The sequence below is a fragment of the Mercenaria mercenaria genome, chromosome 18 (assembly GCF_021730395.1).
Source record: "Mercenaria mercenaria strain notata chromosome 18, MADL_Memer_1, whole genome shotgun sequence".
NCBI lineage: Eukaryota > Metazoa > Mollusca > Bivalvia > Venerida > Veneridae > Mercenaria > Mercenaria mercenaria.
This window is the reverse complement of record NC_069378.1, coordinates 38,904,939-39,363,961: the sequence shown is the minus strand read 5'-3', so window position 1 is coordinate 39,363,961 and position 459,023 is coordinate 38,904,939. Positions and strand designations below refer to the sequence as shown.

At 36.1% G+C, this 459,023-nt stretch overlaps 5 protein-coding genes and 2 long non-coding RNA genes across 15 annotated transcripts; 3 read left to right on the top strand and 4 right to left on the bottom strand.

The window, feature by feature from the left end:
- Positions 1–14,188: 14,188 nt before the first annotated feature.
- LOC128550707 (uncharacterized) lies at positions 14,189–59,306 on the bottom strand. 3 transcript variants are annotated; one of them, XM_053530282.1, is made up of 5 exons: positions 59,121–59,306; positions 37,100–37,249; positions 30,169–30,365; positions 24,860–24,976; positions 14,189–24,706 (listed from the first exon to the last, which is right to left on the bottom strand). In XM_053530282.1, exons 3-5 carry the CDS (start codon positions 30,293–30,295, stop codon positions 23,109–23,111), a joined length of 1,842 nt encoding a protein of 613 aa, XP_053386257.1. In that variant the 5' UTR covers positions 30,296–30,365; positions 37,100–37,249; positions 59,121–59,306; the 3' UTR covers positions 14,189–23,108. The 3 variants fall into 3 exon arrangements, with proteins under 3 accessions (XP_053386257.1, XP_053386256.1, XP_053386258.1); XM_053530281.1 differs by lacking the exon at positions 37,100–37,249; XM_053530283.1 differs by lacking the exons at positions 37,100–37,249; positions 59,121–59,306 and adding an exon at positions 58,967–59,098.
- Positions 59,307–59,718: 412 nt separating this feature from the next.
- Positions 59,719–312,289, top strand: LOC128550706 (restin homolog). Of its 2 annotated transcripts, XM_053530279.1 has the most exons (31): positions 59,719–59,868; positions 76,379–76,729; positions 77,406–77,589; positions 89,269–89,404; positions 100,569–100,664; positions 114,229–114,342; positions 114,816–114,889; positions 116,423–116,512; positions 167,904–167,993; positions 170,382–170,437; positions 177,166–177,273; positions 185,946–186,049; positions 187,507–187,617; positions 210,524–210,656; positions 213,545–213,624; positions 214,956–215,132; positions 215,277–215,453; positions 229,123–229,232; positions 253,505–253,694; positions 267,532–267,586; positions 269,613–269,737; positions 272,680–272,796; positions 279,592–279,674; positions 283,268–283,355; positions 288,390–288,503; positions 299,558–299,660; positions 301,941–302,121; positions 307,686–307,836; positions 309,175–309,279; positions 310,668–310,756; positions 312,054–312,289. In XM_053530279.1, exons 1-31 carry the CDS (start codon positions 59,856–59,858, stop codon positions 312,193–312,195), a joined length of 3,747 nt encoding a protein of 1,248 aa, XP_053386254.1. In that variant the 5' UTR covers positions 59,719–59,855; the 3' UTR covers positions 312,196–312,289. The 2 variants fall into 2 exon arrangements, with proteins under 2 accessions (XP_053386254.1, XP_053386255.1); XM_053530280.1 differs by lacking the exons at positions 301,941–302,121; positions 307,686–307,836; positions 309,175–309,279; positions 310,668–310,756; positions 312,054–312,289 and having other exon boundaries at positions 299,501–299,634.
- LOC128550708 (uncharacterized) lies at positions 121,909–149,699 on the bottom strand. The gene is made up of 3 exons (XR_008368382.1): positions 149,623–149,699; positions 122,472–122,638; positions 121,909–122,165 (listed from the first exon to the last, which is right to left on the bottom strand). It is a non-coding gene; the product is annotated as an uncharacterized LOC128550708 (long non-coding RNA).
- Positions 312,290–321,137: 8,848 nt separating the features above from the next.
- Positions 321,138–332,418, bottom strand: LOC123539180 (1-aminocyclopropane-1-carboxylate synthase-like protein 1). 2 transcript variants are annotated; one of them, XM_053529448.1, is made up of 5 exons: positions 332,290–332,418; positions 330,644–330,749; positions 328,740–328,811; positions 323,758–323,949; positions 321,138–321,413 (listed from the first exon to the last, which is right to left on the bottom strand). In XM_053529448.1, the coding sequence occupies exons 2-4, from the start codon at positions 330,687–330,689 to the stop codon at positions 323,801–323,803; spliced, it is 267 nt and encodes an 88-aa protein (XP_053385423.1). In that variant the 5' UTR covers positions 330,690–330,749; positions 332,290–332,418; the 3' UTR covers positions 321,138–321,413; positions 323,758–323,800. The 2 variants fall into 2 exon arrangements, with proteins under 2 accessions (XP_053385423.1, XP_053385422.1); XM_053529447.1 differs by having other exon boundaries at positions 323,789–323,949.
- Positions 332,419–346,772: 14,354 nt separating this feature from the next.
- Positions 346,773–397,096, bottom strand: LOC123538514 (protein arginine N-methyltransferase 2-like). Of its 3 annotated transcripts, none has more exons than XM_045322672.2 (9): positions 396,905–397,096; positions 385,715–385,882; positions 372,955–373,044; positions 365,064–365,135; positions 359,497–359,661; positions 358,709–358,884; positions 354,442–354,708; positions 353,511–353,670; positions 346,773–347,327 (listed from the first exon to the last, which is right to left on the bottom strand). In XM_045322672.2, the coding sequence occupies exons 1-9, from the start codon at positions 397,040–397,042 to the stop codon at positions 347,289–347,291; spliced, it is 1,275 nt and encodes a 424-aa protein (XP_045178607.1). In that variant the 5' UTR covers positions 397,043–397,096; the 3' UTR covers positions 346,773–347,288. The 3 variants fall into 3 exon arrangements, with proteins under 3 accessions (XP_045178607.1, XP_045178609.1, XP_045178610.1); XM_045322674.2 differs by having other exon boundaries at positions 385,732–385,882; positions 396,905–397,045; XM_045322675.2 differs by having other exon boundaries at positions 385,732–385,882; positions 396,846–396,980.
- LOC128550811 (uncharacterized) lies at positions 397,062–414,396 on the top strand. 3 transcript variants are annotated; one of them, XR_008368489.1, is made up of 3 exons: positions 397,062–397,198; positions 407,974–408,421; positions 414,384–414,396. It is a non-coding gene; the product is annotated as an uncharacterized LOC128550811 (long non-coding RNA). The 3 variants fall into 3 exon arrangements; XR_008368490.1 differs by having other exon boundaries at positions 407,956–408,421; XR_008368491.1 differs by lacking the exon at positions 397,062–397,198 and adding an exon at positions 399,688–404,828 and having other exon boundaries at positions 405,936–408,421.
- A 5-nt stretch (positions 414,397–414,401) lies between these two features.
- On the top strand, positions 414,402–456,222 carry LOC123537764 (ankyrin repeat domain-containing protein 50-like). The gene is made up of 6 exons (XM_045321544.2): positions 414,402–414,486; positions 419,013–419,111; positions 425,721–425,819; positions 431,674–431,775; positions 437,994–438,092; positions 446,861–456,222. The coding sequence occupies exons 2-6, from the start codon at positions 419,109–419,111 to the stop codon at positions 447,200–447,202; spliced, it is 645 nt and encodes a 214-aa protein (XP_045177479.2). The 5' UTR covers positions 414,402–414,486; positions 419,013–419,108; the 3' UTR covers positions 447,203–456,222.
- The last annotated feature ends 2,801 nt before the right edge of the window (positions 456,223–459,023 follow it).

Here is a 459,023-nt window from a genome sequence, read left to right as displayed (position 1 = left end):
GCCCTGTTGAAAATTGGGCTCATCGGGCCAGGCCAGGCCAGAGATTAGAACATGCCGGATATAAACGGTTATGTACAAGAAAATGTAACACCTGATTTCAATGGTCAGTGAATTTGGTGCATTTCTGGTATTTTGTATGATCCGAGGGTCATACTAATTCAATTGTCTTAAGGCTAAATAATATGTCTTTAAGTTTATTCAATTTAGTACGACCCAGGGTCATACTAATTGGAATATGTCCGACTTTGAGTCGTACTAAAGATGGCGGCTGTAATTGAGGGTCATACTAAATCGGAATTGTCTTAAAGCTTATTAGAATATGTCCGACCCAGGGTCGTACTAAAGATGGCTGCTGTAATTGAGGGTCATACTAATTCGGAATTGTCTTAAAAGCTAATTGGAATATGTCCGACCCAGGGCCATACTAATTGTAAATATGTCCGACCCAGGGTCATACTAATTGGAATATACCGCCTTGGTAGCCTAGTGGTAGAGTGTCCGCTTCGAGTGCGGGAGGTCGTGGGTTCGATCCCCGGCCGCGTCATACCAAAGACGTAAAAAATGGTACTAGTAGCTTCCTCGCTTGGCGCTCAGCATAAAGATAGTGCTAGGACTGGTCAGCCCGGTGTCAGTATAATGTGACTGGGTGGGGTATCATGCCACGTGTCTGCGGCGTGATATTCCAGTGAGGCAGCACTATAAAGTTGGGCATTGTGCTCACTGCTACACGTAGACACCGTCGTTTATATGACTGAAAAATTGTTGAAAAAGACGTTAAACCCGAATACACACACACACACTCATTGGAATATGTCCGACCCAGGGTCGTACTAAAGATGGCTGCTGTAATTGAGGGTCATACTAATTCGGAATTGTCTTAAAGCTAATTGGAATATGTTCGACCCAGGGTCATACTAATTGTAAATATGTCCGACCCAGGGTCATACTAATTGGAATATGTCCAACCCAGGGTCGTACTAAAGATGGCTGCTGTAATTGAGGGTCATACAAATTCGGAATGGTCTTAAAGCTATTTGGAATATGTCCGACCCAGGGTCATACTAACTGGAATATGTCCGACTCAGGGTCGTACTAATTCGAATTGTCTTAAAGCTAAATAGATTTATCTTAATTCAGGGTCGTACAAATTCGATTTAGTACCATACAAATTGAATTTGTCTGACCCTGGGTCGTACTAAATGAAATAGCTTTAAGCTAATTCTCAACCAGGGTCATACTAATTGGAATATGTCGACCCTGGGTCATACTAAATCGAATTGTCTCTAAATCGGCATTTTCGACCCTCACGGTACGTCATATATAGGAGAGGTTATGGAAGTTCGGTATTTCCATCCAGATTCACATCATGCCTGAAATAACGCAAGGAGGTGCACGTGTGGTCTCATAAAATCTTAATTGTATCGGGGTTTATACGACTTAAATATACTTGCAAGAAAAAAGAATAACAAGATGTAATTGTTCCAAAAGTTATTGTAAAAATTCTCTTTGTATATATTTAGTAAATGTTTTTTTTTCGGTCATCATGATGTTTACTTCGATGTAGCTATATCAGTATCCCTGAACAACAGTAGCTCTCCATTATGGTGACATTCAGTTAAAATAGGAAAACATTGCATAAGTTTTTGAAAACATCCTCGCTGCCTTATGAGATTTTATCAAACTGTTTAGTAACGAAGAAGTTATGTGTTCAAAATGGTATTAACAGAATATATATACATGTAGTTCAATTTCCAGTCAGATGTCCGCACATCATCGGCTTGTTTTTTATGTAATCAAAAGATTTCGAGCAAGCGTTTTAATGGCACATGCCCGTGTGTGTGTGCTTATAGATGTATACGTTTATAAGTGTATATGCTTATAGAAGTGTCTGAGGCAAAATCCTTTCTGTAGTCTGCAAAAAGGTCCATCAAATGAAAGTACGGGGACGCTTTTACAGCCGCTAATTCACTAAACACAAAGTGTTGCAAACTATACTTACCTGTAACATTGAGTTTGGAAAATGTTGTTATAATAATTTAAACGCGATTATGACAGAAAAACGGCGATTTTCCTTGAGAAATACATGCACCGCCAGGAGGCGCTCCTCAAAGAAATTGTGGACTAGCAATGAATGATTTTATTAAGACAGGAGATGTTTGTACATACAGACCTGATATATTAGTAAAGTATTTTTCGTTGGAAACCCGCGAACAACCTTAAATGGAGTTACTGACGTTGCTTTCTACTAATATGTCTTGTATTATGTTATTTCTGCAATACTAGTATTTGTCTAAATGGTTACAGCCTGCTACGTCAGTGCATTTGCTTAATAAAAATCAGAAAACTATGTTTGCACAGTGATTCCATCTTGCAATTTTATTCATTTTCCTAAGAATAATAAGAATAAATGCAGTCTCACAATTATAAAAAAAGAACTTTCATTTCCTTGTCTCTTTTGTATTTCATTCCATAAAGAATGCGTGGTCCTTTTTTCCAGACTTCTGCAGCTGGAAGAATTCCAGACAATTTCATCTTCCATTACGTTTACTCGGCGATCATAAATTACGCAAACATATTTCTGAAAGAAACCAAGAACTATAGTTTTGAAATTAAGTACACTAACAGAAGTGAATGTTATGAAACTAGGCCGGTGTAATGAAGTATTTCGACCCCCATAGAATAATGACCCCCCGGTCATTATTCTATAGAAAAAGTGACCCCCCGGTCATAGTATTATGACCTCCAGATCATAGTACTATGACTCCCCCACGTGAAGTAAACTGAACCTCACGAAGAATATTGACTCCCATAAAAAAATGACCCCCGGTAATTTGGTCAAATTTAGTGATAAGTCATGTATCTAAGGCCTAATTGCTGCATTTTATGCCCCTACTCGGGGGAGGGGGCATATAGATTTGCCCTTATCCGTCCGTCCTTCAGTTTGACCATTAGCCCCAGATACCATCACTTGACACAGAAATCAGAGCATTCCGCAACGGGAAAAGGGATTCTATTTATAGACGCTGTATCTTGGTGTATACATTTTTTTTCAGGAAAATAACAATTCACAATACGTTCACAAAACACACCAGTGTCAATAATCCCTGCAAACTTCGGTATGAAGTAATTCTTCAGAAGAGAACTGCACAAGAAACTGCTAGCATAGAACTTAGTATTAATAGAAGTTGCAATACTTAGCAGGGGCAGTAAAGTACGGTAGCGGCAACAATAGAAAGTAGTAGTAGTAGTAGGAATGGCAGTGGTAGTGGCAGTTGCAGCAGCAGCAGCAACAGAGGAATAAGTGACAGCAACAACAGCAGCAGGAGAGGAGAAGAGGTAGATGTACAAGACGTATTAGTGGAAGCAAGTATAGTAGTATCAGTAGTAGCAGTTGTAGTAGTAGTAATAGAAGTAGTAGTAGTAGTAGTAGAAGAAGAAGAAGTACATGCAGTAATAGCAATAGAAGTAGCGGCACCAGTAGTAGTAGTACAATCAAAATGTTAACTATTGGCAATGGAGGGTATTAGAGTTGTAGATCTAGTAAAATTGTCCGTTAGGTTTGGTGAGGATCACTTTTTAATAGATATTATCGTCGAAAGTCTTTTTAGGAGCCGGTGTTTTACACGGAAAGAGTAACTTTTTTAAATAGAATAATGTCCGGGAATCGATATTGTATGAGAGTTCGAATGTAGTAATTTCGGCAGTGAGTATTTTACATGGAAGGAGTCACTTTTTCTATTGAATAATAACCGGGGTCGTTATTCTATGAGATTCGAAGGGAGTCATCTTTAGGGAGTCAGTATTTTACTTGGAGGGGTCAGTTTTTCTATAGAATAATGACCGAGGTCGTTATTCTATAGAGTTTTCAAAGGGAGTCCGTTTTTTATAAGGGGAGTCAATATTTTACAGGAAAGGAGTCACATTTTCTATAGAATAATGACCGGGGGGTCGTTATTCTATGGGGGTCGAAATACTTCATTACACCGGCTATAAATAAGCTAAGAAACAAACAGAAAAGGGATTCGGTACCCAGCACCTGGTGAAGACACCTCGAAAATAGACTAGATCAAGACGCTCAACTGCTCTCAGAGCGGATAAATTATTCAACAGAAGAAGACGTCCGAGATTCATAAGCAGTTTGCAGTACCGTGCTGAGTTCGAGGGTCAGTCCAAATAGGTCAGTTGTCAAATGCTGTAGATAATAGTACTGTAAGTGTACTTATATTAGTGCAGCTAAATTTTAGCGCAAATGCCTTACATTGAGTAGCTTTGACTTATTAGCGCGTACCTGTATTAGCGCAGTATCAACAGCGCTAAAATAGGCAATTATTGGCGGTATACGAAACACCAATTTCCAATGAAATACGGAATGGCCGGAACGTGACCGCTGTATCAAACAGTTCTGCCCGGGACTATATAGATACACGTGTTTTTTTCTTTAAAAAATATTACTTAGTAATGTTTTCATATGTATTAAGTCTTTTTTTATTTAATAGAAAAACATATATATTATGCATGTTGATTTGTTTTCTTTTTGTTTCTACTCTTATTGTGGAAAAATCTCGTGTTAAATAAACGTTATTATCTCCATTTCACATTTTCTTATACTTTATGTGACGCGATCTTTGGAAATAATTGTTTGTTTTCAAATTCACACTTGGTTTTCAAAGCAGTAAAATGTTATGGTGACACTAACTTGTAATTAGCGCGACCAGACAAACTAGCGATCTACTCCGAAGGTGTTGTATACGAGGGATGTTCCAAAAATAATGTCATTTGTGTTTTATTTCGCGGAAATCGTGCCATGTGTACACAAAACCACCTCGTGTCGATAGAACGATCACTGAATCGTAACATAGGTAAATATCGCGCTCACACGTTCACTTTGGTACAGTGTACATTGCTTTATAGCGTATTCATTACACTTTACACAAAATGACTGGGAAAAGAGCTGAAAATGTGCTTGAAATTAGGGCCTACATAAAAGGTAGGTCGCTACTCGGCATGAAGCTTGTAGATATTCACCGTGAGGTGTGCGACATTTATGGGGAAGGTCAAATGTCTCATAGGACTATTTGTAGGTGGATAGCTAAATTTAGGACCGGACAGCAGCAACTCAAAGATGCTGCTCGCTACTAAACGCTAGCGCCACCACCAAATTGTGGTGATATGGAAAAGAGCTATTGACATTTCCGTGGTGCAGCTATCGCCCATTTCTACTTGTAAACACGTGAGTAAAATTTATATTTTATCTTATATTTTTATTGATAGAACTTTTTTCGAAAATCGGAAAATGTAGTTCCGTGTAACAACACTTTTACTAGAGGTTGGCTGTAATTTTATTAAAATATTATGCAAATTGTGGTGCCAGGAGCTTTTCTCCCGAATTTGACAGTGGCATATTTTCATATCGGCTAGTATTCGAACACCATTCCGATGATAAGACACACTGAAAAAAAACATACCTGCGCATGCAGATCGTGTATAACTGAATAACACGTATTCCCATACACCGAAGAATTACGAAAAACACAGTAAAAAGTTAAAACACGACTATTTTTGAAAATGGTGGCGCTATCACCCAAGTGGTGGCGCTATACAGTAGTGGTGGCGCTTTTATATATGATTAGTGGCCGATATATTTAATTTTAAAATATAAAAAATGTCTGACCGCAAGCCACGGAAATTTCTACAATAATTGATGTTATCAACCTATCTCACACTACACCCAAATTACGTTACTCAACAAAATACATGCAGTAACCTGTACATGATCGCAAAATAATCTACATGGATATGGATTCAGATTGTGCATCTAAGCTGTATTGATTAATCATATTTAATCGACTGGAATTGAAAATGTACTGTACTTTTCAGAAAGAATTGTGAAAGTAGGGTCTTTTGTTTACAATGCATGCAAACGACGTAAAAATACAAAGGCAAGTAACTTTCAGAATCTTAATATAACAAATAAATTCTACACAAATCTTTGTTTGAAATAAAAGTATTGCTACTATTTTTCATGACCTGAATTTAAAGTACACTTACGTTTGTATTTAGATAGAATATTTAAAGGTTAGAAAATAATTCTACATTAACATTTTAAACAAAGGAAATTTACTTTGACTACAAGAGTCCCAAGGGTCTGAGTATTTTTTTTTCTTGGATAGAGAATGTTTCATAAAGGTGAATAAACCATGATCGTGTTTTTCTGTCTTTAATAACATGATTCCTTGCAGGAATATTGTCAGTTAGAGAATGTTGGTATTTGTTTTGTTCCGGATGCGTAAGCAGTTCGTATTACTGAATGCCGTAACAGCGCCACCACTACTGTATAGCGCCATCACTAGAGTTATAGCGCCACCACTTTTAAAAATCCTGGAATATTTCTTCTAACCCGAAATTCTATTATTCATGGTGTGTGCCTATATAGTTATTTATCATTTCTACACCATTTGCATGCGCAGGTAGGTTCTTACAGTTTGTCCATTAATCGGAATGGCGTTCGAATACTGGCCAATATGAAAATGTGCCACTGTCAGAATCGGGAGAAAAGCTCCTGACACCACAATTTGCATATTATTTTAATGAAATCACAGCCAACCGCTAGTTAAAGTGTTGTTACACGGAACTACATTCTCCATTTTTGAAAAAATGTTCTATCAATAAAAACATAAGATAAAATAAAAATTTTAATCACGTGTTTACATTTTCAAGCGGGCGATAGCTGCACCACGGAAATGTCGATAGCTCTTTTCCTTATCACCACAATTTGGTGGTGGCGCTAGTGTTTAGTAGCCGTGAGATCGTCCTGCAACAACTACATCGAAAGGTAACATCGAAAAAATCCTCAATTTGCTAAAAAAAAGATGCCCGATTCACCGTAAGGCAATTGGCCCGACTGACAAACTTGTCGTTAGCACGAGTTCATGGAATTTTGAAGAAACACCTAAAACTTAGAAAAATAAATGCAAGATGGATACCCAATTTGTTAACAGATGAACAAAAGAGGACCCGTGTAACAATGGCAAAATAACTTCTGAACATGTACCTAAAATACAGGAAAAAGGTTTTTGATAATATAGTTACTGGTAATGGAACCTGGGTTTATTATTTTGAACCAAAGCGGAAGTATTCCAACCGAATTTGGGTCACCAAAAATGCGAGACGCCCAAGTATTGCCAAACGAATACGAACGGTGAAGAAGGTTTTGTATGTATTTTTTTCACTCATAAGGGTCCAATCATTCAAATTCCGGTACCAAAAGGCAGTATGGTCATAGGAAAATTCTATAAAAAAAGTTGTTCTAAGAAAATTGAAGAACTGCTACAAAAGTCGCCGCCCAAAAACAGGACTTATGTACCTCCGACCTTTGCATGATAATGCACCCGCTCACAAGGCACGCATTGTGACCGAGTTTTTGGAGTCAGAGGTTACCGTCCTTCCACACCCTCCGTTTTCGCCAGACCTGGCCTCCCTGCGACTATTTTCTGTTTCCCAAACTTAAATATCATCTGTCTGGAAAGAGATACAAATCGAGAAATGCCATTGGATCTGCAGTTTATCAGTATCTGATGGGTGTTCCCATAGAAGAGTATGAACAATACTTCCAAAAGAGGATTGACCGGCTCAAAAGGTGTATTCAGGCTGACGGAGAGTATTTTGAAGGGCAGAGCAAGTTAAAATGATCAGAACATTTGCAATATAGGAGAACCGATGCAAGTGACATTACTTTTGGAACACCCCTCGTACGATGTTTACGGACAATGGCGAAGACAAAAAAATCAACTTAATTTACAAAAATAGATGACTTTTGCACTAATGTTCAAACAGTTTTAATTGTTCAACTCAAAACTTTCTGCAGAATATTAGCTAGGAATGCAGTTATTGTCATATTTACACAATAAATATGTATTTAACTGTGTTTTGTTGCATTGTAATTACGGTATTTTCAATACGGTAAATGTTACTTTATATTAGGAAAGCCTTTCATTTTGATCTAATATTAGCGCTAGACATGAATTAGCGCATGCATGATCCCGCTAATAGCGCGAAAATTAGTACTCCGCTAATATTAATACACTTACAGTATATATGATCTGAGCATCGAGAAGTATAGTCAAACATTAGAAGTTTCAACACAGTTTATCTGTGCTTACTTAGAAGATCAACTTCTCCCAGATCTTGTGAACTATTTAGAGACAGGAAGAGTTCCAGTTTATAAACAAACGAAGTTGAACAATACTTACGGAGTACAACCCTTATATAGTTGAATACCATATATGACAGCATATATGAGCTGAACATCAAGGAATCGGGGGCAAATATATGATAGCATATGTGAAAGTTAGGCCAAGTATATGATAGCATATACGAGCTGAGCATCAATGAGTCGGGGCAAATATATGATAGGATATATAAGCTGAGCATCAATGAGTCGGGGATTCACGGCTACTAAACGCTAGCGCCACCACCAAATTGTGATGATATGGAAAAGAGCTATTGACATTTCCGTGGTGCAGCTATCGCCCATTTCTACTTGTAAACACGTGAGTAAAATTTATATTTTATCTTATATTTTTATTGATAGAACTTTTTTCGAAAATCGGAAAATGTAGTTCCGTGTAACAACACTTTTACTAGAGGTTGGCTGTAATTTTATTAAAATATTATGCAAATTGTGGTGCCAGGAGCTTTTCTCCCGAATTTGACAGTGGCATATTTTCATATCGGCTAGTATTCGAACACCATTCCGATGATAAGACACACTGAAAAAAAACATACCTGCGCATGCAGATCGTGTATAACTGAATAACACGTATTCCCATACACCGAAGAATTACGAAAAACACAGTAAAAAGTTAAAACACGACTATTTTTGAAAATGGTGGCGCTATCACCCAAGTGGTGGCGCTATACAGTAGTGGTGGCGCTTTTATATATGATTAGTGGCCGATATATTTAATTTTAAAATATAAAAAATGTCTGACCGCAAGCCACGGAAATTTCTACAATAATTGATGTTATCAACCTATCTCACACTACACCCAAATTACGTTACTCAACAAAATACATGCAGTAACCTGTACATGATCGCAAAATAATCTACATGGATATGGATTCAGATTGTGCATCTAAGCTGTATTGATTAATCATATTTAATCGACTGGAATTGAAAATGTATTGTACTTTTCAGAAAGAATTGTGAAAGTAGGGTCTTTTGTTTACAATGCATGCAAACGACGTAAAAATACAAAGGCAAGTAACTTTCAGAATCTTAATATAACAAATAAATTCTACACAAATCTTTGTTTGAAATAAAAGTATTGCTATTATTTTTCATGACCTGAATTTAAAGTACACTTACGTTTGTATTTAGATAGAATATTTAAAGGTTAGAAAATAATTCTACATTAACATTTTAAACAAAGGAAATTTACTTTGACTACAAGAGTCCCAAGGGTCTGAGTATTTTTTTTTTCTTGGATAGAGAATGTTTCATAAAGGTGAATAACCATGATCGTGTTTTTCTGTCTTTAATAACATGATTCCTTGCAGGAATATTGTCAGTTAGAGAATGTTGGTATTTGTTTTGTTCCGGATGCGTAAGCAGTTCGTATTACTGAATGCCGTAACAGCGCCACCACTACTGTATAGCGCCATCACTAGAGTTATAGCGCCACCACTTTTAAAAATCCTGGAATATTTCTTCTAACCCGAAATTCTATTATTCATGGTGTGTGCCTATATAGTTATTTATCATTTCTACACCATTTGCATGCACAGGTAGGTTCTTACAGTTTGTCCATTAATCGGAATGGCGTTCGAATACTGGCCAATATGAAAATGTGCCACTGTCAGATTCGGGAGAAAAGCTCCTGACACCACAATTTGCATATTATTTTAATGAAATCACAGCCAACCGCTAGTTAAAGTGTTGTTACACGGAACTACATTCTCCATTTTTGAAAAAATGTTCTATCAATAAAAACATAAGATAAAATAAAAATTTTAATCACGTGTTTACATTTTCAAGCGGGCGATAGCTGCACCACGGAAATGTCGATAGCTCTTTTCCTTATCACCACAATTTGGTGGTGGCGCTAGTGTTTAGTAGCCGTGGGATTATGATAACTTATACGAGCTGAGCATCAATGAGTCGGGGGCAAATATATGATAGCATATGTGAAAGTTAGGCCAAGTATATGATAGCATATACGAGCTGAGCATCAATGAGTCGGGGGCAAATATATGATAGCATATGTGAAAGTTAGGCCAAGTATATGATAGCATATACGAGCTGAGCATCAATGAGTCGGGGCAAATATATGATAGGATATGTAAGCTGAGCATCAATGAGTCGGGGCAAATATATGATAGCATTCATGAACTGAGCATCAATGAGTCGGGGCAAATATATGATAGCATTCATGAACTGAGCATCAATGAGTCGGGGCAAATATATGATAGCAGTCATGAACTGAGCATCAATGAAACGGGGGCAAATATATGATAGGATATATAAGCTGAGCATCAATGAGTCGAGGATTATGATAACATATACGAGCTGAGCATCAATGAGTCGGGGGCAAATATATGATAGCATACATGAACTGAGCATCAATGAGATGGGGGCAAATATATGATATGATATACGAGCTGAGCATCAATGACTCTGGTCAAATATATGACAGCATATATAAGTTGAGTATCAATGAGTCGGAGTGGGGGAGGGGCAAATTTATAATAGCATATGAGATGAGCATCAAAGAGTTTGGGCAAATATATGATTTAGCATATATGAGCTCAGCATTAAGGAGTCGGGGGCAATTATATGACTTTAGCATCAAGGAGTCGGCGACAACTGACCAAATGATGTTATTACCTCTCACGAACAGACTCAATCAAACCGAGTCTGATATGCCTGATAAGTACCTTAAAATGAATTTTAATATATATATTATACATATATAATTTTAATTTTTATATATACATATTTATATTGTGTGTAACTATAGCCTAAATGTGTTATGTGTTTGCCTTTTTAAACCTAGCAGGCAGTAAATTTGGTCTTATATATCTTAAAGGCGAGAATTATGAGAAATATATTTTTTCACCAGCTCTAACAGTTCATGTTTAACCAAGGGCATTCAAAATATTTTACAGCTATTCTTGAGACATAGTCACATAAGCTATTGGACTGTTTCATTGAAGGCCTACATATATTTCCCAAGGTCAAACAGGGATGTGCGCGTGATTATTGCTTATAAAACAGCGGATGGGTATACACTTTATACGTAAAAATCTGCCGGTGTAATGAAGTATTTCGACCCCCATAGAATATAATGACCCCTCGGTCTTCTATAGAAAAAGTGACCCCCCGGTCATAGTATTATGACCTCCAGATCATAGTACTATGACTCCCCCACGTGAAGTAAACTGAACCTCACGAAGAATATTGACTCCCATAAAAAAACTACCCCCGGTCATTTGGTCAAATTTAGTGCATTTTGCTGCATTTTATGCCCCCACTCGGGGGAGTGGGCATATAGATTTGCCCTTGTCCGTCCGTCCGTCCTTCCGTTTGACCATTAGCCCCAGATACCATCACTTGACACAGAAATCAGAGCATTCCGCAACGGGAAATGGGATTATATTTCTAGACGCTGTATCTTGGTGTATACATTTTTTTTCAGGAAAATAACAATTCACAATACGTTCACAAAACACACCAGTGTCAATAATCCCTGCAAACTTCGGTATGAAGTAATTCTTCAGAAGAAAACTGCACAAGAAACTGCTAGCATAGAACTTAGTATTAATAGAAGTTGCAATACTTAGCAGTGGCAGTAAAGTACGGTAGCGGCAACAATAGAAAGTAGTAGTAGTAGTAGTAGTAGTAGTAGTAGTGATAGTGGCAGTTGCAGTAGCAGTAGCAGCAGCAGCAGCAGCAGATGAATAAGTGACAGCAACAACAGCAGCAGGAGAAGAAGAGGTAGATGTACAAGACGTATTAGTGGAAGCAAGTATAGTAGTATCAGTAGTAGCAGTTGTAGTAGTAGAAGTAGTAGTAGTAGTAGTAGTAGAAGAAGAAGTACATGTAGTAATAGCAATAGAAGTAGCGGCACCAGTAGTAGTAGTACAATCAAAATGTTAACTATTGGCAATGGAGGGTATTAGAGTTGTAGATCTAGTAAAATTGTCCGCTAGGTTTGGTGGGGATCACTTTTTGATAGATATTATCGTCGAAAGTCTTTTTAGGAGCCGGTGTTTTACACGGAAAGAGTAACTTTTTTAAATAGAATAATGTCCGGGAATCGATGTTGTATGAGAGTTCGAATGTAGTAATTTCGGCAGTGAGTATTTTACATGGAAGAAGTCACTTTTTCTATAAAATAATAACCGGGGTCGTTATTCTGAGATTCGAAGGGAGTCATCTTTAGGGAGTCAGCATTTTACTTGGAGGGGTCTGTTTTTCTATAGAATAATGACCGGGGTGTCGTTATTCTATAGAGTTTTCAAAGGAAGTCAGTTTTTTATAAGGGGAGTCAATATTTTACAGGAAAGGAGTCACATTTTCTATAGAATAATGACCGGGGGATCGTTACTCTATGGGGGTCGAAATACTTCATTACACCGGCACCGATAATCCATATATGTGACTCCTTCAGAAGACTGTTAGTAATGTTAATGGGAGAACAGTGCACGATATAAAAGACGCTCCAATTCCAGAAATTTCCCTAGTTCTTTAGCTTGAAAGCACCCATACACGGGACCCTAATCCCAATGTTAGTATATTTCAGCTGGAGAGCGGGGGCTCGAACTCCAGAACACTGGTTTCGTAGCAAGATAGTGTTACACCTGGACCAATGCGTCCGCTCTTCCCATCCCTGGTTTGTTTGTTTGTTTTGTATTTAAGCTCACCGTAATCCATATGGGGGGACTAGTAATTTTATTAGGCGGGTAGTGCAAGATACAGAAGACACTCTGTTTCCAGAAGCTTCCTTGTTCTCTATCGTGACAGGTGTTAAAGCACCCATACACGAGACTCTAATCCTAATATTAGTTATTTTTATTAAGAGAAATTTGGGGATCGAACTGACGACCCCTGGTTCTATAGTCAATGTTACGACTGGTCCTCTGTGAGAGAGGGTGTTTGTATGTGTAAGGAGGTGGAGAGGGGCTCGATTTTTTTTTTCATTTGTAAACTTATTTATATTCGCCACAAGAGTATGTAACAAGAGGGCTAAAATGGCCCTAGGTCGCTCACCTGAGAAACACACCATAACAGTGTAAACATGTTTGACCTAGTGATTTCATGGAAACAAATATTCTGGCCAGTTTTAATTAAGATTTTACCAAAAATGTGGTCTCTTGAGTTTAAACAAGTATTTTCTTAGATATGACCTAGTGACCTAGTTTTTGACCCCCAGATGACCCATATTCAAACTTGACCTAAATTTTATCAAGGCAATCATTCTGGCCAAATTTCATGATCAATTGAAAAATACAGCCTCTTTCGCATACACAACGTTTTTCTTTGATTTGACCTATGACCTACTTTTCGACCTCAGATGACCCATATTCAAACTTGGCCTAGATTTCATCAAGGCAATCATTCGGACATAATTTTATGAAGATCAATTGAAAAATACAGCCTGTATCACATACTTAAGGTTTTTCTCTGATTTGACCTAGTGATCAGATCGCCCATATTCGAACTTGGCCTAGATTTTATCAAGGCAATCATTCTGACCAAATTTCATCAAGATTAATTGAAAAATGCAGCCTCTATGGCATACACAAGGTTTTTGATTTAACCTAGTTTTTGACCCTAGATGACCCATTTTCGAACTTGGCCTAGATTTCATCAAGGTAATCATTCTGACAAAATTCCATGAAGATCAGTTGAAAAATACAGCCTCTATTGCATACACAAGGTTTTTCTTTGATTTGACCTAGTGACCTAGTTTTTGACCCCAGATGACCCATTTTCGAACTTGGCCTAGATTTCATCAAGGTAATCATTCTCACAAAATTTCATGAAGATCAGTTGAAAAATACAGCCTCTATCACATACACAAGCTAAATGTTGACAGACAGACGCCGGACATTGAGCGATCACAAAAACTCACCAAATGTGCCATGTCTTAAGGAGATAGCTATTGACAAAGGAATAAACACAACCTGTTGAAGATTTTTTTTATTGCACCAAGACTTTGTGTACAATATATATGATATATCTATCTATCTCTAAAAATATCAACTCACTGAAGATCCATGGCTTCTGTTTTTTAATCATCAGCAAACTGCTTGATAAAGAAATATTTTGAAACTGTTTTTGTTCTACTGATGGTCCAAAATGGAAAATAAACTGGTAAAAAAGTTTAAATACAGGCAGGAATAGAATTTACTTTGATCTGTTCCCTGTAACAATAACCGGAATTGGTAGAACAAATGGATTTAGGCTGAAATTCTTTGGAAAAAATCTTTCAAATATTTTATTTGTTCTGCGATTTCATTTCTGAATTTCTGAATGATCTTGCATGTAATCCCAATGCTATTTATACCAATCTGCCAGATGAGATTCAAAAGCCTTGGACCTACAATAGTTGCTCTAAATCTAGTTTGATATTTGGTAAAACAAATCACAATACAGACAATAGAGAATAATCATGCTTTGGCTTAGAAAACAATCAACAAAATCATTTTACGATAAACCAGCGTAAACATAACTGACTGCAATTCATAAAAGTAAATCCCTTTTATACACCATTCTCACTTCTTTGTTAAAACAATAGAGCAATTGTGGCCCTGGATTGCTCACCAGAGTTTCAAAGCTTGGAAGGCCATAAAATGAAAACATCAGATTCTGTGAAATTATTTTGAAACTGAGCTTGCAATTTCTGCCAAGATCTTTAGGTTGCAACTTGGAATAAGTGACTACAGCCTCTGGTGGCCACGTTTTTGACAAACCTGAATAACTGGTGTAGGGTCACCTAGAGAATTTCTGTAAAATTATTTCAAAATCATAACAGCAACTTTTTACGGCTTCTATAACATACACATACGGAAAAGTTACCACCCTCTCTGGCGGCCATGTTTCTTTTATTAATAAAATCTGTCCGAACACTCTTGGTTAAGGGTCCCTGTAAAAAAATATTTCTGCATCAGTAAATAAAGTCACACTGAAATCTAGTCAGCAGTTCTGGAGAAGAAGACTCAAAGACTGCACTATACATGTACATATTTAGAGAAAACCTGCCCCATCCCCAGTTAGCAATGGTTTCTAACAAAGCCAAATACTCCAAAGGAGTTTGACAGAGATTCATCCAAGGAACATTTGTGTGAAATCATTTTGAAAGAAAGTCAGCATTTTCTGACAAGATTATAAAGCCATGTATTTTTAACAAAACAACTCTGGCAGAGTGAAGGGTCATTTGAGTGAAATAATTTTTAAATCTGTCCAGAAAAGATTTTAAAAGCTTTACACATAGCCATATAGAGCCTGCCCTCTAGCAGCAACAATGATTTTTTTTAACAAATTAAAATTGCTTAAAGGAACTTGGTAGTGAGTCCCCAGGGAATGTTCCAACAGACAAGCGACAGCCAACAGATATCCAATGATCCTCGGAGTGCAAACTCTTGAGAATCTTTTGACCAGGTTATGTATATAAAACACCAATGGAAATTTATCTAACGTGAAAAGCAAGGCAGGTTTCTGTAAGCTTTAGACAAGAAAGTAGGAAAATTTAAATAACTTTGCTCAGAAAACATCTGTAAGACTTGGTCCCATTTTGAAAGAAAATGCCCTTATGTTTATGACAAAACAATACTACTGACTTAAAATGTAACAGCTCAGATTAAATAAACATATCTTTTATGCATTGCAGTCCCTTGTGTAAACTTGCTTTACAAAATGTATATAATGATACAAAAGTTTCACATTCAACAGTACAGAACAGTCCAAAATGTATGGACAATTTTAGTAGACACATCACTGATGTAAAGTACAAAACTGTATCTCCAAAAACAATCTGCAACACTTCTTTGAAAAAGATTTGGTAAATTATTGACAAATAAAACAGCTTGTATGTGTCCAATAAAAATACTAACAAAATTCTCTTTGGGACACAAATTCATAATTCTGACAAATAATCAAAATGTTATTATTTAACTTACTGCCTCAGCTAAAACATTATATCTAGGTATTTTTGCTCTATATTTGCAAAAGGTTATTTCTAAGAACTGGTGAATTCTTTTCAAAATATTTACTGAAATATAAACCTGACCATTTCTAATTTGTTATCAATGAAAAATTCGGTATGATTTAATATGAATGTGATGCTTGTATCTTAGATGTGCTTGTGGGTGTGGATCAGCACAACATACTTGTATACTCACTCATACTATTATTGTAACTGATATCTCTGAATTAACTGTCTCGTAAGATAAGAGGGCCATGAACGCCTTGTATTGATCACCTAACCTTGTTCTTACACCTTTTAACCTAGTATATAATTTTACCTAAATTTCATTAAAACAAACATTCCGACATAAAGTAGAATGTTTATCAAGGTTTTCAATAATCTGACCTAGTGACCTATTTTCTTTTCCCCTAGTTGAGAGTTTTGCAAACTTAACCTAGATGTTTTAAGACAAACATTCTGACAAAATTTTGTGAAGATCAGGTACGTTAAAAGATTTTTCAATAAATTTGACCTACTGAGCTTGTTTATAACTAGAACTTAAAACTAGTTTTCATCAAGACAAACAACTGGACAGTTCCATGAATGTGGTTTCTGGAAAGTTAACAAGGTAATTCTAAGATTTAACCTACTAACCTAGTTTAAGACCAACCATAACCTAGTCAAAAATTTAACCAACATTTAAACAGAAAAAACATTCTGACCATATGACACGAAAATCAGGTAGAAATTGTGGCCTAAAGTGACCTAGTTGTTGGTCTAAGATATCCTGCTTTCAAACCTGATTTACTTGACCTAGTTGTTGGTCTAAGATATCCTGCTTTCAAACCTGACTTACTTGACCTAGTTGTTGGTCTAAGATATCCTGCTTTCAAACCTGATTTACTTGACCTAGTCGTTGGTCTAAGATATCCTGCTTTCAAACCTGATTTACTTGACCTAGTCGTTGGTCTAAGATATCCTGCTTTCAAACCTGATTTACTTGACCTAGTCGTTGGTCTAAGATATCCTGCTTTCAAACCTGATTTACTTGACCTAGCTGTTGGTCTAGGATATCCTGCTTTCAAACCTGACTTACTTGACCTAGTTGTTGATCTAAGATATCCTGCTTTCAAACCTGATTTACTTGACCTAGTTGTTGGTCTAGGATATCCTGCTTTCAAACCTGACTTACTTGACCTAGTTGTTGGTCTAAGATATCCTGCTTTCAAACCTGTTTTACTTGACCTAGCTTTTGATCTAAGATATCTTTCAAACCTGATTTACTTGACCTAGCTTTTTTACTCCATATGACCTGGTTTCTAACTCATTGCAGGACTTCATAAAGGCCAACATCCTTACCAAGTTTCATTAAAGATAGGACAAAAATAGAATCCTCTTGAGTGTGACAGTAAAATTATTGACACCACAAAAGAACAGACATAGGTGTATCACTATAGCTCACCTTGAGCACTTTGTGCTCTGGTCAGCTAAATATTATTAACTAAAACATGTTACCAATTTTTCCCAAATTTCTATCATTTATTACCGCTATCAGTACTATAAAACCAGAATTGCCCACAATGATCTAGCCAAATGCTCACAAAAAAATCAAAGCAAAATAAATGCATATTTCACCATATCCTGTATTTGGCTGTTTCTAAAACTTGCAGTGGTAAAGCTGTAAGCACTTTCAAAGCATTGCAAAAAAGTGAAAACTGCTCCTGCAGTAAGTTTTTCATCAGGACTCATAAAAAAACTGTAAGTCTCCCATTTAAAATTCATTTCAATGTTAACCATTCCAATAAAGAAGAGCTGATTTAAGTAAGGAAATAATGTCATGTATACTCTACAGACAAACATACAACAGAACTGTGCTAAATAAGTTGCAGCACCATGTAAAACCCTCATTATCCCCACACTGATATTACCATAAAACAACTTAAAACAGAGAGAACATTATACAATAAACAAACAATACAGTAACAATAACTAATTGAGCCCAAAAACGAGCAAATAAATGCATTTGGTTTAAAAAAATAACAAAAGTTTCACTCAACTGTAAAGGGCATGTAAATCTTTCTTGACTTCAATAGTATATAGATTGTTTTGGCTCAGAGAAAAAGTAAGTTATTGGTGTCAAACTTATTTTACTGTAAAACATCATCTCGTTACTCAGGAATACACTTGCATCCAGTCTTTATACGACATACATCAATTACACCAAACATTATTTGGTTTCCATTAAAGTTAAAGTTACAGCAAATGCAATTAATGAAAGAAAGCCCAAGAGGGCCTAAGTCACTCACCTTAACACGACCTTATGCATCTAACCTTGCTTCTCACCATGTCTGGTGAACATCTTTTAAGCAGTTCATTCAAAATAGCTATTTTTTTTCTATATTCTGTTGTGACGGCCAAAAATGTATTACCATGAGAGGGAACTTCTTGATAAAATTGTTCTTGATATAAAGTTGTTTTGAACTGTTTGTATTTTCAACTCTGGTGGCCCCTAAACGGAGCCAAGTGGAACAAAAACTATGACGCTACAGGTCAAGTTTGAAGAAGATCCTTCAAGTACCTGTTCGAATGTTTTTTTCTTTTTCTAGCTGTAATGGCTTCGAAAAGGAACGAAGCACCCTCTTTTGGACAAATTTGAGAAAAGGAACTCAAAATGATGCTAAAGAGTACGTCTGATGAAGATCCATCAGGCGGTCCATGAGAAGTCCTTTAAAGGTTTTCTATTTTTAGTTTTGGCTTAAGAGGTCAACATGGACTGTTTGAACAATTTTAGAATGATCCACGCCAAGATGCTAGTGACAAAATAATTACATAAGATAAGATATCTATGTCACAGGAAGACAGACCATCCAACAATACCAATAGCTCACTCTTAACAAAGGTCACGTGAGCTAAAAATTATTAATAAATGCTAAAAGCATTATATTTAGTCCAGTGTTTTTCCTCAAGCAGCAAAGAAAGTTTCTATAAGAAAGTAACAGCAGAATGGTTATGGTATGTCTACAAAGTCATTCGGCAGCTAACAATTCAACACACAGAAGGTAAGCCATCAACAACATATGCTGTATCTAACATCTTAAACTAAGTCATGTATTGCAGTTTTGTACATAAAATAACTAACAAGGGCATAATACAATAAACATTATTAAGCCGTTCCTCATCAGATATGGCACATATTTGGAATATCTTGGCTATTTTCAGTTATGAAATGTCTATGGTGTTTGTAGAGTAGTTATGGTTTTAATTATGCTACTTTTAATTATGGCAAAGTCTGTTTGTTGCAAACATTACCAAACTTAAACAGTATATTTAACTGACATAAAATGATAAAAAATACTGACACTACTTGTGTATGGTAACATTCATTGACTAAAGAAAAAACTTAATTTTTTCACATTTAGATGAAAATGAACACTTTTAAAATAGTACCATTCCAACTCATTGCAGCAAAAATGTGTAAATATTATCAACTATTATAAAATAACAAGTACAATGACATGAAATTCCTGGTAATTACTTTGACCAGCTAAACAATGAATTGGACATGATTTGTTTTATTAACAGGAAACAGTAAAGTAAAAAAAAAAATGCGTAACTGTTTTCATTTTTTCCATTAACAGTATTAGCAAACCAACAAGTATAAAAACGAGACAGAAGTTTGCAGAATTTCCACTTCCCTCAGTACTCAGTGTAACATGTTATGTTTCACTCTGAAATCATCAATATATGCGGGGGACTAACTTGAGAATTTTGTGGTTCTGTTAATTCACTAAATTAAATCCCTGCAAGGAAACATATTTCTTATTGATTTTACTAGCAAAATTTGAAATCAACAAAAAGTTGTTTTTGCCAAAACCACAAAATTTCAATCCCACAAAAGTAAACTGATTTCACAGCAGACTGCAGATGCTGGGAATGAGAGGACAAGTGGTTTTCACTTTCTGTTATCAAAATGTTATTTAGAAAGCAAGTAATACAGTATTGAAGCTCTTCTGCCAACCACTAGACACAGAGTCCTAACTTCTGCCAACCACTAGTCACAGAGTCCTAACTTCTGCCAACCACTAGACACAGAGTCCTAACTTCTGCCAACCACTAGACACAGAGTCCTAACCACTTAAACTAGACCAAGCAATATTATGGGATGAAAAGTTTTATATTGCAAGTTAGTAGTACAGGTTGTAAGACCTACAAATTATACAAGTTGCGTAGCCTCACTTATAAGCAAAACTGAAAGTGAGATAACAGTGAAACATGTGGCAGATATTTTGTGGCATTCTGTGGTAAACATATCACACAATTTTCATACACATACTACATAATTATGTAAAAGGGAAAGTATTGGCATGCAAAAACCATTTTATACATTATCATTAAAGGAAATGCCTGTTTCCAATTTTTTTATTCAAATACTGTGAATATTATATACAGGAAAATAGAACAGAGTTTAAAAACAAGTTAATTTTGTAGCCAAAATGAGAAGATCATTTGTGAAGATCTGAATAATCAAAATAAATCGCATGTGGACTGGCCGTAAAATGTACCATAGAATTCATCTGATAGTTTTGTGTGTGTAGGTCATTTTTCAGTTTTGAATCAGCATAATATATTTGTTAGTGAATTACACAACAATGTGTGTAGCATTGAGAGACAAGAATCAGCTCAAAACATTGGTACAATTAATACACAAATGTTGAAACAGTATCCATACAAATTCACTTCAAAAAAATGACCTAAAATAGAACATGTATCATTACCTTTCTCACAAAATGTCTTACTAAAGTACTTATCAACTATCAAATAAATAACAACAGTTTAAATATGGTTTTCACATAACCATGCAGAACACTCAAAAAGATATGCTCATTGATTGGACAACACTTATTTACATTTACGAAACATTTGTAAATAATAACAATATGTAAAATTTTGTACAAATTTCTCATTAAAAAATTTGTTCATTTTGTGAAAGTGATTTGTCACAAAGTAAAACATGTACATGAACAATTCATTGATTTACTATACTAAGAAAAAGATATAAATATACTTAACAACATTTACATCTAAGATCTTGCTTCAGAAGTTTCCTTCAGTTGTTTCCCTACAATCAATCATTTCTAACACTCTACTTCCTAAATCTTGGAACAGGGTATTGTATCCGCTCTTCCATTTTTTACATAGGTTGTCTAAAATTGATTTTCAAAGGCTCTCAAAAACTAACCTTGGAAATAACTTTCAGGCCAGACTGAAGTATAACATTTGTAAAACATATTTGTTAGAACATTGCTTACTGTCAGAACATTTTGAACAGATTTAATGATACATGTACTTTTAAAAATTCTAGCAATATTTGCCTTGCACCGTGAAATTCTGATACATGGACAATAAAATATAGTTTTGAGCCCTAGACACAGTAAATCCTGCACACTATTCTTGAAATGCAAGGTGAATTTATCTCCCCTTAATAGTATTTGTATCAATAAATAAATAAAGCATGCCTTAAGAGGGAGCAAGTACAAAGACAAGATCAGATCATTATAGTACAGAGATTCAACAAGGGAGAGATTATTTCTATTCAATACAGACACTATTTAGTATTAACTCCATACATTTTTGTTCTGTCATCATAAACTGCCACATACTGATGTAAGAAAAGACAATACTGCAAACCAGTTATTTGGTACATGTAATTTTATAATTGTTTCATTAACATCATATCAATTTTAATTAAGATGTCATATTACCCCCAATGTAAAGAAATTTCTATTACATAAACTGTGTCCTGTCCTTAGACAGTAAGGGAAAACTGTAATTAAAACTTGCAAAATTACATAAAATGCCAGAAAATCATGCTATTCATGTAACAGATTGACAAGTATGCCCTGTCATCTACAGGCTGTATCATCTCCAGAATTATCATCATACATTTGTTCATGAATGCCTATAAAACAATACTGATCTTTTATCTAACAGATACCATAAATAAACTGTGAACCAGCACTGTTGAAATAAACAATAGTAAAAAGTGTATACTTTACAAATCTTGTAAGTTTTGGGTAAAATGAAATAAGGACTGTTGTATAAAATGATGGTGAAATGTCTATCAAAGTGAAACCAACAATCAAATGAATTCCCTTATAAAAAACTTATCATCTGTATAGGTATTAAACATGATATAATGTGTTACCTTTTCTAAAAAGTAAGTTAAGGAAACAAGACAGCCATTGTCAAAATACAATGTATACTATAGTACACGGAAAAGTCTGGGCTGCCATTTTAATTCAAACCATTCTTGTGCCAGTAAGATTTAAATATTCTGCAACAAAAGGAAGTACAGGATACTATATAAAATAATAACTAAGAAAGCTTAATTTTGACAATTACAGTATCCTGACCTGTGGTCAAACTTTTGGCCTGAACAATCTTAATAACCAAGGTTCTTTACTAGATTCTTTTAAAGATTTTACACAACCAGAATTTTGAGGTATTGCCTAGCAGGTTTTGCAAAAATCTTAAACAAATAAAAAAAGTATACCTTATCAAGTATGGGCCAACAGCATTACAACCATAATGAAACTGGCTAAAATTCACTTAAATTATACTTATCCAACTGAAAGTTTTATATTTTATATCAATAGACATTTTGTATTGCACAACTTATATTTTTTATGCAGTACACAATTTAAATATTAATTTCCTAACTTGGGATGCGAGTTTCAAGTTCTGTGTTAATAATTAAACATTTATTTAAAATTCTTTCTTAGACATTTGCCAATAACTTTTTAGATAACATATTTTTCTAATTTTAGTACCAATAAACCACTAAAAATCTATTAGCCCACAACTGTGTTTAACAAATACTTATATCATTGCAAAACTCAGCATTTTTTCTTTTGTAAACTAAGCAGATACTATTTCAAATATAGATTCCTTTATAATTTCTCCAAAATTTGGTCCAGCTGTATCTTCGCACACTTTATGTGCGGTAACTTCTATAGTTTCTCTCAATTTCTTCTCATTTTCGTTAGTATCAACATCGTAACATGCAGGAGTGATCGCGTGGTTTGATGAGTCTGAGTCATAAAAACTACTAACAGACAGATTGTCCGACTCACTTGCCGAATTAACTAGTCCCCCGATGTCACAATTGTTTACTTCTTTGTTCATATGTGAGGAAATTCCGGGGCAAGTTTCTGCAATTTTATCTGATGTTGTATTGTTCATGGTTGTATAGCAACAGTCTGGTAGAGAAGCTGTGGAAACTGCTGGCAAACTAGACGACAATGAATTTTCAGATAATTTGCCATCCGAATTCCACAAAGTAGAACTGTGTGTTGAAAAAGTATCATTTACAGAGTTCAGTATAGATGATATGGGTTGCAGTTTAAATGCAGGTTCAGATGCCTCAGCTATGTCGGAAAACTTTTCATTTGAATTTGAACTTACAGGAAATGATGAAGAACTAACAGTGCAGTTTATATTTTGCTGAAATCGTGATAAATTTCCAAATGACTTTCGATACATTGCTCCATCTTCATTGGAACTTTCACTCATTTCAGAGTAGGAGGAAGTATCCTCTTTATGAGTCTGGAAATCATACATACTTGTTGTATTTTCTGCATTATAAAATTCTGTTGCAGAATTATACATATTGTTTAATGTCGAGTTATTGAGATTAACGTATGATACTGATGACTGATTTGGTTTAAATATGCCATTCATGTTCCCATTCTGACCGTTAGTTACATGTGTAAATGAATTTGTCATGTTATAATTGGTCATGTGACTCTGTTCCCGATTTAAAGCTGCATACTCCATTTCCTGCATAAGTGCATTACTGAACTCTGAATTCTGACAGTCGCGGCACGATCCTCTTTCATTGCTATTAAACTGAGATAAGTTTACAGCATCCTTGTCTTCACTTTCAGAATCACTAGATTTACAACTCTTCTCGCATTTTGATTCAAATTCCAATCTCATTACTGTGTGAATAAAATGAGTCCGTACACGAATTGGATTAAATTCTACACGACCTGTTGGATTGGCACAGCCATCTTTAGTACAACCACATGGAAAAGACAACCTGTCCACTTGACACTTAATTCCAGCTAAACTACATGCACATGTTTTTGGGTCACAATACAGTTTACAATCGCATCCACATTGTTCACGAGACTGTCGAATGTGTTTACACGTATCTTTTTCTGTATTATCAATTTTCTTTACCCCATTGTTTCTCAACATTATTCGTCTCTGCCGAATAGACACCGGTTGTAAAAAATAGTAATCATCGAGATCTTCAAATTCCCAGTCACTATCATCATCACTATGGCAACCTTCTTCTTCTTCATCCATTTCGGCAAGACGAGCTTCAAGTCCTTCCATCAGTTTACCCTCTTGGCGCTGTTTTTCCAGCATCTCTCGGTGGATTCTGCGCTGTTCTCGAGCAAATTCAGCTAATGTGAAGTCATCCCTGTGCACATGCTTCTCCCCCATACCTGAAAATTTACACAATCATTTTATGTTCAGATAATACTTTTTCGTAATGTTAACTCTAAAAATGTCAAACTCGGTTATACAAAAATATTGCATGTATTTACATGTAGTTCTTTAATGAGGATAATAATGAAAACAGAGAAAGTTTTACTCACCAAGTGTTGAGCCTCCTTCACTTGGCACACATGTGAATCCCTGCGTTCTTGGAAAGTAGAATACATTTACTCCTTTAAACTTCACTGATTTGGTTTTCTTTCTTTTCGATTTAGATCCTGAAAAAGAAATCACAGAAATTCCTTACGATAAAAAATAAAGTTTATCTATAATAATAAATCAATCAATAATTTTGTTAAGTTCAATGTGTCGTGCATTTTAGTAATAAGTAGTTTCAGACACAAGTCAGCCGTATAGTGATGACACTGGCTCTGGACTGCTAACCTGGGATTCAAAGCTCAAACAACGTTGGATGTGAGTTATCCAAGAGATGTTTCTTCTAAAAATTCTTTGAAAACTGGCCAGCAGGTTCAGAGGACAATTTCTAGAGCTGATCAGGGAAAACTATACATACCCTCTGGCAGTTATGTTCTTTTCATTTCACAATGGCTTCAATAATTCTGTGCAATTATTTCAAAATAATACCAGCTGTTTATACAGAGATGGTGATTTAAGGATTTAGCTTTTTTGCTGCTGTCAAATTTGAAATCATGGTAAACAGTTATCCCAGGAATGTTTCCGTGAAATAATTTCCAAGTCAGACAATGGTTTACAATGAAATTCATTGGAAAATTTCACCTTTGTGAGGCCATGTTTTCCCATGAATCAAAATAAATAAAGGCTCATCCAAGAAACATTTTACAATCAATCCAGCAGTTTCTGACAAGAAATTTTTACAGTTATTCAGTGCTTCTAAATGTCCATGTTTTCCCATGAATCGAAATAAATAAAGGCTCATCCAAGAAACATTTTACAATCAATCCAGCAGTTTCTGACAAGAAATTTTTACAGTTATTCAGTGTTTCTAAATGTCCAAGTTTTAAAGAATCTGAAATGGGACCAATAAGGAATGACTAAATTGGCTCAGTGGTTTAGGAGACCTTGTCTAAAAGAACTGCTGACATTTGACGACGAAAGGATGACGAATATAATTATGTCAAGTGAACTAAAAAGAAATAAAATTGAAACTAGAGGTGCTTTTGAGAAAAGCGCATGTCTCCCCAACTGCCTAATCATCTGAATAGTAAGTCTGTCTTTGTATACTGTTTGTGGCCTATTGGTATTCACTTGTTGGAGTAACCTGTCTACAATGCTGTGTCGGTAGTGGTAATTTGTCTACAATGCTGCGCCAGTCTACAATGCTGTTCGGCGGTAGTGGAGTGGTGTAACCGGGCTACAATACTGCGCCAGTAGTTGTTGGTAATTATGTTCAAGGGCCATAATTCAGAAGTGTCTTGGCCGATTTGGCTAGTTATCGAACTGGGCCAAGGTCTTATGGTCAAACACATTTTGTTCAAGTTTGGTGAAGATCGGATGAGAAATGTTCGACTTAGAGTGCGGACAAGCTTTGTGACAGACAGACAGACAGACACACACACAGACAGGAGTAAATCAATATGTCTCCCACACCACTGTGTGGTGGGAGACATAATAACCTAAACTGCTATAAAAATTCACAAGTGATGACTATTGCCAAAAATTTTGAAACTGGGCTACCAGTATATTTTCATAATCCCAAAAACTTGCTTACAACGTGAAAACTTGCTTACAATGTTCACCTGTGACAATCGCTGTATGAAAGCTATTTGTCATTGGCTACAAAAGCTTACACTGGGACAAAGACAATTTAAGTTTATACACAGGAATGTTGGATGCAACTGTGATCAGTTTTTTTTTTAACTTCATTGATTCTAAAAGATATCATTCTTTATCATACAATCCAAAGTTGTCAATTTGTCAAAAGAAAGACGAAATTCTCAGACTTTCCTTTAAGATGTGTTAGATAAATGAAACCAACTGCATTACTCCTAAAACAACAATGGCAAAGATCAATACAATGTTCAAAATGAAATGAAATCAGTAAGGAAAATTTACTTGTAGCACTTTAACGAGGTTAACATCCATTCTCCTTTAGAACTAATAGCAAAACAATTTAGAGGAAAGTCCTCAGTAAGTGTTACATGGATTTAAATGATAACAGTCATTATCTTTAACATCACCTTCTCAGTGCCTTAACTGTTTTAGTGTTTAATATGAAATTATCTGCTACGGGGCACAGCCATTGTCTTGAAGTATCACTGTTGGGTTTTTACCCCAAAAGCAAGGTGTGTGTTACTTCATAGATACGAAAACATCTGTATTGGCACAGGCTGGACATGGGCCAGGAAATTAACAAGAAAGTTAGAGGTAATGCCTGTTTGCACCCTATGTCTGCAAAACTAAGAAAGTTAGAGGTAATGCCTGTTTGCACCCTACGTCTGCAAAACTAAGAAAGTAAGAGGTAATGCCTGTTTGCACCCTATGTCTGCAAAACTAAGAAAGTAAGAGGTAATGCCTGTTTGCACCCTACGTCTGCAAAACTAAGAAAGTTAGAGGTAATGCCTGTTTGCACCCTATGTCTGCAAAAATAAAGAAAGTAAGAGGTAATGCCTGTTTTGCACCCTCTGTCTGCAAAAATAAAGAAAGTTAGAGGTAATGCCTGTTTGCACCCTATGTCTGCAAAAATAAAGAAAGTTAGAGGTAATGCCTGTTTGCACCCTATGTCTGCAAAAATAAAGAAAGTAAGAGGTAATGAAATTATCTGCTACGGGGCACAGCCATTGTCTTGAAGTATCACTGTTGGGTTTTTATCCCAAAAGCAAGGTGTGTGTTACTTCATAGATACGAAAACATCTGTATTGGCACAGGCTGGACATGGGCCAGGAAATTAACAAGAAAGTTAGAGGTAATGCCTGTTTGCACCCTATGTCTGCAAAACTAAGAAAGTTAGAGGTAATGCCTGTTTGCACCCTACGTCTGCAAAACTAAGAAAGTAAGAGGTAATGCCTGTTTGCACCCTATGTCTGCAAAACTAAGAAAGTAAGAGGTAATGCCTGTTTGCACCCTACGTCTGCAAAACTAAGAAAGTTAGAGGTAATGCCTGTTTGCACCTATGTCTGCAAAAATAAAGAAAGTAAGAGGTAATGCCCGTTTTGCACCCTATGTCTGCAAAAATAAAGAAAGTAAGAGGTAATGCCTGTTTTGCACCCTATTTCTGCAAAACTAACAAAGTTACAGTTAATACATTTTGGCATTGTGTCTGTTAAAAGAACAAGTTAGAGGTAACACCAGTTGGCACAGCATCTGTAGCACCGCATGTCTGCTAAAATAAGAACATTAAAGATATACCTGTCGACACTGTATCTGTTGCACTGCATGTCTGCTAAAATAAGAACATTAAAGATATACCTGTCGGCACTGTATCTGTGGCACCGTATGTCTGCTAAAACAAGAACATTAAAGATATACCTTTTGGCACTGTATCTGTGGCACCGTATGTCTGCTAAAACAAGAACATTAAAGATATACCTATAGGCACTGTATCTGTGGCACCGTATGTCTGCTAAAACAAGAACATTAAAGATATACCTTTTGGCACTGTATCTGTGGCACCGCATGTCTGCTAAAACAAGAACATTAAAGATATACCTTTTGGCACTGTATCTGTGGCACCGCATGTCTGCTAAAACAAGAACATTAAAGATATACCTATAGGCACTGTATCTGTGGCACCGCATGTCTGCTAAAACAAAAACATAAAAGATATACCTATTGGCATTACATCTGTGGCACCGCATGTCTGCTAAAACAAGAACATAAAAGATATACCTATTGGCACCGCATCTGTGGCACCGCATGTCTGCTAAAACAAAAACATTAAAGATATACCTATTGGCACTGTACCTGTGGCACTGTATGTCTGCTAAAATAAGAACGTTAAAAGATATACCTGTTGGCAATGTATTTGTTGCACAGCATGTCTGCTAAAACAAGAACATTAGAATTCAGAGAAAATACTTTTTGGCCTTGTATCTGAAGCACCATATGTCTGCTGAAACAAGAACGTTAGAAATAAAACCTGTTGGCATTGTATCTGTTGCACCATACATCTGCTAAAATAAGAACGTTAGAGATATACCTGTTTGCATTGTATCTGTGACACTGTATGTCTGCTAAAATAAGAATGTTAGAGATATACCTGTTTGCCCAGTATCTGTGGCACCATATGTCTGCTAAAATAAGAATGTTAAAGATATACCTGTTGGCACTGTATGTCTGCTTAACCAAGGAAGTTAAAGGTACCGCATTTTCCCGAATATACGCCCCCGGGGGCGTTACATTTTCCAAAGAGGTAAAAAAATAAAAAATGAAAATTTTTACAAAACTTAAAAACATCGTTCAAACCAACTGTAAAGTGTTTCTGTGTTGTTTAATTCCCCCAAAACGTAATTATTTGGCATCCAATTTTATGCAGTGTGTCTTAAAATTATGCATTTAAATACGGTACCTCATGTATTCCGTGACACGCTCGCGACATTACACATTACGTCATCATACCCAAACAGCTGTGTACTCCGATAATATTTTCCTTAGTACATGTGGGTAGCAATACACAATGCCAGTGGTTTGACACGCTGCTTATGTGCCAGCTTTTAAATTTAAAGTTATTAAAACTGCCGAAGAAAAGGTTAACACTTCGCCGCAAATTTGTTTAAAGTCGACAGGAAGCTTGTGCACGGGTGGTGCAAAAACAGATCAAAAATGGATTTACCATTTAATTTTCTATTTGATGATTGGATACGTACCGTACTTAGTATAAACGTTTTGGATTTACGGTACATGGACTGTTTAAAAGTGTGTTTATTTCTTAATACATTGGATACATACTGTAAATTACTTACTATGTTGACTTATAAAAATGAGGTAGGTGATTTTTTTTTTGTTCTTGTTGACTTTTTTTCCCTCCAAAACGGGTGGGGGGCGTTAATTAGAGGGGGTGCCTTAATACGGGAAAATACGGTAATACCTATTGACACTGTACCTGTGGCACCAAATGTCTACTAAAACAAGAACATTTAGAGTAAGGCCTACTGACACTGCATGTGTGCTAAAATAAAGTGATTATAGGTAATACCCACTGCCACCATATGTTTGCTAAAAATAAAGGAAGTCAAAGGTAATACCTTTTGGCACTGTATGTCTGCTGAAACAAGGCATTAAGAGGTGATATCTTTTGGTACCATATGTCTGCTAAACCAAGGAAGTTAGAGGTGATACCTTTTGGCACTGTATGCCTGCTAAAACAATGCTAAACCATTGAAGTTAGAGGTATTTTCCTGTTGGCACTGTATGTCAGCTGAAACGAGGCATTTAGAGGTGAAACCTGTTGATATCATGTGTCTGCATAAGCAATAAAGTTATAAGGTAATACCTGTTGGCACGTCAGTACTACTGTTGGTTGAAGCTGAACTAGCACAGCTGTCCACATCGTCATTTTCCTCCTGCGATGATGATGACGAGTAACCATTCTCTACTTCGCCCAACTTCCGCTTGCCCATGGTGCACACTAGCCCCGACCCCTTCTACCCATCTACTGCTTATGTCATCCTGCTTTGTCCCCCTTTCAACCTGAAAAATATTTGAAATGGGTCATTCAAATGCAAGTCTAGTCAATTCTTAAGCAAGAATATTCTAATACTCTCAAATTTATTGCATTCTCTGTGCTATACTGCCAAATTCAGAATGGACATGGACATTAGTTATTTAATCTGGTTCAAAAATGTGAAAGTAGGTCACTAGGTCAATGTAAAGGTCAAAGTTTGTTTCGGTACACAAAACTATGCATGTGGTCCAAATTTGAAAGCTGTAGCTTGAGAAATGTAAAAGTAGGTCACTAGGTCAAAATCAAGGTCAAATTTTATTTCGGAATACAGAACTATGCATGTGGTCTAAATTTGAGGTCACTAGGTCAATGTAAAGGTCAAAGTTTGTTTCAGAACAATAACCATGCATGTGGCCCAAATTTGAAGGCTGTAGCTTGAGAAATGTGAAAGTAGGTCACTGGGTCAAAATCAAGGTCAAATTTCCTTTTGAAACACGAAATTATGCATGTGGTCCAAATTTGAAGCCTGTACCTTCAAAAATGTGAAAATAGGTCAATGTCAAGGTCAAAGTTTATTTCAGTGCACAAAACTGTGCATGTGGTCCAAATTTGAAGGTTGTAGCTACAGACATGTGAAAGTAGGTCACTAGGTCAAAATCAAGGTCAACTCATGTCAAAGTTCATCTTGCCACTCAAAACCATACATGTGGTCCAAATATGAATGTTGTATGTATTGACAAGAAGTTTTTAAAAGCTTTTCCCTATATAAGTCTATATGAACCATGTGACCCCCAGGGCGGGGCCATATTTGACCCTAGGGGGATAATTTTAACAAACGTGGTAGAGAACCACTAGACGATGCTACATTACAAATATCAAAGCCCTAGGCTTTGTGGTTTGGACAAGAAGATTTTCAAAGTTTTTCCGTATATAAGTCTATGTAAACCATGTGACCCCTGGGGCAGGGCCATATTTGACCCTAGGGGGATAATTTGAACAATTTTAGTAGAAGAGCACTGGATGATGTCACATACAAAATATCAAATCCCTAGGCCCTGTGGTTTTGGACAAGAGGTTTTTCAAAGTTTTTCCCTATATAAGTCTATATAAACCATGTGACCCCTGGGGCGGGGCCAAATTAGACCCCAGGGAAATTATTTGAATCATCTTGGTAGAGGACCATTAGATGATGCTTCATAACAAATATCAAAGCCCTAGGCTCTGTGGTTTTGGGCAAGAAGATTTTTAAAGTTTTTCCCTATGAAAAATCTATGTAAATTATAGAAATAAACAAAGGGCCATAACTTACTAAACATTTGTTGAACCTGTCGGATTTTCAGGGGGACACAACTAGGGTACCAATACATCATTCTGACAAAGTTTGGTCAAAATCCCTCTGGTAGTTTCTGAGGAGATGCGATAACGAGAAATTGTTAACGGAAGGACGGACGGACGGAATGACGGACGGAGGGAAGGACGACGGACCACGGACGCAGAGTGATTTGAATAGTCCACCATCTGATGATGGTGGGCTAACAAATGAGAAAACAATAGAACAGGACTGTTAAGAAGAGGGCTTTCATGCCCCTAAGACTTCACTGTTTGGCTTGAACATATGTGTGACAAACTGAATTGCAAAATTAATGGTAACAACTGTAAACTAGAATGTGTCTGTAGGACACAGGGTGTGCCCCCACAGGTACATTTGTCACAAATTAGGGGAAATAATTCAAATGTTTGCAGTCTTAATGGGCAATAGCCTCAACAAACATTTTATGAAAAGGATTCATTATTCTAGGCCATATACATTTGAGCTATGAGCATCACAAACAAAATATTCACTATTTTTGCTATTTCAAGGGCCATAACTCTGTAATAAGCGCTAAGATTCTCAAGAAGAATGCCAAGTGTGCAAGGTCACATCATGATAATGACTCGAGCAATGTTTCATGAATTTACATCAAATACTTTTTGAGCTAGGAACATAATTAGGTGAAAATGTGCATTTTTGACTATTTCAGGGGCCATAACTTTAAAAATAGGGGGTGGAGCCAGCCAAAAAATAAGAGGTGTGCAAGTTTATATCATGATAAAGACTCAGGCAAGTTTTCATCCATTCATATCATATACCTTTTGAGCTAGGTGCGTCACAAGGTGAAAAAGAGCATTTTTTTACTATTTCAGGGGCCATAACTCTGAAAGTAGGGGGCGGAGGCAGATGAAAAATAGGAGGTGCGCAAGTTCATATCATGATTAAGATTCAAGCAAGGTTTAATCAATTTATATGTAATACTTTTTGAGTTAGGCACGTCACAAGGTGAAAATGTGAATTTTTGACTATTTCAGGGGCCATAACTCTGGAAATAGGGGGCGGACCCAGATGAAAAATAGGAGGTGCGCAAGTTCATATCATGATTGAGGCACAAAAAAACATTAAAGACCTTAAGTGCCCCAATTTGAACAAATATGACAAAAAACCTAAAAATGATGACAAGTTCGAGGAATATTTGTCAAGCAGTCTGAAGGTATTTCTATTTTCAGCACCAGCATCTGCTTAAAGGGACCAAGCCTTCTCATTGTTCAAACACATTTGGGTGAGGACCTTATACTGATGCTACATACCAAGTTTGATGAAGACCCATCAAGAAGTCAATTAAAGCTTTATCTAGTTTTAGCCCTAGAAGCCCTAAAGGAGGCCAAATGCCTCCATTTGAAAAAGTTAGTGAGAGGACTATATTTGTCCAGTTTTTCTAATACCACTTATAACCTGAATTACAAAAAATGTAAGTATGAGGAAGGTACAGGACAAAACAAATAGAAAAAAATCTATTACACTGGAAGTACTTATCTCCTTTTCAAACAAACTACCGGAGTTTTTGCATCTTTCACTTGCGCATCTGCAAAGCAAACACCTGACAAGACTTGTGAGTACTAATGTTAAGGCGTATTGCTTGTTGACACATTTCTAAAGAGCAACTAGAAGGTGTTTTTGTCACAAAAACTTATGTCTTGCCCTATGTATACCTTTAGCTCTGGTGGCCATTTTGTGCAGCAAAACGGAACATGTCAGCAATATGCAAAACTATGCTTGGTACTGATCATTCCTGTGAAGTTTCGTCAAAATCTGTCCAGCAGTTTGACCTGTGAAAGCCGGACAAGGTTTTTCTAATTTTTTTTAGGCTCTGGTGGCCATTTTGTGCAGTGAAGCAGAACCTGCCAGAGATATGCACAACTAGGCTTGGTACTGATCACTCCTGTGAAGTTTCATCGAAATCCAGCTAGCAGTTTGACCTGTGAAAGCCGGACAAGATTTTTCTATTTTTAGCTCTGGTGGCCATTTTGGGCAGCAAAGCGGAATGTGCCAGCGATATGCACAACTAGGGTTGGTACTGTTCACTCCTATGAAGTTTACAATGAAATCCAGCCAGCAGTTTGCACAACTAGGCTTGGTACTGATCACTCCTGTGAAGTTTCATTGAAATCCAGCTAGCAGTTTGACCTGTGAAAGCCAGACAAGAAGTTTCTACTTTTAGCTCTGGCGGCCATTTTGTGCAGTGAAGCAGAAGGTGCCAGCGATATGCACAATTACGCTGGGTACTGATCACTCCTGTGAAGTTTCAGCAAAATCCAGCCAGCAGTTTGACCTGTGAAAGCCTGACAAGATTTTTCTGTTTTTAGCTCTGGTAGCCATTTTGTGCAGTGAAGTGGAACATGCCGGTGATATGCACAACTAGGGTTGGTACTGATCACTCCTGAGTAGTTTCGTCAAAATCCGGCCAGCACTTTGACCTGTGAAAGCCGGACAAGCTTTAATGCAGATGGACTGCAAAGGCAAAACCAAAATAATCGAAACTGTAAACACGTAAGTGTCAAAAATGAGCAAGATTAACATCAGACTCATCCACCGTAATAATTACCAGAGATGTGTACCATGTTATATATGGTGTTGGTGAGGAGGAGGAACTATATCTTGGGTAGAAGACATGGGTCACTGGAGTGTTAGCACATTTTCTATCATTTGATCTAGTAACCAAGTTTTTACCCCAGAGATTTTAATTAACCTTTAGCATGCTAGATAAATTGTCGTCTGCTGGAAATGTCGTCTGCTAAAATTGTAAAGTTCATTCAATTTGCTCCAAAATTGGAAGACATATTGTCAGAGTAGCAAACAGCTTGGAACCTGATCAGACGCCGATTTAATCGGCGTCTGATCTGGTTCCAAGCTGTTTGCAAAGGCTGTTAAATTCGCCTGCAGCAGGCTAATGGTTAAGACATACAGAGTTTAACAGTATAATACTTAAGACATAGACCAACTGAAAATACATTCAATGTGATTAGAGTAGCCCATCTCGAGTACTTGTACTGAGTTGACATAATGAAAAAGTAATACTTTTTACTGCAAATCATGAAGTTCTGTGAAAGACAATGATTTCTATGTATAGACCTGCAGAGATATGACACAAATCTTTATTTTGGAGCTACGCATATCTCCAACAAAATGATTGTGCTACATTACATTTAGAGAGCTGGTAATACCTGGTATTTCAAGTTCAGCTTGTTCTCAAAGAACAAATATTTCATAATAATTTGTAGAAACTAGTTTATTTTTCCCTATATCACTTATACTTGTTGGCATGGTACAGAGACAAATATTAATGCACTTGTATTAACCAGAAAGAACAACATGTGGTCCACTCCTCAAATTGTAAAGCATCATTAAACATTATAGGTGAACAAAGTTCTTACTTGGAGATCACAAAGTAATTTTTTTTTTTCCACATTTCAATCTTGTATTCCATGTAGTGATACCCTCATCCTAATGAGATACACAAAGTGAACCAATGAACTCCATCATATTGGAATTTTAATTCATTCACATTAGAATAACCTTTCACAGTCACTCTAAAACTAGCAATTAGAAGGTAGTGCCCTTGCTCCTTCAGGGTTCAACCTACCTGTAATCTACATAAGGAACAAAGGGGCTTTAAATCATAATTAAATTTCTCTATCTTCATTGTTCAATCCCAACCTACTAGTAACTTAAGGCTGACAGGTACCTCAAAAGAAACCTCTCTCCCCTCTCTCTGTAGTACCTGCCTGATACAACACTTTCCTAATTCCAATTTTAGTCATAGAAAATTACCTGACCAGTACAACTTCAATATTTCAGTTGTAGAAAATTACTTGTCCAATACAACTTCCCTATTTCAGTTGTAGAAAACTACCTGTCTAAAACAACTTCCATATTTCAGTAGCCGAAAAGTATCTGCCAAATACAACTTCCCTCTTTTAGTAGCCGAAAAGTATCTGCCAAATACAACTTCTCTATTTTAGTAGCTGAGAAGTATCTACCAAATACAACTTCCTTATTTTAGTAGCCGAAAAGTATCTGCCCAATACAACTTCTCTATTTTAGTTTTAGGAAAGTTCCTGCCTAATACAATTTCCCTATTTTAGTAGCCAAAAAGTACCTGCCCTAAACAACTTCCCTATTTTAGTAGCCGGACAGTACCTGCCCAATACCACTTCCCTATTTTAATTTTAGAAAAGTACCTGCCCAATACAACATATATGAATACAACTTCCATATTTCAGTAGCCGAAAAGTATCTGCCAAATACAACTTCTCTATTTTAGAAGCCGAGAAGTATCTGCCAAATACAACTTCCCTATTTTAGTAGCTGAAAAGTATCTGTCCAATACAACTTCCCAATTTCAGTCATAGAAAAGTACCTGGCTGCCCAATACAACTTCCCTATTTCAGTAGTAGGAAAGTACCTGCCCAATACAAATTCCCTATTTTAGTAGCAGAAGAGTATCTGCCCAATACAACTTCGCTATTTTAAGTTTAGAAAAGTACCTGCCCAATACAACTAGATATGGCCCAAAAACGCTGTTAGGTGTTCGATACAACTCCCCTATTTCAGTCATACAGTAATATCTACCCGATACAACTCCCCTATTTCAGTCATACAGTAATATCTACACGATACAACTCCCCTTTTTCTGTCATACAGTAATATCTACCCGATACAACTCCCCTATTTCAGTCATACAGTAATATCTACACGATACAACTCCCCTTTTTCTGTCATACAGTAATATCTACACGATACAACTCCCCTATTTCAGTCATACAGTAATATCTACACGATACAACTCCCCTTTTTCTGTCATACAGTAATATCTACACGATACAACTCCCCTATTTCAGTCATACAGTAATATCTACACGATACAACTCCCCTATTTCAGTCATACAGTAATATCTACACGATACAACTCCCCTATTTCTGTCATACAGTAATATCTACCCGATACAACTCCCCTATTTCAGTCTTAAAGTTAAAGACTCCCCTATTTTAGCTGTAAACTAAGATCTGTCTGCTACAACCCTCCTATCTTAATTTCTATTTGAGATGGTCTTTCATAATCTTCCACATTACATAACAGTGGACATAACAGTGGACCTAATCCCACTATCTTTCTCGGGAATGAATATATATATCGTTTCTAAGCCTTCTTCACTCTAAATGGCCTATATTATAAACCTCAGCAACATGTTTTTGTAGTTTCCACTAAGAAAATTAAATTTATTAAGATTTTGCACATACTGTTCATACTTTTAAATTTCTGCTGATTTTTACCTAATTATAAAAGCAAAAATATTGAACAGCAACAAATTCTACAGTGAAATAAACTGGCAAAGTACCTAATTAAATCCAGAAAACTATAAAGACTTGTTAAATGACAGTATTCACCTATAATTATCTCCAGAAATCCAATTAAATCCTACATATGATTATGTTCATACATGTTTCATAAAACTAGTTCTGTTCTCCAATATTTCTCTCTATCTTTGTGAATTAAGAATCTCTCTTCTTCTGGACTCTCCTCTTCCAATCAAAATCCTGCAAAATAGGTTCTTACTGGTTTCTATGACAACCCATGTATAACTTCAGTCTCCTCTCTATAGGAGATGGCAATTTGACTTGCTAGAAAAATCAATAGGTTCCTTTAATATGAAAACATAGAGATTAAAGGCTACAAGCAGTATATTAAGAAGAATGAAGCACTTCTAGATAGTTTTAGAAAAAATATCATAAAAAATTATTTAAAAATTATGAGATGCTGTTCAGTCAGATGTCTATCATGTATTATTACACTAAACTTAATGATAGATATTTACACCTTGTAGGCCAAATCTGTCTGCAATATGAGCATCAAACTACTCAATTTATCACCAGCTAAAGTGGAAATAGTCAAATTCCGTGTATCTCCTTGCAAAATTCAGGAATTAAAAAGAGATGCCTTGCTAGATTATTAGAAACAGAACACAATGTTACCAAATGTATATTTTGTCCTCACTCCTTGAGCTGGCACTGTTTCCTAACAATATTATGTATAGTCCACTTCATAGAGAAGAAAGGACAGTTTTTTGCCCAGATCCAATGAAAATTCAAGACAAGGGTACTGGGACAGATGGTTTGGTAGCCAAGACAGCAACCTCCTACTTCAGAAATTCAGGGAGCATAAAGATTCACTGTTACATTCTTTTCCTATTTGTGTTCAATAAAATGTGGTGAAATTGCTGGAGACACTCTCTCTATGAGTGACAATATTGATTTTCAGTGATAATCTCCTGGTCTCTGTGCATCTATCTATACACCATCAATATCTACTGCTGTTAAACAACCATTTCTTAGCTAGCACTGTGTACTGGTCCACATAATGAAGATACCCCTATCAGAAACAAGAGAGCTATGACGGTCCTAGGTCATTCACTCACACACTTTCAAAGCTCAAACAGCTATAAAGACACATGGAGACTACTCCAGCTTACAAATCGAACAATGTGACATGGGGACCAGCATAAGGGCCATGATGGCTCTAGATTGTTCACCCGAATTTTGGAGCTTACACAGGCTTGAGTGTGCAACTTTGGAAGAGGAACATAAAAAGCTCAAGGCACTACCCACAGACAACGGGCGCAGACTGAGAGTGTTCTGGCAGGTCTCTTTAAAATGGTTATCTGCATCCAGTAGTTCATGAGAAGTTGTTTAAAGGTTAGCTATAGTGGCCCCATAAAAAGGTTTCGAAGAACACCTTACAATGATGCTACAGTCCAATTTTGACGATTGGTTCATGAGAAGTTGTTTAAACATATTTCTATTTTAAGCTCCAACTGCCCCTTATAGACACAAAGCAACCCCTTTCAAACAAGGCAGTCTGAAAGACAGCTATATCACTCACCACTGTTATGGATAGTGAAAGGGCTGATGGTATTGGATGGAAGCATTGAGGTTGTTAAGTATATTTTATAGTACATTTATTTATTTATTTATTTGGGTTCTACGGCGCACCAACACAGTATAGGTTATATGGCGCCAAACAGGACTGCAAATTTTGGTTCCACATCTCATTTACATCAAATAAAAACATGAGGTATGGAATCAAAATTTGCATACCTGCTGGAATCACAGAGATACTGCAAAACCACGTGTTAAGACCCTATTTTATAGTCCATGTATGATGACGTCAATGAATTTGAAAATCCTTATAGGAGTTTAGGAGAAACAGAGTGGAAACAAAATGGAAGGCTCAAACCTTTGCCCTTGAATTGTGACCTTGACCTTGAGCCAACATGGCTGACACATGCGTTCTGCACATCGACAGTGGGTGACTTGAGCAAAATAGTCACTTTGGAACTTCAAATTTTGCTCAAATCTAACCTCAAAGCGAAATGCAAGTTGCCCGATTTTCTTTGGTCTGCACTCGCTAATTACCGCTATCCGGACTGTTGACAATTTGCACGGTGTCGAACACAAACACACGCCAATAGCATAATTTAAGCTCTGCCTACTTCAGGTACTTGCGAGATTTTCGCGAGAAGAGTGAAAGCGAATCAAACTATCCGATACACCAGAGACGATTGTGTTCAGCCAATTAGCGCCGCGGTTATGTCTTTGACATTTTGCGTTTAATTGTCAACTGTGTGAGTGCAAAAAATGTTTTATAAAGAAACTGTTGATTAACCATGCGATCAATTGGAATCATAAACAATTTTTTGGTATCTATGGTAAAAGAACGGCCAAAAGAACAACATTTTAAGTACTAACTACATTAAACTGACTTTCATCAATAAATTGATTTGAATATGTATTTCTAGTTTACACAGTTTACTTTCAGTTTTATATCTGACTGAGATACTTTTCACCGAAGACAGTGGGGATTCGGTGTTAATAATAAACAATTTCATCTTGCATCCATACAAGACATAACCAAAAATCTGCAGGTTAGATTTACAGCATCGGCTTGAATTGTTGAAAACAACTTATTTCAGAATTTAATAACCACTGTATTGGAAATGATGTAACTAAGAAAATGAATGGTCACATCAATGTTTTTTTAATCTAGAATTAACTAAGAAACAAGAAAATTATAGCCACCTTTCAAATCACTCAACAGCACAGGGCGTTCGGTTGACCCGAGGTCCCGGGTTTTGACCCGCGAAAATCGAGAAAAACTCGTATTTGACCAGCATAAAATATGCCACGTGCGTCGGCTTGACTCGCGGAAATTTACTTTGATGCATCTCGAGTTCAAAGTTCTGCCCCTTGTCAATCAAAATTCCAGCGAATTTCAACATTGTTCTCCTGTACAAGCGGAAATATGGCAGTAGGCGGAGCGTCGTATGTTAATTAGCTACTAACAGATGTCAATCACGCCACGCGCCGACTGACATGTGATCATCTCGCGGTTTGTATTTAGTACAATAATTCCCTGTCATTATCAAAGGGGTTTATTGATCAATGTGTAAAAGTTAATTGATAAACAATGCAGCCTTAGATTATCGTGTTTGTACCACTTGTTAATTATTTTGTATGCTTGATACGATTACATGAGCTGGTCGGCCGTCACAGTCTATAGCAAATTTATTATCATTGCTGAGGCTTTGTTGGGGCCAAAACAAATTAAATGCTTTAAATAAGCAGAAGTTATACGTGGTATGATGAAACAAATAAATTTAAAACAGTTATTTTATCAAGAATTTTAAATGTTTACTTTCATTTTCCGTATTTGTCACTCGTTTTCGCGACCGCCATTTTCATCATTTCTAACAAGATTTTTTCTAGTACAATCTGAAGAAAAAAACAATAAAAAGTCTACATTTAAGAAAACTATGATCACTGTTACCGAAGCATCTCTTATTTAGAAGAATTTGCCCAGAACAAGAGATCACAGAGTGATCTTGGCGCCCACCAATGTGTCATTTTTGTGTGTTCCAAATTTCAAGACTTACTGACTAGCTCAAGGTCAAATTTCATTTCCGTACACAACACTGTGCATGTGGTCTAAATTCGAAAGCTGTAACTTGAGAAATGTGAAAGTAGGTCACTAGATCAATTTCAAGGACAAAGTTCTTTGTACACAAAACTACGCATGTGCATCAATTTTGAAGACTGTAGTTTGAGAAATTTGAAAGTAGGTCACTAGGTCAATCTTAAGGTCAAAGTTTATTTCGGTACACAAAACTATGCAAGTGGTCCAAATTTGAAGGCTGTAGCTTGAGAAATGAGAAAGTAGGTCACTAGGTCAAAATCAAGGTCAAATTTCACTTCACAACACAAACCTATGCATGTGGTCCAAATTTGAAGCATGTTCCTTCAAAAATGTGAATGTAGGTCACTAGGTCAATATCAAGGTCAAAGTTTGTTTCGGTACACAATCCTATTCATGTGGTCTAAATTTGAAGCCTATAGCTACAGAAATCTGGAAGTAGGTCACTAGGTCAATCTTAAGGTCAAAGTTCATTTTGGTACACAAAACTATGCAAGTGGTCCAAATTTGAAGACTGTTGCTTGAGAAATGTGAAAGTAGGTCACTAGGTCAAAATCAAGGTCAAATTTTATTTCGGAATACAAAACTATGCATGTGGTCCAAATTTGAAGCCTGTACCTTCAAAAATGTGAAAGTAGGTCACTAGGTCGATGTAAAGGTCAAAGTTTGTTTCTGTACACAAAACCATGCATGTGGTCCAAATTTGAAGGCTGTAGCTTGAGAAATGTGAAAGTAGGTCACTAGGTCAAAATCAAGGTCAAATTTTATTTCGGAATACAGAACTATGCATGTGGTCCAAATTTGAAGCTTGTACCTTCAAAAATGTGAAAGTAGGTCACTAGGTCGATGTAAAGGTCAAAGTTTGTTTCGGTACAATTACCATGCAGGTGGTCCAAATTTGAAGGCTGTAGCTTGAGAAATGTGAAAGTAGGTCACTGGGTCAAAATCAAGGTCAAATTTGATTTCGGAACACGAAATTATGCATGTGGTCCAAATTTGAAGCCTGTACCTTCAAAAATGTGAAAGTAGGTCACTAGGTCAATGTCAAGGTCAAAGTTTATTTCAGTGCACAAAACTATGCATGTGGTCCAAATTTGAAGGTTGTAGCTACAGAAATGTGAAAGTAGGTCACTAGGTCAAAATCAAGGTCAACTCATGTCAAGGTTCATCTTGCCACTCAAAACCATACATGTGGTCCAAATTTGAATGTTGTAGGTTATTGACAAGAAGTTTTTATAAGCTTTTCCCTATATAAGTCTATATGAACCATGTGACCCCCAGGGTGGGGCCATATTTGACCCTAGGGGGATAATTTTAACAAACTTGGTAGAGAACCACTAGACGATGCTACATTACAAATATCAAAGCCCTAGGCTTTGTGGTTTGGACAAGAAGATTTTCAAATTTTTTCCCTATATAAGTCTATGCAAACCATGTGACCCCCGGGGCGGGGCCATATTTGACCCTAGGGGGATAATTTGAACAATCTTAGTTGAAGACCACTGGATGATGTCACATACAAAATATCAAAGCCCTAGGCCCTGTGGTTTTGGACAAGAGGTTTTTCAAAGTTTTTCCCTATATAAGTCTATATAAACCATGTGACCCCCGGGGCAGGGCCATATTACACCCCAGGGAAATAATTTGAATCATATTGGTAGAAGACCACTAGATGATGCTTCATACCAGATATCAAAGCCCTAGGCTCTGTGGTTTGGGGCAAGAAGATTTTCAAAGTTTTTCCCTATATAAATCTATGTAAATTATAGAAATAAACAAAGGGCCATAACTTACTAAAAATTTGTTGAACCAGTCTGATTTTCAGGGGGACACAACTAGGGTACCAATACATCATTCTGACAAAGTTTGGTCAAAATCCCCCAGGTAGTTTCTGAGGAGATGCGATAACGAGAAATTGTTAACGGAAGGACGGACGGAATGACGGACGGACGGACGGACGGAAGGACGACGGACCACGGACGCAGAGTGATTTGAATAGCCCACCATCTGATGATGGTGGGCTAATAAAATCATGCAAAGCACAAAACCCCACCCACTTTTAGGCAATGTGCAAAATAAGACAACTAAAATATGAATTGATTAAGAAAATCTGTAATGACTGTTTTAGATAAAGTATGTGGGATTTGCATTAATAACAGCATAGCTTGACCCCTGAAAAGCTGATCTTGACTCTTGAAAATCTGATTTTGACCCTCGAAAATTTAGGCTGAAGAGTCAATGACTCTTGAGTTTCAGAACCTACCGAAAGCCCTGACAGCATTGAGGTAGAAATAATCAAAGGCCTGAAGGGCCTGAGTCGGCTAATGATTGATGTACTGACAGTATAGTCTACCAGTTTCAGTTTGTTTTTAGTTTTTTTCTTAAAATTTCATAACACAGCTCGATATTTACCCAAAATATTATATCCGGATACGATTACACTTTTCTCCAGTATCAACAATATATTTTACAAATTGTGATGATACGAAGACATTTAGCAGCAATTGGCAGTATCTGACATTGAAGTTTACGGTTAAATTACCTCTTATTTAAATCTTTTCATAAAAAAGTTGTTTCATTTCGTGAAAGCAGCCAAACATAGACGATCTACTTTCGATTTCAAAAACTACAAGAAAATACAATTTAATGTTTCGCCGATTTGTTTATTTCTCGAAAAATAAGAATTAAAATCATTTTTAATATCAGTAGTAACTAAACAAAGAGCTTCTTCTTCCGATAATTTATCCGTTTACTGACTGCAAAATTCAACCCACACAAAGTTTATAGAAATCATACGATGCGTGTTTACGTTCAATGTGGGAGAATTAAGGCTGATCAGCTATGTTAGCTAACGCATCCAGACGATTCAGATTTTGTTTTTAAAAAAGCATTGTGTGCGTTTCTGTAATTTTATATACGTTTTTATACGCTTAGAAATTATTAGACATGCGTATTTGCATTATTTCTATACGTAATTTACACTAATACGCATCTTATCTGGAGCCCTGAGGAACTATTTTTTGTCTTTCGCCGGATGTTACCCAAGCTTTGTAAGCCTGCGCAATTCTTAAAATGCACATTTATGCTTAATGAGTTACATTCGAGTATTGCACAATTACAAGTCATAAATATGACAGATTACATCGTATATTGGTCATAGCAAAGGGAATTGACACAACTTAACTTCATTCATGCAGTGAACTGTTTGAAGTTTGAGAAATCTAATGGAACTACATCCCTTCACGTGTTATTCAGTCCATTCAGAGAATCGCTGAACAGCAAGGACTCGTCAAAAGGCTTTCAGCCTTCAGCCGACTCAAAAAATCGAAGCAGTCTTCACACTTCTACTTAAATCAGCGTGAGTGAGAAGTGACTTCCCCAAACAACTGGCGCTAGCTAGACCCCAGGGGTTTCGTAGATACAGAGCGGACACAAAATGGAAGGCTCAACCCTTTAAACTCGAGTTGTAACCTTGACCTTGAGCTGACAGCAGGACGAATGGAGACCATAACTATAACCCACCACCACTCGTGGCGAGAGATTAATAAATTTGGATGAGGCTCTAATGATGATGTTGCAAGTTTGATGGAGATCCAAAGATCTAAGTAAGCTCTGGTGGTCCCAAAAAGGAGCGATTCTAAGAAGTAGGTTCAGAAATGTTATTTGAACAAATGTTAGGACAGATGGACGACAGATCCTGAGTGATCACTACAGCTCACCCCAAGCACTATATGCTACAGATGCGCTAAAAAAGCAACAATTTCCAGACAAAATAAAGTGTGCAATTATCAACCAATCTGTAAGAAAAAGATTTTTTTTATATACCAAAGACTTCTACACATTTTATCATGAAACAGTTCTTAATAGTGTTCACTTAATGATCCACATTCTGCATTTTTCAACATCCAAGCTTTATATGATCTGTGTTTTTTTTTGCTATTTCAAAACAAATGGGGTACAGGGCTCCAGATAAGATGCGTATTAGCATAAATTACGCTTTGAAATAGTGCCTATACGCATGTCTGATAATTTTCAAGCGTATAAAAACGTATATGAAATAACAGAAACGCACGCAATGACTTTTTACTGGCGTAAACAAAATCTGAATCGTCCGGATGCTTTATGTAACAGAGCACAGTCGGCATTAATTCATCCACACTGAACGTACACACGCATTGAACGGTACTCTTATAAACCTAGGTTAAACTATTTTTTACACTCAATGTCTGCGTATATCAAATAATTAATATTGATGGTGCGGTAGTGTATTTTAAAGCGGTGTCGATTTAAAATATCAACTTCTGGTGTGGAATAAACAAGAGACCACAGAGTGATCTTGGCGCCCACCAATGTGCCATTTTTGAGTGTTCCAAATTTCAAGACTTATCAACTAGCTCAAAGTCAAATTTCATTTCTGTACACAACACTGTGCATGTGGTCCAAATTCCAAGGCTGTAGCTTGAAAAATGTGAAAGTAGGTCACTAGATCAATTTCAGGGACAAAGTTCTTTGTACACAAAAGTATGCATGTGCATCAAATTTGAAGGCTGTAGTTTGAGAAATTTGAAAGTAGGTCACTAGGTCAATCTTAAGGTCAAAGTTTATTTTGGTACATAAATCTATTCATGTGGTCCAAATTTGAAGGCTGTAGCTTGAGAAATGTGAAAGTAGGTCACTAGGCCAAATTAAGGTCAAAGTTTGTTTCGGTACACAATCCTATGCATGTGGTCTAAATTTGAAGCCTGTAGCAACAGAAATGTGAAAGTGGGTCACTAGGTCAATCTTAAGGTCAAAGTTCATTTTGGTACACAAAACTATGCAAGTGGTCCAAATTTGAAGGCTGTAGCTCGAGAAATGTGAAAGTAGGTCACTAGGTCAAAATCAAGGTCAAATTTTATTTCGGAACATTTATTTATTTATTTATTTTGTTGGGTTTAACGTCGCACCGACACAATTTTGGGTCATATGGCGACTTTCCAGCTTTAATGGTGGAGGAAGACCCCAGGTGCCCCTCCGTGCATAATTTCATCACGAGCAGGCACCTGGGTAGAACCACCGACCTTCCGTAAGCCAGCTGGATGGCTTCCTCACGTGAAGAATTCTACGCCCCAAATGAGGTTTCGAACCCACATCGATGAGGGGCAAATGGTTTGAAGTCAACGACTCTAACCACTCGGCCACGGAGGCCCCTATTTCGGAACATAGAACTATGCATGTGGTCCAAATCTGAAGCCTGTACCTTCAAAAATGTGGAAGCCCGCCCGCTTAGCTCAGTAGGTAAGAGCGTTAGTCTACGGATCTCGGGGTCGCGAGTTCGATCCTCAGGCGGGGCGTATGTTCTCCGTGACTATTTGATAAACGACATTGTGTCTGAAATCATCAGTCCTCCACCTCTGATTCATGTGGGGAAGTTGGCAGTTACTTGCGGAGAACAGGTTTGTACTGGTACAGAATCCAGGAATACTGGTTAGGTTAACTGCCAGCCGTTACATGACTGAAATACTGTTGAAAAACGGCGTTAAACCCAAAACAAACAAAAATCAAAAATGTGGAAGTAGGTCACTAGGTCAATGTAAAGGTCAAAGTTTGTTTCGGTACACAAAACTATGCACGTGGTCCAAATTTAAAGGCTGTAGCTTGAGAAATGTGACAGTAGGTCACCAGGTCAAAATCAAGGTCAAATTTCATTTTGGAACATGAAACTATGCATGTGGTCAAAATTTGAAGCCTGTACCTTCAAAAATGTGAAAGTAGGTCACTAGGTCAATGTCAAGGTCAAAGTTTTTTTCAGTGCACAAAACTATGCATGTGGTCCAAATTTGTAGGCTGTAGCTACAGACAGGGGTCACGCTGTCGATCGCCACTTTAGCCATTTGTGACAAAAAAATAAAATTGGCTCCAAAAAATCTCGAGTGGTGAAAGTTGTCAGAAGCCATATTTGTTTGAAATAAATTTTGACCTTTGAGTGGTTTACAGTTTACCTCGTCCACGTGGCAATTATTTGGCGCGAAAAATCGATACGCAGTCCGAATGCGAAGCGTGTGAAAAACATCCAACTTGTGTTTTGACATGTGCGGCCAATTTGCAATCATTGAGACAATAGTTATGCTTGAATAGCCGATTAAAGCCTGGCGATTATGATAATTAGTTTATTGATTGGATAATTGATGGCTCTCTTTAAGGATAATCCAGTCGGTCGGGGCACAGATGAAAGAAAAATGTTGCAGTTTGTTGCAAACTGTTTCGGCAGTAGTAGAAAATTAAAGGACACGGTGAGTAATTAGTTGGTAATTATCGGTAGTTGTAAACTTCAAAAGAAAACAGAAAACAAACAGATCGCGATTACCGTTGCTATAAATAAGAAATGAAAATTGATGAAATTGTCATTCTCTAAAATGGCTCCTAAACGTATTCGAAATTCTTCAAATACTCCACCCTCTAAGAGGGCCAAAATTCAAAAATCACCTGTTCGTTACTTTCAGGAATCTTGGAAAAATAAGCATTCATGGCTCAGATATGAAGCTGATACAAAATTAATGTTTTGTGACATTTGCATAAAATCGCAAAATTCAAACTCGTTCACTTCTGGCTGTTCAGTTGTCAAAAATGATTCTGTATCGAAGCATGCGAAAACTAAAGGTAATTGAGATTTTCAAACAGTGGTATTTTTCTAGGCAACTGTTGACAGTTAAACTTTAAAGTTAAGATTCTTAATTAAAAGTGTGTCAGCAAAAATATTTTCTGATAAAAATAAATTCTACAATAAAAAGCGAACTGTTTACCTAATTTTGAAAGTGTTTTTTTTTTTTCAATTTAGAACACAGAAATGCTACTGATGCTGCAAAATTGTCAACTTTCATGATATCTGCCCGGCAAGTGGCCTCCAATAACAGTGAGACAGCAGTGATTGTGGCACTTAAAAACGTCTACTTCTCAGCAAAACAGAATCTACCAAGTTCAGTTGTTCCGGCACTGAACGATCTGTGCATAAGACAGGTATACATAAATTTTAAGTATTTGAGAAATTCATATTAAATGAAATCAATACAAGGCAATGAGGTTTGTACAATATTTATTTCATGGAACTGTGTGGGTCATTCCAAGTTTTTTACGGTAAGAATTGTTGACTGTTGTAATGGTTATTTATTTTATTATCTCCAGTTTTAGCTACTTCTTTCTGTTGTTGTTTTTTTTTCAGAGAAAAGCATTACATGAGCAGACCTTTATTTTTTTGCAGGTATCGGGCAGTTCCAGTTAGTAATAGTATCTTGTTTTTTGCAGGTATAAAGCAGTTCCTGTTACTAATAGTATCTTGTTTATTTACAGGTATCAAGCAGTTCCTGTTACTAATAGTATCTTGTTCTACTAACCACAATGTTTTCTAATTATTATTATTGCTTATTTTCAGGGTGTATCACAATTGAGTGACTTGAAAGTTGATAGTCATACCACCTACGAGCACAACACCAGCATTGGCGAGTTCCAAGACTGTCTAGCTGATGTACTGAGGGAAGATTTACTTGTTAAGGTGAAACAATCAGGGAAATTCAGTTTGATGTTTGATGAAAGCACGGATATTTCTGTGCATCAAAATTTGATAAGCTATATTAGAGTGTTAGAAACCAATGATCTTGGGACAGTAGAGCCACATACCTACTTTTTAGGCATTGACCAATTAAATAGGGCAAATTCTGAGAGTATTTTTAGTAAGGTTTTGGAAATGTTGGGCAAAAAGGGGATTGACATTTCAAATTTGTGTGGAGTCAGTACTGATGGGGAAGCTGTTGTGGTTGGGAATAAATCAGGGGTTGTCACAAGGTTAAAAAATCATGTTACTGGGGTTCTAGCCACCCTCTGCATTGCCCATCGCTTGGCTCTTAGTTGCAGTACTGGTGCAGACACCATTCCCTATTTGGTCAAGTTCCAGGAGATTTTGAATTCTATTTACAAATACTTCAAATACTCCCCCAAAAACATGTCAAGTCTTTCTGCTATTCAGTCTATCCTTCAAGGTCAAGCCAAAAGGTTTCAGGAAGTGTTTCATACCCGTTGGTTAAGTTTTGAAGGGTCTGTAGATGGCCTGGTCATAAATTACAAAAGTCTCATTTCTGTGTTCCTTGAAGAGAACTCTGGGAAGGCCTTGAGTCTCTACAAGCCTATCACTACATACAAGTTCTTGTATGTTGCCCACTTCCTTTGTGATGTCCTCAAGCCTCTGGCCATCCTCTCCAAAATGTACCAGAAAAAGGACTTGCAGTATTCTGAGGTTTCACCCTTACTTACCTCTACCATTAGCATGCTTGAGGATCTTCGTGACTCTTAGTCTGGGGAAAGGTTACAAGGTTTTCTTAAGGTCGCCCCTTGACTCTGATGGTCTCTTTACCTTTGAGTTTGAAGGTCATACAAATAGGGACAGTGAAAAACAAAGAACAGAATCTGTCAATGTGTGTGATCAGTTTGTTGACAGAATGGTCAAAAGCTTAAATGACAGGTTTTCTGATAATGCTGATGGGGCTATTCTCACATCAACGAGCAACATGTTCAATCCCTTGCTCAAGGCCACAGATCTTTCAAATGATTTAGAAACAATCAGTGACTACTTAGGCTCTGTAGGTATTGAGGGTTCCAAGTCTGAATTATCAGCTTTTGTTCAATTCGCAAGGGCTACCCATGACAGTGGGAACAGATCTGTGACTGACACACACTCCTGTGCAAATTTAGCAATCAAAAACAAATCAGTGTTCCCTGCTTCAGCTGAAGTAGCGGAGAGGTTTTTGGCACTACCTGTATCCACAGCAGACTGTGAAAGAGGATTTAGTAAGCAAAACTTAATTAAAACTTCCCTGAGAAGTAAGATTTGTGAAGACAATCTGGAAAACCTAATGATTTTAAGTGTAGATGGACCAGAAATCAGTAAATTTGACAACAAAAGAGCATTCAACTTGTGGGGATCTAAGAAACAAAGAAGGATTTTAAAGTGACATTGTGTAAGAATCAAAGACAAATACATATGTTTTAAACAGTGTTTACAAAACAGTAAATATTAAAGACTATGAAAATGAATAAGTTGATGGAATCATCCTTATATTATGATCATGAATCAATACATGAATACATGTCTCATTAAAAGATATAACTTAATAAATGTTTGTTTTTGCTTCATATATTTTTTAACATGTTAAGTTTGTATGCCTTTTTCAGTATAGTATTAATTTGAAATATAATTTCATGACAGATGTTTCTCTCTGATTCTGTCATGGAAGTATATTTTAAACTTCATAATATTCTCTTAAAGGTATAAACACTTGCATCCTTGTATACATACACACAGTGTATTAACTGCATAGTCCATGGCATGGAAGATAACAGTTGCTGTTAAAAAGCTTGTCGCGCCGCGTACGATTTTAGGCGCTTGGCAAAAAAGCAGTGGCTCAGAGAAATTTAAGGCCAGTGTGATACCTGCTACAGAAATGTGAAAGTAGGTCACTAGGTCAAAATCAAGGTCAACTCATGTCAAGGTTCATCTTGCCACTCAAAACTATACATGTGGTCCAAATTTGAATGTTGTAGGTTATTGACAAGAAGATTTTAAAAGCTTTTCCCTATATAAGTCTTATAAACCATGTGACCCCTGGGGGCGGGGCCATATTTGACCCTAGGGGGATAATTTGAACAGACTTGGTAGAGAACCACTAGATGATGCTACATAACAAATATCAAAGCCCTAGGCTTTTTGGTTTGGACAAGAAGATTTTCAAAGTTTTTCCCTATACAAGTCTATATAAAACATGTGACCCCCAGGGTGGGGCCATATTTGACCCTAGGGGGATAATTTGAACAATCTTAGTAGAAGACCACTAGATGATGTCACATGCAAAATATCAAAGCCCTAGGCCCTGTGGTTTTGGACAAGAGGTTTTTCAAAGCTTTTCCCTATATAAGTCTATATAAACCATGTGACCCCGGGGCGGGGCCATATTTGACCCCAGGGATATAATTTGAATTATCTTGGCAGAGGACCACTAGATGATGCTTCATACTAAATATCAAAGCCCTAGGCTCTGTGGTTTTCGACAAGAAGATTTCAAAATTTTTCCCTATATAAATCTATGTAAATAATAAAAATAAACAAAGGGCCATAACTCACTCAATAGTTGTTGAACCAGTCTGATTTTCAGGGGGACACAACTAGAGTACCAATACATCATTCTGACAAAGTTTGGTCAAATCCCCCCAGTAGTTTCTGAGGAGATGCGATAACGAAAAATTGTTAACGGACGGACGGAATGACTGACCAACGGACCACGGACGCAGAGTGATTTGAATAGTCCACCATCTGATGATGGTGGGCTAACAAAAATGTCTCTTTCTAAGAATGTATACATATATAAGTGAACAAACACTATGCTCCCTACTCTCTGAACTGGAAATATGACTCCTAATAACGTATCTTATAAGCGAAAAGTGTGAGTGTAAGTGTGACCCTGACCTTGGAGCTAGGGGTCTGGATCTTGCGTATGACATGTCGTCTCATTATGGTAAACATTTATGCCATGTCATTTCAAAATCTGTTCATGGATGGCAGTTATGGACCGGAAACGAAACAGACCCTGTTTTAACCTTTGACCTCTAAGTGAGACCTTGACCTTAGAGATAGTGGTCAGGGTCTTGCGCATGACACGTTGTCTCAATATGGTGAACATTCATGCCAAGTTATTTCAAAATCCCTTCAGTTACAGCCCGGAAGAGAATCAACACAGAACGCACACACGGACAGACAGTGCGATTTTAATATGCCCACCTTCAGGGGCATAAAAAATGCCAATCATTGGGTAATTCTAAGCAAGTTAAGCAAGAATAACAATGGTATGAAATTCAATCCTGTGCTTGTGCTAACCATGATTTCATAGGTAAAATTTGTCATTTTAACAACTCCCATTTTACAAGTACCCTTATTTTTAGAAATCCTAATTGTCAAAATAAGGTAAAATATATAAGGAAGTCGTCTTGTAAACAAGATGTTGCTTTTCTGTAATTCTTTGAACAATTTAGAAAGGGGGCCACCCAAGGATCATTCCTGTGAAGTTTGGTGTAAATCAACCCAGTGGTTTTGAAGATCTTTTAAGAAATTGTTGATGGATGGACAAAGCACAATGGATATCGAGCAGTCAAAAAAGCTCACCAAGAAGGAAGATATGTGCAACTGTACACACAGGAAGTGACATACAGTCAAATAACATAAAGTATAATGTCAATGAAAATATCTCTAGATATCCAAAATGCTTGCAACTGCATACGTTTCTAATCTTCCGTAAATGAAAATCTAATGCAGTGACCTAACTTCAGCGTTTCTTAAACAAGAGCTGTCCATAAGACTATTCACACTGTTGTCCTCAGGGAATATTACCCTAAATGTTAAAATATCTATAGAGTTTCAATCAAGACTTTGTATCTGCATTAGTTTTGGAGACAGTGACTTGCATGAAAAACTTTAACCAGGATTTTCTAAGTCCAAAAGGGGGCATAACTCAACCAAAATTCAAGTCGGAGTTATGGGACTTGATGCTATCATCTAGATTTATAACCCTATGACCCATATGAAGACACCTGTGAAGTTTCAATTCCATATCTGCATTAGTTTTGGAGATAGTAACTTGCACGCAAAACTGTAACCAGGATAAAATTTCTAAATCCAAAAGGAGGCATAATTTGGCCAAAATACATGTCAGAGTTATGGGACTTGACCCAGTGAGGTTGGTAATTGACCTAGAAAAAGAAACAAGAGATCACAGAGTGATCTTGGCGCCCACCAATGTGCCATTTTTGAGTGTTCCAAATTTCAAGACTTACTGACTAGCTCAAGGTTAAATTTCATTTCCGTACACAACACAAATCAAGGACAAAGTTTGTGTCGGTACACAAAACTATGCATGTGGTCCTAAATTTGAAGCCTGTAGCTACAGAAATGTGAAAGTAGGTCACTAGGTCAATCTTAAGGTCAAAGTTCATTTCGGTACACAAAACTATGCAAGTGGTCCAAATTTGAAGACTGTAGATTGAGAAATGTAAAAGTAGGTCACTAGGTCAAAATCCAGGTCAAATTCTACTTTGGAATACAAAACTATGCATGTGGTCCAAATTTGAAGCCTGTACCTACAAAAATGTGAAAGTAGGTCACTAGGTCAATGTAAAGGTCAAAGTTTGTTTCGGTACACAAAACTATGCATGTGGTCCAAATTTGAAGGCTGTAGCTTGAGAAATGTAAAAGTAGGTCACTAGGTCAAAATCAAGGTCAAATTTTATTTCGGTATACAAAACTATGCATGTGGTCCAAATTTGAAGCCTGTACCTTAAAAATGTGAAAGTAGGTCACTAGGTCAATGTAAAGGTCAAAGGTCATTTCAGTACTCAAAACTATGCAAGTGGTCCAAATTTGAAGGCTGTAGTTTGAGAAATGTAAAAGTAGGTCACTAGGTCAAAATCAAGGTCAAATTTTATTTCAGAATACAAAAACTATGCATGTGGTCCAAATTTGAAGCCTGTACCTTCAAAAATGTGAAAGTAGGTCACTAGGTCAATGTCAAGGTCAAAGTTTTTTTCGGTACACAAAACTATGCATGTAGTCCAAATTTGAAGGCTGTAGCTTGAGAAATGTGAAAGTAGGTCACTAGGTCAAAATCAATGTCAAATTTCATTTTGAAACATGAAACTATGCATATGGTCCAAATTTGATGCCTGTACCTTCAAAAATGTGAAAGTAGGTCACTAGGTCAAGATAAAGGTCAAAGTTTTTTCCAGTGCACAAAATTATGCAAGTGGTCCAAATTTGAAGGCTGTAGCTACAGAAATGTGAAAGTAGGTCACTAGGTCAAAATCAAGGTCAACTCATGTCAAGGTTCATCTTGCCACTCAAAAATATACATGTGGTCCAAGTTTGAATGTTGTAGTTACTGACAAGAACATTTTAAAACTAAAAGCTTTTCCCTATATAAGTCTATATGAACCATGTGACCCCCAGGGCGGGGCCATATTTAACCCTAGGAGGATAATTTGAACAAACTTGGTAGAGAACCACTAGATGATGCTACATTACAAGTATCAAAGCCCTAGGCTTTGTGGTTTGGACAAGAAGATTTTCAAAGTTTTTCCCTATGTAAGTCTATGTAAACCATATGACCCCCAGGGCGGGGCCATATTTGACCCTAGGGGTATAATTTGAATAATCTTAGTTGAAGACCACTAGATGATGTCACATACAAAATATCAAAGCCCTAGGCCCTGTGGTTTTGGACATGAGGTTATTCAAAGTTTTTCCCTATATAAGTCTATATAAACCATGTGACCCCCAGGGCGGGGCCATATTTGACCCCAGAGAAATAATTTGAATCATCTTGGTAGAGGACCACTAGATGATGCTTCATACCAAATATCAAAGCCCTAGGCTCTGTGGTTTTGGACAAGAAGGTTTTCAAAGTTTTTCCCTATATAAATCTATATAAATTATAGAAATAAACCAAGGGCCATAACTCACTCATAAATTGTTGAACCAGTCTGATTTTCAGGGGGACACAACTAGGGTACCAATACATCATTCTGACAAAGTTTGGTCAAAATCCCCCCAGTAGTTTCTGAGGAGATGCGATAACGAGAAATTGTTAACGGACGGACGGACGGACGGAATGACGGACGGACGGACCACGGACGCAGAGTGATTTTAATAGCCCACCATCTGATGATGGTGAGCTAAAAATAAGTTTCAAAGCTATATGCCTTAAAGTAATAGAAATATGTACTTGCATGCAAAACTGTAACCAAGGGGCCTCCATGGCCGAGTGGTTAAGGTCGCTGACTTCAAATCACTTGCCCCTCAGCGATGTGGGTTCGAGCCTTACTCGGGGCATTGAATTCTTCATGTGAGGAGCTGGCTTACGGAAGGTCGGTGGTTCTACCCAGCTGCCCGCTTGTGATGAAATAATGCATGGAGGGGCACCTGGGGCCTTCCTCCACCATTAAAGCTGGAAAGTCACCATATGACCGATCATGTGTCGGTGCAACGTTAAATCCAACAAAAAAAAAAGGATTTTAAAAGCCCAAAAGAGGGCACAATTTTGCTAAAATACATGCTTGACCCAGTGAGGTTGGTAATTGACCTAGAAAAAAAAAAATAAGTTTCAAAGCTATATGCCTTTAAATGATAGCCACATGAACTTGCATGCAAAACTTTAACCAATGTGTGAAGCCGACGCCAGGGTGAGTAGAATAGCTAGAATTTTCTTCTAATATTTGAGCTAAAAATGCAATTATTATACATAGTCACAGCGCAGGGTTCTCGCCAGGCTATTATCGCCTGTCGCGTGCGACATGCCTTCAGACTTTGAGTTGAATATTCGACATCCCTTATTTCCCCCGTCATCCCTTAATTGCAGAAGCGACATGTCATAAAATCATCCCAATAAACACCCCGATTAATTCGATCAGGGCTTTTTCACCCTATCTCACGGGGCCGATATTCGGCCCCATTCCCAATGCCAAATATGCTCTATTTTTCCCAATCTGGATCAAAAAATTCCCAATCCAATGAAAAATTTCCCAACTGAAATCAGTTAATTTCTGTTTTTCAATAATAATAATTCTTGCACAATTAGTTTTGTTTGCCAAGTAAATCAAACAAAATGTTGGAAAACCAACTCGTTTCTATTTTTAGTAACATGACCGTCTGCAACCTCGGCAACAAATAATTACAAGATTTTGCTGAAGAAATGTATGATTTGTATGCAAAAACCTCTCAAAATGCATAAAAACACAAATATTAATTGAATAAAGTACCCAAAACATGTTGGCAGGTAGTTCTTATACCATTAAAATCAATTGTCACATATTTTCGCGACCCAGTTTTACACTCGAAAAATATGCACATTGCCATTCTACTTTTTGGATAATTTCAGTTATAACTTTGGTGAAAACAAACTGTAAACAAAAATTTTAGCATGACAAATAAAGAGTTACAGTATTTTCAGGCAATATTGGAACACAATCCTGAAAAAAAAATCCCAAAATTTCTCAAGGGGATACTGTCTACCAGTAAAATTTGAAACTGAAGATTTAAACTAATATATATTAATTGAAAACTCACTTAATTTGTCGGTATATTTTCCCAAATTTGACAATTTACCGTGTTAAAAATTTCCTAATATGACCAGGGGCCTTTTCCCCAAAACCCCCTGAAAAAGCCCTGTTGATATTGTATTCGAAAAGCTTCCACGTGCTACCCGATAGTTTAGGTAAAGCGATGCCAGTTAAGATAACCGATAAACCAATGACAGCTTCCTATATGTGGAACGTGTGACGTAAATTTCATCGTAGCTCCGCCTTTAAATCCTTTGACAGGCGGCATGTTGTGATGTGTACATGAAAGTGACTGTTTTCGCAAGTTTTAAGATTATACATGTCGTTAGATATAATGACAGATGATTCAACAATTATCGTCCGAATGTTTTTCGCAATCAAGGAAAGACAATGTAAGGAATTAAGTCAAAAATTGTGCAACACGGTAAAATGCTTTTGAACAATTATCGCTGTAATACCAATGTTTTTCACATGTATGAAATGTGTTTTTTTGGGCGGAATTTTGAAAAGACAATGCAAGAATTAATATTTTCTGTTGTCACTTTCAAAATAGAACTTGTAGAGAAAAGTTTGAAATACCCTCCGTGCATTATTTCAACATGAATGGACACTTTGGTAGAACCACCAACCTTCCGTAAGCCAGCTGGATGGCTTCCTCACATGAAGAACCTCACATGAAGAATTCAACGCCCCGAGTGAGGCTCGAACCCATATCGATAAGGGGCAAGTGATTTGAAGCCAGCGACCTTAACCACTCGGCCACATTATCAGAATCCCTCCCAGCCACGTCAAATGGCCATTGATCCAAAATGGAAACCAGCGTTTCCCTGGATGACAGTCTCAGATTGTGTTGTTTTACATGTATGTACAACAAACAGTTGACATTTTCAAAAACTTAAAATGGATAAGTTTTCAGCAAATAAACTCTGCAGAAATAGAAGACATAAACTTTAAAATACAAATAGATCTGTGTGCAGTGCTAAAATTGTGTTGTTTTATGTACAATAAATAGTAAATGAACATTGTTAACAACTTAAAATTGATGAACTTTTAATTGTCATTCAGCAAATAACTCCATAGGATTTTTATGACCGAACATCTTTTCTTGTTGTACATGTAAATGATGCTTATTAATCACTGAAAATACCACTATGTTTTTCACTCTGAAATGCACCAGAATGCACCAAAATGAGTTGTAGTAACACAAAATTTTCTGGGGTGACCCCCATACCCCCCATGAAGGAGGGGATACCCCTCCCACACCCACCCCTTTGCTCGTCAGAAAATATCCTTCTGCATCATGCCTTCAGAAAATCCTGGCTAGAACCCTGCAGCGGTCTGGATAGTTTTAAGATTTTGGAAAATGACGCAGTAAGTATCAGTAGATTAAGAACCTGCAATGCACATTGTGGGTGTTAACTTGTTCAAAATATGACACATGGGCATATGTCACCAATTATTCCCTTTTAGCTGAAATTTTGACGCATCTACTGTTTGTCATAAACAGTGATTCCACACACTGCGTATTAATTATATGTGGAAGAGCGATAATAAAAAGTCTTTAGGGATGAAAAATCACAGCAGGGAACCATTACTGGTACTGATGATAAACCCGGACAGATGATTAAGTCGACCACCTTGGAAATTTTTTATTGCAATCGGTTATTTATAAAATTGAATACACCATCTAATAGTTTCCATTTACAATACCAACTGGTGTAAATAAAAACAAAATTGGTAAATATTCTGTATAAATAAATGACTTATATTTATCTGTATAAAAAATAGTTATCCAAAACAAAGAACTAAAAATACACAGAATGGCAACTGGGGATAATCCTGTGTCATCTCGTGTTAGGGCGTTATCTTATTTCAAAGCGTTTGCCGACTTGATCAATCGTGATCAAATCAACAGACGCTTACTGAAGTATAAAACTGGCGGTACGCCCGGCGCGTAATGAAAAGAATCGAGTCCTTTTTTCAAACGAAAACTGTTGGTTTCTTAGACTTCCAATCATAAATTCATTCCTTCCCCGTGCAGAAAATACTAATAACATTAAAAAGCACCATTATCATTATAAACAATCGATCCGAAAGTAACCTTATTTAAAAGCGTTTGCCGACTTGATCAATCGTGATCATCAGACGCTTACAACGAGATCTCATTCAGTTGTCACGGGATGTTGGCGAGATCTGCTCTATATGCCTTTCAAGTTGCCGATCTATTTATTTTTATAGCTCTTTGTCCAAAATTACTGGGGAAGAGGGTGTTTTTTGCGCATGCTCACTGTCGCCACATGAAGGCCTGACATTGGGTCACTTTTCATTACTTGATCAGGAATGACTGTTGCAGCTTTTTGGGGAAAGTTTCAATATAGATCTAATACTACAAAGAAAATTTTGTAAATGACAAAGTGTTCGAATTTATCATCAGTCAACCTGCTTACAGTCCACATTTTACTAACCCCTTTCAGGGCCTCACTTCATGTGAGTTTGCTAACTAAATATAAATTTGAACTATGTAAAGTTTTCAGCAAATGTTAAGCTTTATTTTGATACCAACCGTTGATTACAAATTGCAGAAATAAAAAAGTTACAGGTAAAAAACCTCATTTTCTGTTCGGGTTTATCATCAGTACCAGTAGTGGAAATTTTAATAATTAACACAAATCGTCTCACTCCATCTATGTACTACTTGGGACAGTGTGATAACTTTTGACTGTCGCTGTCCCTTCACAGCTTTGAGGTGTGGTAACTTTAAAATACCAAATCATAAAATAAGCAATCAGATAAGTTATCAACTTCAACTTATAATCACTTATATCTGTACTACTACCTCAATGCCTGAGCTCTGGTGACAGTGACACATCAAAACGTTTTTGCTGTAAATTGGATTAAAAACATCTCTTGCAGTCATGTATTGTTAGACAAAATATAATGGAAGATAGATAGCCCTGGTCCATGAATAAATGTCAGGATCTGTTTTTTAGTTCAATAAACAATTTAATCTACTTCTTTGGCCTCTTTCGACATTCACTAACTCCCAATCTGACATTTGGACACTTTCTCAGTCCGAAACATCATTCTTTAAACTCCAAGAAACGAGTACAGAAAATATACTGCATAGATCTCTGTGTATACACAAACATAAATACTTATACCTATTCGCTCAAATAGCAGAACCCACGTGTAGTAGACAAACTCGTGTAAACAAATCAGTCCACACACTTATTAAATCCCATGTCGGCAGTAAATCGCCGATTGTACACGGCTTGACAATACACAAATAATGTAAATTTGAGCTGTTCCACTTACCTTTGACCTAATTTCAGCGGTGCACGACTATAAGCACTTGACAGATGATTACACCGAGTAAACCCTGATTACCACTCTACACACTCCTATTGTACTAAGCCGAATTAATGGGCATAAGTCGCGGTAATTGTGCACTTCAAAGAGCCGACACAGCAATATGCGTCGCGAGTGACTAATCTCTTTGTTCCAACCCGTCGCAAAGTAGTTCTTAGATTTAAACATATGTAATTTATATATCTTGTCATTATGTTGGTGACTATGAGACAAAATAACAGTATTTTTTCTTGATATGGAAAAATTTTGGTCAGAAAGGAAACTATTTATACATAAATGTTGATTTACCTTATTTTTATATCCATTCGCGAATTTTATCGCAAAATATTTCTGACGTCACGAACTACTTGTATCGATTGAAAACCAAAAATGGAGGGACTATTCTACTATATTTCAGGGATGATAGTATACACTTTGACATCTGAATAAAGTAAGTCGATTAAAACTCTTGTTATTATTGAAAATACTTAATTTTGTTGTATGTCCTAATACAAGAAGTTCATTTCTGCACAAGAATTATACAGCTGACCTTTAATATGCATTTCTATAAATCGACTCGCCGTGAAAGGTCAAAAGGTCGTGTATTGTTGTTGCGGAGGCTACGCACATGGCGGAAATAAAAAGTTCTTGAGAGTAAACAGCTAAAAAGAAAATGTAGTAACGGTTTTGGGTAAAAGAAAAATGACAGCAACAGGTAGATCAATATAAACAATTTCTTCACCGATCGAAATTTTATGCAGAAAAACCCGAAACAACTGAAATATATCCAGTAGCGTATCTCTAGATATTTTATATTTTCCCGCAATTAAACTTGTATTTTTGTAAGGTAGATCTAACCTTCTCTCCCTGGTCCAAAATATTATAGACGTGTACATGCTCATTTTACATTCATTATTTTATTATTTATTTTATAGTAAACTGGCATATTGTATTGTTCAGGTAACTTCCGCCTTTTGTATAGGCGCACCCTCCAGAGAGGTAGTTTTTCCTCTTTTTTATATGAACTGTGCTCACTAAGTGCTATTATTTACAAGTGCTTACTACGTGTATATGTACAAATGTCAGACAGGTGCAGACTAGTTAAAGAGACAGACATTCAGATACGAGGGAATCCGGGTACCAGACCCTAGCTCTTTTTGAATAGACCCCTTGGTTCTTTAACGTGCCCGGTGTATAGCACCAATACACGCGAGGATTGCCTGGGTTTCTGACCAGTACACCTCTAGTTGGGTGGGAAACACTGAAAAGCATTTCTGAAAATTCCTGAGGCATCTGTCGGGGATCGAACCCCGGACCTCTGGATTGGAAAGCCAGCGTCGCCGCGTGCAAACCACAGAGCTAATCCGTCCACCCAAAACGGATACAGTAGACATCAAAATGTAACCAAAGCACAGAACAGCGCCGTAGCCACACTGAGGCAAACCGAGGCAGTTGCCTCGGTTAAAATTTGAGAAGCCAAAAATAGTAAAATCTAGTCCTGTCAATCTGATGAAAATTCAATTATAAAAGCTCTTAAAAGTATATTAATATCATTAAAATATATCAGAACATCATGACATCATTTAGACAATGTGAGGCAGAAATCCTAGCAGTCATATTGATAGCCTTGCCAGGCCCAGATCTAGGACCGTGGACCCACCCTCACCCCCGCAACAAGTTGGCTGAGAAGTCACCTATACTCACCAAATTATTTATTATTATTATCATCAAATTTAAACCCAAAAGCGCACCAGAGGCAACCGTTTCATACCTGTATTTCAAAATTGTCAAGGGGAAAGGCCCACAGACCACACTAAAATGAGGGAGAACCCCTTCAAATACCTAAAGATTTAGACAAAAAATGCACGAGAGACTACCATTTCATACCTGTATTTCAATTTTTTTCCAGGGTGAGAGCCCCCTGACCCCCAATCCCCATACAGTACCTCAAACTTCAGACAAACAATGCACCATAGGCCACTATTTCGTATCTGTATTTCAAAATTCTCCAGGAAAGAGAGCCTTCCCCCACCCCCACCCCTGGTCCCACTAAAATTAGGGGGAAACGCTTATCATGCCTTAAAATTACGACAAAATAATGAGCCAGAGCCACCACTTCATACCTGAATTTCAAATTTTTCTAGGGCAGAGCCCTCTGACTCCCTAAAATGAGGGGTTTTCCCCTATAGTACCTCAAAATATAGACCAAAAAAAATGCTACGTACGCCACCATTTCATACCTGTATGTCATTTTTTCCAGGGGAAGAGATCTCTGACCCCTAACATTAGAGGAACACCATACAGTACCTCAAAATTAAGACCAAACGGTGCACCTTAGACCACCAGTATGTTTTTAAAAAAAATCCAGGCAAGACAGCCCCCTGGCCCCACCAAAATGAGGGGGATGGGATCCAATACCTTAAAATTTCGACCAAAAATTGCACCAGAGTCCACCATTTCATACCTGTTTTTCAAATTTTTCCTGGGGTAGAGCCCCTGACCCCCTAAAATGAGGGGCTTCCCCTAAAGTACCTCAAAATTTAGGCCGGAAAATGCACCATAGGGCACCATTTCGTATCTGTATTTCAAAATTTTCCACAAAGAAAGCCGACTGACCCCTACTAAAATGAGGGAGGTTCCCTGTCATAATTTCAAATTTAGACCAAACAAAAATGCGCCAGAGGCTATCATTTCAGTCCTGTATTTCAAAAATTTCTAGGAGGAGAACCACTGACAACCCCTCCATCACCCCCTGCCCCAACACGGACAGGTCTCCTGTACCTACCCCTTACCAGTAAACTGCTGTAAAAAGCATGCTGTTGAATGTCTTTACTGATGGTTTTCTGATTTTATTGCCTTACAATAACAAAAAAGATTATATCCGACCATATCAAAAAAATAGAGGTGTACCGGTCAGGAACCCAGGCAATTCTGTGCTATACACTGGGCACGTTAAAGAACCAGGCTGTCTATTCGCAACGAGCTAGGCTAAGTTAGCCGGACAAGCCTGTATCTGATTTCTGATCTCTCTGTCGTGGGGGATTTGTCTCACTCTGTCCCTCTGGTCAGATCGCTCTGTGTCTGTACTAGTAGAGGATGAATTATGCGCCCTGTGTGGCTGCATTTGAGCTATGTAAAGCGCCTTTGAACGTGCAATTTATCATGAAAAGGGCGCTATATAAATCTGGTCATGATAATAATAATAATAATAATAATAATAATTAGACTAGGATAAATCCCAAATTATCCTTTGTTATCAATATATTTTTTCTCAAAGGTATGAAAGTCACTGTGATAAAAAGGGCTAAAAGGACGATTTTGACTGTAATATAACACAGTTTGAGTGTTCCAGAACACACCGGAGATGTTCCGGGGAAAACTTCCCGGAGGGCATCCCCGGACCCCCTATATTGCCTCGGTTGAAATTTGTCTCTGGCTACGGCACTGCAGAAAGGTTGAAACCTTTCAATACGCTGTTAACAAATTATAATCTGAAGAAAAACATGTTGTTCTGGTAAGAACAGGGATATAAATTAGCAAGGGCCCAGTAGCCCATGGCCCCTAGATTTTGGGCTGGGCCCCTGAATTGGAGAAAATGCCTATATACCTAATGTTAAACATTTATATTTGACAGTCTGGGCCCCTAAATAAAAAATAGCTAGTTTATATCCCTGTAAGAAGTGTGTATGTAGCCTCCACTTTCACAGGAGTTGGTATTTATGGCATGAAGGTAGCTATTCGCCGGATATGCCACCGTGGTCTACTTAAATGTAGTCCATATTAATATACAGTGCAAATTTCCCGACTAGTAGAGGCTATTTTCATGTCAAATATCAGCTTTATTGATGCTTGATTGTAAAGAAGAATGTCTGCTGTTGTTTTTAAGCTACGTTATATGCTTCAGAAAGTTAGTCGAAGCTGTTTGGTAAAATGAAAGTAAAAATATTTATTTCCTGATGTCTACCTATACAATATTAGCCTTTCCATCACGTGCATCAGTCATGTGACCTTGGCTTCACTCCCATAAGTAGTCATGTGCATCTCCTCAGATCTTTTTCTACACAGAGAGCTAGGTTTAACATGTAATAAAGTAGTAAAATTTATCCCCGATATCGATCTAGAATCTGAGCAGACGATTTATTGAGAAAAACGGGTAAGTCGAGGTCTGTGCAGTGTGCACCCTGAACAATGAGATAAATGGAGGGTAGGTCAACGCAGCCTAAACAAAGGCACTGGTGACGGCCTTGCTTGGGTATGATTTAATCAGTAGCAGACAATGTTTGCCAAACCATGTTAATTCAACAGTAACTACAAAATCATTGTGTACAGAAATGCGCTCCCGATGTTCCCAAACTGCACTTATCATTTAAGAAAGATAAAACAAATAAAAGGGTCATTGTGGTCCTACTGCTCACAAGGGTATCAGATGCTATTCTCCAAGTAATCAGATCTCCAACAGTTCAACTCCAATATTATTTATGTTTGCTATGTGTCAAGTTTTTATGCCCCCGAAGGGAGGCATATAGTTTTTGAACGTCTGTCGGTCTGTCAGTCTGTCCGCAATTTTCGTGTCCGGTCCATATCTTTGTCATCGATGGATGGATTTTCAAATAACTTGGCATGAATGTGTACCACAGTAAGACGACGTGTCGCATGCAAGACCCAGGTCCGTAGCTCAAAGGTCAAGGTCACACTTAGACATTAAAGGATAGTGCATTGATGGGCGTGTCCGGTCCATATCTTTGTCATCGATGGATGGATTTTCAAATAACTTGGCATGAATGTGTACCACAGTAGGACGACGTGTCGCGCGCAAGACCCAGGTCCGTAGCTCAAAGGTCAAGGTCACACTTAGACATTAAAGGTCATTTTTCATGATAGTGCATTGATGGGCGTGTCCGGTCCATATCATTGTCATTCATGCATGGATTTTAAAATAACTACGCATGAATGTGTGACACAGTAAGACGACATGTCGCGTGCAAGACCCAGCTCCGTAGGTCAAAGGTCCTAAACTCTAACATCGGCCATAACTATTCATTTAAAGTGCCATCGGGGGCATGTGTCATCCTATGGAGACAGCTCTTGTTTGTTATAATTGTAAGTTGAAGCATATTTCCAAGAATTGCTAAATTGTGGTGATAAATTAGTTAATCAAAAGAATTATCAAGCGTAAATTAGATGGATATGAAAATAATAGCGTAGAATCAGATGACTACAGGCAATGCACATCATACAGTACTAGAATGCACTTACTGCAGCCACAACACCCAGAAAAGCTCAACTTCAAGAATTCAACACCTCAAAAGTTCAACTCCAAGATCATTCTCCAAGTTATCAGATCTCCAAGATTATAAATTTGCTCAACTCCCAAGACTATCAATGTTTGCCAGTTTTCAAGTTTTTCTGTACAATTTCTAAATTGTGAGGCTTAATAGGTAAATTAAACGAGGATTATCAATTGTTCTAGTGTAACGTGCACCGAGCGTTATGCACGATAACTGTTAAAACTATATTTACAGATAATAAATTTTCCTCTAGGCTTCTTTGCCTATATGATTTGAGACCAATGATTTGTAAATGATTAGTATACAGCAACAATTAACTATATAATTACTTAAGATCGGAATCAAATAAGCAGTCTCTGGCTCTTTTATTTAATCACAGCCCTGTCCACTCTGTGGGGCTATGGCCTATTACAGCTTCCTGTGTCTTCAATTATTAATTATTTATGATCAATACCAAGGGCGGTATACGTCTCAAGTGCTCCAAGCCTCTGTACCTGTCCCGATGCCAATGGGTCTCGGTGCCTATGAGTCTCGATGCATACAGGTCTCTATGCCCATATATTCAATGCTTATCAACACAAATAGTCTGCAGCCCGGTTTACTGTCTACTACCTATCCATGCACCCTCTCCAGGTAGCGTTGCCCCCAAGAGAACAAGGATGACGGATGTAATAGTAGGTTTAACTTTAAAAGCGTTAGAAGATCTGTTGTTGACCCGCTGATGTCTTATGACAGAATTTATTCTTACAACTGGAGCGTATGTTTATATAACCAGCGACCACAGCGCCCTCTTTCGCCTTGACAACAGCGCCCTCTTACGCCTTATTCTGATTGGCTAATGATTTACATTGGCTTGTATAGTACTTATATCGTAATGAGCGTTTGACTATATTACCTTATAGAGCGCCTATTGAAACAACTTCGTTACGGGCAAAATATACATTGAAAACGTAATTTGATACAAACCAAGCTTATGGTATGCAGATTTAGGACATTTCTAAATGATTGCAATGTATTAAATGAAATAATATAAGCCTACTAACCTGGTTAATAGAGATTAGTTGTAAGCTTAGATTTCAGCGTCTTTATTTACAAATGGCGTAACTTAATTAAGGGGAGGTCACTTTGCATTTTCGTTACACTAGCAGGGTTGGCATTTAAGTGAGGACTGTCCTAGAAAGGTTCAGAATTCAAAAGCTACACATGTACGCCATCTAGGATGTACCTCTGCCCGTTGGTCTTTGGATTAAGTATGTTATAGTGTTTCGAAAACTTACGAACAAATCTACAGTTGGCAGCGGGCTACATCAGCAACAAATAACATATATTCTTGACGTAATCAATACTACTTTCTATGTTCGCCTGTCTATTGTACATATAATATTTCAGCGAATGTTTTCTTGACAAATCATTATGTATTAAATAAATAAGGCTACTTATTAAGAATAGCCATTGTGTCGACTTCCACAAAACAAAAACACTATTTTCAGATATATAGAATAATGTTTTGACAAATAAGGATTATGGGTCCCTTCTCTTATTCTTAACTATAAGCTAGAAGACATAATTTTAAAAGTATTTCCATGTAGCTAGGTTGAAAGTATCGAGTAGAATAGAAAAATCTAATTATTTTTCAAAATTCAACAAGATATCACATAATACACCAACTTTCACAATTCTTGGAGCACGGGTCGTATAATTCTACACATTTCTAGCTGACCCTAGAAATACAGTGTATTGATGTCACGACTTAATCGTGAAACCAATACATTAAAAGTGTTGCAACCCCACTGCTTTAATTATGAGCTGTTGCCATTAAACTCCGGTACTTTGTTAAAAAATGTTTCTACAAACGAACGACCCTGCTAAAACAACACTAGAAGTCAGTGGGGTCCACCAAACTAGAAACTAGACCTATCTACCCCAAAATCCTGTTCTTTCGACTCCCGCACAGTTTTCAGAAAAAAAAATAACTACGGGGGGTATGCACATGAAAATCGTGTTATGAATGTTTTGACAGTTAAGGAAAACGGATCTTTTCTCTGTTTTTTTTTTCAGAAGATATATTTTAAACTTAGATCTATATAGCTGCAAGTCACTTTAAGCAAAGCGCTGGCGGGGCACATGAATGGAATGTAGGGTTACATCAAGAGAAGACTCAAATGGCCCCTTGTGATGCTTTGATTCTATTTTGCTTAAAGAAATCAAACAGGTTCATTAATCGGGGACACATAGGCCTATGTAGGCCAACATCGAGAAACTTCACATCATGCAAACGCCCCCCTGTGATATTCTATATAACTAATCACTCGTTATGTACTGCTTTGATTCGGCCAACATCGAGAAACTTCACATCATGCAAACGCCCCCTGTGATATTCTACATAACTAATCACTCGTTATGTACTGCTTTGATTCTATTTTGCTTAACGATCTATTTTAAAGACTCTGTAGTTTTCATTCTGTTTTATTAACGTTTCAGCCTTATTGGCCTTTATCAAAATGACAAATTTCGAGTAAATTTCTACATCATGGCGTTCTTTCAATTCAACAACAATTGTAATACAAATCCGAACTGACGTAATGTTGCCCTTACAGAAGCAAGCCTCTGTGGCGTACATGCTGCATATTTGCTGTATATATGCTGCGAACACAGTAGTACGCCAGAGGAGTACATTTTACATACACCGCATGCCGCGTGCATGCCGCGTGCATGCCGCGTACTATTTCGACGAGTACACAGCATGTACGCAGGAGGTCACTAGTACACTTCAAGTACGCAGCACAGACTCTGAAAATTTAAGGAGTACACTGCATGTACGCAGGAGGGACTTGTACAAGAAAATAGTACACTGCATGTACACCGCAGATACTTTGAAATTTGTTTAGTACACTTCATATATACGGGAAAGACTTGTACAATTTCTTTTGGCATTTATACTCAGTTTTTTTTTTATAAGTTAAAGTCTGAAGTAAACTTCATATACGCGGGAGGGACTTGTTCATTTTCTTTTGGTGTTTATACTTTGAATTTTTTTAGGTAAAAGTCTGAAGTACACTTCATGCAGGAAGGATTTGTACATTTTTTTTTTTTGGAAGCAAGAACTTGATTTCCGAGTAACTTTTATCTTAATAGCATAGAATAGTTCAGATTACCGGTATTCTGAACAATGAAAATTTGCCATTTACTATTTGCAATGTTCATTTGTGAAGCTTACATCTTAGTGATTTCTGAGCTGCACCATGCATGCAGTGTAAAAATATATTCTTTTTCATTTTGAATAAATCCTGGAGCTTTCTAACTTGGATAATTGAAAAGCCTTATTTGAACTTCGTTGCATTACATTTTGTAATACATGAAATAATTACCGAGATAATGCCTCAACAGCGCCCGAATGAGAAGAATTAATAGCTCTCACTGTTATTTGAATACTCTTAAGCAAAACAGCATTCTATCATGTTTTATAAAGGCTTTAATGCTCATTATGTTAACTCATTAAGGCCTCACCAGATTAAAAAGTTGTTCATCGGATTTGCGGCTTGTATATTTTCAGAACGTTTTTGGCTAATTGCGCTTGCCCCATTGGAAAAAATCAGTCCAAAATTTTTTGGTGCGCTACTTTTTACGGACGTAAAAGTGTATAAATGCTTATATAATTTCTGTCCTAGATTGTTCTCAGATGGATTTTAATCAAAATAAATACATACTACGCACACATCGTCTATAATAAATCATAACACTTATATTTAGTTGCATTAAAGTTGTTTCCCCTTGATGCAGTTACGCCATTTTCTTCAAATGTTTACCAAATTACATGCTACAAAAATTGATTTATTTCATTGAAATGTGGATGAAGAAAAGCATACTAATTTATTTGATAACATCAATCTACATTATTTTGGTAAGGGTAAATACTTATTGATGCATGTCACATATCTTTTTTCTGTTTTTTTCTGTACAAATGATCAGCATTTGCATACAAAAGTTGGTGGGGTAAGGAATTTACATTATCACAGCAGTTTCGGCACAAGAGTACACAGCATGTATGCAGCAGGAGTACACAGCATGTACCCCGCAGGACTTGGGCCAGGAGTACACAGCATGTACGCTGCAGGAGTACACAGCATGTACGTTGCAGGAGTACACAGTATGTATGCCACAGGAGTACACAGCATGTATGCTGCAGGGGTAGTACACCGCAGGCTCATTTGCATGAGAAAAGTGTATGTGTCGCGTACATGCTGCGTACTATTTCCCGCATACTAAATTCCTCCAGTGTACATCCTGTGTACTATGTAGTCCACAGCATGTACGCAGCAAGTAGTAGGCGGCAGAGCTCATTTGCATGTCAAAAGTGTACTACTAACGTACTATCGGTGTATGTGCGGTGTATATCCTGCGTACTATTTAAAGCCCTTGATTTCAGTACACATCATGTACGCATCATATACGCTGTATGTACACAGCAAGAGTACGCAGCAGGCCTTTTTCTTCTGTAAGGGTGTTAAACGTCATCGTAAAGTACCGCTAAAATTGAAACATATTTACGACTTACAGGGAATGCCAATATTTATCTTGTAAATAATAAAATAGGTCTATTTAAAATTACATATTGAAACAAATATGTTACATAAAAAATGGTAGATCTGTGCAGCACGACTGCATTCATAACATAGTTCTTACAAAAAAGTTACATTGCTACATGGTCAGTCAGTCAGTGTTTAAGTTTAATAACAGTGCATCCGCCCTTTCAGACACAATGAAAGTTTAATAACAGTCCATCCGCCCTTTCAGACACAATGAAGCATAGAAATGCTACGTAGAGCATAGACCGCATTTAGCACTTTATGTACTACAGCTATATATTTACATAAAAATAGGAAATCTTAAACAAATATTTTGACTCAGTTTTACATCAATCGTGATAAAATTGAATATAGGAAATAAATAATATGAATCGGTCATTATAAAAGCTGTACAAAAATAGGAAAAAAAAATAAGAATAAAGGGAAGTAATTCAAAAATCTAATCTATTTTTAGACGAAATCAAATAGTTTCTTATATAGCAAACTCCTATGCAGTGATCTCCCTTACCACTTGAGGCGTGACAGGTAGGAAGAATCGCATGTATATACCAGTATAAACAAGAGCACCGCCTTGCGGGTGCTGACGCTCATCTGATTTTTTTTTGTGTAATAGAAATATTGTCCTACCCATGATTTTCTAAGTCTAAAAAGGGCCATCATTCTTGCAAAAAGCAGGATAGAGTTATGTTTCTTGATGTTCAGTGTCCACTTATGATGGTGAAAAACTGTTGCAAGTTTTAAAGCAATAGCTTTGATAGTTTATGAGAAAAGTTGACTTAAACATAATACTCAACCAAGAAAATGATTTTCTAAGTCCAAAAGGGGCAATAATTATTGCAAAAAGCAGGATGGAGTTATGTTGCTTGCTGTACAGGGTCAGCTTATGATGGTGAACAAGTGTTGCAAGTTTCAAAGCAATAGCTTTGATAGTTTAAGAGAAAAAGTTGACCTAAACATAAAACTTAACCAAGAAATCTGATATTTTCTAAGTCCAAAAGGGGCCATAAATCTTGCAAAAAGCAGGATGGAGTTATGTTTCTTGCTGTACAGGGTCAACTTATGATGGTGAACAAGTGTTGCAAGTTTTAAAGCAATAGCTTTGACAGTTTAGGAGAAAAGCTGACCTAAACATAAAACTTAACCAAGAAAACTGATTTTCTAAGTCCAAAAGGGGCAATAATTCTTGCAAAAAGCAAGATGGAGTTATGTTTCTTGATGTACAGGGTCTGCTTATGATGGTGAACAAGTATTCCAAGTTTCAAAGCAATAGCTTTGATAGTTTAGGAGAAAAGTTGACCTAAACATAAAACTTAACCAAGAAATCTGATATTTTCTAAGTACAAAAGGGGCCATAAATCTTGCAAAAATCAAGATGGAGTTATGTTTCTTGCTATACAGGGTCAGCTTATGATTGTGAACAAGTATTCCAAGTTTCAAAGCAATAGCTTTGATAGTTTAGGAGAAAAGCTGACCTAAACATAAAACTTAACCAGGCAACGCCGACGCCGACGCCGACAACCACTCAAGTGATGACAATAACTCATCATTTTTTTTCAAAAAATCAGATGAGCTAAAAATGATTCAGATCATAATATTATGCTGTTTTATTACTGATGGGTGCAATATGTAATATTAAGGCTAAATTAGAGAAATCTTTATAATACGTTTCAAACTATTTTTAGGCTGGCGAATATTCGCCAGACTATTATAACCATAAATCGAAATTCTGCAAAGTTCAACAAAAGTTCAAAGGTGCTGAGACTGACAACACAAAACCATTTCATGCGCAATTCAAATAGTTCGCCACGTTTATCAGTTTTGCCACAGAGTTGTATAAAGATTGTTAAACTTACCTGTTTCAGTAAATCTATTTGCTTTAACATGTTATATTAATGTTTTATTTTTCTAACGGTAAATACTAGACAGATAATATTAGAAAATATTACATAATGATGGTAAATTAATTCGCCCCTATGAATGAAATGTCTGTATGAATGGAACTTTTTCATAACTAAACACTGTTGACCGTTTCGTTATAGATTATGACCCCGGTCTGTAAATGGCTAATTAAACAAACGCTGGTTCCGAGAAACAATTGTTGATTTGAGTTACACTGCGCATTATTCGACGACCTGACATAACATGGAAAATGAGAAATATGAGGGACATCATCAAATAATTACATACTTGATCTGCAAAACTGTCATTTTCAAAGGGAGACAACTGTTCCCGATTATTTTAAGTACAAATGGCATTCATTTTCAAAGGGAAACAACTTTTTCCGATTATTTTAAGTAATCTTTGAGAAAAAGTTGTCTCCCTTTGAAAATGAATGCCATTTGTAAAGAAAAAAAGATAAACAATTGCTGAAAACTATGTTCCACCTTGTTACATGAAATTTCACCACTCGCACGCTATTGCAAATGCATCAAAACAAACATGTGTAACAGTTCTTTGAAAATGGTGAGTTTTTAAATGCGTTTAACTGTCCAGAAGTGGAGCCCCTTTAGGCAGCCCTTTTCCGGAATTCAATGTTTATATCAGTATACTGACACTTGTTTCGTAAAGTAATATACATGTTTTACATGCTGTTCAATTTTCATGTCAAACAACTCTTTCTTTCTATGATTTGGTGTTGTTTGATTTTTGTTTCTCAAGGCCTCCATCAAAACCTTAAGGTAACTTGACATGAACAACCAAGATGGAGTCACGAAATTAGGGTTGGTCACATTATTTACCCCTATAGACAATATGCTGCTATAGAGGTCTAAAGATGCATTTTAATCATTTAACACACACATAAACAATTGTAAAAATGCATTTAATTTATAAAATTATAAAATCAAATGTTCTGAAACTCACCATGAAAACTAGTCAATTTTTGTGTGCATTTTGCGGTAAAGTTATTTATCCAAACTGAAAATAATTTATATCATCATATGTTTGAATATGTCCTTCAGATGCTCCACCTATGAACAAAAGAACTTATCCTCTGAGTTTTATGCTATTTGCTCTGGAATTTCATCAATAAATTATAAATTTCAATATTTTGTTGCAAATAATTCAGTAACAAGGGGCCATGCAATTCCAAAAATATGTTTATTGTAAAACTCACCCGGTCCTATGAATGGAAAATGTACCTAAACATAGCTGATTTTGGGTATATTACATTATGTTTTATGACCCTTTCATGTTCAAATGAAGTAATCCTTACCTAAACTGTCTCTGTATTTTTTTTGGGAGGCAACAGAAAATCAAGAAAATGTACTTTATCAATTATATTAAACATACATTAATTTAGTATGGCCTAAGATCCACGCTTTCCATGAGATTTCCATGCAAGTCAGTAAAGTTTTGACATTGAGGGTTATTCAAACAGTAGCAAACACATTTGAACTAGGACATAGATTGAAAAGATTGAAAACGTTTTACAAAATTTAAATACAAACAATGTAGAATTACTAAGAAATGAACACTTCACTCAAAACCCTTAATATGTGAGGATGTAAAGTCTCAGAAATAAGGACAAAGTAAACTTACATGTACTTTGAATTTTTTTAACGACCCTCATACTGCAGGCAGGTTTCAACTTTTTAGGGTGTAAAATATAGAAATTTATAATTTACTGATGAAATTCCAGAGCGAATAGCATAAAACCCAGAGGATAAGTTCTTTTGTTCATAGGTGGAGCACCTGAAGGACACATTCAAAGATATGAGGATATAAATTATTTTCAGTTTGGATACATAACTTTTCCACAAAAAGCGCACAAAAATTGACTAGATTTCATGGTGAGTTTCAGAACATTTGATTATATATTTTAATAAATTAAATGCATTTTTACAAGTGTTTATGTGTGTGTTTAATGATTAAACTGCATCTTTAGACCCCTGTAGCAGCATATCGTCCTATAAGAGTAAATAATGTGACCAACCCTAATTTCGTGACGCCATCTTGGTTTTCCCTGTCAAGTTACCTTAATATCAATAAGAATATCTGTCGATTAGCCTGAAAAACGGGTAAAAACCTTACGGCAGATTAATCTGCCTTTCAGTGAAAACTATCAGTATGATATTCTTGCAAGCTCTGAAATATGGTAGTTATAGGTCTCAACCGCTTCGCGGTTTCAACCTAAAAATATGTCTGACAGGTCTTATTTATAGGACTACTGCTGTCCCTAGGTAGTCCAACTAGAATCTACAGTAATTATATGCGAGTCCCATTATTGTTATAATTTTTGCACAGGTCAGTATCTCTCCTCCACGTAAAGAGAGGGATTCTGCCCTATCACAAAAATATTTCAGAATCAGTTTTTGAAATTATTTGGACTAGCTCTCTACTTCTCTCCCACCCGACTACAGAAATGCATCCAGCATACATATTGAGACATCAGTGTTTCTATGAAAAAAAATCAAACTGCTTTGCTTGCATTCAAGCTACTGTGCTTGCAAAAGATAAAATTAATGTTAGCTCGATTATACAAAGTATATGGAGAGCTATCCTACTCACCCCGGCATCAGCGTTTTTCCGCGTCCCCACCTTGGTTAAAGTTTTTTTGCACTTTCTCTTTTTTCTCCTCATCTCTGTAATTACTTGATGGATTTGCTTTAAACTTAAAATAGTTATTCGTCATCATCACCCATATCATATGGCACCAGAGTCATAAATCTCACACCAATATTTCATGAATTATCCCCCCTTTTTACTTAAAATTCACTTTTACTCTGTCTCAGTTGTTCCTTAATGGATTTGATTCAGACTGGAAGCAGTTGTTCCACATCATATGACACAAGGCCCATAACTCTGGTACCAATATTTAATGAATTATCTCCCCTTTTACTTAGAATTTCAGGTTAAAATTTTGATGCACTTTCACTATATCTCGATCGGTTATTACTAAATGGATCTGATTCAAACTAAAAATAATTGTTTCACCTTATCACCCACATCATATGACACAAAGTGCATAACTCTGGCACCAAGTTCTCTTGAATTATGCCCCCAAGTACTTAGAAAATTAGGTTAATTTTGACACACTTCACTATATCGCAGTTATTTCGAAATGGATTTGATTCAAACTTGAAGTAGTTGTTCCACATCATCACCCACATCATATGACACAAGATGCATAACTCTTGCATCAATATTTTATGAATTATGCCCCCTTTTTGCTTAGAATTATACTTATATAGTGTTTTGATACACTTTATCTTTACCTCAGACTCAAGCTATTGTGCAATATCTTCATCCATCACACTCCAGTGACAGCTCCAGTTTCCTCAGATGTGCCCAGTTTCACTATCCAGCCTTGAAATTTCCATGGCAACAAAAAAAACCCACAGTGGCAGATCTATTAAATTTCTAATTATATACTGTTACAATTCTGTTCTCTGTGGGGCTCTTTGGGGTGGGTGAGGGTCTCTCTCTATTTCTATTACTAACAATTCACAGTCATCAACAACAAATACATATGTTTCATGATTTTATATACACTTAATAGTGGATTTTCAGATATAAACTTCCATTTTAGATAAACATTTTAATAAGTCTTCAAAGTATCCTAAGAATTATAATTGTCATTTCAGAATTTCTAAATACTATTTAACTAAATTCTGTTAAACCCAAATGCAAAGCCCAACTCTAACTCATTTTCTTAGCTTAGCTCTCCCCCTCTCTTTCTTTTTTTTTTTTAAGTACCTGGTTTATATAACTTTGTAGAGCAAACGAATTACATAAGTTACCGACAGATTTTTGGTTAACCTGAAAAGTCATTAAGGTTTAGGAGTATATCACCAAAACACAGAAATATTCTATAAACGAACAACATCGTTACCAATCTTATAACTGACCATTACATGTTCTGCCGTACTGTCCCATACGTAAAATATTCTGAAAAAGTTGTCCTCCTTTGAAAATGAATGCCATTTGTAAAAATATAAAAATAAACAATTGCTGAAAACTGTGTTTCACCTAGTTATGTGAAATTTCAACACTCACACGCTATTTCAAATGCATCAAAACGAACATGTGTAACAGTTCCTTGAAAATGGTGAGTTTTTAAAGGGGTTTGACTGTCCGGAAGTGGGGCCCTTTTAGGCAGTCATTTTCCGGAATTCAATGTTTAAATCAGTATACTGACACTTGTTTTGTAGAGTAATATATACGCTATCATTACAAAAACTACAAAACATGTGTCAGTATACTGATATAAACATTGAATTCCGGAAAAGGACTGCCTAAAGGGGTCCATCTTCCGGACAGTCAAACGCCTTTAAAAACTCACCATTTTCGAAGAACTGTTACACAAGTTTGTTTTGATGCATTTGCAATAGCGTGTGAGTGTTGAAATTTCACATAACTAGGTGGAAAACAGTTTTCAGCAATTGTTTATTTTTATTTCTTTACAAATGTTATTCATTTTCAAAGGGGGACAACTTTTTCAGAATATCTTAAGTACGGGACAGTACGGCAGAACATGTAATGGTCAGTTAAAATATTGGTAACGATGTTGTTCGTTTATCAAAAATTTCTGTGTTTTGGTGGTATACTCCTAAACCTTAAAATGAAGTGGAAAGAAAATCGGTTCAAATAAATAATTATGTAAGTCACTGAAAGAGAAATTTAACATTCTTATATTTCACAGAAGGGCCTCCAATCAAGGCTTTCTATATACTAATGGGTAAATGATTGGACTTAAGATTTATGATACCACCGACATCCTCGGTACACCTGTAATAGACCGAAAAGAGCAATAAAGATTCCAAAAGCTACTAATAATGCAAGATTTGTTACAGAAATCAAATCTATGATTGAGAAAAGACTAATTACTAATAATATTTTCTTTCAAAATGGTTAGAAAATTGTTCACTCTACATCAGACTAAAAAGTCATAACAATACTTGAACTGTATTTACTTATTTCTGTAAAATGATTTCTCTACTTCTTCCAGCTATAATGAAAGAAATTACCATGTTTTACATCTTACACTCAAGAAAGATCATTCTCGCATGCCAGAGGTCTACCATGGTTCCCCGGATTTTGACGAACCTCTGATGGATGAGAATGAAAAAAGATACCATAATCTATTTAAACGGTTATTTGCTAAATAAAGAATTAACAGTGTGTAAATGTCTAAATGATGTCATAAACACACTAAAATGGTAAAAGGGCTGCCTCCATGATCAGCCATTTTCTTAAATTTCAAACTGCCACATCTTTTTCAATAGTGGTCCGCTTTCGGTGTCATGAAAGGCTTCAGGATGGCTTACACTTACTTACCATGACCCCCCCCCCAAAAAAAAATCCATTAGGTTGTTACCACTTTAACATATGTGTTTTTCTGTCCCATCAGGACCAGCTACTGGTGGATCAGAGCGTAATGTAAAGAAGAAAGTACATTTCGAGGAGACATGGGCACAAAAGAACCAAAGGAAAAAATTAATTAAAGGATCTAAAAAGAAGAGTGCAAAGTCGAAAGATGCTGATGAAACTGAGGATTCAAATGCACAGGCTGTGTATGAAGTGGAAACTTCATCAAAAGATGGTACTGGAAAAGCTAGTGTCCGGAAAATGGTTGATGTTGAAAAGGCTCATGCCAAGAAAATGAAAGATAGTCATCCACAGGCCAAGTCCAGAAAGAGAGAAGGGGATGTGGGAGGGAAAAGTGTAGCACGAGCATCATCAACAAGTAAAATGCCTAAAGGTATGATTTCTTCTTAACTCAAGCTTCATTATCTGGTAGTCATCCCCCCTTGTTTAAAAAAAGTAATCATCTCTTCAGCCTATGGTCCTTTTGAGAGATACTCACCCAAGTTTGAGTCAAGCATGAGTTTGTGTGATAACTATGAATATGGCCCCAAATCATGAAAAGAAACCCTTGTTACCAAAATTTTAAAGTTTCTAATTGGCCAGAAACATGACCCCAATTACTGAAAAGAATTTATATGCAGAACACAAGAACCATTTCTCTTGTTCTTTGTTCAGGGTGATCTATTAGTATATGTGGATGGCCCTGCTTCCAGTGTTCTGCATCCTGCATCAATATTTTATTGAAACATCTTCACCTCCGAAACTAGTTGGTTAAAAAGACTAAAATATCACTGCTGATTTGCAAGACATGATAACATAGATTTGAGTATATATGAGAAGTGCAGTTCAATTTCAGCATGTATATAAAGCAGCACCAAAACTGACCTTAAGAGTTAGTGGATTTGCTATGGAGTATGCAACCTTGTTTGTACTTGCTAAGCCCTTTGCAGCAATTGGACTGGTATTTTGTGGTGGTGATTGGTTGGTATAAATTCAGTCTACCTTAATATATATATAGAAACTGAAAGCATTTATAAAACATAATAGCAGACAGACATTTTTGTTTTCAGGTGATGGAAAGAAAAATTGGCAGTTTGTTAATTTACGTGATGAAGTTAAAAGGGACATGTTTAGTGTGACGAAGAGGGTCATGGAGCCACTGAATACAAGACAAAACCTTGTTGACAGTAAACCATTCAGCTCACTCGATATTGAAAAAAGTGTTTTTTTACCAACACGACCACTGTATAGAAGGTATTGTGACTTATTGTACAGTCTACTTTCTTTGAAATATCTAAATGACCAAGATAAACTTCAACATTAAAGGGGCATGCACTATAACTGAGTGCAATTAGATATCTTCAGAAACCATGACTGTGTAAATAAATCATTTAGTCAAAAGGAACAAATAAAAGAAACATCCAGTATCACCAAGCAGTGTACTTTAAAAGAACGTAACACATCGAATTTGCAGCAAAAACCATGCTATTTAACCTACTTCCTTGGTTATTTTACATACACCTGTATAAACAACATAAACAACACCAACTTTCAAAATTTCAGCAATATTAAGTGAAATTTATGTTTTACTATTTATCAAGTTGTTGTTGTACTACAATTTTGGGTGGATAACGATTTGTTATGGACAGGCGCTATAAGGTGATTATTAGCCCAAAATGGAATAGTTCGATATATGTTCTTCTTGAAAAATGTAATCAGTTCTTCTTTACATATGTCTAGCCTATAATATACGGTTGCAAAATTTTGATCAGCTAGATGTAGAATATGCCTCTTTAATGTGGCATCAATTAAAGCCATGTTTTTATATTGAGTAGGAAGAGGTGTATCAAAGTTTGATAACCACCCAAATCGTCTAAGGCACTCTTGGATTATGGCCCTTGAATTGAAAAACAGTGAGTTTAGCCTTGTCCGCACTCTTAAGTCGAACAATTTTCATCCAATCTCCACCAAACTTGCTGACAATGTTTGTGGGCATAATACCTTGGCCAGGTTGGATAACTAGCCAAATCGCCCCAGGCACTCTTGAATTATGGCCCTTAAATTACTCAAAAAACTGCGAATTTAGCCTTGTCCGCACTCAAAGTCATCCGATCTTCACCAAACTTGCTGACAATGTTTGTGGGCATAATATTTTGACCAAGTACAATAACTACCCAAATCGCCCCAGGCACTCTTGGATTATGCCCCTTGAATTAGGCCAAGTTCGATGACGGGCGTAATTTGTGACAGTCTGGCACTCTTGTTGTTTTTTTTTAAACAATATGATTTATAACCTAAACTATTCTGGCATATTTTGCGCCGACATCTGTAGCATTCTTGGGCACCTGTCAGGGGATTTCTCACTAACAGTGACAGCTCTTGTTTTTTTTACTGCATTCTTGACTCATGGTATAGTGCGTTTTATTTGACCTGGCGGGGCGGAGTTAATCTCTGGCTTATGCAGATAATGGTAATCTTAAAAAACGACCAAAATAGGTAGAGTTACAATGGTGACAGTGTAAGATAGATGGCCAGTGAATAAGAAATAAGGTTGTTGAATATACTACATATCTTGCACAATAATGCAGTGGACCGTTGCGTAACCACGCCCCACCAGGTTGATTAAAATGGACTATAACGATTATTTAAACAACCATACTTTTTTACTTGTGTTGTCTCCTGTCTTTTCTGGAAGAATGGGCTGTGTATCTGTCTCTCTGTCACGCTATGTGTCAAGTCTTTAACTCTGCCATTGATGAAGGGATTTTGAAATAAGTTTGCACAGTCGTTTCCCATAAAGAGATGATGTGTCATGGGGAAGACCCAGACCCCTTGCTCCAAGGACAAGGTCACACTTAGAGGTCAAAGATTAATATGGTCTGTTTCTTGTCTGGTTGAGATCAAACAGACTTGAAGGTCAGAACTTTTTACTTTCCCAGTATCAAAAAAACATCTTTGGGTATTATTGGCCTTCAGAAATAATTCTAGTTTTACTACTGTGTCAAAATTTTTAGTGGATATGGCAAAGAAACAATTTAAATATGTGACCAGCAGATGTCCTTTCCTAAACTCTGGATCCTGTGGTAACTTGAAAAACCTGCAGGATGTTTTTTATTAAACTTGGTATGGTGATAAAGGACAGTAAGGAAAATATGCATGCTAATTTAGTTTGTTGCTACATTCAAAAACAGTCTGGTTGCTATGGCAACATACGGTTTAACAAGAGCTGTCACTAATGGTGACAAATGCCCCCGCAGCACCTTGACCTTTGACCTGGTGACCTTGACCTTTGACCTGGTGACCCCAAAGTCAATAAGGGTCGTGTACTCAATAAGTACTATCAGCATGTGAAGTTTGAAGGTCCTGGGTGCAGTGGTTCGCTAGTAAAGTGCCTTCATGCAAAAAGTTAACATTAGCCCCTGTGACCTTGACCTTTGACCTGGTGACCCCAAAGTCAATAGGGGTCGTGTACTCAATAAGTACTATCAGCATGTGAAGTTTGAAGGTCCTAGGTGCAGTGGTTTGCGAGTAAAGTGCCTTCATGCAGAAATTTAACATTGGCCCCTGTGACCTTGACCTTTGACCTGGTGACCCCAAAGTCAGTAGGGGTCGTGTACTTAATAAGTACTATCAGCATGTGAAGTTTGAAGGTCCTGGATGCAGTGGTTCGCGAGTAAAATGCCTTCAAGCAAAAAGTTAACATTGGCCCCTGTGACCTTGACCTTTGACCTGGTGTCCCCAAAGTCAGATGGGGTCGTGTACTCAATAAGTACTATCATGTGAAGTTTGAAGGTCCTGGGTCAGTGGTTCACAAGTAAAGTGCCTTCATGCAAAAAGTTAACGTGACGAACGAACGAACTTACCAACGGATAGACAGTTGAAAACTAATATGCCTCCCTTCGGGGGCATAAAAACGTGAGCAAAAATTGATTCTTTAATATTTTAAAAAGTACAAAAGACCATATTCATGAAACATGATTTGAGGCAATATAGCAAATATGTACATTATTTCATTCTGTCCTTTCATTTTTCTGTCAGTCGATCTGTCTGTCACAACACTAGGTTTATAATTAAAAGTGCAAGAGATTTTTTTTTTCATGAAACTTTATTCATATCAAGAGGGAGATATGGAGGGTAAGTATATCATTTTATTTTTTTGCATTTGTTTGACTGTTGATTTGTCTGTCTGTCTGTCTCTCTGTCAGAGACAAAAGATGGATCCAGACATAACTTTTGAAAGTACAAAATATTTTGTATGTTTGTCTGTCTGTCGCTGCAGTTTCAGGTTTAGAAAAAATTGGGGAAACTGCTCTAAAAGAAATATAGAAAATATCTTTAAAATTGACTAGGGTGGCTCGACTTATTTGAAAGCATCCTTCCACATCATCTAGTACTCTTTTTTGTGAACTCAAATGAATTTACTGTGCTAGCATTTTTAATTGAGTAAGGTATGTCTTTCCAAATTTCTACAGCCATGAAAGAAAACAAACATTTAAGAAAAGATCTGTTTTTAGAATGAAGGCTATAGTATGTATTGTCACAAATTTCAATTGTCCATCCGTTGGTAAATGACATCTTTACATAATTTGCTTGATTGATCTTCCTTAAATTTGGTCTGTAGCAGTAGCATCAGTGTACTTTCTGCTACAGCTGAAAATAGAATAACCTTTTAATGAACTCTCCCATGAAACACTCCACTTTTAAGTATTATTATTAAGTTTAAATATATCTTTTGCAGAAGTTACATTACAATTACATTTCACAAAGAGGAAAACATATTTCAAGTACAAAAGGAATTAGAGACTGAATGAAAACTTATAAAGTTCTTCTCCCCGAGCATTATTTAAAGGTCCTCTCAAAAAGGTTCTCAGCTCCTTTAAGGGGCCAATAGAGCCAAAGAGAGAAATACAGTCAAACTTGTCATATGTGACTTCCCACGGGACCATCCATAAAAGGTCACATATGACAGGGAGTCTTTTAATTCAGGTTCACTAAATAGCAAGGTCAGTTGTTTAATATAACTACACATATGCCATTTTGTGGATTCTATTATCTTTATATATGTTTAAGACATAAGATAATATTTGTCAAATAATTTATTCTAAATTTAAAATTGTATGTTTAAAGAATAAATACAATAAAAATATGTTGTTTGTATTAAATGACTATGTACAAGTAATGTATAAAAATCATGATTAAAACTCTGAGTACATTGTACAGTCAAAGAGCCTGACACAATTCAACAGACAGGGTACAAACACCCAACAAGTAACCTGGCAACACCCACATCAGTTCAAAAACTGTCATATCAAGTCCCACAATATTTACTTTCATTCGCTTCCTTGTCTACAGAAGAAGTCAAATATTTTTGTTTGTTTTTTGGCATTACAATATGACGTAATTTTTTGATGATCAATCGTCGGCACATCACGGGTGACTTCCGCTGCAGTTAACTACTGGGGTATCATAAAATATTTGGAAGCTGCGGTCCTTCAAGGCCATAAATTACAAGCCATCGTATAGACAAATTGTTGTTTGGGGGAAATCCGCATAAATCACCTTTGACCTTCATGACTGTACGCATTTAAAAATTGGTGTTTAATGGTTGTTATTTTTAGATCGAGGAAAGTCCTGCGCACTGACCAGCTGCAGGTAGTTTTCCTAGTAATTTTCCATGACATAGCGTCGTGCATAGATAGGAAAAAATCCCGGATGATTTTGGTTGCAAATTAGGCGCTCAAATTACTCGATAAATTTTAATAGTAACCACATGATGTTTTACGCAAATCATATACCTTGCATTAGTAAACATCCGGAATTCGTTTCTTTAGGAAAAGAATAAAAATAAAGCGATAGATTATGAGAATTTTTGTTCAAATGGCCGATAATCGAGAATATACGTATCTATCCGGTAATCGATAGACGCGGGTCAATTAAATATAACGGTGTTATGTTTAGCAAACACTTTGAAGAATGAACAATTATCACTTATTATCGCTAATTGACTACTTATACCTCCACTGGCTCCAGAGTCAAGGTTACGATGAGGTGTGAAAAACATTTTTTGCAAACTTCCTGGGTGTGAAAAACGCCAAAGGTCGTTGAAATCAGCCATATAATTGTCACGGGACGCAAAAATTAGTCTTTTGTTGCATCAGACAGGGAGTCGTTTAATTCAGTGACTTTATATAGTGATTTACGTTGGACGGTCTGGAACAGAGTCGTATACGACAGGAAGTTGTTTAATTCAGTGAGTCGCTATGACAAGTTTGACTGTACATTTTAACAAGTTTTTCTCATAAATCGCTTGATGGATCAACATTCAATTTGATCTGTAGCATCATTGTAAGGTCCTCTCCCAAATTTGATCAAATGCGGCTGCTCGGCCCCTTTTATAGATATACCTTTTATTCACAATAGAGAAACAAACCCCATTTAATTGACTTCTTCTCCTGAACCACTGGATGGATCTTCATTGAATTTGGTTTGTACTGTCACTGTAAGGTCCTCTTCAAAATATTTTAAAATGCGGGCCCCTGGCCCCTTTCATTGGCCACTAAAGCTAAAAATATAAAAACTTAAAAACATTTTCTCCTCATGAACTGTTTAAAGAATCTTCATCAAATTTGGTATGTAGCATTATTATAAGGGCCTCTCCTATATTTTTTTTCAAATAGAGATTTTCAGTTCCCAGTAGGGGGCTACTAGAGCTAAAAAGATAAATATCTGAAACAAATTTTCACAAACGGGATCTTTGTCAAACACTGTATGCAGTATTTTTATAGGGTCCTGTCCCAAGTTTGTTCAGATGGGGTCCTTGTCTCGTTTTAGGGGTCAAAACAGCTTAAAGTAGAAAACTCTTGAACTGCTTAGTGGATCTGTATGAAACTTGGTCTCTAACATCAATGTAAAATCATCTCCCAAATTCATCCAAAACATGGCACTTGTCCCTTTTTAGGGGCCAATAGTTTATACTATTAAAACAAAGTTGTTACCATTGATGATTCAGTGTGTGATACATATATTTAAGGTAAAATTTTCATTCTGGTGAACCACTTTATAGTTTCTAGTTTGAATGTGAACTGTAAGTATACTGCAAAAATAGAAAATTAGAATAAAAAAAAAATACCCACCTGCTTAGCTCAATAGGAAGGGCGCATATCTACGGATTGCTTGATCATGAATTCAATCCCCAGGCAAGGCGTATTATGTTCTCTGTGATGATTGGATAAAAGACTTTGTGTCTGAAATCATTCTTCCTCCACTTCCGATTTTATGTGGGGAAGTTGGCAGTTACATGTACTTGTGGAGAAACACTGGTTAGGTTAACTGCATGCCCATCTTTACGTAACTGAAATACTGTTGAAAAATGGCATTAAACCCAAAACAAAGGTAAAACATGCACCCTTATTTGAATATTTAAAATTTGTGTTAGAATGGATATAAACTTTACTCTTGGATTTTTTATCAGGTTGGATTTTTATCAGAGTGGATTTTTTATCTGTCAAAATAAGATGCTTCATGTCAAATTTAAGCCTGATATTGTTCTTTAGTTTTTAGACATATTTAAAAATAGAATTTTTATTGTTCTGTGGTGTAAGAAAGTTCATCCTGACTCCACCCTGATATTTTCTCAGTAGTCAATCTACAATTAGGTTGTAGTACATAAAATTATGGACTAGTTTACATGGATGGAGAACATGCAAGTTCTTTTATTTGGAACTCATTAGCTTACCTGTCACATAGTGACAGGGTGAGCTTTTGTGATCGCCCTTCATCCGTCGTTCGACCGTCCACAATTTCTTGTTTGTTTGTTTGTTTTGGGTTTAACGCCGTGTTTCAACAGTATTTCAGTCATATAACGGCGGGCAGTTAACCTAACCAGTGTTCCTGGATTCTGTACCAGTACAAACTTGTTCTCCGCAAGTAACTGCCAACTTCCCCACATGAATCAGAGGTGGAGGACTAATGATTTCAGACACGATGTCGTTTATCAAATAGTCACGGAGAACATACGCCCCGCCCGAGGATGGAACACGCGACCCTACAATCCGCAGACCAATGCTCTTACCTACTGAGCTAAGCAGGCGGGCCCACAATTTCTTGTAAATGCGATAGAGACCACATTTTGCAACTGATTTAAATCAAACTTGCACACAACTTGTTTTGGCATAATATCTTGGTTCCTTTCAAAAACTGGCCAGATCCCCTCATGGGTTCTAGAGTTATGGCCTCTTAAAGGGCCAAAATTTGACATTTTTTAGCTTGTGAACACGATATATATATAAGAGACCACATTATGTCTCCCACCACACAGTGGTGTGGGAGACATATTGATTTACTCCAGTCTGTGTGTCTGTCTGTGTGTCTGTCAGTCTGTCTGTCACAAAGCTTGATTCTAAGTCGAACATTTCTCATCCGATCTTCACCATACTTAAACAAAATGTGTTTGACCATAAGACCTCGGCCAGGTTCGATAACTAGCCAAATCCGCCCAGGCACTTTTGAATTATGGCCCTTGAATTACTGATTGGATCCACTTGTCCAGACCATCTAATTGGATCCACTCGTCTAGACCATCCAGAGAAACTAGACATTTTTCGTATTGGTAGTTGTGGGAGACATGCACTTTTCTCTCTCAAAAGCATCTCTAGTTTTGCAATTGATTTTAATACAACTTGCACCCAACTTGTATTGGTTCCTTTTGAAAACTGGCCAGATGCCGTGATGGGTTCCAGAGTAATGGCCCCTTAAAGGGCCAAAATTTGCTATTTTTGGCTTGTGAACAAGATAGAGACCAGATTTTGCAATTGATTTTTAGCTCATCTGATTTTTTGAAAAAAAATGATGAGTTATTGTCATCACTTGAGCGGTTGTCGGCGTCGGCGTCGGCGTCGGTGTCGGCGTCGGCGTCTGCGTCGGCGTTGCCTGGTTAAGTTTTATGTTTAGGTCAGCTTTTCTCCTAAACTATCAAAGCTATTGCTTTGAAACTTGGAATACTTGTTCACCATCATAAGCTGACCCTGTATAGCAAGAAACATAACTCCATCTTGATTTTTGCAAGATTTATGGCCCCTTTTGTACTTAGAAAATATCAGATTTCTTGGTTAAGTTTTATGTTTAGGTCAACTTTTCTCTTAAACTATCAAAGCTATTGCTTTGAAACTTGGAATACTTGTTCACCATCATAAGCAGACCCTGTACATCAAGAAACATAACTCCATCTTGCTTTTTGCAAGAATTATTGCCCCTTTTGGACTTAGAAAATCAGTTTTCTTGGTTAAGTTTTATGTTTAGGTCAGCTTTTCTCCTAAACTGTCACAGCTATTGCTTTAAAACTTGCAACACTTGTTCGCCATCATAAGTTGACCCTGTTCAGCAAGAAACATAACTCCATCCTGCTTTTTGCAAGATTTATGGCCCCTTTTGGACTTAGAAAATATCAGATTTCTTGGTTAAGCTTTATGTTTAGGTCAACTTTTTCTCTTAAACTATCAAAGCTATTGCTTTGAAACTTGCAACACTTGTTCACCATCATAAGCTGACCCTGTACAGCAAGCAACATAACTCCATCCTGCTTTTTGCAATAATTATTGCCCCTTTTGGACTTAGAAAATCATTTTCTTGGTTGAGCATTATGTTTAAGTCAACTTTTCTCATAAACTATCAAAGCTATTGCTTTAAAACTTGCAACAGTTTTTCACCATCATAAGTGGACACTGAACATCAAGAAACATAACTCTATCCTGCTTTTTGCAAGAATGATGACCCTTTTTAGACTTAGAAAATCATGGGTAGGACAATATTTCTATTACACAAAAAAAAATCAGATGAGCGTCAGCACCCGCAAGGCGGTGCTCTTGTTATAAAACTTACACAACTTGTATTGGCATAATAACTATATAGGTTCCTTTCGAAAACTGGCCACCATCATGGGTTCCAGAGTTATGCCCTTAAAGGGCCAAAATTTAATGTTTTGGCTTTTGCAGCCATATAGAGGTTTCATTTATGCTTTGATTTGATACAGACTTGCACAGAATGTTTACTTGATAATCTCTAGACCAGGTTTGCAATTGGGTCATATGGTGTCAAAAACTAGGTCACCAGGTCAAATCAGAGGAAAGGCTTGTTAACACCCTAGACTGAGTGGGGTTGGTAATTGACCTAGAAAAAGTAAAAAATAAGTTTCAAAGCTATTTGCCTTTAAATGATAGCCATAAGTACTTGCATGCAAAACTTAAACCAAGGTGTGACACCGACGCCAGGGTGAGTAGAATAGCTAGACTATTCTTTGAATAGTCGAGCTAACAAAAACCATTAATTTTATATCTACATTAACGTAATGGATTATTATTTAACCTACTTTTCGTGTTATGTTGTGAAAATTTTCAGACATTTTTTCCCAACTTCCAAGTAAAATTTGGGGAAAAAAACATACTATTTTTCACTGGGATTTGGGCTGATCAGGATAAACATTCTGACCAAGTTTCATGAAAATAGAGTCATAAATGTGATAATGAAACACACAACACAATCATGTTTGTTGTATTGCAAGCTCAGAGATAAATATTTGCTTGTAGAAGATTTTTTTTTAGGTGAGTTATTGTGATCACTGGATGTCCGGCATCTGTCGTCTGTCAACATTTAGCTTGTGTATGCGATAGAGGCTGTATTTTTCAATTAATCTTCATGAAATTTTATCAGAATAATTGCCTTGATGAAATACAGGTCAATTTCGAATATGGGTCATCTGGAGTCAAAAACTAGATCACTAGGTCAAATCAAAGAAAAACCTTGTATATGTGATAGAGGCTGTATTTTTCAATTGATCTTCATGAAATTTGGTCAGAATGATTGCCTTGATAAAATCTAGGCCAAGTTTGAATATGGGTCATCTAGGTTAAAAAACTAGGTCCCAAGGTCAAATCAAAGAAAAACCTTTTGTATGCAATAGGGACTGCATTTTACACAGGATCTTCATAGAATTAAATCAGAATGGTTGCCTTGATGAAATCTAGGGCATGTATGAATATGGGTAATCTTGGTCAAAAACTAAGTCACTAGGTCAAATCAAAGAAAAACCTTGTGTATGCAATAGAGGCTGTATTTTTCAATTGGTCTTTGTGAAATTTGGTCAGAATGATTGACTTGATCAAATCTAGGTCAAGTTCGAATATAGGTCATCTGGATTCAAAAACTAGGTTACTAGGTCAAATCAAAGAAAAACCTTGTGTATGCATTAGGGAGTGCATTTTACACCGGATCTTCATGAAATTAAGTCAGAATGTTTGTCTGGATGAAATCTATGTCAAGTTTGAATATGGGTCATCTAGGGTCAAAAAATAGGTCACCCGGTCAAATCAAAGAAAAACCTTTTGTATGCAATAGGGGCTGCATTTTACACTGGATGTTCATAAAATTTAGTCAGAATGGCTGCCTTGAAGAAATCTAGGTCAAGTTTGAATATAGGTAATCTTGGGGTCAAAAACTAGGTCGCAAGGTCAAATCAAAGAAAAACCTTGTTTATGCAATAGGGGCTGCATTTTTCATTTGATGTACATGAAACTTGGAAAGAATGTTTGTCTGCTTGAAATATCTGACAAAATTTTATCTGGATATCATAGATCAAAAACTATGTCACCAGGTCAAATCAAAGAATAAGCTTGTTTACACCCTAAGGGGCACATTTTTTTATTCTATCTTCATAAAACTTGTTCAGAATGTTTGTTATCATGAAGTCTTGGATGATTTCAAATCTGGGTCACGTGGGGTCAAAAACTAGTTCACTAGCTCAAATCAAAGGAAAAGCTTGTATACATTCTAGAGGCCACTACTTGCACCAATCTTTCCGAAACTTTGTCAGAATGTTTGTTTTCATGAAATGGACAAGTTCGAATCGGGTCATGTGGGGTAAAAAACTAGGTCACTAGGTCAAATAAAAGAAAATGCTTGTTTACACTCAAGAGGCCACGTTTTTTGGTCCAATCTTAATGAAAATTGGTCAGAATATTTGTCTCCATGAAATCACTAAGTAAAACATGTTTACACTGTTATGGTGTGTTACTCAGGTAAGTGTCCTAGGGCCATCTTGGCTCTCTTGTTTGTTTTTAATGACTGAATATCGCTAACGTTACTATCTTTTACCATAAAACTTGCCTAAAAGGTATTGTTAGTTCATTATTCTGAAATAAAAAGAAATCCCAATTTGGATGTTTTACGATGCATTTTTCCCAACTGTAAAGGCCCCAGCCCCATTTCCAAATTAGTGGGGAAAAAACACTGCCCTCTCAAATTAAAGGAAGTGCTTGTTAACACTCTAGAGGCCATATTTATGACCCTAACTTCATGAAACTTGGTCAGAGTGTTTATCTTGATGATTCCTATGCCAAGTTCAAAACTGAGTCATATGGGGTCAAAAACTAGGTCACCCTGTCAAATGAAAGGAAAAGCTTGTTAACACTTGAGGCCACATTTATGACCGTATCTTCATGAAACTTGGTCAGAATGTCCATCTTGATGATTTCTAGGCCAAGTTTGATACTAGGAAATGTGGGGTCAAGTTCAAATCTGGGTCAGGTGGGGTCAAAAACCAGGTCACCCACTCAGATCAAAGGAAAAGCATGTTATCACTCTAAAGACCACATTTATGACCCTGTCTTCATGAAACTTGGTCAGAAGGTTTATCTTGATGATTCCAAGGCCAGGTTTTACAGGTGAGCGATATAGGGTCATCATGACCCTCTTGTTTAAGACTACCCTGCCAAAGTTTGTAAAGAAAGGAATTTATAAAGGAAATGAAAGCTTTTTATGGTAAAACTTAATTCTCTTAAACTTGAAGTGACAAACAAAATTTGTTAAGTTTCAGCAAAGGGTAGTGTTCAAATTATCCAAGTTTGAGAGAACAAAGTTCCACTGTAAATTTATTTAACGCAGGGCCTTGTCTTCACATGGCTTGAACAGTGACTATGAGGCTTTGATGGTGTTGTCTGCTATAGAAGAACAGCAAAAGAAACGTCACCAGGAACACTTGCAGTCACAGCTTGAAGTGATACAGAAAAGAGTAAGAAAGGTAGATACCTATGGTACATTCATATCAAGAATGCATAGACTTTTGAGCACAATTTTTCCTCTCAGTTCACGGCTGCTAATTGTGCAGTTCCAGCACCACTGGTGCTCCGCTTCAGTGGAATGGCGGCACTTCCAGTGAACAATTTGCGTACATAATTCAACAAATTTACAGCCAGTAGTTCATTTTTTCTTTAAATTATCCTGTTTTTGAAAAAGAATATCACGAATCGGGCTTCGTAGTCCGACCTTTATATAAACAAGGACTTATCCTGGAAAATATGTGCTTGATTAGTGAAAGAACAAGACTAGTGATGAAAATTCTGCAGACCTACTGATCAAAATACCATTCACGGATATCTGTATTTTGTGTATAAGTGTTTTGTACTTGCTTTCCTTTTCGTTCCGGAGGAAAATATAGTAAATAAATCACAATTTATACATAATCTAACTTAAAATCATGTTTTCCTTATAAAAAGTGAAAAAACATAGCTGGAATACGTCAAAATGTGCCCGGTGCTACACTTGCGGCACTGGAGATAGAATTGCGCGAACTAATCTTCGTTTGCAGTGTTATATGCTTACTGCTACATTTGACTTACTATGTCAGATTACGAAAGCAGTACACCTTTCAGACAAAGTGTAAGATACAGTACGACAAAGTTTTAACACGTCTCTCGGTGAGTGACTGGGGCTTGCCCATAAAAAATTATAAAACGGGGTTATTCAACTTATTGTAGCTTAGATAATATTGTCATATTTGAAAGTATGCTGTACACTGTTGAGAAAGACTGAGTAATTTTGAGAGTTCTAAGCACTGTATACTGGATTCCAACAGTTCTTACTTATATTAAGGTATTGAACCCAGCTAATAGTTATGTTTAAAAAATCGCATTTGCTTGGTATATTCTTAAAGTTGACTATGTTTCGCACTTTCTTGCAAATTTTAAACAACTTTTACCGTGCTGTTTTTTGTAAATTTTGTATAATTTATGGTATTTCCTCCAGCTCAAGTAGAGACAAATTTCAATGTGATGGCCACTATCTAAAACGTTTGCAGAGAATTCATTACAGCATTAATTTTGATAAAAGAAACATCAAACTATTGTTAAACAATTATAAAACACAAAAAAAACCCTGTAAATATCAATTTTTCTAGGGTGCCTCAAGTAAACAGATTTAATGAGACAGAATTCTAACTCTAACATTGAAAAATTAAGGTCAAATCCTGTGGGTCTGTTTTGAATTTTACTCACTTCATTCAAAAATAACATTGGGGCAGAAGTAAAACCTACCTGCATTTCTTCCACAATATGTAATCTAAAGAATGAAGGCAAAATAGAGAACTTATACTGCATGTTACTCAGTATTTTTAAAGATATCTTACTCTACCCCTCCTAATTCAGAGGTAAATTCACTTTGAACAGCAAGAAATCGCTTATAAAATGAAAATTTTCCACTTTTGTACAATACATCCATAATAAGTCTTGAAAGAAGTAAAAACTTACTAGAAAAGAGGAAAATATGGGGGAAAAAAATTTTGGTCCCAGTGGGGCTTGAACGTATGCGAGGGTTCAACGTAATAAGGGCGTATCTACATATGATTATTATAATGTAGATACGCCCTTATTGCGTTGGACCCTCGGTCACTACGCCCCCCTGAAAGTTGCAATCAAAGTAGGTTTATGGTAGGAAATGAATACTCTTCAAAAAGGAGGTACTCTATTACGGGTCCAATACCTTAACTAGATCTTGATTTGAGTCTGGATAGCTTGATTGTCTACCAGTATATCATTGATTTTTTGCTCATATTAAGAAAATGAAAACAGAAACAAAATGTTCTATGTTGGTAGATGTAAATAAGCCTGCTGCAAATTATTTAATTGTTTATTGAATATTGAAAAAAAAAGCTGTACATTTACGTGACAAGGGCTTGTTAGATATCAAACCCTCATCACTTAAATACATCAGGATTTTTAAAACAAGTTAACGTATAAACCTACTTAAATCCCTGATGCCTTTGCTCGGTCCATCTAAAGTATATGTTGTTACTGACAATCCACGAAATTTAAATCCCAACGAACAAGTAAAATTCCCATTCATTTTATGTTTAAAAGTTGAAATCCATGAATTCATATCCACACGAAATTGCCGTTTTGACCAAAAGCACGAAATTTCATGCCCACGAAATTAAATGATTTTACAGTATACAAAAATGTTACTTTATATGCGTAATATGCTTTAATAGGAATGTTTGCGTTATAGACTTGATTTTGGAAAGCGGCCATCTTGATATGATTTCATTATAAAATTCTCAGTACAATGGCCATATATTCCTTTGAATCTCTGTAAGTAGGAAAAAATGAAATACATCATTTCAACAGACTAATTTTATCATTGGCTATAATATGTTATTTTTGGACAAAAACTAGAACTTACATTAAACAAACACCTAGCACAAACCACAAATTTAAATTTTACCAATATAACTATTTATCTTTTCTACATTAATTTTTCACTGAAATACTTAACATTAAATAATGATCTGGAATATAAAATATAACATGTTTCTATAACTATTAATTAAGTTTGTTTGTATTAAAGTTCTCAGAAATGGCTTCCTTTGAATTATAACATATCTGAAAAGAAAATCACTTGTTCACATAAAAAAATCATTAAGCACATTAATCAAGCACAATCAACCAAAACACACTTGGTCCAGCAAAGCTATATTCAAGAACCTGTATCAAATTATTCACAACCAGTTGGGCATCACAATTCTAGTTATTTTACTTGTTAAATAAAAACAAATTCATGAATAAAAACAAATTCATGAGAAATTTTAAGTCATACACTTCTAATATTTCTATAATATTACCGTATTTACCCTAAGTCTTGGGACAGGATAAAATAATTATTTTTTCACTGTCCCAAGACTTATTTCCCGAAAAATAATTATTTTGAAAAGTGTCCCAAAAATATGGACACAATTCTCGGTCATCGGGTAACATCCCCCACCCACCCGTGTTGAAAGCGAAAAAATAAACGTTTAACGATTATCGGTAATTATTCTGTTGATAACAAAGTAATTTGGGCCTTGTTTTCATCATCAATTAACACCCCCTCAAAGAGCTAAAAGTGTGTCGGTATCATGACATTAGAAGTGGAGATCAAAGCGGTATAAGTTTCCCCGAGATTTTCATGGCATTACGTCATGTTTTCGCGCCAAGTTGTACATCACGGGTTTGATCGTACCGCCTTGGTTCTTTAAAGAGCTAAGAAGTAATCAAGTGTTGTGAAAATAAATGAAAAAAACTTCTTTTTAATTTGTTAAAGTGAATGTGCAATATCCCGTATAAACTGACAGGTAAACGTGTCAAACTATAATAGCGGATATCTTACCTCTGTGACCTATTTGCCCTCAAGGAAATTTAAAAACGGTTTGAGAAGAATATCTTATTATAAAGTGTCGTGTCAAAAAATACATGAACATGCCAAAGATTCATTCAAAACTTATTAAAAAAACGCAACAACATCATTGTTCTTGTTTTTTAAACCGCGTCCCGATTTTCTATTTACATTCCGAGGTCACGTAACAGAAATCTGTTTGCCAAAAAATCGTTTTAACTTCATATTTTTAAATTGCTGCCGCTTTTTCATTATTTAAGATTTTTCTATTCTGTTTTTGCACTTTCTGGTCAAAAGTCTGAATTTTATGCCTATAGTTTGCATCATTTATTTACTTTTAGAAAGAAATAAATATTTAGGATCGCGCTGTTTGTAATTTTGCAAGTAATTTTATGAAAATTCGACCGTTTTTATAGAATTTTGCCTACATTCTGTCGAGTACTTTTAAAATCGATATAGAAATTCAAATTTATATATATTGTCAATTACAGTTGAAACTTTGAAGCGAGTAAATTTTAAAAACTGAATGGTTCACGCAGCGTTTTTTGTATTAACCCGCAATATAAAAAAAGTCGCTGTTGGTAATTAAATTACATAGTTTCGCACTGTGCATGAATGGAAAATTACCGGCCGTTTTTGAAATTTTGTACAAATTAGGTATTTCCCAGTCAATGGAAATACAAATATATGCACTATCTAAAACGGATTTTGCAGAAATATACAACACTTAATTTTGGTAAAAAAAACACTTCAAAAGTAAACAATTTAAAAACACACAAAAAAATGTTAAAAATAATTTTTCTGTGCCTCAATATTAACATTTTGACGATACTAACCTACAATTGAAAAATAACGGTATTTGGTCTTAATTTGAATATAACCACTTCATATCAATAACATTAGGAGAAGTAAAACTATGCTGAGAAAATACATTCAAAAATGAGGCAAAAAAAAATTATGTTTTACTCAGATTTTAAGTGTCCCCCCAAATTAGGAGGTCCAATTGAACAGGCAAAAATCGTTATAACAAAGTGAAAATTCCGACTTTCTCTACTATCCATATAACAAAGAGTAAAAACTTATCACTGATCAAGAGGAAATATGGGAAAAATTTGGTCCTGCCAACGATCGGGGTCAAGTTAGGGTATTCATATGATATTGTAATAAGGTTATTCTTGGACCCTACTGTCAACGGCAAAGTCTGCATCAATGTCTAATGTAAATAATATTCAAAATTTATCTTCCAAACTTAAGATTATAGCTGTATACTGTTTCTAAGGATATCATTATTTGCTCATATTAGAAAATCAGAAACATGTATGTAATTTCAAAAACTGCTAACTATTTTATTGTTAACTGAATATTGAAAAATATGTCATTTACGAAAAAAGGCTTGATTGCTACCTAAATCATCACAAATACATCAGTTATTTTAAAATCATTCAAGTATTACTTTACCCTGACCTTGCCCCCACAATTTTTGTTCTGACTGTTCTGCACGAAAATGATATATTTGTGAAATATTGTGTGTAATTATTGACCTGTTATTGGTAAAAACTCTACCATACTGTATCGCTGATCGTTTATAGTTTATAGTGTGACTTATAAATGGTAGGAGCCCTTTTTACCCAGCGTAAGATTAAGAACATTATAGTAAACCCAATGGAAGACTATTTCTTGCTCATCTGATGTGGCGGAATGGAAGACTGTTCCTTGCTCATCTGATGTGGCGGATGGTTACGCAGAAAGGGAAATTCCGCAGAGTTTCTGATTGGTTGAAAATGGCCATTTTGGTGGAATCCGGGATTCTGATTGGATGGACGGTTAAATTACCGCTTTCAGCCTTGGAATCAAAGTATTATGGAGCAGAGCAAATAAAACTGGATGCGCACCCGGAACACCAGCTTTTCACTTTCTGTTTTCGGCCAAGACCACCCAAAATTACAGTCGTCAAATTTCTTTAATGAATCTTTATAAATTTAACAAACTAACATAATATTTATAATTAACATTTCCCTGGAGGATCAGAGAGCCTTACAGGAGTCGACCAGCAGCAATGTAAATATAACTTTAGATAAAATACGGATATCACAGACTTTACCAGAACATTTGAGTAGATCTATTAAATCAGATTAACATTTAAACTAATATTACTAACCTTACTAAATTTTAGCTGTTATAATTAAATATAATTATTTGTTAAACATATAGCTTATTTATTTCTCCCTTTATTAAATTCCGCTCCCCTTACAGAAGAAAAAGGCCTGCTGCGTACTCTTGCTGTGTGCATACAGCATATATTTGATGCGTACTGAAATCAAGGGCATCAATAGTATGCAGGATATACACCGCACATACACCGATAGTACGTTTGTAGTACACTTTTGACATGCAAATGAGCTCTGCCGCGTACTACTTGCTGCGTACATGCTGTGGACTACATAGTACACAGGATGTACGCTGGAGGAATTTAGTATGTGGAAAATAGTACGCAGCATGTACGCGGCACATACACTTTTCACATGCAAATGAGCCCTGCGGTGTACTACCCCTGCGGCGTACATGCTGTGTACTCCTGTGGGCGTACATGCTGTGTACTCCTGGCCCGAGTCCTGCGGCATACATGCTGTGTACTCCTGCTGCGTACATGCTGTGTACTCTTGTGGCAAAACTGCTGTGATAATGTAAATTCCTTACCCCACCAAGTTTCGTATGCAAATACTGATCATTTGGACAGAAAAAAAACAGAAAAAAGATAAGTGACATGCATCAGTAAGTATTTACCCTTACCAAAATAATGTAGATTTATGTTATCAAATAAATTAGTATGCTTTTCTTCATCCACTTTTCAAGGAAATAAATCAATTTTTGTAGCATGTAATTTGGTATACATTTGAAGAAAATGGCGTAAAAGTGTTATGATTTATTATAGACGAAGTGTGCGTAGTATGTATTTATTTTGATTAAAATCCATCTGAGAACAATCTAGGACTGGAATTATATAAGCATTTATACACTTTTATGTCTGTAAAAAGTAGCGCACTAAAAAATTTTGGATTGATTTTTTTCCAATGGGGCGAGCGCAATTAGCCAAAAACGTTCTGAAAATATACGAGCGGCAAATCCGATGAACAACTTTTAATTTGGTGAGGCCTTAATGAGTTAACATAATGAGCATTAAAGCCTTTATAAAACATGATAGAATGGTGTTTTGCTTAAGAGTATTCAAATAACAATGAGAGCTATTAATTATTCTCATTCGGGCGCTGTTGAGGCATTATTCTTGGTAATTATTCATGTATTACAAAATGTAATGCAACGAAGTTCAAATAAGGCTTTTCAATTATTCAAGTTCAGAAAGCTCCAGGATTAATTCAAAATGAAAAAGAATATATTTTTACACTGCATGCAAGGTGCAGCTCAGAAATCACTAAGATGTAAGCTTCACAAATGAACATTGCAAATAGTTTGGCAAATTTTCATTGTTCAAATACCGTAATCTGAACTATTCTATGCTATTAAGATAAAAGTTTACTCGAAATCAAGTTCTTGCTTCCAAAAAAAAAAAAAAGTACAAATCCTTCCTGCATGAAGTGTACTTCAGACTTTTACCTAAAAGAATTCAAAGTATAAACACCAAATGAAAATGAACAAGTCCCTCCCGCGTATATGAAGTTTACTTCAGACTTTAACTTATAAAAAAAAACTAAGTATAAATGCCAAAAGAAATTGTACAAGTCTTTCCCGCATATATGAAGTGTACTGCACAAATTTCAAATTTCAAAGTATCTGCGGTGTACATGCAGTGTACTATTTTCTTGTACAAGTCCCTCCTGCGTACTTGCAGTGTACTCCTTAAATTTTCAGAGTCTGTGCTGCGTACTTGAAGTGTACTAGTGACCTCCTGCGTACATGCTGCGTACTCGTCGAAATAGTACGCGGCATGTACGCTGCATGCGGTGTATGTAAAATTTACTCCTCTGGCGTACTACTGTGTTCGCGGCATATACACAGCAAATACGCAGCATGTACGCCACAGAGGCTTGCTTCTGTAAGGGTCGACCCATAGTAAGTATACGGAAATTGTCGTCTGCCGTCGTAGCCGAACTGACGTTAGGAACAGGACCAAGTACCAGTTGTTTTTCCCGTTACAATATTTCATGCTGCAAGAGAAATATGTCACTGGAATTTTCAGAAGGGTAAAGCAACAAGCTTCTGATACACATTTTGATAGTCTCGCATTGGCATAACAGTTACTAGGTTGTTGACTGGTTGACATTTTATAGGCAGTCCACGACTTGTAACTCTTTCGAAGAATTAACCGTATCATGATTATGCCTACCATAAAAGATTTTCAACAGGACTTCCTCAGCTGTTGGTTCTCAAAGTCTTGTGGCATCAAATCATGAATGAGAAAGACATCACTGTTTTATACTTGTTTCAACCAGATCAACAGCTCTTCAGTAGAGTGCAACAGCCCAGTATTTCTCTTTCTTGGACCTTGTGAATTTTTCGCCTGTTCTGACGAGGTACTGATTGCAGGTTCTACATAAAAGAATTAAATGTTATTGTTACATTTACTCATAAAATAAAACAATACACAAAGTCGAATATCCTTCAGCAATATATGCAAAACTATATGTGCAATTCTATCTCCGATGCCACAAATTGAGCACTGTATACATTTTGACCCATTTTTAAATTAGCAATATCTTCGCACTTCCAGTAAATTAAACATTATGTAAAATAAGATAATATAATATTTTGATGTTTTGTTCGCTATATTTTCATTCGAAATTGATAATTGATCACAAAAATAACATTTCTGTACAATATTATGGTTCAGTTAGGCGATGTTTTGATAAAAATGCTTGTAGAATTTTCATCATATCTCACTTGTTCTTTCATTATTTATGAAAATATTTTGCAGGATATATCTTTGTTTGTATACAGGTCAGACTATGAAGCCCGATTCTTGATATGCTTTTCCGAAAATAAAATAACACAAAGAAAGAGAAACCAGTTACCGTTAATTTGTCTATTTTTCGTGCGCAAATCGTTCACCTGAAGTGCCGCAATTCCATTGAAGCTTAGCATTGAATGCACGAGTAGCAGCCGTGCAGTTACTAGTTCAGACCCTTGAGACACTTGAGGTTTTCCAGCAGCTTTCAATTTCCTGCCACTTGTGCATTTTAGAAACTTGAGGATTACACTAAGAGTTTCCAGCAGCTCTCAGTTACTTGTCACATTATGTATTTCAGCCCCTTGTGGATTTTGGAATGGGACTACACCGAGAGTTTCCAGCAGCTCTCAGTTACTTGTCACATTATGTATTTCAGCCCCTTGTGGATTTTGGAATGGGACTACATTGAGATTTTCCAGCAGCTCTCAGTTACTTGTCACAATATGTATTTCAGCCCTTTGAGGATTTTGGAATGAGACTACACTGAGAGTTTCCAGCAGCTCTCAGTTACTTGTCACATATTATCAGCCCCTGAGGATTTTGGAATGAACTACATTGAGATTTTCCAGCACTCTCAGTTACTTGTCACAATATGTATTTCAGCCCTTGAGGATTTTGAATGGGACTACAGAGATTTCCAGCAGCTCTCAGTTACTTGTCCACAATATGGATAATATTCAGCGCCCTCTTGATGATTTAGTTGGAATGGAACTACATTGAGATTTTCCAGCAGCTCTCAGTTACTTGTCACATTATGTATTCAGCCCCTTGGATTTTGGAATGGAAACTGACTTTTGAGAGATTTTCAAAAAGCAAAAAAGCACATCTCACTTAAAATTGTCACAATATACATAATATCAGTCGCCTTTTGATGAAAAGAAAAAATTATTGGAATATGGGACTTTGTCAACTCGAAAGGGGGTTTTTCCAGCCACACTCTAGTTACTTGTCACATTATTGATATTATGTCAGGCCGTCTCTGTTCGTATTTGATTTTAGGAATGATTACACCATTGAATTCAGTTTTGTTTCCCAACAGCATTCAAATTAACTTTGTCAAAAACATTATCAGCCATTTTTTTCAGCTCTCCACTTGTGGATTTTGGAAATGGGGGGAACCCACATTGAGATTTTCCAGCGCTCTACAGTTACTAATTCAACATTATTAAATTCAGCCCTTGTGAAGACTTTGGGAAGGGTTGACTACATTGAGATTTTCCAGAGCTCTCAGTTACTTGTCACATTATGTATTTCAGCCCCTTGTGGATTTTGGAATGGGACTACATTGAGATTTTCCAGCAGCTCTCAGTTACTTGTCACAATATGTATTTCAGCCCCTTGTGGATTTTGGAATGGGACTACATTGAGATTTCCAGCAGCTCTCAGTTACTTGTCACATTATGTATTTCAGCCCCTTGAGGATTTTGGAATGGGACTACATTGAGATTTTCCAGCAGCTCTCAGTTACTTGTCACAATATGTATATCAGCCCCTTGAGGATTTTGGAATGGGACTACATTGAGATTTTCCAGCAGCTCTCAGTTACTTGTCACAATATGTATATCAGCCCCTTGAGGATTTTGGAATGGGACTACATTGAGATTTTCCAGCAGCTCTCAGTTACTTGTCACAATATGTATATCAGCCCCTTGAAGATTTTGGAATGGGACTACACAGAGAGTTTCCAGCAGCTCTAGATTTTCCAGCAGCTCTCAGTTACTTGTCACATGATGTATTTCAGCCCCTTGAGGATTTTGGAATGGGACTACACTGAAAGTTTCCAGTAGCTCCCAGTTACTTGTCACATGATGTATTTCAGCCCCTTTTGGATTTCATTAAATTTTCCAGCAGCTCCCAGTTACTTGTCTCACTTTGTCATTAAGAACTGTTGATTTCAAGATCAGATAATAATGAGATTTTCCAGCAGCTCTGTGGTTAACATATTTCTTTAATATTTATTGTTTATTAGTATTTATTCATTATTTTCACATAGTATTTACCATATTTCTAAACTTGTGGATTTTGAGATTAGATTATGTTGAGAATTTTAAGCAACTCTCAGTTACTTGTCAAATTACCATTTCAGAACCTTGAGGATTTTGGGATTATATTAAGCAGCTCTCAGTTACTTGTCAAATTATCATTTCAGAACCTTGAGGATTTTGGGATTAGATTAAGCAGCTCTCAGTTACTTGTCAAATTATCATTTCAGAACCTTGAGGATTTTGGGGTTAGATTAAACAAAGATTATCTAGTAGCTCTCAGTTACTTGTCAAATTACATTTCAGAACCTTGAGGATTTTGGGATTAGATTAAGCAGCTCTCAGTTACTTGTCAAATTATCATTTCAGAACCTTGAGGATTTTGGGATTAGATTAAGCAGCTCTCAGTTACTTGTCAAATTATCATTTCAGAACCTTGAGGATTTTGGGATTAGATTAAGCGGCTCTCAGTTACTTGTCAAATTATCATTTCAGAACCTTGAGGATTTTGGGATTAGATTAAGCAGCTCTAAGTTACTTGTCAAATTATCACTTCAGAACCTTGAGGATTTTGGGATTAGATTAAGCAGCTCTCAGTTACTTGCCAAATTATCATTTCAGAACCTTGAGGATTTTGGGATTAGATTAAGCAGCTCTCAGTTACTTGGCATACTCAGAACCTTGAGGATTTTGGGATTAGATTAAGCAGCTCTCAGTTACTTGTCACACTCAGAACCTTGAGGATTTTGGAATGTGATTACACTGTGTGAAATTTTTCACCAAATCTTGATTACTTGTCACATTACACATTTCAGACACTAGAGGATTATGGGATTGAAAGCGACAGTGAAGAAGATGAAGATGCCCTGAAACTACCTCCTATATTTGATAATAAGTCTGAGCGTAAAAAGGTAAACAGTTTCAATAGGTCTGAGAGCTTCAGTTGACATTACTTTTAAATACCCACCATATTTATATATAGTTCTATCCCGGCACAATCAGTTTCCGACCGCTTAACAAGTTTTTTGTCCAGTTTTGTTCACATGAATGCTATAAAAGCATACCATTTAAGTTTCAAGTTTCTTATTGAATCCCTGGCATGATCTCTAATTTTGAAAGTGGTCGGTAGGAAGTCATGCATGCTGGAAATTTACAACCTAAAGCAGACCATGTGTGTTATTTTCGCTCTAACAAAAAGAAACAGCACTAAACTTCTACTGTTGTTTCATTTCACCATGGCAAACATAGTACACTGACAAATCAGGTCTGGTAACATGCATCAAAACCAACATGGCAGATCAGTATATGTTTGGTACACTTGCCTGAATTGGCAGCTAGGCTTCAAGGGGTAGGGTAGAGTAAATGGCAGGCAAAAGTTAGTGCATTATCTAAAGAACTATTTTATGTGCACAATAACTCAAGAGAACCTAGGTGTCACATCTCCTACATTGATAACTGTCAAAGACGACAACACACCCTATAAACGACTGTAGCCCCCTCTTCCTCTTGCGAGTGATCAAAACAATAAACTGACAACTAAAAGTTAAATAATAACATTTTAAAGTGACTGATTTGCTTTGAAGGTATGTATATTTACATTTTATTGGAAGCTGAACATGATTTGTTTCTGTATATAATGTGCTAGTCTGATGACAGGTAGAAGTATAGCAAAAAACTCGATTGATCACTGATTTTGTCCAGAATTGTACATTGTCGGCGTCAAAAGTACTTATTTTCTTGCTTGAAGAATTACCTACATGTAAATTTCACTGTTTCATGGATAAAGAAACAATACTAGTTTGGTAAAATAAAATCAAATCATTGTTTGATCAAATTCTCCAATTTGTTTATAACCGTCAATGAAATAAGATTTGGTGTTATTTCCTGATTGTATGCATGCTTGCTTAAATACTGTACAAGTCCTTGCGAGTTTCGTAAAAAGACTGTATGCCTGTTTGTGAGTGACTTCTTTATAAAATATCGTCGTTTCCTATGCTCCTGTAGTACTTCTTCATAATTATAACCCGCAACCAAAGTTTGAAGGAGGATGGAATATAGCAGGCAACATGCAGTTTGTCTGTTCGGTCTGTTTATATATGTGTCCTCATATATTTGATTGTGCAATTACTTCAATGCTATTACACCTACCTCTCTCAAAGATTACGTACAAACATCGGCAATATATACTTAATGTCCATCTTGTTATTTTCCTTTTTCTTTTTAAAGTAACACTTAAAGGTGAAACATGGTCTGCTTTTTTTTGTGTCAGTGCCGTAACTTCTTTATGCATTAAGGGATTTTGAAATAACTTGGCATAAATGTTCACCATCATGAGACCATAATTAGACAATGTGTCGCATACAATTCTATACTTCCTAGAATTTCAAACCATTGAAACCAGTATATAATTGCAACTACAATTAATAAGGTGTGAAAATATGAACAGTGAATGGGGTGATTTGGAGTGAAACGGAGCCAGACTGAATCCACTAGTCCTTTGTGGATTGCTTTCTTGACAGCGTCGCACAGTAAACAACATTATTTTAGTTTTGTCTTTGTATTTGCCATAAACTCACGAACTTTAACATGAAACTTGTCTTATTTTACTGAAAATACATTCTGCGAATGAAATAAGGTCCCATTTTACAAGCAGAAGTGCCATTAGAGGAAAAAATGAGGGTTTATTACCTCGCCCGAGCAAGAAGTGCTCAATGTGAGCTTTTGTGATCACCCTGTGTCCGTCGTCCTTCGTCCTTGTCCGTTGTCAACAATTTGACTGTTAACACTGAGAGGTCACACTTTTGATCCAATCTTAATGAAACTTGGTCATAATGTTACCATCAATAGAATCTTAGACAAGTTTGATATTGGGTCATCTGGGGTCAAAAACTAGGTCACCAGGTCAAATCCGCAAAGACAGATTCCTGACGTGTTATTACTATCAAATGTAAATTATTGCTAACCTGAGAAATAGTAGTAAATCTTGACAGGTAGTAATCATGACGGCTGTACTACTCGCGCACGGTATTTGTAACGATAACATGTTTATGTTATTATTGAGGAAGGGGGGATCAGGTAGTTCAACCATTAGGCCATTCGTGATAGTTGTACTACTTTTGAATCATGTTGACTGGTTTACCATGAAGTAAACTCTGAATTACTAATAAGGACTTAATCGACTTTTCCGGTAATGTTTTCGTTATCCTTTTTTATTTATACGTTTATTAGCAGGATACTTGCCGGTGAAATAATTATTTTTTTTAAATCAGAGGATCATTTTGTTGCAGACGGACAGACAGACTGGGGTCGACCTATAGTCCCCTTCTGTCTCATCTCATATTTATTTTAAAATCGTCAGGTAACCGTGATTTCCGTAGGGAATCGACGGTTAATTTCTTGCATGAAATAGTAGGGACCCTGTTTATACTTTCAGTTTCTAATTCGTATTTTATGATAGTATATGTTGTGACAGGATGGACGTACCGGGGACAATAACTATCAGAACAAATCAACACCCATTACAATATTTAAAAATTTATTTACAGAAAATGATTATTTACAATGAATAAATGAAAAGTGAAAAAGAAAATCTTATTATAAGAAAGAAAGAAAAAAATCTGAGCTCAGTAACTCTTTTATGAAGTATAAAGTTCTAACACTGACTGTTCGTTGACACAGATGTTTCCGTTTACTTTGAACTTTAAGTAGCACAAAAATACAACATATCTTCAAGTAAAGTCCCTTTAAACCGTGAATACGTTGACTCCGTTTTGGCTCCCTATGATGATAGGTGATTGCATCCCTGAACTGACTTCACAGCTTTTGGGGCAAAAGCTCTGCGCTGGGAAAATCACATCTAGGCGAGTGAAGACAAATGAACCTCGGGTATTGTACTTCCGGGTCGTGACAGCATCACCAGGTAAAAGTCGTCTGGTGGAAGAAGCTAAAATACATGTATATAACACATGGTAAGCACCATAGCAAAACAAATAAGTAAGGGCATAAAACTGCTCCTTTGGGTACACCATACCTCCATTGGCTCCCATAAATGATACGTGCTACTTATACAAAATATATGTGCTACTAAGTTCATACGTCACGTGATTAAAATACGTCACTTATTACTTCCATTATTTCTAAAATTACTAACAAGTCTGAAGTTAAAGTATGGAAAAGATATGAAAAGTTTATGATGAAAAATTATAGATAAGGAAATGATAAACTGCAGCTATTATTTACAATCACAAATTAATACGATGCAATGCGAAATAAACTTAATACAAAAGTTAGCATGAATATAATATCAATTTGACGTAAATTCGTCTAATGTCGAAAGTGGTGTGCACTAGGCATAACTAGTCCAGTCTATTTGTAGGGTAATGTCCCGCCAAATACTAAATTTCATGGGACTCACGGCTTATGCGTGTACTCTGACTATTTGCATTTTCACGGGAATCACGATATAGCCGGAAAATCTGACTACTTTGGCGCGGATTGAAATTTACAATTTAGTGGTTTTGGGGATGAAAACATGAATTATTAAAGTTTATAAAATACCAACTTTCTTGTTACTGAACCGAATTTAATGAAATTTACATGGAAATTTAACTTATGAAATACAGAAAAACATGAGAGGTATTTTATGCGTAAAATCTGACATTTACCTCAATAACTCAAAAATTTACGAAAAGATGATGCAATACCTGTATTTACACTACAGATACATTGAGGCCCGTGGTCAGTTTGTGACATATGTGTGTAAAACCAACACTGAGTACTTGCATGTAAACGACGCTGAAGCATTCAATTAATTATTTAATTAAGTAGGATAGCGAGCCACAGACACTCCATCCCCGCCTCCAATGGATTAGTATAAGCATCACACGAGGGGTTCGACATTAAATGACATCATAAACATGACAACTGATTAAAAGAGACAATTTTGTATGCATTTTTTTAAATTTCATTTTCGCTTTTAAAGGACATAAATCGCCTACTGTACTCGCAAGATGGAATAAAGTATCACTCGCAAATACGCGTTCAGATCAAATATTAAACTTGGCAAGTCGGCATACAGTTAATGTTTTTACACAGACTAGATAAAAATCAATTTCATTCAAAAACGCAATAAATACGAAACATTTAATTTACATATATTTATGGAGTATGCATACATATTACAGAAAGCATCATGGATAATTTGATTACAAATCAATTTGGCGTGATATTCATCAGTTTCGTGACTTGGTCGAGTGAATTTTCATGCAATGAGTGTGATCAGTCAACATTTTGTAAATATTACCTGTCAGTTTCATCTATTATATTACTATATACACATATTTATGTTAGACTTATCGTTAAACTTTAATACACATACAGTGTAAAGCAAAATAATGAATTTGAAGACTATTCTTACGTTTCGCGTGTCTGTTTATTGTTTTGATCACTCGCAAGAGGAAGAGGGGGGCTACAGTCGTTTATAGGGTGTGGACAATGTATTACTTTACTGCTAAGCTTTTGACACTGTGAATATTTCAAAATGCTCAGAAAAATGAAGAAAATTGTTGCAAGGACAGGCATCAGAATTGCATTGTCATAATAATTTTGAATGGTATGCTTCACAATTTTGGAAGGAAAAATTGGTTAAGAAATACACATTAACTGCAAAAGATAGGTAAATAATGAATATTGGTTAAGTAAGAATAGGTAGTAGCCATGGAAGCATGCAAGTGTTTTTTTGCATTAAAATCCTCCTGAAAACATGGCACGGCTACATTAAAGTAATTTATATAAACTTCCAAGCATCAAAAGTGAGGGAGAATAGGTTTCTTATATGTTCTGTCTCCACTGTAAACAGTAAAACAATCGCAACCGATAAATTTGGCTGATAAAGATTTCTATCATACAAATTCTTAGACGGTTGAAGATAGTTGATGGTCTGAAATAGGTTGTTGGGGATATATATATGTAAACTTTGATGGAGTGAAGAAATGAGTGTGTTGTACATTAAAAATGATATACTGGTCACCATAAGTAATCATACAATGATAAAGGTCAATTTGTGTATTGTTATTTTGTTCAAATTTCAATGTTTTTTGTGCCCCCCCCCCCCCCTACCACTCATTGGAGGGGGCATATAGATTTGGTCTTGTCTGTGTGTGCGTCCGTGCATCTGTCCATCCGAAAAAAGTTTGTGACATGCCTAGCTCAAAAAGTATTTGATATAGATTGATGAAACCTTGTGAGTCTTTATCATTATATCGACTTGTGCACCTCCTATTTTTCGTCTGGCTCCGCCTCCTATTTCCAGAGTTATGGCCCCTGAAATAGTAAAAAATTCACATTTTCACCTTGACATGCCTAGCTCAAAAAGTATTTCATGTCAATTAATGAAAACTTGCATGAGTCTTTATCATGATATGAACTTGTGCACCTTCTATTTTTCATCTTGCTCCGCCCCCTATTTCCAGAGTTATGGCCCCTGAAATAGTAAAAAATGCACATTTTCATCTTGTGACATGCCTAGCTAAAAACGTATATCATATAAATTGATGAAACCTTGCATGAGTCTTTATCATAATATGAACTTGGGCACCTATTTTTATACCCCCACAAACAAAGTTTTGGGGTGTGGGGGGCGGTATATAGGAGTGAGCTTGTCGGTCTGTTGGTTTTCATGGTTTCCGGACAATAACTCATGAAAGGCATGACAGATTTAAATAATTTTTGGTACACAGGTGTAACTTCATAAAATACAGGTCATATTTGACTTTGAGGTCAGTAGGTCAAAGGTCAGATCACAATGACCCCAACATAGTCAAATGGTTTCCAGATGATAACTTAAGAATGCTTTGGCCTGGGATCATACATTTTGTGCATATCATTGTCAATTTCCTAGTTTGGTGACTTTCAATGAAGTTTTTGGCCACTTCTGTGATATTATTGGGTTGGTTTCCACCAAACCTTACATGAGTAATCAGTGCCAAGCCTCATTGTGCATATTGTCAACATTTCCTGGTTCAGTGAGTTTAATGGCGTTACGGCCCTTGATTTCTTTTATTTCACTTTGTCCGGTCAACTGCTTCAACCCCATCTAGAGGAAATACACCAAAATTCACAAAAATTATTGTTGCCAAGCCTAATGTTTACCTTTGGCATGTTCTGGTTCATTGAATTTTATGAAGTTTTGGCCACTTTCCAAAGCTTACATGAGTGATCAGTGCCAAGTCTTATTAAGCATATTAACAGCATGTTCTGGTCCAGTGATTTTCAGAGGCCCTTTATTTGTCAAATTTTATGTTATTTGGGAACTTCTTTTACACCATTAGGCAGATTTCCACCAAACCTTACAGGAGTTATCATTGCTAAGCCTAGTTATGCATATCGTCTGCATGTTCTGGTTCATTGATTTTCAGCGGAGTTATGGCCCTTGATTTGTTATATTTTTACACTTCTTGCTTTTTAGCTCACCTGAACCAAAGGCTCATGGTGAGCCTTTGTGACCGCTCAGTGTCCGTCGTCAGTCGTGCGTCCGTCAACATTTTCTAAAAAAATCTTCTTCTTGAAAACCACTGGGCAGAATTACACCAAACTTCACAGGAATGATCCTTGGGTGGTCCCCTTTAAAAATTATTCAAAGAATTGAATTCCTTGCAGAACTCTGGTTGCCATGGCAACCGAATAGAAAAAACTTTAAAAATCTTCTTGTCCAAAACTGCAAGGCGTAGAGCCTTGATATTTGGATTGTGACATCATCTAATGGTCCTCTATGAAGATTGTTCAAATTGTGCCCCTGGGGTGAAAAGAGGCCCCACCCCGGGGGTCACAAGTTTTACATGCACTTACATAAGAAAAAACTTAAAAATCTTCTTGTCTAAAACCACAAGACCTAGGCCTTTGACATTGGTATGTAGCATTGCCTTGTGGTCCTCTACCAAAATTTTTCAAATTATAACCCTGGGGTGAAAAGAGGCCCTGCCCTGGGGGTCTCAAGTTTTACATAGACTTATATAGGAAAAAAATTTAAAAATCTTCTTGTCTGAAACTGCAAGGCCTAGGCTTTTTAGCTCGACTATTCAAAGAATAGGGAGCTATCCTACTCGCGTCGGCGTGAGCATGAGCGTGGGCATCGCACAAATGTTAAAGTTTGCGTACCACCCCAAATATTTTCAAAGTCTGTAACAAGGAGGAGGCAACTCTATCAAGCATTTTGAATGAATTATGGCCCCTTTTCGACTTAGAATAAATGTTAAAGTTTGCGTACCACCCCAAATATTTTCAAAGTCCATTGAGATATTGCTTTCATATTTTGCATACTTGTTTACCATCATGACCCCAGTCTGTAAAAAGGAAGAGGCAACTCTATCAAGCATTTTGACTGAATTATGGCCCCTTTTCAACTTAGAATAAATGTTAAAGTTTGCGTACCACCCCAAATATTTTCAAAGTCCATTGAGATATTGCTTTCATATTTTGCATACTTGTTTACCATCATGACCCCAGTCTGTAAAAAGGAGGAGGCAACTCTATCAAGCATTTTGACTGAATTATGGCCCCTTTTCGACTTAGAATAAATGTTAAAGTTTGCGTACCACGCCAAATATTTTCAAAGTCCATTGAGATATTGCTTTCATATTTTGCATACTTGTTTACCATCATGACCCCAGTCTGTCAAAAGGAGGAGGCAACTCTATCAAGCATTTTGACTGAATTATGGCCCCTTTTCGACTTAGAATATGCTTATTGCAATGTTTAAGTTTTACTCATTGCTTATATTATACTATCAAGCACTGAGAATAGTCGAGCGCGCTGTCCACTGACAGCTCTTGTTATATTTGGTATGTTGAATTGCCTTGTGGTCCTCTGCCAAAATTGTTCAAATTATGCCCCTGGGGTGAAAAGAGGCCCTGCCCAGGGGTGTCTCAAGTTTTATATAGACTTAATATATAGGAAAAAACTTTAAAAATTTTCTTGCCTGAAACTGCAAGGCGTATGCTTTTGATATTTGGTGCGTTGCCTTTCCTAGTGTTCCTCTACCAAAATTGTTCAAATTATGCCCCAGGGATGAAAAGAGGCCCTGCCCTGGGGGTCCCAAGTTTAACATAGACTCATATAGGAAAAAATGAATAAAAATCTTCTTGTCTGAAAGTTCAAGGCCAAAGCTTTTGATATTTGGTATGTAGCATTGCCTAGTGGATCTCTTACATTATTCAAATTATGCCCCTGGGGTGAAAAGAGGCCCAGCCCTGGGGGTCACTTGTTATATGAGTTATATAGGAAAAAATACTTAAAAATGATCAGATCATATTTCCGAAACTGTTTAATTATAATTACCTGATGACCCCAAGTGATTAGAATTCACTTGACTGTGACCTTGACCTACTGACCTACTTTCTTGTTTTTAGCTCACCTGAACCAAAGGCTCAGGGTGAGCTATTGTGATCGCTCACCGTCTGGCGTCCGGCCATCCAACATCTCCTCCTAAACCATCCGACCAATTTTTATGAAACTTCACAAGGATGTTCCTTGGATGGTCTTCTTTAAAAATTATGCAAAGAATTCAATTCCATTTAGAACTCTGGTTGCCATGGCAACCGAAAAGAAAAACTTTAAAAATCTTCTTGTCCAAAACCACAGGTCATAGGACTTTTATATTTGGTATGTAGCATCATCTAGTGGTCCTCTACCAAGGCTGTTCAAATTATTCCCCTAGGGTCAAATATGGCCCCGCCCTGGGGGTCACATGGTTTACATAGACTTATATAGAGAAAACTTTGAAAATCTTCTTGTCCAAAACCATAAGGCATAGAGCCTCAATATTTGGCATGTGACATCATCTAATGGTCCTCTATAAAGATTGTTCAAATTATGCCCCTGGGGTGAAAGAGGCCCCTTCCTGGGGGTCCCAAATTTTACATAGACTTATATAGGAAAAAACTTCAAAAATCTTCTTGTCTGAAACCAAAAGACCTAGGCCTTTGATATTTGGTATATAGCATTGCCTTTTGGTTCCCTACCAAAAGTTTTCAAATTATGCCCCTGGGCTGAAAAGAGGCCCCGCCCCGGGGGTCTCAAGTTTAACATAGACTTAAATAGGAAAAAAATTAAAAATATTCTTGTCTGAAACCACAAGACCTAGGGCGTTGATGTTTGGTATGTAGCATTGCCTTGTGGTTCTCTGCCTATATAGAGAAAACTTTGAAAATCTTCTTGTCCAAAACCGTAAGGCATAGAGCCTCAATATTTGGCATGTGACATCATCTAATGGTCCTCTATAAAGATTGTTCAAATTATGCCCCTGGGGTGAAAGAGGCCCCTTCCTGGGGGTCCCAAATTTTACATAGACTTATATAGGAAAAAACTTCAAAAATCTTCTTGTCTGAAACCAAAAGACCTAGGCCTTTGATATTTGGTATATAGCATTGCCTTTTGGTTCCCTACCAAAATTTTTCAAATTATGCCCCTGGGCTGAAAAGAGGCCCCGCCCCGGGGGTCTCAAGTTTAACATAGACTTAAATAGGAAAAAAATTAAAAATATTCTTGTCTGAAACCACAAGACCTAGGGCGTTGATGTTTGGTATGTAGCATTGCCTTGTGGTTCTCTGCCAAGATTGTTCAAATTATGCCCCTGGGGTGAAAAGAGGCCCTACCCCAGGGGTCCCAAGTTTTACATAGACTTATATAGGGGGAAAAAAATCTTCATATGTGAAACTGCAAAGCCTAGGCTTTTGATTTTTGGTATGTTGCATTGCCTAGTGGTCCTTTACCAAGATTGTTCAAATTATGCCTCTGGGGTAAAAAGAAGCCCTGCCCTGGGGGGTCCCAAGTTTTACATAGACTTACATAGGAAAAAACTTTTAAAGGTCTTCTTGACTGAAAGTTTAAGGCCTAGGCTTTTGATATTCAGTATGTAGCATTGCCTAGTGGCTCTCTAACAAGATTATTCAAATTATGCCCCTGGAGTGAAAAGAGGCCCCGCCCTGAGGGTCACATAGTTTTTATATGAGTTATATAGGAAAAAATACTTAAAAAATTATCTGATTATATTTCCTAGACTGTTTTATTATAATTACCTTATGACCTCAAGTAATTAGGGGTCACTTGACTGTAACCTTGACCTACTGACCTACTTTCTTGTTTTTTAAGATACAGCCATGAAATTTGGATGACATGTACAGTTTTGCACACCGATCTTAAAACTGACTTTCAGTGACCTTGAATGTGACCCACTGACATACTTTCTTGTTTTTTTAAGATACAGCCTTGCAATTTGGATGACATGTACAGTTTTGCACACCGATCTTAAAACTGTTTTTCAGTAACCTTGAATGTGACCTACTGACCTACTTTCTTGTTTTTATGCCCCCGAAGGGAGGCATATTAATTTTTTAACTGTCCTTTTGTTCGTTCGTTAGTTTGTCACAACTTTAACTTTTTGCATGAAGGCACTTTACTCGTGAACCACTGCACCCAGGACCTTCAAACTTCACATGCTGATAGTATTTATTGAGTGCACCACCCCTACTGACTTTGGGGTCACCAGGTCAAAGGTCAAGGTCACAGGGTCCAACAGTAACATTTTGCATGAAGGCACTTTACTTACAAACCACTTCACCCAGGACCTTCAAACTTCACTTGCTGATAGTACTTATTGAGTGCACCACCCCTACTGACTTTGGGGTTACCAGGTCAAAGGTCAGTGTCACAGGGGCCAACGTTAACTTTTTGCATGAAGGCACTTTACTCGCGAACCACTGCACCCAGGACCTTCAAACTACAAATACTGATAGAACTTACTGAGTACAGTGCGAACCACTTCACTCAGGACCTTCAAACTTCACATGCTGATAGTACTTATTGAGTACACCACCCGTACTGACTTTGGGTCACCAGGTCAAAGGTCAAGGTCACAGGGGCCAACGTTAACTTTTTGCATGAAGGCAATTTACTCGTGAACCACTTCACCCTGGACCTTCAGACTTCACATGCTGATAGTACTTATTGAGTACATAACCCCTACTGACTTTAACTTTTTGCATGAAGGCACTTTATTCGCGAACCACTTCACCCAGGACCTTCAGACTTCACATGCTGATAGTACTTACTGAGTACAGCACCCTTACTGACTTTGGGGTCACCAGGTCAAAGGTCATGGTCACAGGGGCCAACGTTAACTTTTTTGCATGAAGGCAATTTACTTGTGAACCACTTCACCCTGGACCTTCAGACTTCACATGCTGATAGTACTTATTGAGTACACAACCCCTACTGACTTTGGGGTCACCAGGTCAAAGGTCAAGGTCACCAGGTCAAAGGTCAAGGTGCTGCGGGGCATTTGTCACCATTAGTGACAGCTCTTGTTTTAAGATACAGCTTTGAAATTTGGATGACATGACTTACATATATTTTTGCATGCCGATCTTGAAACAGACTTTCAGTGATCATCAATGTGACCTACTGACCTACTTTCTTGTTTTCTAAGCTACAGCAACATCTGTAATATTTTTTTACAGATTTCAAAAGTAATCTTGCATAATCTTTACCTTGACCCACTCTCCTAATTTTCTTGTTTTTAAAGCTTTAGCTAAGAAATTTGTTCAAGCAAACAACTCTACTCAGGTGAGCGATATAGGGCCATCATGGCCCTCTTGTTTAAGTTGCAGCCTTGAAATTTGGATGACATGTACAGTTTTGCACACCGATCTTAAAACTGACTTTCAGTGACCATGAATATGACCTACTGACCTACTTTCTAATATTTTAGCATCAGTTTGCCATTTGAAACATGTAGCTCATATTACTAAGGTGAGCGATTCAGGGTCATCATGACCCTCTTGTATAGAGTTGAATATTTACAAACTTCACAAGTGATTAATGTAAAGCCTAGTTGTGCTTAAATGATTTTCAGCGGAGTCATATCGCATGACCCTTGATTTGTCAGATTCTTTAATATCTGTGCTGCTACTCCTATACCACTAGTAGGAAGTCCACCAAACTTCACCGGAGTTACCACTGCCAAGCCTAGTTGTGTACTTTGTGGGAATGTTATGTTTTAATGATTTTCCATGGCCCTACATTTGTGGCCTTTTACAATTTTTTTAACCAATTTTTGGCAACTTCAAGGATATTTCTCAGTGGGTTTAAAAACCTTTTCCAAAGATGCAATGCCTAGAGGTATGATATTTTACATGTAGCATTGCCCTGAGTGTCCACCAAATTTGTTTAAGGCAAGTCCCTGGTACCACTGCAGAGGTTAGATCTTTTTTAACAAAATAATACTGTAAAATCATTTAATTTTGTGAGGATATGAATTTGTGGATTTCAATTTTTGAATATAGAAAGAATGGGAATTTTACTTGTTACGAAAATTAGTCCCCACAAATATTAATGATTTCACAGTAGATAAAGTTAACTTTAATAAAATCCTTCTTTCCAAAAGTACAATGTTTAAAAGGGAGACATTTTTAATCCCTTGCCACGAGTGGTGGGGGGTTATAGGAATGGTATCCGTCTGTCTGCCCGTCCGTAACAATTGTGTCCTTTCAATATAACTTAAACCCCTTGAAGGATTTTCATGAAACTTCAGGACGATTGGCAGAACTCAAGAGTCAGCCATGTCAGCTCAAGGTCAAGGTCAAAACTCTAGGTCAAAGGTTTGAGCCTTCCATTTTTGTCTGCTCTATCTTCTAAACCCCTTAAAGGATTTTAATGACTTGGCTGCATATCGCTTGGAACAAAGTCATTGATGTCATCATACATGGACTATAAAATATACTTAACAACATCAATGGTTCCACCCAATACCATCAACCCTTTCACTATCCATAACAGCGGCATGTGTTATAGCTGTCTTTCAGACTGCCTTGTACAAAGTAACAGTGTAGCATTAGCGATTGGTTCCTTGTTTCGTTGATTAATCCAGGCCCTGGAGACCATGTTTTGAGCTGCCATAGGAGGTTGTTTTCCCCTTCCCTCTGAATATAGGACAAGCCACCATACCCTGGGTGTCAGTATTTTACAGACACGTCTTATTTTTGAAGAGTAACATAAAGAAGACATACAGAAAAGACAAATTCTAATGTTCTCCAAAAGTGAAAGGATGATATTTTGTTTTAAATGTTGCATGAGTCAGACTTAGTGCTTTGCTGCAATGTTTGTGCAGTCTGGATCTTTGGTGTCAGATTTTGGGTTATGACAGGGGTTTTTGTTTTACATGTAGATAGAAAAGAAATAAAAAGCCTACTTGAATGACCATCACACAACTTGGTCAGAAACATCTCTCATGTATGGTCTTTACAGCACTTATACATCAGAGCTAGAAATGAAATTAAAAAGAAACGTGGACTTTTGCCAAACTTGGATAGCTTTAAGGATAATCATTCTTTTTCAAGTTTATTAGATCAGGTGAACCACTTAGGGCCATGATAGCCCTCTTGTATTATTTATATTACTTGAACATACTTTATACATATTTAGATGCAGGAGAGGAACTATGTAATTGATCTTATGGATACATTTGAGGAAAAGGCTCTTGTCAAGAAGCAATATTTGACAGAGGTGATGTTCTGGTTTGATCACCACCTTAATATGGTATGTATAACATAGGCATGGGCTCCTTATATATTAATCATCTGTCTTTAGTTTTAACTATTAACCAATCTATTGTTCAACATTAGATTTTGCTTAAGTCAAAATTTGAAGAAAAAAATGAAAACTTATTTCTGATTTCATGCAGTATAACACTTATTGAATTGATTGCTGGTCAGTAGTTAAAAGCATTGACCCATGGTCCTTCATACCTAGGGCAATAGTATTGACTGTTGACCAACAAGTCATTTAATAATTGTATAATATTTCTCTTCAAGCATATTTTAGTTGCATAGAGCTGTCCTGATTTCAGAGCTAAGGACACATCCACCATGGTAATTGTGTTTTTGAGATTTATGTTGTTTTAAATAATTAAAGATTGTTCTGGTGTTTCAGGTTTTCTTTCAATTTGTTTATTAAACAACCACATCTTTCACATTGTTTATTGTCTGAATTGCCATGATTTTCAACTTCAGTTCTCAGATTTAGTTACACAAGAAGAGATGAAAGAAATGATCCAAGTTACACATGAGCTCCATCAAGTTATCAGGTTATCCTTTTATGCATATTTTTGCACACTTTAAAACTAATAGATTAAATGGTTAATGAAGTAAATAGGTCAGTCTTTATTCCTAGAAGACACTTTTCTGATATTTCTTACAAAAACAATTCCTGATACCTTTCTTTTTGAGACTGATTTTTATCTTTAATTTTCAAAGAATAAGGATGGCTATTGAACTTGCCCCTGTGTCAGTGTCCGCATTGATTAAATATTTTCATGAAGCTAATATCTTATTCATTACTTAAAGGGCAAGGATTGCCTCACAATAAGTTAATTCATTTGAAGGCCATCAGCAAGACTTTCATTACGCTGAAAATTTCTTTAAAATGGGACCTCTGTTGAAAAAGATATGGCAGTTTGAAATTTAAGAAAATGGCTGATCAAAGAGGCAGCCATTTTAGTGTGTTTATGACATCATTTACACACTGATGAATCTTTTATATAGCAAGTAACCTTTTGAATAGATTAACTTCATATGTTTTTAGTGTAAGCTGGAAAAAGTTGAGAAACTAGTTTACAGAAATAAGTCAATACAGTTCAAATATGTGTCTAGAAATTTATTGAATCAGCCATTTTGTTTTTGTTGCCAATGACATGGAAACAAAAGGTTATTAATAAAACCCGGCCTGGCCCGGCCCAAACCACGGAAATAGCCGATTCCGATTGTACGGAAACCACCGGAAACTTACAGACGGAAGGCTAATATAATTACGAATGATATCGTGTCGATATCACCTTACATATTTAGAATTTAGTAATATCATGCCCGCGAGGAACTTCTTTGATGAATGGGTTAAGACTGTGTGTTCTTTCTGGTTGCAGAAACGTCTTAATATAATTTGTAAACTTGTACACAGGAAGTCGTTATACATAGCGTTGTTTTGACGAGCCTTTTAATTAGTTCCCGAAATTTTGTATCGTTATCATTATATACTATTTTATAATCACGTTTTGTCCAAAAATAATAATTTCTAATATCACTGACAATTTTTGAAGAATAGAATGAGCAGTTTTTTAAAACTTTTTATTAAAAAGATTTTAAAAAATCTCAAAGACCATAAAACATTTAGGGTCATGTAAAAAAATTAGGATAGGTCAGGATACCGATTACACACGAAGAATGCAGCGTTGAATATTGAAAAGTTTTACACACGGTACCCCATATTTTTGAAATATTCCTGTATAAATATATAGAAACAAATACTGTCTGAGATAGGTTTGTTCACGCAGTATTTTCTGAGTATCTCTTGAACTTACTCGACTGAATTGACGTACGATGAAAGCCACAAATTGAATATATTGTGATACATTGCAGTTTGTAGCATAGTCTTTGCACTTTCGATAATCGATTTCATATTCGGCAGGTTGCTATGATGTTTTAACATCTGTTTATTTTTTTTTCAAGTTTGCAAGTAATCTCTGAATAAACTGACTTACTTAAGTTATATTCAAATTAGTTCAAAACTAAATAGAGTAGAATCGAGATACAAATTTTACATTTTTTTTTTCATTTTTGTACAGATGTCTCGTAATCCGGAGGCCGCGGGGTCGAATCCTGTCAGCAGATTTTGACCGTGACTCCAACAGTCCCTTCTTTCGGTGCGAATACTGGTTAGTTTCCAGGAAGCAGTCATCGAGTGTATTTCACATTAGTTGGTAAACCAAAACTCGACGCGAAAAATAAATCTTTTAAATGGGAACAAAATTACCATTTAACTGCACTCAGTATATAGAACGATTCACACTGTTTCGTGAAAAAGACCAAGTAAAAACTTGTTAAGGTTCGTTTGGATATTTACCAATGCTCTACACTTTCAGATTATGCATTTAGATACTTCAAGATTAAACTTCAATGGTTAGACATATCTTGCAAAACTTTGCAATTTATTTAGGTTGATTTGATATATTATTGTATACAGAATGCCCTTTCAGTCAGTTTGCTAGTGCTCGGCATTTTTGATACATAACAACAGAAGAATCGTTTGAGCCCGCTAATCATAATTTACAAATAAGTCTGGAAAAAGCAAAATAAAACTTTGAATGGATGTTGTTTCTTCAAATCTCACAAATTTTTTCATTAAGATTTTTTTTTTTGTAAATTTATCAATATCACAGTGTACTGCAGACGATTTACTCTAACATTGCTTACATTACTATGGTCACGTGACCACACCGGAAGTGAACTGTACTTGGATCTATATTGAGCAGCTTTAATGCTGTCGCATTCTGAGACCCTGTGAGTTTTTCATTGGTAGAACCAAACCTATTGTAATTATGCAAATTAAACTGTTGCTCTTTTTTTATATACAGAGTAATTGTGCGATAGTTTGCAGTTTTTTACGAAGGATCTGAGTGTAATTCTCCAGCTAAAATGGTTTGTTAAACGCCCATGTGTGGCCAAATCCATAAAACATCTCAGAAAAGTTTTAACCTTACAAATTTTTTCAACTTTACGGTAAAGAGCGGGATTTTCCAAAAACAAGTTGCATCCTTCATAACTTGTTTAAATAATGGTAAAAGTTGATCTTCACCCGATATTACATTGTATTGAAAAGGTAAACTTCGTACTTCTTACGCAAATCGCGTGGAGAAATCACATTTTAGCTCAACCCTAAATATATATAGTTGTGACGTTTCTGTTTTTACGGAGATTAATTTATTTTTGGGGTTGTCCATTATATCCAAAAAGTAATTATGTTTCATTTGGTATAACAGGCCCTTGAAACCTATATGTTTTCAAATGGAATGACTAAGTAGTGTGTTCTTTTTTTTTCACAAATACAATTATGATAAAAAAATGAATTGTAATATGAGCGAAAAATAAACAGGGGTCTCCTTCTTCGTTTTCGCGGTATTGTCTTAATGTTCTCCTACCCTATTTTCACGCGCAGCTATTGCACACTCAATTTTTACATACAAATGCTTGTTTCTAAGGGAAAAATAAGTTAATCACCAAAAAAAGTTTACAACAGCATAAATATCATTTTAACTATATTCTTATTTTGTTAGCCATTTTCGATTTCTTTCCGATCTTTATTGTTACGCGTGTATACCTGAATACATGTTACACACAAAAGCGGCGTAATGAAAAATATAATATAGTACTTCTTATTAAACATTTTACTGATCATTCGCCACTCAGTATGTATTTTTTATTTTCTGAAAATGTTCCTGAAATGTTTTTGAATGAAATAAAATTATAAAATGACTACCAGGTTCATTTTCATGCTGCGGTGCTAGGAAAATTTTGACTGTGCATATCAAAGTCCCGACCAACTTAAAAGTCAGAATTAGCCGGGAAGAATTATTTCCTGTTGTGGCCTTTTAGGATTTTGAGCCCATTTGCGTCAACATTTTATTATACATTTACATTTTAAATACTAAACTCTTTCTCTACAGTAACTTACAATTGTCGCATTGAAAAATATTAGTCACGGATAGGGTTATTTCGAGGGATCACCCTCTCAAGAATACATTATTTATTTTATTATACCGAAAAATTAATGAAATGATTTATTTAACATTAAAAAAGTTATTACTTACCAAATAATGAAGACAGAATTAAGGAGACTTTACTAGTAAGCACTTAGAAATTGTCGCGACTTTGCTGTATAAAAATACTTTTTGATAGGTATAGTCTTGAGGTTACATAACGCTGTATTATGGGCATACTTCAACATAATCAGCAGCAGTAACATTCGAAAAACGGCGATAGCTACGGAACATATAATGAGAGCACTCATTGTCTTAGTAGTTAGTAGTTAGTTAATTTCCAATCTGATGGTGATAGTTTCAGTTTAATATTTGATGAAAAATTGTTTTCAAATGTTGCATGTAGAACAAATCCATTCAAAAGCAGAAAAGAAAAATAGGCCGGTTCAACATGTATGAACACAAGATAAAAATAATTTAATCCTATGTATAAATAAGTGCATCGTCTTTTAATCAGTACGAAAGTATCGATCTCTCATAGGGAGACATGAAAATGTAATATCACATGCGCAGAAAAACAAAATAGCGTTGTTGCGCATGTGATATGAAATTATTGTTTTTATCATTAAATCTATATTTATAGTCCTTTCCATTGTTCTAGATGTAGTCACATGTTCAACGATAATTTTCTCGTATTTTCTCGAAGGCGGAGCCAAACACACATATTGACCTCCAGCTGTGACATCCACACGTTATTACATTAAAACAATGCGACGTCGTATACAATTAACCACGAAAGATGACCTAAGGTTGCAGACATTTGTATCTAATGTTTATACTTGAGTAGGCTGGATTTAATAATAAAACAATTGTCGCCTTTTATGTGTGGTCGATATGTGGATTTATTGACCTGTTAAAGCGATATCAAGTCGATAAATTCGCCCGAGGTTGATATTGCTTTTATCAGGCCGATAAATCCACATATGAGCCATGCCATGAGAAAACCAACATTGTCTATTGCGATTAGAGAAACCGTTAGCAAACAGCATGGATCCTGACCAGACTGTGTGGATGTTGGTTTTCTCATGGCGCGGCTCATATCGACCTCACCAAAAGGCAATTATTGTATAATATCACATGCGCAGAAATTGAAAATAACGATTTTGCGCACGAGATATAAAAACGCTTGTAAATATGATATATTATTCAAGTTAAACTAATGGGAAAATTGCATTGGACATTGTGTGGGATATAATAATTTAACATCTGAATTACACACATTTGTAATCCATGCTTTAAAATGTTCATTTTAAAAACAAAAAAGTTAACATTGTGTGAATAGTTGTATAAGCATAGACTGAAATAGTTCGTAGTCCGACCAGACCGTTTTTTTTTTAAATTCTGTGTTAACAAGATATGCTAGTATTATTTCAAATATAAAAGAAAGTGAAATCAAAAATTAAATAACTAAAAACAAAAATAACGTTAGCAGTAAATTGTTAAAACACGAAGTTCATTGCTATCACTACCCTCCCATTTATCCATATTAGAAAATTACCGTTTTTTTATTGTTTTGTTTTAAACAGACTGAGCGGGCATGTTTCGGAGTGGGGGTGGGGGTCCGGGTTCGAAACTTTGCGACCGATCTTTCATATTTTATACTCCAGTTCATTCATTTCTACAACTTACTGCAACTCCGGGTATCATCTCCATACATATCATCCGGTTTTGTTTAAAGCTAAATCATATGATGTATCATTTGAGCAACATTTTATGATATTTTTTCAGTTTTCTTGTATTTCAGGAACAAAGACTTATTACATAGAGTTATATGGAAATGTTCACTTTGATACTTTTTATGAAATTTTGTAATTGCCTCCCTTTAATATGAAAAAATGAAAAAGGGGGCTGTTTTTTTTTTAGCTTTTGATATAATTTATAGTTTTATATTCAAATTTGAATACTTCAACAACCTGAAACAAATGACAAGTATGAAAACAGCGCATAGCTTCGAAGTTCATCTATTTTCGATCTATCTTGGTTGCGCAACCGAGATAGGCAAAAGGAGTATAATAATAATAATTTTATAAACTTACATTTCTAGTTAATTTTCGCAAAATGTGTACTTATCAATGCAAATCTTTGACAACCTTAATATAAGAGTGTTTATATTCATATGTTCCCTAAGGCAAGATATTTTTATTAAATTAATACTTAATATACTAAAACGCTATCGTGGTCGGGCAACCAAATTTTATAAATACTTCAGGTGCACGGTATAGACCCCTTCGCCGTACTACACAACCTAGTGTCACATCGTTAGGTGTGAAATAACGACGTACCATTAACTAGCCTGTCCAGTTCTGTTGAAAGTATCCTGCAAACTGCTATCTCGTGTCTGTCCGGTACACAAAATGACACATCGACTGCCGAACGTATTACTTCTTTGATTGAGTGTGATTCAAATATCTTGTTATTTTAGGTCTTTGCTTATGTCAAGTGCAATACTTCATCAAACATACGTATCATCAATATTAAATACTTTGCTTCTACTTTTGTAATAATGAAATAAAATACACATAAATTTACCTTGATTAAGATGATGGTATTACCATTCGTAATTATATTAGCCTTCCGTCCGTAAGTTTCCGGTGGTTTCCGTACAATCGGAATCGGCTATTTCCGTGGTTTGGGCCGGGCCGGGCCGGGCCGGGCCGGGCCGGGTTTTATTAATAACCGAAACAAAATGGCCACCATTTAGATCAAATATTTAGGTTATAACACACTAAATAGCCACCACTATATATTCTATATAAAATGACAAGTTTTCACAATGCTGCAATACACACCTAGACCCATTTTAAATTTCTTTAACTTACATTTTCTTGTAGAATAACATTTATACTGTAAAAATATCCAAAGAAAAGTAGGGGTCATGTTTGATGCAAGAAAAATATTTCTGGTCAAACGGACACACCATAATTTTTACACTGAAATGACAATCACAATTTAGGGTAGGGGTGTATGAATAAATTTCACATGTTAAATCAGTTTGGAGTCTTTTTTCAACATGCAAATGCTACCAGTATATCAAGTATAGGCATGCAATATGATTTCAACCAATATATAGCAATGATTTCAAGGAAAAATCCTTCTTACAGCAAAAAAAACTGAGAACTATTTGAATCCGCCATTATGCGACTACCATTTTTTCAAAGGTGCTCAGGCTATTTAGTGTCTGTATGCCTATAAGGAAATATGAAATTTTTTTTTTCAGCTTTTTTGCTCTCTATGTGAAGTTTCATCTATATTCAGCTTATAAAACAAGTTTCAGCCTAAACAAACCAGTAGTTTTCTCAAAATCACTATTTTTGTACAGCCATCATTTTGTCCAAAGACTGCGGTTTAAGCCGTTAAATTGGCTGAATCACATATAGTCATTAAACGCTGTTTTTCAAAAAACCCGTAAGATATTACATCAAATATACCACCAGCAAGTGCGGAATAGACAACTACACTGAAAAAAACTTATAATTATGCAACTGTGATAAAATATAGAAAAAATTAGTGTTTAGTGAATTTTTTTGGTTAAAAAAAAGCTTATTTTTCAGTAAAAAATGGGAAAATTGTCTTTCTTTTCATCACAAATGCAACAATACTGCATATTTTTGCATTCTATAGCTAAAGTCATATCTCATGGCCATGGTATTCAAGTTCTCTCCAACAATTCATGTCAAAATGTAACTAAAAAGGTGTTGATACTGCACACCTGGTCTCTGCTCAAAAATGTGTGAATTCCTCAGGTTCAGTACTGTCAGACACAGGAATCCTCCTGAAATGTTAGTTAAGTTTCTGCATGCCTTGTTATTAACACATATAATTTAGAAAATGAAATAGAAAAAAAAGGTTTAGTGTAAATAATCATTTTGTTAAGAAATAAGCCGCTCTTCAAGTGAGATGCCACGGAAATTTTCCCGTAAAAGTCATAACAGACTTGTCGGATTTAAAAAGGGGGTAAATCATGAAGGTAAAACTAACATTCTTTACTTAGTCAGACAGTGTTACTGCAAAAAAGTATGTTAGACTTACAAAGAGAGACTTTTGAGTCAAGGGTAAATGATAACGAAGGTTTACTTACACTAAATGATGTAAATGGCTCTGAAACGGGTGTCGCACCTCTGCGATCACTAAACAGCTGTCCTAAGTTGGCGGATGAGTACAGTACACCAGGAAACACTGAGGCTCACCCTGATCTGTTAACTCACAAACTGTACTGTCCTAAGCTGCTACAGGAAATGTTTAACTCTGAAATAAAAAGGCATTGCACTGGTGAAAACATATGTGATGGCAATCTGAATTTTGATGCTGAATCTTCTCGTAAATGGGGATTAGTTTGGGGAAGAGCGGCTTAAATGCTCAAAATGTAGCTATATTAGTAAATATTATAGCTTTATGATGAGGTTGAAAAACAAGGAAGGGGTAGAAAAGCTGCTAAAATCAATGTTGGCTTCCAGTTAGGTGTAATGACAACCCCAATAGGTAATACAGGTGCAGCTAGATTACTGGCCCATGCTGAGATAATTCCACCCTGTGTTACTGGTATGCAAAGATTGTCAAATAAAGTTGGTTGAAAACATTGAAACCCTTAACAAACAGATATTGCATGAAGTAAGACAGTCACCTAAACAGGAAAATGCAAAATGTGGTAATTCAAATAGCTCAGATGTCTTAACCGAAGGGGACTCCTGCTACAATAACCCCTTGTTTAACTCCGAAAGTACGCCCTTTCAAGCTGGCACCATTGTCGCAACAACTATTTGTGAAAATAATACACATAGAAAGTCAATTATTGGTGCATTTGTTGGTGTTAAAGCATGTACAGCTGCTTCTAAGTTAAGAAATCAAGGGTATAAAAATGTAAAGTGCCCCAATCATCCAGGCCACTGTACAGCAAAATTTAGATGAGGCCAATCCATTGGTGATGAAGCCAAATGGAATGAAATGGTATCTAAGGATATTACTAAAGATCTTCAGATTTCACACCACACAGGTGATGGAGATTCTAAAGGTCATTCTGGTGTAGACAAAGGTCAAGGAACTAAAACTGTGCACTTGAAAGATGTGAGGCACCTAGCAAATTCTCTAAAAAGGCAAATTAACCGGGCACCATTTAGTGACAAAATGTTCCGTGGTAAACAGAAGTCTAATCTAAAAAACAGATTTGCTCTATCTATTAAATCTAGGTGTGTTTCAGAGCTATCAAGTGCACATAAGAAGTACAAAAGCAATTTGAAAGTAATAAAACACAAAATGCCTAATATAATTTCAGCAATAGTACTATGTTTCAAAGGTTACTGTGGTACCTCATGTTCTAAATACAGCTTGGTTTGTTCTGGCAACTACAGAAAAGCAAAAAACTATATGCCAGACAATGTCAGGCTTAAAATGACTGATGATGATGAGACTTTACTCAGGAAATGTATTGAAATTCTCCTTGGTTCAGAAAGCATAGAAAAAACTAAATTCTTAACATCTACACAGAAATGTGAAGCAGCGAACAGATCCTATAATGCATGCTTGCCCAAAAATGTTACATTTCTCCGCAACTGCCATGGCCGTATCCATGGCCAGATTCTAAGACTAAATCATGGGCTTGCTGACACTGTTATCCTTAAAGCTAGGGTAAATGGTGTAAAACTGTCACATGGCTCTTCTGTTATCAGACACCTTTTAAGAACAGAGTACTACGACAAGTTGCGTAAAACTACTAGGTACATATCGCGAGCAAGACGCAGTCGTTTTGCATCACGCCAGTATAGGTACAAATTACATACAGATTTACACTATTCAAAGGGTCTCACTGACCCCAAGCCTGACTTTTCTAGCACCCCACACCTCAAAGATCATGCTTATGCATAGAGTGTGATATTAGGATGAAATAAAGATGGTTATAAGTAAAATTATTGTGCTGTCTTGTGGCCAGCTGAGCCGGCACTGCACACATATAACAAGTTATATTAACCGCACAAATGTAAATAAGCCTTGTATAAGTTGTGTATATATAGTGCTATATTTATCAAAAATATTATACAAAAATAGTAAACTACTGTATACCATAGAATACAGTCCTTGAAAGAAAACTCCCTAAACTTATGGCCTGAGCATTGGTCCCCACATTTCTGCCTTTCATTATTTATGAACTGGGGTTCAATGCTCAAATGTTCCGGGTTCACACACAGAGAAAGTGGCATATATGCGACACGTGTAGGCCTTCGGGAATTTTTAAAATATTTCTAGTGGCCTGACACATAAGTCTGTGCACATAATATTGTTTTCTGACAGTTTCTCCAGGCAGTTGTGTGGTTATTTTTCCATAGCTAGGATTTTTATTCACTGTCGTACAACCAAGCCATTTCCGACACCCTTTTTCCCCCACCGGTATAGAATTATCATTTATTTTTTGCTTAATTCTTTCAAAAATCAATTATCTGGGTTGATGTGCCATGTTTACAAATTTTTTTTTATTTGCAGACGACAGAAAATTTTAGTAATTCTACCGGGTGACAATTCTTATAGGTTATAACACACTAAATAGCCACCACTATATATTCTATATAAAATGACAAGTTTTCACAATGCTGCAATACACACCTAGACCCATTTTAAATTTCTTTAACTTACATTTTCTTGTAGAATAACATTTATACTGTAAAAACATCCAAAGAAAAGTAGGGGTCATGTTTGATGCAAGAAAAATATTTCTGGTCAAACGGACGCACCGTAATTTTTACACTGAAATGACAATCACAATTTAGGGTAGGGATGTATGAATAAATTTCACATGTTAAATCAGTTTGGAGTCTTTTTTCAACATGCAAATGCTACCAGTATATCAAGTATAGGCGTGCAATATGATTTCAACCAATATATAGCAATGATTTCAAGGAAAAATCCTTCTTACAGCAAAAAAAACTGAGAACTATTTGAATCCGCCATTATGCGACTACCATTTTTAGCTCGACTATTCGAAGAATAGTCTAGCTATTCTACTCACCCTGGCGTCGGCGTCGGCGTCACACCTTGGTTAAGTTTTTGCATGCAAGTACATACAGCTATCATTTAAAGGCATATAGCTTTGAAACTTATTTATTCTTTTTCTAGGTCAATTACCAACCTCACTGGGTCAAGTTCCATAACTCTAACATGTATTTTGAGCAAATTATGCCCCCTTTTGGACTTAGAAAATTCTGGTTAAAGTTTTACATGCAAGTTACTATCTCCAAAACTAATGCAGATATTGAATTGAAACTTCACATGTGTCTTCAGGGTTATAAAACTAGTTGATAGCACCAAGTCCCATAACTCTGACCTTCATTTTGGCCAAATTATGCCCCCTTTTGTACTTAGAAAATTTTGGTTAAAGTTTTGCGTGCAAGTACATACAGCTATTACTAAAAGGCATATAGATTTGAAACTTATTTTTTCTTTTTCTAGATCAATTACCTACCTCACTGGGTCAAGTCCCATAACTCTGACATGTATTTTGGCCAAATTATGCCCCCTTTTGGACTTAGAAAATTCTGGTTAAAGTTTTGCGTGCAAGTACATACAGCTAATACTAAAAGGCATATTGATTTGAAACTTATTTTTTCTTTTTCTAGATCAATTACCTACCTCATTGGGTCAAGTCCCATAACTCTGACATGTATTTTGAGCAAATAATGCCCCCTTTTGGACTTAGAAAATCCTGGTTAAAGTTTTGCGTGCAAGTACATACAGCTATTACTAAAAGGCATATTGATTTGAAACTTATTTTTTCTTTTTCTAGATCAATTACCTACCTCACTGGGTCAAGTCCCATAACTCTGACATGTATTTTGAGCAAATTATGCCCCCTTTTGGACTTAGAAAATTCTGGTTAAAGTTTTACATGCAAGTTACTATCTCCAAAACTAATGCAGATATTAAATTGAAACTTCACATGTGTCTTCGGAGTTATAAAACTAGTTGATAGAATCAAGTCCCATAACTCTGACATGTATTTTGGGCAAATTATACCCCCTTTTGGACTTAGAAAATCCTGGTTCAAGTTTTGCGTGCAAGTACATACAGCTATTATCAAAAGGCATATAGCTTTGAAACTTATTTATTCTTTTTCTAGGTCAGTTACCAACCTCACTGGGTCAAGTTCCATAACTCTTAACATGTATTTTGAGCAAATTATGCCCCCTTTTGGACTTAGAAAATTCTGGTTAAAGTTTTACATGCAAGTTACTATCTCCAAAACTAATGCAGATATGGAATTGAAACTTAACATGTTTCTTCGGGGTTATTAAACTAGTTGATAGCATCAAGTCCCATAACTCTGATATGCATTTTGGTCAAATTATGTCCTGTTTCGAACTTAAAACTCTTTCGATATTTAACATTTTGGGTAATAATTTCCTGCTTCTGTGACGACAATATTTCGAATAGTCGAGCTTGGCTGTCTTATGGACAGCTCTTGTTTCAAAGGTGCTCAGGCTATTTAGTGTCTGTATGCCTTTAAACACACGTAAGTTTCTCATGTTTAGTCCGATTTTGAAAATTCTTTCTTTTCTTTAAATGATTTAAGAAATGCAAGCAGACATAATAAACACAACAACATCATTGCCTTTCGCTTTCAGGTATTCATTTGAAACTTGGTATACTTGCTCATCGTGACAGTGCATATTTATGTGACAAGATGTTTAAAGTTCCATAAGGCTTTAAATTTTATGTTAAAAACCGATGAAACAGCTGTCCAAATAGATGTTTTGCATAATTACATAGTTAGACAAGCACTACTTTCAATACTACACATGAACTTATACAGTTAGAGCGTTAAAGGGAGGTAATCAAACACAGTTGATTCAATAAAACTTCCTACCATATCAGTCAATAATCAAACTCTTGACAAATATTATAGAAAACAAATATCGAAAATAGAATTTAACAAGAAATTAATAAATTTTATGTTACAAAGCATTTAGAAGCCACGTTAGTTACAAAGGCATTGTGAGCATTTAACTCTATTGCGTATTTCAACTGTTATAAATGCTACTTTGAAATTTTGGTTTAAGTTTTTCAGAGGAGACAATATGTTTTCTTCAGTTACAACATTGAAATGCTGAGATGGATAAAATATGCTGAAAGTTTTATGCCCCTTTAACTCTGAATTGCATATTTGCAAAGTTATGCCCTTTCTGAAATTGGAAATTGCAAATTAATTTTTGCTGGATTATATCTTATTCGCTACAGGTTTTATGCCTGCAGCTAGTTGACTTCATTGTATTAAACTGCTTTTTATTGGACAGACTGCTTTTGATTTGGTCAGTTGTTACATTTGAGTTTATATACATCACATGGGGCTCAAACAAACTTAGATAATTTTGTTAATGACTTGATTTGTCAAAACTTTTTTTTGGGAAATATATTTATGATTTTTAAAATGTTTCTAAACTTGATATGGCACAGGGCACAGAGGAGACAATACACTATACATTTGACAGAATGTAGGAGCTAGCTGCAGCAAAACAAAATTTGAAAAGATCATAATGTAATGCAGTTTGACCATTTTTCATTGTATGATGGAAAAATCATTTGCATGATTATTAATTTCTTTTGTCTGTTGCATTTCAAATTAGTATGTTTTAAATATGGGTGGGTGGGGTGGGCGAATTGCAGTGAAAGTTGGATGTCTCACTGATTTTTCAGAAATTCCCTACCCCTGTCTATTGATTCGGTCAACATTAAACTGGAATCCCCCTAAAAACCGGGAATACACGGATTACATTTTGCATACCCGGAATACACCTGTATTTTTTAATTAAAAAGGTTTTTTTGAAGTGTTTTTGATATAATTCAATCATATTTATCATAAATAATTAATATACGAAAGGAAAATAAAATACGTTAACGCAAATAATTTTATACGAGTTTTGAAGTTCGGCGTCTGCGCCGGAAATTTCCATAACCGAAATATCCCCGTATTTCAATAATAAATGGTATTTTTGTAGGGGCTAATTGCAGAAAAACATTTGAGTATAATATAAAATAAGTTTACAAAAGGAAAATAAAATACTTTAATTAACGCAAATAAATTTTATACGAGTTTAAAATTTCGGCGAGCTACGGAAATGTTGCACGCTTACGTCGCTGTGATAGTACCGGAATGTTGATTATTGGAAATTATTTAATAGTTTCTTCACATTTTATTTAAAAAATGAAACAAAAAAATTTTATTTATGAAAAAAAAATATCGATATTCAATTTATAAATGAATTATAGACAAAATACGGGTCATGACATAACCGTGTGATCGGAAGGGCTTAACATGATGGGAAAAGGGCCTGTCATATGTTTATTATTAAAATTTATTAATTGTTTTCTTCATATTTCATTTAAAAATAACACAGAAAATAAATTGGGAATTATAAAATAGCAATTTTCGATTTTAAAATGGAATTATAGACAAAATACGAGTGGCATAAACCGCGCTGATCGGAAAGGGCATAACATGATCGGAAGGGGCATGTCACGTGTTTATTATTGGAAATTATTTAATTATTTCTTCAGATTTCGTAAAAACAAATAAAAAAGAAAAGAAATTTGGGAGAAAACAATATTAATATTCGATTTTTAAATAATTATACACAAAAACACATGTCAGCGCATAAACCGCGTTGATCGGAAAGGACCGACATATGTTTATATTTGGAACAAATTTGAATTATTTCTAGAATTAATCTGATAATTTAAAATGTTTAAGAAGAAAATATATTTTGAAAAATCAGTTTTCAAAGAATTTTATCATGTTTAATATATAAATATACAACGTTTACTGCGTTCATTGCCATAGCACAATTAACAACTTTTAAATGTATGCGGCGTAAACAAACACGTGTCTCGATTAGTCCGATAGAGTTTGTTTGGGGATTATCACACCTATTGATAATCAATTAATCAGTATATTTGAAAGACACACAAGTGAATGTGACAAATAATGGTCTAACGGGGGAAGTGCAGTTAATATGATAAGCCTTTTTTTAATTTCATTTAATTGTCGATATTATTGCAAATTGAAAAATTGAAGAAAAACAGGAACTTTCAGTATATTTTTTATTTTTGCACACGAAAGCTTTTTATAGCCATATAATATATTTAAATGTATCACATTATTAAATGTTTTACTAAAACAGGATGGAATTGTGATTTAATCATACATGGCCTAAATTTTTTACGAGTTGACATTCCGTACACCATAGAAGGCACATTTATATATTAAGCATATTGCCTCGGTTTTGATTTTCCAGGCTTTGAAAACATAACTGTCACCAAATATTTTTGTCTATGGTAAATATATCATATAATTGAATGAAGCTATTTACTCGACGGCAGATTATTTTGACAACGAAAAGCCTTTAAAAACATCCTTAACTTTCTTTAAATATTTTGATTGATACTATAGCAATCAGTGTCCACTAACATGCTCAACTTGTGATTGACAGGTGACACTCGAATAACATGCCTGTTGTTATTAACAATTATAAGGTATTTACGATTTGAAAGTATAGTTATTATTAAAGTTCAGTAAATAAAGAGTGGTCTGAAAGAGAGAGGAAAAAAACGATGATTTAACAACTCAGAATTTATACAAGTATCATTATTTCTTCATTCATGGCGGTAAAATAATTCCCTTTGTTTCCTGAAAAATGTCATAAAGGGAATATCATATTAGCATATAAAAGAATTTTGAAAATTTGAACAAAAAAATTGAAACTTAAAATTTACCTACCAAAGGGTGAAAGCTAAGAAATTATGGCGATTGTGGTTCATCAAAGAATGCGCAAATTTCCCCTTTCGCTCAAGAATTTTCAAACCCGTATAAAACGTTTTGCGCGTGTTAATTTGCTTTTTTTAAATTAATTTTTCATTTTAGATATTTATTTAATTCTGTCATAAACCCCAAAAATATCGATTGGGTTAAAGAAATACGGGTGTTATTACAGAATTTAGGACATGGAAATTATCCACGAATGCGCAAATTTTTAGTGCGCACGCCCATTTCAATCGTGTACAAGACGTAATGCGCAAAAGCATTTTAATATCCTTTCGAAAATTAATTTTTATGATAAATATGTTTTAATTCAGTCATAAACCCTTCAAAAATCCATTTGTTGAAGAAATACGGGTGTTATTTCGGTTATGGTTTTAATTTCCCGAGCGGTCGCCAAATTTCATCTCGTATAAATCGTTTGGTGTTAAGTATTTTATTTTCCTTTTGTAAACTTATTATTTATTAAACACGAATGATTTCTGAAAAAAAAAAAACACTACAAAATACCATTTATTAATAAAATAGGGTGTATTTCGGTTATGGAAATTTCTGGCGCGGTCGCCCAATTTCAATCCGTTAAAATCATTTTGCGTGAAGTATTTTATTTTCCCTTGGTATGTTAATTATTTATGATAAATTGATTGAATTATATCAAACACTTCAAAAATACCTTTTTAAAATTTAAAAAATACAGGGTGTATTCCGGTTATGCAAAGTGTATTCCGGTTTTTAGGTGGATTCCGGTTTTTATGTGTGACCATTTGATTACAATATGTCTAAAGACACTGGACTACCATGCCCCAACAAAAAAGAAACGTGTCAAAACACTCTAATCAACCTAACTGGTATACTAAGGAAAATTTAATTAACCATCAAACAAAGAGTCATTTTAAACGCATAGGTAATAAAAGCAGATACAAAGAATGGCATACAAAAGTAAAAAATATGATATATCAGGCAAAAAAGTCCTTCTTTACGGATACAATTAATAAAAATGACAATAAAGATGTGAAATTTACTGTGGAAAATCTAAAAGATCTAACTGGAGACTCTTCCCAAGTCCCAAACCAATTTTATCAATGACGAATCTGGAAGTCCAATACTTGATCCAGAAAATAGCAAATAACTTTCAACAATTCTTTCTAAATGTATTTCAGTCTGTTGAACAGAATTTAAATCAAAATGTAAACTGTAATCAAAAAAACTAACACTTCTAGCAATGAAATGACATACACCAATTACACGAAAATTTGTTTGAAACTCAATTACTCAATTTAGATTCCCAAAAAAATCCATGGCTTAGATGGATAAATGCTAAATTTTTAAAAATGTCGCAAAGATTAAACTAGGCCTCTTACCAAAGTACTAAATTAAGTATTGCAAACAAAATATTTCCTGACCAATTTAAGATTGCAAAGATAAAACCAATTTACAAGAAAGTCTCAAAAAGTGATAAAATTTAATATTTGACCAATATCAGTACTGCCCGTGTTATCAAAAATTTATTGAAAGAATGTCTCAAACAGTTTAAAAAATTTTACCTAGAAGAAAATGGGCTGCTATACAACTATCAATCAGGATTAGGGCCAATCATTATGTGAAACAGCCTTGATGCTATTAGGCACACAAATTGTTGGCTTGTTCTTCGGTTTTTTCAAAAATATTTGGGGGGGAGCAAATCTCATTTATTGATGCGAGCGAAAAGCGATGAATAAAAAAAGTAATTATCGCTTGCTCCTGTTTAACATCAAATTTAAAATGTATTTCCATCAATATGGTTTTGACAAGCTGAAAAAATCTTAATTTTGGTTCAGCAAGATGTGTACAAAATAACCTTATCGGCAGTGTTTAAACAAAAGTTTCAGAGAAAAGATCTTCACTGAATGGGACTTGGACGTAGTAAGTTAGGAGTCGAAAATACATTTATTACTGGAATTTTATTGTGTTCCTCAGTGTAAAAAAGGGACATGTGGCAATTAGTGGTTTAAAAGTTTGTCCAACATACTTTCAGGTGGGTCCTATTTTTTTAGCTCATGGACCAGTTTTTAACTTGACCTAGATATTATCAAGATAAAAATTCTGACCAATTTTCATGAAGATCCATTGAAAAATATGGTCTCTCAGAGGTCACAAGGTTTTTCTATTATTTGACCTATTGACCAGTTTTCGAAGGTACATGACCTGTTCAGGGCCTCCTCTGGGTTTTCATACTTGTTGCCAACTTTTCGCAATTTGAAAAAGTTGGAGCCCCTTTAGAGCCATTTTTGAGCCAAAGTTTTGGGGCACTTTCATTTCTCTTAGTTGGCTGTCATAGTGTGCATGAGAAATAAATATGTTTTAAAAATTTCATTAGGAATAATAAAAGTTTTGAAGGTGCATTAGTTTATTGTAGAAGTAATTTTTATTTTTAAAAGGCAAAATGTGGCAATTAGTGTTTTTCTGATCGCTCAAAGTCCGTGTCCGTCGTTCTGTCGTCTGTCAACATTTAGCTTGTGTATGCAATAGAGGATGTATTTTTCAATTAATCTTCATGATATTGGTCGAATGATAACTTGATGAAATCTAGGCCGAGTTCGAAAATGGGTCATCTCGGGTCAAAAACTAGGGGCACTGGTCAAACAAAGAAAAACCTTGTGTATGCGATAGAGGCTGTTATTTTTCAACTAAATCTTCTGAATATTGGTCAGAATGAAACCTTGATGAAGTCTAGGCTGAGTTGAAAATGGGTCATCTCGGGTCAAAAACTAGGTCACTAGGTCAAATCAAAGAAAAAAAACCCTTTTGTATGCGATAGAGGCTGTATTTTCAATTGTCTTCATGGGAATATTGGTCAGAATGATTGCCTTGATGAAATCTAGGCCGAGTTTGAAAATGGGTCATCTCGGGTCAAAAACTAGGTCATAGGTCAAATCAAAAAAAACTTGTGTTGCGTAGAGGCTGTATTTTTCAATAAGGTTAAGGTTTATGGCTGAAAAGGTTGTTGGGGATATATATATGTAAATTTTGATGGAGTGAAGAAATGATGTGTTGTACATTAAAATGATTACTGGTCACCATAAGTAATCATACAATGATAAGGTCAATTTGTGTATTGTTATTTTGTTCAAATTTCAATGTTTTTGTGCCCCCCCCCCCCCCCCCCCCCCCCCGCCCCCGCCCACCACTCTTGGACGGGCATATAGATTGGTCTTGTCTGTGTGTGTGTCCGTGCATCTGTCCATCCGAAAAAGTTTGTGACATGCCTAGCTGAAAAAGTATTTGATATAGATTGATGAAACCTTGTGAGTCTTTATCATTATATCGACTTGTGCACCTCCTATTTTTCGTCTGGCTCCGCCTCCTATTTCCAGAGTTATGGCCCCTGAAATAGTAAAAAATTCACTTTTTCCCACCTTGACATGCCTAGCTCAAAAAGTATTTCATGTCAATTAATGAAAACTTGCATGAGTCTTTTATCATGATATGAACTTGTGCACCTTCTATTTTTCATCTTGCTCCGCCCCCTATTTCCAGAGTTATGGCCCCTGAAATAGTAAAAAATGCACATTTTCATCTTGTGACATGCCTAGCTAAAAACGTATATCATATAAATTGATGAAACCTTGCATGAGTCTTTATAAATAATATGAACTTGGGCACCTATTTTTTTACCCCCACAAACAAAGTTTGGGGGTGTGGGGGGCGGTATATAGGAGTGAGCTTGTCGGTCTGTTGGTTTTCATGTTTCCGGACAATAACTCATGAAAGGCATGACAGATTTAAATAATTTTTTGGTACACAGGTGTAACTTCATAAAATACAGGTCATATTTGACTTTGAGGTCAGTAGGTCAAAGGTCAGGTCACAATGACCCCAACATAGTCAAACGGTTTCCAGATGATAACTTAAGAATGCTTTGGCCTGGGATCATACATTTTGTGCATATCATTGTCAATTTCCTAGTTTGGTGACTTTCAATGAAGTTTTTGGCCACTTCTGTGATATTATTGGGTTGGTTTCCACCAAACCTTACATGAGTAATCAGTGCCAAGCCTCATTGTGCATATTGTCAACATTTCCTGGTTCAGTGAGTTTAATGGCGTTACGGCCCTTGATTTCTTTTATTTCACTTTGTCCGGGCAACTGCTTCAACCCCATCTAGAGGAAATACACCAAAATTCACAAAAATTATTGTTGCCAAGCCTAATGTTTACCTTTGGCATGTTCTGGTTCATTGAATTTTATGAAGTTTTGGCCACTTTCCAATGCTTACTTGAGTGATCAGTGCCAAGTCGTATTAAAGCACATATTAATCAGCAATGTCTGGTCCAGTGATTTTCTGTGCCCTTTATTTGTCAAATTTTATGTTTTTTGGGATTCTTCTTTTACTTCCATTAGGAGGTTTTCAACCTCAACCTCCCCTACAGGTGTTATCATTGCTAAGCCATGTTATGCTTATCGTCTGCATGTTCTGGTTTCATTGATTTTCTGCGGATGTTTTGCCCTTGATTTGTTATAATTTTTACATTTCTTGCTTTTTAGTCACCGGTAACTAAGGATCTTGGTGAGCCTTTGTGACCGCTCAGAGTCCGATTCGTCAGTCTTGCGTCCGTCAAATTTTCTAAAAAATATCTTTTCTTTGTTAAACCACTGGGCATGAAATTACACCTATACTTCAATGGAATGATCCTTGGGTGGGTCCCCTTTAAAAATATTTCAAAGTTTGTATTTCCTTGCAAGTACTCTGGTTGCATTGGCTACCGAATTGAATTAAATTAAAATCTCCTGCGTCCAAAACTGCAAGGTCGTTGAGCCTTGATTGTTTGGATTGTGAAAATCATCTATTGCGTCCTCTATGAAGATTGTTTATATTGTGCCCCTGGGGTGATATGTGGCCCTCACAGGGGGTCACAGTTTTACATGCTACTTTTTTTACATAAGTTTAAATCTTAAAATTCTCTTGTCTTAAACCACAAGACCTAGTGCCTTGGACATTGTGTATGTAAGCATGTGCCTTTGTGGTCCTCTACCAAAATTTTTCAATATTATTTCCCTGGGATGAAATTGTAGGACCTTGACCTGGGGGTCTCAAGTTTTTACATAGACTTTTATAGGGAAAAAAATTTAATTAATCTTCTGGTCTGAAACTGCATAGGCATAGGCTTTTTAGCTCGTCTATTCAAAGAATAAGGGAGTTATCCTACTCGCGTCGCGGCGGTGTGCATGAGCGTGGGCATCACACAATGTTAAAGTTTGCGTACCCCTCACAAAATATTTTCAAAGTCTGTAAAAAGGAGGAGGCAACTCTATTCATGCATTTTGAATGGAATTATGGCCACCTTTCGACTTAGAATTAAATGTTTTAAGTTTGCGTACAACCCCATATTTTTTCAATCTCCATGAGATATTGATGTTTCAGTATTTTGCATACTTGTTTACATCTTGAACCCAGTCTGTAAAAAGGAAGAGGCACTCTTCTCAAGCATTTTGATGATTTATGGCCCCTTTTCAACGTTGAATAAATGTGAAAGTTGGCTGTACCACCCTCAAATATTTTCAAAGTCCATTGAGATTTTGCTTTCATATTTTGCATACTTGTTTTCCATCATGACCCAAGTCTGTAAAAAGGATCGGAGGAATCTTTCTATCAAGCATTTTGGATGAATTATGGCCCTTTTCGCTCTTGAATTAATGTTATTTGTTTGCGTAACACGCCATTATTTTCAAAGTCTATTGAGATATTGTTTTCATATTTTGCTTATGGTTTTCCATCATGACCCAGTCTGTAAAAAAGGAGGATGCAACTCTATCAAGCATTTTGTACTGAGTTAGGCCCCTTTTGACTTAGATTTTGCTTATTGTATGTTTAAGTTTTTACTCATTTGCTTTTATTTTTATATATCAAGCACTGTTGATTAGTCGAGCGCGATGTCCATATGACCTGCTTTGTTATATTTGGTATGTTGATAATTGCCTTGATGGTTCCTCATGCCAATAATGTGCTATTTTTGCACCTGGGGTGGAAAAGTAGGCCCTGCCAGGGGGCGTCTCTAGTTTTTATACTAGATATTAATTATATAGGAAATAACTCTAGAAAATTATTCTTGCGCCTGAACTGCAAGGCGTATGCTTTTGTTATTTGGTGTGTTGCCTGTCCTAGTGTTTCCTCTACCTAAATTGGTCAAATTATGCCCGCAGGGATGAAAAGAGGCACTGCCGGGGGGTACAAAGTTTTACATTAGTCTCATATTTGGATAATAAATGAATAAAATATTTCTTGTCTGAATGGTATTGGCCAAAGCTTTTATGATATTTGGTTATTGTAGCATTGCCTAGTGATCTCTTTACATTCATTCAATTTATGGCCCCTGGGGTGAAATGAAGCTCCGCCTGGGGGTCACTCTTGTTATTTGATTTTATAGGAAAAATCTTTCAAAAAATGATTCAGATCTCATATTTCACGATACTGTTATTTATTATTACTGGCTTGACTACCATGTGATTAGAATTTCACTGACTGTGTACCTTGTCCTACTGACCTTCTTTCTTGTTTTTAGCTCAACCTGAACCATAAGGATCAGGAGTGAGCTAATGTGATCGCTATCCGTCTGGGCCGTCGGCAATACCAAACATTCTCCTCCTAAATCCTCCGACCAATTTTTATTTGAAATCCTTCACAAGGATGTCTTGGATGGTCTGCTATAAATAATTATGAATGATTTCAATTCCATTTAGAACTCTGGATTGCCATGGCAACCGAAAGAAAAATTTTAAAAATATTCTTGTCAATAAATTCCACAGGTTATAGGGCTTTTATATTTGGTATGTTGCAAGCATCTAGTGGTTCCTCTACCATGGCTGTTCAAAATTTATTCCCCTAGGTCATTTATGGCCCCGCCCTGGGGGTACTTGGTTCTTACATAGGGACTATATAGAGTAAACTTGTAAATCTTCTTGTCACAATATTCACTTAATAAGGCATGAGCCTCAATATTTGGCATGTGATTCATATCTAATGGTCTCTATAATGATTGTTCAAATTATGCCACTGGGGTAGATCGAGGCCCAGTCCTGGGGGTCCCAAATTTTACAATAGACTTTTTTGGAAAAACTTCAAAAATCTTTTGTCTGAAACCATAAAGACCTAGGCCTTTGATTTTTGGTTTATAGCTTTGCCTTTTGGTTCCCTACCAAAATTTTTCTAATTATGGCCCCTGGGCTGAAAAGAGGCCCGCCCCGGGGGTCTCAAGTTTATCATTAGACTTAAAATAGGATAAATAAAAAATTATATATGTTCTTGGATGATAACCACAAGACCTAGGGCTGTTGATGTTTGGTATGTAAGCATTGCCATTGTGGTTCTCTGCCAAGATTGTTCAATATTATGCCACTGGGGGTGAAAAGAGGCCCTACCCCAGGTGGTCACCATGTTTTACATAGGTATTTTATGGGGGATAAAAAATCTTCTATGTGAATCTGCAAAGTCCTAGGCTTTTAATTCTTTGGTATGTTGAAATTGACTAGTGAAAAAAAAAAATACACATGGTCCTTTACCAAGATTGTTCAAATTATTGCCTCTGGGGGTAAAAAGAAGCACTGCCTTGGGGGGTCCAAGGTTTTTCATGACTTACATTGGATTAATATTTTAAAAGGCTATTATGTGATCTGTATGTTTATGGCCTAGGTTTTGATATTCAGTATGTGCATTGCTAGTGGCTCTCTAACAAGATTATTCATTTTATGCCCTGGGGTGAAAAGAGGCCCCGCCCTGAGGGTAACATAGTTTTTATATGAGGTTATATAGGAAAAAAATACTTAAAAAAATTATCTGATTATATTTCTAGAATGTTTTATTATATTACGCCTTATGAACTCAAGTAATAGGGGTCACTGTCTGTTAACTTGACAATACTGACCTACTTTCTTGTTTTTAAGATACAGATGAAATTTGGTATGACATGTACAGTTTTGCTCACGATCTTAAAACTGACTTTCAGTGTACCTTGAGTGTGACCCACTGACATACTTTCTTGTTTTTTTAAGATCAGCCCTTGCACTTTGGATTGATCATGTACAGTTTTGCACACCGTCTTAAACTGTTTTTCAGTAACCTTGAATGTTTAAATTTTTTTTCTTTATTAAATTTCTGGACCTACTGACTACTTTCTTGTTTTTTTGACCCCTAAGGGAGGCATATTAATTTTCAACTGTCCTCTCGTTCGTTCGTTAGTTCGTCACAACTTTTACTTTTTGAAATGAAGCTCTTTACTCGTGAAACACTGCACCAGGACCTTCAATCTTCACATGCTGATAGTATTTATATGAGTGCCCAACCCTACTGACTTTGGGGTCACCCCCATGTCAAAGTGTCAAGGTCACAGGTACTTCAGTATCTTTTTGCATGAAGGAACTTTAATTCAAACCACTTCACCCATGACCTTCAAACTTCACTTGCTGTTAGTACTTATTGAGTGCACCACCCCTACTGACTTTGGGGTTACCAGGTAAAGGGTCAGTGTCACAGGGGCCAACGTTATACTTTTGCTTGAAGAGGCACTTTACAACGCGAACCACTGCACCCAGGACCTTCAAACCTCAAATTCTGATAGTTCTTACTGAGTACAGTGCGAACCTTAACTCAGGACCTTCAAACTTCACATTGCTGATGTTACTTATTGAGTACTCAACCGTACTGACTTTGGGGTCACAGAGTCAAAAGTCAGGTCACAGGGGGCCAACGTTAACTTTTTGCTTGAAGGCTATTTACTCGTGATCCACTTCCACCCTGACCTTCAGGACTTCATATGCTGATAGTACTTATTGAGTACACAACCACTATGACTTTATCTTTTGCATGAAGGCATCTTTTTTTCGCGAACCACTTCACCCAGGACCTTCAGTCTTCCATGCTGATAGGACTTACTGAGTACAGCACCCTTACTGTCTTAGGGGTCACCAGGTCAAAGGTCATGGTATCAGGGGCCAACGTTTAACTTTTTGCTTGAAGGCAATTTTCTTGTGTAACACTTCACCTGGACCTTCAGGCACTTCAAATGCTGATAGTACTTATTGAGTACACATCATACTGACTTTGGGGGTCACCTGGTCAAGGTCCTATGGTCGCCAGGTCTATGGTCTAGGTGCTGAGGGGCATTTGTCACCTTAGTGACAGCTCTTGTTTTAGGGATACAGCTTTGAAATTTGGATGACATGATTAATATATTTTTGCTTGCCGATCTTGGATCAGACTTTCAGTGATCTTCAATGTGACACTACTGACCTACTTTCTTGTTTTCTTTGCTACAAGACAACATCTGAATATTTTTTTACAGATTTCAAAAGTAATCTTGCAAAATCTTTTCCTTGTCCCTCTCTCCTAATTTTCTTGTTTTAAAGCTTGAGCTAAGAAATTGGTTCATGCAAAAATCTCTTACTAGGTGAGCGATATTGGGCCTTCTTGGCCCTCTTGTTTTATAGTTGCAGACTTGAAAATTTGGGATGAACATGTTACAGTTTTGCACACCGATCTTTTTAAAACTGACTTTCAGTGATCATGAATATGACCTTACTGACCTCTTTATAATATTTTAGCATCAGTTGCCATGTGAAACATGTAGATCATATTACTTGGTGAGCGATTCAAGGGTCTCATGACCTCTTGTATAAGAGTTGAATATTTAACTATAATTCACAAGGATTATGTAAGCCTTGTTAGTGCTTAATTGGGGGGGGGGGAAATTTTCAGCGGAGTCATATCGCATGGACCCTTGTTTTGTCAGATTCTTTATTATCTGTGCTGTTTCCTATCCACTAGTAAGGAAGTCACCAAACTTCTCCGGAGTTACCACTGCCAAGCCTAGTTGTGTACTTTGTGGGAATGTTTTGTTTTGTTGATTTTCCATGGCCCTTCATTGTGGACTTTTAAATTTGTTAAACTATTTTTGGCATCTTCAAGGATATTTCTCAGTGGGTTTAAAAACCTTTTCCAAAGATGCAATGGCCTTGAGGTATTGATAGTTTGTAACCTTGTTAGTTGGCATTGCCAGAGAGTCCACCATTTTTGTTTAAGGCAAGTCCCTGGTACAATGCAGAGGTTAGTTCTTTTTTTTCATAATTATTATGTAAAAATATTTAATTTTGTGTGGATATGAATTTGTGGATTTCAATTTTTGGAATTTAGAAAGAAATGGGAATTTTACTTGTTACGAAATTTAGTCACCACATATTATTAATGTTGTCTCATTCGTAGATAAGTGAAATTTAATAAAAATCCTTCTTTCCAAAAGTACATTGTTAAATGGGAGGACATTTTTAATCCATTGCCACGTGTGGTGGGGGGTTATAGGTAAGGTATACCGTCTTTTGCCCGTACGTAAACATTTGTGTCCCTTTAATTTATATTATTACCCTTGATGGTTTTTCTTGAATATTCTGGACGTTTGGCTGAATCCTGGGTTGTCAATAGTTTTTGTTTGAACAGACTGAAATAGAAATGTTGGCGGCAGCCTGGGGGGGGGGGGGGGGCTTGCTCCCCTGTTGATAATTTTGAAATTCAGCACTTCTTTTCTGCATTCTGGGGGCATTTTGAAAGCATTTTTGAACATATTTTTCCTTATGCATTTTTAATTACTAAATTTACCTTATTTTCACATTTTTATGTGCTACTGGTATATTTGGACATATTAATAAAATGTGAGTATTAATGTTCATGAATGCTTTTTTCAAGTCTTGAAATGATTATATCTTACATGTCACACACTTCAACTCTTTGTTGTTATTCTTTGCAAAAATCAAATAGTGATTGCATACTGGGATATCTAATTTCAAAATTCTTCTGAGTATTAATACCTGTACTGTACTCTATTTCTTTTGTGGGGAACATTGTTCCCCAGATGATTTTTTTGCCTCGGTCACAAAGTGACAAGGTGAGCTTTTGTGTATAGCGCTGTGTTCGTCGTCGTCGTCCGTACGTGCGGTCCGTCAGTCGTAAACTTTGCGCTTGTGACCTCTCTAGAGGTCACATTTTTCATGGGATATTTATGATAGTAGGTCAGAATGTTCATCTTGATGATATCTAGGTCAAGTTCGAAAAATGGGTCACGGGCCTTTTAAAAACTAGGTCAGTTGTTCTAAAAATAGAATTAAATATCCTTGTGACTCTCTAGTAGGCCATATATTTCACAAGTTCTTCATGAAAATTGGTCAGCATGTTACTTGATGATTTTCTAGGGTCAAGTGCGATACTGGGGGTGTTTTTCACATGCCTTCAACTAACTAGGTCTGTAGGTCAAATATTAGAAAAATACCTTGTGACTTCTCTAATGGCACATTTTTTTCATGGGATCTTTATGATATGTTGGTCAGATATGTTCACCTTGTTGATATCTTGGTCAAGTTCGAAACTGGGTCCTACGTGCTATCAATAAATAGGTCAGTAGGTCTAAAAATAGAAAACCTTGTGACCTCTCAGAGGCATAGATTTCATCAAGATACTTCATGAATATTGGTCAAAAAGATCACTTTGATGATATCTAGGTCAAGTTTCGAAACTGGGTATGAGCATCAAAAAATAGGTTCAGTAGGGTTCAAATATTAGAAAAAACCTTGGGACCTCTCTAGAGGCCATATTTTTTCACGGGATCTGTATGAAAGTGCCGTCTGATTGTTCATCTTGTTGATATCTAGCGTCAAGTTTGAAACTGGGTCACTTAGGGACAATTACTAGGTCAGTAGGTCAAATGTATTCGGAAAGAACCTTGTGGATCCTTCTCTAGAGGCCATATATTTCATGAGATCTTCATGTAAATGTCAGTATGTTCAACTTGATGATATCTACGGTCAAGTTCAGATAATGGGTTCGTAGTGCCATCAAAAACTAGGTCAGTAGGTCAAATTAATAGAAAAACCTTGTTGTAACTCTCTTGAGGCATATTTTTGATGGGATCTGTATGATAAGTTGGTTACAGAATGATTCTCTTGGTGATATCTAGGTTCAGTTTGAATGTGGAGTCAAATGCCATCAATAATTGGTCAGTAGGCTACAAATATTAGAAAAACGTTGTGACCTATCTAGAGTCCATATTTTCATGGGATCTGTTTGAAAGTTGGTCTGAGTTGTTCATCCTTGATTGATATCTAGGTCATGTTCGTTACCAGGGTCATGTGCGGTTCAAAAACTAGGTCTGGAGGGTTAAATATAGAAAAACCTTGTGACCTCTTAGTGGCATTCTTGTGTTAGGATCTCCATTAAAATTGGTCAGGTATGTTCATCTTGTTGAATATCTAGGTCATGATTGGAAAGTCGGGGTCTTCATGCGTCAAAAGGTTGGTCAGTAGTGTCAATTTAGGTATAGTAATGCTGGTGACCTCTCTGAGAGGCCATATTTTTCTGGGTTTTCTGTTTTTGAAAGTTGGTCTGTATGTTTAATTTTTTCTTAGATGTTTTTAGGTCAAATTTGATAATGGGTTACAACTGCGATCTTAAACAAGGTCAGTAGGTCTTAGAAATAGATTAACCTTGTGTCCTTTATAGAGGTCCATAACCCTATGAAATGGATCTTCATGGAAATATTGGTCAGAATGTTCTCCTTGATGATATTTAGTGTCAAGACTGATACTGGGTCACGTGCTTAAAAAACTAAGGTCAGTAGGTCTTATAATAAAAAACCTTGTGACCTCTCTCGAGGCCATATTTTTTCATGGGATCTGTATGTAAAGCTTCGTCTGTATGTTATCTTGATGATATCTTGGTTGGTTTGAAACTTGGGTAACTGCGTGTCAAAATAATCTAGTGTCAGTAGGTCTAAAATTATTAAAATTCTTTTGACCTCTCTAGAGGCCCATATTTTTTCAAATGGCATACTTCATGTGAAATTTGATATGAATGTTCCACCTTGTTGATTCTAGGTCATGTTTCGAAAACAGGGTCTCAGTGCGGTCAAAAAACTAGGCAAGTAGGTATAAAAATAGAATAACTCTGTTGACCTCTCTGAGGCCATATTTTTCATGAGATCATTTCTTGTAAAATTAGTGGAGATGTTCACGTGATTCTAGGTAATGTTGAAAATACAGGTCTCGTTCCTTTGGGACAACTGGCAATAGGTCAAATTATAGAAATGTCCTTGGGAACTCTCTCAGAGGACCATATGTTTACATTGGTTCTTCTTGAATAATTTTTTTTGGGTTTTTTTTTTCTTTCCAGTATTTTGTTTTTGTTATATATCAAGTGTGAGACGATTCAGGAACCATCATGGTTCTTGTCTACAATTTTGGCCCATCAGGACAAAATCATTGTCAGTGTTTAGGGATAGAAAATTTAACTGTTTGATTATCATCCACCACTATTCTGTTTTTCCGCAAATACTCCCCTAGCAGCGTATTTTGTTCTGATTCAAAATCAGCTTCTGTTTCACTTTCGTAAGTCATGACCAAAACCTTAACATTTAAGGATGAGTTTTCTGTCAAAATTTGTTGGTGTCAAAGACAGTTTTTCAGATTTGACAGTTCTGATAAAAAAATTAACCTTGACATTTCCTTCTTATTTATAATGATTTAATGTGAAATATTTATCATAAATCGGTCCGGCTGAAACCGCGACTAATAATGTTACATTTTCGATTTCTCAAAAACTACTGAAATGCAATGAAGTATTTATTTTTATTGTCTTTGGAATAAAGTAAAAGACAAAATATTTATCTGATTTATTTTGATTGTGATTAATTATTTTTTATAGAAATTTTTTAAAATATCTGTCACACGTTGTAAACACATATAAAAGCCATCAGCTGGTTTTGTTTTAAAGAGCACTCAAAGGGGTATTTAGGTGTATTGATATCGAATATTGTTGTTTAAAGATTACGTTATAAGCGATGTTGAATTATTAAATATAAAGGTGCTTGTGGATAATTTCTTTGTTTTGTTTTTTGTTGTCTTTTCTTTAAAATCGGGACCGTCACTCATGATTTCAAAATTCTTGGAAATTATCGCAGATGTCCCATCACTCTTTCTTCCGAAGTTTTTGTTACAAAATATAACTCTGACACTACGATAACTGATGAATATTTTTTCATGTATATCTCTAATATTAATTCAGTCTGTGAAACATGATTTTCATCGCTTTGACGTTAGCTTGGATTTCGTCAGTTATGACGTAAGTATATCATCATTTGTAAAGGCGGAGCTTAAATAGTTTTGCCGATAAAACACGTCACGCGTTCTACATCCAAAGCTGTCATTGGTTTATCGCCTGTTTTAACTCAAGTCAAAGATTGACAGGCATGTGGCAGTGTATGAAATACACCTCGGCAATTAAGATTCAATGAACATCGCCTGTGATGACACGCTGTGTATTAATTATGAACGGAAACTACCGCGGGTATACTATCGATTTTTAGACTGGATGGAGAGTTCTTTATACAAATTATATTTTCGTGACAGAATCGTGAAAAAAACTTTAAAACTACTATGGTCGGCGGGTTAAGGTTTTTAGGCCCGATTTTTTTTTTTTTTTTTTTTTTTTTTGCAAATTTGAACCGGCCCTAATGCCATTTGAACCGTCCATTTCGGCCGACGGCCGGTTCTTATTGACAACCCTGCAGAACTCAAGAGTCAGCCATGTCAGCTCAAGGTCAAGGTCAAAACTCTAGGTCAAAGGTTTGAGCCTTCCATTTTTGTCTGCTCTATCTTCTAAACCCCTTAAAGGATTTTAATCACTTGGCTGCATATCGCTTGGAACAAAGTCATTGATGTCATCATACATGGACTATAAAATATACTTAACAACATCAATACCCAATACCATCAACCCTTTCACTATCCATAACAGCGGCATGTGTTATAGCTGTCTTTCAGACTGCCTTGTACAAAGTAACAGTGTAGCATTAGCGATTGGTTCCTTGTTTCGTTGATTAATCTAGGCCCTGGAGACCATGTTTTGAGCTGCCATAGGAGGTTGTTTTCCCCTTCCCTCTGAATATAGGACAAGCCATCATACCCTGGGTGTCAGTATTTTACAGACTCGTCTTATTTTTGAAGAGTAACATAAAGAAGACATACAGAAAAGACAAATTCTAATGTTCTCCAAAAGTGAAAGGATGATACTTTGTTTTAAATGTTGCATGAGTCAGACTTAGTGCTTTGCTGCAATGTTTGTGCAGTCTGGATCTTTGGTGTCAGATTTTGGGTTATGACAGGGGTTTTTGTTTTACATGTAGATAGAAAAGAAATAAAAAGCCTACTTGAATGACCATCACACAACTTGGTCAGAAACATCTCTCATGTATGGTCTTTACAGCACTTATACATCAGAGCTAGAAATGAAATTAAAAAGAAACGTGGACTTTTGCCAAACTTGGATAGCTTTAAGGATAATCATTCTTTTTCAGGTTTATTAGATCAGGTGAACCACTTAGGGCCATGATAGCCCTCTTGTATTATTTATATTACTTGAACATACTTTATACATATTTAGATGCAGGAGAGGAACTATGTAATTGATCTTATGGATACATTTGAGGAAAAGGCTCTTGTCAAGAAGCAATATTTGACAGAGGTGATGTTCTGGTTTGATCACCACCTTAATATGGTATGTATAACATAGGCATGGGCTCCATATATATTAAGCATCTGTCTTTAGTTTTAACTATTAACCAATCTATTGTTCAACATTAAATTTTGCTTAAGTCAAAATTTGAAGAAAAAAATGAAAACTTATTTCTGATTTCATGCAGTATAACACTTATTGAATTGATTGCTGGTCAGTAGTTAAAAGCATTGACCCATGGTCCTTCATACCTAGGGCAATAGTATTGACTGTTGACCAGCAAGTCATTTAATAATTGTATAATATTTCTCTTCAAGCATATTTTAGTTGCATAGAGCTGTCCTGATTTCAGAGCTAAGGACACATCCACCATGGTAATTGTGTTTTTGAGATTTATGTTGTTTTAAATAATTAAAGATTGTTCTGGTGTTTCAGGTTTTCTTTCAATTTGTTTATTAAACAACCACATCTTTCACATTGTTTATTGTCTGAATTGCCATGATTTTCAACTTCAGTTCTCAGATTTAGTTACACAAGAAGAGATGAAAGAAATGATCCAAGTTACACATGAGCTCCATCAAGTTATCAGGTTATCCTTTTATGCGTATTTTTGCACACTTTAAAACTAATAGATTAAATGGTTAATGAAGTAAATAGGTCAGTCTTTATTCCTAGAAGACACTTTTCTGATATTTCTTACAAAAACAATTCCTGATACCTATTCTTTTTGAGACTGATTTTTATCTTTAATTTTCAAAGAATAAGGATGGCTATTGAACTTGCCCCTGTGTCAGTGTCCGCATTGATTAAATATTTTCATGAAGCTAATATCTTATTCATTACTTAAAGGGCAAGGATTGCCTCACAATAAGTTAATTCATTTGAAGGCCATTAGCAAGACTTTCATTACGCTGAAAATTTCTTTAAAATGGGACCTCTATTGAAAAAGATATGGCAGTTTGAAATTTAAGAAAATGGCTGATCAAAGAGGCAGCCATTTTAGTGTGTTTATGACATCATTTACACACTGATGAATCTTTTATATAGCAAGTAACCTTTTAAATAGATTAACTTCATATGTTTTTAGTGTAAGCTGGAAAAAGTTGAGAAACTAGTTTACAGAAATAAGTCAATACAGTTCAAATATGTGTCTAGAAATTTATTGAATCAGCCATTTTGTTTTTGTTGCCAATGACATGGAAACAAAATGGCCACCATTTAGATCAAATATTTAGGTTATAACACACTAAATAGCCACCACTATATATTCTATATAAAATGACAAGTTTTCACAATGCTGCAATACACACCTAGACCCATTTTAAATTTCTTTAACTTACATTTTCTTGTAGAATAACATTTATACTGTAAAAATATCCAAAGAAAAGTAGGGGTCATGTTTGATGCAAGAAAAATATTTCTGGTCAAACGGACACACCGTAATTTTTACACTGAAATGACAATCACAATTTAGGGTAGGGGTGTATGAATAAATTTTACATATTAAATCAGTTTGGAGTCTTTTTTCAACATGCAAATGCTACCAGTATATCAAGTATAGGCATGCAATATGATTTCAACCAATATATAGCAATGATTTCAAGGAAAAATCCTTCTTACAGCAAAAAAAACTGAGAACTATTTGAATCCGCCATTATGCGACTACCATTTTTTCAAAGGTGCTCAGGCTATTTAGTGTCTGTATGCCTATAAGGAAATATGAATTTTTTTTTTTTCAGCTTTTTTGCTCTCTATGTGAAGTTTCATCTATATTCAGCTTATAAAACAAGTTTCAGCCCAAACAAACCAGTAGTTTTCTCAAAATCACTATTTTTGTACAGCAGTGTGCGACATTAACGGTAGCCTGATCGCCAATGGCTACGAAAAATCGGCTCGGGCGACAGAAAATCGGCAGACCATAGCCCGTCGGGCTATGAAAAATTTCTGAGGAATAAATTTACCAAAAAGATCATTGCAAACGAGGGAGCAAAATAGCTGCTTTGAAGCTTCAAACTTCGCTAAAATCCAATCTCAAAGCGAATTCAAGTTGCCCGAATTTTTTTTGGATGCGGACTCGCTAATCTTTTGACAATTTGCACCATGTCATAATGTGCGTCGAATACACATACACACTCACCGATAGCATAATTTAAGCTCCGCCTACTTCAGGTACTTGTGAGATTTTCGTGAGAAGTGTGATATCGGTTTCACCAGAGGCAATTGTAATAGGCCAATCAGCGCCGCGGTTACGTCTTTGACACTTAGCATTTAATTGTCAACACGTGCGAGTCGTTTTCTAAAGAAATTGTCCGATTAATTGGAATAATAGACACAATTATTTGGTATCCATGGTAAAAGAACGATATGTAAAGTATTAACTTTGTAAAACTAACTTTGATGGATGAATTGATTTGAATACTGGTATGTATATCACAGTTTAGTTGCAGTTTTATTCGAATGAAAAACTGTTCACACAAGAGGTGACTCAGTATAAATGATAAACCCCTTTTCATCCTGCATTCATATATTACACGATATAGCAAAAAAAAAATCAGCGTGTTAGATACAGCACTGACTTGAGCAGAAAACATTTTTTTCTTAGAATTTTGTATTGAAACAATAATCACTGTGTATGGTAAAATTGATGTAACCAAGAAAATGAATGGTCATTGAATCAGTTCACAGCGTCGAGGTAGAAATATAAAAATTAATGGAGTCTTCCAACTTCTCCCTAAAGTCTCTCGACTTCTCCTTAAATCAGTTGGAGGAAGAATTGACTTCTCCCAAAACAATAATGGGGCTAGCAAGACCCCTGGTCAGTCTACTGCCAAGCTTTGTCTACAAAGCTGTTTAGATCTCTTTTCATGACTTGGTGTCTTTGACTTTCTGCACAACTATGTGAACACTGTTTCAGATTTCGAAATCAATTCTGAAAAACTCTACAAATTTCTGAAATATATCAATATTCACCAACCTACAGCAGTATATTGAAAGAAATTTTAAAAATATTGCTTAAAATGAAAGTCTTGTTCGTTCTTGAGCAAAAAATTAGTGGGGCTACAAAAAATTCTGTCGGGCTACAAAAAATTGGAAGTCCGTAGCCCCATTGGCTACGGTGTTAAAAAGTTAATTTAGCACACTGGTACAGCCATCATTTTGTCCAAAGACTGCGGTTTAAGCCGTTAAATTTGGCTGAATCACATATAGTCATTAAACGCTGTTTTTTCAAAAAACCCGTAAGATATTACATCAAATATACCACCAGCAAGTGCGGAATAGACAACCACACTGAAAAAAACTTATAATTATGCAACTGTGATAAAATATAGAACAAAATTAGTGTTTAGTGAATTTTTTTTCGTTAAAAAAAAGCTTATTTTTCAGTAAAAAATGGGAAAATTGTCTTTCTTTTCATCACAAATGCAACAATACTGCATATTTTTGCATTCTATAGCTAAAGTCATATCTCATGGCCATGGTATTCAAGTTCTCTCCAACAATTCATGTCGAAATGTAACTAAAAAGGTGTTGATACTGCACACCTGGTCTCTGCTCAAAAATGTGTGAAATTCCTCAGGTTCAGTACTGTCAGACACAGGAATCCTCCTGAAATGTTAGTTAAGTTTCTGCATGCCTTGTTACTAACACATATAATTTAGAAAATAAAATAGAAAAAAAAGGTTTAGTGTAAATAATCATTTTGTAAGAAATAAGCCGCTCTTCAAGTGAGATGCCACGGAAATTTTCCCGTAAAAGTCATAACAGACTTGTCGGATTTAAAAAGGGGGTAAATCATGAAGGTAAAACTAACATTTCTTTACTTAGTCAGACAAAGTGTTACTGCAAAAAAGTATGTTAGACTTACAAAGAAACTTTTGAGTCAAGGGTTAATGATAACGAAGGTTTACTTACACTAAATGATGTAAATGGCTCTGAAAACGGGTGTCGCACCTCTGCGATCACTAAACAGCTGTCCTAAGTTGGCGGATGAGTACCAGTACACCAGGAAACACTGAGGCTCACCCTGATCTGTTAACTCACAAACTGTACTGTCCTAAGCTGCTACAGGAAATGTTTAACTCTGAAATAAAAAGGCATTGCACTGGTGAAAAAAATATGTGATGGCAATCTGAATTTTGATGCTGAATCTTCTCGTAAATGGGGATTAGCTTGGGAAGAGCGGCTTAAATGCTCAAAATGTAGCTATATTAGTAAATATTATAAGCTTATGATGAGGTTGAAAAACAAGGAAGGGGTAGAAAAGCTGCTAAAATCAATGTTGGCTTCCAGTTAGGTGTAATGACAACCCCAATAGGTAATACAGGTGCAGCTAGATTACTGGCCCATGCTGAGATAATTCCACCCTGTGTTACTGGTATGCAAAGATGTCAAATAAAGTTGGTGAAAACATTGAAACCCTTAACAAACAGAATATGCATGAAGTAAGACAGTCACTTAAACAGGAAAATGCAAATGTGGTAATTCAAATAGCTCAGAAGTCTTAACCGAAGGGGACTCCTGCTACAATAACCCCTTGTTTAACTCCGAAAGTATGCCCTTTCAAGCTGGCACCATTGTCGCAACAACTATTTGTGAAAATAATACACATAGAAAGTCAATTACTGGTGCATTTGTTGGTGTTAAAGCATGTACAGCTGCTTCTAAGTTAAGAAATCAAGGGTATAAAAATGTAAAGTGCCCCAATCATCCAGGCCACTGTACAGCAAAATTTAGATGAGGCCCAATCCATTGGTGATGAAGCCAAATGGAATGAAATGGTATCTAAGGATATTACTAAAGATCTTCAGATTTCACACTACACAGGTGATGGAGATTCTAAAGGTCATTCTGGTGTAGACAAAGGTCAAGGAACTAAAACTGTGCACTTGAAAGATGTGAGGCACCTAGCAAATTCTCTAAAAAGGCAAATTAACTGGGCACCATTTAGTGACAAAATGTTCCGTGGTAAACAGAAGTCTAATCTAAAAAACAAATTTGCTCTATCTATTAAATCTAGGTGTGTTTCAGAGCTATCAACTGCACATAAGAAGTACAAAAGCAATTTGAAAGTAATAAAACACAAAAATGCCTAATATAATTTCAGCAATAGTACTATGTTTCAAAGTTTACTGTGGTACCCCATGTTCTAAATACAGCTGGTTTGTTCTGGCAACTACAGAAAAGCAAAAAAACTATATGCCAGACAATGTCAGGCTTAAAATGACTGATGATGATGAGACTTTACTCAGGAAATGTATTGAAATTCTCCTTGGTCCAGAAAGCATAGAAAAAACTAAATTGTTAACATCTACACAGAAATGTGAAGCAGCGAACAGATCCTATAATGCATGCTTGCCCAAAAATGTTACATTTCTCCGCAACTGCCATGGCCGTATCCATGGCCAGATTCTAAGACTAAATCATGGGCTTGCTGACACTGTTACCCTTAAAGCTAGAGTAAATGGTGTAAAACTGTCACATGGCTCTTCTGTTATCAGACACCTTTTAAGAACAGAGTACTACGACAAGTTGCGTAAAACTACTAGGTACATATCGCGAGCAAGACGCAGTCGTTTTGCATCACGCCAGTATAGGTACAAATTACATACAGATTTACACTATTCAAAGGGTCTCACTGACCCCAAGCCTGACTTTTCTAGCACCCCACACCTCAAAGATCATGCTTATGCATAGAGTGTGATATTAGGATGAAATAAAGATGGTTATAAGTAAAATTATTGTGCTGTCTTGTGGCCAGCTGAGCCGGCACTGCACACATATAACAAGTTATATTAACCGCACAAATGTAAATAAGCCTTGTATAAGTTGTGTATATAATAGTGCTATATTTATCAAAAATATTATACAAAAATAGTAAACTACTGTATACCATAGAATACAGTCCTTGAAAGAAAACTCCCTAAACTTATGGCCTGAGCATTGGTCCCCACATTTCTGCCTTTCATTATTTATGAATTGGGGTTCAGTGCTCAAATGTTCCGGGTTCACACACAGAGAAAGTGGCATATATGCGACACGTGTAAGCCTTCGGGAATTTTTAAAATATTTCTAGTGGCCTGACACATAAGTCTGTGCACATAATATTGTTTTCTGACAGTTTCTCCAGGCAGTTGTGTGGTTATTTTTCCATAGCTAGGATTTTTATTCACTGTCGTACAACCAAGCCATTTCCGACACCCTTTTTCCCCCACCGGTATAGAATTATCATTTATTTTTTGCTTAATTCTTTCAAAAATCAATTATCTGGGTTGATGTGCCATGTTTACAAATTTTTTTTTATTTGGCAGACGACAGAAAATTTTAGTAATTCTACCGGGTGACAATTCTTATAGGTTATAACACACTAAATAGCCACCACTATATATTCTATATAAAATGACAAGTTTTCACAATGCTGCAATACACACCTAGACCCATTTTAAATTTCTTTAACTTACATTTTCTTGTAGAGCAACATTTATACTGTAAAAATATCCAAAGAAAAGTAGGGGTCATGTTTGATGCAAGAAAAATATTTCTGGTCAAACGGACACACCGTAATTTTTACACTGAAATGACAATCACAATTTAGGGTAGGGGTGTATGAATAAATTTCACATGTTAAATCAGTTTGGAGTCTTTTTATACGCCCGTTTGAAAAACGGGACGTATTATGGGAACGCCCCTGGCGGGCGGATGGGGGGGTTGGCGGGGGGGGGGGGGGGCGGGGGGCGGCGTCCACAGACCTTGTCCGGAGCATATCTTCTACATGCATGGAGGGATTTTGATGAAACTTGGCACAGTTGTTCACCATCATGAGACGGAGTGTCATGCGCAAGAACCAGGTTCCTAGGTCTAAGGTCAAGGTCACACTTAGAGGTCAAAGGTCAAATTCAAGTATGACTTTGTCCGGAGCATATCTTCTTCATGCATAGAGGGATTTTGATGAAAGTTGGCACAATTGTTTATCATCAGAGACGGAGTGTCATGCGCAAGAACCAGGTCCCTAGGTCTAAGGTCAAGGTCACACTTAGAGTCAAAGGATACAAGAATGAAAACTTTGTCCGGAGCATATCTTCTTCATGCATAGAGGGATTTTGATGAAATTTGGGCACAATTGTTCATCATCATGAGACGGAGTGTCATGCGCAAGAACCAGGTCCCTAGGTCTAAGGTCAAGGTCACACTTAGAGGTCAAAGGATACAGAATGAAAACTTTGTCCGGAGCATTTCTTCTTCATGCATGGAGGGATTTTGATATAACTTGGCACAAATGTTCACCACCACAAGACGGAGTGTCATGCGCAAGAACCAGGTCCCTAGGTCTAAGGCCCAAGGTCACACTTAGAGGCCAAAGGTCAGATACAAGAATGACTGTCCGAAGCATTTCTTCTTCATGCATAGAGGGATTTTGAGGGTAACTTGGCACAATTAAAACACCATCATGAGATGAAGTGTCATGCGCAGTTCCCTTCTTTAGAATACTTCCCTTTGTTGTTACTATAAATAGCTTATATTGTAACTTTTTCATTACTAGTCGTAGGGAAAAATCGAGACCACTTTTCTGTAGTACAACATGCATGCTACATCCAATTATGAGGTGTATTTTGACCAATCTCTACCTGGTAAAGATTTTTGTGTGGACTTACAATTTTTTTTTTGATTTTTTTTTTTTTTTTTTTTAAGATTACCTTCCCTTAGTTGTTACTATAAATAACTTATATAGTAACTTTTTTATAATTGACCGTAGGGAAAAAACAAGACCACTTTCTGTGGTACAACATAGATGTTACTTTCAAATTTTAGGTGTATTTTAAGGTATCTCTCCCGGGTAAGAGTTTTTTTGTGGACTTAGAAAAACAAAAGACTTACAATGATTACTAAACAACCACAAAATTAAAAATTCCATTTGGAAAACAGGTGCTAGAGTAAAGAAATTTGCTGTGACGGGCGTATATTGTGACATTCTGGCACTCTTGTTTCAACATGCAAATGCTACCAGTATATCAAGTATAGGCGTGCAATATGATTTCAACCAATATATAGCAATGATTTCAAGGAAAAATCCTTCTTACAGCAAAAAAAACTGAGAACTATTTGAATCCGCCATTATGCGACTACCATTTTTTCAAAGGTGCTCAGGCTATTTAGTGTCTGTATGCCTTTAAACACACATAAGTTTCTCATGTTTAGTCCGATTTTGAAAATTCTTTCTTTTCTTTAAATGATTTAAAAAATGCAAGCAGACATAATAAACACAACAACAACATTGCCTTTCGCTTTCAGGTATTCAATTGAAACTTGGTATACTTGCTCATCGTGACAGTGCATATTTATGTGACAAGATGTTTAAAGTTCCATAAGGCTTTAAATTTTATGTTAAAAACCGATGAAACAGCTGTCCAAATAGATGTTTTGCATAATTACATAGTTAGACAAGCACTACTTTCAATACTACACATGAACTTATACAGTTAGAGCGTTAAAGGGAGGTAATCAAACACAGTTGATTCAATAAAACTTCCTACCATATCAGTCAATAATCAAACTCTTGACAAATATTATAGAAAACAAATATCGAAAATAGAATTTAACAAGAAATTAATAAATTTTATGTTACAAAGCATTTAGAAGCCACGTTAGTTACAAAGGCATTGTGAGCATTTAACTCTATCTGCAGTATTTCAACTGTTATAAATGCAACTTTGAAATTTTGGTTTAAGTTTTTCAGAGAGTACAATATGGTGTTCTTCAGTTACAACATTGAAATGCTGAGATGGATAAAATATGCTGAAAGTGTATGACCCATAACTCTGAATTGCATATTTGCAAAGTTATGCCCCTTTCTGAATTTGGAAATTGCAAATTAAATTTTTGCATGGATATATCTTATTCGCTACAGTGTTTAATGCCTGCAGCTAGTTGACTTCATTGTATTAACTGCTTTTTATTGGGACAGACTGCTTTTGATTTGGATCAATTGTCTACATTTGAGTTTATATACATCACATGGGGCTCAACAAACTTAGATAATTTTGATAATGACTTGATTTGTCAAAACTTTCTTTTGAAATATATTTATGATTTTCAAATGTTTCTAAACCTTGATATGGCACAGGGCACAGAGGAGACAATACACTATACAGTTGACAGAATGTAGGAGCTAGCTGCAGCAAAACACAATTGAAAAGATCATAATGTAATGCAGATTGACCATTTTCATTGTATGATGGTAAATCATTTGCATGACTTATTAATTTCTTTTGTCTGTTGCATTTCAAATTAGTATGTATAAATATGGTGGGTGGGGTAGGGCGAATTGCAGTGAAGTTGGATGTCTCACTGAGTTTTCAGAAATTCCCTACCCCTGTCTATTGATTCGGTCACACATTAAACTGGAATCCACCTAAAAACCGGAATACACCGGAATACACTTTGCATAGCCGGAATACACCTGTATTTTTTAATTAAAAGGTATTTTTGAAGTGTTTTTGATATAATTCAATCATATTTATCATAAATAATTAATATACGAAAGGAAAATAAAATACGTTAACGCAAAATAATTTTATACGAGATTGAAGTTCGGCGTCTGCGCCGGAAATTTCCATAACCGAAATATACCCGTATTTCAATAATAAATGGTATTTTTGTAGGGGCTAATGCAGAAAACATTTGAGTATAATATAAAATAAGTTTACAAAAGGAAAATAAAATACTTTAATTAACGCAAAATGATTTTATACGAGATTGAAATTCGGCGAGCTTACGGAAATGTTGCACGCTTACGTCGCTGTGACTAGATACCGGAATGTTGATTATTGGAAATTATTTAATAGTTTCTTCACATTTTATTTAAAAAATGAAACAAAGAAATAATTTATGATAAACAAAATATCAATATTCAATTTATAAATGAATTATAGACAAATACGGGTCATGACATAACCGCGCTGATCGGAAAGGCCTTAACATGATCGGAAAGGGCCTGTCATATGTTTATTATTTGAAATTATTAATTGTTTCTTCATATTTCATTTAACAAATAACACAGAAAATAAATTAGGAATTATAAAATAGCAATTTTCGATTTTAAAATGAATTATAGACAAAATACGAGTGGCATAAACCGCCTGATCGGAAAGGGCATAACATGATCGGAAGGGGCATGTCACGTGTTTATTATTGGAAATTATTTAATTATTTCTTCAGATTTCGTATAACAAATAAAAAAGAAAAGAAATGAGAAAACAATATCAATATTCGATTTTTAAATGAATTATACACAAAACATATGTCAGCGCATAAACCGCGCTGATCGGAAAGGACCGACCATATGTTTATTATTGGAACTAATTGAATTATTTCCTCAGAATTAATCTGATAATTTAAAATGTTTAAGAAGAAAATATATTTTGAAAAATCAGTTTTCAAAAGAATTATATCATGTTTAATATATAAATATACAAACGTTTACTGCGTTCATTGCCATAGCACAATTAACAACTTTTAAATGTATGCGGCGTAACAAACACATGTCTCTGATTAGTCCCGATAGAGTTTGATTGGATTATCACACCTATTGATAATCAATTAATCAGTATATTTGAAAGCACACACAAGTGACATGTGACAAATAATGTCTAACGAGGGAAAATGCAGTTAAATATGATAAGCTTTTATTTAATTTCATTTAATTGTCGATATTATTGCAAATTGAAAAATTGAAGAAAAACAGGAACATTCAGTTATATTTTTTATTTTTGCACACGAAAAGCTTATATAGCCATATACATATATACTTAAATGTATCAACACTTATTCAATGTTTTACTAAAACAGCGATGAATTGTAGATTTAATCATACATTGGCCTAAATTTTTTACGAGTTGACATTCCAGATACACCATAGAAGGCACATTTATATATTAATGCATATTGCCCTTGGTATGATTTTCCAGGCGTGTAACAAACTGTCACCAAATTTTTGTCTATGGTGAATATATCATATTATTGAATGAAGCATATTTACTCGACGGCAGATTATTTTGACAACGAAAAGCCGTTTAAAAAAATCCTTAACTTTCTTTAAATATTTGATTGATACTATAGCAATCAGTGTCCACTCAACATGCTCAACTTGTTGATTGACAGGTGACACTCGAATAACATGCCTGTTCATTATTAACAATTATAAGGTACTTACGATTTGAAAGTATAGTTATTATTAAAGTTCAGTAAATAAAGAGTGGTCTGAAAGAGAGAGGAAAAAAACGATGATTTTAACAACTCAGAATTTATACAAGTATCATTATTTCTTCATTCATGGCGGTAAAATAATTCATCTGTTTCCTGAAATATGTCATAAAGGAATATCATATTAGCATATAAAAAGATATTTTAAAATAATTTGAACTAAAAAATTGAAACTTGAAATTTACCTACCTAAGTTGAAAGCTAAGAAAATTATGGCGATTGTGGTTCATCAAAGAATGCGCAAATTTCCCGTGCGCTCAAGAAATTTTCAACCTCGTATAAAAAACGTTTTGCGCGTGTTAATTTGCTTTTGTAAATTAATTTTTCATTTTAGATATGATTTAATTCTGTCATAAACCCTAAAAATACGATTGATTAAAGAAATACGGGTGTATATTACAGAATTTTAGGACATGGAAATTCATCCACGAATGCGCAAATTTTCAGTGCGCACGCCGATTTTCAATCGTGTACAAGACGTAATGCGCAAAAGCATTTTAATATCCTTTCGAAAATTAATTATTTATGATAAATATGTTTGAATTCAGTCATAAACCACTTCAAAAATACCATTTGTTGAAGAAATACGGGTGTATTTCGGTTATGGTAATTTCCCAAGCGGTCGCCAAATTTCAATCTTGTATAAATCGTTTTGTGTTAAGTATTTTATTTTCCTTTTGTAAACTTATTATTTATATTAAACACGAATGATTTCTGAAAAAAAAAAACACTACAAAATACCATTTATTAATAAAATACGGGTGTATTTCGGTTATGGAAATTTCCGGCGCGGTCGCCGAATTTCAATCCGTATAAAATCATTTTGCGTGAACGTATTTTATTTTCCTTTGGTATGTGAATTATTTATGATAAATATGATTGAATTATATCATAAACACTTCAAAAATACCTTTAAATTAAAAAATACAGGTGTATTCCGGTTATGCAAAGTGTATTCCGGTTTTTAGGTGGATTCCGGTGTAATGTGTGACCCTATTGATTTACAATATGTCTAAAGACACTGGACTACCATGCCCCAACAAAAAAGAAACGTGTCAAACACTCTAATCAACCTAACTGGTATACTAAGGAAATTGAATTAACCATCAAACAAAGAGATCATTTTAAATGCATAGGTAATAAAAGCAGATACAAAGAATGGCATACAAAAGTAAAAAATATGATATATCAGGCAAAAAAGTCCTTCTTTACGGATACAATTAATAAAAATGACAATAAAGATGTGAAATTACTGTGGAAAAATCTAAAAGATCTAACTGGAGACTCTTCCAAGTCCCAAACCAATTTTATCAATGACGAATCTGGAAGTCCAATACTTGATCCAGAAACTACAGCAAATACTTTCAACAACTTCTTTCTAAATGTATTTCAGTCTGTTGAACAGAATTTAAATCAAAATGTAAACTGTAATCAACAAACTAACACTTCTAGCAGTGAATATGACATACCACCAATTACATGAAAATTTGTTGAAACTCAATTACTCAATTTAGATTCAAAAAAGTCCACTGGCTTAGATGGATTAAATGCTAAATTTTTAAAAATGTCAGCAAAGATTATAGCTAGGCCTCTTACCAAAGTACTAAATCTAAGTATTGCAAACAAAATATTTCCTGACCAATTTAAGATTGCAAAGATAACACCAATTTACAAGAAAGTCTCAAAAAGTGATAAAAATAATTATAGACCAATATCAGTACTGCCTGTGTTATCAAAAATTATTGAAAGACATGTCTCAAACAGTTTAAAATTCTACCTAGAAGAAAATGGGCTGCTATACAACTATCAATCAGGATTTAGGGCCAATCATTCATGTGAAACAGCCTTGACTGCTATTAGGCCACACCAAATTGATGTCTTGTTCTTCGGATCTTTTTCAAAAATATTTGGGGCGAGCAAATCATCATTTATTGATGCGAGCGAAAAGCGATGAAATAAAAAAAAGTAATTATCGCTTGCATCCTGTTTAACATCAAATAAAGTGTATTTCCATCAATATTGTATGACAAGCTGAAACAATCTTAATTTTGGTTCAGCAAAGATGTGTACAAAATAACCTTATCGGCAGATGTTTAAACAACAGTTTCAGAGAAAAGACTCTTCACTGAAATGGGACTTGGACATAGTAAGTTAGGAGTCCGAAAATACATTTATTACTGGATATTTTATTGTGTTCCTCAGTGTAAAAGGCACATGTGGCAATTAGTGGCTGAATGTTTGTCCCAACATACTTTCAGTGGGTCCTAGTTTTTGAGCTCATGTGACCCAGTTTTGAACTTGACCTAGATATTATCAAGATAAAAATTCTGACCAATTTTCATGAAGATCCATTGAAAAATATGGTCTCTACAGAGGTCACAAGGTTTTTCTATTATTTGACCTATTGACCTAGTTTTCGAAGGTACATGACCCTGTTTCAGGGCCTCCTCTGGGTTTTTCATACTTGTTGCCAACCTTTTCGCCAATTTGAAAAAGTTGGAGCCACTTTAGAGCCATTTTTGAGCCAAAGTTCTGAGCCACTTTTATTTCTCTTAGTTGGCTGTCATAGTGTGCATAGAGAAATAAAATATTGTAAATAATTTCATTAGGAATAATAACAAGTTTTGAAGGTGCATTAGTTTATTGTAGAAGTAATTTTTATTTTTAAAAGGCACATGTGGCAATTAGTGTTTTTCTGATCGCTCAATGTCCGGCGTCCGGCGTCCGTTGTCTGTCGTCTGTCAACATTTAGTTTGTGTATGCAATAGAGGATGTATTTTTCAATAAATCTTCATGAATATTGGTCAGAATGATAACCTTGATGAAATCTAGGCCGAGTTCGAAAATGGGTCATCTCGGGTCAAAAACTAGGTCACTAGGTCAAATCAAAGAAAAACCTTGTGTATGCGATAGAGGCTGTATTTTTCAACTAATCTTCATGAATATTGGTCAGAATGATAACCTTGATGAAGGCTAGGCCGAGTTTGAAAATGGGTCATCTCGGGTCAAAAACTAGGTCACTAGGTCAAATCAAAGAAAAACCTTGTGTATGCGATAGAGGCTGTATTTTTCAATTGATCTTCATGAATATTGGTCAGAATGATTGCCTTGATGAAATCTAGGCCGAGTTTGAAAATGGGTCATCTCGGGTCAAAAACTAGGTCACTAGGTCAAATCAAAGAAAAACCTTGTGTATGCGATAGAGGCTGTATTTTTCAATTATTCTTCATGAATATTGGTCAGAATGATAGCCTTGATAAAATCTAGGCCGAGTTCAAAAATGGGTCATCTCGGGTCAAAAACTAGGTCACTAGGTCAAATCAAAGAAAAACCTTGTGTATGCGATAGAGGCTGTATTTTTCAATTGATCTTCATGAATATTGGTCAGAATGATTGCTTTGATGAAATCTAGGCCGAGTTCGAAAATGGGTCATCTCGGGTCAAAAACTAGGTCACTAGATCAAATCAAAGAAAAACCTTGTGTATGCGATAGAGGCGGTATTTTTCAATTGATCTTCATGAATTTTGGTCAGAATGATTACCTTGATGAAATCTAGGCCGAGTTTGAAAATGGGTCATCTGGGATTAAAAACTAGGTCACTAGATCAAATCAAGGAAAAACCTTGTGTATGCGATAGAGGCTGTATTTTTCAGCTGATCTTCATGAAATTTAGCCAGAATGATTACCTTGATAAAATCTAGGCCGAGTTCGAAAATGGGTCATCTGGGGTAAAAAACTAGGTCACTAGGTCAAATCGAAGAAAAACATTGTGTATGCAATAGAGGATGTAGTTTTCAATTGATCTTCATGAAATTTGGTCAGAGTGATTGCCTTGATGAAATCTAGGTCGAGTTTGAATATGGGTTATCTGAGGTCAAAAACTAGGTCACTAGGTCAAATTAAAGAAAAATCTTGTGTATGCGATAGAGACTGTTTTTTTTCAATTGATTTTTATGAAATTTGGTCAGGATGATTGCCTTAATGAAATCTAGATCGAATTTGAATATGGGTCATCTGAGGTCAAAAACTAGGTCACTTGGTCAAATCAAAGAAAAAACTTGTATATGTGATAGAGGCTGTATGTTTAAATTGATCTTCATGAATTTTGGTCAGAATGATTGCCTTGATAAAATCTAGGTCGAGTTTGAACATGGGTCATCTAGGGTCGAAAACTAGGTCATATCATAATCTAAGAAAATGCTTGTTTTATCACAAGAGACCAATTTTTTGGTCCAATCTTAATGAAAATTGGTCAGAATATTAATTTTGTTTCCATGAAATCACTAGGTCAAACATGTTTTACACTGTTATGGTGTGTTTCTTAGGTGAGCGACCTAGGGCCATCTTGGCCCTCTTGTTATAGCTCTTTGGTCAGAATTACCAATTTTTCAGGACTCATTTATTTTCGGAAAGGAAAATTCGGATTTTTTTCTATTCTAAAAGGTCGAGTTGAACACTTGTCTAATGATTTTTAAGAAGCCATGGTAGCAAGTGATATCTTCCAGCTTCTGAACATTTCAAAGAAATTAACCAGGTCCAGGATACAAATTGAGGTCGATGTGTTTTTGTTTTCGGATCCATCGTTAAAATCTTTTATGAAATTTTTTTTCTGAGGAATTACAAAATTATCTTGCAAAAACTAACAAATTAAATGTATCTTTTGTACTTATTTAAAATTCGTCAGTCATACAACTGCATGCCACAAACATGTCGATCTTTTTTTTTTCTTTTGTAAAAAATCGCAACACATAAAGAAGACAAGCTTACTGTAGCTGAGTGGCTGCTTTTTAATTTCTGACTTTTGCAGCCACAGTTTGACTGTCACAATATAAAACAAACTGTATACGTCGGATTAGTTCGACTACACATAAAGTTCACCGTAATCGGCGTTAATTTTGGTGAATTCTCGGCAGAGGTCAAACATACAAGCTGGCAGATGTTTTGATTACTGTTAATCATCAGTTCACACATTATTACGTATTATCTTCTCAAGTGTCAACCAACTTCAATATCGAATTGTCAACACCGCCCAGACTGGTTATCGATTTTATTCACTACCAGCGTCTAGGTAAACACGTGTATCGGAACCAATTTTGGCCGGCTATATCCTACGGAAAAACAAATGCGAGAAAAAAAACTATGCGCCACTTATTTTCGCCAGTTCGCAAAATTAGCGCCAATTTTAAAATTATCGCAAGTGGCGACATTGGCGATCGACAGCGGAGGCCCTGCTGTTTTGAACTTTACCTAGATATCATCAAGGTGAACATTCTCACTAATTTTCATGAAGATCTCATGAAAAATATGGCCTCTAGAGAGGTCACAAGGTTTTTTTATTTTTATACCTACTGGCCTAGTTTTTGACCGCACGTGACCCAGTTTCGAAACTGACCTAGATATTATCAAGGTAAACATTCAGATCAATTTTCATGAAGATCCATTGAAAAATATGGCCTCTAGAGAGGTCAAAAGATTTTAGTAATTTTAGACCTACTGACCTAGTTTTTGACTGCAGTTGACCCAGTTTCAAACTTGACCTAGATATCATCAAGATGAACATTCAGACCAACTTTCATACAGATCCCATGAAAAGTATGGCCTCTAGAGAGGTCACAAGGTTTTTTTATTATTTGACCTACTGACGTAGTTTTTTAAGGCACGTGACCCAGTTTCAAACTTGACCTAGATATCATCAAGGTGAACATTCTGACCAATTTTTATGGAGATCCATTTATAAGTATGGCCTCTAGAGAGGTCACAAGGTTTTTCTATTTTTAGACCTACTGACCTAGTTTTTGTCCGCACATGACCCTGTTTCAAACTTGACCTAGATATTATCAAGGTGAACATTCAGACCAATTTTCATACAGATCCCATGAAAAATTTGGCCTTTAGAGAGGTCACAAGGTTTTTCTATTATTTGACCTACTGACCTAGTTTTTGATGGCACGTGATCCACTTTCGAATTTGACCTAGATATCATCAAGATGAACATTCAGACCAACTTTCATACAGATCCCATGAAAAATATGGCCTCTAGAGAGGTCACAAGGTTTTTCTATTATTTGACCTACTGACCTAGTTTTTGAAGGCACGTGACCCACTTTCGAACTTGACCTAGATATCATCAAGGTGAACATCCTGACCAGTTTTCATGAAGATCTCATGAAATACATGGCATCTAGAGAGGTCACAAGGTTTTTCTATTTTTAGACCTACTGACCTAGTTTTTGATTGCACCTGACCCAGTTTCGAACTTGATTTAGATATCATCAAGATGAACATTCAGACCAACTTTCATACAGATCCCACGAAAAATATGGCCTTTAGAGAGGTCACAAGATTTTTCTATTATTTGACCTACTGACCTAGTTTTTGATGGCATGTGACCCAGTTTCGAACATGACCTAGATATCATTAAGGAAAACGTTCTGACCAATTTTCATAAAGATCTTATGTAATATATGGCCTCTAGAGAGGTCACAAGGTTTTTCTGTTTTTAGACCTACTGACCTAGTTTTTGATGGCACATGACCCAGTTTCGAACTTGACCTAGATATCATCAAGATGAACATTCTGACCAACTTTCATAAAGATCCCATGAAAAATGTGACCTCTAGAGTGGTCACAAGCAAAAGTTTACGGACGCACGGACGACGGACACCGCGCGATCACAAAAGCTCACCTTGTCACTTTGTGACAGGTGAGCTAAAAAGCAATCATTGTGTACAAATCACTTAATGACATATGCCCAGACTACTTCAGAACAAAATTCACATACTAGCACAAGTCAAAAAAGTTAACTTAAGGTCGTTAGATTCAAAACAAAATCTGTACTTGCCGAAGCCAAACATAGAAATATTTTTGAAATGTCTCGATTATTCAGGTCCCAGTCTATGGAATGAGTTGCCTGTTGAAGTCCGTACTGCAGAAAACTTAAGTTGTTTTAAACGAAAATACCTGGCATACTGGAAAGGGTCACCGGTCTAAAAATGGTTTTCAAGGGCAAATTCCACATTTATTAATTATAGAAATATCTGTGTCATTTTCTACTGTAATAATTGTGCATTTTGTAAATGGTTGTGCGCATGTGTGAGTTTATGTGTGTGAGTGCCTGTGTGCATATATTTCAAATTAATTATTGCATTATATAACTTTTTGTCATAACTATAATTTCATTGCTATGTTAATTTGAAAGTCTACACTGTTGTAAATATTGTATATATGATGAGGCTGACAGGGAAGATCGGGTTACCTGACTGTGTTGCCTCTTTAAATAAAGTCTTTATTATTATTATTATTATTATTATTATTATTATACCATTACTGTTGGTTTCAACTGGTAAAGAATATCTAAGGAAGATGCTGGGACCACAAGAATGTGTCAGGTTACAGTGAATTTTGTTTCAAGCAGGTTGTCATTGAAAGCGAGTTACTTATTCCATTTTACTAAATCTTTAATCTTTATCTGTGCCTTAATTCGAAAGATAATTGATTATAGGTGACCACACAGGCATTCAAACACATTGGTTTGGTCCATATTGATGCTATATATATATATGTAAAAATAAAATATCCTTACCCTTACAGAAGAAAAAGGCCTGCTGCGTACTCTTGCTGTGTACGTACAGCGTATATGATGCGTACATGATGTGTACTGAAATCAAGGGCTTTAAATAGTACGCAGGATATACACCGCGCATACACCGATAGTACGTTTGTAGTACACTTTTGACATGCAAATGAGCTCTGCCGCGTACTACTTGCTGCGTACATGCTGTGGACTACATAGTACACAGGATGTACGCTGGAGGAATTTAGTATGCGGGAAATAGTACGCAGCATGTACGCGGCACATACACTTTTCACATGCAAATGAGCCTGCGGTGTACTACCCCTGCGGCGTACATGCTGTGTACTCCTGCGGCGTACATGCTGTGTACTCCTGCGGCGTACATGCTGTGTACTCCTGGCCCGAGTCCTGCGGCGTACATGCTGTGTACTCCTGCTGCATACATACTGTGTACTCTTGTGGCAAAACTGCTGTGATAATATAAATTCCTTACCCCAACAAGTTTCGTATGCAAATGCTGATCATTTGGACAGAAAAAAACAGAAAAAAGATAAGTGACATGCATCAATAAGTATTTACCCTTACCAAAATAATGTAGATTGATGTTATCAAATAAATTAGTATGCTTTTCTTCATCCACTTTTCAATGAAATAAATCAATTTTTGTAGCATGTAATTTGGTATACATTTGAAGAAAATGGCGTAACTGCATCAAGGGGAAACAACTTTAATGCAACTAAATATAAGTGTTATGATTTATTATAGACGAAGTGTGTGTAGTATGTATTTATTTTGATTAAAATCCATCTGAGAACAATCTAGGACTGGAATTATATAAGCATTTATACCTTTTTATGTCTGTAAAAAGTAGCGTACCAAAAAATTTTGGATTGATTTTTTTCCAATGGGGCGAGCGCAATTAGCCAAAAATGTTCTGAAAATATACGAGCGGCAAATCCGGTGAACAACTTTTTAATTTGGTGAGGCCTTAATGAGTTAACATAATGAGCATTAAAGCCTTTATAAAACATGATAGAATGGTGTTTTGCTTAAGAGTATTCAAATAACAGTGAGAGCTATTAATTCTTCTCATTCGGGCACTGTTGAGGCATTATCTTGGTAATTATTTCATGTATTACAAAATGTAATGCAACGAAGTTCAAATAAGGCTTTTCAATTATCCAAGTTAGAAAGCTCCAGGATTAATTCAAAATGAAAAAGAATATATTTTTACACTGCATGCAAGGTGCAGCTCAGAAATCACTAAGATGTAAGCTTCACAAATGAACATTGCAAATAGTTTGGCAAATTTTCATTGTTCAGAATACCGGTAATCTGAACTATTCTATGCTATTAAGATAAAAGTTTACTCGGAAATCAAGTTCTTGCTTCCAAAAAAAAAAAAATGTACAAATCCTTCCTGCATGAAGTGTACTTCAGACTTTTACCTAAAAGAATTCAAAGTATAAACACCAAAAGAAAATGAACAAGTCCCTCCCGCGTATATGAAGTTTACTTCAGACTTTAACTTATAAAAAAAAAACTAAGTATAAATGCCAAAAGAAATTGTACAAGTCTTTCCCGCGTATATGAAATGTACTGAACAAATTTCAAAGTATCTGCGGTGTACATGCAGTGTAATATTTTCTTGTACAAGTCCCTCCTGCGTACATGCAGTGTACTCTTTAAATTTTCAGAGTCTGTGCTGCGTACTTGAAGTGTACTAGTGACCTCCTGCGTACATGCTGTGTACTTGCCGAAATAGTACGGGCATGCGGTGTATGTAAAATGTACTCCTGCTCTCTGGCGCTATACACTACAGCATTAGCAATTGCTGGTATTTCAATGACATTGTGATTCTGTATTCTGATTTGTACTTCCGCTTTGCCATTTTTCAACAAGAAAAATCCACATGTCAACAATGTTCCTTAAATATATACAGTAATGATTGTGATGTACAAACAGTGACTTTATCGCATATTAAAATCACATTTTTAATCTTCTTTGTTTGAAATGGAAAGCAAATCTATTATTACATCTGCAGAATCCCTCAAGATAATTATTATGTTGGTGCCCTCATCAACAAAGCAATCTCTTAGGATTCTAAAAATGTTATTACACAAAAAACATGTGAGTTTTTTCCTGCTTTTATTCAGAGCTTATCCATTAAATGTGATACCTTTCTTAGGAAATGTCAACAGTCATTTTCATGTGACCTAGTTGAGTTATTTCAGTAAGCACTTGTAAGTTTCATTATGTCTCCCACACCACACAGACATATTTATTTACTCCTGTGTGTGTGTGTGTGTCTGTCACAAAGCTTGTCCGCACTCTAAGTAGAATATTTCTCATCTGATCTCCACCAAACTTGAACAAAATATGTTTGCCAATATGTCCTAGGCCAAGTTAGATGACCAGCCAAGTCAACCCAAGCACTTTGGAATTATTGCCCTTGAAACTTGTTTTTAATAATCAAAGCACTCAAAGTCCGGTAAGGCAGTTGAGGTTTTGTTGCATGGTTGACTCATATACTACTATTCAGATGATTAGGCAGTTGTGGGAGACATGCGCTTATCTCAAAAGCAGCTCTAGTTCAGCATAAAAACAACAATTAATTATGTCTTCAACACCACTGTGGTGGGAGACATATTGATTTACTCCTGGCTGTCTGTCTGTCTGTCAGTCAGTCTGTCACAAATCTTGTCCATGCTCTAAGTCTGATCTTCACCAAACTGCAACAAAATGTGTTTGTCAGTAAGTCCTCGGCCAAGTTCGATAAGTAGCCAAATCGGCCCAGGCACTTCAGCATTATGGCCCTTGAATTACCAAAAATACTGATGCAAGTGATACAGGTCTTGGTGCATGGTTAACTCAGATACATAATAGAGAAGAAATGCCAATCTAGATGACTAGGCAGTTGTGGGAGACATGAGCTTTTCTCAAAAGCAGCTCTAGTTTTGATTATATTGCATTATCCATTTGCAGTGTTAATTCATATTTATTCCATGGATTTCATTAAATGACTGTTCAGTGTAAAAGTACAAAGAATAAATTGTTTATACATAAATTATTTTAGGTTGATTGTGAAGGGAGTTCTACAACTTATATTAATCACTCTCGACACCTCATTCCTGATGGATTACTTTTAATTCTGAGCGCCAAGCAAGGGAGCTACTGGTACCATTTTTCACGTCTTTGGTATGACACGTCCAGGGATCGAACCCATGACCTCCTGTACTCGAAGCGGACGTTCTACCACTAGGCTATCAAGGCGGTTAAACAAAGAATATTATTCCATTTCAGCAAATATTAACAGTGTTAATTGATTGTGGGTGAAAATAAAAAACGTTTCTTTGGTTTCAGCAAATCTTTACATGTTTTCATAAAAAACGGTGAACAGGTTGTTGAGAAAGGCAAGATGTTGTTGGCAGAAACCAGTAAAATCATTAAAGAGTAAGTATATTAAAACTTCTCTGTTAAGAGTAATTTTGTTCATGTGCATTGCTTGCCAAAAACTTGAAACTACCTCACCATTGCCAACATAAGGTGGATTTTGTTCTATGCTAAAGGTTATTCACTAAAGATTTTTTGTGAATCAGATTTTTCTTGTTCGCAGTTTGCTCTTTTTAAATTCGTTTAATGTTAAAAACTGATTTTCAGTTTTCAGCCTATGATGTTTCAGACCGAAACTTCTTGTGATGAAGTATTGCACGAAGGGGTACCTGTGGTCTTCCTCCACCAAACGTTCAAATGTGTTATAGCTCTGTTGTTTTTTTTTTGGTGAATTATAGCTCTATTGTCTATTGAGTTATAGCTCAGCCTTTCAAATGTGTTATAGCTCTGCCTTTCAAATGTGTTATAGCTCTGCCTTTCTGATGAGTTATAGCTCTGCCTTTCTGATGAGTTATAACTGTGTTATAGCTCAGCTGTTCAAATGTGTTATAGCTCTGCCTTTCTGATGAGTTATAGCTTTGTTGTCCATTGAGTAATAGCTCAGCCTTTCCAATGTGTTATAGCTCTGCCTTTCTGAAGAGTTATAGCTTTGTTGTCCATTGAGTTCTAGTTCTGCCTTTCACATGCGTTATAGCTCTGCCTTTCTGATGGGTTATGGCTGTGTTATAGCTGTACCTTTCTGATGTGTTATAGCTGCTCTGCCTTTCAAATGTGTTATAGCTCTGCATTTCTGATGAGTTATAGCTCAGCCTTTCAAATGTGTTATAGCTCTGCCTTTCTGATGAGTTACAGCTGTATTGTCCATTGAGTTATAGCTCTGCCTTTCCAATGTGTTATAGCTCTACCCTTCCTCTCATGAAGTGCTGGTTGGGTCTTCATCAGACCTTGTCTGGAGCATCATTGCAAGATCTTTTACCATGTTTGTTCAATTGGGGGCACTTGGCCCCTTGTATTCCATACCTCATGTTTTTATTTCGATGTAAATGAGATGTGGAACCAAAATTTGTAGGTTTGGCGCTATATAACATATACTGTGTTGGTGCGCCGTAAAACCCAAATAAATAGATGACCCCTTGTAGGGACCACTTGAGCTGAAATTAGAAATACATTTTGTACCTTTAAAGTACTTCTTCTCATCAATGGTTTGATGGATCTTCATCAAACTTGGGTTGTAACATTGTCTTATGCCAATGTTTTTAAAATGGGGCACTTAGGCCCTTTTGGGTCTACTAGAGTTATGTGTTTTTGGTGAGTGACAGCAAAATATAGCAAAAAGACTGTAAAACACCTTTGTTTTAATGAACAGCTTAAAGGATTTTCACTTAACCTGGTAAGATGCAAAGTCAGATGGTTAAGGTTTTCTTTAGGTGAGGGATTTGCCCATTTGGGCCTCCTGTTTCACTAATTTTGAAGCAATAAACTGAAAAGCATAAGAATTTTAACACTGTCTAGGAGTTACAGCTTTGCCTTGGCTTCATGGTTTGGCACTTTCTGAAGCATGCCAGGTATACCAAATAATTGTCAATTGTCCAATCTGACTAAGCTAATCCCATATGGTGACTTTCCACCTTCACTCCTCTAACTTGAAGATAGTTCACCATAATTATGTCGACAAGATTTTGATCATAAACTGCCATTTCATCTCAAGTCAACACTTCCACATTTCTGCCCGTCAGATCTTCCACTTTCCTACCTGGCAACCCTGCTGCACTCCATGATAAAGACAGTTTCAACCTCTGCTGCTTTGTCATGTTTTATGATATATGAGTTGGTCTCAGTCAGTGACATTATACTGCTATATCACTGATAGCATTTTGGCAATCTTCACATGTATCCACTGAGAGAGAAACTGTCATTAGTATGGTGTTTTGTTTATTCAGTTTATCTGGTGTGGTAAATTGTTGTAGTGAGTGGTTCTGGCAGTGGACTTGCACTATCTATTCCTTCTGTGATTTGTCTGACACATGTGCTGCTTAAGGTTATATTTTATACAGGTTGATGAATGCTTTTGTACTTTTTTGTTTTCTGTAGTTGAGGATGTATTTTTGTTTCTGCCATAACCTTTCTTCTTTATGATTGTGATTTTCTGAAGTACCTTCATTTTTCTTCTACTGTTTTTGTAATTCTCTAGCACTTTATTTGCAATAAGTTCAGAGTGTGAAGATTTGTATGTGTAACTACTGTTGTAGGTGTTAGGAGCAAGTCTTACAGGTTTGATAATTCATCATCAAAATGGTCTACATTCCAGGGTGTTATGATATTGATAAAAAATATCTTCTGTTCAACATTGTATCTTATTTCAACTTTAGACAGTGATGGTTAAAAAATATGTAGGAATATATGCTGTTTTTGTTGAAGCACTAGATGTAGATGTCTATTCAATTTTAGGAGGAAAGCCCAGATGTCAAAGAGAACAAGAAAGGAAAGAATTGTTGTATATGAGGGTAAGATTTTTCATTTCATGCAAAACACTGTGTATTGGTGCCCTTCTGGTTGAAAACAAGTTTCAGGGACTATAGTATATGGTTATGATTTTTTATCTATCTGTCATCATTCTGTCTGTCTGCACTTTCCTGTCTGGTCCAAAACAATGTCATCCATGAAAGGACTTCTATATTACTTGGCACAAATGTTCCCCACAATGAGATGATGTGACTTGCACAAAACATGGACCCCTGGCTCAGAGGTTTAGGTCACATTTGAAGGTCAGAAGTCAGCATGGCTTTTTTAGTCCCCTACTGGTTGAAAACCAGTTTCGGGGACTATAGGAATGCTTTTCCATCCGTTTTTCTGTCCATCCGCAATTTCGTGTCTGGTCCATAACTCTGTCATTCATGAAGGGATTTTAATATTACTTGGCACAAATGTTCCCCATGATGAGACAACATGTCATGCGCAAGACCCAGACCCCTTGCTCAAAGGTCAAGGTCACGTATATGACTGAAAAATTGTTGAAAAAGACGTTACACCCGAACACACACATAATTGGAGGACAAAGGTCAACAGGGCTTTTTTCCTGTCCAGTCCATAACTGCCATCCATGAAGGTATTTTAATATTACTTGGCACAAATATACCTCATAATAAGGTCACACTTGGCTGTCAAATGTTTTCATGGCATAAATAGGGACTGTTTCGTGTCCAGTCCATAACTCTGTCATTCATTAAGGGATTTTAATATTACTTGGCACAAATATGCCCCATGATGAGATGACATGTCATGCGCAAAACCTAGACCCCGAGCTCAAAGGTTAAGGTCACAATTTGAGGTCAATGTTTACATGGCATAAACAGGGTCTGTTTCGTGTCCGGTCCATAACTCTGTCATTCATCAAGGGATTTTAATATTACTTGACACAAATATTCCCCTGGATGAGACAACATGTCATGCGCAAAACCCAGGCCCATAGTTGAAAGGTCAAGGTCACACTTGGAAGTCAAAGGCCAAAAGGGCTTTTTTCCTGTCCAGTCTGTAACTCAACAATTGTTAAAGGGATTTTAATATTACTTGGCACAAATGTTCACCACCATGAGATGGAGTGTCATGCGCAAGAACCAGGTCCCTTGATCTAAGGTCAGGATCACACTTAGAGGCCAATGGTCAGATACAAGAATGACTTTGTCCGGAGCATTTCTTCTTCATGCTGGAGGGATTTTGATGTAACTTGGCACAAATGTTCACCACCATGAGAGGGATTGTCTTGCACAAGAACCAGGTCCCTAGATCTGAGGTCAAGGTCACACAGAGGTCAAAGGTCAAATTTAAGAATGACTTTGTCCGGAGCATTTCTTCTTCATGCATGCATGTTATATGCAATTATTTGGTGTATTTTGACTTATCTCTACCTGGTAAAGAGTTATGTGTGGACTTATATTATAAAGATTTTTTTTTTCTTTTTCAGGATTAATTTCCCTTCGTTGTTACTATAAATAACAATAGAGAAAATTAGGTGCCTTCCAGTAAGGGACTTTGTATTGCATGGCAATACTTCATTCACTTGTTCCTGTCCGGTCTGTAGCTCAAACATCCATCAAGGACTTTTAATATTACTAAACACATTATGTTTATCATAAGAGGACAATATATTATCAACACCTTTCAGACCCCTAGCTTTTAGGTCAAGGTCACCCTGTGAAGTCAAAGGTGATAACATGATATTAACAGGGTTTGTTTCGTTTTTGGTCCAAAACTCTGCCATCAATTGAAAGATTACAAAATTACTTGGCACAAGAATTCTCTGTAATAAAAGAACTTATCTTGCTCAGTACCCAGACCTCTATCTCTAAGGTGAAGGTCACACTTGGAGGTCAAATGTCAATAGAATTTTTTTCCTGTCTGTTCCACAACTTTTTCATTCATGCAGGGATTTTAATATAACTTGGCACAAATGGTAGTTTCATATCTTTAGGAACTTGCAAGAACATTTTTAGCTCACCTGAGCATGAAGTGCTTGGGGTGTGCTGTTGTGGTTGCTCACTGTCTGTTGTCCGCCTATCTTCCATCCATCCACACTTTTCTTTAGATGAAATCTCCTCTGAAATGACTGGCCAGAATTGCACCAAACTTGGTCAGTAGCATCCTTGCATGGTCCTCTATCAAGTGTATTCAAAGATTTTAGCTTGACGCCCTGAAGTGGCTCCAAGAGCTGAAAATAGAAAAACCATTAAATGACTTCTTCTTGTTTACTGCTTGTTCTCATGAACTTCTAAATGGATCTTTATCAAACTTGATCTTTAGGATCGTTGTAAGGTCCTCTCCAGATTTTGTTCAAATTGAGGCATTTTGCCCCTTTAAGGTGCCATAGTTTACTATATAGAATATAGAGAAAAGTATTCAACTCTGCCCACACTACTAGCTTGACTTGCTTCAAACTTTCACCGATGAATAAGCTTGATGTGCAGATGACCATAAGGAAGAACCTTTTGGTGTGACTATTTTTTACAGTTATGACCCTTTGATAGATTTGCTCGATAGAATGTAGAGAAAAATTTTGTGTGTCCAACTCGTCACACACTATAAGCCTGATTTGCTTTAAACTTTGTTATGACACTATTAGCCTGATTTGCTTTAAACTTTGTTATGACACTATTAGCCTGATTTGCTTTAAACTTTGTTATGACACTATTAGCCTGATTTGCTTCAAACTTTCTCACTTGAACAAGCTTAATGTGCAGAAGACCATAAAGGAAGGAATTTTTGCTGTGACTACTTTTTACAGTTATGACCCTTTGATAGTTTTGCTGTATAGAATATAGAAAAAAATCTCGTGTCCAACTCCTCAAACACTCTTGAAAGTTTCACAGATGAAGGACCTTGATGTGAAGATGACTAATAATTAAGTTTTTTGTGGCTGTTTTTTCTAGAATGATGGCCCTTTCTTAAATTCACAAAAGAGGCCATGATAGTGAAGAAGTTTGGTGTGTTCAACTCTTCATACACTTTTTGAAGGAATAGATTCAAGTTGCTCAGATGCACACCCTTATCAAAATACAATTTGCTTCAAACTTTTAGATGATCATCCTTTAAGTGAAGATGATCTGTACTAAAACCTTTTGCTCTTTAGAGGACGGCGCTGTATGTAGGGGCATCCATGTCCGATGGACACAGTTCTAGATATCTTAGAAATTTTGTTTAAAGTTTTATGAAGTCCAATGTCTTGTTCATTACTTACGATATTTTATTGAAACTTTGCTCACTTACGTAAAGTGACAATGTACATTAGTGTGAAAAGATGCATAACTCTATTCTGACGAATCTTTCATCACAAATTCATTTATGTTTTTAGCTCACTTGAACTTTGTTCAGGGTGAGCTATTGGTATAGGTGGATACTCCGGTGTCCATTAAGTGTGTAACAATATATCAGAATTCACTGTATCACAATACATTAGTCTGGCGATACCAGTATCGTATCATAGGTCTATTTCATGATAAAGTAACAATACAGTGAAAAGTAGAAACATTGAACGAAAACTTTCATACAATCGGTGTTTAAGATAATAACTGAACAAATGTATCATTTATAACAGTAATTTCCAAATGTAGGAACTTTGATTTTTAGCTCACCTGAGCAGTGCTCAGGTGAGTTTTTCTAGTCACTCGATGTTCGTCGTCCGTCGTCTGTCTGTCTGTCGTCTGTCAACATTTAGCTTGTGTATGCGATAGAGGCTGTATTTTTCAACTGATCTTCATGAAGTTTGGTCAGAATGTTAACCTTGATGAAATCTAGGCCGAGTTTGAAAATGGGTCATCTGGGGTCAAAAATTAGGTCACTAGGTCAAATCAAAGAAAAACCTTGTGTATGCAGTAGAGGCTGTATTTTTCAATTGATCTTCATGAATTTTGGTCAGAATGATTATCTTGATAAAATCTAGGCCGAGTTCAAAAATGGGTCATCTGGGGTCAAAAACTAGGTCACTAGGTCAAATCAAAGAAAAACCTTGTGTATGCAATAGAGGCTGTATTTTTCAGTTAATCTTCATGAATTTTGGTCAGAATGATTACCTTGATGAAATCTAGGCCGAGTTTGAAAACAGGTCATCTGGGGTCAAAAACTAGGTCAAATCAAAGAAAAACATTGTGTATGGGATAGAGGCTGTATTTTTCAATTAATCTTCATGAGTTTTGGTCAGAATGATTGCCTTGATGAAATCTAGGTCAAGTTGGAATATGGATCATCTGGGGTCAAAAAATAGGTCACTAGGTCAAATCAAAGGAAAAGCTTGTATATGCAATAGAGGCTGTATTTTTCAATTGATCATCCTGAAATTAAGTCAAAATAATAACCTTAAGAAATCTAGGCGAATTTGAAAATGGGTCATCTGGGGTCAAAAATGAGGTCACTAGGTCAAATCAAAGAAAAACATTGTGTATGCAATAGAGGCTATATTTTCCAATTGATCTTCCTGAAATTAAGTCAGAATGATTGCCTTGATGAAATCTAGGTCAAATTTGAATATGGGTCATCTAGGGTCAAAAAGTAGGTCACTAGGTCAAATCAAAGAAAAACCTTGTGTATGCAATAGAGGCTGTATTTTTCAATTGATCTTGAAATTTGGTCAGAATGATTGCCTTGATAAAATCTACGTTAAGTTTGATTATGGGTCATCTTGGATCAAAAAGTAGGTCACTAGGTCAAATCAAAGAAAACCCTTCTGTATGCAATGAGGCTGTATTTTTCAATTGAGGTTGATGAAATTTGGTCAGAATGATTGCCTTGATGAAATCTAGGTCAAGTTCGAATATGGGTCATCTGGGGTCAAAAACTAGGTCACTAGGTTAAATCAAAGAAAAACCTTGTGTATGCAATAGAGGCTAGATTTTTTCAACTGATTTTCATGAAATTTTGTCAGAATGGTTGCCTTGATGAAATCTAGGTCAAGTTCAAATATGGGTAGTCTGTGGTCAAAAACTAGGTCACTGGGTCAAATCAAAGAAAAACCTTGTGTATGCGATAGAGGCTGTATTTTTCAATTGATCTTCATGAAATTTGGTCAGAATGATAGCCTTGATGAAATCTAGGTCAAGTTCGAATATGGGTCATTTGGGGTCAAAAACTAGGTCACTAGGTCAAATCAAAGAAAATACTTATTTATACTCAAGATTTTTGCAATAATTTTAATGATAATTGGTCAGAATATTTTTTTCCATGAAATCACCAGGTCAAACATGTTTACACTGTTATGGTGTGTTTCTCAAGTGAGCGACCTAGGGCCATCTTGGCCCTCTTGTTTTTTTTCATTTTGTCACATGATTGCTTACTTATGGTACTCATTTTGTATCGCAGTATATACCGTATCATTACATCTGTATCCCGATATGTATTGTATCGTGAGACTAGCATATCGTTACACCCCTAGCGTTCATCGTCCTGCGTCAACATTTTTTACTTAAACATCTTCTCCTCTGAAACTGTTTGTCAGAATTACACCAGACTTCGTCAATAACATCCTGACATAGACTTCTATCAACTTTGTTCAAATGGTTCACCTTGTGCTCTTTTAGGGGCCGCCAGAGCTAAAAGTAGGAAAACCTTTAAAAAAACTGCTTCTCATGAACCACTTCCTGGATCTTCATCAAACTTGGTCTATAGCATCATTATAAGGTTCTGTTCCAAGTTTATTCAAATGAGGGTACCTTAGAAATACCTTTAAATGACTCCTTCTCATGAACCGCTAGAAGGACCGTCATCAAAGTTGGTCTGCATCATTATCAGGTCCTCTCCCAATTTTATTCACATGGGTGTACTTGGCCCCCATTAGGGGCTACTAGAACTAAAACTAGAAATGCCTTTAAAAGACTTCTACTCATGGATCTTCATCAAACTTGGTCTGTAGCATTATTATAAGGTCCTCCCCAAATTTATACAAATTGGCGCAGTTGGTCCCTTTAAGAGGCCACTGGAACTAAAAATAGAAATGCCTTCAAAAGACTTCTTCTCATGAACTGCTGGATGGATCTTCATCAAACTTGATTTGTAGCATTATAAGGTCCTTTACCAAAATTTACACATGGGGACGCTTTGCCACTTTCAGGTCTGCTAGTGCTAAACTAGAAATACCTTTAAACAACTTCTTCTAATGAATGGCTAGATGGATTTTCATCAGACTTGTTATGTAGGATCATTATAAGGTCCTCTCAGATTTGTTCAAATGGGGGCAGTTGACCCCTTTTAAGGGTTGCTATGGTCTAAAGTTAAAATACTTTTTAATGACTACTTATCATAAACCACTCAATGGTTCTTCATCAGACCTGGTCTGTACCATTATTATAAGGTCCTCTCATAAAGTTTTTCAGTTTGGGGTGTTTTGCCCCTTTAAGGGCCAGATGGTTGAGGTCCTCTTCAGGTGATCGACTAAGGCCAATTTGGGCCTCTTGTTTCTTGAATTTTCTAAGGTCAAGTGTCTGTCTTAGTGTTATGATGGCCTAGCTGTCTTTTTTATAACACAACAGGTCAAGGAATAGTCTGTAATAATCTCTCTTTGTGGTCACATACATCATTTCTGTGAAAAGTACACAAGTTTTTGTGCAATCTGACCAGAAAATTTGGTCAGACATTCAAATTGATTTGTTATAATAGGTGCTATACAGAGAGTCTATGTCAGATCAAAGGTATGATTTTTAGTTAACCACTGTAGAAATTAGTTTGATGTATGTAAAATATTGTTTTTCAGATAAAGCACTGCTATCAGATCCTCTGAAATGGGAGTCAGCTGCTAAAACTATAATCTCTGTATTTGAAGACAGTCATAAAATGATAAAAAATTTGATGTTCAAAAATGGTAAGTTTGTCATACATATAGAATTTGTTTTTCCCTGTGGTCTAGTGTTAACATATTTTACTGTCTATATAAATCAGGGTTCATATATCCTGGCCTGGGCATTGGACATTTCTGAGATACTTTTGGGAGTCTTCCACCTAATTAAGACACAAGTACTGGTTCTTCCCAGGAAAAAGGGTGCTATACTCTAGGCAAAGGAACAAGAACGCAAACTTCAGGTTGGCACTTCCTATTTCATATATATGTATATAGTCCGAAAAATAAAGTATCAATTTCTGAAAAAGTTATTTGAGCTGAAAAAATCATCTTCCCGAATGGGTAAAATATTTGAACAAAATGGAGACAGCTCCACTCAAACTTGATTGTATGCTTTAAGCCTTATGTGGCTGGGTACATAATTATCTAGTGCAAAACATGCATTTTCCACCTCTAGGCATGAAAAAAAGTATGCATAATTGCTACAGTGGTCAGTAATTTTAAAAGAAAAATAATGAAGACCAAGTTAAAAAAAAAATATACTGGCAAAAATGTGACATTTTTAGCTCACCTGAGAATATAGTGCTCAAGGTGAGCTATTATTATCACCATGACTGTGTGTCTTTGTCCGTTGTCAACAATTTGCCTGTTTACAATTTAGAGGTCCCAATTTTGGGCCAGATTTAATGTAGCTTGAACAGAATGTTGCTCTAACAAGTTCGTTACTGGGTCATTTTTGGTCAAAAACTAGGTCACTAGGTCAATTTATAGGAAATCCTTGTTGGCACTAGAAGTCACATTTCTACCTCATGTTCAAAAAACTTTGTCGGTATGTTTGTCCCTAGGCTAGATTCAGACACAAAAATTCATCAGTTTATGCTCTTAGATCAAATGATAATAATGAACTTCTTGTACCAAAACCAAAAAAGGAATTTTTTCGAAAATCATTGTATTACTCAGGGTCTGTCATTTGGAATGATATCCCTAATCATATAAGATCAGCTGACACCTTGGAAAAATTCAAACAAGAGTATCTCGAATGGCATTTTAGTAATGAATAAAACTATATATCCTAGAAAAACTCTATGTACAAAATTATTAGCACTCTACAGCAGATGAAATATCATATCTTCATCTGTTCAGACATTTGAGTTTGTATACTTTGTTTTTTTTCATATTTATACTAGCATTTAGGAGTGACCTGTCGCTTTTATTAATAGATTTGAAAGGTTACTGGAATAAACCACTTCAGTAAAGGGGTACCCTACTTTTTTATAACTTACTTTTATAATAGATATTTAAATGACTGTCCCCTTCGACAATAAGACGCATTGGTGCAGTGGTAAGCGTGATGGCTCTAGAATCTAACTTATGTGAGTTCGAATTCCGATGGAGATCAATTTTATTTTTTCATTTTATATAGTTTTTTTTCATTTTATATTTTGCTAACATACGTTTTAAAATGATGATAATGTTAAACATGTATTTGAATCGCATTACTTGTATCCTTTTGCTATTTTCGAATATAAATATCTTCTTGATTGTGAATTATTCAGCATGGCTGACAAAGTTCTTAACAATTTGGTCACTCAATTAGCTGATGACACTGATTCGGAGGAAACTAACAGTTACACAAACAGCAAGTGTGAAGATGCTCCATTTGACGCGTGTGTTTGAAATGTATTGAATATATTGAAATTTTACGAATGAAATAAAAAATGAAATTGAAATGATGAAATAAATTGTAATAAAAAACAACATGAAAATGTAAATAAAACAAATTCAATCATAAAACAAAACGAACAGTGTGGGATTCGAACCCACAGCCTCTTAATCGCAAAAGTTAAATCACTAACAAGATTCCACAATTGTATCAACTGAGCTACCGATGCAGTTTTAGTTTGTACATTATTTGAAATGTATTTATAGTTTTAAAAACGTCAAATATCTTTCAATCCCTTATTTAATAAATGGAACAGTCTGGAAAATACAAATCTAAAAATAAAAGCGACAGGTCACTCCTAATTGCTAATATGTACTTGTGTTTACTTATTTCAGTTTTCTACTTTTCAGCATTTTTTGTCAAAAGACATAATTGTAATTAATGACTTATGTTGATAATATTTATTTTATATTTTGTATATACATGTATGTTGTGGACCATATTGTAAATTGGTATTGCCAAATGTGTAATCCACAGAAAATAAAGTCTTTACTTACTTACTTACTAGGCTAATTTAGGAAATCTAGGCTAAGTTCAAAATTCGGTTACCTGAGGTCTAAAACTAGGTCAGTAGGTCAGGTCATGGAAAAACTTTATGAACACTCTAGAGGCGATATTTGTCTTTAATTCATAAGTCTTTGTCCGAATGTTTTTTTACATAAAATGAAAGATATTTAAAATTGGATAACCTGAGGTCAAAAAGTAACAAATTATAGAAAAACCTGGTTAACACTTCTAGAGGGCCACACTTTGTACTGGATTATCATAATATTTGTCAGAATGTTTGTCTTTGTGAAATGTTGCTCCAGTTCAAAACTGGTTTGCCTAAGGTCAAAAACTAGACCATTAGGTCAAATCATACTAAGGTGGTCAATCTAGGGCCACTTGTTTTATATAGTAACATTTCTCAACAAACAGACTATTTTTTAAAGTTAAAACCTACAGAATTTCACAAAGTAAAATATGTTGAGAAGGCTACTGCTAGAAATAGGAAAATGTTTGCTACCTATATATATAAATTATGCATCAAAAAATGGGAAATATCTAAAAATATGAGAGGATCCAAGACTTTTAGATGCAGGACTTCGAGGTCCTGTATTGAAGGCAAAATAGAAATACTACTGTTTCATTGCATTGATACAACATGGACAGGATTAGGATTGACAAATTGCATTCACTTAATGGTTTCATTCTATAAACAGATAGTTTCTCTTAGTTAATGTAGCGGTTCTCGTATCGGGTGGCCTCGATAGCTCAATTGGTAGAGCGTTGGCAAGGTAAGCCAAAGGTCCGAGGTTCGAGTCCTGGTCGAGGCTGCACGTTTTTCCTGAGACTGTTACATTTAGGGGCTCGTCCAGGATGCTCACCCTTGGAGCCCATGCGGGCGAAGCAGTTTGGCTTGGGTGTGCATCTGAATTCGGTTAACAGTCTACGGCAGACATTGGCCAGGAGTGCCAATGTCTCAAATAGAGGGAAAGTATGTAGCGGTTCTCGTATCGGGTGGCCTCGATAGCTCAATTGGTAGAGTGTTGGCACGGTAAGCCAAAGGTCCAAGGTTCGAGTCCTGGTCAAGGCTGCACATTTTTCCCCGAGACTTTTACATAAAGCAGGTTTAGAGTATGTTTATATAACTTGGGATTATTAAACAACAATGCTGTATATTTGCAAAGAGCTCAGCTAAGTTAGCTTGGCATGCCTGTATCTGTCTCTTCTGCATTCTGTCTCATGTGCTTTCCCTCTGGTCAGATGGGTCTCTGAGAAAATAAATTTGGCATCCTAAGTGGTTTCCTTTGTATGTGAAGCTACTTTGAACTTATTTATCATGAAATCTCATATAGTTATGATAATGTAATCATTGTTGTTGTGTCATTTCTTATTAATTTATTGAAACTGAGATTTAAGTTACAAGATGACAGAGCTATTTTTAGCTCACCTGTCACGAAGTGACAGGGTGAGCTTTTGTGATCGCGCGGTGTCCGTCGTCCATCCATATGTGCGTCCGTAAACTTTTGCTTGTGACCACTCTAGAGGTCACATTTTTCATGGGATCTTTATGAAATTTGGTCAGAATGTTCATCTTGATGATATCTAAGTCAACTTTGAAACTGGGTCATGTGCAGTCCAAAACTAGGTCAGTAGGTCTAAAACTAGAAAATCCTTGTGACCTCCCTAGAGGCCATATTTTTCAATGGATCTTCATGAAAATTGGAATGTTTACCTTCATGATATCTAGGTCAAGTTTGTTACTGGGAAACGTGCAGTCAAAAATTAGGTCAGTAGGTCTAAAAATAGAGTAACCTTGTGACCTCTCTAGAGGCCATACTTTTCAATGGATCTTCATGAAAATTGGTCAGAATGTTCATCTTGAATATATTTAGGTCAGATTTGAAACTGGGTCACGTGCAGTCAAAAACTAGGTCAGTAGGTCAAATAATAGAAAAACCTTGTGACCTCCTTAGAAGCCATTTTTTCAATGGATCTTCATGAAAATTGGTCATAATGTTTACCTTGATGATATCTAGGTCAAGTTTGAAACTGGGTCATGTGCGGTCCAAAACTAGGTCAGTAGGTCTAAAAATAGAAAATCCTTGTGACCTGCCCAGAGGCCATATTTTTCAGTGGATCTTCATGAGAATTGGTTATAATGTTCACTTTGATGATATCTAGGTCAAGTTCGAAACTGGGTCACGTGCAGTCAAAAACTAGGCCAGTAGGTCTAAAAATAGAAAAACCTTGTGACCTCTCTAGAGTCCATACTTTTTAATAGATCTTCATGAAAATTGGTCAGAATGTTCACTTTGATGGTATCTAGTTCAGATTCGAAACTGGGTCACGTGCCATCAAAAACTAGGTCAGTAGGTCAAATAATAGAAAAACCTTGTGACCTCTCTAGAGGCCATACTTTTCATGGGATCTGTATGAAAGTTGGTCTGAATGTTCATCTTGATGATATCTAGGTCAAGTTTGAAACTGGGTCAACTGCAGTCAAAAACTAGGTCAGTAGGTCTACGTCTTCCATGTGTCCGTGCGTAAACTTTTGCTTGTGACCACTGTAGTTTATGATCCAGCCTTGAAATTTGGATGACATGTACAGTTTTGCACACCAATCTTTAAACTGTCTTTCAGTGACCATAAATGTGACCTACTGATCTACTTTCTAATATTTTAGCATCAGTTTGCCATTTGAAACATGTGCCCCATGTGGTTCTGGGACGATCTATGTATGAAAAGAATTGGAACCACTGCCTTACCCTTGCATGATCGTTAGAGGCGACTATTAGGATCTTAACACTTGGTTTTGCTGTAACTCTGTGATTCCAGCAGGTATGCAAATTTTGATTCCAGCCTCATGTTTTTATTTTGATGTAAATGAGATGTGAAATCAAAATTTGTAGTCCTGTTTGGCGCCATATAACCTATACTGTGTTGGTGCGCCGTAAAACCCAAATAAATAAATAAATTGAAACATGTCGTTCAGTATACTCAGGTGAGTGATTCAGGGTCATCATGACCCTCTTGTTATATAATATAGATGGTACACGGTGCATTTTATCTGAATAGGGTAAACTATGAAATATGCGAAAACCCAACTATCAAAGTTCACAGAAAGACATTATTGCATTAGATGGATACAATGTGTTTATAAGCTTTTGGGTGCTGTAATACACAGTCAAAATTGTTCAGCCGCCAAACTTCCAAAAGCACTCTTGTTGAATAAGTAGCTATGGTGGAATAGGCTGACCAGTGAAATTGTTCTGCTGAACTCGTATCTGTTACGCCTCCAGAAAATATAGATCAGATGAAGATTCTACAGAAATAAACAGTTCTGCATTTTAACTATAAAATGCACAAAATGATTTACTGTCTGATGTTGAACAAATGATACAGTGCTTGAATATACTTTTGTTGCATTACAGCTTGTCACTCTTGTTAACCTTTAGCCTACTGGCAGCAAGTGGTTTTGCCTTTGCAACTAGTGCAGACCATGATCAGCCTGCACATCCTGTGCAGGCTGATCATGGTCTGCACTGTTCCCTATTCAGTCAGTAAACTTTCAGTGAATACCCCTTTGAATAATAAGTGGTACTGCCCAAATTGAATAGTGGACCAGTCCATTTTAGAAATACAGCAGGGTAATGGTTAATAAGGTGAGATAGAATTATTTTCTAGCTCAACCTGTCACGTAGTGACAAGGTGAGCTTTTGTGATCGCCCTTCGTCTGTCGTCCATTCACAATTTCTTGTGAATGCGATAGAGACCACAGTTTGCAATCAATTTTAATCAAACTTGCACACAACTTGTATTGGCGTAATATCTCGGTTCCTTATGAGAACTGGCCAGATCCCCTCATGAGTTCCAGAGTTATGGCCCCTTAAAGGGCTAAAATTTACTATTTTTGGCTTGTGAACACGATAGAGACCACATTTTGCAATCAGCCTTAATCAAACTTGCACACAACTTGTACTGGCATAATATCTCGGTTCCTTTTGAAAACTGGCCAGATTCCATCATGGGTTCAAGAGTTATGGCCCCTTAAAGGGCCAAAATTTGCTATTTTTGGCTTGTGAACACGATAGAGACCACATTTTGCAATCAACTTTAATCAAACTTGCACACAACTTGTATTGGCATAATATCTCAATTTCTTATGAAAACTGGCCAGATCCCCTCATGGGTTTCAGAGTTATGGCCCCATAAAGGGCTGAAATTTGCTATTTTTTGCTTGTGAACACGATAGAGACAACATTTTGCAATCAACTTTAATCAAACTTGCACACAACTTGTATTGGCATAATATCTCGGTTCTTTTCGAAAACTGGCCAGATCCCATCATGGGTTCCAGAGTTATGGCCCCTTAAAAGTCCAAACTTTGCTATTTTGGCTTTTGCAGCCATATAGGGACTTCATTTTTGGTTTGATTTGATACAAACTTACAAAATATCTTCTACAACAATAGATCTTGGATTCCTTGATGAATCTGTCAGATTCAGTCATAGGTTCTGGAGTTATTTTATATCTGATTACCTCCCCTGATTTTAATCAAAATGGATTTATATCAGTAAGTACTCATAGGACTCATTTGAAATTTCATTATTGTCATTAGTTGGACTGAGAAAATCAGGGTAGATAACTATGGACTGATTTTATGTTAAATTACCTCCCTTTATTTCAAATTAAAATGGGTATATCTCCGTAACTAATGAAGATACTGATCTGAAATTTCATTTATGCCATCACATGGACTTGGACAATCAGTTTAGATACATATTGACTGCATTTATGACAAATTACCTCCCTTTACTTTTTATATAAATGAATATACATTAGCAGCTTCTAATGAGATTGGTTTTAAATGTTATTTAAGTCTTCCAGGGTAAGGAATAGTCATGCTAGTACAAAAATGCAGCATTTGAGCCTAGGACCCTAAAACTTGGTATGGAGATTGGCCCTGACTAGTACGTGCCATAGGTCAAAAGGGACTGTTACAAGAAAATATTTATCCTGATGATACTTAATGTGTATGCCAATGTGATCTATATCAAAACTTGATCTTATCTTTAAGAGCAATAGTACTCAGGTGAGCGATATAGGGCCATCATGGCCCTCTTGTTTAATGTATTAGAGCCCTGTCTACCACTACCCTGTAGGGCATGTTTGTTTTGCAACAGTCAGTCTCCAATTGGGTTTAAGGCGAAGGTTTATTTGTGATAGTTTTGTTTTGTAGCTAGGGATCTATCTGTTAATTTTTAGCTCCACTATTCGGAGAATAGGGGGGCTATACTACTCGCCCCTGCGTCGGTGTCGGCGTGACCCTTCTTGGTTAAAGTTTTTCGACAACCTTTGTTTTTCTGTCATATCTTTGTTACTATTGCTTATATCTTACTGTAACTTGACATAAACATTGTCCAGTATACAAATAATGTATGTATAGGGGCTGAGCCCATTATACCCAAGGTCAAGGTCACCAAGCTGTTATACTTAGGTTATTTTTAAGGTTAAAGTTTTTTGGCAACCTTTGTTTTTCTGTCATATCTTTGTTAATATTGCTTATATCTTACTGTAACTTCACATAAACATTGTTTAGTATGCAAACAAAGTATGTATAGGGGTTGAGCCTATTATACCCAAGGTCGAGGTCACCAAGGTGTTGTACTTAGGTTATTTTTTTGAGGTTTAAGTTTTTCGGCAACCTTTGTTTTTCTGTCATAACTTTGTTACTTTTGCTTATGCCTTACTGTAAGTTCTCATAAACATTGTCCAGCATACAAACTTAGTATACCCAGGGGCTGGGCCCATTATACCCAAGGTCAAGGTCACCAAGGAGTTATACTTGGAATTATTTTCATGTTAAATGTTTTTCGAAAGCTTTATTAATAGACATGTCTCTGGTACTTTAAAAGATAATGACTTGAAATTAAAAATATTTGTTTATAATCATCATCTGCATGTGTTGTTACATACCCCATAACTCTAATTGTATTTTTGACAGAATTATGTCCCTTTTGTACTTAATTGTTTTAACAAACTTCATTTTCTAGACATAACTTTGGTACTATATAAGATACTGACTTGAAACTCAAAATATATCTTTACCATCATCATCATTTAATGTATCTTTATCTCCATCATCTGCATGTGTGGTAACAATCCCCATAACTCTGATTTGTATTTTTGACCAAATTATGCCCCTTTTACACTTAATTGTTTTAACAAACTTCATTTTCTAGACATAACTTTGGTACTATATAAGATACTGACTTGAAACTCAAAATATATCTTTACCATCATCATCTGCATTTGTGGTAACAATCCTAATAACTCTAATTTGTCATTTGATGGAATTATGCCACTTGGTGTATCTTTCTTTTATAGTAGAGGTCTCTTATTCAGACATATATTCATTTTACTGTCAAATCCCCGAATAGTGGAGCGCGCTGTCTTACAGACAGCTCTTGTTATCTATATTTTTCAGCCATACGACTGTGTCAGAAACAGTTTGATTACATGATGGTAGTTTGTGACAAACGTTTTAAAGAATTAGAAGAGAAGAAAAAACAGTGTCATGATTTACAAGGGGTATAGTATCTTCAGCTATTTCTCTGTTTAATGTCATGAAACACAGGGAACATTCCTGTAATTATCTTGTGTACCCGGTAAAGAAATAGACTATGACAGTCTTGGTGCATTATCATTTTTGCCCTGCAGATTTTTACAACTTTTCAGATTCTTAGTATAACAGAAACAAAAACAAAATAATTACTGTTAATACCCATGTAGGCATCCAAACCTAAAATCTATTATCTTGGAAAACGTTTTTTTGGTTAGTGCAGAAGAAAAGAAGCTGAACTGAAAAACTGTAGAAATGTTGTGACTAAGTTTATTTCAGCAAGCAAGAGTCTTTAAAAGAAGAGTTAACTGTCAGAGTTTACAAAGGATTGTGTGCCACTAGCCCTTATCGTGATCAGCCTGCACATCTGTGTAGTCTGATCATGATCTGCACTGTTCGCTTTTCAGCCAGTATCTTTTTGGTAAGCACCCCTTTTAACAGTTAATGGTACTGTCAAAATTGGAAGATGGACAAGTTCATTATAGAAATTTAGCAGGTTAAGGGCTAGTGATCAGGTACATGTAGTTACAATACCAGTAACAGATCTTGAAAGGAATTTCAGTTCAGTTATATAATTATGTACATGGTGAAAATAGGTATGAGCTAATCAATTGAAACCAGTAACAAAAGTTGTGACTGTTTTCGTGCACCCCCCCAAACATTTTGGGGATATGGTTTTAAGGTTTACTCAATGACAGAGTATATTGTACCGAAGTGCAGTGTACAAGAATCATATCTCTGTCTTGGTTATATTTTTCAAATTTTCTCCTTATTTTAGATTAACTTGTCAACTCTTGTTTGTAGCAGATCCATAAAGGTATGAAAGGGTTTCTGTGACAACTTCACGCATTGACTTTGTTTTCTTTTTTTCAAAACTTATACTGACTGGATTTTATTGAAATTACATACAAAGATGAAGGACATGGTGGGGAAGTACAATGTTTCTTTTTGAGTAATGTATTTATTTACATAAAAAAAGACTTTTGTAACATCAAAACTGTTAAAGGGACTTTGATAAAAGTGTTCATAATGACAAAGAACACGGAGAGGAAGTGCAGTGTTCAAGAACCATAACTCTGCTTTTCTTAATTCTCAAAACTAAGTTTCACAAGCACTAAAGAAGTTAAGAAATTGCAGTCTGTATAAACCAGAACTATTGCAAACATATTGAACAAAGTATTTCTTGGTAACACTTGTTTTCTACAACAAATGTGCATACAGTTCATTATTTTAAAATATTTCCTCTTTTTGGCCACCTTTTATTAGAATAGTTGCTTTCGTTGGCTGGGAGGAAGATGGCTCTGTCCAACAAGGCTCTTGTTTACTTGAAAAAAGGGAAAAGTTAGAGTCTTCAATAGAAAAATAAAGGAGACTATAAGTATGAAGGGTAAATAAAATCTACCTTATAATTACGTTGATTTTTCAGAAACTTCATTCTGCCAAGATGCAGAGTGATAAGCTAAACCGAGAGATCGAAGAACAGAAGAAGAAGTTTACAAAACAATCCCAGGAACTGTTTGATACAAAACAAGCTCTGGTAAGTATTATCTTTAATTAAAAAGAAACAAAACAAGGTCTGGTAAGTATTGTGTTTGATATCAAAACATACAATGACTTTGAAACAAAAAAAGCTGTAGTAAATTTTATGTTTAATATAAAAGTATGCAATCAGGAATACAAAATGAGCTGTGGTATTATGTTTGATATAAAAGCGTGTAGTCTGGGATACAAAATGAGTTCTGTTATTATACGCCTGAAAAGACGTATTATGTTATGACGCCGGTGTCCGTCTGTTAGCAATTTCGTGTCCGCTCTGTAACTCTTGAACCCCTTGAAGGATTTCAAAGAAACTTCACAAAAATGTTTGCCACATCGCGACGACATGCAGAGCACATGATTTGGATGGCTCGCTTCAAGGTCAAGGTCACACTTAAGGGTCAAAGGTCACATGACTTTGTTTAGTGTCCGTTCTGTAACTCTTGAATTGCTTGGTGGATTTGAAAGAAACTTTGCACAATTGTTCACCACATTGAGACAACGTGCAAGAGCGCATGTTTCGGATGGCTTGCTTCGAGGTCAAGGTCACACTTAGGGGTCAAAGGTCATACCTCCAGGCATATATTGCTCTGCATTGTGGTGCACTTGTTATGCTTGATACAGTGTGGGATACAAAATGAGCTTTAGTTTTATGTTTAGTATAAAAACATACAGTCTGGGATACAAAACAAGCTTTGATACGTATTATGTTTAAAATGAAAACATAATTATAGTCTGGAATACAAAATTAGGGTTATTATGTTTGATACAAAAACATACAGTCTTGGATATGTTTTCAAACTTTCAAAACCTGACAGAAAGTCCAGGTTTTGTTTTTTTTTTACCGGGAGGAGAAGGTGCCCATGAAAAATAGCCCTTGTTTGGGCAAAGGGAATAAAAAAAACCTGACGTAAAGTCTGCATGATTTAAAAGAAATTTTCTGAGGGGAAGGGGCCGTTAATGGGGCCTATTAACAGCCCCTATTGTGGAGGGAAAATAACACCTGGAAACAAGCAGTTTTTAGCAGAGATATTACATTAATTTAACACCAATAAATTTCCTATTTTCCACATGAAACATAGGCATAGGACACAGTAAGTTGTCTGATACAATTTTTTTCAAAATCTTGATTGAGTAAACAGTGATCTTACTACTTTAAGCCTAATGTGCACCAAAATCCATACTGCCGAGTATACATTTTCATCCTTTTAGACTTGAGGGATCCCAAGTCTTGGTGAGGGACACCAAATTTTACAGGTTGGGGGCCCTCTGAGACACCACTGAAAAAAGTTAGTGTCAAGGCCTGATTCGGTGACCATTTATTTCCTGTATTACTTGTATTTTTGACGTTCCAGGAAGTAAACATCCGCAATTTTGTATGCTATGATCGTGACGTCATTCAGGAGTTAAGTTATGATGTCATCATTGCCATGTTTTGTTGTTGTTTTACTTAGTGGGGCTCCGGTTGGGAGGTGTAGGATAATTAAATTTACTTCTAAATATCTTTTTACGCACCACGATCCCTGACTCCTTATTATGTAACGCAAATAATAATTTAAATATTTTTATTGTAATGTTTCATGTGTATATTATGCATTTTATTGTATTATTTTGAGAAATAACTTATAGTGTGGGAAGGTGTTGGATCTGTGGGATTCCCATCACGTGCCTTTTTCCTACAGATTCCTACAGTGGCGGATCTTGTGAGAATCTTTGCTATGTAAGCGCTGTTTTTACTGTTGGAAGTCACTCCGCAGCTTGTAAACAAAAAGAGCGTCAGCCGTTATATTTAGTTCAAAGTCACATAATATTTCATAGATTCTATAAAACCACTGGTAAATTTCATTAAATTATATAATAGATTAAATTATTTCACTTAAAGATTATTTCAGCTTTACAGTAAATAGAACTTCATCGTTTTATTTAAGAACCTTAGGCATAGCGCTGTTCTGTAAAATTTCAGAAAGAAACTCTATTTATAGACAAGTAAATACTTAAAGTAATATTAATTTACTGTTTTAATAAATTATTCAGTCGCCAACACCTAAGCACACGCATACTTCATGAATCGTAATTATTTCAAACTGTTTATAAGAGTTTGCGTCGTATTTTGCGTCATATTCGTTGATATACATATCATCCGGAAATTGTTAGGATTATTAAAAATAAAATACAGAAAACTTGAATACATTTTCCTTATATCTTTCAGTTTTGCTTCTTTTGTATCAAATTATTATCCAGTTAGATCTAATTTTGTCCCTTATACTGCGGAGTCATCCTTTGTGCTTTTGGCCATTGGATATAATTGTGATCACTCAGTCCCACTGCGAAAAAAAGGTCAATATACGGGAGTGTACGGTCCCGTAGATTTCGAAAATACAGGAGTATATGGGATGTATATTACAAATATACGAACCTAATATACGATCCCGTTTTCGGAACATCTAGTATACGGGAAGTCGGTATATTTGTCATGCATATACGGGATCCCGTATATGCCGAATATACATAAATGTATATTTCTCGTATATATTCAATATACGAACTTTAAAAAAAATCCCTAGAAATGATGTTTATTCATGTCCTGCTTTAACATAAGTTTCATTTTCATGTATTTGAAGTGTCTTGAGACTTTTTTTCCCGTATACTTTCCATATTTTAGAATATACGGAACACGTATACGAGCCTGTATATTCCGAATATACGTAGTATACGGATCCCGTATTTTTGTCATATACGGACTGTGATTGCATCTAGTATACGGGGCATATACGGACTTGTATTTTCTAATATACGGGCTTCGGGTTTTTTCCGTATACGCATGATATACGTAGTATACGGATCCTGTATTTTTGTCATATACGGACTGTGATTGCATCTAATATACGGGGCATATACGGACTTGTATTTTCTAATATATGGGCTTCGGATTTTTTCCATATACGCATGATATACTAAGTATATGGATCCTGTACTTTTGTCATATACGGGGCATATACGAAACCGTACTTTTTGATATACGGGCTACGGACTAGTCCAGTATATGCATGGTATACGCAATATACGGATCCCGTACTTGTGTCATAAACGGGGAAAATATGAAACTGTATTTTTTACTATACGGGCTACGGACTAGTCCCGAATATGCATGGTATACGCAATATACGGATCCCGTACTTGTGTCATATACGGAATGTATTTGCATCTGATATACGGGGATATACGAACCTGTAGTTTTTGATATACGGGCCAGGTTTTTCCCTGTTTATGCAAGATATGCAGAGTATACAGATTCCATATTTGTGTCACATTTAGACGTATTCGGGGAATTCACGGACCAGTATTTCTAAAAGATACATTTACCAGACTTTTCCCGTATATGCATGTGTGGTATACAAATCCCGTATTTTTCTTTTATGTGAACTGATTTTGTATATGGGGACACACTGAAAGATGACAAAATGAATGTCGGTGATACCTACAGCAGAATACGGTATGTTAGAAAAAAGCAAGACAAAGACAGGGTATGAGAAAAAAATCATATTGTTGTTAATTGGAGACATGTCAGATTAAACTAAAATATTATTCAACTTAAATACTTTTTAAATCAGTTTTTCAAACGGTTATGAATCATTTTCATTTCTTGTCCAAATGAAATAAGCAGAATTAAAATGTGAGTAATCAATAACATCAAGCATTTCTTAATATTATTATGTTCATTTCTAATTGAAAAACTAGCAATTCACACATTTAATTCTGCGCGGTTGACTCAACAAATCGTTTGAGTATCACTTCTTTTACTATTGTCTGTACATGTTTTCGTTATTCCCATGAATGCTGATTACCGCTATAGGCTTTTCGATTTGCCGTCTTCTAAAAAGAGCAGTACACCCCTCCTAATGTCCGAAGATGTACTTTAAAAAGACACATGTTGGTTCTGTACTGGAACACGATATGTAAGCAGGTTACAAATGATGAACCACATGGAAATATTCAGTTTCCTGATCTCAATAAGTATAAGCTTTTATCTGTTGTTACGAATGTCACTGAGAACGAATGGCTCATCCGGGCTGTCTGTCTGCATCTGTTGATCAAACTAGTAGAAACTTCACACATAAGTATATTCTCTATCGTGAAAATAAATAGTCGTCCCGTTTTCTGATTCCAGTAAACAACTCTTGTGTCAACCTGGAATAAAAAAAATGCACGCATTAAAAGTTATAAAAAATGGACTCTTGCAATTCATAGATACTGATAATTATATCTATTAAATGATGTGAAAATTATGATGAATAAAATGACATGTTGGATACCAGAGGTCTACCGTGGTTCCCGGGATTTTGACGAACATCTGACTGATGAGAATGCATAACAGTCGCGTTGTTAAACTTTTTTTTTTTTAATTTGATATTTCAAACATCTCTTTAAACTTTGTGACTGAACAAGTTCTGAACGATATATTTGCCTCTAAACGTTTTAATATTTGGTTAAACAATCTGAAGAGTTTCCAGAATTTCCAATCTTGCGGTCAGTATAATATTCTTAGACAAGTAAAATATTCAACATAAACGTCCCATCTCTTTATCATGTTCAAATAAATATAATGCATCTGTAAATCTGGATTTAAAATTATCCAAATCTCAAAGATGAACCTAACTAAAATATAATAAATAATATCAGGGTATCAATATAATTTACATTATTTCATATTAGAGTTGCCGAATATTCGATAATAATTATGTAACAGTGTATACATGTCTAATCTGTGGTAAAATGAAAGAAATGGTACTAGTTTGATTGAATGTTTGAAGATCGAATTTACAGACATACTCGATTTTTATTCCTAATAAATGACCACTTTGTTTTCAGAATGATTTGGTTTTGGGACGAGCGCATGTCTATTCGTGCACGTGAACAGGCCTGGCTAGAGTAACAGAAAAACGGTAGACATGCAAAGATAGACCTTTCCGCGAGGTGTTTATTGTTCTCACAGTTTTTTTTTTTCGAAATATATAGACCCCAGGCAAACAGGCTTTAGTATTCCTTAATCAATATTCCTTAAATGCACAGGATATGCTTAACAATAAAATTCTACAAATAACATCTACGGAGTAAAATATTGGAAGGAGGTTTGATTAGAAAGCACAATTATCAGTTCATCAAGGATACCTTTTAAGCTGAAGTTGTCACATTATGAAACTTAAAATAGGAATCATTTTATTTCTATAAACTATTAAAAAATGTCATATATAGAAAAAAAGATGGTCGCGCCGGGAAACGAACCCTGACCGCAGCGGCAATAAAGAAGTTTTCCACTGTTGTTACCAATTATAACGCAAGGGAGGGTTTAGTGTTTAATGCGCGTTAAATATACAAGTTTTATCGTAAAAATTAGTTAAAACATCTAATTCTCATGTGTTTCCACAACATAATAGTCTGTCAGTATACGTAGCATAATATATCACCATTAATATCATATATCTAAAAAAATATAATGCCGTGGGCCCTGAGAAAACCAACATAGTGGGTTTGCGACTAGCATGGATCGAGACCAGTCTGCGCATCCGTGCAGTCTGGTCAGGATCCATGCTGTTCGCTTTCAAAGCCTATTAGAATTAGAAAAACTGTTAGCGAACAGCATGGATCCTGAGCAGACTGCGCGGATGCGCAGGTTGGTCTCGACCCATGCTCATCGAAAACTAAGACTATGTTGGTTTTCTCATGGCACGGCTCAATTATATTTTTTTTTCTGTTCTTGTCGGACGACCTGGAGGCCAGTGCCTTTTTTTAGTATTCGTTTAAACATTGCGTTATTTCTTAAATTTATTTTAACCCCAAGATTGCATACAGTTACACTAAAAATAAGATAATTTAATTGTGTCAAATGTTTAATCACCCTTTAAATTTCATTGTGTATTACAATATTGCCTGGGGATAAGAAATATCCGGTCAGTGTTGTTTCAAGCTGGGTCATAAAAATATGTTAACCCACTTACTACAAGTGATAGGTACCGTATTTTACCTAAGTCTTGGGACAGCATAAAATAATTATTTTTTTCACTGTCCCAAGACTTATTTCCCGAAAAATAATTATTTTGAAAAGTGTCCCAAAAATATGGACATAATCATCGTCATCGGGTAACATCCCCCACCCACCCGTGTTGAAAGCGAAAAAAAAACAACTTAAAGATTATCGGTAATTATTCTGTTGATAAACAAAGTAATTGGCCTTGTTTTCATCATCATTTAACATCCCCTCAAAGAGCTAAAAGAAGTGTGTCGGTATCATGACATTAGAAGTGGAGATCAAAGCGGTATAGTTTCCCCGAGATTTTCATGGCATTACGTCATGTTTTCGCGCCATGTTGCACATCACTGTTTGATCGTACCGCCTCGTTTCTTAAGTGCTGAGAAGTAGATCTAGTGTTGTAACAATCAATAAAAAAAGCTTCTTTTTAATTTGTTAAAGCGAATGTGCAATATCCCGTATAAACTGACAGGTAAACGTGTCAAACTATAATAGCGGATATCTTACCTCTGTGACCTATTTGCCCTCAAGGAAATTACAAAATGGTTTGAGAAGAATATCTTATTATAAAGTGTTGTGTCAAAAAATAAATGTACATGTTCAAAGATTCATTCAAAACTTCTTAAAAATGCGCAACAACATCATTATTGTTTTTATTTTTTAACGCATTTTCTATTTACGTTCACGAGGTCACGTAACAGAAATCTGTTTGCCAAAAATCGTTTTACTTCATATTTTTAAATTGCTGCCGCCTTTTCGTTATTTAAGATTTTTCTATTCTGTTTTTTGTACTTTCTAGTCAAAAGTCTGAATTTTATGCCCATAGTTTGTATCATTTATTTACTTTAAGAAAGAAATAAGTATTTAGGATCGCGCTGTTTGAAATTTTGCAAGTAATTATACGAAAATTCGACCGTTTTTATAGAATTTTGCCAACATTTCTGTCGATACCTTTTTAAAATCGTTGTAGAATTCAAACTATATTACTTCTCAATCGGTGTTGAAAATCTGAAGCGATAAAATCAAAAAATGAATGCGTGACGCGCGTTTTTTGTATACGTGTCGATGAACAAAAGTAACGGCGTTGTAAGTTAGACATTACGATAGGTCGCACGTGCTCGTGGAATGGAAAATTACCGGCATGGCGTTTTGATATCTGTACGATTCGCGGGTAAATTCCAGTCAGTAGTAAATAAAAATAAATAAATAACGAAAATTGGACTTCCTGGCTGCATAATTATTTGACATTTTGATCGATACAACACCATACAATGTATAATAACGGTATTTGGGTTACATCTTGAATCAGCATACAACCTTAGTCCCAACACTTAGGGACGAAAAATACGCTGAGAAAATACATGTCCAAAAACTTAGGGTCAAAAAAAATAATTATTTTTCCACATTTTAGGGGTGTCCCAAGATTTAGGGTGTCCCAAGACTTAGGTAAAATACGGTACTTTAAATTTTATGGTTTTATGGTTAACCTGTTAAGTACATCATTTTGCACCCTGCTGAAAAAAAAAACGTTTGTGGTCATATTTGAAGATTTACAGTTGTAAAATGGAGTAAAACAGAGAACTGAAAAAATACCAGTCAATCGGAAATATCGTCAACTTAAATTTGTTAAAATGTAAAAATGGTCCGTTGGGAAATCGATTTAAAATAACAGACTAAGCTGAGCAATTACTTATTGTTTGTACATGTATGGTCCTGAAAGTAAATGTTTGTTTTAGATGTATAATATGTAACGATTTTAAATATGTTAGATACCATATTCATATTACTAAATATTACTTTTATTTGACAATAAATAAAGTATTATATACATATTCGACTTGTTCCGCATTTCACTTTAATATTAATTTAAACTTCATTCAAGTACATCGTTAGTAAACCGTTTGCCTGTAAATGCATCAGATAAAAAATTATAATGACCAAAGCTATTAGTTATCGATTCACCCCACCCCCACCCTCGTGTTACAACAACAACACTTTGTAGGGAAATCGACAAATTGGATTATTTGTTCTTCCGCTTTATCGGTTTTAAAGATGTTACTAAAAATTGGTAATGCAAAAGATCTATAGTATGTATGTATTTTAGGTCACTATAAAATTCTTATAACTTTCAGATTAATAATCAAATTCTACATAATTTAAATTTTTATTATTACCAACCTTTTTTTATAAAATACTTTGAAAAAAAAAATACGCATCACAACCGCTTTCATAGACTTACAAAGTCTGTAGAGATAAAATAATCAGTAATAGTATTAATTTCTTCATACTGACACTGATATTTTCGCAGAGAAAAACATTTTCTCTCTAGACAGAGGCAAGAGATGTTGTAATTTTTTGCAAAAGTGTCATCTAGAAAAAAGCGTTATTTTGTCAGATTACCGGTACCCATTTTCTAAAAATAAAAGATTGTAATTATTAACTTTATTAATGTTTTTCCGAGATTCCAGTTTTAATCGAATGAATGAACCTGCGTGCCGCCTTATTCATTCTTAAAGCTAGCCTTGGCTACCTAGCTTCTATGAAATAAAACTTCTATCTGGAGTTGTTTTTGTCCTTTCAACTTTAATCTCGTTTAACCCCAATGGTATTCATCAAATGATTTTTGCACGATATTTTTTTTTTATTTCAAACACTTGCAACATCAACATTTGGTGACTGACATCCTTGTAGACTATCGGATGAAAGAATGAATGAAATAATAGTTAAATGATTAGTTGTGAAGAAATGATCAATCGAATGAATGAATGAATGAACTATTTAACGGCTATTCTGAATTTCTTTTTTTATATTAAGATTACAAAATTAAACTGACCTTTTTGACGCTTCTGAATTTGTTAAAGCAATAAAAAGCAACCCATGTTTCCGATTAATTCATGGTCTGGTTTGTCACAAAAAAAAAAATCAGTTTATTAAAAATTAAAACATATAAATCAAATAAGTACTTACTCGTGACTTCCTTTCCCATGCAATATACAGATTATCGCGTGCGGTCACTTGAGCCAGATGTTATCGCTTCGGGATATGAACGCGCGAAGTGTGACGAAGCATGTTCCCAACTGATTGGATACCTAATATCTATGCATTAAAGATCCCAATTAATTTGCGCTAATTTGTGTTAATTGGCATTCATCGAGTTTCTGATATTGTCAATTTGCTGGTAGAAAAATGTTAGAAATTGACTGGATTACCAGGCTTAGGGTACATGGGCTATCTATCTGATTTAGTTAATATGCGTACAATTATTATCAATTAATGTTGCAGTAAAACTGTTTGGCAGAAATTATATGTACAGTTTATTTTCGTGGAGATGGGTAAATCAATGATTTAATGAAAGACACTCATTAATCTTTGCCAATATTTTTCGAGCGTTTTCGTTAATTTTAAGCAATATTTGTATTTTATACAGTCAATCAGTGTCACGCCATCCACGTTACCACGGTTATCATTGCTTTAAAGTAAAGTAATGTGATGTTATCGCTATCTGTTTTATCTTTATAAATTTTATTTTTTCTCTTAAAGTATTTATTTTTTAGTACATTGTGACTGGTAATGTGCCTTTCTTTTTGTTTAGAATATTTTAAATAATTGACTTTTTTACAACGGGTGAATATGATAACTTTTAATAAATGGACCATAAATATCACGGTGCGTTTGACAAATAAGTGGAAAGTTTGCAAATAAATTTAGGGGAAAAGGTATGGCCAAAACTCGAACCCACTACCCTGATATTGGCAGCTAAACGCTTTGCCGCCCAGCTACCTGCACATGCGATAGTATAATATCAACTAAGAATTATATATGTAATATTTGTATCGCTATTTATGTTTGGACATTGAAAATGAATTTATGGAAATATACGAAATATTCACATGTGCTAGGTCAATACAAAAGGACCCTACATCCACGAGAAATAAAATAGTCTGCCACAGTGTATACTACAGTGGAATAGAGGGGACATAGGAAACATTTTATTTATCACTTGCACACGTGTTAGCACCACATTCCCACATGTTAGATACCACGTGCGAATGTGTTGATTAACACGTGCGCACGTAATAACTATCTTAGCTAACACGTTCGCATGTGATAGCTATCACGTTCGCAGTTGTTAGCTGACACGTGCGAACGTGAAATATTACCAACGAAACTAATCGAGATATCAGCCTTTTTTCAAAAACAAGAAACACTCACTTCGTAAATTACAGCTAACTATAAATAACACTTCCTTATGAAAGACATCCATTTAGAAAAATTGCAGATCTTTCACGCTTTTTCATTGATCAGCTAACACGTGCGCACATGTTAGTTATCACATGGTAGTATAACGTGCTGTCACTTGCGCACGTGATAGTTATCACCCGCGCACGTGTGAATTACCACGTGGTAGCTAACAGGTGCGCACAGAAAAAATAAAATATTTCCCATGTCCTCGCTATGCCACCATACTATACATAGAACATCTGCAGAATTACTTCGAAACAAAAGTCAACGGATATGAAAATATTTTTCGCTTAATGACTTATAATTAAGTAGCAGTTGAAAGTGAACATTGAACAAAAAGGTATAAAATACATATTTTATAGCTCTTTGAATTATATTAAACTGAATGACTTCGGTAGATTATGTGCTTTCTTTATTACAAAAATGCTATGTTACCTACATGTTGGTTTAAAGATTCGACCCACCTGAAGTGGGTTTCCGTGGTCGAGTGGTTTAGCTCGATGACTTCAAACCAGTTGCCCATCACCGATGCGGGTTCAAGCCTCACTCAGAGTGTTAAAATTCTCCATGTGAGGAAGACATTAAGCAGGTGCTCGCTCGTCACAATGAAATAATGCACGTTAGGGCACCTGGGGTATTCCTCCACCAAGAAAACAGGAAAGTCGCTAAAGGACCAATAAGTGTGTCAGCACAACGTTAATCCCAACAAAAACACAAAAAAATGACCTACTCGGCCGGTAGCAGATGATACTGTATTAAATCGAACGAAAGGCGTTTGTTCGAATCTTTGGACGCATGTATTTATCGCTACAAATAAATAGGGATGAATTGATTAATCCTTTTCTTTTCTCAATCGGCTATTTAGATTAACCCTTACAGAAGAAAAAGGCCTGCTGTGTACTCTTGCTGTGTACATACAGCGTATATGATGCGTACATGATGTGTACTGAAATCAAGGGCTTTAAATAGTACGCAGGATATACACCGCACATACACCGATAGTACGTTTGTAGTACACTTTTGACATACAAATGAGCTCTGCCGCGTACTACTTGCTGCGTACATGCTGTGGACTACATAGTACACAGGATGTACGCTGGAGGAATTTAGTATGCGGGAAATAGTACGCAGCATGTACGCGGCACATACACTTTTCACATGCAAATGAGCCTGCGGTGTACTACCCCTGCGGCGTACATGCAGTGTACTCCTGGCCCGAGTCCTGCGGCGTACATGCTGTGTACTCCTGCTGCATACATGCTGTGTACTCTTGTGGCGAAACTGCTGTGATAATGTAAATTCCTTATCCCACCAACTTTCGTATGCAAATGCTGATCATTTGGACAGAAAAAAACAGAAAAAAGATAAGTGACATGCATCAATAAGTATTTACCCTTATCAAAATAATGTAGATTGATGTTATCAATTAAAATTAGTATGCTTTTCTTCATCCACTTTTCAATGAAATAAATCAATTTTTGTAGCATGTAATTTGGTAAACATTTGAAGAAAATGGCGTAACTGCATCAAGGGGAAACAACTTTAATGCAACTAAATATAAGTGTTATGATTTATTATAGACGATGTGTGCGTAGTATGTATTTATTTTGATTAAAATCCATCTGAGAACAATCTAGGACTGGAATTATTTAAGCATTTATACACTTTTACGTCCGTAAAAAGTAGCGCACCAAAAAATTTTGGATTGATTTTTTCCAATGGGGCGAGCGCAATTAGCCAAAAACGTTCTGAAAATATACGAGCGGCAAATCCGATGAACAACTTTTTAATTTGGTGAGGCCTTAATGAGTTAACATAACGAGCATTAAAGCCTTTATAAAACATGATAGAATGGTGTTTTGCTTAAGAGTATTCAAATAACAGTGAGAGCTATTAATTCTTCTCATTCGGGCACTGTTGAGGCATTATCTTTGTAATTATTTCATGTATTACAAAATGTAATGCAACGAAGTTCAAATAAGGCTTTTCACTTATCCAAGTTAGAAAGCTCCAGGATTAATTCAAAATGAAAAAGAATATATTTTTACACTGCATGCAAGGTGCAGCTCAGAAATCACTAAGATGTAAGCTTCACAAATGAACATTGCAAATAGTTTGGCAAATTTTCATTGTTCAGAATACTGGTAATCTGAACTATTCTATGCTATTAAGATAAAAGTTACTCGGAAATCAAGTTCTTGCTTCCAAAAAAAAAAAAAAAGTACAAATCCTTCCTGCATGAAGTGTACTTCAGACTTTTACAAAGTGTACTTCAGACTTTTACCTAAAAAAATTCAAAGTATAAACACCAAAAGAAAATGAACAAGTCCCTCCCACGTATATGAAGTTTACTTCAGACTTTAACTTATAAAAAAAAAAACTAAGTATAAATGCCAAAAGAAATTGTACAAGTCTTTCCCGCGTATATGAAGTGTACTGCACAAATTTCAAAGTATCTACGGTGTACATGCAGTGTACTATTTTCTTGTACAAGTCCCTCCTGCATACATGCAGTGTACTCCTTAAATTTTCAGAGTCTGTGCTGCGTACTTGAAGTGTACTAGTGACCTCCTGCGTACATGCTGTGTACTCGTCGAAATAGTACGCGGCATGCGGTGTATGTAAAATGTACTCCTCTGGCGTACTACTGTGTTCGCGGCATATACACAGCAACTACGCAGCATGTACGCCACAGAGGCTTGCTTCTGTAAGGGAAATGTTAAAATAAATCGGGAACGCGCTAGATGAAATGATGGATTCATTCATGTTTGATTTTAAATTTATACCTGTTTTGGTCCGTGAATGCTTTTTACAGTTCATGTCATATTAGTATTAAACATTTCTTTCTTTCAGTATTGGCATTCATTCTACATACACGTACAAGTTCGAAAACATGCAAAACGTTTGACCTTTGAAATGACCGGAGAATATAATTTTCACTACACATATTGATTGCATCCCGTATTTTTGAAATATATAAATTATTTAAACCCCGTATTTCCGGCATATACGGGAAATACAGGAGTTGTATACCAAGCATATACGGACATATACATCCCGTATTTTCGAAATATACAAATTATTTAAATCCCGTATTTCCGGCATATACGGGAAATATACGGAGTTGTATACGAAGAATATACGGGAAATTTAATCCCTGTATTTTCAAAATATACAAACTATACATATCCCGTATATCCAGAATATACAGGAAATATACTGAATTGTATACAAAGAATATATGGGAAATATAAGTCCCGTATTTTTAAGATATACAAATTATTTAAATCCCGTATTTCTGGCATATACGGTAAATATACGGAGTTGCACACCAAGCATATACGGGACATATACGTGTCGTATTTTCGAACTATACAAATTATTTAAATCCCGTATTTCCGGCATATACGGGAAATATACGGAGTTGTATACGAAGAATATACGGGAAATTTAATTCCTGTATTTTCGAAATATACAGACTATACATATCCCGTATATCCAGAATTTACGGGAAATATACGGGGTTGTATATGAAACATATACGTCCCGTATTTTCGAAATATACAAATTATTTAAATCCCGTAATTCCGGCATATACGGGAAATATACGGAGTTGTATACAAAGAATATACGGGAAATTTAATCCCTGTATTTTCGAAATATACAAACTATACATATCCCGTACATCCAGAATATACGGGAAATATACGGGGTTGTATATGAAACATATACGGGAAATATATGTCCCGTATTTTCGTAATATACGGATTTATGTATTCCCGTACACCAGACATATACGGGAATATACGGTGTTGTATACGATCAGAATAACACTTTTTAGAATTTCCCATATTTCAATAATATACGGGGTATCGTATACTAAGAATTCCGTATTTCATAGTATACAGAAATCCGTATTTTATTAGTATATAGACTTTTAAATATACAAGCCCCGTACACGCCCGTATTTTAGTTTTCCCATATTTCTTCCCGTATACGGGTAATATACGGGATCCCATACACTCCCGTATATTAACTCTTTTTTCGCAGTGTCCGTCTATTACTAATTTGAAACACTGCCAGTGAGAAGTGTATGAAGCATTAACAGAGTTCACAGAGTAACCAAACAATAAGACTGAAAAAGAAAAGCCCTTGAATAACAGTACTTCTACAAGGGAAAACAGCACGAAAAAGTCAGCGGTTAGATTTGATCATTGCTTGTCCGACATATTCGAAGAAGATAGAGCTACATGAGCCTAGTCCTATACTGGCACGCGAGTAGTCCCCGGACAGAAATCGCATATATTTCGTCCTCAAAAGCTTAAACAATATCAAGAATAAAAGCAATTAACATATATAAATACCTTAGCTCCGGTATTACCAGTTAAGGGGTTTTCCTGTGAAATGACGTCACGTTCGTGGGGAATTAGCGAGGCCCAAAAAGGGGTCTGTAGAACGTCAAATTTTAATATGCTTGATAGTAATGCCCGGACACCATTTTTTCATGAATATTTTTATTGGGAACTGCCCATATGAGCTGGAATTACGAAAAAGACAAATGATATTTTATATAACTGTAAAAAGATCACAAGTTTGCATCAAATTTATTTGTTCCAGTCACACGGAAAATTGCAACAACAGAAAATAGAATAATTAAGCTTAAGTCATGGACAATAACTGGCTAATCGACCAAATTATGAAATATTTTGGCATAATAGTATTGTTGTCACAAAGAAAATAAGTTTTCTTGTTGAAAGTGTGTGTATCGTCTGCTACTCGTGAAGTAAAAACATAAAGCCTTAATTTTTAAACCCTCCAGACAGACCTTTCTTGCGCATGCACAATAAAAACGGAAGCCCTGCAAGTGAAAATGTAAACAAGTAACCATTCAGAAGGATTTCCACGATTATTATACTCATATGATTACCTGTGAAAAAATGAACTTGATAAACTTCTCCAAAACAAACGTCTGTATGATTAGGCACAAAAATATTTAGATGAATCGCGAAAATAGAGCATTGCGGGAACGTGTCCAGGGGACTACTGCTGTCCGGGGACTACTCGCGTGCCAGTACGCTACCAATTATTATAATCACAGTCCTACTGCTCGCAACAATATTTTGTACGTAGCATCATCTAGTAGTCCTCTGCCAGGATTGTTCAAATTATCCCCCTAGGGTCAAATATGACCCCACCCTGGGGGTCACATGGTTTATATAGACTTATATAGGGAAAACTTTGAAAATCTTCAACAAAACCATATGGCCTAGGGCTTTGATATTTGATATGTAGTATCATCTAGTGGCCTTCTACCAAGTTTGTTCAAATTATCTCCTTAGGATCAATTATGGCCCCACCCCAGGTGTCACATGGTTTATATAGACTTGTATAGGGAAAACCTTTGAAAATCTTCTTGTCCAAAACTTCAGGGCCTAGGGCTTTGATATTTGGCATATAGCATCATCTAATGGTCCTCTACCAAGTTTATTCAAATTAACCCCCTAGGGTCAAATATGGCCCCACCCTGGGGGACACATGGTTTATATAGACTTATATAGGGAAAAACTCTGAAAATCTTTTCTGTCCAAAACCACAGGGCCTAGGGCTTTGATATTTAGTATGTAGCATCATCTAGTAGTCCTCTACCAAGATTGTTCAAATTATCCCCCTAGGTTCAAATATGGCCCCTCCCAGGGGTCGCAAGGTTTATATAGACTTATATAGGGAAAAACTTTGAAAATCTTCTTGTCCAAAACCACAGGGCCTAGGGTTTTGATATTTGATATATAGCATCATCTAGTGGTCCTCTACCAAGATTGTTCAAATTATCCCCTTTGGGTCAAATATTATTATTATTATTATTATTATGATGTCTCCCCCAGGAGACATATTGTTTTTGCCCTGTCCGTCCGTCCGTCCTTCCGTCCGTCCGTCCGTCCATTTGACAATGGAGAACCATTTGACCTAGAACCTTCAAACTTCATAGGGTTGTAGGGCTGCTGGAGTAGACGACCCCTATTGTTTTTAGGGTCACTCCGTCAAAGGTCAAGGTCACAGGGGCCTGAACATTGAAAACCATTTCCGATCAATAACTAGAGAACCACTTGACCCAGAATGTTGAAACTTCATAGGATGATTGGCCATGAAGAGTAGATGACCCCTATTGATTTTGGGGTCACTCCAACAAAGGTCAAGGTCACAGGGGCCTGAACATTGAAAACTATTTCCGATCAATAACTAGAGAACCACTTGACCCAGAATGTTGAAACTTCATAGGATGATTGGTCATGAAGAGTAGATGACCCCTATTTAATTTGGGGTCACTCTGTCAAAGGTCAAGGTCACAGGGGCCTGAACATTGAAAACCATTTCCGATCAATAACTAGAGAACCACTTGACCCAGAATGTTGATACTTCATAGGATGATTGGTCATGAAGAGTAGATGACCCCTATTGATTTTGGGGTCACTCCATCAAAGGTCAAGGTCACAGGGGCCTGAACATGGAAAACCATTTCCGATCAATAACTAGAGAACCACTTGGCCCAGAATGTTGAAACTTAATAGGATGATTGGTCATGCAGAGTAGATGACCCCTAACGATTTTGGGGTCACTCTGTGAAAGATCAAGGTCACAGGGGCCTGAACATGGAAAACCATTTCCGGTCAGTAACTTGAGAACCACTTGACCCAGAATGATGAAACTTCATAGGATGATTGATCATGCAGAGTAGATGACCCCTAACGATTTTAGGGTCACTCTGTTAAAGGTCAAGGCCACAGGGGCCTGAACATGGAAAACCATTTCCAATCAATAACTTGAGAACCTCTCGACCCAGAATGTTGAAACTTCATAGGATGATTGTTCATGCAGAGTAAATGACCCCTATTGTTTTTAGGGACACTCCGTTAAAGGTCAAGGTCACAGAGGCCTGAACATTGATAACCAGTTCCGATCAATAACTTGAGAACCACTTGACCCAGAATGTTGAAACTTCATAGGATGATTGAACATGCAGAGTAGATGACCCCTATTGATTTTGGGGTCAGTCTATTAAAGGTCAAGGTCACAGTGGCCTGTTTATGTAAAATCATTATTTGGAAATAACTTGAGAACCACTTGACCTACTATGTTGAAACTTAATAGGATGATCGGACATGCAGAGTAGATGACCCCTATTGATTTTGAGGTCACTTGGTCAAAGGTCAAGGTCACAGGAGCCTGAACAGTGACTTGAGAACCACTAGGCCAAGAGTGTTGAAATTTAGCGGGATGACTGGACATGACAAGTAGATGATCCCTATTGCAGCCAACCATCAGTGTCTCTTTGACTTTCGCTCCTGACCCCTATTGACTTCTTGTCTATAGGACTTTGCATTGGGGGAGACATGCGCTTTTTTACAAAAGCATTTTCTAGTTATACCAGATTTGTTGAGCGCCCTTTTCATATGGAATATACGTTCAAAGGCGTTTTACAATTAAACATGTGACATATCACAGATATGTAGGAAAATAACAAAACATGACATTTGCAATCACAAAACTGAAACTGAACAATTTGATTAAACGCCTTTTTTATAAATAATATATTCAATGGCGTTGTACATAATAATAAAAAGTAATAGTTATTACAACAATATCATAAATGAACAGTGATAATATTTACAGCCTTATTGTAACAAACAGCCATGACCGCACCCCCACCCTTGAGGTCGTTTTACCCCTATTGCCAATACCAGTGCTTTAAACATCTGGTACGCCCAGACGGGCTGCATATAGCGGTTCAACCTCCCGGTAAATGGTGCCATCATGTACTGTATTAGATAGAAATACCACACACTTCAAGTGAAACTCAAGTCTTGCGAAAAACACACACATAGAACGTCATAACCCTTAAAATGTGACATGATGAAATAAAAGCTGGATTGTCAATTTAGTTAATTACATGATGAATTGTACTGTTAAGAGATCTTCATCAGCGACGAATGACTTGCCGTAGTTCTGTATTCCAAAAATAACAATGGCATATTTATTATGGGTAGAAACAGTCACAGAAAAGGTGTGTTTTGAGAGCTCTTTTGAATGAACTAAGTGATGAATCTTTTCTGAGATTCTCAGGGAGAGAGTTCCATAGTTTTGTGGCGGCAACCCTGAAACTTCTATCCCCGTAGGTAAGCAGTCGACTTTTTTGTGGCACAAGGGTTGTTGCTGCACTTGCTGACCTCAGATTTCTAGTTGGCATGTACACCTCCAGTAAGTCTCTCATATACACCGCCGACTGTCCATGCAAGGCCTTGAATGTTTGAATGAGAATTTTGTATTTGATTCTATCTTGTAATTGAAGCCAATGAAAATCTTTAAGGATTGGTGTTATATGTTCAAAACGGGTTGTTTATGTAATAAGACGTGCAGCTGTGTTTTGGACATTTTGCAGTTTGCTCGTTGTTGATTTTGGCATGCCGTACAAAAGAGCATCACAGTAATCTAATCGTGAGGTCACAAGCGAGTTTATCAGGGTTTTTGTGGCTTCAGTTGTCAAATATGGTCGAATATGACCAACGTGTCATATTTGGCTGTAGCATGTTCGAGTCACAGAATTAACATGATGGTCCATGTGCATGTTCAAATCAAGCATAGCACCAAGGTTTTGAACAGTTTTTGATGGTCTTATGCTCGATTCGCCAACTTTCAGTTCTAGATTTTCAACATGTTTGGAGTGTTTTTGACTCGAAAAAAGAATTACTTCAGTTTTGTCTGCATTCAATTTTAACATGTTTGAATTCATCCATGAGATGATTTCTTTTAGGCATTGTTCAACTCGTGTGATTGTGGCTGCCTTTGATGCTTGGTCAACTGGTTTAAACGATATATAGAGTTGGGAGTCATCTGCATAAAAGTGGTGGTTTAGACCGTGGTTTCTACAGATGGACCCGACTGGCTTTGTGTACATCGTGTAGAATTTTGGACCTAGAACAGATCCTTGAGGAACACTAAATTTCATAAGGACTGGTTCAGAGAGTTTGCCATCGATGCATACTGTTTTGTAGCGGTCTGTTAGATATGATGCCACCCACTGAAGGGGTTATCGGCGAATCCAAAAATAAATTTGAGTCTGTGAAGAAGGGTGTTATGGTCAATGGTGTCGAATGCAGCCGACAGGTCCAACGTTACAAGTACTGTGACGTCACCTTTGTCAAGGGATTTGAGAATGTCGTTCTGAACTTTTAACAACGCGGTTATATGGCCAAGGACCTTGGCCCCGCCCCGGGGGGGCACATGGTTTAAATAGACTTGTACAGGGAAAAACCTGTAAACATATTGTTCAAATCATGACCCTGGTGTCAGTTTAGGCCACGCCCGGATGGTCCCTTGTTTTACATAGACTAATTATGCCCCCCTTCGAAGAAAGAGGGGTATATTGGTTTGCAGATGTCGGTCGGTATGTCGACAAATCTGTTTCCGGATGATAACTCAAGAACGCTTCAGCGTAGGATCATGAAAGTTGATAGGGAAGTTGGTCATAACCAGCAGATGACCCCTATTGATTTTGAGATCAGTAGATCAAAGGTCAAGGTCACAGTGACACGGAACAGATAAACGGTTTCCAGATGATAACTCAAGAACGCTTGGGCCTAGGATCATGAAAGTTGATAGGGAGGTTAGTCATGATCAGCAGATGACCCCTATTGTTTTTGAGATCAGAAGGTCAAAGGTCAAGGTCACAGTGACCCGGAACAGTTAAATGGTTTCCGGATGATAACTCAAGAATGCTTGGGCCTAGGATCATGAAAATTGATAGGAATGTTAGTTATGAGCAGCAGATGACAGGGTTGCCAGCAGTCTTGAAAAGTCAGGGAAATTGGTTTCTTTTTCAAGGTCAGGGAATTGTCAGGGAATTTTAAAATTTGGTCAGTGAAAAATGAAAATCCTGAAAAGTCAGGGAAAAGTCAGGGAAAAATTATTTCAAAGCTCAAATAAGTTAATTATTTTAAACTTTTGTGGCTATGGCAGTCTTCAAGCATTAAATTTAAGTAATTAAAAACAAAGTTTAATGATGTAATACTGTAACATGCATTTAATTTGTTTAAATCCCCCATTTTTCTTTAAACATACTACAGTATTAGTCATGATGCTTTATTGTTTTTGCCACAGTGACTAGGACACTGTATACATATTAAGAGATCTTGGATTTTGAGACTGATGCTTTGTCAATATGATTCCAATGGTCTTGCTATTAGTCATGGTGTTTTATTGTTTTTGCCTCTAGGAAACTGTATAATAACAGATCTTGGATTTTTGAGAATGATATTTTGCTAATACTAGCAGGGTTCCAATGGTCTTGTTATTAACCATACTTCATGTTTTTACCATGAGGAAAGTGTACCTTAAAAGATGTTAGATTTTTGATAGTTACATGTCTTGCAAAGATGTTTTTGATATGTATCTCTTAATAATTAGGTTTCACTGACCAATAGTCACAATTATGTTTCATTGACTTGACCATCAAACAGTCATACAAGAAAGAAGACCATGTTTATTATCATTGTGTTTGATGTTTATGTTTAATATATTGGAAAATAAATACAAAACATTTGGAAAAAAAATAATGGGAGGATTGGACGGCTATAGGGGAGGTCAGGAGTCCGTTTAAATGTTTGGCGGTTTTGGTCAGTGAAAAACATGAATTGGTCAGGGAAAAGTCAGGGAATTTTATTCACCCAGAGTGCTGGCAACCCTGGATGACCCCTATTGATTTTAAGGTCAGTAGGTCAAAGGTCAAGGTCACAGTGACCAGGAACATTTTAATGGTTTCCAGATGATAACTCAAAAACACTTGGGCCTAGGATCACGAAAATTAATAGGGAGGTTGGTCATGACCAGCAGATGACCCCTATAGATTTTGAGGTCAGTAGGTCAAAGGTCAAGGACACAGGGACCTGGAACAGTAAAAGCCCCATGTGGTTCTGGGACGATCTGTGTAAGAAAAAAATTGGAACCACTGCCTTACCCTTGCATGATTGTAAGAGGTGACTTATAGGGTCTTAACACTTGGTTTTGCTGTAACTCTGTGATTCCAGCAGGTATGCAAATTTTGATACATACCTCATGTTTTTATTTCGATGTAAATGAGATGTGAAACCAAAATTTGTAGTCCTGTTTGGCGCCATATAACCTATACTGTGTAGGTGCACCGTAAAACCCATATAAATAAAAAAAAATGGAACAGTAAAATCCTTTCCGGACGATAACTTGAGAACGCTTGGGCCTAGGATCGCGAAACTTAATAGGGAGGTTGATCATCATCAGTAGATGACCCCTATTGATTTTGAGGTCAGTAGGTAAAAGGTCAAGGTCACAGTGACATGGAACAGTTAAAATGTGTCCAGACGATAACTTGAGAATGCTTCGGCCTAGGATCACGAAACTTAATAGGGAGGTTGATCATCACCAGTAGATGACCCCTATTGATTTTGAGGTCAGTAGGTAAAAGGTCAAGGTCACAGTGACATGGAACAGTTAAAATGTGTCCAGACGATAACTTGAGAATGCTTCGGCCTAGGATCACGAAACTTAACAGGGAGGTTTATCATGACCAGCAGATGACCCCTATTGATTTTGAGGTCAAAGGCCAAGGTCACTTTGACCAAGAGCAGTAGATTTTTCGTGTACAGTGACCAAATAATTTCTGTTCCTTGTGCAATGACTGAATGCATCAAGGGGGGCATTTCGTGTTCTACGAGCTCTTGTTAATACAGATTTCAGTAATCATCTTGAGTAGTCTTAATCATGACCTTCTGACATACATTCTTGTTTTTGAAGATACAGCATGGAAATTTGGACCACATGTAGAACTTTTGATACAGATTTCAATACTCATCTTAAGTATTATCAACCCTGACCTACTGACCTACTTTCTTGTTTTTGAAGCTACAGCAAAGAGATTTGGACCACCTGTATAATTTTTTAAACAGATTTCAGTACTTATCTTGAGGAATCTTTACCATGACCTTCTCACCTAGTTTTTTTTGGTTTTTGAAGCTTTAGCAAAAAATTTGTTCAAGCAAGCAATTAAACTCAGGTGAGCGATATAGGGCCATCATGACCCTCTTGTTCAAGATAAAGAACTGAAATTTGGATGACATGTACAGTTTTGCACACCAATCTTAAAACTGACTTTCAGTGACCATGAATGTGACCTACTGACCTACTTTCTTGTTTTTTAAGATACAGCCTTGAAATTTGGATGATGTGCACAGTTTTGCACACTGATGTTAAAACTGACTTTCAGTGATCATGAATATGACCTACTTACCTACTTTCTTAATGTTTTAGCATCAGTTTGACATTTGAAACATGTAGTTCATAAACCCAGGTGAGCGATCCAGGGCCATCATGACCCTCTTGTATCTATATAAGTACAAAAGAAAAAAATTGAATGTTATGATTTAACTTATATAGAGGGTTATATTTTTACCAATTTCCATCTGTCAAACATTGTAAGCATGCTTATTCTATATACAAATGACCGCTTATGCAAGTTTTAAACTGAACTTGTTACTTTTCATCGTTTTACAGGTTTGTAAAGATTTTCTTCCTTCTTCGTTTTACACTTAATGTAAATTTGTGTTTTTTGTAGGAAAAGTTGCAAGAAAGAAATAAAGAACTGAATTCAGAAGTAATGGAGCTGAACAGTAAAATCCAACAACTAGAAGGAGAACTGGAGTTACAGAATAGAACTCCAACACCCCCACCCACCCCACCTGAACCAGGTTTGTTAACATTCCTTGTACTTGCAGGAATATCCAGTGTCAATATAAATATTAAACATTCATTTGTTTTTAATTTGCAGACTGTATAAATACACTTTTAAAACAAAACAAAAAATACACAAATAAGAGTAGATACTATCTGACACATGTACAAATGAAACTTGTTATCTCTAACTCCCTTATCACAAAATTTCAGCTATCTTGAAGATATTTTCATGTCCTGCCCCGATAAAACGAGTCGAATTTCTTGAAGTAAAACGCTCGATCCCTTGGAATTCAAGATACCCAGCTTCAACTGTAAAACAAAACAATATAGATCTGCATAAAGCATTTTCCAATGCGTAATTTCTTTTAGATTATGACATGCACAAAGGGCTGTTAAAATACCAAAAATATTGTAAGACCAGTTTTCCATTTGTAAGCTCTTCTGAACCAAGGGTTAGGTGTTTGTATTGGCAGATTGCCTAACTTCTGTCATCTGTTGTCCATTTCCCTGCACTAAAAATTGTACCTTCAAAATGTCTCTTGTTCTAGTTATGCAAAACTTGATCAGTAACATCCTGGCATGGACCTTTCTCTTGATTGCTAAAATGGTTCAACTTGACTGCACTGAAGAACCCAGCAAGTAGCATCAAACAACTTCTTATGAACCACTTGATGGATCTTTACCAAAATTGGCCTGTATTATCCTTACATGGACCTTTCTGAATTATACTTTTATACGTATCTTGAGAAAAGAGGGAGGGGAATACTGGAATATTATTTTGCCCATTGTCTGTTGGTCAGCAGATGACTTGATCGATCAATAACTAGAGAATTCTTGGACAGTACTCAACTTCAACTTCTCACAGCCAGTGTTGTTTTTTTGCATGCAATAATCAGCATATGTCAAATGAATGCCTTTCCTTATATGTGAAATTATTTTTGTTCACATAGGACAAATTTTCGCGTAGTTCCTGCTTGGAATGATGTGCGCACTATTATTTGCGTTGGTTTAAGTTTTTATAAAAAGGTATTATCTGGTATACCCTCAAAGATATGTACTTCACACTTGGAACACTTGTTTAGCAGAACAGTCTCTACCTGTAGGCAAGAGTACATAACTCTCATATTTTGGCTGAATTATGGCCCTTTTTGGACTTGGAATGGAAATTGGTTCAGTTTTCGTACAAGTCAATGTTTTGTCAAAAGTATTTGACATGTAGCTTTGAAACTTTAAACACTTGTTTGTCATCAAAATTTCCATCTGTAGGCAAGAGTACATAACTCAGTCAACTATTTTGGCTGAATTTTGGCCCTTTTTGGACTTGGAAATCAGTTGAATTTTTCATACCAGTCCATATTTTGCCTAACCTGTTTGTCATATGACTTTGAAACTTTGATCACTTGTTTACCATCATAGTCTACATATGTAGGCAAGACTACTTAACTAGGACAAAGACTTTAGCTCAGTTATGGCCCTTTTTATATGACCGTCTGTAAGATGGGACATATTATGGGAACACCCTTAGCGGAAGGGCAGGCGGGCGGTGTCCACAAAATCAAGAATGACTTAGTCCAGAGCATTTCTTTTTCATGCATGGAGGGATCTTGATGTAACTTGGAACAAATGTTTACCACCATGAGGCACCCTTGTTATGTCTCCTGCACCACTGTGTGGTGGGAGACATATTGATTTACTCCTGTCTGTCTGTTTGTGTGTCCATCCGTCTGTCTCAAATATTGTCTGCACTCTTTAAGTCAAACATTTTTTCCGATTTTCACCAAACTTGAACAAAATGTGTTTGCCAATAAGTCCTCGGCCAAGTTCGATAACTAGCCAAATCTGCCAAGGCACTTCGGAATTATGGCCCTTAAATTACTGAAAATTGCTCAGGTCTTGGTGGACAAATGACTCGTATACTACTATTCAGATGATTAGGCAGTTGAGGTCTTGGTGCATGGTTGACTCATATACTACTATTCAGATGATTAGGCAGTTGAGGGAGACATGTGCTTTTCTCAAAAGCAGCTCCAGTTTTTAGAAAATTTTCTTCCCTTTCTTGTTACTATAAATAGCTTATATTGTAACTTGCTTTTATAACTGGTCGTAGAGAAAAATCGAGACCAGTTTTATGTGGTACAACATGCATTTTACATCCAATTTTTAGGTGTATTTTGACCTATCTCTACCTGGTAAGGAGTTTTTTGTGGACTTATATCATATGTGCTAGTGTAAAGAAATATGCAATAAATGCATATGTTGTGACATTCTGGTACTCTTGTTTGACATAGAAATTAGTTAAGTTTCACACACTATTTCATATTTTTACTAAACTGTTTGATATATGGCTTTAAAACTTTGAACACTCCCTTACCATCATGGTCACACATTGCCATGTAGTGCAAGACTTATCCAAATCCACAAATACAGGTACATTGTTTGTCTTATCTATTTTTCTTCTTTCATCTGAAAATCTCTGGTAATATTTTGACCCCATACTTCCATCAGTTCCTCGAATAGTCAAGCGCACTGTCAACAGACAGCTGTGGTTTTTTAATAAAATAACATTTTTTTCAGTCAAGATATATACTAAAACCTTTGTCCGTAATGCAAGAATACTTAATGTTGTATTGTCAGTATCTTATTACTGTACTGTGACAGGAAGTGGGGTCATGTATACATCTAGTTTCTGTAGCATTCTTGATTGCTTACAAATTTCTGATACTATTAATGGGAAAATATGACCACATCTTGTACAGTGGTCAGTGCAAAACCTCCTGACCGATAGTCCACTGTCCAGGTGTGTGTTTAAGTGAGTGTTCCTTTTAGTTGAAACAGACAGTACCTCATAGAACTTTGTGTTTGTAAATCGGTTTTCTATCTTACCAATACATTTTATTTTTAGAGTACATCTTTGTGAAAACTGTAGACTCATCAACAGAGCTAAAGTTGAGGGAAGTAGAAGAAGAATTGGAAAATGCAAAGGTAACTTGAATGTCATGGTTTAATTCTTGTGTTGCTGTATCTTTCAGTTCACCAGAGCTCAAGATGATCTGTTTTGATCACCTAATGATATGCCTTTCTTCATATTTTCTTCAAACAACATGTCCTCTGAAGGATTTTCATGGAACTTTGGTCAAATGATCACCTCATAAAGACAATGTGCAGAACTTATGAGTCAGCCATTTTGGCTCAAGGTCAAGGTCACAATTTGAGGTCACAGATTTGTGTCCGCTCTGTACCTCCTAAAACCCTTGAAGGATTTTCATGAAACTTTGGTCGAGTGATTACCTCATCAAGACAATGTGCAGAACTCATGAGTCGGCCATGTCGGTTCAAGGTCAAGGTCACTACTCATGGTCAAAGGTTTGAGCCTTCCATTTTGTGTCAGCTCTGTATCTTCTAAACCCCTTGAAGGATTTTTGTCCCCCACCTTTTTCGAAGAAAAAAAGGGGGACATAAAAATAGGCCGCATCCGTCCTTCCATCTGTCACACTTCGTGTCTGGTCCATAACTCTGCCATCCATGAAGGGATTTTGAAATAACTTGGCATAAATGTTCCCCATAATGAGACAATATGTCTTGCTTAAGATCAAGGCCCCTAGCTCCAAGGTCAAGGTCACACTGAGAGGTCAAAGGTTAACAGGGTTTGTTTTGTGACCGGTCCATAACTCTACCATTCATCAAGGGATTTTAAAATCACTTGGCACAAATGTTCACCATAATGAGAAGACATGTCATGCACAAGACCCAGATCCCTAGCCGTCATGGTTCTCTTGTTCCAGATTAGACCAGCTATTCAGAAGAGGGCATTGTTTAAATGCATTTCTATTTTAAAGTCTGGCAGTGCCAGTATGCAGCTGAGGAATCAGTTTGAATAAAAATGAAAGATGTTTTAATAATACTTGAAAATGTTTTAAATAAATTGTTCAACACTGAGTACACATTCAAGTTTACACTTGTAAAATGGCAAATATTACCCAATTCAACAGTTACTAATAATTTGGAAATTCTAGGTATAAAGTTATTGGTAGTGGGGAGTACATTTTGCTTTGGCTGTGAAATATTGGGAATGTGACCTTCCTGCCTACGAGATCACATGTGTGCTTGCCTCATAGCCTCTTTATTAAAAAAACAACATAATAATATCTTATGATTCTATAAAGTCTGTTCCTAACTAAAAATGTGAAATATGCAATAACCCAAGTTGAAATATCTTAAAAAGGAGGAAAATACTTTATCAGAAGCAGACATGTACATATAAATGTGTACTGCGGATTTCATAAAAAATGAAAAGTTACTTTTACTTTGTATAGAGGGAGATAGAGAGAATTCTGGCTGAGCTGAATGAAATAAATGAGAAGTTCCAGGCAGAACAAGAGAAGAACAAATTACTTCAGGAGAGAGTAACTGAACTGGAAAAGTTAGAATTAATTGAACCAGTTACACCTGTTGTAGAACCACCGGTCATTGACACAAGGAGAGCTTCAGATGTAAGTATTCTGTCATATCATAATTGTTATAGAACAACCAATATCTTAAAAAGGAGGAAAATACTTTATCAGAAGCAGACATGTACATATAAATGTGTTCTGCGGATTTCATAAAAAATGAAAAGTTACTTTTACTTTGTATAGAGGGAGATGGAGAGAATTCTGGCTGAGCTGAATGAAATAAATGAGAAGTTCCAGGCACAACAAGAGAAGAACAAATTACTTCAGGAGAGAGTAACTGAACTGGAAAAGTTAGAATTGATTGAACCAGTTACACCTGTTGTAGAACCACCGGTCATTGACATAAGGAGAGCTTTAGATGTAAGTATTCTGTCATATCATAATTGTTATAGAACAACCAATATCTGATACAAGGAGGCCTTCAGAGGTAAGTATTCCCTCATGTTACACCTGTTGTTGTAGAACCACCAGTCATTGACACAAGGAGACCTTCAGATGTAAGTATTCTGTCATATCATATTTGTTATAGAACAACCAATATCTGATACAAGGAAACCTTCAGAGGTAAGTATTCCCTCATGTTACACCTGTTGTTGTAGAACCACCAGTCTCTAACGAAAGGAGGTCTCAGTAGCCTAGTGGTAGAGCGTCTGCTTCGAGTGCGGGAGGTCAGGGGTTCGATCCCTGGCCACGTCATACCAAAGACGTAAAAAATGGTACAAGTAGCTTCCTCGCTTGGCGCTCAGCATTAAGAGGATAGTACTAGGACTGGTCAGCCCGGTGTCAGTATAATGTGACTGGGTGGGGTATCATGTCATGTGATATTCCAGTGAGGCAGCACTATAAAGTTGGGCATTGTGCTCACTGCTACAAGTAGACACCGTCGTTCATATGACTAAAAATTGTTGACAAAAACGTTAAATCCGAACACACACACACACACCTTCAGATGTAAGTATTTTGTCATATTATAGTTGTTATAGAACAACCAATATCTGATACAAGGAGACCTTCCAAGGTAAGTATTCCCTCATGTTACACCTGTTGTTGTAGAACCACCAGTCATTGACACAAGGAGACCTTCAGATGTAAGTATTCTGTCATATCGTAATTATTGTTATAGAACAACCAATATCTGATACAAGGAGATCTTCAGAGGTAAGTATTCCCTCATTTTACACCTCTTGTAGAACCACAAGTCTCTGTTGGAAGGAGATCTTTAATAGTAAGTAGTTATGTTATACCTGTTGTAGGAACACCAATATCTGATACACTTTGACCTTTAGGTGTAAGTTTTCCCTCGTGTTACACCTGTTGTAGAACCACTTAGTAGTTAGTATTCCCTCATGTTACACCTGTTGTAGAACCACTTAGTAGTTAGTATTCCCTGGTGTTACACCTGTTGTAGAACCACTTAGTAGTTAGTATTCCCTGGTGTTACACCTGTTGTAAAACCACTTAGTAGTTAGTATTCCCTGTTGTTACACCTGTTGTAGAACCACCAATTCTGATACAATAAAACCTTTAGTAGGATGTATTCTCTCATGTTACACCTATTGTAGAACCACCAGTCTCTGATTCAAGGAAACTTTTAGTAGTAAGTATTCTCTTAGTTACAAATGTTGTAGAACCACCAATTCTGATACAATAAAACCTTTAGTAGTATTCTGTCATGTTACACCTATTGTAGAACCAGCAGTCTCAAATACAAGGAGACATTAAGTTGATAAACCGTAAGTGATGGCATTATGCTAACTGATGAAAGACTGTATTCTATCAATGAAATATAATCCATATCACTCACTGCATATCACTCACTGTAAATGATAGCGTTGCCGATCTAGTTGTACATTGTATATAAATTTTAAATCATTTACTTAAAACAGGCAGAACATTATAGTCACACTTCGTTTTTTATAGTATATTTCTCAATTCAGATGATTTTACTTAATGAGAATTTCATAACGTTATGCAGCAAGAAATTTAATAAAATGGAACATTTTGTCATGAGCGTCTTTCTAACGTTACAACACGTCTGACGTCATGTTCATTTACACGTGTCTGTTTCCCGCACAGAGATTAAAATTTGTTGCAAAATGCATATCTCAATATAATTAAGCATAAAATAAAAAGAAAATTTGTTTGTTTTTTGTGAATATAGAATATCTCACCTCATTCTCACTTCTCAGTGAGATATATTCCATATTCACTCAAAACAAACAAATATCCTCTATTTATCCAGATAACGTAGAATAAAGTCTGGATTCGGAGTACGGAAATTAAAATCATTTTATGAAATAATGGCAACCCATGAGTAAATTTATTACAATGGTAACGTTACTATCTTTCTAAAGCTAAAATATGATATTAAAACATGTGACACATTAAATAATTCAAAATAAAGGCTTAAAAGCAGCTTGAAATATGTGGATCACTTTAATCATGGACAAATATCTCAAAAACAAGCACACAGACCTATACAGTTTATTTTACCATATTATAGGCCATATGTTTATTTACCCTCATCGATGTGGGTTCGAAACCTCATTTGGGGCGTAGAATTCTTCACGTGAGGAAGCCATCCAGCTGGCTTACGGAAGGTCGGTGGTTCTACCCGGGTGCCCGCTCGTGATGAAATAGTGCACGGAGGGGCACCTGGGGTCTTCCTCCACCATTAAAGCTGGAAAGTCGCCATATGACCTAAAATTGTGTCGGTGCGACGTTAAACCCAACAAAATAAATAAATAAATATGTTTATTTACGACTGTGATAAGCTTCATTAAAATCTACTTTGTAGAAAAAAGCCTATTCACGAAAATGTTATAAAAATTGTGATTTTCCCATAGACTCCCATTATGAAAAGTTCTAATTTTTCAAATCAGTCTAGCAAAAAATCAAGCTCTCGATCCGTTATTTTTTATTTGGTGAATTTTCTAAATATATTCTGAGGTTTTTAAAACTCGGGGTTTAATTAAATTCCACATTATTGAAAAAATTTCGATCCGAATGTGCAGAACTACTTTAAGAAGTAAGTATTCCATCATGCTTACCTGTTGTAGAACAATTTGTAAACCTATTACAAGGAGATTTTCAGAAGTAAATGTTCCCTCATAGTACACTTATAGAACCACCAATTTCAGATACAAGGAGACATAAAGAAGTTAGAGTTTCCTCATGTTTCACAAGTTATAGAACCTCCTGTATTTCTTATTCAAAGTTACCTTTAGAAGTAAGTTTTTTTTCCTCATGTTTCACCAGTTATAGAACCTCCTGTATTTCTTATTCAAAGTTACCTTTAGAAGTAAGTTTTTTTCCTCATGTTTCACCAGTTATAGAACCTCCTGTATTTCTTATTCAAAGTTACCTTTAGAAGTAAGTTTTTTTTTCCTCATGTTTTACCAGTTATAGAACCTCCTGTATTTCTTATTCAAAGTTACCTTTAGAAGTAAGTTTTTTTTCCTCATGTTTCACCAGTTATAGAACCTCATGTATTTCTTATTCAAAGTTACCTTTAGAAGTAAGTTTTTTTTCCTCATGTTTCACCAGTTATATAACCTCCTGTATTTCTTATTCAAAGTTACCTTTAGAAGTAAGTTTTTTTCCTCATGTTTCACCAGTTATAGAACCTCCTGTATTTCTTATTCAAAGTTACCTTTAGAAGTAAGTTTTTTTCCTCATGTTTCACCAGTTATTGAACCTCCTGTATTTCTTATTCAAAGTTAACTTTAGAAGTAAGTTTTTTTCCCTCATGTTTCACCAGTTATAGAATCTCCTGTATTTCTTATTCAAAGTTACCTTTAGAAGTAAGTTTTTTTTCCTCATGTTTCACCAGTTATAGAACCTCCTGTATTTCTTATTCAAAGTTACCTTTAGAAGTAAGTTTTTTTCCCTCATGTTTTACCATTTATTGAACCTCCTGTATTTCTTATTCAAAGTTAACTTTAGAAGAAAGTTTTTTTTCCTCATGTTTCACCAGTTACAGAACCTCCTGTATTTCTTATTCATAGTTACCTTTAGAAGTAAGTTTTTTTTCCTCATGTTTCACCAGTTATAGAACCTCCTGTATTTCTTATTCAAAGTTACCTTTAGAAGTAAGTTTTTTTTCCTCATGTTTCACCAGTTACAGAACATGTATTTCTTATTCAAAGTTACCTTTAGAAGTAAGTTTTTTTTCCTCATGTTTCACCAGTTATAGAACCTCCTGTATTTCTTATTCAAAGTTACCTTTAGAAGTAAGTTTTTTTTCCTCATGTTTCACCAGTTATAGAACCTCCTGTATTCTTATTCAAAGTTACCTTTAGAAGTAAGTTTTTTCCTCATGTTTCACCTAGTTATTGAACCTCCTGTATTTCTATTCAAAGTTAACTTAGAAGTAAGTTTTTTCCTCATTTTCACCAGTTACAGAACCTCCTGTATTTCTTATTCAAAGTACCTTTAGAAGTAAGTTTTTTTTCCTCATGTTTACACCAGTTTATAGAACCTCCTGTATTCTTATTCAAAGTTACTTTAGAATAAGTTTTTCCCTCATGTTTCACCAGTTATAGAACCTCCTGTATTTTTATTCAAAGTTACCTTTAGAAGAATTTATTTTTCTCTCATGTGTTCACCAGTTAGAGAACCCCTGTATTCTATATTCAAAGTTACCTTTAGAAGTAAGTTTTTTCCCTCATGTTTCACCAGTTTAGAACCCCGATTCTATATTCAAATACCTTTAGTAAGTATTAGTTTTTTTACCCTGAACTTATGTATTCATACACAGTTGATAGAACCTCCTGTATTTCTTATTCAAAGTTAACCTTTAGAAGTAAGTTTTTTACCCTCATGTTTCACCAGTTAATAGAACCCCCTGTATTTGCTTATTCAAAGTGAACCTTTAGAAGTAAGTATTTTTTCTCCATTTCATCCCAGTTATCAGAACATGTATTCCTTATTCAAGTCTTAGAATGTAAGTTTTATTTTACTCATGTTTCACCAGTTATAGAACTCTGTATTTCTATTCAAGATTTACCTTAGAAGTAAGTTTTTTTCCTAATGTTGTCACAGTTATAGAACTCTGTATTTCTATTACAAAGTTACCTTTAGAATTACAGTTTTTTTCCTCATGTTCACCAGTTATTTGAACCTCCTGTATTTCTTATTCAAAGTTAACTTAGAAGTAAGTTTTTTTCTATGTTCACATTAAGAACCTCCTTATTTCATATAAATTACCTTAGAAGTAAGTTTTTTTTTCCCTCATGTTATCACAGTATAATGATCTCCTGTATTTCTTATTCAAAGTTACACTTTAGAAGTAAGTTTTTTCCTCATGTTTAAACCATTTATAGAAAACCTCCTGTATTTCTTATTGCAAAGTACCTTTAGAAGTAAGTTTTTTTTCCATCATGTTTATACCATTATTGAACCCCTGTATTCTTATTCAAAGTTAACTTTAAAGTAAGTTTTTTTCCTCATGTATTCACCATTACAGAAACCCTGTTATTTCTTATTCAAAGTTACCTTAGAAGTAAGTTTAATTTTTCCCATGTTTCACCAGTTACAGACCTCCTGTATTTCTTATTCAAGTATACCTTTAGAAGAAAGTTTATTCTCCCTCATTTTCACCAGTTATAAAAACCTCCTTATTTCTTATTCAAAGTTACCTTTAGAAGTAAGTTTTTTCCTCATGTTTCACCAGTTGAGAACATCTGTATTTCTATTCAAAGTTACCTTTAGAAGTAAGTTTTTCCCTCATGTTCACCATTATAGAACCACCTTATTTCTTATTCAAAGGTAAACCCTTTAAGAAGTAAGTTTTTTCCCCTCATGTTTCACCAGTTATAGAACCTCCTGTATTTCTTATTCAAAGTTACCTTTAGAAGTAAGTTTTTTCCCCTCATGTTTCACCAGTTATAGAACCCCCTGTATTTCTTATTCAAAGTTACCTTTAGAAGTAAGTTTTTTTTCCTCATGTTTCATCAGTTATAGAACCTCCTGTATTTCTTCTTCAAAGTTACCTTTAGAAGTAAGTTTTTTTCCCTCATGTTTCACCAGTTACAGAACATGTATTTCTTATTCAAAGTTACCTTTAGAAGTAAGTTTTTTTTCCTCATGTTTCACCAGTTATAGAACCTCCTGTATTTCTTATTCAAAGTTACCTTTAGAAGTAAGTTTTTTTTCCTCATGTTTCACCAGTTATAGAACCTCCTGTATTTCTTATTCAAAGTTACCTTTAGAAGTAAGTTTTTTTTTTCTCATGTTTCACCAGTTATAGAACCTCCTGTATTTCTTATTCAAAGTAACCTTTAGAAGTAAGTTTTTTCCTCATGTTTCACCAGTTATAGAACATCCTGTTTTTCTTATTCAAAGTTACCTTTAGAAGTAAGTTTTTTTCCTCATGTTTCACCAGTTATAGAACCTCCTGTATTTCTTATTCAAAGTTACCTGTAGAAGTAAGTTTTTTTTCCTCCTGTTTCACCAGTTATAGAACCTCCTGTATTTCTTATTCAAAGTTACCTTTAGAAGTAAGTTTTTTTTCCTCATGTTTCACCAGTTATAGAACCTCCTGTATTTCTTATTCAAAGTTACCTTTAGAAGTAAGTTTTTTTTCCTCATGTTTCACCAGTTACAGAACCTCCTGTATTTCTTATTCAAAGTTACCTTTAGAAGTAAGTTTTTTTTCCCTCATGTTTCACCAGTTATAGAACCTCCTGTATTTCTTATTCAAAGTTACCTTTAGAAGTAAGTTTTTTTTCCTCATGTTTCACCAGTTATAGAACCTCCTGTATTTCTTATTCAAAGTTACCTTTAGAAGTAAGTTTTTTTTCCTCATGTTTACCATTATGAACCTCCTGTATTTCTTATTCAAAGTTAACTTTAGAAGTAAGTTTTTTTTCCTCATGTTTCACCAGTTACAGAACCTCCTGTATTTCTTATTCAAAGTTACCTTTAGAAGTAAGTTTTTTTTCCCTCATGTTTCACCAGTTATAGAACCTCCTGTATTTCTTATTCAAAGTTACCTTTAGAAGTAAGTTTTTCCCCTCATGTTTCACCAGTTATAGAACCTCCTGTATTTCTTATTCAAAGTTACCTTTAGAAGTAAGTTTTTTTTCTCTCATGTTTCACCAGTTAGAGAACCTCCTGTATTTCTTATTCAAAGTTACCTTTAGAAGTAAGTTTTTTCCCCTCATGTTTCACCAGTTATAGAACCTCCTGTATTTCTTATTCAAAGTTACCTTTAGAAGTAAGTTTTTTCCCCTCATGTTTCACCAGTTAAAGAACCTCCTGTATTTCTTATTCAAAGTTACCTTTAGAAGTAAGTTTTTTCCCCTCATGTTTCACCAGTTATAGAACCCCCTGTATTTCTTATTCAAAGTTACCTTTAGAAGTAAGTTTTTTTCCTCATGTTTCATCAGTTATAGAACCTCCTGTATTTCTTCTTCAAAGTTACCTTTAGAAGTAAGTTTTTTCCCCTCATGTTTCACCAGTTACAGAACATGTATTTCTTATTCAAAGTTACCTTTAGAAGTAAGTTTTTTTTTCCTCATGTTTCACCAGTTATAGAACCTCCTGTATTTCTTATTCAAAGTTACCTTTAGAAGTAAGTTTTTTTTCTCATGTTTCACCAGTTATAGAACCTCCTGTATTTCTTATTCAAAGTACCTTTAGAAGTAAGTTTTTTTTCCTCATGTTTCACCAGTTAAGAACATCTGTTTTTCTATTCAAAGTTACCTTTAGAAGTAAGTTTTTTTTCCTCATGTTTCACCAGTTATAGAACCTCCTGTATTTCTTATTCAAAGTTACCTTTAGAAGTAAGTTTTTTTTCCTCATGTTTCACCAGTTACAGAACTTCCTGTATTTCTTATTCAAAGTTACCTTTAGAAGTAAGTTTTTTTTTCCTCATGTTTCACCAGTTATAGAACCTCCTGTATTTCTTATTCAAAGTTACCTTTAGAAGTAAGTTTTTTTTCCTCATGTTTCACCAGTTACAGAACCTCCTGTATTTCTTATTCAAAGTTACCTTTAGAAGTAAGTTTTTTTCCTCATGTTTCACCAGTTACAGAACCTCCTGTATTTCTTATTCAAAGTTACCTTTAGAAGTAAGTTTTTTTCCCTCATGTTTCACCAGTTATAGAACCTCCTGTATTTCTTATTCAAAGTTACCTTTAGAAGTAAGTTTTTTCCCCTCATGTTTCACCAGTTATAGAACCTCCTGTATTTCTTATTCAAAGTTACCTTTAGAAGTAAGTTTTTTTTCCTCATGTTTCACCAGTTAGAGAACCTCCTGTATTTCTTATTCAAAGTTACCTTTAGAAGTAAGTTTTTTCCCCTCATGTTTCACCAGTTATAGAACCTCCTGTATTTCTTATTCAAAGTTACCTTTAGAAGTAAGTTTTTTCCCCTCATGTTTCACCATAAGAACCTGTATTTCTTATTCAAAGTTACCTTTAGAAGTAAGTTTTTTTTCCTCCATGTTTCACCATAGAACCTCCTGTATTTCTTATTCAAAGTTACCTTTAGAAGTAAGTTTTTTCCCCTCATGTTTCACCAGTTATAGAACCCCCTGTATTTCTTATTCAAAGTAACCTTTAGAAGTAAGTTTTTTTCCTCATGTTTCACCAGTTATAGAACTCCTGTATTTCTTTTCAAAGTTACCTTTAGAAGTAAGTTTTTTTCCCTCATGTTTCACCAGTTAAGAACTTGTATTTCTTATTCAAAGTTACCTTTAGAAGTAAGTTTTTTTTCCTCTTTTTCACCAGTTAAGAACCTCCTGTATTTCTTATTCAAAGTTACCTTTAGAAGTAAGTTTTTTTCCTCATGTTTCACCAGTTAAGAACCTCCTGTATTTCTTATTCAAAGTTACCTTTAGAAGTAAGTTTTTTTTCCTCATGTTTCACCAGTTATAGAACCTCCTGTATTTCTTATTCAAAGTTACCTTTAGAAGTAAGTTTTTTTCCTCATGTTTCACCAGTTATAGAACATCCTGTTTTTCTTATTCAAAGTTACCTTTAGAAGTAAGTTTTTTTCCTCATGTTTCACCAGTTATAGAACCTCCTGTATTTCTTATTCAAAGTTACCTTTAGAAGTAAGTTTTTTTCCTCATGTTTCACCAGTTATAGAACTTCCTGTATTTCTTATTCAAAGTTACCTGTAGAAGTAAGTTTTTTTTCCTCCTGTTTCACCAGTTATAGAACCTCCTGTATTTCTTATTCAAAGTAACCTTTAGAAGTAAGTTTTTTTTCCTCTTGTTTCACCAGTTACAGAACCTCCTGTATTTCTTATTCAAAGTTACCTTTAGATGTAAGTTTTTTTCCTCATGTTTCACCAGTTATAGAACCTCCTGTATTTCTTAGTAAGTTTTTTTTTCCTCATGTTTTACCAGTTATAGAACCTCCTGTATTTCTTATTTAAAGTTACCTTTAGAAGTAAGTTTTTTTTTTCCTCATGTTTCACCAGTTATAGAACCTCCTTTATTTCTTGTTCAAAGTTACCTTTAGAAGTAAGTTTTTTTTCTCATGTTTCACCAGTTACAGAACCTCCTGTATTTCTTATTCAAAGTTACCTATAGAAGGAAGTTTTTTTTCTCATGTTTCACCAGTTACAGAACCTCCTGTATTTCTTATTCAAAGTTACCTTTAGAAGTAAAATTTTTTTCTCATGTTTCACCAGTTATAGAACCTCCTGTATTTTTTATTCAAAGTTACCTTTAGGAGTAAGTTTTTTTCCTCATGTTTCACCAGTTACAGAACCTCCTGTATTTCTTATTCAAAGTTACCTTTAGAAGTAAGTTTTTTTTCTCATGTTTCACCAGTTACAGAACCTCCTGTATTTCTTATTCAAAGTTACCTTTAGGAGTAAGTTTTTTTTCCTCATGTTTCACACATTAAGAACCTCCTGTATTTCTTATTCAAAGTTACCTTTAGAAGTAAGTTTTTTTTCCTCATGTTTCACCAGTTACAGAACATCTGTATTTCTTATTCAAAGTTACCTTTAGGAGTAAGTTTTTTTTCTCATGTTTCACCAGTTACAGAACCTCCTGTATTTCTTATTCAAAGTTACCTTTAGGAGTAAGTTTTTTTTCTCATGTTTCACCAGTTACAGAACCTCCTGTATTTCTTATTCAAAGTTACCTTTAGGAGTAAGTTTTTTTTCTCATGTTTCACCAGTTACAGAACCTCCTGTATTTCTTATTCAAAGTTACCTTTAGAAGTAAATTTTTTTTCCTCATGTTTCACCAGTTATAGAACCTCCTGTATTTCTTAATCAAAGTTACCTTTAGAAGTAAGTTTTTTTTCCTCATGTTTCACCAGTTATAGAACCTCCTGTATTTCTTAGTAAGTTTATTTTTTTCCCCTCATGTTTCACCAGTTATAGAACCTCCTGTATTTCTTATTCAAAGTTACCTTAGAAGTAAGTTTTTTTTCCTCTGTTTCACCAGTTACAGAACCATCTGTATTTCTTATTCAAAGTTACCTTTAGAAGTAAGTTTTTTTCCCTCATGTTTCACCAGTTATAGAACCTCCTAATTTCTTATTCAAAGTTTCCCTTTAAGTAAGTTTTTTTGTTTTTTTTTCCTCATGTTTCACCAGTTATAGAACCTCCTGTATTTCTTATAAGTTTTTAGAGTATTTTTCCTCATGTTTCACCAGTTATAGAACCTCCTGTATTTCTTTTTCAAAGTTACCTTTAGAAGTAAGTTTTTTTCCTCATGTTTCACCAGTTAAGAACCTCCTATTTCTTATTCAAAGTTACCTTTAGAAGTAAGTTTTTTCCCTCATGTTTCACCAGTTTACAGAACCTCCTGTATTTCTTATTCAAAGTTACCTTTAGAAGTAATTTTTTTCCTCATGTTTCACCAGTTATAGAACCTCCTGTATTTCTTATTCAAAGTTACCTTTGGGAAGTAAGTTTTTTTCCTCATGTTTCACCAGTTAGGAACCTCCTGTATTTCTTATTCAAAGTTACCTTTAGAAGTAAGTTTTTTTTCTCATGTTTCACCAGTTAAGAACCTCCTGTATTTCTTATTCAAAGTTACCTTTAGAAGTAAGTTTTTTTCCTCATGTTTCACCAGTTACAGAACCTCCTGTATTTCTTATTCAAAGTTACCTTTAGAGTAAGTTTTTTTTTTCCTCATGTTTCACCAGTTATCAGAACCTCCTTATTTCTTATTCAAAGTTACCTTTAGGAAGTAAGTTTTTTTTGCCTCATGTTTCAGCAAAGTTGAACCTCCTGTCGTTCTTTAAGTTTTTTTCCTCTGTTCATCTGTTATAGTACCGTCCTATTGTCATCATGGCAAGTTTTACCAAATAACTGGTATGTTTTTACCACATGATCAGTGTCACCAGTAAGAACCCAGGTCTGTCTAAGTCAAGGTCACACTTAGATAAAGAAGTGTTTTGTGCGTGTTCCTCCATATTTGTCTCGAATGATTTCTAATAACTTGGCATATGTTTACCACAGTATAGAGACTCGCGCAGACATTTCTATTCAAATTTAATCCTTAGAATAAGGATGTTTTTGTTCCGTCATTTTGACCATAGATGGACTAGATTTCTTAATAATTCTTATGTAATTGTGTACCCATGCATGTTTCACGAAGACCCAGTTCTCTCAATGTCAAGGTTACCTTAGACTTGTAAAGTTTTTTCTCATGTTCACCATTATGGGACCCATCCTATATTTGTCATTCACAGTATAGCTGATTTTTAAAATAACTATTGAATAGTTTGATCTAGCCACTGTTCAACCAGTTTAAAGAACCTACCGTAAATCTCCATATATTCAAAGTGATCGCTATTCATATGGAGAAGTCTTTTTCCTCATGTTTCACCAGTTATAGAACCTCCTTATTTCTTGTTCAAAGTTACCTTTAGAAGTAAGTTTTTTTTCCTCATGTTTCACCAGTTATAGAACCTCCTGTATTTCTTATTCAAGTACCTTTAGAAGTAAGTTTTTTTTCCTCAAGTTTTCACCGTTGTGCCTCTGTATTTCGTTATCCAATATCTTTAGATGTAGTTTTCATTTTCATATGTGTACACAGTTATAGGAAACTCCAGTACTTTTTATTAAAGTCAATACACTTAGGAGTAAAGTGTTTTCTCAGTTTCACCAGGTATAACTCCTGTATTATCTTTTCATCCTTTAGAAGGATTTTTTCAACTCATGATGTTACACAGTAATAAACGTCTGATTCTTATCAGTCAGAAGACCATGTGTCGTATTCTCATAGGTTCACATTGAAACTCTATCTTATTAAAGTTACAGGTAAGATTGTGTTTTCCTCTGTTTCCCATTTTTGCATCGATGTAATTTTATCAATTACCTTTGAATAGTACCCATGTTTCACCAGTGGCAAACCCCTGTTGTACTAAATCAAAGTTTAAACCTTTAGGAAGTAAGTCTTGTTTTCCTCATTTTCACTGAGGGATTATAGAATACTGGATATTCTGTACACAAGTACTTAGAGTAAGTTGTTTCCTCAGTTACCATATGACCCCTGTTATTCTAATATAAGGTACCTTGTAAAGTAAGTCTTTTTTCCCTCGATGTTTCAAGATGATAGACCGTCCATATTTTGTATTCAAGCATGACTTTTAAATAAGTTTTCCTATGTGTTCCACCAGTATAGAACCTCTGTTTCCCTAGTCAAAGTTACCTTTAGAATAATTTTCTCAACTATCACCATAAGACTTTTTTTCATTCAAAGTTACCATTTAGAGTAAGTTTTTTTCCTCTGTTTCACAAGTTATAGAACCTCCTGTATTTCTTATTCAAAGTTACCTTTAGGAGTAAGTTTTTTTCCTCATGTTTCACCAGTTATAGAACCTCCTGTATTTCTTATTCAAAGTTACCTTTAGAAGTAAGTTTTTTTTCCTCATGTTTCACCAGTTATAGAACCTCCTGTATTTCTTATTCAAAGTTACCTTTAGGAGTAAGTTTTTTTCCTCATGTTTCACCAGTTATAGAACCTCCTGTATTTCTTATTCAAAGTTACCTTCAGAAGTAAGTTTTTTTCCTCATGTTTCACCAGTTATAGAACCTCCTGTATTTCTTATTCAAAGTTACCTTTAGAAGTAAGTTTTTTCCCCTCATGTTTCACCAGTTATAGAACCTCCTGTATTTCTTATTCAAAGTTACCTTTAGGAGTAAGTTTTTTTCCTCATGTTTCACCAGGTATAGAACCTCCTGTATTTCTTATTCAAAGTTACCTTTAGAAGTAAGTTTTTTTCCTCATGTTTCACCAGGTATAGAACCTCCTGTATTTCTTATTCAAAGTTACCTTTAGAAGTAAGTTTTTTTCCTCATGTTTCACCAGTTATAGAACCTCCTGTATTTCTTATTCAAAGTTACCTTTAGGAGTAAGTTTTTTTCCTCATGTTTCACCAGGTATAGAACCTCCTGTATTTCTTATTCAAAGTTACCTTTAGAAGTAAGTTTTTTTCCTCATGTTTCACCAGGTATAGAACCTCCTGTATTTCTTATTCAAGGATACCTTAAGATGTAAGTTTTCCTTCTTATTACACTTTTTGTAGAATCACCAATATCTGATACTAGGAGACCTTTAAAAGCAACTGTTTCCATATGTTACACCTTTTGTAAATGCACCTGTATTTCTGATACAAGGAGAAATTCAGATGCAACTTTTCTTTCATGTAACACACACCTTCTGTAGAACTTTCTGTAGAACAATCAATTTCCTTCACAGGTAAGTTTTGTGTTACATGTATGTCATGAAACCTGAAGTTTAAAACTGTGGGTAACCTAGGGTCTTAAAGTAGATCACTAGGTAAATATCTTAGAAAACTTTTAAGGCCACGTCTACCTGATCATCATTAAACTTTGTCAATTTCTCTGAAATCTAGGTCAAGGTAAAAACCAAGGTCACTAGGTTAAATCATAGAAAAACTTTCTTAACACTGGGCCACGTTTCTGCTTGATCATCATAAATCTTTTTTAGATTGTTTCTATATAGCAGTTCCCTTTCTTCCATGTACTAACACCTAAATATGTGTAGACTTGCAAATTTTGACTTTTAATGTTTTCTATGAAATAGATGGCAGACAAAGACGTTAATTACTACAAGACATTGATGTCAGGGATGAAGAAAGAATTTGAAGTAGAAATGGAGAAAGTGAAATCACATGTTAGGAAGGAAAAGACAAGGTTTTCTTATCTATATTACTCTAAAGTGAATACTAGTACAGTTTATACTTTGAGTAGACTCCTTATTAGGTCTCTCCATATGTTGGAAGATATACTGACTTTGTCTTGTCTGTCTGTCTGTCACAAAAGTTTGTCTAGACTACTCTGAAATCAACCAAACTTTGTAGGGATGCTTAATACAATGGCTTTTATTTATTAGTCTCCTACTGGTTGAAAACCAGTTTTGGGGACTATAGGAATGCGCTTTTCCGTCATTCTGTCCGTCCGCAATTTCGTGTCCGGTCCATAACTTTGTCATCCATGAAGGGATTTTAATATTACTTGGCACAAATGTTCCCCATGATGAGACAACATGTCATGCGCAAAACTCGGACCCCTAGCTCAAAGTTCAAGGTCACAGTTGGAGGTCAAATGTCAACAAGGCTTTTTTCCTGTCCCATCCATAACTCTTCTATCCATGAAGGGATTTTAATATTACTTGGCACAAATGTACCTCATAATAAGATGATGTGTCATGTGCAACTTTCAGACCCCTAGCTCAGAGGTCAAGGTCACACTTAGCAGCCAAATGTTAACATGGCATGAACAGGGTCTGTTCCGTGTCCAGTCCATAACTCTGTCATTTGTTAAGGGATTTTAATATCACTTGGCACAAATGTTTCCCATGATGAGGCGACATGTCATGCGCAAAACCCGGACCCCTGGCTCAAAGGTCAAGGTTACAATTGGGGGTCAAAGGTCAACAGGGTGTTTTTCCTGTCCGGTCCATAACTCTGCCATCCATGAAGGGATTTTAATATTACTTGGCAAAAATGTTCCCTATGATGAGACAACATGTCGTGCACAAAACCCGGATCCCTAGCTCAAAGGTCAAGGTCACAATTGGAGGTCAAACATCAATAGGGTTTTGTTCCTGACTGGTCCAGAGCTCTGTCATCTATCAAGGGCTTACAATATTACTTGGCATAAATGTTCCCCATGATGAGACAATGTGTCATGCGCAACACTCAGACCCTAGCTTAAAGGTCAAGGTCACACTTTGAGATCAAAGGTCAATAGGATTTTTTCCTGTCCGGTCTATAACTTTGTCATGCAAGACAGGATTTAAATATCAGTAGGCACAAATATTCCTCTGGATGAGACAACATGTCTTGCTCAAAACTTTGGCCCTAGGTCTAAGGTCAAGGTCATACTTAGAGGCCAAAGGTCAGATACAAAAATGACTTTGTCTAGAGCATTTCTTCTTCTTGCATGGAGGGATTTTGATGTAACTTGGCACAAATGTTCACCACCATGAGACGAATTGTCTTGCGTGAGAACCAGGTCCCTAGGTCTAAGGTCAAGGTCATACTTAGAGGTCAAAGGTTAAATTTAACAATGACTTTGTCATCCATGAAGGGATTTTAATATTACTTGGCACAAATGTTCCCCATGATGAGACAACATGTCATGCGCAAAACCCGGACCCCTAGCTCAAAGTTCAAGGTCACAGTTGGAGGTCAAATGTCAACAAGGCTTTTTTCCTGTCCCATCCATAACTCTTCCATCCATGAAGGGATTTTAATATTACTTGGCACAAATGTACCTCATAATAAGATGATGTGTCATGTGCAACTTTCAGACCCCTAGCTCAGAGGTCAAGGTCACACTTAGCAGCCAAATGTTAACATGGCATGAACAGGGTCTGTTTCGTGTCCAGTCCATAACTCTGTCATTTGTTAAGGGATTTTAATATCACTTGGCACAAATGTTTCCCATGATGAGGCGACATGTCATGCGCAAAACCCGGACCCCTGGCTCAAAGGTCAAGGTTACAATTGGGGGTCAAAGGTCAACAGGGTTTTTTTCCTGTCCGGTCCATAACTCTGCCATCCATGAAGGGATTTTAATATTACTTGGCAAAAATGTTCTTTATGATGAGACAACATGTCGTGCACAAAACCCGGATCCCTAGCTCAAAGGTCAAGGTCACAATTGGAGGTCAAACATCAATAGGGTTTTGTTCCTGACTGGTCCAGAGCTCTGTCATCTATCAAGGGCTTACAATATTACTTGGCATAAATGTTCCCCATGATGAGACAATGTGTCATGCGCAACACTCAGACCCTAGCTTAAAGGTCAAGGTCACACTTTGAGATCAAAGGTCAATAGGATTTTTTCCTGTCCGGTCTATAACTTTGTCATGCAAGACAGGATTTAAATATCAGTAGGCACAAATATTCCTCTGGAGCAAGACAACATGTCTTGCTCAAAACTTTGGCCCTAGGTCTAAGGTCAAGGTCACACTTAGAGGCCAAAGGTCAGATACAAAAATGACTTTGTCTAGAGCATTTCTTCTTCTTGCATGGAGGGATTTTGATGTAACTTGGCACAAATGTTCACCACCATGAGACGAATTGTCTTGCGTGAGAACCAGGTCCCTAGGTCTAAGGTCAAGGTCATACTTAGAGGTCAAAGGTTAAATTTAACAATGACTTTGTCCCCAGCATTTCTTCTTCATGCATGGAGGGATTACCAACATGAGGCACCCTTGTTTTTAGAATTACATCCCTTTGTTTTACTATAAATAGATTATATTGTTACTTTTTTATTACTGGCCGTAGGGAAAAATCGAGACCATTTTTCTGTGGTACAACATGCATGTTACATCGTGTATACAATAGGTATATTTTGACCTATCTGTACCTGGTAAAAAGTTTTGTGTGGACTTATAATAGAACTTCTTTTTTTTAGGATTAATTTCCCTTTGTTGTTACTACAAATAACTTTATGATAACTTTTTTTATACTTGGCCAAAAAAATTCCATATGGAAACAACTCTAGGTTTTTATAAATACAAATTTTAATCCAAGAGTTTTTACATATAGTACAATATTGTTTATACATCATTGACAGATATCAGTTCATTATGTTATACTGCAGTAGAAAAAATTAGGTGCCTTCCAATAGGGGACTTTGTATTGCATGGCAATACTTAATTCACTTCATTTCATATGAAATAAACTTTGGTGAAGTTATTGACACTGAAAGATCCATTTTTGTGCCCCCCCCCCCCCCCATGAGTGGTGGGGGCGTATAGGTTTGGTCTTGTCCGTGCACACATTTGTATTCTTAAGTGGTATTTCCCAGCCAGCATAAGTGGTATTTTCATTAAGTGGTAACCACCATTTTTCATATACGGAATGAAGGAAAATTAAATTCGTAACCACCTAACCCTAATCCTTACATACCACTTAACCACTAGAGTCGGAATCGTATACTCAGACGGACGGAGCGTTCGTGACGCGCCTAGCTCAAAAAGTATTTGATATAAATTGATGAAACCTTGCATGAGTCTTTATCATGATATGAACTTGCGCACCTCCTATTTTATGTCTGGGTCAGCCCCCAATTTTCAGAGTTATGGCCCCTGAAATAGTCAAAAATGCACATTTTCACCTTGTGACGCGCCTAGCTCAAAAAGTATTTGATATAAATTGATGAAACCTTGCATGAGTCTTTATCATGATATGAACTTGTGCACCTCCTATTTTTCATCTGGGTCCGCCCCCTATATCCAGAATTATGGCCCCTGAAATAGTCAAAAATGCACATTTTCACCTTGTGACGCGCCTAACTCAAAAAGTATTACATATGAATTGATTAAACCTTGCATGAGTCTTAATCATGATATGAACTTGCGCACCTCCTATTTTTAGCCTGTCTATTCATAGAATAGCAGAGCTATTGGACTCACCCATGCGTCCGCGTCTGCGTCTGCATCCCGATTTGGTTTTGTATGTAAGCTGGTATCTCAGTAACCACTTGTGGAAATGGATTGAAACTTCACACACTTATTCACTGTGATAAATTGACTTACATTGCACAGGTTCCATAACTCTATTTTGCGTTTTTACAAAATTATGCCCCTTTTTAGCTCACCTGTCACATAGTGACAAGGTGAGCTTTTGTGATCACCCTTCGTCCGTCGTCTGTGCGTGCGTGTGTGCGTCAACAATTTCTTGTCTGGACAATAGTGGTTTCATTATTGATTTTATTTTAACCAAACTTGCACACAACTTGTATCACCATAAGATGTCGGTTCCTTTCTTGAACTGGCCAGATTCCTTTATGGGTTCCAGGGTTATGGCCCCTGAAAGGGCCAGAATTAGCTATTTTTCCCTTGTCTGCACAATAGCAGCTTCATTTATGATTTCAATTTAATCAAACTTGCACAGAACTTGTGTCACCATAAGATCTCAGTTCTTTCTTGAACCAGCCAGATCCCATTATGGGTTTCAGAGTTATGGACCCTGAAAGGGCCAGAATTAGCTATTTTGACCTTGTCTGCACAATAGCAGCTTCATTTATGATTTTATTTTAACCATACTTGCACAGAACTTGTATCACCATAAGATCTTGGTTCCTTTCTTGAACTGGCGAGATTCCTTTATGGATTCCAGAGTTATGGCCCCTGAAAGGGCCAGAATTAGGTATTTTGACTTTGTCTGCACAATAGCAGCTTCATTTATGATTTGAATTAAATCAAACTTGCACAAAACTTGTGTAACCATAAGATCTCGGTTCCTTTCTTGAACCGGCCACATTTGTATTCTTAAGTGGTATTTCCCAGCCAGCATAAGTGGTATTTTCATTAAGTGGTAACCACCATTTTTCATATACGGAATGAAGGAAAATTAAATTCGTAACCACCTAACCCTAATCCTTACACACCACTTAACCACTAGAGTCGGAATCGTATACTCAGACGGACGGAGCGTTCGTGACGCGCCTAGCACAAAAAGTATTTGATATAAATTGATGAAACCTTGCACGAGTCTTTATCATGATATGAACTTGCGCACCTCCTATTTTATGTCTGGGTCCGCCCCCAATTTTCAGAGTTATGGCCCCTGAAATAGTCAAAAATGCACATTTTCACCTTGTGACGCGCCTAGCTCAAAAAGTATTTGATATAAATTGATGAAACCTTGCATGAGTCTTTATCATGATATGAACTTGTGCACCTCCTATTTTTCATCTGGGTCCGCCCCCTATATCCAGGATTGTGGCCCCTGAAATAGTCAAAAATGCACATTTTCACCTTGTGACGCGCCTAACTCAAAAGTATTACATATGAATTGATTAAACCTTGCATGAGTCTTAATCATGATATGAACTTGCGCACCTCCTATTTTTAGCCTGTCTATTCATAGAAAAGCAGAGCTATTGGACTCGCCCATGCGTCCGCGTCTGCGTCTGCATCCCGATTTGGTTTTGTATGTAAGCTGGTATCTCAGTAACCACTTGTGGAAATGGATTGAAACTTCACACACTTATTCACTGTGATAAATTGACTTACATTGCACAGGTTCCATAACTCTATTTTGCGTTTTTACAAAATTATGCCCCTTTTTAGCTCACCTGTCACATTGTGACAAGGTGAGCTTTTGTGATCACCCGTCGTCTGTGCGTGCGTGTGTGCGTCAACAATTTCTTGTCTGGACGATAGTGGTTTCATTATTGATTTTATTTTAACCAAACTTGCACACAACTTGTATCACCATAAGATGTCGGTTCCTTTCTTGAACTGGCCAGATCCCATTATGGGCTCCAGAGTTATGGTCCCTGAAAGGGCCAAAAATAACTATTTTGACCTTGTCTGCACAATAGCAGCTTCATTTATGATTTCAATTTAATCAAACTTGCACAAAACTTGTGTCACCATAAGATCTCAGTTCTTTCTTGAACCAGCCAGATCCCATTATGGGTTTCAGAGTTATGGCCCCTGAAAGGGCCAGAATTAGCTATTTTGACCTTGTCTCATTTATGATTTTATTTTAACAAAACTTTCACAGAACTTGTATCACCATAAGATCTTGGTTCCTTTCTTGAACTGGCGAGATTCCTTTATGGGTTCCAGAGTTATGGCCCCTGAAAGGGCCAGAATTAGCTATTTTGACTTTGTCTGCACAATAGCAGCTTCATTTATGATTTGAATTTAATCAAACTTGCACAAAACTTGTGTCACCATAAGATCTCGGTTCCTTTCTTGAACCGGCCAGATCCCTTAATCGGGTCAAGTTATGGCCCCTGAAAGGGCCAAAATTAGCTATTTTGACCTTGTCTGTACAATAGCAGCTCCATTTATGATTTGATTTTAACCAATCTTGCACACAACTTGTATCACCACAAGATCTTGCTTCCTGTCTTGAACTGGCCAGATTCCATCTTGGGTTCAAGAGTTATGGCCCCTTAAAGGTCCAAAATCGGCTATTTTGGCTTTTGCAGCCATATAGAGACTTCATTTATGGTTTTATTTGATACAAACTTCCAAAATATCTTCAACAACAATAAATCTTGGATTCCATGACAAATCAGATCCAGTCGTAGGTTCCAGAGTTATTTTATATCTGATTACCTCCCCTGATTATAATCAAAATGGATTTATATCAGTAAGTACTTATAGGACTTATTTGAAATTTCATTATTGTTATTAGTTGGACTGAGACAATCAGGGTAGATAACTATTGACTGATTTTATGTCAAATTACCTCCCTTTATTTCAAATTAAAATGGGTATATCTCCGTAACTAATGAAGATACTGATCTGAAATTTCATTTATGCCAACATATTTATTTGGCAGATCCTTTTTTTGTTCACTTACAATGTTTTTTTTAGCTCACCTGTCACAAAGTGACAAGGTGAACTTTTGTGATCGCGCAGCGTCCGTCGTCCTTGCATGCGTAAACTTTTGCTTGTGACCACTCTAGAGGTCACATTTTTCATGGGATCTTTATGAAAGTTGGTCAGAATGTTTAACTTGATGATATCTAGATCAGGTTCCAAACTGGGTCACGTGTGGTCAAAAACTAGGTCAGTAGGTCTAAAAATAGAAAAATCTTGTGACCTCTCTAGAGGCCATATTTTTCAATGGATCTTCATGAAAATTGGTGAGAATGTTCATCTTGATGATATCTAGGTCAAGTTCGAAACTTGGTTAACTGCAGTTCAAAACTAGGTCAGTAGGTCAAATAATAGAAAAACCTTGTGACCTCTGTAGAGGCCGTATATTTCATGGGATCTGCATGAAAATTGGTCAGAATGTTCATCTTCATGAAATCTAGGTCAAGGTTGAAACTGGGTCACGTCCGGTCTAAAACAAGGTCAGTAGGTCAAATAATAGAAAATCCTTGTGACCTCTAAAGAGGCCATATTTTTCATGGGATCTGCATGAAAATTGGTCAGAATGTTCATCTTGATGATATCTAGGTCAAGATTGAAACTGGGTCAACTGCAATCCAAAACTAGGTCACTAGGTCTAAACATAGAAAAACCTCGTGAGCTCTATAGAGGCCATATTTTTCAATGGATCTTCATGAAAATTGGTGAGAATGTTCACCTTGATGATATCTAGGTCAAGTACAAAACTGGGTCACATGGCTTCAAAAACTAGTTCATTATGTCAAATAATAGAAAAACCTTGTGACCTCTATAGAGGCCATATTTTTCAATGGATCTTCATGAAAATTGGTCAGAATTTTTATCTTGATGATATCTAGGTCAAGTTCAGAACTAGGTCACATGAGCTCTAAAACTAGGTCATTATGTCAAATAATAGAAAAAACGACGTCATACTCAGTTCATGTGGGGACAGGTGAGCGATTCAGGACCATCATGGTCCTCTTGTTTAATTACTTCCCTTTTACGTTACTATAAATAGCTTATTTTTAGTAACTTTTTTATTATTGGCCATAGGGAAAAACCGAGACCACTTTTCTGTGGTACAACATGAATGGTACCTCCAATTTTTAGGTGTTTTTTGACGTATCTATACCTTGTAACAGTTTTTTTCTTTTTTTTGGTTAAATTTCTTCCCTTTGTTGTTCCTGTCCTTTGGATTTAGATATTTTTTCTGAGGACCTTCTTGTCCTCAAGTGCAATGATAACAGGTTAGCGATATAGGGCCATCATGACCCTCTTGTTTGACTTAGAAATTTTTGGTTAAGGTTTTGTATGTAAGCTGGTATCTCAGTACACACTAATGGGAATGGATTGAAACTTCACACACTTGTTCACTGTCATGATCTGACATGCACAAAGCAGGTCCCATAACTCTATTCATTTTTTTCCCCTCAAAATTATGCCCCTTTTTCGACAACAGTTTTTGGTTAAGTTTTTATATTTAAGCTGGTATCTCTGTATCCACTAATGGGAAAGGATTGAAACTTCACACACTTGTTCATTGTCATGATATGACATGCAGTGCAAAGGGTCAATAACTCTACTTTGCATTTTACAAAATTATGCCCCTTTTTCAACTTAGGAGTTTTGGGTTAAATTCTTATATGTAAGCTGGTATCTCAGTACCCACTAATGGGAATGGATTGAAACTTCACACACTTGTCCACTGTCATAAGCTGATAAGCACTATGCAGGTTCCATAACCCTATTTTGCTTTTTTTATTAAATTATGCCCTTTTTTCGACTTTTGTTTTCATTCAGTTGACAAGGCTGTTGAATAGTCGAGCATTGCTTTCCTCCAACAGCTCTTGTTTGTCTGCCTCTTCCCCCTATTTTCAGAGTTATTGCCCCTGAAATAGTAAAAAATGCACCTTTTCACCTTGTGATGCACCTAGCTCAAAAGGTATATGATATGAATGGATGAAAACTTGCATGAGCCTTTATCATGATATGAACTTGCACACCTCTTATTTTTTGGCTGCCTCCACCCCCAATTTTTAAAGTTATGACCCCTGAAATAGTAAAAAAATGCACATTTTCACCTAATTATGTGCCTAGCTCAAAAAGTATTTGATGTAAATTCATAAAACCTTGCTTTAGTCTTTATCATGATGTGACCTTGCACAGTTGGCATTCTTCTTGAGAATCTTAGCGCTTATTATAGAGTTATGGCCCTTGAAATAGCCAGAATAGTGGATTTTTTGTTTGTGATGCTCATAGCTCAAAAAGTATATGGCCTAGAATAATGAATCCTTTTCATAACATGTTTGTTGAGGCTTTACCCCATTAAGACTGCAAACATTTGAATTATTTCCCCTTATTTGTGACAAATGTACCAGTGGGGGGCACACCCTGTGTCCTGCTGACACATTCTAGTTGTAATTTTGTTAATCTATTGTTAGATTGATAATTTTTATTTTGCTAGAAAACTAGTTTGGCAGAATGATAATCTTTCTGTATGTTTTATGCAAGCAATGTTCTGGTCTGCCTGTCAGTGCTTAAATGTTATACACCCGCCATACATGTTTTTTGCGGGGGGGGGGGGGGGGGGGGGGGGGGGGGGGGGGGGGGGGAGGGAGGCTATATTAGAGTCAGTTTTGTCACGTCACGTCACGTCACGTCCCGAAATCTATATCTTAGTTATTACTAAATGGATTTGATTCAAACTTAAAATAGATGTTCCACCTTATCACCCACATCATGTGACACAAGATGCATAACCTTGGCACCAATTTTTCATGAATTATGCCCCCTTTTACTTAGAATTTAAGGTTAATTTTGATGCGTTTTCACTATATCTCAGTTGTTACAAAATGGATTTGATTCAAACTTAAAAGAGATGTTCCACCTTATCACCCACATCATGTGTCACAAGGTGCATAACTCTGACACCAATTTTTCATGAATTATGCCCCCTGTTTACTTAGAATTTTAGGTTAATTTTGATGCATTTTCACTATATCTCAGTTATTACTAAATGGATTTGATTCAAACTTAAAATAGATATTCCACCTTATCACCCACATCATGTGACACAAGGTGCATAACTCTGACACCAATTTTTCATGAATTATGCCCCCTTTTACATAGAACTAAGGTTAATTTTGATGCATTTTCACTATATCTCAGTTATTACGAAATGCATTTGTTTCAAACTTGAAGTAGTTGTTCCACATCAACACCCACATTATATTACACAAGATGCATTACTCTTGCACCAATATTTCCTGAATTATGCCCCCTTTTTGCTTAGAAATATACTTATATAGTGTTTTGATACATTTTATCTGTACCTCTCTTATTATTTGATATTTTTTAACACAGACTCGAGCTATTGTGCAATATTCATCCACCATTGATGTCATTTATTCATCCACCATTGGAGTCATTAAACACTCCATTAACAGTTCTTGACAGATTAAAATGTTTTTGGTACATAAGTATAACATCATAAAATACAGGTAAAGTTCGACATTGGCAACAAACCACCAATTTTTAGCTCACCTGTCACATAGTGACAAGGTGAGCTTTTGTGATCACCCTTCGTCCGTCGTCTGTCGTCAGTCCGTGCGTGCGTGCATCAACAATTTCTTGTCTGCATGATAGTGGTTTCATTTATGATTTTATTGTACCCCCCGACAACAAAGTTGTAAGGGGGGGTATACTGGTTTCAGGTTGTCTGTCTGTCCGTCTGTCCGTAGACGCAATCTTGTGCGCACCATCTCTCCTTATCCCCTTGACAGAATTTAATGAAACTTCACACAAGTGATCAGTACCAACAGTAGTTGTGCATGGGGCATGTTAGGTTCTTTAAGAAAAAAAATTTGCAGAGTTATGGGACTTTGTTTTTTTGTTACTATACTATATACATAGACACACAATCTTGTGCGCACCATCTCTCCTCATCCCCTTGACACAATTTAATGAAACTTCACACAAGTGATCAGTACCAACAGTAGTTGTGCATGGGGCATGTTAGGTTCTTTTGGAAAAAAAAAATTGCAGAGTTATGGGACTTTGTTTTTTTGTTACTATTCTATATACATAGACACAATCTTGTGCGCACCATCTCTCCTCATCCCCTTGACACAATTTAATGAAATTTTACACAACTGATCAGTAACAACAGTAGTTGTGCATGGGGCATGTTAGGTTCTTTCAGAAAAAATTTTTGCAGAGTTATGGGACTTCGTTTTTTTGTTACTATACTATATACATAGACACAATCTTGTGCGCACCATCTCTCCTCATCCCCTTGACACAATTTAATGAAACTTCACACAACTGATCAGTAACAACAGTAGTTGTGCATGGGGCATGTTAGGTTCTTTCAGCGACAAAAATTGCAGAGTTATGGGACTTTGTTTCTTGTTAACATACTATGTACATGCAGTCTGCATATGCAATCTTGTGCTTGCCTAATCTACCAAACCCTTACACACAATTTAATGAAACTTCACACAAGTGATCAGTACCAACCCTAGTTGTGCATGATGCATGTTACATTCTTATAGATAAATATTCTGCATAGTTATGGGACTTTGTTTTTTGTTACTATACTGTATACATACAGTCTATATACATACAGTCCACATAATTATGCAATCTTGTGTGCGTCAAATTGCAATGTACTGTGTCAGTGCATGTGGGGGGTACATTCATCACCTTTAGTGATAGCTCTAGTTTGAACCAAACTTGCACACAACTTGTATCACCATAAGATCACAGTTCCTTTCTTGAACTGGCCAGATCCCATTATGGGTTCCAGAGTTATGGCCCCTGAAAGGGCCAAAATTAGCTATTTTGACCTTGTCTGCACAAAAGCAGCTTTATTTATGATTTGATTTTTACCAGACTGGCACACAACTTGTATCACCATAAGATCTTGGTTCCTTTCTTGAACTGGCCTTATTCCATTATGGGTTCCAGAGTTATGGCCCCGGAAGGGCCAAAATTAGCTATTTTGACCTTGCCTGCACAATAGCAGCTTCATTTATGATTTGATTTTTACCAAACTTGCACACCACTTGTATCACCGTGAGATGTCGATTCCTTTTTATACGCCTGAAGGGACGTATTATGTTATCGCCTCGGTGTCCGTCTGTCTGTCTGTTGGTTAGCAATTTCCCTTCCGCTCTGTAACTCTTGAACCCCTTGAAGGATTTCAAAGAAACCTGACACAAATGTTCACCTCATCGAAACGACATGCAGAGCGCATGTTTCGGATGGCTCACTTCAAGGTCAAGGTCACACTTAGGTGTCAAAAGTCATATGACTTTGTTTTGTGTGTATATTGCTCTGCATTTGCGTTGCATTGTAGTGCTCTTGTTTTTATTAGCTCACCTGTCACATAATGACAGGGTGAGCTTTTGTGATCGCCCTTCGTCCGTCGTCCGTCCGTCCACAATTTCTTGTGAACAAGATAAAGACAACATTTTGCAAACAATTTTGATCAAACTTGTACAAAACTTGTATTGGCATGATATCTCCGTTCCTTCGAAATACTGGCCAGATCCCATCATGGGTTCTAGAGTTATTGCCCCTTAAAGGGCCAGAATTTGCTATTTTTGTGCGTCAACAATTTCTTGTCTGCACGATAGTGGTTTCATTTATGATTTTATTTTAACCAAACTTGCACACAACTTGTATCACCATAAGATCTTGGTTCCTTTCTTGAACCGGCCAGATCCCATTATGAGTTCCAGAGTTATGGCCCCTGAAGGGCCAAAATTAGCTATTTTGACCTTGCCTGCACAATAGCAGCTTCATTTATGATTTGATTTTTACCAAACTTGCACACCACTTGTATCACCGTGAGATCTTAGTTCCTTTCTTGAACTGGCCAGATTCCTTCATAGGTTCCAGAGTTATGGCGCCTGAAAGGGCCAGAATTAGCTATTTTGACCTTGTCTGCACAATAGCAGCTTCATTTATGATTTGAATTTAACCAAACTTGCACACAACTTGTGTCACCATAAAATCTTGGTTCCTTTCTTGAACTGGCCAGATTCCATTATGTGTTCCAGAGTTATGAACCCTGAAAGGGCCAAAATTAGCTATTTTGACCTTGTCTGCACAATAGCAGCGTCATTTATGATTTGAATTTAATTAAACTTGCAGAAAACTTGTGTCACCATAAGATCTCAGTTCCTTTCTTGAACCGACCAGATCCCATTATGTGTTCCAGAGTTATGGCCCTTAAAATGGCCAAAAGTAGCTTTTGTGATCACCCTTCGTCCGTCGTCTGTGCGTGCATCTGTCCGTCCGTCAACAATTTCTTGTCTGCACGATAGTGGTTTCATTTATGATTTTATTTTAACCAAACTTGCACACAACTTGTATCACTATAAGATCCCGGTTCCTTTCTTGAACTGGCCAGATCCCGTCATGTCAACAGATGGACTTGGACAATCAGTGAAGATACATATTGGCTGAATTTATGACAAATTACCTCCTTTATTATTTATCTAAATGAATACACCTTAGCAGCTTCTAATGAGATTGGTTTGAAACGATCATATCATTTTGAGCAATGGTACTCAGGTGAGCGACACAGGGCCATCATGGCCCAATTGTTATGTCTCCCCCCCCCCCCCTCTGGGGGAGACATATTGTTTTTGCCCTGTCTGTCCGTACGTCACACTTCATTTCCAAGCAATAGCTGGAGAACCATTTGACCTAGAACCTTCAAACTTCATAGGGCTGCTGGAGTAGACTACCCCTAGGATGATTGGTCATGAAGAGTAGATGACCCCTATTGATTTTAGGGTCACTCCGTCAAAGGTCAAGGTCACGAGGGCCTGAACATTGAAAACCATTTCCGATCAATAACTAGAGAACCACTTGACCCAGAATGTTGAAACTTCATAGGATGATTGATCATGAAGAGTAGATGACGCCTATTGTTTTTGGGGTCACTCCGTCAAAGGTCAAGGTCACAGGGGCCTGAACATTGAAAACCATTTCCGATCAATAACTAGAGAACCACTTGACCCAGAATGTTGAAACTTCATAGGATGATTGGTCATGTAGAGTAGATGACCCCTGTTGTTTTTGGGGTCACTCCATCAAAGGTCAAGGTCACAGAGGCCTGAACATTGAAAACCATTTCCGATCAATAACTTGAGTACCACTTGACCCAGAATGTTGAAACTTCATAGGATGATTGTACATGCAAAGTAGATGACCCCTATTGATTTTGGAGTCACTCCGTTAAAGGTCAAGGTCACAGGGGCCTGACCATTGAAAACCATTTCCGGTCAGTAACTTGAGAACCACTTGACCCAGAATGTTGAAACTTCATAGGATGATTGTTCATGCAGAATAAATGACCCCTATTGTTTTGGGGGTTACTCCATCAAAGGTCAAGGTCACAGGGGCCTGAACATTGATAACCATTTCCGATCAAGAACTTCAGAACTTGAAACTTCATAGGATGATTGAACATGCAGAGTAGATGACCCCTATCGATTTTGGGGTCTGTCTATTAAATGTCAAGGTCACAGGGGCCTGAACATGGAAAACAATTTCCGATCAATAACTTGAGTACCACTTCTTCCAGAATGTTGAAACTTCATAGGATGATTGAACATGCAGAGCAGATGATCCCTATTGATTTTGGGGTCTGTCTATTAAAGGTCAAGGTCACAGGGGCCTGTTCATGTAAAATCATTTCTGGAGAATAACTTGAGAACCACTTGACCTAGAATGTTGAATTTTAATAGGATGATTGGACATGCAGAGTAGATGACCCCTATTTATTTTGAGGTCACTTGATCAAAGGTCAAGGTCACAGGATCCTGAACATGGAAAACAATTTCCGATCAATAACTTGAGAACCACTTCACCCAGAATGTTGAAACTTCATAGGATGATTGAACATGCAGAGCAGATGATCCCTATTGATTTTGGGGTCAGTCTATTAAAGGTCAAGGTCACAGGTGCCTGGTCATGTAAAATCATTTCTGGAGAATAACTTGAGAACCACTTGACCTAGAATGTTGAATTTTAATAGGATGATTGAACATGCAGAGTAGATGACAACTATTTATTTTGAGGTCACTTGATCAAAGGTACTTGAGAACTACTAGGCTAATAGTGTTGATATTTAGCAGGATGACTGGACATGCCAAGTAGATGATCCCTTTTGCAGCCAACCATCAGTGTCTCTTTGACTTTTGCTCCTGACCCCTATTGACTTCTTGCCTATAGGACTTTGCATTGGGGGAGACATTTGCTTTTTAGCTCACATGTCACAAAGTGACAATGTGAGCTTTTGTGATCACGCAGCGTCCGTCGTCCGTCCGTGCGTACGTGCGTCTGTAAACTTTTGCTTGTGACCACTCTAGAGGTCACATTTTTCACGGGATCTTTATGAGAGTTGGTCAGAATGTTTATCTTGATGATATCTAAGTCAAGTGTGAAACTGGGTCAACTGCGATCAAAAACTAGGTCAGTTGGTCTAAAAATAGAAAAACCTTGTGACCTCTCTAGAGGCCATACTTTTCAATGGATCTTCATGAAAGTTATTCAGAAAGTTTATCATGATGATATCTAGGTCAAGTTCGAAACTGGGTCAGGTGCCATCAAAAACTAGGTCAGTAGGTCAAATAATAAAAAAAACTTTGTGACCTCTCAAGAGGCCATATTTTTCATGGGATCTGTATAAAAGTTGGTCAGAATGTTCATCTTGATGATATCTAGGTCAAGTTCAAAACTGGGTCAACTGCGGTCAAAAACTAGGTCAGTAGGTCTAAAAATATAAAAACCTTGTGACCTCTCTAGAGGCCATACTTGTAAATGGATCTTCATGAAAATTTGTCAGAATGTTCACCTTGATAATATCTAGGTCAAATTTGAAACTGGGTCACATGCCCTCAATAACTAGGTCAGTAAGTCAAATAACAAAAAACCTTGTGACCTCTCTAGAGGCCATATTTTTCATGGGATCTGCATGAAAATTGGTCAGAATTTTTATCTTGATGATATCTAGGTCAAATTCGAAGCTGGTTCAACTGCGGTCAAAAACTAGGTCAGTAGGTCTAAAAATAGAAAAACCTTGTGACCTCTCTAGAGGCCATAGTTTTCAATGGATTTTCATGAAAGTAAGTCAAAATGTTCACCTTGATGATATCTTGGTCTTGTTCGAAACTTGCTCACGTGTTTTTAATAACTAGGTCAGTAGGTCAAATAACAAAAAAGCCTTGTGACCTCTCTAGAGGCCATATTTTTTATGGGATCTATATGAAAATTGGTCTGAATATTCGTCTTGATGATATCTAGGTAGGTTTGAAAACTGGGTCAACTGCAGTCAAAAACTAGGGTCAGTAGGTCTAAAAATAGAAAAACCTTGTGACCTCTCTACAGGCCATACTTTTGAATGGATCTTCATGAAAATTGGTCAGAATGTTCACCTTGATGATATCTAGGTCAATTTCAAAATTGGGTCACGTGCCATCGATAACTAGGTCAATAGGTCAAATAATAAAAAATCTTGTGACCTCTCTAGAGGCCATATTTTTCAGTGGATCTTCATGAAAATTGGTTAGAATTTTTATCTTGATGATAACTAGGTCAGATTCAACAATGGGTCACATGAGCTCAAAAACTAGGTCACAATGTCAAATAATAGAAAAAAACGACATCATACTCGGTTTAAAACTGGGTCATGTGGGGACTGGTGAGCGATTCAGGACCATCATGGTCCTCTTGTTTACAAAAGCAATTTCTAGTTTGGCAGATCCTTCTATTGTTCACCTACAATAATTTTTTTTTTGTTAATTACTTCCCTTTTACGTTACTATAAATAGCTTATTTTTTGTAACTTTATTATTGGCCGTAGGGAAAAACCGAGACCACTTTTCTATGGTACAACATGGATGGTACCTCCAATTTTTAGGTGTATTTTGACATATCTGTACCTTGTAAGAATTTTTTTTCTTTTTAGCTCACCTGTCACATAGTGACAAGGTGAGCTTTTGTGATCACCCTTCGTCCGTCATCCGTCGTCCGTGCGTCTCGTGCGTCCGTGCGTCAACAATTTCTTGTCTGCACGATAGTGATTTCATTTATGATTTTATTTTAACCAAACTTGCACATAACTTGTATCACCATAAGATCTCAGTTCCTTTCTTGAACTGGCCAGATCCCATTACAGGTTCCAGAGTTATGGCCACTAAAGGGCCAAAATTAGCTTTTTTGCCTTTTCTGCACAATAGCAGCTTTATTTATGTTTGTTTTTTTTACAGACTGGCACACAACTTGTATCACCATATGATCTTGGTTCCTTTCTTGAACTGGCTAGATTCCATTATGGGTTCCAGGTGATGGCCCTGAAAGGGATCAGAATTCTATTTGACCTTGTCTGCACAATGCAGCTTCATTTATGATTTGGAATCTATAGTCAAATTGAAAAAACTTGTGATCCTCCAAGAGGACTAGTTTCATTCTGAAAAATGGTCAAAATCACTTGATGGATTCTAGGTTCAAGTCCCGGGGAATGGGTCAAAATGGGCTATTTTGACCTTGCTGCACATTAGAGCCATTTTAAAGGGATTTCATGAAAAACTTGTCAGAATTGTTCACCATAAGATCTTGGTCATATTTTGAACTGGGTCAATGTCCAATCAGGGTCCAGTAGTTATCCCTAAAGGTCCCTTGGCCTATTTTGCATTTTGCATGCATATTGGGAGAATTTTTTTTATGGTATTTTAAAATTCGAACGGGACTGCTAAAAACTTAACAACAATAAAATCTTGGACTCCTGACCATTTTTCAATGGATTTCATAAGTAGTCCAAGAGTTCACCTTTATATCTAATTGCAACTTGCTCCTGTTTTTAATAAAATGGTCTATATCAAATACATAATAGCATTTATTTGAAATTTATTATTGTCATATATTGGGGACTGATCAATGATGTTTAGGATAAGGTTTGACTGGTTTTCAATGTCAAATACTAGCTTTGGTTAAATAAAATTGGACCTCTCTCCAACCATATTTGAAGGATTTATGATCTGAATTTCATTCAGGTCAACAGATTTATTTGGCTTCTTTAGATTTTGTTAACTTACAATCATTTTTTTTAATTACTTCCCTTTTACGTTACTATAGATAGCTTGTTTTTAGTAACTTTTTTAGCTCACCTGTCACATAGTGACAAGGTGAGCTTTTGTGATCACGCAGCATCCGTCGTCCGTGCGTCCGTAAACTTTTGCTTGTGACCACTCCAGAGGTCACATTTTTTGTGGGATCTTTATGAAAGCTGGTCAGAATGTTCATCTTGATGATATCTAGGTCAAGTTCGAAACTGGGTCACATACCATCAAAAACTAGGTCAGTAGGTCTAAAAATAGAAAAACCTTGTGACCTCTCTAGAGGCCATATATTTCACAAGATCTTCATGAAAATTGGTCAGAATGTTCACCTTGATGATATCTAGGTCAAGTTTGAAACTGGGTCACGTGCCTTAAAAAACTAGGTCAGTAGGTCTAAAAATAGAAAAACCTTGTGACCTCTCTAGAGGCCATATATTTCACAAGATCTTCATGAAAATTGGTCAGAACGTTCACCTTGAGGATATCTACGTCAAGTTTGAAACTGGGTCACGTGCCATCAAAAACTAGGTCAGGTCAAATAATAGAAAAACCTTGTGACCTCTCTAAAAGCCATATTTTTCATGGGATCTGTATGAAAGTTGGTCTGAATGTTCATCTTGATGATATCTAGGTCAAGTTCGAAAGTGGCTCACGTGCGGTCAAAAACTAGGTCAGTAGGTCTAAAAATAGAAAAACCTTGTGACCTCTCTAGAGGCCATATTTTTCATGAGATCTTCGTGAAAATTGGTCAGAATGTTCACCTTGATGATATCTAGGTCAGTTTCGAAAGTGGGTCACGTGCCTTCAAAAACTAGGTCAGTAGGTCAAATAATAGAAAAACCTTGTGACCTCCCTAGAGGCCATTTTTTTCATGGGATCTTTATGAAATTTGGTCTGAATGTTCATCTTGATGATATCTAGGATGTTCATCTTGATGATATCTAGGTCAAATTTGAAAGTGGGTCACATGCCTTTGAAAACTAGGTCAGTAGGTCAAATAATAGAAAAACCTTGTGACCTCTCTAAAGGCCATATTTTTCATGGGATCTGTATGAAAGTTGGTCTGAATGTTCATCTTGATGATATCTAGGTCAAGTTCGAAACAGGGTCATGTGCGATCAAAAACTAGGTCAGTAGGTCTAAAAAAAAAAAAAACCTTGTGACCTCTCTAGAGGCCATACTTGTGAATGAATCTCCATAAAAATTGGTCAGAATGTTCATCTTGATGATATCTAGGTCAGTTTCGAAAGTGGGTCACGTGCCTTCAAAAACTAGGTCAGTAGGTCAAATAATAGAAAAACCTTGTGACCTCTCTAGAGGCCATAGTTTTCAATGGATTTTCATGAAAGTAAGTCAAAATGTTCACCTTGATGATATCTAGGTCTTGTTCGAAACTTGCTCACGTGTTTTTAATAACTAGGTCAGTAGGTCAATGACCTCTCTAGAGGCCATATTTTTTATGGGATCTATATGAAAATTGGTCTGAATATTCATCTTGATGATATCTAGGTCAAGTTCGAAACAGGGTCATGTGCGATCAAAAACTAGGTCAGTAGGTCTAAAAAAAAAAAAAAACCTTGTGACCTCTCTAGAGGCCATACTTGTGAATGAATCTCCATAAAAATTGGTCAGAATGTTCATCTTGATGATATCTAGGTCATGTATGACAGTGGGTCACGTGCCGTTAAAAAGTAGGTCAGTAGGTCAGATAATGAAAATATGTTGTGACCTCTCTAGAGGCCATATTTTTCATGGGATCTGTATGAAAGTTGGTCTGAATGTTTATCTTGATGATATATAGGTCAAGTTTGAAACTGGGTCAACTGTGATCAAAAACTAGGTCAGTAGGTCTTGAAATAGAAAAACCTTGTGACCTCTCTAGAGGCCATACCCTTGAATGGATCTTCATGAAAATTGGTCAGAATGTTCACCTTGATAATATCTAGGTCAAGTTTGAAACTGGGTCACGTGCCTTTAAAAACTAGGTCAGTAGGTCAAATAATAAACAAGAGGGCCATGATGGCCCTATATCGCTCACGTGTTATCATTGCACTTGAGGACAAGAAGGTCCTCAGAAAAAAGATCTAAGTCCAAAGGACAGGAACAACAAAGGGAAGAAATTTAACCAAAACGAAAAAAAATCTTACAAAGTATAGATATGTTAAAATACACCTAAAAATTGAAGGTTCCATCCATGTTGTACCACAGAAAACTGGTCTCGTGTTTTCCCTACGGCCAATAATAAAAAAAGTTACTAAAAAAAAAAAAGCTATTTATAGTAACGTAAAAGGAAGTAAAAAAAAAAAAAAATTGTAAGTGGACAAAAGAAGGATCTGCCAAATAAATGAAATTTCAGATCAGTATCTTCATTAGTTATGGAGATATACCCATTTTAATTTGAAATAAAGGGAGGTAATTTGACATAAATCAGTCCATAGTTATCTACCCTGATCATCTCAGTCCACGGGGCGTTGAATTCTTCATGTGAGGAAGCCATCCAGCTGGCTTACGGAAGATCGGTGGTTCTACCCAGGTGCCCGCTCGTGTTGAAATAATGCACGGAGGGGCACCTGGGGTCTTCCTCCACCATTAAAGCTGGAAAGTCGCCATATGACCTATCATGTGTCGGTGCGACGTTAAATCCAACAAAACAAACAAACATCTCAGTCCAACTAATAACAATAATGAAATTTCAAATAAGTCCTGTAAGTACTTACTGATATAAATCCATTTTGATTAAAATCAGGGGAGGTAATCAGATATAAAATAACTCTGGAACCTATTTTTACACCGTGAGTTGTTGGAGTATTTTTTTGCGTGTATCTCTGTAATAATAATGACGAGATGATAAGTGCAATACTCTTTATTTCCGTCATGAAGGTTGTTGTGTAACAAATATATATTACATACCGATATCATATGTAGCATATAATAAACATATGTTGACAATAAAATATTCTAGATCATGGCATTACTTAAAATATTCTAATAAGGATTTATACTAAACAATATTCTACTTAATTTTACAGAATTTTTATAGAAAAATCTCTACTCAAAAATGTTTGCTGTGGGGAAAAAGCAAAGTCTAAACATTCAAACATGAACACTCACTTAGTAAAGCAAGAGGTACTAGGAATATAATTCCAAGATTTACCAATGCAGTTATTTAATCTCACGGATGTAAAACTAAAATATGGTAATGCCAAAATCTATTTTACTAAAATTCATGAAATGAAAATAAAGTTGAACTTAAATCAATATGAAAGAAAACTGTAATATAAAGAATTAAACACTCATGAACATACACACATCAGAATGTACAACTATAACAATATAGCATGTTACTATTCATTCTTATGCCAAGAAAAGAGTTTTCATCATTATTTTATGACAAAGAATTTTACTTCTTAAAATGTTTTCATCATTATTTTATGACAAAGAATTTTACTTCTTAAAATATAAATAAACAACAGTACAGAATAAAAGTTTCTCTTAAGGTATTCATAAAAAAATGCCAAAGTAGTAAATATAAGCAATGTGTTTAAGGCTGAAGTCCTTAACAAGAAAAATATGAAAACTGTAAAAAATAGAGAATAACATATAATGCACATACCTGTAATAATAATGACAAGATGATAAGTGCAATACTCTTTATTTCCGTCACGAAGGTTGTTGTGACTTCCACTTACCATCTCGCATTTTGTAGTTTCCGAGGTGCCAATCAAGGGGTAGGCGGACTTATTTCATTTGCCAATTAAATTTATTAAAACAATTTTGGACTTAAGTTTTTAGCCAATGAAAAACTGTTTTACAGAGTGGACTTAGGTCCTGAAAGAACTGTTTTGACAATTTTATGACATAATTTTATGTGTCACATTTTACAAATAATTTCATCAATATTACCTAACAAAGTCCAGTTTAAGCTAGCCTGCTTTGCCCAAATATCATAAAAATACATAGAAACATATAAAATGACAATGTATCTAATTTTGAAAAGTAATTTGAGTGTAGGTGACAATATAAAGTGTTTGATATGACAAAAGTGTTTTGTCCAGTTAATACACAGAGTTGACAAATGGTACAAGTCAAAATTAGTTTATTTTATCCAGACTATGTTGGTTGTATTAAATGTTACATCAAATATTAAATTGTCTCAATTAAGGGATAGTAGTATCAATTAGTTATGTCACAAGGTATAAAGATTGTACAAGCCAAGTTAAGACTTGATTTAAATATGGTAGAATTGGGATGGAAATGAAAATAAACATAGCAATGAAAAATATATTAAGTAACTATGTACTACAAGATATATAACATTTGAAATATAAGGTGCATTTAAACATCAGGTACAAAATGTATGATATCGTATAGTCACTATATATGTATTTTTTCCCAAGTATTGTTTTATAATATATAATGTTAATTAATATTTATTGCATAACATTATGCTACATTTGGGGCTTCCTTATACTATGATTGGATCTGATTTGTCATGGAATCCAAGATTTATTGTTGTGTAATATATTTTAGATTTTGTATTAAATAGAACCATAAATGAAGTCTCTATATGGCTGCAAAAGCCAAAATAGCCAATTTTGGACCTTTAAGGGGCCATAACTCTGGAACCCATGATGGAATCTGGCCAGTTGAAGAAAGGAAGCAAGATCTTGTGGTGATACAAGTTGTGTGCAAGTTTGGTTAAAATAAAATCATAAATGAAGCTGCTATTGTGCAGACAAGGTCAAAATAGCTAATTTTGGCCTTTTCAGGGGCCATAACTCTGGAACCTATAATGGGATCTGGCCAGTTCAAGAAAGGAACCGTGTTCTTATGGTGAAAGAAGTTGTATGCAAGTTTGGTTAAAATAAAATCATAAATGAAACCACTATTGTGCAGACAAGAAATTGTTGATGCACGACGCACGCACGGACTGACGACGGACGAAGGGTGATCACAAAAGCTCACCTTGTCACTATGTGACAGGTGAGCTTAAAAACGTTGTGACCTCTCTAGAGGCCATACTTTTCATGGGATCTGTATGAAATTTGGTCTGAATGTTCATCTTGATGATATCTAGGTCAAGTTTGAAACTGGGTCAACTGCTAAAATTATTAAAATCTTTTGACCTCTCTAGAGGCCATATTTTTCAATGGATCTTCATGAAAATTGATCTGAATGTTCACCTTGATGATATTTAGGTCAATTTCGAAACTCGGTCACGTGCGGTCAAAAACTAGGCCAGTAGGTATAAAAATAGAAAAACCTTGTGACTTCTCTAGAGGCCATATTTTTCATGAGATCTTCATGAAAATTAGTGAGAATGTTCACCTTGATGATATATAGGTAAAGTTCAAAACAGGGTCATGTACCTTCGAAAACTAGGTCAATAGGTCAAATAATAGAAAACCCTTGTGACCTCTCTATAGACCATATTTTTCAATGGATCTTCATGAAAATTGGTCAGAATTTTTATCTTGATAATATCTAGGTCAAGTTCAAAAGTGGGTCACATGAGCTCAAAAACTAGGTCACTATGTCAAATAATAGAAAAAACGTCATACTCAAAACTGGGTCATGTGGGAAGAGGTGAGCGATTCAGGACCATCATGGTCCTCTTGTTATTTATTATAGGCCGTAGGGAAAAACCGAGGCCTCTTTTCTGTGGTACAACATGGATGGTATCTCCAATTTTTAGGTGTATTTTGACATATCTGTACCTTGTAAGAATTTTTTTTTCCTTTTTGGTTTAATTTCTTCCCTTTGTTGTTCCTGTCCTTTGGACGTATATATTTTTTCTGAAGACCTTCTTGTCCTCAAGTGCAATGATAACAGGTGAGCGATATAGGGCCATCATGGCCCTCTTGTTGGTTAAATTTCTTCCCTTTGTTGTTCCTGTCCTTTAGACTTAGATATTTTTTCTGGGGACCTTCTTGTCCTTAAGTGCAATGATAACAGGTGAGCGATATAGGGCCATTATGGCCCTCTTGTTAAAATGCATATGAAAGGCGAATGATTCCCCCTATTGGCTTCAGAGTTCACTTTAGGTCACCAGTGACACCAATTTGGAAGATCAAGGTCAATAGGTAAAATGTCAAGGTCAAAGTGACCTTTATTATAAAAATGCATATGAAAGCTCTCGACAGGTGTATTTTGTGACTATGGTACCCTTACTTTTTTTGTTTGTTGTCTAAAATCAATATACTTTTTCAAACTGAAGTTATGGTGGGAATTTAGCTACAAGTGTGGATATGCTTACTTTTATTTTTTTTCAAGTGCCTATTGACATTGAAAATACTTCATTGATATTAACAAGGGGCAAATTTTGCTAATTATCAGAAAATCTTCCTAATCATTGACTTCTTGTTAAATTATAAACTTACATCATTAGCTTTGTGCTAATATTTGTCTGGTATTTTGTTATTTGTAACTTAGCATTAATATTGTTGTTTCAGGGGTGATGCAAACATTAAGAAGTTAGAATATCAACATAAAGATCAGTTATCTGCTATACGGAAGGATACTGTACGCATGCTTCGTGGCATCATGCATTTCCGTTACCACATGTTGAAATGTTTGGAGAAAGAAAACCTCCTTGACCAGGCTCAGGCACTGCATGACTTAGGAGATATTGTGAAAGATAAGGTAGGTATTTACAGATGTAACACAGTAGATTATAACATGAAGTATTTGCTGCTTGAGCTACAGCTCACTGGTTTCAACACTTTTTGATCAGGTCTGTAGCTCTTTACAAGACACCACTGTTTTCCGTTGAAGAAAACTTTGGAATCAAAACTTTAAACTATTGTTGCAATTAAGTCAAAATATACTAAATTGGAAAGTGTACATGTTACTAATATCTGAGGTATTTTGTGAGACTAATAAATTTGCTGTCAGTGAATCACCATGGGGAATTGCGGTTTGCAGTCTAGTTTATTATTGAAGGGTAAAGGCATAATTACAGGACAATGCATAGTTGCAAAATTAAGACAAAGGACAGTGTATGGTTGTAAGTTAAAAACATTATTACAGGACAATGCATAGTTGCAAAATTAAGACAAAGGACAGTGTATGGTTGTAAGTTAAAAACATTATTACAGGACAATGCATAGTTGCAAAATTAAGACAAAGGACAGTGTATGGTTGTAAGTTAAAAACATTATTACAGGAAAATATACAGCTGCAAGTAAGACTTTATTACAGGAGAGTATATAGTTACAAGTTAAAGACCTTATTACAGGACAGTGTATAGTTACAAGTTATAGACATTATTACAGGAGAGTATATAGTTACAAGTTAAAGACCTTATTACAGGAGAGTATAATTATAGTTGCAAGCTAAAGACCTTATTACAGGACAGTGTATAGTTACAAGTTAAAGACCTTATTACAGGACAGTGTATAGTTGCAAGCTAAAGACTTTATTACAGGACAGTGTATAGTTACAAGTTAAAGACCTTATTACAGGACAGAGTATAACTACAAGTTAAAGACTTTATTACAGGACAGTGTATAGTTGCAAGCTAAAGATTTATTACGGAAGTTATGTTGCAAGCTAAAGACCTTTTTACAGGAGAGTATATAGTACAAGTAATACTTTACGAGTATAGTTACAAGCTAAAGACCTTTTTACAGGAGAGTATATAGTTACAAGTTAAATACCTTATTACAGGAGAGTATATAGTTACAAGTTAAAGACCGTATTTCAGGAGAGTATATATTTGCAAGCTAAAGACCTTATTACAGGAGAGTATATAGTTACAAGTTAAAGACCTTATTACAGGAGAGTGTATAGTTACAAGTTAAAGACCTTATTACAGGACAGTGTATAGTTGCAAGTTAAAGACCTTATTACAGGGGAGTATATAGTTACAAGTTAAAGACCTATTACAGGACAGTTATAGTTACAAGTTAAAGACCTTATTACAGGGGGATTAGTACAGTAAGACGTATTTAGGAAGTTGTAGCAAGTTAAAGACCTTATTACAGACAGTGTATAGTTACAAGTTAAAGACCTTATTACAGGAGAGTATATAGTTACAAGTTAAAGACCTTATTACAGGGGAGTATATAGTTACAAGTTAAAGACCGTATTTCAGGAGAGTATATAGTTGCAAGTTAAAGACCTTATTACAGGACAGTGTATAGTTGCAAGCTAAAGACCTTATTACAGGACAGTGTATAGTTGCAAGCTAAAGACCTTATTACAGGACAGTGTATTGTTGCAAGCTAAAGACCTTATTACAGGACAGTGTATAGTTGCAAGTTAAAGACCTTATTACAGGACAGTGTATAGTTGCAAGCTAAAGACTTTATTACAGGACAGTGTATAGTTGCAAGCTAAAGACCTTATTACAGGACAGTGTATTGTTGCAAGCTAAAGACCTTATTACAGGACAGTGTATAGTTGCAAGCTAAAGACCTTATTACAGGACAGTGTATTGTTGCAAGCTAAAGACCTTATTACAGGACAGTGTATAGTTACAAGTTAAAGACCTTATTACAGGACAGTGTATAGTTGCAAGCTAAAGTAACTACAAGTTAAAGACTTTATTACAGGACAGTGTATAATTACAAGTTAAAGACTTTATTACAGGACAGTGTATAGTTGCAAGCTAAAGACCTTATTACAGGAGAGTATATAGTTACAAGTTAAAGACATTATTACAGGAGAGTATATAGTTACAAGTTAAAGACCGTATTTCAGGAGAGTATATAGTTGCAAGTTAAAGACCTTATTACAGGACAGTGTATAGTTACAAGTTAAAGACCTTATTACAGGAGAGTGTATAGTTGCAAGTTAAAGACCTCATTACAGGACAGTGTATAGTTACAAGTTAAAGACCTTATTACAGGACAGTGTATAGTTACAAGTTAAAGACCTTATTACAGGACAGTATATAGTTACAAGCTAAAGACCTTATTACAGGACAAAATGTATAGTTACAAGTTAAAGACCTTATTACAGGAGAGTATATAGTTACAAGATAAGACCTTATTACAGGAGAGTATATAGTTACAAGATAAGACCTTATTACAGGAGAGTATATAGTTACAAGATAAGACCTTATTACAGGACAGGTAATTAATAAGATATATTACAGAACAGTGTAAGTTGCAAGCTAAAGACTTATTACAGGAAGTTATAGTTACAAGTTAAAGACTTTATTACAGGAAGTGTATAGTTGACAAGTTAAAGACCTTATTACAGGACAGTGTATAATACAAGTTCAAGCTTTATACAGGACATGTATAGTGAGCTAAAATTATACGAGAGTATATAGTTACAAGTTAAAGACCTTTTTTACAGGAGAGTATATAGTTACAAGTTAAAGACTGTATTACAGGAGAGTATATAGTTACAAGATAAGACCTTATTACAGGACAGTGTATAATTACAATTTAAAGACTTATACAGAACAGTTATAGTTGCAGCTAAAGACCTATTACAGAGGTATATAGTTACAATTAAGACTTTTTACAGGAGAGTATATAGTTACAAATTAAAGACCTAATTACAGGAGAGTATATAGTTACAAGATAAGACCTTATTACAGGACAGTGTATAATTACAAGTTAAAGACTTTATTACAGAACAGTGTATAGTTGCAAGCTAAAGACCTTATTACAGGAGAGTATATAGTTACAAGTTAAAGACTTTATTACAGGAAAGTGTATAGTTGCAAGCTAAAGACCTTATTACAGGACAGTGTATAATTACAAGTTAAAGACTTTATTACAGGACAGTGTATAGTTGCAAGCTAAAGACCTTATTACAGGAGAGTATATAGTTACAAGTTAAAGACTTTTTTACAGGAGAGTATATAGTTACAAGTTAAAGACTGTATTACAGGAGAGTATATAGTTACAAGATAAGACCTTATTACAGGACAGTGTATAATTACAAGTTAAAGACTTTATTACAGGACAGTGTATAGTTGCAAGCTAAAGACCTTATTACAGGAGAGTATATAGTTACAAGTTAAAGACTTTATTACAGGACAGTGCATAGACATTATTACAGGACAGTGTATAGGTGCAAGATGAAAACAGAAAACATTATGACAGGACAGTCTGTATCTGGTGATCGGATCAAGGTGTAGGTCATTGGTTTAGAGGTATAAAAAAAAAAGATCTTAACTCAGTAAATTGTTTTAGTTAAATAACTTCAGTAATGAAACAAACTGTCATCCATTCTGAAAAAAAAATCACTTTTTAGGTAGACAATGCTTTTGTAAGTGATTACCATTTCGCTGAATTTGCATGCTTTTATTTCGTCAATGTGTTCAGTCGCAAAAGATTTATCTCACAAGAACTTTGTTCAGGGTGAGGTATAAGTATAGGTGGATGGTCTGGCATCCATCAACCTGTGTCAACAGTTTTAGTAAAATATTTTCTTCTCTGTAACTACAGGTCAGAATTGTCCCAGACTTAGTCAGAAACATCCTGGCATGATTCTCTTTCAAGTTTGTTTGAATTGGTCAACTTGGCCCCTTTTGGGGCTGCCAGAGCTAGTAATGGAAAAATCTTTGATAAACTTTTTCTCATGAATTGCTCGATGGGTCTTCCAGGTTCCCAACTAGGGGTGCTTGGCCCCTTTTGGCTGCTGCTAAGGCTAAAAATACACCAAAATGACTTCTCATAAACCACTTGATAGATCTTTGTCACACTTGGTCTGTAGCTTTATTAACCAGGTTTTCAACGAAAACCTGAGTTATTAGATTGGGGTAGATGTTGGTCGGTCGGGCGGGCAGGCGGCAGCGGCGGCGGTGGCGGCGGTGTCGGCGTCAAACTGGTGTTTCCGGTCAATAACTTTTGTTTCAGTAAAGATATTTGAATAAAACTTGGTACGTATGTAGCTTATGTCAAGACAAAGGCTGGGATTGATTTTGGGGTTTCTGGGGTCAAGGTCAAGGTCACTGTTACTTAGAATAGAAAAAGGGTTTCCGGTCAATAACTTTTGTTTCGGTAAAGATATTTGAATAAAACTTGGTATGTATGTAGCTTATATCAAGACAAAGGCTGGGATTGATTTTGGGGTTTCTGGGGTCAAGGTCAAGGTCACTGTTACTTAAAATAGAAAAAGGGTTTCCGGTCAATAACTTAACTTAGGAGTGAGCTATCATGATGAAACTTGGTGTATAGAAAACTTATATAAAGTTGTAGCTTGGGATTGATTTTGGGGTTTCTGGGATCAAGGTCAAGGTCATTGTTACTAAAAATAGGGTTAGGTTAGGGTTAGGGTTAGCATATCTTCTACATGCATGGAGGGATTTTGATGAAAGTTGGCACAATTGTTCACCATCATGAGACGGAGTGTCATGCGCAAGAACCAGGTCCCTAGGTCTAAGGTCAAGGTCACACTTAGAGGTCAAAAGATACAAGTATGAAAACTTTGTCCGGAGCATATCTTCTTCACGCAAAGAGGGATTTTGATGTAACTTGGCACAATTATACACCATCATGAGACGAAGTGTCTTGCGCAGTTCCCTTCTTTAGAATTACTTCCCTTTGTTGTTACTATAAATAGCTTATATTGTAACTTTTTCATTACTAGATGTAGGGAAAAATCGAGACCACTTTTCTGTAGTACAACATACATGTTACATCCAATTTTGAGGTGTATTTTGACCAATCTCTACCTGGTAAGGATTTCTGTGTGGACTTACAATTTTTTTTTTTTTTTGTATTTTTTTTTTTAAGATTAACTTCCCTTAGTTGTTACTATAAATAACTTATATTGTAACTTTTTTATAATTGACCGTAGGGAAAAACCAAGACCACTTTTCTGTGGTACAACATAGTTGTTACTTTCTAATTTTAGGTGTATTTTAAGGTATCTCTACCTGGTAAGGAGTTTTTTTGTGGACTTAGAAAAACAAAAGAATTACAATGATTACTAAACAACCACAAAATTAAAATTACATCTGCAAATACAGGTGCTAGAGTAAAGAAATTTGCTGTGACGGGCGTATATTGTGACATTCTGGCACTCTTGTTTATTCTTATGAAAAGTGTTGAAAACCTGGTTTCGTGGCATTGCCCCGTTTCTTGTTATAAGTTCCTCCTTAAATTTTTTTCAAGGGGTGCTTGACTGCTCTGTATATTTTCTCAAAAGCTTTGCCACTGTCTAATTTGATAAAATTCCACTTATGGCTCTTGGAGCTAGAATTAGCAAACAAAACTTTAAAAGCTCATTGACCACTGGATGAATCTTTACAAAACCTGTCAGAAGCAAAGTATCTAGGTCAGGCAAGCGACATAAGGCATCATGACCCTATTGTATTTTTGAATATGTTGTTAGTTTATAATGAATTCCTACTTTGCAGTTGAAAGATTGCCTTGATTCGTAGGTAAAGTAAATTTATATACCTGTAGTTTCTTGTATGTAACATTATGTTTGTTTTCTAATTTGGTTCTTCCCTTTTTATATCCTACATTGTGAGTACTGTATGTTTATATTTACTTAAGACAGGTAGATTTATGATATCAGAGAATTTAAGTACATAAAATTTGTTTTATGAAATATAAAGGGAGAAGATCTAAGTTTTTTTCAGCAATTCATACATTTTGTACCAGTAAAAACAGGCACAGAAATGTTAGCCACCCCAGCCCCTTCTTAATAATGACAACTATTTCTTATGATTTACCTAATGATACCTTTAGAATAGTTACTCATTATGCCTCCCACTGCACATTTGTGTGGGAGACATATTGATTTACTCCTGTCTGTCTGTGTGTGTGTGTGTCTGTCTGTCACAGATCTTGTCTTCCCTCTAAGTCGATCATTTCTCATCCGATCTTCACCAGACTGGAACAAAATGTGTTTGCCAATCAGTCCTCGGCAAAGTTTGATAACTAGCCAAATTGGCCAAGGCACTTTTGAATTATGGCCCTTGAATTACTGATCGGAACCACTCACCCAAACCACTTTGAATCACTATAGGAACCACTCACCCAAACCATTTTGAGTCACTAAATGATTAGGCAATTGTGGGAGACATGCGCTTTTCTAAAAAGCATCTCTAGTTTTATATTGATTTTCATGAAATTTTGCCAGAATATTTGCTTCTGTTAAATCTAGGGTGTGTTTAATACTGTGTCATCTGGGATAAACAAAACAAAGTCAGATGGTCAAGTAATAGAAGCTTTGTTAACACTTTAGAGGCCACATTTTCTACCCAATATCCATGAAACCTAGTCAGGATGTTTTTTTTTTTGTTTTTTTTTTTTAATGAAATATAGTTTGTCTAAAACTGGATCATCTGGATGAAATCTAGGACCTTGGTTCATATCATACAACAAACCTTTTGAAAGCTTTAGAGGCCACATGTTTTGCCAGATCAACATGTCAGATTGTTTCTGCTGATAAAATCTTTATCAGCTTTGAAACTAGGTCATCTGGGGTCAGAAATAAGGTCACTAGGATGAATCATAGAACAAGAGGGTCGTTGACCCTAAAGCGCTCACCTGTGTACAAGGCTTTAAGTGTGTTTGAATAAGTACAGAGTTAGGTTTCTTCTATGTTAGCCTATATTATATACATGTCACACACATTTTTGAACCTAGGGCAATAATTTGAACAATTATGGTAGACATTACAAAGCCAAATATCAAGGCTCTAGCTATTATTGATTCAGAGAAGAAGATTTTCAAAGTTTCTAATATAAAAGCCTATAGTAAGTACATGTCAGACACTGGGGCCTGTATTTTTGAGTCGGCTAAAGGCTGAAAGCCTTTTGACGAGTCCTTGCTGTTCAGCAATTCTCTAAATGGACCGAATAACACGTGAAGGGATGTAGTTCCATTAGATTTCTCAAACTTCAAACAGTTCACTGCATGAATGAAGTTAAGTTGTGTCAATTCCCTTTGCTATGACCAATATACGATGTAATCTGTCATATTTATGACTTGTAATTGTGCAATACTCGAATGTAACTCATTAAGCATAAATGTGCATTTTAAGAATTGCGCAGGCTTACAAAGCTTGGGTTACATCCAGCGAAAGACAAAAAATAGTTCCACAGGGCTCCAGATAAGATGCGTATTAGCGTAAATTACGTATAGAAATAATGCAAATATGCATGTCTAATAATTTCTAAGCATATAAAAACTTATATAAAATTACAGAAACGCACACAATGCTTTTTTAAAAACAAAATCTGAATCGTCTGGATGCGTTAGGTAACATAGCCGATCAGCCTTAATTCTCCCACATTGAACGTAAACACGCATCGTATGATTTCTATAAACTTTGTGTGGGTTGAATTTTGCAGTCAGTAAACGGATAAATTATCGGAAGAAGAAGCTCTTACTGGTTTGTTTAGTTACTACTGATATTAAAAATGATTTTAATTCTTATTTTTCGAGAAATAAACAAATCGGCGAAACATTAAATTGTATTTTCTTGTAGTTTTTGAAATCAAAGTAGATCGTCTATGTTTGGCTGCTTTCACGAAACGAAACAACTTTTTTATGAAAAGATTTAAATAAGAGGTAATTTAACCGTAAACTTCAATGTCAGATACTGCCAATTGCTGCTAAATGTCTTCGTGTCATCACAATTTGTAAAATATATTGTTGAAAACTGGAGAAAAGTGTAATCGTATCCGGATATAATATTTTGGGTAAATATCGAGCTGTGTTATGAAATTTTAAGAAAAAAACTAAAAACAAACTGAAACTGCTGGACTATACTGTCAGTACATCAATCATTAGCCGACTCAGGCCCTTCAGGCCTTTGATTTTTAGTCCCCTACTGGTTGAAAACCAGTTTCGGGGACTATAGGAATGCGCTTTTCCGCCCATCCGTCTTTCCTTCCGTCCGTCTGCAATTTCGTGTCCGGTCCATAACTCTGTCATCCATGAAGGGAGTTTAATATTACTTGGCGCAAATGTTCCCCATGATGAGACGACATGTCATGCGCAAAACCCGGACCCCTAGCTTAATGGTCAAGGTCACAGTTGGAGGTCAAAGGTCAACAGGGCCTTTTTCCTGTCCGGTCCATAACTCTGCCATCCATGAAGGGATTTTAATATTACTTGGCACAAATGTACCTCATAATAGGATGATGTGCCATATACAACTTTCAGACCCCTAGCTCAAAGGTCAAGGTCACACTTGGCAGTCAAATGTTAGCATGGCATGAATAGGGTCTGGTTCGTGTCATGCGCTAAACCCGGACCCCTAGCTCAAAGGTCAAGGTCACAGTTGGAGGTCAAAGGTCAATAGGGTTTTTTTCCTGTCCGGTCCAGAACTCTGTCATCCATCAAGGGATTTAAATATTACTTGGCATAAATATTCCCCATGATGAAACGATGTGTCATGCGCAACACCCAGAACCCTGGCTTAAAGGTCAAGGTCACACTTGGAGATCAAAGGTCAATGAGACATTTTTCCTGTCCAGTGTATAACTTTGTCATGCAAAACAGGATTTGAATATTACTTGGCACAAATGTTCACCACTATGAGATGGAGTGTCATGCGCAAGAACCTGGTCCCTAGGTTGAAGGTCAAGGTCACACATAGAGGCCAAAGGTCAGATACAAGAATGACTTTGTCTGGAACACTTCTTCTTCATGCATGGAGGGATTTTGATGTAACTTGGCATAAAATTAATGTTCACTACCATGAGATGGATTGTTGTGCACAAGAACCAGGTCCCTAGGTGTAGGGTCAAGGTCACACTTAGAGGTCAAATGCCAAATTCAAGAATGACTTTGTCCGGAGCATTTCTTCTTTATGCATGGAGGGATTTTGATGTAACTTGGCACAAATGTTCACCACCATGAGGCACTCTTGTTTTTAGAATTATGTTCCTTTGTTATTACTATAAATAGCTTATATTGTATTTATTACAGGCTGTAGGGAAAAATTGAGACCAGTTTTCTGTGGTACAACATGCATGTTACATCCAATTTTTAGGTGTATTTTGACCTATCTCTACCTGGTAAAGAATTTTGTGTGGACTTATATAATTTTTTTTTTTTTTTTTTTTTTACTATAAATAACTTATATGATACCTTTTTGATAATTGGCAAAAAAAATGCTACATGAAAACAGCTATAGGTTTTTATATATACAAATTTTAATCCAAGTGTTTTGTTATAACATATTGTATAATATAATATGATATTGTTTATACATTATTGACAGATATCAGTTCATTATGTTATACTGCAGTAGAGAAAATTAGGTGCCTTCCATTAGGGGACTTTGTATTGCATGTTAATACTTCATTCACTTGTTTTACCTTAGGGCAATAATTTGGACAAGTATGATAAACATAAAGGGAAAAGTGACCACTCCCCCTGGCAGACATGTTTGAATGAATAATTTGAACAATCTTGGTAGAGGGTCACACAAGAACCATTTGTGTAAAATTATTTTAAAATCGGGCTAGCAGTTTCACACAAGATTTTTAAAGTTTCCACTATATACATATAGGGAAAAGTGACCACGCCCTCTGGCGGCCATGTTTTTTGACAAATCAAAATAATTTTAACAATCTTGGTAGAGGGTCACAAAAACATCAAGAAATCTGAGCAAAACATTAAATAGCTCAAAAACTTGGGAAAACACCATCAGAAACTTCTGAATTACTGTAGAAAAAAAGATTTTTAGTTGACCTATCTTACCTATACATACTACTATAAAAAAAATTTATATTGAATGACCCTTGTAAACAAATGTATACATAACAAATTTCTAAATTGTATTAATTTAAAGAAAGATTTTAAGTAAGTATTTAAAAGAAATTTTCTAGCATTTCTAATTGAGTAAGGGATTTTTACAGTCATTGGAAAAAAATGAATTAAAAAAAAAAATAGTTTTAAGTTTTTAGGTCAAAGATACTGTAGGTCAAAATCTGTTTTAGAATGAAGACTACAGTGTGTATTGTCACAAATTTGAATTGTGTCACATTATTAGAAGGTGCAAGCAAAAATGTTCTTGTCAGAAACAGCAGGCCAAATTTTAAAACAATTTTACACAAATGTTTCTTGGATATTTACCAGTGATATCAGGGTTTTACTGTCTACTGTAATTGTTCAAATTATTGCCCTAGATTATTGCCCTAGGTTCATATATGGCCATGCCCATGTATGTGACATATATATGATAATAATTATATGCTAATATAAAAGAAACTTTGAATATCTTCTCTGAATCCACAATAGCTAGAGCCCTGATATTTATACATGTATAAACTTAACTGTGTACTTGTACCATTATATCATACAAACACACTTGGCGCCTTTTACACAGGTGAGTGCTGTAGGGTCAGTGACCCTCTTGTAACTGTACCTCTGAATTGCATGATTGGATGCAGTCAGATATGTATGAACATGATCCTTTCTTAAACAGAACCTGTTGGCATGATGCAAAGTTTAAAAACCTGGTTTTCGAGGAATTTCCATGTCTTCTTGTTTGCTATGATAGCAACAAATGAATATTATGTACAAAATTGTGGTTCAGTTAAGCGATGTTTTGCTAAAAATGCCTGTAGAATTTGCATTATACCTTACTAAGTCTTGTTCTTTCAATTTTAAGAAGATATTTTCCAGGATAATTCTTTGTTTATATACAGGTCAGACTATGAAGCCTGATATTTAATATCCTGTTCCAATAACAGAATAAGAAAAAGAACAAGCAGTAAATCAGTCTATTTGTGCAAATCAATTGTGCGATTAGCAGCTGTGGTAGAATAGATAAATAGTTTAAGAGTGCACCTTTTCGCATGTTAATCCCAACTGAAATTTTTATTAGTATTAACACCTATCATGTTTTTACATGATACAGTTTGAATGCAGCATCATTTGGAGTTAGATTTATTGCTTACTTTATTTAATTTCATGTTTGTACAAATTAATATGCTAGTTTTTAGCTCACCTGTCACATAGTGACAAGGTGAGCTTTTGTGATTGCGCGGCATCAGTGCGTAAACTTTTGCTTGTGACCACTCTAGAGGTCACATTTTTCATGGGATCTTTATGAATGTTGGTGAGAATGTTCATCTTGATGATATCTAGGTCAAGTTTGAAACTGGGTCACATGCGGTCAAAAACTAGGTCAGTAGGTCAAATAATAGAAACTCCTTGTGACCTCTCTAGAGGCCATATTTTTCAGTGGATTTTCATGAAAATTAGTCAGAATGTTCACCTTGATGATATCTAGGTAAAGTTTGAAACTGGGTCAACTGCAGTCAAAAACTAGGTCAGTAGGTCAAATAATAGAAAATCCTTGTGACCTCTCTAGAGGTCATATTTTTCATGGGATCTGCATAAAAATTTGTCAGAATTTTTATCTTGATGATATCTAGGTCAAGTTTGAACCTGGGTCACGTCCGGTCCAAAATTAGGTCAGTATGTCAAATAATAGAAAAACGTTGTGACCTCTGTAGAGGCCGTATTTTTCATGGGATCTGCATGAAAATTAGTCAGAATGTTCATCTTGATGATATCTAGGTAAAGTTTGAATCTGGGTCAACTGCGGTCAAAAACTAGGTCAGTAGGTCAAATAATAGAAAATCCTTGTGACCTCTCTAGAGGTCATATTTTTCATGGGATCTGCATGAAAATTGGTCAGAATGTTCATCTTGATGATATCTAGGTCAAGTTTGAAACTGGGTCACGTCCGATCCAAAACTAGGTCAGTAGGTCAAATAATAGAAAAACCTTGTGACCTCTGTAGAGGCCATATTTTTCACGGGATCTGCATGAAAATTGGTCAGAATGTTCATCTTGATGATATCTAGGTCAAGTTCGAAACTGGGTCAACTGGACAACTGTGATCAAAAACATAAACAATGGATCTTCGTGAAAATTGGTCAGAATGTTAATCTTGATGATATCTAAGTCAAGTTTGAAACTGGGTCACGTGCGGTCCAAAACTAGGTCATTAGGTCAAATAATAGAAAAACCTTGTGACCTCTGTAGAGGTCATATTTTTCATGGGATCTGCATGAAAATTGGTCAGAATGTTCATCTTGATGATATCCAGATGTAGTTCGAAACTGGGTTACGTGCGATCAAAACTAGGTCAGTAGGTCAGATAATAGAAAAACCTTGTGACCTCTGTAGAGGCCATATTTTTCATGGGATCTGCATGAAAGTTGGTCTGAATGTTCATCTTGATGATATCTAGGTCAAGTTTGAATCTGGGTCAACTGCGGTCAAAAACTAGAGGCCAGATTTTTCAATGGATTTTCATGAAAATTGGTGAGAATGTTCACCTTGATGATATCTAGGTCAAGGTCAGAACTAGGTCACATGAGCTCTAAAACTAGGTCACTATGTCAAATAATAGAAAAAACCATGTCATACTCAGTTCATGTGGGGACAGGTGAGCGATTCAGGACCATCATGGTCCTCTTGTTGTTATTAGTTTGCAGTTTTCTTTCATTATCAGACTGATACATTATGGCCACTAACATGCATCATAGCATTTGAAGTTATGCACCTGGGTTTTTTCTTGGGATTTACCCTTCACCCTCCAGCATTTTAAGTATGTCTCTGTTGTTACTGAATGATTTTGACAAATTTCACATCATAACTCACATCATAATGATACAAGGTCCATAACTCTTGTACCAATGTTTCTTGGATACTCTTTTTGCTTAAAGTTTCAGGGAAGAGTTTTGATGCACTTATATTCAGTCTGTGTTATTACTTGTAAGAATAGTTTCAAACTTTAAATAGTTATTCAGCATGATTTATTTTTAATATTAACAGTTAATATTTGCAAAGTTTTGATATTGTTAAATGTTTGTATAATAGACTTTTTAATCTTGTAATGTTTTACTGTTTAGTGGTTTAAATGAAGAAGAATGAGTATAATTAATGTTTTGCTAATGTCATTTAGTCAGTCAGTCTGTCAGTTGGTGGACAATTTGGTTACCTGTCAGTAACTAGAAAATGTTTAAACTACAGTGGTCAGACTTCATGAAAGGCTTGCCTTTGGACCCAAAATGACCCAAATTGTTTTGGTTGTCAATAAGTCATGGTCACAGTTACTTGAAGGTTGAAAACAGTTTCCAAACTATATATCACTGCAGGATGTGTTGTTTATGAAAAGCCCCTGTTGTTTTGGGGGCTAGTAGGTAGAAAGTAGAGCTCACATCTCACATTGACCTTGGGATTAAAAATGATTTCAGATCAAAAGCTGGAGACAGTTGTGCTGTAAAACTCTATAACTTTAATGTCTGTGATCAGATCTGGTCAAAGGTCAAGGTCAAAGTGACCTAAAAACTTATACTTCAAATTACCTGTGACAGGCCAGAATGTGGGTGGTATATGTGGCAGGTCAGAATGAGGGTGGTATATGTGACAGGCCAGAATTTGTGTGGTATATGTAACAGGCCAGAATGAGGGTGGTATATGTGACAGGCCAGAATGAGGGTGGTATATGTGACAGGCCAGAATGAGGGTGGTATATGTGGTTTGAAATTCTCAGGCAGCTCATTTGTTGTTGTTTTTTTATTTAGTTATCACCAGATCCAAAGGAAGTGCTGGTAACTATCGTTGGTACAGTAGTAGATTGTAAGTATGTTTCTAACTAACAATTGTTGGTTAAGTAGTGAAATTGTATGTTTTCCATTTTCTATCATTATGCCCACCTTTGAAGAAGCAGGGGTATATTATGTTGCAACTGTCTGCTGCATTGGTCAGTAGTGTGAACAGTGTCTGCCCAATAACTGGACCCCTATAACTGGCTCTGCTATTTACATTTGGACCTCAGAGCATAATATATAGACAGACCTTATATATGAGAAGTGATCTATACTCTTCAAAGTTGCACCAAACTACATTTTGGCAAAGAAATAATATTTTCTCAAATTTAGACCCAAAATGCACCAGAGGCCACCATTTCATACCTATATTTCAAAATTTTCCAGGGAGAGAGCCCCCTAAACCCCCTAAAACGACAGGGATACCCACTCCCATACATCAAATTGTAGACCAAAAAATGACTTAGAGTCCAGCATTTCATACCTGTATTTCAAAATTTTCCAAGAGGAGAGACCCCCCCTCACGCCACTCACCCCACCCCACCCCCCTCCCCCACCACCAAAAAAAAACCAGGTCTGAAAGAAAACTATATCCCCCGCCATTATAGATAGTGAAAGGGTTTATGGTATTGGGTGGAACCTTTAAACAGTCGAGTTGTGACCTTGAATTTAAGCTGACAGGGGTGAATTTTGAATTCTGCACATTGTCTTGATAAGGGAAATATTACAGCCAAGTAATATTAAAATCCTTCAAGGGGTTTAGGAGATACAGAGCAGACATAAAATGGAAGGCTCAAACCTTTACCTTGAGTTGTGACCTTGACCTTGAGCCAACATGGCTGACTCATGAGTTCTGCATATCGTCTTGATTAGGTGATTAATTGACCCAAGTTTCATGAAAATCCTTCAAAGGGTTTAGGAGATACAGAGCTGACACAAAATAGAAGGCTCAAACATTTGACCTGGAGTTGTGACCATGACCTTAAGCCAACATGGCTGACTCCTGAGTTCTGCACATCATCTTGATGAGGTGATCATTTGACCCAAATTTCTTGAAAATCCTTCGAGGGGCTTGGGGGATAGAGCGGACACAAAATGGAAGGCTCATACATTTGACCCAGAGTTGTGACCTTGACCGTGAGCCAACATGGCTGACTCATAACTTCTTCACATTGTCTTGATGACGTAATCATTTGACCCAAGATTCATGATTATCCTTCAAGTGGTTTAGGAGATATAGAGCGGGATCAAACCTTTGACCTTGAGTTGTGACCTTGACCTTCTGCACATTGTCTTGATGAGGTAATCATTTGACCCAAGATTCATGAAAATCCTTCAAGGGGTTTAGGAGATACAGAGCGGACACAAAATTGAAGGCTCAAACCTTTGACCTCGAGTTGTGACCTTGACCTTGAGCCGACATGGCTGACCCATGAGTTCTGCACATCGTCTTGATGAGGTGATCATTTGACCCAAGTTCCATGAAAATCCTTCAAGGGGTTTTATCTCACAGACTATCATTTGTACAGTAATAGATTGTGAGTATTTATCTCATTATCATTGGTACAGTAGTAGATGGTACATATCTCACTTACTATAGTTGGTAAAGTAGTAGACTGTGAGTATGTTTCTTACCCTACTTCACCATACAATCATTTAAAAAATTTGAAAATAATACAGAAAGTGTAAAATATTTGCAGTGTTTTTAAAAGGTTCTGTCAGATTTGTTACCAATATTTAATCTAAATAAAGATAATCTTTTTATTTCGTTTGAATAACAAATTATATTGGTCAGACATAGTTCATGTGCCAGTTGATAATGTAGTTGTTATGTTAGAGGTGTGGCATAGAGAAAACAACTATCTGTCAAAGTTAGATTTTACAAAAAAAAATACAAATCAAGACATCCTATGGAAATTATACTTGTGATTCAGTTCTGTTAGCCAGATTGTCCAATAGAGATAAGAGAGTGTTGCATCTCAATTTTAAATAGCATATTTATAATATTATATTTTCAGTCATGACATCATAAATATATGTTGAGTTTTGTGTTTCAGATTTACACAAGATGGAAGGTATTTTAGGTAATTCATTCCTCGCTATGAGGCTATTGATGAAGTATCAGATAGACAAACAAGTGGAAGCAGAAGTCCAGCAGAGGATGGCTGAAAAAGAAATACAAGTAAGTTCTATGATAAACTACACTAACAAATGTAAGTAAAAGTACAGCAGAGAATAGCTGTGGAAGAAAAACAAGTAAGTTCTATGATAAACTACACCAACAAGTAGAAGTGGAGGTACCATAGAGAATGGCTGTAAAAGAAATACAAGTAAGTTCATAATTAACTACACTAACAAGTTGAAATAAAAGTACAACAGAGGATGGCTGTGAAAGAAATACAAGTAAGTTCTATGGTAAACTACACTAACAAGTTGAAGTAAAGTACAACAGAGGATGGCTGTGAAAGAAAAATAAGTAAGTTCTATGGTAAACTACAGTAACACGTGGAAGTACAATGGAGAATGGCTGTGAAAGAAATACAAGTAAGTTCTGTAATAAACTACACTAACAACTGGAAGTACAACAGAGGATGGCTGTGAAAGAGATTCAAGTAAGCTCTGTAATAAACTACACAAACAAGTGGAAGTGGAAGCACAACAGGATGGCTGTGAAAGAGATACAAGTAAGTTCATGATATACTACACTAACAAGTTGAAGTAAAAGTATAACAGAGGATGGCTGTGAAAGAGATACAAGTAAGTTCATGATAAGCTACACTAACAAGTGGAAGTGGAAGCACAACAGGATGGCTGTGAAAGAGATACAAGTAAGTTCTATAATAGATTAAACTAACAAGCAGAAGTGGAAGTACAACAGAGGATGGCTGTGAAAGAGATACAAGTAAGTTCATGATAAACTACACTAACAAGTGGAAGTTGAAGTACAATGGAGGATGGCTGTGAAAGAGATACAAGCATGTTCTGTAATAAACTACACTTACAAGTGGAAGTGGAAGTACAACAGAGAATGGCTGTGAAAGAGATACAAGTAAGTTCATGATAAACTACACTAACAAGTGGAAGTGGAAGCACAACAGGATGGCTGTGAAAGAGATACAAGTACGTTCTATAATAGACTAAACTAACAAGCAGAAGTGGAAGTACAACAGAGGATGGCTGTGAAAGAGATACAAGTAAGTTCATGATAAACTACACTAACAAGTGGAAGTGGAAGTACAATGGAGGATGGCTGTGAAAGAGATACAAGAATGTTTATACACTACACTTACAAGTGGAAGTGTAAGTACAACAGAGGATGGCTGTGAAAGAGATACAAGAATGTTCTGTTATAAACTACACTTACAAGTGGAAGTGTAAGAACAACAGAGGACAGCTGTGAAAGAGATACAAGAATGTTCTGTAATAAGCTGCACTAACAAGTGGAAGTGGGAAGTACAACAGAGGACAGCTGTGAAAGAGATACAAGTAAGTTCATGATAAACTACACTAACAAGTGGAAGTGTAAGTACAACAGAGGATGGCTGTGAAAAGATACAAGAATGTTCTGTAATAAGCTGCACTAACAAGTGGAAGTGGAAGTACAACAGAGGACGGCTGTGAAAGAGATACAAGAATGTTCTGTAATAAACTACACTAACAAGTCGAAGTGGTTGACAACAGAGGATGGCTGTGAAAAGATACAAGAATGTTCTGTAATAAACTACACTAACAAGTCGAAGTGGATGTACAACAGAGGATGGCTGTGAAAAGATACAAGAATGTTCTGTAATAAGCTGCACTAACAAGTCGAAGTGGAAGTACAACAGAGAACGGCTGTGAAAGAGATACAAGTAAGTTCATGATAAACTACACTAACAAGTGGAAGTGTAAGTACAACAGAGGATGGCTGTGAAAAGATACAAGAATGTTCTGTAATAAGCTGCACTAACAAGTGGAAGTGGGAAGTACAACAGAGGATGGCTGTGAAAGAGGTACAAGTAAGTTCATGATAAACTACACTAACAAGTGGAAGTGGGAAGTACAACAGAGGACAGCTGTGAAAGAGATACAAGTAAGTTCATGATAAACTACACTAACAAGTCGAAGTGGATGTACAACAGAGGATGGCTGTGAAAAGATACAAGAATGTTCTGTAATAAGCTGCACTAACAAGTGGAAATGGAAGTACAACATAGGATGGCTGTGAAAGAGATGCAAGTAAGTTCATAATAAACTACACTAACAAGTGGAAGTGGAAGTACAACAGAGGACAGCTGTGAAAGAAATACAAGAATGTTCTGTAATAAGCTGCACTAACAAGTGGAAGTGGAAGCAACAGGATGTCTGTGAAAGAAATACAAGTAAGTTCATGACAAACTACACTAACAAGTGGAAGTGGAAGTACAACAGAGGACAGCTGTGAAAGAAATACAAGAATGTTCTGTAATATGCTGCACTAACAAGTGGAAGTGGAAGCAACATAGGATGGCTGTGAAAGAGATACAAGTAAGTTCATGATAAACTACACTAACAAGTCGAAGTGGATGTACAACAGAGGATGGCTGTGAAAGAGATACAAGAATGTTCTGTAATAAGCTGCACTAACAAGTGGAAATGGAAGTACAACATAGGATGGCTGTGAAAGAGATACAAGTAAGTTCATAATAAACTACACTAACAAGTGGAATTGGAAGTACAATAGAGGACGGCTGTGAAAGAGGTACAAGAATGTTCTGTAATATGTAATAAGCTACACTAACAAGTGGAAGTAAAAGTACAACAGAGAATAGCTGTGAGAGAAATACAAGTAAGTTCTGTAATTTACTACATAACAACTACATCAAAGATTTTAGAATTACCACAAATAAAATACAAGTTCTGTAATAAACAATACAGAATCTTAGTCTTGATTTTCACAGGACTGAAAATGTCACTTGTTTGATTTTCATACTTTTTTTCACAAGCTGCCTAACATTAAGCCTTTATGAGACAAGCATTGGTTTTGACAGAAGGTGATTTTGTTGCATACATTTCAGAGTCTTTACCCAACTTCAGCTACCTTAGTAACCTCATTCTGTTTGATAAAAGATTTATTTACGAGAAAATCTTTATTATTGTTTTCAGAAGAAGGCTAGGGAAATGAAAGGCCCAAAGAAGAATGTCAACAGTCTTGCAAAATCTCTAAAGAAAGCCAAGAACAAGTTGAAAAAAGCTAAACAGAATACTGCCAACTTTTCCTCAGTAAGAAGATTTATCCCCTGCCTATATAGTTTTGGCATTGTCGGTCCGTACGGAGCCATATCTAGAAAGTGGTTTGGAATATTTAAATAAAACTTCATAATTATACTTGTTCACCACTATAGGGAAATGCAGCATGTCAAGTTTCAGTCAGATTGCCCAATTAACCCTTTACCACACAGAACAGAAGCCAAAGTAACCTCTTTTACATAACACTGATAAGTGATAATCAATAATCAATAATCGGTATATGGCTGATAAAGGTGACTGTCTTATCTGAACAGAGGTGTTAGCATTATTTTGTGATTACACACACTTATGTTAAAAATGTCATTATTTTAATATTTTCTGTAAGTTTGACATTATTTTTGTCAATATAAAGTTTGTAGCAATTTAAATTCTCTTTCCGATGATACAAAATTTATTGTAGTTTCTCTTTGAGTTTCGAAGATATAAAGTGTTAAAGTACGGGAATATATATTTTTAGGCATAAAATTCTGTTTTGGATTACTTTCACATTGAAATTCATATACAATTTCATTTTGATGTTTGAAAGTTTGATTTATAGTTAATAGACTTATCTTCCGAATCGGAATCGGTAAGTATTTATATAAAAAAACAACCATCAAACTGAATAACACTACAAAAATAACGGATCATAAAATTTCTGAAAGTGCAAAAAGATCGCCGAGATCCAGACTCGTAACCGACTACAGTATTCTTGTGCTAAAAATTAAAATTTTAAGATAAATTACGTAATATTTTGATGATCAAACGTCGGTACATCACGGGTGACTTCCGCAGCAATTAACTCTTGGGGTGTCATAAAATATTTGAAAGCCGCGGTCCTTCTGTTTTGATTAACACTTCCCGTTATGTAAGGCCATAAATTCCAAGCCATCGTATACACAAATTGTTGTTTAGGGGAAATTCGCATGTATCACGCGTGACCTTCATGACCTAACACATTTAAAAATACTTTGATGTTAAATGGTTGTTATTTTTAGAACGAGGAAAGCCCGCGAACCGGCCAGTTGCAAGCAGTTTTCTCAGTAATTTTCCATGACATAGCGTCGTGCACATGTAGGAAAAAACCCCGGTGTCTTTCTTTGCAAAGTACTCGATAAATTTAAATAGTAACCACATGATCTTGTACGTAAATAATGATGACGAAATCCCATATTTTGAGTTAGTAAACATCCGGACTTTGTTTCTTTAGGAAAAGAACGAAAATAAAGCGATTGATTATGAGACACGGGATAAAACGATTCTGTTCAAATGGCCGTTAATCGGTATAATACGTTTCTATCGGGGAACCGATAGACTTGGGTCAATACGTTTCTGTTCGGTAATCGATAGATACGGTGATAAACGTATCCATGTGGGAAAGGGTTAACACCAGAGTTATGGCCCTTAGTAGTTTCTAGTGTTAACTATATAGTGTACTATAGATATAGCAATTTCTGCTTCATAACTTACGATATATTTGACCTAGAACTATGAAACTTAAATTGAATTTATTCCACCATAATGTGGTGGTGCACACACAGTTTTGTCAGGATCTCTTTAGTAACTTTTAGAGTTATTGCCCTTTAATTGTTTAAAAAATCCACATATTTGTACATAAACTAACTAATTGGTAGAATTTAATCAAACTTCTTTCATTTTTTTCCATGAACATTTATTATCAACATGATTGTGAAGTTGTGTACCCAAACCCAATCACCCCCACCTCCCTGGTCACACCCCTTCCCCACCCCCACCACCCCTTAATTTTTTATTTTTTATTGGTTCATTTTTCTTTTTTTTTGGTTCATTTTTTTTTTTTTTTTTTTTTTTAAACTTAAACTTTCCATGAATATATATCAACATGCAAAATTGTAACCCCCTCCAACCTAGCTCCCCCATCCAGTCACCCCCACCACCCCGATCATGCACCCCCACTCCCAACATTTTGTTTAGCTCACTTGTCACGAAGTGACAAGGTGAGCTATTTTGACCGCTTGATGTCCGTCGTGCGTAGTGAGTCATCCGTCAACAATTTCTAAAAAAATCTTCTTCTTGAAAACCACTGGGCAGAATTACACCAAACTTCACAGGAATGATCCTTGGGTGGCCCCCTTTCAAAATTATTCAAAGAATTGAATTCCATGCAGAACTCTGGTTGCCATGGCAACTGAAAGGAAAAACTTTAAAAATCTTCTTGTCCAAAACCACAGGGCCTAGGGCTTTGATATATGGTGTGTAGCATCATCTAGTGGTCTTCTACCAAAAATTTTCAAATTATCCCCCTAGGGTCAAATATGGCCCCGCCCCGGGGGTCACATGGTTTATATAGACTTATATAGGGAAAACTTTGAAAATCTTCTTGTACAAAACCACATGGCCTAGAGCTTTGATATTTGGTATGTAGCATCATCTAGTGGTCCTCTACCAAGATTGTTCAAATTATCCCCCTAGGGTCAAATATGGCCCCGCCCCGGGAGTCACATGGTTTATATAGACTTATATAGGGAAAACTTTGAAAATCTTCTTTTACAAAACCACATGGCCTAGGGCTTTGATATTTGGTCTGTAGCATCATCTAGTGGTCCTCTACCAAGATTATTCAAATTATCCCCCTAGGATCAAATATGGCCCCGCCCCGGGGGTCCCAAGTTTTACATAGACTTATAGAGGAAAAAAAGTTTAAAAATCTTCTTGTCTGAAACCACAACACTTAGACCTTTGATATTTGGTTTGTAGCATTATCTTTTGGTCTTCAACCAAAATTGTTCAAATTGTACCCCTTGGGTGAAAATAGGCCCTGCCCTGGGGGTCCAAAGTTTTATATAGACTTATGTAGGAAAAAGCTTTAAAAATCTTCTTGTCTGAAACCATACGACCTAGGCTTTTGATATTTGGTATGATGCATTGTCTAGTAGTCCTCTACCAAAATTGTTCAAATTATGCCCCTGGGGTTAAAAGAGGCCCCGCCCTGGGGTCACTTAGTTATTATGTGAGTTATGTAGGAAAAATACTTAAAAAATCATCTGATCCTATTTCCAAGACTGTTTAATTATAACTGCCTGATGACCCCCAAGTAATATGATGTCACTTGACTGTGACCTTGACCTACTGACCTACTTTCTTGTTTTTTAAGATACAGCCTTGAAATTTTGATGACATACACAGTTTTGCACACAAATCGTAAACTGAATTTCGTTGACCATGAATGTGACCTACTGACTTTCTCAGTATTTTATCATCAGTTTGACATTTGAAACATGTAGCTCATATTACTCAGGTGAGCGATCCAGGGTCATTATGACCCTCTTGTTTCATTTTTTATTTCCTGTCTGTATTTATTTTCAACATGTGAAGATTTGTACCCTCACCCAGTTCTCCCTCCCCACCCCCACCCCAATAAAAAAATTGTTTTCAATTCTTGAAACCTTCCATGAATATTCAACAACATGTGAAGTTGTGACAAGGTGAGCTTTTGTGATTGCCCTTCGTCCGTCCGTCCGTTCACAATTTCTTGTGAACATGATAGATACCACATTTTGCAATTGATTTTAATCAAACTTGCACATAACTTGTATTGGCATAATATCTTGGTTGTTTTGAAAACTGGCCAGATCCCATCATGGGTTCCAGAGTTATGGCCACTTAAAGGGCCAAAATTTTCTATTTTGGCTTGTGAACATGATAGAGACCGCATTTTGCAATCAGTTTTAATCAAACTTGCACACAACTTGTATTGGGATAATATCTCGGTCCTTTTGAAAACTGGCCATATCCCTTCATGGGTTCTGAGTTATGGCCCCTTAAAGGGTCAAAATTTGCTATTTTGGCTTTTGCAGCCATGAAGAGGCTTCATTTATGGTTTGATTTAATACAAACTTGCAAAATATCTTTAACAACAGATCTTGGATTCCTTGACGAATCTGTCAGATTGAATCATAGGTACTGGAGTTACTGCCCCTAAGTGACCCCTGAAAGAGCCAAAATTTGTCAATTTTTTATCTCATGAACATGATATAAGTGATATTTTTACATTTGATTTTAATGACACTTGCACACCATTTAAGTCACATTAAGATCTTGGTCCCTTTCGAAAAACCAACTAGATTCCATCATGGGTTCTAAAGTTACTGCTCCTGAAAGGGGCAAAATAACTATTTTGGCCCTTTCAGCCATATAAAGGTTTCATTTATGCTTTGATTTGATACAGACCTGCAAAGAATGTTTGTCTTGCTGATCTCTAGACCAAGTTCAAAACTGGGTCATGTTGGGTCAAAAACTAGATCACCCGGTCAAATCAAAAGAAAAGCTTGTTAACACCCTAGAGGTCACATTTATGACCCTATCTTCATGAAACTTTGTCAGACTGTTTTTCTTGATTATTCCTATTTTAAGTTTAGACTGGGTCATATGGGATCAAAAACCAGGTCACCTGGTCAAATTCAAGGAAAAGCTTGTTAACACTCTGGGGCCATATTAATGACCCTATCTTCATAAAACTTGATCAGAATGTTTATCTTGATGATTCCTAGGGCAAGTTCTAAACTGGGGCATGTAGGGTCAAAAACTAGCTATAGGTCATCTGCTCAAATCAAAGAAAAAGCTTGTGAACACTCAGAGGCTATATTTATGATCCTATCTTCATGAAACTTGGTAAGAATGTTTATCTTGATGATTCCTAGGCCAAGTTGAAACTTGGTCATGTGGGGTCAAAAACTAGGTCACCACTCAAATCAAAGGAAAAGCTTGTTAACAATGTAGAGGCCACATTTATGACTATCTTCATGAAGCTTGGTCATATAATGTTTATCTTGATGATTCCAAAGCCAAGTTTAACAGGTGAGCAATATAGCATCATTATGACCCTCTTGTGTACAATGTTCTGGCCCATTTTTAGCTCACGGTGACAAGGTGAGCCATTGTGACAGCTTCATGTCCGTCGTGCGTCGTCCATCCTGCGTCGTCTGTCATCCGTCAACAATTTCTAAAAAAATCTTCTTCTTGAAAACCACTGGGCAGAATTACACCAAACATCACAGGAATGATCCTTGGGTGGCCCCCTTTCAAAATTTTTCAAAGAATTGAATTCCATGCAGAACTCTGGTTGCCATGGCAACCAAAAGGAAAAATTTTAAAAATCTTCTCGTCCAAAACCACAGGGCCTAGGGCTTTGATATCTGGTGTGTAGCATCATCTAATGGTCCTCTACCAAAATTTTTCAAATTATCCCCCTAGGGTCAAATATGGCCCCGCCCCGGGGGTCACATGGTTTATATAGACTTATATAGGGAAAACTTTGAAAATCTTCTTGAACAAAACCACATGGCCTAGGGCTTTGATATTTGGTTTGTAGCATCATCTAATGGTCCTCTACCAAGATTGTTCAAATTATCCCCCTAGGGTCAAATATGGCCCTGCCCCAGGGGTCACATGGTTTATATAGACTTATATAGGGAAAACTTTGAAAGTCTTCTTGTACAAAACCACATGGCCTAGGGCTTTAATATTTGGTATGTAGCATCATCTAGTGGTCCTCTACCAAGATTGTTCAAATTATCCCCCTAGGATCAAATATGGCCCCGCCCTGGGGGTCCCAAGTTTTACATAGACTTATAGAGGAAAAAAAGTTCAAAAATCTTCTTGTCTGAAACCACAACACTTAGACCTTTGATATTTGGTTTGTAGCATTGTCTTATGGTCCTCAACCAAAATTGTTCAAATTGTACCTCTTGGGTGAAAAGAGGCCCTGCCCTGGGGGTCCCAAGTTTTATATAGACTTATATAGGAAAAAGCTTTAAAAATCTTCTTGTCTGAAACCATACGACCTAGGCTTTTGATATTTGGTATGATGCATTGTCTAGTAGTTCTCTACCAAATTGTTCAAATCATGCCCCTGGGGTTAAAAGAGGCCCTGCCCTGGGGTCACTTAGTTATTATGTGAGTTATGTAGGAAAAATACTTAAAAAACCATCTGATCCTATTTCCAAGACTGTTTAATTATAATTACCTGATGTCCCCAAGTAATATGATGTCACTTGACTTGACCTACTGACCTACTTTCTTGTTTTTTAAGATACAGCCTTGAAATTTTGATGACATACACTGTTTTGCACACAAATCGTAAAACTGAATTTCATTGACCATGAATGTGACCTACTGACTTTCTTAATATTTTATCATCAGTTTGACATTTGAAACATGTAGCTCATATTACTCAGGTGAGCGATCCAGGGTCATCATGACCCTTTTGTTAACATAGCCATTTGTTTGTGTAAACTGTTCTCTTATTCATCATCATAAGAGGAGAAAGTTCAGTGACCCAGTATTGTTGCCCCTTGTTTGTGTCTGTGTTTTCATTGTTTAAATGTTTTAAGTGACAAACAAGTTGGGTGTCCTCTGACAGCTCGTTTTGATAGTAGAATAGTGTAATAACATGATGATGTTGACATTGGTGCAAGTGGAAGATGTTGGTCATATTGACTTTGTAATGGGTACAAAAAAAAAATTTTTATGTGATGGCAGAAAAAGGTAACATGCGACTAGTTTGATAAATTCATTATGAGGAGACCCTCATGTGAGATTTTCTAGACATTGTCACCATGTCCTGATTGGATGGTGTGGGTTTTGCTCAGTTTACTTTACTTACTGTCCACTATAGTAGTCATTCCTGTTACATCACAGACATGATCTGCTTTAATCATTTTGCAATATATTATTAACATAAAATAAAAATTTGTACATGCTCAATTCAATTCTTAGTGATATTTTGCTCTCTTTTCTTTAACAAATTAGGACAGGAAATACTTGGATCTTCTGTCAAGATACAATGGTATGATGAAACTGTACACAAATATGCAGAAAGAAATGGAAGTGCTGTAAGTATTTGTTGACATACAGTCAAACCTGTGAACAAAGACCACTCTTCGGAACAAGCAAAAGTGGTCTTTGTTCACAGGTGGTTTTTATTTGGGGGGAAGGTCACTTCTTCATTACCCATTATCATGCTGGTAAAAAGTATTTTACAGCTTCTTGCTTTTTTATGTTCTATGTATTAATTCGGCCAGTGCAAACTTGCAAATTTTCAATCAAGAAGTAATTATTATGTTTGCTATAATGTGAAAGCCGTGAAAATTAGGCGGATTTCAAATATTTCCATGCCTGAACGGTCCAGCTTGGTCGTTATTGTGGGGCAAATATGACCCTTGGGAATGAATTAGGCCGATCGCTGGTCGCGGTCGCCAGGTGGCCGCTATTCACGGCCTTTTTATGAGCATTTTTCTACTGGGGAACCAGAGACCGGTCGTTGTCGACAGGTGGTCGCTATTCACGGGTGGTTGCTAGCACAAGTTTGACTGTAGTTACAACAAAATTACTTTTGACTGCTGTAAATAGGGACATTTTGTGTGTGACAAAAACTTCACATCCAACAATTGAGCTTACCTATGAATTCATGCTCAGACAACTGTAAATATATCCGGAAATTTCCGGTGATTTCTTTGAGATTCAAGTGACTGCAAATTAGTTAGTTGAAGAGTTCTGTTCTCATGGCTTTGGAATTGACAGCTTTAAACAGCTCTTGAATTGCCTGGTGGATCAGCACTAATCTTGGTCTGTATCCTCCTGCAGATTTATCCAAATGCTTATACACTTGGATTCCATGATGGATCTGTCAGATCCATTCATAGGTTCTGGAGTTACAGCCCCTGATTGTCCCCTGAAAGAGCGAAAATTTGTTAATTTTTGAGTCGGCTAAAGGCTGAAAGCCTTTTGACGAGTCCTTGCTGTTCAGCGATTCCCTAAATGGACCGAATAACACGTGAAGGGATGTAGTTCCATTAGATTTCTCAAACTTCAAACAGTTCACTGCATGAATGAAGTTAAGTTGTGTCAATTCCCTTTGCTATGACCAATATATGATGTAATCTGTCATATTTATGACTTGTAATTGTGCAATACTCGAATGTAACTCATTAAGCATAAATGTGCATTTTAAGAATTGCGCAGGCTTACAAAGCTTGGGTAACATCCAGCGAAAGACAAAAAATAGTTCCACAGGGCTCAAGATAAGATGCTCATTAGCGTAAATTACGTATAGAAATAATGCAAATACGCATGTCTAATAATTTCTAAGCGTATAAAAACGTATATAAAATTACTGAAACGCACACAATGCTTTTTTAAAAACAAAATCTGAATCGTCCGGATGCGTTAGGTAACATAGCCGATCAGCCTTAATCTCCCACATTGAACGTAAACACGCATTGTATGATTTTTATAAACTTTGCGTGGGTTGAATTTTGCAGTCAGTAAACGGATAAATTATCGGAAGAAGAAGCTCTTACTGGTTTGTTTAGTTACTACTGATATGAAAAAAAAATGATTTTAATTCTTATTTTTCAAGTAATAAACAAATCGGCGAAACATTAAATTGTATTTTCTTGTAGTTTTTGAAATCAAAGTAGATCGTCTATGTTTGGCTGCTTTCACGAAACGAAACAACTTTTTTATGAAAAGATTTAAATAAGAGGTAATTTAACCATAAACTTCAATGTCAGATACTGCCAATTGCTGCTCAATGTCTTCGTATCATCACAATTTGTAAAATATATTGTTGAAACTGGAGAAAAGTGTAATCGTATCCGGATATAAGATTTTGGGTAAATATCGAGCTGTGTTATGAAATTTTAAGAAAAAAACTAAAAACAAACTGAAACTGGTAGACTATACTGTCAGTACATCAATCATTAGCTGACTCAGGCCCTTCAGGCCTTTAATTGTACCTTGTGAACAAGATAGAAGTGACATTTTACATTCGGTTTAAACCACATTTTCTTTTTTGGCCCTTTCAGCCATATAGAGGTTTCATTTATGCTTTGATTTGATACAAACTTGCATAGAATGATTATCTTGATGATTTCTAGGCCTTGATCGAAACTGGGTCATGTTGGGTCAAAAACTAGGTCATCAGTTCAAATCAAAGGAAAAGCTTGTTAACAATCTAGAGGCCATATTTATGACCCTATCTTCATGAAACTTGGTCAGAATTTTTATCTTGATGATTTCTAGGCAAAGTTCAAAACTGGGTCATATGGGTCAAAAACTAGGTCACACGGTCAAATCAGTGGAAAAGCTTGTTAACACTTGTTCATTTGATGTGCATGAAACTTGGTCAGAATGTTTGTCTGCATGAAATATCGCATTGATTTTTATCTGGTTCATGTGGGGACAAAAACTAGTTTATCAGGTCAAATCAAAGAATAAGCTTGTTTACACCCTAGGGGCATGTTTTTGATCCTATTTTCATAAACTTTGGTCAGAATATTTGTTATCATATCATGAAGTCTTGGATGATTTCAAATCTGGGTCACATGGGGTCAGAAACAAGGTCACTAGGTCAAATCAAAGGAAAAGCTTGTATACACTCTGGAGGCCACTTTTTTGCTCCAATCTTCCCAAAACTTTGTTAGAATGTTTGTTTTCATAAAATTTTGGACAAGGTCGAATCTGGGTCATGTCGGATAAAAAAACCTAGGTCACAAGGTCCAATTAAAGAAAATGCTTGTTTACATTCTTGAGGCCACATTTTTTTGTCCAAACTTAATGAATATTGGTCAGAATATTTGTCTCCATGAACTCACTAGGTAAAACATGTTTACACTGTTATGGTGTCTTACTCAGGTGAGCGGCCTAGGGACATGTTGGCCTTCTTTTTATACGCCCGTTTCAAAAACGGGACGTATTATGGGAACGCCCCTGGTGGGCGGGCGGCGTCCACAGACTTTGTCCAGAGCATATCTTCTTCATGCATGAAGGGATTTGTTGAAACTTGGCACAATTATTCACCTTCATGAGATGGAGTGTCGTGCGCAAGAACCAGGTCCCTAGGTGTAAGGTCAAGATCACACTTAAAGGTCAAAGGATACAGAATGAAAACTTTTTCCGGAGCATTTCTTCTTTATGCATGGAGGGATTTTGATATAACTTGGCACAAATGTTCACCACCATGAGATGGAGTGTCATGCGCAAGAACCATGTCCCTAGGTCTAAGGTCAAGGTCACACTTCGAGGCCAAAGGTCAGATACAAGAATGACTTTTTCCGGAGCATTTCTTCTTCATGCATGGAGGGATTTTGATGTAACTTGACACAATTGTACACCATCATGAGACGGAGTGTCATGCGCAGGTCCCTTCTTTAGAATTACTTCCCTTTGTTGTTACTATAAATAGCTTATATTGTAACTTTTCCATTACTAGTTTTAGGGAAAAATCGAGACCACTTTTCTGTAGTACAACATGCATGTTACATCCAAAAAAACAAAAGAATTACATTAATTACTAAATAACCACAAAATTAAACATCAATTTGCAAATACAGGTGCTAGTGTAAAGAAATTTGCTGTGACGGGCATATATTGTGACATTATGGCACTCTTGTTAACAGTCTGATTGGTGCTGTTTTGTTTTTAGACAATCTGACTTTCATGATGCAATGCAGAAGAAGTTACAGGAGAAAGAGACAATGGTTATATCACAGATCAAAATGGAGATGAAGCAGGTATGATAAATGCACTTTGCAAAAGAGATATTAGAAATAAGTCCTAAAACAAATTGTTAATCACTTTATCATGCATTTTTTAATGCCTCCCTTGGAAGAAGAGGGAATATATTGTTTTGCTCCTGTCAGTGTACCTATCGGTTGTTTCTAATAAAAAAACTAAAGAAAGTTTGGTCTCACAATGGTCACATTTCATGGGATGGTTTCCTGTGGTCAGTATCCCTACTATTTTGGAGATTGTTAGGTCAAAGCTCAAGGTCAAAGTGTACTTGAGATTGAACACTTTATCCTACAGTTGTTAAATTTCATAGGATGCTTGCCTATGGTCTAAAGATGGAGTCCAGTAGGTCAAAGTGACTTCGAGACTGAAAATGGATTCTACTCAGTAACCTAAGAAAACTTAGGCCTACAATAGCAATATTTCACTGGATGATTGCTTGTAGCCACTAAATGAACCCTATTTTGCTGGGTATTAGGTGACCTTTAAACTGAAAACAGTTTCTGCTTAGTAAGTAAAGAATGCTTTGGTCTATAGTTGTTAAAGTTCATCAGATGATTGCCTGTTATAAGTAGATGTCCCCTGTTCATTCAGAAGGTCAGTAGATCAGAGGTCAAACTCACATCGACCATGAGAATAAAAAAGTTTTTGCACAATAACTTGATAACACTTTAGCCTACTGCCTGTAAACTTCATAGGATGATTGCATGTGATCAGTAAATGACTGCTATTGTTTTGGGGGTCTGTATGCCAAAGATCAAGATCTCTTACTTTGAAACTGAAAACAGTTTCCGCTGTTTAACTGAGGAATGCTTTGATCTACAATCCACAAACGTCGGATGATGATCGCCTGTGCTTAGTAGACTGCCCCTATGTCGAGAATCAGTAAGTCAAAGGACTGGATGCTAAAGTTTTTTTTCAAGTCGATTCCATCACACAGTATTGTCATAAGTTTATCTTTATGACCATGTCCTCACACCACTCCTTAGAAGAATAGTTTCTGATCAGTTTCTGGTGTATTCTTGGGTGAATAGAATGATTGTCTATAGTGGAAGTTTATGTAATAAACGTGGTTTATAAGAAATGTCAGTATAGACGTGACGAATCTACTTTCGTTTCATAATCTCATTTTAAAGCTAGCGCGTAACAAATACATACATGTACTTCCGTTTACATTAGTGTAACCTTCGGAGCCTCGTTTTCATTAATGTATCATGTGACGATAAATACTTTAACGAATACACAATTCTACTTTCGTTTAACGTTGGAAAACATCAACTTCCGGAGCCTCGTCTTGAGAAATGAGAAATGCATCACGTGACGAATACACAAATTTCGACGCTCATTATAATAAATGCATCACGTTATCAAATCCAGCCACTGAAACATGAGCTCTTTGTTCAAAACCGCGCCGAAACATGCGTCAGCCGCTGATACACAGTTCTTTGTTTCTAGTCCGTGTTTAGATCAACACAGCCGAGTAACAGCGTGCTTATTATAAATTTAACTAATTATATACCTATTCCCGATTTGAAGGATTTGTTTACTCTAAAACATTGTGAAATTTAATCGAGCAAATTTTGTGACTGGATATTACTTGTCTGTTTTTACTATTAAGTTGGATATTTAATTCTTTTAATCAAAGATTATGGAAAGCCGCCAATCAAGGGCGAAAAGTAGAAGAAATCGTGAACAATATGACATGAACTGTGTAGATAATTGGGGAGTAAAGGAATTTAGAGAGGCTTTGTGCAAGCGCGGAATTCGTGTGCCGTCGTCATTGAATAAGACAGCTCTTAAGGCCTTATACAAAGAAAACGAAAGTGTTAATCACCCGGACGAGCGCGTGTCATTGTCTAGAAGCAGGTCGCCTCCAAATGAAAATATCACTTCGTCTCAGCCACAAAATGCTAATTTCCCCCCAGAATTTTCTCTGTGTATGTCCACTCTGGCAAATACGATGTCTGCATTTACGGAGACCGTTAAATCTTTCGGACCGGCCTGTTCTTCAAGACTGCCTTCCAATGCCTTAGTGAATAGCACCGGAGATGGAATGCCAACATTGGAAGACATTTTTCCGACTCAAAATACGGATATCTCACAAAACGTGCAAATCGAAAACGAAATTGATAATCTACGTCACATCGCAGCTAGAACTCCCGGGGGTATTCCTGCCAGTAAACTTACTAATATTGATATAGTTTCGGACTCACTAAGACGCCAAATTCAAGCAGGACGTGACGTAAACCTGGCCTCTCTCCTTATCCCAGGTTACGACGCCAATATTAAAGACAGCAAAAACGACCCGAGATTATGCAAAAGATTAAATATAGAACAGTTTCGCTACGCTTTTGGCAAGTATAGGAGGATAATGTGCCAAAAATGGCCCGAGAGAAGAGCAGAACTCGAGGAATACGAGATAGACATCCGAAGGATCCATGCTTTCTACGGTGAAAAATTTTATGATTATCACTTTGCCTTCTCAAGCAAATCTGCCAAGGCCGTTAAAAATCGCATTCGAATTAACTGGGCTATAAGGGACGTGGAGAATTTCCAGCTCATCCTCGGAGGATTACGTGCAAAACAATGCAACTTTTGCTGCTCTACTCTACACGCATCTGAATTCTGCCCGAATAATCTAACCCATAATCAGCCTAGCCTCCAAGCTTCCAATATTGTCGCACCTCCACAAAGACACCACCCCTACGCTACCTTCAAGAACCGAGATATGGACAGGCAAGGAAGAAAGATTTTATTCTTCAACGGTTCAGAAATCTGCAACAATTATAACAACGATAAAGGATGTTTTTTAAAAAACTGCCAAAGGATTCACGTTTGCTCCACATGCAAACAATCAGGTCATGAAAAATCTTCATGCAAGAAGTTCGAAGCAGCCACAGAAAGAAAAGTAATGGACAAAAAGAATGACTATTCAAGGCTACGACCCCTATAGATATCACGGTTTTAAGACATCAATTAAGAAACCACGAAGACAGGAATTTTGTACAATATTTATGCCACGGATTAGAACATGGTTTCGACACTATGCTAAACTCTTTACCTGAAGATAATAAGATTTGCAATAATCTCCTTTCTGCTTTAAAACAACCCGCGAAAGTCGACCTTCTCTTAGAAACCGAACTGAATAATGAATTTATAGAAGGTCCCTATCAATCACCGCCATTTGAAAAGTACAGAATTTCTCCACTTGGAATTGCGGAACGTAAATATTCAGGTAAAAAACGACTAATTGTAGATTTGTCAGCACCACATAACTCGCAATGCCCTAGTATAAACAGTCTGATCGACAAAGAAATGTGCAGCTTAAGCTGCGTCAAGATTGATGACGCAATAAAGTCAATAAAAGGCTACGGCAGATGTGCGATATTATGTAAAACGGATATATGCAACGCATTTAAGCTCTTACCAATTAAGCCAGAGCAGATGCCGTATTTCATGGTTAAGTGGAAAGGTCAATATTATGTTTACACCCGTTTAGTGTTCGGAAGCCGTTCATCCCCAAAAATATTTGACAATTTGTCGAGAGCGATATGTTGGATTGCTAGAAATAATTACGGCATAGAGTCGATTTTTCACTTGCTAGATGATTTTCTGACCGTCCAGGCGCCAACCTCTAATGGAGATCGAACCATGGCACTGATTACTCTCATATTTAATAAACTTAAAATACCGATTTCCCCTTCAAAGACAGTAGGTCCAACTACACAGCTCGAGTATTTAGGAGTTATTTTGGACTCTGAGAAATTACAAGCAAGACTTCCTGATGATAAAGTTCAGAGAATTATTGAGTTTAAAGCTATGCACCAAAAATCCTTATGTTCTTTTGGGCGTTAGGCTTTAATCTAAAGCCTCTACTCCCAAGAAAGAAGGAGGCATACTGGCTCACTTTCTACACCAGACTTTATCTGATTTAAGTTCATCTATGTATATACTTTGAAATATGTCATTATTCTTATCTAGTCATACTTTTCAGTCTGGTGTTTGTTAAGGCCAGTTATGCCAAAATAAAAGAATATTTAAACCAAGTAATAACTTTGTTTAATTTACTGATGTAGACATTGAGTATAAATGGAAGTTTATGTAATAAACGTGGTTTATAAGAAATGTCAGTATAGACGTGACGAATCTACTTTCGTTTCATAATCTCATTTTAAAGCTAGCGCGTAACAAATACATACATGTACTTCCGTTTAAATTAGTGTAACCTTCGGAGCCTCGTTTTCATTAATGTATCATGTGACGATAAATACTTTAACGAATACACAATTCTACTTTCGTTTAACGTTGGAAAACATCAACTTCCGGAGCCTCGTCTTGAGAAATGAGAAATGCATCACGTGACGAATACACAAATTTCGACGCTCATTATAATAAATGCATCACGTTATCAAATCCAGCCACTGAAACATGAGCTCTTTGTTCAAAACCGCGCCGAAACATGCGTCAGCCGCTGAAACACAGTTCTTTGTTTCTAGTCCGTGTTTAGATCAACACAGCCGAGTAACAGCGTGCTTATCCACCATCCATCCCCACCGCTTCTCCTTGTTGAGTAATGCCAACTGGTTACAGGTGAGCTGGTCTCTTCCTTCTTTCTTAGTGGAGTGGCGTTAGGCTTTAATCTAAAGCCTCTACTCCCAAGAAAGAAGGAGGCATACTGGCTCATTTTCTACACCAGACTTTATCTGATTTAAGTTCATCTATGTATATACTTTGAAATATGTCATTATTCTTATCTAGTCATACTTTTCAGTCTGGTGTTTGTTAAGGCCAGTTATGCCAAAATAAAAGAATATTTAAACCAAGTAACAACTTTGTTTAATTTACTGATGTAGACATTGAGTATAAATCAGTAGGTAACTCCTATTGTTTTTGATGTTATTTGGTTAGAGGTAAAGGTTGCAGCATGTAAAATTAGATTATCCATTTGCCTCCAACAGGCCATCATCATAGGGACATATGTCTTTATAAACAGCTTTTGAATATATTGTTATTTCAACCTCTTGAAATATTTTCAGAAAAGGGCACTGGCAGAAGAACAACTAAAGATGTCAACTGCGGACCAAAGGCAGAACCTAAAGATGTTGAGTGTAGCTTATGAGCAAAATAAGATATCAAAAGATCTTCATATGGTAAATATTTTCACTCACATTTCTCAGGTCTATTTATTTATTGTATTTATTTGTTTCCTGATACACCTTTTGAAGAAGAGGTGTAATATGGCTTTGTTACATGCCCTAAGGGATGTATTATGTCTAGATTGAATACGATTTCTGCTAAATTTAAAGGCGTGGTCACACTACACGTAGTTAATCGTAGTAAGGAATGATCGTAGTTGATCGCACTAAGCGTAGTTACACGTAGATAATCGTAGTCAAACGTAGTAATGATTGTAGTTCGAACTTATGATTTGTCCGTAGTAAGCAAATAATTTTTCGACATGTTCAAAATCTGACTACGATTAACTATGATGTTTTGACCCTACTGTGACCGTAGTTTGGAACGTGTTTGATCTTAGTTAAACGTACTCGATCGTACTTAACAGTAGTGTGTATCATTTTTGATTGTAGTACAAGAAAAACACATCAACAGTACGGTTCAACTATGATCAACTAGGGCTCCACTACGGCTAAACTACGTTTGAAGTAGGTTCATAGTACGAATAAACTAGGGTCAAATAATATCTTATATTTTTAGGAGTTCGTGGGCACGTGGTCAATGTAGTTCTTCTTTGGGATTTACGTTCATTGTGATTTTAGATTTAAGTTTTTATGATAGATGTAAATAATGGGTGACAAAGTCACGGTAGCGAAGTTCTTGTGTCAGATAAATACAGAACTTGTGGGTCTGGCAAGAAATCTTGTGGATTTAGAGGACCTAGAGGAACAGGAAAAAAGGGAAAATAGAAGACAAAGGAGATGGTGGACCAGAGACTGGCTGCTACTTAGACCCATTCACAGTCAGTATGAGGCTCTGATTGCAGAACTTCAAGTGGAGGACCCCCAGGCCTTCCAGCAATTTCTGCGTGTAGATGTGGCCACATTCTGTGATATCCTGGCCAGGATTGAGGGAAGAATCACCAGGCAGACCACCGCCTTAAGGTACCCCATCTCTCCTGCTTTAAAGCTGGCATTCACCCTCAGGTATCTTGCCACCGGAAATGCCTACCGAGACCTCCGGTTCAGATTCAGAGTAGCACATAACACCATGTCAGGCCTCATTGTTGATGTGTGTCAGGCTCTGATTGATGTCATTGAACCATTGTTTGTCAAGCTTCCCACAGAACCTGAAGAATGGCAGCAGGTGGCTCAGACCTTTCAGCAGAAGTGGCAGTTTCCACACACCCTTGGTGCTCTTGATGGGAAGCATATTCAAATCAAGAAGCCGCCCCACTCAGGTTCTATCTACCATAACTATAAGGGTTTTGATTCCATTGTACTCATGGCCTTGGTGGATGCCAAGTACCGCTTCCTATGGACACAAATTGGAGACATCGGCTCTAGTTCGGATGGCCAGATCTGGAACCATTGTGACCTTCGCCAAGCACTTGAAGATGGTGTCCTTGGTGTTACAGATGCAGACCCGCTACCAGGGGATGATGTTGACACTCCCTACTACATCATAGGGGATGATGCTTTCGCTATGAGAACCTGGTTGATGAAACCTTTTCCTCGACGCAGTTTAGACAATGGCCAGCAGGTCTTTAACTATCGGCTGTCCAGAGCACGTCGTGTGGTGGAGAATGCTTTTGGCATACTTGCAAACCACTTTCGTTGTCTCCTCTCTACACTCCAGGTTCAAGTGGATAGGGCAACCCTTATAGTGAGATCGTGTGTTGCACTGCACAACTACTTGAGGGTGAGGAACCCTGCTGCAGACCAGCATCTTCTGGACCAGGAGGATGCTCAGCACAACGTCATTGATGGTGCATGGCGGGCCAATGCAAATATGTTGGATCTTACTCAACCGCAGAGTGGAAACCACAACAGCAGGGAAGCAAAGCTGCAGAGGCTGTACATCAAGCACTACCTGACGTCACCAGTTGGCTCAGTTCCATGGCAGAACCAAAGTCTCAGTCATATCTAGGCTGATCGGCATAAGGGAAACAGTCCTGTTAAGTGTCATAATGAATTACAACAATAAATTCTGCTTAATATTATTGTGTTCAATCATTTATCTTTTTTATTTGCTTACATTGTAATTTGTTTTGTTATAGCGGTTAAACCACCTTTTTCAATTATTTTTCAGTTATATACAGGTGGGCAGTTTACCTACTCATTGTTCCTGGCATAAACCAGTACTGGACTTCTATAGAAACTGCCAACTGTCCCTCATTGAAAGCTTAGTCGTCACCAGCGGGGCTCGAACCTAAGCTGTCAGTCGGTGAAATATAATAAGTTTGGAACCTCATCATACTGCGAGTACAACGAGACTGCAGGCCTGGCCTCGATTTCACGAAAATACTTAAGTATATAGTCACCTGAGTCTGTTATTTTCAAATCATGCCATGACTTAATTTATTGTGGATTCGTATTTAATTCTATTGCTTCATATCAATATCTAGCAAAATTATGTTAGGGACAGAAATAATTGTCATCAGTTTTATTTTCAGACACAAAAATATGGTATTTTAATTTAAGCACGATATAGGAGACTTAAGTATTTGCTAAAGTTTATTTCTGAATTTTAAAGCCCATTTTCATTAAAATCAGATTCTTTGTGCTTAAAATATATAAATCTTAAGTTTATGTTCTGTTAAATGTGAAATAAAAAAAATATGTTGAATTATGCATTCATATATACATTTGAAAATAACAGACTCAGTTGAGTAAAATACTTAAGTATTTTCGTTAAATTAGTGTCTGGCGTAAAACCAACTTACACCCTATCATAAACCATCAGTCATGACTTAAACTCATAGCAAGATGAAACATTTATTTATCTAGTTATTAACAATGCATTTAAAGAGAAAAGAATTCCATAGGAGCGCTGCGGCTGGTCTGTCTGTTGAGTATATGCCTGCTGCTGGTACTGGCGCTGCCAGTTATGAAGGAAGCCATCGAGACACCGGTGGTTCTGTTGTACGGCAATGGCTGATGCTAATTGTACGTCCCCAACGGTCTGATAGTTGCTGGCACCTGGCTGCGTCTGGGACATGTGCGGCTGACGTGGTTGGGCCTGGCTCACCAATGCAGCCTGAGGCCTGGCCCTGGACTCCCGCTTATACTTCACCAGTAAATTAGTGACATCCAACTGTAGTCCCTCAATAGCCCTACCATGCCACCAAAAGCCGCTCGTGGGTTGTCCTCTTGAAACAACACAAAAATTAGAAATATTTTAAAAAATGAGACACAAGCCCTATATCACTATCTTATGCAAGTACTTTTTTTGCAAATAAAGGGCCAAAAAATAAAAGTGCTAGAGAGCCACTGTCTATAGATAAAATGAACAAAAATATGTGAAATGTTTCGTGAGGATTTGAGAATTCCTTTAAAAAAAGCCAGGACAAAACCTTCGGACGTATCGATGCACGTATTGACATTCGTACATGCTGACGGACAATTCTATATTCCGATATTTTTTTCTGGCATAACTAGATGAATGATTATACAATGGCTTCTTAAATACCCTTGCTATATCTTTGGCCTATTTGTGACATTTGACCTTTTTGATAATAACCTAGGATGCAAACTGTTAAAACAAACATGCACAAAGGTTCGATGAGATGATTATGTCAAGAAAATCTCTAAAGTGCCAATAGGATGTTCTCCAGACACACGATTAATTACTTGTCTGCATGAACGCACATTCAAGGTGAACGTCATGTATAGCCAGAACTTTTCGGAGCGTAGTTGTTATTACTATTATAAAATTTTTAAAAAATGCAGCTTGTATGAAAAGCACTTTTATTATATACCTAACATTTATTCATGTAGATTTTTCGTTAAAACTAGACATAAAATCCTACATCTTATATTTCGGCACTGTCTGATAATTTTCTGTATTTGATCGCCGGGACTACTTTCGTGCGCCAAAAACTTTAACTGAAAATAATTGCTGCAAATGTAAATATTTTTATGTTATGAATTTTAGATATGTGATTTTATTTATAGTCATAGTTTATAATAAAAAAGATTATACAGTAATGTGATACAAAACACCGGATTAATTCTCGTCGCGAATGGATCAAACTCGTGCTGCGCACTTGTATGATCTGTCTGCGACTCGTAGAATCAGGTGTTTTGTATAACACAACTATATTAATAACCCTATTTTATGATTTGTGTAAAATGTGTATGGAATGTTTTACCTGCTGGATAATCTGGCTCATTTGCTGCTGGTTGGCGGCCATTCTCTTCTCGATTTTCTCCAGAAGATGAGACAGTTTCTGCTTCCTAGAGGTGGAGCTGACGGCCGTCTGGTTGCAGTTACGGACGTTTTCTTCTGTCTGCGTGACTGTAGGAGTGGTCTGCTCATGCGCGGAATCGGTGTCTGAATCCCGTTGCAGCATATACTGAGATGCGGGTTCGTTGAATCTATCGGGATGCTTTTCACGAAGTCGTTGCATGAGCTAAAAGTAGAAAAGAAGGTTAATTAAAACTTTTCACATTCAACTTATTCCAGCATACACATTCAACATTATAGTATTACACTTATTGAACCATAGGAAAGGCTAATCGCGCAAACTATATACATATAAGCTGTTCAGTTAGGTTTGTTCATGGAAGGTCTCGGCAACATGTAGCTTTCTACGTCCTGTAGGCTAGGGAGCACCCAAAATATAACATTAAAACTTTCTTGTAGTTATGCGATTTGATAAATAAATAGAAATATATAATACTTGTATTATGACGGCCACGGTACTAGGAGGGTGTCAGAGATGTTGCACTTTCCAGTACCTCTGATGAACAGACTCAATCAAACCGGGTCTGCTTTTACTTTCATTTGGTTGCATTCTTCGCTTCCAAGGGATCTTTCATTCCAATTATATTATTTACGTTCAATTTCAGTCTCTTTTATGTACATTATATATATCAAACATAACATTGAAGCACATGAACACTCAATTATAATTAAAGAAACTGGTTAATTAAAACACAGTTCCTACTTCAAGTTAGCTGACCAGTATCAATTTTTGAACTGAAATATTCATTAAAGTATATAAAAACATACTAAACCATACAAATGCTGAAAACTTTCAATTTGTTTGTCTTAATGACTTAAAATAAAACTGTTCCATAAACCAATGTCACCTTTGTGCATATCCAACACAAACTTATCAAAACTGGCTATCTATACATTCATAAAACTTTCATTATACAGTAAAAAACAACGTAATCTCCCTTACAGAAGAAAAAGGCCTGCTGCGTACTCTTGCTGTGTACGTACAGCGTATATGATGCGTACATGATGTGTACTGAAATCAAGGGCTTTAAATAGTACGCAGGATATACACCGCACATACACCGATAGTACGTTTGTAGTACACTTTTGACATGCAAATGAGCTCTGCCGCCTACTACTTGCTGCGTACATGCTGTGGACTACATAGTACACAGGATGTACGCTGGAGGAATTTAGTATGCGGGAAATAGTACGCAGCATGTACGCGGCACATACACTTTTCACATGCAAATGAGCCTGCGGTGTACTACCCCTGCGGCGTACATGCTGTGTACTCCTGTGGCGTACATGCTGTGTACTCTTGGCCCGAGTCCTGCGGCGTACATGCTGTGTACTCCTGCTGCATACATGCTGTGTACTCTTGTGGCAAAACTGCTGTGATAATATAAATTCCTTACCTCACCAAGTTTCGTATGCAAATGCTGATCATTTGGACAGAAAAAAAAACAGAAAAAAGATAAATGACATGCATCAATAAGTATTTACCCTTACCAAAATAATGTAGATTGATGTTATCAAATAAATTAGTATGCTTTTCTTCATCCACTTTTCACTGAAATAAATCAATTTTTGTAGCATGTAATTTGGTATACATTTGAAGAAAATGGCGTAACTGCATCAAGGGGAAACAACTTTAATGCAACTAAATATAAGTGTTATGCTTTATTATAGACGAAGTGTGCGTAGTATGTATTTATTTTGATTAAAATCCATCAGAGAACAATCTAGGACTGGAATTATATAAGCATTTATACACTTTTATGTCTGTAAAAAGTAGCGCACCAAAAAATTTTGGATTGATTTTTTTCCAATGGGGCGAGCGCAATTAGCCAAAAACGTTCTGAAAATATACAAGCGGCAAATCCGATGAACAACTTTTTAATTTGGTGAGGCCTTAATGAGTTAACATAATGAGCATTAAAGCCTTTATAAAACATGATAGAATGGTGTTTTGCTTAAGAGTATTCAAATAACAGTGAGAGCTATTAATTCTTCTCATTCGGGCGCTGTTGAGGCATTATCTTGGTAATTATTTCATGTATTACAAAATGTAATGCAACGAAGTTCAAATAAGGCTTTTCAATTATCCAATTTAGAAAGCTCCAGGATTAATTCAAAATGAAAAAGAATATATTTTTACACTGCATGCAAGGTGCAGCTCAGAAATCACTAAGAATTAAGCTTCACAAATGAACATTGCAAATAGTTTGGCAAATTTTCATTGTTCAGAATACCGGTAATCTGAACTATTCTATGCTATTAAGGTAAAAGTTTACTCGGAAATCAAGTTCTTGCTTCCAAAAAAAAAAAAAATGTACAAATCCTTCCTGCATGAAGTGTACTTCAGACTTTTACCTAAAAGAATTCAAAGTATAAACACCAAAAGAAAATGAACAAGTCCCTCCCGCGTATATGAAGTTTACTTCAGACTTTAACTTATAAAAAAAAAACTAAGTATAAATGCCAAAAGAAATTGTACAAGTCTTTCCTGCGTATATGAAGTGTACTGCACAAATTTCAAAGTATCTGCGGTGTACATGCAGTGTACTATTTTCTTGTACAAGTCCCTCCTGCATACATGCAGTGTACTCCTTAAATTTTCAGAGTCTGTGCTGCGTACTTGAAGTGTACTAGTGACCTCCTGCGTACATGCTGTGTACTCGTCGAAATAGTATGCGGCATGTATGCGGCATGCGGTGTATGTAAAATGTACTCCTTTGGCGTACTACTGTGTTCGCGGCATATACACAGCAAATACGCAGCATGTACGCCACAGAGGCTTGCTTCTGTAAGGGCTATATCCTAGTGAAATCCTAAAAGTTTATACATGCATTGTCACAATAAAAGTTTTACATTGGTATAATACATCCTCTCTCAATTTAAGAATATCACAGCAAGATTTCACGGAATGCACGTTGTATTGTTAGATGATATAAACAAATAGAATACTTACATTAACCCCGACTCGTTTGGGCACTCTGTACACATGACCGCTGAGAAATGTCAGGCGTTCCTTCAAACGCTCTTCACGAGGTGTCAGTCGTTTGGCATCCTGGCCAGACACACTTCAGGTAAGTTTGCCATAAGTCGACCTCTGGCTGTTCCACGACGAAATGAACAACAGATTTGGATCGGCAAATACATGTACATGAATCGCGCTCTAGCAATCAACTGTTCATTTACCATGAAGACCGGGAAAAATCCATTTTATATATTGCATTTAAATTATATTTTTAGCTCACCTGTCACATAGTGACAAGGTGAGCTTTTGTGATCACCCTTCGTCCGTCATCAGTCCGTCCGTGTGTCCGTCAACAATTTCTTGTCTGCACGATAGTGGTTTCATTTATGATTTTATTTTAACAAAACTTGCACACAACTTGTATCACCATAAGATCTCGGTTCCTTTCTTGAACTGGCCAGATCCCATTATGGGTTCCAGAGTTATGGCCCCTGAAACGGCCAAAATCAGCTATTTTGACCTTGTTTGCACAATAGCAGCATTATTTATGATTTGATTTTTACTAAACTGGCACACAACTTGTATCACTATAAGATCTTGGTTCCTTTCTTGAACTGGCTAGATTCCATTATGGGTTCCAGAGTTATGGCCCCTGAAAGGGCCAGAATTAGCTATTTTGACCTTGTCTGCACAATAGCAGCTTCATTTTTGATTTGAATTTAATCAAACTTGCACAAAACTTGTGTTGCCATAAGATCTCAGTTCCTTTGTTGAACCGGCCAGATCCCTTAATGGGTTCCAGAGTTATGGCCCCTGAAAGGGCCAAAATTAGCTATTTTGACCTTGTCTGCACAAAAGCAACTTCATTTATGATTTGATTTTAACCAAACTTGCACACAACTTGTATCACCACAAGATCTGTGTTCCTGTCTTGAACTGGCCAGATTCCATCATGGGTTCCAGAGTTATGGCCCCTTAAAAGTCCAAAATTGGCTATTTTGGCTTTTGCAGCCATATAGAGACTTTTATGGTTTTATTTGATACAAACTTCCAAAATATCTTCAACAACAATAAATCTTGGATTCCATGATAAATCAGATCAAATCATAGGTTCCAGAGTTATTTTATATCTGATTACCTCCCCTGATTGTAGTCAAAATGGATTTATATTAGTAAGTACTTATAGGACTTATTTGAAATTTCATTATTTTCATTAGTTGGACTGATCCAATCAGGGTAGATAACTATGGACTGATTTAATGTCAAATTACCTCCCTTTATTTCAAATTAAACTGGGTATATATCCGTAAGTAATGAAGATACTGATCTGAAATTTCATTTATGTCAACAGATTTATTTGGCAGATCCTTCTTTTGTTCACTTACAATAATTTTCTTTTTAATTACTTCCCTTTTATGTTACTATAAATAGCTTATTTTTAGTAACTTTTTTATTATTGGCCGTAGGGAAAAGCCGAGACCACTTTTCTGTGATACAACATGGATGGTACCTCCAATTTTTAGGTGTATTTTGACATATCTATACTTTGTAAGAATTTTTTTTTCTTTTTTGGTTAAATTTCTTCCCTTTGTTGTTCCTGTCCTTTGGACTTTGATATTTTACTGAGGACCTTCTTGTCCTCAAGTGCAATGATAACAGGTGAGTGATATAGGGCCATCATGGCCCTCTTGTACTTTTAAATTCAGTTTTTCGGCCATTCTGTAGACAAGACGAAATATATATTGCGTCATCGAGAAACATTCGCATTGGCCCAGCACAGATTTGTACTGTCTGCTAAGCAGTTTGACGTAACATTTTTTGATGTTCATAAGAAATGAACGTCAGTTTTTTATAAGAAAAGATTAGGAAAAATGTAAATATAAAAATGTGCTACCCACCATCAAAGTCAGTGGCATTCAAGGTGTTAGCAAGCAATTGCCACAATGCCTGTTTATGTCCAGTCTTCATGAAATGTTGGTGCCCCTTGCTGTACAGTTCCGGGTGGGATTCTACAAACTCGAACACCACTTCTTCTTGATCTCCGTTCAGCTTGAGGGGTCGTCTTTTCTCCTTGGAAGGCACAGAAGGAAGATCATTGGGCGTGCCTCGCTTATCTTCGGTAACAGCCTCAGGTTCTTCTATCCTCTCTGGCTCCTCAGTAGAACTCCGGACGTCGGGAGTATCTCGCGTATCCCGAGTATCAATTTCCTGACTCTCCACAGGTTCTTCTATCATCTCTGGCTTATTCATTCCCTCTGAATCTACCGTATCTGCTACTTTAGCACTAGTTTTATAACATCGTTTTTTCCTAGGCGGCATACTGAAGCTTAAATGATGCTGTCTCGTCAACTTCCTAGAGCAAAATGACTGTATCTTTCCCGTCCTGCGCAGGCGCAACCACAATGCTTTTCCGTAGCTCAATGTAGTTGATCGTAATTTGTCGTAGTATATACGTAGTGTAACGTAGTAACTCGTGGTAAGACGTAGTGATACCCTAGTTAACCCTACCCGATTTACTCGTAGTTGAACGTAGTTGTTCGTACTTACACGTACTTCAATGTACTTAGACTTTCCATATTTCATCTTTTAAACCTAGTTCGAGCGTACTTCAACCTAGTTGACCGTAGTATTACTACGACAAACTACGTTTAAAATGAACTACGTGCGTGAACGTAAATGTGACCATTGCTTAAGTAAAGACTGTTTTGACTGACATTCAGACCACAGCTTAAAAGGATGCTTACCTGTGGTCAGTAGATGATCCATGTTGATTTTGGAGTAAATTAAAAAAAAAGGTTATATTGACCTTAAGACTGAAAACTTTTTCAAATCAGTAAGAAAGAATGCTTTACTTTTAGAGTTGTCAATCATAGGATGACTTCTTGTGGTCAGTATATAACTTCTGTTGTATTTAGGGGTAGTAGATCTAACGTCAAGGCCAGTGACCACAAGACTGAAAATGGTTTCCACTCAGTAACTTAAGAACACTTTGGCCTAATGCCTTTAAAATTTATAGGAGCATTTATGTACAGCATACTTGAGACTGAAAATTACACACCTAGCTACCATGGACAGGCCATCACTAGGGCATATGTGTTTAAAAAACAGCACTTGTTTTTCTGCCTTATCTCATTGTATCACTCTCACTCCTTCTTTTCCTCTCTCTACTGCCTTTATCTATATTAATCCTTCACACTTAGTATATTTTGGAAAAAACAGATGTATTATGTGATGGCCATCGGTCTGTCCGTCTCTCTGTTCACATAGGGAGCAAAAATATCAAATTTGACCCATATATATTTTGCCTGGAGCTAGTCAGGGTTTTGACTTTAAACTTGGCATGTAAGCAGGTGGCAGTAAGATGATGTGCAGAGTACATGAAACAGGTCTGCAGGTCAAAGTCATAACAAGGTAAAAATCTATCATATTTTGTGTCCAGAGCATAATTTGATAACTGTTTAAGCTTGGCAAATAGGTATGTGGCAATGTGCAGAGTGTATGAACTTGTTGAGTAGGTAAAAGGTCATGGTTATAAATGAGTTCAAATCTGTCCTTTATAATGTGTGTCCAGGGCACAACTTACAAAACTATTCAAGATTTTGACTAAAACTTGGAAGAAAGGTGGGTGATGAGTGTTTATAGGAGTGCAACAATCCACCCTCTCCACTCCCTAGCCCCAAGATTTTACTCTCTCCTTCTCTAATCTAGAACTTTAGTGGTATATTGCCCCACTTTGTAAAGCTCATTTCTGTTTCATTTTAGCTACATAAAGTCAGTGTTGTTGAAATGGCATCTTGTACTGTAATGGTTATATTATAGATGGCCACTGCAATGATTCAGAAAACCATGGACATTCCACAGCGTAAACTCAAGGCTTTGTTTGAAAAGTACATAGCATATAGAACAATTTTGGATTCTAAAGGTTTGTTCTTTCATATGTCTCACTTTTGTGTTGTGTTGCCGCTGTCTGTATCACCTTTAAGGGTTTTTTATGCATTTTTAGTAGGGATGGCAATGGATATTCGAACATTCAAATATGCGTTCATTAGTCGAATATTCGAATACTGTTTCACTATTCGAATATTCGGGGGGAAAAATAAGATCATGAAAAAAATCCAAATGAAAGTACCAAAATGTTCGTTTATCTAATTTGTCAAAACCTGCTTTCATTATAAATACTCGCAAAAATGGCTTCTGTCTTTGTCAGACGTGTCATTTTGTATATTAGCGTGCCAGGATTGCACATCGCTATGGAGACGAGCGTGTACACAGTAGTTAATACTGCTAATTGCTTTTAATTGGTGTAAATATGTTACAACTGGCCTTGTTTTCGATAGGTGCGAACTGCGTATAATTAAAAATCATTTGGATTTCAATCAAAGTGGATAAAAGATGTATTTGAGATTAAAGAAAAAAACGAAAAATGTAGAAACCAAGGCACATTTAATGCAGAATATTTATTTTTTTACGTAAATCAGATTTTCTAATTGATAAAACACCTAATTTGATTGAAAATATTACGCGAATCTAATGTGAAAATTCAAGCAATGTCTCCTGCCGTTTTGAAGTATGTCACGCAATCATCTGATAGGAAGTCGGCTACGTGTAATATGTTTGGAGAGAACCTTATTTACATGAGGGCTATATCCCAAAAAAAATAAAAACCTATGTAAATTATACTTAAACGAAGATAACAAATATTTTATATATCAAAAGATTAATAAGCGATGAGAACAATTTGTCAGTCTTAATTCGTCAATGTCTGAATAACTTCTGGTGTAAATGAAAATAGAATTAATGCACGTCACTAGGGTATGATAAACAGATAGTAAGATTTTGAGTTGACTTGTTGATCAGTTGATGACCGAATATTCGAATATTCGTTTGGAAGGTTGATCAAATATTCGAATACCAAAAATGATATTCGTTGCCATCCCTAACTTTTTGCTCACCTGAGCATTGTGGTGAGCTATTGTGAACACGCTGTGTCTGCTGTGCTTCTGTGCGTGTCTCCGTCGTCAACAATTGTGTTTAAAAGACATCTCCTCCAAAACTACTGAATGGATCTTGATGAAACTTGGCTGAATGTTCCTTGGATGGTTCTCTACCAAAGTTGTTCAATGGTTCCGCTTGAGTGCACATAGGGGCTGCCAGAGCTGAAAATAGAAAAATCTTCAAATGTCATCTCCCCCTAAACCGATGGTCTGATTTTAAAATACTTTCACATAAATGGTCCTTATGTCACCCTCTACCAAGATTGTTCAAAATATACCGATTCTTCACCATAACTCTACATTGCTTTTTGCAAGAATTATGGCCCCTTTTGGACTTAGAAAATCAGATTTCTTGGTTAAGTTTTATGTTTAGGTCAGCTTTTCTCCTAAACTATCAAAGATATTGCTTTAAAACTTACAACACTTATTCACCATCAAAAGCTGAGTCTGTACAGCAAGACACATAACTCTATAATGCTTTTTTCAAGAATTATGGCCCCTTTTGGACTTAGAAAATATCATAAAAACACATGTTTAGGTCAGCTTTTCTCATAAACTATCAAAGCTATTTCTTTAAAACTTGCAACACTTGTTCACCATCAAAAGCTAACTCCATCATGCTTTTTGCAAGAATTATGGTCCCTTTGGACTTATAAATTATCATAAAAAGACATGGGTAGGACAATATTTATATTATACAGAGACAAACAAATTAGATGCAGTGCTCTTGTTTTATTTTATTGCTGTCAGGGCTTTTTCCCCAAAAATTTTGAAGACACCCTAGCCTTTTGCACTTGTTCTTTAAATTGTGAAGTTTTACCATTTATAGATGGTAGATTATTTGGAGCCTATGCTGGCTTTTCAATGAAATTTCAGTGTAAAAAGCATGGTTCCTATGGCAATGAATATGACAAATGTAGCTTTCGGTAGAGAACTTAAAATGCTTGGCAATAGTCTAGTTTCAGATTTGTAACTTGTGGAAACGTCATTCTGTATTTTGCAGGTAAATCAGTAAAATTCAGTGATCAAGGTTCTTTTCCTCTCATTTGTATTAATTAACATATAATTGCACTTTGGACTTGACATGAAATACTACATAAAAATGTGAGATAACATCACATGGTCTATTTGTTAACGGATGTTTACTAGCCCACTAAAACATCCCTAGAAAATTCACAAACACAGAACTAGATGATTTATATTTACAGAAAGAGTTATAAGAGTGCTTACCGATGAGACTGCAGATTTGTGTCTTGACACCAGGGGAGAAATGGAACAGTACCTTCAAACAGTTGATAGCAAATTTAAAGACAGTATGAACAAATGGAAGGAAGAAATGAGCCAGTTAGATAATGAGAAATATGACTTGAATAAGAGAATTTACAATTTGTAAGTGTTTTATGTCCTAGTTATACCCGAATGTAGGACGTTTTGGCAAGTGGACGTTTTGGCCTAGGATGTTTTGGCCAAGCAAATCTCTGGGGTAGGATGTTTTGGCCAAAATTAAATTTTATGTCCATAACATGCAAAATATGGTCTGGATATTAATATGTTATAGTATACGGTAATGGATCATTTGGGTTGTTAGAAATCATTTTAAGAAAAAATAAGTCAACAAATTTTTGTGAAGATTTATTTCCAGTTGCTTTTATCACTGCAATTAATTAATTTATTACCACACTTGCATGTATTGATCAGACAGAAATTTTATTTTGTTTGTTGTTTCACTTGATGATTTCAATTGCTATAACATGAGTTGGTTTTATTATCAGTTTAATTTGTTCAATTATACTATAACATTCTTTAGAACAATCTCCAGACCATATTTTGCATGTTTTGGAGCCACAATTTATTTTTGGCCAAAACATCCTATCCAGAAAATTTGCCTAGCCAAAACATCCTAGGCCAAAACATATCCTAGGCCAAAACGTCTAGGCCAAAACGTCTGTGGCCAAAACGTCTGTTCACCGTTATACCCACAGATACAAAGTGTATGAGGGCTATATTGGAGTCACATTTTTCTGTCTGTTGATCTGTTTATAGCTCGACTATTCAAAGAATAGGTAGAGCTATTGGACTCACAAATGCGTCTGCGTTGGCGTCCTGATTTCATTAAGTTTTTGTATGTAAGCTGGTATCTCAGTAACCACTTATTGGAATGGATTGAAACTTCACATACTTATTCACTGTGATAAACTGACTTACAATGCACAGGTTCCATAGCTCTGTTTTGCTTTTTAGCTCACCTGAGCCAAAGGCTCCTGGTGAGCTATTGTGACCGCGCAATGTCCGTCGTCAGTTGTGCGTGTGCATCGTGTGTCCGTCAACATTTTCTAAAAAAATCTTCTTCTTGAAAAACCACTGGGCAGAATTACACCAAACTTCACAGGAATGATCCTTGGGTGGCCCCATTTCAAAATTTTTCAAAGAATTGAATTCCATGCAGAACTCTGGTTGCCATGGCAACCGAAAGGAAAAACTTTAAAAATCTTCTTGTCCAAAACCACAGGGCCTAGGGCTTTGATATCTAGTGTGTGGCATCATCTAGTGGTCCTCTACCAAAATTGTTCAAATTATCCCCCTAGGGTCAAATATGGCCCCGCCCCGGGGGTCACATGGTTTATATAGACTTATATAGGGAAAACTTTGAAAATCTTCTTGTACAAAACCACATGACCTAGGGCTTTGATATTTGGTATGTAGCATCATCTAGTGGTCCTCTACCAAACTTGTTCAAATTATCCCCCTAGGGTCAATATGGACCCGCCCCGGGGGTCACATGGTTTATATAGACTTATAAAGGGAAAACTTTGAAAATCTTCTTGTACAAAACCACATGGCCTAGGGCTTTGATATTTGGTATGTAGCATCATCTAATGGTCCTCTGCCAAAATTTTTAAAGTTATCCCCCTAGGATCACATATGGCCCCGCCCCGGGGGTCACATGATTTATATAGACTTATATAGGGAAAACTTTGAAAATCTTCTTGCACTAAACTATACGGCCTAGGGCTTTGATATTTGGTATGTAGCATCGTCTAGTGGTCCTCTACCAAAATTGTTCGAATTATCTTGCTAGGGTCAAATCTGGTCCCGCCCAGGGGGTCCCAAGTTTTACGTAGACTTATATATGAAAAAAAGTTTAAAAATCTTCTTGTCTGAAACCACAACACTCAGAACTTTGATATTTGGTTTGTAGCATTGTCTTATGGTCCTCAACCAAAATTGTTCAAATTGTACCCCTGGGGTGAAAAGAGGCCCTGCCCTGGGGGTCCTAAGTTTTATATAGACTTATATAGGAAAAAACGTTAAAAATCTTCTTGTCCAAAACCATACAACCTATGCTTTTGATATTTGGCATGATGCATTGTCTAGGAGTCCTCTACCAAAATTGTTCAAATTATGCCCCTGGGGTTAAAAGAGGCCCCGCCCTGGGGTCACTTAGTTACTATGTGAGTTATATAGGAAAAAATACTTAAAATATCATTTGATCCTATTTCCAAGGCTGTTTAATTATAATTACCTGATGACCCCAAGTAATATTATGTCACTTGACTGTGACCTTGACCTACTGACCTACTTTCTTGTTTTTTAAGATACAGCCTTGAAATTTTGATGACATACACAGTTTTGCACACCAATCGTAAAACTGAATTTCATTGACCATGAATATGACCTACTGACTTTCTTAATATTTTATCATCAGTTTGATCTTTGAAACATGTAGCTCATATTACTCAGGTGAGCGATCCAGGGTCATTATGACCCTCTTGTTTACAAAATTGTGGCCCTTTTACGACTTAGAAAGTTTTGGTTATGGTTTTATATGTAAGCTGGTATCTCAGTATCTACTTATGGGAATGGATTGAAACTTCACACACTTATTCACTGTGATGATCTGACATGCATTGCACAGGTTTCATAACTCTACTTTGCATTTTTACAAAATTATGCCCCTTTTTCGACTTTGAAATTTTGGTTAAGGTTTTGTATGTAAGCTGGTATCTCAGTATCCACTAATGGGAATGAGTTGAAATTTCACACAATTGCCCATTGTCATGTGCTGATATGCATTGTACAGGTTCCTTAACCCTGTGTTGCAATTTTACAAAATTATGCCCCTTTTTGGACTTCAATATTCATTCGATTGACAAGGTTGTTGAATAGTCGAGCATTGCTGTCCTCCGACAGCTCTTGTTCTTTTTAGCTTACCTGTCACAAAGTGACAAGGTGAGCTTTTGTGATCGCGCTGCGTCCGTGTGTGCGTGCGTGCGTAAACTTTTGCTTGTGACCACTCTAGAGGTCACATTTTTCGTGGGATCTTTATGAAAGTTGGTCAGAATGTTCATCTTGATGATATCTAGGTCAAGTTCAAAACTGGGTCAGTGCGGTCCAAAACTAGGTCAGTAGGTCTAAAAATTGAGAAACCTTGTGACCTCTCTAGAGGCCATATTTTTCAATGGATCTTCATGAAAATTGGTCAGAATGTTCATCTTGATGGTATCTAGATTAAGTTCGAAACTGGGTCACGTGTGGTCAAAAACTGGATCAGTAGGTCTAAAAATAGAAAAACATGACCTCTCTAGAGGCCATACTTTTCAATGGATCTTCATGAAAATTGGTCAGAATGTTCACCTTGATGATATCTAGGTCAAGTTTGAAACTGGGTCAGGTGCCATCTAAAACTAGGTCAAATAACAGAAAAACCTTGTGACCTCTCTTCAGGCCATATTTTTCATGGGATCTGTATGAAAGTTGGTCAGAATGTTCATCTTGATGATATCTAGGTCAAGTTTGAAATTGGGTCGACTGCGATCAAAAACTAGGTCAGTAGGTCTAAAAATAGAAAAACCTTTTGACCTCTCTAGAGGCCATATTTTTCAATGGATCTTCATGAAAATTGGTCAGAATGTTCATCTTGATGATATCTAGGTCAGGTTCGAAACTGGGTCACATGCGATCAAAAACTAGGTCAGTAGGTCTAAAAGTAGAAAAACCTTGTGACCTCTCTAGAGGCCATATTTTTCATGAGATCTTCATGAAAATTGGTGAGAACGTTCACCTTGATGATATCTAGTTCAAAGTTCAAGTTCAAAACTGGGTCACGTGCCTTCAAAAACTAGGTCAAATAATAGAAAAACCTTGTGACCTCTCTAGAGGCCATATTTTTCAATGGATCTTCATGAAAATTGGTCAGAATTTTTATCTTGCTGATATCTAGGTCAAGCTCAAAACTGGGTCACATGAGCTCAAAAACTAGGTCACAATGTCAAATAATAGAAAAAACAATGTCATACTCAGTTCAAAACTGGGTCATATGGGGACAGGTGAGCGATTCAGGACCATCATGGTCCTCTTGTTTCTTTTCGTATTCTTATCTGCTCCATATCCTTTCCGCAGCCTTAACGTATTAAAACGTATTAGCGTCTGATGGCCCTTTCATGCTTCTGTAGAAAGAACATTTATTACACGAAACTTATTTTGAAAATATTTCTGAAATGTCTAGGTTTGCAGCTCTCAAATATAGTTATATCTTACATCTGAGGCATATACTGACACTCTCAGACAACATCAAAAATGACAATTTGAGCGGTTTGATGAAGTTCCGAAATTATCAATGTACCCTTGATCCATTACGGACCCCTGTGGGATTTGTGTTTATCCAGAGCTCAAATACTTTTTCATAGATTAAAAGCTGACATGCTGTACTAAAGCCCAGGTAATTTCAGTTCGTGAAAAAGTGCTGAAAATTGGCTCCCCAATAGCAAAAAAAAAAAAAAAAAAAAATGAAGTCCACGCGCATACATTTAGACGGGGTGACCCCTGCGCGTGACCCCTGATTATCTACGAATCAAAATGCGGCTTTCGTTTTCAAGTTTAGCATTTCTACTTTCATTTTATTTTCTTCAGGAAATAGCTGAAGGTCAAGTGACGTCATTGTCTGTGTTGTCAAAAACATACATATACCTGGCGAGGTTGCATAAATATGTGCTGGCCATCCTAAGGATATCTACTTGTCCGCATTGAAGATTTTCATAAACTTGCATGAGTGATTAATTTTATCAAGATGATATGCAGAGAGTGCAACAGAGGTCAAGGTCACACATGCTGGTCATAGGTCAAATATCTTGACTTCATGTCTGCTCCGTATCTTCTAAACCACTTGAGAGATTTTCATAAAGCTGGCAAGAAATGTTTATCTGATCAAGAGGGCATGCAGAGCAAACACCGGCGGTCACTTAGTCTAGGGTCAAGCTCACACATCAGATGGTTTAACTTTGTGTCTGCTCTATATCTACTAAACCACTTAGTCTCTTGAAATTATTGCCCTTGAATTACTTAGAATTGTGAGATTGGCCATTTCAGCGATGTACTTTTTAGGAACAAAAGCAAGTTTATATAGAATGTTTGACAGTGATCACTTTTGTGGAGTTTGGCGTAAATCTGTCTAGTGGTGTTGGAGGAGTTGCATGGACAAACTTTGTGACTGACAGAAAATCACTAAATCAATGTCTACCCCACATTAATATTCCTCTAGCTTCTTAATAGTTCCTATTACTGAAATGAAAAAGGATGTGTGATTCACTTTGCATGATCGGTGTATATTTAACAACAGTTCAAGGCCTACAAGTGGTTTTTCACCAGATTTATCATGGTTCAGAGTTCAGACGATCAGGCATTGAACCATGAGGACATGCTCATTGAATTATTAATAAAATTCATTTATCCAAGTTATTACGAGCTGGATGTCATGTTGCAATGTTGGTCTGCACATCAACTGTTTTTTATCACAGAACTTACATAGCTTGACCATCTTTGTTTAACTGGCAATCAAATAGAGCCATGTTAGAATTACATTCTGGCACTCTTGTTTTCTTTTGAAATATTGCTTCCTGTTTCCCATTAGTATATTGACTTAAGCTCTTACATTAAACTTTAATATGATATTTTAGGTTCAGTGAAGTGTTAGTAGAGACTGGTGTTCTATTTGTACATCCATTATTGAGAGACAAAAATAAAGTTAGTAACATCACAAGAGCTGCTTCACAGATGCACAGAAGTCGAGTGAGAGACATTATCTTTAAAAAGAAGAAAAGGTGCAAGGTAAGATCTTGTTAGATATATCAGATCAATAAAACATTCTTTAGAAGGGGTGTGGGTGGGGGGGGAGGGGTGGCACAGTTGCCCTTATCCATCCATCCGAATTTGTGTCATTGATATCTCATATTTGACCCAGTCATCAAACCTCACAGGATTGTTATTCAGCACAGGAAGTTGTGCACCAGGGGTTTTAATTTGGATCCCACACAGCCAGACCAGAGTTATGACTCTTGACTTACAAAAATATACATAATAAGGGCCTAAGTTTGTGTCGCATTTATTTCAAAAAATGTTTGACCCAGTATTATGAAACATTACAGGAATATGATTCAGCATGTGAAGTTGTACACCTGGGGTTTTGATAGAGATATCACTCAGCCAGACCAGAGCTATGATTTAGTCAAAAACATTCATAAGAAGGCATATAAGTTTTGTTGCATATTTTATATCTCGAAAAGTATATGACCTAGGATCATGAAACATTACTGGAATATTTTCAGCATGCGAAGTTGTGCACCAGGATTTTGTTCTTGATTTCTTTTAGTCTCACCAGTGTTATGATATGATTGTCAAAAATATGCATAAATGGTTTAGTTTGCATGGCATGTATCTCAATTGAAGGATTTTTTTATTACTTAACAGAAATGTGCCCAATGATTTTATTATTTGTCACGCACATGACTCATGGATGTCAGTCAAAGTTCAAGGTCACTATTGAAGGTCAAGTCAAATTATTTCCACTCCATAACTTTTATGTGCAGTGATAGATTATCTTAGTACTGCACATAAATGTTCCACATGATGAGACAATCTATGCTTGTAGGTCAAGGTCACTATTGAAATTTAAGTAAAAATAGCTTTCGTTTTTAGCTCCTATATGCCTTGAAGCATTTTAGTCCCAACACTGTTTCCAACAACTACAAGGGACGTACACTAACAAAGTTATGGCTGGGGACATCAGTATTGCCACTACAATACTAGGTAACATTTTTATGTAAAGTTGTGCACCTTCTAATTCCTTTGGGATTTCACTCAGCTAGGCCAGAGGTATGGCCATTCACTTAGTGAAAATACACATAAAGATCTGAAAAGTTTGTGTTGCAAACAAAAAATAAAAAAATTCATTATGTTACGCTGCAGTAAAATGGAACTTTATATTCATTTATTGTGTGCATCTTAGTAATGTAACAAAATGTCTGACCACATTTTCATCTATGCACTGATAGATGTGTTGCAGGGAATATCACTTTCTGCGGACCTCCGTGATATTATGTCCAGTTATAGACAAATGACTTATGAGTCATAAAATAACACTTACTTTTTTAATCTCAACTTTTTTAGGAGTTTCTTGCATTACCAGAGGAACTGTTAGGTAGAGCTGTAACTTTAGGACAAGGTGATAACAAGTTATGGAAAAATAACAAGTTATGGACACAAAAAGGATTGGTAAGTTTATACTACAAATGTTCCTTGCTTCACCAGATGAGATGTTGGGTAGAGTTGTAACTTTAGGACAAGGTGATAACAAGTCCCTCGCAAATATATATATATATATTGATTTTGTCTGTTTTTGGCCTGTCATGCCCCATCACCCAATATGTTCCCCTCACCCATATCATTTCCCAGATTTCCACACACACACATATCCATCAAAACCACCCAAAAAAAATAATATATATAAATAGTTACTTGCCAACGACCCCCTAAATCCCTCATTTATCTCATTTATCTCATTTCCTTATTCTGTCTCTTGGGAGTATACCTTGGTTTCAGTTACTTGCTATTATAGGGGAATGCAACCCTGCAAGTTTCGGTCAGATTGCTTGAAGAAGACAAATATTGTATTTATTACATACATAAATAGCGTTTTCATTCCATTTCTCTGTTCATCCAGAGCCATGTCTAAGAGATGGTTTGAAGGATAACAAATTGCTTGAGGAACCCAAGAATTTATACTAAGATAATGTTTACTATGTTGGGTATTTCTTTGCAAAGGGCCCTTTTTATGCCCCCACTTTTGTGGGGGGGGGGGGGCATATAGATTTGCCCTTGTCCGTCCGTCCTTCCAAGAATGTTGTGTTGCGTGTAGCTCCAAAAGTATTTGACCTAGAGTCACAAAACTTTACAGGAATGTTGGTCAGCATGTGCAGTTGTGTACCTGGGGTTTGGCGTCCGGATTCATTCAGTCATGTAGGAGTTATGGCCCCTGACTTAGTTAAAAATTGGTCATTTTAATGTTGTGTCGCGCGTAGCTCCCAAAAGTATTTGACCTAGAGTCACCAAAGTTTACAGGAATGTTGGTCAGCATGTGCAGTTGTGCACCTGGGGTTTCGCGTCCGGATTCATTCAGTCATGTAGGAGTTATGGCCCCTGACTTAGTTAAAAATTGGTCATTTTAATGTTGTGTCGCGCGTAGCTCCCAAAAGTATTTGACCTAGAGTCACCAAAGTTTACAGGAATGTTGGTCAGCATGTGCAGTTGTGTACCTGGGGTTTCGCGTCCGGATTCATTCAGTCGTGTAGGAGTTATGGCCCAAGACTTAGTTAAAAAATGGTCATTTGAATGTTGTGTCACGTATAGCTCCGAAAGTATTTGACCTAGAGTCACCAAAGTTTAAAGGAATGTTGGTCAGCATGTGCAGTTGTGCACCTGGGGTTTCGCGTCCGGATTCATTCAGTATTGTAGGAGTTATGTTCCCTGACCTAGGAAAAAATTTGTGTCCTTTGTCATGTAGTGGGGGCATCTGTGTCCCATGGACACATTTCTAGTTTTTATTGTAGATTTGTATGTTTGCAAATGAAACTTATTTTCATAAACTTTTTTTGTACTTGTAGCAACAGTCACCTAATGTAACAGCAGCAAATGTTGTGTCACCACATATGTTGGCCTATGAAATCAACAAGTCCAGAATAGATGCTTCCAGGTAATATAAAAAATTTACAGAGTTGTGTGTGTATAAAACGTAGTAATATTTAAGTTATTACTATGTTTTCAGGTAATGATATGTAAGGTACCTTGTCCTGTCTGTAACTTGGCTTTTTGCTGATTCTAGGCCTGTACAAATGGGTACAAATGAGGAAAGTCTGTTGGTAAAGGTTTTTATATGCTCTTCTAAGAAAATGAAACTAAGTAAATTTTAGTTAATAACAAATTTAATGGGGATTAACGACTTTGTATTGCCTGCTAATTTTCTTTCACTTTATCTATAGTTATTATGTCTCCCCGGGGATACATATTGCTTTTGGCATGTCCGTCAGGCAGAGCGGTCTTCTGTCACACTTCATTTCAAATCAATAACTGGAGAACCATTTGACCTAGAACCTTCGAACTTCATAGGGTGGGAGGATTTAAGGAGTAGACCACCCCCATTGTTTACATCAAAGGTCAAGTTCACAGGGGCCTGAACATGGAAAACCATTTCCAATCAATATTTTGAGAACGACTTGATCCAGAATGTTGAAACTTCATAGGATGATCGGAAATGAAGGTAGATGACCCCTATTGATTTTTGGGTCACTTGGTCAATGGTCAAGATTACAGGGACCAGAACATGGAAAACGGTTTCTGATCAATAACTTGAAAACCATTTGACCCAGAACCTTCAAACTTCATAGGAAGAACTTTTATACCTCACTTTATTAAAGTTTAAGTTTTAGATTTGAGTTGAGACCTTACCTAAGGTTTACTTTTAGATTTGAGTTTAGAACTAATTTTAGACTCGAGTTTATACCTAATTTAAGTTTAGGTGAGGATTTGAGTTTATACCTAACTTTAGTGCTTAGTGCAGAAAGATGAGAAATCTTTTATACCTCACTTAAAGTTTAAGTTTTAGATTTGAGTTGAGACCTTACCTAAGGTTTACTTTTAGATTTGAGTTTAGACCCGACATACAGAGTAGATGACCCTTATTGTGTTTTTGGGTCACTTGATCAAAGGTCAAGGTAACAGGTTTTGACATGGAAACATGGAAAACTGTTTCCATTCCATAACTTGAGAACCACTTGGCCAAGAACGTTGAAACTTTGTGGGACGATTGGACATGCCAAGTAGATGATCCCTATTGCAGCCAACCATTTGTGCCTCTTTGATTTTTGCTCCTATCCCCAATTGACTTCTTGCCTATTACGGTACTACTGTGCATTGGAGGAGACATGCGCTTTTGTACAAAAGCATCTTCTAGTTTCCTCCATGTTATGAATAATACTAATTTTACCTTACAGGACTTTACTTGAAAGAAGACACAGATATGCACTAAGCAAGACCGAGAGCTTTAATATTAGTCAACAGAAGAATGTCCAGTTTATCAGAGATATTCCTCATCATGAAATGGAATTCAAACGTGTTGTTGGGATTAATTTATGAAACCCATTTTTTTAACACATTTTGATTAAAACTATGTGACTGACTGTGATGACTGTTATGTTTATTGCAATAGTAATTAAATCGTAGAATCATTTGTGCAAATATTTTTCTCTGGAAAGGGACATGCTATGTTGCCTTCAGTGAATAATGTCTCCTAATGTTGCCATCAGTCTGTCTTGCCATTTTTCTATTCATCCATATTAAATTTTAGCATGTTGGTACTTAATCTCCAGACACCCTGGCAATATTTCATTGAAACTTTGTAGGAGTGATAGGTGAAAAGCCTTGTGAAGGTTTTTTTTAATTAAATTTTGTTTGGACTACTATATAGTGGATTTTTTTATGTTGCTGTAAAAGTTTACAGATTTGGAGGAAAAAACTTTTTTATATATTCATGTTGGCAAGTAAAAAAATTTAACACTACTTACATAGGAGTGAGCTAGTCGGTTGTCTGTCAGTCCGTTGGTTTTCAGGGTTTCCAGACAATAACTCATGAAAGGCTTGACAGATTTAAATAATTTTTGGTACATCATAAAATACAGGTCAAGTTCAACTTTGCTGACAAACCACCAATTTTTTTTACATAGTTATGGCCCCTGTCCAATTTGAAATCCATCCATCGATGACATAAATTTTGCAAAATACATGGTTTACAGACAATAACTCATGAAAGGCTGGATAGATTTATATTTTGGTACACAGGTGTAACATCATCAAGTTCGACTTTGCCTACAATAGGAGCCTTGAATTCCCTACCACTTGAGGATGCTTCCAGTTGAATGTGAATGAATTCCATCAAGTAGTTGTGGAGAAGACAGTAAATCCTAATTATTCCTCAAACCTTGCCACATGACTAAAATGGTAGTCGGTGCTAATTTGTACGTTTGGAATTCCTAATACAACATGATACTTCCAGAAATTCTATGTACTTATAGTTTGTACAGGAGTTGTTCGAACAGCATGCTGACATACTGATAGACAACAACACGACATGATCCCAGTAGTTCATCTTCAGAAACAAAATGAGCGCAAGAATCTATACATTTCATAGAAGTATTTTACTTTTTGTCAAGAACTTGTGAACTCATGACACTCTGCTTGGTGCTGCACTGGTAAAATTGGCTTCTGTTCTGTGTGGTAAAGGGTTAAAGATGTAAAATTTGTATTGAAAAGAACTAAATTAAACAAGAAAATTGCCTTTGGTTGCCACATTTGTATGTACCCAGCAAACACCTGACATCGAAACAACATTGGATTTTGGTCGCGACGTCGGCCTAAATACAACGTCTGTTCAACGTCATATTCACGACGTCTAGTAGACGTCAGATTTAGATGTCTATACGATGTTGGATTCTGGTCAGACTGGAAGAGAGTGCAATGCTGTTCTTTGTTAAACAACGTTTTGGTGTAGAATTATTATTATAGTGTTGAAATAATTGCTTGTTTTCACAAAGTCCTGAAAATGCGTGTAAAACTAATAAGTATTTTTTTCATTTGGATATTAAAAATCATAACAGTTTTGTTAAACCTATATTAAAGACTGTCTACTTTCAGAATTAAACTACTAATTAATAATAATGATAAGAAATTTTGTACAGGAAATCAACATACATTGAACATGTATGAATTATTAGACTCATAAAATTTTATAACCCAGGGTCTTATCTACACATGTTGTCTATTAGTTACGCGTTCTCCAGATACGCCGGCTTTGGTTTACACAATATTCCTATAATTTGATACACTGGAGAAGTTGGATAGAGCCAGTTTACAAACACTTTACACAAAGGGATCTGCAATGTGAGTAAATTACTTTAAAACTGACTTATTTTAATGACTGCTGATTTTTAAAAAAAAAACATTTGACTTTATTGGAATTGCATTTTACCAATGTTTGTAAACTTTTTGTGAGGTCAGGGAAGATATCTAAATCTTGGATATATTATATATGTGTTTTGCATGAAGTGATTATGATTCTAGCTCTTACGAAGTAACATTTTTGCTTTTTTATTTCGATTTAGTGGACATGAAAACTATATATTTCAGGTAGATGTTTTAGCTGTGTTGAAGAGGCATGCATAATTGACTACATTTTATCTTTTGGACTTATTTATGTTGCCACAGTAGGAAATAAAGATTAGAAGATATATATAATTGTGTTGATAATATGCTTCGTCAGAAGTAAAATTCCGACATTTAAACAGCAGAAATTCAATGATTAAAATAGTTAAATTAAGGGTACAATGCAGTCGTTAATATGTTGGGTTTTGATTGGATTGTAGTTGGGATAAGGTTGCATCATGGTTGGATTCTTGATGTTGTATCGATGTCGTATTATGACGTCTAAAAAACTTTCAAATCCAACTATAATCTGACGTTGATCCAACATCAATACAACGTCTTCTTGTTTGTTGGGTAGGTGCTTGATATGAAGCAATATGAAAGAAGAGTTCTGGTTCTTGGCCTTCTGTCAAGCCTATTAATGACAAAAAATGTAAAAAGTTTCAAAGCTATAGTTAAATGGGCCTATGTCGCTCACCTGAAGAAAACCTTAACCATCTGACTTTGCTTCTAATTAGGTTTGGTGAAAATCCTTCAGGCTGTTCATTAAAACAAAGTTATTTAAAGGTTTTTTCTATACATCGCTGTCACACACCAAAAACATACCATCATCAGAAGAAATCATTTAAAGGTATTTCTATTTTAAGTCTAGTGGCCCTAAAAGAGCTCAAGTGGCCCCATTTGAACAATTTTGGCACAAGACCTTGTAATGACAAGGTGAGCTTTTGTGACCGCGCGGTGTCCGTCGTCCGTCCGTGCGTCCGTAAACTTTTGCTTGTGACCACTCTAGAGGTCACATTTTTCATGGGATCTTTATGAAAGTTAGTCAGAATGTTCATCTTGATGATATGTAGGTCAAGTTCGAAACTGGGTCACGTGCCGTCAAAAACTAGGTCAGTAGGTCTAAAAATAGAAAAACCTTGTGACCTCTCTAGAGGCCATATATTTCACAAGATCTTCATGAAAATTGTTATGAATGTTCACCTTGATGATATCTAGCTCAAGTTTGAAACTGGGTCACGTGCCATCAAAAACTACGTCAGTAGGTCTAAAAATAGAAAAACCTTGTGACCTCTCTAGAGGCCATATATTTCATAAGATCTTCATGAAAATTGGTCAGAACGTTCACCTTGATGATATCTAGGACAAGTTCGAAACTGGGTCACGTGCCTTCAAAAACTAGGTCAGTAGGTCAAATAATAGAAAAACCTTGTGACCTCTCTAAAGGCCATATTTTTCATGGGAACTGTATGAAAATTAGTCTGAGTGTTCATCTTGATGATATCTAGGTCAAGTTCGAAACTGGGTCACATGCGGTCAAAAACTAGGCCAGTAGGTCTAAAAATAGAAAAACCTTGTGACCTCTCTAGAGGCCATATATTTCATGAGATCTTCATGAAAACTGGTCAGAATGTTCATCTTGATGATATCTAAGTCAAGTTCGAAAGTGGGTAACGTGCCTTCAAAAACTAGGTCAGTAGGTCAAATAATAGAAAAACCTTGTGACCTCTCTAGATGCCATATTTTTCATGGGACCTACAGGTATGAAAGTTGGTCTGAATGTTCACCTTGATGATATCAAGGTCAAGTTCGAAAGTGGGTCACTTGCCTTCAAAAACTAGGTCATTAGGTCAAATTATAGAAAAACCTTGTGACCTCTCTAAAGGCCATATTTTTCACGGGATCTGTATGAAAATTGGTCAGAATGTTCATCTTGATGATATCTAGGTCAAGTTCGAAACTGGGTCAACTGCGGTCAAAAACTAGTCAGTAGGTCTAAAAATAGAAAAACCTTGTGACCTCTCTAGAGGCCATACTTGTGAATGGATCTTCATGAAAACTGGTCAGAATGTTCACCTTGATGATATCTAGGTCAGGTTTGAAACTGGGTCACGTGCCTTAAAAAACTAGGTCAGGAGGTCAAATAATAAAAAAACCTTGTGACCTCTCTAGAGGCCATACTTTTCATGGGATCTGTATGAAAGTTGGTGTGAATGTTCATCTTGATGATATCTAGGTCAAGTGAAACTGGGTCACGTGCGGTAAAAAACTAGGCCAGTAGGTCTAAAATTATTAAAATCTTTTGACCTCTCTAGAGGCCATATTTTTTAATGGATCTTCATGAAAATTGATCTGAATGTTCATCTTGATGATATCTAGGTCAGTTTCGAAACCGGGTCACGTGCGGTCAAAAACTAGGCCAGTAGGTATAAAAATAGAAAAACCTTGTGACTGCTCTAGAGGCCATATTTTTCATGAAATCTTCATGAAAATTAGTGAGAATGTTCATCTTGATGATATCTAGGTAAAGTTCAAAACAGGGTCACGTACCTTCGAAAACTACCTCTCTAGAGACCATATTTTTCAATGGATCTTCATGAAAATTGGTCAGAATTTTTATCTTGATAATACCTAGGTCAAGTTCAAAACTAAGTCACTATGTCAAATAATAGAAAAAAACGATGTCATACTCAAAACTGGGTCATGTGGGAAGAGGTGAGCCATTCAGGACCATCATGGTCCTCTTGTTTTTTTGTTGTTGTTGGGTTTAACATTGCACCAACACAATTATAGGTCATATGGCGACTTTCCAGCTTTGATGGTGGAGGAAGACTGCAAATGCCCCTCCATGCATTATTTCATCACGAGCGGGCACCTGGGTAGAACCACCGACCTTCCGCAAGCCAGCTGAATGGCTTCCTCGCATGAAGAATTCAACGCCCCCGTGAGGCTCAAACCCACATCGATGAGGGGCAAGTGATTTAAAGTTGGCGACCTTAACTCTTCGGTGGTGGAGGCCCCTGTGACAGACCGAGTTTGATGATCAAGCAGTTCATGAGAAGAAGTACTTAAAGGAATTTCTATTTCTAACTCTAGAGCCCCAAAAGAGGCCAAGTGTCTCCAACTGAACAAATTTGTTAAAGCACCTTAGAGCTGCTACAAATCGAGTTTGATGAAGATTCATCAAGGGGTTCATGAGAAGAAGTATTCTAAATGTTTTTCTAATTCAAGCTCTACATGCCCCTTAATGGGGCTAAGTGCCACACCCTTTGAATGAAATTGGGAGTGGACCTTGTAATAATGCTACAGGCCAAGTTTGATGAAGATATCAGGTGATTCATGAGAAGTCTTTTAAAGGTATTTCTGTTTCTAGCTCTAGTCCCCCAATCCAACAAATTTGAGAAAGGACCTTAAAATGATCGTCTTGATCAGGTTTGATGAAGATCCATTAAGCAAATCATGGAAAGATGTTATTTAAAAGTATTTCTGTTTTTAATCTAGCAGCCCCTAAAAGCGGCCAAGTGCCTCCAAACGGAACAATGTTAGTGAAAGACCTTCTAATGATGCTATAAATCAAGTTTGATGATTGAAGATCCATCAAGTGGTTCATAAAGAGTCATTTAAAGCCATTTCTAATTTTAGCTCTGGTAGCCCCTTTAAGGAGCCAATCATCCCAATTTGAACAAAATTGGGAGAGGACCTTATTACGATGCTACAAACCATTTTTGATGAAGATCCATCCAGCAGTTCATGTGAAGAAATCTTTTAAAGGTTTTTCTATTTTTAGTTCTAGTGGCCCCAAAAAGTGGCCAAGTGACCCAATTTGAATAAACTTCGGAGAGATTGCTACAGACCAAGTTTGATGAAGATCCATCCAGCATTACAGGAGACGTCCTTTAAAGGTTTTTCATTTTTTTTAGCTCTGGTAAAATGTTGACACAGGACTGCAGACACCGGACCAGCCACCAATAACAAGCAAATTCGATGAATTGGTATCCCCCAACGAAAGGGCTTGTGATGAGGAATGGCCAAAAAATATATCCGGCAAGAAGTTAAAGATGTTACTAAGAAGCAAATAATTTCATTAGTCAAAATCATTTTAACAGAATATGAATTTTTTTTTTTCGTGGGGTTGTGGGGGGGAGGGGCAGTGGGGGTGACCAGGTGAGGGTACAAAATTTCACATGTTATTTATATTGATGGAAAATTAAAAATGATTAAAAAAAATGGGTGGGGGATGGAGATTCATGATTGGGATGGTGGGCAAGACTGAGTGGAGAGTCAGGTGGGGGAACGGTACAACTTTGGTTCATATTTATTTCAAGTTTCATGAAATTCTACCAGCTTATTACTGAGAAATGGCTTCAGACGTGGATTTTTCATTAAATCAAGGGCAATAACTCTAAGGGAAATTGACCAATCCAAAAAAAAACTTGACGGACATCATCACAGTATGTTGGTGCATGTTTATTTCATGTTTATTTATGAAATTCTACCTGATAGTTACTGAGAAATGGCTGTGGACGGACATTTTTGGGCATTTTTCATTAAATCAAGGGCAACAAGAAATGCGGCAATGGGACGAAACCAGGTTTTCAACACTTTTCATAAGAATAAACAAGAGTGCCAGAATGTCACAATATACGCCCGTGACAGCAAATTTCTTTACTCTAGCACCTGTATTTGCAGATTAGTTCTTTTGTTTTTCTAAGTCCAAAAAAAACTCCTTACCAGGTAGAGATAGAAAGTAACAACTATGTTGTACCACAGAAAAGTGGTCTTGGTTTTTCCCTACGGTCAATTATAAAAAAGTTACAATATAAGTTATTTATAGTAACAACTAAGGGAAGTTAATCTTAAAAAAAAAAAATACAAAAAAAAAAAAAAATTGTAAGTCCACACAGAAATCCTTACCAGGTAGAGATTGGTCAAAATACACCTCAAAATTGGATGTAGCATGCATGTTGTACTACAGAAAAGTGGTCTCGATTTTTCCCTACGTCTAGTAATGAAAAAGTTACAATATAAGCTATTTATAGTAACAACAAAGGGAAGTAATTCTAAAGAAGGGAACTGCACAAGACACTTCGTCTCATGATGGTGTATAATTGTGCCAAGTTACATCAAAATCCCTCTATGCATGAAGAAGATATGCTCCGGACAAAGTTTTCATTCTTGTATCCTTTGACCTCTAAGTGTGACCTTGACCTTAGACCTAGGGACCTGGTTCTTGCGCATGACACTCCGTCTCATGATGGTGAACAATTGTGCCAACTTTCATCAAAATCCCTCCATACCTGTAGAAGATATGCTAACCCTAACCCTATTTTTAGTAACAATGACCTTGACCTTGATCCCAGAAACCCCAAAATCAATCCCAGCCTTTGTCTTGATATAAGCTACATACATACCAAGTTTTATTCAAATATCTTTACCGAAACAAAAGTTATTGACCGGAAACCCTTTTTCTATTTTAAGTAACAGTAACCTTGACCCCAGAAACCCCAAAATCAATCCCAGCCTTTGTCTTGATATAAGCTACATACATACCAAGTTTTATCCAAATATCTTTACCGAAACAAAAGTTATTGACCGGAAACACCAGTTTGATGCAGCCGCCGCCCGCCCGACCGACCGACATCTACCCCAATCTAATAATAACTAAGGGAAATTGACCAATAAAAAAAAAAATTGACGGGCATCATAGCAGTATGTTGGTTCATGTTTATTTCAAGTTTCATGAAATTCTACCAGCTAGTTACTGAAAAATGGCTGTGGACGGACATTTTTGGGCATTTTTCATTAAATCAAGGGCAATAACTAAGGGAAATTGACCAATAAAAAAAAAAATTGACGGGCATCATCGCAGTATGTTGGTTCATGTTTATTTCAAGTTTCATGAAATTCTACCAGCTAGTTACTGAGAAATGGCTGCGGATGGACAAACTGATGGACGGACAACACCATTTCAATACCCGCCTCCCGATTTCATTGGCGGGGATAATAATAGCTCACCCTGAACAAACTAAAAATTTAACAATATCAACAATACTGTTTGAATATTTTCTCTTCTGAAACCCTGTAGACAGATTTCAAAATAGTTTCTGGTTATCAAGAGGACCTTTGATTGCTCACAAGAGTTTTACAACTCAAACAGGTTGTCATGTCTGCCAAATTACCTGGAAAGCTGGCCTTCTGAAGTTTCAAAGCACATGTATCCTGTAACAAGCATTTGAGGAAACTAGCCTGGCTGGACAGCTAACTGAACAATTTTTCTGTTGGGCCACCAAAGGAAATACTTGTGAAATTATTCTGAAATAGCACTTAGTTTCCATACATTATTAATTATAAATACCACTGAAGTGAACATACCCTCTCACTGCTGGGTTTTTGACATCTACATAATTGTACAATCTTAGGTGACAGTCATCTTGGAAACATTTGTATAGAATTATTTTTAATTCAGGCCCTGTTTTTTTAATAAGGTGATATTTTAGTTTTGAAGAGAAGTGTTGCCACTATATGTAATACTTTGAATAACTTTAAATCTGCAGGCCTATTTGCAAAGTAATTTGGAAGAATTTTTTCCCTCTACCAAAACTGTTTCAAGCCATGCATCTTCGTTCATTAAAGAATGTGGCTCTAAGTGGTGTTGGTTTCCTTTCCTAACATAGAATACTTAAGTAATCTTTAGAACCTGACAAATTTTCCCTTGCTTAACCCTCTACGTAAATTGTTGAAACCCTCTTTATTATCTAGAAACATGGCAAGGATTGGTCTTGCTTTCCTTATATATGGCTATTAAAAGTTATTTGTTAGAAATAGTTCTTGGGTGTCTCTAACAAAATTGTTACAGCATAAAAGTCTTCTTCAGGTGAGTTTTTAGAATTGTTTGATGCATGTTGTCTGTCGGGCCTGTCTTCTACAATTTCGTTAAAGAACATTTCTCCCCACAAAGAACTATGATAATTTCCGTAACTCCAAAGTAACCTGCCTCCAGTGGTTTGCTTTCAGATTGTCATACACACTTTGCCTATAACCTCTTCCTTAAACTAGGGGAGACTATAGCCTCTAAATCTCCAAACTCAGTATATAAAGGATGACAGTTTTCATCTTTATTTCTCACTAAATGTAATTTACATAATGGAATATTACAACAAAGAAAATGCTTCTATAAAAACCTCTTGTATAAAGTTCTGTGTTTAACCTTTCAAAAACGTTCTAACAACCTTATGCTAGCAGTTCCACTGTATAAAGTAATTTCATCTGTATGTAAAGTTTGTAAACAATTAAAATATTCCAAGAGTCAAAGTAGTGTTGAAGTAATTTTAAGTTTATTTCACATATCACGTCTTGCACTCCTGATCTTGTACATGCTGAAACAAAAAAAGATAAATAACATTAAATTTTTTAATTTTACCATAGATCACTAATAACACATAATTGATAATAAACATTTTGAATTAAGTTGAACAAATAAGATAGAATTATGTAAATGTTTCAACAGAATAAAAGATTCTACAAAACAGATTTCAGACATATTGAAGTTTAGCATTCTAAAATGGGCAATAGGAAAACTAAGTGCAATTCATAACTAAGAGCATATTTTTCTGACTAGTATTCACATGTAAGATGTTACAATTCATTTAAATTAATTAAAAAAAAGAACTACAAAAATTGAATAAAACTAAAATTAAGTCCATAGGACACAGAATGATGTCCCCCACATATTGCGCCATTCTATAAATAGCAAAGTTTTTAGTAGAGACCATGCTCAAAATGTTTGAAGCAAATTGTATTCAGTGCATCTCAGCAAGTCTGAAGTGTATGAGGAGTTGAAAACACAAAATTTCTTTACTATGGCCTATTTTGTGAAATTAAACAAGAAATGTGTCACAGACATGGATCCCCCCGCAACATGAGAAAGGTCACAGGCATGGTACTGCTCACAAACAAAAAGAAGGACCCTTGGCCAAGGGAAATTAATCTTAAACAAAAAAAAAAACAAATTGTAAGTCCACAAAAAAAATCCTAACCAGGTAGAGACAGGTCAAAAAACATCTCAAAATTAGATGTAACATGCATGTTGTACTACAGAAAAGTAGTCTTGATTTTTCCCTACGACCAGTAATAAAAAAAGTTACAATATAAGCTATTTATAGTAACAACAAAGGGAAGTAATTCTAAACTAGGGATCTGGTTCTTGCGCATGACATTCTGTCTCATGATGGTGTACAATTGAGCCAACTTACATAACAAGAGCTGTCGGACCTGTGGATTACATGTCTGATCATGACATTTAACAAGTATGTGAAGTTTCAATCCATTCCCATTAGTGGATACTGAGATACCAGCTTACATACAAAAACTTAACCAGAAAATGCTAAGTGGAAATAGGGGCATAATTTTGAAAGAAAACACAAAGTAGAGTTATGGGACCTGCTTAGTGCACGTCAGATCATGACAGTGAACAAGTGTGTGAAGTTTCAATCCATTCCCATTAGTGAGTACCGAGATACCAGCTTACATATAAAACCTTAAAAAAAAATTTAAGACGAAAAAGGGGCATAATTTTGTAAAAAAGCAAAATAGTTATGGAACCTGTGCAATGTAAGTCAGTTTATCACAGTGAATAAGTGTGTGAAGTTTCAATCCATTCCCACAAGTGGTTACTGAGATACCAGCTTACATACAAAAACTTAACCAAATCGGGACGCCGACGCACAGGCGAGTCCAATAGCTCTACTATTCTTTGAATAGTCAAGCTAAAAATCTCTCCATGCATGAAGAAGAAATGCTCAGGACAAAGTTTTTCTTGTATGTGACCTTTGGCCTCTTAAGTGTAACCTTGACTTTAGATCATTTGTGTCAAATTATTTTGAAATCGGACCATGCATGTCAAAGTTATGGACCAGACACAAAGACCACCCTTTCCCGAATATACAAACAAACACACACATGGACATGGGTAACACTATATGCCCCCCCCCCCCACCATTTTATGGTGGGGACATAAAAAGGGCTATTATTTTAGAAAAAATAACCACAGAAAAAAGTTTATTATTTATGATCATCTTCACATCAAGGTCCTTCATCTGTGGAACTTTCAAGCATATCGATAGGATCCTTTCAATAGTCTTTGATTACAGCAAAACTATCAAAGGGCCATAACTGCAGTAAAAATAGTCACAACAAAAATTCCTTCCTTTATGTTACTTTATGGTCGACTGCATATCAAGCTTGTTCATCTGCAGTGTGAAGCAAATCAGGCAAATAGTGTGGGAGGTGTTGGACACACAAGACTTTTCTTTATATTCTAAATAGCAAAACTATCAAGGGCCATAACTGCAGTAAAAATAGTCACAGTAAAAGTTTCTTCCTGTCCACCTTGTCAGGACAACACATCTTACCTGTCCACCCCGTCAGGACAACACATCTTACCTGTCCACTCTGTCAGGACAACACATCTTACCTGTCCACTCAGTCAGGACAACACATCTTACCTGTCCACTCAGTCAGGACAACACATCTTACCTGTCCACTCTGTCAGGACAACACATTTTACCTGTCCGCCCTGTCAGGACAACACATCTTACCTGTCCGCCCTGTCAGGACAACACATCTTACCTGTCCACTCAGTCAGGACAACACATCTTACCTGTCCACTCTGTCAGGACAACACATCTTACCTGTCCGCCCTGTCAGGACAACACATCTTACCTGTCCGCTCTGTCAGGACAACACATCTTACCTGTCCGCTCTGTCAGGACTTATTTGCAGCTTCCATGTATTGTTTTGCTAACTCAGGGTTGTCTTTCACCCATTTTTCTGATGTGTTTTTTTCCAGCCAGTCTGAACTTGAAATTTGTTGCTTTAATGTTGCAAACAAGTCTTCTAGATTGTCAGACTTCCCTGAAATTAAGTTCAATAAAAAATCTATAGGACCTTGACCTTTTTATGCCCCCCTTTGAAAAAGGAGGGGTATATTGTTTTGCAGATGTCGGTAGGTCGGTTGGTCTGTCGGTCGGTCGGAATGTAGACCCATCCGTTTCCGGATGATAACTACAGAACGCTTGAGCCTAGGATCATAAAAGTTGATAGGGAGGTTGATCATCACCAGCAGATGACCCCTATTGATTTTGAGGTCTGTATGTCAAAGGTCAAGGTCACAGTGACCCTGAATAATAGAACAGTTTCCAGATGATAACTCAAGAACACTTGGGCCTAGGATCATGAAAGTTGATAGGGCGGTTGTTAATGACCAGCAGATGACCCCTATTGATTTTGAGGTCAGTCTGTTAAAGGTCAATGTCACAGTGACCCTGAACAGTAAAACAGTTTCCGGATGATAACTCAAGAACGCTAAGGCCTAGGGTCACGAAAGTTGATAGAGAGGTTGGTCATGACCAGCAGGTGACCCCTATTGATTTTGAGGTCAGTACATCAAAGGTCAAGGTCACAGTGACCAGGAACAGTAAAATGGTTTCCAGGCAATAACTCAAAAACGCTTGGGCTTAGTGTCAGGAAAATTGATAGTTAGGTTGGCCATGACCAGCAGATGACCCCTATTTATCTTGAGGTCATTAGGTCAAAGGTCAAGGTCACATTGGCCAGGAACAGTTAAATGGTTTTTGACTATGTCCAAAACCATAGGGCCTAGGGCTTTGATATTTGATATGTAGCAAAATCTAGTGGTCCTCTACCAAGATTGTTCAGATTATTTCCCTGGGGTCAAATATGGCCCCACCCCTAGGGTCACATGGTTTATATAGACTTATATAGGAAAAAACTTCTTGTCCAAAACCACAGGGCCTAGGGCTTTGATATTTTGTATATGACATCATCTAGTGATCCTCTACTAAGAGTATTCAAATTATTCCCCTAGGGTCAAATATGGCTCCGCCCTGGGGGTCACATGGGTTACATATACTTATATAGGGAAAAACTTTGAAAATCTTCTTATCCAAACCACAAAGTCTATGGCTTTGGTATTTTGTAATGTAGCATCATTTAGTGGTTCTCTACCAAGTTTGTTCAAGTTATCCCTCTCGGGTCAAATATGGCCCTGCCTCAGAAGTCAAATGGTTCATATAGACTTATATAGGGAAAAACTTAGAATCTTCATGTCCATAACTTACATCATTGAAATTTGGACCACATATATAGTTTTGAGTGGCAAGATGAACCTTGACATGAGTTGACCTTGATCTTGACCTAGTGACCTACTTTCACATTTCTGTACCTACAGTCTTCCAATTTGGACCACATGCATAGGTTTGTGTACTGAAAAAAACTTTGACCTTGTTATTGACCTAGTGACGTACTTTCACATTTTTGAAGGGACAGGCTTCAAATTTGGACCAGATGCGTAGCTTTTTGTTCCAAATTAAAATTTGACCTTGATTTTGACCTAGTGACCTACTTTCACATTTCTCAAGCTACAGCCTTCAAATTTGAACCACAAGCATAGTTTTGTGTACAGAAATGAACTTTGATCTTGAGATTGACCTAGTGACCTACTTCCACATTTTTGAAGGTACAGGCTTCAAATTTGGACTGCATGCATATTTTTGTGTTCTGAATTGAAATTTTCCATTGATTTTTATCTATTACCTACTTTCACATTTCTCAAGCTACAGCCTCCAAATTTGAAGCACATGCATAGTTCTGTCTACCGAAATGAACTTTACCTTGAAATTGATCTAGTGACCTGCTTTCGCATTTCTCAAGTCAAATTTGGACCACATACACATTGTTTTGTACCTAAATGAAATTTGACCTTGATTTTGACCTTGAGCTAGTCTTGAAATTTGGAACAAGAATGATAGAACTTTTGTTTACAGTGAGCATATAATTTCTGTTCCTTGTGCAATTACTGAATGCATCAAGGGGGGCATTTCGTGTTCGACGAGCTCTTGTTCAACTTGCATCAGACTAAAATGGTGAATCAAGCTGGAGAAGAATTCATTTGAAAGTTTTGTTATTTTTAGCTCTATTGACCCCTAAGTGCAGTCAGGCAGAACCATTTGCACATGACCCAGTTTCGAACTTGGCCTAGGAATCATCAAGATAAACATTCTTTCATGAGGATAGGGTCATAAATATGGCCTCTCAAGTGTTAACAAGTTTTTCCTTTAATTTGAGCAGGTGACCTAGTATCTGACCCCATATGACCCAGTTCGGAAATTTGCATAGGAATCATCAAGATAAACATTCTGCCAAGTTTCGTGAAGATAGGGTCATAAATGTGGCCTCTAGAGTGTTAACAGGCTTTTCCTTTGATCTAACCTGGTGACCTAGGTTTTGATCCAACATGACCAAGTTTCGAACTTGAGATCATCAAGATAAACATTCTGTGCAAGTTTGTATCAAATCAAAGCATAAATGAAACCTTGGTTGAAAGGGCCTGAACAGAGGTAATTTTGCCCCTTTCAGGGGTAATAACTCTAGAACCAATGATGGAATCTAGCCAGTTTTCTAAAGGAACCGAGATCTTATTGTGACTTAAGTTGTGTGTAAATGTGGTTAAAATCTAATGTAAAATGTCACTTACATCTTGTTCACAAGGTAAACATGAACAAATTTTGGCTCTTTCAGGGGTCAATCAGGGGCCGTAACCACGGAACATATGATTGGATCTGACAGATTCATCATGAAATCCAAGATCTATTGTTAAAGATATATTGCAAGTTTGTATCAAATCAAATAATAAATGTAGTCTCTATATGGCTGCAAAAGCCAAAATAGCAAATATTGGCCCTAAAGGACCATGACTGTGGAGCCCATGATTGGATCTGGCCAGTTTCCAAAAGGAACCGAGATACTATGCCAATACAAGTTGTGTGCAAGTTTGATTAAAATAAATTGCAAAATGTGGTCTCTATCGTGTTCACAAGAAATTGTGGACCGACGACGACAGATGACGGTTGATCACAAAAGCTCACCTTGTCGCTATGTGAAAGGTGAGCTAACAAGAGCTGTCACAGGAGATAGCGCGCTCGACTATTTCAATGCTGGATAGTGAAAATGGGCACATCTGCGGAAGCTGGAGCAGTCACTGGAGTGTTTAATGACTCCAATGTGGATGAAGGTATTGGACAATAGTTTATGTTTGTGTCAAAAGATTTTCAAATATCTATTTAAATAGAACTAGTTTGGTTCTGATATTTTCCTGACTTTTAGCATGCTACTGGCATGCTAATAAGGTACAATTTAAATAAATATCAATTTATACTAGCCACCCATTTGCATAAAATTTGGAGAGGACCTAATGATGGTACAGACAAGTTTGATGAAAATGCATCCAGTGTTTCATGAGAAGAAGTTGTTTAAAGGTATTTCAGTTTTTAGCTTTAGTGGCCGCTGAAAGGGGGCTGTAGCCCCCATATAAATAAATTTGCGACCGAATCTTACGATGCTTCAGACCAATTTTGATGAAGATTCATCAAACAGTTCTTGAGAAGAAGTTGTTCAAAGGTAAGACATTGTGGACAATGGATGGATGAATGATATACAATAGACATCCATCATTCCTTAAAGCTCACTATGAGCATTTCATGTTGGCTTAGCATGAAAAGGAGCATAATTTCATCAAAGTTATTGGACTTCTGTTATTCCGTTGGAAATGAAAAGGAAGTGTAAACTTTTATTTAGTTGTCAAGAGTAGTTCTTAAGATACTAACTGGCTTGAAATTGCAGTGTATTGTTGAAAATTCTATTGTCCTGACCCATGATTGCAAAATCTGTTATATAAAATTTATAAATAACATACAAAAGTGAATTCCATCGGGAAAAATGAACTTCTACATGCTCATGGCCTGCGTAAAATTTTGTACAGAACGTATTTGCAAGACTTTGAAATTTGACAAGAAATTTGTTATTTATTTTGTAATTTGACAGGACTAGTTTCACATGTCATGGGTCTTTGAACTATGTTGTGTTGTTTGTAAATAAAACTGCATTTTTTTTGTATTTATTGTTTATATAAATCTGTGTTGACAGTGTTTTTATGCTCCACTTAAAATATAATTAACACTCTTCTATTACTTGTAAACAAAGTTGACTTTCATGACCTCGTTATGTTGGTACGTTATGTTGGTACGTTAGTTATCAAAATTAAAAAAATAAAACTATTGTCATACATTACTCTATGCATGAAATCAGTAACATAAAATAGCAATCACCGCTGAAAATTTCACACTGTAAAATACTTATGCAAATGAGTAAACACATTGCTAAAAACACTGAAATTTTGTGTCTAGCTTACTTTACTTATCAGTCATTCTGATAAATATTACTGTATTATAATTGTAATTTTCTGTGTAATGTTTTGTGCCATGTTAAGTGACTGTAAAAAGCTCACAAACTGACATCAGTTATTTTCCTTGTTATTCCCAAGGAGACAGTAGTCATATGTTGAAAGATCCTGATTTTCTCCAAAAAGGGAAATGGTGGTCTAGCAGTTAAGGTGTCCGCCACTCAATCCATGGGGTCTTGGGTTCTATCTCCACTGGGATCACAACCATACTTTTTCATGACACCAGTACTGCTTTTTCCATGAAGCGGACTTGAGAGTGGTTCAAATAAGCTTGAAGTTTTTGCCATAACTGAGCTAAAATAAATTAGTATAAACTAATTTTCTCCAAGAATACTGCTTTTCAGTTTTTAAATAAACCATCCTTCATTTATTTTTATAAACCTACCTGAGGTATGGTGACTTGAAGATGCACCATCATTATCGCTTAACTGTTTCTCCTTGTCTGATCCACTCAATTCTGAAAAGACAGAATTAAGAAATTTTTGTCCCAAAACTTATCTGCACATTTCTACAAAGTAACAAATTTAATCATAAACTAGTAGAAACATAAGTACATGTAATACAAAAATAATTTACCAGTATCTTCAAATAATATGTAATAATAACTATGTAAACAATAAAAGTGCAAGTTTATACTGACTCCTTCTTACATACTTATAATACTGTCCACATACTTCTCCACAAAATATGATTGGACATATTACAAGCTGTCAAACACCTTTTCTTCAACAAGAAGCTGCATTTGAGCTGAAGTCACTCACTAAACCTTGACCTTTTGACATTACTGATGACCAAGCTGGTTAATATCTACCAAGCATGAATAAGATTTAGTTTTAACAGTAGTTTCCTACCAAGTTTGGAGAACGTCCTTCAAGCAGAATATCGGCAAATCTTCAAGGCTTTGTTCCAAACCACCCAAAAACAAGAGTGTTCTGAATTTTAAACAAGAGCACCGCCTTGCGGATGCTGAAGCTCATCTGATTTTTTTTGTGTAATAGAAATATTGTCCTACCCACGATTTTCTAAGTCTAAAAAGGGCCATCATTCTTGCAAAAAGCAGGATAGAATTATGTTTCTTGATGTACAGTGTCCACTTATGATGGTGAAAAACTGTTGCAAGTTTTAAAGCAATAGCTTTGATAGTTTATGAGAAAAGTCGACTTAAACATAATACTCAACCAAGAAAATGATTTTCTAAGTCCAAAAGGGGCAATAATTATTGCAAAAAGCAGGATGGAGTTATGTTGCTTGCTATACAGGGTCAGCTTATGATGGTGAACAAGTGTTGCAAGTTTCAAAGCAATAGCTTTGATAGTTTAAGAGAAAAAGTTGACCTAAACATAAAACTTAACCAAGAAATCTGATATTTTCTAAGTCCAAAAGGGGCCATAAATCTTGCAAAAAGCAGGATGGAGTTATGTTTCTTGCTGTACAGGGTCAGCTTATGATGGTGAACAAGTGTTGCAAGTTTTAAAGCAACAGCTTTGATAGTTTAGGATAAAAGCTGACCTAAACTTAAAACTTAACCAAGAAAACTGATTTTCTAAGTCCAAAAGGGGCAATAATTCTTGCAAAAAGCAAGATGGAGTTATGGTTCTTGATGTACAGGGTCTGCTTATGATGGTGAACAAGTATTCCAAGTTTCAAAGCAATAGCTTTGATAGTTTAGGAGAAAAGTTGACCTAAACATAAAACTTAACCAAGAAATCTGATATTTTCTAAGTACAAAAGGGGCCATAAATCTTGCAAAAAGCAAGATGGAGTTATGTTTCTTGCTATACAGGGTCAGCTTATGATGGTGAACAAGTATTCTAAGTTTCAAAGCAATAGCTTTGATAGTTTAGGAGAAAAGCTGACCTAAACATAAAACTTAACCAGGCAACGCCGACGCAGACGCCGACGCCGACAACCGCTCAAGTGATGACAATAACTCATCATTTTTTTTCAAAAAATCAGATGAGCTAATAATGAATCCTTATATCAAAAATAAGACACCTGATCAGCCACTTTCCGATGGGAGTGAGTCTTTCTGACAAATTATTTTAAACATCTGATTAAGAGAAGATTTTCAAAGTTTCCCATTGTGCCACATAAGGAAAGCTAGAACTGTCCATGGTGCAGATTGAAATATCTAGCTTTCAGGTAACTGTTTTGCGGTAACTAAGCAGAGCCTCTAACCCCTTAAACAGTTACCCTCGAGTAAGATGTTTCCATCTGAACCTTCAACCAGTGAAAGATTCTTATCATCCCCGTACTCCATTTGTAGGGTAACAATGAAGTAAGACTTACGTTTTTGAATTTCATTCCCTTCTTCAGTTTCTGTCTTCTCTGCCATGCTGGTATCTATGCTGGTATCTATGGAATGTTAAATGCCACGAACTATCAAGGTATTAATCTGCAAAACAAAGTAAAAGCAACAAAAGTGCCTAGCCTTACTTTTTATACATTTTGTGTGTTGTGGGGGGGGGGGGGTGTATATAGGAGTGAGTTTGTTGGTTGGTTGGTCGGTCCGTTGGTTTTCATGGTGTTCAGACATGACCTCTGTCCTCATGAAAGGTTTGACAGATTTAAATAACTTTTGGTACATAGGTGAAACATTATAAATACAAAAATGGTTTCCGGATGACAAAAAGTGGCTCTAAAGGTTTTACATCTCTTGGGGACAATGGTATCTTTAAATAGACAATAAAGACAAGGCCGATATTTTGAATACCGGTAAACAGTTTTATTCTGCCTTCACTATCGGAAATAACATAGAAATGCTCAACATGAGACCTGTAGTATGTGATAGTAATGGGGTAGTTAAATTATCAAATAAATTTAACCCACATAAAGCATCAGGTCCAGACGGTATCAATGCCGTATACTTAAGGAGTGTTCTGTTGAACTTGCAGACATAGTGTCTATTATATTTAATCACTTCTTGTGCACAGGTCAAACCAACAGCGACATGCATAATGCCTCAGTAGCTCCAATTTTTAAGAAGGGCGAAAAGTACAACCCTGTCAATTAAAGACCGGTCTCCCTCCCATGTATTTCACCAGTGTAATACTTTAGTGATGGTTCAATAAGATAACGTGGTGACACTAACTTATTTGAGATTATCTCCTGTTGCCATTCTGTGTATTTTACACTTCTTTGGTCAGAGCAATTTCAGCTTCAAAATGTAGTTTCTTTTATAAATTGTATTAGAATCTATATATTTGTAGTTGTTTTAAAACTTATCAACTTTTCTGACTGTTTAACTTGCCACTCGCATGACGTAATGAATGATCAGTCTTGATCGAAGTCATTAACGGAAGAAAGAAAGGGGCAAACTAATGTTTGTGTTACCTGGTAACTGGTTCTGTCCGGCGATTGGTTTAACAGGTCAGAGACATCCCCTGGATTGAGAGACATTCTCTCGATCTAAACATTGTCTCTCGTTCGAAAGTCAAAATGTCTTTCGATCGAAAGACTCAAATTAGCTTAAGCAATGAAAGTCACTGAAAGAGTAATTAAAGCTCTCTTTTTAGAATGCGCAAATTTATTTCAAATACAGAAAATCATCTTTCTTATATCAAATTTTCAAATTCAAAATCATTTCGGGAATTTTGTTTAAGCATTATAATGCTTAAGCAAACTTCTATGGCAATGTGTTTCTTGTAAAGTTTACTTGAAATAACAAATTGCTTCAATGAATAAATAATGCGACTGTAATGAAATGATTGTTTTAATAATGATTTCATGTTTTTTCAACACTTAAGCTAAATACAGTCTTTCGATCGAAAGACATTTTGTCTCTCAAACGAGAGACAGTGTTTAGATCTAGAGACTGTCTCTCAATCCAGGGGAAGTCTCCGACCTGTTTAATGCCAGTAACAAATAACATATAATTTTCAGTATCGATTTGTCATAATCAACGTAAACATACTTAAATCATATATTATACTTACAAGTTACGTAAGTCTTACTCGATGATTTAACTACAGAACCAAAAAAAAATAACTTTTCATAACCAACGCACACAACGATGCAAATGTCGTTGCCTCTTATAAGGGAAGTAACTCTTTTGGAGTGTAAACCCTGGAAAACACGGAAAAATTCCATGAAATCACGGAAAAGATCATAATTAAGGTTAATAGACTCCCATATATGTAAAAATGGAGAATATAACGTATGTTTCTATTAGAAATAGAAGCATTTTGGAAAACCCACAAACACAGGGATGTGTGGAACACTTACCCCTAGTCCAAATAATTGTATTCGTTATATCTTTTTGATGGTCATTATCCCCCTTTAGGTTTACAACGTAAAATACCAAAATATAAAATCGGTCAACACGAGGTCTCATTATTTAGACTAACTTACCCCCAGCCCCATCTTCTACCATATATATGCACTTGTCGATTACCTTCCTTGTCATCGTCGTATGAAAGTGTCTGCGTTGGATATAATGGTGATGAAAAAAATGTTACAGCTGGGGTGGGGTTCAAGTTTTCCACATCCCATGTATTTGCAGAAAACCCGGAAATCATCATCATCTTCATCACGATCATCATTGATCGCGGCCGATGACCGATCATATTGAATAGGACAAGTATATGCGCGCTGGGGGAAATATTTCATGATGGACCTGTGAATTCTTTACTTGTGGGTGAAACAGGTCTCATAAGCGTAAATACGACTAGCTTCTACTGATTATAAAACATACCGTGCGATTTGTTGTGAATTAACTGTTGTTGTACTTTTAGTAGTTCAACCGCCACCCTTGTTTAAGAGCAACATTTAAAAAAACACGTTTTTTCATCCTCAATTAGGTATGAAGGTATTAAATGCATCCGCTACTATTTTCTATATAAAATTAACAACTTATAACATATTTTTATCAAGATTTCTAGCCTTTCACTTCCTGCGAGACTACCCTTGTCTTGAAGGTCTGTCTTAAGGCAATCAAAATATACCCAAAAAATATGGGATTGACCATAATGCAGTGAAACCATGGTCAGGTGACTGAGACACGTGATGAAAACGTTAATATTGCGTAGGTAGACATCAGGAAATACCTACTTTCACTTTCATTTTACAAGGCAGCTTCCAATCAATTTTTGAAGCATATAACGTAGCTTAAAATCATCTGCGGACATTCCTTTTTACAATCAAGCATAAATAAAGCTTATATCTGGCATGAAAATGGCCTTTACTAGGCGGGAAAATTGCACTATATACTGATATGGACTACATTCGAGTGGACCACGGAGGCATATCCGGCTAATTGCCCCCTTCATGCCTCAAGTAATAAGTAAGTAAGTAGACTCGCCCAGTTTAATCAATCTAGACGCATAATCTAACTTTATACATAGAGCGCTTACTTCACCCGATTTACATTCGGAATATTTTCACGCGTTTCGGGCTTTATCGTATGTTTAACATGGGATTTTTTAACCGTCCAAAGATGTTGGAAATGTATGTCTCATTGTTTATTTTTTTAAATAAAAATGTTACTGCTTTCATTGTCTACCACTTTTTTTCCACCCTTGCCTGAAAAAACAGTAATAAGTTTGTACACTGTTCAGACAATTGTGCTCTGTTGAAATTTAACCAAACACAAGTTTACCTGCATAAACAGAAAGCATGATATGTCACCATGCGCGGATCCAGAGGGGGGGGGGGGGGGTACGGGGGGTCCGGACCCCCTCTGGAAAATCTTTAAAAAAGGAAGGAAGACAAGAAGGAAAGAAAACGTTTTTCGAAAAAGGCAACATTAGGACTACATGTAAAGTATATGCGGCGGCTGCTACATACGACCCCGACATAATTCATATTATTCAGCTAAAAGAAACTAAGAATTTTACCTTCAAGAAAGCTTGATTTTATTATTTTCCCAAATTTAACAGGTTAGTCCATAAAACTGTCCCAGAAGGCAAAAAATGAATTGCTAAATTTCAAAATTTTCCAGGGTGGGAGTGGGGGGGGGGGGGGCAGGGGATCGGACCCCCTCTGAGAAAATCTGAGAAAATTGGCTGTGTCCGTGCATGGTCACTATACCTGTCCAGTACTGGACATTATGGTAAACGCTTCTTTCCTGCACAAATGACAATTTCGCAACTTCTGTCCGGTTTGTACAAATTTCTGGCCGCGATAAACCATTTGACTTGTTTATAGTATTAGCAAACTTTCAATATTGATACATTATGGCCGTGCGTGGGGCGAGTGGTGTGTGTGTGTGGGGGGGGGGGGGGGGGCGGGGCAGGGGTTAAAGAAAGTAAAAGACTGTCAGGTTTTTTAGGCTATTCAGTCCACATACTGCTTCCTAACAGTTATGATAAAAAAGGTGCAAAAACCTAACACCCTAATTTACAAAAAATATATATACATAAACTGTTGCACAGTAAGGAAGACTTTATAGTAGAGTTAAATACAGGATAAAAGCAACAAGATTCGTATTGGAATTATGGTGTAAACATCAATGTAGCCAGTGCTGATTTGAATCCGAAAATTGTTTCAACACTGACTACCAGAGATGGTAATTTGTTTCACTGAACAACTCTTCTAGGGAAAATGAATTTTTATAATAATCAACTGCGGTAGATTGTATCGGAAATGCCAGATGACTGTGGTGTCTGGACTGTCTTTCGTTAGGTGTAAAGTAGTTCTTAGGATCAACATCTACACGTTAATATAAACCATTTTGTGAAATAAAGTTAGTCTACTATATTGTCTTCTAAATAGCAATGTAATCCAATTTAAATTCTTTTATTATGCTTGAGACTGTGCCCAGGGGTTTGCTATAATTATTTGTTACAAATCTTGCAGCTTATCTTTGTTTTTTCTAGTTTATCTATATTCTTCTGATGATCCCATATACTTGAACAGTACTTATTCTAAAATTGGTCTTACAATAGTATTATAAGCAGCTGCCTTGGTGGAACTTTTAGAAGAATGTATGTTACGTTTTAAGAATAGCTTTATTAGAAATTATATTTATATGAGGAGACCAAGATAAATTTGATGGTACTTTCTTGCCTAAATAACTGACAACAGACAGAGGTTGATTGTGCAAGGTGTAGACTGTATTTAAATATTTTCTGTACCTAAAGACATACAAGATGTGGCATTTGTTTACATTGAATGACATCTTCCATTTCTGCTCCCATAGTGACAAACTGTCAAGGTCCCCTTGTAGCTGAGCTGAATTGTCTGCGAATTTATAGTCCTATAAAATACACGGTCATCTGCAAAAGACGTACGCTGAAAGACACAGAAGCAGGTAGGTCATTCATGTAAAGCAGAAATAGGAGAGGTACTAAGACTGACCTTTGAGGGACGCCTTGTATAACAGGAGCTGGATGTTGCCCATTGAAAGATGTGTTTTAATTTTAAAACTATACCTCTGTCGTATGGTAAGTGTCTGAGTTGAAATGTACAATTAATGATGATGAAAATAATGTTACACAGGCGCATAGTAGTTGGGGGATGGGGAGCGTACAGATGTTTCATGTGTCTGTGGATAGGGGTGCAAAACCAAATGGTTTCAGTAACAGACATGTACGTGAAGTTTTTCATGAACTGTCTTTCCTTTTTGTGACTTCTTAATACATCTTATCAAACTTCAAAATACCGTCTGTTTGGAAAAAGGCCTATGCAACTGTTATTTACGAGAACACGTTGCATCACTTCCAAGTGACTTTTGGCAATTTTTCTTTTGGATACAACTGAAAAGGTGTTTGAACGTTTTGTATATGAAAACAAATCTTTGACTATTTTCAAAATTTCAACTTTCTAACTCCAACTCAGTCCGGTTTTATTCCACGTGACTCTGCCATCAATCAGCTCGTTCTCATTTATGACACACTTTGTAAATCCATTGACGATGGGCTTGAAGTTTGTGTCGTCCTCTACGATATAAGTAAAAGTTTTGAAAATGTATGACACAGAAGTCATCTATTTTAACTGAAAAATGCTGGTATAACTGGACTATTGCTATCTTGGTTTCGAAGTTATATCTGTAAACCAACTGCAACACAGGCTTATATCCAAACAAATAGTCCTGGGCTGATAAGTGATTAGTGGCAATCTGAATCCTTTCTTGTAAACCGAAAACATAACCTTTAGCAACACCCACCTCAACAATTCATCTAACAAATATCACAGGGGTACTCCAGCTCAATCACCTTGGTGTCTTTTCCAACCAGGGAGTGTAAATGACCCAAACATATTGACTACATCACAAACCAGGCATGAAAACAGGTTAAATTATGTGTAAACTAAAGTACTCCCTTGATAGCAAAACAGTAGAGGTTATTTATGCATCATTCACCCGACCAATATTAGATTGTGCTGTCACTTTTTACAAATTCGACCGACTTAACAAAATACAAAATAAATATGCACGTTTTGCCTCTGGAGCAACAAAGGTCATTTTAACTTTTCAATCTACAATAGGAAATCTACTGGGAACCACTCCCGGCCAGAAGATATAAACACAAACTCGTATATAAAATGTATGCAAGCAAACACATGATTATATCTTATCTTTGGTTCCTGGAGCTTGTAGCTCACGATATTCTCAAAGAAACTCTGGAGACCGGTTCTAGGATTTGGTCAAAAAGTAGATACTGGGTTTAAATTACAAATGTAGATATTTTTTGCTTTTTGTGATTTGCAGTACGGGATTAAAGTCCCAAACCCCACTTTTCTTATCTGATTAGATCATTTTTGAAAATATTTCGGATTTGTGACTTGATAGAATGTGGAAGAAGATAAAATATTTAGAGGTACAAGGCCAGAGCTATATCACCCACCATGTTTAGTTTAGTTTATTGAATAAATCAAGGCCCAACTGGGCATGTGATATGACAATAAACAACAAACAGAATATCACATACAAATGGCAAGAAAACAAAACAATAATGATCAATATAAAAAAGAAGAAAACTTATTTGCATGATATAATATGACAAAATACACAAAATTGAATGGATGACAGTAAAACAAATGATGAATATTTGAGAATGAGAGTCTGTATTACTGGTTAAAAAAAGAAATAATTTTCTTACAAAATATTGACAGATTTAACAATTTTGCCTTATCATCTATGTTCATTAACTGAGAGAACTTATAAGTATTAGGATATGAAAAATATTCACTATCAATATATTTATTTCTAAAATTATTAAAAAAGGGACAACATATTAGATAATGATACTCATCGCCTAATTGCTCAAGATCGCATAATTCACAGATTCTATTATTCCGATGCAAGTTATAAAAACGGCCAGATTCGATAGGCATCTTATGATTGTTACAACGAAATTTTAGAAAGGAAATAGCTAAATCCTGAGGCAAAATATTAAGATAACTTTCAAATCCAAACTGATTCTTATACAGCCGATGATTTAAACATTTACTAGATTCATGTACAAAAGAGCTCCAGTTTTGCATAAACTGGTCTTTAATTCTTGTTTTACATATATTTCTGAATTGATTAACAGAAACAGTATCTAATGGAAAATTATTCCAAAAGTTTGTAAGACCCAAACTATCTAAAGTAGTATGAATATATTTTAGCCATGGAAATTTCAAGTTATGGACATCATATAATTTTCTAGTTGTGGAATACAATACATGACAAATTTTATCAGATTTAGAATGCAACAGTTTACACCAAAAATTTAATGCACGACTTTTTATTTGTAGAGATATAGGTAAAATACCCAGCTCCCCAAAAATCATATAAGTAGGAGTAGATTGTTTAAGATTGAGGATTAATTTTATATACTTTAATTGAAAACGGTCAATTATATCAATATTTTCACAGTCCCAAACTTCAGACCCATACATGAAATAGGGGCAACCATGGTATCAAATAAACTTAGCTGCATGTCAACTGGTAAGTTGAGCTTGCGACTTTTTGAAATCACAGCAAACATTGCTTTACGAGCTTGATCAACAATATCTTTTTTATTAACATCAAACCTACCATTATAAGAAAATTTAGTACCAAGATAGGAAAAATAATCTACAAATTCAAGTTCGTTACCTTCAAAAACAAAAGAAGGTAGATTATTGAAACCTCTTTTGGATTTTGCAAAAACAACAACTTTAGTCTTGTTCGTATTAACTTTTAAACACCGGGTTTCACAATAATGAGACATCGCATCTAAAGCTAATTGTAAATCAGAGGTACTTTCCGCCAAGATTACTGTGTCATCAGCATACAAGAGCATGAACAATTTTAAATACACATCAACAACATCATCACTTAACATTTCTCTAACATTATCACATAAATATTGAAGACCATTGAATTTTTGTGACAAGAAATTGTTACGGTCATTTAAAAACATAGAAAAAAGAATCGGTGATAAGTTTTCACCTTGTCTTACTCCGGTAAAGCTTGAAAAAAAGTCTGACAAATTATTATTCACTCTTACACATGACTTGATATTGGAATACATACTGTGTATTATTTTAAAACATTTACCATCAATATTTGAATTAAGAAGTTTTTGCCAAAGGGCTAATCTATTTACAGAGTCAAAAGCTTTTCGATAGTCCACAAAAGCACAGAATAGTTTCTTGTTTTTACTCAAATACAAATCTATTATACATTTTAAAGAAAATATATGATCAACTGTACTATAGCCTTTTCTAAATCCAGCTTGTTCTTCGCATAAAATATTTGAAGATTCGAGGAAAGTATTAATTCTAGCATTGAGTAAGGCAGTAAACAATTTACCAAAACAACTAAGTATTGTAATACCTCTGTAATTATCAGGATCGTTTATATCACCCTTATTTTTATATAATGGTAATATGACACCTTTGCTCCATTGTTCTGGAAAAATACCAGAGTCAAGAATGATATTAAATAATTTACAAACAATAGGTAACATACAGTCAGGCATGAACTTGAGATATTCATTCAAAATGTTATCAAAAGGAGATGAGGATTTATTATTCTTCAGTGACTTAATAATTTTACATAACTCTGGCTCGGAAACAGGAACATTAATAATATGATTATCATCATTAACATTTTGCAGTACCGTAGGCAAAAACTGTGCATCATCCTGATCAGACACTACATTGAGTTTACTAAAGTGTTCCAAGAAGGTTTCTCTAGTAATATTGTTAACAACAGTCTTCTTCTCATCTGTATATTTATTAAGCATCTTCCAATAGGACTTTGGATCATTACTCTTAAGCTTTTTTAATTTCAAAACAATGATTCTTTGAAATTCATTCATCTTCTTATTTATTTCTTTTTTATATGATTTACTCTTATCCAACATATTGTTAAAATTTTCTTGACATCCATTTTTTTTTACGAAACTTATTCTTTGATGCAAAATAATCCTTCCTATGTGAAATACAGACATCATCAAACCATGGTTTATTAATTTTGTTATTACAACTCTTGTTGCCCTGACTAACAAAAGCCTTTATCATACCAGATTGATTAGCTGCTTTGATAAAAATATCACTGACTTTCCCTGTCAAATTGTTAATCTCAAATACATTAAACTCATTACTTGAGATTACATCATCCAACTCAACTGAGATATCACTTATTTCTTGTTCATTAAAATGAGACAAAATATGTTTTTATCACTTAAGTTCCAACAAGCAAGAACAGATTCATTATTATCATCATTGTACAAATTTATATTTTCAGCATCTGTATTCTCCTTTACACATAGTATCTTGTAACTTAAATCAATAGCTCTATGCACATCTGATAACAATGGATCAAAATCAAAAACTTTAAAATTTGAGATTTTTGGAAAATTACAATGCGACAAGAGAACATAATCAATAAGACTGTCATGAATTGTTGTAGGATTACCAACATATGTATCAAGACCACATCTACCGTTCCCGATTAAAAGACCTGTAAATTTGCACAACTCAATTAATCGTCTCCCATAATCGTCAGCTCTGTGCGTATCAGTGGAATAACGCTCGGTTGGAAAACCAAGAACAGATAAAGCATTTATACCAACATTACGATAAGCAACATCTTCAAAGTTAACATCAGCTATATACTTGTCAACATTTGTAAAATCCATAAGTTTACTAGTCTTAGCATTAAAGTCACCAAGAATACAAAAAGTCGCATCATCAAACTTACTTGAAAAATCTAAAATACATTCTTCAAGTTTATCAAATAAGCTTAGTGAGCTATACACAGAACATTCTGGGGGTAAGTAATCAACACCAAAAATACAATTATCATTTTTAAACTTAAACCACAACCAGTTTTCACAACATTGATCAAGTATTTGTATTTGATCATCAAGAGTGGACTTAACAAATAATCCAACACCTCCAGATTTACGTTTAGTAATATCACGATTAACATTGTAAAAAGTATAACCTTGAATAGCTGGAGAATCAAACTGGTCAAGTTTAGTCTCAGCTATACAACATACATCTGACTTACTAACAAAATCTACAAATTCTGGCAAATATACTTTAGATGATAAACCATTAACATTGATAAAAGATATTTTAAGAAAAGTATACTCTTTCTGTAGACTATAAACATGATCATGAGAAATAAAATGTCTATCATAATCAGACTGAACATTTGTAATGTGTTCTGATGACAAATGACTAGATGAGGAATGACTAACAAAATCAGCTAAGTGGCAATGAGAATCACAACCATTAAAACATGAAGAACATGAAGTGTTTGTATTTACATCCCTAACAAGTGAAAACGAATTAGAACATCGGGATGAACATGAACAGTTCTGAGTTTCCTGTAAAGTCTCATTCTCCACAGGCTCCTATGTTAGGTCTTTAAGCCCCAGAGCGTCAAGGTCAACGTCGATTTCTAGCTTGAAGAGATCATCTGGTGAAGAAACAACCACGTGTTTACCCTTGAACGTGCAGTGAACATTCCCGTCACGAGTAAAAACGTTACTGGTGGCATCATTCTTTTTCACAACATCGAATAGCCTCATGCGCAGTGGTGTGAGGTCATCAGTAACGTACACGCCCTTATACACTGAAGAATTTTTGAGATACTTCTTGATGCTGAATAAGACTTTCAGCTTACTCCGGGAAACAAATCGCACAATAACTTGTCGTTTCCCTCCCTTCAAAGGGTGATTATCAGATGTTACAGGCTCTGCATTGGCCACGAGTACAGATTGACACCTGTTGAGAAGATTTGCATCGCCCCATCTGAAGACATGATGGCAAATATAATCTTGTCTTTTGTTTTACCTTCTCAAAAGTTTCACTGAAGTCAAACAGAATTAAATCAGTTTTTGTTAATGTTGTACATCAGTTCTTCTGTTAAAATAATTAGTTGGGTCTCACAAGATCTTTTGTCACGAAAGGGATGCTGAATGTCATTTAATAAAGGTGAGAAGAAACATTGAAAGGAACTATATGTTCAAGGGTTTTAATTAATGAACAATTTAAAGATATAGGTTGATAATTTGGTGGACTACTGGGTCTCCTTTTTTAACAATGGATAGGCAAAAGTCTTTGGTCCAATCTGCTGAAATGGAACTGAAGGAACTGGGGGAAAAAGTCCAAAAACAGACTGTGACACAGGGCTTGTTCGTTTTTCAAATTACAACAGCTGTTTGTAAAACATATATGCACCCCATGATGGATTGCCCCATTTTCAGTACAATATGACATTGATCTTTGACTTACTTATCCCCGCCCCTTATCGAGCCAATAAAGTTTTCAAGGTTCAGGCCCCTTTGACCATTGACCTTTGACTTACTGACCCAAAAATAATAGGGGTCATCTACAACATTAATCTGAATCATGCTACCAAGTTGAAGGTTCTGGATCATGTGATTCTCAAGTTACCACGCAGAAATTGTTTTCAATGTTTATGACCTTTGACCCCAAAACAATAGGGATTATCAACTTTAGAAACCCAATTATGCTATCAAGTTTGAAGGTTCTGGGTCAAGTGGTTCTCACTTTCACTAATCTACTTTATATACCCAGTCATGCTACCAAGTGTGAATTTTTCAGTTGAATGGTTCTCAACTTATTGAGCAGAAATATTTTTCAATGTTCAAGCCATTGTGACCTTGACCTAATGACCCCCAAAACAATAGGGCTCACATCATGTGCCTGATTACGATATTAAATTTGAAGGGTCTGTGTCAAGTGATTCTCAAGTTATTAACAGTGCAAAACTATTTTTAAATTTCAGGCCTCTGTGACCTTGAACTTTGATCTGTTGATCCAATAAATGAAAGTGGTCATTAATTTCATAAACTCAATCATGCTATCAAGGTGTTGGGTCATTTCAAGGGTCAGGCCCATTTGACCTTTGACCCCCAAAACAACAGAGGTCATGTATTTTTTAAGCTCAGTCATGCTGTCAAGGTCGAAGGTTCTGGGTCAAGTGGTTCTAAAGTTATTGGGCGGAAACAGTTTTCAATGTTAAGGACCCTATGACCTTGACCTTTGACCCCAATAACATAGGGGTCAGCTACTTCATAAACTAAACCATGCTATTAAGTTTGAAGGCTCTGGGTTAAGTGGTTCTAAAGTTATTGGGTGGAAGCCATTTTCAAAGTTCAGACCTTAGTGAACTTAACCTTTTACCTCAAAAAAAGAACAAAAACAATTTGGTTCATCTACTTCATAAGCCCAATCATGCTACCAAATTTGAAGGTTCTGGGTCAAGTGATTCTCAAGTTATTGAGCGGAAGCCATTTTCAAGGTTCAGACCCCTGAGACCTTGACCTTTAATCTATGAACCACAAAAAGAATTTGGGTTTTCTTCTTTATAAGCCCAATCAGGTATAAAGTTTGAAGGTTATGGGTCAAGTGGTTATCAAGTTATTGCGTGGAAACCATTTTCAAGGCTCAGCCCCGTGACCTTGACCTTTCACCTAATTACCCCCAAAATGAAAGGGGTCTTCTACCTCACAAGCCCAGTCGTTTGAAGGTTCTGGGTTAAGTGGCTCTCAAGTTATTGGGTGGAAACCGTTTTCAAGATTCAAGCCCCTATGACCTTGATCTTTGGCCCCTATAACAATAGGGATCTTCTACTTCACAAGCCAAATAATGCTACTAAATTGGAAGGTTCTGGGTCCAGTGGTTCTCGTGTTACTGGGGGAAAGCTTTCACTCTATCAACAGACAGACGTGACCAACAGGTGCATGTCAATATACCCCCACTTCTTCGAAGGGCGGGCATGAATATATGCATGAAATTTATTTTTATACTCTGACAGTCTACTGCCTGAACATCAATAATGGCATCCCTAAGCTCCATAAGGACAACTGTTAAAGTATGGTCTGGTCCTGCAGCTTTCTCTGGTGTCAGGTTATCTAACATTTATGAATGTTTGGTCGACTGATATTTAGTCTTTTCAGGGTACTGCCAGTTAAGAGTGATAGAGACTTTTTAAGTTTCTGAAGAAAAGTTTGTTTAGGAGGAAGTGGTATATTCTGATAAACTGAAGAGACTGGAAGTGATTGTTTAATTGGTTTGCTTTTGTTTTCAAGATTTCTGGAACTGAATCTTTAGGAGAGGTCACATTCTGAGAATCTTGCTTTTTTTCATTAGTGAACATAATTTCTTTCTATCGAATTTGTTTTAGGCACTATGATTTGGAGGATTTGGAAACAATTTCACTGAAATATTTCTTGGGTGATGCTCTACTAAAATAGTTGAAAACCATCTCAATTTGTAACAAAAAACATGTTTGCCAGGCTCAATTTTCCAGCTGTATGACTGTTGGAAACTTTGAAAATATTCTCATTGGAATCTGTAAGCTAGTTTTCAAAGTAATTTGGCAAAAATATTTCTTGTTATACCTGTTTGAACTGTGAGTGATAAAGGATCTTGACGACCCTCTAGTTTGCTTGTAGCATTTTTACACATTATATAATGTCGACTTGGAAGTTTGCAAAGCCCTCTTTTTTAAGGACTTGCTTTATGTCTAGATAGGGTAGTAGTTTCCAACAGGTAACTGGTATTTCCATGGAAACTAATTGTTACCCACTGGTTGCATTTTTGTTTTTATTGTTTTGCAAAGGATTATATGTTGAGCCTTTATCCAGATAGGCAGTCTGACATTACTAACTTTGGCAATCTTTTATAACTCTTAAATATACATTTATCAAATTTCTCACACATTAAGACAAGTATTGATAAGTACATAGTGAAACTATCTCACTTCACCTAATTCTTATCATAGTTTCAAAAATGACCTAACTTCATGAAGAAAGAAGTCTGACCATGTTTTATGTAATTCTGGTAGAAAATATGAACTCGAGTATCCAGTTTTTCAATGATTTTAGCTTTATCTCAAAATGACAGAATTTCAAACTTGACCAGACAAACATTGTAATAAAGCTCACAAAGATTTCTCTGAAAATGTGGCATTTGGAGTGTAACTATTTGGTTTTCCTATAATCTGACCTTGTGACACGATGACCCTCTTTCAAATTTTATATGAATTTTATTGAAACAAATATTCTGACTAGGATTCAGGTTATATCAAATAGAAACTATGGAGTGTATAGTGACCTAGTTTTTACCCCAAAGAGTACAGTTACACACTTGGCCTAGTTTTTTTTTTAAAGATAAAACATTCTGACCATGTTTAATGTTGAGGCAATTATTCTGACAAAGTTTCAATATGATTGGTGAACGAAATCACTACAACATTAAAAGTCAAATTGTGGACAATGTTGACAACACCAGACATAAGACGATCATGATAGCTTATACTGAGCTTAAAACTATATCACAGCATTGCTCAGATTTATTGAAATTTTTAAATGTTGTTAGTAAAATATCTTTCAAAATATGTAATAAACTTTTAAAGAATACAAAAATTGAGAGTAATATGGAAGTTATTGCTAAGATAGTGAAAGTGTTAGAAGGTCTGTCAAGTGTATAACCAATAAACTCTCCTTCAGCAGGAATACAGTTACCATAAACTTTGAAAAATTTTGTTAAATTTTACTATCAATACTTGGATTTGGCCGAAGACATTCCTGTAACAAGTAATATTAACACGCGACTTTTATGGAGATGCAATTTACAAACTTTACACAGGCAATTTTCCCTATATATTTACTCAAAATGTTCCATTAAAAGAGGTTATAACCAGACTATTCTTAGAAACAGAGCACGATTTGTGTTCAGCCCTTTTACAGTTTGGAGCTTCTCTTTCCTATTGTGTCTAATGAAACAGGTAGAAAACTTCATTAGACAGTTCTTATGCGACCTCAGGCTGAGCTGCCTTCATACTCCACTTGTAGTATATCGTTTGTTTATATATATCAATATATTTTTCATGTACACAAACATTTTTGTTTTGTGCCTTTTATCATTGTGTGTATTAGGAATTCAGCTGTTGTGATTACATTTTATTTACAATGTCTCGAGAATATTTTTACATCGTTTCCAAAAACCAATGTCTTAAAATCAGTCCCAAGAATTTTTATTAACCATTTCCAAAATGGGGGTTTATAGCAGAAATTGCACTCTGTGTAAACTGTGATAAAATGCTGTCTTTTTTAACTGCTACTGGTGCATACCAGATCAATGTGACCAAATGTATTTTTTTCTACTTTCCTTTCAGAACAAGTTGTTGACAGACAATTTTTCAAGGAGTTTATATTTTAATTCAAGTTTTGTCTGAAATGCAAGGATATTTTTGAAAAAATGAAAGTAGTTCTTCAGTTGTTTTAGAGTTTAGTCATATTAAAGAACACTTTTAAAGGTCTGTGGAAGCTATGTTGTACAGTTTTGGTTTTAGGGGGCTGCACTCTTAACAATGTGGCTTTTCCCACTGTATCTTTGTTCTTGTTTAAATGAAGCCAGAGAAAAAATCTAATGGGAATTTTAATATAAGCTTTTGTTTCTAGAACTCTACTGGGAAACCAGTAAGGTTAATGTTTACATAACTTGGCATGCTGTATGGTCCATATCTACATAGGAATACTGGTAAGCAATTGCTCTAACTTACAGAGTGTGAAATTTCAAATCATTTTGAGGGTCTGTTCTATATAAATCATCCCACTGTACAAGATTCACAATCTTAAATTCCTAGCCTTTGTATAAAAAATTCAAAAGTTTGGGCAAAGGGTGTATTTTTAATTCTAATATGCTTGTTTCTGTTAAAACACACTTGAACTAAGAGGACGTCACGTTAACGTGCAAGGACGTGAATGTTTTTGTTGCGAACAAGAAAGAGCGCTACTATATTTTATCCACAGTTTTAGATTAAAGGCATATTATAATCGAAATAATGTATAGCAAAATCGTGTTTTACCTAAATTAATACACTCAAAATTGGTTATGCCCTCGTGAAATTAATCCGCAGACGTATAACCTCTTTCCATGCATTAATAATGTTAAAACACTGTTTTTCTATACATTATTTCTTAAATACATCATAGGTGATTTTAAACAAAAGAAAGCTCAATATGTTTTCTACTTTTTATTATATTGGGTATTATTGTTTTGAGTATAAATATGGTGACAGTTAATTAAATCTATTAAATGCAACAATACATGGTAACATTTTAAAATAACATACTTCTAGTCAAGGTAAATCTGAACTGAATTGCTGAAATATTAGCAGAAGAAAAAAAACTTAACTGAATACACTGTTGTTGACCTGTTACAGTGTTTTTGATGATTATTACTGAAGTATAATACTAGAAGATCATATTACAACTTTTAACTTTTAGAATACCAACTGCTTGAAGATTGCCAGTTTTACATAAAGTGTCCATTAGCCACAGCCATCAACAATACCATAGGTCATACATACAGATACAATGTAAACAGGTATAACATGGTATATTTCACATAAACTGTAAAAATAAACACTGAAGCAATGTGTTTTTATATACATGTGAGCATTCTGTGTACATGTTCTTTAAATGCTGCCCGAGATAAAATGAAAAATCCTATTGCACAGTTCTCAATAACTAACTCATCTCCATATGAAGAATTTCTTCCTGTGTTCAGATACCTGAAAATAGAACAAGCACATGCTTTATAAATCACCTAACACATGTGATATGGATGGTAATTATTACTAATATCAGCGGTAATACAAATTGCTGTATTGAATATTTCAAATTGTTACCATAAAATTCATTCTCCTTCCATGTGTATAAATTAGATGTTGCAACTGGACATTTACAAATAACATTCTCTTATCTGGATAAGGCTTATAAACTGAATTAACAAAGGTGTCAGTTTTTTTATGTTTATGTGTGTAAACTGCATCACTGCAAATACGTAATTACTAATTACAAACTGCATTTCCTGAAATATCAACTTTTCCTTCTCAGAGTTATATTGTTTGTTTAAAGCGACCACTAGAAACCCATACGGGCCTCTTCTCCAGATGATTGTTAGTAGTTTTAGTTTGCGGATATTGCAAGATACAACTAGAAGATGCTTTTGTAGAAGAGCGCATTTCTTCTCCAATAAATAGTCGTTTAGGCAAGCAGTCAATAGGGGACAGGAACAAAAGTCAAAGAGACACTGATGCTTGGCTGCAATAGGAATCATCTACTCGGCATGTCCAATCATCCCACTAAGTTTCAACATTCTGGGCCCAATGGTTCTCAAGTTATGAATTGGAAATGCTTTTCCATGTTCAGGCCCCTGTGACCTTGACCTTTGATCGAGTGACCCTAAATATAAGTAGGGGTCCTCTACTCTGCATGTCCAATCATCCTATTAAGTTTCAACATTCTGGGTTAAGAGGTTCTCAAGTTATTGATTAGAAAGAGTTTGACTGGAATGAGTTTTCTATGTTCAGGCCCCTGTGACCTTGACCTTAGCTCAAAGACCCCAAACACGATAAGGGTCATCTACTCTTTAAGACCTATCATCCTATGAAATTTGAAGGTTCTGGGTCAAATGGTTATCAAGTTATTGATCGGAAATGGTTTTCCATATTCTGGTTCCTGTGACCTTGACTTTTGATCAAGTGACCCAAAAAGCAATAGGGGTCATCTACTCTACATGTTTAATCATCCTATTAAGTTTCAACATTCTGGGTCAAGTGGTTCTGAAGTTATTGATCAGAAACAGTTTTCCATGTTCATGCCCCCATGACCTTAACCTTTGATCTAGTAACCACAAAAATAATAGGGGTCATCTTCTCTTTAAGCCCTATCACCCAATGAAGTTTGAAGTCTGTAGGTCAAATGGTTCTCAACTTATTGATCGAAAATGAAGTGTGATGGACAGATGGCGCCTGTGACCTTGACCTTTGATGGAGTGACCTCAAAAACATTAGGGTCATCTACTCTGTAAGTCCTATCACCCTATGAAGTTTGAAGGTTCTAGGTCAAATGGCTCTAAAGTTGCTGACCAGAAATGGATTTCCATGTTCTGTCCACTGTGACCTTTAATAGAGTGACCCCAAAATCAGTAGGGGTCATCTACTCTGCATGTCCAATCATCCTATGAAGTTTTAACATTCTGGGTCAAGTGGTTTTCAAGTTATTGATCAGAAATGGTTTTCCATGTTCAAGGCCACTGTGACCTTGACCTTTAACACAGTGACCCAAAAATTATTAGGGGTCATCTACTCCATTAGCCCTGCCATCTTGTGAAGTTTGAAGGTTCTAGGTCAAATGGTTCTCAAGTTTACGGTCTGGAAATGGATTTCCATGTTCTGTCTGCTGTGACCTTGATCTTTAATAGACCCCAAAATCTATAGAACTCAACTACTCTACATGTCCAACCATCCTATGAATATTCAACATTCTTGGTCAAGTGGCTCTCAAGTTATTGATCGGAAATGGTTTTCCATGTTCAGGCTCCTGTGACCTTGACCTTTAACAGAGTGACCCCAAAATCAATAGGGGTCATCTACTCTGCATGTCCAATCATCCTATGAAGTTTCAACACTATGGGTCAAGTGGTTCTCAAGTTATTGATCGGAAATGGTTTTCCATGATCAGGCCCCTATGACCTTGACCTTTGATGGAGTGACCCCCAAAAAATAGGGGTTGTCTACTCTTTTGCACGCAACATGTAAAGCACCCATTTACGAGACTATTATCCCAACATCAGCAATTTTAGATGGAGAAGCAAGGGCTTGAACCCATGACCCCTAGTTTTGTTGTCAGACTGTTACCACTGGGTCACTGCATTCACTCTTAATCTAAGTTTTAATTTCTCTCTGCCATATTTCTATGCCCAGTTCTACTCTTTTGTTTTAATCACGATATTCACACTTTCTAACTTAACAAGACAACAAACACATAGAGTTGCAAATAGAAATTACAATTTTAAAACATTAAACAAGATTAAATTATGCAAATATGGAAGATAAAATTCAAAGGGTCCCAATGAATACTGGTACCCTGCTATACTGAAATTAAAGTGCAGATGAAACCAGAGATACTGGCTCATTCTTAAACGTTTGTGCAGAACAGGCTGAAATTTGGCAAAGGTATAAACCTTGATTCACGTTTTACAGCAGTGTTAGTTTCACAAGATGTGTGTCCATAGGACACAGGACCCTCCCCCACCAACTCCTGTCACTGTATATGGTTTCATGACTCTAGGTGAAATATTTTTAAGATGTGTGTGACACAACCTTTACAAACTTTATGAGTATTTTTTCACTAAGTGAAGGGCCATAACCCTGGCCTAGCTGAGTAAAATCCCCCAAAAAACTAGGTGCACAACTTCACATGCTATAAAACAATCCTCTGTCTTATGACTCTCGCTCAAGTACATTTTGTCATATATGGGACACAAACTTTTATTTTTTTACTTAACCCTTACCCTGCTAAATTTCTATAATGAACTTGTCTGCTTGTTCAATTTGGACAGTACCATTAACTGTTAAAAGGGGTGCTTACCAAAAAGATACTGACTGAATGGTGAACAGTGCAGACCATGATCAGACTGCACGGATGTGCAGGCTGATCTTGGTCTGCACTGGTCGCAAAGGCAGAATCACTTGCCGCCAGCAGGCTAAGGGTTAATAACTCTGGTCTTGCAAAATGAACAAGAGGGCCAAAATGTCCCTATATCGCTCACCTGTTATCATTGCACTTAAGGACAAGAAGGTCAAATAATGACCTAGTTTTTGAAGGCACGTGACCCAGTTTTGTACTTGACCTAGATATCATCAAGGTGAACATTCTGACCAATTTTCATGAAGATCTCGTGAAAAATATGGCCTTCAGAGAGGTCACAAGGTTTTTCTATTTTTAGACCTACTGACTTATTTTTTGACCGCACGTGACCCAGTTTCGAACTTGACCTAGATATCATCAAGGTGAACATTCTCACCAATTTTCATGAATATCCATTGAAAAATATGGCCTCTAGAGAGGTCAAAAGGTTTTTCTATTATTTGACCTACTGACCTAGTTTTTGACCGCATGTGACCCAGTTTCGAACTTGGCCTAGATATTATCAAGATGAACATTCAGACCAACTTTCATACAGATCCCATGAAAAATATGGCCTCTAGAGTGGTCACAAGGTTTTTCTATTATTTGACCTACTGACCTAGTTTTTGACCGCATGTGACCCAGTTTCGAACTTGGCCTAGATATTATCAAGATAAACATTCTGACCATTTTTCATGCAGATCCCATGAAAAATATGGCCTCTACAGAGGTCACAAGGTTTTTCTATTATTTGACCTACTGACCTAGTTTTTGACAGCACATGACCTAGTTTCGAACTTGGCCTAGATATCATCAAAATGAACATTCTGACCAATATTCATGCAGATCCCATGAAAAATATGACCTCTAGAGAGGTAACAAGGTTTTTGTATTATTTGACCTACTGACATACTTTTAGACTGCACGTGAACCAGTTTCAAACTTGACTTAGATATCATGAAGGTGAACATTCTGACCAATTTTCATGACGGTACATTGATAAATATGGCCTCTAGGGAGGTCACAAGGATTTTCTATTTTTAGACCTACTGACCTAGTTTTGGACCGCAGTTGACCCAGTTTCGAACTTGACCTAGATATCATCAAGATGAACATTCTGACCAATTTTCATGCAGATCCCATGAAAAATACGGCCTCTACAGAGGTCACAAGGTTTTTCTATTATTTGACCTACTGACGTAGTTTTGGACTGGACATGACCCAGTTTCAAACTTGACCTAGATACCATCCAGATGAACATTCTGATAAATTTTCATGAAGATCTTGTGAAAAATATGGCCTCTTGAGAGGTCACAAGGTTTTTCTATTATTTGACCTACTGACCTAGTTTTTGACCGCAGTTGACCCAGTTTCGAAATTAACCTAGATATCATCAAGATGAACATTCTGACCAATTTTCATGCAGATCCCATGAAAAATACGGCCTCTACAGAGGTAACAAGGTTTTTCTATTATTTGACCTACTGACCTAGTTTAAGACCAAACGTGACCCAGTTTCGAACTTGATTTAGATATCATCAAGGTGAACATTCTGACCAATTTTCATGAAGATACATTGAAAAATATGGCCTCTAGGGAGGTCACAAGGATTTTCTATTTTTAGACCTACTGACCTAGTTTTGGATCGCAGTTGACCCAGTTTCAAACTTGACCTAGATATCATCAAGGTGAACATTCAGACTAATTTTCATAAAGATCCCATGAAAACTGTGTCCTCTAGAGTGGTCACAAGCAAAAGTTTACGGACGCACGGACGGACGGACGACGGACGCTGCGTGATCACAAAAGCTCACCTTGTCACTTTGTGACAGGTGAGCTAATAAAAAACTCACAGGCACAAAGTCAACAAAAGGATAATATTCCTACATGGTTTCATGACTCTAGGTGAAATATTTTTTAAGATACTTAAAAACACACACTTTTAAGCACTTTCAGTAAATCAAGGACCATAACTCCAGTCTTGTTGTGTGAAGGATGGACAGAAGGACGGATGGATGCCGATGCGATTTGGAATTAGGTGGCAATTTCATTGCTTAAGTCTTTTGTCTCTTAAGTGGTTACAGAATGAATACAAAGGATTTCTATTGTTCTAGGCCGCACCTCCTGCTGCCTAAGGTATCAATCGTTTGCTCGGATGGATGGATGGATGGATGGATGGATGGATGGATGGATGGATAGACAGATAAGGGCAACTCTTAGTGCCCACCCATAAGTCAAAGAAAAATAATGTCTCTCAAAATATCAATTTTGCTTGACTGTCCTAGTGGATGTGGGGATCAAAGGACTGTCTTAACTAAGTCAAATGAAAACCACTGGAGCATTCCTGCATGTTTCATGAATTTAACACTCAAACAGATCTTAATTACCTGTGTTAGACTTTAATTTTCTAACCAAGATACCCACAGGGCAAGTCAGACTTAATGGCAACTTGCCAACACTAACCTCAACTTGCCAGTTTAAGTATTATACAAATTACTGAGACATTTGACATATACTGTATCTGCTATCAAACAACACAGAAGTGTCTATTTATCATCAGATTTCCACAAGTGAAATTCTCCCTTAAGTCTGATTGACCCTTAAATCAAATGATTTCAACACTATATTTCAACCACAATTAGCATGTTTGTTTTACATTCACCATAATTTTATCTTATTCAATGTTTTTAATTATTTTGATAAACATTCTCCCTGATGTTGCATGGAAAATTTTGGGCTGGAAATTTAAATTTTTCACATTACAAAATGCCTGGACATCAAAACTTCACTCAAAACCAGATTTCCCTTGAATCAAATTAATCCTGCCTCGATACGAGACAATATACTCTGCACTAATTTTAAATAATTTCATAATTATTTTAGTTTAAAACAAATGATGGTTAAATCTGTGTTGTAAATGAGTTTGCCCTAATGAAGAATGTCACCTTCCCTCGAGATAAACAAGCAATTGACCACAATTAGTATGCCTTTAAAGTTTAAGTAACAATGTTCAAACCCTAAAACAACTACATTAAACAAAAGAGGCTGACTGAAATCAATTAGATATATCTACTTTATCTCCAGATTCTACTGACACAATATCTGGGTATGGACTGGATCAGCATGTGGACAAATTCCATTGAAAACATTTCAGGGCAATATACAGCAAATTTTTAATTATATCCTCACAATACTCCCTAATGCACCTTCATGTAACATATTTCTGTTAGTCTTGTCCAACTTGGGGAGCACAAAAATACCCAAAATAGTCATATACTTACTGTTTTATCACCTGAGATAACTGTAAACTGATATTCTGCTCTAAGGTGTCTTCTGTAGTCTGGATTTCTTGTTAATACTACACTGCCAACAATTTGGTCATCTTCTTTCACATGTACAGGCTCATCCAGTAAAAACAGGTCCTGTTTCCAGTGCGTTAATCTATAAATCATGACTGAGCTATTAGAACAGAGATTTCAACACTGGACAGTAAAATTACGCATAAATGAGGAAGGAACAACATTTTAAATGAGAGAAAATCCACAGAGTAGTTTAGTTCAAGTTGAAGTACACAAACGATTTAACCTAAAATTATTAAAGGAAAGGGAAAGTTCTGAACTACAGGTGCAAGATTTACAGACCCTGTTATAAATCATATAATGACAGGAACAACTGGTTCCAAGTCTCATACATTTATCAAAGAGCCTGGAATTCTAAGTAAAATCATGAAATTTGATGCCACTGTAACGGGCTTCTAAATATGATGGTGATCATTTATGTTAGAATCAAATCCATTACGTAAAGACATAGACATACTGAAAAAGTTTGAAACTACAAGCAATGAGGACATAACTCAAGAAAAATTCATACCAGATTTATGGACCTTGTCACATGGTTGTATAGTTCAATTAAAACTATTACTTTCTCTTGCATTCAGATTTATTCTATTAAGTTGTTGCTAGAAAACAGGAAGTGTCTGAAGGAGAGAGCTTTAAGGAAGGCTAGTAATCAATGGAAACCACTAAGTCAACATTTTTACTGCCAAACGTTGTTACTGTGGTTTTGTATACATGAAAAGACACAAAACTTAATGACTGGTGTACCAAAGGTAATGACATTCTCCTTGATATTTCTAACAATCTTTAAATGTGAACCTTTAGGTATATCAGAGAAATAGCAGCTTATCTTCCATTGGGAAAATACTTTACTTACTCATGAGATGGTCCTGTATTGAGTAACACTTGTTCTCCATTTGGACTGTAAGGATCAAAACCTACTTCAAACCATGCACAAAATCCATGCAGAGTTCCAGCTTTCCTTATACAAAAGTTGAAATGAGAGATAATTTCTTCGAGATATTGCACAGTAACAGTTTTCATGTCCAGCTGAAACAACTTCACTTCCTCACTAAGGCAATCGTCCTGTGGCAGGATATAATCATGCAAGGGTTTACATAGAAGATCTTCTTTAGCTACCGGCCTGCAAAACAGATGCAAATGTGTGATAAATTATTACTTTTGTTTTGTTTTGCCAGTTTCATACCAAGGTCATTCATCTAGTTCTTATATATTTAAATGAACATGTTAAGGTAGTTTTGCCTGTCTGTTATACTGGAAGTCTGAGGAAACAGAACATTCCATAACAAAATAAATTCAAATAACTGAAGAAAAGTAATCCAAGTGACCTTGACCTTTTCTGTATTACTAAAAGAATTTCAATATCCAAAATCGAATAAAATATCTGAATATAGCAAGTAACCGAAATGGCACCGACTGTTGCACTTCTTGGACCTTGATGCCATATGATATGTGTGACGGCATGGATCAACTATTTTAAGTTTATTTTCATCCATTAAGTAACTAGAAATACATTCTGCATGCCCACGGGCAGAATGTCGAGCCCGCCAGCTGTCTAAACAAGAGCTGTCACAGGAGACAGCGTGCTCGACTATTTCGATGCTGGATAATGAAACTGGGCATATCTGAGGAAACTAGAGCTATCACTGGAGTGTTTAATGACTCCAATTGTGGATGAAGATATTGCACAATAGCCTGAGTCTATGTCAAAAATATCAACTTAAAGTAATAAGAGAGGTAAAGATAAAATGTATCAAAACACTATATAAGTATATCCTAAGCAAAAAGGGGCATAATTCATTAATTATTGGTGCCAGAGTTATGCAGCTTGTGTCATATAGTGTGGGTGATGATGTTGAACAAATGTTTTAAGTTTGAATCAAATCCATTCAGTTATAACAAAGACAGAGTGAAAGTGCATCAAAACTTTAACCTAAAATTCTAAGTAAAAAGGGGGAATAATTAATAAAAGATTGGTGCCAGAGTTATGCACCTTGCATCATATGATAAGGGTAATGATGTTGAACAATTGTTTAAGTTTGAATCAGATCCATTCAGTAATAACAGAGATAGAGTGAAAGTGCACCAAAACTTTAACCTGAAATTCTAAGTAAAAAGGGGAATAATTCATGAAAAATTGTACCAGAGTTATGCATCTTGTGTCATATGATGCGGGTGATGATGTTGAACAACTATTTTAAGTTTGAATCAAATCCATTCAGTAATAACAGAGGTAGAGTGAAAGTGCACCAAAACTTTAACCTGAAATTCTAAGTAAAAATGGGGAATAATTCATGAAAAAATGGTGCCAGAGTTATGCACCTTGTGTCATATGATGTGGGTGATGATGCTGAACAACTATTTTAAGTTTGAATCAAATCCATTCAGTAATAACAGAGGTAGAGTGAAAGTGCACCAAAACTTTAACCTGAAATTCTAAGTAAAAAGGGGGAATAATTCATGAAAAAATGGTGCCAGAGTTATGCACCTTGTGTCATATGATGTGGGTGATGATGCTGAACAACTATTTTAAGTTTGAATCAAATCCATTCAGTAATAACAGAGGTAGAGTGAAAGTGCACCAAAACTTTAACCTGAAATTCTAAGTAAATAGGGGGAATAATTCATGAAAAAATGGTGCCAGAGTTATGCACCTTGTGTCATATGATGTGGGTGATGATGTTGAACAACTATTTTAAGTTTGAATCAAATCCATTCAGTAATAACAGAGATAGAGTGAAAGTGCATCAAAACTTTAACCTGAAAATCTAAGTGGAAAGGGGGGATAATTCATGAAATATTGGTGCCAGAGTTATGGCCCTTATGTCAGATGATGTGGATGATGATGAGGAATAAGTATTTCAAGTTTGAATCAAATCCATCAAGTAATTACAGAGATAAGTTGAAAAAAGAGAAAGTGCACCAAAACTTTAACCAAGGTGGGGACGCGGAAAGCCGCCGACGCCGACGCCGGGGCGAGTAGGATAGCTCTCCTTATACTTCGTATAGTCGAGCTAAAAAGTAACATTTATTATACTATTTGGAGGCGTCAGAACTAATTTACACTAGCACCTGTTTTTGCATATGGAATTTTTTGACCAATTACATAAAAAATCTATGTAAGTCCACACAAAACTCCTTACCAGGTAGAGATAGGTCAAAATACACCTAAAAATTGGATGTAACATGCATGTTGTACCAAAGAAAAGTGGCCTCAATTTTTCCAGACGGCCAGTAATAAAAAAGTTACAATATAAGCTATTTATAGTAAAACAAAAGGAAGTAATTCTAAAAATAAGGTTGCCTCAAGGTGTTGAACACATGTGCCAAGTTACATCAAAATCCCCTTATGCATGAAGAAGACATGCTCCAGACAATGTCATTCTTGTAGCTGACCTTTGGCCTCTAAGTGTGACCTTGACCTTAGACCTAGGGACCTGGTTCTTAGGCAAGACACTCCGTCTCATTAAGATGAACATTCATGCAAAGTTACATCAAAATCCCACCATGCATGTCAAAGTTATGGTCAGGAAAAACTTCAATTTGACCTTTGACCTCCAACTGTGACCTTGACCTTTGAGACAGGAACATGGGGTTTGTGCATGACATGCCTTCTCACTGAGGTAAACATTCATGCCAAATATGAATAAAATTGGTCCATGCATGTCAAAGTTATGGTCCGGACAAAATCGGACAGACGCACGCTTGGACGCACACTTGGACGCACACCGATCCACCAAAAGTGACGACTATATCAAGCTCACTGCAAGCCGGCTCGACAATAACTATGAAGCCAGAGTAATTGATCTTGTTCCATATGATCTTGGTGATGATGTTGAACAACTATTTAAAATTTGAATCAAATCAGTTCAGTAATAACAAAGATAGAGAATCAGTTGCGTAATACCAGAGATAGAAAGAAAGTGTATGAAAACTTTAACCAGAAATTCTAGGTAAAAAGGAACATAATTCATCAAATATAAGTGCAAGAGTTAAGACCATGTCAGTGGTGATGTGGCAGGAGTCAACACAAACAGTTGTTCCCTGATCAGGGGATAGTAGATTTTCCAGGGGACCAATAAATCCTGAAAGCTGACAGGTCCCCTGGACCACAAAAAAATTCAGAAGTTGTCACTCTGAATTCAAGTAACCTGCATAAAAGAACTTGATAGTTCAAGTCTAAATTTTTTTCACTCTTAATTCAAGTAACCTGCATAAGAGAACTTGATAGTTCAAGTGCTAAAATTTACTGTCAAGCATTTTTAGGTTGCAATACGAAAAAATGCACAGTAGTATCATGAAAGATACAATGCATGTGTGTAAGTGAAAACAAAATCATTTAAAACAAGAGCTGTCGGAGGACAGCAATGCTTTTCTATTCAACAGCCTTGTTGATTGAATGAATACAAAAGTCGAAAAAGGGGCATAATTTAGTAAAAAAGCAAAATATAGGGTTATGGAACCTGCATAGAGCTTATCAGCTCATGACAGTGGACAAGTGGGTGAAGTTTCAATCCATTCCCATTAGTGGGTACTGAGATACAAGCTTACATATAAGAATTTAACCCAAAACTCCTAAGTTGAAAAAGGGGTATATTTTTGTAAAATGCAAAGTTGAGTTATTGACCCTTTGCACTGCATGTCATATCATGACAGTGAACAAGTGTGTGAAGTTTCAATCCATTCCAATTAGTGAGTACTGAGATACCAGCTTACATACAAAACCTTAACCAAAAAATTCTAAGTTGAAAAAGGGGCATAACTTTGTAAAAAAGCAAAATAGAGTTATGGAACCTGTGCAATGTAAGTCAGTATGTCACAGTAAATAAGTGTGTGAAGTTTCAATCCATTCCAACAAGTGGTTACTGAGATACCAGCTTACATACAAAAACTTAACCAAATCGGGACACGGACGCGGATGCCGACGCATGGGCGAGTCCAATAGCTCTACTATTCTATGAATAGTCGAGCTAAAAATAACTGAAACACAAAGGTGCATAGGATAGCTCTCCCTATGACTACAGCTACTTTCTGACAGAACTAAGATCATACCAGTTAATCTTATAGCTGTAATGCAGAGTGACAAACATATAAACAGATGTTGCCAATTACAATGTACTTACTTCAGACATGAGAAATCAAACCCAAACTGGTTATCCCAGAAGTCCACTTTACTAGTATACTGATCATGTGCTGAACATGGCACCAGAAAGAGGCTGGCAGTTGATGGCCATAAAACACCGTCTTCTTGTAGATACCTATCCCTCATCAGTATCACTGATTCTATCATCATCTCAAACTGTAATATCAAAAACAAGTGAAGGAAGTTTTGCCAAGCAATTTAAGTCTGCTAATACCAGTAGTTATGCAGCAATGAACCCAGGAATGTGAAATATCTAAATTATAATTACTATTCATAATTATTTACTATTACAATACATAATAACATTTTAAGCTTAGAAACACTCATCTGCCCTCCAGTATATAAACAGTAGAGAATTTACAAATGACTTTTCATCACTCTCCTGGCATTAAATTCACCATTCCAAACAACTCAGGAACCATCTGCTCTGATATAGCTATGACTGGTGTAATCTACTGGTTGTAGGCAACCATTTTAAGAAATTTGAAACCTATATGCTTAAGCATAAGGCAGTTAGTGATAGGAAACAGTTTTCAGTTTAATGGTCACTGTGACCTTCACCTTTGACCAACAGACCCAAAACAACAGAAATCATCTAATCTGCCCATGAAGTTTGACTATCAAAGACTTGAGAGTTGTCCAGTTATTGATAAAAAACTAAATGGTCTACTGACACACATGGTCTGAATGACATAAGCAAAAACTTTATACCCAATTTTGTTTGAAGAGGGAAATGAAATTTAGTTCCTTATTACCTAAACTACTTACCAAGAGCATAGTCCCCATCCACTCAGATATAATGAGGTGAACTTTTTCTGGGAGTTCTATATTCTCAGCATAACCATGGAGAAGTTTGATTTGTTCTGACATTTTGTTCTGCTCTATGACTTCTCTTGCATACACAGCTATATCACTGGCTTCTACTGCATAAATCTACAAATACATGTATATTACAAGTCAGTTACTCTCACTTACGTCCACAAGATTAGTATTTCAAATTTTCATTGTAAGAAAATGTTTCTCAAGAATATTTAGATATACTTTATTGGAGGTAAGATTAAATAATTTATCTTTATATCAAAATTCACTCAACTACTTATACTTTGACAAATTACTTGGATACTTACATAACAACAGTGTACTGAACTGCTCACATATTAACACTGTACTGTACTCAACTACATACATAGTAACTGTGTACTCAACTACATACAGAGTAGCAGTGTACTCAACTTCTTACAAAGTAGCAGTGTACTCAACTTCTTACAAAGTAGCAGTGTACTCAATTTCTTACATAGTAGCAGTATACTCAACTTCTGCACGTAGAGTTACTACTCTAACTGAGCAGTGTACTCAACTATTACAAATACATATAACTTCGCATGTGCAGTGTACTCAATGTCTTACAATAGCAGTATAAACTTCTTACGTAGCAGTGTACTAACTTTTCAAGTAGAATGTACAAATTCTTACAAAGTAGCAGTGTACTCAACTTCTTACATAGTAGCAGTGTACTCAACTTCTTACATAGTAGCAGTGTACTCAACTTCTTGCACTGTAGCAGTGTACTCAAACTTCTTACATAGTAGCAGTGTACTCAACTTCTTACATAGTAGCCTGTTACTAACTTCTTGCACTGTACATGTTCTCAATTTCTTACTTAGTGCAGTGTAATCAAACTTACTTACAGTATACTCAATTCGCACTAGCAAAACTATACATGTACTCAACTACTTACAAAGTAGCACTGTGCACAACTTCTTACATAGTAGCAGTGTACTCAACTTCTTGCACTGTAGCAGTGTACTCAACTTCTTACACAGTAGCAGTGTACTCGACTTCTTACATAGTAGCAGTGTACTCAACTTCTTGCACTGTAGCAGTGTACTCAACTTCTTACACAGTAGCAGTGTACTCAATTTCTTACATAGTAGCAGTATACTCAACTTCTTGCACTGTAGCAGTGTACTCAACTTCTTACATAGTAGCAGTGTACTCAACTTCTTGCATAGTAGCAGTGTACTCAACTTCTTACACAGTAGCAGTGTACTCGACTTCTTACATAGTAGCAGTGTACTAAACTTCTTACATAGTAGCAGTGTACTCAACTTCTTGCACTGTAGCAGTGTACTCAACTTCTTACACAGTAGCAGTGTACTCAACTTCTTGCACTGTAGCAGTGTACTCAACTTCTTGCACTGTAGCAGTGTACTCAACTTCTTACATAGTAGCAGTGTACTCAACTTCTTACATAGTAGCAGTGTACTCAACTTCCTGCACTGTAGCAGTGTACTCAACTTCTTACATAGTAGCAGTGTACTCGACTTCTTACATAGTAGCAGAGAACTCAACTTCTTGCACTGTAGCAGTGTACTCAACTTCTCACATAGTAGCAGTGTACTCAACTTCTTACATAGTAGCAGTGTACTCAACTTCTTTCACTGTAGCAGTGTACTCAACTTCTCACATAGTAGCAGTGTACTTAACTTCTTTAATAGTAGCAGTGTACTCAGCTTCTTGCACTGTAGCAGTGTACTCAACTTACATAGTAGCAGTGTACTCAACTTCTTACATAGTAGCAGTGTACTCAACTTCTTGCACTGTAGCAGTGTACTCAACTTCTCACATAGTAGCAGTGTACTCAACTTCTTACATAGTAGCAGTGTACTCAACTTCTTACATAGTAGCAGTGTACTCAACTTCTTACAAAGTAGCAGTGTACTCAACTTCTTGCAGTGTAGCAGTGTACTCAACTTCTTACAAAGTAGCAGTGTACTCAACTTCTTACATAGTAGCAGTGTACTCAACTTCTTGCACTGTAGCAGTGTACTCAACTTCTCACATAGTAGCAGTGTACTCAGCTTCTTGCACTGTAGCAGTGTACTCAACTTCTCACATAGTAGCAGTGTACTCAACTTCTTACATAGCAGCAATGTACTCAACTTCTTACATAGTAGCAGTGTACTCAGCTTCTTGCATTGTAGCAGTGTACTCAACTTCTTACATAGTAGCAGTGTACTCAACTTCTTACATAGTAACAGTGTACTCAACTTCTAACATAGTAGCAGTGTACTCAACTTCTTACACTGTAGCAGTGTACTAACTTCTAATAGTAGCAGTGTACTCAGCTTCTTGCACTGTAGCAGTGTAATCTCACTAAGTAGCAGTGTACTCAATTCTTACATAGTAGCAGTGTACTCAACTTCTTACATAGTAGCAGTGTACTCAGCTTCTTGCATGTAGCAGTGTACTCAACTTCTTACATAGTAGCAGTGTACTCAACTTCTTACATAGATAACATGTGTACTCAACTTCTAACATAGTAGCAGTGTACTCAACTTCTTACATAGTAGCAGTGTACTCAACTTCTTACATAGTAACAGTGTACTCAACTTCTTACATAGTAGCAGTGTACTCAACTTCTTGCAGTGTAGCAGTGTACTCAACTTCTTACATAGTAGCAGTGTACTCAACTTCTTACATAGTAGCAGTGTACTCAACTTCTTACATAGTAGCAGTGTACTCAACTTCTTACATAGTAGCAGTGTACTCAGCTTCTTGCATTGTAGCAGTGTACTCAACTTCTAACATAGTAGCAGTGTACTCAACTTCTTGCACTGTAGCAGTGTACTCAACTTCTCACATAGTAGCAGTGTACTCAGCTTCTTGCACTGTAGCAGTGTACTCAACTTCTCACATAGTAGCAGTGTACTCAACTTCTTACATAGCAGCAATGTACTCAACTTCTTACATAGTAGCAGTGTACTCAGCTTCTTGCATTGTAGCAGTGTACTCAACTTCTTACATAGTAGCAGTGTACTCAACTTCTTACATAGTAACAGTGTACTCAACTTCTAACATAGTAGCAGTGTACTCAACTTCTTACATAGTAGCAGTGTACTCAACTTCTTACATAGTAGCAGTGTACTCAACTTCTTACATAGTAGCAGTGTACTCAACTTCTTGCACTGTAGCAGTGTACTCAACTTCTTACATAGTAGCAGTGTACTCAACTTCTTAGATAGTAGCAGTGTACTCAACTTCTTACATAGTAGCCGTGTACTCAACTTCTTGCACTGTAGCAGTGTACTCGACTTCTTACATAGTAGCAGTGTACTCAACTTCTTACATAGCAGCAGTGTACTCAACTTCTTGCACTGTAGCAGTGTACTCAACTTCTTACATAGTAGAAGTGTACTCAACTTCTTGCACTGTAGCAGTGTACTCAACTTCTTACATAGTAGCAGTGTACTCAACTTCTTACATAGTAGCAGTGTTCTCAACTTTTTACATAGTAGCAGTGCACTCAACTTCTTACATAGTAGCAGTGTACTCAACTTCTTACATAGAAGCAGTGTACACAACTTCTTGCATTGTAGCCATGTACTCAACTTCTTACATAGTAGCAGTGTACTCAACTTCTTACATAGTAGCAGTGTAAACTTCTTGCACAGTAGCCGTACATAGTAGCAGTGTACTCAACTTCTTGCATTGTTGCAGTGTACTCAACTTCTTACATAGTAGCAGTGTACTCAACTTCTTACACAGTAGCAGTGTACTCAACTTCTTACATAGTAGCAGTGTACTCAACTTTTTGCACTGTAGCAGTGTGCTCAACTTCTTACATAGTAGCAGTGTACTTAACTTCGTGCACTGTAGCAGTGTACTCAACTTCTTGCACTGTAGCAATGTACTCAACTACATACATAGTAACTGTGTACTCAACTACATACATAGTAACTGTGTACTCAGCTACATAAACAGTAATTTTGTACTAAACTATTTACATAGGAGTGTACACAACTACATACATAGCAACAGTACACTCAACTACTTATTTAGTAACTGTGTACTGAACTTCTTACATAATATCAGTATATTCAATTATTTACATAGTAGCAGTGTACGAATTTACTTACACAGAAGCAGTGTACTAAACTACTTACAAAATAGCAGTTTACTAAACTACTTACATACTCAATTATTTACATAGTAACAGAGCAATTCCTAATAATAATTCACTCAACTAGTTATAAAGTAGCAGTGCCCTCAACTACTTACATAATAACAGCATACTAGACTACTAACATACTAAAAATTTGCTCCACTATTTGAATAATAACAATGTACTAAATGATTCACATAGTGTCTTCAGCTACTTGCATAATCAGCATGCTCACAGGATTTTTAAAAAGTGGGTACCTGTACCCACTACTTTTGGAAAAAGTGGGTACAGGCTTAAAAAATCTGGGTACACTGAATTTTCCCAAAACATGAACATATGTACTGGTATAAAACTAAAAGCAACAGATATTAGATAATGTTTACAGTATTTATTCAGTAAACTCAGACATACTGTATTTATATAGGCCTAGCCTGTTTACAATATGCTGCTAAGGCATAAAGAACAGTATTTAACTATTACCAATGTCTAAGGCCTAAATGCTTCAGCAGCTTTTTCTCTGGCTTAGGCATTTGCTTACAGTAGTACTCGATGACCATTCTGTTCTGCACATTATCAACAGTACGCCTGCAGGAACTAATGCTGTATGATGCCTATTTTGTAGTGAAAACCCGGCCTTTCATATGGCACTGAGGTCAATTTAATATTTCCACCCAGAATGAAGTTTTTCATGCTCGTCTGCCATTTTTGTTAGTGATGTATTTGGAGTAATCTAGATCGCTCAGATGTTTGCCGCTGGAAGCTTATTGGTTTTCTGTTCAAAAGCAAGCGTTTCCCGGGTTTTAGGTTAGCGACCACCAATTTTTGAGCCGAATTCGTTTATTTGCCGGCCACAACAAATATGCGTTCCTGCACGCACGGCCATCGAAAAATTTGCGTGCACATTGTGTTTTCTGCGTGAAAAACGCAGGATTCTGCGTGACTGGGCATGCTGAATAATGTTTACTTAATTTCTTACTTAAAAACAGTGGACATGAAACTGATGCTCTAAACCCGAGACCTTGACCTTGGAGCTAGGGGTCTCGGTCTTGCGCACGACACATCAACTCATTATGGGGAACGTTTGTGCCGAGTAATTTTAAAATCCTTTAATGAATCACATAGATATGGACCAGACAAGAGACCATGTTTACCTTTGACCTCTACGTGTGACCTTGACCTTGGAGCTAGCAGTCTGGGTCTTGCACATGCCACGTTGTATCATTATAGAGAACACTTGTGCTAAGTTTTGATGATTGGCAGAGTTATGGACCGGACAAGAAACAGACCACCTTTAAGGAGGGGCCACATAGTAACTGTATTCTTTTGTTTCCATGATGGTTACAAACAGACAGTGAGAAATATTAGGCCAAGGCAACGTGTTTATGCTTACCATTTTAGGATCTGCATGTCTGGCACACATCATACTGATTATACCAGTTCCACATCCTACATCTAGGATTACCTGTCAAAAATGCAGATATATTGCTTTTAATACAGTAATTCTGTACCTGTACATTTTTATTGAAATACATAATATCCGCCTTAATTGGAAATCAATCTGCCTTCAACTCATCCAAATACTAAAAGTCCATACCCATGGATTTATGAACAATGTGCTTCAAGAAATTTTCTTCTAGAAATGTGTAACATATTTATGGAAGATACTATGTGTATAATAATGCAAACTACTCCTATTTTATTTGTTACAGTGTGATTTTTCCTTCCTGATGAGCCCTACCAATAATCCCTGAGAACAAAAAAAAATGCTGAGTACTCTTCTGATTTTCTGGCATACTGTATAAACAAACCAGTGCACCACGGGAAACAAGTTTAAAACGCTGGATGGAGGAAATCACATTTGTTAACATGTGAAATTTACATCCCCTTACAGAAGCAAGCCTCTGTGGCGTACATGCTGCGTATATGCCGCGAACACAGTAGTACGCCAGAGGAGTACATTTTACATACACCGCATGCCGCGTACATGCAGCGTACTATTTTGACGAGTACACAGCATGTACGCAGGAGGTCACTAGTACACTTCAAGTATGCAGCACAGACTCTGAAAATTTAAGGAGTACACTGCATGTACGCAGGAGGGACTTGTACAAGAAAATAGTACACTGCATGTACACCGCAGATACTTTGAAATTTGTGCAGTACACTTTATATATGCGGGAAAGACTTGTACAATTTCTTTTGGCATTTATACTTAGTTTTTTTTTTATAAGTTAAAGTCTGAAGTAAACTTCATATATGCGGGAGGGACTTGTTCATTTTCTTTTGGTGTTTATACTTTGAATTTTTTTAGGTAAAAGTCTGAAGTACACTTCATGCAGGAAGGATTTGTACATTTTTTTTTTTTTTTGGAAGCACGAACTTGATTTCCGGGTAACTTTTATCTTAATAGCATAGAATAGTTAAGACTACCGGTATTCTGAACAATGAAAATTTGCCAAACTATTTGCAATGTTCATTTGTGAAGCTTACATCTTAGTGATTTCTGAGCTGCACCTTGCATGCAGTGTAAAAATATATTCTTTTTCATTTTGAATTAATCCTGGAGCTTTCTAACTTGGATAATTGAAAAGCCTTATTTGAACTTCGTTGCATTACATTTTGTAATACATGAAATAATTACCAAGATAATGCCTCAACAGCGCCCGAATGAGAAGAATTAATAGCTCTCACTGTTATTTGAATACTCTTAAGCAAAACACCATTCTATCATGTTTTATAAAGGCTTTAATGCTCATTATGTTATCTCATTAAGGCCTCACCAAATTAAAAAGTTGTTCATCGGATTTGCCGCTTGTATATTTTCAGAACGTTTTTGGCTAATTGCGCTCGCCCCATTGGAAAAAATTAATCCAAAATTTTTTGGTGCGCTACTTTTTACGGACGTAAAAGTGTATAAATGCTTATATAATCCAGTCCTAGATTGTTCTCAGATGGATTTTAATCAAAATAAATACATACTACGCACACATCGTCTATAATAAAGCATAACACTTATATTTAGTTGCATTAAAGTTGTTTCCCCTTGATGCAGTTACGCCATTTTCTTCAAATGTTTACCAAATTACATGCTACAAAAATTGATTTATTTCATTGAAAAGTGGATGAAGAAAAGCATACTAATTTATTTGATAACATCAATCTACATTATTTTGGTAAGGGTAAATACTTATTGATGCATGTCACTTATCTTTTTTTCTGGTTTTTTTTCTGTCCAAATGATCAGCATTTGCATATGAAAGTAGGTGGGGTAAGGAATTTACATTAACACAGCAGTTTCACCACAAGAGTACACAGCATGTATGCAGCAGGAGTACACAGCATGTACGCCACAGGACTCGGGCCAGGAGTACACAGCATGTACGCCGCAGGAGTACACAGCATGTACGCCGCAGGGGAAGTACACCGCAGGCTCATTTGCATGTGAAAAGTGTATGTGCCGTGTACATGCTGCGTACTATTTCCTGCATACTAAATTCCTCCAGCGTACATCCTGTGTACTATGTAGTCCACAGCATGTTCGCAGCAAGTAGTACGCGGCAGAGCTCATTTGCATGTCAAAAGTGTACTACAAACGTACTATCGGTGTATGTGCGGTGTATATCCTGCGTACTATTTAAAGCCCTTGATTTCAGTAAACATCATGTACGCATCATATACGCTGTATGTACACAGCAAGAGTACGCAGCAGGCCTTTTTCTTCTGTAAGGGTCTATATGTTTACTCACGCATGTTTTAGGAAATATCAGAAAGTTATGTCATACATATTTCTATTGCAGTACTTCTGCAAAGTTTAATCTGTCTTACATGTCATAAATAATCCTCATCTTCAAAATCTTGCAGTTGTCAGATTATCTTTTTAAAACATGCATAACTGCATGGCCGCTAAATATATTACGTTAGCTATGTACATGACCCTCTTCAGATGGGAAATAACTTACATTCATTTAAATGTTTGTTTTCATTCAGTTGAAGTCGTTTGCTTTCTAACACCATTCAGCTTGTCGTAAATTAAAGCTAGAGTTCTTGCTATTTGATATGGAATACAATGTGCGGTTCAACAAGTTGTGAAGATGCTTACTGACACAAGGAAAAAGTGTCTTCTTACAAACAATCTGAAGCTAAAGGCTCAGTGCATGAGCGGGAAGAACACTATTTTTTTCTTTGATTGTATAGTTAAATTTGGTATCTCACATGTTACCGCAGAGAGATCAATTAGATCGCTTCCCTATTAACTGCTATCACTGAATGTAATATAAACTGTTTCAATACACTCTGTCAGAGGATATAAGGAAATGTGTCCAAGATCAATGGGGCATAACTATACAATTATTCAACTGACCCTAAAAATATATGTCACACACATCTAAACTTCATGGTGATCACATGTATGAACTTTTATTGGAATCTATTTATAACTGAGGTAGCAGACTGGACCACAAACTTCCATGAACCCATAATGCAGTACAATCCTGAGGGCATAACTCTGCATCAACTGAACACACCTAAAATAAATATGTTATACTCATCTCCCTTTCATGACATGTATAAAATTTCATTGGAATCCATTTACAACCTTGGAGTTGTTTGTACTAATAATTCAAGTGCAAACATCTTTTCTAAGTTCACAGGCAAGTAACACTGTGATAATGACTATTGACCTTCAAGTGTGACCTCGTACCTAGTGTCTTAATGAGGTTAAAAAATGTCAGTTTTTTTTTACCTCTAAGATTGACACTGACCTTGGTGACCTGTGCCATGTGCTCCGTGCATCATCTTGATGAGGTGAACTGTGATGCTAGTCTCAGGAAAATCTTTCAAGCAGTTTAGATGATGTGGAGTGGACACAAAGTTTAACTATTTGTTATCTGACCTTCAAGTGTGACCCTGAACTTGGAACTAGTGACCTGGGTTGTGTACTACACACATCATCTTCATAAGGTAATTAATTGATGCTAGTTTTATGAACAGCCTCCCAGCAATTAAGAAATTACATGGTCATATATTTAAGCTACCTGACCTTTGACCTCAAAGTCTGACATTGACCTTGGACCTACTGACCTGGTTTATTTTGTCTGCAATTCATCTTAATGAGGTAAATAAGTGACAGTATTTATATGAAAATCTTCCCATTTGTTTAAAAGACACGGTGCAGACATGAAATTAAGCTATTTGATCTTTGACTTCTAAATATGACCTTGACCTTGGATATTATGACCTTGGTCATGTGCTCCGCAGGTCATCTTGATGAGGTAAACCATTATATTTTTATGAAAACCTTTCATGCAGTTTAGACAATATGGAGCAGAATCCAAGTTAAGATATTTGACATTTGACCTTCTGTGTGACCTTGAACTTAGACTAGTGAATTTTGTTTTGTACCTTGCATTTTGTCTTGATGATGTAAATAATAGATGTTAGTTTCTTGAAAAGCTTCCCAGTGGTTTGGGAGATATGAATTTATTTATTTGGATTTTACGGCGTACCAACACAGTATAGGTTATATGGCGCCAAACAGGACTACAAGTTTTGGTTTCAGATCTCATATACATCGAAATAAAAACATGAGGTATGGAATCAAAAAGGAGATATGAAGCAGACACAAATTTAAGCTATAAGTTTAACCTTGACCTTAGACTGGGGTGTGTATGCTCTGCACTTAATGTTAATGCAGTAAATAAGTGATGGTAGTTTTACGAAAATTTTCCCAGCGGTTTATAAGATATAGAGTAGACACTAATTTAATGTATTCGATCTTTGACTTCCAAAGTGACCTTGACCTTGGACCTAGTGGTCTGGGTTTGGCAATCTGCAAGTCAACTTGATGTAGTAAACAATTAATGTTATTTTTGTGAAAATCTTCAAAGTGTTTAGACAATATGGAGTGGACATAAAGTTTTGAACTCAAGTGCGACTTAGACCTTGGATCTAGTGATCTGGGTTGTACCCTCTACACATTATCTGCATGAGGTTAACAATTCACTCTAGTTTAATGAAAATCTTCCCAGCAGTTAAGATTTGGAGCAGACATGATGGACAGATTGATGAACAGACCAAAAGATGGACATACCTTGTATCTGGAGAAAAAATAATCAGACATGAAAGTCCTCACACGAGGGGCATAAAATCATTTATAAATGTACATCTTGTTCATCTAAAATGTTTTGAATTGAGAAAATAACAAGCAAATTCGATGAATTGGAATCCCCCGCCGAAAGGGTTTGTGGTGAGGAATGGCAAAAAAATATATCCGGCAAAAAGTTAAGGATGTTAATAAGAAGCAAATAATTTCATTAGTCAAAATCAATTTAGCAGAAAACAAATGTTTAAAAAAAGATCATACAATAATAAATGTATGATACTTTGATCCTGACTAAAGAAGTTATTTTGAATGGGATATGCTTACTGTAATAAGCTTAGCTTTTAAAATTAAATGCAGTTAATTGAAATGTGAGCTTGAAGTTTAACTGGAACGAAATACTGTCTTTGAGTGGTTTGGAACCAGGTGTTGCTGTTTAACATGTACATTTAAAAGAACAGATCGAGGCGTGAATGCGAAAGATGTCTGAGTGCTTCTTTATTTATATGCACTTAGACCTCTTTCGCATTTATCCCCCGAGATGTTCTTAAGAGAACACAGGTAAGATATCTTGAACATGGCAGTGAAGTTTAACTGGAACAAAATATTGTCTTTGAGTGGTTTGGCACCAGGTGTTGCTGTTTAACATGTACATTTAAACTTAAAAGAACAGAATGTTCTTAAGAGAACACAGGTAAGATATCTTGAACATGGCTGAGGACAAGGTTTGTGCAGTCACTTAATATATTTATTTTTTTAGGGGGTGGGGTGAGGGGGAACGGGAAAGGAAACAAAATTTCACATGTTGATTATAAATATTGATGGAAAATTAAAAATGAAAAAAAAAAAAAAAAAAAACAGGATAAAAGGGTGAAGGTGGGGGGGGGGGGGGGGGGGCAGAGGATGCATGATCAGTGGTGGGCATGACTGGGTGGAGGAGTGAGGTGGGGGAATGGTACAACTTGCATGTTGATAAATAATCATGGAAGGTTTGAAAAAAATCTAAAATAAGAAATGAAAAAAATAAATATTTTTTTTGGGGGGGGGGGAGGGGGAGGGGGTGTGACCAAGGCAAGTGGGTGACCAGGTGTGGGTGCGCAACTTCACATGTTTATAATAAATGTTCACAGAAAAGAATGAAAGAAATTTAATGAAATTCTGCCAAATGGTAAATTTGTTATGTACAAATATGTGGATTTTTAGAAAATTAAAGGGCAATAACTCTGAAGTTACAAAAGAAACCCGTTCGATATTGTGTGTGCACAACCACATTATACTGCTCTAAATTCTGTTAAAGTTTCATAGCTCAAGGTCAAATATATCAAAAGTTATGATGCAGAAATTGCCATATCTATAGATCTAAAGTACCCTATATAGTTAACACTAAACTTCTAAGGGCCATAACTCTGGTGTTACTTGGGCAATCTGTCTGAAACTTGATGGGCCCCATAACCTCATAGTGGTGAACATGTATATGAAGTTTGTTTAAAAAAATTTAAATAAGGATTTATTTTTTTTTTTGGGGGGGGGGGGGGGGGGGGGGGGGGGGATAGGGATGGGTGTGATCAAGGTAAGGAGGTGACCAGGTGTGGGTACACAACTTCACATGTTTACAATAAATTTTCATGGAAAAGAATGAAAGAAGTTTAATGAAATTCTACCAAATGGTAAGTTTGTTAATAATATGTAGAAATATGTGGATTTTTATACAATTAAAGGGCAATAACTCTTAATTTACAAATAAATCTGAACGAAATTGTGTGTACACAACCACTTTATGGTGATCTAAATTCTGTTTAAGTTTCATAGTTCTAGGTCAAATATATCAAAAATTATGATGCAGAAATTGCCATATTTATAGTATCCTATATAGTTAACACTAGAAATTTCTAAGGGCCATAACTCTGGTGTTACTAGGGCAATCTGACGGAAACTTGACGGGCCGCAAGAACTCATAACTGTGAACATGTATATGAAGTTTTAAATAAATATTCCCAACCATTTCCTAGATATGGCTCCGGACGGACGGATGGATTGACGGGCGGAAAGACGGACAACACCAAAACTATATCCATCCAACTTTCGTCGGGGGATAACAATACTGAATTTAAATCTTACATTATATATTCATAAGTATGTATCTATCTACATCATACATCGGAATCTGATGAGGGTAAGCAGTACGTACAAGTTAAAAGTTGAGATATGAGGGATATCGATGGGGTAAGCGGTACGTACAGGTTAGAAGTTGAGATATGAGGGATATCGATGGGGGTAAGCGGTACGTACAGGTTAGAAGTTGAGATATGAGGGATATCGATGGGGGTAAGCGGTACATACAAGTTAGAAGTTGAGATATGAGGGATATCGATGTTATGGAAAACTAAGAGATAGTGTTGAGAAGCATGCCATCAACTTCAACCAACACTATTATAAAATCTGACTGCAGTCACATTTACCTCTCAGGTGCACAAACTTCAACCAACACTATTATAAAATCTGACCACAGTCACATTTACCTCTCAGGTGCACAAATTTCAACCAACACTATTATAAAATCTGACCGCAGTCACATTTACCTCTCAGGTGCACAAACCTTAACCAAAGGATGTCTGCCCCTTACAATGATCAATCCTTACGTGGCGTCTGATTAGAGGGGCAGTAGTTAAGAAAATGTAGTGAAATTGAGATTTGCTTGAAAAGATTTGCTATTAAAATATTTTATTTCAGTGACCTTGACCTAGTCTTAAACTATCACATGCCTGCCCAAGAGTGACCCTTATGTGAAGTTTGATGAAAATAGTTAAGAATATATACTGGAATTGAGAAACTTGCCATAAAATTGTAATGAATACAACAGTGTCATCAACAGCAGCCTGGGCAATTACAATAGACCACTCTATTCCTCAAAACAGTCAAACTAAAATGTAAAAATTTCAAACATTACTATTTTAACACAGATTTCTGCCTGATATTTAATTGTCCAATAGTTCTTTTGAACACACATATACCAACTTGTTGTTGGTAGCACTTTTTAAGTTGCCTGCCTGGCGTGACAGGCTGATATCAGTCAAATAAATGCAGTGGATTGATAAAATCTCAACTGTTTTGAAATAAATCAGTCATGTACAAACAATGTAGTATCATGTATAATGATTTTCAATATATAAAAGTTATATGATACCTTCCCTGTGAGGAACATGCTGTTACTCATTATAGCTCTCATGTAGGCTAGAGTTCTTGGTCTGTCACTCAACATCTCATGGTGGAGTTTCTGAAGAACATTTCAATACAGTAATATAACTTGGAAGCTAATCACCTGTCCTAAAGACACTAATCACATAATATACAGTGCTAACAGGTAGGTTAATATATATGCAGTGTCCGACAAATCCATTGCCCGGAGCCCGCGGGCTACCAGAAATTTTCGTCGGGCTACCCAAAAAATCCCGACGTAAGCCCGCCGGGCAACCATAAATTTAAAGCTTTAGTAGCCCGGTCATTGTATATTTTACAAAATCAACATCTGGTCCTCGATTATAGCTTGCAATAAACAACAACTGACCATAAATCCCAACTTATATCCAATTTTGATTGTTTTGTTCGCTAATGAAATCCAAAAAAATACTGGAAAAACCAACTCGTTTCTATTTTTAGCGACATGACCGTCTGCACCTCTGCAAAAATTAAATACATGATTCTGCCAGAAAATTGTATGTTTTGTACGTAAAAACATCTCAAAACACATAAATACATTACCATTTATTGAATAAAGCAATGAAAACGTGTTGACAGATAGTTTTTACACCATTAAAATCAAATGTCACATATTTTCGCGACCCGATTTTCCCCTCCAATGCACACAGTCACTCTACTGTTTGGAAAATGAAGTTGTTATTGGCATGGAAACTTACTGAGTGTAAACAAAAGTTGAACATGACAAAGTAGTAGTTATTCTTTGCAAGGTCTGTCTAGAACCAGCAACTTGGAAAAAAAAATCTCTAAATTTCACCTCGGGATACTTAAGATTTTTTAATGCATCTGAATGCTTACCATAAAACTCGAAAATAAAGTTTTAAACTAATATGATTAATTTTGACAATTCACCATGTGAAAAAATTCCAAATTTGACCAGGGGCCCTTTTCCAAAAAAACCTACACTAATATGACAGGAATGTGTATGCGGAACTGGAAACAAACACACAGGTTTATTTTGATGTTTGTAAATTTTTAACCAAACATTGTTTCAGACCCCTTTGATTCTCACATCTCAGTAAGTCGGTTTCGGATAGAGCAAGTTTATACTTTCGGGGTTTAAATTTTTCGGCAACTACAAAAAAATGCTGGGCTACCAGAAAAAAAATCTGGTAGCCCATTGGGCTACCAGTAAGATTATAAATTTGTCGGACACTGATATGTACTGTTGGGGAATAAAATGGTTTTTTTCAAAGTTTTTTCTAAATATTGTAAACTTAAAATAAAACAGCAGTGATCCTCAATTTCAACTTTTGACACAGCTCATTAATTAAGAAATAACTAGAGCTATCACTAAAGATGATGAATGTACCCCCCCCCCCCCCCCCGGCATGCACTGACACAGTACATTGCAATTTGATGCACATAAGATTGCATAATTATGTGGACTGTATGTATATAGACTGTATGTATACAGTATAGTAACAAAAAACAAAGTCCCATAACTATTCAGAATATTCATCTAAAAGAACGTAACATGCACCATGCACAACTAGGGTTGGTACTGATCACTTGTGTGAAGTTTTATTAAATTGTGTGCAAGGGCTGGGAAGATTAGGTGCGCACAAGATTGCATATGCAGACTGTATGTACATAGTATGTTAACAAGAAACAAAGTCCCATAACTCTGCAATTTTTGTCGTTGAAAGAACCTAACATGCCCCATGCACAACTACTGTTGTTACTGATAACTTGTGTAAAGTTTCATTAAATTGTGTCAAGATTGTGCCTATGTATATAGTATAGTAACAAAAAACAAAGTCCCATAACTCTGCAAATTTTTTTTCTGAAAGAACCTAACATGTCCCATGCACAACTACTGTTGTTACTGATCACTTGTGTGAAGTTTCATTAAATTGTGTCAAGGGGATGAGGAGAGATGGTGCACACAAGATTATGTCTATGTATATAGTATAGTAACAAAAAACAAAGTCCCGTAACTCTGCAATTTTTTTTTCTGAAAGAACCTAACATGCCCCATGCACAACTACTGTTGTTACTGATCACTTGTGTGAAGTTTCCTTTAATTGTGTCAAGGCGATGAGGAGAGACCAGGTGCGCCCAAGATTGTGTCTATGTATATAGCATAGTAACAAAAAACAAAGTCCCGTAACTCTGCAATTTTTTTTCTGAAAGAACCTAACATACCCCATGCACAACTACTGTTGTTACTGAACACTTGTGTGAAGTTTCATTAAATTGTGTCTAGGGGATGAGGAGAGATGGTGCGCACAAGATTGTGTCTATGTATATTGTATAGTAACAAAAAACAAAGTCCCGTAACTCTGCAATTTTTTTTCAGAAAGAACCTAACATGCCCCATGCACAACTACTGTTGTTACTGATTACTTGTGTGAAGTTTCATTAAATTGTGTCAAGGGGATGTGGAGAGATGGTGTGTACAAGATTGTGTCTACGGACAGACGGACAGACAGACAGACAGACAGACAGACGGACAGACAGACAACCTGAAACCAGTATACCCCATCCTTACAACTTTGTTGTCAGGGGGTACAATAAGTTCCCAAGCCTGGTTTATCGTAGAATAACTGTGTTTTGAGTTCGTATGAGTAAGAATATATCACGAAGGCTGTAGGCCTGAGTGATATATTGTTTCACATAAGAATGAAAAACTTGTGTTATTCTACTATAAATCACACTTGTTATTTTGAGATTCTAACACAACATACTAGTATAAACAGTGTTAGAAACAAGAGGACCATGATGGTCCTGAATCGCTCACCTGTGCCCGCATGAACTGAGTATGATGTCGTTTTTTCTATTATATGACATAGTGACATAGTTTTTGTGACCTAGTTCTGAACTTGACCTAGATATCATCAAGATAAAAATTCTGACCAATTTTCATGAAGATCCATTGAAAAATATGGTCTCTAGAGAGGTCACAAGGTTTTGCTATTATTTTACATAATGACCTAGTTTTTGAAGGCACGTGATCCAGTTTTGTATCTGACCTAGATATCATCAAGGTGAACATTCTCGCCAATTTTCATGAAGATCTCATGAAAAATATGGCCTCCAGAGAGGTCACAAGGTTTTTCTATTTTTAGACCTACTGACCTAGTTTTTGACCGCACGTGACCCAGTTTCAAACCTGGCCTAGATATCATCAAGGTGAACATTCTCACCAATTTTCATGAAGATCTATTGAAAAATATGGCCTCTAGAGAGGTCAAAAGGTTTTTCTATGTTTAGACCTAGTGACCTAGTTTTTGACCGCAGTTAACCTGGTTTCAAACCTGACCTAGATATCATCAAGATGAACATTCAGACTAACTTTCATACAGATCCCATGAAAAATATGGCCTCTAGAGTGGTCACAAGGTTTTTCTATTATTTGATCTACTGACCTAGTTTTTGACTGCATGTGACCCAGTTTCAAATTTGACCTAGAAATTATCAAGATTAACATTCTAACCAATTTTCATGCAGATCCTATGAAAAATATGATCTCTAGAGAGGTCACAAGGTTTATCTATTATTTTACCTACTGACCTAGTTTTGAACCGAACGTGACCCATTTTTGAACTTGACCTAGATATCATCAAGATGAACATTCTGACCAATTTTCATGCAGATCCCATGAAAAATATGGCCTCTACAGAGGTCACAAGGTTTTTCTATAATTTGACCTACTGACCTAGTTTTTGACCGCAGTTGACCCAGTTTCGAACTTGACCTAGATATCATCAAGGTCACCATTCTCACCAATTTTCATGAAGATCCATTGAAAAATATGGCCTCTAGAGAGGTCACAAGGTTATTCTATTTTTAGACGTACTGACCTAGTTTTTTATCGCATGTGACCCAGTTTCAAACTTGACCTAGATATCATCAAGGTGAACATTCTGACCAACTTTCATAAAGATCCCATGCGAAATGTGACCTCTAGAGTGGTCACAAGCAAAAGTTTACGCACGCACGCACGCACGTCGGACGCTGCACGATCACAAAAACTACTTTTTCCAACATGAACTACACTTCGTGCTACGCACCTGGATCATTCTATACATAGAGGTTGACGTCACTACTTTGCATGCGCATGGGTTATCGCAAAATAACCGTTGATTGATTTTCTCCCATGTGTTTATAGGTGATTTGCTGGTCGTGTTAGAATGTTCGCTAGACACTTTACTGTTTTGAAAAGTGGGGTATATCAGTAAATGAGCAAAGATATCAATTAAATTAAAATTAACAAAGGCATCGTGAATGGAGCCATAGTTCAGCAAGGAACGCAGGTCTTTTAAAGTCTGTGTCAAATGTATTTAGTAATAACCCTTACAGAAGTAAGCCTCTGTGGCGTACATGATGCGTATTTGCTGTGTATATGCCGCGAACACAGTAGTACGCCAGAGGAGTACATTTTACATACACCGCATGCCGCGTACATGCCGCGTACTATTTCGACGAGTACACAGCATGTACGCAGGAGGTCACTAGTACACTTCAAGTACGCAGCACAGACTCTGAAAATTTAAGGAGTACACTGCATGTATGCAGGAGGGACTTGTACAAGAAAATAGTACACTGCATGTACACCGCAGATACTTTGAAATTTGTGCAGTACACTTCATATACGCGGGAAGGTCTTGTACAATTTCTTTTGGCATTTATACTTAGTTTTTTTTTTTATAAGTTAAAGTCTGAAGTAAACTTCATATATGCGGGAGGGACTTGTTCATTTTCTTTTGGTGTTTATACTTTGAATTTTTTTAGGTAAAGGTCTGAAGTACACTTCACGCAGGAAGGATTTGTACATTTTTTTTTTTTTTTTTGGAAGCAAGAACTTGATTTCCGAGTAACTTTTATCTTAATAGCATAGAATAGTTCAGATTACCGGTATTCTGAACAATGAAAATTTGCCAAACTATTTGCAATGTTCATTTGTGAAGCTTACATCTTAGTGATTTCTGAGCTGCACCTTGCATGCAGTGTAAAAAATAAATTCTTTTTCATTTTGAATTAATCCTGGAGCTTTCTAACTTTGATAATTGAAAAGCCTTATTTGAACTTCGTTGCATTACATTTTGTAATACATGAAATAATTACCAAGATAATGCCTCAACAGCGCCCGAATGAGAAGAATTAATAGCTCTCACTGTTATTTGAATACTCTTAAGCAAAACACCATTCTATCATGTTTTATAAAGGCTTTAATGCTCATTATGTTAACTCATTAAGGCCTCACCAAATTAAAAAGTTGTTCATCGGATTTGCCGCTCGTATATTTTCAGAACGTTTTTGGCTAATTGCGCTAGCCCCATTGGAACAAGAGCTGTCGGAGGACAGCAACGCTCGACTATTTAACAGCCTTGTCGCTTGAATGAATAAGAAAGTCGAAAAAGGGACATAATTTAGTAAAAAAGTAAAATAGGGTTATGGAACATGCAAAGTGCTTATCAGCTCATGACAGTGGACAAGTGTATGAAGTTTCAATCCATTCCCATTAGTGGGTACTGAGGTACCAGCTTACATATAAGAATTTAACCCAAAAACTCCTAAGTTGAAAAAGGGGCATAATTTTGTAAAATGCAAAGTTGAGTTATTGATCCTTTGCACTGCATGTCATATCATGACAGTGAACTAGTGTGTGAAGTTTCAATCCTTTCCCATTAGTGGATACTGAGATACCAGCTTACATACAAAAACTTAACCAAAAAAATCTATGTTGAAAAAGGGGCATAATTTTGTAAAAAAGCAAAATAAAGTTATGGGACCTGCTTTGTGCATGTCAAATCATGACAGTGAACAAGTGTGTGAAGTTTCAATCCATTCCCATTAGTGAGTACTGAGATACCAGCTTACATACAAAACCTTAACCAAAAAATTCTAAGTCGAAAAAGGGGCATAATTTTGTAAAAAAGCAAAATAGAGTTATGGAACCTGTGCAATGTAAGTCAGTTTATCACAGTAAATAAGTGTGTGAAGCTTCAATCCATTCCCACAAGTGGTTACTGAGATACCAGCTTACATACAAAACCTTAACCAAAAATTTCTAAGTCAAAAAAGGGGCATAATTTGGTAAAAAAGCAAAACAGAGTTATGGAACCTGTGCAATGTAAGTCAGTTTATCACAGTGAATAAGTGTGTGAAGTTTCAATCCATTCCCACAAGTGGTTGCTGAGATACCAGCTTACATACAAAAACTTAACCAAATCGGGACGCGGACGCGGACGCCGATGCGGACGCCGATGCGGACGCCGACGCATGGGCGAGTCCAATAGCTCTACTATTCTATGAATAGTCGAGCTAAAAAATCAATCCAAAATTTTTTGGTGCGCTACTTTTTACGCATGTAAAAGTGTATAAATGCTTATATAATTCCAGTCCTAGATTGTTCTCAAATGGATTTTAATCAAAATAAATACATACTACGCACACATCGTCTATAATAAATCATAACACTTATATTTAGTTGCATTAAAGTTGTTTCCCCTTGATGCAGTTACGCCATTTTCTTCAAATGTTTACCAAATTACATGCTACAAAAATTGATTTATTTCATTGAAAAGTGGATGAAGAAAAGCATACTAATTTATTTGATAACATCAATCTACATTATTTTGGTAAGGGTAAATAATTATTGATGTAGTCACTTATCTTTTTTCTGTTTCTTTTTCTGTCCAAATGATCAGCATTTGCATATGAAAGTTGGTGGGGTAAGGAATTTACATTATCAAAGCAGTTTCGCCACAAGAGTACACAGCATGTACGCAGCAGAAGTACACAGCATGTACGCCGCAGGACTCGGGCCAGGAGTACACAGCATGTACGCCGCAGGAGTACACAGCATGTACGCCGCAGGGGTAGTACACCGCAGGCGCATTTGCATGTGAAAAGTGTATGTGCCGCGTACATGCTGCGTACTATTTCCCGCATACTAAATTCCTCCAGTGTACATCCTGTGTACTATGTAGTCCACAGCATGTTCGCAGCAAGTAGTACGCGGCAGAGCTCATTTGCATGTCAAAAGTGTACTACAAACGTACTATCGGTGTATGTGCGGTGTATATCCTGCGTACTATTTAAAGCCCTTGATTTCAGTACACGTCATGTACGCATCATATACGCTGTATGTACACAGCAAGAGTACGCAGCAGGCCTTTTTCTTCTGTAAGGGAACAGAGATAAAGACAAGAGCACTGCCGGCAGGCACGATCGCTTGTCTGCAAGTGCTGGACAAAATGTAATAATACAGTTATACTTATTGGCCTTCCTACTCACAGCTATTGTAAGTATTAAAGAAAAGGGAACATAAACATAAACAAACAAGAGGGTCATTGACCCTACAGCGCTCACCTGTGTACAAGGCTTAAAATGTCTTTGTATAAGTACAGAGTCCAAAGGTTTCTTCTATGTTAGCCTATATTATATACATGTCAGACACATTTTTGAACATAGGGCAATAACTTGAACATACAGTAGACATTACAAATCTGATATCACAGGCCTATCAAAGCTCTACTTAATTATTGATTCAGAGAAGAAGATTATCAAATTTCCTTATATAAAAGCCTTTAGTAAGTATATGTCAGACACAAATTTGGACATGTATGGCAGAGAGTCAAACCCTTATACCACATGCCAAATACGAAAGCTCTAGAAAAAAAGATTTTTAATATTTAATAGCTGAAAACCTATTTTTAATCAAAAAGACACGTACGTTCAATGAACCGGAACCATGTGAACAACTTTGAAAAACGGCTACCAAGAAGTCATTTGTGTAAAGTTTCATCAAAATCCCATGTTTCTGGATGGGATATTGTTTAAAGAAATTGTTGATGAAACGTGACCACGTCCTATGACAGTCATGTTTTTTGACCAATCAGAAAAAATTTGAACACTATTTGTAGAAGGTCACACAAGGACCATTTGTGTGATATTATTTTAAAATTGGGCTACAGTTTTATGCAAGATTTTCTAAGTTTCTATAGGCCATGTTTTTTGACGATTCGGAATAACCTGAGCAATCTTAAAAAAAGGTCACACAAGACCATTTGTGTAAAATTATTTTAAAATCAGGCCAGCAGTTTCACATGAGAAGATCTTTTAAATTGCCATGTTTTTTAATGAATCAGTAAGGACTTCGGACACTATCATATGCTTCTAGCCTACATTTTGAATTCAAAATTCTCCATAAATATTTAAACAATACCCAAATCGTTTCGAGTCAATGATAAACCAATGTATTAGTTAACTTATTACAGCAGAAACTGGGTGTGGATCAGTTCCTATCAAGATGTTTTTCTTATTTTATCTAGGACAGGATATATTTTATTGAAAAAAGTAAAATGTTTAATTTCCGTAAAAATATAATGTCATCACTTTACGGAAGTTTTAAGTATATGAATTCAAGTCAAAACAAGAGCTGTCGGAGGACAGCAACGCTCGACTATTCAACAGCCTTGTCAATAGAATGAATACAAAAGTTGAAAAAGGGGCATAATTTTGTAAAATGCAAAGTAGAGGTATTGAACCTCTGTACTGCATGTCATATCATGACAGTGAACAAGTGTGTGAAGTTTCAATCCTTTCCAATTTGTGGATACTGAGATACCAGCTTACATACAAAAACTTAACAAAAAACTGCTAAGTCAAAGGGGCATAATTTTGTAAAAATGCCAAGTAGAGTTATGGGACCTTCACAGTGCATGTTAGATCATGACAGTGAACAAGTGTGTGAAGTTTCAATCCATTCCAATTAGTGGATACTGAGATATCAGATTACATACAAAAATTTAACCAAAAACTGCTAAGTCGAAAAAGGGGCATAATTTTGTAAAAATGCAAAACAGTTGTGGAACCTGTGCAGTGTAAGTCAGTTCTTCGTAGTGTGTGTGAACTTTTAATCCATTCCCACACATGGTACTGAGATACCAGATTACATACAAAATCTTAACCAAATCAGGACATCGATGCCAACGCCTACACATGGGCGAGTTCAATAGCTCTACCTATTCTTCGATCAGTTAAGCTAAAAAGTATTTTGCTTATAGGCAAGAGTTAGTAGGATAGCTAGCTAAAATAGATAAGATTTTAGAAAAAAATTACAAACTAATTTGTACAGAAAGATGCAAATAGAAGGATTTAAGTCCCTAGTTTTATGAAAAACTGATTCCCCTGATTCCAAGAAAGATCCAAATAAGTGCCCTGGACTAAGTAAAGTTGCATATGCACGTGTCAATTTATGTATCAATACCAGTCTTCTATTAAAACAAGAGCTGTCGGAGGACAGCAACACTCGACTATTCAACAGCCTTGTCAGTTGAATGAAATAAAGTTGAAAAAGGGGAATAATTTTGCAAAATTGCAAACAGTGTTATGGAACCTGTACAATGTAAATCAGTTCATGACAATGGACAATCTTGTGAAGTTTCAATCCATTCCTATTAGTGGGTACTGAGATACCAGCTTATGTATAAAAACTTAACCAAAAACTGCTAGGTCAAAAAAGGGACATAATTTTGTAAAAATGCAAAGCAGAGTTATGTAAACTGTGCATTACACATCAGATCATGATAGTGAACAAGTGTGTGAAGTTTCAACACATTCCCATTATTGGGTACTGAAATACCAGCTTACATACAAAAACTTAACCAAAAACTGCTAAGTCTAAAAAGGGGCATAATTTTGTAACAAGAGATCACAGAGTGACCTTGGTGCCCACTATTGAGCCATTTTTGAATGTTCCAACTTTCAACACTAGTTCAAGGTCAAAATCAAGGTCAAATTTCATTTTGGCACACAATACTGTGCATGTAGTCCAAATTTGAAAGCTGTGGCTTGAGAAATGTGAAAGTAGGTCATTAGATCAACTTCAAGGTCAAAGTTCATTTTGGTAGACAAAACTATGCATGTGCTTCAAATCTGGAGGCTGTAGCTTGAGAAATGTGAAAGTAGGTACTAGGTAAAAATCAATGTCAAATTTCAATTCAGAACACAAAAATATGCAGGTGGTCCAAATTTGAAGCCTGTAGTTTCAGAAATGTGAAAGTAGGTCACTAGGTCAATCTCAAGATCAAAGTTCATTTCGGTACACAAAACTATGCATGTGGTCCAAATTTGAAGGCTGTAGCTTGAGAAATGTGAAAGTAGGTCACTAGGTCAAAATCAAGGTCAAATTTCATTTCGGAACACAAAACTATGCATGTGGTCAAAATTTGAAAGCTGTGGCTTGAGAAATGTAAAAGTAGGTCATTAGATCAATTTCAATGTCAAAGTTCATTTCAGTACACAAAACTATGCATGTGGTCCGAACTTGAAGGCTTTAGCTTGAGAAATGTGAAAGTAGGTCACTAGGTCAACCTCAAGATCAAAATTCATTTAGGTACAAAAAACTATGCATGTAGTCCAAATTTGAAGGCTATAGCTTGAGAAATGTGAAAGTAGGTCACTAGGTCAAATTTCATTTCAGAACACAAAACTATGCATCTGGTCCAAATTTGAAGCCTGTACCTTCAAAAATGTGAAAGTAGGTCACTAGGTCAATGTCAAGGTTGAAGTTTGTTTCGGTAGTACACAAACCTATGCATGTGGTCCAAATTTGAAGGCTGTAGCTTCAGAAATGTGAAGGAGCTTCAGAAATGTGAAAGTAGGTCACTAGGTAAATCTCAAGTTCATTTCGGTACACAAAACTATGCATGTGGTCCAAATTTGAAGGCTACAGCTTGAGAAATGTGAAAGTAGGTCACTAGGTCAAAATCAAGGTCAAATTTCATTTCGTAACACAAAACTATGTATGTGGTCCAAATTTGAAGCCTGTACCTTAAAAAATGTGAAAGTAGGTCACTAGGTCAATGTCAAGGTCAAAGTTTGTTTCAGTACACAAACCTATGCATGTGGTCCAAATTTGAAGGCTGTAGCTACAGAGATGTGAAAGTAGGTTGTGAGGTCAAGATCAAGGTCAACTCATGTCAAGGTTTATCTTGCCACTCAAAACTATACATGTGGTCCAAATTTGAATAATGTAGGTTATGGACATGAAGATTCTAAAAGTTTTTCCCTAAATAAGTCTATATGAACCATGTGACCCCCGGAGGCGGGCCATATTTGATCCTAGGGGGATAATTTGAACAAACTTTGTAGAGAACCACTAGATGATGCTACATTACAAATATCAAAGCCCTAGTCTTTGTGGTTTGGACAAGAAGATTTTCAAAGTTTTTCCCTATATAAGTCTATGTAAACCATGTGACCCCCAGGGCGGGGCCATATTTGACCCTAGGGGAATAATTTGAACAATCTTAGTAGAGGACCACTAGATGATACCATATACAAAATATCAAAGCCCTATATAAGTCTATATAAAATAATATTTCCCTATATAAGTCTATATAAACCATGTGACCCCCTGGCTACTAAGGGCGGGGCCATATTTGACCCCAGGGAAATAATTTGAAACAGTGTTCGAAATTCACGGTAGTCCGACAGCCCGTGGCTACCAAATTTCAGCTCGGGCTACCGATTTTCCACAGGTACAAGCCCGACTGGGCTACCGAATTTTCCTCATTTGTTTAAAAAAAAACATGCTAATTAAACGAGTACTGCATCGTGATTTTCCAGACTGAGAAACGCTTATGGAATTATTGGTTTTTGCACTCTTACTTGTTGACAATCAAACACAGTGCCAAAGACGTAACCGCAGCTCTAATTGGCTGAATACAATCACCTCTAGCGTAACGGATAATTTGATTAGCTTTCACACTTCTCGCGAAAATCTCACAAGTACCTGCAGTAGGCGGAGCTTAAATTATGCTATCAGCGTGTGTGTAAATGTGTATTCAGCACTCGGTATTACATCTTACAAATTGTCAACAGTCCGAGTTGCAGTAATTGGCGAGTGCGGATCCTAAAAAAGCGGGCATAACAGTTTATATTTCGTTTTGGCAAGGAGTGTCATGTCCGATGCTTTTGGACTCTGACGATGCTGATCTGGACTGGAGTATTTCGAGTTAAAATTTTTCAAAAACATGGCAAACATATACTGTATGTCTTTTTTATTACTTCAAACATGCATAGAGATGTTTGTAAAACAAGATGTTATATGGTGCAAAAATTATGTATTTTAAGGTGTTAAAAGTTCGGGCTAGTGAAATTGGTGTCGGGCTTGGAAAATTTTTAATCTGGTAGCCCGAACGGGCTATTGGATTCAAATCTGAATTTCGTACACTGTTGAAAAGTGTTGATAGAGGACCTCAGATGATGCTACATACCAAATATCAAAGCCCTAGGCCCTGTGGTTTTGGTGAAGAAGATTTTCAAAGTTTATTATATAAATATATGTAAATTATAAAAATAAACAAAGGGTCATAACTTATTCAAAAATTGTTGAACCAGTCTGATTTTCAGGGGGACACAACTAGAGTACGAATACATCATTCTGACAAAGTTTGGTCAAAATACCCCCAGTAGTTTCTGAGGAGATGCGATAACCAAATTGGGATGCGGACGCCGATGCAAACGCTAATGCTGGCGCATGAGTGAGTCCAATAGCTCTACTTTTTCTATAAATAGTCGAGCTAAAAATATTCAAGAATTAATGAAAATCAAATATGAACATTTTTTTTTAAACGTATGACATGCTGCAGAGGGCAATCAGCATTGGGGAAAGAACCTAATTTAATACCATAACTGTGTGTAACTATGCATATAGTCATTTTCAGCCTTACCAAGTTACTATAGTTACCAAAGTACTCCTCGTCCTGCCATATTGCATGTTTTTCAGGTTTCAGATGATTGACAGGCACATAACCATAGCAACCAGCCAACTCTGCCCACCACCAAGTGTCTGTGGTTTTCTGGAGTATGTGGAGTTCATCACCCTTCTTAAAGGATATCTGTGGAAAAATTCAATAGAAAGGCAAAGCCATTGAAAAATAAAAGTCAATAAATTCTAAAAAAACAACAAGAGCTGTCTATAATAAAGCCAATGCTCAACTATTTGCATTGTTGTCCAATAAGCAGGAATATTACCTTAAATGTTAAATAGTACGTAAATTTTGTGTATAGAGTTTCAATCCAGTATCTGCATTAGTTACCTGACAATAACTTGCATGCAGAAGTTAAACACAAGTATTTAAGTTCAAAAGGGGACATAATGTTGCAAAATATGTGTCAAAGTTATAGGACTTGATACTATGACCTAGTTTTATAAACCCGAAGAAACATGTGAAGTTTGCAATTCAATATTTGCATTAGTTTTTGAGACAGTAACTTGCATTTTTTATCATATTAAATGGAGGTAATTAATAAACAAATGAAATGCATGACACTTATATGGTACTAAACTAGAATGTGTCTGTAGGTACATTTGTCACAAATAAGGGGCAATAATTCAAATGTTTGCGGGTAAAGCCTCTTCAAACATTTTATACAAAGGATTCATTATTCTAGGCCATATACTTTTCGAGCTATGAGCATCACAAACAAAAAATCCACTAGTGTGCAAGGTCACATCATGATAAAGACTCATGCAAGGTTTCATGAATTTACATCAAATACTTTTTGAGCTAGGATGGATATTTTTGACTATTTCAGGGGCCATAACTTTAAAAATAACTTGTTTAAAAATTACTCACCAGAAAAAAAAGTTAATTCTACTGTTGGTTAATGCAGAACTGCACTTCATATCAAACTAATGTTATGTAGCCATAGTAATGCTGCATTTGCCTATATATACCATTAAATTATAACCCTTGCCTGGGTATGCATTCTACAAGTCTACAATTGTTAATAGCTTTTTATATCTATCAATACCAATCATTGTATTTAAAACATAATTTCATTTTTAAATTAGTGGAAAACTGATATAACAAGAGCTGTCCATAAGACAGCCAAGCTCAACTATTCAAAATATTGTCCCAGAAGCAGGAAAATACTACCCAAAAAGGTTAAATATCAAAAGAGTTTTAAGTTCAAAAGGGGACATAATTTGACCATAATGAAGGTCAGAGTTATGGGACTTGCTGCTATCAACTAGTTTTATAACCCCGAAGGCACATGTGAAGTTTCAATTCAATATCTGCATTAGTTTTGGAGATAGTAACTTGCATGTAAAACTTTAACCAGAATTTTCTAAGTCCAAAAAGGGGCATAATTTGCCCAAAATACATGTCAGAGTTATGGGACTTGACCCAGTGAGGTTGGTAATTGATCTAGAAAAAAAAAATAAGTTTCAAATCTATATGCCTTTTAGTAATAGCTGTATGTACTTGCACGCAAAACTTTAACAAGGATTTTCTAAGTCCAAAAGGGGGCATAATTTGGCCAAAAGGAAGGTCAAAGTTATGGGACTTGCTGCTATCAACTAGTTTTATTAACCCGAAGACACATGTGAAGTTTCAATTCAATATCTGCATTAGTTTTGGAGATAGCAACTTACATGTCAAACTTTAACCAGAATTTTCTAAGTCCAAAAGGGGGCATAATTTGCCCAAAATACATGTCAGAGTTATGGGACTTGACCCAGTGAGGTAGGTAGTTGACCTAGAAAAAGAAAAAATAAGTTTCAAAGCTGTAAGCCTTTTAGTATCAGCTGTATGTACTTGCACGCAAAACTTTAACCAGAAATTCTAAGTCCAAAAGGGGACATAATTTTGCCAAAATGAAGGTCAGAGTTATGGGACTTGCTGCTATCAACTAGTTTTATAACCCCGAACACACATGTGAAGTTTCAATTCAATATCTGCATTAGTTTTGGAGTAACTTGCATGTAAAACTTTAACCAGAATTAAGTCCAAAAGGGGGCATAATTTGCTCAAAATACATGTCAGAGTTATGGGACTTGACCCAGTGAGGTTGGTAATTGACCTAGAAAAAGAAAAAATAAGTTTCAAAGCTATATGCCTTTAAATGATAGCTGTATAAACTTGCATGCAAAAACTTAACCAAGGTGTGACGACAACGCCAGGGTGAGTAGAATAGCTAGACTACTCTTCGAATAGTCGAGCTAAAAACACATGTATTGTACATTTATCATATAAAAGGGAGGTAAGTTCATGTACAAAAAAGGTTAACTTGGATGCCAGTGACCTTGACCTTTGTACATGAAATAATGTCTTGTAATGGTGAATATTTATGTCAAGTTGTTAGAAATTGAATATACAAAAACGCATAAAAAAGTTACAGATCAGACAAAACAAGAGCTCGTCGAACACGAAATGCCCCCCATGATGCATTTAGTAATTGCACAAGGAACAAATTATAAGCTCACTTATGCATGTGGTTCAAATTTGAAGGCTGCAGCTTGAAAAATGTGAAAGTAGGTCACTAGGTCAAAATCAAGGTCAAATTTTATTTCGGAACACAAAACTATGCAAGTGATCCAAATTTGAAGCCTGTACCTTCAGAAATGTAAAAGTAGGTCACTAGGTCAATCTCAAGATCAAAGTTAATTTCAGTACACAAAACTATGCTTGTGGTTCAAATTTGAAGGCTGTAGCTTGAGAAATGTGAAAGTAGGTCACTAGGTCAAAATCAAGGTCAAATTTTATTTTGGAACAAAAAACTATGCATGTGGTCCAAATTTGAAGTCTGTACCTTCAAAAATGTGAAAGTAGGTCACTAGGTCAATAACAAGGTCAAAGTTTGTTTCAGTACACAAACCTATGCATGTGGTCCAAATTTGAAGGCTGTAGCTAAAGAAATGTGAAAGTAGGTCACTAGGTCAAGATCAAGGTCAACTCATGTCAAGGTTCATCTTGCCACTCAAAACTATACATGTGGTCCAAATTTGAATGATGTAAGTTATGGACATGAATATTTTTCCCTAAATAAGTCTATATGAACCATGTGACCCCTGAGGCGGGGCCTATTTGACCCTAGAGGGATAATTTGAACAACCTTGGTAGAGAACCACTAGATGATGCTACATTACAAGATATCAAAGCCATAGTCTTTGTGGTTTGGATAAGAAGATTTTCAAAGTTTTTCCCTATATAAGTCTATGTAAACCATGTGACCCCCTGGGCGGGGCCATATTTGACCCCAGGGAAATAATCTGAACAATCTTGGTAGAGGACCACTAGATTTTGCTACATACCCAATATCAAAGCCCTAGGCCCTATGGTTTTGGACAAGAAGATCAGAAACCGTTTAACTGTTCCTGGCCAATGCAACCTTGACCTTTAACCTAATGACCTCAAAATCAATAGGGGTCATCTGCTGGTCATGGCCAACCTAACTATCAATTTTCCTGAAACTAGGCCCAAGCGTTCTAGAGTTATTGCTCGGAAAACATTTAACTGTTCCTGGTCACTGTGAACTTGACCTTTGACATACTGACCTCAAAATCAATAGGGGTCATCTGCTGGTCATGACCAACCTGCCTATCAACTTTCGTGACCCTAGGCTGAAGCGTTCTTGAGTTATCATCCGGAAACCGTTTAATTGTTCAGGGTCACTGTGACCTTGACCTTTAACATACTGACCTCAAAATCAATAGGGGTCATCTGCTGGTGATGACCAACCTCCCTATCAACTTTCATGATCCTAGGCCCAAGCATTCTTGAGTTATCATCCGGAAACCGTTTTACTATTCAGGGTCACTGTGACCTTGACCTTTGATATACAGACCTCAAAATCAATAGGGGTCATCTGCTGGTGATGACCAACCTCCCTATCAACTTTCATGATCCTAGGCCCAAGCGTTCTTGAGTTATCATCCGGAAACGGATTGGTCTACATTCCGACCGACCGACCGACCTACCGACCGACATCTGCAAAACAATATACCACTCCTTCTTCGAAGGGGGGCATAAAAATTACCAAACAAGAGGGCCATGATGGCCCTATTTCTCTCACCGGAGTTGATCTGGCCTACTGATCAAGTTTTTGACCCTACATGACCCAGTTTCAAATTTGAACTAGAGATCATCAAGACAAACATTCTGACCAAGTTTCATAAAGATAGGGTCACAACTGTGGCCTCTAGAGTGTTAACAAGTTTTTCCTATGATTTGACCGGGAGACCTAGTTTTTAACCCCACATGAACCAGATTCAAACTTGACCTAGAGGTCATCAAGACAAACATTCTGACCAATTCTCATGAATTTCAAACTTAAACCATGGCCTCAAAGGAGTTAACAATATTTCCTTTGATCTGGCCTACTTACCTAGTTTTTGACCCCACATGACCCAGTTTCAAACTTGACCTAGAAATCATCAAGACAAACATTCTGACCAAGTTTCATAAAGATTATGATAGGATCACAACTGTGGCCTCTAGTGTTAATAAGTTTTTCCTTTGATTTGACCAGGTAACCTAGTTTTTGACCCCACATGACCAAGATTCCAACCTGACCTAGAGGTTATCAAGACAAACATTCTGACCATTTCTCATGAGTTTCAAACTTAAACCGTGGGTTCTAGAGTGTAGACAAGATTTTCCTTTTATCTTGCCTACTGACCTAGTTTTTTTATTCCATGTGACCCAGTTTCAAACCTGATCTATTTGTATTTGTCATCTAGACAAAAATTCTGACCAAGTTTCATAAAGATTGGACAAAACTGTGGCCTCTAGAGTGTTCACAAGCTTTTCCTTTGATTTGACTGGGTGACCTAGTTTTTGACCCCACACGACCCAGATTCAAATCTGACTTAGAGGTCATCAAGACAAACATTCAAATCAAGTTTCATAATGATTGAATCACAACTGTCTCGACCTAGAGATTATCAAGACAAACATTCTGACCAAGTTTCACAAAGATAGTCACAACTGTGACCTCTACAGTGTTCACAAGCTTTTCCTTTGATCTGATTGGGTGACCTAGTTTTTGACCCCACATGACCCAGATTCACTTAGAGGTCATCAAGACAAACATTCAAAACAAGTTTCATAATGACTGAGTCACATCTGTGGCCTCTAGAGTGTTCACAAGGCAAATGTTGACGAACGACGCACAACGACAGATGCCGGACAATGACCAGTCACAATAGCTCACCTTGCGCACTTCGTGCTCCGGTGAGGTAAAAAGTTCTCCAAAGATGACCTTGATCTTGGAGCTAGGGGTCTGGGTCTTGACTCTTGCTGATGATAAATTAACTCATTATGGGGAACATTTGTGCCAGGTAATTTAAAATTCCCTCTATGAATGGCAGAGTTATGGACCAGACAAGAAACAAACCATGTTAACCTTTGACTTCTAAGTGTGACCTTTACCTTGGAGCTAGGGGCCGGGATCTTGCACATGACAGGTCATCTCATTATGGGGAACATTTACCAAGTAATTTCAAAATCCCTTGCTGAATGGCAGAATTATGGACCAGACACGAAACAGACCCTGTTAACCTTTGACTTCTAAATGTGACCTTGACCTTGTAGCTAGTGGTCTTGGTCTTACGCATGACATGTTGTCTTATTATGGTGAACATTTATGTCAAGTTATTTCAAAATCCCTTCATGGATGGCAGAGTTATGGACCGGACACAAAACAAACCCTGTTAACCTCTGACCTCTAAATATGACCTTGACCATAAAGCTAGGGGTCTGGGTCTTGCAAACAACATATTGTCTCATTATGGTAAACATTTATGCCAAGTTATTTTAAAATCCCTTCATGGATGGCAGAGTAACTGTTATGGACAGAACACAAAGTCTGACAGATGGACAGCAGGACGGATGGAAGGAAGCAGCCTATTTCTATGTCCCCCCTTTTTTCTCTGAAAAAATTGTTTTCAAAGATAATGTAAGATGAAGTGTTGTGTTAGAAGATTTTAATGCACAGGAAGTAATGAGAAGAAATTAGAAAATCATCTTTAATTAGCATGCTTTAAAGTTATGACATGATCACAGAAGAATTTATTCTTTTATAAGTTAATAAAATGTCATTTTAAAACACCTTCCATAAATTATTAATTTTTCACAGTAAATATTATTTATATTATTCAAGAAATTTCGTACTGTGTATTAGTGATGTTTGCAAGTTCTCAATATAAATCAAAATATCAGTATATCATATCAGAGGTTGTCGTACCTGTCAAAAACATTTTTGTAACCTAATATGGCTCTCAATTTAGTGTATCTATGCAAGTTAAAATAAACTTTTGGTTCCTGTGACAGTAATTGTTGTTGTTTTTTTTTTACATTATTCTATACAAAAGAACAAGTAGGGTTCAAAGGCACGTGCCTGCACAGTGTCCTAAGTAAATTAAGCAAATGACTATAGGAAACCTGTTTTTCATTAGATATACCCACAAGTTTCCAAGGAAATCAAAATGTCATGCCTGTAATTTTCAATCCGCGAGCATGTGTTACCTAATTTGAATATGTTAAAAGATTCATACTTCTGTTTATTGATCTCAGCAATTTAATAACCTTTATTTAAGTCAATAAAAGAATTAGAGATTGGTTTTAATTTACAAGTGCTGTCTTTTGGTTAATGAGTTTATTTAACCCTGTGCTAGCTAACATAACGTCCGCATAATTTATGATTAAACTAGATGTATATCCATAGAACACTGGTGCCCCCACTTCCTATCACTTTATGCATATTTTTTACTAAGTCAAGGACTACAACTCTAGTCTGGCTGAGTGAAATCCTGAATAAAACGCCAGTTGCACAACTTCACATGCTGAATAACAATCCTGTGAGGCTTGATGACTTCAGGTCAAATACATGTTGAGATATGCATGAAAGCCGGACAGAAGGAAAGACCAAAATATGTACGGACAAGGACAAAAAAATTTGGGGAAGCAAAAATTCTGAAATCAATGGTTTATTTACTCATTGAGAAAATATACATTATTTTAAAAAGAAAACGAAAACAAGAGGGTCATGATGACCCTTGTCCGCTCACCTGAGTAATATGAGCTACATGTTTCAAATATCAAACTGATGCTAAAATATTAAGAAAGTAGGTCACATTCATGGTCACTGAAAGTCAGTTTTAGGATCGGTGTACAAAACTGTCAAATCTCAAGGCTCTATCTTAAAAAACAAAAAAGTAGGTCAAGGTCAAAGTCAAGTGACCCCTAATTACTTGGGGTCATCAGGTAATTATAATAAAACAGTCTAGGAAATATGATCAGAAAAGGACCTCTTTTTGCCCTAGGGGCATAATTTGAAGATTCTTGTTTGAGAACCACTAGGCAATGCTACATACCAAGTTTCAAAGGCCTAGGCCTTGAACTTTCAGACAAGAAGATTTTTAAAAAAAATTTCCTATATAAGTCTCTGTAAAAATTGGTACCCCCAGGTAGGGGCCATTTTTCACCCCAGAGTAATAATTTGAACAATCTTGGTAGAGACCATAAGGCAATACTACATACCAAATATCAACGGCCTAGGTCTTGTGGTTTCAGACAAGAAGATTTTTAAAGTTTTTTTCCTATGTAAGTCTATGTAAAATTGGGACCTCCGGGGTGGGGCCTCTTTTCACCCCAGGGTGATAATATGAACAATCTTAGTAGAGGACTACCAGGCAATGCTACATACCAAATATCAAAGGTCTAGGTCTTGTGGTTTAAGATAAGAAGATTTTTAAAGTTTTTTCCTATACAAGTCTATGTTTACTTGGGACCCCTGGGGCGGGGCCCCTTTTCACCCCAGGGGCATAATTTGAAAAATCTTGCTAGAGGACCACTAGATGATGTCACATACCAAATATCAAAGCCCTAGGCCCTGTGATTTTTTTACAAGAAGATTTTTAAAGTTTTTCCCTATATAAGTCTATGTAAACCATGTGACCCCCAGGGCAGGGCCATATTTGACCCTAGGGGAATAATTTGAATAAACTTGGTAGAGGACCACTAGATGATATTACATACCAAATATCAAAGCACTAGGACCTGTGGTTTTGGACAAGAAGATTTTCATAGTTTTCCCTATATAAGTCTAAGTAAACCATGTGACCCCCAGGGCGGGGCCATATTTGACCCCAGGGGGATAATTTGAACAATCTTGGTAGAGAACCACTAGATGATGCTACATACCAAATATAAAAGCCCTATGAATTGTGGTTTTGGACAAGAAGATTTTTTAAGTTTTCCTTTCGGTTGCCATGGCAACCAGAGTTCTACTTGGAATTCAATTCTTTGAACAATTTTGAAAGGAGGCCACCCAAGGTTCATTCCTGTGAAGTTTGGTGTAATTCTGCTCAGTGGATTTCAAGAAGATTTTTTAAGAAATTGGTGACGGACACACGACGGACGACAGACATTGAGCGGTCACAAAAGCTCACCATAAGCCTTTGACTCAGGTGAGCTAAAAGCTGCTCAGTGAAACAAATTTTCTAAAGTACCCTTACAGAAGCAAGCCTCTGTGGCGTACATGATGCGTAGTAGTACGCCAGAGGAGTACATTTTACATACACCGCATGCCGCATACATGCCGCGTACTATTTCGACGAGTACACAGCATGTACGCAGGAGGTCACTAGTACACTTCAAGTACGCAGCACAGACTCTGAAAATTTAAGGAGTACACTGCATGTATGCAGGAGGGACTTGTACAAGAAAATAGTACACTGCATGTACACCGCAGATACTTTGAAATTTGTGCAGTACACTTCATATATGTGGGAAGGACTTGTACAATTTCTTTTGGCATTTATACTTAGTTTTTTTTTTTAATAAGTTAAAGTCTGGAGTAAACTTCATATACGCGGGAGGGACTTGTTCATTTTCTTTTGGTGTTTATACTTTGAATTTTTTTAGGTAAAAGTCTGAAGTACACTTCACGCAGGAAGGATTTGTACATTTTTTTTTTTTTTGGAAGCAAGAACTTGATTTCCGAGTAACTTTTATCTTAATAGCATAGAATAGTTCAGATTACCGGTATTCTGAACAATGAAAATTTGCCAAACTATTTGCAATGTTCATTTGTGAAGCTTACATCTTAGTGATTTCTGAGCTGCACCTTGCATGCAGTGTAAAAAATATATTCTTTTTCATTTTGAATTAATCCTGGAGCTTTCTAACTTGGATAACTGAAAAGCCTTATTTGAACCTCGTTGCATTACATTTTGTAATACATGAAATAATTACCAAGATAATGCCTCAACAGCGCCCGAATGAGAAGAATTAATAGCTCTCACTGTTATTTGAATACTCTTGAGCAAAACACCATTCTATCATGTTTTATAAAGGCTTTAATGCTCATTATGTTAACTCATTAAGGCCTCACCAAATTAAAAAGTTGTTCATCGGATTTGCCGCTCGTATATTTTCAGAACGTTTTTGGCTAATTGCGCTAGCCCCATTGGAAAAAATCAATCCAAAATTTTTTGGTGCGCTACTTTTTACGCACGTAAAAGTGTATAAATGCTTATATAATTCCAGTCCTAGATTGTTCTCAGATGGATTTTAATCAAAATAAATACATACTACGCACACATTGTCTATAATAAGTCATAACACTTATATTTAGTTGCATTAAAGTTGTATCCCCTTGATGCAGTTACGCCATTTTCTTCAAATGTTTACCAAATTACATGCTACAAAAATTGATTTATTTCATTGAAAAGTGGATGAAGAAAAGCATACTAATTTATTTGATAACATCAATCTACATTATTTTGGTAAGGGTAAATACTTATTGATGCATGTCACTTATCTTTTTTCTGTTTTTTTTTTCTGTCCAAATGATCAGCATTTGCATATGAAAGTTGGTGGGGTAAGGAATTTACATTATCAAAGCAGTTTCGCCACAAGAGTACACAGCATGTACGCAGCAGAAGTACACAGCATGTACGCCGCAGGACTCGGGCCAGGAGTACACAGCATGTACGCCGCAGGAGTACACAGCATGTACGCCGCAGGGGTAGTACACCGCAGGCTCATTTGCATGTGAAAAGTGTATGTGCCGCGTACATGCTGCGTACTATTTCCCGCATACTAAATTCCTCCAGTGTACATCCTGTGTACTATGTAGTCCACAGCATGTACGCAGCAAGTAGTACGCGGCAGAGCTCATTTGCATGTCAAAAGTGTACTACAAACGTACTATCGGTGTATGTGCGGTGTATATCCTGCGTACTATTTAAAGCCCTTGATTTCAGTACACATCATGTATGCATCATATACGCTGTATGTACACAGCAAGAGTACGCAGCAGGCCTTTTTCTTCTGTAAGGGTTGTGTTCATGAACTGTTGAATTTGTTTGAGTACATAAATAACGGTTTGAGTAAATAAATAACAGTGACTACAGGAATTCGCTCTTAAAATTTCATATATATTCAACAGATACACCTTAAACCCGAGTGAGAGCTAATTGTAAATAAAATAGAATATTTACCAAAAAATGTAATAACAGCAGATTTATGACAACTATTAAATCATAACATTTTTCCAGCAAATATTTTATACACTGGTAATGCAGTAAATTTAAGGTAAATTTTATTTACCATCACATTGTGAAACAATGAACATAAGCTCTGTAGAACTTTTGAGCGACCATATTTTAAGAACAGTTAAAACTAATAATACATTACCCCCAGCAATTTGCTGGTACCCATGGGTCGATTGAGGCAATCATGATTAAGTGCCTTGCCCAAGGACACACTGCAGTGGAAGTAACCAGGAATCAAACCTGGGGCCTTCATATCCGTAAGAAAACATCTTAGCCCTCTAGACCAATGCGTTCATAACAGTACATGTATATTGATTACCGGACCTCTAGATAGCCACTTCCTCAAATATAAATCTCATATGTTCTGGTTTTTTCCTAGACATATCCTGAGCATACAAAAATTGCCAATCATTAATACTTGTGAGATAAATTAAAGGTTTGATTATCATATTTCACGACCCACAGAAGCTACTACAAATGATGTACTGTTGGCTTTGAAGAAAATCAATTACCGGGTATTGCTCAACATCCAAAAATATGTTTATCCGAACACTAGCTAGTTCTAGGATACCTGATTGTCTCCAACTCCTTTGAAATCGTTGAAAGCTACTATTACTTCTTCTAAATTACTTTCTCCATCAAAAGAGTTACTTTTAACCCTTTTAACCACATGTGAATCATTTTCTGGGACTTCTTGGTCGCTTTCCATCAATCATGGATAGTGTTGTTGTTGTTGTACGTGTTGTTGTTGTTGTTGTTGTTTTTTTTTTGAGTCCGTGTCAACAAAGCGCTTAATTCATTCTGAACATAAATGAACATCTGTGCAAGATAAATAGAGCTAAATGATCAACTTGTCGAAAAAAATGTGTGTGATAATTTCTTCTGTTCTTGTCTATAGCCTAGACACACCAATTCTACACAGTTCTAGATCTATCGAGATACTTATGTGGAAATTTACAGTTCCTTTTTGACATGATGTGTTTTTGTAATGTCCTCATGCTGAGGGGGCACCATCATAAGAACACGGCAATAATAGATCTATAGTCTAACTAACTTTCAAGATGCGACCCTATTGATAATAAGTCAAAGGAAGTGGCTATTCCTACGGTCCCGTAAGAATAGCCTCACAGGCTATTCCTACGGCTCTCCCGTAAGAGTAGTGAAATAGCCCGCAGGTGGCTATTCCTACGGCTCTAAAGACAGTTTTGTATGTCCATCTTGAACTGCATTGTACGGAATTAATTTAAATGGTATATTTTCGAACAAATTGTTTACCTTTTAGTATCACATCGAGAGAGAACTTTGCATGTCAATTTTCAAGAAAAAATAGTTATATATAAGGTGGTTTTGAAACGAAAAACATATACGGGTGTTGATTTCGCCAGATTCTACTGTATACGCAGAAATTTTAAATGACAGGCAAGATCAAGATATAAAAGTTAAAGTGATGATTTTTTAAAGAATCATTTTAAGCTTTTATTCACGAAAAACGTTTGAGGGTGTTGATTTGGACAGAATTTATATACGAAAAAATCTCAAGTAAAAGGCAAAATCAAGACATAAAATCTAAAGTGTTGAATACTTTTTAAAATCCTTTTAAGCTTTTATTAAGTATATATTTCTATGTGTGCATGCCAATTTTCAAGAAAAAAAAATACTTATACTAAGTATTAATTAGAAACGAAAAGTATATACGGGTGTTGATTTTGCCAGATAGACATCGACATGCAAAATCAAGTCATAAAGTCATAAAGATTACAGGGAGCACTTTGGTAAAAATTATTATCATTTCATTTCAAACCACAGTTTGTGGTTCCCATATCTTGCCATCCAAATTAATTGCCTTATTTTTTCAGTTCACTTAGAGATAATCGTCTTTAAGATACAATGTATGTAAGTGTTATTTTACATTGTTTTAAAGAAAAGGAAGTAATATTCAAATCACTGAACTTAGCGCAAATATCTGTTAAAAACCAATAATTACTGGTATGTTGTTAGTACCAGGTAGATAAATGGTTTATAGCGGTGGAAGAACAATTCATCAGATAATAGTTTGTACTGTTTTTCAAGGAATTTGTTTAATTTTTCAAAGTTTCTTTTTAAGAGTTTTACTTCAGTTTAGACCACAATTACTGCCTGTGCTTGTGAACATGTAGAAAATATTATAAGTCTTCTTATAAAACAATGCATTAGATAAGGGGTTTCACATTCTGAGTACATTTTCATGTTTTTATTGAAAAGGGGAAAATCTGGGTGAATTCGCCAATTTCACAATAGATACTTATTTGGCAGATGTGAAATAAGTACATGCACTTGTTAAAGGACGTGTCTTAAAGAAGCTGCATAAAAATTTGATCTTTTCAAGGAAAAATAAGTTTTCTAATACCACTTGCATTTGGCCTCCATTACATGTTCATTATCATTAAGTCACTGTTAAATTCTGATTGGAAGGTAGGTGCATTTTCTTTCGGGTGGTGATCAAATATTCATGCATTAAGGCTTTCATTGCCGGACAGCTACATATTGTGTGTGAAAATGCTTAACATAACATTGACAGGAAAATGTGTCATTTGATGATTTTCCAGCCTTTCTGGTACTAGAGGAAGAATCCAGGCGCTTGCCAGGCACGTAGGAAGCATTTTTAGACAACAACAACAACAACAAACTTTATTAGCAATATCGACATAACATGTCTTTGGCTAATGAACAGATAAAACTATAATAAATAACTAGATCTACATGCACATGAGTAAACATTACAATTATATGTATAATAAAAGAAATTCATATCAATGGTCTTAACTATAACATTTCTGCCCTTAATTTATATGACTCGTTGATAAATTTACAAATATTTATTACAGTTTTTCTTTTTCTTGACCTCATTAATCTGTTGAATTTCTGCATAGTAGGCCATGAAAGATGTGGTATGTATTTTGATCGAATATTGGAATATTTGCAGCAAGTCATCAAAAAATGATATATTTTAGAGTGGGGACGGGAGCTAGGGTGGCGTACATTTTGAAAGTCAGCCGACCTATAACAAAACCCAGTTCCATAAAATGTTAACAACGTTTTTTTTGTGTGTTTTTTTTTTTTAAAAAAGTGGTTGTTAAAACCTCAAAAACAACTACAAAACTGCAGGACACAGCTAAAATTGACTCGTTGTCAAAAGATTGTTAAGAGAATTAGCTTAATTGGTCAAATTATTGGGAGGGGGCGCCCTGGGCGTGAAACTGAAAAGTAAACAATTTGTTCGAAAATATACCAGTTGAATTAATTCAGAACAATGCAATACAAGGTGGACATACAAACTGTCTTTAGAGCCGTAGGAATAGCCACCTGCGGGCTATTTCACTATTCTTACGGGAGAGCCGTAGGAATAGCCTGTGAGGCTATTCTTACGGGACCGTAGGAATAGCCACTTCCTAAGTCAAAATAATTCGACATTCAGATTGTTTTATATTTGTGACTGCCCTTACAGAAGAAAAAGGCCTGCTGCGTACTCTTGCTGTGTACATACAGTGTATATGATGCGTACATGATGTGTACTGAAATCAAGGGCTTTAAATAGTACGCAGGATATACACCGCACATACACCGATAGTACGTTTGTAGTACACTTTTGACATGCAAATGAGCTCTGCCGCGTACTACTTGCTGCGAACATGCTGTGGACTACATAGTACACAGGATGTACACTGGAGGAATTTAGTATGCGGGAAATAGTACGCAGCATGTACGCGGCACATACACTTTTCACATGCAAATGAGCCTGCGGTGTACTACCCCTGCGGCGTACATGCTGTGTACTCCTGCGGCGTACATGCTGTGTACCCCTGGCCCGAGTCCTGCGGCGTACATGCTGTGTACTTCTGCTGCGTACATGCTGTGTACTCTTGTGGCGAAACTGCTTTGATAATGTAAATTCCTTACCCCACCAACTTTCATATGCAAATGCTGATCATTTGGACAGAAAAAAAAACAGAAAAAAGATAAGTGACATGCATCAATAAGTATTTACCCTTACCAAAATAATGTAGATTGATGTTATCAAATAAATTAGTATGCTTTTCTTCATCCACTTTTCAATGAAATAAATCAATTTTTGTAGCATGTAATTTGGTAAACATTTGAAGATAATGGCGTAAATGCATCAAGGGGAAACAGCTTTAATGCAACTAAATAATAATATAAGTGTTATGACTTATTATAGATGATGTGTGCGTAGTATGTATTTATTTTGATTAAAATCCATCTGAGAACAATCTAGGACTGGAATTATATAAGCATTTATACACTTTTACGTGCGTAAAAAGTAGCGCACCAAAAAATTTTGGATTGATTTTTTCCAATGGGGCTAGCGCAATTAGCCAAAAACGTTCTGAAAATATACGAGCGGCAAATCCGATGAACAACTTTTTAATTTGGTGAGGCCTTAATGAGTTAACATAATGAGCATTAAAGCCTTTATTAAACATGATAGAATGGTGTTTTGCCCAAGAGTATTCAAATAACAGTGAGAGCTATTAATTCTTCTCATTCGGGCGCTGTTGAGGCATTATCTTGGTAATTATTTCATGTATTACAAAATGTAATGCAACGAAGTTCAAATAAGGCTTTTCAATTATCCAAGTTAGAAAGCTCCAGGATTAATTCAAAATGAAAAAGAATATATTTTTTACACTGCATGCAAGGTGCAGCTCAGAAATCACTAAGATGTAAGCTTCACAAATGAACATTGCAAATAGTTTGGCAAATTTTCATTGTTCAGAATACCGGTAATTTGAACTATTCTATGCTATTAAGATAAAAGTTACTCGGAAATCAAGTTCTTGCTTCCAAAAAAAAAAAAAATGTACAAATCCTTCCTGCGTGAAGTGTACTTCAGACTTTTACCTAAAAAAATTCAAAGTATAAACACCAAAAGAAAATGAACAAGTCCCTCCCGCGTATATGAAGTTTACTTCAGACTTTAACTTATAAAAAAAAAAAAAACTAAGTATAAATGCCAAAAGAAATTGTACAAGTCCTTCCCGCGTATATGAAGTGTACTGCACAAATTTCAAAGTATCTGCAGTGTACATGCAGTGTACTATTTTCTTGTACAAGTCCCTCCTGCGTACATGCAGTGTACTCCTTAAATTTTCAGAGTCTGTGCTGCGTACTTGAAGTGTACTAGTGACCTCCTGCGTACATGCTGTGTACTCGTCGAAATAGTACGCGGCATGTACGCGGCATGCGGTGTATGTAAAATGTACTCCTCTGGCGTACTACTGTGTTCGCGGCATATACACAGCAAATACGCATCATGTACGCCACAGAGGCTTGCTTCTGTAAGGGTGGCTTAGATTGCGAGTGGGGATATCGTCGGTTCTACAGATAGAGGAGCAACTCCAATTTAAACATGTTGGCGCAGTTAAACTCTTTATATTTTTTGGTAGTATCACTATTTTGCTTTCAAAATGAAGGAGGCACATTTTATACTGTCTAAAATTGCACTGAAATGTCCACTATAGAGATAACTAATTTTCGAAATCAGACGTTTAACACATGCACATGAGATCAAAAATCTATGTCGGCGATCTAGGGTTAAATTAAATTGCATGGTACTGAAATTTAAATATCGAGACAATTACTAAACTGTTATGCTCAAATGATTAGTTAATGATATACATCTTGAACAAAACATCGCTTTTTTCAATATGCACATGTGTCAATCATTTGTATATTGACCGCGTACCTTTTGTGTTTTGACAACAGATACGTTACAACATCTATTCACTTCAAATACTCGGGTGCGTAATGCATGTTCCGGAATAACTCTTGACAGTTTGAATGTTTAATGATATGATTATCAAAAAAATATTTATTTATAACTGAAATAAACATTTCTAAACATATTGTAGAAAATAAGATAAGATGATGTTCAACTGCCACCGTCTTTCAATTTGTTTTGAACAGATACGTTACGAAGTGTTTCATTCAGCATGCATTTATATTGCATTTATCTAGAAATGTTACTGGACAGTGTAGTAGAACACGTGTTTAACTTTGTATCCAAATTAAAGTATTTAACTTTCAGTCCAGATTTCATATTTTTTCACTTGAGAAAACATATTAAAAACAGATACATTACAAACAACAGATACGATATACGACTGTGCTATAAAAGTGTAAAAATGTTTGAATTGTTTGAATAATCATCACCTTAATATAAAGTTTTAGAAAAAAGTTGATGGCGGATTTATTATTGATATCTGAAGTTAATAATTAAGACTTCATAAATACTGAATAAAACAGATACGTTACAATTTCAATTTTTTATGTTAGATGTTCAAATTACAGATTTTCTATACAAAACATTAACATTTTGTGTTATATTTCTTTATTTTCAAATAAAATCATACCAAAATGTATGAAATATAAAGCAAATGTAACGCCAATTAATCAATTTAAAAAATGAGACAGATACGTTTATACGAAATGGGTAGACAATTTTCACTAAAAAGACTGTATCTTCAGATATATCTAAGAACCAACAGTTATATTGTTCATATAGTATGTTTCCCTCATCTATTCACTACGTTAATCTACATGATGATATAGATCTTATTTCGTAATCCAATATAATATAAAATTATTAAGACAACTGATATTTGTGTAAATTACGTTATTTTTTCCATACCATTTGATTTACTTTATCAATCATAATATATAAATAACTTTATTTCTTATTAAACTATACAGAGTATTTAGTCTGAACAGGAAAATAACGGACACAAATATTGTTATGTGTTATATTAAAATATTTTTTGAATGAAAATTCGCAGTGTAACGTATCTGTCGCTGATTTACAGCTATCTTTGAAAAATCAATAAAATAACGAAAATTTTTCGATAGTTGACTAAAAGATTTGATTTGTGTACTCCAAAGGCATGAAACAACTAAATAAAAACAAATCTGATTATATTTGGGAACATCAGATGTGGGCACACTTTTACTGTCCAAGTTGCTCCTCTATCTGTAGAATGGACGATATTGCCCATATGAAAAAATTATCTCAATATTTCCTAAGATCGCGTCAAATTAGTTGGACTAGATGCGACCCTGCCCTGGTCTATGAAATATTGAGTTATTTCTCTTATGGGCAATTAGCCTTACCCATTTGGCTTGTCAGGATGACTTATTTTATGAGCTGATATTTTATAGTTGTCATCCCTCAAAAGTTATCACGCTGTCTCGAAACATCCTATTATTTGGACTAGTGGGCAATATCTCCACTCGCGTCTAACACTTGAAAGACCAAAAGAGTGGGGGAAATTTCCTATGAAATTTTCATAACTGCCGATTGATTTTGTTGCAAATATGAGATAAAGTCAAATAAAACTATTTATCAAAAGGGGATTCAATTCCTCATTAATTTAAGTAAAAATTATTAAATAATTTCCAAAAATACACGAATTTCCTGGTGAATTAAACCTTTTTTGTATGTTAAAGTACATGCACGATTAACGTTTACCGTGTGTACACGCTACACTTATGCACAAGCGATAAAACCAATAACTTTACATGACGGTGTACTGTGATTTATCCTCCATTATTTTTGTCCTACAATTTCAAATTGATGTTAATTAATACAAACTTACTTTAACTTAGCTACCAAGTGAGTAGAAGGGACAAGAGGTGTGTTATTGATTTTATTCGCTCTGACGTCATCCGGAAACAAAAAATAATTTCAAACACTAAGTAGGTTAGAGTTTATTAATGTGCATTTACAAAACTTAATCAGCCTCGTGGCTGCGCTGTTCATAGCTGTCAGATTAAACTTTGTAAATACACATTAAAAAACACTAATTAACCTATACTAAAAGCAAAATGAATAATTAAAATCAGTTTTTATCAAATATAAATTGTACCTTGTATTTTTAGCTCCACTATTCGGAGAACAGGGGGGCTATTCTACTCGCCCCGGCGTCGGCGTGACCTTTCTTGGTTAAAATTTTTCGGCAACCTTTGTTTTTCTGTCATATCTTTGTTACTATTGCTTATATCTTACTGTAACTTCACATAAACATTGTCCAGTATACAAACAAAGTAAATATAGGGGCTAAGCCCATTATACCCAAGGTCAAGGTCACCAAGGTGTTATACTTAGGTTATTTTTAAGGTTAAACTTTTTCGGCAACCTTTGTTTTTCTGTCATATCTTTGTTACTATTGCTTATATCTTACTATAACTTCACATAAAAAATTGTCCAGTATACAAACAAAGTATGTGTAGGGGCTGAGCCCATTATACCCAAGGTCAAGGTCACCAAGGTGTTATACTTAGGTTATCTTTAAGGTTAAAGTTTTTCGGCAACCTTTGTTTTTCTGTCATAGCTTTGTTACTATTGCTTATATCTTACTGTAACTTTACATAAACATTGTCCAGCATACAACAAAGTATGTACAGGGGCTGGGCCCATTATACCCAAGGTCAAGGTCACCAAGGTGTTATACTTAGGTTATTTTTAAGGTTAAAGTTTTTCGGCAACCTTTGTTTTTCTGTCATATCTTTTTTTTTTTTTTTTTTTTTTTTTTTAGGGGGATAATGTTTTTATTTCATAAGACATATAAATAATTACAGACAAGCTCTATGGCTTTTCAATGACTACACTAACATTTTAACAAGGAACTACATGTACTCATCATTCAATATAACATATATGTAACTATACAGATTCAATACCCCCTTCTTTATGGTGCAGAATAGAGCAAACGAGAAAACGGACAAAATAAATTGCAACAAAAAATATAAATATTGTATACAGTGCAAACAAGAAAGATTGCTACAGATTTTCACATTACTGTAAAAGGTTGATAATTTTTTGATAACTATTTAATTTATTGGTTTATATATTCATTGTACAATATTCAGTACTATTTAGTTTCAAAATTACCATTCAAATGTAGTTAACATAAAAAGTGTCTTACAATTGCCCATCTGTCAAATTCTAAATCAGTCATATTTGAAGCTTGATATATCTCCCATGAGAACTAAAGGCTATTTCTTAAACCAGCAATGCTAGGCATAACCTGGTTCCGTTTACATAAGTATATATACTTTATTGTTTCTAAAAAAAGAATATCTAACATGTAGTCTTTTCTCCCAGATCCCAACAAAACAGTCAACTTATTTATTTCACCATTTGGGTCAAAATGTTCAAGTTCATTTATTATATATTGTATGACTGGCTTAACCTTTGAACTTTCCCAAAAGAGATGGATCAAAGTTTCCTCCTGGCTCTGACAAAAAGTGCACAAGTTATTATTCTTAATTTTCATTTTAAACAGTAGGGAGTTTGTTGCTAAAATTCTATGTATTATTCTCGTTTGTAACCACTGTATGTATGTATCTCGTGTACACTTAAAAACAACTATACATAAGGTTCCAATTTATACTATTTTCACTTAAGCAGTCCCACTTAGTTTGACTTTCTGTCATATCTTTGTTACTATTGCTTATATCTTACTGTAAGTTCACGTAAACATTGTTCAGCATACAAAAAAGGTATGTGCAGGGGCTGGGCCCATTATACTTAAGGTCAAGTCATAAAGTTGTTATACTTGGAATTATTTTCATGTTAAATTTTTTCGAAAGCTTCGTTTATAGACATATCTTTGGTACTTTAAAAGATAATGACTTGAAATTAAAAATATATCTTTATGATCATCATCTGCATGTGTGGTTACAAACCCCATAACTCTAATTGTATTTTGACAGAATTATGCCCCTTTTGTACTTAAATTTTTTTTTGCAATCTTCGCTTTCTGGATATAACTTTAATGCAATATAAGATAAAGACTTGAAACTTAAAATGTATCTTTATCATCATCATCTGCATGTGTGGTAACAATCCCCATAACTCTGATTTGTATTTTTGACCAAATTATGCCTCTTTCATACTTAAATTTTTTAACAAACTTCATTTTCTGGACATAACTTTGGTACTATATAAGATAATGACTTGAACTCAAAATATATCTTTACCATCATCATCTGCATGTGTGGTAACAATCCCAATAACTCTAATTTGTGTTCTTGACAGAATTATGCCCCTTGGTGTATCTTCCTTTTAAAGTAGAGGTCTCTTATTAAGACATATATTCATTTTACTGTCAAATCGCCGAATGGTGGAGCGCGCTGTCTTACGGACAGCTCTTGTTATATTAACATATTAATCAGAGGAAATAATAATAATTGTAATAAATAACTACATGCACATGAGTAAACATTAAATTACAATTCTCGTATAGGTTAGTGTTTATTAGTAAGCATTTATTAAATTAAATTGGTCTGGTGCGGCGCAGCCCACGCGACCAATTTAATTTGATAAATGCTTACTAATAAACACTAACCTGTTTAGTGTTTGAAATTATTTTTTGTTTACAAATTTAAGCTCAGCCTACAGTAGGTGACTTACCGGGTTAATAAACGACTGGAAGTAAATGTTGATTTACCAAAATAAATTTCCTGATAATTTGAAAAATACTGCAATGCCATTGGACAAAAAATAATTTCAAACACTAATGTGTAATAAAACACACTACTGTTTCTGTCTGTTAGATATAGGAAATGACACAAAAATGACAGTTTTTCATGAGTTCAAACTTTTTCGCTCAATGTTTAAAGTAATTTAAAGAGCTCAAAATTCACTCAATACTTGCTTTATCAATGGTTAATAGGTGTTATTAACACCTATTTAAATAGCATCCCATTACAGATAATTTCAATATATATTTCATATGTAGGGGCCTCCGTGGCCGAGTGGTTAAGGTCGCTGACTTCAAATCACTTGCCCCTCATCGATGTGGGTTTGAGCCTCACTCTGGGCGTTGAATTCTTCATGTGAGGAAGCCATCCAGCTGGCTTACGGAAGGTCGGTGGTTCTACCCAGGTGCCCATTTCGTGATAAAATAATGCACGGAGGGGCACCTGGGGTCATCCTCCACCATTAAAGCTGGAATGTCGCCATTATGACCTATCATGTGTCGGTGCGACGTTAAATAAAAAAAAAAAAAATAAAAAATAAAAATTATTTCATATGTGGTAGACTTCATCCTGAAAAGGTACACTTATGCACTGGTACGTTTATATAATGGCACGCTTCCTGAAAAGGTACACTTATGCTCTGGTACGCTTATATAATGGTACGCTTCGTCCTGAAAAGGTACACTTATGCACTGGTACGCTTATATAATGGTACGCTTCGTCCTGTACCTCAACAAGAGAACAGGACAATGGAGCATTCTGTTGTGTTGGCAGGGCACTATGTGACAACACAAGATCAAGACATGTTTTATCATTGCTTCCCTTTGTGGCTGACATACACAGTTAAATGATACATATGTCCAATAATACAGGTAGATCTACTGTAAATAAAATAAAGTACATGTCTGTACATGCTTAGTACCCTCACTGAGCCAGTCATATCCTTTTTTATTTAATGCGAAAATGAAGTTAAGCACTTCTGTGAATGATGGAAGTGAATCAAAAAAACAATACTTTGTCATGTCCTTATGTTGTTGCTTGGTGCCCCTGCCAGCAGAACTGTACAACAATTTGAATGCTTCTTAGTTGTGTTCTGTTGCATAGTGCCCCTGCCAGCAGTAAAAGACAACAAAATAGGACGTCAACTTGACAGAAATTTTTTTTGCGTTGTCACCCTTCTTTTGTGATGTCCTTGTGCTGGTGGAGGTGCCGCCACTTTAGCATGAAATGGCAGAAATAAGCCACCAATACTATATACTTTTTAACACTTTTTGCAAGGCATAAATGAACATTGTGTGCAAGGGAAATAAATGTTCCATTGACAGCAGTTTATAGAACTTGGAACAAAGTGAATAATCATGAAATTATGAAAAATATGGATGGTAGATGTAACTCACATAACTGGAAACACAAGACCTCTACTTCTGCAGAAACTACTTCAGACCTCGATTTAGATCTAGATTTCAAACTAAAGCGTGCACTCAGATCTGGAGATATTTTATCATTTAAAAGGCTGGTTAAAGGAGGTGTAAATGTCAACTCCTGTTACTGGGTAATTATTTCTGTCAGAACATTTGCAAATTCCAGACAAGGTGTTAGTTAGAACCTGTTTTTAGCTCACCTGTCACAAAGTGACAAGGTGAGCTTTTGTGATCGCGCGGCGTCCCTTGTCTGTGCATAAACTTTTGCTTGTGACCACTCTAGAGGTCACATTTTTCATGGGATCTTTATGAAAATTGGTCAGCATGTTCATCTTGATGATATCTAGGTCAAGTTCGAAACTGGGTCATGTGTGGTCCAAAACTAGGTCAGTAGGTCTAAAAATAGAAAACCCTTGTGACCTCCCTAGAGGCCATATTTTTCAATGGATCTTCATGAAAATTGGTCAGAATGTTCACCTTGGTGATATCTAGGTCAAGTTGGAAACAGGGTCACATGCGGTCCAAAACTAGGTCAGTAGGTCTAAAAATAGAAAATCCTTAAGACTTCCCTAGAGGCCATATTTTTCAATGGATCTTCATGAAAATTGGTCAGAATGTTCACCTTGATGATATCTAGGTCAGGTTCGAAACTGGGTCATGTGTGGTCAAAAACTAGGTCAGTAGGTCTAAAAATAGAGAAACCTTGTGACCTCTCTAGAGGCCATACTTTTCAATGGATCTTCATGAAAATTGGTCAGAATGTTCACCTTGATGATATCTAGTTCAAGTTCGAAACTGGGTCACATGCCATCAAAACCTAGGTCATTAGGTCAAATGATAGAAAAACCTTGTGACCTCTCTAGAGGCGATATTTATCATGGGATCTGTATGAAGGTTGGTTTGAATATTCATCTTGACGATATCTAGGTCAAGTTCGAAACTGGGTCAACTGCGGTCAAAAACTAGGTCAGTAGGTCTAAAAATAGAAAAACCTTGTGACCTCCCTAGAAGCCATATCTTTCAATTGATCTTCATGAAAATTGGTCAGAATGTTCACCTTGATGATATCTAGGTCAAGTTCGAAACTGGGTCAACTGCGGTCAAAAACTAGGTCAGTAGATTTAAAAATAGAAAATCCTAGTGACCTCCCTAGAGGCCATATTTTTCAATGAATCTTCATGAAAATTAGAATGTTCACCTTGATGATATCTAGGTCAAGTTCGAAACTGGGTTACATGCGGTCAAAAACTAGGTCAGTAGGTCTAAAAATAGAAAAACCTTGTGACCTCTCTAGAGTCTATACTTTTCATTTGGATCTTCATGAAAATTGGTCAGAATATTTACTTTGATGATATCTAGTTTAATTTTGAAACTGGGTCACGTGCCATCAAAAACTAGGTCAGTAGGTCAAATAATAGAAAAACCTTGTGACCTCTCTAGAGGCGATATTTATCATGGGATCTGTATGAAGGTTGGTTTGAATATTCATCTTGACGATATCTAGGTCAAGTTCGAAACTGGGTCAACTGCGGTCAAAAACTAGGTCAGTAGGTCTAAAAATAGAAAAACCTTGTGACCTCCCTAGAAGCCATATCTTTCAATTGATCTTCATGAAAATTGGTCAGAATGTTCACCTTGATGATATCTAGGTCAAGTTCGAAACTGGGTCAACTGCGGTCAAAAACTAGGTCAGTAGATTTAAAAATAGAAAATCCTAGTGACCTCCCTAGAGGCCATATTTTTCAATGAATCTTCATGAAAATTAGAATGTTCACCTTGATGATATCTAGGTCAAGTTCGAAACTGGGTTACATGCGGTCAAAAACTAGGTCAGTAGGTCTAAAAATAGAAAAACCTTGTGACCTCTCTAGAGTCTATACTTTTCATTTGGATCTTCATGAAAATTGGTCAGAATATTTACTTTGATGATATCTAGTTTAATTTTGAAACTGGGTCACGTGCCATCAAAAACTAGGTCAGTAGGTCAAATAATAGAAAAACCTTGTGACCTCTCTAGAGGCGATATTTTTCATGGGATCTGTATGAAAGTTGGTCTGAATATTCATCTTGATGATATCTAGGTCAAGTTCGAAACTGGGTCAGCTGCGGTCAAAAACTAGGTCAGTAGGTCTACGTCGTCCGTGTGTAAACTTTTGCTTGTGACCACTTTAGTTTAAGATCCAGCATTGAAATTTAGATGAAATGTACAGTTTTGCACACCAATCTTTAAACTGTCTTTCTGTGACCATAAATGTGACCTACTGATCTACTTTCTGATATTTTAGCATCAGTTTGCCATTTGAAACATGTGGTTCAATATACTCAGGTGAGCAATTCAGGGTCATCATGACCCTCTTGTTATAGTGGAGATTTTAAGCTTATTCTAGTCACCCTGGTGCCGGCATCACACCTCAGTTAAAGTTTGCATACAAGGACATATAGCCATTATTTAAAGGCATATAGCTTTGAAACTTATTTTTTTCAATTACCAACCGCACATGGTCAAGTCCCATAACTCTAACATGTATTTTTGCCAAATTTATGCCCCCTTTGGACAAAGTTTTATAGAATCCCGGTTTAAGTTTTGCATGCAAGTTACTATCTCCAAAACTAATGTAGATATTGAATTGAAACTTCACATGTCTTCAGGGTTATACAGCTAGGTGATAGAAAAGCTTGCTGTCATTTTAATGAAGGTATGCCCTGTTTTGTTTATAGTCATTTTTTATCCAATTTTATTAGATTTCAAGTTTTCCCTTAAAGAAAAAATGTGTGTAATATGTTTGAGGAATTGCCACATTGTGGGACAGTATTAGAATTATCAAATCATGCAGGGCAGTTCTAGAATAGCTCTTATTGTCATACTGAACATATATAACAAAATGTAACTTTGTCAAAATATTATTTTAAAACCTATCAACTGTCCCTTTAAGCACAACTGTAAGAAGTATATCGTACTTGACCTGGCATCAGCTTTGGCATCCATTCCACAGCCACACCTTGGTTAATGTTTTGAAGCACTTTCACTATATCTCTGTTATTTCTGAATTGATTTGATTCAAAGTTAAAATAGTAGTTCTATATTATCATACACATTATAGGTTACACGGTATTGAATACATTTCTTCTTTGTGTGAAATTAATATAAATGATAGATACTTAATCTCATAAATAGTTTGTGGTAGATAATCAATCATGTTAATTGTCAATGATAGATAATTAATCTTAGTAGTCAGTGATACATATTTCACATATACATAATTATACCTCCACCAAACATGTTTGGAGGGGGGTATATAGGAGTCAGTTTTGTCGCGTCCCGTCCCGTCCCGAAATCTATTATCTCAGTTATTACTGAATGGATTTGATTCAAACCTAAAATAGATGTTCCACCTTATCACCCACATCATGTGACACAAGGTGCATAACTCTTACTCCAAGTTTTCATGAATTATGTCCCCTTTTACTTAGAATTTAAGGTTAATTTTGTTGTATTTTCACTATATCTCAGTTATTACTGAATGGATTTGATTCAAACTTAAAATATTGTTCCACCTCATCCCCACATCATGTGACATAAGGTGCTTAACTCTGACATCAATTTTTTATGAATTATGTCCCCTTTTTACTTTAAATTTAAGGTTGATTTTGATGTATTTTCACTATATCTCAGTTATTACAAAATGGATTTGATTTAAACTTAAAATAGATGTTCCACCTCATCACCCACATCATGTTACACAAGGTGCATAACTCTGACACCAATTTTTCTTGAATTATGTCCCCTTTTACTTAGAATTTAAGGTTAATTTTGATGTATTTTCACTATATCTCATTCTGATTGGCTTAGAGCCAAAGGGAAGTAGCCTTTTTTTTTGCCTTTTGTACTGAGGTTCTTCCCCTTAAATTCCAGGAATTAGTCTATTTTTAGAAGTCCTATTTTTAGATTTTCAATATTTTTGATATTTTTCTAACTTTTTTATTATAAGTCCTATGTAAAAAGTAAATACATTTTTCTGTGGTAACATGGGTCGGTAAGACATTTTTTTTTGTATTCACTTTTAGTGTATCTCTAATATTAGAGATTTTTTATATTTACCTCATCCCTCATCCAGGGCACATAATTATACTAGTATTACTTATATGTGGAAGCCCAGGATGAAGTACTCCAAAGACGAGTAATCTTCTTTTTAAGTATTAAGCTTTTTTGACATTTTTATATTATTCTAAGTATTTTTAAGATTACTTATGGTTGCCATTCTTCTGTGACAAGACCGTATGGATGGGGTATGAGTCACTCCTGTGACAGTTCTAGTTTATCTTAGTAGTCAGTGATAGATAATTAATCTAAGTAGTTGGTGATACATAATTAATTTTAGTAGTCAGTGATTGATAATTAATCTAAGCAGTCGGTGATACATAATTAATTTTAGTAGTCAGTGATTGATAATTAATCTTAGCAGTAGGTGATACATAATTAATTTTAGTAGTCAGTGATTGATAATCATTCTTAGTAGTCGGTGATACATAATTAATTTTAGTAGTCAGTGATTGATAATTAATCTTAGTAGTTGGTGATACATAATTAATTTTAGTAGTCAGTGATTGATAATTAATCTTAGTAGTTGGTGATACATAATTAATTTTAGTAGTCAGAGATTGATAATTAATCTTAGTAGTCAGTGATACATAATTGATCTTAGTAGTCAGCGATAGATAATTAATTTTAGTAGTCAGTGATAGATAATTAATCTTAGTAGTCAGTGATACATAATTAATCTTAGTAGTCAGCGATAGATAATTAATTTTAGTAGTCAGTGATAGATAATTAATCTTAGTAGTCAGTGATACATAATTAATCTTAATAGTCAGTGATAGATAATTAATTTTAGTAGTTGGTGATACATATTTCACATATACATAATTGATCTTAGTAGTCAGTGATACATAATTAATTTTAGTAGTCAGTGATTGATAATTAATTTTAGTAGTCAGTGATAGATAATTAATCTTAGTAGTCAGTGATACATAATTAATCTTAGTAGCCAGCGATAGATAATTAATTTTAGTAGTCAGTGATAGATAATTAATTTTAGTAGTCAGTGATACATAATTAATCTTAGTAGTCAGTGATACATAATTAATCTTAGTAGTCAGCGATAGATAATTAATTTTAGTAGTCAGTGATACATAATTAATTTTAGTAGTCAGTGATAGATAATTAATTTTAGTAGTTGGTGATACATATTTCACATATACATAATTGATTTTAGTAGTCAGTGATAGGTAATTAATCTTAGTAGTCAGTGATACATATTTCACATATACATAATTGATCTCAGTAGTCAGTGATAGGTAATTAATCTTAGTAGTCAGTGATACATATTTCACATATACATAATTGATCTTAGTAGTCAGTGATTGATAATTAATCATAGTAGTCAGTGATACATAATTGATCTTAGTAGTCAGTGACAAATAAAATTAATTTTAGTAATCAGTGATTGATAATTGATCTTAGTAGTCAGTCTTAGTAGTCAGTGAAAGATAATTAATTTTAGTAGTCAGTGATAAATATTTCGCATATACATAATTGATCTTAGTAGTCAGTGATTGATAATTAATCTTAGTAGTCAGTTATACATAATTGATCTTAGTAGTCAGTGATTGATAATTAATCTTAGTAGTCAGTGATTGATAATCAATTTTAGTAGTCAGTGATAGATAATTAATTTTAGTAGTCAGTGATAGATAATTAATCTAAGTAGTCAGTGATACATAATTAATCTTAGTAGTCAGTGATAGATAATTAATTTTAGTAGTCAGTGATACATAATTAATCTTAGTAGTCAGTGATTGATAATCAATTTTAGTAGTCAGTGATACATAATTAATCTTAGTTGTCAGTGATACATAATTAATTTTAGTAGTCAGTGATTTATAATCAATTTTTTGAGGTCAGTGGTACATAATTAATCTTAGTAGTCAGTGATAGATAACTAATCTTAGTAGTCAACCATCAATGTCAAGGTCATGTTTGGAGGTCAAAGGTTTATCAGGTTATTTACATGTAAAAGAATTGTTCTATTTCAGTACAACAGTACATACATTACTACATGAAGTTGTACAGGAAGGCAATCTGGAGTTGGTGAAGTTCTTGCTCCAAAACAAGGCCGATTTCAACAGCAAAAATGATGTAGGTATATTTATATAATTGTACAATTGCATTAGCAGAAGTTGAAGAAATTAACCTGATTAATAGTATTATAATCAGCCTGTATTATCAAATATCTATAATGTATTTAAAGTTTAAACGGTTTGCTTTTTAAAAAAATGTTTATATGCTATATTTTTGGTGTAGATATTGTAAAAGAATTTCAGACCAGTATTCCAATATACTATATTTCAGTTGTATTGCATTTGATATACATTTTATAACTAATGTAATACCTGCCTTTCCTGAAGTAATGCACATTGTTGGATTTAGCCCACCTGAGCAGGTGAGCTATTGTGATCACCCACCAGCCGTCGTTTGTCCATCCAGTCATAATTTTCTTCAAACAAAATCTCTCAAAACTATGTGGTGGAAGTTGATGAAACTTGCCTTTGATGTTCTTTGGGTAGTCTTCTTCCAACATTGTTCAAATGGATCCATTTGGCTGCACATAGAGGACACCAGTGCTAAAACTGTTTTAGAATTATTTCACACAAGTGGTCCTTTCGTGACCCTCTACCAAGGTTGGTCAAATTATTCCGATTCCCTATATGTATGTATTGGAAACTTCTCGTGTGAAACTGGTGGCCCAATTCTAAAATTCTTGTGTTACCCTACACCATGTTATCATGTCTCCCCCCCCCCCTCTGGGGGAGACATATTGTTTTTGCCCTGTCCGTCCATCCGTACATCACACTTCATTTCCGATCAATAACTGGAGAACTATTTGATCTAGAACCTTCAAACTTAATAGGGTTGTAGGGCTGCTGGAGTAGACGACCCCTATTGTTTTTGGGGTCACTTTATCTAAGGTCAAGGTCACAGGGGCCTGAACATTGAAAACCATTTCCGATCAATAACTAGAGAACCACTTGACCCAGAATGTTGAAACTTCATAGGATGATTGGTCATGTAGAATAGATGACCCCTATTGTTTTTGGGGTCACTCCATTATAGGTAAAGGTCACAGGGGCCTGAACAGTGAAAACCATTTCCGATCAATAACTTGAGTATCACTTGACCCAGAATGTTGAAACTTCATAGGATGATTGTACATGCAAAGTAGATGCCCCTGTTGATTTTGGGGTCACTCTGTTAAAGGTCAAGGTCACAGGGGCCTGAACATTGAAAACCGTTTCCGGTCAGTAACTTGAGAACCACTTGACCCAGAATGTTGAAACCTAATAGGATGATTGGTTATGCAGAGTAAATGACCCCTAATGTTTTTGGGGTCACTCTGTTAAAGGTCAAGGTCACAGGGGTCTGAACATGGAAAACCGTTTCCAATCAATAACTTGGGAACCTCTTGACCCAGAATGTTAAAACTTCATAGGATAATTGGACATGCAGAGTAAATGACCCCAATTAATTTTGGGGTCACTCTATTAAAGGTCAAGGTCACAGGGGCCTGAACATGGAAAACCGTTTCCGGTCAGTAACTTGAGAACCACTTGACCCAGAATGTTGAAACTTCATAGGATGATTGGTTATGCAGAGTAAATGACCCCTAATGTTTTTGGGGTCACTCCGTTAAAGGTGAAGGTCACAGGGGCCTGAACTTTGAAAACCATTTCCGATCAATAACTTGAGAACGTCTTGATCCAGAATGTTGAAACTTCATAGGATGATTGAACATGCAAAGTAGATGACCCCTATTGATTTTGGGATCACTCTGTTAAAGGTCAAGGTTACAGGACCCTGAACAGGGAAAACAATTTCCGATCAATAACTTAAGAACCACTTGACCCAGAATGTTGAAACTTCATAGGATGATTGAACATGCAGAGTAGATGACCCCTATTGATTTTTGGGTCAGTCTATTAAAGGTCAAGATCACAGGGCCTGGTCATGTAATATCATTTCCAGAAAATAACTTGAGAACCACTTGACTTAGAAAGTTGAAACTTAATAGGATGATTGGACATGCAGAGTAGATGACCCCAATTTATTTTGGTGTCACTTGATCAAAGGTCAAGGTCACAGGAGCCTGAACAGTGACTTGAGAACCACTAGGCCAAGAGTGTTGAAACTTAGCGGGATGACTGGACATGCCAAGTAGATGATCCCTATTGCAGCCAACCATCAGTGTCTCTTTGATTTTCGCTCCTGACCCCTATTGACTTCTTGCCTATACGACTTTGCATTGGGGGAGACTTGCGCTTTTTTACAAAAGCATCTTCTAGTTTCGATTTGCTAAAAAACATTGCCACCAGGGGGCGTGGTCTCTTTTTCTTCTATGTATATAGAGTAAACTTCAAAAATCAAACAGAAGACCGTTTGGTTGCCAGTCAATATTAGAGAGTGCTTGGTCTTCCAATATTCAGACTTCATAGGATGATTGCCTGTTGGCAGTAGGCGACACCTGTTCTTTTGTGGGGGTGTTAGAAGGTCAGATGTCAAGGTAACAGTGACTTTGAGAGTGGAAACGGTTTCCTCTAAATAACTGATGACCCCTTTGGCCTTAAGTTATCAAACTTTATAGGATGAATTAATGTCTGTGGTTAGTAAGTGACCCCTATTGTTTTTTTTGGGGGGGGAGGGGGGTATGAATGTCAAGGTCATATTGACCTTTAGACTGACAGTGATTTTCGCTGTATGAAATAAGAACGCTTTGGCCTACTACTAGTTTCAGACTTCATAACCTCAAGACTGAAAATTGTTTCTGCAGAATAACTAAAGAATTCTGTGGTCAGTAGATGACCCTTATTGTTTTGCTGGTCAAGGTCAAGATCATAGTGACCTCCACACTGAACAGTTTCTACCCAATAATTACAGTTATCAGGCCCGTGTGCAGGATTTGTTTGCTGGGGGGGCCCAAACTGGGGTGGGTTCGGGAGGGGTATCCCCTCCCGATTGCGAAATTTTTTTAATATGGCACATGAATAGATGCATTTTCCTGCTACCTGAAACACCTTTAAGGATGCATGAATGTATCATATATTTAAGGAAAAGTCTACTTTTTAATCATTTCATCAAGCCTTTTTCAATATATGTATGACTGTACAGTCACAGTGTATGGACTTATTTTTCTGTATGATACCCAGTTGAAAAAAATGTTGAAGTTTTAAGATGATTATTAAGAAGACTAGCTCCAAGACTATGATAATTTTTTTTCCACATTTTTATGATTTCATGTAGTGAACTGAGCCAGTCTATATACTATGTCCAATATTACAATTTTAACATCAGTCCTCTTAGAAAATCTCTAGAATAGACTGGCTTTTGTCTCTATGAACATAAAAAAGAGAAAAAAATCATAGAAACTAGTGGCTAGTCTAATTATTAAGGGTATCCTATTTGCAAAATGGCCAAATGTTTTTAGATTTCCAACAAAACAAACGAAGTATTATGACAATTACTATTTACATCATAGATTTCAAATGACAATGAACTCTTAACTGTACCAAAGATCTATAAAAATAAATAGATGTGTATTTTATACTTCTTTGACTGTACAAACTATAACATCACAGCACATATTAAATGATATTTTTATGTATAAACCCCCTCATAAGTAACGAGTTTTAGATGCGTTTTTTGAGATTTACTGAGAAACTACTTTTAAAACTATGAGAGTTTTTAAGTAAGGTTATTAGACCCAAAAGAGTAAAATTGATACAGTAGTTTCAAATTCATAATTGTTGTAAAATAAAAAGATAGGATAAATATCTATCAATTTAATAAATTTGGGGAATGTGCCTTAATGTAGAAACAAAATTCAACCATCATAATGTTTCAATTTTCAGATTCATTTTAAGATTTACTTAACAAAACCAACAATGTTCTGATCATTTTATAACACTTCCAAAGAGTAAAAAACATAATAGTTTCTCCACTACACAATCAAGTACATGTACCGATCAAGCAATCAATGAAGCATGCACAGATAAACTTTTACCTGTGACATGCCTGGGGCTAATTTCCACTACCGGACACGGTTTTATGGCTCTTTAGCCTGTGTATTGCTGTCAAATCAAGCCAGTTGCGCTGGTGTATAAATTTGTTAATTGAGGGGCCCATAGTAATAAAAATCGTAACTAGGCAGCCAGCTGGGGGGGCCCGGGCCCCCTGGCCCCCCCACCTGGACACGTGCCTGGTTATCCAGCTGATTACCTGTGGTCAGTAGATTACTGACAGTTTCCTCTAGACTTGAAACAGTTTCTGATCAATGATTAATGAACGCTTCAGCTATCAGTCTTCTTCAAATTGTTGCCCATAATTTGTAGATAATTCTGATATTCATTATGTCATTTGGTCAAAGATAAAGGCCACAGCATACAAAATTATAACCCACTTACCTCCAACAGGCCATTGTTTTGAAAACAGCTCTTGTTTTTTACAAACGTTTCATTCTCTTTCCTCATTCAGTTTCTTGTATTTTGAAGGTGTTGTCCTTCCAACAGCTCTTGTTATTTTCAAGAGAAATACTGGATCATATGTTTAAGAACAGTAGGTGGTCAATATACACTTGAAAAATGCAACAGTGTCTGATTTTTTTTATGTTTTAGGATGACAGAACACCTTTACATATTGCCTGCAGGGCCGGTTTGAAGGACATTGTGAATATATTGCTGAAATATGGTGCTAATGTTAACTCACAATCAATGGTAAGATGTTCTCAAACAACAGTGTATGTCACAGGGTACAGGTAAGTTTTGTTCTGTTCTGCTAAGCTGCACATAGGGGCTGGCAGAGCTAGAATTAGAAATTCTCCAAACCAATGCTCTGATTACGAAATAATTCAATGGAAATATTCTTATGTTGATCTTCAACCAACTAAGTCTTCAAATAAAGTGGATTTGTAATAAACATGACCAGTATTGGTTGTCACTTTCCCCAAAAGTGGAACTTACTAAAATCTTCCTGTCAGAAACTGGAGTGATTTCAAATAAAATTTCAAACAAATGTTGCTTTTGGTGACAGTTTACATAAATTGTCAAAATTACTCTTATTTTGTAAAAAGATGGCTCCCAGAGCCCAAGGACAATTTTTGCAATATATAATGTATAGTGAAAATAGGTCCAATCTCAAAATAATTTGATGCCAGTTTTCTTTATGGGACCCTTTACCAAGATAATTATCCATTATCCATTATCCATTAATTATTCACATTATCCTTATGATTATTATCCATTATCCATTAATTATTCACATTATCCTTATGATAATTATCCATTATCCATTAATTATTCACATTATCCATATGATAATTATCCATTATCCATTAATTATTCACATTATCCTTATGATAATTATCCATTATCCATTAATTATTCACATTATCCATAAGAAACATGGCCTCCAGATTTCTAGATATGTGTATAGGCTGATCTCTATAAAATCAAATGTAAATCTACACAGGTCTCATGTAGTCCAAATGTTAATAGTCCTAATCTCTTTCTTTCCTCTTGCCCTTTCATAATATTATTGTGTTTTCTTTTACTCAACTGCATTTCAGTGTACACGAGATGCATTCTATCGAAACCAGCATGTTCCTAATGCATGCTAGATAAAAAATTTTGGTCAGAAAAAGAGACATTGAAAGAAGTGGAAAATCTATAAAAGATAACACTTTTTTTTCTTTCTCTTTTGCTGTATTAGTGATAAAGTTCTTTTTGGGAATATATAGAGACTCTTTACACAAGGTAAACAATCTGTTTATAGAGTGAAATTGTCCTCTGAACACCAATTTTGTCAATCTTAATCCTGTCCATGTTATATCAATGCAATGGAAAAGTAAGCTATCTATGTTACTTGATATACAAGATAACACAGTCATGCATCTAACTAAATCCTGAGGAGGACCCATATCGTTTTTTTTAATGTCAAAATTGATTACATGCAATATAAAATGTGTTTGTATGTATACAAGTATTTGAACCTGGTGTGTTTCCGCTGTATGGTTTGCAAAAAAAATGCCGTGCATGAAAACGAAAGTACAATTTGACAGTTGGCGGTAAAATGAGCCGATTGTAACACTGTCCTTGACGACATTTCGGGCTATATTATCAATTTTGCTTCTGGGCATGATCAAAACAGTTAATTATCGGTTGGTTATTTTCACACGTGATAAGATGTGTGCATGACAATTTGTATATTGTAATTTTATGGCTGCTAAGATATTTAAGCCGGGTGCAGCACCCGGGGATAACCCTGACGTATTATTGGAACACCTCTGGCGGGCGGGTGGCATCCGCAAACTTTGTCTGGAGCATTTTTTCTTCATGCATAGAGAGATTTTGATGTAACTTGGCACAAATGTTCACCATCATAAAATGGAGTGTCATGCGCAAGAACCAGAACAATAGGTCTAAGGTCAAGGTCACACTTAGAGGTCAAAGGTTAAATTCAAGAATGACTTTGTCCGGAGCATTCCTTCTTCATGCATGGAGAGATTTAGATGTAACTTGGCATAGTTGTTTATCATCATCAGACGGAGTGTCATGTGGAAGAACCAGGTCCCTAGGTCTAAGGTCAAGGTCACACAAGGCCGAGTTCGAAAACGGGTCATCTAGGGTCAAAAACTAGGTCTCTAGGTCAAATCAAAGAAAAACCTTGTGTATGCGATAGAGACTGTATTTTTCAATTAATCTTCATGAATTTTGGTCAGAATGATAACCTTGATGAAATCTAGGCCGAGTTCGAATATGGGTAGTCTGGGGTCAAAAATAGGTCACTAGGTCAAATCAAAGAAAAACCTTGTGTATGCGATAGAGGCTGTATTTTTCAATTGATCTTAATGAAATTTGGTCAGAATGATAGCATTGATGAAATCTAGATCAAGTTCGAATATGGGTCATCTGGGGGTCAAAAACTAGGTCACTAGGTCAAATCAAAGAAAATACTTATTTATACTCAAAATTTTTGCTCCAATTTTAATGATAATTGGTCAGAATATTTTTTTTTCCATGAAATCACTATGTCAAACATGTTTACACTGTTATGGTGTGTTTCTCAGGTGAGCAACCTAGGGCCATCTTGGCCTGCTTGTTTGTTACTATAAATAGCTCAAATATGAAGTATGGAGAGCTATCCTACTCGACTCGGCATTGGCGTCCTTCCGCGTCTGCACTTCGGTTAAAGTTTTGATGTACTTTCTCTTTATCTTTGTAATTACTTGATAGATTTGCTTCAAACTTAAAATAGTTGTTCCTCATCATCACCCAAATCATATGGCACAAGGGTCATAATTCTGGCACCAATATTTCCTGAATTATACCCCCCTTTTTACTTAGAATTTCAGGTTAATGTCTTGGTGCACTTCCACTTTATCTCAGTTATTGCTAAATGGATTTGCTTCAAACTTAAAATATTGTTCTGCATCATCGCCCACATCATATGACACAAGGTCCATAACTCTGGCACCAATTTTTCATGAATTATGCCCCCTTTTTACTTAGAATTTTATGTTAATTTTGATGCATTTTCACTATATCTCTATTATTTCAGAAGGGAATTGATTCAAACTTAAAATAATTGTTCATCATCATCACCTTCAACATTTGACACAAGGGCCATAACTGTGACACCTGTGTTTTATGAGTTATCCACCTTTTTGCTTAAAATTTCAGGTTAAAATTTTGATGCACTTTCACTTTATCTCTGTTTTTAGCTCACCTGTCACAAAGTGACAAGGTGAGCTTTTGTGATCGCGCAGTGTCCGTCGTCTGTCGTCCGTCCGTGCGTCTGTAAACTTTTGCTTGTGACCACTCTAGAGGTCACATTTTTCATGGGATCTTTATGAAAGTTGGTCAGAATGTTCATCTTGATGATATCTAGGTCAAGTTCGAAACTGGGTCACGTGCCATCAAAAACTAGGTCAGTAGGTCTAAAAATAGAAAAACCTTGTGACCTCTCTAGAGGCCATATTTTTCATGAGATCTTCATGAGTATTGGTCAGAATGTTTATCTTGATGATATCTAGGTCAGGTTCGAAACTGGGTCACGTGGGGTCAAAAACTAGGTCAGTAGGTCTAAAAATAGAAAAACCTTGTGACCTCTCTAGAGGCCATATTTCTCAATGCACCTTCATGAAAATTGGTCAGAATGTTCATCTTGATGATATCTAGGTCAAGTTCAAAACTGGGTCACGTGGGGTTAAAAACTAGGTCAGTAGATCTAAAAATAGAAAAACCTTGTGACCTCTGTAGAGGCCATATTTTTCATGAGATCTTCATAAATATTGGTCAGAATGTTCATCTTGATGATATCTAGGTCAGGTTCGAAACTGGGTCACGTGGGGTCAAAAACTAGGTCAGTAGGTCTAAAAATAGAAAAAACCTTGTGACCTCTCTAGAGGCCATATTTCTCAATGGATCTTCATGAAAATTGGTCAGAATGTTCAGCTTGATGATATCTAGGTCAGGTTCGTAACTGGGTCATGTGCGGTCAAAAACTAGGTCAGTAGGTCGAAGAATAGAAAAACCTTGTGACCTCTCTAGAGGCCATATTTTTCATGAGATCTTCATGAAAATTGGTGAGAATGTTCACCTTGATGATATCTAGGTCAAGTTTAAAAGTGGGTCACGTGCCTTCAAAAACTAGGTCATTAGGTCAAATAATAGAAAAACCTTGTGACCTCTCTAGAGGCCATATTTTTCAATGGATCTTCATGAAAATTGGTCAGAATTTTTTATCTTGATGATATCTAGGTCACATGTGCTCAAAAACTAGGTCACTATGTCAAATAATAGAAATAACGATGTCATACTCAGTTGAACACTGGGTCATGTGGAGATAGGTGAGCGATTCAGGACCATTATGGTCCTCTTGTTACCAAATGAATTTGATTGAAACTTGAGCATAGTTGTACTACATCATCACCCACATCATATGATACAAGGGCCACAACTCTTGCACCAATATTTCATGAATTATGCCCCCCTTTTTACTTAGAATTTCAGGTTAATTGTGATGCACTTTCACTATACCTTTGTCATTACTTAATGAATTTGATTAAAACTTAAATTAGTTTTTCCAGATCATCATCCTCATCATATGGCACAAGGTCAGTCACTCTGGCACAAATATTTTACGAGTTATATCCCCTTTTTACTTAGAATTTCAGTTTAATTTTGATGCTTTTTATATCTTTGTTGTTACTAAATTGATTTAATCAAACTTAAATTGATTGTTCCATATCATCACTCACATCATATAAAATAAGTTTGATAATGCTGGCACCAGTATGTTCTGTATTATGTCCTCTTTTTACTAATAGAATTTCCGGTTCAAGTTGTGATGCACTTTTGCTGTATCTCTAGTATTACTTAATAAATTTGATTAAAACTTAAAATACTTGTTCCAAATTATTAGCCGCATGATATGACACATGATGCATTACTTTTGCAGAAGTTTTCCATGAATTATGTTTGTAATAAACTGATTTAATGTTGTGAGACTTAAGCTATTGTCCAATATCTTCATCCACGTTTGAGTCATTAAACACTACAGTTACAGCTCAAGCTTTCTCAGATGTACCCAATTTCACTATCCAGCATTGACTTCCCTTTGTTGTTACTATAAATAACTTATATTATAATTTTTTTATAACTGACCGTAAGGAAAAACCAAAACCACTTTTCTGTGGTACAACATAGATGTTACTTTCAAATTTTAGGTGTATTTTAAGGTATCTCTACCAAGGTTGGTCAAATTATTCTGATTTGTCAAAAAACATGGCCTCCCTATATGTATGTAGTGGAAACTTCTTGTGTGAAACTGGTGGCCCAGTTCTAAAATAATTTCACAGAAATGGTTCTTGTGTTACCCTCCACCAGGTTGTTCCGATTCGCTAAAAAACATTGCCACCAAAATAAGTGAGAGGGAAATGCCCATATGATCTATATAAAGTTAGAGTACTGGTTGGTTCAGACTTTTTATTGCAGAGTTATGTGCTCTTAATTTAGAAATAAGTGCCTTGTAACTTAATAACTTTGTATTAAAACACATACACATACCAGACTTGGTATGTTAATCCATGCTTGAATGAGATGTTCTTAAATTTGGTCTCTGTGACCTTGACCTTGTAATTGATAGGTGTGCATTATAGTGCCATCATGGTTCAATCATTCATCTCAGAAATGCCACAGATAGGTGTGCATTATAGTGCCATCATGGTTCTCATGTTCACCTCAGAAATGCCACAGATAGTTGTGCATTACAGTGCCATAATGGTCTTGTTCACCTCAGAAATGCCACAGATAGGTGTGCATTATAGTGCCATCATGGTTCTTGTGTTCACCTCAGAAATGCCACAGATAGGTGTGCATTATAGTGCCATCATGGTTCTCTTGTTCACCTCAGGAATGCCACAGATAGGTGTGCATTATAGTGCCATCATGGTTCTCACGTTCACCTCAGGAATGCCACAGATAGGTGTGCATTATAGTGCCATCATGGTTCTCGTGTTCACCTCAGAAATGCCACAGATAGGTGTGCATTATAGTGTCATCATGGTTCTTGTGTTCACCTCAGAAATGCCACAGATAGATGTGCATTATAGTGCCATCATGGTTCTCTTGTTTACCTCAGAAATGCCACAGATAGGTGTTCATTATAGTGCCATCATGGTTCTTGTGTTCACCTCAGAAATGCCACAGATAGGTGTGCATTATAGTGCCATCATGGTTCTCTTGTTCACCTCAGAAATGCCACAGATAGGTGTGCATTATAGTGCCATCATGGTTCTCTTGTTTACCTCAGAAATGCCACAGATAGGTGTGCATTATAGTGCCATCATGGTTCTTGTGTTTACCTTAGAAATGCCACAGATAGGTGTGCATTATAGTGCCATCATGGTTCTCTTGTTTACCTCAGAAATGCCACATTTCACTAATCAGCACTGAAATAGTCAGTCATGCAGTCTCTTGCAGCACTTCTCTACTGTACTTTTGTTGTTAAAACTGTACAGAGAACAATGTTGAAACATTTGAGGTGCAAGACAAATTCCCACACATGCAGTGTTGTTAAAACAAAATAAAAATAATGCCCTGCCTACCCTTCCTTGAAACATTAAACGAAACTTTTTTGCAGCCTAATGTTACGGATAAGTTCAGTTGAAATTGTATTTTGTATGAAAAAGTGGTCTGTGTTTAACATACAAATATTGTTTTATAACTTATATGAGCAATGTTCAACTAGGTCAACTGTTTTATTTATTATCTGACAATTACAGTATTTATTTGATTTTGAAATATAGAATATATATATTTTAGGCTCAGCAAACACCATTGTATGTAGCGTCTTGGAGAGGAAAAGATGAAATTGTCAAAATACTGATAGAAGCTGGGGCTGATGTTAACATACATGACAAGGTATATTAATGGTTACTTGTACTGATGTTAACATTATATGGATGTTATCAAGGTTACTTGTACTGATGTTAACATACATGACAAGGTATGTCAAGGTTACTTGTCAATGTTACTTTTACTGATGTTATTATACATGACAAGGTATGTCAAGGGTACTTGTACTGATGTTATTATTATCATTATGTCTCCCCACCCCCACCCCTCCTCTGGGGGAGACATATTGTTTTTGCCCTGTCCATCCATCCTTCCATCTGTCTGTCACAATTCATTTCCAACCAATAACTGGAGAATCATTTGACCTAGAAGATCAAGGTTACAGCGGCCAGAATATGGAAATCCAATTCTTGTCAGTAACTTCAGAACCATTTGACCTAGAAACTTCAAACTTCATAGGTTGATAGGACTTACAGAGTAAATGACCCTTATTGTTTTTGGGGGTCACTCCATCAAAGGTCAAGGTCGCAGGGGCCATCTCTCTGTCACACTTAATTTTTTTATCAATGACTGGAGAACTATTTGACCTAGAACCTTAAAATTTCATAAGGTGATAGGACTTACAGAGTAAAATACCCGTAAAATTTTTGGTCAAATGTCAAGGTCACAGAGGCTTTAACATGGAAAACCGTTTCTGATCAATAACTTAAGAACCACCCAACCCAGAATGTTGAAACTTCATACAATGATTGGACATGTAGAGTAGATGACCTTTATTGTTTTTGGGGTCACTTGAGCTAAGGTCAAGGTCACAGGGGTCTGAACATGGAAAATAGTTTCCTATCAATAATTTGAGAAACACTTGACCCAGAATGTTGAAACTCCATAGGATGATTGGAAATGTAGAGTAGATGACCCTTATTGATTTTGGGGTCACTCGATCAAAGGTCAAAGTCACAAGGGCCTGAAAATGGCAATAACTTAAGAACCACATGACCCAGAATGTTGAAACTTCATAGGATGATTAGACATGCCAAGTAGGTGATCCCTATTGCAGCCAACCATCAGTATCTCTTTGCCTTTCACTCCTGTCCCTTACTGACATTATTATTATTATACAAGATTTTATAGCGCCCTTTTCATGATAAACACGTTCAAAGGTTTTTACATAGCAGGAACACAGCCACACAGGGTGCGAAATTCATCCTCTACTAGCACAGACACAGAGTGATCTGACCAGAGGGACAGAGTGAGATAAAGCCCCCAGAACAGATAGAGAGAAATCCTTTTCAGATACAAGCCTGTCCAGCTAACTTAGCCTAGCTCTATACCAATAGACAGTTGGTTCTTTAACGTTCCCGGTGTTTAGCACCGATACACGCAAAGCCATCTTTCCTGGGAAGAACCAGTACAGGCCTCTTAGGTGGATGACACACAAGAGCATCTCAGAAATTTCCAAGTGCCTGGACCAGGATTCGAACCCCAGACCTCTGGATTGACAGTAAAGCATGTAACCACTAGACCACCGGCCCACCTACAATGTCACTTGTACTCATGTTAACTTACATGACAAGGTATGTCAAGGTCACTTGTACAGATGTCGTCAAGGTTACTTGTACTGATGTTAACATACATGACAAGGTATGTCAAGGTTATTTGTACAGATGTTGTCAAGGTTACCTGTATTGATGTTAACATACATGACAAGGTATGTCAGTGTTTCTTTTCTTGATGTGAACATACATGATGAAGTATGTCAAGGTTACTTGTACACATGTTGTCAAGGTTACTTGTATTGATGTTAACATACATGACAAGGAATGTTAGTGTTTCTTTTACTGATGTGAACATACATGACAAGGTATGTCAAGGTTATCTGCACTGATATTAACATATATGTCAAGGTTATTTGTACAGATGTTGTCAAGGTTACTTGTATTGATGTTAACATACATGACAAGGTATATCAATGTTACTTTTACTGATGTTCATATACTTGACAAGGTATGTCAAGGTTATTTGTACAGATGTTGTCAAGGTTACTTGTATTGATGTAAACATACATGATGAGGTATGTCAAGTATACTTGTACAGATGTTGTCAAGGTTACTTGTATTAATGTTAACATACATGACAAGGTATGTCAGTGTTTCTTTTACTGATGTGAACATACATGACAAGGTATGTCAAGGTCACTTGTACTGATATTAAAATACATGACAAGGTATGTCAAGGTTACTTGTACAGATGCTGTCAAGGTCACTTGTACTGATGTTAACATACATGACAAGGTACGTCAAGGTCACTTGTACTGATGTTGCCAAAGTTACTTCTACTGATGTGAACATACACGACAAGGTATGTCAAGGTTACTTGTACTGATGTTAACATACATGACAAGGTATGTCAAGATTACTTGTACAGATGTTGTCAAGGTTACTTGTACTGATGTTGTCAAGGTTACTTGTACTGATGTTAGCATACATGACAAGGTATGTCAAGGTTATGTACTGATGTTAAAGATATATGCCCATTTTTCACTGAAATATAGAAATTTTTTATCAGATATATTTAACTTTTCAAGTAAATTCATTTTGGAGTTACATTTGTAATTAAATGTCGTGCAGTAACAGTCAGTTGTTGAAAAAACTTCCAGATTTTTTAGCTCACCTGAGCCAAAGGCACATGGTGAGCTTTTGTGACTGCTCAATGTCCATCATCTGTCGTCAGTCGTGCGTCCATCAACATTTGCTAAAAAAATCTTCTTCTTGAAAACCACTGGGTAGAATTACACCAAACTTCACAGGAATGATCCTTGGGAAGCCCCCTTTCAAAATTGTTCAAATAATTTAATTCCATGCAGCACTCTGGTTGCCTTGGCAATCAAAAAGAAAAACTTTAAAAATCTTCCTGTTCAAAACTGCAAGGCGAAGGGCCTTGATATTTTGCATGTGACATCATCTAATGGTTCTCTATAAAGAATGTTCAAATTATGCTCCTGGGGTGAAAAGAGGCCCCACCCTGGGGGTCACAAGTTTTACATAGACTTATATAGGATTTAAAAAAAAAATCTTTTTGTCTGAAACCACAAGACCTAGGCCTTTGATATTTGGTATGTAGCATTGCCTTTTGGTCTTCTACCAAAATTGTTCAAATTATAACCCTGGGGTGAAAACAGGCCCTGCCCCGGGGTCTCAAGTTTTACATACAAGTAGATTTATATAGGAAAAAAAAAATATTGTCTGAAACTGCAAGGCCTAGGCTTTTGATATTTGGTATGTTGCATTGTCTTGTGGTCTGCCAAAATTATTCATATTATGCTCCCGGGGTGAAAAGAGGCCCTGCCCCATGGGGAGGGGTGGGGGTGAGGAGAGGGTCTCAAGTTTTACATAGACAATATATAAGATCATCTTGCCTGAAACTGCAAGGCCTAGGCTTTTGATGTTTGGTATGTTGCCTTGCCTAGTGTTCCTCTACCAGATTTGTTCAAGTGGTGCCCCTGGGGTGAAAAAAGGCCCTGCCCTTGGGGTTTGATGTCATGGGTCAAACAGTATTTTCCCAATTATTAGTTTTGAGATTTCTGCTCAATATTGCTAATAAGGAATGAGATATTGCGAGGTCAATGTATGAAAAATGGAAAGAATGATTTCTGCTCAATATCTCTGATATGGAATGAGATGTCGTGAGGACAAATTATAAGAAAATAGATGCAATGATTTCCACTCACTAACTCTAGTAAAGAATGAGATATAGTGAAAGTATGTACTCAGGTAGTCTACCAGGAGAGAAAGGTTGAGGTTGCCTGTGAGGCAAATGTTACAATAACAGAAACACAGTTTGGGGCCATAAAAGCCTATGTAAAGACCTAAAATCATTCCCACTCACTAACTCTTGTTAAGAAAAAGATACCATGATTTATGTTGATATGTAGATAGCTTACAGGGAATGGAAAGAGTTGGATTGCTTTTAGGGGTCAAGTTCATTATTACAAGGAAAACAGTGTTATTTCTATCAAACATAATATATAGCAAGCTCATATGAAGACCTACATTGCAGTCACTTGAGTTAATGCCATGGCTGCTATTATCTAAAATAGAAAAATGGTTTACGTTGCCACCAGACTCGTTGTATAGCAAGCTTATATGGAGGCCTAGGTTGGGAGCGATTTGAGTTAATGTCATGGTTGTTGTTACTGAAAATAGAAAAATGGTTTCTAGACAAATAACTTTTGTCACCAAACTTGGTGTATAGCAAGAAGCTTGGCATTGTATTATAGAGCCATAGAGGTCTAATGTTGAAAGCCTGGTTTTTAGCTCGACTATTCGAAGAATAGTCTAGCTATTCTACTCACCCTGGCGTCGGCGTCGGCGTCGGCGTCACACCTTGGTTAAGTTTTTGCATGCAAGTACATACAGCCATCAGTGAAAGGCATATAGCTTTGAAACTTATTTCTTCTTTTTCTAGGTCAATTACCAACCTCTCTGGGTCAAGTCCCATAACTCTGACATGTATTTTGAGCAAATTATGCCCCCTTTTGGACTTAGAAAATTTTGGTTAAAGTTTTTCATGCAAGTTACTATCTCCAAAACTAATGCAGATATTGATTTGAAACTTCACATGTGTCTTCGGGGTTATAAAACTAGTTGATAGCAGCAAGTCCCATAACTCTGACTTTCATTTTGGCCAAATTATGCCCCCTTTTGGACTTAGAAAATTCTGGTTAAAGTTTTGCGTGCAAGTACATACAACTATTTCTAAAAGGCATATAGATTTAAAACTTATTTTTTCTTTTTCTAGATCAATTACCAACCTCACTGGGTCAAGTCCCATAACTCTGACATGTTATTTGAGCAAATTATGCCCCCTTTTAGACTTAGAAAATTTTGGTTAAAGTTTTACATGCAAGTTACTATCTCCAAAACTAATGCAGATATTGATTTGAAACTTCACATGTGTCTTCGGGGTTATAAAACTAGTTGATAGCAGCAAGTCCCATAACTCTGACTTTCATTTTGGCCAAATTATGCCCCCTTTTGGACTTAGAAAATTCTGGTTAAAGTTTTGCGTGCAAGTACATACAACTATTTCTAAAAGGCATATAGATTTAAAACTTATTTTTTCTTTTTCTAGATCAATTACCAACCTCACTGGGTCAAGTCCCATAACTCTGACATGTTTTTTGAGCAAATTATGCCCCCTTTTAGACTTAGAAAATTTTGGTTAAAGTTTTACATGCAAGTTATTATCTCCAAAAATAATGCAGATATTGATTTGAAACTTCACATGTGTCTTCGGGGTTATAAAACTAGTTGATAGGATCAAGTCCCATAACTCTGACTTTCATTTTGGCCAAATTATGCCCCTTTTGGACTTAGAAAATTCTGGTTGAAGTTTTGCGTGCAAGTACATACAGCTATTACTAAAAGGCATATAGATTTGAAACTTATTTTTTCTTTTTCTAGATCAATTACTAACCTCACTGGATCAAGTCCCAAAACTCTGGCATGTATTTTGGGCAAATTATGCCCCCTTTTGGACTTTGAAAATTCTGGTTAAAGTTTTACATGCAAGTTACTATCTCCAAAACTAATGCAGATATTGAATTGAAACTTCTCATGTGCCTTCGGGGTTATAAAACTAGTTGATAGCAGCAAGTCCCATAACTGATATGCATTTTGGTCAAATTATTCCCCCTTTTGAACTTAAAACTCTTTTGATATTTAACTTTTTTGGGTAATATTTTCCTGCTTCTGGGTCAATATTTCGAATAGTCGAGCTTGGCTGTCTTACGGACAGCTCTTGTTTATTGGTATTGCCAAGTTTCTTTTTAACAGTCATGAAATATTATAGTTGAAAAATTGTGTTACTTGATGAATGTTTAAATAAAATAAATGCATGTTGCAGTATGTTGTAATTCTAGGATGGATGGTTACCTATTCATTGGGCTTTGAGATTACAGAAAGCAGATATGGTGGAATATCTTGTGAAAAATGGATCTCTCCTGGACAGACCTACAGGCCAGGTACAGGCACTTTGTTATAGCTTAATATGTTCTGTTTATACCCATACTGAGGATGACTAATGTAGTTTAGGGTTGGGTAAACTAGTTCCTAAAGGTTCATCTGTGTGTCTGAACGTCCATCTGTCTGTCTGTAAATGTTCACTTCCTGAGTCATTTTTAGGTTTGTAAGGTCAAGGTCATTTACTGATGATTCTGTCTGGCCAATATCTTTGTTTTCTTTGGATGGATCTTTTCAAAATTACTAAGAAATTTAATTCAAAACACAGAAGTAATGATATTTATACAGAAACATACATTCATTCACATACATTATCAGATGTTTTTGATAGTCAGTGCAAGCTTGGGTCTCATTTGACCAATTCTCTAACAGTTTTTTAGTTATTCACAACAACAAGATTTTTAGCTTCTATGTAGCAAGAAAAAATCAAACCTTGATTGTAGAGTAATATATGTCATCACTTTTATCTCCTTTCTTTTTGTCAGTGCAACCTTTATAAATAACGGTGATGACCTTAAAGAGGTGCTGTATTAGTAAAAACATTTTGACCAGATTGAACCAACTTTTGAATGACCATTCCTGTCAAGTTACAGATGGATGAAAACTTGAAACATTTTTTATTTAAAACAGGAAACATTAAGTCACATCAAAAATATGGAGATGATTTGAAATTAACTTATTTACTTCATTTCGTTGGGAAAAAAGTCCCTTTAAAATCCTATACATGGCAACGCAAGAGCCACAAGAGAACTGATTGCCAGTAACAACACTGTGGTCTACAAAACTCTGGTTTACAGTGTTAAGACACTGGTATTTTAACTAATGTGGATATTTATCATAACCCAGACAATGATTGGTCACCTTGCTTGATTAAAATCTTGAACATTTGAAAAAGTAAATCAAGTATGAGTGCCAACTTTGACAGGTCGTAGGATTTAAACAAAGTGAAATAAAGTGGAACATGTTGATACTCAATAGAAAACTTGAGAAATATTTGTTATTTGATTCTCTATCAAAGTTTTAAACAGAAAGATGCATTAATATATTTCATTTACATAAAATAACAACTTAATTATATATGGCTGCTAGATTTGTGATTTGATCTGCTATAAAATTCTTCAAAGCATGGCTAATGTTTTGGAACTAAGTCAAAACAATACCTAGGAATGTAATCTGCATCTCTTTATACTTGCCTACCATTTGCAATATTTAAAGGCGTATGCTAGAATTTCACCATTTTTTTCCCAATAACAGAATTTGTTCATATTTCATATATTGTTAGTTCATTCTATAAGTAACCTAAAAAGAAAAAGAAAAATGGAGGTCACCATCTTCGTTTACATTTTATATCAGATTATAATGCATGACCATGATACAAGTGTATCCTGAAATCTAGAGCGTGTCTGCCATAGCATATAAGATCAAGGAATCAAATAAATGATTCATGAAGTATAACTGATAGTCAAATCTCATCAGACATGATTATTTCCCTTCAAAACAAATAGAAATTTTAATGAAATTCAAGAAATAGTTGCATGACACTTGTTGTTGTTTTCTAAGTCAAAAAAGCATCATAATTATGAAATACTGTATATTTCCTTCAGCAGTTAATATTTCCAAATCTACATAAAGGAATTTGATTAAACTTGCAAGAATAGCAGAATATGATGTTTACTTTTAAAATATAAAAAGAAAAAGGGTGGTCACCGAATTAGATTTTTCACATTTTTAGCTCACCTGTCACAAAGTGACAAGGTGAGCTTTTGTGATCGCGCGGTGTCCGTCATCCGTCGTCCGTGCGTCCGTAAACTTTTGCTTGTGACCACTCTAGAGGTCACATTTTTCATGGGATCTTTATGAAAGTTGGTCAGAATGTTCACCTTAATGATATCTAGGTCAAGTTCGAAACTGGGTCACGTGCCATCAAAAACTAGGTCAGTAGGTCTAAAAATAGAAAAACCTTGTGACCTCTCTAGAGGCCATATATTTCACAAGATCTTCATGAAAATTGGTCAGAATGTTCACCTTGATGATATCTAGGTCAAGTTCGAAACTGGGTCACGTGCCGTCTAAAACTAGGTCAGTAGGTCTAAAAATAGAAAAACCTTGTGACCTCTCTAGAGGCCATATATATCACAAGATCTTCATGAAAATTAGTCAGAACGTTCACCTTGATGATATCTAGGTCAAGTTCGAAACTGGGTCACGTGCCATTAAAAACTAGGTCAGTAGGTCAAATAATAGAAAAACCTTGTGACCTCTCTAAAGGCAATATTTTTCATGGGATCTGTATGAAAATTGGTCTGAGTGTTCATCTTGATGATATCTAGGTCAAGTTCGAAACTGGGTCACGTGCGGTCAAAAACTAGGTCAGTAGGTCTAAAAATAGAAAAACCTTGTGACCTCTCTAGAGGCCATATATTTCATGAGATCTTCATGAAAATTGGTCAGAATGTTCATCTTGATGATATCTAGGTCAGGTTCGAAACTGGGTCACATGCCATTAAAAACTAGGTCAGTAGGTCAAATAATAGAAAAACCTTGTGACCTCTCTAAAGGCAATATTTTTCATGGGATCTGTATGAAAATTGGTCTGAGTGTTCATCTTGATGATATCTAGGTCAAGTTCGAAACTGGGTCACGTGCGGTCAAAAACTAGGTCAGTAGGTCTAAAAATAGAAAAACCTTGTGACCTCTCTAGAGGCCATATATTTCATGAGATCTTCATGAAAATTGGTCAGAATGTTCATCTTGATGATATCTAGGTCAGGTTCGAAAGTGGGTCACGTGCCATCAAAAACTAGGTCAGTAGGTCAAATAATAGAAAAACCTTGTGACCTCTCTAGAGGCCATATTTTTCATGGGATCTGTATGAATGTTGGTCTGAATGTTCACCTTGATGATATCTAGGTCAAGTTCGAAACTGGGTCACGTGCCTTCAAAAACTAGGTCAGTAGGTCAAATAATAGAAAAACCTTGTGATCTCTCTAAAGGCCATATTTTTCACGGGATCTGTATGAAAATTGGTCTGAGTGTTCATCTTGATGATATCTAGGTCAAGTTCGAAACTGGGTCAACTGCTGTCAAAAACTAGGTCAGTAGGTCTAAAAATAGAAAAAACTTGTGACCTCTCTAGAGGCCATACTTTTGAATGGATCTTCGTGAAAATTGGTCAGAATGTTCACCTTGATGATATCTAGGTCAGGTTTGAAACTGGGTCACGTGCCTTAAAAAACTAGGTCAGTAGGTCAAATAATAAAAAAAACCTTGTGACCTCTCTAGAGACCATACTTTTCATGGGATCTGTATGGAAGTTGGTCTGAATGTTCATCTTGATGATATCTAGGTCAAGTTTGAAACTGGGTCACGTGCGGTAAAAAACTAGGTCAGTAGGTCTAAAATTATTAAAACCTTGTGACCTCTCTAGAGGCCATATTTTTCAATGGATCTTCATGAAAATTGATCTGAATGTTCACCTTGATGATTTCTAGGTCAGTTTCGAAACTGGGTCACGTGTGGTCAAAAACTAGGCCAGTAGGTATAAAAATAGAAAAACCTTGTGACCGCTCTAGAGGCCATATTTTTCATGAGATCTTCATGAAAATTAGTGAGAATGTTCACCTTGATGATATCTAGGTAAAGTTCAAAACAGGGTCACGTACCTTCGAAAACTAGGTCAGTAGGTCAAATAATAGAAAAACCTTGTTACCTCTCTAGAGACCATATTTTTCAATGGATCTTCATGAAAATTGGTCAGATTTTTTATCTTGATAATACCTAGGTCAAGTTCAAAACTTAGTCACTATGTCAAATAATAGAAAAAACGACGTCATACTCAAAACTGGGTCATGTGGGAAGAGGTGAGCGATTCAGGACCATCATGGTCCTCTTGTCATTTTGAATTATTGCCCCTTTATGATACTGGTTTGTGATCTTCATGCCAAAAAATAAAAACCATTATAAATCCAAAATAGTCATAAATACTGGTCAGACTTCAATTGATTACAAAAAAAAAAATATTCATAAAGAAACGTAAAATGGGTCAAATGTAACTCATAATTTTAAATAAGAGACTAAAATCTTTGGAAATATGTGAAGAAGTGCGAGGAGATATCTAACTCGACACCGGTTTCAGCCGATGACACTAAAATGACAGAAACAAAAACACAAAACATACGTTCAAAAATATCAGCGAGACAATTGTATGCTTTAATGTCAACATAAATTCATTATCAGACCTGTTATCTTTACAAATACATTCATATGTACATGTACCAGAAAACGTTCCCAACAAACTTCATCGGAGGTGTCCTTACATAAATACGCACAATAAGCTCAGACTTGACGGGACTGTGACAGTCAAACGTTATTACGCTGTCCCGAAACTTACATCCTATCATTTGGTTTTGTTTTGATCAAGCATTAGAAATAAACACAGCGATTGTCCGAATATCCAAAACCATGCAACTTTTCCGGAAACGGTGAGCAGTGCGATTTCTGCCTTGTGAAAATTTTATCTAGCATACGCCTTTAACAGATGTGGAATTATTGAAAATGAAAATTTTGTTTGAGAGTAGATACCATTTAAGAATAGGTACTGATAGGCTACATACACATACACATAGCTCTAAGAGTGCATAAGTTATGTGACATTGAGAATCCTTCCTACCTTTACTTTGGATTCACTTTTGATCACTGGCATCTTGGCATTATTATGCCCCAATTTGAAGAAGTTGGCATATACTGCTTTGCGCATGTCAATGGCGTTGGTTGGTAGGTCGGTCCGTCTGTCGGTACAGCGAATGGTGTCCGTCCAAAAACTTGAAAACCACTTGACTCGGAACATTTGAACTTGGTAACATGATTAGGCATATAAAGTAGATGACCCTCATTATTTCGAGGGTCAAAGGTCAGGGTCAAAGGGGCCTGAACCTTGGAAATGGTATCTGTACATTAACTTCAGCTGCTTGACCATGAACCTTCTAAGTTGATAGCATGGTTGGGCTTATGAAGAGATGACCCCTATTGTTTGTAGGGTCAGTATTTCAATAGGACTCACCAGGGACGATTACTCGGTTAATCGGATCTGATTCGATTACTTCAATTTTGCAAAACCGTTAATCGCTCTCAAACAATAAACATCATGAATCGTACTTTATCTTTATTATTTGACCAGCAGATAGACCCGCAGTATATTTCCGCTAAAACACATCAACACTTGAACATAATCAATAGTATCGGATTTGCCTATCGTGATATATTTAAAATAAAATACACCACAATATGACTTATTATTTATCACACTGCTTGCAAATGATAAAGTCCGTAAGTTCCTAATGAAGTCATCTGATACGGTCATCAGGAAAGAAAACAGCATTTTCAATTAACTGGTTCGATTCGATTACATACAAATGATTAACCGGTTTCAAAATTTTGAAATCGTCCCAGCCCTATATTTCAAAGGCCAAGGTCACAGGGACCTGAACATTGAAAACTATTTCTGCTCAAAAACTTAAAAACAACTTGACCCAGAACATTCAGACTTGGTAGCATGATGGAGCTTAAATTATGAAATAGATGACCACGATTGTTTTGGGGTCAGTTAGTCAAAGGTCATGGTCACAGGGTGAGAATCTATGAAACAGTTTCTGCTCTATTATTTGAGAACCACTTGACCCAGAACCTTCAAACTTCATAGTATCATTGGGCTTTCGACATAGATGACCCCTATTATTTTCGGGGTCAGTAGATCAAAGATCAAGGTCACATGGGCCTGAACCTTGAAAACTATTTCTTAAAGTTAGGCTTAATGAAGTAGATGAGCCCTATTGTTTTAGGGTTAGTAAGTCAAAGGTCAAGGACATAGTGAAAATGGGACAGCCCATCTTTGAGGGCATACATGTTTCAGAAACAGCTCTTGTTATTTATAGTCTGTATGTAGAAAGCAATGCGAACAAGCAATGTTTTATTTTGTTTAGTTCATGAGTATTTGTATTTCAATATTGCACAGATAAATTGTCCTAATAGCTAAAACTATAATGTTTGCTGTGACTTTGAGTAGTAACTTGTAACAGCAGTTATAATGCAAAAAATATTTTAAAGTTTATCAGTTGTATTCTTGCCTCAAATTCACTACTATCAAAAAAGCTTTAGTCCTGATTTTATTTTTATTTGAAAAAAATTAAGGTGTTTCACGAGTGTAAATTTAATTTTCCCATAGGCAAAGAGATCACCTTTTATAACAGCTGTGGTGGAAAAGAAATACCAGATTGCTCAGATTCTTCTCAAACATGGTGCTGACTGTACCTTAAAGCAAAAGGTAATTCTTCCCAAACATATTGCTGACTGTACCTTATGGCAGAAGGTAATTCTTCTTAAACATGGTGCTGACTGTACCTTATGGCCAAAGGTAATTCCTCTCAAACATGGTGCTGACTGTACCTTAAGGCAGAAGGTAATTCTTCTCAAACATGGTGCTGACTGTACCTTATGGCAGAAGGTAATTCTTCTCAAACATGGTGCTGACTGTACCTTATGGCAGAAGGTAATTCTTCTCAAACATGGTGCTGACTGTACCTTATGGCAGAAGGTAATTCTTCTCAAACATGATGCTGACGGTACCTTATGGCGGAAGGTAATTCTTCTCAAACATGGTGCTGACTGTACCTTAAGGCGGAAGGTAATTCTTCTCAAACATGGTGCTGACCGTACCTTAAGGCGGAAGGTAATTCTCAAACATGGTGCTGACCGTACCTTATCGCGGAAGGTAATTCTTCTCAAACATGGTGCTGACCGTACCTTAACGCGGAAGGTAATTCTTCTCAAACATGGTGCTGACCGTACCTTAACGCGGAAGGTAATTCTTCTCAAACATGGTGCTGACCGTACCTTATCGCGGAAGGTAATTCTTCTCAAACATGGTGCTGACCGTACCTTATCGCGGAAGGTAATTCTGCTCAAACATGGTGCTGACCGTACCTTATCGCGGAAGGTAATTCTGCTCAAACATGGTGCTGACCGTACCTTATCGCGGAAGGTAATTCTGCTCAAACATGGTGCTGACCGTACCTTATCGCGGAAGGTAATTCTGCTCAAACATGGTGCTGACCGTACCTTATCGCGGAAGGTAATTCTGCTCAAACATGGTGCTGACCGTACCTTATCGCGGAAGGTAATTCTTCTCAAACATGGTGCTGACCGTACCTTATGGCGGAAGGTAATTCTGCTCAAACATGGTGCTGACCGTACCTTATGGCAGAAGGTAATTCTTCTTAAACATGGTGCTGACTGAAGGTAATTCTTCTTAAACATGGTGCTGACTGTACCTTAAGGCAGAAGGTAATTCTTCTCAAACATGGTGCTGACTGTACCTTATGGCAGAAGGTAATTCTTCTCAAACATGGTGCTGACTGTACCTTATGGCAGAAGGTAATTCTTCTCAAACATGGTGCTGACTGTACCTTATGGCAGAAGGTAATTCTTCTCAAACATGGTGCTGACAGTACCTTATGGCAAAAGGTAATTCTTCTCAAACATGGTGCTGACTGTACCTTAAGGCAAAAGGTAATTCTTCTCAAACATGGTGCTGACTGTACCTTAAGGCAAAAGGTAATTCTTCTCAAACATGGTGCTGACTGTACCTTATGGCAAAAGGTAATTCTTCTCAAACATGGTGCTGACTGTACCTTATGGCAAAAGGTAGGATGGAGTTCCCTCGTATCGCGGTACTAACGGTCGGAACATAAATAACATATCAATAAAGTCTGATCTTTAGTTTGTTTTCTGCATTAAAACTTTAAACCAACTGTCTGTTATTACTTGCAAATCATCTTTCTTTCTCAGCCAGCGGAGAATGTATAAAAACACAATAAAATGTCAGCCATACTTGACCTACTTTAACAATCCCATAGTTGTCAAATATCGCGGTATTTGATTTTGACTGCGGGACACGCCTACTTACGTCATCATGTGACCGCAATAATTTCATTCATAAAAACAATGCAACAGAAGAACTTTTTGAAGCTGTCCAGTTTGTGGATTCAGTTTAATTTATATAAAAGCGTTTTTGGGCGGGAAGGGGTGATGAGCAGATGCATATTTTTGAGATATTGAATAGTTGCAATAAAACTAAGTAATACTTACCATTTACGATGGAATTTTGCAAAAAAATGTTTGTAAACAAAATCTGGTGGTTCCGGTTTACAAATGTAAGTCACTGCGGTGCTGCTCGGCGAAGAATTTCCGGCAAAGGGAGATTACCGCGATACGAGAGAACCCGCAATATTACCGGACACCACTATAATTCTTCTTAAACATGGTGCTGATTGTACCTTAAGACAAAAGGTAATTCTTCTTAAACATGGTGCTGACTGTACCTTATGGCAGAAGGTAATTCTTCTTAAACATGGTGCTGACTGTACCTTATGGCAGAAGGTAATTCTTCTTAAACATGGTGCTGACTGTACCTTAAGGCAGAAGGTAATTCTTCTTAAACATGGTGCCGACTGTACCTTATGGCAAAAGGTAATTCTCCTTAAACATGGTGCTGACTTAAGGCAAAAGGTAATTCTCCTTAAACATGGTGCTGACTGTACCTTAAGGCAGAAGGTAATTCTCCTTAAACATGGTGCTGACTGTACCTTATGGCAAAAGGTAATTCTTCTTAAACATGGTGCTGACTGTACCTTAAGGCAGAAGGTAATTTTTCTTAAACATGGTGCTGACTGTACCTTAAGGCAGAAGGTAATTCTTCTTAAACATGGTGCTGACTGTACCTTAAGGCAGAAGGTAATTCTTCTTAAACATGGTGCTGACTGTACCTTATGGCAAAAGGTAATTCTTCTTAAACATGGTGCTGACTGTACCTTAAGGCAAAAGGTAATTCTTCTTAAACATGGTGCTGACTGTACCTTATGGCAGAAGGTAATTAATGCTCCGCCGTGGCGGAGGAATTATAGGAATGGTCTGCGCCTGTCCTTTCGTCCGTCCGTCCGGCCGTTGTTCCGTCCGCAATTTTGTGTCCGGTCCATAACTCTGTCATCCATGAAGGGATTTTAATATTACTTTGCACAAATGTTTCCCATGATGAGACGATGTGTCATGCGCAAAACCCGGACCCTTAGCTAAAAGGTCAAGGTCACAATTGGTGGTTGAAGGTCAACAAGGCTTTTTTCCTGTCCGGTCCATAACTCTGCCATCCATGAAGGGATTTTAATATTACTTGGCACAAATGTACCTCATAATAAGACGATATGTCATGCACAACTTTCAGACCCCTAGCTCAAAGGTCAAGTTCACACTTGGCAGTCAAATGTTAACATGGCATGAACAGGGTCTGTTTCCTGTCCGGTCCATAACTCTGCCATCCATGAAGATATTTTAATATTACTTGGCACAAATGTTCCCCATGATGAGACGACCTGTCATGCGCAAAACCCTGACCCCTAGCTCAAAGGTCAAGGTCACAATTGGAGGTCAAATGTCAATAGGGTTTTTTTCCTGTCTGGTCGAGAACTCTGACAACCATCAAGGGATTTTAATATTACTTGGCATAAATGTTCCCCATGATGAAACGACGTGTCTTACGCAATACCTGGAACCCTAGCTTAAAGGTCAAGGTCACACTTGGAGATCAAAGGTTAATGGGACATTTTTCCTGTCCGGTGTATAACTTTGTCATGCAAAACAGGATTTGAATATTACTTGGCACAAATGTTTCCCATGATGAGACGATGTGTCATGCGCAAAACCCGGACCCTTAGCTAAAAGGTCAAGGTCACAATTGGTGGTTGAAGGTCAACAAGGCTTTTTTCCTGTCCGGTCCATAACTCTGCCATCCATGAAGGGATTTTAATATTACTTGGCACAAATGTACCTCATAATAAGACGATATGTCATGCACAACTTTCAGACCTCTAGCTCAAAAGGTCAAGGTCACAATTGGTGGTTGAAGGTCAACAAGGCTTTTTTCCTGTCCGGTCCATAACTCTGCCATCCATGAAGGGATTTTAATATTACTTGGCACAAATGTACCTCATAATAAGACGATATGTCATGCACAACTTTCAGACCCCTAGCTCAAAGGTCAAGGTCACACTTGGCAGTCAAATGTTAACATGGCATGAACAGGGTCTGTTTCCTGTCCGGTCCATAACTCTGCCATCCATGAAGATATTTCAATATTACTTGGCACAAATGTTCCCCATGATGAGACGACCTGTCATGCGCAAAACCCTGACCCCTAGCTCAAAGGTCAAGGTCACAATTGGAGGTCAAATGTCAATAGGGTTTTTTTCCTGTCTGGTCGAGAACTCTGACAACCATCAAGGGATTTTAATATTACTTGGCATAAATGTTCCCCATGATGAAACGACATGTCTTACGCAATACCTGGAACCCTAGCTTAAAGGTCAAGGTCACACTTGGAGATCAAAGGTTAATGGGACATTTTTCCTGTCCGGTGTATAACTTTGTCATGCAAAACAGGATTTGAATATTACTTGGCACAAATGTTTCCCACTATGAGAGGGAGTGTCATGCGCATGACTGGTCCCTAGGTCGAAGGTCAAGGTCACACATAGATACCAAAGGTCAGATACAAGAATGATCTTCATGCATGGGGGGATTTTGACGTAACTTGGCATAAATGTTCACTATCATGAGACGGATTGTTGTGTGCAAGAACCAGGTCCCTAGGTCTAAGGTCAAGGTCACGCTTAGAGGTCAAATGCCAAATTCAAGAATGACTTTGTCCGGAGCATTTCTTCTTTATGCATAGAGGGATTTTGATGTAACTTGGCACAAATGTTCACCACCATGAGGCACTCTTGTTTTTTTTAGAATTATGTCCCTTTGTTTTACTATAAATAGCTTATATTGTAACTTACTTATTACTGGCCATAGGGAAGAATCGAGACCAGTAACATGCATGTTACATCCAATGTTTAGGTGTATTTTGACCTATCTCTATCTGGTAAAGAGTTTTATGTGGACTTATATGGAATTTTTTTTTTTTTTTTTTTTTTTTTTGCTATAAATAATGTCGCCTTTTTGGTTATCGGCCAAAAAATGCGAAAACAACCATAGGGTTTTATATATAAAAATTTTAATCCTAGTCTTTTGTTTATAACATACTGTATTAGTACAATATTGTTTATTCATCATTGACAGATATCAGTTCATTATGCTCTACTGCAGTAGAGAAAATAAGGTGCCTTCCAGTAGGGGACTTTTTATTGCATGGCAATACTTCATTTACTTGTTAGTTCTATTGTCTGTGTTCTGTATGACCTCTCAGGTTATAAGTTCTATTGTCATGTCCGGTATGACCTCTTTGGTTATTAGTTCTATTGTCTGTGTTCTGTATGACCTCTCAGGTTATAAGTTCTATTGTCTGTGTCCGGTATGACCTCTTAGGTTATTAGTTCTGTTGTCTGTGTTCTGTATGACCTCTCAGGTTATAAGTTCTATTCTCATGTCCGGTATGACCTCTTAGGTTATTGGTTCTATTGTCTGTGTTCTGTGTGACCTCTCAGGTTATAAGTTCTATTGTCTGTGTCCGGTAAAACCTCTTAGGTTATAAGTTCTGTTGTCTGTGTTCTGTTTGACCTCTCAGGTTATTAGTTGTTAGTCTGTGTTCTGTATGACCTCTTAGGTTATTAGTTCTATTGTCTTTGCTCTGTACAACCTCATAGGTTATTAGTTCTATTGTCTGTGTTCTGTATGACCTCTTAAGTTACTAGTTCTATTGTCTGTGTTCTGTATGACCTCTCAGGTTATTAGTTCTATTGTCTGTGTTCCATATGACCTCTTAGGTTACTAGTTCTATTGTTTTTGCTCTGTACAACCTCATAGGTTATTAGTTCTTTTGTCCGTGTTCTGTATGACCTTTTAAGTTACTAGTTCTATTGTCTGTATTCTGTATGACCTCTCGGGTTATTAGTTCTATTGCCTGTGTTCTGTATGACCTCTTAGGTTATTAGTTCTATTTCTGTCTTCTGTATGACCTTTTAGGTTACTAGTTCTATTGTCTGTGTTCTGTATGACCTTTTAGGTTATTAGTTCTATTGTCTGTCTTCTGTATGACCTCTTAGGTTACTAATTCTATTTCTGTGTTCTGTATGACCTTTTAGGTTACTAGTTCTATTGTCTGTGTTCTGTATGACCTCTTAGGTTATTGGTTCTATTTCTGTGTTCTGTATGACCTCTTGGGTTACTAGTTCTATTGTCTGTGTTCTGTATGACCTCTTAGGTTACTAGTTCTATTGTCTGTGTTCGGTATGACCTCTTAGGTTACTAGTTCTATTGTCTGTGTTCTGTATGACCTCTCGGGTTATAAGTTCTATTGTCTCTGTTCTGTATGACCTCTTAGGTTATAAGTTCTATTGTCTGTGTTCTGCATGACCTGTTAGGTTATTAGTTCTATTGTCTGTGTTCTGTATGACCCCTAGGTCATAAGTTCTAAGGTCAAGGTAACCACATACTTGAGACTTCATTACATCAGACAGGCCATAACTTTGGACAAAACAGCTCTTTTTAGCTCACCAGAGCCAAAGGCTCAGGGTGAGCTATTCTGATCGTTCACAGTCCGGCGTCCGTCCGTAAACTTTTACTTTAAACGACATCTCCTCATAAACCGCTAAGTCAATTTCATCCAATCTTCACAGGAATGTTCCTTAGGTGAAGCTCTACAAAAATTATTCAAAGAATTGAATTCCATGCAGAACTCTGGTTGCCATGGCAACCGAAAGGAAAAACTTTAAAAATCTTCTTCTCAAAAACCAGAAGCCCTAGAGCTTAGATATTTGGTGTGAAGCATTGCCTAGTGGACCTCTACCAAATTTGTTCAAATTATGACCCCGGGGTCAATATTGACCCCGCCCCAGGGGTCACTTGATTTTACATAGGAATATCTTAAAAAATCTTCTTCTCAGAAACCAGAAGCCCTAGAGCTTAGTTATTTGACTTGTAGCATTGCCTAGTGGACCTCTACTAAAATTGTTCAAATCATGACCCCGGGGTCAAAATTGTCCCCGCCCCAGGGGTCACTTGATTTTATATAGGAAAATCTTCAAAAATTTTCTAAAAATAAACCAGAAGGCCTAGATCTTAGATATTTGACATGTAGCATTGCCTAATAGACTTCTACAAAATTTATTCAAATCATGACCCCGTCCCATGGGGTAACTTGATTGTACATAGAAAAATCTTCAAAATTTTCTAAAAATAAACCAGAAGGCCTAGAGCTTAGATATTTGACATGTAGAATTGCCTAGTGGACCTCTACAAAATTTGTTCAAATCTTGACCCCCAGGGTCAAAATGACCCAGCCCCAGGGGTTACTTGATTGTACATAGGGAAATCTTCATAAATTTGCTAAAAATAAACCAGAAGGCCTAGATCTTAGATATTTGATATGTAACATTGCCTTGTAGACTTCTACAAACTTTGTTCAAATCATGACCCCCGGGGTAAAATTGGCCCCGCCCCAGGGGTTACTTGATTGTACATTGGAAAATCTTCCAAAAAATTTCTAAAAATCATCAGTTTGACATTTGAAACATGTAGCTCATATTACTTGGGTGAGCGATCCAGGGTCATCATGACCCTCTTGTTTTTACATTTTTACTGGTAATAGGCTTGTTTCACTTGCAGACAGACATATGATGTCTTTTCAGTGGTTGGTGTTGTCAAACATGCATACACACATTGTGTTGAATTTTGGTTAAGGGCCTTGCTTTAATCTTCATGGTATGTCAAGGAGTATTATTTTGCAATATTTGCAATCCTCAACGATGATTATTACTGGTGTGATATCAGTTATGCTGCTTCATTACATGGGGGAGACATATTGCTTTTGCCTTCGCCATCCATCCGTCTGTGCCTCTAAACTTGGTTTGTGGGCCATTTTAGTATCCCACAGGTGACTAGAGGGCCAGTCTACCATTGTTTTTTGCTGTAAATGAACCACAGGACCTCAGTGGAGGTAAAACAGTTGTTTTCAAAAAATGGCTCATTACACAATGTGTCTGAAACTAAGGGAGTGGATCCCTAAGGGGCCATTTTGGTTGCTCAGCAGATTATTCGGGACCATCGTTGGCCCTTTGACAAATGGCTCTTTGGCTGTTAAAGTAGTGCTGAAGTAGTAGACAGTCCGTCCGTCTGTCTGTATTAAGCTTGTCCAGCTTTCACAGGTAAAACTGCTGGCCGGATTTCGATGAATCTTCACTGGAGTGATCAGTACTAAGCCAACTTATGCATATCACCGGCACGTTTGGCTTCGCTGCACAAAATAGCCGCCAGAGCTAAAAATAGAAAAATCTTGTCTGGCTTTCACAAGTCAAACTGCTGGTTGGATTTCAACGAATCTTTACAGGTGTAATCAATACCAAGCCAAGTAAGTGTTGTGCATATCACCGGTACATTCCGATTTGCTACACTAAATGGTCGCCAGAGCTTAAAATAGAAAAATCTTGTCCGGCTTTCGCAGGTCAAACTGCTGGCTGGATTTCGAAGAAACTTCACTGGAGTGATCAGTACCAAGCCTAGTTGTGCATATCACCGACACATTCCGCTGTGCTGCACAAAATGGCAGCCAGAGCTAAAGGTATACATAGGGGGAGACACATGTTTTTGTGACAAAAACACCTTCTAGATACTATTTAGCTATTCTGATAACTGTATTTTGTAGATTTTTTTGCTGCCTGGATGGTATACTGCCTTGTTATGTATTGATAAACAGTAAAGTCTGATGAGAACATCAAATGCCCTTGTTAAAATTGCTGCCTAGTACCATGAAAACATAATGACCTCTTGTCCAAAACAGTCTGTTTAATTTATATCAGGGCATAAACTATCATATAATGTTATAGATAGTCTTAGACAAATGCCTCAAGTTTCATGATCTAAGTCAGTGATACATGGTAGACTGAATTATATATATTCATGGCTTATTCTTTAAACACATACAATCTTTAGCACAATTTATGGAAGGTAGTGTCAGAATTACAGACTGAAATGTTTTTGATTTGTAATAAATGTAAATAATGGTAGAACTAATTTATACTTTTTATTTATATATATTTTCAGGCATGTGAAATAATTAAATCTATCTTGAAGGACAGTCAGATGAAAGGATCTATGAAGTTAGAAGTTATTCAGGTTTTGATCAAATGTGGGATCAGTTGCTTTCAGTCTGATCTAGTGCTCTGTCTTGCTAACAAATTCACCAGTGATGATGAAAGGAAAACACTATTGCTTGATTTTGAGAAAAGGGACAAGTCTCTGACTGGAATATGTCGGTCAAGTTTAAGAGAACACCTGAGACTGTGTTGCAGGGGAAGATCTATTTATAGCAGCGTACAACAGTTACCTATTCCTCAAGTGCTAAAGGAGTATATAACCTTTGACAAAGACTTTAGAGTGTTCTGAAATAATTGCTTCTTTTGTTGATATTTGATCAGTTTTTTACATGTGATTTCAAAGCACATGTGTCTCGGTTGAAATAGCAAACATTTGTTGACCCTAAGACACTTCAGTTTAAGATGTTTCAACCTTTCCACTTAGGCCTTAGAAGGACATTTTGACCCTAACAGTAGATGTACTGAAAAAAAAAGTCAGATTACATGTACAGAAGCCAGTTTCCACCAAATAATAGACGAAAATTATACACGAATATAGTATCAGATTTCTTACCGTTGTTTCTTTAAAAAGAATTGAAATATACAGAACCTCTCTAAACCAGACAGCCTTGGGACCAAGGTTTTTGTGTGGTTTAGAGGGATATCTGGTTAAGAGGTGTTTTGCAAGTTGTTAAAAGTACAACTATTCTATAGATGAATTTACACATGGCCCAATCCTTAGCAATGGATGTAAAGTTTTGAGCATGCGCACTTTACGTAAGGCATAAAAAATGACCACACAGTATAAGCTATGTTAAAGTGATATCACATTTCAATCTATTTGATCAATATGAATCTGTATTATAATAAATTACCACTGCATGAAAAAGGAAAATATATGTAAATCTTTGTACATCTGCAACTGCCTTGCTCAAAATGAGATACTTCAACTAATGTGTATTTTAACTGATGACTAGGGATTCATAATGAACATGCAATACACTATTTTTCAGCAATATTGATCTTTCATCTCGTCAAATTTAGGTGGAAGAAAAATGAGAAATTGGTATTTTCCAATATATCAATTTAAAATGTTTCTATTTGTATGAACATTTCTTAACATCGATGATCTGACAGAGCTTACAACCTCTTGCAATTAACTTACATGTTAATATAATTAAAAGTCGAACTTTAAAGGTTACTTAAGGTTGATGAAGTATGGATTTCAAAAATTCAAGAACTAAAGATTTTTGACGGGGTTACAGATTTATTCAAACTGATGAACCCCTCCCCCACACACACACCAATAAAATCCCCGCAGTCCTCCATGCTAAATTTAACAAACACGGACACAATCCCTCCTTATCCAACTATACCTAAATGGGGATCAATTCATTCCATATTTAAACAGATAATTATCATCTTAAAATTCACTGTATCAGTTAACAGGCACTGCAGGTTTGACATGTTTGACAGCTACGGTAAATGTCTCTCGAAAAGAAAGTTGTGCTGACAGTCTACAAGAAAACATTAACTATGTTAATGCAAGGAAAAGGATGTAAGTTGTGGTTGTATATCATGCTCTATCACATCAAACAAAACTTCTCTAATTTGTCAAATGCAGAAAATAATCCAAGTGGAATCAAAAGCACATCAGTCCAAAAAACTTCCACAGATACAAGATTCAACAGACCATTGAATTATCCAGCAAAAGTTTCAACGCCTTTGAACTCTCAATTTAGACCACCCTTGGAAAAGCAAAATCACCAAAATGAACTAAAAGCAGATGAGACGTCTTTGATTTTTTGTGCATAATGTCAGTGACAGTAAAAGAAGCGCCACAGATGATACAGTTCAGTCAGAACCTGAAAATGAAGATATGCCTTTAGGCGATACATCCTCAGTTGAAAGCTTTGAACTTTGAGAAAAGGTGTATATTACATAACACCAAAACTTGAAATAAAAAGTTTATTCTGGGTGAAAAAGTCCTCAACCCTTCCTATCCAGCCAACAGAAACTGCTTCCAAAGGCAACAGACGGAGCCAGCTGGCCCCAAATGTAACACCTGATGACACCACATCAGTAAAAAGTTACAATTCTACAAAGGAAAATAAGGTATCAGAAATGCTCTGCTGAAGACAAAAACCAAATTCCAACGCAAACTTATGAAATACATGTACCAACTACTGTTACCTGTGTTATAGCGACACAATGTGGTGATATAGTCAAACATTGCAGAGAGTGCATAAACATAAAAGAAGAGTTGAAATCTGAAAATGAAAAACTGAAAACATTCAACAGTCAATTAACCAAACAACTTTAAGACAATGGAAAACCTACACACAGTTGTTTAACTGGACAACTGCTCGTTCTTGAAGAAGAATTGAAAAAACAACAAACAAACCAGTCATTAAAACAAGAAAATAAAAGAGGCTATTTGGTTAGAACTAAAATTTGGTAAACAAAAAACCTTTCATTATTGGATATATTTACAGACCACATTTATCCTTAACTATGTGGAATGATAAAATTGAAGATATATTAGATAAGCTGTAGATGGAAGATGAGGAAATCATTCTTTTTGGAGACTTTAATTGTAACTTTCAAAATCAGTTTCTTCAAAACAAAAATGGAATGATATAATTAATACTTTTAATTTAAACCAACTTGTCACAAAACCTACTAGAGTCACAAAAACATCATCAGCTATTATTGACCATATCTATTCCAACCAGCGACAAAATATTCCTTCAAAGTTAAAACAGTCAAAAGTCACACGTATTTACAGAAAAATACAAAAATCTGATAAGAACAACTATAGACCAATCATATGTAAAATCTTTGAGAAACATGTTTCGATTCATCTCCGATCTTAGAATCTCACAAGTTGATTTTCAAAAAGCAGTCTGGCTGGAGAACCTGCCTGTGCCTGGAAACAATCCTATCCCACGAAACAATTCTTTATATTCGGTCAATATAGTCTATTTCTCTAGAATAGTATGTGATTCTTTGTCTATTGCATAGGTCAGCTTAATTAGGACTAGGTCAACGGATGTCTGGTAAAGCTGGAAATTAACTGCCTACAACATAGAATAGGGTATTCACTTGGTAGCTAGATGTCAAATTAACCTTCCCCTGAACTGGAATGAGATCATTTAGTGTAAGACGATAATCTCTGACCGGAGGGTTTCAAAGGGCCCATGAAACCAAGTTTCTGGAACATTTTTTCAGGGATAAGATTCCATTGGGACCCAGTTTCAACTTTAAATTCTGAAGGGGTTTTATGAACAGAAATTTCAACATTTGCGCAGTCGCAGTTGAGTTCTGTCACGGAAAGTTCAAACGGTTCCTTTTCATTTTGCACTCTCTGACTTTAAAAGATGTCTATCATAAATGACATTGCTCTTGGGTTTGCAGACCAACAAACTTCCACAGATACAAGATTCAACAGACCATTGAATTATCCAGCAAAGGTTTCAACGCCTTTGAACTCTCAATTTAGACCACCCTTGGAAAAGCAAAATCACCAAAATGAACTAAAAGCAGATGAGACGTCTTTGATTTTTTGTGCATAATGACAGTGACAGTAAAAGAAGCGCCACAGATGATACTCTCAATTTAGACCACCCTTGGAAAAGCAAAATTACCAAAATGAACTAAAAGCAGATGAGACGTCTTTGATTTTTGTGCATAATGTCAGTGACAGTAAAAGAAGCATCACGGATGATACAGTTCAGTCAGAACCTGAAAATGAAGATATGCCTTTAGGCGATACATCCTCAGTTGAAAGCTTTGAACTTTGAGAAAAGGTGTATATTACATAACACCAAAACCTGAAATAAAAAGTTCATTCTGGGTGAAAAAGTCCTCAACCCTTCCTATCCAGCCAACAGAAACTGCTTCCAAAGGCAACAGATGGAGCCAGCTGGCTCCAAATGTAACTCCTGATGACACCACATCAGTAAAAAGTTACAATTCTACAAAGGAAAATAAGGTATCAGAAATGCTCTGCTGAAGACAAAAACCAAATTCCAACGCAAACTTATGAAATACATGTACCAACTACTGTTACCATTATCATTTAGTGAACTTTCTTTGTGCTGGTTTGAGTCGTACCTGAAGAATCAAACACAATATGTCCAAATGAATGATATTAAATCTTCTTTATCGTATATAAAAACTGGTGTTCCTCAAGGATCTATACTTGGCCACTTGTTCTTTTTGATATATATAAACGATCTTCCATTGGTTGTTAACTCAAACACTGACATGTATGCCAATGATTCTACAATGCATGTAAGCGACCATAACGTATCTGATATCGAAAGAAAATTGCAAATTGATATTATCAAAGTTAATAATTGGTGCATGTCTAACAATATGGCTCTCCATCCAAATAAGACAACCAGTATGTTAATTGGTACCAACAAGAAATTAAATAAAGTAAGAAACATAAATCTAACTCTAAATGATAACTGTGTTCAAAATGTATCATGTCAAAAATTGTTAGGTGTTTATATTGATAAAAATTTAAATTGGGATCAACATGTAAAAAAGGTGTGTGAAAAACTGCCCTCTAAACTGTATCTTTTTTACAGAATATCTAAATGCTGACATGAAGAATATGTTTTATGACTCATACATTTTACCGATTTTTGACTATGCATCCACTATATAGGGAAACTGCTCTAAAGGAAATATAGAAAAAATCTTTAAAATTCAAAAGAGGGCAGCTCGACTTATATTGAAAGTACCCTTCCAGACATCATCCAGTACTCTCTTTTGTGAACTTAAATGGTTAACTTTTCCAAACAGGATTAAATACAATATTGGTGTTTTGGTTTATAAAGCATTAAATAAACTTGCACCATCTTATATTTGTGACACTATTGGAATTTGTGACAATACATACTATAGCCTTCGTTCTAATACGAAATTTGATCTACAGCACCTTCGACCTAAAACAAACTTTCTTAAACGTTCGTTTTCTTTTATGGCTGTAGAAATTTTGAAAGATATACCTTACTCAATAAGAAATGCTAGCTCAGTAAATTCATATAAATATTTACTTAGAAACTTTCTTTTAATCAATACAGTGTAGAGTTATGTTATGTGACTGTTAACATGTGTTTTTCTTCTTTACAAGTCTGCTCTATGGAATGACTGTGACATTTTCATTTGTATGAGTAAATGGTTTTGTGTTTGTTAGAGGGCCTCATTGAAAATAAGATTTGTATGTTATGTATGAAACTTAATGAGTCTTACCCTCTTTAAATAAAGAATTTATTATTATTATTATTATTATTACCTGTGTTATAGCGACACAATGTGGTGATATAGTCAAACATTGCAGAGAGTGCCTAAACGTAAAAGAAGAGTTGAAATCTGAAAATGAAAAACTGAAAACATTCAACAGTCAATTAACCAAACAACTTTAAGACAATGGAAAACCTACACACAGTTGTTTAACTGGACATCTGCTCGTTCTTGAAGAAGAAATGAAAAAACAACAAACAAACCAGTCATTAAAACAAGAAAATAAAAGAGGCTATTTGGTTAGAACTAAAACTTGGTAAACAAAAAACCTTTCATTATTGGATATATTTACAGACCACATTTATCCTTAACTATGTGGAATGATAAAATTGAAGATATATTAGATAAGCTGTAGATGGAAGATGAGGAAATCATTCTTTTTGGAGACTTTAATTGTAACTTTCAAAATCAGTTTCTTCAAAACAAAAATGGAATGATATAATTAATACTTTTAATTTAAACCAACTTGTCACAAAACCTACTAGAGTCACAAAAACATCATCAGCTATTATTGACCATATCTATTCCAACCAGCGACAAAATATTCCTTCAAAGTTAAAACAGTCAAAGGTCACACGTATTTACAGAAAAATACAAAAATCTGATAAGAACAACTATAGACCAATCATATGTAAAATCTTTGAGAAACATGTTTCGATTCATCTCCGATCTTAGAATCTCACAAGTTGATTTTCAAAAAGCAGTCTGGCTGGAGAACCTGCCTGTGCCTGGAAACAAACCTATCCCACGAAACAATTCTTTATATTCGGTCAATATAGTCTATTTCTCTAGAATAGTATGTGATTCTTTGTCTATTGCATAGGTCAGCTTAATTAGGACTAGGTCAACAGATGTCTGGTAAAGCTGGAAATTAACTGCCTACAACATAGAATAGGGTATTCACTTGGTAGCTAGATGTCAAATTAACCTTCCCCTGAACTGGAATGAGATCATTTAGTGTAAGACGATAATCTCTGACCGGAGGGTTTCAAAGGGCCCATGAAACCAAGTTTCTGGAACATTTTTTCAGGGATAAGATTCCATTGGGACCCAGTTTCAACTTTAAATTCTGAAGGGGTTTTATGAACAGAAATTTCAACATTTGCGCAGTCGCAGTTGAGTTCTGTCACGGAAAGTTCAAACGGTTCCTTTTCATTTTGCACTCTCTGACTTTAAAAGATGTCTATCATAAATGACATTGCTCTTGGGTTTGCAGACCAACAAACTTCCACAGATACAAGATTCAACAGACCATTGAATTATCCAGCAAAGGTTTCAACGCCTTTGAAGGGGTTTTATGAACAGAAATGTCAACATTTGCACAGTCGGAACGAGAAATAAAATTTGTTACCGTCCAAATTTGAAAATCCAAACTTTCACTCGACAAGTCTGACTCCTTTGTTTCGTTCACTGTATTTCCAGATTTTCACAAAGTATGAAAATGTTTCACATTTGTAGCACTTTTGTCCTTGTGCTGGACATTCTTTAAAATGAAAATGTTTTTTGTGTCCACAACGCTCGCATGTGGTCTTCTTTTCCCATTTTTCTGATGATGAGATTGTTTACATCCTTTATCTTCACCCTTTGAATTCTGTCGGTCTCGACATTGTTGAATTGCGTCAACAGATTGTGGTGGCTGACTTAGTTCATAGGTATGTGCAATGTCTGTGCACCTTTCTAACGTTAGGTCTGATCCATGACCAGTTACTCTGATTTTCCCAGACCTAACGCCAAATTCAGTGTGATCACGGATTAAGTCCTGCTGAATCCCTGTCGGATAATTGCAATCTTTTATTAACGTTTTTGAGTTCTGTCACGGAAAGTTCAAACGGTTCCTTTTCATTTTGCACTCTCTGACTTTAAAAGATATCTATTATAAATGACCATGCTCTTGGGTTTGCAATTTATCGAACTTTTCCTAGTTTGCTTTTAGTTTCTTCTTTTCTGTGTTAATAAGTTCCCATGTGGAATAACTTTGTCTTCCTTTTGAGCCAGCCCACAACATCAAGTAGTTACATTGCACTTCCTCTGATTTGGTTGATAATGGGTCATTGAACATAAACTCTTAAGTGTTCTTTGATTTAGCGTTTGAATGCATTGTTCTCTTGATTCCCAATCCATTTTGGGGTTGCTTTAATGATTATTGTCCATTTTTAGCTCACCTGTCACAAAGTGACAAGGTGAGCTTTTGTGATCGCGCGGTGTCCATCGTCCGTCCGTGCGTCCGTAAACTTTTGCTTGTGACCACTCTAGAGATCACATTTTTCATGGGATCTTTATGAAAGTTGGTCAGAATGTTCATCTTGATGATATCTAGGTCAAGTTCGAAACTGGGTCACGTGCCTTCAAAAACTAGGTCAGTAGGTCTAAAAATAGAAAAACCTTGTGACCTCTCTAGAGGCCATATATTTCACAAGATCTTCATGAAAATTGATCAGAATGTTCACCTTGATGATATCTAAGCCAAGTTCGAAACAGGGTCACGTGCCGTCAAAAACTAGGTCAGTAGGTCTAAAAATAGAAAAACCTTGTGACCTCTCTAGAGGCCATATATTTTAAAGATCTTCATGAAAATTGGTCAGAACGTTCACCTTGATGATATCTAGGTCAGATTCGAAACTGGGTCACGTGCCGTCAAAAACTAGGTCAGTAGGTCAAATAATAGAAAAACCTTGTGACCTCTCTAAAGGCCATATTTTTCATGGGATCTGTATGAAAGTTGGTCTGAATGTTCATCTTGATGATATCTAGGTCAAGTTCGAAAGTGGGTCACGTGTGGTCAAAAACTAGGTCAGTAGGTCTAAAAATAGAAAAACCTTGTGACCTCTCTAGAGGTCATATATTTTAAAGATCTTCATGAAAATTGGTCAGAACGTTCACCTTGATGATATCTAGGTCAAGTTTGAAACTAGGTCACGTGCCATCATAATATAGGACAGTAGGTCAAATAATAGAAAAACCTTGTGACCTCTTTAAAGGCCATATTTTTCATGGGATCTGTATGAAAGTTGGTCTGAATGTTCATCTTGATGATATCTAGGTCAAGTTCGAAACTGGGTCACGTGCGGTCAAAAACTAGGTCAGTAGGTCTAAAAATAGAAAAACCTTGTGACCTCTCTAGAGGCCATACTTGTGAATGGATCTCCATAAAAATTGGTCAGAATGTTCACCTTGATGATATCTAGGTCAAGTTTGAAACTGGGTCACGTGCCCTAAAAAACTAGGTCAGTAGGTCAAATAATAAAAAAACCTTGTGACCTCTCTAGAGGCCATACTTTTCATGGGATCTGTATGAAAGTTGGTCTGAATGTTCATCTTGATGATATCTAGGTCAAGTTTGAAACTGGGTCAACTGCGGTCAAAAACTAGGTCAGTAGGTCTAAAATTATTAGAATCTTTTGACCTCTCTAGAGGCCATATTTTTCAATGGATCTTCATGAAAATTGACCTGAGTATTCACCTTGATAATATCTAGGTCAGTTTCAAAACTGGGTCACGTGCGGTCAAAAACTAGGCCAGTAGGTATAAAAATAGAAAAACCTTGTGACCTCTCTAGAGGCCATATTTTTCATGAGATCTTCATGAAAATTAGTGAGAATGTTCACCTTGATGATATCTAGGTAAAATTCAAAACAGAGTCACATACCTTGGAAAACTAGGTCAATAGGTCAAATAATAGAAAAACCTTATGACCTCTCTAGAAACCATATTTTTCAATGGATCTTCATGAAAATTGGTCAGAATTTTTATCTTGATAATATCTGGGTCAAGTTCAAAACTGGGTCACATGAGCTCAAAAACTAGGTCACTATGTCAAATAATAGAAAAAACGATGTCATACTCAAAACTGGGTCATGTGGGAAGAGGTGAGCGATTCAGGACCATCATGGTCCTCTTGTTTATGTTTGTTCCAAAAGTTTATTCCAAACTTATAATTTAATTTATTTTATGCTAACTAATGAAATACTGTAGTCTATCATTTAAAATTTTTTATATCTCATCACTCAGACACTGTGAAAATATGAAATCTACATTTTCACACTGTGAGAGATACAGCTCCGCCCCCTGATACATTGTGTGTGAATTTTAAATTATTTGCTTAAAACAGGATGAAAATTGTAGTCGCACTTGGTTCTTTCTGGTATATTTCTCGATTCAAATTATTTTACTTAATGAGAATTTCATAACGTTATGCAGCAAAGAATCAAATAAAATGGAACTATATGTTGTGTGCGTCTTTCTATAATGTCATAACACGTCTGACGTTATGTCTGTTTACGCGTGTCTGTTTCCCGCGGGGAGATTAAAAATTGTTGCAAAATGCACATCTCAACGTAATTGAGCATAAAATAAAAAGAAAATTTTTTTTCGTGAATATTAAATATATCTCACCTCGACACTTCTCAGTAAGATATATTCCATATTCACTCAAAACAAACCAAATATCCTCTATTTATTTTATGCTAACTAATGAAATACTGTATTCTATCAGTTAAATATTTTCATATCTCATCGCTCACACTGTGAAAATATGAAATCTATATTTTCGCACTGTGAGAGATATGAGCTCCGCCCCCTCATACATTGTGTATGAATTTTAAATTATTTGCTTAAAGCAGGATGAAAATTATAGTCGCACTTTGTTCTTTATAATATATTTCTCGATTCAAATTATTTTACTTAAGGACTATGCTATTTCGAAATTATGAATTAGGTGGGTGGGGTACATGATATTATTTCTGAGGAATTTCGAAGGTACTGTAAAACAAACGTTATTCCAATGTGACAATACATTAAAACCATGAAGTGCTGGTCTCTTACTTTAATTAAAAGACTAAAGTGGGAAAAGTTATCAGTATGGTTATGTCACAATTTTCGGTGCAAGTATTCTATGTAATCATGCATAACTGCGAAAAAGTATAGCATACATAATAAAGCTGAACTATCCGTGTAAATGAGCTGAGAGCTATTTTTCTATTTCCGTTTATTACTTTTCTAAAAAACACATTACAATTTACCAGGTGATGGCAAAATTTGTCATTTTTGTGCATATGCCTTTACACATTAAAGAAGTCCGAACTATAGGTATGGTGTGCGAGAAGGGCCTGAGCGCTTACGTAGTGCTCATTTACACGGATTGTACTGCTCAGATAAATATATATATAACTTTATCATAAGTCCGCAAAGTGCAACAAAAGAAATAGCAGTATTAATTTTGTAATAATATTTTTATGAGGTATGTCTGACAAATGACATCGAGAATTCAAACTGACCTTTTAGAAAGCTGCATTTTCAAGTACCTGATATCTTCCACTTTGGTTAAAAAAGCATTTTTACAATAGATAATTACTAACTACAGAAGGTAATAAAAATACTCTTGACCTAGAGAATGCTACAACCTACTAAACTTCAAAGCTTAAGTTTAAAATTATATTGAACACGTTTGCTTTAATTTAAGATGAAAATTAAACTAGAACTCTTATGATAAAAATCGCATAGACCATTTCGGACAGGTAAGACAGTGAGAAAGCAAACATATCGTACGTATTATTTAGCATGGATGATTTGCACTGTGAATACATATTTTTTACACTTAACATTTAATTCCGCGAGTACATACACATATACATATATATTTACCTTTACCTTTATACACTAGGAATATGTTCGTTTTACATGTAAGATCAAGGCATTAACCCCTCGTGAAAATATAATGCATGTGGCGTTCACTGTTGATATATAATTGTAATATCATGTCTTGACGTTTCACTGAAACAAACAAATACCCTTTTTGCATATTCATTTATATAAAAATATAAACAAACAAACAAACAAACCAAAGCGGGAACAATGTTTATTTTGTTTGATTGAGAGTAACACCGAAACGACACAATGAACTTTTCCCAGGTTTTGTTGGTGGAGAAAGACTCCAGGTGCCCCTCCAGACATTTTTTTGGAGCTCAGACTAGTACCTAGCTGGATGGCTTCCTTACGTGAAAAGTTTTACACCTCAAGTGAGGTTTCGATCCCACGTGGGTGATGGGCGAGGAATTCAAAGCCAGCGACCATGTATATCATGCTTTTCTTTTGCTAGTATAAAACTTAAATATTCAATTAAATTTCGTGAACATAAATGATACTCTTAATGATATTTACCGTCAGAAATTACAAATGGTTGGCCGAATACACCATACTTTTAATTACAAAAGTTTACACACCATGAGGGTCGGAAAGCACGGAATTTACGTTCTTAAACGTATATGTGAATCGTCTTGTTTGAAATGTAAACAAAGGAATAAAAGTAACTGTTTTCATGTTCGTGGTAAAGATCGAACAGTGTGATTGTCAATGTTCCCGATACGGAATATATATGAATGTATAAACACGGGCCGTTTCATCTAACAACATAGTAAGCGATTGTTTATTTATTGTATTTATGTTCTAGTAACCTTTGACACTGATTTCGAGGACAAGCCGGGTTTGTGACATATACATGTCTGTTGTTGGGCTGGAAAAAGATAGGTCCAAAATTTAAACTAAAAGCTATATTCCATAAATTCTTCGTTATTTCTGTGCATACAATTCGGTTGTTTAAAGGTTAGAATATCAGAAAATTACAGGAATAAAACATATCTTTGAAAAAGTCCCGATCATTCATCATTTGTTTGGTTGGCGCATGATTACAAATTTAATGTTAGTAGGGTGTGATGTCCATGAAGCCGTGTAATGTGATAATTTTGATGACACGTTGATTTTATTTTGTAATTGTGAGTGATCGTTAAGTGATCAGAAATATCGGACAGTGGAATGTTATA

What these genes read in the sequence shown, in the direction of transcription:
- LOC128550707 (XM_053530282.1), bottom strand. Translation starts at nt 30,295, where the DNA reads ATGGGCAAGCGGAAGTTGGGCGAAGTAGAGAATGGTTACTCGTCATCA. An exon ending in TAGTACTGACGTGCCAACAG is followed by an intron (nt 24,977 to 30,168) that starts GTATTACCTTAT and finishes TTTCTTTTTCAG; the next exon opens with GATCTAAATCGAAAAGAAAG. An exon ending in TGAAGGAGGCTCAACACTTG is followed by an intron (nt 24,707 to 24,859) that starts GTGAGTAAAACT and finishes GTAAATTTTCAG; the next exon opens with GTATGGGGGAGAAGCATGTG.
- LOC128550706 (XM_053530279.1), top strand. An exon ending in GAGCTCCATCAAGTTATCAG is followed by an intron (nt 114,890 to 116,422) that starts GTTATCCTTTTA and finishes ATTTTTGTACAG; the next exon opens with ATGTCTCGTAATCCGGAGGC. An exon ending in AAGAATTGGAAAATGCAAAG is followed by an intron (nt 213,625 to 214,955) that starts GTAACTTGAATG and finishes TACTTTGTATAG; the next exon opens with AGGGAGATAGAGAGAATTCT.
- LOC123539180 (XM_053529448.1), bottom strand. Translation starts at nt 330,689, where the DNA reads ATGGCAGAGAAGACAGAAACTGAAGAAGGGAATGAAATTCAAAAAC. An exon ending in AGGGAATGAAATTCAAAAAC is followed by an intron (nt 328,812 to 330,643) that starts GTAAGTCTTACT and finishes CTGTCTTTTCAG; the next exon opens with AATTGAGTGGATCAGACAAG. An exon ending in TTCAAGTCACCATACCTCAG is followed by an intron (nt 323,950 to 328,739) that starts GTAGGTTTATAA and finishes ACTTAATTTCAG; the next exon opens with GGAAGTCTGACAATCTAGAA.
- LOC123538514 (XM_045322672.2), bottom strand. Translation starts at nt 397,042, where the DNA reads ATGGAAAGCGACCAAGAAGTCCCAGAAAATGATTCACATGTGGTTAAA. An exon ending in GCATGTTCCTCACAGGGAAG is followed by an intron (nt 365,136 to 372,954) that starts GTATCATATAAC and finishes CATTTTTGACAG; the next exon opens with GTAATCCTAGATGTAGGATG. An exon ending in AATACAGGACCATCTCATGA is followed by an intron (nt 353,671 to 354,441) that starts GTAAGTAAAGTA and finishes CATGATTTATAG; the next exon opens with ATTAACGCACTGGAAACAGG.
- LOC123537764 (XM_045321544.2), top strand. An exon ending in TGGACAGACCTACAGGCCAG is followed by an intron (nt 431,776 to 437,993) that starts GTACAGGCACTT and finishes ATTTTCCCATAG; the next exon opens with GCAAAGAGATCACCTTTTAT. An exon ending in ACTGTACCTTAAAGCAAAAG is followed by an intron (nt 438,093 to 446,860) that starts GTAATTCTTCCC and finishes ATATATTTTCAG; the next exon opens with GCATGTGAAATAATTAAATC.